The sequence below is a fragment of the Scyliorhinus torazame genome, chromosome 2 (assembly GCF_047496885.1).
Source record: "Scyliorhinus torazame isolate Kashiwa2021f chromosome 2, sScyTor2.1, whole genome shotgun sequence".
In the NCBI taxonomy this organism is placed as follows: Eukaryota; Metazoa; Chordata; class Chondrichthyes; order Carcharhiniformes; family Scyliorhinidae; genus Scyliorhinus; species Scyliorhinus torazame.
This window is the reverse complement of record NC_092708.1, coordinates 159762573-160320532: the sequence shown is the minus strand read 5'-3', so window position 1 is coordinate 160320532 and position 557960 is coordinate 159762573. Positions and strand designations below refer to the sequence as shown.

The window sequence follows — 557960 nt, the reverse complement described above, 5'->3', positions numbered from 1 at the left end:
CATTTTCCAGTTTTGTATTTGCAAATTTTTAAAAATCAATTTCAATGAATATTGGTTGTGTTGAGTCTGTGGCCAAAATCCTCTATGGCTGAGATTTTCTTCACTGCTAAAAGTGAATGGAGTTTTGGCTGAAATGCCAAATTTTCTATTCTTGATTGCAACGGACCCCAACACAGACGAAACTGGAGAATACTGCCCTACAGATACAAAATTGGTGCAGGAAGTATTTTAACAAAATAGTCAACAAAAATATAATTCATGTTAAACGGGGACAGGATTATTTTGTTGATCTCCGCATGGAAGAAGTTTCTATTTTGCGTTGCTGGAATTGTGGCCTTTTGATTAAATATTTCTCCTTTGTGTTACTGTGGGTTAAAACTCAATAAACATTATTTTTAACTTGTCATTTATGCTTTATTATAGATTTACTGTAAAATTCAACCTATTTAAAAATAAGCCTTAATTAGCAATATAGGTGTCGTTAGCTGTATGTATGGAAACAAATACAAAAATAAAAACTGTCATTTCATGCTTTCTCTTTTCAGAATAACTAATCCAGTTCACACTGATGATTTTGAAGAAAATTAAGCTTCTTTATCTCCACATATATCCTGTGATGGGAAATTTTAAAACATGGAATGCATCCCAAGAGGAGAAACATTCTTTCCACATCAACTACTGCCGCAATTCAGCGGCTTCAAGTTAAAGTCTGCTGAACGGTGTTTAGCGGGGTGTTTCTCAGTGCCTGTTGCACCGATAAAGACCCCACTATTCAACAGCACTTTGCCAGGTTTTTTTGGGGCCTCGGTGAGGAACTCCCCAGAGAGGCTATTCTTTCTTGCCAGTGCAGGCAGACTACTCGCTGATCGGGCACCATTTTTAAAGGCCACCCTGACCTTTTGCTGTCTCTTCGTGCCCCACCATGGCCTCAGGATCCCCCCCCCCGACCCAACTTACCTTTTTCATGGTCCTCGTGCGCCTCCTCACTCCACCTATTACGGGGTGCGCCCCGACCCCTGGCACAGGAAACCTAGCACTTGGGCACCGTGACACTGGCACCCTGGCAATGCTACCCTGGCAGTACCAAGGTGGAAGTGTCAGGGTGTCACCCTGCCCTGTGCCCAACCACCCGGGGGCCTCAATTCCTCAGTAAAATTCCCTGAGGTGCCATCATAACTGGTTCATGACTTTGTACCAAACGGCACCTGGTTGAGGTCTTGCTGGCGAGGCCAGTCAATCCTGACTGAATTGGGTGAGTGCATATTTAAATGAGCACCTAATTGGTCATTTAAATATGCACGCCTGGGTATCACGACACACAGCAAAATGCTGTAGAATCTCGTGAGGCGTTTTGAGTGCCACGATTCTCAATGAAGGCCTCTCGCGAGATTCAACTACCTTGTCCTGACATCAAGCTAGGCTGAATTGCACCCTAAATGTCTGAGGGCTACTTGTCATCCTTGAGTGCTATATGAGAAAAATTTGTATGGTCATGTGAGCGGAGCATGGAACTAAGGAATGGATAATCAGATCTTGGGAAAGGGAGCCAAGCATCTAAGCAAGTTGAGCTGAATGGTGTGTGACAATTGTCTGGAAGGGAAGATTCAGCTAAGATGAAAAATACTAGCTGAGCAAATTGGGACCCAACTTCATGGAAAGGAAAAAGGCACCCAAAATAACAGGGTTGCCCAATGAAAACTTGTTCTAGTTTGTCATGTAAGACTGACCAAATCAATAATATTAGGGTCTTGATACAATATTAATTGGATTTGTTTTAATGCACTGATCAGTCTCATGTGATGTGTACAGGCTCGCCAGATCAATTATACTTAAACGGTGAAGTGGCGATATTGAAACCGGGCATGCATATGTAATTCAGTCCTCATTTCAAAACCATACATTATGTCCCTATTTTTATGTATGGTAAAATTCTGTATAGTTAATTGAAAACCACCTATCTATTATTGTCGGTCTTGGCTCAGCGAGTAACATTGTGTTCTCTGCAGCAGGAGATTGTGGGTTGAAGTCCCACTTCCAGATCCGTTAGCATGTGAACCAGGCTACACCCCAGTCAGTGCAGAGAGTTTGTTACACAGTCAGAAATGTTGGCCGGGATTCTCCCACAATTGGTGGGACGGCCCGCTGCTAAGAGCTGCGCAAACCACTCTCACGTTGGGCCGCCTGGAAGTTGCGGAATCTTCCGCACTTCCGGGGGCTAGGCCGGCGCTGATGGGGTTGGCGCAGCGCCAACTGGTGCCGAAGGGCCGGTGCGAGTTGGCATATGCGCAGAACCGCCGGCGTGTTTCCTGCGCATGCGCAGGGGGTTTCTTCTCCACTCCGGCCATGGCGGAGCCCAACAGAGGCCGGTGTGGAGGGAGAGAGTGCCCCCACAGCACAGGCCCGTGGTGGGCCCCGATCGTGGGGAGGCCACCGTGCCCCCCACCGAGGACTCCGCTAGCCTCCCTCCAAGCCAGGTCCCGCTGGGATGGACCATGTCTATTTCACGCCAGCGGGATTGGCCTTAAAACGGGCAGCTGCTCGGCCCATCGGGGCCCGGAGAATTGCCGGGGGGGCACTGCCAACGGCCCCCAACTGGCGCGGCATGATCCCCGCCACTGCCTGAAAACCAGCGATGGAGAATACGGCGGCAGGGCGGGATTCATGCCGCCCCCGCCAATTCTCCGCCCTGGCGGTGTGTCGGAGAATCCCACCCGCTATCTTTCAGATGAGATGTTAAGCCAATACCTCTTCTGCTCTTGAGTGGACATAAAATATTCCAATGGAACTATTTGGAAGAGCAGGGAAGTTCTTCCTAATACACTGTAATATCTCCAATCCAGAAATCTATTGTTCAGAAACAAAGGATGTTTTATTTAGCAGACCCAAATGACTTTAGTTCACGCACTGCAACAAATCAAGAAGATAATTGGTATTTGAATAAGTAAAACCATTTTTATTACTGCTTTATAATGTTTTATCACTTTTTATGTTTCAGTTAAATATTTATGGTGTTTTCCCCTCATGTGGTTAGGCATAGGAACATCATTCTATAATCCAGAACATTCTCAAATCCAGAAATGACTTGATCTCAAACATTCCAGACTGGAAAAGCTACAGGGTATTTATCCTAAAACCAACACCAGTACAGTAGATCATCTGATCATTATTGATGTTTGTGGGATTTTGTTGTGCACAAATTGGCTGTTTCATTTACTACTTTACCAGATATTTACACTTCAAAAAGTTCTTAATTGGCTGTTAATTGCTTTGGGACACCCAGGGGCTGTTCGTAATCTTGGTCTCATGTTTGCTCCTGAAATGATCTGACCATATCCATGCCATCACCAATACCTCATATTTCCATCTTCGTAATATTGGCCAACTCAACCCCTGCCTCAGTTCATCTGCTGAAATAAATTCTCATTCATGTCTTCATTGGATTTGACTATTCCAATGCATTTCTAGGAGGCCTCCCACATCAAAAGTTGTGATCCAAAACTCTGTTGCCCAAGTCTTTATGCACCAAATCTCTTTCATGCATCATTCTTGTGCTTGCTGATCTACATTGGCTCCCAGTTAAATAACACCTTGATTTTAGATTCCTGCAATGTCTTTTCAAATCCCTTGATTCTCCCAATATCCCTCATCTCTTCCAGTCCCACAACCCTCCAAGATAACTTCAGTTTTCTAATTCTACTCTCAGAAAAACTTTGGGAATAGGAGCAGGAGTGGACCATAAGCCTGTTCTGCCATTCAGTAAGCTCATGGCTGATCTCTGGCTTCAACTCCTGTTTCCCACCTGCTTCCCTGAGGGACCAAACATTTGTATCTCTCAACCTTAAATATATTCAATGATGAAACATCCACAACCACTGGGGTAGGAAATTCTAAAGATTCACAACCCTTTCCAAGTGCATACATTTCTCAATTTCTCTTCATCCCGGTCTGAAATGATCATCTCCTTATGCTAAGCATGTGCCCTGATATTCCAGATCATGGGTGCCCAGACTTCACGATCCACCAGCGTGGTCTTCCCACACTTCCCCACAGGGACATTCAGACATGCTGCAAATTATAGCCTTATACTGCCTGTCTATGGCTGCAATGTAAAGTGCACCAAGAACAACCTTGCATGCTATTATGCAAAGATTTCTGCCCCTAAAGGACATTAGCAAAGCCTGCTCTGCCATTTAATGAGATCATGGCTAACCTTCCAACACCATTTTTCTCTCTCTCAACCATACCCCCACCTGGGAGCTCAACAGACAAAGGTCAATTTTATCTCCCTTACAACCACCGTGGTTGGAACTCGCAGCATTGTTTGGTGTTCATTTTTGCCTGATGACACTGGTACAAAGCACCTTGAGGTCATTTGCTATGTTAAATATGCGATTGAAGTGGAAGTTGTTAAGTGATTTCTTTGTTCATCTTCATATATTGGATCAGGTTCTGAAATAGTATTCTGTTTTTCACATTTCATAATGCTCTCATATTTGAAAGCGCACACTGCACACGTGTTGGTTCTATGCATGCGCTGGTTCCATCTGGAAACTAGTTCCTGGTTGACAAGGATTTACGTTTTAGACATCTGCTCTCGACGCTTTAGCCACTGGAAATAGTTGCTCAGTGTCTACATTGTCAATCTCCCTCACAATCTTCTATTTTTAGTGAGATTGCCATTTGATCTTCTAAATTCCAGATAATGTAGTGAGCCCCTCATTTAGGACATCCATTTTATCCCCAGGACCAATGTAATGAACCTTCACTGGGCTGCCATTAATGCAAATATATCCTTCCTTAAATATGGAGACCAAATCTCTATGTTGTAATCCAGGTATGGTCTCCAAAGCCCTGCATAATAGTAGCAGGACTACTTTATTCTTGTACTCCAATCACAGAATAATACAGTGCAGACATGGTCCTTTGGCACATTGGGTCTACACTGGCACATTGGGTCTACACTGACACATGAAAAACCCCTGACCTGTCTACCTAATCCCGATTACCAGCACTCGCCCATAGCCTTGAATGTTATCACGTGTCAAGTGCTCATCCAAGTACTTTTTAAAGGATGTGTGGAAACCCACCTTGACCACCCTCACAGGCAGTAAATTCCAGAACGTCACCACACTCTGGGTAAAAAGGTTTTTCCTCATCCCCTATTCTTCACCTTGAACTTGTGTCCCCTCATGGGCGGCACAGTAGCACAGTGGTTAGCATTGTTGCTTCACAACGGCAGGGTCCCAGGTTCGATTCCCGCTTGGGTCAGTGTCTGTGCGGAGTCTGCACGTTATCCCCGTTTGCGCGGGTTTCTTCTGGGTGCTCCAGACTAGGGGATTTTCACAGAAACTTCATTGCAATGTTAATGTAAGCCTACTTGTGACAATAATAAAGATGAAATGAAATTATTAACTTATTCTTCAACTAATGAGAACAGCTGTTCCCTATCCACTCTGTCCATGCCCCTCGTAATCTTGTACACCTCGATCAGGTTGTCCCTCAGTCTTCTCTGCTCCAGCGAAAATAACCCAAGCCATTCCAGCCTCTCTTCATAACTCAAATGTTCCATCCCAGGTCGGCACGTGGCTCAGTGGTTAGCATTGCTGCCTACGGCGCTGAGGGCCTGGGTTGGAATCCCGGCCCCCGAGTCACTGTTCTTGTGGAGTTTGCACATTCGCCTCGTGTCTGCGTGGCTTTCACCCCCACAAGCCAAAGATGTGCAGGTTAGGTGGATTGGCCACACTAGATTGCCCCTTAATTGGGAATAAAATAATTGGGTACTGTTGCCAATTTAATGGAATACTATAATAATGTTGCTCTTTAGAGTCGCCAATATGATACTGAGGCTCTTTTCATGATATAACGTTATGTCCCAACAGCGTCGCCAATAATGTGGGTGTTTCTATTTCTCTTACTGAACCACAAGGCTTTCCCGTATATCGGTCAAATGACCACACAACCAGTTCGTCAGTTCAAGTTCAAAGATGGTTTATTTACACAAGGGTTACTTCGAAATGCAAGCGCAATATACTACAAGTTAAACTACTCCTATCAACTACAATAACCTATACTTAACTTCAGGCGACCAGCACCGTGCAAGTGGATAAGGCCTTTATCTTGATCACGTGGCTGGTTTGAAGAAGTGGCTCTGTATCTGCTGGGCTCATCTGTCAGGTAGCGATTGTTTGTCTTGAACTTGGCTGTCTGGTCGTTATGCTGCAGTTGGGCTGGCACAGGCCGGGTCCAAAAGAGACCGAATGCATGGCTGTGTCCCCTCTTATCCCTCTTGAGATTTCGCGCTCTTTGGGGCGATCCTTAATCTTGGACCCAATAATTCGACAGGCTTCGATCACTGCCTTCGATTTTGGCCAATAAAGGGGCGGGTGTCTTGGTGGCTGGGCGGATCCTTAGCAGTCATTGACCTTGGCAGTTGGGCTCTCTGAGTGAAGGGTGTGGCGCCGATCAGTCTGTGGCTGTATCGGTTTCTTGAGTGCAGTCCTATTGTTCTGGGGAAATGGGCCATTAGAATGCAAACAAGCGGGGGTTTCGATCAGGTCTAGCTATCTGGGTTGCAAATACACAGAAGCTCTGTATCTGTCTGAGTCCTGGGTTGGCCACAATTCCCATGGTCCTTTGCAGGTGGCCATCTTAGATGGCTACATCCCATCCTCTTGATCCTGAATGCGAAGCGTGGTGGATCACACTGTTGATCCCTTATCATCCTTGGTGTGCCGGTCACTCTTGGTAAGGACAGGTTCTACACTACTCTGTCCTATATTTTGGGGCATTTACCTAATTCTATTAACACATCACAAATTACTAATTTCTAACGGGTCACTACAAAACGTTTCGCTATTAAACATTTAACTTATCCGCACAATTGAATCTCTAACTAACACTATCTAAACTACTCTGATGCTGCTGGTAAATATCAAAAAGAACATATGTACAGTACAAAAAATTTAAAACAGCGGCATTACATTTCTACTTAATCTAGCAAAGTTTACAGAGGTACATGGTTATAATTCTTAGCAGCAGTTAAAATGTTTGTTGAATTCCAAAGAAGGGGGCTCGGAGTGTATATATCGGGGAGCGGGAGGCTCATTTGCGGAGTCGAAGTGTCTGAATGACACTGCAGATTATTGCAATTACCAGAAGGGCCTCTACTCTGTATGAAAGGGGGTTCCATTTGGCGATGTTTTCGCACCAACTGGGGTTGTCAGTATCTATCTCTATGTGTGGTATAGTGTCTGGGCTAGGGATGTCATGTTGTGTGGTAGTGTTCGGGCCTGGTGTGGTGTACATTAAAATAGTTTGTTGTGCGTGCAGTTGCAGAAGTCCAACGATGATCAAAACGTATGTCAGCGGTCCTTGCTTCATCTTGTCTTCTTCCGTGTTCCCTGTGATCCTGGGGGTGCAAGCATAATATCTGTTATTATCTTCAGTTAATATCTTGTTTTATTTGTCTTTCTCTCCTTACTCCAATTACCCATTATGATCGTCACCATGTGTGACTCCCTCTTTTTTTTTAAATAACATTTTGATAGACAAGAAATGCAAATTTTTAAGTACAGAAATGAAATGAATGAAAATCGCTTATTGTCACAAGTAGGCTTCAATGAAGTTACTGTGATTCTCGCAACTTGTGGTCGACGCGGGGAGTGGGCGGACAGTTTCTCCTTCCAGTCTTTACTGCAACCATTGGTGGTTGAGGCTCATCTCAACCAGCCAAATTTTAGGGCGGCCAGTTTTATAAAGTTTCTTCGTCCCAGGGTCCAGAGGTAGTTCGTGTGTAGCAGCATGTGTGGCAACCAAGTGTGTCATATGAGTAAATAGCAGGTGGGGAACGACCAGAGGGTCGCGGAAAGTAAAGGGGTGAGAGTACAGATTGTGGCAAAGGGCATTCTTTAAACCACAATGAAAGAGCAGAGAAGGGGAAACTAAGACCTGCCAAAAACAGTGTAGAGTGTAAAGAACCATTCCAGAGTACTCGAAGTGACGGGAACATGAGGTGCGTGTGGGCTGCGGCAGGGCAAGAATGGGTGGAATCCCCGGGTAGGGCGGTGATCAGTGCCGTTGCTCCACTACCCGAGCTGAACTGACCGGATTCATTTGGGGTCCTCGGGTAGGGCGGGGATTAGTGCCGTGACTCCCTAGCTGGGTGACTGAAACGAGCGGAAAGAATTTGCAGTCATGTGAGATCCAACAATTGTTCCTTTAACGGCCATTGGTCAGTAAATGGTGTCTGGGTTTTTGTGAGAAGAGTAACTATGACTATCAAGAAATTGGGTGTCAGGCCGACATCAATTAAAACCATGTAACAAGAAGAAATGAAGAAGGAAAAAGGCGGGCAGGCTCCATCAGAAATTAGGACACCTTAATACATAGGCGGTGTCTCTTTCTCATCATCTGGATATCTCTGGGTTCTGTACCAAAAAGCATTACCGAAACGAGATCTGATTGGTTGATAGCAAATCTGCCCCAAATTTTTTAAAAAACACAGCTAAACTCGTAAACTTAAGTTAAACTAATTAATTAATTAGTGATGGCTGGTCAGGTGATGTGCTTGAGCTGCTTGATGTGGGAGTTGGCAGATCCCATTGCGAGCTGCAGCGACCACATCCGCATTAAGTGTTGGCTGCTCGAAGAGCTCTGGCTCAGAGTTGATGAGCTGGGGTCTGAGCTTCAAACACTGAGGCACATCCGGGAGGGGGAGACTTACCTGGACACTGTGTTTCAGGAGGCAGTCACACCTGTCAAAGTAGTTTAAATCCTGCCAGTGGCCAGGGACAGCAGGGTGTGACTGCAAGTCAGGCAGGTAAAGTGAACCAGCAGTCAGGAACTCAGGAGCCTCAGCCCTTGACCCTGTCCAACAGGTATGAGGCACTTGCTCCCTGTGTGGATGGCAAACAGGGCCGCAGGAAGGATGAGTCAGCTGACCAAGGCACCATGGTTCAGCAGGCCATTCAAGGGGAGGGAGTAAATAGGCAAGTTGTAGTTGTAGGGGATTCTATTATCAGGGGATAGATAGTATCCTTTGTGAGCAGGATAAAGAGTCCCGCATGGTATGTTGCCTGCCCGGTGCTAGGGTGCGGGACATCTCTGACTGGCTTGAAAGGATACTGGAGAGGGAGGGGGAGGATCCAGTTGTGGTCCATGTCGGTACCAACAACATAGGCAAGTCTAGAAAAGAGGACCTATTTAGAGATTATAAAGAGCTAGGATTCAAATTAAAAAACGGGTCCTCAAGGGTCATAATCTCCGGATTACTGCCCGAGCCACGTGCAAATTGGCATAGGGAGGCAAGAATAAGGGAAGTTAACACATGGCTGAAAGAGTGGCGTGGGAAAGAGGGGTTCCTTTTCATGGGACACTGGCATCAGTTTTGGGACAGGGGGGACATATACCGTTGGGATGGTCTCCACGTGAACCGAGCTAGGACCAGTGTTCTGGCGAAAAGAGTAAATAGGGTGGTCAATAGGACTTTAAACTAGAGATTGGGGGGGAGAGGGAAAGTCAGGGAACCAAGAGGTGAAGTAATCAGTGGGAAGCGTAGCTGCTTAGGAATACAAAAAAGCACAAAAAGACAGAACTCAGGAAAGGTTACGATAGTCCCCATCCCACAAAATATGACACAGTGTATGGAAAGGCTCAGTAAACCAAGGTCCACCACACTAAGAAAACAAAAAGGGACGGTCAATAGAGAATTAAAGATGCTATATTTAAATGCGCACAGTGTACGGAACAAGGTGGATGAGCTTGTGGCCCAGATTGTGACTGGCAGGTATGATGTGGTAGGCATCACAGAGACGTGGTTGCAGGGGGTTCAGGACTGGCATTTAAACATCCAGGGATTCACAACCTATCGAAAAGACAGAGAGGTGGGCAGAGGGGGCGGGGTTGCCTTGTTAATTAGGAATTAAATTAAATCAATAGCACTAAACGACATAGGGTCAGATGATGTGGAGTCTTTGTGCGTAGAGTTGAGGAACCACAAAGGCAAGAAAACCATAATGGGAGTTATGTACAGGCCTCCTAACAGTGGTCAGGACCAGGGGCACAAAATGCACCACAAAATAGAAAGTGCATGTCAGAAAGGCAAGGTCACAGTGATCATGGGGGACTTCAATATGCAGGTGGACTGGGTAAATAATGCTGCCAGTGGACCCAAGGAAAGGGAATTCATTGAATGTTTACAGGAGGGCTTTTTGGAACAGCTTGTGATGGAGCCCACGAGGGGACAGGCCATTCTGGACTTAGTGTTATGTAATGAGCCAGACTTGATTAAAGATCTTAAAGTAAGGGAACACTTAGGAGGCAGTGATCATAATATGGTCGAATTCAATCTCCAATTTGAAAGAAAGAAGGTAGAATCATATGTAAAGGTGTTACAGTTAAATAAAGGTAACTACAGGGGCATGAGGGAGGAACTGACGAAAATCGACTGGGAGCAGAGCCTAGTGGGAAAGACAGTCGAACAGCAATGGCAGGAGTTTCTGGGAGTAATTGAGGACACAGTACAGAGGTTCATCCCAAAGAAAAGAAAGGTTATCAGAGGGGGGATTAGGCAGCCATGGCTGACAAAGGAAGTTAGGGAATGCATCAAAGCAAAAGAGAAAGCCTATAATGTGGCAAAGAGTAGTGGGAAGTCAGAAGGTTGGGAAGGCTACAAAAACAAACAGAGGATAACAAAGAGAGAAATAAGGAAAGAGAGGATCAAATATGAAGGTAGGCTAGCCAGTAACATTAGGAATGATAGTAAAAGTTTCTTTAAATACATTAAAAACAAACGGGAGGCAAAAGTTGACATTGGGCCGCTCCAAAATGACGCTGGTAATTTTGTGATGGGAGACAAGGAAATAGCTGAGGAACTAAATAAGTACTTTGCGTCAGTCTTCACAGTAGAAGACATGAGTAATATCCCACCAATTCCGGAGAGTCAGGGGGCAGAGTTGAATATGGTAGCCATCACAAAGGAGAAAGTGCTAGAGATACTAAGAGGTCTAAAAATTGATAAATCTCCGGGCCCAGATGGACTACATCCTAGAGTTCTAAAGGAGATAGCTGAAGAAATAGTGGAGGCGTTAGTTATGATCTTTCAAAAGTCACTGGAGTCCGGGAAAGTCCCAGAGGATTGGAAAATCGCTGTTGTAACCCCCCTGTTCAAGAAGGGAACAAGGAAAAAGATGGAAAATTATAGGCCAATTAGCCTAACCTCGGTTGTTGGCAAGATTCTAGAATCCATTGTTAAGGATGAGATTTCTAAATTCTTGGAAGTGCAGGGTCAGATTAGGACAAGTCAGCATGGATTTAGTAAGGGGAGGTCCTGCCTGACAAACCTGTTAGAGTTCTTTGAAGAGATAACAAATAGGTTAGACCAAGGAGAGCCAATGGATGTTATCTATCTTGACTTCCAAAAGGCCTTTGATAAGGTGCCTCACGGGAGACTGCTGAGTAAAATAAGGGCCCATGGTATTCGAGGCAAGGTACTAACATGGATTGACGATTGGCTGTCAGGCAGAAGGCAGAGAGTTGGGATAAAAGGTTCTTTTTCGGAATGGCAACCGGTGACGAGTGGTGTCCCGCAGGGTTCAGTGTTGGGGCCACAGCTGTTCTCTTTATATATTAACGATCTAGATGACGGGACTGGGGGCATTCTGGCTAAGTTTGCCGATGATACAAAGATAGGTGAAGGGGCAGGTAGTATGGAGGAGGTGGGGAGGCTGCAGAAAGATTTAGACAGTTTAGGAGAGTGGTCCAAGAAATGGCTGATGAAATTCAACGTGGGCAAGTGCGAGGTCTTGCACTTTGGGAAAAAGAATAGAGGCATGGACTATTTTCTAAACGGTGACAAAATTCATAATGCTGAAGTGCAAAGGGACTTGGGAGTCCTAGTCCAGGATTCTCTAAAGGTAAACTTGCAGGTTGAGTCCGTAATTAAGAAAGCAAATGCAATGTTGTCATTCATCTCAAGAGGCTTGGAATATAAAAGCAGGGATGTACTTCTGAAGCTTTCTAAAGCATTAGTTAGGCCCCATTTAGAATACTGTGAGCAATTTTGGGCCCCACACCTCAGGAAGGACATACTGGCACTGGAGCGGGTCCAGCGGAGATTCACACGGATGATCCCAGGAATGGTAGGCCTAACATACGATGAACGTCTGAGGATCCTGGGATTATATTCATTGGAGTTTAGGAGGTTGAGGGGAGATCTAATAGAAACTTACAAGATAATGAATGGCTTAGATAGGGTGGATGTAGGGAAGTTGTTTCCATTAGCAGGGGAGACTAGGACCCGGGGGCACAGCCTTAGAATAAAAGGGAGTCACTTTAGAACAGAGATGAGGAGAAATTTCTTCAGCCAGAGAGTGGTGGGTCTGTGGAATTCATTGCCACAGAGGGCGGTGGAGGCCAGGACGTTGAGTGTCTTTAAGACAGAAGTTGATAAATTCTTGATTTCTCGTGGAATTAAGGGCTATGGAGAGAGAGCGGGTAAATGGAGTTGAAATCAGCCATGATTGAATGGTGGAGTGGGCTCGATGGGCCGAATGGCCTTACTTCCGCTCCTATGTCTTATGGTCTTATAGTCAGACAGCTGCAGCAAGCTGTGCTGCTTTAATATTCTCTGACTTGTTGGACTGCTTTGTCGTGGGTGAGGGCGGTGACTGTGGGGCTTGCCAAATAGAGACCTAATAAATATTCAATTCCCTTCATGGGTCGTCTGGTCATGAGAGTGTGGGGGGTGAAACCTGTGGAACTGGAAACGGTGTTCCGAATAAACATGAGGGTGAATGGGAGAACTGTGTCCCATGTGGTATTATTCTGTTGCACCATCTTTCTAATGGTCGCTTTTAAAGTGCGACTCATTCTCTCAACAATGCCGCTGGATTGGGGGTTATATGCTATGTGGAATTTCTGCCTGATTCCAAAAATTGCTAAAAGATTTTGCATGACTCTGCCGGTGAAGTGGGACCCTTGGTCTGACTCAATGCTGCGGGGGAGACCCCAGCGTGTAAATATCTGTTGGGTCAAAATCTTAGCTGTGGCCTTTGCTGTGTTTGTGAGGGAAATGCTTCTACCCATTTAGTAAAGGTGTCTATAACAACTAGCACATACTTGAAACCATTTCTGTAAGGGGGGAGGGGGCCAATGTAGTCGATGTAGGTGAGTAAATTTGCAGATGACACTAAAGTCGGTGGAGTTGTGGACAGTGCGGACGGATGTTACAAGTTACAGAGGGACATAGATAAGCTGCAGCGCTGGGCTGAGAGGTAGCAAATGGAGTATAATGCAGAAAAGTGTGAGGTGATTCATTTTGGAAGGAATAACAGGAAGACTGAGTACTGGGCTAATGGTAAGATTCTTGGCAGTGTGGATGAGCAGAGAGATCTCGGTGTCCATGTACATAGATCCCTGAAAGTTGCCACCCAGGTTGAGAGGGTTGTTAAGAAGGCGTACAGTGTGTTAGCTTTTATTGGTAGAGGGATTAAGTTTCAGAGCCATGAGGTCATGTTGCAGCTGTACAAAACTCTGGTGCGGCCGCATTTGGAGTATTGCGTGCAATTCTGGTCGCCACATTATAGGAAGGATGTGGAAGCATTGGAAAGGGTGCAGAGGAGATTTACCAGAATGTTGCCTGGTATGGAGGGAAGATCTCATGAGGAAAGGCTGAGGGACTTGAGGCTGTTTTCGTTAGAGAGAAGAAGGTTAAGAGGTGACTTAATTGAGGCATACAAGATGATCAGAGGATTAGATAGGGTGGACAGTGAGAGCCTTCTTCCTTGGATGGTGATGTCTAGCACGAAGGGACATAGCTTTAAATTGAGGGGAGATAGATATAGGACAGATGTCAGAGATAGGTTCTTTACTCAGAGAGTAGTAAGGGTGTGGAATGCCCTGCCTGCAACAGTAGTGGACTCGTCAACACTAAGGGCTTTCAAATGGTCATTGGATAGACATATGGACGATAAGGGAATAGTGTAGATGGGCTTTAGAGTGGTTTCACAGGTCGGCGCAACATCGAGGGCTGAACGGCCTGTACTGAGCTGTAATGTTCTTTGTTCTATGTTCTAGTTGCAAGTTTGTCCAAGGGCCATTAGCAGGTCGGGTGTGGCGTAATTGTCCTTTCTTTGTGTATCGTTCCGGATTGTTCTGAGCACAGATAAGACAATTCTTTGCATAATGTGTTACATTGGTTTTTAAATCGGGCCACCAACCATGTCTGTGTCCGTAATGGAACTGGTAAATGAGCTGATTTCTGTCCTGGGTGGGGACCACATAAATTCAATTTTTCAAAACTATGCCGTCCTGTACCGTCAGTGCGTCCTTCCATTTATCGTAGGGGGTTGGGAAGTTACCGTCTAAAATCTGTTTGAGAGTGTCATCTGCCTTTTGGGCCTGAGATAGATCCTCAATATTGGTCTGGGAAACCTGGACTGCAAGTATCGGTTCGCTTTTGGGGGGCTGCCAAAAGTGACCATGGCATGATCCTGCCTTGGCTAAGACGTCTGCCTTTTCATTACCGGGTGGGGACGAACGATGATGGCTCCTCACTTTAATTATACCGTATGTGTGGTCTGAGGCTGTCCTAAGAATATGCTTTAACAATGGGGCAGAGGGTAAGGGTTTTCCATCGGATGAAACGAATCCTCTAGATTCCACAGGGGCAGGAATTCTGTCAAGCTATTGCATACATATAGACTGTCTGAATGTATGTCTGCGGGGGTTGGGAGTTCTGCTGCTTGTGAACCTAGGTGGCCGGGCAATTTCTTCTCTCTGCGCGTCCCTGCACGTCTTCTACATAAATTCCTCAACCAGTTATTCTCTTTCCATTTTCTATCCTGGAGGAACCGTCTACATAAATCTTTAAGGCATTGCCTGTGATCTGGGAATCCTGTGTTTTACTGCCTGCATGTGGGTGTAGTGACCTTGGAATAAAGGGTCCTGTGTGGTGCTGGGTTGCTTTGATCTGGCACTCATGTGGGGTCCCTGCATACTGAAGATTATCGGCTCGAAATGTGTGGGTCTTGGTGCGTTTCACTGTAATGTCCCTGCCTTGTAACAGTAGTGTCCAGTGAGCTGATCTGATTCGGCTGACTGAACCGTCCTTTAATCTACCATCTAACAAGAGTTGCATTGGGGTGTGCTCAGTCAAGATCGTTACTGGGTTAAGGCCTGTGATTACGTGAAATACTACACTGCCCAAAAAACTGCGAGCAAGTGCCTTTCGCAGGCTGAGATTCCTTGCTCTACGGGGTCCAAAACTCGTGAGGCATAGGCTACGGGTCCTAAGCGATCATGTCTTTCCTGCAGGAGTACTGCTGATTGGGTTCGGTCGGTGGTTGCTACTTCTATGGCATAGGGCGAGTGTGGGTCTGGAACTTGCAAAGTGGGGGCTGTGCCTAGGACGCGTTTTAAATCACCGATGGCGCCTGTGTGCTGCGGAAGCCATTCCCATGGAGCGTTCTTTTTAAGGAGCTCTGAGAGTGGGGCTGCTTTTGTGGCAAAACCATCTATATGACTGCGGCAATATCCTACTAAACCTAGGAATGACCGGAGTGCTGTGACATTGTGGGGCAGGGGCAATTTAACGATTGATTCGATTTGTTTGTGTTCAATTTCTCTCTTCCCGTGGGTGATAATGGTGCCTAAGTAAAGGACCTTTTCTTTTAAGGTCTGGGCTTTTTTGGGGTTGACCTTGCATCCAATGGATTGCAAAAGACCTAGTAATTCCGAAAGGAGCTTTAAATGCTCTTCTTTAGTGTCCGTTTGTAGGAGTAAGTCATCCACATACTGTATCAGGCATTCAGGTCGGGAAAATTTGGAAAGTCCGTTGGCCAATTGTCGGTGGAAAATGGAGGGGGAGTTGTGGAATCCTTGCTGGAGGTATGTCCGTGTGTACTGCTGCTCTTGAAATGTAAACGCGAACTTATACTGACAGACCTTGTCTAACGGGATGGACCAAAAGCCATTGTTGATGTCCAGCACTGTGAGGTACTTTGCCTGTACTCCCTGCTTGAGCACATGGTCTTGGGACTCGTGGCAACGGTGGGGGCTGCTAAAGGGGTTACCTTGTTAAGTTCTCGGTAGTCGATCGTTAATCGCCATGAACCATCGGGTTTTCTTACGGCCAAATAGGGGCATTATTTGTTGATGCTATGGGCCGAATTACTCCTTGGTCTAATAAACTATGAATAACTTTAGAAATTTCATCCTCGGCTTGCTGTGGGAAACCGTATTGTTTCTGTGGCTTTGGATTGGTACCTGAAATTGTGACCATACCTGGGATCTTCCCACAATCATGTTTGTGTTGTGCGAACGAAGCTTTGTGTTTCACGAGGACCTCTCTAATTGTTTGGTCTGTATCAATTATTTGCGGAACAAACCAATAGTCTCCTACTGAGCAAATCCTATGTTCCTAATCACCTACTGTGAGCGTAGCGGGGGCCCGAGCTGCTTTGGCCATTCTCCATACACATTTGTTGATTGGGTCAAACGATAGGTTATGGGAGCTCATAAAATCGATTCCTAGAATGTGCCTAGCTTGGGGCAAGTTGACTAAAACAACGGGGTGTCTGATGCTTCTGTTCTATATCTGAATATCTACGGGGGCTGTGATGTATCCCTGTTGTATGTGTCCGGTAAATCCACTAAGTGTGATGGTGTCTGTGGTGGGCCATTTGTCACGTTGAAACATGGTGGAGGAGTTTAAAGTGGTGCGGGACCCTCCTGTGTCCCAAAGAAATTCGACTGGTTGTCCCCGGACTGTGCCTGTAACTACTGGTCTGCCTGATTTGTCCCAGCGTGTGTCACAGACCCAGGTTGGGGGACTCCAAACACCGTCAATCTGCGGAATTGACCACCGATTTGTCTGAACGGGCACTAACACTGTGTATGGGCCTAACATTGTTCCTGGGTGGGGGGTTTGGTTGTTGGTGTCGGTGCTGGTTCGGGGATTTTGTCGGCATTCGCGGGCGTAATATCCCATGTGTCCACAATTGTAGTAACCTCGTGGCGCCTGTGCTCTGGGGTGCTGTCCCTCGTGTCTACCCTCGTTTATCCATGCTGGGTCCTGGTTAGTTCTAACTGGGTGCATGTTTGCTTCTTTTTAAAAAAAATATTTTATTGAAAATATTTGGTCAACCATCACAGTACATTGTGTATCCTCTACACAATAATATAACAGTATAAATAACAATGACCTGTTTTATAAACAAAGAGTAAATAATATATAACAAAAACGAAAACTAAAACTAAATGGCAACTGCCTTGTCTCAGATAAACACTCTCCAAAAATATGATTTAACAGTCCAATATACAATTATTTATAGCAACGACCTCTACATATTATACATATATATTAACAACCCTGAGAGTCCTTCTGGTTCCCCCCCCCTCCCCCCCTGGGCTGCTGCTGCTACCTTCTTCTTTTCCATTCCCTCTATCTTTCTGTGAGGTATTCGACGAACGGTTGCCACCGCCTGGTGAACCCTTGAGCCGATCCCCTTAGGACGAACTTAATCCGTTCCAGCTTTATAAACCCTGCCATGCCATTTATCCAGGTCTCCATACCCGGGGGCTTGGCTTCCTTCCACATCAACAGTATCCTGCGCCGGGCTACTAGGGACGCAAAGGCCAAAACATCGGCCTCTCTCGCCTCCTGTACTCCCGGCTCTTGTGCTACCCCAAATATAGCCAACCCCCAGCTTGGTTCGACCTGGACCCCCACTACTTTCGAAAGCACCTTTGTCACCCCCACCCAGAACCCCTGTAGTGCCGGACATGACCAGAACACGTGGGTGTGATTCGCTGGGCTTCTCGAGCATCTCGCACACCTATCCTCTACCCCCAAAAATTTACTGAGCCGTGCTCCAGTCATATGCGCCCTGTGTAACACCTTAAATTGAATCAGGCTTAGCCTGGCACACGAGGACCATGAGTTTACCCTACTTAGGGCATCCGCCCACAGCCCCTCCTCAATCTCCTCCCCCAGCTCTTCTTCCCATTTCCCTTTCAGCTCATCTACCATAATCTCCCCCTCGTCCCTCATTTCCCTATATATATCTGACACCTTACCGTCCCCCACCCATGTCTTTGAGATCACTCTGTCCTGCACCTCATTCGTCGGGAGCTGCGGGAATTCCCTCACCTGTTGCCTCGCAAAAGCCCTCGGTTGCATATACCGGAATGCATTCCTTTGGGGCAACCCATATTTCTCGGTCAGCGCTCCCAGACTTGCGAACTTCCCATCCACAAACAGATCTTTCAGTTGCGTTACTCCTGCTCTTTGCCATATTCCAAATCCCCCATCCATTCTTCCCGGGGCAAACCTATGGTTATTTCTTATCGGGGACCCCACCAAGGCTCCCGTCTTTCCCCTATGCCGTCTCCACTGTCCCCAAATTTTCAAAGTCGCCACCACCACCGGGCTTGTGGTGTATTTCTTCGGTGATAACGGCAATGGGGCCGTCACCATAGCTTGTAGGCTAGTCACCCTACAGGACGCTCTCTCCAATCTCTTCCACGCCGCTCCCTCCTCTTCTCCCATCCACTTACTCACCATTGAGATATTGGCGGCCCAGTAGTACTCACTTAGGCTCGGTAGTGCCAGCCCCCCCCCTATCCCTACTACGCTGTAAGAATCCCTTCCTCACTCTCGGGGTCTTCCCGGCCCACACAAAACTCATGATACTCTTTTCGATCCTTTTGAAAAAAGCCTTCGTGATCACCACCGGGAGGCACTGAAACACAAAGAGAAATCTTGGGAGGACTACCATTTTAACCGCCTGCACCCTCCCTGCCAGTGACAGGGATACCATGTCCCATCTCTTGAAGTCCTCCTCCATTTGTTACACCAATCGCGTTAAATTTAACCTATGCAATGTACCCCAATTCTTGGCTATCTGGATCCCCAAGTAACGAAAGTCCCTTGTTACCTTCCTCAGCGGAAAGTCCTCTATTTCTCTGCTCTGTTCCCCTGGATGCACCACAAACAACTCACTTTTCCCCATGTTCAGTTTATATCCTGAGAATTCTCCAAACTCCCGAAGTGTCTGCATTATCTCTGGCATCCCCTCCGCCGGGTCCGCTACATATAACAACAAATCATCCGCATACAGAGATACCCGGTGTTCTTCTCCTCCTCTAAGTACTCCCCTCCACTTCTTGGAACCCCTCAATGCTATTGCCAGGGGCTCAATCGCCAGTGCAAACAATAATGGGGACAGAGGGCATCCCTGCCTTGTCCCTCTATGGAGCCGAAAGTATGCAGATCCCCGTCCATTCGTGACCACACTCGCCACTGGGGCCCTATACAACAGCTGCACCCATCCAACATATTCATCTCCAAAACCAAATCTCCTCAGCACCTCCCACAAATAATCCCACTCCACTCTATCAAATGCTTTCTCGGCATCCATCGCCACCACTATCTCCGCTTCCCCCTCTGGTGGGGGCATCATCATTACCCCTAGCAGCCTCCATATATTCGTATTCAGCTGTCTCCCCTTCACAAACCCAGTTTGGTCCTCATGGACCACCCTCGGGACACAATCCTCTATCCTCATTGCCATTACCTTGGCCAGAATCTTAGCGTCTACATTTAGGAGGGAAATAGGTCTATAGGACCCGCATTGCAGCGGGTCCTTTTCCTTCTTTAGGAGAAGCGATATCGTTGCCTCAGACATAGTCGGGGGCAGCTGTCCCCTTTCCTTTGCCTCATTAAAGGTCCTCATCAGTAGCGGGGCGAGCAAGTCCACATATTTCCTGTAAAATTCAACTGGGAATCCATCCGGTCCCGGAGCCTTCCCCGCCTGCATGCTCCTAATTCCTTTCACTACTTCCTCTATTTCAATCTGTGCTCCCAGTCCCACCCTTTCCTGCTCCTCCACCTTGGGAAATTCCAGCCGGTCCAGAAAGCCCATCATTCTCTCCCTCCCATCCGGGGGTTCAGCTTCGTATAATTTTTTATAAAATGCCTTGAATACTCCATTCACTCTCTCCGATCCCCGCTCCATCTCTCCTTCCTCATCCCTCACTCCCCCTATTTCCCTCGCTGCTCCCCTTTTCCTCAATTGGTGGGCCAGCAACCTGCTCGCCTTCTCCCCATATTCGTACTGTACACCCTGTGCCTTCCTCCACTGTGCCTCTGCAGTACCCGTTGTCAGCAGGTCAAATTCTATGTGTAGCCTTTGCCTTTCCCTGTACAGTCCCTCCTCCGGTGCCTCCGCATATTGCCTGTCCACCCTCAGAAGTTCTTGCAGCAACCGCTCCCGTTCCCTACTCTCCTGCTTTCCTTTATGTGCCCTTATTGATATCAGCTCCCCTCTAACCACTGCCTTCAGCGCCTCCCAGACCACTCCCACCTGGACCTCCCCATTATCATTGAGTTCCAAGTACTTTTCAATGCACCCCCTCACCCTTAGACACACCCCCTCATCTGCCATTAGTCCCATGTCCATTCTCCAGGGTGGGCGCCCTTCTGTTTCCTCCCCTATCTCCAAGTCCACCCAATGTGGAGCGTGATCCGAAATGGCTATAGCCGTATACTCCGTTCCCCTCACCTTCGGGATCAACGCCCTTCCCAAAACAAAAAAGTCTATTCGCGAATAGACTTTGTGGACATAGGAGAAAAACGAAAACTCCTTACTCCTAGGTCTGCTAAATCTCCACGGGTCTACTCCTCCCATCTGCTCCATAAAATCTTTAAGCACCTTGGCTGCTGCCGGCCTCCTTCCAGTCCTGGACCTCGACCTGTCCAGCCCTGGTTCCAACACCGTATTGAAATCTCCCCCCATTACCAACTTTCCCACCTCTAGGTCCGGGATGCGTCCTAGCATACGCCTCATAAAATTGGCATCATCCCAGTTCGGGGCATATACGTTTACCAAAACCACCGTTTCCCCCTGTAATTTGCCACTCACCATCACGTATCTGCCCCCGCTCTCCGCCACTATAGTCTTTGCCTCAAACATTACCCGCTTCCCCACTAATATAGCCACCCCTCTGTTTTTCACATCTAGCCCCGAATGAAACACCTGCCCCACCCATCCTTTGCGTAGTCTCACCTGGTCTATCAGTTTCAAGTGCGTTTCCTGTAACATAACCACGTCTGCCTTAAGTTTCTTAAGGTGTGCGAGTACCCGTGCCCTCTTTATCTGCCCGTTCAGCCCTCTCACATTCCACGTGATCAGCCGGGTTGGGGGGCTTTTTACCCCCCCCTTGTCGATTAGCCATCCCCTTTTTCCAGCTCCTCACCCGGTTCCCACGCAGCTGTGTCCCCCCCCAGGCGGTGCCCCCCCGCCCATCCCACCCCATACCAGCTCCCCCCTCTCCCCAGCAGCAGCAGCCCAATAGTTCCCCCCTCCCACCCACCCCCCCGCTAGATCCCCCACTAGCGTAGTTACACCCCCCATGTTGCTCCCAGAAGTCAGCAAACTCTGGCCGACCTCGGCTTCCCCCCATGACCTCGGCTCGCACCGTGCGACGCCCCCTCCTTCCTGCTTCCCTATTCCCGCCATGATTATCATAGCGCGGGAACCGAGCCCGCGCTTCCCCCTTGGCCCCGCCCCCAATGGTCAACGCCCCATCTCCTCCACCTCCTTTCCTCCCCCCACCACCTCCTGTGGAAGAGAGAAAGGTTACCACATCGCAGGATTAATAACATAAAACTCCGCTTTCCCCCCTTTTTACCCCCCTCTTCACCCCCCATACTCGCCCCACCACTTTGTTTCAAACGTTCTTTTTTTTAATAACCCGCTCATTCCAATTTTTCTTCCACGATAAAAGTCCACGCCTCATCCGCCGTCTCAAAGTAGTGGTGCCTCCCTTGATATGTGACCCACAGTCTTGCCGGTTGCAGCATTCCGAATTTTATCTTCTTTGTGTGAAGCACCGCCTTGACCCGATTAAAGCTCGCCCTCCTTCTCGCCACCTCCGCACTCCAGTCTTGGTATACGCGGATCACCGCGTTCTCCCACTTACTGCTCCGAGTTTTCTTTGCCCATCTAAGGACCATCTCTTTGTCCTTAAAACGGAGGAATCTCACCACTATGGCTCTAGGAATTTCTCCTGCTCTCGGTCCTCGCGCCATCACTCGGTATGCTCCCTCCACCTCCAGCGGACCCACCGGGGCCTCCGCTCCCATTAACGAGTGCAGCATCGTGCTCACATATGCCCCGACGTCCGCTCCCTCCGCACCTTCAGGAAGACCAAGAATCCTTAGGTTGTTCCTCCTCGCGTTGTTCTCCAGCGCCTCCAGCCTTTCCACACATCGTTTATGGTGTGCCTCGTGCATCTCCGTCTTCACCACCAGGCCCTGTATGTCGTCCTCATTCTCGGCAGCCTTTGCCTTCACGACCCGAAGCTCTCGCTCTTGGGTCTTTTGTTCCTCCTTTAGCCCTTCGATCGCCTGTTGTATCGGGGCCAACAGCTCCTTCTTCATTTCCTTTTTGATCTCTTCCACACAGCATTTCAAGAACTCTTGTTGTTCAGGGCCCCATATTAAACTGCCACCTTCCGACGCCATCTTGGTTTTTGCTTGCCTTCCTTGCCGCTGCTCTAAAGGATCCACCGCAATCCGGCCACCTTCCTCTCCTTTTTTCATCCGTATCCAGGGGGGATTCCCTTCTGGTTCACCGCACAGTACTTTTAGCCGTTAAAATTGCCGTTGGGGCTCTTATTAAGAGCCCAAAAGTCCGTTCCACCGGGAGCTGCCGAAACGTGCGACTCAGCTGGTCATCGCCGCACCCAGAAGTCCTGCATATTTGCTTCTATCTGTTCCTGATCTGCCTGTCTGATTGTTCCCATGCTCTGGAGAGTCTCTTTAAAACCCAAACGTCATTATGTGTGTGGTCTGCGGGGTCGTAATTCAAACAAGCCTTTTGGCCTGCTTCTGTGGCATGCGAGACTAAAGTGCGGGAACATTTAGTGGTGTCGTCCTCATTTAAGTGTGTGTGGTTCAAATTCCCAAATACTGCCTTAAAATGGATCCAAAGGCGACCTGCAAATGCGGTCGTATGCTCTCCCTTCTTTTGCCGACAGTGATTTAAACCTTCTACCGGATCTCCCTTGTTGTACCCGATCGCGTCAAAAATGGCCGTTTTCATTTCCTGTCGGGTTCCTCCTGTTACATACTGGGGTTCTGGCAAAGCTGATCTCACGGACTGGCTAAGGCTCATAACAATCAACTTGACTTCCTCTCTCTCGTCTAGCCGTACATAACTTTTTGTTGGCACAGTTCCTCAAAAAAGCTGTGGTGGGCTGGAATGGAACAATTTTGGTGCAAGCATCTCAACTGGGTTCTGGATAGTGGGGTGGTGTAAATGAAATCAGGCTCATCCTGATCCGATGACTTGCGCTGTGTGGTAACCAGATTCATGGGGGTGTGTGCTGCCTGTGCTGTTGGTGGTGCGGGTGCTTTCCTTTTTGGGGCATGGGCGGCTCGATTCCTGTATCCTCAACATAGCTTTGGGCGCTTTCATTTAATTCTTGCCAATCGGGGGCACCTTCCTCATCTAAATTTTGTCCAAAGGTATACCTAAATCCATTCTGCACTGAAAGCAGTGACTGTAATTTGTCTATCTGTTGGCTGCATTTCACGTGGTCGACTGTGCTCTGTCTCTGTTCTGTTGTGGAGCTGTGGAGCGCTCGCAAAGCTGCTTTTAAATCCGCGCATTGACTCGTTAACTGTGCTACCTGCTGTTCTGTCTCTTCTCTTACCAGGACTGCGCGCTGTATATCTTGGTAGGCTTTATCGTACTGGGTCTGAGAGCTGCTAAGGTGAACGAAACAGGATTGGTGTGCTCGTTTCACATCAGCCATCTCCTTATCTTTAGCTGCTAACTGTTCCCGGAGTTGCTCGATTATCTTTTCGCTTTCACTATTGTTTCCCTCATTCTTCTCAATTAACTGCCTGCGGAGCGTCTTCACAACCTCCTCTGTGCCTCACAACTGTGCCAAACAGGACACTACTGCCATCGGCTTTCGGACTTTCGCTGCATTTTTCTTATGGACCTCAGTTAGGTTGTCCCACCACGTTTGTCCTATGCCTCCTGGACCTGACTCGTCATTGGCACAAAAATTGGACCAAAGGGGCCATCCTTTCCCCTTCAAATACTTCCTCAACTCTTCCTCCCATATGGGGCATTGCTCTGCTCTGTTGGTCACTGCGACGTCAGGTTCCTGTGGGTTCATTAAACGTTCCATCGCTTTAGTGGCCATTGCTTCTAATATCTCATTTTTAATTTGGGATAGGGGGATAAGGTGGTGTTTTGAACTGCGGTAATGGCCTAAGCTATTTTCCGGTTCACAATTCCCTCGATAGTTTTGATACAATCTAATGAGTTTACCTTATGTCCCTGTTAGTACGTATGCAGGTTAATGCACACTTCCGAAATTCGGTGATTTGGTCGATATGGGCTTGCACTTGTGGTTCTTTCTTCCCTCGCAATTGGATTTCAAAGTTTTGTGGGTTCTCTCGGAGTGACAAAATCACTTCTAACCGAGTCCCACCAGAGGTCGCTAATAATGTTGCCAATTTAATGGAATACTATAATAATGTTGCTCTAAATCGCTGGCTTTGAAAGCAGACCAAGGCAGGCCAGCAGCACAGTTGAATTCCTGTAACAGCCTCCCCGAACAGGCGCCGGAATGTGGCGACTAGGGGCTTTTCACAGTAACTTCATTTGAAGCCTACTTGTGACAATAAGCGATTTTCATTCATTTCATTCAAATATGATACTGAGGCTCTTTTCATGACATGAAGTTATGTCCCAACAGCGTCACCAATAATGTGGGTGTTTCAATTTCTCTTACTGAACCACAAGGCTTTCCCGTATATCGGTCAAATGACTACACAACCGTTAGTCAGTTCGAGTTCAAAGATGGTTTATTTACACACAAGGGTTACTTCGACCTGCAAGCGCAATATACTACAAGTTAAACTACGCCTATCAACTACAATAACCTATACTTAACTTCAGGCGACCGGCATTGTGCAAGTGGATAAGGCCTTTATCTTGATCACATGGCTGTTTTTTTAGAAGTGGCTCTGTCTCTGCTGGGCTCATCCGTCAGTTAACGATGGTTGGTCTTGAACTTGGCTGTCTGGTCGTTATGCTGCAGCTGGGCTGGCACAGGCCGGATTCAAAGGAGGCTGGCACAGGCCGGGTCCAAAAGAGACTGAACACATGGCTGTGTCCCCTTTTATCCCTCTGGGATTTTGCGCTCTTTGGGGCGGTCCTTAATCTTGGACCCAATAATTCGACAGGCTTCGATCACTGCCTTTGATTTTGGCCAATAAAGGGGCGGATGCCTTGGTGGCTGGGTGGGTCCTTAGTGGTCATTGACCTTGGCAGTTGGGCTCTCTGAGTAAAGGGAGTGGCACTGATCAGTCTGTGCAGTCCTATTGTTCTGGGGAAATGGGCCATTAGAATGCAAACGAGCGGGGGTTTCGATCAGGTCTAGCTACCTGCGTTTCAAATACACAGAAACTCTGTATCTGTCTGAGTCGTGGGTTGGCCACAATTCCCATGGTCCTTTGCAGGTGGCCATCCCAGGCAACATCCTGGTGAATTGCCTCTGTACCCCCTCCAGTGCAATCACATCCTTCCTATAATGTGACGACCAGAATTACACACAGTATCAAAGTTCTAAATATCTTCAACATGACCTCCCTGCTTTTGTAATCTATGCCTTGATTGATAAAAGCAAGTGTCCTACATGCCTCTTTCGCCACCCTATTAATCTGCCCCGTTGCCTTCAGAGATCGATGGACACACACTCCAAGGTCCCTTTGTTCCTCTCAACTTCCCAGTATCAGGCCATTCATTGAATACTTCCTTGTCAAATTACTTCTCCCAAGTGTACCAGCTCACACCTTTCAGGGTTAATTTCCATCTGCCGGGTAGCACGGTGACGCAGTAGGTAGCACTGCTGCCTCACAGCACAGAGGACCCGGGTTCGATGCCGGCCCTGGGTCACCCGTGTGGAGTTTGCACATTCTCCCCATGGGTTTCGCCCCCACAACCCAAAAAGATGTGCAGGTTAGGTGAATTAGCCATGCTAAATTGCCCCTTAATTGGAAAAAATGAATTGGGTACTCTAAATTTTATTCCATTTGCCACATTTCTGCCCATTTGACCATCATCCTGTGACCCAAGATACTCAATCTCACTATTTTTTATTGGGTTTTTGAACAAAGTATATTTACTGTTATGTACACAGAATAAGTTTTATATATATATATATTATATATATATATATAGTAGAGAAGGGCACATACAAACATACCAAAAATAAAAAATAATAAAAAAGAAATTTAAAAATAAAATAACTGGTAAGGTATTATGCACCAGCTCAACAGCAGCAACTCTGTACAATTGGCAATATTATTTATAACACATAAGTAGGCATCAGTTTGTGGGGGGGTGGGGGGGGGAACTGGGGAGGTAGATATACATTTGGGTGCCGGAGAAACAATTACAGAGGGCAATACGCGAATGGGTCTGGTGTTGGTGTTGTCACTTGCTTGTCCTGAACGGATTTCTCTGCTGTTGTTGTCTCGCGTTCACCTCCGCTTCAGCCGTTTGTCCCGTCTTTCACCTGGATTTTCCTGTTGCTCTCTGTTCAACCTCACTGTTAACCACCCGGCCAATCTTTGTGTCATCCGCAAACCTCCTGATCCTACCCCCCACATAGTCATATATGTCATTTATATAAATGACAAACAATTGGGGACCCAGCACTGATCCCTGTGGTATGCCACTGATCACTGGCTTCCAGACACTAAAGCAGCCGTCTATCATTACCCTCTGTCTCCTACAGCTAAGGCAATTTTGAATCCACCTTATCAAGTTACCCTGTACCCCATGTGCATTTGCCTTCTTTATAAGTCTCCTATGTCAAAAGCTTTGCTGAAATCCATGTAAACTACATCAACTACACTACCCTCATCTACACACTGGTCACATGTTCAAAAAATCCAATCAAATTTGTTGGGCATGATCTCCCTCTGACAAAGCCATGCTGACTATTCCTGATCAAACCTTGCCCCTCCAAATGGAGCTTGATTCTCTCCTTCAGAATGTTCTCCAACAGTTTCCGTACCACTGACATGAGACTCACTGGTCTGTAATTCCCTGGCTTATCTCTACAATCTTTCTGAAATAGTGGGACCACATTAGCTGTTCTCCAGTCCTCTGGGACCTTCCCTGTGGCCAGAGAAGAATTAAAAATTTGGGTCAAAATCCCTGCAATCACCTCCCACAGCATCCTGGCACACAATTCATCCAGGCCTGGAGATTTGTCCACTTTTAAGACTGCTGACACCCCCAACACCTTGTCATTCCCTGTGACAATTTGCTCAAGAACTTCACCCTCTCTCTTCCTAAGTTCCATATCTACCTTCTCATTCTCTTGGGTGAAGACAGATGTGAAGTATTTGTTCAACACCCTACCAATGTCCTCTGGCTCCATTCACAGATTTCCCCTTTGGTCCCTATTGGGCCCTACTCTTTCCCTGGTTATCACCTTCCCATTGATATACATACAGAATATCTTGGGATTTTCCCAATTTTACCAGCCAGAGCTTTCTCATATCCCCTCTTTGCTCTCCTAATTGCCTTCTTAAGCTCCATCCTGCACTTTCTAAACTCCACTAATGCCTCCGTTGATTTGCTCTTCTTGAACTTGCTAAAAGCTTCTCTTTTCCTTCTCATAGTATCCTGAATGTCTCTGGTCATCCATGGTTCTCTGGGTTTGTTACTCCTTCCTATTACCTTAGCGGTAACATGTTGGGCCTGTACCCTCCCCATTTCCGTTTTGAACGCCACCCCCCCCCCCCCACCACTGCTCTTCTGTAGATTTCCCCACAAGTTACTCTTTCCGGTCTACCTTGGCCAGACCCTGCCTTGGTTTACTAAATATACGCTCTCCCCCAATCCAGAACCTTTTTTTGCAACTTGTCTATTTCTTTGTCCATAACAAACTTGAATTGTACCATGTTTTGGCTGCTATCACCAAAATGGTCCCCCACCAACACATTAACCATCTGTCCAGCTTCATTCTCCAAAATTAGACCCAGCACTGCACCATCCCACTGCAAAAATGACCACTAAGGCATTTGCCTTCCTAATTGCTTGCTGTACCTGCATGCTAACTTTGTGTTCCTTATATAAGTACGGTCAAGTTCCATTGAATATTACATTTATAAGTTTCATACCTTTTCAAACATATTTTGCTTATCTATTCTCAGGGGCAGTTGGTGGCATAGTAGTAATGTCACTGGACCAGTAATCCATAAGCCTAAGCTAATGCTTTGGGGGGCATGGGTTCCTCAACAGCTGGTGGAATTTAAACTCAATGAACAAATCTAGAGCGCTGTAGGAGCGTTTTCAAGGACTGAGTATTGAGTTGGCTTTTAGGTGCGGTTCCTCCCTCTTAGTTACAGCTCAGCTGAACATACAGACCTGCAGACACATCAACTCTGATTAAGATGGCTTTATTTTTCCAAGCTTGGTCCACGTACGAGGGAGCGTGATATGGATAAATGCCAAAACCACTCTGTTTTACACTGGTGCAGATGCCCCAATTATACAATTTTCCAAAAATCAATAGCCCATCCCTGTTGGACTTGATACAATCCTTGGCGCTGTCAATTTTATATTGCCCAATGAACGTTACTTTAAGCAACATGATGACTGTGATCAACTCATGATTTAACCCCATCCTGCCACCTGTTGTTTACCAGGACTCTTTATCCGTTATGAATTTGTATTGCTGCCATTCCCATGTTACTTATTGTAGCCAGTTCCTGCCCATCTCATTGTTCGTCTAGGGCCAGGATACTGAAGTTGGTTCCTCTTTACACCATGGATTGTCTGAGATAGAATGTTGGAGGCACTGATAAGAACTGTTTACTGAGCTGACCGTGTTATTGCTGACCACACTACTTGTCTGATCCTGTTTGTCTCAAAAACATGGACAAGTTAGCTAGCTTAAATCCCATCAAGCATTGTGGCCACTGCTTTTAGCAAGAGTCTAAATGCTTGTTACTGCTATGTCCGAAAAATACATGTTTAATGGTTAATAATGATTACTCGGTATACTTTCTATGATTAGTTTCAATCCTCAATGAATTAACTTATGTAGAACTATTCTAGTGTTATCCTAGCTGTCAGGTTTTAAGGGATCTCATCACAGGACAACCCCTTCAAGCGTGATCAAATGGCCTCATCGCTCCTGACTTGTTGACGTGATGAGTCTGTTAAACCTCTCGTGAGATTTGCGATACTCGGAACACCTTGTGAGATGTCGCGATCTGGATCTCACTCTCACTGAGTGGAATCCAGATTTACATATTTAAGTGACTAGTTAGGCTCACTTAAATATGTTGGCACCATATTTTCCCAAGGCCCGGGATCGTAGCCTGTGCCTGGGAGACCTCACCATGGCGGAATTTATCACTGGTCCAAACAAACGTGCACCAGGCATATGGGGGTCTTCCAGGCCATAAAAGGCACCTGGGTGGTCAGGCTCTGGGCTGGGTGGTACCCTGGCACTCCCGCTGGCACTTGGGTACCAAGTGGCAATGCCTGGGTTCCACTGCCAGGCTGGTAGGGGCACTGCCAGGTTGGCACTGCCGAGGTGCCAGGGATCAGGCCCGGGTGAAGAGGAGCTCGAGGACCTCTAAATAAGTATGTTGGGGTGTTGGGGGGGGAGGGGTCTGGAGGCTGCGGTGGGTGTGGGTCGAGAGATCTGGGGGCATTTAAAAATGACGCCCCAATCTCTTCAGGGAATGAAGATAAGTGCAGTCTCGGTGGGCATTCCTCGCCAAGGCTAAAACAAGGGTCCCATTTGATAATGGGATTGTTCTCGGTGCTTGCCTGTTAAACGCGGACAAAACAAGACTGTTTTTTCCCATTAAATCGCGCCCGCACCCCTAGTCTCAGTAATAGTCACCATAATTGTCATTGCAATGAAACCATCTGGTTCACAAATGCCTTTTAGGGAAGGAAATCTGAATTCTTACCTGGTCTGACCTACCTGGGATTTCAAACCCGAAGCTTTGTGGTTGACTCTCAGAGCAAGCCTCTCAGTTGTAGCAATCCACTACAAAGTCAAAATGCATCAACCTAGGTACTGGAGACAACAACACACCCAGCCCTTTTGACCGTGCAGAGTCCTCTTTACTAATACCTGGGGACTTGTGTAAAAATTGGAAGATATGTCCCATAGCCAAGTCAAGCAACAGCCTAAAATAATTCATGAATCATACCTCACACACAATATCCCAAACATCACCATCCCTGAGTATGCCCTATCCTACTCATAGGACAACCCCACCAGAGGTGGTGGCACAGTGAGGAGGGAGTTGTCTTGGGAGTCCTCAAATCAACATCGACTCCAGACTCTGAAATGTCATGAGCAAGGAAACAGCCAGCTGATTACTACCTACTGCTCACCTCTCAGCAAATGAACCCGGAGTCCTTCACGTTGAATACTGGTTGGAAGAAGCACTGAGCGTGGCACGGCACAGAATATATTCTGGGTGGGGGATCTCAGAAGCAGACACAGGAGAAATCATAGGGAATGAGGAAATGTCACAGAAATTGAACAAAATAGTTTGTGTCTGTCATAAGAGTTACATCGAAGTAATAATGGTAACATAGCAGCTAAATATCAGCAGAGAAAAAGTACTTGAGAAACTGAAGCAGCTAAAATCTGATGAAACCCAAAATGTGATGGCCTCAGCTATTTACAATCTATATTAATGATTTAGATGAAGAGACAGAATAATATATCTAGCTTGGTGGAAATGCAAGCTGTGAAATTGGCACAAAAATGCTGCAAAGAGATATAGATAGGTTAAGTGAGTGAATGGGCAACAAAGTGACAAATGGTACATAATATGGGGAAGTTGAGGCTTCACTTTGGTAGGTTTCTTTTATTTAATCTTTCAAAGGGACGTGGCATTGTTGGCAGGGCCAACATTTGTTGCCCATCCCAAAATTGCCCATGAGAAAGTAGCAATGAGCTGCCTTCATGAACTGCTGCAATCCATCTGGTGCAGGTATACCTACAGTGATGTTAGGAAAGGAGTTACAAGATTTTGATCCAACAGAAGTGAAGGAATATAGTTGTCAGGATGGTGTGTGGCTTTAAGAGGAATTTGTTCCCATACATCTGCTGCCATTCTCCTTCTTGCGGTAGAGATTATGGGTTTGGAAGGTGCAGTTGGAGGAGCCTTGGTGAATTGCTGCTGTGCATCACATACATAGTACACTACTGCACTGAGCAATGTTGATAGCGAGAGTAAATGTTTACAATGATGGAGTACTGATCAAGTGGACTGCTTTATTCTAGATGGTGCTTCTTGAATGTTGGAGTCGCACTTGTGCAAGCAAGTGGAGAGTTTTCCACCATACTCCTTGTAGATAGTGGACAGATTTTGGGGAGTCAGGAGGTGAGTACTCCCCTCAGAATGAATAATCTCTGACTTGCTCTTTAGCCACAGTATTTATATGGGAGGTCCAGTATAATTTCTGATCAATGGGAACCCTTAGAGTGTTGATAATAATTAATTCAGCAATGGTAATGCCATTGAACGTCAAGACAATGTGGTTAGTCTCTCTTGTTGGAGATGGTCATTGTCTGGCAGTTGTGTGGCACAAATGTTACTTCCATGATTCAGCCTGAATGCTGTCCAGGTCTTGCTACATTTGAACATGGACTGCTTCCATATCTGAGGAATTGCGAATGGAACTGAACATTGTGCAATCGTCAGTGAACATCCCCACTTCTGACCTTATGGTGGAGGGAAGGTCATTGATGAAGCAGCTGAAGATAGCTGGGCCTAGGATATGACTCTGAGGAACTCCTGCGAAGATGTGCTGGGACTGAGATGATTGGCCTCCAACAAACACAACCATCTTCCTTCGTGAAAGCAGCAGAAGTAAAGTTTTATTAAGGGTCCTAGTATTTGGTTTTTTAATTTAACAACCAAAAGAGGGAGAAATATGTCAATTGGCAGGGTTGTGTGCTACTCCTGCACGATGTGGGGCATCACAGACAGTGTCCCTGAGGACTACATCTGTGGAAAATGTATTCAGTTACAAAAGCTTACCGAATGCATGGATCAGTTAGAGCAGCAGTTGGAACCACTGAGGAGCACAAAATTAGCTGGAATTGTTATAGATAATAGCTTCAAAGATGTGGTCACACCCAAAGAACAGGAAGGTAGATGGGTGACCGCCAGACGGGGTAGGCAGACAGTGCAGGGTTTGCCGTTTTGGATACTGATGAGGGGAAAGGTCCATCAGTTGACAGCAGCAGCAGTGGCCAGAGCGAAGGCACCACAACTAGCCCTGCTGCACAGACTGGGGGTACAAAGAGTAGCAAAGTAATAGTGATAGGGGATTCAATAGTCAGGGGCACAGATAGGCGCTTCTGTGGCCGCAAAAAGGACTCCAGGATGGTAGTTTGCCTCCCAGGTGCCAAGGTCCTGGATGTCTCTGAGCGGGTACAAAGTATCCTAAAACGGGAGGGAAATCAGACAGAGGTCATTGTCCACATTGGTTCGAATGACATAGGTAGAAAGAATAGCAAGGTGCTGCAACGGCAATTTAGGGAGTTAGGTTGAAGATTAAAAAGCAGGACCTCTTGGGTAGTAATCTCAGGATTACTCCCCGTGCCACATGCTAGCGAGGCTAACCACAGGGATATAGTGCAGTTGAATACGTGGCTAAAGAACTGGTGCAGGAGGGAGGGCTTCAGTTTTTTGGATCACTGTGATGTCTTCCAGGGAAGGTGAGGCCTGTACAAGAAGGACGGGTTACACCTGAACTGGAGGGGCACCAATATCCTGGCTGGGAGGTTTGCTAGTATGGTTCGGGTGGGTTTAAGCTAATTTGGGAGGGAGGTGGAAATCAGAACAGTAAACCAGCAAATGTAGAGACTGGGGATGAGCCGGGTACCAGGGTCAGGCTGGCGAAGAGAAAGGGCAGGCTGAGGGATGTCGAACTCAGTGGGCCTGGAGGTTTGGAGTGTATCTGCTTCAATGCATGGAGTATAACAGGTAAATGAACTTAAAGCTTTGATTCACGTGCAGAACTTGGATGTGGTTGCTGTAACGGAGACTTGGTTAAAAAAGGGACAGGACTAGCAGCTAAATATTACACGATATAGGTGTTTTAGGCGAGACAGAGAGGAAGATAAAAGAGATGGGGGAGTTGCAATACTGGTTAGAGAACATATTACAGCTGGACAGAGGGAGGACACCATGGAATAATCAAGTAACGAGGCACTGTGGGTAGAACTCAGAAACAGGAAGGGGGCAGTCACTATGATGGGGTGTACTACAGGCCTCCCAACAGCCCGCGGGAAGTTGAAGAACAGATATGTAAGTAGATTCTAAATAGATATAGAAATAATAGGATTGTTGTAGTTGAGACTTTAATTTTCCTCATATTGACTGGCAATCCCTTAGGGTTAGGTGTCTGGATGGTGAGGAATTTGTTAAGTGTGTCCTAGAAGGTTTTTTGGAATAACATGTGGATAGTCCGACTAGAGAGGGGCTATATTGGATCTAGTATTAGGGAACGAGCCCGACCAGGCCATCAAAGTTGCAGTGGGAGAACTTGTGGCGAAGAGTGACCCCAATTCCATAAGCTTTTGGATACTCATGGAAAAGGACGAGTGTTGTCCGAGGGTTAAGGTGCTAAATTGGGGGATGGCTAACTACAGCCAGATTAGGTAGGATTTGGAGGCTGTTGTTTGGGAGAGGCTGTTTGAGGGTAAATACACATTTGGCATGTGGGAGTCTTATAAGGAGAAGTTGATGGGAGTGAAGGACAGGCATGTGCCGGTAAAAAGCAAGGACAGGAAAGGCAGGATTCGGGAACCATGGGTAACCACGGAAATTGCGAATCGTGTCAAAAAGAAAAAAGATGCATACGTGAGGTACAGGCAACTAAAAATAGGCGAAGCACTTGAGGAATACAAGGAAAGTAGAAAAGAGGCAAAAAGGGGTCATGAAATGTCCTTGGCAGACCAGATTAAGGAGAATCCCAAAGCATTTTATACGTATATTACGAACAAGAAGGTAGCTAGAGAAAGAGTTGATCCACTCAAGTCAAAGAAGGGAAATTATGTGTAGAACCAAAGGAAGTAGGTGAGATCCTTAATGAGTATTTTACATTGGTATTCACAAAGGAGAGGGGCATGTTGATTGGTGGTGTCTCAGAGGGATGTGTAAACACTTTAGAACAGGTCGTTATTATGAGGGAGGAAGTATTAGGTGTGTTAAAAAGCATTAAGGTAGACAGATCCCCAGGGCCAGATGGCATCCATCCCAGATTTCTGAAGGAGACAAGAGATGAAATTGCTGGGCCTCTAACAGAAATCTTTGTTTCCTCATTGGCCACAGGTGAGGTCCCAGAGGATTGAAGGATAGCCAATGTTGTACCGTTATTTAAGAAGGGTTGCAAGGATAATTCGGGTAATTATAGGCCAGTGAGCTTGACGTCAGTGATAGTGAAATTGTTGGAAACAATTCTCAGAAATAGGATCTATGCACATTTGGAGGTGAATGGTCTTATTAGCGACAGGCAGCATGGTTTTGTATGAGGGAGGTCATGTCTCACTGATTTAATTGAATTTTTTGAAGAGGTGACAAAAATGATTGACGAAGGAAAGGCTGTGGATGTTGTCGACATGGACTTTAGTAAAGCATTTGACAAGGTCTCTCATGGCAGGCTGGTGCAAAAGATGAAATCACATTGGGTGAGGGGTGAACTAGCTGGATGGATTCAGAATTGGCTTGGCCATAGAAGACAGAGGGTAGCAGTGGAAGGGTGTTTTTCCGAATGGAGGTCTGTAACTGGTGGTGTTCCACAGGGATCAGTACTCGGACCTCTGCTCTTTGTAATATATATAAATGACTTGGAAGAAAACGTAGTGAGTCTGGTTAGAAAGTTTGTAGATGATACTAAGATTGCAGGAGTTGCGGATAGTGACGAAGATTGTCAGAAAATACAGTAGGATATAGAAAGGCTGCAAAATTGGGCAGAGAAATGGCAGAGAAATTTAACCTGGACAAATGGGAGGTAATGCATTTTGGTAGATAGAATTCGGGTGGGAGCTATAAAATAAATGGCAGAACCATCAGAAGCATAGAGATACAGATGGCATCCATCCCAGATTACTGAGGGAGACAAGCAATGAAATCACTGGGCCTCTAACAGAAATTTTTGTTTCCTCGTTGGCCACAGGTGAGATCCCAGAGGATTGGAGGATAGTCCCCGTATTGTACCGTTATTTAAGAAGGGTTGCAAGTATAATCCGGGTAATTATAGGCCAGTGAGCTTGACATCAGTGATAGTGCAGGTCCACAAATCCTTAAAAGTGGCAGCACAGGTGGAAATGGTGGTAAAGAAAGCATATGGTATGCTTGCCTTCATAGGTTGGGGTATCGAGTATAAAAGCTCAAAAATAAGTGCGTGGTGGGGGCGGGGTCGGTTTGGGAGTGGATGGGGGCAGTTTCATGTAGGGGCACCAGCTTGGGGGCATTGATAACGGCACCTCTGCCGTTCCCGCTGGCGAGGTACCCCGGGGTCAGTGGAGGAGGTACTTTGGTGCAGTGGGAGCATCGGTCTGGTCCCCAATATGTGACAATCACCGGTTTGCTCCGGGGAGCTTGGATGGGGGGTTCCGAGTATGGCGAAGGGAGGGAATTGAGAGGATGGGGGACCTGTTCTTAGAGGGGGGCTTCCCTAGCTTGAGGGCGCTGGAGGAGAAGTTTGGGCTGGCAAGGGGGAACGAATTTCGATATTTACAGGTGCGGGACTTTCTGAGCAGGCAGGTATCATCCTTCCCACTCCTGCCACTAAGGGAGATCCAGGATAGGGTAGTGTCTAGGGGATGGGTGGGAGAGGGGAGCGTCTCGGACATCTATAAAGAACTTATGGGGGTGGAGGAGACGCAGACCGAGGAGCTGAAGCGTAAGTGGGAGGAGGAGCTTGGTGGTGAGATGGAGGATGGCTTATGGGCGGGCGCATTGAGCAGAGTCAACGTGACCGCAACATGCGCCAGGCTCAGCCTGATCCAATTCAAGGTGGTCCACCCGGCCCACATGACAGTGGCCCGGATGAGCAGATTCTTTGGGGTGGAAGACAGGTGTGTAAAATGTGCGTGAGGACCAGCGAACCATGTCCACATGTTCTGGGCGTGTCCAAAACTTCGGGGATATTGACAGGGGTTTGCGGACGTCATGTCCAGAGTATTGAAAACAAGGGTGGCAATGAGTCCAGAGGTGGCGATTTTCGGGGTGTCGGAAGACCCGGGAATCCAGGAGGAGAAAGAGGCAGATGGTCTGGCCTTTGCTTCCCTGGTAGCCCGGAGACGGATACCGCTAGCTTGGAGGGACTCAAAGCCCCCGAAGTCGGAGACCTGGTTAACTGACCTTGGGGGAGGGGGTTGTTTAGGGTAGTGTAGAATAGGGGGTCAAATTGGCGGGTCTTGGAGGGATGGGAGTCGGTGAGTGCACTATGTTTGTTGTTTTTTGTACATTGTTTTTTATACTGTTGCTGTTTGTAAAGCCAAAAATACCTCATTAAAATTGTTTATTAAAAAAAAATAAAAGCTCAAAAATTATGTTACAATTATATAGAACGTTGGTGAGCCATATTTGGAATACTGTGTCCAATTCTGGTCACCACACTACCAGAAGGACGTGGAGGCTTTAGAGAGAGTACAGAAAAGGTTTAACAGGATGTTGCTTGGTATGGAGGGTATTAGCTGTGAGGAGAGATTGAATAAACTGGGATTGTTCTCCCTAGAGAGACGGAGGCTGAGGGGCGACCTGATAGAAGTTTATAAAATTATTAGGGGTATACAGGTTCAGTGAAATGAAATGAAAATCGCTAGCCCAGGAGATGTGCGGGGAAGTTTTTTTACACAGAGGGTGGTGGTGGCCTGGAATGCACTGCCAAGTGAGTTGCTTGAGGCAGATACATTAGCAACCATTAAGACTTATCTGGATAGGCACGTGAACAGATGGGGTATAGAAGGATACAGGCAGTTGGTCTAGATGGGACTCGTGATCGGCACAGTCTTGGAGGGCTGAAGGGCCTGTTCCTGTGCTGTATTGTTCTTTGTGCTTTGTAGGACTCCACAAACAGTGGATAATTTTCTCTCCAATTCCGATTGACTTCAATTTTGCCAGGGCTCCTTGATGCCACGTTCAGTCAAATTCAGCTTGAGGTCAAGGGCAGTCACTCTCACATCTGCTCTTGAGCTCAGTTCTTTTGTTGATGTTTGCACCAAGGTTTGGGCTCAAGAGGATAGTGACCCTGGCAGACAACAAACTGATCAGCAGTAAATAGGTTATTGATAGCACTGTCTGATACCTTCTATCACTTTTCTGATGATCAGGAAGATGTTGATGGATGTTAATTGGCCAGGTTGGAATGTTTTTTGTGGACAGGAGGGAGGGAAGAGGAAGTGATGGGGCCTGTGCCGGAGACTCCTGCAGTGGAGCTGCTGGAACACCTCAGCGCTTCTGACTCCTCCCCACCTGATACTAGTGCATCTGGTGGGCAGCGGGCAGAACAGGGTGGCACCTCATCATCTTTGACACCAAAAGTCAACTGGGCCCAACCAGGCCCAGGCCCTCCAGAGGGCGGATCCTATTGGATGGTTCACTGAAGAGGCTGTCAAAGTCAGAAGGCTGTCATTGACAGAATTTTTAATCGCCAGAACTTTCAGACAAGCACCGAGAAATAGCTTGGCTGGTGGTGAGAAGTGCCTTCTCTCCCTGCACCCTTAGAGTCTCACCCCCTCCTCGCACCTTGAGGTGGCTGTGATGGGGAAAAAAACATTGTCCACTTCCTTCTGGAATGAGCCTTTGCAGAGCAGGTCTGGGAAAAGATGTAGTGGTTTTGGCCAAGCTGTTCCAGTGCAACTTGAATACTGGCATCTACCTGACAATGTGGACATTTTCCCACAAGATCTTAAAGATATTATGTGCACACTACTGTCTGATGGACTTGTTGTCAAATGTGCTTTTCGGTATAAACCTCTCCACAAGGGTTAGGTAGTGAAGCATGGTCCATCTGAATGGAGAATTCCACAGGAACGCGGCATTACTGGGGACATTACTGTGTCCACACGCAGCTTGATGTAGCTGCACACAATGCTGGCCATCAGGGTGAGGGTGATGTTGGGTATGTTTTCCCCCCTTTTGTCTCAAGGTTTGTACATTGTGTCTCTATGGACACAATCCATTTTTGACCTCTGGACAAAGCGAAAGATGGCTTGGGTGATCACCATGGTGTAGGAGTGGGGTATAGGCCATAATTCCAGCATGTTCAGTGACACCATGGAAGGGGAGCGTCACTCTCACATGTCCAGTTCGTTTGCAAAAACATTTACTTCTACTGATGTCCGATGAGAGTTCCTGAACATGATTTGTATTGCTGATAGAGACTGAACATTAAAAAAATTATTTTAAGTAGATTTAAATGGAACAACAGACGACGGAATATTTCAGTAGAACAATTTCTAAAATAATTCTCAGTGCACTTAATAAATGACAATACTTTAAAACCATACAATTATATTTTAAACTGGGTACCCTAATATTACTTTGACATATTTACATAGCTGAACCCATGTAATTATAGTATAAAGGTGGATTTTCTCAGTCATTTCCTGATCCAAAGCTTCAACTGCGAGGAGCATATATTGCAAATTTCGGGCAGAGTGGTCAAGCGTCCTACTGGATTTTATGCCATAAGCACAAATTCTTACAATTTACCTTGATATCTCTCAATTACTTTTGACAGGCTTTCTCAAAAACAATTTAGAAATCAACCCATCATGTTGCATCAGCTTGGACCAAAAAACATCATAATTGTAGATTCATGACTGCAAAAAGGAAAATATTACACACTGGTGTAGCTTTTCAATTGGGTTCATTTTGAGGCAGAGGCAGCATGCTCCCAAACCAAGAGGCCTGAATGGTATCAGAAATTGGCACTCGGGCCTCCTCTAATATTTGCCTCCTCTACATTTTTGAGGGGAAGGGAGGGTGGGGGTGATGGTCAGGATTGTTGAGTTGGGGAAGCACACACGCTCTTCCTGGCTCCACAGATGGATGGTTGAAGATTCTTGTGCTGAACAGGCTATTGCCTACTCGCCTCACTGGTAACAAATTTTACAGACAGGCCTTTCAACAGGTATTCAATTAATTAACAAAAATTTGGAGGCCAACACCCATTTTATGAAAGCGCTATGGACGCCTCACAAATTTAGCAGTGGGCCCAATACTTGCACAGATAGTGCACAGGCCAAAGAAACATAGATAAAGAAACATAGAAAAAATGAGCAGGAGATAGCAAATTCCATAGACCGACCACTCTCTGGGTGAACAAATTATTTCCTCATCTCTGACCTAAATAGTCTACCCCGTATCCTCAGACTGTGACCCTTAGTTCTGACACCCCTACCATCGGGAACATACTTTTTGCATCTAGCCTGTCTAATCCTGTTAGAATTTTCTAGGTTTCTATGAGATCCCCCCTCATTCTTTTGAATTCCTGCGAATACAATCCTAACCAACTCAATCTCTCCTCATATGTCAGTCCTGCCATCCCAGGAATCTGCGAACCTTCCCTTCACTCCCTCTATAGCAAGAACATCCCTCCTCAGAAAAGGAGACCAAAACGGCACACAATATTCCAGGTGTGGCCTCACCAAGGCCCTGTATAATTGTAGCAAGACAACCCTGCTCTTGTACTCAAATCATCTTGCTATTGTGGCCAACATACCATTTGCCTTCTTTACCATTTGCTGCACCTTCATGCTTACCTTTAACGACTGGTGTACGAGGATACCCAGGTCTCGTTGCTCATTCCCATCTCCTAAATTATGGCCATTCAGATAATAATCTATCTTTCCGTTTTTGCGACCAAAGTGGATAACCTCACATTATCCAAATTATACTGCATCTGCCATTCATTTGCCCATCACTCAGCTTGTCCACATCTCACTGAATGGCCCCTGCATCCTCCTCACATCTCACTCTCCCAACCAGCTTTGTATCATCTGCAGATTTGAAGATATTATATTTCGTACATTCTATTACTAAATTAGCATATTCTGCCCCCAACCTGCAAATTGAGCGCAACACATACTGATATCTGCCACAATAGCTTTTCTGAATAAAACTATTGATTTACAGTTTATACAGGATTTGCAGAAATTTAACTTTGTATTTGACTGTGAGATAGGAAATCAGTTTCAAAATCTTCCCCCCAAAAATCAGCAAAATCCCTTAAAACATCAAAATTGTTCAAAACCATCTAAGAGGAAAACCTATGCACTGCTGAAAATGTAGAGTATTTACATCCACAGGAGAGAATTAGCCCAGTTTTAGGATAACGGAGACAAATCAGCATTAGAAACAAGATCAAGACTTGATTAATACTTGAAGAAAATTTGTGTTGTAGTAAACGTAGTCAACACGTGGAGCAATCTTCTTTTAAAAAAATCATTTTAGAACAGATTGCACTGAACTAAATGCATAAGGAATTGAAGAGCATGAAAATTTAATCTGTACTTAAAATACAAGAATTTGGAATTACAGTCAAAACACTACTTGCTTGTAAGGCTACCAAAGAAGTAGAAAAATTAAATCAGCACAAGAGTGACAGAAAATCTATCAAAGAGCCTGAGACCACTGACTTAATTAACCATAACCAAACACATGTTATACCATTGGAATAAAGAGGAGGGGCTGTTCGCAGTGGAGCAAAATATGCAAAGATTCTGTGGTTTAAAATATATACATGCTTGACAGAGTAGACCGAAGTTGGAATTTCAGAAGTGAGAAAAGGGCTAATTCATTTTGCCTACTTCATCCTCCAGAACCTTTGAGAAGAGAAGCAATGAATGGAAAAGTAGATGAGACATGGATTATGCAGTGGAATGAAGAAATGTGACCCATATTGACAGTAATAAATGTTTCACAGAAGAGAAAGGATTTATTCGAAAGAGTTCAGTAGTGCTTTAGCTAAACTTGAACAAGGACGTTATTGAAGAAAAATGTTTAGGAGATGCCACAGTGTTCAATTTTCTGCACAAGAGAGTATAGCTATTTGAACTAATCACTGTGCTGTCAACCACTTGGATATAATTCTGATTCACTGAAGACTTTTTGCAAAATGAAATATGCTAAGAAAATTGCAAGTTCCCTTCATATTAGTAAGGACCAGGTTGACAATGAAATCCTAAGCACTCTTATACCGTAGACATCCATCACATTTTCTGAAGAACTTCATTCAGCAATGGATAGAGACTGAAATTCCAAAAGTCATGTTGTCATTTGAAGTAAAGGTTTTGTACATATAAGCTGAAATCAAGTTTAAAACTGATAAAGCAGTGATGGGCAACCTCGGCTCGTGACTGGGCTGTGTTCTGTTCTTTGTGTTGTTCGTTTCGAATGGCTGGCGTAGTGTTCCACAAAGACCACAGTATAGCTTTTACTTAAACAAAATCTATGATTTTATTTGCACTGCTAAAGCTGGTTTCGACACTTGTCCCTTACGAATACAGAATAGATCAATAGCATCTAACTACACTCAGCTACTATTAATCTAACTCAATACTTTTAACTATGCCCTCACCTTCTCGCATTAGCAACTCTTGTTGCGTTCTCTCTCTGTTCCCTGGTTCCCTCCCCCCAGGTTTAGCGTCACTGCCTTCTATCTTATCCTATGCAGCTCCCTCTAGTGACTAATCCTGGTCCTACATTAACCCTTTTAATAATAATAATAATTATTATTATAATTATAATCGCTTTTTCTCACAAGTAGGCTTCAATGAAGTTACTGTGGATATGATATTTTCTTTTAACTATCACCCGGTGGAAAAGCTATCTAAACAACCAGGAGCTATCGTCATCGTATTATCATACCAAACGGTCTTGTTCAAATGACAGTTACATCACTTAGATGATAATGGGTTAAATGACAATCACAAGTTCAATCTCTCTGGAGGTTGCCGTCTCCTGGTAGACCGTCTCAGTGGAGAATGCAAGGCATTAGATTGCTGTATAACATCTGCTAGCTGTGTTAAGACCATAAGACCATAAGACATAGGAGCAGAATTAGGCCACTCGGCCCATCGAGTCTGCTCCGCCATTCAATCATGGCTGCTATTTTCTCATCCCCATTCTCCTGCCTTCTCCCCATAACCTCTGATCCCTTATTAATCAAGAACCTATCTATCTCTGTCTTAAAGACACTCAGTGATTTGGCCTCCACAACCTTCTCGCAAAGGGTTCCACAGATTCACCACCCTCTGGCTGAAGAAATTCCTCCTCATCTCTGTTTTAAAGGATCGTCCCTTTAGTCTGAGATGGTGTCCTCTGGTTCTAGTTTTCTTACAAGTGGAAACATCCTCTCCATGTCCACTCTATCCAGGCCTCGCAGTATCTTGTAAGTTTCAATAAGATACCCCCCCATTTTTCTAAACTCCAACGAGTACAGACCCAGAGTCCTCAATCGTTCCTCATACGACAAGTTCTTCATTCCAGGGATCATTCTTGTGAACTTCCTCTGGACCCTTTCAAAGGCCAGCACATCCTTCCTCAGATATGAGGCCCAAAACTGCTCACAATACTCCAAATGGGTGTTGGTGCTAAGCTTGGACCTGGTAAGACAAAGTCCTTGAACATGTTGTCACGTGGAACAACTTTTCCAAGTGAAGCTTGAGCCTTATGCTGGACATGTAGTAATGCTCTTCTGTTCTGCCTGAACAGTAATCCTAGTTCAGTTTGGACTAGGTAGGATCTTGGTGCAACTTGTTTTATAACTTTGGCAAGATTCGGCCAACCACCTTCTGGATGTTGAATCCTTACAAAGTCTCCTTCGTGAAGATCGACTAAAGGCTTGTTATGCCTATTGTAGACATCTTGTTGCTTCTTCTTTGTCTGAATGATCCTGTCAGTCATCCACTTGTTGCCAGTTGCTGGAGTCATGTGGTAGAGTAGTTCGTAGTCTTCTCCCCATCAACATTTGTGCAGGTGAGAGACCCGTCGATAATGGTGTTGTGCGGTATGCTAACAACACTAAAGACACGTCTTGACCGTCTTCTTTGCGAAACAATCTCTTAATTATACCTACACCTTTCTCTGCTTTCCGTTGGACTGTGGAGAATGCGGGCTAGATGTCACATGGTGAAAGTCGTATTGCTCCGCAAACTGTGCCCACTTCCAACACGAGAAACATGGACTATTGTCAGAGACAACAGTAAGTGGGATAACATGACAAGCAAAAAACGATTTAGCTGCCATTATCACCGACCTAGACATTGCATTGTTAAACGGCATGCCCTCTGGAAAGTTGGAGTGATAGTCAATGACAATCAAGTAGTCATTACCCTGGAAATGAAATAGTTCCATGCCTACTTTGTGCCATGGACTGGTCACAATTTCAGATTGTCCCATGGTTTCCTTGGTCTGTGCTGGTTGATGCTTCTGGCAAATTGGACAGGTTTGCACATACTGATCGATTTCATTGTTTATTCCCGGCCAATACACCAATTGCCTGGCTCGCCTCTGGTATTTCTCGATACCGTGATGGCCCTCGTGAATCTGCTGCAGGATCAGGCCCATGAATAAGATTGAATCCATTTAATACACGTCAGATATGTATAACAAGTTATAGAAAATGCTTCATCATTCATATGTTAATAGAAATAGCATCACTTCAGGTGGTAAAAACAAAATAAATATTTAGATTTGATTGGACTGTGAACGCATGGCTCTCACAGTCCACACTGCACAAAATCAGCATGCACTTCACGTGCCTTTGCTTATGTGCGTTCCTCTTCAGTTAAACTGGTCAGAAATAAGCTATGCGGATGGAAACCAATGGAATGTGGCAACTCTGCACATGTGCACAGTCAGCAAAATGCACTCAGAAATCAGATGGGCCGCATGTAGCCCCCTGCCCTCAGGATAAAGATTATAACCTGGTTAGCCAAATCACACCAACTCAATGGAGGTTAGCTCAATTGTAAATTCACCAGGGAGATTGAATCACTAATCTACTTGCAAAAATATATCAAGGCCAAGCTAATGCAGATAATGATGATCTCTAGTTAAAAGACTGCTTTGGTTATGCATCTTTTATAAAAGTGAAGCTTTCATTGAATTATAACAGTGAATGAATTAAAACCTGGCTGAATAGTATTTTCAGCATGCCACATTTGTAGGGCAGAAGTACCAATGAATACACAAATACGAACAAGGGGTAGGTACAAATGCTTTACAATGAGACAATCACCTCTCCACAAGATAATTTGAAGCCGTTCTTATTTGTGGATTATTACCAAGTAGGCTTCAATCTATTTTAAGTACATGAAGATATGGATTCAACCTACAAAATACCAAGAATAAGAAAAAACAAAAGGGACTTTCGTACATTCTAACATCATGCATTGAATAAATCTTACATTGCCAATAAGCTGTTATCCCATAACTTGGGAGCAATTATTGGAGGCAATGGGTGTGATTCTCTGGAAAGATTTCTAAGTGTTGTAGCGAGCGGGAATTGCCGTGAGCATCTTGGCGCTCGACCCAGTGAGGCCAGCAATGCTATTCAACGTTAATTGGTCCACTTAATGAGGCCTCACGGGATTTTTGCCCCAAATGCCAGCTCGCCAGCTGATTCGCTTGCACTGCGCTTGCCAGCACCCCCGCAACAAGGTCGAGCAGCACTTAAGCTGCACTTGCTCAGCAAACCCCAGCCAGCTTCAACAATGGCGCTGAGGAGACCAGCAACAAGATTCAGGGATACTGAATTGGGGAGGCTCCTAGATGCGGTGGAGGCCAAGATTAAAGTCCTGTTCCCCCGAGGGTCCCAGAGAGTGAGCCACAAGGCAGTCAGCGCTGCCTGAGATGAGGCGGCGGCAGCTGTCAGCTCGGGCAGTGTGACCAGGAGGACTGGCCTCCAGTGCAGGAAGAAGGTCAATGACCTACATCGGGCAGCACGACTGAGTAGACACCAATGCCCCCCCACCCCCTCCTAAGACCTCTCCCCCCTATCCCTCCCATGGGGCCGTCCACTCTCCCTCCTCCTTCAACTCCCCCAACCCTTCCTCCACTCCCTCTCTCCATTCGAGACTCGCATATACAGACATAGGAACAACTTCTTCCCCACAGCCACAAGACTCCTCAACGACTCCCCCTCAGACTGATCTGTTCCTGTAAGAACACAACGCTCTATGCTGCTCTTGCTCATTTATTTGCTTTGTTTGCTTTGTTTTGGCCCCTTGTTCTGCACTGTAACCAATCACTGTTTTGTCGATATACCATTTGTCAATGTTCTCTGTTGATTATTCTTGTAAGAAGTCTTACAACACCAGGTTAAAGTCCAACAGGTTTGTTTCAAACACTAGTTTTTGGAGCACTGCTCCTTCCTCAGGTGAATCCTCAGGACATTCACCTGAGGAAGGAGCAGTGCTCCGAAAGCTAGTGTTTGAAACAAACCTGTTGGACTTTAACCTGGAGTTGTAAGACTTCTTACTGTGCTCACCCCAGTCCAATGCCGGCATCTCCACATCATGATTATTCTTGTGACTACTATGCACGTACTGTGTACGTTCCTCGGCCACAGGAAAATACTTTTCACTGTACTTCGGGACATGTAACAATAAATCAAATCAATCAATCAATCATTCAACCCCCCAACCCATCCTTCACACAGCCCCTCCCCCACCACTCTGAACTGCATGTGGCTAACGACGTCTTCTCTGTGTCTCCTCAGGAAAACCTCTCCCACAATCAGCAGGAGGGGGCTCGGACTAGCAGTGGGGAGCTGGGCATCAGAATCCTCACCCCTTCGAGGAGCGGGCCCTGGATATGATCAGTGTGGCTGTGGACAGGGCAGTCACTAACGCGGAAGCCGGCGGTCGCTGCAGAGGTGAGGAACCACTGGGCTCCACCCGGAGGATCTGTCAAATGTGAGTTGTTATTGCCTTACTGACTGGCCCATTCCTCCCACTGACCACATGTCCATTCTCCCGCAGGTCCCCCAGCCGGCGAAGCCGGCCCATTCTGGGCGGCCCCCTCTCCTGACTCTGAGCAGAACACCCCGCGGGAAAGCTCCGAGGATGCAACTGTTATAGTCGCCGCACAGCTGTCATCCCCACCCTGCACCAGTGCAGATACACACACCTCGGTGGGAAATGTTAGTGGACAGGCGTCTGGGGCACAATCTGGTGAGCACCACACCGCTGATGATGTACATCAGGTGGAGGCAGTGTCCCCCAGTTGGAGGCCTGCTGGATCCCAGGACCCAGCTAGGTCCCAGCCTGATGCTGAGCCGCTTGAACAGGTTTACCTGGAGCTGATGGAGATGATAGGGAGCAGCCGGGACGTTCAGAGGGAGATGCACAGCCACTTGGAGAAGTCTCAGAGGCTACGGGCGCAGGCAATGAGTGGCACTGAGGCCAACACTGCTAGGGTGGCGACCGCAGTGGAGAGCACAACGTCGGCACCAAAAGTGAATGTGTCCGAGGCGTTGCGCAGTCGGTGACGGCCATGACTGAGGGTTTCGGCAACATGTCTGCCTCGCAGGGAGATGTCATCCAATACCAGGCCAACCTTGATAAGGTTCTGTGCACATGTTCCGCTCTCAGATGGGCATGGCCCAGGCAATGCAGAGCATGTCCCAGTCACTGAGGAGCATCACCGAGTGCGTCGACACCTGGTGCGGACCATGGCGAACCACCAGGCCTGGTAGATCCAGATGATACAAGGGCAGGCGGGGCTCGAACCAGCTGCCTCTCCATCCCAAGGTGAGCCCCAGGGCCCTATGGGCACCGACCGGGAGTGCCAACCCAGACCCATCACATGGAGTGGCGATGGTGGGCACCCGCTCCCTCGAGTTGCACCCCACTGATTTTTTATTATTTTTAAAATATGTTTTTATTAAGAATTTTTCAATAACAATATTTTCTACCTTACAAACAACCCCCCCCCCCCCACGTAACAAAGAAAAAAAAAAGGGAAACAGAACCCCCCCCCCTCCCCAACGTAACAAAGAAAAAAAAAAGGGAAACAGAACTCGCGTGGCAAGACATGAACATGGCAAGTCAATAAGATACAAAACTTTGTACAGTGGATTCTTCCCGTACATGTCAGTTTCCGGATACTACCATGTGTTTTCTTGCTCAAATGCCCCCCAGAGAAACCCCCCTCCCCCCCCTCCCCTCCCCCACCCCCTCAACCGATGCCCCCCCCCCCACCCCCCCCCCCCCCCCCCCCCCCCGGGTTGCTGTTGTTGCTGTCCGACCTTCCTCTAACGCTCCGCGACCCACTGATTTTTTAAAAAGTTTTTAAATTTGGAAAACCCACTTCTTTTTTTTTCCAATTCAGGGGCAATTTTAGTGTGGCCAATCCACCTAACCTGCACATCTTTGGGTTGTGGGGGTGAAACCCACGCAGACATGGGGAGAATGTGCAAACTCCACACGGACAGTGACCCAGGGCCGGGATTCGAACCCGGGTCCTCAGTGCTGCCGTCCCAGTGCTATCCACTGCGCCAAATGCCGCCCTGTTTCTCCCCTCTGATGAGGCCACATCTCGCAGCCAGCACATAGGACAGGGCGGCACGGCTGTGCATATGCCACTGACAAGTAAGCCATGGAGGACAAGTGAGGACGCCAGCCAGGGGTATCAAGCGCGAAGGGACGAAGTAAGCAGTTGGCTGCTTCCACCTCTGATGTGCATTGTGGGGACACACCTAGACGTGGTGGTATAGCTGGGAGGGCCAGACACGTTGAGCATCACTGAGGGCACCGGGGTGGGGGTTGGGGTGGTGGCACCACAAGGAGTGGCGTATTGTACTGTGGTATTTGAGGTATTACGGTACCTAATAGGCTGGAGCACCATTGGTGGAAACTGTATGCTTTCTATTGGTTAGGATGTATGGTAGCTCCGCCATGCTGGGCGGGGTATAAGAGCCCGTGCCGTCCCAGCAGCCTTCAAAATGTACCTGAGCTGCTGGGGGAATCACCTAGCTTATTAAAGCCTTCAATTGGACCACAACCTCGCTTTAGTGGTCATTGATCGTGCATCAATTTAATAAGCTAGTTTTAAAAAAAAGAAAGGATGGAGCTCCGAATCAAGCTGGAGTGTCTGCAACTCAGCCCCACGCGGCGAACTCAGCGGCAATCTTCAAGCACTGGCTGGCGTGTTTTAAAGGGTATCTCGGCACGGCCAAAAACACACCCACGGGAGAGCAGAAACTGCAAGTCCTGCACTCAAGGGTGAGCCCGGAGATTTACCCCTCATCGAGGAAGCGGAAGACTTTGATGCAGCAATAGAGCTGCTAAAAGGACACTATATTCGCCCGGTAAACCAGATCTACGCCCGGCACCTGCTTGCAACAAGGCGACAAACCCCTGGGGAATCGTTGGGAGAATTCTACCGTGCACTCCTGGTGTTGGGGAGAAACTGCAGCTGCCCGCAAGTTTCGGCAAGCGAACACACTGAACTCTTAGTCCGGGACGCTTTCGTGGCAGGTATGCTATCCTCACAAATCCGCCAGCGACTGTTAGAAAAAGACACTCTGGGTCTCAGGGAGGCACGGGCCCTTGCCGGCTTCTTGGACGTGGCCTCCAGGAACGCCCGCGCTTACGTTCCCGACCGCGCGGCAGCCCCCTGGACAGCGTGGAACCCATCTGCGCCCGACCCAGAGACTTCCCCCATCCCCCCACAGGCCTGTGCTGCAAGGCGGCCTGGCAACCCCGGGGGGCCCCGCTGCTACTTTTGCGGGCAGGCCAAGCACCCTGCCAGCGCTGCCCGGCCCGCGCATCCACCTGCAAGAGATGCGGCAAAAAGGGCCATTTCGTGGGGGTATGTCAGGCCCGTGCGGTTGCCGCGGTCTCCGGCGGCGAATGCGGACTGCAACCACAAACTTCTCCATGGTCCCCGTGCGGCCAGCGGCCGCCGCCACCTTCCAATTCCAGGGCCACGTGCGGACCGTGGGCGCCGCCATCTTGTTCTGCGGACGCCATGTTGGAGGGATGGGTGGCACCATTTTGTGCACCCCCAGCCATGTGCGATCAATGGGAGCCGCCATCTTGGATGAACCCCCAGGACCCCAGCTCGGCTGACCACGCACTGCCCGAAGAGAACTCTCAACTGCTGCGATTAGCCTTGGTGACTCTGGATCAGTCCTGGCCTCGAACACTCTCAACTGCTACAACGACCGTATTCATCAACGGGCACGAGACGTCCTGCCTAATCGACTCTGGGAGTACGGAGAGCTTCATACACCCCGACACGGTAAGGCGCTGTTCTCTCTTCATCCACCCCGTTAACCAAAAATCTCCCTGGCCTCCGGGTCACACTCAGTGGAGATAAAGGGGTTTTGTGTAGCAAACCTCACAGTCCAGGGAAGGGAGTTCAAAAATTTCCGCCTCTATGTCTTTCCCCACCTCTGCGCGGCTACACTGCTGGGTTTAGACTTCCAGTCTAACCTTCAAATTCGGCGGCCCTATACCCCCCCTTACTATCTGCAGCCTCGCGAACCTTAAGGTTGACCCGCCTTCCCTGTTTGCGAACCTCATCCCGGATTGCAAACCCGTCGCCACCAGGAGCAGACGGTACAGTGCCCAGGACCGGATCTTCATTAAGTCAGAGGTCCAAAGGCTACTGAGGGAAGGAGTCATTGAAGCCAGTAACAGTCCCTGGAGAGCTCAAGTAGTGGTGGTAAAGACCGGGGAGAAGCATAGGATGGTCATCGACTACAGTCAGACCATCAACAGGTTTACGCAGCTGGACGCGTATCCTCTCCCCCGCATATCCGACCTGGTAAACAGGATCGCGCATTATAAGGTCTTCTCCACGGTGGATCTCAAGTCCGCCTACCACCAGCTCCCCATCCGCACTAGTGACCGCCAATGCACTGCCATTGAGGCAGATGGGCGGCTCTATCACTTCTTAAGGGTTCCCTTCGGTGTCACCAACGGAGTCTCGGTCTTCCAGCGTGAATGGTTGACCGGTACGGTTTACGGCCAACATTCCCGTATCTCGATAATGTCACCATCTGCGGCCACGACCAGCAGGACCACGACACCAACCTCCAAAAATTCCTCCAGACCGCAAAAATCCTTAACCTTGCATACAACAAGGATAAATGCGTGTTTAGCACCGACCGCCTAGCTATCCTCGGCTACGCAGTGCGAAATGGAGTTATAGGCCCCGACCCTGAACGCATGCGCCCCCTTACGGAATTCCCCCTCCCTCACTGCTCTAAGGCCCTGAAGCGCTTCCTAGGGTTTTTCAGTTACTACGCCCAGTGGGTCCCCAACTATGCGGACAAGGCACGTCCCCTGATCCAATCTACAGCTTTTCCCCTGTCGACAGAGGCCCGCCAGGCCTTCAGCCGAATCAAAGCAGACATTGCAAAGGCCACGATGCATGCCATCGACGAGTCCCTCCCCTTCCAGGTCGAGAGCGATGCGTCGGACGTAGCTCTGGCGGCCACCCTCAACCAAGCGGGCAGACCCGTGGCCTTCTTCTCATGTACCCTCCATGCTTCCGAAATCCGCCACTCCTCAGTCGAAAAGGAGGCCCAAGTTATAGTAGAAGCTGTGCGACATTGGAGGCATTACCTGGCCGGCAGGAGATTCACTCTCCTCACTGACCAACGGTTGGTTGCTTTCATGTTTGATAATGCACAGCGGGGCAAGATAAAAAACGACAAGATCTTGCGGTGGAGGATCGAACTCTCCACCTACAACTATGAGATCTTATATCATCCCGGGAAGCTAAACGAGCCTCCTGACGCCCTGTCCCGCGGCACATGTGCCACAGCACAAGTGGACCGCCTCCGAGCCCTCCACGATGACCTCTGCCACCCGGGGGTCACTCGCTTTTTCCATTTTGTCAAGACCCGCATCGAGGAGGTCAGGACAGCCACCAGGGACTGCCAAATCTGCGCGGAGTGCAAACCGCACTTCTACCGGCCAGAGAAAGTGCACCTGATAAAGGCTTCCCGTCCCTTTGAACGCCTCAGCATGGACTTCAAAGGCCCCCTCCCCTCCACCGACTGCAACACGTACTTCCTGAACGTAATAGATGAGTACTCCCGGTTCCCATTCGCCATCCCCTGCCCGGACATGACCACAACCACCATCATCAAGGCCCTCCATAGCATCTTTGCACTGTTCGGGTTCCCCGCTTACATACATAGTGATACGGGGTCCTCCTTTATGAGTGACGAACTGCGTCAATTCCTGCTCAGCAAGGGCATCGCCTCGAGCAGGACGACCAGTTACAACCCCCAGGGTAACGGACAGGTAGAGAGGGAGAACAGAACGGTCTGGAAGACCATCCTACTGACCCTACGATCCAGGAACCTTCCAGTCTCCCGCTGGCAAGAAGTCCTCCCGGATGCCCTCCACTCCATCCGGTCACTGCTTTGTACCACAACCAACCAAACACCTCACGAACGTCTCCTTGTCTTCCCCAGGAAGTCCTCCTCTGGGACCTTGCTCCCGACCTAGCTGGCAGCACCCGGACCCATCCTGCTCCGAAAACACATGCGGGCGCACAAGTTGGACCCATTGGTCGAGAGGGTCCACCTGCTCCATGCTAACCCCCAGTACGCCTACGTGGCGTACACCGACGGCCGACAAGATACGGTCTCCCTACGAGACCTGATGTCCGCCGGAGCCCCACGCACCGCCCCCGGCAGACGCTCCCTCCCCAAGTCAACCATTTTCCCCACCAGCGCCGTCTAGGGGTGCTGAAGCTGCCATGGAGATCGAAGCCACACTCCCGGAGCCACAGACGCCCGAGCCTCCACCGGAGTCACCGCCGAGGCTCCGACGATCACAGAGGACGACCAGGGCACCAGATCGACTGATTGCTTCATTTTAAACTGTAAACTGTAAATTTAAATCACCAATTGTAAATAGCTATCAGAATTGTAAATAGTTACAAATCGCTGTACGGAGGTATTACGGTACCTCCATAACTAATTCTACCACGTTGCCATTTTGTAGTATCAGGCCACCACCCCCGCCGGACTTTTTTTTAACAGGGGGTGAATGTGGTATTAGAGGTATTACGGTACCTGATAGGCTGGAGCACCATTGGTGGAAACTGTATGCTTTCTATTGGTTAGGATATATGGTAGCTCCGCCCTGCTGGGCGGGGTATAAGAGCCCGTGCCGTCCCAGCAGCCTTCATTCTGTACCTGAGCTGCTGGGGGAAACAAATAGCTTATTAAAGCCTTCAGTTGGACTACAACCTCGCTTTAGTGGTCATTGATCGTGCATCATGTACAGCACATTAAAATCCTTTTTGCTGTACCCGGCCTGCCTCTGGGTGACTTTTCAGTATCGAGAATATGAGGAGGCGATGGAGTTTTTGAGGGACAATGGACTGGCAGGAGAAGGAGGACATTCAACTTTTGAGGAGGTGTTTTTTCTTGATTGTTTTTGGAGAGGCTTTTTCTCCTTTGAAATGTTTTGTTGAGTTTGGTAGCGGGGTGCTTGGGTAGCATCAAGGGTGAGTGCACCTTTTTCTGTTTTTTCTGTTTCTTTGTTTCTTGAGGGTGTGAGGGCGGGAGGGGCTGGGCAGGGTAATCGGTGGGGGTAGGGGATTTGCGATGCAAGCTGGGCGGGCTAGTTAATAGGAGCACAGTGGCGGGTGGTCAGGTGGTTGTTGCAGGGATGGGGGATGGGGCTGTTTGGGGAAAGTGGGTACTGACAAGGGTGTGATTGTTGTGGTGCAGCTGGAAAGGGTGTGATGACGGTGGACATCCGATGATGGGCCTGGAAGGTTGCGTCACACGGGCCGGGAGCTGGCCCAAAAAAGGATATGGCTGATTGGCAGGTGAAGGAGGCGGGGAGTCCCTCGACCAGGCTTATCACGTGGAACGTGATGGGGTTGAATGGCACGGTCAAACGGTCACGTGTGTTCACGCACCTAAGGAGTCTGAAGGCAGAAGTGGCTTTTCTACAGAGACGCATTTACAGATTGGGGATCAGATAGGGTTGAGGAAAGGATGGGTAGGGCAGGTGTTCCATTCGGGATTGGACATGAAGACAAGGGGGTTGCGGTGTTGGTGAATAAGCAGGTGACGTTCGTGGTGGGGAACATTGTGGCAGATTTGCGGGGGAGGTTCATGATGGTGAGTAGGAAGCTGGAGGGGAAATTGGTGGTCTTGGTAAATGTTTATGCCACAAATTGGGATGATGTGGAGTTTGTGATGCGGACGCTGAGAAAGATTCTTGACCTGGACTCGCACCGATTAATCATGGGGGGGGGGGGGCAAATTTGGACCGTTCAAGCCCGAAGTTGGTGAAGGGGTCGGCGGTGGCGAAGGAGCAGAAGGGGCTTATGGAACATATGGGGCGGGTGGACCCATGGCGGTTTGGAAAGCCAAGTGTGAAGGAAGTTTTGTATTTTTCCCATGTGCACAGGGTGTACTCCCTGATTGACCATGTGGATAAGACGTTGTTTGCAGGGGTGGTCGACTAAGAGTATTCGCCGATTGTGGTCCCTGACCACGCGCCGCACTGAGTCAATTAGTGAGTGGATCGGGGTGGGGGAGGCGGGGGGGGGGGTGCGGTGTTGAGGGAGGTGATGAAGAGATATGGGGACAATGCAGGCAGGGAAGGCCCTAGGCCTCGATGGGTTCCTGGTGGAGTTTTGTAAAAGGTTTGGGGGGGACCTGGGGCCGTTGCTGGTAGGGGCATATAATGTGGCTAGAGGCTAGGGAGAGGCGGGAGCACCCCCTACACTATGGCATGCATCCATCTCCCTGATACTGAAAAAGTTAAGGATCCGGGGCAGTGTGGATTGTACCGTCTGATATCGGTGCTGAAGGTGGATGCTAAGTCGTTGGCGAAGGTGCTGGTTTTGTGAATTGAGAACTGTGTCCCACGGGTGATAGGTGAGGATCAAACGGGGTTTGTGAAAGGGAGACAGTTGTTGGCAAATGTGAGGTTGCTTTATGTGATTATGATGCCCCCGGAGGGGCAGGAAGTGGAAGTGGCAGTGGTGATGGATGCGGAGAAGGCTTTCGGCCGGGTGCAGTGGGAATATCTGTGGGAGATGCTGGGCCGGTTTGGGTTTGGGCAGGGGTTTGTGGACTGGGTCCGGTTATTGTACAGGGTACCAGTCTCAACTGTGCAGCCGAACCGGGTGAGCTCAGGATATTTCGGGTGCCCGCTCTCCCCGTTGCTTTTTGCCTCGGCTATGGAGCCATTGGCAATGGCGCTTAGAGCGTCATGAGATTGGAAAGGGATTGTGTGGGGGGGTGGGAGTTGAGCACAGGGTTTCGCTGTATGCGGACGACCTGCTGTTATATTTTTCGGACTCCTTGGGAGCATTATGGAGATTTTGGAGGACTTTGGTCGGTTCTCCAGGTACGTTAAATATGGGCAAGAACGAGGTGTTCCCGACTGAGACCAGAGACCAGGAGAGGAGATTAGGGGAGCTGCCATTTAAGGTGGTGGGGGCGAGTTTCAGATCCCTGGGCATCCGGGAGATGCGGGGTTGGTCGCAGTTACATAAGTTAAATTTGACTCGGCTGGTGGAGCAAATGAAGGGGGACTTCACGGTGGGATGAGCTGCCACTGTCGTTGGCGGGATGGGTGCAGACAGTGAAGATGACAGTGCTGCCAAGGTTCCTGATTATATTTCAGAACCTCCTGATCTTTGTCCCGAAGTAATTCTTTAAGAAGGTTAACGCATTGATCTCGGGGTTTGTGTGGGCGGAAAAGACCCCGCGGCCGAGATTTTTTTTGGAGCAGGGGAATCTATTGGCCAGGAAATGGGCAGTGCGGGAGGAGTTGGTATGGGGGCAGATGGAGGTGGTTTCTTGTAGGGGAATGAGATTTGTTGACAGCACCTCTGCCATTCTCGCCAGCCAAGTACTCTTGTGAGCCCATTGGTGGTGTTGGCCTTGGGGGTAAGGGGGCAGTGGAGGCAGTATTTGAGATGGTTGGGTGCCTCAGTGTGGGCACCAATCTGTGATAATCAGAGGTTTGCACCAGAGGGGCTGGATGCAACGTTACAGGGTGGGGGGGGGGGGGATTGAGCAATTCGGGTACCTGTTTGTAGGGGGCAGTTTTGAAAAATTAGAGGAACTGGAGGAAGAGTATGAGCTGTTCAGGGGAAATGGTTTTAGGTACTTGCAGGTCAGGAAATTCGTGAGGAGGGAGATGCCCTCCTTTCCAGGGTTGCAACCTTTGGAGCTGCAAGATAAGGTGTTGTCGAGGGAGGGGGTAGGGGAGGGAAGGTGTCTGAGGTCTACAAGGAGCTGATGGACTGGGAGGGAGCCCCGATGGGAGACATTAAGTGGAAGTGTGAGGGGGAGCTGGATGGGGGGGGGGGGGGACATGGGAGGAGGCCCTGCAGAGGGCGAATGCGTCCTCGGCGTGTGCAAGGCTCAGTCGTATTCAGTTTAAAATAGTCCACAGGGCGCATATGACATTGGCAAGGATGAGTGGGTCCTTTAAGGGAGTAGAGGACAGATGTGGGCAGTGCGCGGGGAGGCCCGCAAATTATGTCCACGTGTTTTGGCATGTCCAAAACTGAAGAGGTGCGGGCAGGGGTTTGTGAACATATTGGGGGTGAAGGTGAACCTGAGTCCAGAGATAGCGATATTTGGGGCGGCGGAAGAAGCAGGAGTCCAGGGGGCGAAAAAGGCCGCGTCTTGACCTATGCCTCCCTGATAGCCCGGAGATGGATTTTGCTCGGGTGGAGGGACTCAGAGCCGCCGAAAGTGAGGGTGTGGGTGAGTGACCTGGCGGAATTCCTGAGGTTGGAGAAGGTCAAGTTCATCTTGAGGGGGTCCATCGATGGGTTCGCTTGGAGGTGGAAGCCGTTCATTGACTTCTTTCAGAAGGATTGAGGGGTCAGAAAGGGGGAGGGGGGAATAAGGGGGTTAAAATGGGGAAGGCAGGACGAGAGATGGGGTCGGGTAGGGAGAGAGTGGGTGTTGGTTATTTATTATGTTGCACAATTTCACTTCTGCTCTTGTTTGCTGTTTATACAAATGCCTGAATAAAATATTTTTTTTTTTAAAAATTCTTCCTATCCTGTTACATCACCATGTACAGCATATCCCACCATTTAATTAAAACATGGCTGATCTCTAACTCAACTCAACTTCAGTTGACCGTGCATTCAATACCTTTTGAGGAGCAAGTTCCAGAGACCAAGATTGGATTTAAGCACCTTGACTGGTCTGCCCTCTTTTATATGTGCACTACGATTGGCAAAATTCTGTCAAATGTCATGACTTGACAAGGCATTCTTTTGTTGTTAATATACAGCAACTTCACCTGCCTCCCCAGGAGCTACAGGATAAGATGGTGTCGAGAACAGGAGCGGGAGAGAGGAAGGTCTCAGAGATTATTGTGGCCCGGATGAGCAGATTCTTTGAGGAGGTGGAGGATAGGTGTGGGCGCTGTGCGGGGGGGGGGGGGGTCCTGCTAACCATGTCCATATGTTTGGGGCGTGTCCGAGGCTGAGGGGTTTCTGGAAGGGATTTGCTGACGTCATGTCAGAGGTCTTACAAATGAGGGTGATGCCGAGTCCAGAGGTGGCAAACTTTGGAGTGTCGGAAGACCCAGGAGCCCAGTGTGTGAGAGAGGCCGACGTCCTAGCCTTTGACTCCCTGGTGGCCCAGAGACGGATCTTATGAGGGTGGAGGGACTTGGAGCCCCCGAAGTCGGGGGTGTTTGTTAGCAACATGGCGGGGTTTCTCAGGCTCGAGAAAATTAAATTTGCCTTGAGGGGGTCATTGCAGGGGTTTGCTCGGAGGAGGCAACCGTTCATCGACTTCTTCAAGAAGAATTAAGCTGTCATCAGGGTGGGGCAGAGGGGGAAAAGGGGTGGCATGAGAGAGACGTGTAAGGGCAGAACCAACGGAGGGGTGGTTGGGGAAGGTGGCACTGTTTGTGTCAGCCATGTTGACTGGGGTTTTGTGCTCGGGGGGTTTGTTGGGGATATTGTTGTGTTTTTCTGTTTGTTGAAAATTTGATGTGTAAAATTGTTAAAATTATAAATGCCTCAATAAAATATTTTCTAAAAAAAAAATACAGCAACTTTAGATTATCCAATAAGTTCTGAGGTTGAACACATTTGAATTAAAAGAAATTACTTCTGATAAACCATCAAAATAGTGAAGGAATGTTCTTGTAACCTTGGGAGATGTTCCTGGAATACTATATGTTAAGTTAAACCCCATTACTCAACCGCAAGTGGAGTGGCACATGGTGAAAAGCCAGAATGGAGACAGGATAGGCCAATAATTTTGTCCTGGCTTCATATGCACTTTATTTAATTTGACATAGAACATAGAACGATACAGCGCAGTACAGGCCCTTCGGCCCACGATGTTGCACCGAAACAAAAGTCATCTAACGTGCACAATGCCATTATCATCCATATGCTTATCCAATAAACTTTTAAATGCCCTCAATGCAAACTAAAGAGATAATACATGAGCTATAATGTGAATTAATTATTTACTGGATAACCTAAAGTTATTAAAAGAATAGAACTTCTATAAAGGTTGGTTGAGCCTCATACTCTTCCTCAAAATTCCCTGAGTGTGACAGTAGGGGGTTTGGGGACATACAATGAAATCGATATTTTAAAAAGGATTATAATTAATAATGTATTAGAAGGGATTATAACTAACATCCCTGAAATTAAATGCTTATGTGGTCAGTAAACTTTACGACAATTAACCTTGTATGCCTTCAAGGCCTACATCAATAGGATGAGTTATCTAAATGAACCTTGCATTCCTCGAGGGCTTAATCAGTGGAAGGACAAGTATTGAGTCAGAACAATAGAAGGACAGACATGGAGTTAGAAAGATTATGTCAACCTCTGGGCGATAGGGAAAAGACAGATAGTGATAGCTGGATAGATTCTGCATCCATCTGGTTAAAGATGGATAAAGATATCTGGTTAATGTAAACCTACACATGAACATGTTTGGAATTCAAATAATGTGCTGTATACGCGAGTTAAAATGTATAAGCGTAGTGGAAATCTGTGGCTTGCAGAGTACTATTTTGGATGTTTCTCTGGGATAGGACTCTCCCTGCTAGCCCGAAGAATAAATCGATCAAAGCCTGTACCTAAGTCTCCTGTGTTTAATTTGTGGAATTCCACCACACCTGAACCAATCCATCTGCTATGAATGGAAATATGTTGGGCAAAGAATTCAATGTCAAGGTGCCCATTTCCTTGATGAGCAATGATAATTTTAGGGGGCAGGAGGAACTGAATTTTAGGTTGTGATTTCTCGCACCAATCTTATCTGAAAGTACATTGACTGCTCCATTAGAAACCAGCATCTTCCAAATGTTCAAAGCACCTGCCACAAGCAGGTGTTAGGCACCTTGAATATGCACTCAAAGCCACCTTTGGATTTAGGACCCTGATGAAAAATCACCATCAGTTTTTCTGTCAATTATGCCCTGATGATCCACATCCCGGCTTGGGTCACTGTCTGTGTGGAGTTTGCACGTTCTCCCCATGTCTGCTTGGGTTTCCTCCGCGTGCTCCGGTTTCCTCCAACAAGTCCCGAAGGACGTGCTTGTTAAGTGAATTGGACATTCTGAATTCTCCCTCTGTGTACCCAAACAGGCGCCGGAGTTTGGCGACTCGGGGATTTCCACAGTAACTTCATTGCAGAGTTAATGTAAGCCTACTTATAATAATAATCTTTATTGTCACAAGTAGACTTACATTAACACTGCAATGAAGTTACTGTGAAAAGGCCCTAGTCACCACATTCCGGCGCCAGTTCGGGTACACAGAGGGAGAATTCAAAATGTCCAAATTACCTAACAGCACGTCTTTGTGGAGGAAACTGGAGCACCCGGAGGAAACCCACGCAGACACGGGGAGAACGTGTAGACTCCACACAGACAGTGACCCAAGCCGGGAATTGAACCTAGGACCCTGGAGCTGTAAAGCAACAATACTAACCACTGTGCTACCATGCTGCCCTTGTGCTACCGTATAAAGACTATTATTATGTGTGGTAATCCACTGTAATAGATGTAAGGTAGGACCTGCACTACAGGTTCGCCGGTAGCTCCTGCCGGCTGGCACCGCCCAGGGAGAACTGTATAAATATGCATGACCTCCAGTGCCCTGCCATTTCGCCAGCTGCAGCAGGAGGCCACGCATCTGACTGTAATAAAGCCACAGTTGTACCCAATCGTGCATCAATTTATTACAGTCAGATTTTCCACAGAATGGATATCAGAATTAAGCCTGATCGCCTGCAGCTGGATCCTCACTCGCCCGACGCCAGGAAAGACTTTACTCACTGGCTAGCATGTTTTGAGGCCTATATCAACGCGGCAGACCCCGCGCCAACGGAGGCTCAGAAGATCAACGTCCTGTACTCCAGACTGAGCTCCAGCGTGTTCCCGGTGATCCAAGACGCCACGACTTACACGATAGCAATGGAACTCCTCAAAGAACACTACGCGCAGAAGGCGAACATGCTCTTCGCCAGGCATGTACCTGCCACCCACTCGCAACTACCTGGTGAGTCCATCGAAGACTTCTGGCGGGCCCTAATTCCACTTGTCTGGGACTGTGACTGTCAGGCCGTTACGGCCGCTGAACATGCGAATCTCCTCATGCGCGATGCCTTCGTGACGGGGATTGCGTCGGACCACATCCGAGAACGATTGCTGGAAGGGGCCACGCTCGAACTGGCGGAGACGAAAACCTTGGCGCACTCCATGACGGTCGCATCCCGTAACGTACAATCGTACCTCTCCCGCCGCGTTGCCCACCCTTCTACCCCTTCCTACCCCTCCTGGACCCCACCGACGACCTCCTTAGCCGGGGCCCTGCCTTCGCAATAAGCCTGCGCTGCACGCCGATCTGTGCACCCCGGGGGTCCTCGCTGCTACTTCTGCGGTCAGCAGAAGCATCCCCGCCAACACTGCCCGGCCTGCACTGCAGTTTGTAAAGCCAGCAGTAAAAAGGGCTACTTTGCGGCTCTGTGCAGTCGCTGCGATCGCGCCCGCTATCGCCCCCTCCCCCACGCCAAACGCACAATGGGAGCCGCCGTCTTCTCCTCCCGGGTCCATGTGCGACCAATGGGCGCCGCCATCTTGTCCCGACTCCGCAATGTGCACACCATGGGCGCCGCCATCTTGTCCCGACCCCGCAATGTGCGCACCATGGGCGCCGCCATCTTGTCCCGACCCCGCAATGTGCGCACCATGGGCGCCGCCATCTTGTACCCCACAGGGTCCCCGGACATCCCGACATCGGAACCGCACACGCTCGCCACCCAAAGCATCCGATGGCTACCTACAGCTCGCTTCGATGACGCTGGACCAATCTTGCCCGCACAACCTGGCCACCGCGTCGACGACGGTTAAAATCAACGGCCACACAAACTCGTGCCTGCTGGACTCCGGGAGCACCGAAACCTTCGTTCACCCAAATACGGTAAGGCGCTGCTCCCTCACGGTCCACCCTGCCAATCAAAGGATCTCCCTCGCCTCCGGATCCCACTCCGTCCTGATCCGAGGCTTTTGTACAGTCACCCTCACGGTCCAGGGCGTAGAATTTAGTAACTTCCGTCTCTATGCCCTTCCTAATCTCTGCGCTGCACTCCTGTTGGGCCTGGACGTCCAGTGCAACCTCCAGAGCCTTACCCTCAAATTCGGCAGGCCTTACCCCCCCCTTACCATTTGCGGCTTCGCGACCCTCAAGGTCGATCCCCCCTCCCTTTTTGCCAATCTAACTGCGGATTGCAAGCCCGTTGCCACTAGGAGCAGATGGTACAGCACCCAGGACAAGACCTTCATCAGGTCCGAAGTCCAGCGGCTGCTTAACGAGGGTATTATCGAGGCCAGCAACAGCCCCTGGAGAGCCCAAGTGGTAGTGGTTAAAACTGGGGAGAAACACAGGATGGTCGTGGACTACAGCCAGACCATCAATTGGTACACGCAGCTCGACGCGTACCCCCTCCCATGCATATCTGATATGGTCAATCAGATTGCGCAGTACCGGGTCTTCTCAACAATTGACCTGAAATCCGCCTACCACCAGCTCCCCATCCGGAAGTCGGACCGGCCATACACTGCCTTCGAGGCGGACGGTCGCCTCTACCACTTCCTTAGGGTCCCTTTCGGTGTCACAAATGGGGTCTCGGTCTTCGAAAGAGAGATTGACCAATGGTCGACCAGTACGGTTTGCGGGCCACCTTTCCGTACTTAGATAATGTCACCATCTGCGGCCATGACCAGCAGGACCACGGTGCCAACCTCGATAAATTCCTGCGCACTGCCACTCTTCTCAACCTGACCTACAACAAAGAGAAGTGTGTGTTCAGTACGACCCGGTTAGCCATTCTCGGCTATATAGTCCAAAACGGACTTCTCGGGCTCGACCCCGACCGCATAGGCCCCCTCATGGAACTTCCCCTCCCCCACTGCCCGAAGGCCCTCAAACGCTGCCTGGGGTTCTTTTCCTACTACGCCCAGTGGGTCCCAAACTATGCGGACAAGGCCCGCCCACTCATCCAGTCCACCCAATTTCCCCTCACGGCCGAGGCACAACACGCCTTTGCCCGCATCAGAGCAGACATCGCCAAGGCCGGGATGCACGCAGTGGACGAGTCACTGCCTTTTCAAGTAGAAAACGACGCTTCAGGCATCGCCCTTGCCGCCACTCTAAACCAGGCAGGCAGACCCGTGGCATTCTTTTCCCGCACCCTTCATGCCTCTGAAATTCGACACTCATCTGTCGAAAAGGAGGCCCAAGCTATCGTTGAAGCTGTGCGCCATTGGAGGCATTACCTGGCCGATAAGAGAGTCACTCTCCTCACTGACCAATGGTCGGTAGCCTTCATGTTCAATAACACACAGCGGGGCAAGATCAAAAATGATAAAATCTTGCGGTGGAGAATCGAGCTCTCCACATATAATTACGAGATCTTGTATCGCCCCGGTAAACTCAACGAGCCCCCAAACGCCCTCTCCCGAGGTACATGTGCCAGCGCACAAGTGGACCAACTCCGGGCCCTACACGACAGCCTTTGTCACCCAGGGGTCACTCGATTGTACCATGTGGTCAAAGCTCGCAATCTGCCCTACTCCTCGAGGAAGTAAGGACAGTCACCAGGGACTGCCAGGTCTGTGCGGAGTGCAAGCCGCATTTCTACCGGCCGGACTATGCGCGCCTGGTGAAGGCTTCCCACCCCTTTGAACGCCTCAGCGTGGATTTCAAAGGGCCCCTCCCCTCCACCGACCGTAACACGTACATTCTCAGTGTGGGTGACGAGTACTCCAGATTCCCATTCGCCATCCCATGCCCCGATGTGATGTCTGCCACCTTCATCAAGGCCTTCAACACCATCTTCGCTCTGTTTGGTTTCCCCGCCTACATCCACAGTGCCAGGGGATCCCCATTCATGAGCAATGAGCTGCGTCAGTTCCTGCTCAGCAGGGGTATGGCCTCCAGCAGGACGACCAGCTACAACCCCAGGGAAACGGGAAAGTAGAATGGGAGAATGGGACAGTTTGGAGGACCGTCCAGCTAGCCCTTCGGTCCAGTAACCTCCCAGCCTCTCGCTGGCAGGAGCTCTTCCCTGATGCTCTACACTCCATCCGGTCACTATTGTGCACCGCCACTAATAACACACCCCATGAACGTGTTTTTACCTTCCCCAGGAAGTCCACATCCGGGGTGTCGCTCCCGACTTGGCTCGCTGCTCCAGGAGTTGTCCTTCTCCGTAGGCACGTCCGACTCCACAAGGCGGACCCCTGGGTGGACAGGGTTCACCTGCTCCACGCCAATCCTCAATATGCCTACGTTGAGTTCCCCGACGGCCGCCAAGATACTGTCTCACTCAGGGACCTGGCACCGTCAGGTTCCACCCCAACACCCTCACCCCCACCAATGCCCCCCCGCCCACCTCCCCACTCCCCACCTCCCACCGCGCCTCCAATATTGACCCCACCAGACCACCCCCCCGCCTCCCCTTTTCCGCACAAGAGGCCGAAGAGGACTTCTGCACGCTCCCGGAGTTCTCCAATGACTGGCCAGCATCAGCGCCGCCATCGGTGCCACCTCCACCACTGCCAGCACCGACTTCGCCACCACCGTTACGCCGTTCCCAACGAAGCACCAAAGCGCCGGACCGGCTGAACCTTTGACGGACTCCGGACCGTCAACATGGACTTTTGTTTCCCTACCACTGTACATAATTGCACTAATTGTATATAGTTTCACGTCACCCAGGGGGTGAATGTGGTGAACCACTGTAATAGGAGATGTAAGGTAGGACCTGCACTACAGGTTCGCCGGTAGCCCCTGCTGGCTGGCTCCGCCCACGGAGAACTGTATAAATATGCATGACCTCCAGTGCCCTGTCATTTCGCCAGTTGCAGCAGGAGGCCGCACATCTGACTGTAATAAAGCCACAGTTGTACCCAACTTTAGTCTTTGTGCAATTGATCGTGTCATTATGACATCTTTTCTGTCCTGACAAAGATGTTTAAAGGGACAGCTAGAAACTGCTGATATATAGGTTAAGTAAACTATTTTTATATTGTGGTTCTGTTTATGTGGAGCCAGGAAAAACAGAAGTGCCCCTCTTGGCTCCATAGAAAATGTGGGGGCTGTTCAGCTGGGATTCACTTCTGTTTTCCCTCCTGATATCTAGTTACAAGCTCCTGAGACCCTGACCAGCAAACTACATCATCCATAACCATGTTGCTCCTGGAATTGGAAGGTTTACCTCTCTTATGTTTTATTGTTCCTCATCCTTGAGCTCAACCTGCAGTTTTCTTTCCAGTACTGCGCTTTGATTCTTCATGTGCACTTGTGCCTCCTTGAATTTTGTCTCAGCTAGTTGGTGGTCGCTTCTCTCCCGATCCTGGATTGACTTCACGTGCGAGTGAACTTGAATCTCCAGCTTTGTTGCTGCAGGTCTGAAGTTTGTGCTTAACCTGCTGCTGCTCTTTCTCCTTCTTCGTCTATTCTGTTTGAAGTATGTTGGTGCACATCTGCAGGTTTGACTGTTCTGACCGAAGAGAGTATTATCACTGATGTTCTTTAGGGAAGGAAATCTGCCGTTCTAAGATGGTCTGGCTGACATGTGACTCCAGATCCACAACAATGTGTTTGACTCTCAATTGCCCTCTGAAATGGCCCGGCAGCCACTCAGTCAAAGGGCAATTGGGGTGGGTAATAAATGCTGGCCCAGCCAGTGACACCCACATCGCATGAATTAATTTTATAAAGGGCACACAAAGTGCCTTTTACTAACTGAAATTCAATACAATTTGTATTTAATGTGCACTTGCGTCATTTGCGTGTCGCATTTGACGCGGTGCTGGTTGTGGGCCGCTGTACGTGGCGGAGCCGCCGATTCTCCGGTCCGGATGGGCGGAGTGGCCGCGCCGATACGACAGAGTCCCGCCAGCGCCGTTCACCCCTGGTCGCTTCCGGCGGGGACTTTGCGCGAATGGTCGGGGGGCAGCCTGTGGAGTGGGGAAAAGCACTCCTTCACCGGGGTGGGGGGGGGGCCTCCGATGGGGTCTGGCCCGCGATCGGGGCCCACCGATCGGCAGGCCAGCCTCCCCCCCGGGCCTACTTTGTTGCGCGGCCAGCCCCTGAACCCTCACGCCATGTTGCGTAAGGGCCGGCGCGTTGAAGAACTCCCCCACGCATGCGTGGGTTGGAGCGGCCCAACTGCGCATGCGCGGTGCCCATTTGGTGCCGGGAAGGGAGGCTGGAGCGGCGTGAACCGCTCCAGCGCCGTGCCGCCCCCTATGGGGGACAGAATCGGTCGTCCCCGCACCTGTTTCACGCCGTCGTGAATTGCTACGGCGTTCACGACGGCGCGAACACTTAGTCTCCAATATTGGAGAATCCCCCCCCCAATCTTTTGGACAATTTACAATGGTCTTACAGCACAACTTCATCAGAGACTCTTCTGTGGTCAGAACAAGTAGAATATGATAATATTTGCACCCTTTTAATACAACACTCAAGAAGCTCAACACTAGCCAGGACAAACCAGTCCGCTTGATTGCTCCCCTTCCACAAACATTCACTCCCTCCACCACTGATACACAGTGGCAGCTGTGTGTACCATCTACAACATGCACTGCAGTAACTCACCAAGGCTCCTTAGACACCTTCCAAACCCATCTAAAAGGACAAGAGCAGCAGAAACCTGGGAACCCCACCACCTGGAGGTTCCCCTCCAAGTCACTCACCACCGTGACTTGGAAATATATCACCATTCCTTCACTGCTGCTAGGGCAACACTCTCGAACTCGCTCCTTAACAGCACAGCAGGTGTACTTACACCTCAAGGACGGCAATGGTTCAAGAAGGCAACTCACCACCACCTTCTGAGGGGCAACTAGGGATGGGCAATAATTGCTGGCCTAACCAGTGATGCCCACATCCTGTAAATGAATAAATAAATAAGTAAACAAACAAACAAACAAACAAACAAATAAATAAAAGCAAAGGGTGAATCATCTTTTTAATGCATAACTAGTTGTGTCATAGAAACATAAAAATAGGTGCAGGAGGCCATTCGGCCCTTTGAGTCTATTCCACCATTCAATATGATCATGACTGATATCTCAACGCCATACTCCTGTTCCCTCCCCATACCCCTTGATGCCTTTAGAGTCTAGAAATCTATCTATTTCCTTCTTAAATATATTAAGTGACTTGGCCTCCAGAGCGTTCAGTGCTAGAGAATTCCATAGGTTCACCACTCTCTGAGTGAAGACATTTTGCCTTATCTCAGTCCTAAATCGCCTAATTTGTATTCTGAGACTGTGACTCCTTGTTCTAGAGCCCCCCCAGCCAGAGGAAACAACATCCCTGCATCTAGTCTGTCCAGCCCTGTCAGAATTTACACATGTCAATGAAATCCTTCTCATTCTTCTGAACTCCAGCAAATATATGCCCAGTTGATCCAATTTATCGTCAAATGACAAGGCTGCCACCCCAGGATTCAGTCTGGTGAACCTTTGCTGCACTCCTCTACGGTAAGTATACCCTTTCTTAGACAAGGAGACCAAAACTGCAAACAATACTTCAGGTGTGGTCTCACCAAGGCCCTGTATAGCTGCAGTAAGACATCCTTACTCCTATACTCAAGTCCTCTTACAATGAAGGCCAGCATACCATTTGCCTTCTTAATTTGTTTGCTGAACCTCCATGCTTGCTTTTAGTAATTGGTGTACAAGGACATCCAGGTCCCTTTGTACATGAATATTTCCCAATCGAGCACCATTCAAATCAGTGTTTTGCAAACTTCTTTCCTGGGACCCACTGTTGCCAACAGCCAACCTTCGGGACCCACACCGGCTGACCTTCAGGTCCCATGCCGGGCAACCTTCGCAACCCACACAACTTTCACTTACCAATAATTTGACAGGTGAGGCTACTTGGTCCTCACAAATGTTTTGTTATGTTTCCTTTGTAACATAAGCGGCTTCCTTGTGTTGCATTTGTCAAGGAAGGTCGAGACGTGTAAATAACTTCAACTCATTTATTTACATTATGTACACTTTTATAACTTGAGTTCGACACTACTGCTAATCCTATTGTAGCTACCTAACTGACTAACCAGCTGCTGTCTTCCACGTGGTGGGTGTAATCTTGAATCAGCCCTGTGCCTCTCCTCAGTCTCCACTGGCCAAAAGGGCTGATCATGTGTGTGGTGTCCTTTATGTATGGGTTGGTGTAATGCCCCCCTGTGGTCGTGTCTCCTCCTTGTGTATCGTGAATGTCCATTGGTCGCCTCCCATCTAACTTATCTATTGATTGAATGTGTGTGTGTGATGTTTCTGGTGCTCCCTCTAGTGTCTGTCTAGCTTACATGTATTTACAGTGATGCACATCACCACATCCTCCCCTTTTTATATGTTCATATTTTCTGTACACTTTAAGAAAAACTGAACAAAGAACAGGTAGAGAAGGTAAGGTATATACAAGTCATGGGAATGGTGATTAAACAATAAGTCCAAATCATTCATGTGAGTCCATAAACCATCAATCATCATGGTCAAATGTCTCTCTTGGTTATGAATGCCATCAACAGGAACCAAGAAGTGGTCGAATCACTGCGCTGTCCGCTTTGGAGTCTTTTTCTTTTCTTTTTTTTAATGTTTGTGGTGGTGCTGTCAGATGGCATCTTGTAGCTGATAGGTCGTTGACATTGAAGAGGTACCATCAACAGTATAATTCGAGGTCATGGATGTGCCAGATGTTGAAGTCGGATGAGACTGTGCATACTGGTTCTGGCCACATGCTGTGCTGGAAGGGTGATTCTGCTGAGAAGCGTTGAAGCTTGTCGCTTTGGAGACAGAATTGCTGCTCGCATCAATGTCTGGTGATGGTGTGAAACTAGAACCTTGGATCTGAGAGGAATATGCTATCTGGCCAGGCTGTGGTGCAGCAAATCATGGGCAGTAACTAAGGCATCCAGCCTGTTGTGCAGATTGCCCTGGCGGTAGTCCTCCTTCGGTCTTGATTCCATTAGTGGGCAATCCGTAGTGCTGGCCTGTTTGAGAATATGCTGCATAAACTGCTGGCTGCTGCATGCCTGAATACTGGGTTTGTCCAGCATGAGCTGTCATTGGCCGCACTGTTGGTGTGGAACAAATGTGTGGACATAGCTGTGGTGAAAATTGGTGTATTCCTCTTGGACTGTAGCTGCTGCTTATTATTGCTGACCCAGTGTGATTGTTAAGTGATCCACCTCCTGTCATTGTGGCATCTGCTGTCACCCTGAGCGTGCCATCACTGAGATTGCGACACTGCCTGTCTGGAGTAAAGTCTGGCTTACGTGAATCAGAGTCGGTGTTTGGTTGCTCCCCATCTGGAGTCTGGTCTGTTTTTTGTTGATGCTTCCCGTCCGGAGTCTTAGCAGGTTCACTGGAGTCAGCTGAGATTTCTTGAAGCTGCACGTCTGGAGTTGGAACATGCAGGAATGCATTGACTAGTGGAGAGGTTCGAGCAATTGAGGGTGGAAGTAGTGTGGTGTCACCGGAGTCACCAGTGGTCTCACTGTGATCGTCGAGTGCCTCTGTACGCACTAGCTGAGGTCTGTCACTTTGCACCTTTTGCATGGGAAGTGGGATGCTGTTGTCACTCGTTGCTCATACCGTGGGTAGATCCTCAGTAGCTGCTTGCTGCTCACTAGGGTTGGGTAAATTGTCAGAGTTTTCATCTGGTGGTGCAAACAATGTGGGTGGACTGTCATTGTCTTGCCGTTGTCCTTCATTTGGGCTTTTCTTCTTTGGAATTTTAAATCTTCCCCCAGACATTACAGAACCTTCTTCATTTCCCTCAATTTCTCCCATATGTAGGGCATTAAATGTTAGATCCAATGTTTCTTTCGTCATTGTACTAGTTTCCAAAGAACAGTCCGTTTCAATTTTCTTCTCAGTTACTTCATATGCATCCTTTTCTAATGTACATGCCTTCATAGTCTCTGGCTCTGATTTTGCTGGGACTGGCACAGTCACAGACTCTCTTTTACTGTTCTCAATTGCCCACATTCTACTCCCCAGACATAAATGCTTAATCTCTGGAGTTAATGTGGTACAATGGATAATCGGGTCGACCTTATCTGCATCTTCACCATCACTGGAAAGCACAATTGGTTCACTTGAAACTGCTGCGGGTTTTAAGTGCTTTATCTGGCTACTCGATGTCGCTGTCCTCAGGATTCTTGCTCCAATGTTCTGCTCATTGATCAGTGGAGTGTGCAGAGGTTCAATGCGATTAATATTCCCATCAGGGGTTGAAGAGTCATTACTGACTAACTGCTGGTCTCTGTAGTTGGGACTTTGCGGTTTTGTGTTGAAGGGAGACAGTTGTCCCTGCTGTAGATATGATTCAGGTTGTGTTATTTCCATTAAATGAGGATCAATGTCTTGTCCATTTTTTCGATCCGTACTAAAGCAATGGCAATTTTCAGTCTGCTCCTTGCAAGTTAGACATACAAGCAATTTCTTGAGCAAGTCCTCAGCATCCTTCTGTGACTGTGCAGCATTATTAATATCTCTTCGGCTAGAATGATCTTGAAGGTCAGCGCATAATCCTTTTTTCTTCGGGCTTGGAAGAGGCGATTCCTTTGGCTTGTCTTCATTTGGGCTTGAACAGTCATCAGCGCTGTGCCCTTCATTGTAGCATGATAGACCGTCATGGTCGTCCTGCTGTGCAGTGGAGCGTGGTAGGCTGTTATAGCCTTCTTGCTGTTTACGTGAGCATGGCAGACTTGCATCATCTGCCGATAGTTGGTCAGAGGAGGTTGCTAGACCCTCATGGTCTTGTTCCTGCAAGGACTGCGCATCGGAGTCATGCGTTTCTGCCATTGTGGAGTCTGTCCATGAGCTTGCTGTGGAGTCTTGTGACACTGGAGTCACGTCTTGTTCCTGCAAGGACTGCGGTGTGGAGTCTTGCATGTCTTCTTTCATAGAGTCGGGAACCCTGAGCGGGGCGTGGACCACGCTCTGTGTGGCAGCAGGCCACTCTCTGTGGGCTTGTACCGCTTTCTGGCTCTTAATTTCAGGCTGCAGCATCATCCTGCACTGATGAGTTGGGACGTCATATCTGCTGGGCTGAAGATCCTCAAATCTGAAAAATGAATCCGCATCTGCGTCAGATTCAATGCGGGGGTCGCCAATGTGCAACACGAAAGGTTCGTCCGGGTCGTAGTCGTCTAGGACCATGGAGCTGTCATTGGGCTCGCGAGGTCCAGAAAAAATGTAAAGATCGGTATCGAAGTATTCGAGGTCCGAATCATCGGTTTGTGCATAGGTAACTGCTTGTTGCAGGGTTCTTCGGAGGTTAAATTCATTTCCTGGTTCAATTTGAGGCATTGTGCTGTCATTCCAGGTGAAGGAAAGTTGTTTTACAGCTTTAAAAGATTTTTTCTTTGATTTGGGACGTTTCCCCTTTAAATTGGATTTGGGACGTTTCCCCTTTAAATTGGTGCGGTCTGGGGCCTCTGACGTCATGACGCGCGTGACGTAGCACGTAGGAAGCGATTGCACGTGTGCAGATCGCTGTTCCTTTACCGATGGCCGTTTACTTGATTGCGCATGCACGGTGTCTCGCGCATGCGCAAACGAACCTTCCGGTTCTGCGCACTTCTCGCGCAACTGCGCTAGTGTAGTCCCTTTAGCAAGATGGTCACCGACCTCGACCCAAATCGCTCTCTGGTCCGGGATTTCGGCCTCGAGGTGAGTACTGGCGCTTCTCCTACCTTTCCTTGCCGATTGGAGTGTGTTTTCCTCACAGTATTTGCCAAATTTGTCCAGGACTGCCTGGAAGTCGTACCTGTTTTGCCCCTTGGAGAACTTGAATTTTTAAAAGATTTCCTCTGCTTTTGCACCGGCGATGGTGAGGAGAAACTCTATTTTTTCATCATCGGCCAGGTCTTTATGTTCGGCTGCCACCAGGTAGAGTTCAAACGTTTGCCGGAATCGCTGCCAGTTTTCGCGGAGATCGCCGTGGCACCGGAGCGGCTGCGGAATCGGGAGCCCATACATCTTGCCTGGGTATTACTGGTTGTCTCTGTACGCTGAGGTATGGTTATCTGGATTTAAGCAGTTCACTACTGGTACCATGTTTTGTTATGTTTCCTTTGTAACATAAGCGGCTTCCTTGTGTTGCATTTGTCAAGGAAGGTTGAGACGTGTAAATAACTTCAACTCATTTATTTACATTATGTACACTTTTATAACTTGAGTTCGACACTACTGCTAATCCTATTGTAGCTACCTAACTGACTAACCAGCTGCTGTCTTCCACGTGGTGGGTGTAATCTTGAATCAGCCCTGTGCCTCTCCTCAGTCTCCACTGGCCAAAAGGGCTGATCATGTGTGTGGTGTCCTTTATGTATGGGTTGGTGTAATGCCCCCCTGTGGTCGTGTCTCCTCCTTGTGTATCGTGAATGTCCATTGGTCGCCTCCCATCTAACTTATCTATTGATTGAATGTGTGTGTGTGATGTTTCTGGTGCTCCCTCTAGTGGCTGTCTAGCTTACATGTATTTACAGTGATGCACATCGCCACAACAAACTCACTCCAATTAGATTCACAAGAGGAGAGGGCATTGGTATAAGAGTCGACAAATGGTTTCATTTTCTGAGCCCCTTTTGCTTTTTTGCCCTTCTTGAGTCTACATATACTTTACATTTTATTCGGGACTTCTGTGTGCGGGCACCTTTGCCCACCGGTGTATAGGACCAATTTCCTTTTTTCCTCCCTGTGGTGTGGGTATTCCCTCCACCTCCCCCCTCCTCAACCCCCATGTCTTGATTCACTGTCCCCCCCACTATTCCCTTTTCCTGGTTGTTCCTCCCTTCCCCCTCTCCCCCTCTCCCCCCTGCTCCCTCCTCCCTCTCATGCTCCCCCCTCTCCCCTACTTGCTGGTCATGATTTTCGCAGAGGGTGGTAAATTGTTTCCATGTATGGTGGAATCATGCATGAGATCCCATCATTACAAATTTTACTTTTTCTAATTTTAGGAACTCTGTCATGTCGGAGAGCCAGTCTGAAGCTCTGGGTGGTGCTGCCGACCTCCATCCAAGCAGAGGTCTCCGCATTGCAATCAGGGGTGAAGGCCAGGGCGTGGCCCCTCTTCCCATAAAGAACTCTGGTTGCTCCAAAACCCCGAAGACCACCACTGCGGAGCATAATTCCATCTTTACCCCAAACTCTGTGGACATGGCCTCAAAGAAGGTGGTCTAGAACTCGATGAGTTTGGGACCACACAAGAACAGATGGGTGTGGTTGTCCAGACCCCCCCTGACACTGACACTGCTCGAACTTATCCTCCACCTCCAGGTAAGAACCCACTCATGCGTGTCCTGGTTAGGTGTGCCCTGTGCACTACCTTTAGCTGCATTAGGCTCTGCCCTATGCTTAAGGAGGTGGAGTTGACCCTGTGCAGAGCTTCGATCTAGAGTCCTCTGCCGATCTCCTCCTATTTTTTTTGTGTCTCATCCACTGGGGCCCTTACCTCTTCTAATAGTTATCCGTATATATTCAGAGCTTGTGGTGTTCATTTGTTTTGTTATTTGTTAGTTGTTATTTACAGCACAGAAGGAGACTATGGGTTGACCCACTGTGTCTGCAGTGGCTTCCAAAAGAGCTTGTCTAGCTGGTCCCATTCCCCAGCCCTATCTCCATAGCCCTCTAAATTAATCACTTTCAAATATGTATCCAGCTCTCTTTTGAAACCTCCTATGAATTCACTTCCACCACTCTCCCAGGCAGCGCATTCCAAACCCCAACAACTTTGTGAGTAAAGACGTTTCTCCTAATTTCACTCCTAGCTCTCTTGCTGACCATCTTGAAATTGGTCAAGGACATTGGTCAGCAGTCAAGGGCATTCAGTCTCTTATCTTCGGGTAAGCGCTCTCAAAGGCGGCCTTCAGGACGCACAATAACGCAGAATCGTCAAGCAGAAACTTATAGCCAAGTTCCGCACATATGAGTACGGCCTCAACGGGACCTTGGATTCATGTCGCATTAACCCCCCACCATTTGGCCTGCGAAATCCTACCAACTGTCCTGGCTTGAGACAATTCACACCTATTTAACCTGTGATTATCCCTCTCTCCAGTTGCTCCGTTTGGACCTGTAAAGACTTAATTACCTGCAAAGGCTGGCATGCAAAGTATAGTCTTGCATCTTTGACTTTGTCTGTACATATGTTTCTGGAACCTACCTCTTCATTCACCTGAGGAAAGAGCGGTGCTCCGAAAGCTACTGATTCGTAACAAACCTGTTGGACTTTAACCTGGTGTTGTAAGACTTCTTACTGTGCTCACCCCAGTCCAATGCCGGCATCTCCACATCATCTTGAAATTGTGACTCCTAGTCACTGACATACCAACTAGTGGAAACAGAATATCCTTCTTTACCCTGTCAAAATTATTCATAATTTTGAACACTTCAGTAATCTTAATCTTCTCTGCTCCAAGGAGAACAAGCCCAATTTCTCCATACTTTCCTTGAATCTAAAATTCCTCATTCCTGGGATCATTCTAGTAAATCTCCTCTGCACTCTCTCCAGGGCTTTAACATACTTCCTTAAATAAGGTGCCCAGAACTGAACACAGTACGCCAAAGCCAAATGTGACCTGACCAATGTTTGTAGAGGTGGAGCATCACTTCCTTGCTTTTATACTCTATGTCTCTATTTATAAACCCAGCTATCCTATAAACCTTCTTAAGAACTGTTTCAACTTGCCTGGCCACCTTCAGAGAATTATGCACTTGAACCCCGAGGTCTCTCTGCTCCTATACTCCCCTCAAAGTTATACCATTGAGCCTATATTGTCTCCCCATGTTTCTTCTAAATGCGTTACCTCACATTTCACTGCATTGAGGTTCATCTGCCAGTTGCCTGCCCATTTCGCCAACTTGTAAATGTCCCTCTGAAGTCACTCAGGGTCATCCTCAGAATTCACTATTCTCCCTGGCTTAGTATCAAATGCAAATTTCGAGATTTTGCCCTCAACACCCACTTCTAAATCATTTACATAAATCAGAAAAAGCAAGGCTCCCAACACTGAGCCCTGGGGAACACCACTTTCAACTCATCTCCAGTCTGAGAAATGCCCATCTATACCTGCCCTCTGTTTCCTATCTCTTAGCCAACTTCTTAATCCATGCTGCCAAGGACCCATCAATCCCAAACATTTTTAATTTACGAACTAACCTGCCATGTGGCACCGTATCAAATGCTTTCTGAAAACCCAAATATACAACATCCACGGCACTACCTTCATCCACTGCCTGTGTCACCTTGTCAACGAACTGAATTAATTTTGTCAGAAATGACCTGCTCATGACAAAGCCACCCGCGCAATCGCCATGGGAGCGCTGTACATAATTTCACTCATGAAGTGACCCCTGGTCCAAACCGGGGCGCGCGGTCAGTGCTGCCACAAATTTCATCTATTTTTTATTTTTAACATTTTTCCAAAGAAGGAGCAACTTTAGCGTGGCTAAAGCACATCTTTGGGCTGTGGGGATGAGACCCACGCAGACACGGGGAGAATGTGCAAACCCCACATGGACTGTGACCCGGGGCCGGGATTGAACTCGGGTCTTTGGTGCCGTGAGGCAGCAGTGCTAACCACTGTGCCACCTGCCACGAATTTCTTGTAGAAGTCCACCCGGAATCTGTCCGGTCCAGTTGCCTACCCTGACTGTATGGAATTAATGTATTCCACGATCTCTTTCAATCTTAGTGGTACTTCCAGTCCCTGGGCTGGATTCTCCGATTTTGAGACTAAGTGCTGACACCGGCGTGGGAACAGTGGTGTTTTACGACAGCAAAAACGACGCAACAGTTGCACCGATTCAGTTACTCTGAATGGTCTAGCACCATCGCCGTGTGGAACACAACCGGTTCCAAGCGAAACAGCGCCGGATTCGCTGGGTCAGTGATTGGCGCACATGAGGCCCACATGCCGCAGCCTCACTTAAACGATCCTCCCCCACATACACACCATCACAGCCAACAAGATGGCTGCAAGGAGAGGAGCGCTACGGTACAGGGATGCTGAGCTGGACACCCTCCTGGATGCCGTGGAGGGGAGAAGGATGACCCTGCACCCCAGCCCGGGAGGAAGGCCATCAGGCGCCGCTGTTCGCCGTGCCTGGGCGCAGGTGGCAGAGGCAGTCAGCGCTGTGGGCAACGTCGCTCAGATTGGCCAGCAGTGCCGGTAGAAACTACATGACCCCCTCAGGGCGGCCAGGGTGAATCGGCTGCTCCGTGCCCCTTGTACTAACCCCGCCCCCCCACACACCCATACCCCTACTACCCTCCTCCCCCCAGGGGATGGCCGAACACCACCCTGCCCCACATGCCAACACCCATACCAGCCGCCATGGCCGGGTGCCCTGGCCGCTGATGTCAACATCTACCCAACACCTGGGCTGCATGTGTCGGACCGTCTAACAGTGTTGTTGTTGTGTTTGCCCCGCCCCTCCTCCAGGAGGAGGCCGCGCACAACCGCCAGGAGCGGGAGATGACCACCAGACCTGCAGCCCCTCACTGTGCCCGAGCAGAGGGCACTGGACGTGGTCGGTGGCCCGGAGGAAAGGGAAGTCACCGAGGTGAAGGTCGCCGCCGGGCGAGCAAGTGAGACCCTGCGCATCCCCATGACACATGTGTGGACAACCCCACACCCTCCTCGGACCACAGCCCCTCACCGCAACCCCCCCCCCCCACACCACCTGCAGCCCACACCCCCCTCGACCCCTTCTAAATCACAGTGTGTGTCTGTTTATTACACGCACACACAGTGAACACACACATACAAGTTGCACTCCAAAGTAAGACACAAGAATGACCGTACTTCATGTCCAGGTGACTGGCAAGTACAGACCGCAAAAGGCCTCATCTGGAATCCATCGTCTGGCAGTGCTGGATGTCTGTTGCTGGTCGTCGGTGTCCCCGGCTCTGGTCCCTCTGTGGATGGCGTGGATGGCTCCCCCCCCCTTGGCTGGTGCAGGTATCACCGTTGTTGTTGTCGGTGGTCGAGTGAGCGGGTGGTTGTCTGCGCAGCTTTTGCAGGTTTTGCGCGCTTTTGGGCGGTCCCAGTTAGATGTCCAATAGATTGATCAGGCCTCAATCATCCTGAGCGATCTCAACCAATTGATTGCGGTTCGGGTCCCAGTCGGCCATGGCCATTAATGTCCGAGGCAAGTAGGCCTTCCCAGATAAGGAAACCGACTCCACCAAGTCTGCCACATATTGTTACTTTCTACCTGGGGCCCATTGTCCCGGGATGGCCTTTCAACGGCCTTTTCCTTGTGTTAGTTTCTGCAAGGTCCCGGCTGCAGCCCTTGTATACTTGCAAGCTGCAGGTTGAGACCTCCTTGTTTTGCTGGCAGGATACATATCCATCGATAGTTTGTGACATTCTTTCGCGAAATGCTCTATCAGTTAGGAGGGATGTGAACAGCCTCCAAGGGGGGTGCTGGGCCCAGTCCATGTCCAACCTCACATGTAGTGTGGAGCGTGGTCTAAGATTACTATCGTCGACTATTCCGCTCCTACTACCCCTGGAAACACTGATTTCCCCACTATGAAGACGTTTATACATGAATAGGCTTTGTGTACGTGGGAAAAGGAGAACTCCTTCTCCTTTGGGTGGTTGAATATACATGGGTCTACCCCTCCCATCTGCTCCAGATAGGTGTTTAGTTCTCGTGCCATTCCTGATATGGCTCCCGTTCTAGGATTGGATCTATCCGTTTTTGAGTCTTGCACATGTTTGAAGCCACCCCCGTGATGAGTTGGTGGGAGTCTTGGTCGGGGATTTCTGCCATTGTTTTCCTTACGAATTCGGCATCGTCCCAGTGTGGGCATATATATTTACAAGTACCACCGGGGCCTCTTCCCGGATCCCACTAACCATTACATATCATCCTCCTGGGTCCGTCACCATGTTCATTGCTGTAATTATAACTTTTTTGTTAGACAGTATGGCCACCTCCCTCGCCCTTGTGTAAAATCACGCCTAATAAGTCTGTCCCACCCAGCTTTTCCTTACCCTCAGTTGGTCATTCTCTCTTCAATGTGTTTCTTTTAGGAAGACCACGTCAACCCTCATGCTTTTAAGATGGGCGACGACTCTGGATCTTTTCACCTGCCCTTTGAGTCCCATCATGTTCCAGGTGACTATTCTGATGGAGGGTTTCTGTCCAGCTCCTCCTGTGTGGTCAGCCATACTTACCTCATGGACGCCCCTGCACGCCGGCGTTTCCCTTTGTTCGTGGGCCACCATGGCAGCCATCACCTTCCCCTTTCCAGATATCTCCACGTGTGGCCTGTTGTAACCAACATTCTCCCCTTCCCCCTCCCCCTCCTATCCCCATTACCCCCGGGCCCTTCTATCCGTGCCGTCTCCTCCTCCCTTTCCCTGCTCCCTCCTTGCCTTCCCCTCCTTACCTACCCCCCCGTTTACTTGTCTCTTCCTCCTTGCCCCCTGGAATGTTGCTTTATCCTCCCCCCCCCCCGTCCCGTCCCGCCCGACAGGCACTCCTCCTTCTCGGGAGGTGCGCCGTGGCATCTACCCTCTTACTCCCAGACACAAACTTGCTCACTATTGTAGCAGTTCCTCCCCAGAACCGGGTTCTATTGTAACCACTCTGTCTGATTTCAGCCCCCACCCCCCCCCCCCCCCCACCCCGCCCCCACATCCCCAAGAACAGTTTCCCCTTTCCCCTGGATCGTTCAAGTCCACATTGAGTTCATTGTTTCTCACTGTTTCCCGAGCTTGTTTTTACAGCCAACCCCGTTTGCCTCCTCCAGAGAGTCAAAATAGTGTTCCTTGCCCTGGTATGTGACCCATAGTCTGGCCGGTTACAGCATACCAAAACACACCTTACTCTTGAACAGTGTGGTTTTGGCACTGTTAAATTCTGTCTGGCGCTTGGCCAGGTCCGCTCCAATATCCTGGTACAAGCGGATGGTGTGACCTTTCCACATGCACGACCGTGTGTTTTCGCCCACCTCAGGATCCATTCTTGACCTTGAAATCTATGGAGCCTCACTATCATTGCCCGTGGTGGTTCCCCCGGCTTGGGCCCAGTCCACCTCTAGTGGTTTGACGAAGCCCTCCTCCCTGACCAGCTTTCAATGCTACGAACTCTGTTGGGTTCCTCCCCTCCATGCCCTCCAGCAGCCCAACAATCCACAGGTTCTGCTGGCGGGACTTGTTTTTGTGGTCATCAACCTTTCCCTTCATTGCCTTCTAGAGCATGATAACCTTACCACCTTGGCTTTGAGCAAGTCAATTCGCTCTCCCTGGTCCGTGGCAGCCTTTTCTAGGTCCTGCATTGATGTCACTTGGGCCCGCAGACTCTGCTCTGTCCATTGCCTCCTTTATGGGGGCCAATGCGGCTTCTATTGCTGACTCCACTGCCACCATGAGGTCCTCTTTCATCGCTTCTCTATGCCTCTGGAGTTCTACTATGATGAACTCTATCAGCTGCTCCATCATCACCTAGGTCAGCATTAGCGATCCCATAGGGTCATCCATGCTTGGTTCTCGGCCTATTTGTGGGTCTCCCTGTTCAAGGGTCGAGGTTTTCTTCGCCCCGCTGTTGCTATTTTTCTGACCTAATTGCTGGCTCGTCGGCACCTGGTTGATTAAGCGGTGGTTTGGGGAGGGAGGTGGGGTTTAAGCTGGGGAACATTTTTGCACTTTTGGCAGCCGTATGGCAGGGTTTGAAGGTCTAATCAGAAGTTCCTAGGATAGATCCACCTTTCGTGCGACCGCTCAGATCATGGCCGCCACCGGAAGTCGCTTTTCAGTTTTTTGGTTGACCTCTCATCTAGGATCGTGCAAAACTTGTCTAATGCTGCAGGGAGAATTAATCTCTCTACTACAGTAACAAAATAATTCACATTCACAGTCCTCTTGCATGCCTTGCTGGAAAATGAAAGACACTCGCCTCTGGGATTTGGGGCCAAAAGCACATACATACAGAGCATTTGGTGCCAAGTGTACATGCAGGGTCTGCTGACCCGCTCACTGTTGCCTCTTATGGTCGGAAGACTACACAGCTAATTATCCAGTTATTCTCATTTTTAATGCCGTCAGCTGCTGGTGGGCACAGCGAGAAGAAATTCTTCTTTCGGGAACACTGCGACCATTAGCTCCATACCTTACAACACATGACCTGATTTAAAAATGCCCTGCCATTCTGTTTTCCCTACCGAGGTGCATCTGTCATGTATTTTTCAACTTGTTTAAATCGCCTTGAAGCCTCTGAACATCTTTCCCATCACTCACAGCCCCACCTTAAATTTCATGTCATTACAAACTTGGAAATAATATTTGGTTCCCTCGTCCAAATCATTGGGAGGAATTTGCTGGCCTCCCCACTGTGTTTTTCTCATTGTGGTTAGGTGGGGTGCCACTCGCTGGTGGTGGGATCCTCTGGTCCAGCCACTATCAATGAAATTTCCCATTTACCCCACCCCATGCCACTGGGGAACCAATGGGCATAGGTGCACTGTCTCAGATATATATATATCTTTATATATGTATATAGACACCAGCTGGGGCCCAAGCACTGATCCTTGCGGTACCCCACTAGTCACCATCTGCCACTCTGAAAAATACCCATTTATTACAACTCTCTGTTTCCTGTCTGTGAATCAATTTGCAGTCTATGCCTGCATATTCTCCTCAACCCCATATGTTTTAATTTTGCACATAAATCTCTTATGTGAGACTTTATCAAAAGCTTTCTGAAAATCCAAATACACCACATCCACTGGTCCTCCCTTATCTATTCTGCAAATTACATCCTCAAAGAAATTCAGCCAGTTTATAGGTTTGTAACAGTATGAGATTTCAGTTTTACAAGCTTTTCAGAATTTATTTCACATATACTTTGCAATATATTTTCATGATACTGAGTTAGTTATATCTACTTATTTCATGTAATTACATATTTCAACATTTTTTTCCAGATTGTCCTAATTTTGTAGTCGCAGGTTGGTACTATAACAAGCTAAAGGAGTATATTCATCGCTTATTTATTTTACTCTCCTTTGGAGCCCTTAGTGCAGACTCAAGTTTTGTGTTCAGCAAAAAGCTTGACTTCCTGTGGTTGCAGTAACTGGTGTCATGGGACTTTTATTTTTCAATTAGTTAACTATAGAAACAGAATCAATATTTTGTGAGGTTTCGGCATCAACATTTCTGACTAAAATCATTGCCAAAGCTTACAACATCTGAAACAAGCACTGGTGGAACTTCCAACAGATCCAGGTGTTTAATTTATGTTCACCACCTAGTGACTTCAATTTATAATCTGAATCTGCCATTTGCCCTCTAGAAACCTGCACTTCCTCCATCTTGTGAATGCAGACAGGAAAGGAAATGAGCTCCAGATTTAATAGCAATTCTTAGATTTCAAACAAACATATTGCTAGGAAACCACAGAATGAATAACATTTTGTAGAACATTCTAGTGAAAATTACATAATTCTAGCATATTAAAAATTACAATCAGATCAGCACTAACTTTAATATATGATAATTTTAGTAAAAAAAGGCTGATAGGAACATTAAGGGTAAATTTAAATGTCAAAGTAACAAATTGTGGATTCTTTTTGCATAACTGCATACTTTTGAAGACAATTACAAATGCACAAGTCGCTGCAATATAACTATTGAAAAAAAGAGTAAATGTAGTAACAATTCATGAAGAAGTCTTCAAACAACAGGCAGTAGTCTTTCTTCCAATGTTTAGAAAAGTCAAAATAGCGTTATTAAACAGTACATAGCAGGAAGAAGATGGGTACCTAAAGATTCTTTGTGTCTCCTGATGTTGCCTCCTTAGGCCTGAGTCAACTATTACACAGAACATAGAACATAGAGAAGGAGGCCATTCGGCTCATCGAGTCTGCACCGACCCACTTAAGCCCTCACTTCCACCCTATCCCCCGTAACCCAATAACGCCTCCTATTCTGGTCAGTTGCCACAAGGGTGCAGAAAGCAAACAGAAATAACTTTCTTTTCATCTTACTATCCAAATCAATATTCTTAAATTGTTTAAATATGGAAATCCAGAGGGACAGAAATTCTCTAATATTTTTCTACCATATCAGAATAATCACCATCTCATGCAATTTTCGGTGCCATACTGTGTAGTGTATCGCTCAAACTGCCAAAAAAACCACTTTTCTCTTTTATTTCTACAGCACTTCGTTTACTTGATGAATACTCATAGAATTTACAGTGCAGAAGGAGGCCATTCAGCCCATCGAGTCTGCACCAGCTCTTGGCAAGAGCACGCTACCCAAGGTCCACACCTCCACCCTATTCCCATAACCCAGTAACCACACCCAACACTAAGGGCAATTTTGGGCACTATGGGCAATTTATCATGGCCAATCCACCTAACCCGCACATCTTTAGACTGTGGGAGGAAACCGGAGCACCCGGAGGAAACCCACGCACACACGGGGAGGATGTGCAGACTCCGCACAGACAGTGACCCAAGCCGGGAATCGAACTTGGGACCATGGAGCTGTGAAGCAATTGTGCTATCCACAATGCAACCATGCTGTTTACTTAAATGGCAGCACAATGTGAATGATAGCAAAAATTTACTGAATCAGAGTTGTGATGGAGAAAACTGATCAGTTGCAGTAAAACAAAATACAAATTGCAGGCTGATTGAGAACCAAAGAAACTTAATTCACAGTAGCTGGAGCAGAGATTAAAGTCGAGTTTTGTGATTTAAACATATTTTGTAATTTGTACTGGTGGACCAAAATCAGAACTGCAGACTTTTTAAACAATCCCCAATGTTCTTCTGCCTCCAGCATTAAGGGCTGGCCCTTTCCATAACCCCATTATTTCTATCTTTTGATCAGCTCAGCTGTGGTTAGCAGATTCAGAGAACAAACAAACAGCTGTACAAACATTCAGCCTTGTGATTATTAGTCTGCGGGGCTACACTTGAATATAATCATTTTAATTGGTGGACGCATATACTTTTTTGAAGGAAGATTTCAATAAACTTCTACAACAGCTGAAGGAGCAATGAATCTCCCAGTGTGGTATAAAGCTCCAAACTGCAAGATCCTCTGAGATATGCAGGTTGGACTCTAGGGCGTCATCAGGTTCCAACCTGCAATTTCAACCTGACAACTGAGCAGGGAAACAGTGATACAGTAACTTTCCCGCCATGCCAAACTTGCTGTGAGCTGGATTGATTGCCAGAAGGAGTTCTGGAAAGTAATTAAAACAAAAATGTAAGTCCCTGTTGATCTAGAACTCATAATTCTTTGGGCCCCCAAAACATCAAGGGTCGCCTTGCTGTGGTTTTCACCCCACCGTAGAGATTATGGTAATTTCTGGAAACCCCTGCCTCACCACTTACCAGTCTGGTAGGGACTGTTCCTACCAATTCTTGGCAGCTCTCTCCTGCCATCGGAGTACCGTGTTCCCACCTATGGACGAGTCAATGATTTCTGCCAGATTCGTGAATAATTAATGTGATCTGAGAGTCAAAGGTCTGAATTTTCATTATTGGCTTGGGAACCATGAGTTGTTCTCTGAGGAACTCATAAATCTGGCAATCAACACACAACCATTCAAATTCCACAAGAAAAAAACTCACTCTCAATTGCTCCTACATCTGTCAAAACATTTAATCCCATTAATTGACCACGAAAGTGTGAATCAAAGATAACAGTCCCTTTCGCAGTAGTGCAAACAACCCCTGATGAGCTGAATCCATCAGTGGGTTTGGAGCTCAGCCAAACATTCATATTGAGATTCCAATGCACAGCTATATACACCAGTGCTTCCAAAACATTTTCACACTGTGAACCCCATTTTGAGGGGAGGCATATACAAAGAACAAAGAGAATTACAGCACAGGAACAGGCCCTTCGGTCCTCCAGGCCTGCACCGACCATGCTGCCTGTCTGAACTAAAGCCCCCTCCCCTTCCGCGGACCATATCCTTCTATTCCCACCCTATTCATGTATTTGTCAAGACGCCCCTTAAAAGTCACTATGCAGGGAGGGCTCTGAGAGAGAGGGGTGTGAAGAGCTGTGAGACCAGTGGGGGAGGGGGTGCCGAGAGCTTTGAGAGCAGGGGACTCTTTAAACTGCAATAAAAAGCACTTATATTTTCACTGGGTTTTTGGAACAGGAATCAGGCTTCAAGGATCAGTCAGTTAGGCCACACCCACTATTAAAAAGCACAAGGATTTAAAGGGCCTCCCAGCTGTTAACGTTTGGGTGGAGCTCCATGGAGGTTATTGATGCCTTGGTGCTTACAACTCCAAACTTATGTCTTGTAACCCCACTGGTGGTTGTGACCCACAGTTTGGGAAGCCTTTGTATTAATGAACCCTCTAGAGATCAATGCTATGGTGCCTTTTAAGTTGCCGAGCAGATGGCCATCTGTTCATTTTTTTTATCAAAATTCCAACAGATATACTTTCAATCATCAAAAGAGGTCAGGAATCTATTCGGCAGTTTCAAGGCCCATCTCTATTTTTGGTCATCCAACACGGGATTTTGATGAGGTGACAACATCTGGACCAAAATTTGTCAATGTGAATTTGCCACTTACCCAGGCACCCCAATCGCTGCAGTTTGTCCCAACTTAATATCATGGCCATTGTTTCCTCATTCCAATCCACTTAGGTAAGTGTTTGTTATACTTTTTAGCATAGCTAATCCCAGCATACCACTTACTTATAATTTGAAGTTGATATGTCCAATCATGACCTAGGATAAATAATTTTCCTTTATGGAAATCTGGAAAATGAATTTAGAAAGTGAATTTATGATTGAGTGTGGGAAATAGTAAAAATCTGTTCATAAAATGAATGTCAGACTGTTCTCTTGCACTTTCTCTAAAGTGAGCTTTTTTTAAACTTCTTGCCACGTTTGCTTAATACAACTGAATATCTGTTATTGATTAATAATCATGTAATAATTGAAATGTTCAAAAATGTATAAATTTCTCAGTATGAATTTTTATGTTTGCAATTCCACCAGCATGTTTATTGTTCAATATTCAGAATCAGCAGGCCATACCACACATTCTGTGCTTGGAACGGTATGTATAATAAATTGCAAAGTTAGAAACTGTAGGACTCACCTGATGGCTCCAGTGAGCAGCTGAGCCATTAAAAAACTGGGAAGTTTGAGTCCTGGTCTCTTGTTAACTAATTTCAGATTGAGTGGCAGGACAGGTGCCACAAATTGCTTCAATATCCCGTGGCTTAGGGAGGCAAAATTAGTTTGTTCATATTCCTCATTCCTATCCACTGTATCTATGTGGATGATAGAGGAGATTAGGATTGTGATATCAACAATTATTGATGAGGTTCAGACATAAACTGTGAAGTGACCACCATTGAACACTAATTCTTCCCAGCATCAAATAAGACAATGTCATCAGAAGAGGACAGAAAAGGAAAAAGTTGAGAAAAGAAAAATGTTGATAATTGTATATCTAATAATAACAACTTCTATTCGAAAGCTGTATTGTCCAATGGTGCTTTGCTTGATCAACTTTGACACTGAGGCACATGAGAAGTTATTCAGACAGGTGAGCAAAAGCCTGTTTAAAGAGATAGGTTTTAAGGAACATCTTAAAGGAGAAGTTTAAGGAGGAAATTCAAGAACTTGGATCAAGGCAGTTGATAACACAGCTCCCAATGGTGGAGTATTGAAAACAAAGGAGACGCAAGAGGGCACAATTGGAAGAGTACAGGTGTATTGTAGGATTGTAAGGTTGACCTTGATTACAGAGTTGGTGGGTTTTGAGGCCATTGTGGGATTTAAAATCTAGGATTAAAATTTTAATATCAAGATGTTGTTGGAACCACAATCTTGTATCTACAGTTGTTTAATTCTGGTCTCTTGTCTCTCCTCAATTTTAATTGCCCCACCATTGGTGGCCATTCCTTCAGTTGCCCAGGTCCCAAGCTGCAGAGTATCTGCCCTGCACCTCTCAACCTTGCTACCGCACTTTCCTCCTTGATGCGCAATCAATTGCACAAAGATGCAGATTGGGTACAACTGTGGCATTATTGCAGTCAGATGCATGGCCTGCTGCTGTAGCTGGCGAAATGGCAGGGCAATGGAGGTCATGTATATTTATACAGATCTTAGTGGGCGGAGCCAGCCGGCAGGGGCTACCGGCAAAACTGTAGTGCAGGTCCTACCTTACATCCCCTAATACAGTGGTTCACCACATTCACCCCCTGTTAAAAATGAGTCCGGCGGGGGTGATGTGAAACTATATACAAATACTGCAATTATGTACAGTGTTAAGAGGGAAGAAAAAAAGAAAAGTCGATATTGACGGTCCGGAGTCCGTCAAAGGTTCAGCCGATCCGGTTCTTTGGTGCTTCGTTGGGAGCAGCGTAATGGTGGCGGCGAAGTCGGTGCTGCCGGTGGTGGAGGTGGAACCGATGGCAGTGGCGGCGGTTCTGATGCTGGCCAGTCATCGGGGAACTCTGGGAGTGTGCCGAAATACTCTTCGTCTTCTTGTGTGGAAAGGAGGGGGGGTGGTCTGTTGGGGTCAGCGTTGGCGGCGTGGTGGGAGGGGGGAGGGCGCATGGGTGGGGGACTGTGTTGGGGTGAAACCTGACGGTGCCAGGTCCCTGAGTGAGACAGTATCTTGGCGGCCGTCGGGGAACTCAACGTAGGCATATTGAGGGTTGGCGTGGAGCTGGTGAACCCTGTCCACCAAGGGGTCCGCCTTGGGGAATCGGACGTGCCTATGGAGAAGGACCAGTCCTGGAGCTGCGAGCCAAGTCGGGAGCGACACCCCGGATGTGGACTTCCTGGGGAAGGTAAAAACACGTTCATGGGGTGTGGTATTAGTGGTGGTGCACAATAGTGACTGGATGGAGTGTAAAGCGTCAGGGAGGACCTCCTGCCAGCAAGAGGCTGGGAGGTTCCTGGACCATAGGGCCAGCTGGACGGCCCTCCAAACCGTCCCATTCTCCCGTACTACTTGCCCGTTTTCCCCGGGGTTGTAGCTGGTCGGCCTGCTGGAGGCTATACCCCTGCTGAGCAGGAACTGACGCAGTTCATCGATCATGAATGAGGATCCCCTATCACTGTGGATGGAGGCGGGGAAACCGAACAGAGCGAAGATGGTGCTGAGGGTCTTGATGACGGTGGCAGACGTCAAATCGGGGCATGGGATGGCGAAGGGGAATCTGGAGTGCTCATCGACCACACTGAGAATGTACGTGTTATGGTCGGTGGAGGGGAGGGGCCCTTTGAAACCCACGCTGAGGCGTTCAAAGGGGCGGGAAGCCTTCACCAGGCGCACACGGTCCGGCCAGTAAAAGTGCGGCTTGCACTCCGCACAGACCTGGCAGTCCCTGGTGACTGTCCTTACTTCCTCGACGGAGTAGGGCAGATTGCGAGCTTTGACCAGATGGTACAATCGAGTGACCTCAGGTGACAAAGGTCGTCGTGTAGGGCCCGGAGTTGGTCCACTTGAGCGCTGGCTCATGTACCTCGGGAGAGGGCGCCTGGGGGCTCGTTGAGTTTACCGGGGCGATACAAAATCTCGTAGTTATAGGTGGAGAGCTCGATTCTCCACCGCAAGATTTTATCATTTTTGATCTTGCCCCGCTGTGTGTTATTGAACATGAAGGCTACCGACCATTGGTCAGTGAGGAGAGTGAATCTCCTACTGGCCAGGTAATGCCTCCAATGCCGCACAGCTTCAACTATAGCTTGGGCCTCCTTTTTGATGGATGAGTGTCGAATTTCAGAGGCACGAAGGGTGCGGGAAAAAAATGCCACTGGTCTGCCTGCCTGGTTTAGAGTGGCGGCAAGGGCGACGTCTGAAGCGTCGTTTTCTACTTGAAAAGACAGTGACTCGTCCACTGCGCGCATCCCGGCCTTGGCGATGTCTGCTCTGATGTGGGCGAAAGCGTATTGTGCCTCGGCCCCGAGAGGGAATTGGGTGGACTTAATGAGTGGGCGGGCCTTGTCCGCATAGTTTGGGACCCACTGGGCGTAGTAGGAAAAGAACCCCAGGCAGCGTTTGAGGGCCTTGTGGCAGTGGGGGAAGGAGAGCTCCATGAGGGGGCGCATGCGGTCGGGGTCGGGCCCGAGAAGTCCGTTTTGGACTTCATAGCCGAGAATGGCTAACCGGGTCGTGCTGAACACACACTTCTCCTTGTTATAGGTCAGGTTGAGAAGAGTGGCAGTGCGGAGGAATTTATCGAGGTTGGCATCGTGGTCCTGCTGGTCGTGGCCGCAGATGGTGACATTATTGATGGAAAGGTGGCCCGCAAACCGTACTGGTCGACCATTCGGTCCATTTCCCTTTGGAAGACCGAGACCCCGTTTGTGATGCCGAAAGGGACCCTAGGGAAGTGATAGAGGCGACCGTCCACCTCAAAGGCAGTGTATGGACGGTCCGACTTCCGGATGGGGAACTGGTGGTAGGCGGATTTCAGGTCAATTGTTGAGGAGACCCGGTACTGCGCAATCTGATTGACCATATCAGATATGCGTGGGAGGGGGTACGCGTTGAGCTGCGTGTACCGATTGATGGTCTGGCTGTAGTCCACGACCATCCTGTGTTTCTCCCCAGTTTTAACCACTACCACTTGGGCTCTCCAGGGGCTGTTGCTGGCCTCGATAATACCCTCCTTAAGCAGCCGCTGGACTTCGGACCTGATAAAGGTCTTGTCCTGGGTGCTGTACCGTCTGCTTCTGGTGGCAATGGGCTTGCAATCCGCAGTTAGATTGGCAAAAAGGGAGGGGGGATCGATCTTGAGGGTCGCGAGGCTGCAAACGGTAAGGGGGGGTTGGGGCCCGCCGAATTTGAAGGTGAGTCTCTGGAGATTGCACTATAAGTCCAGGCCCAACAGGAGTGCAGCGCAGAGATTAGGAAGGACATAGAGGCGGAAGTTACTAAATTCTACGCCCGGGACAGTGAGGGTGACTGTACAAAAACCTTGGATTGGGACGGAGTGGGATCCGGAGGCTAGGGAGATCTTTGATTGGCAGGATGGACCGCGAGGGAGCAGCGCCTTACCGTATCTGGGTGTACGAAGCTTTCGGTGCTCCCGGAGTCCAGCAGGCATGAGGTCGCATGGCTGTTGATTTTCACCGTCGTCGACGTGGTGGCCAGGTTGTGCGGGCGAGATTGGTCCAGCGTCATCAAAGCGAGCTGCGGGTAGTCGTCGGATACATCGGATGGCGAGCGTGAGCGGTTCTGATCTTGGGATGTCCGAAGACCCTGTAGGGAACAAGATGGCGGCGCCCATGGTGCACACATTGCGGGGTCGGGACAAGATGGCGGGCCCATGGGGCGCATGTGGCTGAAGGGGGACAAGATGGCAGCGCCCATTGGTCGCACATGGCCCCGGGAGGAGACGATGGCGGCTCCCATTGTGCGTTTGGCATGGGGGAGGGAGCAATAGCGGGCGCGATCGCAGCGACTGCACGGGCCTGGCACACAGCAGCGAAGTGGCCCTTCTTACTGCAGGATTTACAAACGGCAGTGCGGGCCGGCAGTGATGGCGGAAGTAGCAGCGGGGACCCCGGGGGTGCGCGGATTGGCATGCAGCGCAGGCGTATTGGGAAGGCAGGGCCCCCCAGCTGAGGAGGTCGTCGGCGAGGTCTAGGAAGGATAGGAAGGGGTAGAAGGGTGGGCAGCGCGGCGGGAGGGGTAGGACTGTACATTACAGGATGCGACCGTCATGGAGAGCGCCAAGGTTTTTGTCTCCGCCAGTTCGAGCGTGGCCCCTTCCAGTAATCGTTCCCGGATGCGGTCCGACGCAATCCCCGTCACGAAAGCATTGCACATGAGGAGGTTTGCGTGTTCAGCGGCCGTAACGGCCTGACAGTCACAGTCCCGGACGAGTGGAATTAGGGCGTGCTGGAAGTCTTTGATGGACTCACCAGGTAGTTGCGAACGGGTGGCGAGTACATGCCTGGCGAAAAGCGTGTTCGTCTTTTGAGCATAGTGTTCTTTAAGGAGTGCCATTGCTTTCGCGTAATTCGAGGCGTCTTGGATCAACGGGAACATGTTGGAGCTCAGTCTGAAATACAGAACGTTTATCTTCTGAGCCTCCGTTGGCGCGGGGTCCGCAGCGTTGATGTAGGCCTCAAAACAGGCTAGCCAGTGAATAAAGTCTTTTCTGGCGTCGGGCGATTGCGGATCCAGCTGCAGGCGATCTGGTTTGATTCTGATATCCATTCTGTGGAAAAACCTGACCGCAATCAATTGCACAAAGACGCAGATTGGGTACAACTGTGGCTTTATTGCAGTCAGATGCGTGGCTTCCTGCTGCAGCTGGCGAAATGGCAGGGCAATGGAGGTCATGCATATTTATGCAGATCTTAGTGGGCGGAGCCAGCCAGCAGGGGCTACGGGCGAACCTGTAGTGCAGGTCCTACCTTACATCCCCTAATACAGTGGTTCACCACACTCCTCTAAGACAAACACTCCTAAAATGCTACCTCTTTGACCAGGTTTTTGGTCAGCTGGTCTACCATCTCCTTACATGGCTCAGTGTTACACTTTAGAACATAGAACATAGAACAATACAGCGCAGTACAGGCCCTTCGGCCCACGATGTTGCACCGAAACAAAAGCCATCTAACCTACACTATGCCATTATCATCCATATGTTTATCCAATAAACTTTTAAATGCCCTCAATGTTGGCGAGTTCACTACTGTAGCAGGTAGGGCATTCCACGGCCTCACTACTCTTTGCGTAAAGAACCTACCCCTGACCTCTGTCCTATATCTATTACCCCTCAGTTTAAGGCTATGTCCCCTCGTGCTAGCCATTTCCATCCGCGGGAGAAGGCTCTCACTGTCCACCCTATCTAACCCTCTGATCATTTTGTATGCCTCTATTAAGTCTCCTCTTAACCTTCTTCTCTCTAACGAAAACAACCTCAAGTCCATCAGCCTTTCCTCATAAGATTTTCCCTCCATACCAGGCAACATCCTGGTAAATCTCCTCTGCACCCGTTCCAAAGCCTCCACGTCCTTCCTATAATGCGGTGACCAGAACTGTACGCAATACTCCAAATGCGGCCGTACCAGAGTTCTGTACAGCTGCAACATGACCTCCTGACTCCGGAACTCAATCCCTCTACCAATAAAGGCCAACACTCCATAGGCCTTCTTCACCACCCTATCAACCTGGGTGGCAACTTTCAGGGATCTATGTATATGGACACCTAGATCCCTCTGCTCATCCACACTTTCAAGAACTTTTCCATTAGCCAAATATTCCACATTCCTGTTTTTCCTTCCAAAGTGAATCACCTCACACTTCTCTACATTAAACTCCATTTGCCACCTCTCAGCCCAGCACTGCAGCTTATCTATATCCCTCTGTAACCTGCTACTTCCTTCCACACTATCGACAACACCACCGACTTTAGTATCGTCTGCAAATTTACTCACCCACCCTTCTGCGCCTTCCTCTAGGTCATTGATAAAAATGACAAACAGCAACGGCCCCAGAACAGATCCTTGTGGTACTCCACTTGTGACAGAACTCCATTCTGAACATTTCCCATCAACCACCACCCTCTGTCTTCTTTCAGCTAGCCAATTTCTGATCCACATCTCTAAATCACCCTCAATCCGCAGCCTCCGTATTTTCTGCAATAGCCTACCGTGGCTATTTTCTGCAATAGCCTACTTTATTTTAGAATGTTCCTGCGAAGAGCCTTGGGGTACTTTATTCTGTTAAGGGTACTATACAACTAAAAGATGTTGTTGGAACAGGAGCCATTGTAAGTGAGTGAGTACAGGATTAATGGGTGAACAGGACTTGGTACAAGTTAGTTGGTAGCACAGTTCTGGATGAGCTCAAGTTTACAGAGGTGCAAGGTAGGAGGTTGACCTGGACATCAAAGTTTGGAGGCAACAAAGACATGGATGAAGGTTTCAGTAGCAGATGCGTTGAGGCAGGAGCAAAGATGGGTGATGTTACAGGATGGAAGCAAGCAATCTTGGTGATATAGAGGATATGGGAACTGAAAAGCTCAGACAGGACAGTCTGGATGTTGCTTTTTCTTGTAGATGCAAAACAATATTAACATGTTGGACTGCCTGGCGGCAAACACAGCTCCGTTTGTACCGACAGCCATGCCAGCTGCACCGTGCCAGCTTTGGCAATCCTCATGGAAGCAGCGGTCACCGGTACGCTGCACACCTCCCGGGCCAGCCATACCAACCCTGGACCTCCGCCCACAACCCAAGCGGCCACGAGACTCTCTGACTGAGGACGTGGACATTCCTCCAGACTTGGGGGGTGGGGTGGGATGTTACAATTCCCTATGGGGACAGACTAGTACTGCATCCAATTCTCCTCCTACACCTACAGAGTATGAGCTATCCCGGTGACTAGAGGGCGGAGGTTCCTCCCAATTGGAGGAACTCCCCACAGGATATAAACCCCAACCTGGAAGCAGTTCGACAAGGTGACCCTGCAGGGAGTGGAGAGGAGTAATTGTTGTATCTAGTGTGAGAATAAAGAGAGCTGTATTCTGTCTGCCTGGCCTCTTGTGGAGTCTTAGCCTGTGTTGTAGACAATTCTGTCCTTACAAAAGAGTATATATTCTAATTTCTGAAAAAGAATACCACAGCAGATCTGTAATTAAAAAGAAAAATCTACTATGTAATGCTTACTTCAATAAATTTGAAAAAGACATTTATTTTTTGTTCTCCACGAAAGGTGGCCAGGGGCTTCAATGCCTCGGCCCAGGTAATTGGCTGCTGAGGGTACATAAGTTGTTCAGCAAAAAGACCAGGAGGTAGTCTCTCAGCACTTGGTGCATTTTAGTATGTCCATGGCCTGATCCGTCCAGTCAGTCCATCTAATTATTAAAGTTTGCATGTCAGACTTTTTAAACAAACCTCAATGCAAAAGAAGTCTTGTCATCCGACCTTCATTAGTTGTCTCAGGCAGCTTCGGTGAAAGTGAATTGTACATCTGCACATACACCAGGGACTACAGCACAGATGTAACAGCCACAGCGTCACTAGAGGGCAGCATCAGAGGCGGGTATAAAGGGTCCGACCCAAGGGAGGAACCACCTCTTTTAGAAGCACAGGGCTAGGGAGCAGCAGCAGACAGAGACAACTCAGCACAGGCAGCTTACCTTAGCTTCCCCTGTTTTGCCTCTTGACTGTATTACATCTGGTTGAGCTCTGGAGACAGAACGAACCCACTGAATAAAGTATTTGTGTTAACTGGAAGTCTACAATCTTTATTCAGACTTAGAGAATAACATATGATCCATTTTCTTAAAAGTAACCTGCCTATGTTTAACAAAAACATGTTACACATTTCAGTTCAGAGGTTAAGTTACAAGTTGCAAAACCACACAAAGCAAAAAACCAAGGAAAATTAAAATTACAAAAGAGATAAACCAAGTAGTGAAAAAGGACACTATATATTTTACAGGTATTTGTCTCCCTTCCCCCTGTGGCCGTGGTCCCCATTTGGCTGAACTGCCTCAGCTGTACTCCCCAGTGTTGGCCCGAGCGTGTATTGTCCCGCTTGCCCTCAGGCCATTCTCCTGCAACTGTCCCTTGTACCTCAAGGTTTGTTTTGTGAGTATTCGCCCCCTTCCTCCCCTCTCCCTTCCCCTCGCCTTTCGCTTCCCCCCCTCCTTTTCCTTTGTGTTCCGTGGCTCACTGGTGCCACCCCCCACCTCGCTTTACTAGTTGCCGGCTACGAACAAGTCTTGGAACAAGTTGGTGAACGGCTTTCACATCCTGTGGAAGGCCCCTTCCAACTCTGGGATGGCAAATTATATCTTCTCCAGTTGGAGGAATTCCGAAGGTCGGACAGCCAGTCTGTGGCTCTGGTTGGTGCTGCCGATTGCCAGCCGAGCAGAATTCTTCAGTGTGCGATTAGGGAGGCAAAGGGAATTGGCCCCTCTCACCATAAAGAGTTCTGGCAGCTCTGAGACCCTGAAGACCACCAGTTTTGGGCATGGCCTCAAAGAAGGTCGTCCAGGACCCTACAAGTCTGGGGCAGGCCCAGAACATGTGGGTGTGGTTGTCCGAGCCACCCTGGCACCGTTTGCACTTGTCCTCCAACTCCAGGATGAACTTGCTCCTTCGGGTTCTGGTTAGGTGTGCTTTATGCACCACCTTCAGCTGCATTAGGCTCAGCGCTGCGCATGTGCTTTGATCCAGAGTCCTCCCCCTACTTCTATGCCTTGTTCTCCCTCCCACTTTTCCCTTGTCTCACCCAGGGGGAGCGTACCTCCTCCAATAGTCGCCCGTATAGGTCCCCACAGTTCCCCTTTCCTAGGTCACCCGCTTCCAACAGTTCCTCAACTAGCGAATGTCCTGCTATCTGGGGCTACGTCATTGCTTTCCTGTGGAGGAAATTTTTGATCTGCATATGTCTCATTTTGTTTCCTTTTGGTAGTTGGAATCTCTCTGTAAGTTCTCCCAGGGTCGCCAATCTGTCGTCTGTGTATATGTCGCTAACCGCCAGTGTGCTCTTGTCCTATCTCCACTTTTTGAAGGTGGCGTCATTGTTTCGGGCTTGAACCTGTGGTTGTTACAGATGAGAGCCATAGTGGACATTTTGGTCAGGCCAAAGTGTTGTCTCATCTGATAACACGTTTGGAGCATGGCTACCACCACTGGACTTCTGGAGTATTTGGTCGGATGGGTGGGGAGTGCTGTTGTGACTGGAGCTCGGAGGGATGTCCCTGTGCAGGAACTCTCCTCCATCCTCACCCATTCCGCTTCCAGTTCATTCACCCGTCCCCTGTCCCCTCACTCTTTCTCCTGTGGCCGCCCAGTGATAATGCTGCAGGTTTGGGAGGGCCAGGCCTCCCATACCACTTCTCCTTTGAAGGACTCTTTTTTGGATCCTCGGGTTCTTTCTTCCCCACACAAACGCTATGATTAGTTTGTCTACCATTTGAAAAGGCCTTGGGGTTGTAGATCAGGAGGGATCTGAACAGGAAGAGGAACCTGGGCAGCACGTTCACTTTGATCGGCTGCATTCACCCCGCTAGCGAGAGTGGGAGTGGGCCTGAGCTCTGCAGGTCCCTTTTGACTTCCTCCACTAGACTCGTCAGGTTCCATATATGGGTCATTATCCAGTCCTGGGCTATTTCGATTCCCAGGGAGCGGAATTTGGTTTGGGCTTGTTTGAACGGTAGTCCCTCCAACTCTGTCCCTCTCACTGGGAAGATTTCACTCTCTGCCAGTAGCTCCACGTTTGGGGCCGCGGAGTACCGCCGGTCCACCTCCAGTATGGAGTCGACCAGTTGTTGCCTAGCTGCCTTCTCTTTCTTATCTCTGCATGCTTTTTACGCAATAATTTCTCCCCTGATCATTGCCTACAGCGCCTCCCAGAAGATGGAGGATGAGACCTCCTCATTCTGTTTGTTGGTAACGTACCCACCTGTGGCCTGTGATAGCCTTTCGCAGAATGCCTTATTGGCCCGTCTCCAATCTCACATATCTAATGTGGAGCATGGTCAGAGATTACGATTGAGAAGTACGCCGCTCCTACTAACCCTAGAAGCACCACTTTTCCCACTACAAAGAAGTCGATCCTGGTGTCGACCCTGTGTATCTGGGAGAAGAAGGAAAACTCCTTCTCTCAGGGGTGGGTGTGTGAACCTCCATGGGTCCACCGCCCCATCTGTTCCATGTACACACCCAGTTCCTTCGCCATGTTTGATTTTTTTCCCAATTTGGAGTTTGATCTGTCTGTCCGTGGGTCCTGTACACAGTTAAAGTTCCCTCCCATGGTGAGTTTGTGTGTGTCTGTGTTGGGGATTTATCCCATGGTCTTTTTCATGAATTCTGTGTTGTCCCAGTTGGGAGCGTACATGTTAACAAGGACCACTGGTGCCCCATCCATGACCCCGCTGACCATGACGTTCTATTCCGCTTGGTCCGTAACCGTCCTCGTCGCTGCGAATTCTGTCCTCTTATTGAGCAGTATGGCCACTCCCCTGGCCCTCATCCCATAGTATGACTGGTACATTTGTCCCACCCAACTCTTTATTCCCCACAGTTGATCCTTCTCCCTCAGGTGGGTCTCTTGGAGGAAGACTATGTCGGCTTTCATATTCGTCAGGTGGGGGAAGACTGGATCTTTTCATTGGCCATTAAGTCCCCTGTCGTTCCAGATGACTATTCTGTTGAGGGTTTGTGTCCCCCCCCCCCTCCCCCCTCCTGTGGGATCAACCATACGTACCGTATCTATGTGCCCCTGCACTCCAGGGTTTCTCTTTGTTAGAGGGCCATTCAAAATGGCTGTGGTCACTGTACTCACCATAATTGCAGGCCCTTGCGCTCCAGGGTTTTCCTATATCCTGGGACCACCCAAGATGGCCACCATCTATGTGTACGTCATGTGCGTATTAGCTATGAGGAGAGGTTAGATAAACTCGGTCTGTTCTCACTGGAATGACGGAGGTTGAGAGGCGACCTGATAGAGGTCTACAAGATTATGGGTGGCATGGACAGAGTGGATAGTCAGATGCTCTTTCCTAGGGTAGGAGAGTCAAGTACTAGGGGACATAGGTTTAAAGTGCGTGGGGAAAGTTTAGAACAGTTGTGCGAGGCACGTTTTTTACACAGAGGGTGGTAAATATATGGAACGCGCTGCCTGGGGAGGTGGTGGGAACAGGTACGATAGCGGCATTTAAGGGACATCTAGACAAATATATGAATAGGGTGGGAATGGAAGGATACGGACTCTGTAAGAGCAGACGGTTTTAGTTTAGGCAGGTACCATGGTCGGCGCAGACTTGGAGGGCCGAAGGACCTGTTCCTGTGCTGTATTGTTCTTTGTTCTCTTTGCTCTTTATGTGGGTGCGCCCTGCACTCCAGGCTTTCCCTTTGTTTGGGGACCCTCCAAAGTGACTGTTTGCAGTGCCTTTGTGTTCCTTGCTGCCATGTGGACTCGCCAACACGAAGGGCATTCAATGGTCATTGGATAGACATATAGACGATAAGGGAATAGTGGTAGATGGGCTTTAGAGTGGTTTTACAGGTCGGTGCAACATCGAGGGCCGAAGGGCCTGTACTGCACTGTAATGTTCTATGTTCTATGTGAGATCTGTCGTAGCCAGCCTAGCGCCCTTCCCCCATTTGTCCCTCTACTGTCCCCCTGGGTCTGTTTCCTTTCCCCCTTTCCACCCCTCATTACTGTGAGTGCCCCCCCAACTTTCCCCCCCTCTGTTTCCTCCCCCATTCTCCACCAACCCCCACCCCACCCCCCCTGTCAGCAGGCACCCTCTCGCCATCGGGAGCTGTGCCCTGGCCCCCCTCGCTTGTATTTCCTAGCGCTAGCTTACCCACTGGTGTGGTGGCCCCCACCCTGGGGTTGGACTATGCCAACCCTACCTGCTGCATATCTATTCCCCCTTCCTCCTCTTCCCCCCACTCCTGCACTCTGCTGCTCTCGCCCCCTTCTTTCTGAGATTTCACTCCAGAACATAAAATGAGGCGGCGCAGTCCCACGCAAATAGTTTCTCAGTTCAATGGTGGTTGTGTTGTTGTCTTCCCAGCCCATATTTGTGGACGAAGCTGTCCGTGTCTGCCAGTGCGGTGAAATAATATTCCCTGCCCTGGAAAGTCACTCAGAGTTTGGCTGGGTACAGCATTCCAACAGCACACTGTTTTTATAAAGCGCCCTGGCTTTGTTAAATTCTGCCCAGCACTTGGTCAAGTCTGCCCAATGTCCTGGTACACACGGATTGAGTGACCCTCTCAATTGCAGGATCCTGTATTTCTCGCCCTATTTAAGATCCTTTCCCGGTCTCACTATCAGTGCAGCTTCATGATGATGGCCTGCAGCTGTTCCCGGCCTTGGGCTTTGGCTAGTGTGACCTGTGGGCTCTATCTACCTCTGGAGGCTTGGAGAAGCTTTCCCTTCCCACTAGTTTGCCTAGCATTTGGGCGATATATTCCGTGGCGTTCCTGCCCTTGGTTACCTCCGGTAGGTCCACAATGTGGATTTTCTGGTGGCGTGACCAATTTTCTTGGTCCTCAATGTTGTGTTCTGTGTTCTTGTCCAGCAATATATCTACAGAACTGCTTGTGACCTACGGCGGTGAGGACCCGGGTTCGAATCCCGGTCCTGGGTCACTGTCTGTGTGGAGTTTGCACATTCTCCTCGTGCCTGCGTGGGCTTCACCCCCACAACCCAAAGATGTGCAGGTTAAGTGGATTGGACACGCTAAATTGCCCCTTAATTGGAAAAAAAAGATAATTGGGTACTAAATTAAAAAAAACATTTTTTTTAAAGAACTGCTGGTGACTTAGCCAGAACTAGGATTTATTAATGTACACCTGGTAAGGTAACAATTAGATACAGACCAAGTTATCACAGAGTTACATTAGACTCTCCAGGAACTACCCTTATACACAACTGTCCTCATGTACGCCCTACAACCCTCTGCTGGTAGCTGGATGTCACCTCGCGTATATCTGACGCCCCCTGCTGGTAGGATGTCACACTGCTGAGTACATGGCCACCTGCTGGTGGATGTCACACTGCTGAGTACATGGCCACCTGCTGGTGGGATGTCACACGGCTGAGTACATGGCCACCTACTGGTGGGATGTCACACTGCTGAGTACATGGCCACCTGCTGGTGGGATGTCACACTGATGAGTTCATGGCCACCTGCAGGTGGGATGTCACACTGCTGAGTACATGGCCCCCTGCTGGTGGGATGTCACACTGCTGAGTACATGTAATATTATCTCCAGGCATATAACCACATCCTCCTTCCTTAAGAGATATTGATGTTTGTGAACAAACATGATCACTATCTTTACTTTATATATTTGTAATATGCATAAACAATATAAACAGATTCCACAAACATGATATGTCTGGTCAGTATCTGTCCCTTTCGCACAGCTTATTGTGCCTCGGGATTGCCCCTGTGATCACTTGGGCTATTACCAGCCTTTTCGAAGACTGGTTTGTGTGTCGGTCTCTTGCTTCGTATCCTTTGAAGACTGTGCCTTTTGCATGGATGCCTCCTTAATGGGCACACGAGTGTCGCCAGCTTTTTTCCGTTTCCTCCCACGACGCTGTTTGCTGCTTCATTGTGTGTTCTCTGTCTCTTCTGTCTCTGCTTGTCACTCATAACATAAACATCTTCTCTTTTGTTTTTGTCAGTGGATTGAGCTAGCTCTCCCACTGTTCTCCTCTTCCTCCTTTTTGTTTTAACGATTATTTTGCAAATTCTTTTCTTTTTATGTTTGGGTTTGGCAACCCCTGTTTCAGTGCTGGTTTGCACCCTGTGCATAGAGGTATGTGGATCCTCGTTGGGACCTGTGGTGCCAGCGTGTCTCCATAGGATTGTGTGGCAACGCCCAATTCTGCACCCTCACCTGGAGGTTGGAGCGCCTCACTCTCTGGTGCCTGGGTGGAAGTCACATCTATGACAGCAGGTGCCCTTCTTGGCTTGCTGGAACGTGCAATGGCTTCTCATCACTAGAAATGATGATGCAAACACTCTGTGGCCCTGACGATCCAGGCATTGGGTCATCCTGTGCTTGCTCGAGTATTTATGTGTGATCCGTCGAGCTGCATAGCAAAATAGTCATCAACTCCTCCAACTTATCTTCCTGTGGAGTAGCCTCGAGAAGCGGGCAGTCAATCCACTTCAGAGGACTGAAACGATTCACCAAGTGCCTCTGGAGCAAGCTTCTCTAAGATTGGTACAATGTTGTCTGTTACTATCTTGTTCAAGAACTGTTCACCCGAGGTATCAGTCACTGCGATCTCACTTTTTATTTTGAACTGCGGCATCTTAGAGCTCTCGCCCTTCTCAGTGTCCAGCCGGGTCTGGGTGACCCTTGTGCCCATCTTGTCTTTCCCGCCAAACTGCCGGTGCAGCGCTTCTTGGGCCTCTTCATCAAGCCCGTCATTGCTCCTGTGAAATAGATTTACGAACATTTCATATCCGCCTTCATCTGGCTCACTTTCCACGTCTTTGCATTCCGCATCATCTTCGAAGTCATCATATATATCTTCGTAGTATTCATCATCTGATTCAGCATCGTCTACAATGATTTCTCCTGCAAAATACAATATCACACACGGAATTATGTGTTTGCACAGAAGGCAGCCAATTTCAAAGTCCGTATCGAGTTTTGCTGCCGAACTTTTACTTAACATTCCACGCTGTGGAACTTCAGGAGGACTGAAGAAATTAAAGAATGAGACATTTGGTACAGTTTTTGTAACTGTTCTGTGAGTACTTTGACCTTCGTGGTTTGGCTTGTTGTAATTGTTTTCAACGTGACATTTTTTCCTTTCTTCCAGTCAATCTTGCAGCTTGTGCACCCCATTATTTCTAGTTCATCAAAGAATGAAGATTCAAGCTTGTCAGGCCGCGATTCCATCTAGTATACTTTCATGATCACCTCATTTGTAAAGTACTCATTAGGCTCGAACTTAAACTCCAGAGTAAAGCTCCTCGGCTTTTCATGCTCTTAACATTGAACATTCATATCTTGTAGATGCTTTAATATGGGCTCATCATGCTCCTGAATCAAGCCACTAAGAACATACACTTCTTGAAGACTATTAACCAAAAATGTGGAATGCTCTTTGGCTCTTCCTTTTCTTCATCTGATTCGTCGTCTACTGTCTGAATTTTTGCTGAATCCTCATTGAATAACTGCACTGGGACTTATATCTTGCTGCGATCTGTTGAGCTCGGCTGGCCACCCATTTTCTGGAATGTGCAGCCGCTCAACTACGTTCAGGGACTCACATGCATCCGCTCTGATGATGGACTTGATTTTCATGTCCACGATATAAAACGGTAACATGTATGCTGTGTCTATGCAAAGCTCAAGTTCACATTCACCAAACGTCTCCATCTTTTTTGTACCGTAGTGTACCGGCAGTCACAGTCGATCAACGACTTTCGGCTGAACGTCTAGCCTGTGCAAAGCGGACTGACTGAGGAGGTTGGCTCTCGTTCGAATGTCGAGGTCACATCATATCAATGAGTCGTTTGAGAACACACCTGGTTTTGATAGCTTCAGGTTTGTCCTAGGTAAGGTGTTACTTTTTGAGATTATATCTTCATCTTTATGGGTCAGACTCTTCTGGTCTTTGGTTGTGAGGAGATTGATGAAGAACTGTTCATCCAGAGACATCTCATGCACCACGTCAACTGATCTGACCTGGAACAAGCTTTTCCAAAGGCCAGACATTGCTGTGGGCCTTGTCGATTGCCACATTTCTGGCACAGGATGGCAGCTCCTGTCAGCCGCTTAAAGTGGCCACCCGCACTGAGATCACATTTCTTTATGAAGTGCTTCACAGCACTAATGGCACTGGCTTCTTCCTCTATGTTGCCACCAAAATGCTTCGAGCAGAGTGTGCTGAATTGCTGTGCAGCTGACTCACTCGCATGGCAAATCTTTATTGCTTGTTCCAATACCAAATCTTCTTCCTGCAGCAACCTCTCACGTAGCTTATCATTTGATATACCAAACACAATTTGGTCGTGGATCGTAGACGACTTCAGGCTACTGAAATTACAGGACTGGATCTTCAGCCTCAAGTCAATAACAAAACTGTCTAAAGATTCGCCAGGTTTCTGGGGACGTGTACAGAACATGTATCTCTCAAATATCTCATTCTATTTGGGGGAGCAATGTCGATCAAAGTACCCAATGACTTCATCATATGTCTTGCTATCCTCTTCATTGTCAAAAGCGAATGTATTATATATTTCAATTGCTTGTGGACCTGCCAATGCAATTCGCCTTTCATCAGGCTGTGCCTGCAGGCCAAGGCTGAAACATAGAGCTTAAACTGCTGCTTGAAGACCCACCAGTTTTTGTCTATGTTACCCGATACTTGAAGCTGGTGGGGTGCCTTCAAACCTTCCATCTTGAACTTCAGTGTCTTCTATTGCACTGAGTCGCCAATGGGCCGCAGTTCACCAGATCAGTTCTACAGCCGAATTCAACTTTGTCTTTTCCGACGTTACCCTCAAACCTTCAGCACTCTGGTACCATGTGGTGTTCCGTGATCTTGTCTAGCAATGAGTCTGCAGAACTGCTGGCGACTTATCCAGAACTAGGATTTATTTTAAAAAAAAATATATTTTATTGAAATTTTTTTCCCTGAGCAACATTTGTCCCGCTTACAAAACAAGCGAAACGATAACAGTAACAAAACAGAAATTTTTAAACTTTTTAACAATAATAATAATAGTAGTAATAATATACAAGTAACAAAACCTCGTACTCTATAGACCTATACTCAACTGCCTCCCCCCCTCCCTCCCCCCTGGGTTGCTGCTGCTGGTCATCCGTCTTCCCTCTAACGTTCCCCTAGGTAGTCGAGAAATGGCTGCCACCGCCTGGTGAACCCTTGAGCCGATCCTCTCAGGGCAAACTTTATCTGCTCCAGTTTAATAAATCCCGCCATATCGTTTACCCAGGCCTCCAGTCCGGGGGGTTTCGCCTCCTTCCACATGAGTAGGATCCTGCGCTGGGCTACGAGGGACGCAAAGGCCACGACATCGGCCTCTTTCGCCTCCTGCACTCCCGGCTCTTCCGCAACTCCAAATAGAGCTAACCCCCAACCTGGTCTGACCCGGGCCTTCACCACCTGCGAAATGACTCCCGTCACTGCCTTCCAATACCCTTCCAGTGCCGGGCACGCCCACAACATATGTGCATGGTTTGCCGGGCTCCCGCCACACCTCCCACATTTGTCCTCCACTCCAAAGAACCTGCTCAATCTTGCCCCCGTTATGTGTGCTCTATGTAGCACCTTAAATTGAATCAGGCTAAGCCTGGCACATGAGGAATTTACCCTGCTTAGGGCATCAGCCCACATACCCTCCTCTATCTCCTCCCCTAATTCTTCTTCCCACTTTCTTTTTAGTTCGCCCACCGACTCCTCCCCCTCTTCCCTCATCTCTCTATAAATCTCTGACACCTTGCCCTCTCCGACCCACACCCCTGAAAGCACCCTGTCCTGTATCCCCTGTGTCGGGAGCCGCGGAAATTCCCTCACCTGTTGTCTAGTAAACTCCCTCACCTGCATATATCTCAAGAAATTCCCCCGGGGTAACTTATACTTTTCCTCCAGTGCTCCCAAGCTCGCAAAAGTCCCATCTATGAATAAATCTCCCACCTTCCTAATTCCCAACTGGTACCAGCTCTGAAATCCTCCATCCATTCTTCCTGGGGCGAACCTATGGTTGTTCCTGATAGGGGACCCCACCAGGGCTCCCCGCACCCCTCTCTGTCACCTCCACTGTCCCCATATGTTCAGTGTTGCCGCCACCACCGGGTTCGTGGTGTACCTTTTCGGTGAGAACGGTAGCGGCGCCGTCACCAGCGCCTCTAGACTCGTCCCTTTACAGGACCTTCTCTCCAGCCTTTTCCACGCCGCTCCCTCACCCTCCATCATCCATCTACGTATCATTGCCACATTGGCGGCCCAATAATAATCTCCCAAATTCGGTAGTGCCTGTCCTCCTCTGTCCCTACTGCGCTGAAGGAACCCCTTCCTTACTCTCGGAACTTTCCCTGCCCACACAAATCTCGTAATGCTCCTATCTATTTTATTAAAAAAGGTCCTGGTGATTAAAATAGGGAGACATTGAAATACAAATAAGAACCTCGGGAGGACCATCATCTTAATTGCCTGCACCCTGCCCGCCAGCGATAAAGGCTGCATGTCCCACCTCTTAAAGTCCTCCTCCATTTGTTCGAGCCGTGTCAGATTAAGTCTGTGCAAGGTTCCCCAGCTCCTAGCGATCTGAATCCCCAAGTATCGGAAGTTTCTTTCCACTTTCCTTAGCGGTAAGCCTTCTATCTCTCTACTCTGGTCCCCTGGATGTATCACATATAATTCACTTTTCCCCATGTTTAACCTATACCCCGAAAATTCCCCAAACCTCCTCAAGGTTCGCATAACCTCTATCATCCCCCCGGCTGGGTCCGACACGTATAGCAATAGGTCATCCGCGTATAACGAGACTCGGTGTTCTTCTCCCCCTCTAGTCACCCCTCTCCATTTCCTGAGTCTCTCAGCGCCATGGCCAGAGGTTCAATTGCCAGCGCAAATAACAATGGAGACAGCGGGCATCCCTGTCTTGTTCCCCTATATAATCGGAAATACTCCGATCTATGTCGACCTGTAACTACGCTTGCCGTTGGTGCCCCATAAAGTAGTCTAACCCAGCGAATAAATCCGTTCCCAAACCCAAACCTCCTTAACACTTCCCATAAATACTCCCACTCCACCCTATCAAATGCCTTCTCTGCGTCCATTGCCGCCACTATCTCTGCCTCCCCCTCCACTGAGGGCATCATTATCACCCCTAATAGCCGTCGCACGTTAACATTCAATTGTCTCCCTTTTACGAACCCTGTCTGGTCTTCGTGCACCACCCCTGGGACACAGTCCTCTATCCTCGATGCCAGCACCTTTGCTAGCAGTTTGGTGTCCACGTTTAATAGTGAAATAGGTCTATAGGACCCACACTGCTTCGGATCTTTGTCCCTCTTCAAATTAGCGATATCGTCGCCTCCGACATTGTCGGGGGTAGTGTCCCCCCTTCCCTGGCCTCATTGAACGTCCTCGCCAACAACGGGGCCAACAAGTCCACATATTTTCTGTAGAATTCCACCGGGAACCCGTCTGGCCCCGGGGCCTTCCCTGCTTGCATGCTTCCCAGTCCCTTAATAACCTCGTCCACCTCAATCGGCGCCCCCAGGCCTGCCACCGCCTGCTCCTCCACTTTCGGGAACCTCAACTGGTCCAGGAACTGCCACATCCCCTCCTCTCCCTCTGGGGGCTGAGACCTATACAGTTCTTCATAAAAGGTCTTAAACACCTCATTTATCTTTCCTGCCCTTCACACGGTGTCTCCCCTTTCATCCCTAATTCCTCCTATCTCCCTCGCTGCTGCCCTCTTTCGCAGTTGGTGCGCCAACAGGCGACTAGCCTTTTCCCCATATTCATACCTCCTCCCCTGTGCCTTCCTCCACAGTACCTCCGCCTTTCTGGTGGTCAGAAGGTCAAACTCGGTCTGGAGTCGTCTCCTCTCCCTGTACAGCTCCTCCTCCGGGGTCTCTGCAAATTCCCTGTCCACCCTTAAAATCTCCCCCAGTAATCTATCCCTTTCCTTGGCCTCTGTTTTCCTTTTGTGGGCCCCAATAGAGATCAGCTCTCCTCTGACCACCGCTTTTAGTGCTTCCCAGACCACTCCCACAGGGACCTCGCCGTCGTCATTGACCTCCAGGTATCTCTCGATACACCCCCTCACTCTTGCACACACTCCCTCATCCGCCATCAGTCCCACATCTAATCGCCAGAGTGTTCTCTGCTCCCTGTCCTCTCCTACTTCCAGGTCCACCCAATGTGGGGCATGATCCGAAACCGCTATGGCTGAGTATTCAGCTTCTTCCACCCTAGAGATCAACGACCTTCCTAGAACAAAAAAATCTATCCGGGAGTACACTTTATGGACGTGGGAGAAGAAGGAATACTCCCTAGCCCTGGGTCTAAGAAATCGCCATGGATCCACTCCCCCCATTTGGTCCATAAACCCCTTAAGTACCTTGGCCGCTGCCGGCCTTCTTCCAGTCCTTGAGCTGGATCTATCTAGCCCCGGGTCCAGCACCGTATTGAAGTCCCCTCCTAAAATCAAATTTCCTGCCTCCAGGTCCGGAATACGCCCCAGCATCCGTCTCATGAACCCCGCATCGTCCCAATTTGGGGCATACACATTAACCAACACGACCTCCATTCCCTCCAGCCTACCACTCACCATTACATATCTACCTCCACTATCTGCTACGATGTTCTTTGCTTCAAATGCTACCCGTTTCCCCACCAAAATGGCCACCCCTCTGTTCTTTGCGTCCAGTCCTGAGTGGAACTCCTGTCCCACCCATCCTTTCCTTAGCCTAACTTGGTCTGCCACCTTTAGGTGCGTCTCTTGGAGCATAACCACGTCTGCCCTTAGTCCTTTCAAATGCGCGAGCGCTCGGGCCCTTTTTATCGGCCCATTCAGGCCTCTCACGTTCCACGTGATCAGCCTCACTGGGGGGCTACCTGCCCCCCTCCCGTGTCGACTAGCCATTACCTTCTCTAGGCCAGTCCCATATCCCGCCTCCGCGCTCCCGCTCGCTCCCCCAGCGTCGCATTCCGCCCCCGACCACCTTCTCTTTAGCCATTTCCTTTTGGATTTCCGCAGCAGCAACCCAGTTGTCCCCCTCCCCCCCCGGCTAGATCCCTATCTAGCTTGATTGCTCCCCCCATATCACTTCCGTAAGTCAGCTGACTTCAACTGACCCCGGCTACTCCTGCTCGCTCCTCGGCCCCCCCCGGTGTGAGGGAACTCCCATCCGCCTTGCGCCTGTTTTCCCGCCTTATTCTTTCTGGCGCGGGAACATCCCTTTACCTGTCCCACCTCTTATGGCGCAGCTCCCTTTCCCCTCTCCCTCTCCTTCCCCATTCTCTGACTATGTCCCGCCTCTTCCCCCCTCACTGGCGCCCACATTTCCCCAGTGTCCCCCCCCTTCCCTGTTTACTTCTCGCTTAACTTTCACCATCCCATTAACAAAAACAATTATAACAACAATAACAGTTCCCTGCAGCATCAGTCCCTCAGTTCCGGTCCAGTTTCTCTTCATTGATGAAGGACCATGCTTCCTCCGCCGTCTCGAAATAATATTGTCTCTCCTGATGCGTGACCCATAGTCTTGCCGGCTGCAGCATCCCAAACTTCAGAACTAGGATTTATTAATATACACATGGTAAGGTAACGATCAGACACAGACCAAGTTATCATAGAGTTACATTAAACTTTCCTGGGACTGACCTTATGCAAGACTGTCCTCATGTACGCCTTACAACCCTCTGCTGGTAGCCGGATGTCACCTGACTTATGTCTGACGCCACCTGCTGGTGGGAGGCCACACTGCTGAATACATGGCCACCTGCTGATGGGATGTCACACTGCTGAATACATGTAATATTATCCACATGCAAATGCCCACACTCAACTTTCCCCTTTAATGTCCATTGCGCCGCTACCAACCTTGCCATTTCTGTTTCTAGCATGGTGATCCAGTTCTCTGGTCAGTCAAGGCCTTCTCCAGCTCCCCGACCATCATTTCTTGAGTCACCAGCCATTTTTTTTGCCTTTTCCATTGCTGCCTGCAGGGTGACCAGCGGCTCTGCCACTTTAACCTTTGCCATCATTTCTATCTTGATGGCCTCCTTGAGCTCCTGGAGTTCCTGTTTAAGGAACTCCCTCAACTTGTTCTGGCAGTCCTTCTCATTCAGGTGTGGCTAGGGCTTTGTCGCCCCACATGCCTGCCATCACCTCAGTCCTTCTTTCCAGGCTTTTGCTGGCTTTGTCGTTTTTTAGGCCCCTGAAGTTGCTGCCACTTGGCGTGTCCTGTCCTGATGGTGCTGGAGGAGGGTATGGGGTTTTCTCCCGGTTTTAGTGGGCTATTTTGGCTTTAAAGTGCCCAATTCAAGTTTCCACGGTGAGAGCCACCTTTTGTGCATCTGCTCAGCATTTCCCCGTCACTGGAAGATGCCTGCCTACGTTGTCATAGGCGTAAAACAGAGTTGTTAGAACAACTCTGTATACTTTGAACTTGGACTGCAGGCTGATTCCTATCTTGTCCCATGTCCCACAGAGTTGCTCACTGAGTTTGCTAAAATCTAAGCTTCTGGTACGAATGTGTGATGAACAAATCTTGAGCATCTTTCATGGCATATTGACAATTGGGAACAAGGTCATGGTATACTCCAAAAAGAGACAAAAAGGCCGTTTAAAAGGAAAATGCCCAATAGATATCCTTAAGTGTGAATAATTTACTCAAGACTAGAAAGTATGGTGAAAAAATATCCACAGTAATACCTGCTACTAAGAGGTCCATCGCATTTCTGATGGTGAATGTAAACATTAATTGAGGATGTTTCATTTGGAAAATCAAGATACTCAACCTGGTGTATCCAGGATCCACTGTTCAATCTGTAAACACTGATTGTCAGTAAAAGTAGGTCTCATCGGTCATCGAAGAACTCATTGCAGAAGATGATATTTTGGCAGTTTTCTTCAATGGCAAAGGACAAACCTCGATGTGTATAGCTATAGCCTGGTGTAAAACTATACCTAAAATGTTTTGAGATGGCTCCTTGGGCCACCCAGAAATTTAAAAAATATATTTTATTTAACAATTCTTTTCTCCTCCCTGTACTTTACTGAAAGATGTTTGTGGTTTATAATGCAGTATTCTTTACATCAGGGAGACCAAACATAACTTCGGTGACCAATTTGCTGAATACCTCCGCTCCACCCGCAAAAGCAGTCTTGAGCTTCCTGCTGCTTGCCACTTTAATTTTGCATTCCACTTTGACTCTGACCTACCTGTTTTTGACTTGAACCTCAGCACCTTATCTTTCTACTCAGCACTTTGCAGCATTTGGCCTGGATAGTGACTTCAACAACTGTAGACTTTAACTTGATGAGAGAGGGTGGAGATTATTTCTTGAGATGGGGGATCCCAATTTGATAGCCTGCTAGCAGGTGTCTTCTAGTCTTGTCCTGCCATTTTCTTCCATCGGACTCCTGGCTCACGAGAGCCGGCTCTTTAGCAGGTTTTCACACCCTGTCTCCAGCTTGGTTAACTTGCTTTAACTATTCACACAGTCACTGGGCCTCATAAAAGTATTTTATTTCTCTAATTCCTCCCACAATGCCTCCTGTTGCCATATGCTGCTAGCAATGTCTTGTTCTCTATCCAATCACTTTAAAAATGCTTTGTTTTTTTCTGTTCTTGGGTTCTCATCATGCCTTTGCGTCCTCCAGACTCCACTATTCCAGTGTTCATCTGGTTGGCCTCCCACCCTCTCGAGCTGATCCGAAACTCAGCTGCCCCAATCCTAACTTACACCAAGACCTGTTCAGCCATCAACTCGGACTTGTCTGACTGACATAAACGCCGAGTCTCTTCCATGTGCTCACACTTGGCCTCGTACCTCCCTGTCGTTAACTCCTCCACCCCTCAGATCATCACGATCTCTGCGCGGCTTCAATGATGGCCTCCTGCGCATCACTGCGCCTGCCCTTACAGCCCGTATTCTCTGCAACCCTCTCCTTTTAAATCGCTTCTTAATACCCCTTAATTTGAACAAACATGAAGACACTTGCCATTACATCTCTTTATTTGGTGCAGTGTCAAATTTCATCTGGTAATGTTCTCGTGAAGCACTAAAATATAATTGCAACTTGTTATTCTTTCTGTTTCTTTCTTCCCCATTTCACTTGTTTTGCTCCTTCTCATAAACTGATTGTAACATCTTCCAATTTTGATGAAAGATCGCGCTTGAAACACTTTCTTTAACATTTCTGCTTTTGATCATGGCTGTGTGGTATTTTAGTTTAAGTAGGGAGTGTGTGTGAACAATGGCTCTTTCAGAGGCTCTGAAGTTTTTGGGGGTGGAGACGGTCACACGCAGTACCTTACGGACAGAGACTAAAAGCAGACTGTTAGATTTGGCAAAAGCATTGCAGTTAACATTACCTGACAAAATGCGAAAAGATGAGGTAATTATGGCAGTGGCTAAGCATTTAAAGTTGCCTGAGACACAGTTTGACTCATTGGAAATGGCAATAATTCAGTTACAAATTAAACAAATGGAACATGAGAAAGAATTAAAGCAGGCTGAATATGAAAGAGAGAGAGAGGAAAAAGAAAGAGAAAGAGAGAGAGAGGAAAAAGAGAGAAGAAAGGAAAACAGAAAGAATAGCCCTAGCAGAACAAAAAGAGAAAGGGAGATACAGATCAGGGAAAAAGATAAAGAGAGAGAGTTTGAACTTCAGAAAATGGCCATGAAACATGACAGTCAGTTAAAATTGGCAGACGTAAAGGGAAACGTACAGTTGGAGGATAGTGATGAGGATAGTGAGAAAGAGCGTCAAAGTCGAAGGCTTGGTGGGGATCTATTTAAATATGTCCAAGCATTGCCAAGGTTTGACGAGAAGGAGGTGGAAGCCTTTTTCATTTCATTTGAGAAGGTGGCTAAACAAATGAAATGGCCACAGGACATGTGGGTATTACTGATTCAAACAAAGTTGATAGGTAGGGCTAGTGAAGTGTTTGCATCACTACCGGAGGAGGTATCTGAGATGTATGTGGAGGTGAAAAAATCCATCTTAGGTGCATATGAACTAGTTCCTGAAGCCTACAGACAAATGTTTAGAAATTTAAGGAAAGAATTTGGTCAAACATACATGGAGTTTGAAAGGATCAAACAGAGTAATTTTGATAGGTGGATAAGGGCTTTGAAAATAGACCAAACGTATGAAGCTCTCAGAGAAATTATACTTTTGGAGGAGTTTAAAAATTCAATTCCTGATGTAGTGAGAAGTCATGTGGAAGAGCAGAGGGTTAAAACTGTGAGATTAGCAGCAGAAATGGCAGATGATTATGAATTATTTCATAAATCAAAGCTTGGTTTCCGACATCAGTTTCAGCCTGTGAGGGATAGAAACTGGGGACATGAGAAATACTCAAGTGGTAAAGGTAAAGGTGATCTGATGGGAGATAATAAGGAGAGTGTACCTCAGATTAAAAAAGAAATTCAGGAGGGTGGAAAAGAAATGAAAAGTTTCAAATGTTTTCACTGTAATAAACTAGGCCATGTAAAGTCACAGTGTTGATGGTTGAAGAAAAGCACTGGGAAGGCTGATGTGGTAAAACAGGATAAGACAGTGGGGTTTGTTAAAGTGGTAAAGGAAAGCCCAAGTGAAGCGAAGGAGGTGCAAAAGATTGTACAGCCTGATCAAGAGGTGATTGATAAGAAGGTGCCAGATCTCTTTAAAGAATTTACTTGTGTGGGTAAAGTTTACTCATGTGAGGGCAGCACGGTGGCACAGTGGGTTAGCCCTGCAGCCTCACGGCGCCGAGGTCCCAGGTTCGATCCTGGCTCAGGGTCACTGTCCATGTGGAGTTTGCACATTCTCCCCGTGTTTGCGTGGGTTTCGCCCCCACAACCCAAAGATGTGCAGGCTTGGTGGATTGGCCACACTAAATTGCCCCTTAATTGGATAAATGAATTGGGTACTCTAAATTTATTTTTAAAAAAAGTTTACTCATGTGTATCAGGAGGAGCAGGTAAACAAGTCACAATTTTAAGAGATACGGGAGCTAGTCAATCTTTAAGAGAACATTACAACGCATTACAGGCCCTTCGGCCCTTGATGTTGCGCCGACCTGTGAAACCACTCTAAAGCCCATCTACACTATTCCCTTATCGTCCATATGTCTATCCAATGACCATTTGAATACCCTTAGTGTTGGCGTGTCCACTACTGTTGCAGGCAGGGCATACCACGCCCTTACTACTCTCTGAGTAAAGAACCTACCTCTGACATCTGTCCTATATCTATCTCCCCTCAATTTAAAGCTATGTCCCCTCGTGCTAGACATCACCATCCGAGGAAAAAGGCTCTCACTGTCCACCCTATCCAATCCTCTGGTCATCTTGCATGCCTCAATTAAGTCACCTCTTAACCTTCTTCTCTCTCACGAAAACAGCCTCAAGTCCCTCAGCCTTTCCTCATAAGATCTTCCCTCCAGGCAACATTCTGGTAAATCTCCTCTGCACCCTTTCCAATGCTTCCACATCCTTCCTATAATGCGGCGACCAGAATTGCACGCAATACTCCAAATGCGGCCGCACCAGAGTTTTGTACAGCTGCAACATGACCTCATGGCTCCGAAACTCAATCCCTCTACCAATAAAAGCTAACACACCTTCTTAACAACCCTCTCAACCTGGGTGGCAACTTTCAGGGATCTATGTATATGGACACTGAGATCTCACTGCTCATCCACACTGCCAAGAATCTTACCATTAGCCCAGTACTCTGTCTTCCTGTTATTGCTTCCAAAATGAATCACCTCACACTTTTCTGCATTAAACTCCACTTGCCACCTCTCAGCCCAGCGCTGCAGCTTATCTATGTCCCTCTGTAACTTGCAACATCCTTCCGCACTGTCCACAACTCCACCGACTTTAGTGTCATCTGCAGATTTACTCAGCTATCCTTCTACGCCCTCCTCCAGGTCATTTATAAAAATTACAAACAGCAGTGGCCCCAAAACAGATCCTTGTGGTACACCACTAGTAACTGGACTCGAGTCTGAATATTTCCCATCAACCACCACCCTTTGTCTTCTTCCAGCTAGCCAATTTCTGATCCAAACTGCTAAATCACCCTGAATCCCATGCCTTCATATTTTCTGCAGTAGCATACCGTGGGGAACCTTATCAAACGCTTTACTGAAATCCATATACACCACATCAACTGCTTTACCCTCATCCACCTCTTTGGTCACCTTCTCAAAGAACTCAATAAGGTTTGTGAGGCACAACCTACCCTTCACAAATCCGTGTTGACTATCTCTAATCAAATTATTCCTTTCCAGATGATTATACATCCTATCTCTTATAAACCTTTCCAAGATTTTGCCCACAACAGAAGTAAGGCTCACTGGTCTATAATTATCGGGGTTGTCTCTACTCCCCTTCTTGAACAAGGGGACAACATTTGCTATCCTCCTGTCTTCTGGCACTATTCCTGTAGACAAAGATGACTTAAAGATCAAAGCTAAAGGCTCAGCAATCTTGTCCCTAGCTTCCCAGAGAATCCTAGGATAAATCCCATCCGGCCCAGGGGACTTATCTATTTTTATACTTTCCAGAATTGCTAACACCTCCTCCTTATGAACCTCAAGCCCTTCTAGTCTAGTAGCCTGAATCTCAGTATTCTCCTTGACAATACTGTCTTTTTCCTGTGTGAATACTGACAAAAAATATTCATTTAGCACCTCTCCTATCTCCTCGGACTCCAAGCACAACTTCCCACTGCTGTCCTTGACTGGCCCTACTCTTACCCTAGTCATTTGTTTATTCCTGACATATCTATAGAAAGCTTTAGGGTTGACTTCCGGGTGCGGCGATGACCAGCTAAGTCGCACGTTTCAGCACCTCCCGTTTTAACGGACTTTTGGGCTCTTATCGGGAGCCCCAACAGCAATTTTCGAAGGCTAAACCCACTGTGAGGCGACATAGAAGGGAGTCCCCCCGGATGTGAATGGACAGAAGAGATAATAGTGGCCAGATTACGGAGGATCCTCTGTAGGAGCGGCAAAGAAGGGAAGTGAAAATCAAGATGGCGGCGGAGGGAGGCCAGTTGGTATGGGGCCTGGAACAGCAGGAGTTCCTCCGGCGATGTGTGGAGGAGCTCAAGAAGGAGGTGCTGGCGCCGATGCTGCAGGCGATTGAGTGGTTAAAGGAGGCGCAGAAGACCCAAGAGATGGAACTCCGTGGAGTGAAGGCAAAAGCTGCTGAAAATGAGGATGAGATACAGGGCTTGGTGGTGAAGACGGAGACGCACGAGGCACTGCATAAGAGGTGTATGGAAAGACTGGAAGCCCTGGAAAATAGCTCGAGGAGGAAGAACGTAAGAATCTTGGGTCTTCCCGAAGGGGCAGAGGGAGCGGACGTTGGGGCGTATGTGAGCACGATGCTCCATACCTTAATGGGAGTTGAGGCCCCGACGGGCCCCCTGGAAGTGGAGGGAGCGTATCGAGTCCTCGTGAGAAGACCAAAGGCAGGAGAAATACCTTGAGCAATAGTGGTGAGGTTCCACCGCTACAAGGACAGGGAGATGGTCCTGAGATGGGCGATAAAGACACGGAGCAGCAGGTGGGAGAACGCGGTGATCCGCGTCTATCAGGATTGGAGTGCGGAGGTGGCGCGAAGGAGGGCGAGTTTCAATCGGGCCAAGGTGGTGCTCCACAAGAGGAAAGTGAAGGTCGGAATGTTGCAGCCGGCAAGACTGTGGGTTACACACCAGGGTAAACACCACTACTTCGAGACGGTGGAAGAGGCGTGGACATTTATCGAAGAGGAGAAGTTGGACTAGATTGGAGAAAGAGTGTTTGAAATGAAGTAGTGAGGTGGTGGCAAGGGACTGTGAATCAGATGGGGGGGGGGAAGGAAAAAAAAAAAATTCTTTCCCCTCGAAGGGGGGGGGAACACGAAGAAATGTGGGCGCCGGTGGGGAAGGGGAGGGGGAAGGAGAGAGGGAGCTGCGCCATCAGGGGTGGGGCCGAGAGGGAAGCGCGGGCTTTGTCCCCGCGCTACGGAAATTGTGGCAGGAAAAGGGGGCGCAGGAAGGAGGGGGCCTCACATGATGGGAGGCTGAGGATAAACGGGGGAAGCCGAGGTCAGCCAGAGTTTGCTGACTTCCGGAAGCAATATGGGGGGAGCAACTAAGCTAGAGAGGGATCTAGCGGGGGGGAGGTGGGGGGGGGGGGGGTTAACTGGGTTGCTGCTGCTAAGGGGAAGGGGGAGCTGTTACGGGATGGGATGGTCGGGACGGGAGGGCGCCGTCGGGGGGAAAAGCGGGTGTGTGGGAACCGGGTGAGGAGCTGGTCTAAAAAAGGGGATGGCTAGTTGACGAGGGGGGGGGGCGTAAAGAGCCCCCCAACCCGGTTGATCACGTGGAACGTGAGAGGGTTGAACGGGCCGATTAAGAGGGCAAGGGTACTTGCGCACCTAAAGAAGCTAAAGGCAGACGTGGTCATGCTTCAGGAGACGCACCTGAAACTGGCGGATCAGGTCAAATTAAGGAAAGGATGGGTGGGACAGGTATTCCACTTGGGCTTGGATGCGAAAAATAGAGGGGTGGCTATACTGGTGGGGAAACGGGTATTGTTTGAGGCGAAGAACATAGTGGCGGACAGTGGGGGTAGATACGTGATGTTGAGTGGCAGGCTGCAAGGTGAGGCGGTGGTGCTGGTGAATGTATATGCCCCGAACTGGGACGTCGCAAACTTTATGAAGCGTATGTTGGGGCGCATCCCGGACCTGGAGATGGGAAAGTTGGTAATGGGGGGGGACTTCAACACGGTGCTGGACCCAGGGCTGGACCGGTCCAGATCTAGGACCGGGAGGAGGCCGGCAGCGGCCAAGGTGCTTAAGGGCTTTATGGAGCAGATGGGAGGAGTGGATCCCTGGAGATTTACTAGGCCAAGGAGTAAAGAGTTTTCCTTCTTCTCCCATGTTCACAAAGTGTACTCCCGGATAGACTTCTTTGACCTGGGAAGGGCGCTGATCCCGAAGGTGGCAGGAACGGAGTATTCGGCTATAGCCATTTCAGATCATGCCCCACATTGGGTAGATCTGGAAGTAGGAGAGGAAAAGGAACAGCGCCCACTCTGGAGATTAGATATGGGACTGTTGGCGGACGAGGGGGTATGTGTAAGGGTGAGGGAATGTATTGAAAGGTACCTAGAGATTAATGATGACGGAGAGGTCCAGGTGGGAGTGGTCTGGGAGGCGCTGAAGGCGGTGGTTAGAGGGGAGCTGATCTCCATAAGGGCCCATAAGGGGAAACAAGAGGGTAAAGAAAGGGAGAGATTGTTGAGGGAGATTTTGAGGGTGGATAGGCAATATGCGGAGGCTCCAGATGAAGGGCTATACAGGGAAAGACGGAGATTGCACACGGACTTTGACTTGTTGACCACGGGTAAGGCGGAGGCACAATGGAGGAAGGAACAGGGAGTGCAGTATGAATATGGAGAGAAGGCGAGCCGGCTGCTGGCCCAACAACTTAGGAAGAGGGGGGCGGCGAGAGAGATCGGAGGGGTTAGAGACGAGGAGGGAAAGATGGAACGGGGAGCGGGGAAGGTGAACGGGGTGTTTAAGGTATTTTACGAGAGGCTATATAAGGGAATGATGCGTTTCCTAGACCAGCTGGAGTTCCCGAAGGTTGCGGAACAGGAGATGACAGGACTGGGAGCGCAGATTGAGGTGGAGGAGGTGGTAAAAGGAATTGGGAACATGCAGGCAGGGAAGGCCCCGGGACCGGATGGGTTCCCGGTGGAGTTCTATAGGAAATACGTGGACCTGCTGGCCCCACTTCTGACGAGAACCTTTAATGAGGCTAGGGAAAGGGGGACACTACCCCCGACGATGTCAGAGGCGACGATATCGCTGATCCTGAAAAGAGACAAGGACCCGCTGCAGTGCGGGTTATACAGGCCTATTTCCCTCTTGAATGTAGATGCCAAGCTTTTGGCCAAGGTGATGGCGACGAGGATAGAGGACTGTGTCCCTGGGGTGGTGCATGATGATCAAATGGGGTTTGTTAAAGGGAGGCAATTGAATGCTAATATACGGAGGCTGCTGGGGGTGATGGTGATGCCCCCACCGGAGGGGGAGGCGGAGATAGTGGTGGCGATGGATGCAGAGAAAGCATTTGATAGAGTGGAGTGGGACTACCTGTGGGAAGTACTGAGGAGATTTGGATTTGGAGAGGGGTTCATTAGATGGGTTCAGCTCCTGTCCAGGGCCCCGGTGGCAAGTGTAATTACAAATAGGCAACGGTCTGACCACTTCCGACTATATAGGGGTACAAGACAGGGATGTCCCCTGTCCCCGTTACTGTTTGCGTTGGCAATTGAGCCACTGGCCATAGCGCTGAGGGGCTCCAGGAAGTGGAGGGGGTACTTAGAGGAGGAGAAGAGCATCGGGTGTCATTATACGCGGATGATTTGTTGTTGTATGTCGCGGACCCAGTGGAGGGGATGCCTGAGATAATGCAGACACTCAGGGAGTTTGGAGAATTTTCAGGATATAAATTGAATATGGGGAAGAGTGAACTGTTTGTGATGCACCCCGGGGAACAGGGCAGGGGAATAGACGATTTACCGTTGAGGAGGGTAACAAGGGATTTCCGGTATTTGGGGATCCAGGTGGCCAGGAACTGGGGAACCTTGCATAAGCTTAACTTGGCACGACTGGTAGAGCAGATGGAAGAGGACTTTAGGAGGTGGGACATGGTGCCCCTGTCATTGGCGGGCAGGGTGCAGGCGGTTAAAATGGTGGTTCTTCCAAGGTTTCTTTTTGTGTTCCAGTGCCTCCCCGTACTGATTACAAAGGCCTTTTTTAAAAAGGTGGACAAGAGTATTATGAGCTTTGTGTGGGCTGGAAAGACCCCAAGAGTAAAGAGGGGGTTCCTGCAGTGCAGTAGGGACAGAGGGGGACTGGCACTGCCGAGTCTAAGTGATTATTATTGGGCCGCCAACGTGTCAATGATATGTAAGTGGATGAGGGAAGGGGAAGGAGCGGCGTGGAAAAGACTGGAGATGGCGTCCTGTAGGGGAACTAGCCTAAAAGCACTGGCGACGGCGCCATTGCCGTTCTCCCCGAAAACATACACCACAAACCCAGTGGTGGTGGCAACTCTGAAAATTTGGGGGCAGTGGAGACGACATAAGGGAGTGACGAGTGCCTCAGTGTGGTCCCCGATAAGGAATAATCATAGGTTCGTCCCGGGAAGGATAGATGGGGGATTTAAATCTTGGCAGCGAGCAGGAATTGCGAAATTGAAGGATTTGTTCTTAGACGGGACGTTCGCGAGTCTGGGAGCACTGACAGAAAAATATGGGCTGCCACCTGGGAATGCATTTCGCTATATGCAAGTGAGGGCATTTGTGAGGCAACAGGTGAGGAAATTTCCGCAGCTCCCGGCGCAAGAGATCCAGGACAGAGTGATTTTGGGGGCATGGGTGGGTGATGGCAGGGTGTCAGATATATGTAGGGAAATGAGAGACGAGGGGGAGACGATGGTGGAGGAGCTGAAGGGAAAATGGGAGGAGGAGCTGGGGGAAGAGATAGAGGAGGGGCTGTGGGCAGATGCCCTAAGTAGGATAAACTCTTCGTCCTCGTGTGCCAGGCTCAGCCTGATACAATTCAAGGTTCTACACAGGGCGCATATGACTGGAGCAAGGCTGAGTAGATTTTTTGGAGTGGAGGATAGGTGCGGGAGATGTGCGGGAAGCCCGGCGAATCACACCCACATGTTTTGGTCATATCCGGTATTGCATGGGTTCTGGGTGGGTGTGGCAAAAGAGATTTCAAAGGTGGTGGGGGTCTGGGTCGAACCAGGCTGGGAGTTGGCTATATTTGGGGTTGCAGATGAGCCGGGAGTGCAGGAGGCGAGAGAGGCCGATGTTTTGGCCTTTGCGTCCCTAGTAGCCCGGCGAAGGATTCTACTTATGTGGAAAGAAGCTAAACCCCCGAGCGTGGAGGCCTGGATAAACGACATGGCAGGGTTTATAAAATTGGAGCGGATAAAGTACGCACTAAGAGGTTCGGCTCAAGGGTTCACCAGGCGGTGGCAACCGTTCCTCGACTATCTCGCAGAGCGATAAGGGAAAATAGGAAAGGTAGCAGCAGCAGCCCAGGGGGGAGGGGGGGGGGGCTCATTTGGGTCCTCAGGGGTTTTATGTGTGTGTTTATATATTAGTTATTTATATTAGATGTTACAAAGTTACTATTTTAGTTATTATTTCTGTTGTTTCTTATTTTGTTGTTGGCAGTTGCCGTTAGTTAGCATATTATTTATTTAAAAAACGATCAATGTATATATTATTACAAAGTTGTAAAATGGGAAATTTTTGTTTTAGTTTGATCGAAAAACTTTAATAAAATATATTTTAAAAAAAGAAAAAAAAAAGAAAGCTTTAGGGTTATCCTTGATCCTACCTGCCAAAGACTTCTCATGTCCCCTCCTGGCTCCTCTTAGCTCTCTCTTTAGGTCCTTCCTAGCTAACTTGTAACTCTTGAGCTCCCTAACTGAACCTTCATGTCTCATCTTTACATACGCCTCCTTCTTCCTCTTGACAAGTGTTTCAACTGCTTTAGTAAACCACGGTTCCTTTGCTCGACCACTTCCTCCCTGCCTGACAGGTACATACTTATCAAGGACACATGGTAAGAGATGAGGAGTTATGTAGTTTGGGAAGAATGTTGCCAGAAAAGGTGGTAATATGTGGAATTCAGGGTGAGAGGAGTAGTGTTCAATTATACAAGGTAAGGTTGGAAAGTCCAGTGAAGAGTGGTGAAGTGGTAGTAGGAGTAATAGAGAAACTATCTTGTCCAGGAATACAGTTTATCTTGGGTAATGATATAGCTGGATCGCAGGTGGGAGTGATGCCTACTGTGGTTGATAAGCCAGTCGAAAATCAGACAACTGAAATGTTGAAGGACGAATATCCTGGGATTTTTCCGGATTGTGTAGTAACAAGGTCGCAAAGTCACCGGTTAAGACAAGAGGAGAAATCAAAGAGTGAAGATGAAGTCGAAGTGCAATTATCAGAAACGATTTTTGATCAGATGGTTGAAAAAGAAGAACAGGTGGAGGATGAGATGGATATTTTTAGTTCAGGAAAATTGGCGGAGTTACAACAAAAAGATGTAGAAATAAAATGGATGTATCAGAAAGCATACACGGAAGAGAAATCTAAGTGTATACCAGAGTGTTATTACTGTAAAAGTAATGTCTTGATGAGAAAATGGAGAGCTTTACATATGAAGGCGGATGAAAAGTGGGCAGAAGTTCATCAAGTAGTATTGCCGGTAGGGTATAGAAAGGAGGTGTGCGAGTTGCACATGAGGTACCAGTGGGAGGTCATTTGGGAATAAGGAAAACTCAAGCTAAAATCCAAAAACATGTTTATTGGACTGGACTACATAAAGATGTAGTTAAATTTTGTCAATCATGTCACACATGTCAAGTGATAGGGAGACCTCAAGCAGTGATAAAACCAGCGCCCTTAATTCCCATTCCAGCATTTGCGGAACCTTTTACAAGGGTCCTAACTGATTGCGAAGGACCGCTTCCTAAAATGAAAAGGGGGAATCAATATCTTTTGATTATAATGGATGTGTCTACTAGGTTTCCAGAGGCCATTCCAGTACGTAATATTACAGCTAAAAAGATTGTGGAGGAGTTACTTAAATTCTTTACTAGATATGGACTACTCACAGAAATACAATCGGATCAAGGATCAAATTTTACCTCAAGGTTATTCAAAGAAGTTATGGATAGCTTAGGAATAAAACAATTTAAATCAACTGCGTACCATCCTGAATTGCAGGGACCATTAGAAAGGTGGCATCAGACATTGAAGACAATATTGAGGGCTTATTGTCATGATTATCCAGAAGATTGGGATCAAGGAATTCCATTCATACTGTTTGCAATTAGGCATACACCTAATGGGTCAACCAAATTTAGTCCTTTTGAACTAATTTTTGGTCAGGAGATAAGAGGACCACTTAAATTGATTAAGGAAAAACTGGTGAGTGAGAAATCAGAACTTACATTATTGGATTACATGTCAAATTTTGGGGAACAATTAAATAGAGCAGGTGAATTGGCAGGACAACATTTAAAAGTTGCACAAAATGTGATGAAACTGGTAGCGGACAAGAAATCCAAAGTTCATAGTTTTGCCAGTGGGGATAAGGTTTTAGTGTTGTTACCAGTGGTAGGTGAGCCTTTAAAAGCTAGGTTTTGTGGACCTTATTAGATTGAAAGGAAATTAAGTGAGGTGAATTATGTGGTAAAAACACCAGAAAGAAGGAAAACTCAGCCACATTTCAATGTTAACTAACAAATTTGTTTCAGGATTACCCAATTGTGCGGTATACATCGACAATCTGGTAATTTTCAGCCAGACATGGACAGAACATTTGAAACATCTGATGGAGTTATTCGATTGACTTCAGGAGGCGGGTTTGGTGATAAACCTAGCCAAAAGTGCATTTGGAAAAGCCCAAGTCACTTTCCTTGAGGAGTTTCCGATACCCTCAAGACGAAGGGAAATAATGAGATTTCTTGGCATGAGTGGATTCGATTGAAATTTGTGCAAAAGTTTTGTAGCGTGATTACTCCACTGATGGACTTGCTGAAGAAACGTTGAAAATTTCAGTGGACAGCGGACTTTCAACAGGCATTTGACAGCCCGAAAGCTGTGATAACCAATGCTCCTGTGTTGGAGAATTACAGGGGACTCTGTGATCAGCTTGAACTAAAGTATCTGACTTTAAAGAGAAATGTCAAAGCGTAGAGAAATGGACGGATCGTGCAGAGACCTTGTTGTTCAAAGAGACTGTCAATCAGGAAGGATTTCAGTTGGAGGAAGAAGAATGAATAAAAAATGGACTATATTATTATACCTGTTTGTGTGTGTTATTTTTTAAAACGAAAAAGTATATTTACTGTGTGCATTTGTTAAAGGATAGTGAAAAGGTGAAAAATGAAATCATCTTGAAGTTGATGTTGTATTTTTTTTTTCTTGGGGGTAGGTGTCATGTGAGAGTACCTTTAAGAAATGGGTGTTTATAAATGGGTGTGTATATAAATATCTGTAGTGAGTGTACATTTAAGAAATGGTTTATTACTGCAGTGATGTCAGAGAGTGGGTGGAGCTGGGCTGTCTGTCAGCTTTTTACTTTCGTTTTAGGCTGTTTGCTGCAGGGTGTGTTTTAGTTTTGCTTTCAGAGCTGGATAGCTGCAGTCACAGCCAGAAGGTGTATTAGAGTCTCTCTGTAATCTAAAGACTGTAAATCGATCCTGGTGATTTAAAACTAATAACAGTAGTGACTTTAACCTGATGTGCTTCTGGTAAAAGGTGTTTTAAGTCTTGTTGCTGACTTTGGCTGTGTTTCTTAATTTGGCTCTGTTTAATTATGTTTGCTCAAGAGTCGCCAGGTATCTTTCGACACCGCCACAAGGTACAGAACCGAATACTGATCGATGACTTGATACACCAGTTAGTAAGTTCAAAAGCAATGCTCATTTATTTACACACAGTCACATCTACTCATGCATAAACTCTACAAACTAACTATCACTATTACTAAGGCCTGTACTTAGCTTCGGGTGCCCACTCAGTTAGAGGAACAATGGCCGTTGCTCGGTTCTGAGGCTGCTGGGTTGAGCTGTTTACAGGGTAGCAACTAGGAGCGTCTATCTCGTAGTGTGCGTTGACTTGGAACTTACTTGGTCTGCTGTAGCTGCTAGGCTGGTCTCTCTCTTCGCTGAGAGCCAAAGCCAAAGGAGAAATATTCTCCCTTGCGGAATACCTTTTGTACTAAAAAGGGCTTTGCGTGCTTTTGGGCGGGTCTTGAACTTGACCTCAATTAATTGGGTCTTTCCCAATCATCCGTATCGATCTTCCTCCAATAGAGGGGTGGATTCCCTGGTTGCTATGCGTGTCCTAGTGACCGTTGGTCTGCTTTGTTTTAGTCTCTTCTGGCGCCGGGGTGTCTGCCTTAACATTATGTATCTAAATGTTTCCCTTTTGTCCCCAGAGATGGTATGTAGGTTGCTTGGCAGTTTCTGTCCTGTCTGAGAGCTTAAGGTTCTAATCAACAGACAGATCTTGCACCTGCTCGTTTCTTAGTATTGTCCAATTTTCCCTGCATTCTTTGCAAGTGTCCATTTTGTAATCGGGACGTGGCCATCCCAGATGGCTACAGTCTTATGGATGTTAAAAGGAAAGCTTACAGGATTACATAGTGTTGTATTCTTTGGGGGTTGTATTTGAATTAATGGTTGCTAAGATGTTCACTGTATGTTTTAAAAAGGTTAACTTGAGTTTGTAGAATAAACATTGTTTTGCTTTAAAAAATACTTTTCCATTTCTGTTGTACCACACCTGCAGAGTGGGCCGTATGCTCCCCATACCACAATCTATTAAAAGTTGTGGGTCAGATGAACTCCATGATACACTTTGGGGTTTTCTAAACCCTGGCCCATAACACTGTGAAGATGTCAACAAACTGTACCAACTCTCTTCCTCTCTTTCCCACGTAGACATTGTATTAATGTGGATAGTTACTAACTTTGATGGAAATTCAAGTCAACTGCGACTGAGATGGCAAAACGCTATTCAAAAATACATGATGCATGCACTGCTCACGTCAATTAGCAGGCTCTCGTGATCTGGGTCACACAATATATGACATACCTGAAGTGTACACCAGTTTATACCAGCTGGATATAATTTCGAAGAGTATTTTTTGAATTATATGAAAGATTGTCATAATACAGAAAAATGAAACTGATATGAACACCAGAGGGAGCAAATGTGCACACTGGTTAATATTACAAGTATATCATTATGAGCTGCACAAAGACTGCATTGTACTACTGCTTTTGCATGAAAAATATTCTGCTTCTGACACTGAACCAGTATTTTTTCTTGTTCATATTTCTACTGATATTTTATAATGTATCCCGAGGGATTGCACCTTGCTGTGATGGAAAAGTTAGGTTGCTCTGGTGCTCCTGAACAATGCTGATATGCATGCAACACCTGATAGAGAGCCATCGGATCTTCTGGTGGGGAATTGTGAGTCAGGCTCCTAACATGGAAACAACATAGCAGTAGGCTGGGTCAGTTGGACTTGCAAATATAAACACCAACTGTGGAGAATTATGATCTGCTGAGACTCTAAATAGTGAATTAACTGATGTTTCTCGGTCAAAAGCAAAATAGTCCAAATGCTGGATATCTAAAATGAAATTTTAAAAATGGTGGAAACACTCAGCAGATCAGTCATCGGCCTGGAGCATCAATTCTGTTTCTCTCTCCACAAATATTGCCGGATCTGTTTAATATTTCGAGCATCGCCTATTTTTATTTATGATGATTGATAAATGCCATTGTTACTCTGCTTTGCTTTGTTGTCAGATTGGATCTTGCATTTACAAGAAGTTGAGTGACGTGGAGATGCCGGCGTTGGACTGGGGTGAGCACAGTAAGAAGTCTTACAACACCAGGTTAGAGTCCAACAGGTTTGTTTCGATATCACTAGCTTTCGGAGCGCTGCTCCTTCCTCAGGTGAATGAAGAGGTATGTTCCAGAAACATAAGTTGAGTAATAGTGTATTGCGAATCATCTTGTATCATCTGTGTAACCATTTGTCACATGGTTAGTTCCTGTTGCGATTCTTCCACAACAAAATTGGTATTGCACTATCAATGATGTCTTACAAGAGTTATCTCACAAGTGTGTCAGGTCCATAAGAGCGAAACACTTAGATATGGAGGATTACTGATTTTCGCTTGAATTAATGAAATAATATTTATAGTTATAATATCAGTGTTCAATTTATTTTATAGGGTGTTGTGTCATACAATGCTGGATATAAATTATAAATAATTCAAATTATCTTACCTTAACTATGATTAGATAATTTTTTTAGGGGCAGCAAAGATACAAAACAGACACTAAATTGCACTTTAATTACTGGTCAGAAACATATTTCTATTGCTTGGCTGTTGCCTCGTCAGAAGTTACCTACCCAATTAGGAGAAAGCTCTGCGTAAGCCTATGTATATTTATGGGCATAGCCAGCTCCTCAAAGTTACAAATTTAAATCTTTAGAAGACATTCAAACTAAGAAACGTATAAAGTAAGCATCATACTTTATATATTAATGGGGAGGTGTGCCATAGTGGAATTGTCACTGGACTAGGAACCAGAAACCAAGGGTAATTCTCTGGGGACCCGGTTCGAATCCCGCCGCTGCAGATGGTGAAATTTGAATTCAACAAAAATCTGGAATTAAAAATCAAATGATAGGGCGGCACGGTGACGCAGTGGTCAACACTGCTGCCTATGGCGCTGAGGACCCGGGTTCGATCCCAGCCCCAGGTTACTATCTTTATGGAGTTTGCACATTCTCCCCGTGTCTGCGTGGGTATCATCCCCACAACCCAAAGATATGCGTGTTATGTGAATTGGCCATGCTAAATTGCCCCTTAATTGGGAAAAAAAAATAATTGGGTACTCTAAAGTTATAAAAAAAGAAACAAAAAGTCTAATGATGACCATGAAACCATTGTTGATTGTCGTAAAAAACCCACCTGGTTCACTAGTGTCCTTGAGGGAAGGAAATCTGCCATCCTTACCCGGTCTGGCCTACATGTGACTCCAAACCCACAGCAATGTGGTTGACTCTTAACTGCTCCCTCAAGGGCAATTAGGAAAGGGCAATAAATGCTGGCCAACCAGCGATACCCACATCCCATGAACGAATAAAAAAATCAAAGACTAGCATGTTTTATGATGACAGGACATCCCAAAGTGCCTTAAAGTCAATTAAGTACTTTTGAAATGTAGTCATAGCTATCACATATGTAATAACGATTATATTTTCCTCATCAAATTTATAATATCTTGAGTTAGGTTGGGGTGCTGGATTTACAACCAATTTAGTATCAGTACAAACCTGCAATTGCTCTGCATCCATGTTAAATTTACTTTAATGACGTTGCGCTTAAACATATTTTAATGTTGCCAAAAAAATGGTCTTATCTTTCTTGCACTGATGCCAAATATCTAGCCAACTCACCAACAAGACCACTAAGTCACTCAGAACAGTGAGATCTTGAATTCAAGATGGTTTAAACCAAAGATTTTCATGTTTATATTGTCAATTGCAAGGGATATTATTCATTATATTAGAACTGGTCTATTGTTGTTTTATTCTAATCTGAAGATTGCCTGATAAAAGCAAAACTATAAACCAATCACACTTTTTTAGTGTACAGCATTAAACAGGGCAGCACAGTAGCACAGTGGGTTAGCACTGTTGCTTCACAGCTCCGGGGTCCCAAGTTCGATTCCCAGCTTGGGTCACTGTCTATGTGGAGTCTGCACGTTCTCCCCGTGTCTGCTTGTGTTTCCTCCGGGTACTCCGGTTTCCTCCCACAAGTCCCAAAAGGTAGGCTGTAAGTAATTTGGACATTCTGAATTCTCCCTCTGTATACCCGAACAGGCGCCGGCACCGGAATGTGGCGACTAGGGGCTTTTCACAGTAACTTCATTGCAGTGTTACTGTAAACCTATTTGTGACAATAAAGATTATTTTTTTAAAATCCCAATTTCTCCTCGTCCCTCGACATTTTAAAGAAATCACTGTTGTCCAATCAGCGCTGCTGTCTGTATCCAGTTATTCAACTGTGATATCAAGCATTAAATAGATCGCTGTTCTGCCCTTTTCCCTGTGGGAGTAGTCAGCTGGGATTTTTGGATCACTTACAATAGGGCACTTCACTCATTTTTTTTGTTTGTTAGCTCATCGTTATGTGGGATGAGGGACTTCAATGCATTGGACAAACTAGGGCAATTGGGATTTCAAAATATTCGTTCTTGGGATGGGGGCATCGCTGGCTGGCCCACCATTTGTTGCCCATCCCTAGTTGCTCTTGAACTGAGTGGCTTACCAGGCCATTTCTGTGGAGGGCAGTTAAGAGGCAACTGCATTGCTGTGTGGGCCTAGGGTCACATGTAGGCCAGACGAGGTAAGGATGGCAGATTTCCTTCCCTGAAATACATTAATGCACCAGATGGGGTTTTATGACAATTGGCAATAGTTTCATGGTCATCATTAGGCTTTTAATTCCAGATTTAAAAAAAATATATGTTTATTCAAAATTTTCAACAATTTTCAACCAAACACTCCAGAAAGAAAGAAAGAAAAACAAAATTGCACATAGGAAATCGAACCAAGATACATTAACCCCATTTAACAAATATGTACAAAAGTGGGGAAAACGCCCCCTTTTAACAAAAACATAAACCAAACCCCCCCTCCCCCCCCGGGTTGCTGCTGTTACGACCTCCACCTAGCGTTACGCGTGAAAGTCTAGGAACGGTTGCCACCGCCTGGAGAACTCCTGCACCGACCCTCGCAAGGCAAGCTTTATCCTCTCCAACTTAATGAACCCTGCCATGCCATTGATCCAAGCTTCCACGCTCGGGCGCTTCGCATCTCTCCACATTAGTAGGATCCTCCGCCAGGCTACCAGGGACGCAAAGGCCAGAGCTCCGGCCTCTTTCGGCTCCTGCACTCCCGGCTCGTCCGATACCCCAAATAGTGCTATCCCCCAGCTCGGCTTGACCCGGGTGTTCACAACTTTGGACATAGCCCTCGCAAAGCCCCTCCAGAACCCCTCCAGCACCGGGCACGTCCAGAACATATGGGCGTGATTTGCTGGGCTCCCCGAACATCTCACACATCTGTCCTCCACCCCAAAAAACCTACTCATCCTCGCCCCTGTCATATGCGCCCTATGTACTACTTTGAACTGTATTAGACTGAGCCTGGCGCAAGAGGAGGAGGAATTGACCCTGCCCAGGGCACCAGCCCACAGACCTTCATCCAGCTCCTCCCCGAGCTCCTCCTCCCACTTGTCCTTCAATTCCTCCATCAAGGCCTCCTCCGCTTCCTGCAGCTCCTGATAAATCGCCGAGACATTGCCTTCTCCAACCCATACACCCGAGATCACCCTGTCCTGAATCCTTCATGCTGGAAGTAGCGGAAATTCCCTCACCTGCCGTCTCACAAACGCCCTCACTTGCATATATCTAAAAGCGTTTCCGGGAGGCAACCCAAATTTCTCCTCCAGCGCCCCCAGGCTGGCAAAAGTCCCATCTATGAACAGGTCCCTCATCCTTTTAATTCCTGCCCGATGCCAACTTAGGAACCCCCATCCATCCTGCCCGGCACAAACCTATGATTATCCCATATTGGGGACCAAATTGAGGCCCCCACCTCACCCCTATGTCGCCTCCACTGCCCCCAGATCTTCAATGTCGCCACCACCACCGGGCTCGTGGTGTACCTCGTCGGCTGTAGCGGCAACGGTGCCGTCACCAGCGCCCCCAAGCTAGTAGCCACACAAGACGCCGCCTCTAGCCTCTTCCACGCTGCCCCCTCTCCCTCCATTACCCATTTACGGATCATCGCCACATTGGCTGCCCAATAATAGCCACACAGAGTCTTCATCCATCTGGTCCACCAACCGTGTCAAATTAAGCTTATGCAGGGCCCCCCAGCTCCCTGGATACCCAGTTATCGAAAGCTCCTCTCCGCCCTCTTCAATGGCAGCTCCTCTAGCCCCCTTTCCTGGCCACCCGCATGCACTACAAAGAGCTCACTCTTCCCCACGTTGAGCTTGTAGCCCGAGAAGTCCCCAAACTCTCTAAGGAACCGCATGACCTCTGCCATTCCCTCCACTGGATCCGCAATATATAACAACAGGTCATCCGCATACAACGACACCCGGTGTTCCTCCCGTCCACGGACCAACCCCCTCCAGTTCCTAGACTCCCTTAATGCCATGGCCAGCGGCTCAATTGCCAGCGCGAACAGCAAAGGGACAGGGGACACCCCTGTCTTGTCCCCCGGTACAGTCTGAAATATTCCGATCTCCGCCGGTTCGTAGACACGCTCGCCACCGGGGCCCTGTATAACAACCTGACCCACCCTATGAACCCTACCCTGAACCCAAACCTGCTAAGCACTTCCCATAGGTACTCCCACTCCACCCGATCAAAGGCCTTCTCCGCGTCCATAGCCGCCATCACCTCCGCTTCCCCCCCCCCCCCCCCCCCCCCACCGAGGGCATCATAATCACATTCAGGAGCCTCCGCACATTCGCATTTAACTGCCTGCCCTTCACGAACCCCGTCTGGTCCTCATGTATCACTCCCGGGACACAATCCTCAATCCTCATAGCGAGGACCTTCGCCAGCAACTTGGCATCTACGTTAAGAAGCGAGATCGGCCTATACGAACCGCACTGCAGTGGGTCCTTGTCCCGCTTGAGAATCAGCGAGATCAGCGCCCGAGACACTGTCGGACGCAAAGTCCCTTCCTCCCTCGCCTCATTGAAGATTCTTACCAGCAACGGGCCCAACAGATCCACATACTTCCTATAAAATTCAACCGGGAACCCATCCGCTCCCGGGGCCTTGCCCGCCTACATGCTCCCCAATCCCTTAACCAGCTCCTCCAGCCCCATTGGGGCCCCCAGGCCAGCCACCTGCTCTTCCTCCACCTTCGGGAACCTCAGTTGATCTAAGAACTGCCGCATCCCCTCTCCCCCCTCCGGGGGCTCTGACTTGTACAGGTCCCCATAGAAATCCCTAAAAACCTCATTTATTTTAACCGCCCTCCTCACCGTATTCCCCCCATCCCTGATTCCTCCAATCTCCCTCGCCGCCTCCCTCTTACGTAGCTGATGCGCCAGCATCCGACTCGCCTTCTCCCCATACTCATACACTGCCCCCTGCATTTTCCTCCACAGTGTCTCTGCCTTCCCCGTGGTCAATAAATCAAATTCCGTTTGGAGGTTCCGTCGCTCTCTCAGCAACCCCTCTTCGGGGGCCTCTGCATAGCTCCTGTCCACCCTTACTGTCTCCCCCACCAACCTCTCCCTCTCCATCCTCTCTCTCTTCTCCCTGTGAGCCCTAATTGAAATTAGCTCTCCCCTAACCACCGCCTTCAGAGCCTCCCAAACCACATCCAACTGCACCTCCCCATTATCATTGGCCTCTATGTATCTCTGAATACACCCCTGGACCCGCCCACAAACCTCCTCATCCGCCAACAGTCCCACATCCGGGCGCCACAGCGGGCGCTGGTCCCTCTCCTCCCCCAACTCCAACTCCACCCAGTGCGGGGCGTGGTCCGAAATCGCTATAGCCGAATATTCCATTCCCTCCACTCTTGGGATCAGTGCCCTACTCATCACAAAGAAGTCTATCCGTGAATAGGCCTTATGTACATGGGAGAAAAAAGAGAACTCTGGCCACTGGCCTGGCAAACCTCCACGGATCCACTCCCCCCACCTGATCCATAAACCCCCTCAGCACCTTGGCCGCAGCTGGTCTCTTACCCGTCCTTGACCTGGATCGGTCCAATGCTGGGTCCAGTAGCGTATTAATGTCCCCCCCCCCCCCCCATTATCAAGCTTCCCACTTCCAGATCCGTGATCCAACTCAACATGCGCTTCCTAAACCCTGCATCGTCCCAATTCGGGGCATACACACTCACCAGCACCACCCGGGTCCCCTGCAGCCTACCACTCACCATCACGTATCGGCCCCCATTATCCGCCACAATATTCAGCGCCTCGAACGACAACCGCTTCCCCACCAGTATTGCAACCCCTCTGTTCTTCGCATCCAGTCCTGAATGAAAGACCTGCCCTACCCATCCTTTTCTCAGCCTGATCTGATCTGCCACCTTCAAGTGTGTCTCCTGAAGCCTAACAACGTCTGCCTTCAGTCCCTTTAAGTGCGTGAACACCCGGGCCCTCTTGACCGGCCCATTCAGGCCCCTCATATTCCATGTTACCAGTCGGATGAGGGGGCAACTCGCCCCCCCCTCCCCCACCGACTAGCCATCCCCTTTCTTAGGCCAGCCACGTGCCCGCACCTCCCGCACACTCCAGTCCCCCAGGCGGCGAACCCCTGCCCCGACTCTCCCTTTTACCTCCAGCTCCCCTTCGGTCAGTACAGCAGCAATCCAGTTCCCCCCCCTTCCCCCGGCTAGACCACCGTCAAGCCCCCTTGCTCCCCCAGTCCTCTCCGGTAAGTCAGCTGACTCCTGCTGACCCCGGCCGCTCCCGCCTTTGCCAACGACCCCTCCGTGTGGAATCCCCATCCCATCCTTCACGCCGATGTGAGCACCCCTCCAGCACCACCCCTACCCTCAGGCCCTGCCCCCCCTTCCTCAGCACGGGAAAAAGCCTGCGTTTTCCACCTGGGCCGGCTCCGCCCCTTTTAGCGCAGCTCCTTTCCCCTACAACCTCACCCCAGTTCCTCACGACCCAGGGCCTCCTGCCCCCCCTCCCCCTCCCCCCTTCGCACACGGGGACCGGCCCCAGCAAAACAGTACCGATGCCCACAAACCCATATATCACATCCACTCACCCCTTCCCACTCCCCAGCTTTCCCACACAAAAACGAAAAAACAAACCCAACCCCACATCAAACCCTTAGTTCAAGTCCAACTTCTCGTTTTGTATAAAGGTCCACGCCTCATCCGGCGTATGAAAATAATGGTGACGGTCTTGAAAAGTGACCCACAATCGCGCTGGCTGCAACAGCCCGAATTTCACCCCCTTTCGGTGGAGCACCGCCTTGGCCCGTTTGAATCCAGCCCTCTTCTTAGCCAGCTCTGCACTCCAGTCTTGATAAATACGGATCTCCGTATTCTCCCACCTGCTGCTCTGTTCCTTCTTCGCCCATCTCAGGATGCACTCCCTGTCCATGAAGCGGGGAAACCTCACCACCACAGCCCTTGGCGGCTCATTGGCTTTAGGCCTCCTTGCCAGGACTCTGTGAGCCCCATCCAGCTCCAAGGGCCGCAGGAAGGCTCCCGCACCCATTAACGTGTTCAGCATTGTGGCTACGTATGCCCCAACGTCGGACCCCTCCACCCCTTCAGGAGACCCAGAATCCGGAGATTCTTCCTCCTCGACCTATTCTCCAGGTCCTCGAACTTTTCCTGCCACTTCTTGTGCAGCGCTTCGTGCGCCTCCACTTTCACCGCAAGGCCCAGAATCTCGTCCTCGTTTTCAGAGGCTTTCTGCTGCACCTCTCAAATCGCCGACCCTTGGACCTTCTGGGTCTCCACCAGCTTTTCTATCGACGCCTTCATTGGGGCCAGCATTTCTGCTTTCAGCTCCACAAAGCAGCTTTTCAGGAACTCCTGCTGCTCCCGCGACCATTGCGCCCACGCTGCCTGGTCTCCACCCGCCGCCATCTTACTTTTCCGCACCCGCTCTCCTCTCTGCTCCAAAACCACTTTTTAAAATCGCTCCATTCCTGGTCCACTCCATACAATGCTGGGGGAACCTTACTGCTGCCTTCCCACACCGGGAATCATCGTCCAAGTGCCGCTGGGGCTCCTCAAAATCGCCCAAAAGTCCATTCTTGGCAGGAGCTGCCGAACATCTCAATTCCAGATTTTTAAATTGAATTTGACTTTCACCATCTGCCATGGTGGGGTTTGAATCCAGTTCTTTAGGAGTAGAGAAGGACATTTGAGAATTAGTAGATGTATTCAAAACTATTTTAATCGAGAAAATAAGAAGAATATGTTTCTACTGGCTGGAGGGCCAGTAATCAGAGGACTCAGATTTAAGATATTTGGCTAAAGAGCCAGGGACTCATTTATAAAATCCCATTGAGTTGTTATAATCTGCAATGCCCTACCTGAGAGGCTGGTGGAAGCAGATTCGGTAGTAACTTTTAGAAGAGAATTGGATACATGCTTGAATCGAAAACTTCTATGAGGAAAGAGCAGGGATTAATTTCAAATAGCCCGCAAAGACACGATGAGCGGAACGGCCTCCATCTGTGGTGCATGATTATGTATTCTGCATCCAAACGTATTTATTTCGGTGTGTTTACGATAATTTGTTGTGGCTTTCCTGACGCTTCGGCGATCGGCCAGAACGATGTCCCTTTAAGATTTGTTTTACCGCAACCCTCTTCTGGTGCTTTGTTTGCAACTCCAGCATTTAAAAAAAAAGATGCAGCTTGGGAATGTTGCATGCAGATTTGGGGAGGGATTGCAATGTGTGCACACGCGTGACCCCCCCCCCCCCCGGGCAAAAAAAAAAAACCCCAGTTGAATGCAAGCGACTGTCTGAAGGAAGGGATGGCCCTCCCGAGCGGCTGCTGACTGAGTGAAGGGATGAAGCGGCAGACAGAAGGTTGCAGTGCTCGCGTTCGGATGACATCAGTTGATGGAATCCTATCGGGCTCGCGCGACTTCCGCTCCGAGCGAGGCAGGCGGCGGCGCGCGCCAGCGAGCGAGCGGGGTGGCCGTTACTTTGCAGTCAGTTTAAAAAAAACAATTGTTTTTCACCATCAGCCGGCGAGGGGAAGTTAAAAAAAAAAATTAAACATAATCCACAATCGCCGTCGGTGCTACTGCGAACAAGCGTACCAGGGTGTGTGTCTATGTGAGCGGCAGGAAGAATGGGTGTCCTCAAACTGACGGAGCAGGTAAGAAAGCGGAGGACCGGGGCCAGCGGAAGATGGAGGAGGAATGGTGGAGAGGGTGAATATTGGGGAGGGAGAAGAACCTGCCCACTGGCACAACCGCCCGACTGAAAGGAGAACTGGGCCGGGACATGGGACACAAACACCCCTGATGCCCCGGACTGTGCGTCCGACCCTTCATTTACCCTGCCCTGGAGCCGGGACCTCCACTGCGGTTCGGGTGGGCGCCCCCCGGGGACGGGTTCGAGGCAGCTCCAAGCCGCGCTGTTCAAGAAGGGGCTGCGTTAGCGGTCGCACTTGTATCAAAAATCGGCCCCAAAGCTGGGCTGGCCGGTGGAAGGAGACGAGCTGGTGATGGGTTTGATGCGTTTAAAAATATTTATATTCTAATGCGGAGCAGTGCTGTGTCACGGCTTTTCTTTTGGCGAGGAAGGGAGCCCTGCCTGGGCTGTGCTGCTGTTATGAAAACTGCCGCTCAGACCCTGCTGGGAATATAAAAATACATTTCACACATTTCTCCTCGTTTTATGTTTAACCTCTGGCTTGAATTATTTAATGTCAAAAGATTTCCCTGTTTGTAGCAATTCGGTTGGATTGGTTTTGACACAAAGATGAAAGCTTCATGAACAATCAGCTGTCGGATCTGATAAGGGGGGGGCGGAGGTGAAGGGTGCAGGGAAACAATTGATTTAATATTTTTTCGACCTCGTTCCCTATCTTGATAATTAATGTTTTCGCTGTGATTGCTCATTGATATGTCAATGTAGTGTGTTTGCTTAGGAGTATGTGAGAAAAGGACAATTATAAAATGTTGAATATTTACCCTCGACTAAAATGTCAGTTACATTTTAGATGAAGCCAGTTCAGTAAGTTACTTCTTCATTTTGACTTCCTCTTTTCGAATATTGCGATGACATGAGATGCGTGGTTTTTAACATTTCAACCAGGCAAACGGAAGGAACTGCAGTGGTGGATTATAGCACTGAGACATATAATTTAGGAAGTTGTGTATTTCAGTTGATTATTTAAAAAACATTTTTGTTTACATTACGTTCCAATTTAAGCTTTGTAACTATGTTAGATCGTTCGACAAGAGTTGGAACGAATTGTCTTTCATGTGCTTCTAATTTGACATGCTCGTTAAAACGTTTTAGACTATTTCTTGGTTTTGCTTGCAGATTATTGTAGGAGATCTATGTTAATAAGAGCAATCCTTTTTGCGTTGTGCAGAGTAAATCACCGAAAGCAAATATTGCACAATAACACACTTTTTTTGTGATCAGAAATTCATACGAATTAAAACAATGATGGGCAACCTAGGCTAGTGAGTGGCCACGTAAGTGTCCCTCATTCGTCTCAAGTGGGTGAAATCAAGCTCGTTCGCTAAGCATGACTCTATGAATAAGATTTAAAACATTTATTACATGCTGAATATTTCCTAAGTTATAGAAAATGCTTTTATCATTTATATATAAATAGAACTATCAACTTCAAATGGTTTTTTAAAATTACCCTTTGGAGAGTGGCTCTCAGTGGACGTTGGGTGCAATCAGCATTCACCTCACTGCACTTGTCCTTGCTTTACGTGCTTATAACTTCAGTCATACAGGTAGGAAAAAAATCTACGTCAATGTAAATCAGCGGAATGTGGCATGCCTGGGCATGGGGAACAGTTAACAACATGCCTCCTGGGCTGCACTCAGAACATGTGGCCCCCAGACCGCAGGTTGCCCACCACTGAATTAGAAGCAGGAGTATGCCACTGCGGCCCCTTGAGCCGGCTTCACCATTCAATAAGATCATGACTGATCTAATTTTGACCTCAACTTCACATCCCTGCCTGCCCCCCTTGTTGTGAAGAATCCATCTACTTCTGCCTTTAAAGATATTCAAAGACCTGCCACAAGCACCTTTTGAGGAAGAGAATTCTAGTCCCACAACCCTCTGGAGATTTGTTTTCCCTATTTTATGTCTTAAATGGTTGCCTCTTATTTTTATGGAGCCATGCTTCGTGAACAAGCCTGATTTCAACCTTGCGGCCCACTGAGATGAATGAGGGCCACTTACATAGCCCCTGGTTCTAGATTTCCCCCAAAGAGGAAACACCCTTTCCACATCCACCCTATCAAGTCCCCTCAGGATCCTGTATGTTTCAATCAAATCATCTCTTACTCTTCTAAACTTCAGCGGACACAAGCCTAGCCTATCTGGTCTTTCCCCATAAGACAACCTGCCCATTGACAAGAACATGAAAACTAAGAACCGTGATGCCTGGACGATGTTAGGAAATTGGATCGAACAGCCTGAGGGTAAAGCTGCTTGCACTGAGTCAGAGATATATTCTTACACCTGGCCTGAGTTATATTGTCCCATTCAGACGTAAACTCGTTAATGGGAATAAACAAGATACCCCTGTTCAGCTGGGGTGATTCACTCAAGGTACATTGTCTTCTGGGACACTTGTCTGACCAGCCAACGGAGTCTGATGGCCTCTTTTGTCCGTAAATTGGAGGTTAGTTGTATGGCCCTGTTCTTTTGTGTAAATGGGAGTGGGCAATCAAAAGTCCAGCTAGCGTTGATGAGCTAACGTCTGGACAAAATCGCCTTTGATGGGCTGAGCAGAGCTCAGAGAGATAAGAGGCAGAGAGACGGGTCGGAAGAGCTTCACAAACAGCAGGAGAATGTTCTGCAATGCAAGTATCATTTTTGCCTGGCCGTGTAAGTGGAGTTGAGAGCTGCCTGTTCATGTTACCTGCTGTTTAATGGGGAATCGTGTGTTAGGATTAAGAGACATATGTAAGCTGTTCTTGTTAGGTTTGAAGTTTAAATATTGTTTTTCGTTTGTTATAATAAAGTTTTGCTTATAAAAATAACCAAGCCCTATTTCTCATTCAATCACTCCTGGAACGAATCGGTCTTTCTGCACAGTCATTTTTTTTTAAAAAAGGTTCCGGTTCTGGTCCAGTATCTTAGCCAATGTTGGGATCTGCTCTGGCGTCCGTAACAGAACTAGAAGCAGGAGTCGGCAATTCAGTCCCTTGAGCCCCCTCCACAATTCAATGTGATCATCTCTGATCACATCTTGGCCTCAGCTCCACTTTTCTGCCCATTCTCCATAACCCTTCAACTCATTATTGATTAGAAATCGATCTATCTCCGGCCCTGGGTCACTGTCAGTGTGGAATTTTCAGATTTTCCCCGTGTCTGGGTGGGTCTCACCCCCACAAACGAAAGATGTGCAGGGTAGGTGGATTGGCCAAGATAAATTGCCCCTTAATTAGGAAAAAAAAATTACTCAATGTCCCAGCATCCACCTCACTCTGGGGTAGTGAATTCCACAGATTCATGACCCTTTTGAAAGTTGTAATTTCTCCTCCTCTCTGTTTTAAATCTGCTACCCCTTATCCTAAAAATATGTTCTCTCATTTTAGATAGCCCCACAAGAGGAAGCATTGCTCTACGTCTACTTTGTCAATACTTTTTATCATCTTATATATTCAATTAGATCTCCCCAGAGTACAGGTCTAAACTGCTCAATTTCTCTTCATAAGAAAAAGCCCCTCATCTCTGGAATCAACCTAGTGGACCTCCTCTGAACAGCCTCTAATGTAACTACATTCCTCCTCCTCAAATAAGGGGACCAAACAGTACACACTACTCCAGGTGTGGTCTCTTCAATGCCTTGAAAAGTTGCAGCAACACGTTTCTACTTTTATACTCTATTCTTTTAGCTACAACTGCAAAAATTCCATTTAATAATCGCTTATTGTCACAAGTAGGCTTCAATGAAGTTACTGTGAAAAGTCCCTAGTCACCACATTCCGGCGCCTGTTCGGGGAGGCTGGTACAGGAATTGAACCCGCGCTGCTGGCATTGTTCTACATTACAAGCCAGCTGTTTAGCCCACTGTGCTAAACCAGCCCCTTATTAAGCCTTCCTGATTACCTACTGTACCTGCATACTAGTTTTCTGCGATTCATGCACGAGGACACCCAGATTCCTTTCTTTATTTTTAAATTTAGAGTACCCAATTAATTTTTTCCAATTAAGGGGCAATTTAGCATGGCCAATCCACCTAGCCTGCACATCTTTGGGTTGTGGGGGCGAAACCACACAAACACAGGGAGAATGTCCCAGATTCCTTTCTGCGTTGAAGCACTCAAGTTTTTCTCCATTTAGATAATAAGTTGTCTTTCCCTTTTTCTGACCAAAATAGATAACATCTCACTTATCCAGTCAAACTCCATCTGCCAAATTTTGGCCCCCTCACCCAACCTATCTATATCTATTTGTAAATTAACTTAATTGTAGTGTTAATGTAAGCGTATTTGTGAACTAATAAAGATTATTATTATTTCCTCACTGTAACTTACTATTCCACCTATTTTACTTCATCTGCAAATTTGGTAATAGTGCCTTCTAACTCGTCCGTCATCAATATATATATATATATATTGTAAATAGTTGGGCCCGAGGACCAAACCCTGTGGCACCCCACGAGTCACATCTTGCTAACCAGAAAAAGACCCATTTATCCTGACTCTCTGCCTTCTGTCAGTTAGACAATCTTCTATCCATGCTAACAAATTACCCCTAACTCTATGTGATCTTACCTTGTGTGCGGCACCTTATCAAATGTCTCCTGGAAGTCCAGATATACTACATTTACAGGATCCTATTATCCACTTGGCTTGTTACATCTTCAAAGGAATCCAGCAAATTAGTCAAACATGATTTACCCTTCATAAAACCACAGTGACTCTGATGGATAGCATTTTCACTTTCCAAATGTCCTGTTATTACTTGGATTTGAACAATTTCCCAACAATAGATGTTAAACTAACTGGTCTATAGTTTCCAACTCTCTGCCTTCTTCCCTTTTTGAATAAGGATGTTACATTAGCATTTTTCCTATCCACTAACTTATTATCCCACCTATTTTACTGTCATCTGCAAATTTGGCTATAGTACCTTCTAACTCTGTGTCCAAGTGGCACCCCACTTGTCACTCTCGGGATTTTTGGAATGTTATAACCAATGGATCCACTATCTCTGCTGCCACTTCCTTGAAGACCCCAAGATTCAGGCCATCAGACCCTGGGGACATGTCTGCATTCAACCCCAATAGTTCATTCAGTACTTTACCCCTATTGATGATGAATGTTCTATGCTCCTTCCTTTCTATTACCCCTACATTACCTGTTACTATTGGGATGGTACTGGTCTCCCACCCTGAAAATTGAGGCAAAATATTGATTTAGCGTTTGCCATTTGTGTTCCCCATTATTAACTCCACGGTCTCATCCTCCAAGAGACTAACATTCCATTCAGCTATTCTCTTCCCTTTTATATACGTATGGAAGCTTTTGCTCTCCTTTTTTATATTTTATAGTCATTGATAATTTTTTCCCCTCTTACATATCTTTCTTCCTCTCTGGAATATATTTCAGGTGGGAAGAATTGATAATCTCCTCAAATAACTACCATTGATCAACAACTATCATAGAATCCCTACAGTGCAGAAGGAGGCCATTCAGCCTGTACCAACCCCAGCTAACCTTTGGACACTAAGGTACAATTTTGCATGGCCAATTCACCTAATTTGCACATCTTTGGACAGTGGGAGGAAACTGGAGCACCTGGAGGAAACCCACGTAAACACTGGGAGAAGATACAAACGCTACACAGACAATCACCCAAGGCCTCCCAACCTTCCTACCCCCCGCTTCTTGGGTCTGTCCTCCCCTGTGGGCCCTCCCTCTTGCCCCTCCTGTCCTTTCCCGTCTTCCCCCCCCACCCCCTATATTCTAGTGCTAGCCCCCCACTTCCCTGCCGGGAGCTGTGCCTTGCCCACCCCCCCCCCCCCCCCCCCCCCCCCCCAACCCATACTTTCCTGCATTGGCTTTCTTCCTAGTGTGGTGCCCCCCCCCCCCCCCCCCCCCCCGGCCCAAGGTGTTCTCTCCTCCCCTGCCCCCCCCCCCCCCCCCCATCACCTGTCTGCTCTTGCTACATCCTTTCTGGCACTGAAAACTAGGTTGAAAGCGAGGCAGTTCTGTCCCGCGCAAATGTCTTATTCTTTAAAGCAAGTTGGTCTTCGCTGTTGCTGCCTTTCCAGCCCCTTTCCACGCACAAACTTGTCTGCCTCGCCCAGTGCGGTGAAGTAGAATTCTTTCCCCTGGAAGGTTACCTACAGTTTGGCCGGGTACAGCATACCAAATCATACCCCAGTTTTGTACAGGACCATCCTAGCTGTATTAAATCCAGCATGCTGCTTGACCAGGTCTGCCCCAATGTCCTGGTAGACTCTGATTGAATGGCATTCCCACTGGTAGGACCGAGTGTGCTTGCCCAGTTCTGGGTCTTCTTCCGATCCTGGTATTGGTGCAGCTTCACTATTACAGCCCTTGACTGCTCCACCGCTTTAGGGTTTGACCGGGGTGACCTTTGGGCTCCGTCTATCTCCACGGGTTTGGGAAAACTCTCCCTTACAACCATGTTCCCCAGCATTTGGGCCACATATTCCATGGGGTTCCTGGCTACGATATGGTGGTTGTGGTGGGGCAACCGATTCTCCTGGTCCTTGACCTTCCCCTTCAATGACTCTTGTGTCATCACCACTTCTGTTTCCAGGGAGGTGATTCTGTCACTCTGATCGGTCACCGCTTACTCTAGGCCCCTGATTGTTGCCTCCTGTGCTTCCAGCCATTGTTCTGTTGTCTCCAACGCCACCTTGAAGGGGGCCAGGGCGTTCGTGACTGCTGCCTTCACTGTTACCGTCATTTTCAGCTTTGTGGCATATCTGTCTTTCGGGATCTCCTGAGTCAGGAGGTCCAACCACTAGCTTATAGGTGGGTAGTCTGGCGTGGGTCCTGCCAACCCAGCCCGCTCGGGTGCAGCTGGCTCCGACTCACCCCTCGTGGTCGTCGTCTTCCTGTTCCTCCTCCTCCAGGCTTTTGCTGGCTCTGCCATTCTTTCGGGACCTGGAGTTATTGCCAGACATTTCTCAGTAGTTGCGGCTGTCTTGTGGGAGGGTGGGGCTGGCTGGGGGCGGGGAGGGGTGAGGGTGGTTCAACAGGTTTGGCGGGCTAATTTTGTAGTAAAGTGCCTATTTTCTGAGTTCCCAGAGGATTACATAGATTACATAGAACATACAGTGCAGAAGGAGGCCATTCGGCCCATCGAGTCTGCACCGACCCACATAAGCCCTCACTTCCACCCCATCCCCGTATAACCCAATAACCCCTCCTAACCTTTTTTGGTCACTAAGGGCAATTTATCATGGCCAATCCACCTTACCTGCACGTCTTTGGACTGTGGGAGGAAACCGGAGCACCCGGAGGAAACCCACGCAGACACGGGGAGAACGTGCAGACTCCTCACAGACAGTGACCCAAGCCGGGAATCGAACCTGGGACCCTGGCGCTGTGAAGCCACAGTGCTTATCACTTGTGCTACCGTGCCGCCCAATGGAGAGCCACCTTCCCTGCGCTCAGCACATCCCCCTCACCGGAAGTTTCCACTCAGCACATTCCCCTCACCGGAAGTCATGACTACTATTAGCGGCTTGTACACCACTCCCACAAGTGACTAATTGCCTTTATATTTCCTCAACTCTAGCTAAATTATTTCTATATCCTGGTTTCCTGAACTTGGGTCATTCCTCTCTTCTGTGCTAAAGTCGCCTTTAATCAACAGAACCACTTGACACCTTTTCCGAACTTCCTATCCTCAAAGGTCACACACCCTTCAATATTTAGGACGCAATCTACTGATGTGTCGCAGGGTCTGCAGTTCAGCCTGCAGCTCAATCACAGCCAAAGCTCCTTGAGCCCCAGACACTTGCTGCATACATGTTTGCCTTGGATCACACCGGTATCCAGGAGCTCCCACATGCTGCCATCCTTAATGTGTTTTAATTACTTCATCATATTATTGGGAAGCTCGGTAGCATTGTTGCTTCACAGCACCAGGGACCCGGATTCAATTCCCGGCTTGGGCCACTGTGCGGAGTCTGCACGTTCTCCCAGCGTCTGCGTGGTTTTCCTCCGGGTGCTCCGGTTTCCTCCCACAAGTCCCGAAAGATGTGTTTGTTAGGTGAATTGGCCATTCTGAATTCTCCCTCCGTATACCCGACTAGGGGATTTTCACAGTAACTTCATTGCTGTGTTAATGTAAGCCTATTTGTGACACTAATAAAGATTATTATTATTATTCACTTATTTCTCCCCGTGTCTGCGTGTGTTTCACCCCCACAACCCAAAGATGTGCAGGATAGGTGGATTGGCCATGCTAAGTTGCCCCTTAATTGGAAAAAATAATTGGGTACTCTAAATTTAAAAAAAAATAATAATAATTCACTTATTTATGTGGCCCCTTTATATGTCCTATTAGCCTTACCATCGGTTCCTGCACTATTTTAAACCTTAGGACTGGAACAGACCGTGATCGCTTACCAGATACTCCGCAAACGGCGAGCTTCTTTCACTGTAGTAAAGTAAGAACCAATCTCTTACAAGGTGAGGAAGATAGAAAAAGCAAATGAAAATGAATACCTCCTTTCTAATTATTCCTTTATTGAACTCCTGATTCCTCAAACTCTGAGCATGCACTCAGTCCTTCAGTGGCACTTTTTTGTTTTTGCGAAGTTGAGGTAAATTATTTAAAAAGGCATAATCACCAAAACGGTTGTTTAATGTGTCAAATTCCAGATATAGTTATTGAGTCTGGCATGCTTTGTAATGCAAAATTTGATAGCTCTTTGTATTATGTTGCTATCCTGCAGAAAGTATAGATTTCCTCCTATTGAAATGAATGAAAATGAAATGAAAATCGCTTATTGTCACAAGTAGGCTTCAAATGAAGTTACTGTGAAAAGCCCCTAGTCGCCACATTCCGGCGCCTGTTTGGGGAGGCTGGCACGGGAATTGAACCGTGCTGCTGGCCTGCCTGGGTCTGCGTTCAAAGCCAGCGATGTAGCCCTGTGCTAAACAGCCCCTATTGATTGAGACAATCAGATCAACAATAAAAGTACAAATTGGATGACTAACTCAGCGGGTCAGGCAATACCTGAGGAGAAAAACACATGGATTAATGTTTTGGATATGGGTCTTTGGCAAAGCGCTTTGTGAAAGATCCACCTCTGAAATGTTTACTCATCTGTTTTCTCTACAAATTCTGTCTGACCTCGGTGCTTCCAGTATTCTCTGGTTTTTGTTTCAGTTTTTCAGTGTTTGATATAAACAAAGCAGGTAACTGCAAGCAAATTCTAAAACCAGTAAAGAAGGAAAATGCATTTGTAAAAGGACTTTCACGATCTCAGAATGTGCCAAAGTGTGTCACAACCAATTAAGTGCTTTTGAAGAACAGTCATTGTTGTATGGCAAGGAACTACTGCAGCCAGGTTATGTACAGCCAGATACCTCAAACAAAATTGAGGGAAGTGAACAGATCACTTGTTTTAGGGACATCAAGCTTTTATTAGGTTTACCTCCAATGAGTTTTAACTGTTGCCAACTGCTGCTTGTCTGTGCATATCACTCAAATGCATTCGAATGGTTGTGAGGCAACATTTCAGTTTGAGCGTTGGTACATACGTTGTCCACCATTTAAAGTCAGTTTTTGAGAACAAAGGAATGGAGTTCTGAAAACTGGTAGCTTTTAATGTTCTATAATTTTACGTACATTTCTTTTAAAAAATATTTTTATTCTCTTTTCACATTTTCTCCCAAATTTACACCCACCAACAATAAACAATAATCAGTAACAAATCTGTCAATCCCCATATCAATAACAACGATCCCATCCTCCCACCAAACCCCAAACATTAGCCCGCATGTTCACATAAACAGATGACAAAAAGGAATCAGGGATCACCCATAGTCACCATTAACACACAGTCCCACTCCCAACCCCCCCACCCCCCCAAACTAATGTTCGATGTTATCCAGTTCTTGAAAGTGCATAATGAATAATACCCATGAATTGTAGAACCCCTCCATCCTTCCCCTCAGTTCAAACTTAACCTTCTCAAGAGTCAAGGATTCCAACAGGTCCCCCTGCCATGCCAGGGCACAGGTTGGAGAGGATGCTCTCCAACCCATCAGGATCCGCCTTCGGGCAATCAACGAGGCGAAGGCTACAACATCTGCCTCCGCACCGGTTTCTAACCCCGGCTGGTCCGACACCCCGAATATGGCCTCCTGAGGTCCCGGGTCCAGTTACACGTGCACCACTTTAGAGATTACCCTAAAAACCTTCTGCCAGTAATCCTCCAGCTTTGGACAGGACCAAAACCTATGATCATGACGAGCACCCCCCCCCCCCCCCCCCCCCCGTAACATTCACACACATCTTCTACTCCTTCAAAGAATCAGCTCATCCTCACCCTCGTGAGTTGTGCTCTGTATACCACCTTCAGCTGTGTCAACCCCAACCTCGCGCACAAGGTGGAGGCGTTCACTCTCTGGAGCACCTCACACCAGAACCTTTCCATATCCTCTCCCAACTCTTCCTCCCACTTTGCTTTTGATCCCTTCCAGTGGTGCTTTCTCCTCTTCCAAAATAGCTCCGTAAAACCGCCTGATGCACGATCAGTGACCATTAAAGCGAGGTTGAAGTTCAACTGAAGGCTTTAATAAGCTAGATGTTTCCCGCAGCAGCTCAGGTACAGAATGAAGGCTGCGGGGGCGGCACGGGCTCTTATACCCCGCCTTGCAGGGCGGAGCTACCATACAGTTTGACTAATAGGAAACATACAATATTTACCAATGGTGTTCCAGCATTACCAGGTACCGTAATACCTCTACACAGACTACCACACCGCCGACACTACCCCCTTCTCCAGTCCCCCTGTCGTCAGCACCTCCAGCAATGTGGAGGCCGGCTCCACTGGGAAGCTCTGTATCACCTTTCTGGCAAAATCTCAAACCTGCATGTATCTAGCTCCTAAAAATCCTGCAAACCGACCCCTAAGAAACAAATCTTTTAGTGTCTTAATCCCCTTCTTCTCCCATTTCTGAAAATTTCCATCCCACTTCCCTGGCTCAAATCTGTGGTTCCCCCGAATCGGCATTTCCCTTGACCCTGCCCCCAACCCAAAGTGTTGGCGAAACTGCCTCCAAATTCTCAATTAAGATATTATTACCGGACTCCCTGAGTATTTCCCTGGGGCTATCGGGATCGCCGCTGTTGCTAGTGCCTTTAATCCCGACCCCCTGCACAAACTTTCCTCCATTCTGACCACTGGGAATCAAGCCCTCTAACCCAGCTCAGCACCTTCTCCACATTCGCCGCCCAGTAATAATACATCTGGTTCGGAAGACCCAAACCCCCTGCCTGCCTTCCCCTCTGTAGCAGCACCGAAATTGCGTTCGGCGATCGGCCGGAGAATCTCCATTTGCGCCAAAATTGGGGGTGGCGCTGCTTTTGCCATACTCCGCCCCCTTAAACGGCATACTTTCAGAGTGCGCTGCAGGCCGTCGGGAGCGATGGCCCGAGTTCCCCGACAGCGTGGAACACTTGTCCTATTTTTTTTCAGGAACCTGACGTGGCATCTGCGGACTGAGTCGGGTGGGAGCTGTCCCCCGCCGCGGGCAGGGGGGCTTTGGCGGGGGCTAGGGGCATTGGTGGGGGGTGGTCCGGGGGTGGCGAGCCTGGTCAAAGCCAGGCAGTTTTTCTCAGGCTGGGTCCGCGCGCGGCCGGTGCCATGTTGCACTGCGTGGCCGCTGCAGGCCGCCACTGTGCACATGCCGGACCCGGCAATTCTCCGGCTGTATCCGCAGCTAAAGCCAGGGGCTCTACGCTGCATGCCTGCTAGCCCCCCACCAGAGGGTCGGTGCAGCTTTTGCGCCGTTGTTCGGGCAGAAAACGCCACTGTTCTCACACCAGCGTCAGCACTTAGTTTTCAAATCGGAAAATCCAGCCCCACATTTCTATGGTTCCGACTCTATTGGTTTTGTGTTTTTTGAATTTGAAACCTTCCCTGTCCAAAGTGCTTGGTTGCCTCGCAACACCTTTTTTGTTAGTTTGGGCATCGTTCTGAAATAACATACGGCATTGGGTGCAAACCCAAAACTTTGGAGACTGAAAGAAACAGGAGTAGAATTTCCACTTGGCTCAATTGGCAATTTGGATCAAAATTGCGCTTTAATTGTGCAAATTTTCTGAAGAGAATTCTTTTTGCTCAAGTTACTGCTGAAACTTATTTGCATGTAATCAAAAGTGAAATCTTTTATGAACTAAGCAGCATTTTAGAATGCAGTTGCTTCTTTTTAGAGTATTTAAAAAGAAAAAATTATTTAATATGTTAGAGCAGACTCCAAATTACAGAAACCCAAAAGGGCCTGCCAAAAGTGGCAGGTGGTCCACTTGCTTCAAAAACCCTGTAGTTTAAAATGGGCAAAAGTATTGAGTTATGAGTGGGCAAGCAACCTCTTTGTTTTAACTGTCTACCTATTTTGTTTCTTCAATGTGGGTGGAATTAAATTCGACCAGAGAGTGTCTTTCATCTATTTTATTTGGGACGGACAACTTGCAAGAAGAAATGAGTTATAAAGTACAAAAGCAAACAAGAGGTTGAATTCATACCTGTGTATCATCATTAATAATTGGAATATTTACTTACAGTTGTGACCATCTGCAAGACACAAACATGCATATTCGTAAACCAATTAAAGAGCACTAACTCACTTTCAAAAAAGACTAACTAATGCTCCAAGACATTGGATTCCTTTTTTAATATAAATTTAGAGCACCCAATTATTTTTTTTCCAATTAAGGGGCAATTTAACATGCTCTGTAGTGGGGTGCGGGTCTCACTCGTGCCTGACACTGTGACGCCCCTCACCCTCTCTGGGGGACTCCTGGAATCTGGCACATCATAATTGAAGGTTCTTTTATTTTTCTGCCTCCGTAGATCATTCAGGCAGTGGCCTATTTGCTCCCCCTTCGCCAACACTTCGACTCCCGCTCTCCCCACCCTTCCTTTCCCTTCCGATTGTACAGAGGCGAGGGTATCTGGTCTCTCCAGCACAAAGTTTAGTGCTTGTACCATTTGTTTTTTGTAGAAATGTGTTGTGAACTGTCTTGATAATCAGAGTATCCACCACCCCCCTCCCCGTACATTGGTACTCAGGGGAGGGTACCCTATTTCTCCAACACAAAATTAGTGTTTGTACCGTTTGGCCTTGTATATATTTTTTACTGTTTTAATAAAAAGATATGGCTAATCCACCTACCTTGCACATCTTTTGGCTTGTGGAGGTGAGCCCCACGCAGACACGGGCTATCACACAAATGAGTAATGTGGTAAGATAATTTCAGTGGGACTGTAGCCATCTAAGATGGCCACCTGCAAAGGATCATCAAAATTGTGGCCAACCTACGACTCAGACAGATACAAACCCTATGTGTATCTGAAACACAGGTAACCAGACCTGATCGAACCCCCCCCCCCCCCCCCCCCCGCCCCTTGTTTGCATTTTAATGGCCCGTTTTCCCAGGACAATAGAACTCCAATCAAGTAACCGGTACAGCCACAGACTGATCTGCGCCACTCCCTTTACTCAGAAAGCCCAACTGCCAAGGTCAGTGACCGCTATGGACCCACCCAGCTACCAAGGCACCTGTCCCTTATTGGCCGAAATCGAAGACTGTGATCAGAGCTCTGTCGAACTATTGGGTCCAAGGTTAAGGGCCGCTCCAAAGAGCGCAAAATCCCAGAGGGATAAAAGAGAGCACAGCCATGTGTTCTATCTCTTTTGGATCCGGCCTGTGCCAAACCAATTGCAGCAGGAACAGCCAGCCAAGTTCAAGACCAATGATCGCTACCTGATGAATGAGCCCAGCAGAGACACAGCCGCTTTCTTCGAACCAGCCAAGTGAAATCCAGATAAAGGCCTTATCCATTTGCACAGTGCCGGTCACCCTGAAGTTAAGTATAGGTTATTGTAGCTGATAGGTGTAGTTTAATACGTAGTAGATACTGTGTTTGCATATTGAGATAACTCTTGTGTATGTAAATAAACCATCTTTTGAACTAACTAACTGGTTGTGTGGTCATTTGATCGATATAAGGGAAGGCTTGTGGTTCACCAACATTATCATTAATATTTGCAACAGTATTGGCGACGCTGTTGGGATTGAAAACGGGCAACAGTATTGGCGACTTCTGACAGGACTCGATTAGAAGTGACTTTGTCACTCCGAGAGAACCCACAAACTTTGAATCCAATTGTGAGAAAGAGACAGAACCACAAGTGCAAGTCCCATATCGACTAAATAACCACATTTTGGAAGTGTGTACTAACCCGCATGCGTATCTAACGTGAAGAGTAAGGTAAACTCGTTAGAATTGTATACAACTATCGAGGGATTGTGAGCCGGAAAATAGCTTGGGCCATACCCGCTGTTCAAATCACCGCCTTATTCCCCTGTCCCAAATTAAAAGTAGAGAACGAGATAAAAGAAGTAATGGCCTCTATAGCAATGGAAAGATTGATGAATCCACAGGAACCCGAGGTCGCAGCAACCAACAGAGCAGAGCAATGCCCCATATGGGAGGAAGAGTTGAGAAAATACTTAAAGGATGGCCCCATTGGTCGAATTTTTGTGCTAATGATGAGTCAGGTCCAGGAAAGATAGGACAAACTTGGTGGGAGAACCTAAGCGAGGTCCACAAGAAAAATGTAGGGAAAGTCAGAAAGCCGATGGCAATAGTGTCCTGTTTGGCACAGTTGCGAGGCACAGAGGAGGTAGGCAGTTAATTGAGAAGGAAGAAAAGAACGAGGGAAACGAAAGCGAGAAGATAATTGAGCAACTCTGGGAACAGTTAACAGCTAAGGATAAAGAAATAGCCGATGTAAAATGTACACATCAATCTTATCTAGTTCACCTTAATAGCTTCCACACACTGTACGATAAAGCCTACCAAGATACACAGCGCGCAGTCTTGGAAAGAAAGGAAACTGAAAGGTCGCCCAGCTAACTAGCAAACGCGCAGACTTAAAAGCGCTCCACTGAGGAACAGAGGCAGAGTACCGTTGACCATGCTAAATGCCGACAGAAGATAGAAAAGTTACAGTCACTACTCTCAGTACAGATTGGCATCAGGTACACTTTCGGGCAGGATTTAGATGAGGAAGATGCTCCCGATTGGCACGAATTAAACAAAAGCGCCCAAAGATACGTAGAGGACACGGGAAATCAAAATTGAGCGCCCCATGCCCCAAAAAGAAAAACACCCGCACCACCGACAGCACAGGCAGCACACCCCCTCACTCACAATTCGACCCTCATGAATCCGGTTACCACACAACGCCATTCATCAGTTCAGGATGAGCCTGATATCGTTTACACCACATTTAACATCGTTTAACCCAATTAAGAGAAGCTTGCACGAACATTAGTCCATTCCAGCCCACCGCAGACCCGCACAGCTTCTTTGAGGAGGTGCGCCAACAAAAAGTTATGTACGGCCTAGACGAGAGGGAGGAAGTAAAGCTAATAGTTATGAGCCTTAGCCAGTCCATAAGATCAGCTTTGCCCGATCTTCAAAATGGAACAGGAGGAACCATACAGGAAATGAAAACAGCCGAATTAGATGCCATCGGGTATAACCAAGGAGTTCCATCGAGGGTTTAAATCACTGCAGGCAAAAGAAGGGAGAGCATCCGATCGCATTTGCTGGTCGTCTTTGGCTTCATTTCATGGCAGTTTATGGACAATTGAACCGCGCACACCTAAATGAGGAGGACACCACAAAATGGTCCCGCACTTTAGTCTCGCATGCCACAGACGCAGGTCAAAAGGCTTGTGTAAACTACGGCCCCGCAGACCACGTACACCGTGACGTTTGGGTATTTAAACGACTTTCCAGAGCATGGGAACAAACCCTATACCGACAGATTGATCAGGACGAGAAAGAAGCAAACATGCACCCAGTTAGGACTAGCCAAGACCTAGCATGGATAAACAAGGGTAGACACGAGGGACAGCACCCCAGAGCACAGGCACCACGAGGTTGTTACAATTGTGGCACATGGGACATTAACGTCCGTGATTGCAGACAAAACCCCTCGAACCAGCACTGATACCAACAACCAAACCCCCCCACCTAGGAACAATGTTAGGCCCATGCATAATGTTAGCGCCCGTTCAGACGATTTATGGTTTAATTCCACAGATTGACAGTGTTCGGACTCCCCAGCCTGGGTCTGTGACACGTGCTGGGACAAATCAGGCAGACCAGTAGTTACAGGCACAGTCCGGGGACATGCGGTCAATTTTCTTTGGGACACAGGAGGATCCCGCACCACTTTAAACTCCTCCACCATGTTTCAACGGAACAAATGGCCCACCACAGACACCATCACCCTGAGTGGATTCACCGGCCACATACAGCAAGGATATATCATTCAGATAGGGAACATTAGCACCAGACACCCAGTCGTTTTAGTTGACTTACCCCAAACAGCAGAGCACATTTGAGGCATTGATTTTATGAGCTCCCATAACCTTTCGTTTGACCCAGTAAACAAATGTGTATGGCGAATGGCCAAAGCAGCTAGGGCTGCCGCCACGCTCACAGTAGGGGATTATAAAAACAGGATTTGCTCAGTCGGGAACTATTGGTTTAATCCGCAAACAATTAGTGCAGACCAGACGATTAGAGAGGTCCTCCTAAAACACAAAGCTTCGTTCGCACAACACAAACACGATTGTGAGAAGATCCCAGGTACAATAAAGATTTCAGGTCCCGATTCAAAGCCGCGAAAGCAATACGGTTTCCCACAGCAAGCCGAGGGTGAGATTTCGAAGGTTATTAACAGTTTGTTAGACCAAGGAGTTATTCGACCCGTAGCGTCCACAAATAATGCCCCAATTTAGACCGTAAAAAAGCCCGACGGTTCATGGCGACTAACGATCGACTACCGAGAACTTAATAAGGTAACCCCTTTAGCAGCCCCCACTGTTGCCACGAGTCCTGAGACCATGCTCAAACAGGGAGTACAGGCAAAGTACTTCACAGTGCTGGACATCAGCAATGGCTTTTGGTCCATCCCGTTAGACCAGGCCTGCCAGTATAAGTTCGCGTTTACGTTTCAAGGGCAGCAGTACACGTAGTCGTGCCTCCCACAAGGATTCCATAACTTCCCCCTCTATTTTCCACCGACAATTGGCCAACGAACTTTCTAAATTATCCCGACCCGAATGCCTCATACAATATGTAGACAATCTGCTCTTGCAGACAGACACAAAAGAGGAACACGTGGAGTTCTTATCAGAATTACTAGGCTTACTGCAATCCATCGGATGTAAGGTCAACCCCAAAAAGGCCCAGATTTTAAAGGAAAAGGTTCTTTATTTAGGCACCATCACCACCCACGGGAAGAGAAATTGAGCAAAAATGGATCGAGACCATCGTTAAATTGCCCCGCCCCAAAATGTCACTGCACTCCCGTCATTCCTAGGTTTGGTAGGATATTGCAGAAATCATATAGATGGTTTTGCCACTAAAGCAGCCCCACTCGCGCAGCTCCTTAAAAAGAACGCCCCATGGGAATGGCTTCTGCAGCACACTGATGCCATTGATGATTTAAAACGTGCCCTAGGCACAGCCCCGCTTTACAAGTTCCAAACCCAGACTTGCCCTATGCCATTGGGTTCGATCGGTGGTTGCTATTTCTATCAGCAGTACTCCTGCAAGAACAACACGATCACCTAGGACCCGTAGCCTATGCTTCAAGAGTATTAGACCCCGTAGAGCAAGGATTCTTAACTTGCGAACGGCACTTGCAGACTTTTGGGCAGTGCAGTACTTTGTGTACATCACAGGCTTTAACCCAGTAACGATCTTGACCGAGCACACCCCCACGCAACTATTACTAAACAGTAGATTAAAGGACGGTTCAGTCAGCCAAATCAGAGCAGCTCGCTGGATACTACTGTTACAAGGCAGGGACATTACGGAAAACGCACCAAAACCCACACATTTCTGGTCGATAATCTCCAATATGCAGGGACCCCACATGAGTGCCAGATCATAGCAGCCCAACACCACACAGGACCCTTTATCTCAAAGTCACTAGACCCACGAGCAGGCAGTAAGACACAGAATTCCCAAACCACAGGGGATACTTAAAAAATTTATGTGGACAGTTCTTCCACAATTGAAAATGGAGTTAGAATTACTGGTTGTGGAATTTATGTAGAAGACGCGCAGGGACGCCCACTAGAAGAGATCTCTTTAAAATTGCCCGGCCACCTAGGTTCACAAGCAGTAGAACTCGCAGCCATAGCCTATGTAATTCAGCACCCAGACTCTTTTCCAACCCCCGCAGACATACACTCGGACAGCCTGTATGTGTGCAATAGTTTAACAGAATTCCTGCCCCTGTGGGAATCTCGAGGTTTTGTTTCAGCCGATGGAACACCCCTACCCTCTGCCCCATTGTTAAAGCACATTCTCAAGATAGCCTCCGATCGCACATACGGTATTATTAAAGTAAGAAGCCATCATTGCTCCTCCCCACCCGGTAATGTAAAGGCAGACGCCTTAGCTAAAGCAGGATCACGCCATGGTCACTTCTGGCAGCCACCCAAAAGCGAACCGATATACTCATTCCAGGTTTCCCAGACCAATAATGAGGATCTATCCCAAGCCCAAAAAGAAGACGACACCTTCATACAGGTTTCAGAAGGGAACTTCCCAGCCCCCTATGATAAATGGAAGGACGCACTGACTGTACAGGATGGCATAGTTTTAAAAAAACAATTTATGTGGTCCCCACCCAGGACAGAAATCAGCTCATTTACCAATTTCATCACGGACATCAGGGGATAGACAATACCATTGGCCATTTAAGACCTTTGTGTTGGTGGCCCGATTTAAAAAGCGATGTAACCCATAATGTCGAGAATTGCCTTATCTTTGCGCAGAACAATCCCGAACATTGCTCAAAGAAAGAACAATTACGTCACACCCGACCTGTTAATGGCCCTTGGACAAATTTGCAACTCGACTACATTGGCCCCCTTCCCCCTTGCAGAAATGGTTTCAAGTATGTGCTGGTTGTAATCGATACCTTTACTAAATGGGTAGAGGCATTTCCCTCACGGACAAACACATCAAAGGCCACTGCTAAGATTTTGACCCAACAGATATTTACGCGCTGGGGTCTCCCCCGCCGCATTGAGTCAGACCAAGGTTCCCACTTCACCGGCAGAGTCATGCAAAATGTTTTAACAATTTTTTGGATCAGGCAGAAATTCCATGTAGCATATCACCCCCAATCCAGTGGCATTTTCGTGAGAATGAATCAAACACTAAAAGTGACCACGAGGAAGATGGTGCAACAGAACAATACCACGTAGGACACAGTCCTCCCATTTGCTCTCCTGCTAACTCGGAACATCGTTTCCAGTTCAACAGGTTTCACCCCCCACTCTCATGACCGGACGGCCCATGAAGAGTATTGAATATTTATTAGGCCTCAATTTGGCAAGCCCTACAGTAACCACCCTCACCCACAAAAAAGCAGTCCAACAGGTTACAGATAACATTAAATCGGCGCAACTTGCTGCAGCTGTTCGATCAGGCGCTAGAAGGAAGCAGAGTAAAGCCTGCTTTGACAAAACCGTCCACCCCGTAGAGTACACAGTCGGTCAGCAAGTAATGGTTTCACTTTACAACCCCAGTTTTTTCCTCTCCCCCAAATTTGCAGGACCCTACTCCATTTCCGACAAAGTGAGCCCCTCCATGTGCAAGATAACTTACCGCAACGGTCAAACTGATTGGTTCCACATCAACCATTCAAAGTCTACGGATCCCAATGTAGCCACTCCCACCACATCTCTGGCAATAGGAGACGATTCCGCCCCGCCCATCAACCACCTAGTCCAACCCCTACGTCAACCCTCCCCCAGCCATGCTGGTATTTATCCCTTGTCCACGGCCACAGACCCAAACATGTCTCTGTCCACAGGTACAGACTTTCACCTTGAACTTGACTCCGACGACAGCGAGAGCCTCCCAGATTTGATTACTATCCCTGAACACTGGCGCGATCTCTCTGCCCCCAGTCACCCCAGCCCCCGGAACCACGACTGAGATATCTTTGACCCCCAATATGCCCTCCCCCAGCCACCGCCACAGCCACCACCCAACCACAGTAACTTGCCCTCCATAGCCACCGCCTCTGCGCCTCAAACCAAACAAGCCCCTCTGTGGCACCGCAACAACTCTTGCAGACTAATAAGGCACGACGATTCGGATTATCCGACGGCCCAAGCGGCCATGGCACAGAAACAGCAGACATGAGTCTGGCAACCGGGAGATGGTGATGATTCAGATACTGACTCTCGTTTCAGTAATGCTTTTACAACACTGTTTGGTACAGAACCCTGAGGTGTCCAGATGATGAGAAAGAGACACCGCCTAAGTATTAAGGTGTCCAAGTTCTGAAGGAGCCTGCCCGCCTTTTTCCTTATTTTTCCTACTACATGGTTTTAATTCATTAAAAAAATAATATATTTTTATTCAATTTTTCCAACAATTTTTAATAACAAACAACCCCCCCCCCCATAACAAAAGGAAGAAAGAAGACAAACCCCACGTTCAAAAGTAACCCCTCCCCCGCCCAAATACCCCCCCGAAAGAGGCCCCCCCCCCCCCCGGGTTGCTGCTGACCTCCTCCTAACGCTCCGCGAGATAGTCTAGGAATGGTTGCCACCGCCTGAAGAACCCCTGCACAGACCCTCGTAAGGCAAACTTTATCCTCTCCAATTTAATGAACTCTGCCATGTCATTTATCCAAACTGCCACGCTGGGGGGCTTTGTATCCTTCCATAATAACAAGATCCTCCGCCGGGCTACCAGGGATGCAAAGGCCAGGATACCGGCCTCTTTCGCCTCCTGCACTCCCGGCTCGGCCATTACCCCAAATAATGCCAACCCCCAGCTCGGCTTGACCCGGACTTTCAACACCCTGGACATAGTCCTCAAAAGGCCCCTCCAAAACCCCTCCAGTGCCGGGCACGACCAGAACATGTGGACGTGATTTGCCAGACTCCCTGAGCACCTCCCACACCTGTCCTCCACCCCAAAGAACCTACTCATCCTCGCCCCTGTCATATGCGCTCTGTGAACAACCTTGAATTGTATTAGGCTGAGCCTGGCGCAAGAGGAGGAAGAATTAACCCTACTCAGGGCATCAGCCCACAGACCCTCATCAATCTCCTCCCCAAGCTCCTCCTCCCACTTGCCCTTTAGCTCCTCTACCGCGGCCTTTCTCTTCTTTCAGCTCCTGGTAGATCGCCGAGACCCTGCGCTCTCCAACCCATACACCCAAAATCACCCTGTCCTGAATCCTCTGTGCCGGGAGCAACGAGAATTCCCTCACCTGCCGCCTCACAAACGCCCTCACTTGCATGTACATGAACGCGTTTACCGGGGGTAACCCAAACTTCTCCTCCAGCGCCCCTAGGCTCGCAAACGTCCCGTCTATAAACAGGTCCCCCATTCTTCTGAACCCTGCCCTATGCCAGCTCCAAAACCCCCCATCCATCTTTCTCGGGACAAACCGATGGTTCTCCCTAATCGGGGACCAGACCGAGGCTCCCATCTCGCCCCTGTGCCGTCTCCACTGCCCCCAGATCTTCAACGTTGCTGCCACCACCGGGCTCATGGTGTACCTTGTCGGCGAGAGCGGCAGTGGTGCCGTCACCAGCGCCCTCAGGCTTGTGCCCCTGCAGGGCGCCATCTCCAACCTCTTCCACCCCGCCCCCTCTCCCTCTATTACCCACTTACGGATCATTGCCACGTTGGCTGCCCAGTAGTAACCACACAGATTCAGCAGCGCCAGCCCTCCCTGTCCCTGCTACGCTCCAGAAACACCCTCTTTACCCTCGGGGTCTTATTTGCCCACACAAAACCCATGATGCTCCTACTTACCCGTTTAAAAAAGGCCTTGGTAATTATAATGGGAAGGCACTGGAACACAAAAAGAAACCTTGGGAGGACCATCATTTTTACCGACTGTACCCTGCCCGCTAACAAGAGTGGCAGCACATCCCATCTTTTGAAATCCTCCTCCATCTGCTCCACCAACCGCGTCAAATTGAGCTTGTGCAGTGCCCCCCAGCTCCCCGTCACCTGAATCCCTAAGTACTGAAAGTTCCTTTCCGCCCTCTTCAATGGTAGGTCATCTATCCCCCTTCCCTGGTCCCCTGGGTGCACCACAAAGAGTTAACCTTTCCCTATGTTAAGCTTATAGCCCGAAAAGTCCCCAAACTCCCTTAGGATCCACGTGACCTCCACCATCCCCTCCACTGGATCTGCCACGTACAGCAACAGGTCGTCCGCATACAACGACACCCGGTGTTCCTCACCCTCTCGAACCAACCCCCTCCATTTCCTGGACTCCCTTCGTGCCATGGCCAAAGGCTCGATTGCCAACACGAACAACAAGGGGGACAGGGGGCACCCCTGCCTCGTCCCTCGGTATAGCCGAAAGTACTCCGACCTCCGCCGATTCGTAGCCACACTCGCCACCGGGGCTCTATATAGGAGCCTGACCCACCTGATAAACCCCTCCCCGAACCCAAACCTCCGCAACACTTCCCACAGAAAATCCCACTCCACCCGGTCGAAGGCCTTCTCCGCGTCCAGAGCTGCCACTACCTCCGCCTCTCCCTCCACCGATGGCATCATAATCATGTTGAGGAGCCTCCGCACATTGGTGTTTAGCTGCCTGCCCTTTACAAATACCGTCTGGTCCTCATGGATCACCCCAGAGACACAGTCCTCCATTCTCGTGGCCAGCACTTTTGCCAGCAACTTAGCATCCACATTGAGGAGCGCGATCGGCCTATTCGACTCACATTGCAGTGGGTCCTTCTCCCTCTTCAGAATCAGCGAGATCAGCGCCTCAGACATTGTCGGGGGCAGGGTCCCCCCTCCCTTGCCTCATTGAAAGTCCTTACTAACAACGGGCCTAGCAGGTCCACATACTTCCTTTCAAACTCAACCGGGAACCCATCAGGCCCCGAGGCCTTCCCCGTCTGCATGTTCCCCAATCCTTTAATCAGCTCCTCCAACCCAATTGGCGCCCCTAAACCAGCCACCTCCTGCTCCTCCACCTTCGGGAACCTCAGTTGATCCAAAAATCGTCGCATCCCCTCTTCCCCCCACTGGGGGCTCAGATCTATACATAGAAGTCCTTAAATACCTCATTCACTCTCGCCGCACTCTGCACCGTATTTCCCCTGCTATTCTTAACTCCACCTATCTCCCTCGCTGCCACCCTCTTACGAAGCTGGTGTGCCAGCATTCGGCTTGCCTTCTCCCCATACTCGTACGTCGCCCCCTGTGCTTTCCTCCACTGGTCAACAGATCAAACTCCGCCTGGAGGCTCCGCCGCTCCCTAAGTAGCCCCTCCTCGGGGGCCTCTGCATATCTCCTGTCCACTCTTAAGATCTCCCCCACCAGCCTCTCCCTCTCCCTGCCCTCTCTCTTCTCCCTGTGGGCCCTAATGGAGATTAACTCTCCCCTGACCACCGCCTTCAACGCCTCCCAGACTACCCCCACTTGCACCTCTCCATTGTCATTGGCCTCCAAGTAACTCTCATGCACCCCCGCACCCTTCTGCACACCTCATCCGCCAGTAATCCCACATCAAGACGCCACAACGGGCGCTGGTCCCTCTCCTCTCCTAACTCTAGCTCCACCCAGTGCGGGGCGTGGTCTGAGATGGCTATGGCCGAATACTCCGTTCCTTCCACTTTCGGGATTAGCGCCCTACTCAAAACCAAAAAATCTATGCGGGAGTAAGCTCTATGTACGTGGGAAAAGAATGAGAATTCCCTGGCCAGGGGTCTAGCAAACCTCCATGGACCCACTCCCCCATCTGATCGATAAACCCTCGAAGCACCTTGGCCGCAGCCGGCCTCTTCCCTGTCCTAGATCTGGAGCGATCTAATGATGGATCCAGCACCGTGTTGAAATCCCCCCCCCCCCCCCCCCCCCCCCCCATTATCAAGCTTCCTGCCTCCAGGTCCGGAATCTGACCCAGCATGCGCTTCATAAATCCGGCATCATCCCAGTTCGGGGCATATACGTTTACCAGTACCACCCACACCCCCTGCAACCTACCGCTCACCATCACGTATCGACCTCCATTATCCACTACAATATTCTTGGCCTCAAACGACACCCGCTTCCCTACCAGTATTGCAACCCCTCTGTTCTTCACGTCCAGCCCCGAGTGGAATACCTACCTGTCCTACCCATCCCTTTCTCAACCTAACCTGGTCTGCCACCTTCAAATGTGTCTCCTGAAGCATGACCACGTCTGCCTTCAGTCCTTTTAAGTGTGCGAACACCCGGGCCCTCTTGGTCGGCCCATTCAGGCCCCTCACATTCCAAGTTATCAGCTGGATTGGGGAGCTTCTCACCCCCCCCCCCCGCCGACTAGCCATCTTTTTTAGGCCAGTCACGTGCCCGCGCCTCCCGCACCCTCCAGTCCCCCAGACGGCGGACCCCCGCCCCGACCACCTCTCCTATTTCCAGTTCCCCATTGGCCAATGCAGCAACAACCCTATACAACCCCCCCCCCCCCCCCCCCCCCCGTATCAGTATCTAGCTCTTTTGCTCCCCCCATAACACTCCCGTAAGTCAGCTGACTCCTGCTGACCCCGGCCCCTCCCGCCTTCCCATCGACCCCCCAGTGTGGGGATCCCTCCTCCCCCTCAGTCAGTGTGCGCTCCTCCACCCCCCACCGCCTTCCTTCCCTAGCGCGGGAAAAAGCCCACGCTTTTCTGAGCCGGCCCCGCCCCCTCTGGCGCAGCTCTTTTTGCGGCCTTATCTCAATTCCCCTTTCCCCGGGCCTCCCCTCCCTCCACCACCGGCGCCAACACTCTCCCACAGCCTCTCCATCAAATCCCTCCACCCATCCCTATCCAGCACCCAACCAACTATATACACAGCAGACATCCCCCCCATAACCCCAGTCTCTCAATTTGAGTCCAACTTTTCTGCCTGTATGAAGCTCCAAGCCTCCTCGGGCATTTGAAAATAGTGGTGCTGGTCTTGGAATGTGACCCACAATCGCGCTGGCTGCAGCATACCGAACTTCACCCCCTTCCGATGTAGCACCGCCTTAGCCCGGTTAAAGCCAGCTCTCTTCTTGGCCACCTCCGCATTCCAGTCCTGGTAAATTCGGATCTCCGTGTTCTCCCACCTGCTGCTCCGCTCTTTCTTGGCCCATCGCAAAACACACACTCTGTCCATGAGGCGGTGAAACCTCACCACTACAGCCCTTGGCGGCTCGTTGGCCTTGGGTCTCCTCGCCAGGACCCGGTGAGGCCCATCGAGCTCCAGGGGGCTCGGGAAGGCTCCCGCACCCATCAGCGAATTGAGCATCGTGCTCACATATGTCCCAGTATCGAACCCCTCAATTCCTTCAGGGAGACCCAGAATCCGAAGATTCTTCCTCCTCGACCTATTCTCCAGGTCCTCAAATCTTTCCGCCCACCTCTTGTGCAGCGCCTCGTGTGCCTCCACCTTCACCGCCAGGCCCAAAATCTCATCCTCGTTCTCCGAGGCTTTTTGCCGCACTTCCCGTATCTCCGCCCCCTGGGCCTTCTGAGTCTCCACTTGTTTCTCAATCGCAGCCTTCATTGGCGCTAGCATTTCGGTTTTCAGCTCCTCAAAGCAGCGTCTGAGAAACCCCTGCTGCTCCTGCGACCACAGTGCCCATGCTGCTTGGTCTCCACCCGCCGCCATCTTGCTTTTTCTCCCTCTCACTTTCCGCTGCTCCAAGATCACTTTTTTCACCGCTCCACTCCTGGTCCAGTCCATATACTGTCGGGGGGACCTTGCTGTCACCTTCCCACACTGGAAGCCGTTGAACAATTGCCGTTGGGGCCCCTCTAGTGAGCCCAAAAGTCCGTTCTCGGCGGGAGCTGCCGAATGTGCAACCTACCTAGGCATAACCGCAACCGGAGGTTCATGGGTTTAATTCATGTTGCCCGACACACAATTACTCTTCTGATTCGAGGGTACGATGCCCTATGACAGTTCAAGGCACAGGTTTGTTGAGAAACAGATCACTGTTCTCCCAGTCTTTATGACAAGTTTCCACACGACTACAAACTCTTACCGCTCATCCAGGTCACCCAGGTAGGGAGCAACGGCACTGATCCCCGCCCTACCTGAGGACCCCAAGTGCATCCGGTCAATTAAGCTCGGGCAGTGGAGTAATGACACTAACCCCCGTCCTACCCGGGGATTCCACCCATTCTTATCCTGCAGCGGCCCATACACACCTCATGTTCCCGTCACTTCATACGCTCTGGAATGGTTCTCTACACTCTGCACGGTCTTTGGCAGGCCTTCGTTTCACCTTCTCTGCTCTTCCTTTGGTTGTGGTTTAAAGAATGCATTTTGCCACTTCTACACGCTCACCCCTTCTTTCCTTTACCTTCCATGACCCCCTGGTCGCTCCCCACCTGCTATTTACACATATGACACAATTGGTTGACATGCTGCTACACGCGAAGTACCTCTGAACCCTGTGACGAAACTCTATAAAACTGGCCGCCCTGAAATTCGGCTGGTTAAGATAAGCCTCAACCACCACTGGTTGCAAGTAAAGAAAAGACTGGTTGGAGAAATTGTCCGCCCACTCCCCACATCGACCACAAGCTGTGAGAGTCTCTGTACTTAAAAATTTGCATTTCTTATCTCTCCAAAATGGTATTTAAAAAAAAGAAAATGAGGGAGTCGCACATGGTGACAATCATAACGGGTAATTGGAGTAAGGAGAGAAAGACTAATTAAACAAGATATTAACCAAAGATAATAACAGATACTCTGCTTGCACCCACAGGATTACCCGGAAAACAGAAAACACAGGATGAAGCAAAGACTGCTGACATGTGTTTGGATCATCGCTGGACTTCTGCAACTGCGCGTAAAACAGAGTCTTGTTCCAAACCCCACACCAGCCCCGAACACTACCACACAACAGGCCAGCACCAGCCTGGACACTACACCACACATAAAGACAGACATCAAAACCCCCACTTGGTGCGAAAACATTGCCAAATGGAACCCCCTTTCATACATAGTAGAGGCCCTTCTAGTAATTGCAATAATCTGCAGTGTCATTAAGACACTTCAACTCCATAAATGGCGAGCAAAAGCCTCCCGCTCCCCGATATATACAGTCCCAGCCCCCTTTGGAATTCAACAAAATTAAATTCATGTCCCAATCGCTGCTAAGAATAAACCATGTACCTCTTTACTTTATTAGGATTAAGTAGAAATGTGAGGCTGCTGTTTTAAATTTTGTACTGTACATAAGTTCTTTGCTATTCACCAGCAGCATGAGAGTAGCTTAGATAGTGTTAGCTAGAGATCAACTGTGCGGATAAATTAAATGTTTTATAGTGACCTGAATTATAGTAACTTAGAGATGAATTAATTTATGGATATATTAATGAAATATTAGGTAAATGTCCCAAACCATAAGATAGAGTAGAGTAGAACCTTGCCTTGACCAAGGGTGACCGGTCCACCAAGGATGAACAGGGATCGATAGTATGATCCACCACGCTTCGCATTCAGGATCAAGAGGACGGGATGTAGCCATCTAAGATGGCCACCTGCAACGGACCATGGGAATTATGGCCAACCCAGGACTCAGACAGATACAAACCCTATGTGTATCTGAAACACAGGTAACCAGACCTGATCGAAACCCCCGCTCGTTTGCATTTGAATGGCCTATTTTCCCAGGATAATAGAACTCGAATCAAGCAACCGGTACAGCCACAGACTGATCGGCGCCACTCCCTTTACTCAGAAAGCCCAACTGCCATGGTCAATGACCGCTAAGGACCCCCCCAGCTACCAATGCACCCACCCCTTTATTGGCCGAAATCGAAGACTGTGATCAGAGCTCTGTCGAACTATTGGGTCCAAGGTTAAGGACCGCCCCAAAGAGCGCAAAATCCCAGAGGGATAAAAGAGAGCACAGCCATGTGTTCTGTCTCTTTTGGATCAGGCCTGTGCCAAACCAATTGCAGCAGGAACAGCCAGCCAAGTTCAAGACCAACGATTGCCTTGCAATTCAGAAAAGGTTCATGTGAAACATTCCTAGGACGAAGGGTTTATCTTATGAAGGAAAGTTGAATAGATTGTGCCTGCATCATTGGAGTTTAAAATAATGAGGGGTGATCTTATTGAAACACACAATCTTGTGGAGACTTAATAGGGTGGATGCCAGGAGGTTGTATCCTCTTGTGGGGAGACTAAAACTCGGGCGCACAGTTAAAAAATAAGAGGTCTCCCATTTAAGATGGAGATTATTAGATCATAGAATTTACAGTGCAGAAGGAGGCCAATCGGCCCATCAAGTCTGCAACGGCCCTTGGAAAGAGCACCCTAACTAAGCTCACACCTCCACCCTATCCCCGTAACCCAGGAACCCCACCTAACCTTTTTGGACTTTAAGAGCAATTTAGCATGGCCAATCCACCTAACTCGCACATCTTTGGACTATGGGAGAAAACTGGAGCACCCGGAGGAAACCCATGCAGACACAGGGAGAACGTACAGACTCCGCACAGACAGTGACCCAAGCCAGGAATCGAACCTGGGACCCTGGAGCTGTGAAGCGACAGTGCTAACCACTGTGCTACCGTGCCACCTATTAGCATGGGCATTCTCTTTCTCAGAAGGCAGTGGATGCTGGGCCATTAAATTTATTCAAGCTTTGGCTAGATAGAATTTTGATTGACAAGAGAGTCGTGTGTGTGCGTGCGTGTGTGCGTGCGTGCGTCCGTCCGTCCGTCCGTCCGTCCGTCCGTCCGTCCCTGGACGGACCCCGCTCCCATCAGCGAATTCAGCATGGTGACCACGTAGGCCCCCACGTCCGATCCCTCCGGGAGGCCCAGGATCCGCAGATTGTTCCGCCTCGCCTGGTTCTCCATCTCCTCGAACCTCTCCTGCCATTTTTTATGGAGCGCCTCATGTGCCTCCACCTTCATCGCTAGGCCTAGGATCTCATCTTCGTTCTCAGAGACCTTTTGTCGGACCTCCCGGATTGCTGCCCCTTGGGCCATCTGGGTCTCCAGCAGCTTATCGATTGAATCCTTCATCGGCTCCAGCAGATCCGCTCTCAGCTCCCTGAAGCAGCGCTGAAGAAACTCCTGCGCCCACTGCATCCACGCTGCCTGGTCTCCACCGCCGCCATCTTGGTCTTCCTCCCTCGCACTTTCTTTTCCTTCACTGCCACTTTTTTGGTAGCCCCACTCCTGGTCCAAGCCATACACTATTGGGGGCATGTTGCTATCTCCTTCCCACACCGGGAAATGTCGAGCAAGCGCCGTTACGGGCTCTAAAAAGAGCCCAAAAGTCCGTTTCTAGCGGGAGCTGCCGAACGTGCGACTTAGCTCTGCATAGCCGCAACCGGAAGTCCTCGCTTGGGCATATTTTAGGGATGCCTCATCTGTCCATATTAAGGCTACTGCTGCTGGAGTCATTGGGGGTTTTGTTCCGGTTGTCATGGGACGTCCCATTAATATCTCATATGGGGTTAAGACCTAGTTGCGATTTTTCTGATTTCTCGGGGCATACATTACTATGGGTATGGCATCTGGCCATAGCAGCCCATTTTGTTCACACACTTTTGTTACTGCTGTTTTAATTATTCCATTCGCCCTTTCCACCATTCCTGAGGATTGTGGCTGATATGGTATGTGCAATTTCCAATCAAATCCCATGGTTTCTGTTAGTGCTTTTGTCAATTTGCTAGTGAAATTAGTTCCTCTGTCACTGTTAATACCCATTGGTATTCCAAACCTAGGTATTATTTCTTTTAACAGAATATTTACCACTGTTCTAGCATCATCTCTTTTGGTTCGAAATGCCTCTACCCAGTGTGAAAACATGTCCACTATCACCAGCATATATTTGAATTCTTTAGCCATTGGCATGTGTACAAAATCTATCTGCAAATTTTCAAAAGGCATTTCAGGCTGTGGGAGATGATCAAAGACAGCGGGTGTTTTACCCCGATTATTCTTTTGACAAATCATATATGTGCGGGCTACTTTTTCAATTGTTACCGTAATACCTGGTGCATACCATTGTTGACATTAGGCGTGTGCCATCCCTCCTTTGCCCACGTGAGCCTGCCCATCGGCAAGGCGACAGTGGCAAGAACTGACTTCTGGGGCATACTACTCAGTTATGTGGGTGGTTCCAGATTTGATGTTAGTTTTGATAGCAAACCGCTTTTAGCCAAGAGTAATGCTCCTGGGCCTGTTTTAACTGTGGTTCTATTATGGCGGACGGAAGTTCAACTGCAGCAGCTTGCAGTTGTGGCTGTTGTCTACGAGCCACTTCTTTTGCAATTTTATCAGCAAATCTATTACCGCAGGAGACTTCATTGTCTGCAGAAGTATGTGCTTCGCACTTTAAAACGGCTTATTGCTGGACAGCTGAACAGCATCTAGTAAATTTATAACCAATTTAGCATGTTTAATAGTTTGGCTGGAGGGAGTTATGAATCCCCTGTTTTTCCATAATTGGCCAAAATCATGTACTACCCCGAAAGCATATCGAGAAACAGTATAAATATTGACCGTTTTGCTTTTAGCTAGAATATATGCTCTAGTAAAGGCAAACAACCCGGCCGCTTGAGCAGACGTTTCCAAAGGCAGATCAAAAGCTTCCAGTACTTCGAATGGAGTTACTATTGCATAGTCAGCCAGGAGGGACAGAACATTTAGTCGATGTGATGACCCATCGGTGAAAAAGATCATGTCCGGATTTTCTAATGGATAAATCAGGTCGAGAGGTTGTGGTGGCTTCAACCAATTGTAAGCAATCAGGATCAAACATCTGAGGCCTCTGGCAAGAGCGTAGCTGGGTTGACAACTGGTGCTCACTAGTAGGTATAGTTGGTTTTAATTTTTCCATTGAGACTCTATGCCCTCTCTCTGCCAGATGTGGAAATAACAGAAGTGTATCCTGTTGAAGTCGTCCAATTTAGATAACAAAGGCATGAATGACCGATTTAGCAGCAGATGAGTTGAGGCAGGGTAAAGTTGGGTGATATTACAGAGGTGGTGTGGGCCCGAGTTCGAAAACTCATCTCCGGGTCCAAGGTTGCAAACCGCCTCGTTTAGTCTCAAACACAGAGTCAGCAACTGGAAAATGAGTTTGGAGGGGTGACCAAAGTCGATGAATGCACCCTTCCCAATATTTAATTGGTGGAAATATCTGCTCATTCACTACTGGATGTTAGGTACGCAGTGTGAAAATGTAATTGCACATGGCCCATTATATTGCTTGATAGACATTTCCTCTGAATCTCCAACTATATTCTAAAAATTGAGGTTCAAAGATCTGCTAGAAATTAATGTGATTTGGGCATAATAAATTTCCTGTTCCAATGCTTGCTGGACTTGGTATGTTTCTTAATCTAAGTCCCATGGCATGTTTTAGAATTCTGTGGCGTGAATACTGATTCATCTTGGATTTTTCTCTGTTATCTTTTTAAGGATATTTTGTAGGCATAAACCCAAACAGATCTGATTATTTAATTCATTCCTTTTCCCATTTTCTCCAGTTTAATAGCTTCAAGCCTTTATCATAGGGCATCAAATACTGGCTCAGGAATGTTTGAAGGTCCTCATATTTTAGTTGCTTTGCCAAAGTGCCAATGCCCCACTTACGTAGTGAACTTTTTCATGAACTCTACAGTACATTGGCATAATTGTTCAATGACCCACTGGTCTCTGGGAGTCCTCTGTTCAGGATAAATGCGGAGTAGAAAGCTTCAGTGGTTAAAGTTTCCCCATTCCCTCCCCTCGCCATTTCTTTTTATAAATATATTTTATTAAAGTTTTTCGATCAAACAAAAATCTCCCATTTTACAGATTTGTAATAATATATACATTGATCGTTTTTTAAAATAAATAATAAGCTAACTAACGGCAACTGCCAACAACAAAATAAGAAACAACAGAAATAGTAACTAAAATAGTAACTTCGTAACATCTAATATAAATAACTAATATATAAACACACACACAAAACCCCTGAGGACCCAAATTAGCACCCCCCCCCCCCCCGGGTTGCTGCTGCTACCTTTCCTATTTTCCCTTATCGCTCTGCGAGATGGTCGAGGAACGGTTGCCACCGCCTGGTGAACCCTTGAGCCGAACCTCTTAGTGCGTACTTTATCCGTTCCAATTTTATGAACCCTGCCATGTCATTGATCCAGGCCTCCACACCCGGTGGCTTAGCTTCTTTCCACATAAGTAGAATCCTTCGCCGGGCTATTAGGGACGCAAAGGCCAAAACATCGGCCTCTCTCGCCTCCTGCACTCCTGGCTCATCTGCAACCCCAAATATAGCCAACCCCCAGCCTGGTTCAACCCGAACCCCCACCACCTTTGAAATCACTTTTGCCACACCCACCCAGAACCCATGCAATACCGGACAGAACCAAAACATGTGGGTGTGGTTCGCCGGGCTTCCCGCGCATCTCCCGCACCTATCCTCCGCTCCAAAAAATCTACTCCGCCTTGCTCCAGTCATATGTGCCCTGTGTAGAACCTTGAATTGTATCAGGCTAAGTCTGGCACACGAGGACGAAGAGTTTACCCTACTTGGGGCATCTGCCCACAGCCCCCCCTCAATCTCTTCCCCCAGCTCCTCCTCCCATTTTCCCTTCAGCTCCTCTACCATCGTCTCCCCCTCGTCTCTCATTTCCCTGTATATATCTGACACCCTGCCATCACCCATCCATGCCCCCGAAATCACTCTGTCCTGGATCTCTTGCGCCGGGAGCTGCGGAAATTCCCTCACCTGTTGCCTCACAAATGCCCTCACTTGCATATAGCGAAATGCATTCCCAGGTGGCAACCCATACTTTTCTGTCAGTGCTCCCAGACTCGCGAACGTCCCGTCTAAGAAGAAGTCCTTCAATTTCGCAATTCCTGCTCGCTGCCAAGATTTAAATCCCCCATCTATCCTTCCCGGGACGAACCTAAGGTTGTTCCTTATCGGGGACCACACTGAGGCACCCGTCACTCCCTTATGTCGTCTCCACTGCCCCCAAATTTTCAGAGTTGCCACCACCACTGGGTTTGTGGTGTATTTTTTCGGGGAGAACGGTAACGGCGCCGTCGCTGTCGCCAGTGCTTTTAGATTAGTTCCCCTACAGGGCGCCATCTCCTCTCGCCATTTCTAATTGCATCTCTGACAAATAGTTCTTCAGAAATCTGGAAACAAAAATTATATTTTCGTATTCTACTTTGTGAATTTTGTAGCTTAAGTTGCAGCCTGAAAGCAAGTACTTGGCAATTACATACGACACTTCCTGCAATGTAGAGATAAAATTACGCACAAGACTTAGCTAACAGTAAACGTGATTTGCTGCAGGATTCTGTTTCCCTTATGAACATCTCTAGAAGAGGAGGAAATGGTTACGGAATTGAATGAAGCTTTGCAAGCAAGAAAGATGCAGAAACTTCCTGTTGTTGAGCCTTGTGGTTCATTGCTGACTTTGAACGAAACTGATGCTGAATGCAGCCTCTAAGAACCAGAAGAAAGCACTATTCTTCTAAAATGATAGAATCTATACTATTATGCTTTAATTCAATACTTGTTTGTCTATAAATCGTCTTTCATTTTGTGAAATTTGTATACATGATTTTCAACCTGTTGTTACACGCCAGCTGTTTTTAAACTTTTTTCTTTTGCAGAGCCGACTGGCCCATTTTTGAGTTTTGGCCACTCAGGAAAAGTAATGTGATCATTGCAGAAAATGTTTATTGGTAGTTAGTGACATTCAGAACATCCTAGTAAGTCATGGAATGGGTGAGGCTAGAAGAGCCTTCCTGAAAGGGAACGACCCTCCAAGCCCTTGCCATGGCAGCCCCGCCCAACAAAATACTCGTCCAGCTCAGTGGTGGTAGCCACATTGAAAGCATGGAAACAGATGAGACAACACTTAGGCTTAACCGAGATGTCCACCAAGGCCCCCATCTGCGGGAACCACAACTTCCCGCCAGCCATGCTAGACACCACCTTTAAGAAGTGGAGACAGGATGGGGGGACGCTCGTGGTTAGGGACTTTGACATGGGGGACAGAATCACAATTCTAGATGAACTAACGGAAGGACTGGAACTACCGAATGGACAGGGGCTCCGGCACTTACAAATCGAAAACCTTTTCTGCAAGGTAGCCTTGGGTCCCGAGATACACATTGCTGGATGTGGACGGTAGGGAGAAGGGGAACTGTGGGGACATGTAACTTTAGAAAGGGCAAGAACACCATTAGGGCAAGACAGAAATGGGAGGACGAGCTTGGGGCGGAAGTAAGGTGGGGACTCTGGAACGAAGCACGGAGCATGGCCAACTCCACCTCCTCCTGCACAAGACTAAGCCTCATGCAGTTTAAAGTGGTGCTTAGAGAGCACCGAACCAGAGCCTGAATAAACCTCTTCCCAGAGGTGGAGGATATACGTTCCAGGGAGGACTGACCAACCACACCCACATGTTCTGGGCCTGCCCCAGTCTTTTCCGGTTCTGGAGAGCCTTTTTTGAGGCGATATCCAAAGTTGTGTGAGTGAGGGTGGAGCTGTGCCCAAGAGTGGCAATCATCGGGGTGTTGGACCAGGCAGAACTACAAATGGGGAAGAGGGCCGATGCCTTTGTTTCCTTAATCACACACCAGAGAATCCTGCTTGGCTGGCGGTCAGCACCATCCACAGCTGCAGACTGGCTGGCAGACATGTCCGAATTTCTCCACCTGGAGAAGATCAAATACACCATCTCAGGGTCAGGCGAGGACTTCCACAAAGCGTGGAGACTATTCATCCGCCTGTCCCAAGACATGTTCAAAACCAATAGTATTAGGAAGAAAGGGAGGGGCGAATCAATGAGGGCAGACAAGATCGCACAGAACAGTGGTGGTGCAAGGAAGGACCCAGGGAAATATCAGGAAGAGACATGGGAAAAGAGCTTGGGGGGGGGGGGGGGGGGAGAGAAGGCGGCAGGGACCCCCCCTCCCCCAGCGAAGCCATAGGGGTAACAGCTAAAATCACAAAATGAAGGAAAGATATAACAATACCACACCCAAGGCGGAAGAAGGGGCCAGGATGGAGCCTGACGATCTACAGGGGGATGGGGGTGGGTGGTTGTGGAGGGAGAAAGGGGAGCAAGGAAATGCGGAGGGTTGATGAAAGGGGTACATCTTATTCTGTAAATATTAGGTGTTTTATATGTCTAATTATGAAATTTTAAAAATTGGAAAATGCCAATACAAATATTTTAAAAAAAAAAAGAAGAATATCTTGGTGTAAGTCAAGCCAAAAAATATAGAACTTTTCTTTGGGGAACTGCTTTGATATGATGCTCAGAGGATTTGCAGATCATGTGAGCTTGCAAGTGGTAGATGCTTTCTTCCCAGTCTTTTCCAACCAAATTTTAATTTGTCTCCATGCTTTAATACAGTGTTTTTCAAACATTTTTTCCCAGGACCCACTTTTGCCAACCGGCCGGCATGTATCCTGAAGGCCTTTGCGACCCACGCCGGCTGACCTTTGCGACCTATGCTGGCCGACCGTCGTGACCCACCATTATTGCTTACCTTTAATGTAACATATGAGTCTGCTTGATCCTCACAATCTCACTTGCTTTGTCATTCAGTCTAACATTCTTGTTAAGGACTTCAGCTGACCATTTAAGTTCTCGATGCATCCTTTGGAAAAAAAATCAAGAGGTTTGTCCTCTAACTCGTCTTCACATGCCTTTGAAGTTTTGAGAGTTTTAACCTTTTACATGCCAGTACAACACACATGGGCTTTGCACCCTGATTTTGCCTTGGCACAATTAAAGCTATACTTCGAGAAATCATCTTTATATTGCTTTGTTCCTGATTTCAGTTTCTTAATGGGTTGAGAGGCCCTGGAACTTGGTACAGAACTAACACTAGTACTGCTTTGTCCTACTGTGGACTTCCCGGATCAGCTCTCTCCAGCATATTCAGTTGTGAGATTCTGGCCTGTTGTGTCTCTGGCTCTCTCTTCCCTATTACAAAATAATCTATTTTCAGTTCTTTGCAGTCCTGTTGCTCGCTTGCTGGCAGCTACAAAATGGAGGATTTTCTCCTCTGATGTCGCGCCCAAAGCATGGGTGTTCAGGACGCGTGACGTAGTGTACGTGCTGGGCACGTGACCTCTCTGCTGTCACTTCTGGTGGAAAGACCCCATTGTTTGTATTTAAAGGCCAGTTGCGGGCAGCATTCTTTTCTTTTTACTTTGAAACTCTATTTCCAATATCTGAATTTCCAATAACTTATTTTTCCAAGTTTATGACATTTTACTACTGAAAATTAAAGCAATTTCAGTTGAACATGCGTATCCTTACATTTACACACAAACTTTGTTTTAAATATATTTCCATTTTAAAACCAATTTAAACAAGGATAGAAAAAAGTGCAGTCTTGTTTTTATTTCACAAACTATGGGCGCGATCCAATGGCCACGCTGCGCCTGAAAAACAGCTCATCTAGTCGCAGCGTGGCCGATAAAAGCCGGGAGACCCCGCTCCCAGGATCTACCTGGTTCGCAACGCCTCACGAGATGTAACATGATCCCGCAAGACGTGATGTAAATCCCGCATATTGTGGGTGGGATCACATTTTGGCAAATTTGCATATTAAAGCGAGACAGTTTGTCTCACTTTAATGTGCAGATTCCCAAGGCACCTGAAGCTTTGGCATTTATCCCCTTCACCTCGGGGACCTCCAGCGAACGCCGTTTGGTACTAGTCTCCCCAAATGGGGACCAGATGGAATGGCACTCAGTCTCCCAGGGGATCAGAGCCCCCTTGCTGCATGCACTTTGGGCAGGGTGGTGCCCTGGAACTGCTGGTGCTAGCCTGGCACTGCCAAGGTGCCCAGGTGACACTGCTAGCTGGCATGGGCACCGCTGGGGTGGCAGGTTGCCAAGGTGCCAAGCTCCTATTTTCTGCACGTGCGCAATAGGGCCAGAGATGCCCTGCGTGGGTGTTGTTGGGAGGCGGGGGTGTCAAGTGGAGCTCCTCTGTGTACAAAACAGGGCTATGTGTGGTCTCGGCTGTGCATTTCCCGCTGAGGCCCCTTATAATGGCTAAACGCGCTTGCCCTGGGATTTTGTTCCAATTAGTTGAATTGTGTCTGATGATTTTAAATGGGATGAAGTAATTTATCAAACACACACACGTCACAATATTAATAATAATCTTTATTGTCACAAGTAGGCTTACATTAACACTGCAGTGAAGTTACTGTGAAAAGTGACCCTGAATTTGAAAAACCCAGCTTTAATATATACCCTCATGGTATCTTTCTTTCAGCGCACTTGAAAATCCAACTGCCTGTTTTAAGTCTTGGTTGTCCCAGAAAGTTCTTCAGTTCAACTTCAAACTTAAGACCACCCTGCTTGGTTCCTGCTGAAAGCATTGTACCTCAAATGTACTATTTCCTTCCTGTTTGTTTGAATGAATCATGATCACGACCACCAATGGCTTGTATTTATATAGTACCGTAAACATAAATTGAGAGGTGGAAATACAACGAGACCTTGGTGTCCTCGTGCATCAGTCGCTGAAAGTTCCCGGGTGTTCCCGTACCAGCCTCCCCGAACAGGCGCCGGAACGTGGCTACTAGGGGCTTTTCACAGTAACTTCATTTGAAGCCTACTTGTGACAAGCGATTTTCATTCATTTCATTTCATTTCATTTCAAAAGCCCCTAGTCGCCACATTCCAGCGCCTGATCGGGTACACTGAGAATTCAAAATGTCCAAATTGCCTAATAGCACGTCTTTCGGGACTTGTTGGAGGAAACTGGCGAACCTGGAGGAAACCCACGCAGACACGGAGAACATGCAGACTACGCACAGACTGTGACCCAAGCCGGTACTCAAACCTGGGACCTTGGCACTGTGGAGCAACAGTGCTAACCACTGTGCTACTGCGATTCCACTGCATTGCACTATCCAAATATCCAAGTCATGTCCTTCTCCAGTCTCACGAAAAGCACTTACTTCCTTTCCAGAGAGTGTTGACACAAAGTGATGACTGAACAGGTTTCTTCCGGTGTTGACATGTGTCAGCCATATTGATTGGCCTCATTTGATCGGTATTCCTCGCTGACAAATCTGGCCTGGCTTCTCTCTCTGTCCAGTAGCTGTTACTGTCGTCAGATGCATCCACTCCAGTCACAGACTGACCACTTCCAAACCTGTACTTCACGTTGTGTCAGCCACTGAGCAGCTTGACCACAGAGTCGCAGGTCACATACTGCCGATCCGTGGCGGGGGACAAGCTGACAAGCGTATAGAGGGTGAGCACCAGAGCGGAGCTCCAAGTTTGGGCCACCACCATTAGCATCGTGCGCCCATCTGGCTGCCCGTCAGCTCTCTCTTCTCTCTCCCCCCCCCCCCCCCCCCCCCCCCCCCCCAATCCCCCCCTCAACACACGCACGCAGCCCAACCTCTCACCCCGCCCCCTCAAACGCCGCTGCCTATCGGACTGTCTGTGGCCGGCATTCTTAAAAGCTGGTTGCAGCCATTGGGCACTTTTTCCTGTGATCAGTAACGGCACAACAATCGCTCCACGACCCTCCCGACACGTGCAGGTTGTGACCCTGAATTTGAAAAACCCAGCTTTAATATATACCCTCATGGTATCTTTCTTCCAGCGCACTTGACAATCCAACTGCCTGTTTTAAGTCTTGGTTGTCCCAGAAAGTTCTTCAGTTCAGCTTCAAACTTAAGACCACCCTGCTTGGTTCCTGCTGAAAGCATTGTACCTCAAATGCACTATTTCCCCCTGTTTGTTTGAATGAATCATGATCACGACCACCAATGGCTTGTATTTATATAGTACCGTAAACATAAATTGAGAGGTGGAAATACAACGAGACCTTGGTGTTCTCGTGCATCAGTCGCTGAAAGTATGGGCACGGGTACAACAGGCAGTAAAGAGGGCAAATGATATGTTGGCCTTCATAGCGAGAGGAATTTGAATATAGAAATAGGGATTTAAAAAAAAAAAAAAATGTTTTTATTAAGAATTTTTCAAAAATATTTTCCACTTTGCAAACAAACCCCCCCCCCTTAACAAAGAAAAGAAAGAGAACTCGCGTGGCAAGACATGAACATGGCAAGTCAATACGACACAGAACTTTGTACATTGGATTCTTCCCGTACATGTCAGTTTCCGGATCATTCATGTGTTTTCTTGCTCAAATGCCCCCCAAATGCCCCCCTCCCCCCCCCCCCCCCTCCCCCTCTCCCCCTGGGCTGCTGCTGCTGTCCGACCTTCATCTAACGCTCCGCGAGATGGTCTAGGAACGGTTGCCACCGCCTGTAGAACCCCTGCGCAGACCCTCTCAAGGCAAACTTTATCCTCTCCAACTTGATAAACCCTGCCATATCATTTATCCAGGCCTCCACGCTGAGGGGCTTCGCCTCCTTCCACATTAGCAAGATCATTCGCCGGGCTACTAGGGTCGCAAAGGCCAGAATGCTGGCCTCTTTCGCCTCCTGCACTCCCGGCTCGTCCACTACTCCAAATAGTGCTAGCCCCCAGCTTGGCTTGACCCGGACTTTCACCACCTTAGATACTGTTCCCGCATCTCCCGTCCAGAACCCCTCCAGTGCCGGGCATGAGCAAAACATATGGACATGGTTCGTCGGACATCCTGAGCACCTCCCACATCTGTTCTCCACCCCAAAGAACCTACTCAGCCTTGCACCCGTCATATGTGCTCTATGAACCACCTTAAATTGTATCTAGCTAAGCCTGGCACGCGAGGAAGAGGAATTAATCCTACTTAGGGCATCAGCCCATAGCCCCTCCTCAATCTCCTCCCCCAACTCCTCCTCCCATTTACCCTTCAGCTCCTCTACCAAAGCCTCCCCCTCTTTCATCTCCTGGTATATCGCCGACACCTTGCCCTCTCCGACCCATACACCCGAAATCACCCGAAATCACCCTATCTTGAATCCCCTGTGCCGGGAGTCGTGGAAATTCCCTCCCCTGCCGCCTCACAAACGCCCTCACTTGCATATACCTGAAAGTGTTTCCCGGGGGTAGCCCAAACTTCTCCAGCGCCCCTAAGCTCGCAAACGTCCCGTCAATGAACAGGTCCCCCATTCTTCTAATCCCTGCCCGATGCCAGCTGTGAAACCCCCCGTCCATCCTTCCTGGGACAAACCGATGGTTTTCTCTGATCGGGGACCACACCGAGGCTCCCGTCGCACCCCTGTATCGTCTCTACTGCCCCCAGATCTTTAGCGTTGCCGCCACCACCGGGCTTGTGATGTACTTTGTTGGCGAGATCGGCAGCGGTGCCGTCACCAGCGCCCCCAGGCTCGTTCCTTTGCAGGACGCCATCTCCAACCTCTTCCACGCCGCTCCCTCTCCCTCCATCACCCACTTACAGAGCACTCCTCTCTCTCACTTGCGCTCGCCAGCACCCCTCTCGTGCACTCGCGCTCGCCAGCACCCCTCTCGTGCGCTCGCCAGCACCCCCTCGTGCGCTCGCCAGCTCCCCCCTCGTGCGCTCGCCAGCACCCCCTCGTGCGCTCGCCAGCACCCCCCTCGTGCGCTAGCACTCGGCCCTGCTCTCTGGTACCCTGTTTACTTGACCCCGGGTCCGTACTCCTCCCGCTTGTGTTCGAACTCCTCCATTCACGGATTATTTCTCTCCCACATTTTATGCTGATAGGCTCATCAGGGGAGAAAGAGCCAGTGATTGGCTCATCAGGGGAGATACAGCCAGTGATTGGAGGAGCTTCCCCTTGACAATCTCCCATTGCAACTTGGCCGTTTGACAGGCAATTGAAAAACCGTATTCAGTGGCCGTATGGGGGGCTTTGTGGGTGGTAATTTGGACAAGCCTGTTCTAGATGCTAGTAGTCATGGATTTTGGAGCTGCTGTCTCGGGAGTCTTGATGAGTTCCTGCAATGCATTATGTAGATGGTACACATTGCTGCCACTGTGTGTCTGTGGTGGAGGGTGTGAATGTTTGTGGACAGGATACCAAAATAGGACTGACTTGCTCTTGTACCTACAGTATTTCTATGGCTGATCCAATTCAGTTTGTGGTCATGGGTGATCCCCAGGATGTTGATAATGGAGAATTCAGCAATGGAAATGCCATTTGTTACGGACACCTGGTCAGCCCTCAACCAACAATGGCTAAGGTACTGAACTAGATGCCTAACAAAGTTTTAAAGTGGTGCGGAAAGATCGATTTGTTCCAGGAGTGATAATGTAAGAAATAGGGCTTGGTTATTTTATAAACCAAACTTTATTAAAAGAAAACAATATTTAACCTATTACTTCAGCTACACGAACATATTACATGCCATTTCTTAACCTTAACACACGAGTTTCCATTAAACCATACATGAAAATGCAGCTTTGTTCCACTTCCACAAACAGACAAAGTCAATACTTGACTTTACAAAACACCATTCTTTTGTTCGGGACATTTGTTCAGAATCTTTTTTCCAAGTCTGCCCCAGTGGCAACTTTCATGATCTCCCTGGTAGATTCCACAGCCTTCTCTTCAAAACAGCATTTCTTCCCTATCTCTCTAAGCTCCACCCAGCCCCCAGAACAAAGTTTCTCACCTTATGTGGCCAGACTTGAATCCATTATTGTTATCTGGACCGCCTGGGTTCCCACTCCCATTTCCACAAAAAAATAAGAGCTATGCCATTCATATGCAACTAACCTTCCATTGACGGACACGTAGGTCATCAGACTCTGATGGGCTAATGGCTTATCAAACAAGGTTGTCCCGAAGGATAATGGATCTTGAGTGGATCATCCTGGTGGAACTGGAACATCCTGTGTATTCCTACCAACGAGGTTAAGTCTGAATGGGACAAGGTAACTCGGGCAGTGGGTGTATCACTCTGAGTCTGCTGCTACAGTCTTTTTCTTCAGTCTGTTTAACCCCTAAATTGCCGTCTACATCTTGGACCCCATTTCTGCACCCAAGTTCCTAATATCTCCCGATCATGATACATTGAATGTCAAGGGGCAATGCTTAGATGCTCTCTTTGAGATGGTAATTGCCTGGCATTTGTTTGCTTGAAATGTTTGCCATTTGTCAGCTGAAGCCTGGATAATGTCTAGGTCCTGCTGCATTTGGACATGGACTGATTCAGTATCTGCGGAGTTGTGAATGGTGTTGAATATTGTGCAATCATCAGCAAACATCCCCACTTCTGATCTTATGATGGAAGGAAGGTCATTGATGAAGTAGCTGCAGATGGTTCGGCCTAGGATATTACCTTGAGGAATCCCTGCATAATTGTCCTGGAATTGAGATGATTAACCTCCAACAACCACAACTGGCTTCCTTTGTGTTGGGTGTAACTATAACCAGTGGAGAACTTTCCCCCTAATTTCCATTGATTCCAGTTTTGATAATGACTCCTTGATGCCTCACTCAGTCAAATGCTGCCTTGTTGTCAAGAGAAGTTACTCTATATCTATTGATTTATCGTAAATTTAGGACACTCTATTGCTCCTATTGTTCACCTAATGTGAAATAAAGCATCTTAACATTTGGCATCAACCCTGATCTCACCAACAAATAGCTTAATCTCCTTGCAGAGAGATTGAAAAAATATTTATGTTAACGGAATGAATATCTGGTTTGGGTCACAAAGTCGTATGATTATTTGGGTCACAAAGTCGTATGATTAAAACCTTCCAAACCCGTGACCTCTACCTGCTCAGATACAGCGGAATACTACCATATGCAAATTCCCCTCCAAGGGACAGCACGGTAGATTAGTGGTTAGCACTATGGCTTCACAACGCCAGGGTCCCCGGTTCAATTCACGACTTGGGTCACTGTTTGAGCAGAGTCGACACATTCTCCCTGTGTCTGCTTCGGTTTCCTCTGGGTGCTCCGGTTTCCTCCCACAAGTCCCGAAAGAGGTGTTATTAGGTAATTTGGACATGCTGAATTCTCCCTCTGGTACCTGAACAGGCGCCTGGATGTGGCGACTAGGGGCTTTTCGCAGTAACTTCATTGCAGTGTTAATGTAAGCCTACTTGTGACAATAAAGATTATTAAGATTATTAATTAAGCCAAACGCCATCCTCACCGTGGAACTCTATTGCCGTTCCTTCACTGTCACTGGGTCAGAATTCTGCAACAGCACTGCCAGAACAGCACTGTAGCTATATCTCATGGACTGTAGTGGTTCAAGGAGGCAGCTCAGCACCATCTAAAGGGCAATTTGAGATCGGCAATGAATGCTGGTCTAGCCTGAGATGCCCACAGCCTGTAAAAGAATAAATAAAATTGTGGCTGTTGCACTGGATATTGAGGGTGGCACTTTTGATTTGGTTCCTTACTGATTCTAATTGTTGTAAGTAAGGTCTAAGGATCTGTCCAATCCATTTCATCCAGTGATGATGGATTGTTGCAATTTCAGTTAAAATTGAATGTTTTCGACTTCTGGTGGTGGCCATGGACGGGTCGGTCGCACATTTGATAGCTCCCGCCTGTAACAGACTTTTGGACCTTTTCCCCCTGTTTTTTTCGGATTTTATGGGATAAAGCAGTGAAGAGTGAGACAGTAAGGAGAAATCCCCCTCCGGTGTATGGAGAATTGGACCAGAGGTGGACGTGTGAGACGACAAAGTCCTATAAGGGAGAAGCAAGCAGAGCTGGTAACACGGGACAGCATGGCGGAGGACAAGGGCCGCGGGGAGATGGCACAGTGGTCGACGAAGCAGCTGGTGAAGTTTTTCGAGGATTGCTTCGCCAAGCTGAAGAAGGACACGCTGGACCCGATTAAGGCTTAGATTGATCAAGTGGTTCAGAATCAGGAAACCCACAGGAGAGCAATCCAGGAGGTTGAACAAATGTGCGAGCACGAGGAGTAGATAACCGTGCTGGAAAGCAAGGTGAGGATGATGAACGACCGCCAGAAAAGAATGCCGGAGAAGCTGGAGGACATGGAGAATAGGTCCAGGAGGCAGGATCTCAGAATTGTTGGCCCCCCTGAAGGCAGTGAGGGATTGGATGCGAGGGCCTATGTGCCGACATGTTGGAGACGTTGATGGGGGCTGGGGCGTTCCCTCGGCCCCTGGAATTGGACAGAGCGCACAAAGCCTTTGCGAGGAAGCCCAGAGCGAACAAACCGCCGAGGGCCATGGTGGTACGTTTTCACCGTTTCATGGACAAGGAACACGTTTTGCAGTGGGCCAAGAACGAACTGAGCAGCAAGTGGGAGAACTGTGAGTTGCGCATTTATCAGCACCTGTGAGCGGATTTGGCCAAGAGGCGAGCTGGGTTCAATCGGGCAAAAACAACCCTCTTTAAGAAGGGGGTGAAGTTCGGGATGCTGTACCCAGCCCGCCTGTGGGTCACGCATGAGGAACGGGACTTCTACTTTGAAACGCCAGACGAAGTATGGACCTTTATTAAAGAAATTAAGCTGGAGGCGAATTAAAAGACACTTAAGCCATGGAGAAGTACTGTTGAAGCAATTTGCGGTGCTGGATTGTAAAAATTTAAGTAGCTCCATGTAAAATAATGGGCTGTGTGGATGTTTAAAGGTTGATCTGTCTTGCAAGGATCTTGTTAGTGGGGGGATGGGCTTTGAATTTAGTTCTGCTTTATGGGTGACTATTTTTCCAAAGTGATTGTTTCTTCACTTTTTATTTCTGTTGTTTGTTTACTGGGGAATGTGATGCTTTTAAAATGTTTATTCATGTGGGGCGGAGAGAGGAGAGTACAATAGGGAGACAGACTGCTTGGTGCCAGGGGTGGGAGCTATCGAGTCAGCATGGGTCAGCTGACTCTCGGAAGCGCAGTGGGGGGTGGACAGGTGTTAAGCTGGAGCTTGACTTGGGGGATTGGGTTTTTAGTGTTGTTGCTGGGGGAGGGAGGGGGGGAGCTGCTTTGCTGACAGGGTAGGAATTGTTACTAGGGTACAAATGGGAGGTCAGGAACGGCGACAGCCAGAGTGGGGACTCGAGGAAGCGGAGGGCGCGAGCTCGAGGCTGGCCTAAAAAGGATGATGGCTAGTCGGGTGGGGGGGTGGAAGCCCCCCCGTCCAGGCTGATCACATGGAACGTGAGAGGACTGAATGGGCCAGTCAAGAGGGCTCGGGTGTTCGCGCATTTGAGGGAACTGAAGGCGGACATGGCAATGCTACAAGAGACACACCTAAAGGTTACAAACCAGACAAGATTGTGGAAGGGGTGGGTTAGCCAAGTGTTCCACTCGGGACTGGACTCAAAGACCAGGGGGGTTGCGATCTTGACCAGCAAACGAGTGGCATTTGAGGCAGAGAGAATCGTGTCAGACAAGGGGGGTAGGTCCATAATGGTGAGTGGGAATCTGGAGGGGGTGCGAGGGGTACTTGTGAACATATGTGCTCCGAATTGAGACGATGTGGAATTTATGAGGCGGGTGTGAGGTGTAAGATCCCAGACTTAGAGTCACATAACCTGATCATGGGAGGGGATTTCAACACTGTTATTGATCCGGAATTGGACTGGTCAAAATCCAGGACAGGGAGGAGGACGGCTGTGGCAAAGGAATTGAAGGGTTTTATGGAACAGATGGGGGGAGTAGGCCCATGGAGGTTTGCACGGCCGAGGACGAAGGAGTTTTCCTTTTTTTCACATGTCCACAAGGTGTACTCTCACATTGACTTTTTTGTTCTGAGCAGAGCGCTAATACCGAAGGTGGTGGATACTGAGTATTCGGCAATTGCAGTGTCGGATCATGCCCCGCACTGGGTGGATCTATGGGTTAGTGTGGAGAGAGGGCAACGCCCGCTGTGGAGACTGGATGTGGGCTTGCTAGCGGACGAGGTGATCTGTGGGCAGTTTAACAAGTCCGTCCTGAACTACCTGGAAATAAATGATACGGAGGAGGTCTCTGCAGCGACGGTCTGAGAAGCTTTGAAGGCAGTAGTCAGAGGGGAATTAATCTCGATATGGGACCACAGAGAAAAGGTGGAACGGGCGGAGAGGGATAGATTAGTGGAGGAGATACTCCAGGTGGACAGGAGATACTCGGAGGACCCGGACGCGGGGCTACTGAGCGAGCGGCGAAGGTTACAGGTGGGGTTTGGGCTGTTGACCACAGGGAAAGCAGTGGAACAGTTGAGGAAGGCAAGGGGGACGTTCTATGAGTACGGGGAAAAGGCAAGCAGAATGTTGGCGCACTAGCTCAGGAAAAGCGAGGTGGCCAGGGAGATAGGTAAAGTAAAGAGTAGAGACGGTAATATTGTCCTGGACCCAGCGGGGGTGAACGAGATGTTTAAGGACTGTTATAGTAAATTATATGTCGGAACCCCCGGCTGGGGTGGAGGAAATGAGGCAATTTCTGGATCAGTTGAGGTTCTTGAGAGTGGAGCAGGGGCTGGGAGCCCCAATTGAGATTGAGGAAATAATCAAGGGGCTGGAGGGCATGCAGTCAGGCAAGGCCCTGGGGCCTGACGACTCCCGGTGGAATTCTATAAGAAGTTTTCAGAGATATTGAGCCCACTGCTGGTGAGGACATTTAACGAAGCAAGAGAGAAGGGAGTCCTCCCCCCAACAATGTCGCAGGCCTCGATTTCATTGATCTTGAAACGGGAGAAGGATCCTTAGCAATGCGGGTCATACAGACCGATTTCTCTATTAAATGTGGATGTCAAACTGCTGGCTAAGATACTGGCCACAAGGATAGAGGATTGTGTCCCGGGGGTAATAGGGGAAGACCAGACTCAAGGCCAATGTTCGAAGGCTTCTAAATGTTATTATGATGCCCTCAGAAGGAGAGGAGGCGGAGCTGGTGGTAGCGATGGATGTGGAGAAGGCTTTTGATCGGGTGGAGTAGAATTACCTGTGGGAGTCGCTGGGAAGGTTTGGGTTTGGTGAGGGCTTTATTGGCTGGGTGCGGTTGCCCTATCAGGCACCAATAGCGAGTGTGCGTACGAACCAGCTGAGGTCGGGGTATTTTGAACTTCACCGAGGGACGAGGCAAGGGTGTCCCATTTCCCCGTTACTGTTTGCTCTGGCCATAGAGCCATTGGCCATGGCGTTAAGAGTCTCTAGGAACTGGAAAGGGCTGGTTTGGGGGGGGGGGGGGGGGGAGGAGGAGGAGGGGGGGTGGTGGAGCACCGGGTCTCGCTCTACGCAGATGACCTGCTCTTGTGCATTTCAGACCCGTTGGAGGGGATGGGGAAAGTAATGCGAATCTTGTGGGATTTTGGTAAATTTTCGGGGTATAAATTGAACATGGGGAAAAGAGAGATATTTGCGATCCAGGTAAGAGGGCAGGAGAAGAGACTGGGAGAGCTGCCGCTTAGAATGGTAGGGAAGAGCTTTCTATATCTGGGAATCAGAGTGGCCCTGAAATGGGAGGTACTACACAAGTTAAACCTATCCCGGTTGGTAGAACAAATGGAAGGGGACTTTAAGAGATGGGACATGCTCCCGCTATCACTGGCGGGGAGGGTACAGACCGTGAAAATGACGGTCCTCCCAGGTTTCTGCTTGTCTTTCAGTGCCTCCCCATCTTCATCCCTAAGGCATTTTCCAAGCGGGTGAATAAGATTATTTTGGGCTTTGTGTGGGCGAGTAAAACCCCGCGAGTGAAGAAAGTGTTGCTGGAGCGCAGTCTGGGGGAGGGTGGGTTGGCGCTGCCGAACTTCTGCAATTACTACTGGGCGGCTAATATAGCCATGATCAGGAAGTGAGTAGTGGGGGAGGGGTCAGCATGGGAGCAGATGGAGGCGGCGTCATGTAAAGACACCAGTCTGGGAGCATTGATAACGGCACCTCTGCCGTTCTCACCGGCCCGATACTCCACAAGTCCGGTGGTAGTGGAAGCTTTGAGGATCTGGGGGCAGTGGAGGAGATATAAGAGAGTGGAGGGAGCATCGATTTGGACCCCGATTTATAACAACCACAGGTTTGTACCGGGTAGGCTCGTTGGCGGGTTCCGGAGTTGGCAAAGGGCAGGAATTAGAAGGATGGGGGATCTATTTATAGATGGGAGCTTTCCCAGCTTGAAAGCTTTGGAGGATAAATTTAAATTGCCAGCAGGGAATGGTTTTAGGTATTTGCAGGTGCGCGACTTCCTGAGAAAACAGGTGCTAGCCTTTCCGCTGCTGCTGCCACGGGGGATACAGGATAGAGTAGTCTCCAGTACCTGGGTGGGAGAGGGGAAGGTTTTCGATATTTACCAGGAGCTTTCAGAGGCGGAGGAAACTCTGGTGGAGGAGCTTAAGGGCAAGTGGGAGGACGAACTAGGAGGAGAGATAGTGGCGGGTCTATGGGCGGATGCCTTAAGCAGGGTTTGTGCGCCAGGCTCAGCCGGGCACACATGACAGTGGCTAGGATGTTGTTGTATGGTTGAGATGTGTGAAGATTGGGCTGGGGGGGGAAATGTTTATTTTACCATGTTGATGTCATTGCTTTTGTTATAATGGTTTTCAAATACCTTAATAAAATATTATTTAAAAAAATAAAAGAATTGGATGTTTTAGTTCGTGATGGGAGTTAGCATTTGAGATTCCAAGCATAATTGAATATAAGCTGCAAAGATGTTCTGTGAAATCGCAAGTCTCTGCGTGAGAATACTTTTGGAAACCTATTCCTTAGCACTTGAAATTTATTTGAAACCACTGTTTCAAAATAAATGAGTGTACATTTAGAACCATTAAGTTTGGGATTAAACTATTGGTATTCTGTCTTGAAATATTGTGACTCAAATTTAAATAATAGGAGACCTTGCATGGCATTGCATGTTGGTTATTTGGGACCTGGAGCATAATCCTTGATACATCTTCTTCTGGAAAGGCAAACCAGAAGAAGAACGCTGCCTCTATGGGATCGTCTTCAGCATAAAAAACAAATTGGTTGGATATCACAATGACAATCACCCCCCCCCCCCCAAACCCCCGGCGGCGGGGTGAGTGAATGATTCCTGACTCTATGGCTCAGCCTGAAACAGAACACCACAGCTGTCGGTGCCTACGCCCCAACCCTAGATGCTACAGATGAGGCAAAAGAGGCATTCTGCTCCAGCCTCGACTAATCGCTGCCCAGCATCCCAAAGGGAGATGAGCTAATTCTCCTCGGTGACTTCAATGTTAGAGTCGGAAAAGATGCAACCCTTTGGAGGGGCGTGCTAGACAGGGAAGGCGTGGGGAAAACTAACGGCAACGGAGTCCTCCTGACAAAATGTTTAGAACATGACCTGGTCATCACAAAAACCCTGTTCTGCCAGAGGGACAAGCAGAAGACGTCATAGCAACACTCCTGCTCCAAGCACTGGCTCTTAATAGACTAGATCATTGTCCGAACAAGGGACCGCAAAAACGTATGCATCACCCACGCCATGACTGGAGTCGAGGACTACTGGATTGACCACCAACTAATTCACTCTACCATCTCCATCACCCTGGCTCCAAACTAGCACAGGCAGAAAAGCTCTGCCGCAATCAATGTTGCTGGACTCAAAGGCCCTGAGAAAAAAGAGCTACTTAGTCATGCCTCATGGCTAACATGGCGACAACCATTGAGCCAGAGCCGTAGAATGCCCACAGAGCCAGGTCCGCTTTAAAAGTCATCATAGGGGCGGCACGGTGGCGCACTGCTTAGCACTGCTGCCCGATGGCTCCGAGGACCCGGGTTTGATCCCGGCTCCGTCATTCCATGCGGTGTTTGCACATTCTTCCTCTGTCTGCGTGGATCTCACCCCCATAACCCAAAGATGTGCAGGATAGGTGGATTGGCCAAGCGAAATTGCCCCTTAATTTAAAAAAACAATAGCAATCATAATCAGCACCTGTGAGGAGATGCCCGGGCTCTCGACCAGGAAACATGAAGACGGTTTGATGAGAATGAACGGGCAATCCAGGATCTCCTTGACCACAAATGCACGGTATTCCTGAACTGGCAGCTCCACCAGAACTCGAGTGAGAGGAAACAAGCCTACGGGCAATTGAAGGCCGAGATGCAACAAAGAACACGTGACCTAAAGAACAGATGGTGGGTGGAAAGAGTGCAGGAGAAGCATTCATCAAAGACAGAGAGGCAGTCAATGCCCACTGGAAAGAGCATTTCGAAGATAACCTCAACTAAGACACAGCCTTTGACACAAGTGTCCCCGACACTATGCCGCAACACGCTATCCGCCACCATCTCAACGCAACCCCAGATCATCATGAGGTCAAAAAGGCCAACCGACAGCTAAAGAACAACAAGGCCTCTGGCGCAGATGGAATTCTCGCAGAAGTTGTGGCGGAGAGGCACTCTTGACAAGAATCAACATCCTTTTCTGGAAGAAAAATAGCATGCTGGACAATTTCAGAGATGCTTTAATTATGACCATTTTCGAGAAAGGAGACAGGTCCAACTGAGGAAATTACAGAGGGAGTTCCCTACTCTCCACCAAGGGAAAGGTCATCAAGAGAATACTCCTCAATCGCCCCCTCCGAGTGGCTGAAGAACTCCTCCCCGAGTCTCAGTGCGGCTTCCGCCCATCAAGAGGCTCAATGGACATGATCTTCAGCGTGTAAAAAATCCAGGAAAACTGCAGGGAGCAGCATTAACCTCTGTAATTGGCCTTTATCAGTCTCGTAAAGGCCTTTGACTCTGTCAACCGTGAGGGATTGTAGAACATCCTCCTCCAATTCGGCTGCCCGCAGAAATTAGTCACCATTCTCCGCCTGCTCCACGTTGACCTGTAAGCCGTGATCCTCCGCAATGGAACCATCACAGACCCAATACGTGCACAAACTAGGGTCAAACAAGGTTTGTGTCATTGCACCAACGCTCTCCTCCATCTTCCTCGCAGCAACACTCCGTCCTGCCACCTTGAAGTTCTCCCCTGAAGTGGAGCTAACATACTGGACAAGCAGGAAACTGTTCAAGCTGCGCTTCTAGGCCAGAGCCAAGACCACCCTAACCTCTGTCATTGAGCTGCAGTACGCAGAGGACACCTGTGTGTGCGCACATTCCGAGGCCGAGCCACGAACCATCATCAACGCATCCACCGAGGCATATGAGAGAATGGGCCTCGGACAAAATCTCCAGAAAGCAGGTTCTCTACCAGCCCACTCCTGCAACACAAAACTGTCCCCCGACCATCAAGATCCACGGTGAGCCCGTGGGCAATGTGGATCATTTCCCATATCAGGAGCCTCCTATCGGCGCAAGCAGACATTGACGATGAAATCCAGCATCGACTCCAATTCGCCAGTGCAGCCTTCGGATGCCTCAAAGTGTTTGAAGACTGAGACCTCAAAATTCAGCACCAAGCTCATGGTCTACAGAGCAGCCATGGTCCCCGTTCTCCTGCTGTATGCATCAGAAACATGGATAATGTACAGCAGATACCTCAAATCCCTGGTGAGATGTCACCAATGGTTCCTCCACAATTTTGCAAATCCACCGGCAGGATAGGTGTACCAACGCAAGTGTCCTCGCCCAGACTAATATACTCAGTATTGAGGCACTGGTCATGTTCGACCAGCTGCAATGGACAGACCACTTTGCTCGCATACCTGATACAAGATTCCCGAAACAAGTGCTCCACTCCCAGCTCTGCAATGGCAAGTGATCACTAGGAGGGCAGAGGAATCACTACAAGAACACTCTGAAAGCCTTTCCAGAGGTGCTCAAGAAAGAAACTGTGAATTTGCAGCAATCTGAATAAGACTGTGTCTTCCCAGTTGCTGCAACAGATTTGGCGATGAAAACAGTATATGACTGGTATGAGGTAAAAATATTACATGCCTCATGATGCGTAATATGAACATGATTGGATCCCTCCCACACCGTTCACAAGTGTCCTCCACCCCTCAAATAACCGGCTCATCCTCGACTTCATCAGGTGCGCTCTGTGTACCACCTTTAGCAGTGTCAACCCCAGCTTTGCACACAAGATTGAGGCATTCACCCTCTGCAACACTTCACAACACAACCCCAACTCCAGCATCATTCCAAGCTTCTCCTCCCACTTAGCCTTAACCCCCACCAACTAAGCAATATCTTCCTCCAAAATCCTCCCATAGATAGGCGAGATGACCCCCCCAGCTCCATCACTGACAACATCCCCTCCAACAACGAGCAGAGCGATGCCACCGGAAAAGTTCGGAAAACCTTCTTTGCAAAATTCTGTATCTGCATATACCTGAAGGCCTCCCCCCTGTGGAATCCCAAACTTCTCCGTTAACTGCTCCGAACTGCCCTTCTAGAATTTCCATCAACCCACATCCTCCCATCCCCGAAACGTAGCATCCAACCTCGCTGGCTCAAACCCATGATTCTCTCGGATCGGCATCAGCTTTGACCTCGCCCCTAGCCTAAGGTGCTGCCGAAATTGCCTCAATATCTTCAATGTGGCCACCGCCACCGGACTCCCGGAAAACTTCCCTTGGGCAAACTGGAACGGTGCTGTTATCAGTGCCCGCAAACAGACCCCGTACAAGAGCCTGCCTCCATCCTCACCCACATAGCCTCTGGCTCCCTACTCCAACCCCTCACCTTCTCAGCATTCGCCGCCCAACAATAATACAAAAGAGTTTGGAAAGGCCAGACTCCCTGACTGCCGATCTCTCTGAAGCACTATCTTCCGAATCCTTGCTACCGTACCTACCCAGACAAACGACAAAATCAACCATTCTACCCCCATAAAGAACGCTTTTGGCAAAATGATCGGTAGGCACTGTTAAGAGATTCATCTTTACCGCCTGCACCTGGCCTGCCAATGATGGGGGAAGGCTGTCCCATCTCTATAAATCCGCTTTGACGCCCCCGCCCCTGGCGAAGGCACCAAAAATCACTCGCTCTTTTCCAGATTCAGCTTTTAACCTGAAATAGCCCCAAATCTCCCGAGCAGCCCCATTATATCCCCCACCGTAGAACCCGGGTTGGATATGTACAATAATAAAACATCGGCATACAAAGCCACCCTATGCTTCACACCCCCGTCTCTATCTCCCGCCACTTATCTGAGCACCTCAGCGCAATGGACAAGGGTTCTATCATCAGTGCAAACAAGAGGGGGGACATGGGGCACCCCTGCCTCGTTCCCCATGGTATCCAAATTTAGCAGAGATATTGGCCTATATACGATCCAAACTCTACAGAGTCCTTATCCTTTTTTAGCAACAACGAAATGGATGCCTGTATTATGGGACAGAGTTTAGAGAACCCCAAAGTATATCATGGAGTTCACCTGACCCACAACTTTGAATAGATTTTGGTTATGGGGAGCACAAGGGCCCACTTTACAGGTGTGATGCAACAGAGATTAAAAAATAAATAAATTCTTTATTCTCCTTTTTTGCATTTTCTCCCAAATTTACACCCACCAACAATAAACAATAATCAGTAATAAACAATAATCAGTAACAAATATGTCAATTCCCATTTTGATGACAACAATCCCATCCCCCAACCAAACCCAAAACATTTGCCCATATGTTCACATAAACAGCTGACAAGGAATCAGGACTCACCCATGGCCACCATTAACACCCACCGCCCTCCCCCTCACCCCCCCCTCCCAAACTAATGTTCGATGTTATCCAGTTCTTGAAAGTGCATAATGAATAATGCCCATGAATTGTAGAACCTCTCCATCCTTCCCCTCAGTTCAAACTTAACCTTCTCAAGAGTCAAGAATTCCAACAGATGATCCCGCCACGCCAGGGCACAGGGTGGAGAGGCTGCCCTCCAACCCATCAGGATCCGCCTTTGAGCGATCAACGAACCTGCCTCCGCACCCTTTTCCAATCCTGGCTGGCCCGACACTCTGAATATGGCCTCCCGGGGGCTCTAGTCCAGTTTCACGTACACCACTTTAAAAATTATCCTAAAAACCTCCTTCCAGTAACCCTCTAGCTTTGGACAGGACCAAAACATATGAACATGGTTAGCGGGGCCCCCCCCCCGCAACGTTCACACACATCTTTTACTCCTTCAAAGAATCGGCTCATTCTTGCCCTCGTGAGGTGTGCTCTGTATACCACCTTCAGCTGTATCAGCCCCAACCTCGCGCACGAGGTGGAGGCATTCACTCTCCGGAGCACCTCACACCAGAACCCCTCCTCCATATCCTCTCCCAACTCTTCCTCCCACTTTGCTTTGATCCCTTCCAGCTGTGCCTTCTCCTCCTCCAAAATAGCTCTGTAGACCACTGACACTACCCCCTTCTCCAGTCCCCCTGTCGGCAGCACCTCTTCCAGCAATGTGGAGGCCGGCTCTCCCGGGACGTTCTGTATCTCCATTCTGGGAAAACTCAAACCTGCATGTATCTAAACATTTCCCCCTGCTCCAGCCCATACTTCGCTTCCAGCTCCTTCAATCCTGCAAACCGACCCCATAGAAACAAATCCTTCAGTGTCTTAATCCCCTTCTCCTCCCATTTCCGAAAATTTCCATCCCACCTCCCTGGCTCAAATCTGTGGTTCCCCCGAATCGGCATTTCCCTTGACCCTGCCCCCAACCTGAAGTGTTGGCAAAACTGCCTCCAAATTCTCAATGAAGCTATTATTACCGGACTCCCTGAGTACTTCCCCGGGGCTATCGGGAGCGGCGCTGTTGCCAGTGCTTTCAATCCCGACCCCCTGCACAAACCCTCCTCCATTCTGACCCCCTGGGAATCAACCCCTCTTACCCAGCTCCGCACCTTCTCCACATTCACCGCCCAGTAGTAATACATCAGGTTTGGAAGACCCAAACCCCCTGCCTGCCTTCCCCTCTGTAGTAGAAGCTTTCTAACTCTGGACACCTTCCCTCCCCATATGAACGAGGTAATCCTTCCCTCAATCTCTCTGAAAAAAGCCTTTGGCAGGAAAATCGGCAGGCATTGAAAAATAAACCAAAATCGTGGCAACACGTTCTTTTTAATCGCCTGTACCCGACCCGCCAGTGACAGAGGGACACCATCCCTCTCCCCACCAAACTAGAAATGTTGTACCTGCGGAGTCCCCCCTCACTCCCGGCCAACCTGCACCCCCAGATGCAACAGAGATTTAAAGTATTTTTAAAACAAAACAATGTTGATTCCATGAATCCAGTTAATGTTTTATAAACAAACCGTAAACAGTTTATCAACTACCACCCTGATAACCCCCAAAAATGATACAGTACTCTATAGGTAACCCGTAGTATCTTCCCTAACAACATCCATAAGTTGAACCCTTTTTAAATAAAGAGCGCAGGTTTAAATTCTCTACAGAAACAGGTATTACTTTGAAATCATCAAGTGATCTTTAGATTGCAGAGAGAAGATCAATACACATTTGCTTGGTTTGAATGCAGCTCTAAGGCGAAATTAAACACAGAGCCGAAACCAGCTTTCAGCACAATACAAAAGTAAAAAGCAGAGCCGAGCCCAGCTCCACCCACACACTGACATCACTGCAGCTATTTGATAAACACCCATTTCTTAAAGGTACATCCACCTGACACCTGTCACATCGTCTCCAGGAATGCACCTTAGCCACTGCATACTCTAGGGCATTCCAACTCCCCCAGGAAATCCTTCCTGTCTGACTTATCTCCCGGGGACTCCGAACTGTACAACTTTTTATAAAGCTCCTCAAATACCTTGTTCACCTGCACCACCAACGGCTCCCCGACCCCATCCCGGACCCGAACGATCTCTTGCGTGGCCGTCTGCAGGCGGATCTGGCCCACCAACAAGCGACTGGCCTTCTCCCCATACTCATAGATTACCCCTTTCGCCTGCCTCAACTGCCGTACCGCTTTCCCTGTCAACAAAAGGTCAACCGCGCCTGCAATCCCTTTCTACTCACCAGAAGTTCTGGAGTGGGATCCTCCGTGTTTTTCCCATCCATTTCCAAGATTCCCTCTACCTGCTGCTCTTTTCTTGCTTTCCTATCCACCTGAGCCTTAAACAAGATGATTTTGCCCCTTACGACCACCTTCAGCGTCTTCCAAACTACCGGTTAGACCTCGCCTTCTTTATTGCACCCCACAAAGTCATCAAACACCGTCCCATCTTTACACAAAAATTCAGATCTGCCAGCAGCCCCACATCCAACCTCCACACCTCTGTATAAACCCCTTCTCCAGAACCACATCCACTAAGTGCGGAGCATGATCCGAAATAACAATCGCCGAATATTCCACTTTACTCACCCCCGACAACAATAACCTCCCCATAATAAAGAAGTCAAATCCTTGAGTACACATTATTCACTGGCGAAAGAAAAGAATAATCACTACCCATCCATTGCAGAAACCGCCACAGATCTTCTTACTCTGGATGCGAAAACCACCATGAATTCATGCACCCCTCAACACCACCAACCTCCCCTTCAAAGCTCCCGTAACTATAATGTACCTGCCCTCCTGGTCTGCCAGCACCTTCTCCATCTGAAACCTCATTCTCTTACCCACCAGTATCACTACCCAATCAACTTAAAAGCTCCCCCACACCCAGTTCTTCCAAACAGCCCAAAATAATGGACCCTAAACAAAGGGAAACAAACTCCAACGTCCCAGAACCATGCCCTCCTAACCACAATATCAGAAAAAACATAGTCCAAACTCCATTCAGTCCCAGTCCTTCAGTCTTCATGAATGTCTCTGCCTCCTCCACCTTCTCGACGCTGCTTTCAGCCAGTTGAAGGCCACCTGCCATCTTGCCAGCTCTTCCGTGAGGTCTTGATATACACTTATACCACTGCCTTCCCACCTCGCCTCTTGATTCTGTTTCGCCCATCTCAGCAGCTTCTTCTTCATCTGGTTGCTATGGAAACAGATTATCATAGCTCTTAGGGTTCATTTGCTGTTGGCTTCAGCCTGAGAGACCGGTAAGTCCTATCCAGTTCAAAGGAGGAGGCATCCTCCTCCTCCTCCAACAATTTAGCAAATATCTCTGAAAAGTTATTCGTCGGCCTCCGCCCTCAGGCAGTCCCACAATCCGCTGATTCTGCCACCGTGCCCTGTTCTCCACTTTGGCTTTCAGCCCTTTGTTGTTCTTTTCCACCCTCAGCAGTTCCTTGCCCATCGATGAGAGCCCCCCCCCCCCCCCCCCCCCCCCCGCGAGCTTGCTCCCACCATCTTTCCACCAACAGAACTCCGCACCGAACTCGAGCTTTGACATGGACTATCGCTCGCTCCTTTTTGTCCTGTATTTTCCCGTTGGGCTTTTGACATCCTTGTGCTGTAGTTTTCTTTGTTCTGTGCTGTCCTTTTCTTTGAGTATGGGTAGATTTGTTTTTTTTTTGGTTAGGGCATCATGATCTACACAGACTTGGGGGCCGAAGAGCCTGTTCCTGTACTGTACTTTGCTTTAGTTACCACAACTTTTCTGGAGATTAATCATATGAAATTTCCCCCCAAATCTGGGTGACAAGGGCCATAAATCAAAAGCTCTAGCAGGAACCACCCAACATGTGACCTCCACTTACATGTTGCCACCGGAAGTCCTCGATTTTAACTCTTCATAATAAGAATGTTTCTTGAGGGTTCTGTCAGTTCTCTTGGGACGTCAAAGGGCTTCCTTGGCCAGAAAAGTTTGGGAAACCTTGTCTTAAATATCTCCCTTTGGCCCTGGTGCCAACATTGGACACTTGACAAAAAATACTCGTTCTGAACATCATGTACCATCTAATTTTTATTGGCTGCTTTTCATACTTCCTGGTTATTGTAACTTTTCTGCCTGATTGAGATATGATGCAATTGTCACATTGCATTCCAGGTATTGAGGGTTAAGGATATATTCTTGCGTCTCACTTGCGTGCATGCTCTCACCCACCCGAAAGTAAAAGTTAAAAAAAATGTGTTGTCTCATTTTTAAGCACCTTTTCTTTAAACTAGGATCAGGAAGTGCAAGCAGGTAATAAAAATATCTTGTCAGGCGGCTGATGCATTGGCACTCGTGCACCCCGGGAAGTTGGGTATACTGCATAATCTGATACTGCACAACAAAAGTTCAGCTCACCATCAGGAAAACATTTGTTTGTGTATCACTGTTAGCACCTTCCAATAAGACATTCTGCTGAACCTGGCACCCACCCTACCCTCTGCGTAAAAAAAACTTGCCTCGTACATCTCCTCTAAACTTTGCCCCTCGCACCTTAAACCTATGCTCCCTAGTAATTGATCCCTCTACCCTGGGAAAATGTCTCTGAATATCCACCCTGTCTATGCCCCTCATAGTTTTGTAGACCTCTATCAGGTCGCCCCTCAACCTCCGTCATTCCAGTGAGAACAAACTGAGTTTATTCAACCTCTGTGCATGTTGCTTTTTCTTTCTAATATACATCCTGGTTCCCATACAGTTTAACTCCTCAATAGGCACTGGCAAACTACCCTCCTAACTCTGTTGAGGTGCAACTGACCTGTCCTGTATCAAATCCACCTTCTCCAGAACCCATCTCAATCAACCAAGAAAGGTATCTCCCTCCTACTCTATTTCTCCAGCCAAGCATTTAGGCCTCCTTTTTCTATACTCACTAGCCCATTGGTACCAGGAGCAATCTGGTGATTAGTATCTTTGAGATCCTGCTTGCTAGTTGCCTCCCTAAAATTTACCTGCAGGACCTCATCACTCTTTCTACCTACATCATAAGTACTGTAAGAAGTCTTACAACACCAGGTTGAAGTCCAACAGGTTTGTTTGGAATCACTAGCTTTTGGAGCGCAGCTCCTTCATCAGCTAAGTCACCTGATGAAGGAGCAGTGTGCAGAAAGCTAGTGATTCCAAACAAACCTGTTGGACTTTAACCTGGTGTTGTAAGACCTATTACTGTGCCCACCCCATCCAACGACGGCATCTCCACATCATGTCATAAGTTCTGATATGGACCACAACTTCTGGCTGTTCATCCTCCCCTTCGGAATTCTCTGCAGTCAGTAAGTAACATCCACATTAGGAACAGGAGTAGGCCATTCGGCCCCTCAATCCTGCTCCGCCAGTCATTACGATCATGGCTCATCTGATTGTGGCCTTAATTCCACATTTTGCCTACCCCTATAATCTTTGATTCCCTTGTTAGTCAAGATTCAAGAATATCTACCTCTGCCTCAAAAATATTAACCGTGCTGAGGTGCTGCGGAGCATATCCCAGTCTCGGATGGGCATTGCTGAGGAGCTCCTGAGCATGTCCCAGTTCCCCAAGGACCATGTCCCAGATGCAGGTGGACATTGGCGAGGCAGTGCGGAGCATGGCCTGGTCACAGAGGGATGTTGCTGAGGGCATTGACACCATGGTGCGGACGTTGGGGAGCCACCAGAGATGGCAGAGCAGGGAGGGGGGTGGTTAATGAGTGGCTGGGTGGGGGAAATGTTAGGGGTGGGGAAAGGGAGGGGGTAGTTTGAGGTAGACCGGTTGGTGTGGGTGTGGAGCACGGATGTGGCAAGACGGTGGGTGAGAATGGGAGAGACAAAGAGATGACGGACGAAGCCGCATCTTATGTGAAGTGGGCAAGGGTAAGGGTTGCCCTGGTTCTACGGGCATGCCGGACCCTTGCCTGTCCTGTGTACTCCCGTTGCCCCCCCCCCGTCCCAAGGTGAACCCCCCTTACCAAAGCCTTGTAGGCACCGACCGGGAGGAGGGAGCACTTGAGGCCGACCCAAAGCCCCCCTACAAGGTGACGACGGCAATCACCAGCACCTCTGAGTCTCCCCTGCCCACCAGACGTAGTGGTAGAGCACAGAGGGCAAAGCAGATAGCGAGGATCACTGAGAGGGCACCGGATGGTATGTTGCCTCCCTGGTGCCAGGGTCCAGGATGTCTCCGAACGGGTAGAGGGAATCCTCAAGGGGGAGGGCAAACAGGCAGAGGTCATTGTACATATTGGTACTAACGACATAGGCAGGAAGGGGCATGAGGTCCTGCAGCAGGAGTTCAGGGAGCTAGGCAGAAAGTTAAAATCTCGGGATTACTCCCTGTGCCACGTGCCAGTGAGGCTAGAAATAGGAAGATAGAGCAGATAAACACGTGGCTAAACAGCTGGTGTAGGAGGGAGGGTTTCCATTATCTGGACCACTGGGAGCTCTTCCGGGGCAGGTGTGACCTGTATAAGAAGGACGGGTTGCATCTAAACCGGAGAGGCATAAATATCCTGGCCGCGAGGTTTGCTAGTGTCACACGGGAGGGTTTAAACTAGTATGGCAGGGGGTGGGCACGGGAGCAATAGGTCAGAAGGTGAGAGCATTGAGGGAGAACTAGGGAATAGGGACAGTGTGGCTCTGAGTCAGAGCAGACGGGGAGAAGTTGCTGAACACAGCGGGTCTGGTGGCCTGAAGTGCATATGTTTTAATGCAAGGAGCATTACGGGTAAGGCAGATGAACTTAGAGCTTGGATTACTACTTGGAACTATGATGTTGTTGCCATTACAGAGACCTGGTTGAGGGAAGGGCAGGATTGGCAGCTAAACGTTCCAGGATTTAGATGTTTCAGGCGGGATAGAGGGGGATGTAAAAGGGGAGGTGGAGTTGCGCTACTTGTTCGGGAGAATATCACAGCTATACTGCGAGAGGACACCTCAGAGGGCAGTGAGGCTATATGGGTAGAGATCAGGAATAAGAAGGGTGCAGTCACAATGTTGGGGGTATACTACAGGCCTCCCAACAGCCAGCGGGAGATAGAGGAGCAGATAGGTAGACAGATTTTGGAAAAGAGTAAAAACAACAGGGTTGTGGTGATGGGAGACTTCAACTTCCCCAATATTGACTGCGACTCACTTAGTGCCAGGGGCTTAGACGGGGCGGAGTTTGTAAGCAGCATCCAGGAGGGCTTCTTAAAACAATATGTAAACAGTCCAACTAGGGAAGGGGCGGTACTGGACCTGGTATTGGGGAATGAGCCCGGCCAGGTGGTAGATGTTTCAGTAGGGGAGCATTTCGGTAACAGTGACCACAATTCAGTAAGCTTTAAAGTACTGGTGGACAAGGATAAGAGTGGTCTGAGGATGAATGTGCTAAATTGGGGGAAGGCTAATTATAACAATATTAGGCGGGAACTGAAGAACATAGATTGGGGGCGGATGTTTGAGGGCAAATCAACATCTGACATGTGGGAGGCTTTCAAGTGTCAGTTGAAAGGAATACAGGACCGGCATGTTCCTGTGAGGAAGAAAGATAAATACGGCAATTTTCGGGAACCTTGGATGACGAGTGATATTGTAGGCCTCGTCAAAAAGAAAAAGGAGGCATTTGTCAGGGCTAAAAGGCTGGGAACAGACGAAGCCTGTGTGGCATATAAGGAAAGTAGGAAGGAACTTAAGCAAGGAGTCAGGAGGGCTAGAAGGGGTCACGAAAAGTCATTAGCAAATAGGGTTAAGGAAAATCCCAAGGCTTTTTACACGTACATAAAAAGCAAGAGGGTAGCCAGGGAAAGGGTTGGCCCACTGAAGGATAGGCAAGGGAATCTATGTGTGGAGCCAGAGGAAATGGGCGAGGTACTAAATGAATACTTTGCATCAGTATTCACCAAAGAGAAGGAATTGGTAGATGTTGAGTCTGGAGAAGGGAGTGTAGATAGCCTGGGTCACATTGTGATCCAAAAAGACGAGGTGTTGGGTGTCTTAAAAAATATTAAGGTAGATAAGTCCCCAGGGCCTGATGGGATCTACCCCAGAATACTGAAGGAGGCTGGAGAGGAAATTGCTGAGGCCTTGACAGAAATCTTTGGATCCTCGCTGTCTTCAGGGGATGTCCCGGAGGACTGGAGAATAGCCAATGTTGTTCCTCTGTTTAAGAAGGGTAGCAAGGATAATCCCGGGAACTACAGGCCGGTGAGCCTTACGTCAGTGGTAGGGAAATTACTGGAGAGAATTCTTAGAGACAGGATCTACTCCCATTTGGAAGCAAATGGACGTATTAGTGAGAGGCAGCACGGTTTTGTGAAGGGGAGGTCGTGTCTCACTAACTTGATAGAGTTTTTCGAGGAGGTCACTAAGATGATTGATGCAGGTAGGGCAGTAGATGTTGTCTATATGGACTTCAGTAAGGCCTTTGACAAGGTCCCTCATGGTAGACTAGTACAAAAGGTGAAGTCACACGGGATCAGGGGTGAACTGGCAAGGTGGATACAGAACTGGCTAGGCCATAGAAGGCAGAGGGTAGCAATGGAGGGATGCTTTTCTAATTGGAGGGCTGTGACCAGTGGTGTTCCACAGGGATCAGTGCTGGGACCTTTGCTCTTTGTAGTATATATAAATGATTTGGAGGAAAATGTAACTGGTCTGATTAGTAAGTTTGCAGACGACACAAAGGTTGGTGGAATTGCGGATAGCGATGAGGACTGTCTGAGGATACAGCAGGATTTAGATTGTCTGGAGACTTGGGCGGAGAGATGGCAGATGGAGTTTAATCCGGACAAATGTGAGGTAATGCATTTTGGAAGGTCTAATGCAGGTAGGGAATATACAGTGAATGGTAGAACCCTCAAGAGTATTGAAAGTCAAAGAGATCTAGGAGTACAGGTCCACAGGTCATTGAAAGGGGCAACACAGGTGGAGAAGGTAGTCAAGAAGGCATACGGCATGCTGGCCTTCATTGGCCGGGGCATTGAGTATAAGAATTGGCAAGTCATGTTGCAGCTGTATAGAACCTTAGTTAGGCCACACTTGGAGTATAGTGTTCAATTCTGGTCGCCACACTACCAGAAGGATGTGGAGGCTTTAGAGAGGGTGCAGAAGAGATTTACCAGAATGTTGCCTGGTATGGAGGGCATAAGCTATGAGGAGCGGTTGAATAAACTCGGTTTGTTCTCACTGGAACGAAGGAGGTTGAGGGGCGACCTGATAGAGGTATACAAAATTATGAGGGGCATAGACAGAGTGGATAGTCAGAGGCTTTTCCCCAGGGTAGAGGGGTCAATTACTAGGGGGCATAGGTTTAAGGTGAGAGGGGCAAGGTTTAGAGTAGATGTACGAGGCAAGTTTTTTACGCAGAGGGTAGTGGGTGCCTGGAACTCGCTACCGGAGGAGGTAGTGGAAGCAGGGACGATAGGGACATTTAAGGGGCATCTTGACAAATATATGAATAGGATGGGGATAGAAGGATACGGACCCAGGAAGTGTAGAAGATTGTAGTTTAGTAGGGCAGTATGGTCGGCACAGGCTTGGAGGGCCGAAGGGCCTGTTCCTGTGCTGTACATTTCTTTGTTCTTTGTTGTTCTTTGGGGGGGGGGGGAGGGGCGACACGCAGCACCATTGGTAGCTAGGAACAGCTGAGGTCACTACTGTATTTGTACACCATTAAACACGCTGTACACCCGAGATATGTGGAGCCTCTGTTCTGTTATTTTGCACGGTTGCTGGTCAGCAACCCCCTCCCCTGGTTGCCCTCTGACTCAGCTCCCGGGCTCCCAGCTACCAGACCTGACCCCTCCCCATCCCACAAATTCCACACGCAGGTGATGGGTGTCAGTGTGCATTCAGCAGACAGGCAGGAGCAGACTGTGGCATTGATTGAGGAGCACCAGAACTCAGCTCGCAATGGGTTATCATCACCTTCCTTATATATTGACCCGCTGACGGTGCCGATAGGGGCCCATCACCCTGGATTGATGTAACACAGATCCTGGCAGGGCGGAACTGGGTGATTGCAATATTGTAGGGAGTGGGGGGTGGTTAATGGGTGGCTGGGTAGGGGAGTTGTCAGGGGTGGGGGAAGGGAGGGGTTAGCTTGAGATAGACTGGTTCGTGTGGATGTGGGGCATGGGTGTGGCGGGACGGTGGGTGAGAAGGGGAGAGGCAAAGAGATGACTGACAAAGCCACATCCTATGTGAGTGGGCAAGGATGAGAGTCGCCCTGGTTCTACGGGCATTCCGGCCCCTTGCCTCTACTGCCTGTCCTGTTTCCTCCAGCTGGTCCTGCGGATCCTCCCTGGGCTCATTCTCCCTCCAGCCCTTCCTGGTCCAGCTCGCCGTCGTCTTCTGAGATGGCCGCATGTTCCTCCACCTCAAGCAGGTTGCCCCACTGCTGTGCCAGGTTGTGGAGGGCACAGCAGACCACCACAAGCGGGTTACCCTCTAGGGGTTGTACTGCAGTGCACCACCAGAATGTTCGAGGCATTGGAACTACGTTTTCAGCATCTGATGAACCGCTCAATGACAGCCCAAATGGCCGCATAGGCCTCATTATATCAGGTCTCCGCATCGGTCACCGGCCTTCGCAGTGACGTCATTAGCCAGGACCTCGGCATGATACCCCTTCTCCCCCAAGAGCTATCCGGACCCATGGGGTGTCCCTCGAAGATGCTGGGGATCTCCGACTGCCCCAGGATGTAGCTGTTGTGCACTCTCCCTAGGAAGCATGCACACACACACTTACATGATCTTGAGGTGGTGGTCGCACACAAGTTGGACCTTCAGGGAGTGGAACCTCTTCCTGGTACTGAAGGGTGCTCCCGGACCACCAAGGTGACGTGCATGCCACCTATTACCGCCTGGACCTGGGGCATCCCGGCGATGGCGAAGAATCCTGCTGCCTGAGCATCTTAACGGGCTTCATTCAGAACAAAAGTTTAAATAGTCAGCTGCCCGGGCAAACAGGTAATCGGTGACTTCACAAATGCATTTGTGGGCTGTTGGTTGGGAAATGCCACACAAGTCCCGGTATGAGCCCTGGAATGATCCTAAGGTGTAAAATGTCAGGGCTGCGGTGACCTTGACTGGAAGTGGGTAGCTTCCTCCTCCATGTGGTGCTAAGTCCGCAAGGAGTTGGCACAGGTGCTGCCGCATTGTCTCCTTGTTGAGGAGGAGCCTCCTGTGGCACATGCTATCTGTCATCTGTTCGAAGGACCATCGTGGGCCGTCGCCGGCCTACCCTCTGGGTTTTTTCCTGGCCTGATAGCTGTCGGGTCTGCAGGGTGTGGGATGCGGGCCTACACATGGGCTGCAGCCTTGAGCTTCTGTCAGCGCTGCTGCCGCTGCCTTCTCCGGCGTCTCGCCGCCTGGCCTGCCAACGCCACCACAAGGGCAGCTTTAACAGGATCCAGGATATCATTCGGATTGTGATATCTGTAAGGCAGTGGAGAGTGTGTGACACTGACTATCAGCTATTGCTTACACCCCAGTACCCTTCGATCCCTTGGGTGTCCCTCGCCCTCTCATCCCTTTCCATCCGACACCCAGGGCACCGAACCCCAGACCCTGTACCTCAGACACACACTGGGAACGTTACATTGACCGGGTGCTGGCTCTCGGTCCACACATGCACCCTCTGGTCGCGAGGATATCTCCCATGCTGAGGCCCAGCTCTTGGGTGTTCGAATATTGGAAGTTGCCACTGTGGTGTTGATGCCTCCGAGTTCTGGCAGAATGTCCTGGCCTCAAAGTCTGATTGGGATGCTAGGCAGTAAAACCGACTGCGTCACTGCATGTGTGCCCACGGAAATCGACTTGGGTCACTGTCCATGTGGAGTTTGCACATTCTTCCCATGTCTGCCTGGGTCTCACCCCCACAATCCTGGGCAGCACGGTGACAGTGGTTAGCACTGCTGCTTCACAGCTCCAGGGTCCCGGGTTCAATTCCAGCATCGGGTGACTGTCTGTGTGTTGTTTGCTCTTTCTTCCTGTGTCTGCGTGGGTTTCTTTCAGGTGCTCTGGTTTCCTCCCACAGACCAAAGATGTGCAGTGTCATGTGAGAGTACCTTTAAGAAATGGGTGTTTATAAATGGGGGTGTATATAAATATCTGTAGTGAGCGTACCTTTAAGAAATGGGTGTTTATTACTGCGGTGATGTCAGAGAGTGGGTGGAGCTGGGCTGTCTGTCAGCTTTTTACTTTTGCTTTAGGCTTTTTGCTGCAGGGTGGGTTTGGTTTCATTTTAGTTTTGGAGAAGCTGCAATCACAGCAGGATGTGTGTGAATCTCTGCAAGCTTATGAGTGTCCATTTGCTGATTTCAACGTGGTAACTGTTGTCAGTAATGAAGTTAAGCCTGATGTCTTTCTGTAAAAAGGTGTTTTAAAGTCTCATGGATGTTAAAAGGAAAGCTTAAAGGATTACATAGTGTTGTAGTCTTTGGGGGTTGTATTTGAATTAATGGTTGCTAAGATGTTCACTCTATGTTTTAAAAAGGTTAACTTGAGTTCATAGAATAAACATTGTTTTGCTTTAAAAGATACTTTTCCATTTCTGCTGTACCAAACCTGTACAGTGGGCCGTGTGCTCCCCATACCACAATCTATTAAAAGTTGTGGGTCAGGTGAACTCCATGATACATTCTGGGGTTCTCTAAACCCTGGCCCATAACAGCAAGTTAGGTGGATTGGCCATGATAAATTGCCCCTTAGTGTCCACAAAGTTAGGTGGTGTTACGGGGATAGAGTGGAAGTGTGGACTTAAGTAGTGTGCTCTTTCCAAGGGCAGTGCAGACTCGATGGGCCAAATGGCCTCCTTCTGCACTGTAGGGATTCTATGATTCTATGAAATTTTAAAAAATGAAAAGAAAATTGCAGGGGAATAGCATTAATTCAAAGGTCAAAGAACCTGCAGTCATAATGGGATGAATGGTTCCTGCTATGTATTATTCTATGGTATTGCTTTGTCAATGGAAATAGAAAGAACAATCTAATCTGTGCTGCCCGTTGAATAGGACTTTGTGGTTTTATACCAACTTTGACAATTAGCAGGGATTCTGTTCTGGAATTGGACACTACTATTTTGAGTCATTAGTAATAATTCAGTTGCATTGTTCAGGCTGCAAAAGTTTTCATTCTTTCAACTACTCAAAAAGTGGCAGGCAATTGAGATATCTAGTCTCAAGCAGCCTCAGCTGTTGATGTAAAACCAGAAAATGCTGGAAATTCTCTGCAGGACTGGAATAATCTGTAAGAGAAAGATAACATTTCAGGTCTTTCATTGGAACTTTCCCAGCTCTTAATGTAGATGCTGGGGCTGGTTTAGCTCATTGGGCTAAACAGCTGGCTTGTAATGCAGAACAAGACCAGGAGCGCTGGTTCAATTCCCGTACCGGCCTCGCCGAACAGGCGGTGGAATGTGGCGACTAGGGGCTTTTCACAGTAACTTAATTGAAGCCTACTTGTGACAATAAGCGATTATTATTATTTGATTATTTGATGAAACAAAACTGTAAATATAGTAAAAACCCAACTATTTATGACTATCTTTTGTTTTCTAAAATTTAGAGTACCCAATTATTTTTTTCAATTAAGGGGCAATTTAGCGTGGCCAATCCACCTATCATGCACATCTTTGGGTTGTGGGGGTGAAACCCACACAGACATGGGGAGAACGTGCAAACTCCACATGGACAGTGACCCAGGGTCGGGATTCGAACCTGGGTCCTCAGCGCCGTAGGCAGCAATGCTAACCACTGTGCCACCATGCTGCCCCAATTTATGACTATTAAAACAAGATAAACAGAGAAGAAATTATTCATTGTGACTCCCTTCTGCTAGATTGCCTAAATTTCATTCTATTTTGAACTATAATTCAAAGTATAATTCAATTTTCCAAATATGTGCAGTTTCTGTTTGAGCTAATTCTTGCTTATATTGAATTAATGTGGAGCATGTGCGTTTGAGTTCTGAGATTGGCAATACATAAGAATTTCAATCTTTTATTGTTGTGAAAGCTCAAAATCCAGTGTTACTTTTTATTTCTATTGTGAATTATTCTTTGTATTTCAGATAAACCTGTGAAAATAATTATTTGCTATATAGTAGCTTGGAAGGGGTCACTGCTGACTTTATATTAAACAATAAAGGCAGATGCCGAAAGAAATGGAGTATTTCCGCCTGCATCAGTTATGTATACAGGAAAATGTACACAAACTATGTTCTTAGATTATATATAGTATAAATAATAATTGTGTGCAGAGTGTTCGTTAGGTGAACGGTTGCAGTTCATTCAGTCCGTTGAACATCAGATTTCCAAATAAATCTTATGCATTACCATGGTTGGTCACAGAATTGTTAGTTCAGTTTAGTTTTCACATTTTTTTTTTTACAGATCCCATCTGCTTCGATTCTCTGAAATTCTGACTGACATCTTCTTTGTCCCATCAGTGGTCCACCACATTAGAATTGCCAGCACAGCGTTAACTGGATAAACCTCTGCCCAGCAAAGACATCCTTCCTCAGATAAGGACACTAAAACTGCACACAATACTCCAGATGTGGCCTCACCAATGCCCTATACAATTGCAGTAAAACATCCCTATTCCTATACTTTAATCCTCTTGCTATGAAGGCCAACATACCATTTACCACCTTTACTGCCTGCTGTACCTACGTGCTTACTTCAGCAACTGATGCATGAGGACACCAAGGTCTCGCTGAGTATCCACCTCTCAATTTACACCCATTGAAATAATGTCTTATTTTTGCTACCGAAGCGGATAAACTCACATTTATCCACATTGTACTGAATCTCCTATGCATATGCATAGTTCCTCATCCTGTTCAAATCCCGCTGAAGCATCTCTGCATCCTCTTCACAGCTCCACCTCCCACCCAACTGTGTATCATCTGCAAATTTGGAAATCGTCCAAATCAATAATATACAATGAGAACAGCTGGGGTCCTTGGACAGATCCTTTCGGTACACCACAATTCACTGCCTGCCATCGGGTAAAGACCCATTTATTACAACTTTTTGCTTCTTGTCTGCAAACCAGCTTTCTATTAATCTCCAGACATTACTCACAATCCCATGCACTGTAATTTTACATGGTAATCTGCTAAGTGAGACCTTCTTGAAAGCCTATGAAAGTCTAAATAAACCACATCCACCGGTTCTCCCTGGTTAATTCAATTAGTTAAATCTTCAAAAGAATTCGAGTAGATTTGTCAAGCATGATTTCCCTTTTGTAAATCCATGCTGACTCTGTCTGATTATACCACTGCTTTCCAAATACTGTGCTATGAAATCCTTAATAATGGATCCTCAAACTTCCCTCCTACCGACGTTAGGTCACTGGTCTATAGTTCCCTGTTTCCTCTCTACCTCCCTTTTTACCTCTATTCCTCCCTTTTCTTTTTACCTCCAGATTTTTTAACAGGATTTCCCTATTTTTATACTCTATTCCCTTTGAAATAAAGGTCAACATTCCATTGCATTCCCAATTCCCTGCTGAATTTGCCTGCTAGCTGTTTGTGATTAATGCACGAGGACCCCAAGCCCCTGTGCTGCAGTTTTCTGTAGACTTTTCCAATTTAACTCATATTCAGCTCCTTTATTCTTCCTACCAAAATGCATAACTTCACATTTTCCTACATTATATTCCATCTGCCAAGTTTTGATCACTCACCTGTCGATATCCGTCTGTAATATCCTGGGATGCAATCCATCAGGTCCAGGGGACTTGTATGCATGCCCCTAGTACTTTTTCCCTTGTGATTGTTATTGTATTCATTTCCTCCCCGTCTGCCCCTTGATTATTTAATATTTTTCACCTTTAAGACTGACGCAAAGTATTTGTTTAACTCCTATGCCATTTCCTGGTTCCCCATTATTATTTCCCCAACCTCATTCTCTAAGGGGCCTATGTTCACTTTGGCCTCTCTTCCTTTTTATTTATTTAAAGAAACTTTCAGTCTGTTTTTATATTATTTGATCGTTTACCCTCACAGTTTATCTTCTCCCTCTTTATTATTTTCTTGGTCATCTTTTGTTGGTTTTTAAAACGTTCCCAATCCTGTGGCTTACCACTAAACTTTGCTGCATTATATGTATTTTTTTTCAATTTAATGCGATCCTTCACTTCCTTGGTTAGGCATGGTTGATTTGTCCCCTTCCTAGAATCCTTCTTCCTCACTTGGATCTATTTTTGCTGTGAGTCATGAACTATTTTCAGAAACGTCTGTCATTGCGGATCAACCTCCTGAACTCCTTTCCCAGTCCACTCCAGCCAACTCTACCCTCATTCCTTTATAATTACCCTTATTTAAGTCCAGCACAGTTGTTTCTGACCCAAGTTTTTCACTCTCAAATTGAATGCTAAATTCGACTATGGTATACAGAGGAGCAGAATTAGGCCACTCGGCCCATCGAGTCTGCTCCGCCATTCAATCATGGCTGATATTTTTCTCATCCCCATTCTCCTGCCTTCTCCCCATAACCTCTGATCCCCTTATTAATCAAGAACCTGTCTACCTCTGTCTTAAAGACACTCAGTGATTTAACCTCCACAGCCTTCTGTGGCAAAGAGTTCCACAGATTCATCACCCTCTGGCTGAAGAAATTCCTCCACATCTCTGTTTTAAAGGATCGTCCCTTTAGTCTGAGATTGTGTCCTCTGATTCTAGATTTTCCTACAAAGGACCCCTTTATCCCCATTCTCTGCCTCCTACCAGTCAGCCAAACCTCTATCCATGCCACTATCTTACCCTTAACACCATGGGCTCTTAACATATTTAACAGTCTCCTATGCGGTCGCTGCTTTCTAGGGGATCGTTTACTCTGAGATTGTTTATTAAACCTGCCTCCTTACACATTACCAAATCCAAAATAGCTTGATCCCTGGTTGGATCCACAACATATTGCATGGCACAATGGTTAGCACTGCTGCCTCACAGCCAGGGACCCAGATTCGATTCCGACCTCTGGTGACAGTCTGTGTGGAGTTTGCAAGTTCTCCCCGTGTCTGTGTGGGTATCCTCCAGGTGCTCCAGTTTCCTCCCACAGTCTAAAGATGGGCATGTTAGGTGGATTGCCTCTGCTAAATTTCCCCCTAAGTGAGGTTACGGCGATAGGGCGGAGGGTTGGGTCTGGATGGGGTGCACTTCAAAGGGTCAGTGCAGACTCAGTGGGTCTAATGGCCTCCTGCACTGATTTGGAGTGAATCATTGTAGTGATTCTATGATGTTCTAGGAAACTGTCCTGAATACACATTATGAATTATTTCGCATGGCTACGTCTGCCAATTTAATTTTCCCAATCTACATGAAGATTGAAGTCACCCATGATTAAAGTATTGCATTTGTTAACTATAATTTATTGTCTCCTGATTTATTCTCCGTACTACAGTATAGCTACTGTTTGGGGGCTTATAGACTACTCTATGGATTAGAATAGACAAATTTGGAACTCTGCCTCAGATGGAAATGGAAGCAGGGTCACTGAATATTGTTAAGACAGAAGTAGATAGATTCTTGTTAGGCAAGGAATCAAAGATTATTGGTGGTAGATGGGAATTTGGAACTCAACATAAACAGATCAGCCATGATACTGAATGGTGGAGTAGGCCTGAGGGGCCCAATGGCTTACTCCAGTTCCTATTTAATATATTTGTATAAAATGAGATCATCAAATCAGCAACCTAGAACATAGAACATTACAGCGCAGTACAGGCCCTTCGGCCCTCGATGTTGCGCCGACCTGTGAAACCACTCTAAAGCCCATCTACACTATTCCCTTATCGTCCATATGTCTATCCAATGACCATTTGAATACCCTTAGTGTTGGCGAGTCCACCACTGTTGCAGGCAGGGCATTCCACAGCCTTACTACTCTCTGAGTAAGTAACCTACCTCTGACATCTGTCTTATATCTATCTCCCCTCAATTTAAAGCTATGTCCCCTCGTGCTAGACATCACCATCTGAGGAAAAAGGCTCTCACTGTCCACCCTATCCAATCCTCTGATCATCTTATATGCCTCAATTAAGTCACCTCTTAACCTTCTTCTTTCAAACGAAAACAGCCTCAAGTCCCTCAGCCTTTCCTCATAAGATCTTCCCTCCATACCAGGCAACATTCTGGTAAATCTCCTCTGCACCCTTTCCAATGCTTCCACATCCTTCCTATAATGCGACGACCAGAATTGCACGCAGTACTCCAAATGCGGCCGCACCAGAGTTTTGTACAGCTGCAACATGACCTCATGGCTCCGAAACTCAATCCCTCTACCAATAAAAGCTAACACACCGTACGCCTTCTTAACAACCCTCTCAACCTGAGTGGCAACTTTCAGGGATCTATGTACATGGACACAGAGATCTCTCTGCTCAACCACACTGCCAAGCATCTTACCATTAGCCCAGTACTCTGTCTTCCTGTTATTCCTTCCAAAATGAATCGCCTCACACTTTTCTGCATTAAACTCCATTTGCCACCTCTCAGCCCAGCGCTGCAGCTTATTTATGTCCCTCTGTAACTTGTAACATCCTTCCGCACTGTCCACAACACCACCAACTTTAGTGTCATCTGCAAATTTACTCACCCATCCTTCTACGCCCTCCTCCAGGTCATTTATAAAAATGACAAAGAGCAGTGGCCTCAAAACAGATCCTTGTGGTACACCACTAGTAACTGGACTCCAGTCTGAACACTTCCCATGAACCACCACCCTTTGTCGTCTTCCAGCTAGCCAATTTCTGATCCAAACTGCTAAATCTCCCTGAATCCCATGCTTCTGTATCTTCTGCAGTAGCCTACCGTGGGGAACCTTATCAAACGCTTTACTGAAATCCATATACACCACATCAACTGCTTTACCCTCAGCCACCTGTTTGGTCACCTTCTCAAAGAACTAAATAAGGTTTGTGAGGCACGACCTACCCTTCACAAAACCGTGTTGACTATGTCTAATCAAATTATTCCTTTCCAGATGATTATACACCCTCTCTCTTATTTTTTTTTAAGTAACACTCTCCAAAAATATAATTTAACAGTCCAATATATAATTATCTGTAGCAACGACCTATACATACTATACAGTATATATTAACAACCCTGAGAGTCCTTCTGGTTCCTCCTCCCCCCCCCCCCCCCCCCCCCCCCCCCCGATCCTGGGCTGCTGCTGCTGCCTTATTTTTCCCATTCCGTCTATCTTTCTGCGAGGTATTCGACGAACGGTTGCCACCGCCTGGTGAACCCTTGAGCCGACCCCCTTAGGACGAACTTAATCCGCTCTGGCTTTATAAACCCCGCCATGTCATTTATCCAGGTCTCCACCCCCGGGGGCTTGGCTTCTTTCCACATTAGCAATATCCTGCGCCGGGCTACTAGGGACGCAAAGGCCAAAACATCGGCCTCTCTCGCCTCCTGCACGTCCGGCTCTTGTGCAACCCCAAATATAGCCAACCCCCAGCTTGGTTCGACCCGGACTCCTACTACTTTTGAAAGCACCTTTGTCACCCCCATCCAAAACCCCTGTAGTGCCGGGCATGACCAAAACATATGGGTATGATTCGCTGGGCTTCTCGAGCACCTCGCACACCTATCCTCCACCCCAAAAAATTTACTGAGCCGTGCTCCAGTCATATGTGCCCTGTGTAATACCTTAAACTGAATCAGGCTTAGCCTGGCACACGAGGACGACGAGTTTACCCTGCTTAGGGCATCTGCCCACAGCCCCTCCTCAATCTCCTCCCCCAGCTCCTCTTCCCATTTCCCTTTTAGTTCATCTACCATAGTCTCCCCTTCGTCCCTCATTTCCCTATATATATCTGACACCTTACCATCCCCCACCCATGTCTTTGAGATCACTCTGTCCTGCACCTCTTGTGTCGGGAGCTACGGGAATTCCCTCACCTGTTGCCTCGCAAAAGCCCTCAGTTGCATATACCTGAATGCATTCCCTTGGGGCAACCCATATTTCTCGGTCAGCGCTCCCAGACTCGCGAACTTCCCATCCACAAACAGATCTTTTAGTTGCGTTATTCCTGCTCTTTGCCACATTCCATATCCCCCATCCATTCCCCCCGGGGCAAACCTATGATTGTTTCTTATCGGGGACCCCCACAAGGCTCCAGTCTTTCCCCTATGCCGTCTCCACTGTCCCCAAATCTTCAGTGTAGCCACCACCACCGGGCTTGTGGTGTAGTTCCTCGGTGAGAATGGCAATGGGGCTGTCACCATAGCCTGTAGGCTAGTCCCCCTACAGGACGCCCTCTCTAATCTCTTCCACGCCGCTCCCTCCTCCTCTCCCATCCACTTACTCACCATTGAAATATTAGCGGCCCAATAATACTCACTTAGGCTCGGTAGTGCCAGCCCCCCCCTATCCCTGCTACGCTGTAAGAATCCCTTCCTCACTCTCGGGGTCTTCCCGGCCCACACAAAACCCATGATGCTCTTTTCAATCCTTTTAAAAAAAGCCTTTGTGATCACCACCGGGAGGCACTGAAACACAAAGAGGAATCTCGGGAGGACCACCATCTTAACCGCCTGCATCCTCCCTGCCAGTGACAGGGATACCATATCCCATCTCTTGAAATCCTCCTCCATCTGTTCCACCAACCGCGTTAAATTTAACCTATGCAATGTGCCCCAATTCTTAGCTATCTGGATCACCAGGTAACGCAAGTCCCTTGTTACCTTCCTCAACGGTAGGTCCTCTATTTCTCTACTCTGCTCCCCTGGATGCACCGCAAACAACTCACTTTTCCCCATGTTCAATTTATACCCTGAAAAATCCCCAAACTCCCCAAGTATCCGCATTATTTCTGGCATCCCCTCCGCCGGGTCTGCCACATATAGTAGCAAATCGTCCGCATACAAAGATACCCGGTGTTCTTCTCCTCCCCTAAGTACTCCCCTCCACTTCTTGGAACCCCTCAACGCTATCGCCAGGGGCTCAATCGCCAGTGCAAACAATAATGGGGACAGAGGGCATCCCTGCCTTGTCCCTCTATGGAGCCGAAAATATGCAGATCCCCATCCATTCGTGACCACGCTCGCCACTGGGGCCCTATACAACAGCTGCACCCATCTAACATACCCCTCTCCAAAACCAAATCTCCTCAACACCTCCCACAAATAATCCCAGTCCACTCTATCAAATGCTTTCTCGACATCCATCGCCACTACTATCTCCGTTTCTCCCTCTGGTGGGGCCATCATCATTACCCCTAACAACCTCCGTATATTCGTGTTCAGCTGTCTCCCCTTCACAAACCCAGTTTGGTCCTCGTGGACCACCCCCGGGACACATTCCTCTATTCTCATTGCCATTACCTTGGCCAGGACCTTGGCATCTACATTTAGGAGGGAAATAGGTCTATAGGACCCGCATTGTAGCGGGTCCTTTTCCTTTAAGAGAAGCGATATCGTTGCTTCAGACATAGTCGGGGGCAGTTGTCCCCTTTCCTTTGCCTCATTAAAGGTCCTCGTCAGTACCGGGGCGAGCAAGTCCACATATTTTCTATAGAATTCGACTGGGAATCCATCCGGTCCCGGGGCCTTTCCCGCCTGCATGCTCCTAATTCCTTTCACCACTTCTTCTACCTCGATCTGTGCTCCCAGTCCCACCCTTTCCTGCTCTTCCACCTTGGGAAATTCCAGCCGATCCAAGAAGCCCATCATTCTCTCCCTCCCATCCGGGGGTTGAGCTTCATATAATTTTTTATAAAATGTCTTGAACACTCCATTCACTCTCTCCGCTCCCCGCTCCATCTCTCCTTCCTCATCCCTCACTCCCCCTATTTCCCTCGCTGCTCCCCTTTTCCTCAATTGGTGTGCCAGCAACCTGCTCGCCTTCTCCCCATATTCGTACTGTACACCCTGTGCCTTCCTCCATTGTGCCTCTGCAGTGCCTGTAGTCAGCAAGTCAAATTCTACATGTAGCCTTTGCCTTTCCCTGTACAGTCCCTCCTCCGGTGCTTCCGCATATTGTCTGTCCACCCTCAAAAGTTCTTGCAGCAACCGCTCCCGTTCCTTACTCTCCTGCTTCCCTTTATGTGCCCTTATTGATATCAGCTCCCCTCTAACCACCGCCTTCAGCGCCTCCCAGACCACTCCCACCTGGACCTCCCCATTATCATTGAGTTCCAAGTACTTTTCAATGCACCCCCTCACCCTTAGACACACCCCCTCATCTGCCATTAGTCCCATGTCCATTCTCCAGGGTGGGCGCCCTCCTGTTTCCTCCCCTATCTCCAAGTCCACCCAGTGTGGAGCGTGATCCGAAATGGCTATAGCCGTATACTCCGTTCCCCTCACCTTCGGGATCAATGCCCTACCCAGCACAAAAAAGTCTATTCGCGAGGAGACTTTATGGACATAGGAGAAAAACGAGAACTCCTTACTCCTAGGTCTGCTAAATCTCCACGGGTCTACACCTCCCATCTGCTCCATAAAATCTTTAAGTACCTTGGCTGCTGCCGGCCTCCTTCCAGTCCTGGACTTCGACCTATCCAGCCCTGGTTCCAACACCGTATTAAAATCTCCCCCCATTATCAGCTTTCCCATCTCTAGGTCCGGAATGCGTCCTAGCATCCGCCTCATAAAATTGGCATCATCCCAGTTCGGGGCATATACGTTTACCAAAACCACCGTCTCCCCCTGTAGTTTGCCACCCACCATCACGTATCTGCCCCCGTTATCCGCCACTATAGTCTTTGCCTCGAACATTACCCGCTTCCCCACTAATATAGCCACCCCCCTGTTTTTCGCATCTAGCCCCGAATGGATCACCTGCCCCACCCATCCTTTGCGTAGCCTAACCTGGTCTATCAGTTTCAGGTGCGTTTCCTGTAACATAACCACATCTGCCTTAAGTTTCTTAAGGTGTGCGAGTACCCGTGCCCTCTTTATCGGCCCGTTCAGCCCTCTCACGTTCCACGTGATCAGCCGAGTTGGGGGGCTTCCTACCCCCCCCCCCCCCCCCCCCCCCCCCTGTCGATTAGCCATCACCTTTTTCCAGCTCCTCACCCGGTTCCCACGCAGCTGTATCTCCCCCAGGCGGTGCCCCCCTGCCCATCCTCTCCCATACCAGCTCCCCCCTCTCCCCAGCAGCAGCAACCCAGTAATTCCCCCCTCCCACCCCCCCCGCTAGATCCCCCGCTAGCGTAATTACTCCCCCCCATGTTGCTCCCAGAAGTCAGCAAACTCTGGCTGACCTCGGCTTCCCCCCGTGACCTCGGCTCGCACCGTGCGACACCCCCTCCTTCCTGCTTCTCTATTCCCGCCATGATTATCATAGCGCGGGAACCAAGCCCGCGCTTCTCCCTTGGCCCCGCCCCCAATGGCCAACGCCCCATCTCCTCCACCTCCCCTCCTCCCCCCATCACCACCTGTGGGAGAGAGAAAAGTTACCACATCGCAGGATTAGTACATAAAACCCCTCTTTGCCCCCCACATTCGCCCCACCACTTTGTTCGAGCGTTCTTTTTAATAACCCGCTCATTCCAGTTTTTCTTCCACAATAAAAGTCCACGCTTCATCCGCCGTCTCAAAGTAGTGGTGCCTCCCTCGATATGTGACCCACAGTCTTGCCGGTTGCAGCATTCCAAATTTTATCTTCTTTTTATGAAGCACCGCCTTGGCCCGATTCAAGCTCGCCCTCCTTCTCGCCACCTCCGCACTCCAGTCTTGATAAACGCGGATCACCGCGTTCTCCCATTTACTGCTCCGAGTTTTCTTCGCCCATCTAAGGACCATTTCTCTATCCTTAAAACGGAGGAATCTCACCACTATGGCTCTGGGAATTTCTCCTGCTCTCGGTCCTCGCGCCATCACTCGGTATGCTCCCTCCACCTCCAACGGACCCGCCGGGGCCTCCGCTCCCATTAACGAGTGCAGCATCGTGCTCACATATGCCCCGACGTCCGCTCCCTCCACACCTTCAGGAAGACCAAGAATCCTCAGGTTGTTCCTCCTTGCGTTGTTTTCCAGTGCCTCCAACCTTTCCACACATCGTTTCTGATGTGCCTCCTGCGTCTCCGTCTTCACCACCAGGCCCTGTATGTCGTCCTCATTCTCGGCTGCCTTTGCCTTCACGACCCGAAGCTCCCGCTCCTGGGTCTTTTGTTCCTCCTTTAGCCCTTCGATCGCCTGTAGTATCGGGGCCAACAGCTCTTTCTTCATTTCCTTTTTGATCTCTTCCACACAGCATTTCAAGAACTCTTGTTGTTCAGGGCCCCATGTTAAACTGCCACCTTCCGACGCCATCTTGGTTTTTGCTTGCCTTCCTTGCCGCTGTTCTAAAGGATCCACTGCAATCTGGCCACTTTCTCCTCCTTTTTCCATCCGTATCCAGGGGAGATTCCCTTCTGGTTTACCGCACAGTGTTTTTAGCCGTGAAAATTGCCGTTGGGGCTCCTATCAAGAGCCCAAAAGTCCGTTTCACAGGGAGCTGCCGAAACGTGCGACTCAGCTGGTCATCGCCGCACCCGGAAGTCCACCCCCTCTCTTATAAACCTTTCCAAGATTTTGCCCACAACAGAAGTAAGGCTCACTGGTCTATCGTTACCGGGGTTGTCTCTACTCCCCTTCGTGAACAAGGGGACACCATTTGCTATCCTCCAGTCTTCTGGCACTATTCCTGTTGACAAAGATGATTTAAAGATCAAAGCCAAAGGCTCAGCAATCTCCTCCCTAGCTTCCCAGAGAATCCTAGGATAAATCCCATCCGGCCCAGGGGACTTATCTATTTTCACCCTTTCCAGAATTGTTAACACCTCCTCCTTATGAACCTCAAGCCCTTCTAGTCTAGTAGCCTGAATCTCAGTATTCTCCTCGACAACATTGTCTTTTTCCTGTGTGAATACTGACGAAAAATATTCATTTAGCACCTCTCCTATCTCCTCGGACTCCAAGCAAAACTTCCCACTACTGTCCTTGACTGGCCCTACTCTTACCCTAGTCATTCTTTTATTCCTGACATATCTATAGAAAGCTTTAGGGTTATCCTTCATCCTACCTGCCAAAGACTTCTCATGTCCCCTCCTGGCTCTTCTTAGCTCTCTCTTTAGGTCCTTCTTAGCTAACTTGTAACTCTCGAGCGCCCTAACTGAACCTTCATGTCTCATCTTTACATAAGCCTCCTTCTTCCTCTTAACACGTGTTTCGACTGCCTTAGTAAACCATGGTTCCCTTGCTCGACCTCCCTGCCTGACAGGTACATACTTATCAAGGACACGCAGTAGCTGTTCCTTGAACAAGCTCCACATTTCCATTGTGCCCATCCCCTGCAGTTTTCCTCTCCATCTGATGCATCCTAAGTCTTGCCTCATCGCATCATAATTGCCTTTCCCCCAGATATAACTCTTGCCCTGCGGTATTTACCTATCCCTTTCCATCACTAAAGTAAACGTAATCGAATTGTGGTCACTATCACCAAAGTGCTCACCTACCTCCAAATCTAACACCTGTCCTGGTTCATTATCCAGTACTAAATCCAATACCGCCTTGCCTCTCGTTGGCCTATCTACATACTGTGTCAGGAAACTCTCCTGCACACATTGGACAAAAACGGACCCATCGAAAGTACTCGAACTATAGTGTTTCCAGTCAATATTTGGAAAGTTAAAGTCCCCCATAACAACTACCCTGTTGCTTTCGCTCCTATCCAGAATCATCTTTGCAATCTTTTCCTCTACATCTCTGGAACTTTTCTGAGGCCTATAGAAAACCCCTAACAGGGTGACCTCTCCTTTCCTGTTTCTAACCTCAGTCCATACCACCTCAATCGACGAGTCCTCATCAAACGTCCTTTCTGCCACCGTAATACTGTCCTTGAGTAATGCCACCCCTCCCCCTCTTTTACCACCTTCCCTGAGCTTACTGAAATATCTAAACCCCGGCACCTGCAACAACCATTCCTGTCCCTGCTCTATCCATATCTCCGAAATGGCCACAACATCGAAATCCCAGGTACCAACCCATGCTGCAAGTTCACCCACCTTATTCCGGATGCTCCTGGCATTGAAGAAGACGCACTTTAAACCACCTTCCTGCCTGCCGGTACACTCCTGCAACTTTAAAACCTTACTCACGACCTCACTACTCTCAACCTCCTGTATACTGGAGCTACAATTCAGGTTCCCAATCCCCTGCTGAACTAGTTTAAACCCTCCCGAAGAGCATTAGCAAATTTCCCCCCCAGGATATTGGTACCCCTCTGGTCCAGGTGTAGAGGTCCTACCGACCCCAGAATGAGCCCCAATTATCCAGAAATCTGAAACCCTCCCTCCTGCACCATCCCTGTAGCCACGCGTTCAACTCCTCTCTTTCCCTATTCCTCGTCTCGCTATCACGTGGCCCGGGTAACAACCCAGAGATAATAACTCTGTTTGTCCTAGATCTAAGTTTCCACCCTAGCTCCCTGAATTCCTGCCTTACATCCCTATCCCTTTTGCTACCTATGTCGTTGGTACCTATGTGGACCACGACTTGGGGCTGCTCCCCCTCCCCCTTAAGGATCCCGAAAACACGATCCAAGACATCACGTATCCTGGCACCTGGGAGACAACACACCAACCACGAGTCTCTCTCGTTCCCACAGAATCTCCTATCTATCCCCCTAACTATGGAGTCTCCAATGACTAATGCTCTACTCCTCTCCCCCTTCCCTTCTGAGCAACAGGGACAGACTCTGTGTCCGAGACCTGCACCCCATGGCTTACCCTTGGTAAGTTTTCCCCCCCCCCCCCCCCCCAAACAGTATCCAAAGCGGTATACTTGTTACTAAGGGGAACGACCACAGGGGATCCCTGTACTGACTGCTTCCTCCCAGCCCCTCTCACCGTCACCCATCTATCTTTATTCTTTGGAGTAACTACATCCCTGAAGTTTCTATCTATGACCACCTCTGCCTCCCGAATGATCTGAAGTTCATCCAACTCCAGCTCCAGTTCCCTAACGCGGTTTCTGAGTAGCTGGAGATGGGTGCACTTCCCACAGATGAAATCAGCAGGGACACTGTCGGCGTCCCTCACCTCAAACATTCTGCAGGAGGAACATTGCACTACCTTCCCTGCCATGCTGGTTTATATACTTATCTAGTGGGAAAAGGTGCAGTTTTACTTTTGTCAATGTGGGCAGTTGTATTGTAACATTAACTTATAAATAAGTAAAAGTTTACTGAAATTTTCCCTGCCCTAAACAACATCTTGTTCTTGAATTTAATCTAGTTTTGGTGACCGGTGAGGCATGGGATTAGTAGTACAGACATTGCATTGTTCCTGCAAAGGCAATGTACAGATGAACAGCAGTACACTTTGTAATCAAAGTGACATATGACCCCTGTGAGATGCATTTTGAATTAAAGATGCTGGGTTCACGAGGACTACTGCTGACTGAAATGCATGTAGTAGTTTCATGTTTTTAATTTGGAGCCTGGAGCGTTTCTAAACTCTGGAGCTTCAGAGATTCTCCGTTTCTGGAGAATTACAAGTAGGATTGTCAACTTGACAAGATTACCCTGGAGTCTCCAGGAATTAATGATTAATCTCCCGGAAACTGCTGCAAGCATTTTGGGTGAAAATTCATAAAAGCATTAGAAAAAAAAATCTCTTTAATATTATTAGTTATAAAAATATTGTAGCTGGCACAAGAAACTATTTGACAGTATGCAGTTGAAGAAGAAAGTTCATGTAATACAACCCTACAAGAATACGATATGCAACTTAAAGAGTGACTGCACATTAAATCATCAGCCTCCCCATATTGGGCTGGATCATTCAGAGGGGCGTGGTGGTGTAGTGGTAATGTGTCTAGACCAGTAATTCAGAGGCTAATGCTATTGCGGGTTCAATGTGGGTTCAAATCCCACAGCAGCTGGTGGAATTTAAATTCAATTAATAAATCTGGAATTGAGAGACTTCCTGTGGCAACCATGATGTGAGTGATCACACAGAAGGCAGCTCCTGCTTGAAGGCACAGAAAATAACTCTTTTTACCCAAAGTTGGGTGCAACTTCGACTGAAGTATAACTGAAGGTCGGGGAAGAAGTTCCCCTCCAGAGTGCTATGTCTGCTGGTTACCAAACCCGGCAGGTGAAAGACCTGGCCAAGGAGTTGGAAGGGACCTGTGGCGCAGCAGCCAGTGGAAGGGTAGCTGAAGGAGAAGGGCTCGTGCAAGTTGGGAAGCTCCAGACGGAACAATTGAAGGCCTTCATCAAGGAAGAGTTCAGCCAGCAGACGAAGGACATACAGGAGGACCGCTCGAAAACCATCGAAGGAGCTGTGGCACCCCTGAAGGGTTTGATGGAGAGAGTGGGGAAATGGGTCGCAGATCCGAGAGATCGAGAGGGTGATGTCGATCACAGCGATTGGGTGGTGGTATTGGAGGTAGAGGTGGGGCTCCCAGGAGACCTTTGTAGGACGTTCAGAGCAAAGGTGGAGGAGCAGGAAAATAGATCGAGAGGGCAGAATCTGCAGATAGTGGGCCTGCCTGAGTGGAAGGTGCGAGCCCCATGAGGTACGTTTTAAGGATGCTGGGGGGGCTGGTGGCGGAGGGGGTGTTGGATAAGGCCTCTGAAGTGGACAAAGCACACAGGTCTCCAAGGCAGAAGCCTAGAGCAGAGGAGCTGCCGCAGGCATTGATTGTGAGGCTCCACAAGCTCATGGAGAAGGAGAAGATTCTGCAGTGGGCCAGGGAGAAGCACAACTGTCAATGGGAGGGGAACAAGGTCTGAATATAACAGCACATTGAAGCTGAGCTGGCAAAACGGCGTGCAGGTTCAACAAAGCCAAGGCGGTGCGATATCGACGGCAGAACAGGTTTGGGATGTTCCACCCTGCGAAGCTTTAGGTGATGTATGAAGGCCGGGAATAATAATTTGAAACCTCAGAAGAGGCCAATGACTTCATCAAGGAGCATAAACTGGAGGAGAATTGAACTGAACAATTCTGGGAGACTGGGATGCTACCACTTTGAAGGAATTGAGAATACGGGTAGAGTAGGGGTTGGAGGGAGTGGAGGGTTTTCTTTTCCTCCGATGTGGAGGTTTTTTTAAAAACAGTTGAATTGACAAAGGTGAAAACTGTACAGGGGGACTGCTGTTCCTGTCCCCCATCCTGCTGCCTGGGGCTGTGTTTTTTTCTTCTGTCTATTTGCTCTTGGGTAAGGTGACCTGTGGTTCGAGATGAGTCTTTGTTTGGATGGGGGAGGGGGAGGTCAGCGGCAGCCTTCTTCACAGAGCAGAGGTGAGTGCGAGGGGAGAGGGGGGTGGGGGGGTTGAGACGAGGCAAGGTTGGAGAAGAAACATGGTCAGGGAAAGGAGCCATCCTGGGTGGGCTAGGTATAGGGTGAAGTTAACAGGGGTAGAATCAAAGTAGGAGGATGGCAAGGGATAGAGGGGAATGGAGGCGTAAGCCCCCGGTAAGGCTGATAGCATAGAATGTGCAAGTTCTCAATGGCCAGGTCAAAAGATCTCGAGTCTTTGCGCACCTTAGGAGCTTGAAAGCAGAGATGGTCTTTCTGAAGGAGACGCACTTCTGTGTGAAGGACCAGGTTCGGCTAAGGAAGGGATGGATGGGTCAGATTTTCCACTTGGGGTTTGATTCAAAGTCAAGGGGGCTGGCAATTTTGATGAGTAAGAAAATGGGGTTTGTGAGGATGAAGGAAGTGCAGGCCCCGGATGGGAACTATGTGAATGTGAGTGGGGTATTAGAAGGGATGCCGGTGGTGTGTATGCATCGAATTGGGATGATGTAGGTTTTGTGAGAGGGTTGCTGGCAGCAATCCCAGACTTGGCCACGCACCAGTTGATTATGAGAGGAGATTTTAATTGTGTCCTAGAGCTGAGGGTAGATAGATCGAGCCTCAGGTCAATGGGTACGATACAAATGGCAAAGGAGCTGGATGGGTTTATGGAGAAGATGGGTATGGTGGACCCATGGCGCTTCAAGAACCCAGGGGGAAGGGAATATTCCTTTTCTCATGTATACAGGGTATATTCCAGAATTGTACTTTTTGTGGTTAGCCGTGAGATTTTGGTCGGGGTGGAGGGGTCAGAGTACACGGAGATAGTAATCTCAGACCATTCGACCCATTGGCTGGAGATTTGGCTTAGATCGGGACAGGAGCAGAGGCCGGGTTGGAGGCTCAATTCGGGGTTGTTGGCAGACTGAGGGTTTTGTGACAAAGTGCGGGCTGTGATTAAAGATTATGTAGAAATGAACCAAAATGGGGAGGTGTCCCGGCCACCTTTGAGGTAGCGCTAAAAGCGGTGGTCCAAGGGGAGATTATTTTGTTCAAGACACATGCGGATAGGAAAAGGAGGGAGGAATATGAACGGCTAATGAATGGGATAGTGGCGTTAGATAGGGAGTATTCAAGGGCGCCCACCACTGAGGGTTTGGCGAGGATGAAAAAGTAATAGGGGCAATTTGATATCGGGTAGGGCTGCAGGACAATTTTTCTAGTTTTTCCTACAAGTGGAAACATCCTCTCCACGTCCACTCTATCCAGGCCACGCAGTATCTTGTAAGTTTCAATAAGATCCTCCCTCATCCTTCTAAACTCCAACAAGTACAGACCCAGAGTCCTCAACCGTTCCTCATACAACAAGCTCTTCATTCCAGGGATCATTCTTGTGAACCTCCTCTGGACCCTTTACAAAGCCAGCACATCCTTCCTTAGATACAGGGCCCAAAACTGCTCACAATACTCCAAATGGGGTCTGACCAGAGACTTTTATAGCCTCAGAAGTATATTCCTGGTCTTGTATTCTACCCCATGCGAAGATAAATGAGGCGTTTAGGGATTATTATAAGGAGCTATACATGGCGGACCCAGGGGGTGAAGAGGGTGACATGGGATGGATCTTAGATGAACTGGAGTTTCCACTGTTGGAGGAAAAGAGGCAGGCGCTAGAGGTGCCCCTGGGGCTGAGGGAGGTATTGGATAGTATAAAGGGTATTAAGTTGGGCAGCCATTGGCGATGGCGCTGAGAGCATCAAGGGATGGAAGGGGTTAGTCCGGTGGCGGGTTGGAGCCCAGGATCTTGTTGATTTCGGATGACCTACTCCTGTATATTTCTAACCCGTTAGGGGGGAATGGAGTGATTATGCGGATCTTAGGGGAATTTGGCCGGTTCTCAGGGTACAAATTGAATATGGGAAAAAGTTAGGTTTTTGTGATCCAGGCGAGGGGGCAGGAGAGGAGACTGGGCGTGTTGCCGTTTAAAGTGGTGCAGGGAGTTTTCGTACTTGGGAATTCAGGTGGCATAATGTTGGGAGCAGTTGCATAAATTAAATCTGGCCTGGTTAGTTGAGCAAATGAAGGCGGACTTTCGGAGGTGGGACATGCTCCCGTTGTCACTGGCGGGGAGACCGTAAAGATGACGGATCTCCCGAGATTTTTGTTTGTTTTCCAGTGTCTCCCTATTTTTATACTAAAGGCCTTTTTTAAGCGGGTTAATGCAGTGATCTCTGAGTTTGTGTGGGAGGGTAAAACCCTTCGAGTAAGGAAAGTACTGTTAGAGCGGAGCCGAGGGGGAAGTTTGGCCCCACCAAACTTTAGGAATTACTACTGGGCTGCAAATATGACCATGATCAGGGAGTGGGTAGTGGGGGAGGAGTCGGTGTGGAGGCGGCGTCTTGTAGGGGCACAAGTTTAGGAGCACTGGTATCGGCACCTCTGACGTTCTCGCCGGCTCGGTACTCTACACGCCCGGTGGTGGTGGCGGCTCTGAGAGTTTGGGGACAGTGGCGGAAGCATATGGGAGCGGAGGGTGCGTCGGTGGGGGCTCCAATTTGTGGTAATCACCAGTTCGTCCTGGGGAGGTTGGATGGGGGTTTTGGAGATGACAGAGAGCAGGTATTGAGAGGCTGGGGGATCTGTTTATCGATGGTAGCTTTCCTTGTTTGGAGGATTTGGAGGAGGTGTTTGAATTGCCGGGTGGGAATGGATTTCGCTATCTGCAGGTGAGAGACTTTGTACGAAGGCAGGTTTCGACCTTTCAGCTTCTACCGCCACAGGGGATACAGGATAAGGTAGTTTCAAAAACGGGAATGGGGGAAGGGAAGATCTCGGAAATTTATAAAGAGCTTATGGAGTGGGAGGGAACCCAGATAGGGGAGGTAAAGCGCAAGTGGGAAGATGAGCTGGGTAAGGAGCTAGAAGCAGGTCTGTGGGAGGATAGTCTGAGCAGAATCAACACATCCTCATCGTGTGCCAGGCTCCATCTGATACAATTCAAGGTGGTTCACTGGGCACACATGATGGTGGCCCGGGTGAGCAGGTTTTTTGGGGTAGAGGACAGGTGTGCGAGGTGTGCAGGAGGCCTGCAAATCATGTCCACATGTTTTGGGCATGTCTGAAGCTTAGGGGATTCTGACAGAACATGCGGAAATGAGGCTCTGTCAGCGAGACTGTCTTTCCCAATTTTAAATGCGACACCCAGATCCTGACCATTCTTGGAGTAAGAGACTTCCACTTCATTAGCATCAAAGTTCAGAAAGCAACCAATCACAGCATTCTCCCCGAACTTTTTGCAACCGGCTTTTAACAATGCCGGCTGCGAGCGGCCTTCAAAAAGGCTGTGACCATATTTTTAAAAATGCGGCTGCACTGCGCATGCGTGCCCGCTCATCGGTGCGCATGCGCAAAACTCTGCACATGCGCACCGATGAGCGGGCACACATGAGCAGTGCGGCCGCATTTTTTTTATATGGTCGCAGCCTTGTTGAAGGCTGCTCGCAGCCGGCATTGTTAAAAGCCGGCTGTTGCGCCTGAATTTGCGCAATCGGGAACGCTGCGACAGACGGGTCCACGACCCTCCCGACACCTGCACGCGACCCACCCACCGGCTGTGCCCCCTACTTTGAAAATGCCTGGGTTAGCGATGTGGTTGGGTTTCTCAGACTTGAGAAAATCAAGTTTGCCCTGAGAGGATCAACATTAGGGTTCTTCTGAAGATGGCAACCGTTTATCGACTTCTTTGGGGAAAACTAAACTGTTAGCAGATCTACCTCCTGTGTTTCGACCTCTCCTTTTGATGTTCCTTCCCTGGATCGTGTGCATTCAAGCTTCACCTTCCACACACACACTCGGGTATTTAGCCACTCCAACAGAATGCCACTGCCTCAGAGGGCCCTATAGTAAGGAGTCACAGCCCTTTGGTGGTCTTATCTGATTTTCTGGCACTTTTGCAAGCCCACGTTGTTTTATGTCTGTTTCCTGCAGCTCCATCTCTTTCATTTGTAATTTGGAGTCTCTAATTTGGAGTGGTTAGCACTGTTGCTTCACCGCACCAGGGTCCCAGTGACCGGTTTGGGTCACTGTCTGTGCGGAGTCTGCACGTTCTCCCTGTGACTGCGTGGGTTTCCTCCGGTTTCCTCCCACAAGCGCTGAAAGATGTGCTGTTCGTGTCGCCGAACCGGTGCTGGAATGTGGCGATTAGGGGCTTTTCACAGTAACTTCATTGCAGTGTTAATGTAAGCCTACTTGTGACAATAAAGATTATTATTATAGAGATGATTATCAGGCCAAGGCATCCGCCTTCTTCCCCTCGTGCAGCTCTGGCAAGTCTGAAACTCCAAAGATGGCCACCATCGGGCATGGCTCCACCCTAACCCCCAGAATCCTTGATATTGTTTCAAAAAAGGAGACCCAAAAATCAAGATCAAAACATGCGTATGGTTCGCCAGCCCCCTAGAATATTTCTCGCACTATCCTCCACCCCTGGAAAGAACCCACTTTTTGTCATGAAAGCGATGGTAGATGGGTTTTACTCATGGTGGCAGCCGTTCATTGCCTTTTTTAAGGAGCTGGTTATCATCAGCTGTTGGGGAGGGGAAGGGGGAGATTGGTCAGTTTGGTAAGGCTTTATTTGTGAGGGGCTATGCGGGGGCGGGGTTGGGAGGGGATAATCTTTGTACGAGGCTAGATTAGGATGGATGGGATTATGTTGGGGATTTTATTTGTAATCATACAAAATATTAAAGCCATTCAAACAAATTTTACATGTTATAAATTAAAAATTTTGAACAAAAATATTTAAAAAAATAACTTCCAATAAGTGGAGGTGGATAAAGCAGGGAGGGAGGGAGTATAGGGTGTGATTGTATGCAGATGATCTGCTTCTTTATATCATGGACCCAGTCTCCATCATGAATGAGATAATGAAGCTACTCAGGAGCTTCAGCTCCTTTTCAGGATTTCAGTTGAATTTGAATAAGAGCAAATACCTTCTGGTGAATTCTCCAGGGAGGGGAGCTAGTCATGGAATGTTGCCTTTTCCCCAGGCCAGATTTAGCTTTTGTTATCTGGGAATACGGGTAGGCCATGATTAGGCCTCGCTAAATTCAATTATGGTAGTTTGATTAATGGGATTATAACTGAATTGCAGAAGTGGGATGACCTCTCGCTGTCCTTGGCGGGCAGGGTTCAGATGGTTAAAATGAATGTCCTTCTGAGGTTTTTATTTATTTTTCAGTGTCTCCCCATTTTTCTCCCCAAATTGTTCTTTGCTAGAGTCATCAAGAACAGGGTGTGGGCTGGGGCGGGCACAATTTTGTCTTTTAAAAAGCATTTGCACAGTTATATGGGTATAGAGGGATATGGGCCAAATGTGGGCAATTGGGACTAACTTAGTGGTAAAAACTGGGTGGCATGGACAAGATGGACTAAACGGCCTGTTTCCATGCTGTAAATCTCTTATGGCTCTATGATAGCTTCCTTCATTTGGGCAGGCACGACCCCGAGGTCTTGTAGTGCATTTCTTTAGAGAGAAAGAGACAGACGGGTGGCTTAGCCTTACCTAATTTGTTATTTTAATATTGGGCAGCTAATATTGAAATAGTACTGGAGTGGTTCAAGGATCAGAATTCCATATGGGGCAGATGGAGGTGAGCACTTGTACTGGTTCTAGCTTGGGGTCTTGGTAACTGTCTCACTTCTCCTGCAAAATCTACCCCCAGTCTGGTCATGGTGTCCACGCAGAGGATTTGGAGGCGGTTTAGGCAACATATTAAGCTCGGCTCCATGTCGTTATTAGCCCCTGTTTGTAGGAATCATTTATTTGTGCCAGCGGGTTTAGTATCAAAGTTCAGGTCATGGGGGAAGGAGGGGCTGGAGAGGTTTGGGGACCTGTTTGTGGAGGGTAGGTTTGTCAGATTTGAGGAGCTGTTGGATAAATTTCAACTCCCGAGGTCTAATTTATTCAGGTAGTTCCAGGTGTGTGATTTCTTGGGCAAGGAGATTTCTTCTTTTCCTGTGGCACCTTCACCCTCCCTCCCTCCTGTGAAGAAGATGTGGGAGGGTGAGCTGAGTCTGGTTTTTGATGGGGGATGTGGTGTGAGGCCCTTCACAGACCTCTTCCTGCTAGGCTCAGCTTGATTCGGTTCAAGGTTGTGCACAGGGCACATCTAACCAAGAAGAGAATGAATTTTTTTTTCCCTGGGTTGGAGGATAGGTTTGAACATTGTTCTCAGGAGATGGCGAATTCTAAACATGTAAGTTTCTGGGTCTTTCGCACCATGTCAGGGATCCTGGTTGCCATTTTTGGGGTTTATGACTCACCGGTGCTGCAGATGGGGGTGAAGACTGATGTTTTTGCCTTTGCCTTGTAGATAGCCTGGAGGCAAGTTCTGCTGGGATGTGATCTACTTCATCCAGTGCCTCGGCCTGGTTGGGTGATCTAATGGAGTTCCTATACCTAAAGAAGGTCAAGTACATTTTTAGAGGGTCGGTGATGGGTGGTACTCGAGATGGCAGCCATTAATTTTTTTTTTTTTTTTTACAGAGTTAATCACCATCAGCTGTTGGGGGGGGGGGGGGATTAGTATTTTTAGTTATATGTTGAAAGGTTGGGTTTAATGGGATTGATGATTCTTGATTCTGTTATTCATGTATTCTACCTTTGTCGTTTCATGAAAAATGTTTGTAATAAAAATATTTTAAAAAAAGAATGTGTCTGCAACATCAATTTTAGCGGGATAATTCATCATGACACCAGGTGGTTCCTGACTAGTAATTCCCTTTGCCATTTGTGTGCCAATCTATTCCCGTGTTCCAAGCGACTTTTGATCTCACCTGACCTGTTTGACGTGAACTGTCCATGGCCTGAACCGTCTGACCCAAAATCCGGCAAGATGTGAAATTTGGCATAGCTTTGGTTCTGAGGTTGCTAATTTTGAGACACTGTACCTGTATTTGAGTGGTCTGAAGCAAAATAATTCCAGTACTACAAATCTGAAAGGAAAACAAAGATGTCCTGGAAACTTTCAGCAGGTTGGGCAGCAGTTGTGGAGATTGGATTTGCTATTTCAGATCAATATTGACCCTGTTTCTCCACGGATGCTGGCTTGCCTGAGCAATTTTAGCATTTTCTTTTCTTTTATATTATAATTGATTGGTCTGCTTTGATTATTTATCTTTACTATTTTGGTTTCATGCCAGATGAATTTTGGAGTATTTATTCGCATTTATTCGTTTTTTTGAACTTTGAGGCACCTTTTAATGTACCATAATTGGAAAAAAAGGAGGCATTATCAAGCAGCTGTCGTGGAGTTTGGGACATGTGATTTCAGTTTAATGCAGTAATGTTCTGTGGTGTAATTTTCTGAGCTCTTGATTACAAATATTTGATTTATTTGAACTTATGTACATGTTTTATAAATGATGTAAAATTACCAAATAGAAGAAAACATTTATTTTCTCTCTTTCCTAGCCTCGGTTGGTACAGGCAATATTTAATGGGGATCCTGATGAAGTGCGGATGTTGATTTATAAAACTGAAGATGTCAATGCTTTGGTAGGTCACTGTTACATTTTTGGCAAACCTATTTCCAGAAGACACATTTATTTACTGAATGGTTCATAGAATTGGATTCATAAATTGGGGTCATTCTAATGAGTGCTGATGAACTTTAACTACCTGGACATCAGAGACAAATGTTGTACAATTTTATGCCTGAGCTCATGTTGGCAAGGTCAGGGGTTTCTCAATGGTTATATTTGGCTGACATTTATCATGCATTTCAAGAATAGTTTACCAAATACTTGAATAAATAACATTGAAAATACATTTATCTCTATATGTTGTAGGAGATTTGCTGTTTGAAATCTAATTTACAATGACGTACAGATTGTCCTGTAACAAGTATGTCAAATGAATGAACCTATTTATCACTATCACTATATAGGTTAACATTATACACAGGCCACAATGCACACAATTTATTTGCATGTAATGTATCTTACCTGAGGCAGTAAACTCAATTTCCCTGACTGGGAATTTGTTGAAAAGATTAAATATGCTAGATTAATTTGAAAATTCATGTTCAGTGGTTTAATTTTAATATGCACTCTTTTTCTCCTCCTTTAGCTTTTCTAGCCAGTTTTAGAAGTATTGATTTCTTGCTTGTGTATTGTTTCATGGCAAAAATTACACTTTGCTGCCTTGACGAACTGATATTAATGTTTAAACCTGAGCAGTGTGTTGGCAGGCCATTTCAGTATTGGAGGCATCACAGCAAAGTTGAACCCTGCCTCAAACAGCATTCACAAACACTCCCCACCTCCCCCCATACTGTCACATGAGAGTTTCCACACAACCATTTCCAAAAACATGCTTTAAAATCTTCTCAGAATACTGATGCTTTATCTTAGAGGTTTGCATTGCGAAATCCAGACCAAGTTCTCCAAATGACACTTTTAACAGCAAATCCAGTCCATGATTTTACACCAGCCGCTTTAGGATTCCTTTCTTTTGACTGCTGTGCAAATTGCTCACAATCGCTTTAACTCTCGATTCCAGCACTGTATTAAAATTACAACAGATATTTTATCTGCCTCTGAAGTCTACTGTCCCACTTTAAATCTAGTTACAGCAATCGTCTCTAACTCAGAACACATTGTTTCCTCTTCACTTAATTCTTCTGAACAATACCTTGGTCTCTGTTCCCGAGGCGGTGGAGAATCCAGCATTGGGGGAAAAACCAGGATCGGCTCTGGTCCCCTGCTGGCGGCGGCCTTGAGGATCACGCCCCGCGTTAGAGGGAAGATGCAACTGGGTCAAAAGGGCCATTTACATCTTATTAACAGGCTGGGCACTGTATTTTCCAGACCTCTGGGCTGGGATTCCCGTGGGTGTGGATTGGTACAGGTATTTGCCAGCGTGGCCCTGACGTGGTGGACCTCGCGTTGGACCAAGGGTATAAGAATTTAAGCTAGGCGCCCCTAAGGTCCATCAGGCCCTCCTTACCCCTACAATTCAAATCCTGGCCACTCCAACCGCCGCCCCCCCCCATACCAGCCCCAATCCCCCTCACCAGAGGCCCCCATCAGAGCCCCACATCAGAGACACTCATTGCAGTTTATAAACATCTAGCTATGATTGACAGCTCATGACCACATCAAAAACAGTTAAGTGCTTTCTGCTGAGAAAAAGAAGTGAAAGCACTTGACTCCCAAGTTGTTTATACACATTGCAGTTAGATTCACAGCAGGCTACTTGAGATCCATTCAAGAGTGAAGGGAAATAAAAATAAATAATCAAGACATCTGGATGCTGTCAATTACAGGCTATTAAAAGCTATTTCACTTTGAAGTGAATAGACAGACGCCATGTAGCCCAATGGATCTGAGGGGGCTTAGAGCATTATGATGTAGTTTTGGCTTTCTATTAAGTTACATCTGCTGCTTTCTAGACATCTATCTGAGGCAGCAGATGTAAGGAACAGGTGCGTGAAAAAGCAGTAATTCTTTTCACTGTTTCTGCCTGGACTGCTTTACCTTCCAGGCAGGGTGATTGGTAGTGTGAGGGGGTTCTCTGTTATGGCAAGGGCTCCCTCTTATGTGGGGGGTTGTTGTGGGAAAATCAACCACTTCGGGAGTCAGACTTGCTATGTTCAATCAGTGCAGTTTATTGTTACACAAAGCTTTGGGAGAAAGCGTACGTACCCCGCGGTACAGTAGCCAACCTTTCTCGTGGTTTGAATGGCAGTCATTCATTTTATACTTTGGGTTCACAATGAGCCCAGATACAAAACAATTATCACCTTGTTATCTTTAAACAGCCACTTCGGGTTCACAATGACATTTTATAGATTGTACATCGCTATTTGTAAGTGTTTTGCCATTTACACATGGTTATAGTTAAAGAGGTTTTACAGGTTACAGGTAGCAGCAGGAAAGCAGTATCGATTGTCCCTTTGTTTTAGGAAATGACCCAAGACATTCGTATTAGCATATCATTGTGTAGACCTTGGCTGAAGTCAGCTTTATTCAAGTGTCTGGCTCCCTTTGTCCGGGATCTGTTCCTATCTGTCCCACTGGCACCCCGCTGGGCTCCAGGCATCAGTTATGTCTGCTTTATTCTCTGTGTCTCCATCTTGTGTGTCAGGCAGCCATCTTCTGTGCCATGTGCCCTTCTGAACCATTTCCCACACTTCAGTGGGAGTTGGGTCACCCTCGTATGTGGGTTCTGTGGGGGAAGGGGACCCAGCAATTCCGTGTTGTGGGCGGTGTCAGGATTTGCGTTGCGGTGTTGGTGGGGGCGGGGTGGAGGGGGGGTGGGGGGGGGGGGGCGGAGTGCAGCCGCTGGACCTTGATATGGGGCTGCCCGCTCAAAATGATGACCCGATAGCGTGATTCGGGACAGAATCCCTTGCGACCTCTGCCATGCATAAGTTTGCATCGCAAGGAATACTGAATCGCTTCTGGGTGCAGCTCCAAGCACCAGCTCGAAACAGAAGCGATTCAGCTCCAGAGGGAGAACATAGTTTCCCGAACGGAGTATCTAGCCCCGATCTTAATCGTTCTTTCTGTCCCAATTCTCTGGATTTGTAATCATCTGGGATGGCCACTTACAAAGGATCCCAGGAAATATGGTCACCTGCAAAGGACCATGGGCAATATGGTCAACCCAGGACTCAGACGCTCAGAGCTTATGTACATTGGCAACTCAGATAACTAGATGCTATCGAAACTCCCAGCTACTTTGCATTCTAATGGCCCATTTCCCCAGAACAAAAGACCTGTACTTGGGTAACAGATACAGAAACAGACTCATCGGCGCCACTCGCTTTGCTCAGGGAGCCCAAAAAGCCAAGGGCAATGACCGCTCAGGACACGCCCCGCCATCAAGGCACCCGCCCCTTTATTGGCCAAAATCGAAGGCAGTAATCAAAGCTTGCCGAATGATTGGGTCCAAAGCTGAGGACCGCCCAAAAGAGCGCGAAACCCCAGAAGGATAAAGAGAGAGACTGCCATGTGTTCATTTTCTCTTGGCCCCGGCGCTCGGTCTCTCTTGGCCCCGACCTACGCCTAAAACCAAGTGTAGCATCACGACCAGAAGACAAGTTCAAGACCAACGATCGCTACCAGACGGTTGAGCCCAGCAGAAACAAAGTCACTTCTCCAGACCCAGCCACGCAAGATCCGAACAAAGGCCTTGTTCCTCTACATAAAGCCGGGTGCCTGAAGTTAAGTACAGGTTGTTGTAGTGTTAGGTGTAATTTAGCTTGTAGTGTTTTATGTTGCATGTCGAAGGAATTCTTGTGTGTAAATAAACTATCATTGAACTTGAACTAACTAACTGATTGTTTGTTCTTTGATCGATATCTGGTAAAACCTTGTGGTGGTATCATTTGATACCTGGCGACTCTGAAAAGCAATATCATCATTAATAACTGTCATATCAGTATCCAATCAAAAGAGCAACATTATTGGCGTCTCCGGTACGAATTGGCAACATTATTGGCGACATCTGACGGGACTCGACCTAGAAATGATTTTGTCACTCTGAGAGAACCCACAAAACTTTGAATTAGAAACCTAATTGAGAAAAGTGAAAGAAACCACAAGTGTAAGGCCGTATCGATCAAATCTCCAAGATTCGGAAGTGTGTATTAACTTGCATGCGTACTTACAAGGATATAAGGTAAACTCGTTAGATTTTGTTCCGTAAAACTATCGGGAGTATTGTGAACCGGAAAATAGCCTAGGCCATACCCGCTGTTCGAATCGCCGCCTTATTCCCCTTGTCCCAAATTAACGGTAGGAAAAGAGATAATAGAAGCAATGGCAGCAAAGGCAATGGAACGCCGAATGAACCCGCAGGAACCCGAGGTCGCAGCGACCAGTAGAGCAGAGCAGTGCCCCATATGGGAAGAGGAATTGAGAAAGTATTTGAAGGGGAAAGGATGGCCCCTTTGGTCCGAGTTGTGTTCAAATGAAGAGTCAGGTCCAGGAAACATAGGACAAACCTGATGGGACAACCTAATCGAGGTACATAAAAAGAATGCAGTGAAAGTTCGTAAGCCGATGGTAATCGTGTCCTGTTTGGTACAATTGCAAGGCACAGAGGGGGTCGTGAGGATGCTCCACAGACAGCTAGTTGAGAAAGAGGAGAAGAATAAGGGAAACTTTAGTGAATGTGAGAAAATTAATGAGCAACTCCGGGAACAGTTGGCAGCTAAAGATAAAGAGGTGGCCGATGTCAAACGGGCACACCAATCTTGTATAGTTCACTGTAGCAGCTTTCAGACCCAGTACGATAAGGCCTACCAAGATACACAGCGTGCAATTTTGGGACGAGAAGAGACGGAACAGCAGGTAGAACAGCTAAAGAAACAATGCGCAGATTTGAAGGCAGCTTTACGAGCGCTCCATAGTTCCACAACGGAAAAAAGACAGAGTACAGTAGATCACGCCAAATGTAGGCAACAATTAGCAAAGTTACAGTCACTGCTTTCAGTGCAAAACGGCTTCAGAGATACCTTTGGACCGAATTTAGATCAGGAGAATGGCCCCAGTTGGCAAGAACTAAATGAAACCGCCCATAGATATGTGGAGGATACTGAAAATCAGAATAGAGCCCCCCAGGCCCCGAAAAGGAAAGCATCCGCATCATCGACTGCACAGGCAGCACACACCCCCATGAATCCAGTCACCACACAGCGCATGTCACAGGATCGCGAGGAGCCCGATTTTGTTTACACCACCCCACTAACCATCACCCAATTGAGAGATGCCTGCGCCAAAATTGAACTATTTGAACCCACAGCAGACACGCATAATTTCTTTGAGAGAGTACAACAGCAAACAGTTTTGTACGGTCTGGACGAACCGGAGGAAGTTAAGCTTATAGTCATGAGCCTTGACCCGTCTGTTAGCTCAGCTTTACCAGAATCCCAGAATGTAGGAGGAGGAAGCCTCCAGGGGATGAAGGCAGCTATTTTAGACGCGCTTGGATACAACAGAGGAGATCCCGTAGAAGGTTTGAACCGATGTAGACAAAAGAAGGGAGAGCATCCGACTGCATACGCAGGTCGTCTTTGGATCCATTTTAAAGAGGTATTTGGGGAATTGAACCCCACAAACTTAGATAATGACAACACAACTAAATGGACTCGTACTTTAGTCTCCCACGCCACAGAAGAAGGTCAAAAAGCCTGTGTAAATTATGACCCCGCAGACGCCACACATAATGAAGTTCGGGTTTTAAAGCGACTCTCCAGGGTTTGGGAACAATCCCGACACAGGAAGGCAGATCAGGAACAGATAGAAGCAAATATGCACCCAGTTAGAACTAACCAGGGACCCACATGGATAAACAAGGATAGGGGATAAGTCCAATATCCCAGGGAACCATACCCAAGGGACCAATACACCAGAGAGCCTGCTCCACCTTACGTGCCCCGGGGGTCATGTTACAACTGTGGGCAGTCAGGACACTTCGCCCGAGATTGCAGGAGACCCCCACCACCAGCTAGACTAGCCCCCAGATATGAAAGAGAACACCACCCACAGCAGCTACAAGGTCCCAGCTGCCCCATGCAAACTGTGAGCGCTTACCCGCCACTTCTCATGGCAGGTACACCCCAGCAATGCCATTTCATTTTTGTTTCTCTCCTTCCTGTCTTCTTCGATCACACTACATCAACTCCAGATTCTAGTTACACCCCTGGCCAAATGTGATTGCGGCTAACAAATGTATAAAACTGGCCGCCCTGTAATTCGGCTGGTTAAGATAAGCCTCAACCTCTCAAGGTTGTGATTTAAGAAATACTGGACGGAGAGATTGTCCGCCCACTCACCGCATCAACCACAAGCTGCGGGATTCCTTGCACTAAACAGAATTTTTTTTTCGGGTGTCTTGTCTCTAAAATGGTTATTTTTTTTAAAAATGAGAGAGTCACACGTGGTGCTGATTCTAATGGGTAATTGAAGTTGAAGAGAGAAAGACAAACAAAACGAGATGTTAACCAACAATAATAACCGATATGCTTGCACCCTCAGGAATATACGAAGAACAAAAAGACAAGATGAAGACAGGACTGATGACCTCCATTGTGATCATCGCTGGACTCATACAACTGCGCGCGTTGACAGCCTTTGCACCTCACACCACACCGGCCCCGGACATGACCATACAATATGAGACCCCTAGCCCGGACACCACACCTCACATGGTGCGAAAACATTGTAAAATGGTATTCCCTTTCCTATACAGTAGAAGCCCTTTTGGTAATCGCAAAACTCTGCAGTGTCGTTCAGACACTTCGACCCCTCAAATGGCGAAGGAGAGCCTCCCGCTCCCCGATATACACACTCCGAGCCCCTTTCCTTGGAATCCACAAACCTTTTAAACCTTTTACACTGACAAAATAAAAAGATTGTACTTCTTCTATGACTGTAATAGATTAAGTAGACATGTGATGCTGCTGTTTATTTCTTCAAAAATTTAGTATTGTACATAAGTTCCTTTTTGATATTTGCCAGCAGCATGAGAGTAGCTCAGGTAATGATAGTTAGAGATTCCCTTGTGCAAATAAGTTAAATGTGTAATGATTAAATGTTTTATAGTGGCCCTTTAGAGTTTATGAATTTATGATGTGTTGATAAAATTAGGTAAATGCTCCAAAAACATAGTACAGAGTAGTGTAGAACTTGTCCTTGACCAAGGGTAACTGGCACACCAAGGACGGATGAGGATCAACAGTGTGATCCACCACGCATCGTGTTCAGGATCAAAAGGACGGGATGTAGCCATTTGGAATGGCCACTTACAAAGGAACCCAGGAAATAGCGGCACCCGCAAAGGACCATGGGAAATATGGTCAATCCCGGACTCAGACACTCAGAGCTTATGTACATTGGCAACTCAGATAACTAGACACCAACGAAACCCCCAGCTACTTTGCATTCTAATGGCCCATTTCCCCAGATCAAAAGACCTGTACTCGGGTAACAGAAACAGACTCACCGGCGCCACTCCCTTTCTCATGGAGTCCAAAAAGCCAAGGTCAATGACCGTTCAGGACACGCCCCGCCATCAAGGCACCCGCCTCTTTATTGGCCAAAATCGAAGGCAGTAATCGAAGCTTGCCGAATTATTGGGTCCAAAGCTGAGGACCGTCCAAAAGAGCGCGAAACCCCAGAGGGTATCAGAGAGACACTGCCATGTGTTAATTTTCTCTTGGCCCCGGCGCTCGGTCTCTCTTGGCCCCGACCTACGCCTAAAACCAAGTGTAGCATCACGTCCAGAAGACAAGTTCAAGACCAACGATCGCTACCAGGCGGATGAGCCCAGCAGAAACAAAGTCACTTCTCCAGACCCAGCCATGCAAGATCCGATCAAAGGCCTTATTCCTCTACATAAAGCCGGGTGCCTGAAGTTAAGTACAGGTTGTTGTAATGTTAGGTGTAATTTAGCTTGTAGTGTTTTATGTTGCATGTCGAAGGAATTCTTGTGTGTAAATAAACTATCATTGAACTTGAACTAACTAACTGGTTGTTTGGTCTTTGATCGATATCCGGTAAAACCTTGTGGTGGTATCATTTGATACCTGACGACTCTAAAACGCAATATCGTCATTAATAACTGTCATATCCAGTTAAAAGAGCAACATTATTGGTGTATCCGGTGCGAATTGGCAACAGATTGTATCTTGTTTCTTCAGAAGCTTGCGTCTTTGCAACTCCCTTGTCCTGTCCCACTTCTCCTGGCAGAGTTTAGAGCTATTCATTCCCCAGCGTCCTGTCTCCATCTGCTCTGACTTCCCTCTGGGAAGTGACCTCCTGTTGCTAAGCTGTGACTAACTTTTATTTACTCTTCACACCTTAACCCTCTCTAAACGCAACAGAAACACAGTAGAACTTAACCAGCCCCACACCAGAAATACCTTTGAATCTACCTCTTCCAAGCACAGACACATTAAATTAAACCCACTTAAAATCAAATCTTATTTCTAATGTTTACCAATGCAAACATAAATAACCTGGTTTAGCACAGTGGGCTAAACAGCTGGCTTGCAATGCAGAACAAGGCCTGCAGCGCGGGTTCAATTCCCGTACCGGCCTCCCCGAACAGACGGCGGAATGTGGCGACTTGGGGCTTTTCACAGTAACTTCATTGAAGCCTACTTGTGACGATAAGCGATTATTAATTTTTTTTTTAAAAAAGTCCCTTACGCATAAAACTAGCTTTGTTTTCCCAACAATGCACTGATCCATGTCCCACCCTATCCCTGCAACCCCATGACCTAACCTTCACTTCTCTGGGCACTAAGGGGCAATTTAGCATGGCCAATCCACCTACCCCTGTACATCTTCAGATTATGGGAGGAAACCGGAGCACCTGGAGGAAACCCACACAGACACAAGGAGAACGTACAAACTCCACACAGTTAGCCAAGGGCCGGTATTGAACCCGGGTCCCTGGCGCTGTGAGGCAGCAGTACTGACCACTGTGCTACCGTGCTGCCTCCAAGGACATTTCCTCACAGTTCGAGAAGAACTTGGAGTGACTGGGGTGTTTCCAGTTGTTGTGGTCCATGTAGGAACCAATGACATAGGTACAATGAGGAAGTTCTGTTGAGGGAGTTTGGGGCGCCACGGTCCATATTAATAAGCAGAAACCCAATGATTTATTTTTCTTTATTCATTCATGGGATGTGGCACGGTCAACATTTGTTGCCTATCCCTAATTGTCATTAAACTGAGCATTGCTTGGCCAGTTCGGATTCAATCACATTGCTGTGGGCCTGGAATCACAAGTAGATCAGACCAAGTAAGGGCAGCAGATTTCCTTCCCGAAATGAGGTTAGTGAACCAGATGAGCTTTTACAAAAATCACTGACAAAGCTATTTTAGATCTTATTTTGTGCAAGGAGGGCAGGGTTAATTAGTAATTTCATAGCAAGTGATCCGATGGGAATGAGTGCTTGTAACATGAGAGCATTTTACGTTGAATTTTAAAATGACATACATAACCAGAGTATTGAACTAGAATAAAGCAAGTTGCATAGTTCGCAATTAATCTACATTCCATTGAGAAATAAATGTTTCACGTGAAAAGAGATCCATCGATAGTTTTAAAGATAATTGGAATATTAGTAAAAGTAGTAAGCCCGAAGATTTGGAGTGTTTTAGGAACCAACACATTTTTAGAGGTAGAAAATAGAATATGAATGGAAATTAGACAGCAATATAAAAACAGATTCTCAGAGCTTTGACAAGCATGTAAAAAGAAAACCAGTCGCAAACATCAATGTGAATCCTTTACAGGCTGAGACAGGAGAAATTGTATGTTAAGAAGAAATGGCAGAGATGTTAAACAAATATATTGTCTGTCTTCACAATACCAGACACGAAAACACAGACCAGAAATATTGGGGAAGCGAGTACTCAATGAATGTGAACAACTGTTGGTTAGCACTACTGCCTCACAGCGCCAGGGATCTGGGTTCGATTCCGACTTTGGGTAACAGTCTGTGTGGAGTTTGCACGTTCTCCCGGTGTCTGCAGGAGTTTCCTCCGGGTGCTCTGGTTTCCTCCCACAGTCCAAAGATGTGCAGATTAGGTGAATTGACCATGCTAAATTGACCCTTTGTGCCCAAAGATGTGCAGGTTAGGTGAACTGGCCATTATCAATACACAGGGTTTCGGAGAAAGGGTGGGGGAGTGGGCCCAGGATCGGTGCAGACCCGATGGGCCGAATAACCTCCTCCTGCACTGTAGGAATTTTATGGATTTTGTGGATTAGTATTAATAAAGAGTAGTTTTGGAGAAATTAATTGGACTGGAAGCCAGAAAGCCCTTGGACCTGATGGCCGATATTCTGGAGTTCTAAAAGAGGTAGCTAGAAAGATAGTGGATGCACTGGTCTTTGACAATTTCCTAGATTCTAAGAAGGTCCCAGTGGATTGGAAGGTAGCAAATATAACAATACTCTTCCTCTTTAATAATCTTTTTTATTGTCACAAGTAGGCTTACATTAACACTGCAATGAAGTTACTGTGAAAAGCCTCAAGTCTCCACACTTCAGCGCCTGTTCGGGTACACAGAGGGAGAATTCAGAATATCCAATCCACCTAACAGCAAGTCTTTCGGGACTTGTGGGAGGAAACTGGAGCACCCGGAGGAAACCCACGCAGACACAGGGAGAACGTGCAGACTCCATACAGACAGTGACCCAAGCCGGGAATCGAACCTGGGACCCTGGAGCTGTGCTGCCGTGATTCATAGAATCCCTGCAATGTTGAAGCAGGCAATTTGCCCCATCAGGTCTGTACCGACTCTCAAAGTGCACCCTACCTAGGCCGATTCCCAGGCAGCGGGAGGTGTAGATGGAGTCAATGGATGGGAGGCAGAACACGCACGAACAGACTCAAAAACAGCTTCTTCCCCACTGTCACCAGACTCCTAAATGACCCTCTTATGGACTGACTTCATTAACACTACACCCTGTATGCTTCATCCGATGCCAGTGCTTATGTAGTTACATTGTACATGTTGTGTTGCCCTATTATGTATTTTCTTTTATTCCCTTTTCTTCTCATGTACTTAATGATCTGTTGAGCTGCTCGCAGAAAAATACTTTTCACTGTACCTCGGTACACGTGACAATAAACAAATCCAATCCAATCCAATCCAATAGGATGCTTTCTATGGTGCATCTGTAAAAGTTGGTCAGGGTTAATGTGGACATGCCGAATTTCCTTAGTTTCCTGAGGAAGTATAGGCGCTGTTGTGCTTTCTTGGTGGTAGCGTCGACGTGGGTGGACCAGGACAGATTTTTGGAGATGTGCACCCCTAGGAATTTGAAACTGCTAACCATCTCCACCTCGGCCCCGTTGATGCTGACAGGGGTGTGTACAGTACTTTGCTTCCTGAAGTCAATGACCAGCTCTTTAGTTTTGCTGGCATTGAGGGCGAGATTGTTGTCGCTACACCACACCACTAGGTTCTCTATATCTCTCGCCTGTATTCTGACTCGTCGTTATTTGAGATCCGGCCCACTATGGTCGTATCGTCAGCAAACTTGTAGATGGAGTTGGGACCAAGTTTTGCCACGCAGTCGTGTGTGTACAGGGAGTAGAGTAGGGGGCTAAGTACGCAGCCTTGCTGGGCCCCGGTATTGAGGACTATTGTGGAGGAGGTGTTGTTGTTCATTCTTACTGATTGTGGTCTGTTGGTCAGAAAATAGAGGATCCAGTTGCAGAGTGGGGAGCCAAGTCCTAGGTTTTGGAGCTTTGATATGAGCTTGGCTGGGATTATGGTGTTGAAGGGGGAGCTGTAGTCAATGAATAGGAGTCTGATGTAGGAGTCCTTGTTTTCGAGATGCTCTAGGGATGAGTGTAGGGCCAGAGAAATGGCGTCTGATGTGGACCGGTTGCAGCGGTATGCGAATTGCAGTGGATCAAGGCGTTCTGGGAGTATGGAGGTGATGCGCTTCATGATCAACCTCTCGAAGCACTTCATTACGACTGAAATCAGGGCCACTGGACGGTAATCATTGAGGCACGTTGCCTGGTTCTTCTTTGGTACCGGTATGATGGTGGTCTTCTTGAAGCAGATGGGGACCTCGGAGTGGAGTAGGGACAGGTTAAAGATGTCCGCGAATACCTCTGCCAGCTGGTCCGCGCAGGCTGTGAGTGCACGACCAGGGAACCCGTCCGGGCCCGTCGCCTTCCGAGGGTTCACATTCAGTAAGGCCAATCTGACTTTGGAAACTGTGATGGTGGGTATGGGTGAATTATGGGCTGCTGGGGCACTCACCAGCGGATTGTTGGTTACCTGCTCGGACCGAGCATAGAATGCATTGAGTTCATTGGGGTGGGGTGCGTTGCTGCCAGAGATACTGTTCATCTTCGCTTTGTAGCCCGTTATGTTGTTTAGTCCTTGCCACAACCGCCGAGAGTCTGTCTGTGACTCCAGCCTGGTTTGATATTCTCTCTTGGCATCTCGGATAGCTTTGCAGAGGTCGTATCTGGATTTCTTGTATAGGTCAGGATCGTCAGTCTTGAACGCCTCAGATCTGTCCTTCAGTAGGGAGTCAATCACGTGACTGAGCCATGGTTTCCGGTTGGCGAATGTACGTACTGCTTTCTTTGGCACATAGTCGTCCACACATTTTCTGATGAAGCCTGTGACAGTGGTGGCACATTCATTTAAGTTGGTCGCTGAGTTCTTAAATATGGACCAGTCCACTGTCTCTAAGCAGTCACGTAAGAGCTCTTCTGTTTCCTCGGACCTGCACTGCACGACCTTCTTAGCTGGATTCTCCCGCTTGAGTTTCTGCTTGTATGCCGGGAGAAGGAGCACCGTCTTATGGTCTGATTTCCCAAAGTGCGGTCGGGGGGTGGAACGGTAGGCGCCCTTGATTTTTGAGTAGCAGTGGTCAAGCGTGTTGTCGCCCCTGGTTGGACAGGAGATGTGCTGGTGGAATTTTGGCAGTACACTCTTGAGGTTGACCTTGTTGAAGTCTCCGGCCACGATGAACAAGGCCTCCGGGTGTTCTGTTTCATAGTTGTTTATAACTGTGTATAGTTCATCCAGCGCCTTCCTCACTTCTGCCTGGGGTGGGATGTAGACTGCTGTGATAATGGCTGAAGTGAACTCATGTGGAAGATAATATGGGCGGCAGATATTCCAGGTCTGGGGAGCAGTTGGTCGCCAGGGTCGCCACATCCAAGCACCAGGAGGAGTTGATGAGGAGGCACACCCCTCCACCCTTCGCTTTGCCCAATGATGCCGTGCGGTCCGCCCGGTGAATTGAGAAGCCTTCAGGTTGTATCGCACAGTCCGGTGAGGTGGGGGTGAGCCATGTCTCTGTGAAACAGAGCACACAGCAGTCTCTTACTTCCCTCTGAGAGGTAAGTCTGGCGTTAAGTTCATCAAGCTTGTTTTCGATCGCTTGGACGTTTGCCAGGGGTATGCTGGGGAGAGGGGTCTTGAAACCGCGTTGCTTCAGTCTAACCTGCAGACCGCCGCGTTTCCCTCACTTCCTAGGTCAGCGGCTGCTGCTGGATGATCCTGGGATCCGATGGCAGATGTTCGCTCTTGTGGAAGGTAGGTGGTTGCGTCTGGAGGGCTCCAGGGCGCTGGCGGGGACGAGGGCGCTGTTTACGTATCTGGGGTCGCGTCTGGCAGGGTCCCGGGCATTGGTTGAGGTAGAGGGGTTGCTAGGGGGGCATGCTTGCGATCCGGATGGGTCCCGCCGTTCTGCGGGCGCGGGAATACCTTGCAGCGCGTTTGTGTCCTCGCGCGGGGTCTCCGCCGTTTCGCGGGTCCTGGGTCTTGGGCAGAGGCTTCCTGAGGCAGGTTGGGCTGGGTCCAGTGATCTGTTCCCTCCATGGGCGCTCCTGGGGTCGGATCTTGAAGTAGGCCCGGTCGGGCCTCCACATGGATTTTTCTTTCTTCCATCACCAGGTAGGTCGGGTTGTTGGGCGGGCCTCTCCAGGTCGGGTCGCTGGGCCGGTCTCTGGGGGTCGCGTTGGGCCGGGTCTTGCCGTCGGGGGTCGGGTCGGGTGCTCCGGGGACTGAGCAAGGCGATCTGGGGGCTGGCGTCGGTAGTTAGGCCGGGTTGGGAGCTCCGAGGTCCAGGCCAGCTCCAAATCGAGGTCGGGGCTTCACTTCCGGTTTGGGCCCGATCTTCTTCCAGGTCGTGGAGGTCAGGTCGGATCGGGTCAAAAGGTCTCCACAGGCCTCGGAGGATGTTCAAGCCTGCAAGAGAAGATAAGTGGACGGCATGATAGCACAGGAGTTAGCACTGTTGCTTCACAGCACCAGAGTCCCAGGTTCGATTCCCAGCTTGGGTCACTGTCATTGCAGAGTCTGCACGTTCTCCCTTTGTTTGCATGGGTCCACTGGGTGCTCCGGTTTCCACCACAAGTCCCGAAAGACGTGCTGTTATTAATTTGGACATACATAATTATAATCTTTTATTCGTGTCACAAGTAGGCTTACATTAACACTTCAATGAAGTTACTGTGAAAATCCCCTAGTCGCCACACTCCAACGCCTGTTCGGGTACACTAAGGGAGAATTCAGAATGTCCAATTCACCTAACAAGCATGTCTTTCGGGACATGTGGGAGGAAACCGGAGCACCTGGACGAAACCCAAGCAGACACGGAGAGTGTGCAGACTCCACACAAATAGTGACCCAAGCAGGAATCGAACCAGGGACCCTGGCACTGTGAAGAAACAGCACTGACCACTGTGCTACCGTGCTGCCCTTAATTCTGAATTCTCCCTCCGTGTACCCGAACAGGCGCCGGAATGTGGCGATGTTGCTCTGTTTATTTGGTTATAAATATGGCGGTCAATATGGTCGCCTTCCTTACTCCTAATTATGTTTACTTTAGAGTCGCCAGGTATCTCTCAATACTGCTACAAGGTTCAAACTCGAATACTGATCAAAGAGCCAATACACCAGTTAGTTAGTTCAAAGTCAATACTATTTATTTACACACACAGTAAGATCTACTCATGCACAACAGTACTACAAACTAAACTATCTCTACCGCTAACGCCTATACTTAACTTCAGGTGCCCACTTAGTCAGAGGAACAATGGCCGTTGTTCGGATCTGAGGCTGTTGGGTTCGAAGATATACAGGAGAACAGCTAAGATTGTCTGTCTGGTAGCGAGCGTTGACCTTGAACTTACTTGCTTCTGGTGATTCTGATGGATGGGTCTCTCCGCTTTGAGAGCCAAGTCCAAGAGAGCGAATCTCTCATGGGGGTTCCTTCTTATACTTGGAGGGGCTTCGCGCGCCTTTAGGTGGGCCTTAAATTTGTTCCCAATTAATTGGGCCGCTTCTCGATCATTGTTATCGATCTTGACCAATAAAGGGGTGGGTGCCCTGATGGCTGGGCGTGTCTTAGGTGACCGTTGGCCTTGCTTTGTTTGTGTCTTTCTGGCACCGGGATGTCTGCAATAGTATTGGTTACCTGAGTGTCATTCCTTTGTTTCCCGGAGATGGGCCATCAGTATGCTAATCGACCCATAGTTTCAATTCCGTCTGGGAGCTGTTTCCCAAATATCCATTCCGGCTCTGTTCCTGCTTGTCTTCTAGCATTGTCCACAGTTCCCTATATTTTTTGCGAGCGTCCATTTTGTATTCTGGAAGTGGCCATCCCAGATGGCTGCAGCGACCAGGGGCATTTCACAGTAACTTCATTGCAGTGTCAATGTAAGTCTGCTTGTGACATTAAAGATTATTATTATCATTAAGTCGACTCCGGTAACACGATTGTCCTGATGAGTGCATGATGAAAATCTTTGACAAAATGTATACTTTTAAGCAATCTGAAAGTATTAAATGTTGGTCTTCACAGGAATTTGCGTACCTTGCACAAGAAACACAAAGCTTATGTTCAGACACAGCAAACAATTAGGAAGGCGATTGTTTTATCGGCCTTTAATGCAAGGGAGTTGGGAAATTAGGAAGTTTTGCTACAATTGTACAATGCTTTGGTGAGACTGCACCTGAAATACTCTGAAAAATGTTGGTCTCTGTACCGAAGTGGGGATACACTTGCCTTAGACATAATTTAATAAAAGTTAATAGAATGATTCATAAGATGAGGGTTTTCCTATGAGGTGATGCACCTGTATTGAATAGAATGGGCTGAGAGAATAGAATCATAGAAGGATTACAGCACAGAAGAACGTTATTTGGTCCATTACATTTATGCTGACTCTGAAGGAACCATTCTCCTCGTACCAGTCCCCTACCTTCTCCCTGTAGCCCTGTACATTCTTCCTTTTTAGATAATCTAATTCCCTCTTGAACCTGCCTCCATCACACTCTCGGGCTGTGAATTCTAGATCCTAAACACTCGCTGTGTCAAATAAGTTTTACCTCTTGTCGCCAATGTTTCTTTTGCCAATTGGCAAATCTGTGATCACTGTTTCTTGATCCTTCCATTAATGGGAACAGTTTCTCCCCATCTATTCTATCAGAATTCTCATGATTTTGAATACCTCAATCACATCTAACCTAAAATTCATACTCTGGAATTTAGAAGAATGATAGGCAATCTCGTGAAGACATGAGGTTCTGAGTGGGTTTGACAGATTAGATGCTGGAGGCTATTTCTCCGGGTTGGGGAGTCTTAAATCATGGAGCATAATTCTGGATAGGGGCTGCATTTCAGCTAAGGAAAGATTTCTTCATTCAGAGGAGTGTAAAATTTTGGAATTCTGTATCCCAGAGGGCTGCGAAGGCTCAGTTGTTGAGTATATTTAAAACTGAGATGAATAGAATTTTGCACTTGAGGGGAATAGAAGAATATGGGGATTGAGAGGAAAATGGAGTTGGGGGTCAAGGATCAACCATGATCTTAAATGGCAGATCAAACTTGAACAGTATGACCTACTCCTGCTTCTAGTTCTTATGTTCTTACTTGAAGCAAGACATCATCCAGGTGTGATGTATCGTTCCATGAATAAATGTAAAATGCTTTCTTCTTCTGTGGTTTAACTTGAGATGTTGGGGACATTTCCTTTTGATCCATTGAATCAAAATCTGTGATAATTAAAACTGTAGTGAAGGCTTAATAATTCTTGGTAATTTTAGTGTTTTAGGATTGGGCAAAGAGAAAATGCTGGAGAACCAGGACTATTTTGTGTTGAAAGTTTGTTCTTAAAAGAGTATCTTAGATAGTTACATTAAATAGATAAAATAATTCTATTCCAGTGCTTCAAGGGGAAAAAAAGAACTTTAATTTCTGCAGCACTTTTCACATTCTCCGAATGATTCACAGCTAATTATACTATAATCATATGGCCAATTGTGGAAGTTATTTCCATACAGTAAAGGCACACACTCAGCAAAATAAATAAGTGATAGGTTAATTGATTTTTGATAGCTTGGGGGAGCTTTTGGCAGGACCCAAAAATAAATTCCTGAACTTTGCTAGATAGTACTTTGAGGATGACAGCAGTAGAATAAGGAGACTTATAAACCGAGACTAGTAAATAGGTCAATTTAGGAGTGCATTAGGAGAAACATCATTGAAATTGCCATCTTGAAAGATAGAACAGTGGAAACAAAAAGATTAGATTAAGCAAGAACCTGTTCAATGTGGTTAAGTGGCTGTAATCAAGCCTATTTTCCCGAGTTAATGAGTAAAGATAGTCTGAGTGATCTACCTTATTTATTGCTAAAACTTATGGATTTTCCCACCCTACCCCAATCAAATTCTCAACTCTCCATGCTATGCATCACATCCTTAATTGGAAATTAGGGTTGGGATGTGGGTCATACAGTCTGCTAAATGATTTTTCTCCCCCACACTCCTTTTGCTTCCCTCTCTTAATTGGAAATAGAAAGACTTGCCCAACCTGCACCAATTTCCAGGATGGCAGGATGGATGTATGAGGAGAGCTTGAGTCAGTTAGGATATTCGCTGGAGTTCAGAAAAATGGAGGGATTGCATAGAAACCTATAATGGAACTAGACAGGGTAGATGCGAGAAAGATGTTCCCGATGGTGGGGATGTCCATGACCAGCGGTCACAGTCTGAGGATACGGGGTAGGCCATTTAGGACACAGATGAGGAGAAATCTCTTCACTCAGAGAGTGGTGAGCCTGTGGAATTTGTTACCACAGAACGTAGGTTTTTTTTTTGCACTGAGTGCTGCATTTGAGTGCTATAGTGAGAGTTTGATGACTGAGGGAGTATAAGGCTTCATTTTTTATCTAAAGTCTAGTCTTTCTTTTATTTAGTTAATTAACTTAAAAGTTGCTGTTTGGTTTAGAAGAAGGCAAATTTTCAATCAGCTTTAAACAAAGCTTCTACTTGTAGGCACTTGCAGCTGGAGCTTGTTAATTAGTTAATTGGATTAGGCCAGTTTTCAGAGGCTAGATTCACAGTATAAAAGTGATCCCCTACAGTGCAGATTTTGTTTGTACAGAGTGCTGAATTTGGTGCATTTGAGTGCTATAGTGAGAGTTTGGTGACTGAGGGAGTTAGGTGAGGAGGGAGTAAGGTGCTCCTTTCATTTTATTTCCTACATTTCCGCAAAGAGTGAGAAGAGAGCCAGGAGTTTACAGAGAGTGCAGCTGACTGGGAGCAGAGTCGGAGGGCGGAGATCCAGTTGGTCCACAGGGCAGCTATATTCTATAAGGTAAGAGGGGATGGAGGCTAGGCCAGTTGCATGCTCCTCCTGTAGGATGTGGGTGGTGAGGGATACCACCGGTGTCCCCGCTGACTAAACCTGCGGGAAGTGCACCCAACTCCAGCTCCTCAAAGACCGTGTTAGGGAACTGGAGCTGAAGCTGGATGAACTTTGGATCATCCGGGAGGCAGAGGGGGTGATAGAGAAGAGTTACAGGGAGGTAACCACACCCAAGGTACAGGACAAGAATAGCTGGGTTACAGTCAGGGGAAAAAAAACAAACAGGCAGTCAGTGCAGGGATCCCTCGTGGCCGTTCCCTTTCAAAACAAGTATACCGTTTTGGATGCTGTTGGGGGGGATGACCTACCGGGGGAAGGCCCTAGCGGCCAGGTGTCTGGCTCTGGGGCTCAGAAGGGAAGGGGGGAGAATAGAAAAGCAATAGTTGTAGGAGATTCAATGGTTAGGGGAATAGATAGGAGATTCTGTGGTCGCGAGCGAGATTCCCGGAAGGTATGTTGCCTCCCGGGTGCCAGGGCCAGGGATGTCTCGGATCGTGTCTTCAGGATCCTTAAGGGGGAGGGGGAGCAGCCAGAAGTTGTGGTGCACATTGGTACCAACGACGTAGGTAGGAAAAGGGGTGTGGAGGTAATAAAGGAGTTTAGTGAGTTAGGCTGGAAGTTAAAAGCCAGGACAGACAGAGTTGTCATCTCTGGTTTGTTGCCGGTGCCACGTGATAGCGAGGCTAGGAATAGGGAGAGAGAGTGCAGCTGAACACGTGGCTGCAGGAATGGTGTAGGAGGGAGGGCTTCAGGTATTTGGATAATTGGAGAGCATTCTGGGGAAGGTGGGACTGTACAAGCAGGACGGGTTGCATCTGAACCAGAGGGGTTGAATATCCTGGGAGGGAGGTTTTCTAGTACTCTTCGGGAGGGTTTAAACTAATTTGGCAGGGGAATGGGAACCGGATTTGTAGTCCAGTAACTAAGGTAGCCGATATTCAGGACGCCAAAGCGTGTGATGAGGCAGTGGGGAAGGGAACACTGACAAAGGAGAGTACTTGCAGGCACAGAGATGGGTTGAAGTGTGTATACTTCAACGCAAGAAGCATCAGGAATAAGGTGGGTGAACTTAAGGCATGGATCGGTACTTGGGACTACGATGTGGTGGCCATCACGGAAACTTGGCTAGAAGAGGGGCAGAAATGGTTGTTGGCGGTACCTGGTTATAGATGTTTCAATAAGATTAGGGAGGGTGGTAAAGAGGTGGGGGGTGGCATTGTTAATTAGAGATAGTATAACAGCTGCAGAAAGGCAGTTCGAGGAGTATCAGCCTACTGAGGTAGTATGGGTTGAAGTCAGAAATAGGAAAGGAGCAGTCACCTTGTTAAGAGTTTTCTATAGGCCCCCCAATAGTAGCAGAGATGTGGAGGAACAGATTGGGAACCAGATTTTGGAAAGGTGCAGAAGTCACAGGGTAGTTGTCATGGGTGACTTTAACTTCCCAAACATTGAGTGGAAACTCTTGAGATCAAATAGTTTGGATGGGGTGGTGTTTGTGCAGTGTGTCCAGGAAGCTTTTCTAACACAGTATGTAGATTGTCCGACCAGAGGGGGGGCAATATTGGATTTAGTACTTGGTAATGAACCAGGGCAAGTGATAGATTTGTTAGTGGGGGAGCATTTTGGAGATAGTGACCACAATTCTGTGACTTTCACTTTAGTAATGGAGAGGGATAGGTGCGTGCAACAGGGCAAGGTTTCCAATTGGGGGAAGGGTAAATACGATGTTGTCAGACAAGAATTGAAGTGCATAAGTTGGGAACATAGGCTGTCAGGGAAGGACACAAGTGAAATGTGGAACTTGTTCAAGGAACAGGTACTACGTGTCCTTGATATGTATGTCCCTGTCAAGCAGGGACGAGATGGTCGAGTGAGGGAACCATGGTTGACAAGAGAGGTTGAATGCCTTGTTAAGAGGAAAAAGGAGACTTATGAAAGGCTGAGGAAACAAGGTTCAGACAGGGTGTTGGAGGGATACAAGATAGCCAGGAGGGAACTGAAGAAAGGGATTAGGAGAGCTAAGAGAGGGCATGAACAATCTTTGGTGGGTAGGATCAAGGAAAACACCAAGGCCTTTTACATATATGTGAGAAATATGTGAATGACTAGAGCGAGGGTAGGTCCGATCAAGGACAGTAGCGGGAGATTGTGTATTGAGTCTGAAGAGACAGGAGAGGTCTTGAACGAGTACTTTTCTTCAGTATTTACCAATGAGAGGGGCCATATTATTGGAGAGGACAGTGTGAAACAGACTGGTGAGCTCGAGGAAATACTTGTTAGGAAGGAAGATGTGTTGGGCATTTTGAAAAACTTGAGGATAGACAAGTCCCCCGGGCCTGACAGGATATATCCAAGGATTCTATGGGAAGCAAGAGATGAAATTGCAGAGCCGTTGGCAATGATCTTTTCGTCTTCACTGTCAACAGGGGTGGTACCAGGGGATTGGAGAGTGGCGAATGTCGTGCCCCTGTTTAAAAAAGGGAATAGGGATAACCCTGGGAATTACAGGCCAGTTAGTCTTACTTCGGTGGTAGGCAAAGTCATGGAAAGGGTACTGAAGGATAGGATTTCTGAGCATCTGGAAAGACACTGCTTGATTAGGGATAGTCAGCACGGATTTGTGAGGGGTATGTCTTGCCTTACAAGTCTTATTGAATTCTTTGAGGAGGTGACCAAGCATGTGGATGAAGGTAAAGCAGTGGATGTAGTGTACATGGATTTTAGTAAGGCATTTGATAAGGTTCGCCATGGTAGGCTTCTGCAGAAAGTAAGGAGGCATGGGATAGCGGGAAATTTGGCCAGCTGGATAACGAACTGGCTAACCGATAGAAGTCAGAGAGTGGTGGTGGATGGCAAATATTCAGCCTGGACCCCAGTTACCAGTGGCGTACCGCAGGGATCAGTTCTGGGTCCTCTGCTGTTTGTGATTTTCATTAATGACTTGGATGAGGGAGTTGAAGGGTGGGTCAGTAAATTTGCAGACAATACGAAGATTGGTGGAGTTGTGGATAGTGAGGAGGGCTGTTGTCGGCTGCAAAGAGACATAGATAGGATGCAGAGCTGGGCTGAGAAGTAGCAGATGGAGTTTATCCCTGAAAAGTGTGAGGTTGTCCATTTTGGAAGGACAAATATGAATGCGGAATACAGGGTTAACGGTAGGGTTCTTGGCAATGTGGAGGAGCAGAGAGATCTTGGGGTCTATGTTCATACATCTTTGAAAGTTGCCACTCAAGTGGATAGAGCTGTGAAGAAGGTCTATGGTGTGCTAGCATTCATTAACAGAGAGATTGAATCTAAGAGCCGTGAGGTGATGATGCAGCTGTACAAAACTTTGGTTCGGCCAAATTTGGAGTACTGTGTACAGTTCTGGTCTCCACATTTTAGGAAGGATGTGGAAGCTTTGGAAAAGGTGCAAAGGAGATTTACCAGGATGTTGCCTGGAATGGAGAGTAGGTCTTACGAGGAAAGGTTGAGGGTGCGAGGCGTTTTCTCATTAGAACGGAGAAGGATGAGGGGTGACTTGATGGAGGTTTATAAGATGATCAGGGGAATAGATAGAGTAGACAGTCAGAGACTTTTTCCCCGGGTGGAACAAACCATTACAAGGGGACATAAATTTAAGGTGAATGGTGGAAGATATAGGGGGGATGTCAGAGGTAGGTTCTTAACCCAGAGAGTAGTGGGGGCATGGAATGCACTGCCTGTAGAAGTAGTTGAGTCGGAAACATTATGGACCTTCAAGCAGCTGTTGGATAGGTACATGGATTACGGTAAAATGAAATAGTGTAGATTTATTTGTTCTTAAGGGCAGCACGGTAGCATTGTGGATAGCACAATTGCTTCACAGCTCCAGGGTCCCAGGTTCGATTCCGGCTTGGGTCACTGTCTGTGCGGAGTCTGCACATCCTCCCCGTGTCTGCGTGGGTTTCCTCCGGGTGCTCTGGTTTCCTCCCACAATCCAAAGATGTGCAAGTTAGGTGGATTGGCCATGATAAATTGCCCTTTGTGTCCAAAATTGCCCTTAGTGTTGGGTGGAGGTGTTGACTTTGGGTAGGGTGCTCTTTCCAAGAGCCGGTGGAGACTCAATGGGCCGAATGGCCTCCTTCTGCATTGTAAATTCAATGATAATCTATGATTAATCTAGGACAAAGGTTCGGCACAACATCGTGGGCCGAAGGGCCTGTTCTGTGCTGTATTTTTCTATGTTCTATGTAGTGAGGCTAAAATATTGTATGTTTTCATGAAACAGATATAGCACTTGGGGCGCAGGGAATCAAATGATATGGGGAGAAGGCTGGATTAGACTATTGAGTTGAATGATCAGCCATGATCATAATGAATGGCGGAGCAGGCTCGAATTGCCAAATGGCCTACTCTTGCATCTATTTTCTATGTTCCATGGTAGCTTTCTGTAATGTTCCTTAATCAGAATAACAAATCAGAATTTCAGCCTAACTCTATTTTTGCATGTATGATTTTGGTTTTTTTGTACTGTTTACATTAACTTTAGTTTCACTTGGCAGGAACGTGACATGTATCAATAATTGTTCAAAGCAGATCTGATTCCAAAATAAATTTGTTTGAGGTAAAACTTTCAGATTTGGGAATATAATTTTTTTTGTTGGAATTTTAAGTGTTAAATTTCAGATCAATGGATCTGATTGAGAATTTAAACATACCTAGGGCAATTACAGTTCAAATGATTAGTTTGTAAAGTCAGGGTTGGGAATGAGAAAACCTAAACAATGGATGAGCCATCTGTTAAGTTTGTGATTGAGCCAGAAGGTCTACACTTAATTATTTAAATAATTTATGTAGTTCCCAGGTGAAAATAAACTAAAAGCAGCATGTAAAAAGGGGGAATTCCTTGATGGGACCTGCAAGCCTCAATAAAAAGTAGTTAACTCCATTAGAGAAAAAAGAACAAACAAATCACAGAATCAAAGGGGTTGTTTAGAATGTAATAGATAATTGGTTTACATTTTTGTTTGGAATATCCTTAGCAAGCCATGGAGATGGGCTATGGGCTTAGGGAAGTCCTTGTTTTTCTCCTGGTGTGTTTGCTCACAGAAGTAGATACCCAGCTGTTCAATTTGGGAACAAACAGATCATTGCAGCTCATTTGAGTCAAGGGCACAAAAGAGATGTGTTCAGCAAATCTGCACTTTAAGCTGAGAAAATGCTCATTTTATTGTTCATCACATGGAATGCCGGTGTGGGGGAAGCTTGTGCTCACATTAGGAAACAGTTCATGAGAGAAAAAGTGACCAGAAGATTTTCCTGGCTTGGAACTAGAGGAAGAAATCCATAGTAACCTCATTGTGGCAATGAGAAGGGCAGCACGGTAGTATTGTGGATAGCACAAATGCTTCACAGCTCTAGGGTCCCAGGTTCGATTCCGGCTTGGGTCACTGTCTGTGCGGAGTCTGCACATCCTCCCCGTGTGTGCGTGGGTTTCCTCCGGGTGCTCCGGTTTCCTCCCACAGTCCAAAGATGTGCAGGTTAGGTGGATTGGCCATGATAAATTGCCCTTAGTGTCCAAAATTGCCCTTAGTGTTGGGTGGGGTTACTGGGTTATGGGGATAGGGTGGAGGTGTTGACCTTGGGTAGGGGGATCTTTCCAAGAGCCGGTGCAGACTCGATGGGCCGAATGGCCTCCTTCTGCACTGTAAATTCTATGATAATAAGCTGTTAACTTGGAGAAGGTTGTGAGGCTCAAGCTTGAACCAAGGTGTTCACAGCTGTCGGGTCATGTAGCCAAAAGATAATGGAGTACCATGAAATCTTCTACCCGGAAAAGTAGTTGGAATACTGAAGAGAAAACCAAGTGAATTCCAGAGGGTTGTGGCAAATCTTTGGATTGGTTCCAGAGGAATAAGAATGAACCTTCAAGATCTCAATATATAAGGAAACTCTTGTGGGGAAATGGAAGTAGAACCGGGTTTACAACTTGAATAATTAGAAAACATATTATTAAGGTGTTGCCTGCCTTTATATATAATATACTCAAAGATTGTTTTGTCTGAAAATCATGAAATTATTTAGCGTGGTTCTTTTGGCTAATTACTGAGTGTTTGAATTTCTCTCTTCATGCTAAACGGTCACAGCAGGGATTTTAACTAAGATCACCTAATGCAGAACAGCATTGGTCTATATAGTATTGTTCCAGATTGGTCAGTATGTGTTTACCAGGAGTCTGAATGTTTAGTGAAATAATTAACCATAAAACAAATTTATGTTTGTAACAAGTCTGTGCACCAACAAAGTATATCAAAGCTTGGTAGAAATCAAGATTATATCCCCAATTCCTTTGGCGTTCCCATCTTGATCAGCTATTCTGAAGGGAAAGGGAAACAATAACAGTGAGTGGTTGATTAACAATTCTATGCTGCACAGGAAAACATTGAGTAAATTTCCTGGCCTTTTCCCAACAATTTAGTTGTGGCCTTGGTGGCTTCCCTTAATGTGGTGAACAGGAAAATAAATTTGGATTGGATTTGTTTATTGTCACGTGTACCGAGGTACAGTGAAAAGGATTTTTCTGCGAGCAGCTCAACAGATTATTAAGTACATGGAAAGAAAAGGGAATAAAAGAAAATATATAATAGGGCAACACAAGGTGTACAATGTAACTACATAAGCACCGGCATCGGATGAAGTATAAGGGGTGTAGTGTTAATGAGGTCAGTCCATAAGAGGGTCATTTAGGAGTCTGGTAACAGCGGGGAAGAAGCTGTTTTTGAGTCTGTTCGTGCGTGTTCTCAGACTTCTGTATCTCCTGCCCGTTGGAAGAAGTTGGAAGTGAGTAAGCCGGGTGGGAGGGGCCTTTGATTATGCTGTCCGCTTTCCCCAGGCAGCAGGAGGTGTAGATGGAGTCAATGGATGGGAGGCAGGTTTGTGTGATGGACTGTGCTGTGTTCACGAATCTGAAGTTTCTTGCGGTCCTCGGCCGAGCAGTTGCCAGACCAGGTTGTGATGCAGCCAGATAGGATGCTTTCTATGGTGCATCTGTAAAAGTTGGTAAGAGTTCATGTGGACATGCCGAATTTCCTTAGTTTCCTGAGGAAGTCTTGGCACTGTTGTGCTTTCTTGGTGGTAGCGTCAACATGGGTGTACCAGGACAAATATTTGGAGATGTGCACCCCTAGGAATTTGAAACTGCTAATCATCTGCGGATTACCATTCCCGAACAGGCGCCAGACTAGGGGCTTTTCATAGTAACTTCATTTGAAGCCTACTTGTGACAAACGATTTTCATTTCATTTCATCTCCACCTCTGCCCCGTTGATGCTGACAGGGGTGTGTACAGTACTTTGCTTCCTGAAGTCAATGACCAGCTTTTTAGTTTTGTTGGCATTGAGGGAGAGATTGTTGTCGCTGCACCACTCCACTAGGTTCTCTATCTCTCTCCTGTATTCTGACTCATTATTCGAGGTCCGGCCCACTATGGTTGTATCGTCAGAAAACTTGTAGATGGAGTTGGAACCAAATTTTGCCACGCAGTCGTGTGTGTACAGGGAGTATAGTAGGGGGCTAAGTACGCAGCCTTGCGGGGTCCCGGTATTGAAGATTACTGTGGAGGAGGTGTTGTTCATTCTTACTGATTGTGGTCTGTGGGTCAGAAAGTCGAGGATCCAGTTGCAGAGTGGGGAGCCAAGCTCTAGGTTTTGGAGCTTTGATATGAGCTTGACTGGGATTATGGTTTTGAAGGCGAAGCTGTAGTCAATAAATAGGAGTCTGATGTAGGAGTCCTTGTTGGCGAGATGCTCTAGGGATGAGTGTAGGTCCAGATAAATGGCGTCTGCTGTGGACCGGTTGCAGTGGTATGCAAATTGCAGTGGATCAAGGCATTCTGGGAGTATGGAGGTGATGCGCTTCATGACCAACCTCTCGAAGCACCTCATTACCACTTAAGTCAGGGCCACCGGACGGTAGTCATTGAGGCACGTTGCCTGGTTCTTCTTTGATACCGGTATGATGGTGTCTTCTTGAAGCATGTGGGGACCTCGGAGTGGAGTAGGGACAGAGTAAAGATGTCTGCGAACACCTCTGCCAGCTGGTCCACGCAGGCTGTGAGTGCACGACCTGGGATCCCGTCCGGGCCCGTCTCCTTCCGAGGGTTCACTTTCAGGAAGGCCGATCTGACTTCAGAAGCTGTGATGGTGGGTATGGGTGAGTTATGGGCTGCTGGGGCACTCGACAGCGGATTGTTGGTTTCCTGCTCAAACCGAGCATAGAATGCATTGAGTTCATTGGGGTGGGGTGCGCTGCTGCTGGAGATACTGCTCGGCTTCACTTTGTAGCTCGTTATGTTGTTTGGTCCTTGCCACAACCGCCGAGAGTCTGTCTATGACTCTAGCTTGGTTTGATATTCTCTCTTGGCATCTCGGATAGCTTTGCGGAGGTCGTACCTGGATTTCTTGTATAGGTCGGTGTCGTCTGACTTGAACACCTCAGACCTGTCCTTCAGTAGGGAGTCAATCTCTCGATTGAGCCGTGGTTTCCGGTTGGGGGACGAACGTAGTGATTTCTTTGGCACGCAGTCGTCCACACATTTTCTGATGAAGCCTGTGACAGTGGTGGCATATTCATTTAAGTTGGTCGCTGAGTTCTTAAATATGGACCAGTCCACTGTCTCTAAGCAGTCACGTAAGAGCTCTTCTGTTTCCTCGGACCTGCACTGCACAACCTTCTTAGCTGGATTCTCCCGCTTGAGTTTCTGCTTGTATGCCGGGAGAAGGAGCACTGTCTTATGGTCTGATTTCCCAAAGTGCGGTTGGGGGATGGAACGGTAGGTGCCCTTGATTTTTGAGTAGCAGTGGTCAAGAGTGTTGTCGCCCCTGGTGGGACAGGAGATGTGCTGGTGGAATTTTGGCAGTACACTCTTGAGGTTGGCCATGTTGAAGTCTCTGGTCATGATGAACAAGGCCTCCGGGTGTTCTGTTTCATAGTTGTTTATAACTGTGTACAGTTCGTCCAGCGCCTTCCTCACTTCTGCCTGGGATGGGATATAGACCGCTGTGATAATGGCTGAAGTGAACTCACGTGGAAGATAGTATGGGTGGCACTTCACAGTCAGGTATTCCAGGTCTGGGGAGCAGTAGATCACCAGGGTCGCCACATCCAAGCACCAGGAGGAGTTGATGAGGAGGCAAACCCCTCCACCCTTTGCCTTGCCTGATGACACGGTGCGGTCCGCCCGGTGAATTGAGAAGTCTTCAGGGTGTACGGCACCGTCCAGTGAGGCGGGGGTGAGCCATGTCTCTGTGAAACAGAGCACACAGCAGTCTCTTACTTTCCTGTGAGAGGTAAGTCTAGCGTTAAATTCATCCAGCTTGTTTTCGATCGAAATTTGAGAGAGAATAGTGTTGCAATTCCCTGAGGGAGATGTAAACCAAAATAAGCAAATTTACTGAATGACTCCCAAATGAAGAGATTACCAAGATTCCATTTATTTTAAATTATTTTCATGGCAATTAGGGATGAGCAGCAATTGCTGGCCCAGTTCATTCGTTGATGGCTGGGCCAGCAGTTGCTGCTCATCCCTAATTGCCTTGAGAAGGTGGTGGTGAATTCCCTTCTTGAATTATTGCAATTCATGTGATGCATGTACATCCACAATGCTGCTAAGAAGGATGTTCCAGAATTTTGATCCAGCAACAGTGATGGAATGGTGATATGGTTCCAAGTCAGGATGGCATGTGGCTTGGGGGGGAAACTTGCAGGGTGGTGTATTTTTTGTAGCTTTTACTTAAACACAAATTGGAATCAACGCAAATTACAGGTGAATTAATGGGAAAACGATCCATCAAATAAAAAGGTAAAATTCACTTTTAAGTAGTTGATGTAACAAAGATATATCTTATGCAACCACAGGCATTTGCTTTACTTCCCGCATAAATGTTGCATAATGTAACTACACTGTTCCACAATATGATACTTTTTATTCACACGGTAAGTCAGGATTCCGATCTGACAACAACTTTCATCTTTGAGTTTCACGGGTATGATTATCATCAGCAAGGCACACTTCTGTCACTTGGGTCATGACAGTTTTAAGTTTATAGTTTTCCAGAGTTCCTTTTGAACTGACCAACCAATAGCACCCCACATCACGGTTTTGCTACTTCTGGAAAAATACCCAGCTCTTTAGTGTCTCAGAACTTTCCATGTCTTAGACCTTTTTAGCCAGCTTGCACAGTGCCTCCAAGAGGTCCTGTCTTCTTTTCTGCCAAACTGAAATACTGACCTTCCTGAGAATTATTTGCTTCTCTTCCTCTTTATTCCCTGTCTGCATGCTCTTTTTGTCTTTGTCTGCATTCTCTTTGTGTCTGCATCTCTGCATTGATCACCTTTAGGGGCTGGTTTAGCACAAGGCTAAATCGTTGGCTTTTAAAGCAGACCAAGGCAGGCCAGCAGCATGGTTCAATTCCCGTACCAGCCTCCCCGAACAGGCACCGGAATGTGGCGACTGGGGGCTTTTCACAGTAACTTCATTTAAAGTCTACTTGTGACAGTAAGCGATTTTCATTTCATTTACCTCCCTATTTGGAGCTCCTTCGTGTCTGCCAGCATTGACTTTTTAAAACTTACTTCCTGTTGGCACTTCTTCCAGGTCAAGGGTTGTCAGGTTATCGAAGAAAACTATAATTGATCCCTTTACCATTGATGCAAACTTTCCAAACATTCTAAAAACAATTACTGATAAGGTGGCACAGTGGTTAGCACTGCTGCCTCATGGCACCGAGGACCCAGGTTCGATCCCGGCTCCGGGTCACTGTCTGTGTGGAGTTTGCACATTCTCCCCCTGTCTGCATGAGTCTCACCCCCACAACCCAAAGATGTGCAGAGGAGGTGGAATGGCCATGCAAAATTGCCCCTTAATTGGAAAAAAAATTGGGTACTCTAAATTTATATAAAAAAACAATTACAGATTCCACAACCTTTTTGAAGAAATTACAAACATTCCTTCCTGTATTGCTCCCGGGGCACAGATTGTACAATAACAATATGAGAGAGATGAGTAAATGCCTGGTCAGCTATACTTTGAGCACCATTCCCAGTTCAAAATCCATATCTGCCACATTTCCTTTTCCTGCTAAATCCTCTTTCAGAACCGAGGATTAGAAATGCAAGTATCTGTACACTATTTATCTACCCTGATTGTGGAGATGCATGGAAAGCTGTTCCCCACACATGAGCAAATTGTGTAAAAGAAGTAAGTGATTTAGTGCACCTGCACCTTGGTGCACTCATGCCACAAACTGATAGCTCGCTTGCATTTTAGCCTTGGATAGGCCACGGTCAGATTCTAGTCTATGATTGGCAAGGTCAGTTTATAAATCTATATTAGCCCTCCCTACCCCAAGTTATTTACAAATGGTATTTAGAAGAAAGAATTGTCCATGTACATGGTTTTAATATGCTCAATTGCTATTTTTTCAAAAGGATGCTGAGAAGCGGACACCACTGCACGCGGCCGCCTTTCTCGGTGATGCTGAAATCATTGAGCTACTTATCTTGTCAGGTAAGTTCACAAGATAGCTTTGCTATATTTGTACTACCTAATTCTGAAGAGAAAAATAGGGGGATTGGCATTTTAGTATACATAATTGTGTGGAATCAAACCTTGTGCTCATCAAGAATTCAGAAATAGTTGTTTGTATCCTCTATCACACATTTTACTTTTAATTTTTCCTCTTCCTTTTCCTGCCTCGCCATAAAGACTTTATGATCCTGTTGAAAGCAAGCCATTAGCATTATCTCCCATAATTATTGGATTCGTGTTGTGTAATATAGGGAAAAACCTCTGCATTTCTTAAGAATCTCATATTTGCAAAATTTCTACAATTCCTAAGGTATTTGGATCCATGGAAAACCTTTTGTGATATAAGGTTGGATTTTCACAGAGTTGGAGAGACTCTGTGGACTTTAAAAAATGGCGATCAGGAACCAATTTCAGGATCCTGGCCCCATTTCCATCAACCCCAATTTTTGCAGCACTGGGTAAGAGTGTGATTCAGTGCGGGTGTTGAGTCTGAGCCCTGCGATCCTGACCTGACTGGCTCCATTGGAGGGATAGGCAATTCCTAATCCTTGCAGGTCTTATGGTGTCAGGCTCGCTTTTCAAGAATCATGGTTCACGGCTCCTCAGATGTTTTAACCATAGTCTGAATGAGGGAACCTTTTTAAAGTCCAGCTCGAAAAATCTTACCATATTCCCTGTGCTAACCTTATTCATACCCTCCATGCCAACTTATCCCCTTTTACCCACCCCCAATGGACAATCATACTGTTCATTCCAATTTATGCCCTTCTACTCGCCCAATGGCAACATGTGTCCTCTATGCCAGCCTATGTCACTTCAATATACATTTATCCAATAAACACTCTGTACAGAGCCAATGAACACTATAGTAATAATGTCATGTGTGACAAAGATTTTTAAAAAGTCACTCATTCATAACTTTCTAACAAAAAACTCTTTATACTACAACCCTATAATAGTGTCAATCGGCAGTTCCTTAAAATGTTAATAGCAAAACTGCAACCATTTTAAAAATTATTAAAAATAATATATTTTTATTAGAATTTTCCAATTTTAACAATTAGACATATAAAATACATATTTACAGAATGAGACGGTTCTTATATACAATTTACACGTTCCCCTTTCATCGGCCATCCCCCCTCTTCTATTGTTAAACGGGCTCCATCTTGGCTCCTTCTTCCGCCATGGATGTTGCATTCTTTCTTTAATTTTGTAATTGTTGCTGTTGCTGGAGGGGGCTCTCTGCACCTCTTTCCCCCCCCCCTCGCTCTTTTCCCATGTCCCTTCCTGATACTTCCCTGGGTTCTTTCCTTGCTGCCCTCCCCTTTGTTCCTATCTATTCTGTGCAATCCTGTCTGCCCTCATTGGTGCCCCCTCCCACTTTCCTTTCTAGTCACTATTGGCTTTGAACAGGTATTGGAACAGGCTGATGAATAGCCCACTTGCTTTGTGGAAGCCCTCGTCTGACCTCGGATGGGGTATTTGATCATCTCTAGGTGGAGAAATTCCGACAGGTCTGCCAGCCTGTCTGCAGCTGTGGGTGACGCTGCTGATCGCCAGCCGAGCAGGATTCTCCGGCGTGCCGTCAAGGAAGCAAAAGCGTGGGCATTGGCCCTCTTTCCCCATATGTAGTTCTGGCTGATTGGACACCCCGAAGGCTGCCACTCTGGGCACGGCTCCAACTTCACCCCCACAACCTTGGACATCGCCTCAAAGAAAGCTGTCCAGAACTCGATAAATCTGGGGCAGGCCCAGAACATTTGGGCGTGGTTGGCTGGGTCTCCCTGGCATCATTCACATTTATCCTCCACCTCCGGGAAGAACCTTTTCATTCGAGTTCTGGTTAGGTGCACTCTGTGCACCACTGTAAACTACATGTGGCCTTGTGCAGGAGGAGGTGCAGTTGGCCCTACTTAGTGCTTTGCTCCAGAGTCCCCAACCTACTTACGTCTCACAGATGTCCTCCCATTTCATGTCTTGCTCCGTCTAATGGTGTTCTCGCCCTTTCTAAAAGTCATCCGTAAATGTCCCCACAGTTCCCCTTCTCCACATTGTCCACGTCCAGCAATTCCTCCAGCAATGAGTCTCTCAGGGCCCTAGATACCTCGCCGTCTCCTTGCGGAGAAAGCTTTTGATTTGTAAATGTCGGAGCTCCTGTCTGTTAGGTAGCTCCAGTCTTTCCGTTAGCTCTCACACACACACACACACACACACACACACACACAAACACACAAATGCCATGATCATTTTATCTATTCCTTGGAAAAAGGTCTTGAGGATGAAGATTGATTTGGATCAATCTGCCAAGTAAGAGGAAACTTGGCAGTATGTTCTCTTGATCATCTGCACCCTCCCCACCAGGGAGAGCAGAAGTGCATCCCATCTCTGTATGTCCTTTTTGACTTCCTCCGCCAGACTTGTCAGATTCCACTTGTGGATCTGTGTCCAGTTGTGGACTATCTGAATCCCCAGGTAGTGGAATTTGCTTTGGGCCAGTTTGAATGGTAGATACTCATTGGGGTTCACCAGGAATATCCCGCTCTTGCTCAGGTTGAGTTTGTAGCCTGAGAAGACCCCAAAACTGTTCCAGGAGCTTCATCATTACCTTCAAGCTGTTCTGTGGATCCAAGATGTAGAGAAGCAGGCAATCCACATAGAATGAGACTCTGTGCTTTCTGACTCCTCTTCAGATGCCCTTCCAGCCTCTCGTGTCTCGCAGAGTGATTACCATGGGTTCGATTGCCAGGGCGAACAGGAGCGGGGACACCTGGCATCCCTGCCTGGCGCCTCTGTGGAACTGGAAGTATTCGGAGCTGGTGGCGTTGGTCCGAACGCTCGCCTTGGGAGCATTGTACAGGAGTTTGACCCACGAGGTGAACCCCGTCCCTAGCCCAAACCGCTCCAATGAGGTACTTCTATTCAACTCTGTCAAAGGCCTTTTCTGCATCCAGGGAGATGATCACCACTGTCTCCTCTCACCGGATGGGGTCAGTATCACATTCAGCAACCGTCTGATGTTCACAGTTAGCTGTCTACCCTTGACGAAGCCCATCTGGTCCTATGCGATCACCTCTTTTATGCAGTTCTCCAGTCTCTTGGCCAGGATTTCCGCGAGTATTTTCGCATCTACGTTGAGCAGCGAAATGAGTCTGTATGATCCGCATCCCTTTGGGTCTTTGTCTTTTTTGGGTATCAGCGATATGCTGGCCTGTGTTAGAGTCGGAGGCTGGTTGCCCCTTGCGAGCGAGTCTGCGATCATTTCCCGTAGGTGCGGGGGCAGGGCTGGTGCAAATTGTTCATAGAAGTCATCCGGGAACCCATCGGGGCCCAGTGCCTTCCCTGCCTGCATGGAGCTGATGCTCTCCATTATCTCTCCCAGCCCTATTGGTGCTTCCAGCTCCCTCCATCTGTCGTCCCCCACGACTGGCATGTCCAGTCCATCGAGGAACCCTTTCATTCCGGAGGCCTGTCGGGGACTGGGAGGTGTACAGTCTCCAGTAGAATGTCTCAAACGCTTGGTTGACCTTTTTGGTTCGGCTACCAGTCCGCCTCTGCTATCTTTCACCTGTGCTATTTCCCTCGTGGCTGCCTGCATACTTAGCTGGTGAGCCAACAGGTAGCCAGCCGTCTCTCCGTGCTCATTAAAGGTCCCACGTGACTGGTGGAGTTGGTACGCTGGCTTCCTGGTGGATAGCAGGTTAAAGTCCATTTGTAGCTTTTTCTACTCCTCCAGAAGCTCTAGGGCTTCAGAGTATTTTCTGTCGACCTCCAGGATGGAGTCGATCAGTTGCTGCCTGGCCGCTCTTTCTTTTCTGTCTCCACATGCCTTTTAGGCTATAATCCGTCCCCTAATCACCACCTTCCGTGCCTCCCAGAAATGGAAGGTGAGACTTCCCTGTTCTTGTTGGTAGTGATGTACTCACCTATGGCCTGTGATGTTTTCTGGCAGAAGATCTTGTCAGCCAAGAGGCCCATGTCCAACCTCCACCTGGGCCATTGGGCAGCGTCAGTTTCCAACCTCACATCCATGTAATGTGGAGCATGGTCGGAGATGACTATCACGGAATATTCCGCTCTGACTATTTCTGGAAGCACCGATTTCCCCACTGCAAAGATGTCAATACGGGTGTATACCTTGCGCACCGGTGAGAAGAATGAGACTTCCTTCTGACCAGGCTGTAGGAACTGCCCTGGGTCCACTGCCCCCATCTGCTCCATGAACGTTCCTAATTCCCTAGCCATGCTTGTCTTTTTCTCCACCTTGGGGCTCGATCGGTCTGTCCATGTGTCCTGCACACAGTTAAAGTCCAACACTCCCTCCCCCCCATGATCAGTCAGTGTGTCGATGTTGGGAATTTCCGCCATGGTCTTCTTAATAAAGTCTGTGTCGTCCTAGTTGGGATCATACAGGTTTACTAGAACCACGGTGCCCTGTCCAAGACACCGCTGACCATGATGTTTCGTCTCCCTGGGTGTGTAACCGTCTTTGTCGCCATAAATATTGTTCGCTTGCTCCCACCCTTGCCCTCGTCCAGCAACATGAATGTTACGTTTACAGCTTCATCTTGTTCCCTCAACCTGCACCTTACCTGCTGAGGCCAATCTGAACACCATCCCTTTCTTTATTCCCCCCCCCCCCCCCACCCACCCACTTTCCCTGCCCTTCCCTATCTCCCTCTCCCCTTGCACTTCCCATCCCTGCCTCTATGGTCCTCTGCCCCTGTCCTCCACCAGACACTCCCTCCCTGCCGGGAGGTGCTCCGCGGTCCCCCTTGTTCTCCTACTTCCTGTGCTAGCTTTCCCCGCTGGTATGGTGGCCCTCCTCCCAGGCTGATCTTATCCCTTTCCTGTGACCATTAGATTTCTGTTCCCTCTTCACCCTCTCCTGCACTCCGCTGTCCTCGCCCTTTCCTGTGTTTTAACATTTCTGTTCAGAGCGAGGCAGATCTGTCCTGCAGAAACATGGTAATAGTCCATCATAGTTCTTTTTCTTTCTCCCTTTTTCTTTCTCTGCTTCACCCTCAGCACTGCCTTGCCTGCTCCTTGCCCAGGCCGTTCGCTGCACGATCTAGTCTGTCTCTGCCGGGGTGTTCAAATAATGCTCCTTATTTTGGAACGTGACTCAGAGCCTGGCTGGGAACCTCATTCCAAACTTCACTCTGCTCTTGTACAGTGCCAATTTCATCTACTTTAATTCAGCCCTGTTCTTTGCCAGGTCTGCCCCAATGTCCTGGTCGACCCAGATTCTATGTCCTTCCTAGTTGCTTGCCTTCGCCTGCCTTGCCCACCACTTTCCTATCTTCTCAAGGTCCTGATACTGATGTAATTTGGCAATTATTGCCGTTGGCTGCTCCTCCGCTTTGGGCTTCCGTCGGAGAAATCTGTGTGCCCTGTTAATCTCCGGAGGTTTGAGTAAGCTGTCCCTCCTGACCAGGTTGCCCGGCATCTGGGCCACATGGTTCGTTGGGTCCCTGCCCTTGATCCCCTCTGGCAGGGCCCACGATCCATATATTTTGGAGCCGGGACTGGTTCTCCTGGACCTTGACTTTCCCCTTTAGGTGCCCCTGGGTCGTCGCCAACCTTTTAATTTTGGTTTCCAACAATCCTGTCGCTCTGGTCCGTCAAAGCCTTCTCAAGCTCCTGGATCGTCTTCCCTTGAGCTTCCAACTTCTTCCCCAATCCATCGATCGCCGTCTGCATGATGACCAACGCCTCCGTCACTGCCAGCTTGACCACCACCTGGGTCTCCACCTTTATCGCCTCCCTCATTGCCAACAGTTCCTTGGTCAGGAACGTCTTCCATCCATCTCCATGCCCGGCGGGGGTGGGGGAGTTATTTGGGTCGTCGGTCTCCCTCTCTCTGAGATGGCCGGGGACCCCTCGCTTCGTGGGTTCACTGATTTGTTCATCTGCTGCTTTCGGCCATTCTCTTCACTCCTGCCGTCTCTACCACTTCTTGAGCTCCCGCTCGCTGGCATGTTGTTGTTGTTCTTCTCTCCCCTTCTTATTTGTGGATGAAATAAGTCTGAATTTTCAGGCTAAATTTGACTAAAAGCCTGTTTGGTTGTATTCTGGAGGAGAGCCACCTGATGTGCGACTGCTAAGCACATCACCGCCACCGGAAGTCCTTAAAAATTATTTTGTGACTTCCGGTTGCGGCTATGCCTGGGTAGGTCGCACGTTCGGCAGCTCGCGCCAAGAACGGACTTTTGGGCCCTTTTGAGGAGCCCCAGTGGCACTTGGACGACGATTCCTGGTGTGGGTAGGCAGCAGTAAGGTTCTCCCAGCATTGTAGGGCGTGGACCAGGAGTGGAGCGATTTAAAAAAAATAAATTTAAAAAGTGGTTTTGGAGCGGAGAGGAGAGCATGTGCGGAATAGTAAGATGGCGGCGGGTGGAGACCAGGCAGCGTGGGCGCAATGGTCGCGGGAGCAGCAGGAGTTCCTGAAAAGCTGCTTTGTGGAGCTGAAAGCAGAAATGCTGACCCCAATGAAGGCGTCGATAGAAAAGCTGGTGGAGATCCAGAAGGTCCAAGGGTCGGCGATTCGAGAGGTGCAGCAGAAAGCCTCTGAAAACGAGGACGAGATTCTGGCCTGGCGGTGAAAGTGGAGGCGCACGAGTCGCTGCACAAGAAGTGGCAGGAAATGTTCGAGGCCCTGGAGAATAGGTCGAGGAGAAAGAATCTCCAGATTCTGGGTCTCCCTGAATGGATGGAGGGGTCCGACGTGGGGGCATATGTAGCCACAATGCTGAACACGTTAATGGGTGCGGGAGCCTTCCCAGGCCCTTGGAGCTGGATGGGGCTCACAGAGTCCTGGCAAGGAGGCCGAAAGCCAATGAGCCGCCAAGGGCTATAGTGGTGAGGTTTCCCCGCTTCATGGACAGTGAGTGCGTCCTGAGATGGGCGAAGAAGGAACGGAGCAGCAGGTGGGAGAAAACGGAGATCCGTATTTATCAAGACTGGAGTGCAGAGCTGGCTAAGAAGAGGGCTGGATTCAACCGGGCCAAGGCGGTGCTCCACCGAAAGGGGGTGAAGTTCGGGCTGTTGCAGCCAGCGTGATTGTGGGTCACTTTTCAAGATCGCCACCATTATTTTGATACGCCGGATGAGGCGTGGATCTTTATACAAAACGAGACGTTGGACTCTAAGGGTTTGATGTGGGGTTGGGTTTGTTTTTTCGTTGTGTGGGAAAGCTGGGGAGTGGGAAGGGGTGAGTGGATGTGATTTGTGGGTCGGTGGGCATCGATACTGTTTTACAGGGGCCAGTCCCCATGTGAGAAAGGGGGGGCAGGAGGCCCTGTGTCGAGGGGAACTGGGGTGAGGTTGTAGGGGAAAGGAGCGGCGCCATAGGGGGTGGGGCCGGCCCAGGTGGAAAACACGGACTTTCTCCTGCGCTGAGGAAGGGGGGGGGGGGGAGGGGGGGGCTGCAGGACCTGCGGGGAGGGGCGGTGCTGGAGGGGTGCTTACATCGGCCTGAAAGGGGGGGGGGGTGGGATGGGGATTCCACACGGGGGGCCGTTGGCAAAGGCGGGAGCGGTTGGGGTCAGCAGGAGTAAGCTGACTTACGGGAGTGCAATGGGGGGAGCAGGGGGGCTAGACGGTGGTCTAACTGGGAGGGGGGAAACTGGGTTGCTGCTGTACTGACCGAAGGAGAGCTGGAGGTAAAAGGGAGAGTCGGGCGAGGGTTTGCCGCCTGGGGGACTAGAGTGTGCGGGAGGCGTGGGCACGTGGCGGCTGATAACATGGAATGTGAGGGGCCTAAATGAGCCGGTCAAGAGGGCCCGGGTGTTCACGCACTTAAAGGGACTGAAGGCAGACGTTGTTATGCTTCAGGAGACGCACTTGAAGTTGGCAGATCAGATCAGGCTGAGAAAAGGATGGGTAGGGCAGGTCTTTCATTCAGGGCTGGATGCGAAGAACAGAGGGGTTGCAATACTGGTGGGGAAGCGGGTGTCGTTCGAGGCGCTGAATATTGTGGCGGATAATGGGGGTCGATACGTGATGGTGAGTGGTAGTTGCAGGGGACCCGGGTGGTACTGGTGAATGTGTATGCCCCGAATTGGGACGATGCAGGGTTTAGGAAGCGCATGTTGAGTCGGATCACGGATCTGGAAGCGGGGAGCTTGATAATGGAGGGGGACTTTAATACGGTACTGGACCCAGCATTGGACCGATCCAGGTCAAGGATGGGTAAGAGGCCAGCTGCGGCCAAGGTGCTAAGGGGGTTTATGGACCAGGTGGGGGGAGTGGATCCGTGGAGGTTTGCCAGGCCGGTGGCCAGAGTTCTCTTTTTTCTCCCATGTACATAAGGCCTATTCACGGATAGACTTCTTTGTGATGTGTAGGGCACTGATCCCAAGAGTGGAGGGAACGGAATATTCGGCTATAGCGATTTCGGACCACGCCCCGCACTGGGTGGAGTTGGAGTTGGGGGAGGAGAGGGACCAGCGCCCGCTGTGGTGCCTGGATGTGGGACTGTTGGCGGATGAGGAGGTTTGTGGGCGGGTCCGGGGGTGCATCCAGAGATACATAGAGGCCAATGATAATGGGGAGGTGCAGGTCGGTGTGGTTTGGGAGGCTCTGAAGGCGGTGGTTAGGGGAGAGCTAATTTCAAATCGGGGCTCACAGGGAGAGGAGAGGGAGAGGTTGGTGGGGGAGATAGTACGGGTGGACAGGAGGTATACAGAGGCCCCCGAAGAGGGGCTGCTGAGGGAGCGACGGAATCTCCAAACGGAATTTGATTTATTGACCACGGGGAAGGCAGAGGCTCAGTGGAGGAAAATGCAGGGGGCAGTGTATGAGTATGGGGAGAAGGCGAGTCGGATGCTGGCGCGTCAGCTACGTAAGAGGGAGGCGGCGAGGGAGATTGGAGGAATCAGGGATGGATGGGGGGGTGGGGGGTGGGGGGGGGAATACGGTGCGTAGTGCGGTTAAAATAAATGAGGTATTTAGAGATTTCTATGAGGACCTGTACAAGTCAGAGCCCCCAGAGAGGGGATGCGGCGGTTCTTAGATCAACTGAGGTTCCCGAGGGTGGAGGAAGAGCAGGTGGCTGGCCTGGGGACCCCGATGGGGCTGGAGGAGCTGGTTCAGGGATTGGGGAGCATGCAGGCGGGCAAGGCCCTGGGACCGGATGGGTTCCCGGTTGAATTTTATAGGAAGTATGTGAATCTGTTGGGCCCATTGCTGGTGAGAATCTTCAATGAGGCGAGGGAGGAAGGGACTCTGCCCCCGATATTGTCTCGGGCACTGATCTCGCTGATTCTCAAGCCGGATAAGGACCCACTGCAGTGCGGTTCATATAGGCCGATCGCGCTCCTTCACGTAGATGCCAAGTTGCTGGTGAAGGTCCTCGCTACGAGGATTGAGGATTGTGTCCCGGGATTGATACATGAGGACCAGACGGGGTTCGTGAAGGGCAGGCAGTTAAATGCGAATGTGCGGAGGCTTCTGAACATGATTATGATGCCCTCGCTGGGAGGAGAAGCGGAGGTGGTGGCGGCTATGGACGCGGAGAAGGCCTTTGATCGGGTGGAGTGGGAGTACCTATGGGAAGTGCTTAGCAGGTTTGGGTTCGGGGAAGGGTTCATAGGATGGGTCAGGTTGTTATACAGGGCGAGCGTGTCTACGAACCGGCGGAGATTGGAATATTTTAGATTGTACTGGGGACGAGACAGGGGTGTCACCTTTGCTGTTCGCGCTGACAATTGAGCCGCTGGCCATGGCATAAAGGGAGTCTAGGAACTGGAGGGGGTTGGTCCGTGGAGGGGAGGAACACCGGGTGCCGTTGTATGCTGATGACCTGTTATATATTGCAGATTCAGTGGAGGGGATGGCGGAGGTCATGAGGTTCCTTTTGAGTTTGGGGACTTCTCGGGCTACAAGCTCAACGTGGGGAAGAGTGAGCTCTTTGTAGTGCATGCGGGTGGCCAGGAAAGGGGGCTAGAGGAGCTGCCGTTGAAGAGTGTGGAGAGGAGCTTTCGATAACTGGATATCAAGGTAGCTAGGAGCTGGGGGGCCCTGCATAAGCTTAATTTGACAAGGTTGGTGGACCAGATAGAGGAAGACTTTAGGAGATGGGATGTGTTGCCACTTTCCCTGGCGGGTAGGGTGCAGTCGGTCAAGATGACGGTCCTCCCGAGGTTCTTGTTCGTGTTCCAGTGCCTGCCCATCCTAATCCCCAAAGCTTTTTTCAAGCGGGTAAGCAGGAGTATTATGGGGTTTTTATGGGCGAGCAAGAACCCGAGGGTGAAGAGGGTGCTTCTGGAGCGCAGTTGGGACAGGGGCGGGCTGGCGCTGCTGAATCTGTGTGGCTATTATTGGGCAGCTAATGTGGCGATGATCCATAAATGGGTAATGGAGGGAGAGGGGGCGGCGTGGAAGAGGCTAGAGGCGGCGTCTTGTGTGGGTACTAGCTTGGGGGCGCTGGTGACAGCACCGTTGCCGCTACCGCCGACGAGGTACACCACGAGCCCGGTGTTGGCGGTGACATTGAAGATCTGGGGGCAGTGGAGGCGACATAGGGGTGAGGTGGGGGCCTCAATTTGGTCCCCGATACCGGATAATCATAGGTTTGTGCCGGGCAGGATGGATGGGGGATTCCTACGTTGGCATCGGGCAGGAATTAAAAGGATGGGGGACCTGTTTATAGATGGGACTTTTGCTAGCCTGGGGGCGCTGGAGGAGAAATTTGGGTTGCCTCCGGGAAACGCTTTTAGATATATGCAAGTGAGGGCGTTTGTGAGACGGCAGGTGAGGGAATTTCCGCTACTTCCAGCACGAAGGATTCAGGACAGGGTGATCTCGGGTGTATGGGCTGGAGAAGGCAAGGTCTCGGCGATTTATCAGGAGCTGCAGGAAACGGAGGAGGCCTCGGTGGAGGAGTTAAAGGGCAAGTGGGAGGAGGAGCTCGGGGAGGAGCTGGATGAGGGTCTGTGGGCTGATGCCCTGGGCAGGGTCAATTCCTCCTCCTCATGCGCCAGGCTCAGTCTAATACAGTTCAAAGTAGTACATAGGGCACATATGACAGGGGTGAGGATGAGTAGGTTTTTTGGGGTGGAGGACAGATGTGTGAGATGTTCGGGGATCTCAGCGAATCACGCCCATGTGTTCTGGACGTGCCCAACGCTGGAGGCGTCCTGGAGGGGCTTTGCGAGGGCTATGTCCAAAGTTGTGAACACCCGGGTCAAGCCGAGCTGGGGGATAGCACTATTTGGGGTATCGGACGAGTCGGGAGTGCAGGAGCCGAAAGAGGCCGAAGTTCTGGCCTTTGCATCCCTGGTAGCCCGGCGGAGGATCCTACTGGTTTATGTTTATGTTAAAAGGGGGCGTTTCCCCACTTTTGTATTTATTGGTTAAATGGGGTTAATGTATCCTTGTTTGGTTTCCTACGTATAATTTTATTTTTCTTTCTTTCTTTCTGGAGTGTTTGGTTGAAAATTGTTGAAAATTTTGAATAAACATATTTTTTAAAAATGTTTTAAAAATTATTTTGCAGGGTGTGGGCTTTGCTGGCTGGGCCAGTATTTATTGCACATTTCCAATTGACTTTGGTGCTGAGCCGGCACTTTGAACCACTGTAGTTCATGTGGTGTATGCACACCCACATTGCTGGTAAGGGAGGGAGTTCCAGAAATTTGACCCAGTGAATACTGATGGAAAGGTGATATAGTTCTAGTCAGGATGGTATGTCACTTGGAGGGAAACTTCAGGTGATGGTGTCCCCATGCTTCTGCTGTTCTTGTCCTTCTAGGTGGTAGAGGTCACAAGTTTGCAAGATGCTATTGAAAAGGCCTTGGTGAGTTGCTGCAGTTAATTTTGTATATGGTACACACTTCCAGCCCGGTGTATCAGTGGTGGATGGAGTTCTCGCCAGCTCGGTACTCCACAAGTCCGGTAGTAGTGGCAGCCCTGAGGGTGTGGGGACAGTGGCGACAGCACATGGTTTGGAGGGGGCTTCGGTGTAGGCACCTATGTGCGTTAACCATCGGTTCACTCCGGGGGTGCTGGAGAGGGGCTTTCGGACGTGGCCGGGGTTGAGAGATTTGGGGATCTCTTTCTTGATGAGGGTTTTCTGCGTTTGGAGGAGCTGGAGGAGGAGTTTGAGCTGCCAGGTGGGAATGGCTTCCGGTACCTGCAAGTGAGGGATTTTGTACAGAGGCAGGACTCGAGCTTCCCAGACTTCCCGCAAAGGGGATTACAGGACAAAGTGATGTCGAGACCAGGAGTTGGGGAAAGGAAGGTCTCGGAGATCTATAAGGAGCTACTGAAGTGTGAGGGAGCCCCAATAGGGGAGGTGAAGAGAAAGTGGGAAGAAGAGTTGGGAGGGGGAAAGCTGGGGGAGGCTGGGTTTTGGGAGGAGGCCCTGCGGAGAGTTAACACGTCCTCGTCGTGTACCAGGCTCAGCCTGATCCAATTCAAGATGGGTCCACAGGGCTCATTGGGAGGCTTGGAAGTGACGAATAAGGGTGGGAAAAGCAATGGCGGGAGGGCGGAAAGACTGGCGATGTGTTTTTATAAGCCATGTTGGTTGAGGTTTGTGTTTGGGGGGGATTATGATGGTTATTTCGTTGTAGGTTCTGTTGGATGTTATTGTTGAAAGGTGTTAACATTATAAATGCTTCAATAAAATATTTTCTTAAAAAAAAAAGATGCACTATCTACTTGGCATTTCTGGCTGCAGATGATTGCAAATGCTTCAGCTTTATCTTTTGCACGGATATGCTAGATTCCCTTATCATTGAGGATGGGGATATTTGTGGACCCTCCTCCTCCTCCAGTGAATTATTTAATTGTTCACCACCATTCACAACTGGATGTGACAAGACTACAGAGCTTTGATTTGATACATTGTTTAAAATTCTGTGATCTGATCCTTTTGGTTGTGGGATCACTTAGCTCTGTCTATTACATGTTACTTACATTGTTTGGCATGCAAGTAGCCTTGTGTTGTAACTTCACCAGGTTGGCACTTCATTTTTAGAAATGCTTGGTGTTGTTCCTGGCATGCCCCACTGTACTCTTCATCGAACCAGTATTGATTCCCCATCTTGATGGAAGTGCTGGAATGGGGGATATGCTGGGCTGTTAGGTCGCAGGTTATGGTTGAATGCAATCCTACTGATGGTGATGGCCCAGTTTTGAGTTGATAGATCTATTTAAAATCTATCCCATTTAGCATTTCGAATGAGCTCAATATTATGGGGGCGTAGAGGAGCCTGGCTACAGTGGAACACTTAGAAGATCTAGTGTGATCACTTCAGATGCAAGATCCTCAATGGTGATGAGCTAGTTTAGAGATAGCAGTTTATGGTTCATGTTTGTTCCAATTTTCACAAACTTTTTGTTGATGTCACTTGCTCTAATTTAATAACTTTAAAAGGATTGTATCATTCTCATTTTTAAGAAGAATAAATGGTGGCATCCTTAATCCACGATATAGAGGACATAAGCAGTATGTGTCAATATTTTCAATTCTCAAGGTAAAGTTATTGTGTTTGCCATTTTTATTTTACAGGAGCCCGTGTTAATGCTAAAGATAGCATGTGGTTGACTCCACTCCATCGTGCCATTGCTTCACGGAGTGATGTAAGTTTTTCAATCTGACAATTTGGGTATGATCTTTGTTGAACATTTTGGAAAGAAATTTGACGGATTTCTTGATTAGCAAAATTAATATTTTTGCAATGTAAAACTTTGGTTGCTATGATTGGTACACATATAAATTGACTTTGCCACTTTGACTAAAATTTCTTAATTTTATGTCACTGCTTTTGGTCCATTTTTGGTAGGTTAAACATTTTTTTTGTTTTTGAAATAGTTTTATTTTTTATTAGGGTTTAACGTTTCATTGCAGACTTTACATAACAAGACAAGACCAACAAGAGTATTTACAAAAAATTACAGCCACAGTGGTTCAGGCAATAATTTACAAGCCAACTGTCCCTTGCGGTTTTCTTCTCCTTTGCCTGTCCCGTGTTTTCCTTGGGTGCTTTTGTCCCGCACCCCCCCCAGTGTTCTTCCCTCCCTTTCCTTTCTTTTCTTTATTTTGTGACTTTATTGGTTGCTGATTACGTACAGGTCTCAGAACAAGTTGGTGGAGGTTCAGGAGGGCCAGGCATTTCTTTCCCTTTGTGTAGGACCTTCTTCCTAATCCTCGGGCTCTTCCCTCCCCAAACAAACACCATAATTAGTTTGTCCACTGTGGTGAAAAAGATCTTGGGGATGCAGATTTAGAGGGACCTGAACAGGAAGAGGAACCTGGGCAGTACGTTCATCTTGATTATCTGCACTCTCCCTGCGCGGGAGAGTGGGAGTGAATCCCACCTCTGCAATGCTTTTTAACTTCCTCCACCAGACTTGTCAGGTTCCATTTGTGCACCTGTGTCCAGTCTTGGGCTATTTGGATCCCCAGGTATCGAAATCTGGTCTGGACCAGTTTGAACGGCAGCCTCCGAGCTCTGTTCCTCCTCCCTGCAAATTAACCTGAGAAGGCTCCGAACTCCGTTAGGAGTTTCATTATCTCTTCCATGCTGGCCAGGCGGGTTTGCGATGTAGAGGCGTAGGTCATCCCCATTCTCCTGCCTTCTCCCATAACCCCTGATCCACTTATTAATCAAGAACCTATCTATCTCTGTGTTAAAGACACTCAGTGACTTGGCCTCCATAGCCTTCTTTTTAAAAAAAAAATACTTTTATTGGCATTTTTCATAACAATGTATAGTGCACCTGTTATTTGCATGTAGTCGCTTCTTATTTACAGAAATGTTTTACATGTGTTCCCTCCCTTCTCCCCATTGGAAGTCTGTTTTTTTCCCATAGTACTGACTTCTGCCCTGGGTGTCACACACTGTGCTCTGCTCCTTTCTGTTGAGGTTTTAGTTACTGTCCTTGCGGGGTTTGGGGTGGGGGGTGGGGGGGGGGGGCTGTTGATGGAAGGAAGATGGGGAAACCACAAGAGGAGGAAGGAGGGGAGTAACTCCACCCCCCTTTCCCTGAAAATAGAAGCAAAACACAGCTGAAGCGGGGAGGAGGGAAGAACTATAGACCAATCCAGAGGGCAGCGAAATGTATATAGGGTCAGCTAAACGAAGGACAAAATCAACCTCTCTGTACAATAAAGTAAATTAGTGCAGGTAAGAAAAATGTGATGTATATAAGCAATTGTTTATAAATATGAGAAATGCCAATAAAAAGATTTAAAAAAATAAATAGTGAGTACTGTAAGGCAATTCAATTGAGTAAATGTAAAATTTGAGCACAATTCTTCATATATCTGGTCACGTGCATTTTGTAACAGAGTTTCTGGATAAGGAGGGGTAACTTTGAATCGGATTTTGACTGTCTTTTTTTCCCTAGATATCAAGTTAAATGTGCACCTCCAGCTATCCTGGCGGAAATCAGCTACCACTACACAGACAGAATGATAGCTGAATCTTATTCAATTTGTTACAAATATTAGAGATGAGGGATGCCCTTAATTTAACATGCTTGGCTATGCATTGAAACTTCCAATTTCCCCTGACACAAAGTACCTTCACCATATCTTATCGGAACAGTAATCCAGAGGACTGGATGACAGATCAGCAAACATGAGTTCAAATTCCATCGGCATTTGGGGAGTTTAAATTTCATTAACTAAATAAGAAATAAAAAGTTGGTATCAGTAATGGTGACTGTGAAGCTATCAAATTGTTGTAAAGATCCACGTATTGTTCAATAATGTCCTTTAGGGAAGGAAATCTGCTGTCTTTATCTGGTTCGGCCTTTGTGTGACTTCTGACCCACAACAATATGGTTGGCTCTTGCCTTCCTCTGAAATGATCCAGCAAGCCACTCAGTTATATTAAACTGCTGCAAAAGTGTATTGAGAACAAACAAGGAGGTATCACCTTTTGTCACCCCAGGCAAATTGGCCCTTAGAAGTCCTCCTGACTGACATCTGGGAACCTGTGCCAAAATTGGAAGATTTGTCCCACGTAGTCACCTGATTATTCCTTTCAACCAGCGTCTTGGACTCCTCCATCATCATCCCTGGGTATGTCCTTTCCTACCAGTAGGACAACTCACCAAGGTGGCAACACATTGATTAACAGTCAAAAGAGTAACCCTGGAAGCTCTCAACATTGACACTATACCCCATGAAAACTCATTGCATCAGATCAAGAATGAGCAAGGCAATCTCTTGCTGATTGCCCAGTACTCAGTTGATGAAACTATCCTCCTCCATGTTGAGCATTATTTGGAAGGAACACTGAGGGTCGCGAGGATATCACGCATCAGCAAAATGGTGGCAGGTGTTATCCACGTGCTATCAAGCAGCATCTGCTTGCCAATAATTCCGGCGGGATCGCTCAGCTCCTAACCTAATTACAACCTTGGTCCGATCATGGACCAAAGAGAGCTCGAGGTGAAGTGAAAGTGCCTGCCCTTGATATCAAGGCAATGTTTGACCGAGTGTGGCATCAAGGAGATCTATTAAAATTGAAGCCAATGGGAATCAGGGGGAAAACTCTCCCCTGGCTGGAGTCATGCTACCAAAAATTAAGTTGGTTGTGGCTGCAGGAAGCCAATTATGTCCGCCCCAGGACATTGCAGCTAGAGTTCCCCATGGCATTTTTCAGTTCCATTTGCAGCTGCTCAGATAATGAAGCACGCTTTGACCCCATTTAGCAAGATGGGGGTCAACATTCTGGCTTGGGCTGGTAAGTGACAAGTGAAATTCACAAGTGCCAAACAATGACCATTTCCAACAAGAGATAGTATTACTATATCCTCATGATTATTAATGATATTACCATTGCTAAATCACCACCATTAATATCCTGAGGGTCACCATTGACCAGAACCTTAACAGGACAAGCCCCATAAAGCATGTTACCATCCAGAATGAAGCAACCCACTTGATGGGCATCTCATTCACCTCCTCAAATGTTCACTCCCTTCACTGGCACACTATGGCTGCAGTGAGTACCATTTCATTTGGTGCCTTGTAAGAGTCATGATTTTCAAATACATTCTCGCAACTCAGTCCTTTGACATAGCAGATCAGTCTCTTGGCCCTTCTCTGCATTGCTTCTGAATTTGTACGTTTTCCTATCCTTTGGTGACTACAACGTTGAAAGCTGCGTTTAGATGCAGATTAGAGTACAAAATGTTCCACAGTGTAGTGGCAAGATATGTATTCTACTAAATTGGCATTTTATGCATTCAGTGTACATTTCTGAACAAATGCTAGTGAGATGTAGTTGTACTTGTCAGCCCTCATATTTTGTTCCTCAAAGCAAACATGGCTTAAGCGTAATATAAAGAAAAAGAAAATACAACCAAAATTCCTTTTTGCCTAACTTTGTGGGCAACACAGTGGCACAATGGTTAGCATTGATGCCTCACAGCACCAGGGACCTGGGTTGGATTCTGACCTTGGATGACAGTCTGTGTGGAGTTTGCACATTTTCCCCGTGTCAGCATGGGTTTCCTCCGGGTGCCCTGGTTTCCTCCCACAGTCCAAAGATGTGCAGGTTAGGTACATTGGCCATGCTAAATTGCCCCTTGGTGTCCAAAGGTTAAGCGGAATTACAGCGTTGCGGGGGAGTGGGCCCAGGTGGGTGTTCTTTTGGAGGGTCGGTGCAGACTCCATGGGCTGAATGGCCTCCCTCTCAGCAGAGTTTCTATGGTTCTATGATTAGGGTGAAATATCCTCAGCACAGCAGTGGCTTTATCAAATATCCTTGGTATAAGCATTACGAACTGCTGAAATTTGAAATTGAGTTTACATTTTATTTAAATCATTTTCTGGCTTGTGTGTGCATCACCAATGGCAACTTTAGGAACTGATTTAAATTGACTTTTTAAAACTGTTTGTGTTTTTAATCATATACTGGCTTCCTATTGGTTGTGCCTGGTGAGGGATAATCGATACAATGCATTTCAGAGTAACATAGGAACAGGAGAAAGTGATTTAGTCCCTTCAATGTTTTCTGCCATACAAATTATTAGGATTAATCTGTGACCTAACTCCACATATTGGGCGCGATTCTCCACTCCCACGCCGGTTGGGAGAATTGCCTGGGCCGCCAAAATTTCCGGGGACGGTGGTCCGACACCCTCCCGCGATTCTCCCAAGCGGCGGGAACGGCCCGGTCGAATTTTGCAGGCCGGAGCATCGCCGGAGACACCCAAAATGGCGATTCACCGGCACCCCCGCTATTCTGAGGCCCGGATGGGCGGAGCGGCCAGGCCAAAACGGCGGGTTCCCCCCGGCGCCGTCCACACCTGGTCGCTGCAGTCGTGGGCGGTGTGTGAACGCTGGGGGGGGGGAGGGGGGAGGGGGGGGGTCCTGCACCGGGCTTCACTTGGAATGTGGGGTGGCCGGCGATCGGTGCCCACCGATCGTCGGGCCGTCCTCTCTGAAGGAGGACCTTCTTCCTTCCGCGGCCCCGCAAGATCCGTCCCCCATCTTCTTGCGGGGCGGATTTAGACAGGACAACCACGCATGCGCGGGTTGGCGCCGGCCAACCCGCGCATGCATGGATGACGTCCGTTATGCGGCGCCAGCCGCGTCATCTATGCGGCGCCGCTTTTACGCGGGCGACAAGGCCTGGCGCGTGTAGATGACGCGGCCCCGATACTGGCCCATTGTCAGGGCCTGAATCGGTCGGGACCGGGGCCATTCTGCGCCGTCGTGAACCTTGATGGCGTTCACAACGGTGCGGCCACTTCGGCGTGGGAGTGGAGAATCCCGCCCATGATCTTTGCCCCATATGCCTTAATACCATTGGTTAACAAAAATCTATCAATCTCCGATTTAAGATTGACAGTTGACCTCACATTGCATTTTGCGGAAGAGAGTTCTAAACTTCTACCATCTTTGTGTGCAGAAGTGTTTCCTAATTTCATTCTTGAAAGGTTTGGTTCTAACTTTAAGACTCCACCCTCTCGTCTTAAACACCCCAGCCAGAGGGATTTCTCTCTCTCTACTCTATCTGTTCCCCATAAACTTTCATCAAAACATCCTGTAACCTTTTAAATTGCAGGCAATGTATCCTTAGTTTGTGTAATTTCCCCTTCTAATTTAGTCTCTAGTGTCATGTAAGGGTACCTTTAAGACATGGATGTTTAAGCAATGTACCTTTAAGAAAACAGTGATGTCATAGGGTGGGTGGAGCTCTGCTCAGTTCAGCCATTTTGCAGTTTGGTTTTGCAGTTTAAAAAATGCCTGGCTGGTTTTGCTGAGAGCAGTTTAAAAGTAGAAAGCCAGTTTGAGACAGCAGCTTGAGAAGTTCTGGTTTGCTGTGATCTGCTTAGAACGGAGAAAGCCAGGTTTGAGAAAGAAGCATGGGTGTGTCTGTGGGTTTCCAGAGAGCTGCATGAAGAAAGCAAGGTGCTGGAGCTGAAGTCACCCAAGCTAATATATCTCTGCCATTCTACAGAAAATATATATATCCTTTAATCTGATGTGATACTGTTTAAAGGTGTTAAGTCTCTTGGAAGTTTGAAGGAACATTTTAAGGAAGTATTTACTGTTGCAATATTTTCTATGTTATCTTTGAAGTAAGGGGTGTTAAGAGATCCAATGTTTATTTAAGATGTTAAGTTGAGTTCATGGAATAAACAGTGTTTTGTGTTTGAAAACCCACGTGTCCATAATTGAAATACCACACCTAGGGAACAAGCCGTGTGCTAGGAAAAGCAACAAATACATTAAAGGGTGAGGTTGGTTGAGCTCCATGATACATTTTGGGGTTCTGAAAACGCCTCGCCCATAACACTAGTCTCTAGTTCAATTATCATTCTGGTAAATCTACGTTATATTCTCTCCATGCTCAATATATTCTCCGCAAGGGATGATGCCCAGAACTGGTCACCGTACTTCAGGTGTGGTCTAACTAGTACTTTCTATAGCTGTATCCCAATGGTAGAGTTCCTTCATTTCCCAAAACTGGTGTCAGTGCCCGATGAAATAGAAATCTCTCTTTCCCACAGGGAGTGGCGAGTGTAATTTGCATTGTGTATTGAACTTTTTTGTTGCATATCCAACATCAAATTCCTCCTGGCCATTTGCCTGGATCTTACAGTCATCCTCATGGAGCCAGCATATGTACAGTAAACTGGATAGTAAACTATTCCCATACTTTTTAGTTTTGAATACGTGCATAGAGGTTTAAAAAGGAAATAAATGAGCACAGCTACTGATTTCTTACAATTGAACAGAAAAATAAAAGTAAAATTGAACAGAAAATTCTAGAAATACTTGGCATGTCTGGCAGCATCTGTGGAAAGAGAAACATAAATAATGCTTCAGGTCAGTGGCCCTTCATCAGAATTGGGAGTGCTTGGCAGGAATGGATCAGTCTTTAAGGTTTACATCAAGGCAGGGAAAGTAAAAGGGATGGCGAGACCGGACAAATGGGAAGGTCTGATAGATAGAAGGTAGGAAAGATTAAATGGCAAAAGGGATGATGGTGCAAGGCAAAAGGTTATGGTGATGGGATAAGTAAAGAAACAAAAGGTGGGTCTCGAGGAGATGAAAACGGGAAAAGCAGAATCAGCACAAAAAGCTGCCACCCCAAAAAATAGCGCAAGTTATGAAATTGTTTCACTAGACGGCTGTAGAGTGCCACCTTGATTTTAAAATACTAATTTTTTAAAATCCCACCGCTTCATGGTCCTAATTCTCCCAATCTCTCTCATTTCCTCCAGATCCACATCTCTCCCAGGTATCCACACTCCTCCATTTCTGGCCTCTTGAGCATTCCTCATTTAAATCACATCAACATTGGGGTTAAAAGTTCAGTTGCTTAGGCCCAAAGGCCTGGAATACCCTCCCTACATCTCCATCTTCCCTCTTTGAAGATACTCCTCAAATCTACCTACCTCTTCGACCAAGCTTTTAGTTATCTGCCTTAAGGTATTATATGTTTTGCAATGCTTCTGTGAAGTGCCTAGAGATGTTTTATTATATTAAAGGTGTCACTTGAAGATAGAAGTTATTGTGAATCAAAGGATTGTTAACATCTCTAAACACTCCCAGTTCTGATGAAGAGTCAAGGACATCACTGAAATATGAACTCTGTTTCTCTCTCCACAGATACTGCCAGCTGACACCAGTATTTTCTCTTTTATTTCAGATTTCCAGCATCACCAGTTCTTGCTCTTGCAATAAATGTAAAGTTGGACTTGTTTAAATAATACAGTATCTTGTGTTTTAACTATTGTGTTTTAAGAAATGCTGATTCTTTCAGGAAGCAGTTCACATTTTGATCAAGCACTCTGCAGATGTCAATGCTCGTGATAAGAATTGGCAGACACCATTGCATGTAGCTGCTGCAAACAAGGCAATGAAGTGTGCAGAAGCAATCATTCCTTTGCTTAGCAGCGTCAATGTTTCTGATAGAGGAGGCAGGACAGCCTTGCACCATGCTGCACTCAACGGACATATAGAGGTACGTCAAATATTCCTGTAATTGCATGGTTTGTAACAAAGTAGAAATGGGGATTTGCTCTTGCAAGTATATGGTCATGCTATAATCAACAGTAAAGATGTTCAATCCTGTTCTATTTGAAGTGATGCCTGCATTTCAACTCTTGAAGATTTATGTAATGAAGTAAGAATGTAGGGTGGACAGGTTGATGATGTTCCAAGGTAAAGTTAAAATCTGGTGAATTGGAAGAGCTGCGATGATAACGGGATTAAAAGAAGGGAATATGAAAGAAATTTAAAAGGGTTAAGCTTAGAGCAGAAGTCTTACAATTAAAAAAAAAAATGTAACATTTTCTCCAATTAAGGGGTAATTTAACGTGGGCAATCCACGTATCCTCCACATCTTTGGGTTGTGGGGGCGACACCCACGCAAACACGGGGAGAATGTGCAAACTCCACACGGACAGTGACCCAGAGTGGGGATCGAACCTGGGACCTCGGCGTCGTGAGGCTGCAGGGCTAACCCACTGCGCCACCGTGCTGCCGAGGTCTTACAAATATGAAAAAGAGAATTGGAAAGGCAATTGCAGCAAGACTATAATGGATAATTTGAAATGGCAGACTTGTTCCTGGTAAATTTGTAATGAATAACCATTATTCATAGTGGAGGTAGGGAAAGCAAACATCAGTGATACAAATAAATCTAAAACCAAGGTAAAGGGAGCATCATTAGTTGATTCAATGTAAGTAGAAAGATGGTAACAGAGAAAATAGCGGTACTTTAAGGTAGACAAATCTCAAGAATGGTTTCCACCGTTGCATGTTATAAGAAATAGATGAAGAAACTGGAGTCACATTATTCTTCAAGGGAGCATTTAAATTAGTGATGAGCAATAGGCAGATTTAGTTCACAGTCTTGACGGTGCATAAACAAGATGCTCTGCTGGAACTCACAAAGGCTCACAAATATTAACAACCATAATATGATTGAGTTTAGTGTAGTGTTTGAAAGGTAGAAATGCGTAGGCAGCACGGTGGCTCAGTGGTTAGCACTGCTGCCTCACGACGCCGAGGTCCCAGGTTCGATCCCGGCTCTGGGTCACTGTCCGTGTGGAGTTTGCACATTCTCCCCGTGTTTGTGTGGGTTTCGCCCCCACAACCCAAAGATATGCAGGGTAGGTGGATTGGCCAAGCTAAATTGTCCCTTAATTGGAAAAAATTAATTTGGTACTCTAAATTTTAAAAAAGATAGGTAGAAATGCAAAACTAATATTCTAGATTTGGGTAAGACTGTCTTCAGTGGGATGAGACAAAAAACTCTTAAGTGAATAGGGTCAAGTTAGCATACCTCTTGTCTGTTTCTATATTTGTGTACAGACTTTCAATGTCCATTGTACAAAGCATTAAGTACGGATCATCATGTGAGGAGGTGCATTAACTTGGGGAAAAAAAATCACTGAAGTATGAAGTATATGTGTATTAAACCATTTATTATGTGATTAGTTAGCATGGTGCTGCAGAATTAATTTCTTGCATTTTGGACCTTTGGAAGTCGGTACCCTGATATGTTTGTCAGCACTCGCTTTAAACAGAAGTATTAGGGAAAAGAAACTTGAAATTGGCAAAACAAAATCGAAGAATGTTGGAAAGTGCCACTTGCTTGCAAGTAATCTTTAAAGAGACTGCAGATGTGAGACTTATTCCCAATAAATTACCTAATGGAGGTAGTTAGAATTTTCATTGTGAGCATGGAGTATGAGAGATTTATTTGTAATAAATTGATAAAAACATTTTATTTATAGATTCCAAGTTGGAGACCATGCTATACTGGTAATGTCACTGGATATTTATTAAATTAATTTTTTTGCGGGATGTGGGCTTTGCTGGCTAGGCCACAATTTACCTTCCTTAATTGCCCTTGAGACGTTGCGGTGCCTTTTTGAACCGCTATGGTGCAGTTACACCCATTGTGCTATTAGGGAGGGAGTTCTAGAATTTTGACACGGCGACAGTGAAGGAACAGCGATATATTTCCAGGTTAGGATGGTGAGTGACTTGGAGGGGAACTTCCAGGTGGTGGGGTTGTCATGTATCTGCTGCTCTGGTCCTTCTAAATGTTGGTGGTTGTGGAGTTGGAAGGTGCTGCCTAAGAAGCTTTGTGAGTTCCTGCAGTGCATCTTGTGGATGGTACACACTGTGCACGGTGGTGAAGGGAGTGAATGCTTGTGGAAGGCATGCCAATCAAGCTGCCTGCTTTGTCCTAGATCATGTCGAGCTTCTTAAGTGTTTTTGGAGCTACACTTATCCAGGCTTTGGGGAGTTAGGAAGTGAGTTCCTCGCCTCAATATTCCTAGCATCTGACCTGCTCTTGTAGCCACCGTATTTATATGGCCAGTCCTGTTCAGTTTGTGGTCAATGGAAACCCCCAGGATGTTAATAGTGGGGGATTCAGTGATGGTAATGCCATTGAATGTCAAGGGGCAATGGTTTGGAGAACTTATTGGAGATTCACATTGCCTGGCACTTGTGTGGCACGAATGTTACTTTCCACTTGTCAGCACAAGCCTAGATATTGTCCAGGACTTGCTGCATTTGCACGTGGACTGCTTCAGTGTCTAAGGAGTCCTGAACGGTGCTGAACGTTGTGCAATCACCAGCGAACATCCCCACATCTAACCCTATCTGTCTATCACTTGTTGGTTATGTTGTTAGGCATGCAAGTAGTCCTGTGTTGTAGCTTCACCAGGTTCATACCTCATTCTTCGGTATGCATGATTCTGCTCCTGGCATGGCCTCCTGCTCTCTTCATTGAACCATGGTTGATCTCCTGACGTAGTGGTAACGGTAGAATGGGGGATATGCATGAGGTTACAGATTGTGGCTGTTGCCTACTGATAGCCCAAAGCACCTCATGGATGCCCAGTCTTGAGTTGCTGGATCTGTTCTGAATCTCTCCCAATTAGCATGATAGTAGTGCCACACATGATGGACGGTATCTTCTTTTTTTTAATAAATATTTTATTGAAAATTTTTGGTCAACCAACACAGTACATTGTGCATCCTTTACACAATATTATAACAACACAAATAACAATGACCTATTTTATAAACAAAAAACGAATAAATAATAAATAACAAAAATGAAAACTAACCCTAATTGGCAACTGCCTTATCACAAGTAACACTCTCCAAAAATATAATTTAACAGTCCAATATATAATTATCTGTCGCAACGACCTATACATATTATGCAGTATATATTAACAACCCTGAGAGTCCTTCTGGTTCCTCCTTCCCCCCCCCCCCCCCCCCCGATCCTGGGCTGCTGCTGCTGCCTTCTTTTTTCCATTCCATCTATCTTTCTGCGAGGTATTCGATGAATGGTTGCCACCGCCTGGTGAACCCTTGAGCCGACCCCCTTAGAACAAACTTAATCCGCTCTAGCTTTATAAACCCTGCCATGTCATTTATCCAGGTCTCCACCCCCGGGGGCTTGGCTTCTTTCCACATTAACAATATCCTGCGCCGGGCTACTAGGGACGCAAAGGCCAAAACATCGGCCTCTCTCGCCTCCTGCACTCCCGGCTCTTGTGCAACCCCAAATATAGCCAACCCCCAGCTTGGTTCGACCCGGACTCCTACTACTTTTGAAAGCACCTTTGTCACCCCCATCCAAAACCCCTGTAGTGCCGGGCATGACCAAAACATATGGGTATGATTCGCTGGGCTTCTCGAGCACCTCGCACACCTATCCTCCACCCCAAAAAATTTACTGAGCCGTGCTCCAGTCATATGCGCCCTGTGTAATACCTTAAACTGAATCAGGCTTAGCCTGGCACACGAGGACGACGAGTTTACCCTGCTTAGGGCATCTGCCCACAGCCCCTCCTCGATCTCCTCCCCCAGCTCTTCTTCCCATTTCCCTTTTAGTTCATCTACCATAGTCTCCCCTTCGTCACTCTTTTCCCAAATATATCTGACACCTTACCATCCCCCACCCATGTCTTTGAGATCACTCTGTCCTGCACCTCTTGTGTCGGGAGCTGCGGGAATTCCCTCACCTGTTGCCTCGCAAAAGCCCTCAGTTGCATATACCTGAATGCATTCCCTTGGGGCAACCCATATTTCTCGGTCAGCGCTCCCAGACTCGCGAACTTCCCATCCACAAACAGATCTTTCAGTTGCGTTATTCCTGTTCTTTGCCACATTCCATATCCCCCATCCATTCCCCCCGGGGCAAACCTATGGTTGTTTCTTATCGGGGACCCCCCCAAGGCTCCAGTCTTTCCCCTATGCCGTCTCCACTGTCCCCAAATCTTCAGTGTAGCCACCACCACCGGGCTTGTGGTGTAGTTCCTCGGTGAGAACGGCAATGGGGCTGTCACCATAGCCTGTAGGCTAGTCCCCCTACAGGACGCCCTCTCTAATCTCTTCCACGCCGCTCCCTCATCCTCTCCCATCCACTTACTCACCATTGAAATAGTAGCGGCCCAATAATACTCACTTCGGCTCGGTAGTGCCAGCCCCCCCCCATCCCTGCTACGCTGTAAGAATCCCTTCCTCACTCTCGGGGTCTTCCCGGCCCCCACAAAACCCATGATGCTCTTTTCAATCCTTTTAAAAAAAGCCTTCGTGATCACCACCGGGAGGCACTGAAACACAAAGAGGAATCTCGGGAGGACCGCCATCTTAACCGCCTGCACCCTCCCTGCCAGTGACAGGGATACCATATCCCATCTCTTAAAATCCTCCCATTTGTTCCACCAACCGCGTTAAATTTAACCTATGCAATGTGCCCCAATTCTTGGCTATCTGGATCCCCAGGTAACGAAAGTCCCCTGTTACCTTCCTCAACGGTAGGTCCTCTATTTCTCTACTCTGCTCCCCTGGATGCACCACAAACAACTCACTTTTCCCCATGTTCAATTTATACCCTGAAAAATCCCCAAACTCCCCAAGTATCCGCATTATTTCTGGCATCCCCTCCGCTGGGTCTGCCGCGTATAGTAGCAAATCGTCCGCATACAAAGATACCCGGTGTTCTTCTCCTCCTCTAAGTACTCCCCTCCACTTCTTGGAACCCCTCAACGCTATCGCCAGGGGCTCAATCGCCAGTGCAAACAATAATGGGGACAGAGGGCATCCCTGCCTTGTCCCTCTATGGAGCCGAAAATATGCAGATCCCCGTCCATTCGTGACCACGCTCGCCATCGGGGCCCTATACAACAGCTGCACCCATCCAACATACCCCTCTCCATAACCAAATCTCCTCAACACCTCCCACAAATAATCCCACTCCACTCTATCAAATGCTTTCTCGGCATCCATCGCCACTACTATCTCCGTTTCCCCCTCTGGTGGGGCCATCATCATTACCCCTAACAGCCTCCGTATATTCGTGTTCAGCTGTCTCCCCTTTACAAACCCTGTTTGGTCCTCGTGGACCACCCCCGGGACACATTCCTCTATTCTCATTGCCATTACCCCGATAAGACCCGCATTGTAGCGGGTCCTTTTCCTTCTTTAAGAGAAGCGATATCGTTGCTTCAGACATAGTCGGGGGCAGTTGTCCCCTTTCCTTTGCCTCATTAAAGATCCTCGTCAATACCGGAGCGAGCAAGTCCACATATTTTCTATAGAATTCGACTGGGAATCCATCCGGTCCCGGGGCCTTTCCCGCCTGCATGCTCCTAATTCCTTTCACCACTTCTTCTACCTCGATCTGTGCTCCCAGTCCCACCCTTTCCTGCTCTTCCACCTTGGGGAAATTCCAGCCGATCCAAGAAGCCCATCATTCTCTCCCTCCCATCCGGGGGTTGAGCTTCATATACTTTTTTATAAAATGTCTTGAACACTCCATTCACTCTCTCCGCTCCCCGCTCCATCTCTCCTTCCTCATCCCTCACTCCCCCTATTTCTCTCGCTGCTCCCCTTTTCCTCAATTGGTGTGCCAGCAACCTGCTCGCCTTCTCCCCATATTCGTACTGTACACCCTGTGCCTTCCTCCATTGTGCCTCTGCAGTGCCCGTAGTCAGCAAGTCAAATTCTACATGTAGCCTTTGCCTTTCCCTGTACAGTCCCTCCTCCGGTGCTTCCGCATATTGTCTCCACCCTCAAAAGTTCTTGCAGCAACCGCTCCCGTTCCTTACTCTCCTGCTTCCCTTTATGTGCCCTTATTGATATCAGCTCCCCTCTAACCACCGCCTTCAACGCCTCCCAGACCACTCCCACCTGTACCTCCCCATTATCATTGAGTTCCAAGTACTTTTCAATGCACCCCCTCACCCTTAGACACACCCCCTCATCTGCCATTAGTCCCATGTCCATTCTCCAGGGTGGGCGCCCTCCTGTTTCCTCCCCTATCTCCAAGTCTACCCAGTGTGGAGCGTGATCCGAAATGGCTATAGCCGTATACTCCGTTCCCCTCACCTTCGGGATCAACGCCCTTCCCAGCACAAAAAAGTCTATTCGCGAGTAGACTTTATGGACATAGGAGAAAAATGAGAACTCCTTACTCCTAGGTCTGCTAAATCTCCACGGGTCTACACCTCCCATCTGCTCCATAAAATCTTTAAGTAACTTGGCTGCTGCCGGCCTCCTTCCAGTCCTGGACTTCGACCTATCCAGCCCTGGTTCCAACACCGTATTAAAATCTCCCCCCATTATCAGCTTTCCCATCTCTAGGTCCGGAATGCGTCCTAGCATCCGCCTCATAGAATTGGCATCATCCCAGTTCGGGGCATATACGTTTACCAAAACCACCGTCTCCCCCTGTAGTTTGCCACTCACCATCACGTATCTGCCCCCGTTATCCGCCACTATAGTCTTTGCCTCGAACATTACCCGCTTCCCCACTAATATAGCCACCCCCCTGTTTTTCGCATCTAGCCCCGAATGGAACACCTGCCCCACCCATCCTTTGCATAGCCTAACCTGGTCTATCAGTTTCAGGTGCGTTTCCTGTAACATAACCACATCTGCCTTAAGTTTCTTAAGGTGTGCGAGTACCCGTGCCCTCTTTATCGGCCCGTTCAGCCCTCTCACGTTCCACGTGATCAGCCGGGTTGGGGGGCTTCCTACCCCCCCCCCCCCTTGTCGATTAGCCATCACCTTTTTCCAGCTCCTCACCCGGTTCCCACGCAGCTGTATCTCCCCCAGGCGGTGCCCCCCCGCCCATCCCCTCCCATACCAGCTCCCCCCTCTCCCCAGCAGCAGCAACCCAGTAATTCCCCCCTCCCACCCCCCCCGCTAGATCCCCCGCTAGCGTAATTATTCTCCCCCCCCCCCCCCCATGTTGCTCCCAGAAGTCAGCAAACTCTGGCCGACCTCGGCTTCCCCCCGTGACCTCGGCTCGCACCGTGCGACGCCCCCTCCTTCCTGCTTCTCTATTCCCGCCATGATTATCATAGCGCGGGAACCAAGCCCGCGCTTCTCCCTTGGCCCCGCCCCCAATGGCCAACGCCCCATCTCCTCCACATCCCCTCCTCCCCCCATCACCACTTGTGGAAGAGAGAAAAGTTACCACATCGCAGGATTAGTACATAAAACTCCTCTTTCCCCCCTTTTTAACCCCCCTCTTTGCCCCCCACCATTCGCCCCACCACTTTGTTCAAACGTTCTTTTTAATAACCCGCTCATTCCAGTTTTTCTTCCACAATAAAAGTCCACGCTTCATCCGCCGTCTCAAAGTAGTGGTGCCTCCCTCGATATGTGACCCACAGTCTTGCCGGTTGCAGTATTCCAAATTTTATCTTCTTTTTATGAAGCACCGCCTTGGCCCGATTAAAGCTCGCCCTCCTTCTCGCCACCTCCGCACTCCAGTCTTGATAAACGCGGATTACCGCGTTCTCCCATTTACTGCTCCGAGTTTTCTTTGCCCATCTAAGGACCATTTCTCTATCCTTAAAACGGAGGAATCTCACCACTATGGCTCTGGGAATTTCTCCTGCTCTTGGCCCTCGCGCCATCACTCGGTATGCTCCCTCCACCTCCAACGGACCCGCCGGGGCCTCCGCTCCCATTAACGAGTGCAGCATCGTGCTCACATATGCCCCGACGTCCGCTCCCTCCACACCTTCAGGAAGACCAAGAATCCTCAGGTTGTTCCTCCTTGCGTTGTTCTCCAGTGCCTCCAACCTTTCCACACATCGTTTCTGATGTGCCTCATGCGTCTCCGTCTTCACCACCAGGCCCTGTATGTCGTCCTCATTCTCGGCTGCCTTTGCCTTCACGACCCGAAGCTCCCGCTCCTGGGTCTTTTGTTCCTCCTTTAGCCCTTCGATCGCCTGTAGTATCGGGGCCAACAGCTCTTTCTTCATTTCCTTTTTGAGCTCTTCCACACAGCATTTCAAGAACTCTTGTTGTTCAGGGCCCCATGTTAAACTGCCACCTTCCGACGCCATCTTGGTTTTTGCTTGCCTTCCTTGCCGCTGTTCTAAAGGATCCACTGCAATCCGGCCACTTTCTCCTTTTTTCATCCGTATCCAGGGGGGATTCCCTTCTGGTTTACCGCACAGTGTTTTTAGCCGTCAAAATTGCCGTTGGGGCTCCTATGAAGAGCCCAAAAGTCCGTTTCACCGGGAGCTGCCGAAACGTGCGACTCAGCTGGTCATCGCCGCACCCGCAGGTCCATGGACGGTATCTTCAATCTGAAGACGGGACTTTGTCTCCACAAGGACTTTGCGGTGGTCACTCCTACCGATACTGTCATGGACAGATGCATCTGCGGCATGCAGGTTGGTGAGGATGAGGTCTAGTATGTTTTTCCCTCTTGTTGGTCCCTCACCACCTGTCACAGACGCAGTCGAGCAGTTATGTCCTTTTGGGCTCGGTCAGTAGTGGTACTACCGAGCCGCTCTTGGTGATAGATATTGAAGTCCTCTACCCAGAGTGAATTCTGTACCCTTGCCACCCTCAGTGTTTCCTCCAAGTGGTGTTCAACATGGACGAGTACAGATTCATCAGCTGAGGGAGCATTGTACGTGGTAATAAGCAAGAGGTTTCCATTCCCATATTTGACTTCATGGGGTTTGGAGTCGATGTTGAGGAGACTCGGTGCAACTCCCTCCTGACTGTATACTACTGTGCAGCCACCTCTGCTGGGCCATTTCCAGGGATGCTAATAGTGATGTCTGGGAAGTTATCTGTAAGGTGTGATTCTGTCAGTATGACTATGTCAGGCTTTTTCTTGACTAGTCTGTGAGACAGCTCTCCCAATTTTGGCACACGCCCCCAGATGTTAGCAAGGAGGACTTTGCAGATCGAAGGGGCTGTGTTTGCCATTGTGGTATCCAGTGCCAGGTCGATGCCGGGTGGTTTCTTTACCTTCTATCGACTTTTTAGCACTTTTATACAACTGAGTGGCTTGCTCGGTCATTTCAGAGAGCGTTTAAGAGTGATAAAGGACATTATTTAACCAGCTGGATTTTCTACGATAGTTGACAATGGTTTTATGGTCATCATCCATAAAACATTTATTCAATTCAATTTCCACCATCTGCCGTGGGGGAATTTGAATCCAGGTTCCCAGAGTATTACTCTGGGTCACCAATTCAATGAGAATACCACAATGCCGCCGCTTCCCTTAGTCATCTAGAGGCCCAAGCTAATGCTGTGGGGGCAAGGGTTCAATTACCACCATGGTAGTTGGTGGAATTTAAATACAATTAATAAAATCTGAAGCAGTGGTGACTATGAACCATCATCTATTATCGTAAAAACCCATCTGATTTACTAATGTCCTTCATGGAAGGAAATCTGCTGTCTGGTTGATACGTTACTCCAGATCCACAGTCATGTGGTTGACTTTTAACTGCCCTCTGAAATGGCCTAACAAGCCACTCAGTTCAAGGGTATCAAGGGATGTGCAATAAATGCTGGCCTTGACAATGATGCCCACATCCCATGATAAAATTAAAAATGTTGAAAAAATGATATACATATAGTCTTGTTATTTGTGCTACCCTGTGGCTTTTTAATTTACTGCCTTTTCTGTATATTTTCACACTTCCAGGGAATTATTTTCAGCATCATTCAGCTTGCATATTGGAAATTTGTATCCATTATACCAACCATGACTTTAAGACAACTTTTATTGTCATTAGATTAAGTTTGTACTGAAATTCAAATCCACATTATATCCGTGATTTTTTAAATCTTTCACCAGAGTATTTTTCTTTCTCTTCTCCCTTTCTTTCTTCTGAAAGATGGTTAATCTCCTATTAGCAAAAGGGGCTAATATCAATGCTTTTGATAAGAAGGACAGAAGGGCCTTGCACTGGGCAGCTTACATAGGTAAGTATATTATATTCAAAATATCTCTGAATGATTATATTAAGTACACAATATTTACATATAATCAATAATGCATCAAGTACCTTTTGTGAGTGAAGGATGAAATCTTTTGATCAGACTTGGCACCTCCCCATTAATTTTGTCCTTTTGCTTGGACATGATTTCTTTTTTAAAAAAAATATTTTATTGAAAATTTTTGGTCAACCATCACAGTACATTGTGTATCCTTTACACAATAATATAACAGTATAAATAACAATGACCTGTTTTATAAACAAAGAATAAATAATATATAACAAAAACTAAAACTAAAACTAAATGGCAACTGCTTTGTCTCAGATAAACACTCTCCAAAAATATGATTTAACAGTCCAATATACAATTATTTATAGCAACGACCTATACATATTATACATATATATTAACAACCCTGAGAGTCCTTCTGGTTCCTCCCCCCCCCCCCCCCCCCCCCCCGCCCCCTGGGCTGCTGCTGCTGCCTTCTTCTTTTCCATTCCCTCTATCTTTCTGTGAGGTATTTGACGAACGTATCTTTCTGTGAGGTATTCGACGAACGTATCTTTCTGTGAGGTATTCGACGAACGTTCTGTGAGGTATTCGACGAACGTTTTGGACATGATTTCTTTTGTGAATTCTGTTTCTTGGTTGATTGCAACCTGGTTTAGCTCAGTGGGCTAGACAGCTGGTTTGTAATGCAGAACAAGGCCAGCGCGGGTTCAATTCCCGTACCAGCTTACCCGAACAGGTGCCGGAATGTGGCGACTAGGGGCTTTTCACAGTAACTTCATACTTGTGACAATAAAAGATTATTATTATTAAATGCAGGAAGGCTGTGGCAAATTTCCTGAATTTTCTTTCATTATCAGGGGGGCATACCATATTTAAAAGATGAACTTGAATAACCTCCACGTTTATATAATTATTTTAATCAATTTAATGTCATGTGAAGAAATTTGGGAAGTGACATTAAGTATCATTGTGAAATAGTTCTTTGCACAATGCATTATGGGCAATCTAAAAGATATGGGCCAGGAGTGGCAATCACAGCCGGATTGCCACACTGCTCCATTTTGCCTATCCAGTTTGGGAGCTGCATGTATCTTGCACACTTTCCCAACCAGAGTTTGATAAGGAAAGACAGATGGTCATTCAGGGCGGGGGTGCATTGGTCAGTAGTGTAGTTAGTCAGGGGTTGTGGGGAGGATTGATCACTCAGTATCGATCACCTTCCCCCACCATTCATTCACACCCCCCAGGCCCATCATAATCTGCCCAACCAGGTTCCAATGACCGTGGCCCCTCCCCCTACCACACACTTGTTCACTAGCCAACCTTCATTTGCTAGTGCAGTGACCCCTGCCAGAAGCCATTCCTACTCCCAAACACCCCCCTCAACAACCCAGCCCCCATGCCCAAGGCCCTCCAACCCCTCCCAGCCCTACAGTCAGAGTGGGGTGAATACATCCACAGAACAAAAGAAAACACAACAAAAAAGAAAAAACACATAAAAAACCCAGAAAAGATCAAAGAGAGAAGATTCCAGTCCACATTGTCCAAGTCCAAATCCCAAAACTTATCTCAGTCCCAGTCCTTCGGCTTTCACGAACGCCTCTGCCTCCTCCGCCGTCTCAAAATGTATGTCCTTCGAATTGTGAGTCACGTTCAGCTTTGTCGGGTAGATCACTCCAAACCTCACACCGCTGCTGTACAGTGCCGCCTACTAAAGTCCGCCTGCCTTCTCGCCAGCTCCGCCGTAAGAATTTGGTGTATATGTATACCAATGCATTCCCACTTCATCTCTCGCTTCTGTTTTGCCCATCTCAAAACCTTCTTCTTTACATGGTAGCTGTGGAAGCAGACTAGGACCGCCGTTGATGGCTCATTAGTTTTAGCCTTCGGCCTGAGCGATTGGTGAGCCCTGTCCAACTCCTAGAGGGAGGGCTCTTCCCCCTCCCCCCATCAACTTGGCGAACATGTCCGCAAAGTAATCAGTTGGCTTCCGACCCTCCATCCCCAAGGGCAAGACAACGACGTCAAATTCTGTCCCCTCGACCTGTTTTCCAGGTCTTCCACTTTAGCTTTTAGCCCTTTATTGACCTCCGCCACCCTCCACAGGTCCCCACCCACTGAGGTGGGTGCTATGCTGCGTCAACGCATCCTCCACCCCCTTCATCTTCTCTCCTTGTTCCTGCACCTCCATCGTCGTTTTCGCAAATGCAACCTTTATCGGGGCAAGTATCTCCTCCACCCACTCTTTGAGCGAGGTCAATATCTCCCTCCAATGCAAATCTAAATGCTTGGCGAACAGCCTTTCAAACTCCCTTGGCACCACTTCGGTCAAAGTTTCATCCATAATGGGTGCGGCCCAACCCGATTAACCTGCCCTCTTTCCTCCTTTTGGAGTCACAACAGCACTCGCAGGCTGACTTTCGCTTGCTCCTTTCCTTCCTTGACCTTTCTTCTGGAACTTCAACATTCCACCGATTCCTTAGAACTTCCCACACCAGCTTATCCAAAAAAATACCCCTGTGACTGGGCATAAGTATCCAAAAATCAAAGACTTGAGCAGGAGCCACCCAACGTGCGAGCTCCACCTACATGTCACCACCGGAAGCTCATGGGTAACTATTCGAAGAGAGCCTGATGCAGTCAAAGTCTCCGATTTAAATCAGAGTATTAGATGGTTCTTGGTGTCGGGTAATTGACTTCCCGTGCAATTCTCATGCAGTCCTTGAGTAGTGACTTGCAGGAGAGCTTCCCTATCTTGTAGGGTACGAACCCCCCCATTTCACTCACCTGGGAACCAAAGTCCTGAGCCCATTTCACGCATTCTACTATTTTCTAATTATTTTTTCCAATTAAGGGGCAATTTTACTGTGGCCAATCCACCTACCCTGCACATCTTTGGGTTGTGGGGATGAGACCCACTCCGACACGGGGAAAATGTGCAAACTCCACATGGAGATTGACCCGGGGCTGGGAGCAAACCCAGTTCCTCAGTGCCGTGAGGCAGCAGTGCTAACCACTGCGCCACAGTGTGGCTCCTCTGATTCAGAATTTTGACCAGTAATGTGGAGTGAGTTCTGACACCTCCTGACTTCCAAAGCCCCTCTACCTGTTTAAAGCATGCAAGACACAAGCCAGGAATGCGATGAAGAACTCTCCATTTGCCTGGTTGCATGCAGCTACAACACACAATAAACTTGATGCCAGTTGGGATTATGCCATCTACTTAATCAAACCTGATCCACTAGCCTAACATCCACAGTCCGAACTGGCTGTCCATCTTCTTTGATACCATGACTGCAATGTACAGCATCATAAGGATATACAGCAACAAGGACAAGGAACACCATCAACTCCAATTCACAAGCCATCTTGATATTCATGCGCATTGTCATTCATCGCTGGATCAAAATCCTGGAATTCCCTACCTAATAAAATTTAGGAATGGATGACAACAATTTACGAAGATCCATCACTATTTTTCAGGCCAACCAGGAATGGCCAATAAGTTTCGGTCTTAGCAATGGTGCCTACACCCTGAAAATGAATACAATAAAATAAAACAATAATTCAAATTTACTGTGCAGAGAGCCTTCACCTGTCTATCTGTCCAATGAATCTTTATATAATTCTATTCAACATGAAAATTTTTAATTAAAATAAATACTTGGGTTTAGAAAGTAATTAAGACTTGAACATTGGGCCATAACCTCTGACAAGCATCGGAAAGTGTTAGCCCACAAGAAGTGCAAGACTCTAAATCACACTTACCTACTCCTGAAACTTCCAATCACTGGAGCTTCTTAGGGCCGGCGTCTTAAGATTCTCTGCTGGCCCAGCACAGTCGAGCACTGTTGGATTCAAGGCGGCCCCTTTTTATGGCACTAGCTGTCATAAAGCAGGTACGTTTAAAGGGCCCAGTGTAAGTGACGGCCCAGGGAGAAGGTAGTGTCTAAGGTACGTGGATGGGATTTAGGTCATCAAGGGGAATGGGGAGTTTGGATATGGTGGTCAGAGGCCAGGGGCTGGGAGAGGAGTCGGGACGGGGTGGGGTGTTAGATGTAGGGTGGGGGGGGGGGGGCAAGGTGCTGGTTGGGAGTGGGGGGGTTGGAGATCAAGGTTTCTGCTGGTGCGGGGGGGGGGGGGGGGGGGGGGGTGATCCAGCCCAGTGGATGTGGGAGTGGAATGGGAGCTAAGCTCGCATGTGGGGTGGGTTATAGCCTCGTGCAGATGGGGTCTTGCAGCGAATCCCAATGGGGCGGGGGCTGGGGGGGAGGGGGGACCCATGTGGTTATTAGTCTGAGTATTTAAAATCATTGCACAGAAGTTACAAGAGCTTTATTTTATCTAACGTCTCCTATGCATCTTTGGAGTCCCCCTCAATTCCGGCACTTGGGAGCCCGGAGGTTATGGCTCAATAAGTATTGAGTGTTTGGTGTATTGCCAATTCTCCATGAGAAAGCAACATGAAAAGATGACGTACATCAATCTATGCATAATATCACATTTTTACTGCAGGTCATGTTGAAGTAGTTTCTTTGTTGTTGAATCATGGAGCCGAAGTTACTTGCAAGGATAAGAGAGGTTATACTTCACTGCATGCAGCTGCATCTAATGGGCAGATTAATGTGGTGAAACTACTGATTAATCTTGCTGTTGAGGTAAGTGTTGTTTTCTTGCAAAATGTTTGAGGTATGTATATTTATTTCCTCCTGAAGAAGTGCAATGAAAAACTATACAATTAAATAAGCAAGGAGTTAGCTGGTGGATAGAAACAAAATGGAAGGTACATTTTGAGCTCTGGTGTGTCTTACTCCCAAAGCGTATTAGATTGGCTCAGTGGTAATATTTTGTCAGAAGGTTATTGAGCATATGATCTAGTCTGAAACTTTAGTGCAATATCAAAGAATTGCTGCATTGGGTGGAATTCTCCCATTTTGAGATGATAATCAGGCGAGATCTTCCGGCGTTCACATTGGCGGGATGTTCCAGCCCTGCTGATGGCACCCCCCCGTTGTGGGTTACCTTGTGGCGTGGGCTGGATTCAATGGGAAATCCCATTAACAGTGGTGGGACCAGAGGATCCCAATGCCGGACAATAGTGGGCCACCTCCTGCCGGCAAGAAACATACTGCACGCAGGGAGGCCAGAGAATCTCGCCCTAAGTGCGGTGGCAAACAGATCTGGCAGTGTGTGTCCTGAATAGCAGGATATCACGCCAGATTCTGCACTTAGAGTGCATTAATTGTGCACAAACAAGTTGCCTTCTACTCACCGGGCGAGCCATCAGCTTTTTTGTCCGCCAGCCCTCTGCTAACAGGTTTGAAGGTCCTGGTGCCATATTTAAATACCAGTCCAGCACACTCCTATCACTCTGTCCAGCCTACCTATTTTCACCAGACCATGCAGGATGTCAGCAACTCAGAGGAAAATGACTTGCAGCCTCAAGAGGAACTCTGTTCCTTGATTCAACCACCCTTCCCCAAGTCCATCACCTTCGAGGTGCCCATGTCCCACTTGGACTTCTACCCACCACATCATTAGTCTTCGTGCATCCCCTTCCAGCAAACAATGTGGTATCCCTTTGACCTCCTTGTTTGTGAGTTTTTCATGCAGATTTTTGAGGGTCCAGTTTCACTCCCCTCAGTCATCCTTCTTCCTTCCTTCGTTCATTTTGTTCATCCACCTCCTTGCATGCCATTGTGAATACTCATCCTTCGCCCATCCTCCTAGATCAGCCCTCCTTGTACAGCCCTTGCTCTGGCCTCCTTCCACATTCCCCTATTTGTCTTTGTTAGGCCACGCCCACCTCATTCCCCAGCCTCACCTCATACTCCACCCCTATTCGAACTTTGGACCTTTGTTGCAGTGGCTGCATGAGCCCCAAAGCTGTCCAGATTAACACTGTTGTGTGGCACCAAGGATAAGGAGACCCCTGTACTCCTCAACTCCAGGTGCAGTACTGACCAACCCCATGACACAGGATAGTCCATGGGTCCAGCAGCACAGTGCAATCCATGATGACCAGCTCGGCATGAAGATGGAGGTAGGAACCGGTCTCCCCTGGCATAATGGTGGACAATGCATCATTGCCGCTGTAATTTCTTGCTGGTGTGATGAGAGATTTGAAAGGCTTGTCATGATGTCGGCAGGCAGCTGTTTTAATGAGCATTTATGAAATGCAAATTGTGTTTGTGCTACCTGCCAGTGGGAAGAACGACTTGCCATTAACCCACCATTGAGAGAATTGTACAGTGATTTCATGCCGGTGGGTTTCCAACGTTTTGGCTCTTGCCAGATTCACTGTACCCACCCGCCACCAAAACCGCCACGGGCAGTTTGGGAGAATTCCATACAATATTGGAAGTGCTGTCTTTTGCATGAGGTTTAAAACTGAGGGCTCCATCTGTCTGTTCAAATGGATGGAAACAAAAATATCCTTTTAAAAAAGATATTTTATTGAAGATTTTTCATTGAAAACAAACAAGATCTCAAATTCAAAACATCCCAGAAAATGGCTCATACATGGTACATTTGTCGGGCTAAAAACACAAAAAAAAACTACGTTCAACCAAGTTTGGAAGGTCTCAAATATTTATGGGCGGATTATTTCAATGGAATCTGCGCCACTGGATCAGGTGAGGGTGAAATGGGAGGAGGAGTTGGGGCCCATTCTAGATCAAGATGTGTGGAATGAGGCCCTTCGTAGGGTGAATTCCACCTCCTCCTGCGCAGGGCTCAGCCTGATCCAGCTTAAGGTATCAGGTGTGCCCCTGATAATTGAAATTTTGCTGAAAATTCCTCCACAGCTGGAAAATGGTCCTTTCATAAAGAGGTCCCTAAAGCAGTTTAGTCCCACAACTTTACACTACTCCCCATAGCTGATAGTAATTAATTCTGAGGTAAATGGCCACCACCTCAGGTAGAACCCCTCCACTGACATCCTAACGGTGTACTTGACCTTTTCCAGGTATAAGAACTCCATAAGGTCAACCAACCAGGCTGAGGCACTCGGCGGAGGGGAAGCTTTCCATCCCAGCAGAACTCGCCTCTGGGCTATCAGTGAGGCAAAGGCAAGAGCATCTGCCCTCATCTTGGCCTGCAGTCCCAGTAAGTCTGATACCCGAAAATGGCCACCACGTACAAGGCCCCCGATCAATGTTAATAACCGTTGACATGGTACGAAAGAAGGAGACCCAAAAGCTTACCATCTTTGGACATGATCAGAACATGTGAGTATGATTAGCGGGCCCACAAGAGCGCCGCTCGCATCTGTCCTCCACTTCAGCAAAAATCCCACTCATCCTAGTTTTAGTCAAGTGAGCCCTGTGTACCACCTTAAGCTGGATCAGGCTGAGCCCTGCGCAGGAGGAGGTGGAATTCACCCTACAAAGGGCCTCATTCCACACACCTTGATCTAGAATGGGCCCCGACTCCTCCTCCCATTTCACCCTCACCTGATCCAGTGGCGCAGATTCCATTGAAATAATCCGCCCATAAATATTTGAGATGCACTCACCTTCCAAACTCACCAACAGTAAGATTCCCCCAGCAGGGAGGGTTACCGTGCTATGGGAAACGTAGGGCAAGATCCATGATCTATGGTGTGAAATTGAAAGTATCAGGTGTGCCCCTGATAATTGAAATTTTGCCGAAAATTCCTCCACAGCTGGAAATGGTCCCTCCATAAAGAGGTCCCTAAAGCAGTTTAGCCCCTTCCCTTCCTATAGCTTGAAAGTCGCATCCAAACCCGATGGTGCAAACAAATGGTGACCGCATAAAGGAGCCTACAATGACATGACAGTCAGCTTGTAATGTTGCCTGAACTGCCTCCATATCTTCAAAGTAGCAATCACCACCGGGTTGGAGGTATACTTCGTTGGGGAGAACAGGAGTGGTGTCATCACCACAGCCCATACGCTCAACACTTTACACAAACTTGCCTCCATCCTCCCACATATGGTATCCGCATCCCAACACCAACCCAGCACCTTCTCCACCCAATACTACAGGAGAAAATTGGGTAACACCAAACCCCCAGACTGCCAGTCCCTCTGAAGGCGTACCCTACACATTCTACGTGCCTTACCTGCCCAAAACAAGAATTCATTAGCTTGTTCACCCTCACAAAGAATGATTTAGCAAGTAAAACAAGGAAGCATTGATACAGAAATAAGAATCTTGGCAGAATATTCACCTTGATCACCTGGACTCCACCTGCCAGGCCCCATCTCTGAAAATCGGGCCTCACCCACTAGGCTTGCATAATTAAGCTTATGAAGCTTGGGCAAATCATGGGCCACTTGGATATCCAGATACCGGACGCTATCTCTGGCAAGGCAGAAAAGCAATACCCCCAGATTGGCACCCCTCCCCGGGGAATTAATCGGAAAATATTCACTCTTTTTCAGGTTTAACTTGTAGCCTGAAAAAGAGCCAAAGTTCCCTCACTAGCTTCATAATCTTGTCCGTTGAGACTGGGTCTGTGACATATAAGAGCAGATCATCAGCAATTAGAGACACCCTGTGCTCTCCCCCTCCATCTCCCCCGAAGACCTCAGTGGTTCTATCGTTAGGGCGAACAGGAGTGGCGACAATTAGCACTCCTGTCTTGTGCCCCTGCTCAATGGAAATATCCGAGCTTGAAGCATGAGTGCGTACGCTTTTATATAAGGGGGCCTTATATAAAAGCCGTACCTCTGAGATAAGCTTCTCTCTGAGTTCAAATCTTCCAAGCACCTCAAAAGGGTACTCCCACTCCACCCTGTCAAATGCCTTCTCCGCATCCATAGGTACAATTATGTCTGGCTCACAGGACAGAGAAGGGGAAAGGACAACGTTCAGAACCCTCGTATATTAGCCGACAGTTGCCTCTTCTTCACAAAGCCTGTCTGGGCCTCTGCAAATATACCCAGGACACATGACTGTAATTTCAGAGCGAGCACATGGCTCCCATATTCAGCAACGAGATGGGCCTGTGTGAACCACATTCCGTGGGCTCATTATCTTTTTTCAAAGTGAGGGAGATGGAGGCCTGCCAAAGTGTGTCAGGCAGGGAACCCCGAGATAAAGCCTTGTTAAACATATCTACCATCCATGGCACCAGATGGTCCGCAAACTACTTATAAAACTCAATGGAATACCCATAAGGACCCGGAGCTTTACCCGTTTGCATCAGCCCAATTACCTTCAGTACCTCCTCCGAGCCTAACGAGGCATCTGACTCCTCCCTACTTTCCCCCTCTACCATTTGGAAGGGCAACCCATCCAAGAACTTCACCATGTCCAACGTCCTCTCCGGGGGCTCTGACCTATAAAGACCCCTAGAGAAAGCAGGAGGAGCTGGTGGAGCAGGGCCTTGAGTTTGATTTTTTGAAAAAGAGGGATAGAGGCCAGCAGACTCCTAATAAATGACGGATCATTTCAGTTGTGGGTGTATACATTTAGCATGACCACCAAAATACCTGCCAGGGACCCACGAACCACCACATACCTACTATTAGGATCCGCCACTATCCTGGTGGTCAACAGCGGCACCCGCTTATTAACCAAAATTGCTGTACCTCAGGCTCTTCCATCAAAGCCCGAGTGATTCGCATGCCCCACCCACTGCCTCTGGAGTCTTCTCCCCTGCAAATGGGTCTTCTGCAAAAATACTACATCAGCGTTTAAGTCCTTTAGACAAGAAGAAAGTTCTCAACATCTTCACTGGGCCACCCAATCCCCTTATGTTCCAGGTGACCAACAGAATTGGGAGCCTCCCACTATCCCAGCCTCCAGAATCAGCCATTTACATTGTCTGAGACAACTAAATAAATCTTCAAGAGGAACCGGTCAAAGGCCCTCCCAAGATGGCCACCAAACACCTTTAGAAAGACACAAAGAAAATCCTAGATCAACCATTGGCCAACTAAACCCCCCCCCCCCCCCCCCAAACCCAGACACTGAGCACGCCAAACTGGTTTAACGGCTGCAGCTCCTCCCCATACTTCACTCCCGTTCGCCAGGATTATACATTGCCAGCAAGGCAGCCCCCCACCAAGACAAAGAAAAAGACGACAACCTTGCCCCGTCCCAGGACCAAGGATAAATTATTCCTCATGGTCCAGTCCCAAGAAACACATACCATACATCATAGAAAATTCCCATCATCCCCACAAACATAAAAAACAAAGTTTATCAATAACTATATGCAGGATATCCCCACCATCACCACACACCCCTGCACCAGCCTGCAACATCCACAAAGAAACCCCCCATACATCACTTTCCGTTCAGTTAGACCCAAGTCCAGGACCTTCTTATCCCGAAAACTGTGAAACCGAACAATAATCGCACAAGACAACTCATTCCGTTTCTTCTGAAGCATCCGGTGGGCCCTGTCCAACACTGGGGAAGGTGGGGGGCCACGCCTGACATCTTCAGAACATCTGTACCACATGTTCGATGGGATTCGGTCTGTCCACCCCTTCCGGCAACCCCACGACTCTGAGGTTCTGCTGCTTGACCGATTTCCGAGGTCATCAACGTTTGCCTTCAACCTCTTATTCTCATTGGCCATCACCGCAACCTCGGCTTCTAACGACGCAAGCTGCTCATCAGCGCCTCTTCCACACCCTCCAGCACCTCGCCATGTTTCTTCACCACCTCAACGGTTTTATCAAACTCCATTCGGGCACGGCCCAGTGCTTCCTCAATTGGCTTGCATAATCTCTCCGAGACCAACTTCCACTGCCTTTCAAAATGCAAAGTAAACTCCTTAGCCAGATTGTCCGAAACATGTCCACTATAATCGGGGATGTCGATACCTGCAACTGGCCTTCGGTGCTGTCAATACCTGCAAATGGTCATCGACATTTTTTCTACAGAGGAGTTACGTGAGGCATCCCAAGTCCAACGGAGAATTTCTGCTTCAAAGTTTCTTGGTTCTTTTCCCCTTCCTTTTTGGCATGAGCTTGGTACGGGACCCTGTGGCACCGTGTATCCTGAATGTTTTCCTGCAAAAATCTCTCAAATAAACAGGCAAAAAGGCCTAAAAAAATGTGGATCCTGGTCGGAACTACCAAATGTGCGACCTCACTCTCGCATGCTGCCACCGGAAGTCGTAAACAAAATATATAATACTATTGGAAGAAGAATAAGAGGGTTTGCCTGATGTCCTGGTTAACGTTTATCCCTCAACTAGCACTGACAGAAATAACTAATTGGTACAGTATTTGATTGCTGTGCACTAACTGATTGCCATACTCCATGATGACACTTCAAAAATAAATAATTGGCTTTGAAGCACGTTGGTATATCCCGAGGATGTGGAAAGATTGTTCTTTTTTTTATATAAAGACAAATTTAAAAAAGAATGCTTTTGAAAACAACTGATGGCTTCATTAAAGCACCATTAAGAAGTATAGTTTTTCAGAGAGGGGAGTGGGAACAACGAACTGCCATTCAGAAGAGGGGTTTATCATATAAATAGCAGGGCTGGAATTCGCTGTTTAGGGGACTAAGGACGCGATTCAACTAATTGGGAACAAAGTCCCATGGCGAGTGTGTTTAGCCGCGTGTTTACCGGCGACTTGCGTTGTATAAGGAGCCTCCATGGGGAACGTGTGTCCGAGACCACACAGAGCCCCATTTTGTACACCGAGGAGCTCCATTCATCGGAATTCCCCAGTGTAGCGAGAGATCGGGACGGTTTTGCATGGACCCGCCGGTGCAGGGTGCAAACTTCGATTTCACTGCCAGCGAAGGATCAGAGCATGGCATCAGAATTGGCGCCAGGTGCAAAGAATTTTATCCATTTTGCGCAATTCTCCACCCAATCCTGTTCCTTGCTTTCGGCGTCGCAAAGTGGCGAATCCAGCCCCAGATGTTACCTATGTTGAAAAAATGATCAGTGATGGATATAGAAGTTGCAGTTACAATGGAATCATAGAATTTACAGTGCAGAAGGAGGCCATTCGACCCATCGAGTCTGCACTGGCTCTTGGAAAGAGCACCCCACTTAAGCACACGCCTCCACCCCATCCCCGTAATACAGTAACCCCACCTCACATTTTTGGACACTAAAGGGCAATATATCATGGCCAGCCCACCTAACCTGCACATCTTTGAACTGTGGGAGGAAAACGGAGCACCCGGCACAAACCCACGCAGACATGGGGAGAACGTCCAGACTCAACACAGACAGTGACCCAAGCCAGGAACTGAACCTGGGACCCTGAAGCTGTGAAGCAACTGTGCTAACCAATGTGCTACTGTGCTGCCCTTAATGGGTGGGATTCTCTGGCCTCCAAGCCATGTGTTTCCTGATGGCACGTAGTTAATTGGCTTAATTGGTTTCTTAGGTCTTGCCGCTGTTAATTCCCATTGAAGCCACCATGCGGCACTGGGAAACCCGTGGCAGGGGGTGCGCTGCTGGTGGGACCAGAGAATCCCGCCGGCGTGAACGGCCAGAGAAGTTTGGTTATTGTCTTTATTAATCTGACATTGACACAGGTATTCATGTGACCTTGCAGCCACATGTTTGTTCCCTTACTTCAGTTAATGTACTTCATTTGTTTGTATTATGAATTGCTGTTGATGTTAGCCAAAATAAATTAATTTGAGATAAAAACAGAAACTACTGGATAAACTCAGTACTTCTGGCAGCATCTGTGGAAAGAAACAAAGTTCAGGGGCGAGATTCTCTACTCCTGCGCCGGTTGGGAGAATCGCCTGGGCCGCCAAAATTTCCCGATCGTCGGGCCGTCCTCTCTGGAGAACCTCCTTCCTTCCGCGGCCCCGCAAGATCCGTCTGCCATCTTCTTGCGGGACGGACTCAGAGGACAGCAACCACGCATGCGCGGGTGACGCCAGTTATGCAGCGCCGGCCGCGTCATCTATGTGGCGCCGCCTTTACGTGGTGACAAGGCCCCGTCTGTGACAAAAAATTACTCAACACGCGTGTAGATGACGCGGCCCCGATCCTAGCCCATTGTCGGGGCCTGAATCGGTCGGGATCGGGGCCGTTTCGCGCCATTGTGAACCTCGACGGCGTTCACGACGGCATGGGCACTTCGGCGCGGGAGTGGAGAATCCCGCCCAAGGTTTTGGACCTAAATCCTCCTTTAATTTGAGCTTGTGAGCCATCAGCAAGAACAAGAGTTTAGCTGCTGATGGGAAGTGTGTTGGGTGACCATCTGTTTATCAAAATATCTCACTGGCTTCATGTTCTGGTCTGTGAAACTGACCGTATTAAAAATCTTTGGGCCATTTTGGTTCAGCTTTGTCAATCTCCATGAAATTCCGTGATAATTTAGCTGTTTGAACTGTTGAGTTGCAGTAATTGGCTGGAACTATGCCATTAGTTTCATCCTGCGGAAATAACATTGGGGCACTCATCTTTTTTTGTCAGTGTCTGTGACAAAAAATTACTCAACACATGTTAATAAAAAGAGGAAAATAAACCCCTTTTAAGGAACCTGGGACTGGATTCTCTGTTTCAGAGACTTAAGTGCTGATGCTGGGATTGAATTGGTGGTGTTCTATGACCACGGAAGCAGCGCACACCACCCTGGCGACAAGGCGGGCCCTTCTGGTGTCGCTCTCCCCTGGCCACAACCTCAGGACACATCCAATGATGAGGCAGCAGTGGACAACGATGTGAGCCCCCAAACACCAGCCCATAACACCCTGGAGTACCAGTCTGGAGACACCGACTTGCCATCACAGCTGTCTCCAACACCCTGCACCATCTCAGAGACACTCACCTCATTTGGGCACTTTAGTGAAGAGACACCTGGGGCACTATCTGGTGTGAACCACACATGTGCAGTGGTACATCAGGTGGAGGTAGGAACCTTTGAGACGGCGGACAGTCAGAGGGTGGCCTGACCCCAGGGACTAGCAGCCGTCCAGACGGGTCTCGGGCTTCTGGGAATTGCGGTCCCATTGATGCTGGAGATGCAGACACCGAGCCGGGACTACATGAGTAGTGAGCAACCATCCAGTGCATACAGGTTCAGTTGGATGAGTCCAACCGCCTGCAGAGGCAGGAGGCAATGCTGACCATGTGTACCACCTAGACCAACACCGCATGGGCGGTGTCCGCGGTGGAGGCTTTGGGGTTGAAGTTATCAGCCATGGGTCAAGATGTCCAAGGCCTGAAGAACTCTGCGGGTGGTGGCTGAGGCACAGGACAGGGCTGCCCTGACAACGGCAACTATGTATCTGGGCCACCTGACTTTCGGTGGTAGCCATGGAGTGATTGGTGGACTCAGGGCAGCTCCTGCTCGAAGGCGTAGAACTGAGATCTTTTTACCCGAATCCGGGAGAAATTTTGACGGGAAAGTGCAGTTGAAGGTGTGGAGGAGAAGTTCCCCCTGGGAATGGCATATCTGCTGGTTACCAGACCCGGCAGAAGAAGGTGAAAGACCTGGCCAAGGAACTGGAAGAGACCTGTGGCACAGCTGCTATTGGAAAGATGGCAGAGGGGGAAGGGTCGGAGCAGTTTGGAAAACCCCAGATGGAGCAGTTGATGGCTTTTAGTAGAGAGGAGTTTCGCCAACAAAGAAAGGCGTTGCAGAAGGACTTATCGAAAGCCATCAAAGGGACAGTTGCACCCCTGAAAGGCTCAATGGAAAGGGTCAAGAAGTGTTTGGAGGCACGGGTCGCAGATCCGAGAGGTGGAGAGGGTGATGTCAGACCACAGTGATCGGGTGGTGGCCTTGGAGGTGGAGGTGGGGCTCCTGGGGGACCTTTGCAAGTCATTAAGAGTGGAAGAGCAGGAGAACATGTCTAGAAGGCAGAAGCTGCATATCGTCGATTTGCCTGAAGGAGTGGAAGGCACGAGTGCCACGAGATATGTCTCGGGGATGCTGGCTGGCTGGTGGCCCAAGGGGTGCTGGACAAGGCCCCAGTGATGGATAGAGCGCACAGATCACGGAGGCAGAATCCAAGAGCGGGGGAGCAGCTGCGGACCGTGATCATTAGGTTCCACAAGTTTGCGGAGAAGGAAAAGATCCTGCGGTGGGCCAGGGAGAAGCGGAACTGTGAATTGGAGGGGAACAAGGTCCGAATGTACCAGGACATTGGAGCGGAACTGGCAAAAAAACATGCTGGGTTCAACAGAGCCAAAACAGTGCTCTATCGTCGACAGATTAGGTTTGAAGTGCTGTACCCAGCGAAACTGGGGCCGGGAATATTAGTATGAAACCTCAGAGAAGGCCAGCGACTTATTAAAGAGCATAAGCTGGGGGAGAACTGAACTTTGATGGGGGATGGAGGAGTTGGCACAATGGTGTTCGGAGGATACGGGTGGAGGGTTTTCATTGGGATGACTATTTGTTAAGGGGGTGATAAGTTTGTAAGGGGGCAACTGCCCTCCCCCCCCCCCCCTTGCCGCCTGTGGTGGGGTTTACTTTTTGGAGGAGGCGACTTGTGGTTTTGGATGTGTCTTCATTTAGGTACGGGATGGTGAGGTCCACGGGGAGCCATTTACACAGATCAAGGAGGTGAAGGGAGGGTGGATAGATAGACCCTTTGGGCAGGAACTGCCATGTTGGCAGGTAATGCTGGTGAATGGACGTGAGATGGGGGAGACAACTGCGAGGGATGACCGTGAGGAGAGGAGGAGTGGTGGGGGTGCGATGTGGCAGGCTTGGAGATGTAACGTGGTCATGGGCAGAGAAGGAGGCCATCTTGGGTGGGGCCGGTACAGGGCAAAATTAAAGGGTCAGAGTCGGTAGATGGCGGAAAGTAGAGGGTAATGGAGGCGCAAGCTTCCGGTAAGACTTATAACCTGGAACCTGCAGGGACTCAATGGACCGGTGAAGGAGTCTCGAGTTTTTGCGTACCTAAGGAGGGCTTGAGGGTGGGGTGGGTGCACCCATAGACAGAGTGGATAGTCAGAGGCTTTTTCCCAGGGTAGAGGGGTCAATTACTAGGGGGCATAGGTTTATGGTGCGAGGGGCAAGGTTTAGAGGAGATGTACGAGGCATATTTTTTTTACACAGAGGGTAGTGGGTGCCTGGAACTCGCTGCCAGCGGAGGTGGTGGAAGCAGGGATGATAGTGACATTTAAGGGGCATCTTGACAAATACATGAATAGGATGGGAATAGAGGGATACGGACCCAGGAAGTGTAGAAGATTGTAGTTTAGACAGGCAGCATGGTCGGCACAGGCTTGGAGGGCCGAAGGGCCTGTTCTTGTGCTGTCCTTTTCTTTGTTCTTTGTCTTGTGATCGCATTGCCCAATTCCGGCATCGGCCAATGTAGAATCCCGCCCCTGGTCTTTTTTAAACAAGTTCAGTGTTTCAAGTTGCACAAATGAAGTTAAAAATAAAGAATCCATCTATGTCTGAATGAAAAGATATAATATATATAAAAATATATTATAAATAATAATATATCTAGAAAGTACTATATTAAAATTAATTTTAGATGCAAATGTGTAATTTGCCTTTTTGCTCCTTTAATATGCCCTAATTTCAAAAGTAATTGACAAACCTGGTTCATTAGTGGTGCTATCAATGCCACATGGTGGCTTGTTAATGTTGGTACAGAATTAGTGTTCAGTGACACCATTCTGTCATTCATTCACACGGCCGTTGATATTAATTTAAACCGACTAATGTTTTGTATTACATACTTGAGTTACTTCCCCATATGGGACATTCTCATGGGCCTCACAGTGGCACAATGGTTAGCACTACTGCCTCACTGTGCTTGGGTTTAATTCTGGCCTGAGTGACTGCCTGTGTGGAGTTTGCAGATTCTCCCCGTGTTTGCATGGGTTTGCTGCGGGTACCCTGGTTTCCTCCCAGTCTAAAGATGTGCATGTTAGATGGATCGGTAATTCTAAATTGCCCCTTAGTGCCCAAAGGTGTGCAGGTTAGGTGGTGTTACGAGGATAGGGAGGGGAGTGGGTCTAGGTGGGGTGCTCTTTGGAGGGTCGGTGCAGACTCAACGGGCCAAACGGCCTCCTTCTGTACTGTAGAGATTCTATGGGCTTCTATAAACTTAAATGTTGATTTTAGATTTTAAAATGTCACAGAAAACCTCTGCTCTAGCATTTATGATGGTCCTAATAGTTTTATTGAAAATACTATTGCCAAATACCTCTGCTGTTTACTGCACAAAATTTACAATCCATGGCAGATTGATGAACCAAATGTATATGGAAATACAGCACTCCACATTGCGTGCTACAATGGACAAGATGCTGTGGTGAACGAACTTGTTGACTATGGTGCTAATGTGAATCAACCCAACAACAAGGGATTTACTCCTTTGCACTTTGCTGCTGCTTCAACCCATGGTGCTTTGTGTCTTGAACTTTTAGTAAATAATGGAGCAGATGTCAACTTCCAGGTAAATGTAAATCTTCATACCTCGCTCTTTTAAAGGGAAGATTCTTTTAATATGGCAGTTATTTATGGAGGACAAGTAGAATTGTTCCAAAACTCTTAAGTTGAGATTTTGTACCTTTTCGAAGTATGAACCTGTAATAATTGAGGATCCCCTAAATGTCTCATCGAGTCGCTGAAGACTGATCATTACACAGCACCACATTCCAATGGGACATTGATGCTCTGCTGTACTTGTAAAAATAATTCATGACGAACATTGAGTGCATTTGAGTTTTGTTTGATTTCTTTTTTTTAAAAAACATTTTATTATGGCATTTGTGATTTTTTTTTTAACAACAATTTTGAATGCAAACATTACACAGTAAATAATACCCCCAACCAACAACATAGCCAACATGGCGTACATACACAGTTCCCCCATCTGCTCTCGCCGATCATGGCTCAACTATGCCCCCCCCCCTCCCCCAATCATATTTGCTAACAGCCTAATTTTCCTCGGAAGAAGTCGATAAACAGCTGCCACCTCGGGGCCAACCCTAACATCGATCCTCTCAGGGCGAACTTGATTTTCTCGAGCCTGAGAAACCTGGCCATGCCACTAACCCATACCCCAGATTTCGGGGGCTCCGTGTCCCTTCACGGCAATAAGATCCGTCTCCAGGCTACCAGGGAGGCAAAGGCCAAAATGTCAGCCTCTCTCGCCCCCTGGACTCGCGGGTCTTCCGACACACCAAAAATCGCCACCCTCATCTTTCGTACTGTGGACATGACATCGGCAAATCCTTGCCAGAACCCCCTAAGCTTCGGACGTGCCCAAAACATGTGGACATGATTTGCGATCCCTCCCGCACACTGCCCATACCTGTCCTCCACCCCTTCAAAAACCTGCTCATCTGGGCCACAGCCATGTGTGCCCAGTGGACCACCTTATATTGTATCAGGCTGAGCCTGGCACACGATGAGGACGTGTTGATTCTACTCGGAGCATCCTCCCACAGACCTGCCTCTAGTTCCTTGCCCAACTCATCTTCCCATTTACGCTTTACCTCCCCTATCTGGGTTCCCTCCCACTCCATGAGCTCTTTATAAATTTCCGAGGTTTTCCCCTACCCCACTCCCACTTTCAAAACTACCTTGTCCTGTATTCCCTGAGGCGGTAGAAGCGGAAAGGTCAAGCGTCTCCATGTAAAGCCCCTCATCTGCAGATAACGGAACCCATTCCCTCCTGGCAGTTCAAACTCCTCCTCTAAGTCCTCCAAGCCTGGAAAGCTGCCATCAACGAACAGGTGCTCCCACCGGCTCAATCCCAGCTTGCTGCCATCTCCGAAACCCCCCATCCAGCCTCCCCGACACAAATCAGTGGTTATCACAAGTTGGAGTCCATACTGATGCTCCCTCCACTCCCATATGCTTTCGCCACTGCCCCCATACCCTCAAAGCCGCCACCACTTAGAGCCGTGTGGAGTACCGAGCCGGCAAGAACGGCAGAGGTGGCGTTACCAGTGCCCCAAGCTTGTGCCGTTACATGATGCTACCTCCATCCGCTCCCACACTGACCCCTCCCCCACTACCCACTTCCTAATCATAGCTATATTTGGCTCCGCTCCAACAGCACCTTCTTTACTCACGGGGTTTTACCCGCCCATACGAACCCAGAGATCACCACATCGACCCTCTTAAAATACGGCTTTTGGAATAAAAATAGGGAGACACTGAAATATGAACAAAAATTTCGGGAGAACGTCATCTTTAAAGTCTGTACCGACCCCGCCAGTAACAATGGAAGCATGTTTCACCTTTGAACGTCCTCCTTCATCTGCTCAACTAACTGGGCCAAATTTAATTTATGTAGCTGCTCCCATCCCCATGCCACCTGGATTCCCAACTATCAAAAACTCTCTCCCACCACTTTGAATGGCATTCCCCCCAATCTCCTCTCCTGCCCCCTCACCTGAATCACAAAGACCTCACTCTTACCCATATTCAATTTATACCCCTAAAACATAGTTTGATTTCTTTTCTCAAATGAACCAAGAATCCATACCTTCCTTGATAGCTCAGCTGGTAAAGGGTTTGCCTGTGTTGAGTTACTTCAGTTGATATGTCCAACAGCAGCATTTATGCTTAGTCTTCCTTTGGAATATTTCCTTGTTAAATTGAAATCTGATTATTTTTGAAACCTTTATATCTTTGTTCTCTGAATAAGTGTTATTTGGATTTAATAGCTGCTTGTACAAAACTGCTGGTTATGAAGTAGTTTACCATCATGAAATTTTTGCAGATTCCTTTGTTTTTGGTTTAATAATGCAAATTTCTTAAATGTGTTTTCTTAGTCATATTAGGTTAATATACTACACAAGAACAAAATCTAATTGTTTTAAGTAAATATTTTAAGTACCTCGGCAATTGCTATCAAATTTCTATCACATTAAAATTAAAGAACATTGCCCTATCCACAAGAAAAATTACAGATCAGTAACTGTCAGACTTTATGAATACTAATTTAAAAGACAGTTTATTCACTTGTAACTGAAATTCCTTGGGCGGGATTCTCCGTTTTGCTTACGCCCAGGGGTTTCCCAACAACGTGGGGCTGCCCCACAATGGGAAACCCCATTTGTTGGCCGGCGTAACAGAGAACCCACCAGCGGGTCGGGGCAGAAATGTGGCGTGGCAGGGCAGAGAATCCAGCCCCTCGTCTCAAAATGCAATTATACAGGGTTCATCACTAGATTGGAGTTTTTGATAAGCCATGTTTTCTTTGTACAAAGAAGAATCTGGTATGTGCATGACATCTGGTGTGTTTGTAGACTGAATTAGCAGCTTCCTGTCGCCACTTTATTTCTCATGTTAAACAACCAATTTCCGACATTCAGAATTTTATTAAATTATGTTTCACAACTAAGGCACAACCATTTTGTGTGTGTATGTAATGTTGATCTGTGATGACTAGAAAATTTTTGTTAACTTTCAGAGCAAAGATGGCAAGAATCCATTGCACATGACTGCTGTCCATGGTCGATTCACACGATCACAAACACTTATTCAAAATGGTAAACTTAAATATTTTTTGTATTGGATTTTGTTGCCGACGTTTCACAGTTTCAATAATCAAATTTGGATTTTAGCCATGATGGCCCTTCCAAAAAAATTCATACATGGAATAATCTGAGGACTGTGCTCATGCTTTTGACTGTTTAAGTTGGGAAAGTAAACTTATGATCTTAATTTACTAAATACATAGCAGTTGGAACCAGGAAACCTGTTCACAATTGCTGTTATTGACTTTCCATCTTAACAGTGCCATATAAGATTTTTCCTGAAGTAGGACATGAATCTGGTGCTTCTGGTCCAGAGGTAGGAACATTACCAATGTGTCACAAGTCCTCCTACTCTATTCCCAAAAGTAATAAAGTATGTGACTAAAACTGTCCACATCTTCAGGGTGCATGCAATAATATTTTTTGGGAGAGAAAATCTACATAAGAAAATTACATTTCTGTTGCATTTGTGTCTTTGGTTTGGCATCCCCACAGGAAAGATAATAGCTAAAATTCTTATGATTCGTCTCTGAAATATTATTTATAGGATGGGTTAGAAGAGCAAAAAAGGCAAAAGTACTGTCATTAGCTTCCTTATTATTATAGTTGTTTCCCCATTTAAAACGTTTTCTAATAGAACATTTTCATTTTGCACGTTTAGTAAATTGGTTCCCCAATGGTGCTGCTGTCATTAATTGAGTGCAGTTACTGATCTCAAGTTTTTTGTTAAAAACACAACTGCTTCCCTTCTGCTCAACCCATTTGGTTCTTGCTGCCTCCCCCGTCTCCCTACAATCTCTAGGCTCTGGTTGGTTACCCCCCCACAAAATTGCTTTCGCTACTTCCTCCAGTATCACGACAATAGTCAGGTTTTTAGTTGGTTACTTTTTTTAGGGAGAACTGAGACTATCTTGTCTCATTTATTCTTACAAAATATCTGGAGGAAGTACTTGTGAGGTCACAAGTTTACGAAACTCAACAAGAGTCATGCTTACCTCTAGTTGGTCCTGATCCCCAAGTCCAGATGCTTTGTAACCGTGAATACCCAGAGGGGGCTATATGAATGTACCCGCCTGCCTTTTGGGATTTCCTCCGCATGTGCAATAGTCTAACGCGTAATGGAGAGCATCCTGAAAGGTCTACCTTTTGTGGCGGTCTATCTCGACGACATCCTGATTATGGGCTTGTCCATCTAGGAGCACCTACAAAACCTGGCCGAGGTGCTGAGGAAGCCGGTGTCTGCCTCCGTCAGGAGAAATGTGTCTTCAGTGGCGCTAAAGTAATCTATCTCGGCTACTGCATAAACAACCATGGCTTGCACCTGGTGGAAGAAAAAGTCCAGGCAATTTGGTACGCTCCCGTACCAGGTTGCCTAATGGAACTCCCAGATTGTTCCTGGATCTGGTGAATTACTATAACAAGTTCCTCCCAAACGTGGCCATCACCTTAGCCCCCTCCACCATTTGTTAAAGAAGGGTCAACATCTGCCCCTGCTGACCAGGCCACCTACATCCGTGGGTGGACCCAGACTGACCCCCAGCTATCCCGCATGCGCCACATGGTGCCGTTTGGGGCTCAGCACAGGGCTTTACGCTGGACCTGATGGCCCACGCCACAGCAATGCAGGAGCTTAGCACAGAGGATGGCGTGCTTCTTTGGGGGACCCGTGTGGTTGCCCCCGAATGTGAACGCAGCCCACTCTTGATGAACCTCCATGCGTGTCCAAGGTGAAAATGTGAGCTCACAGTTACATTTGGTGGCCCGGCATTGATGAGGACATTGAGCTGCTGGCCCAGCACGCTGCGTTCAGTATCGGGCACACCAGAAGTTGCCTCCTGCAACCACCCTTGGGAATGGCAAGGTCGTCCGTGGTCTCGCCTTCATATCGACTTTGCATGCCCCTTTCAAGGCACAATGTTCCTCGTCCTTGTCGATGCCCACTCCCTAGTCGATGGAGGTACTCGAGATATAGGCGACGACGGCCCGGGCCATCATCGAATAGCTCCGGCACATTTTCAGCACGCATGGCATACCTGAGGTGCTGGTATCAGACAATGACACGGCATTTACGAGTGCTTAATTTGCAGCATTCGTGTCCGACAGTGGGATCCGTCACGTGAGAACTGCCTCATACCATCCGGTTTCGAACGGTTTGGCCAAGCGGGCGGTACAAACTTTTAAGCTCGGAATGAAGAAGTGAACGGTTCTTATTCTGCTACCAGACAACCCCCCCGTGACATGATGGGAATCGCGCCGACCGAGATGTTGATGGGTCGCCGCCTCCGCACTCGTTTGAAACTCATTTTTCCAGATATTGTCGGGAAAGTTCGCCGTGATCAGGACCAAACTGAGGCAGACACTGCATGGACGCTCCAGGAGACGAATTACATGTACGGAATTTCGGCGACGGGGTCACTTGGATACAGGGCATCGTGTTGGTCTAAACGGGTCTTGTTTTCACCAAATACGACACGGCCGTGAGTCTAATCACCACATGGACCATCTCCGAATCCGCGCGTCGGATACCCCAGCTGTACCGGCCATTGATTCGGGCATCCCAGCTCCGCCGTCTCACAGTCGCCCCTGTTACCGCCGCCGCCCCTGGCCCTGCAAGTTGTCGAAGTTCCAGAGGTAATTTTTGAGGACGCCAGGTTGCCGGACGATGCCTAGCTCCGACTCGGAAGCTGATGACATGCAAATGACAGTTTCTCTATTCAAATTTTCAGTTTACAAATCATTTTTGTATGTAACTGAGGAACAAGAAACTATTGAATGCGCATTTGCTAGCTGACCAATAGTCCTTTTTGTGCTGCCTTTTGTTGGAGTAGGGAATGTTACATCATGTTCTATTGTCCAACTTTCTATTAAATATAGTTTCTGATATACACAGTGTCATTTGTAGGTAGATTCCTGAATAGGTACATGATCTGATGTTTGATAAACTATTGATTAGAAATGTTGAACTACAAACAATTGTGTCAAAATTTTAGTGGAAATTCAGAATCGGGGGAAGTTTGCGAATAGTTGGTTGTATGGTGGAACTTTTCAGGTATTTTGGAAAATGGGGACATCAAGAAAACTTATAGGTGCCAGGCAATTTGATTATTTTCCCCCTCTTCCTTTACCATTGTTTACCAAATCGGTTTTATGTACTGGATTCACTTCACTGCTGAAGTAGATCACAAATTAAGTGCAGTGAAATGATATGCATGTTCCAGTTAGTGGTGTGTTAACGATTAGAAATAATTAATCTTGTGTTAAAATTAGGAATATGACTGAAGCAAGGATTAAGTTATTCCACGCCTCCATGGAAGATGATAAATAGAGGCAAATGTTTACTTATGAAAGTTGGGAGGTTGAATGTTGGAAGACCACAGTAATTTGGAGCCCTGGGCAACTTGAGAATGACCAAGAGAAATAAAACACAGGAAGAGTGCACAAAACATGACCAGACAGATGGTCTGAGAAAACAGGGCAGAAAAAAAAGGAAGTCTAGATTGAGCTGCATTTATATCAAAGCACGAGGCCTAATGGGCAAGGCAAATTAACTCGGCATGGATGGGTACATGGGACTGGAATATTGTAGCTATTACTGAAACATGACTAAGGGAGGGGCAGGACTGGCACCTCGATGTTCCAGGTTACACATGCTATAGGAAAGATAGAATAGGAGGTAAGAGAGGAGGGGGAGTTGCTTTTTTGATGAGAGAGAATATCAAGGCAGTACTGAGAGGGGATATATCGGAGTTTGTATGGATAGAACTGAAAAATAAGAAGGGAGAGATCACTTTGACAGGCCCCCAAATAGTCAGCGGAAAATTGAGGAGCAAATATGTAAGGAGATTACAGATAGCTGCAAGAAAAATAGGGTGCTAATAGTTGGGGGACTTTAACTTTCCCAACATTGACTGGGACAGCCATAGCATTAGGGGCTTGGATGGAGGGAAATTTGTGGAGTGTATTCAGGAGGAATTTCTCATTCAGTATATGGATGGCCCGACTAGAGAAGGGGCAAAACTTGACCTCCTCTTGGGAAATAAGGAAGGGCAGGTGACAGAAGTGTTAGTGAGGGATCACTTTGGGACCAGTGACCATAATTCCATTAGTTTTAAGATAGCTATGGAGAATGATAGGTCTGGCCCAAAATTTTAAATTGCGGCAAAGTCAATTTTGATGGTATTAGACAGGAACTTTCAAAAGTTGATTGGGGGAGTCTGTTGGCAGGCAAAGGGACGGCTGGTAAGTGGAAGGCTTTCAAAAGTATGTTAACCAGCGTTCAATGTAAGAACTTTTAGGGTGAAGGACAAGGCTGGTAGAAGTTGGGAACCCTGGATGACTCGGTTATTGAGGCCCAGGTCAAAAAGAAGATGGAGGCATATGACATGCATTGGCAGCTGGGATCAATGAGATCCCTTGGAAGCGTATGGAGGTTGTCGTAGTAGAGTTAAGAGGGCAACAGGGACATAAGATTGCTTTGGCAGATAAGGCAAAGGAGAATCCAAAGTGCTTCATAATACATAAAGGGCAAAAGAGTAACAAGGGAGAGAGTAGGGCCTCTCGAGGATCTACCAGGTCATCTATGTGCAGATCCACAAGAGATGGGTGAGATCCTAAATGAATATTTCTCATTGGTATTTACTGTTGAGAAAGGAATGGATGTTAATGAACTTGGGAAATAAATAGTGATGCCTTGAGGAGTGTACATATTACAGAGAAGGAGGTGCTGGAAGTCTTAAAGTGCATCAAGGTAGTTAAATCTCAGGGACCTGATGAAATGTATCCCAGGACGGTGGGAGGCTAGGGAGGAAATTGCGGGCCCCCTCCCCTAGCAGAGATATATGCATCATCGACAGCCACAGGTGAGGTGCCTGAAGATTGGAGGGTAGCAAATGTTGTGCCTTTGTTTAAGGACACCAGGGAAAAGCCTGGCAACTACAGACCGGTGAGCCTAACGTCTGTGGTGGGTAGGTTGTTGAAATTTATTCTGAGAGACAGGATCTACAGGCAATTAGAGAGGTAAGGACTGATTAAAGACGTCAGAATGACTTTGTGAGTGGAAAATCATGTCTCATGAATTTGATTTGAGTTTTTTTGGAGGGGTAACCAAGCAGGCAGATGAGAGCAGTGCAGTCGGCGTTGTCTACATGGACTTTAGCAAGGCCTTTGACAAGGTACCGCATGGTAGGTTGTTGCATAAGTTTAAATCTCATGGGATCCAGGGTGAGGTAGCCAATTGGATACAAAATTGGCTCGACGACAGAAGACAAAGGGTGGTTGTAGAGAGTTGTTTTTCAAACGAGGCCTGTGACCAGCGGTGTGCCTCGGGGATCAGTGCTGGGTCCACTGTTATTTGTTATTTATATTAATGATTTGGATGAGAATGTAGGAGGCATGGTTAGTAAGTTTGCAGATGACATCAAGATTGGTGGCATAGTGGTCAGTGAAGAAGGTTATCTAGGATTGCAACAGGGTCTTGATCAATTGGGCCTGTGGGCCGATGAATGGCAGATGGAGTTTAATTTAGATAAATGTGAGGTGATGCATTTGAGTAGATTGAATCGGGGCAGAACTGACTCAGTTAATGGTAGGGTGTTGGGGAGAGAGAACCAAAAGATCTTGGTTCATAGCTCCTTGAAAGTGGAGTCACATGTGAACAGGGTGGTGAAGAAGACATTCAGCATGCTTGGTTTCATTGGTCAGAACGCTGAGTACAGGAGTTGGGTCATCTTGCTGAAGTTGTACAACACATTAGTACGGTCACACTTGGAATACTGTGTACAATTCTGGTCACTCTATTCTAGAAAGGATATTAAACTGGAAAGAGTGCAGAAAAGATTTACTAGGATGCTACCGGGACTTGATTGAGTTATAAGGAGAGGTTCGATAGACTGGAATTTTTTTCCTTGGAGCATAGGAGGTTTAAGAGTGATCTTATAGAAGTCTATAAAATAATGAATGGCATAGACTAAGGTAGATAGTCAACATCTCTTCGCAAAGGTAGGGGAATCAAACTAGAGGGCATAGGTTTAAAGTGAGAAGGTAAAGATACAAAAGGGGCCAGAGGGGCAATTTCTTTTCACAGAGGGTGATGAGCGTCTGGAACAAGCTGTCAGAGGCAGTAGTAGAAGCGAGTACAATTTTGTCTTTTAAAAAGCATTTTTTTTTTCTAAATATATTTTATTGAAATCTTTCAAACAGAAATTTTCCGTTTTTACAACTTAATGAAGGAATATACATTAAAAGTTATTTAAATAATATATTAAACTAACAACAAATGAAAAAAGAGATAAACAAAAAAACAAATATCAACAACTAGCAAAAAACAAAAACACGGGATAATACCCCCCCCAGGTTGCTGCTGCTGGCCTTTCTGTTTTTCCATCATCGTTCCGCGAGATAGTCAAGGAACGGTTGCCACCGCCTGGTGAACCCCTGAGCCGATCCTCTTAACGCATATTTTATTCGTTCCAGTCTTATGAACCCTGCCATGTCGTTTATCCAGGCCTCCTCGCCCGGGGGCTTCGCTTCCTTCCACATAAGTAGAATCCTTCGCCGGGCTACTAGGGACGCAAAGGCCAAGACGTCAGCCTCTTTCGCCTCCTGCGCTCCCGGTTCTTCTGCAACCCCAAATATAGCTAACCCCCAGCCTGGTTTGACCCGGACCCCCACCACCTTTGAAATCACTCTTGCCACACCCTCCCAGAACTCATGCAGTGTCGGACACGACCAGAACATGTGAGTGTGGTTTGCCGGGCTTCCTGAGCACCTTCCACATCTATCCTCCACCCCGAAAAATCTGCTCAGTCTTGCTCCCGTCATATGCGCTCTGTGTAGAACCTTAAATTGAGTCAGGCTAAGCCTGGCACACGAGGACGAAGAATTTACCCTATTTAGGGCATCTGCCCACAGCCCCTCCTCGATCTCTTCCTCCAGCTCCTCTTCCCATTTTCCCTTCAGCTCCTCTACCATCGCCTCCCCCTTGTCTCTCATCTCCCTGTATATTTCGGACACTTTACCTTCTCCAACCCATGCCCCCGAAATCACTCTATCCTGGATCCCTTGCGTCGGGAGCTGCGGAAATTCCCTCACCTGTTGCCTCGTAAATGCCCTCACTTGCATGTATCGGAAAGCATTCCCTGGTGGCAACTTATATTTTTCTTCCAATGCTCCCAGACCTGCAAACGTCCCGTCTACAAACAGGTCCTTCAGCTTCCTAATTCCTGCTCGCTGCCAACATTGAAATCCCCCATCTATCCTCCCCGGGACAAACCTGTGGTTATTCCTTATCGGGGACCACACCGAGGTACCCGTCACTCCCTTGTGTCGTCTCCACTGCCCCCAGATCTTCAAGGTCGCCACCACCACTGGGTTTGTGGTGTACCTTTTCGGGGAGAACGGTAGCGGCGCCGTCACCAGCGCTTTTAGACTCGTTCCCTTACAGGACGCCATCTCCAGCTTTTTCCATGCCGCATCTTCTTCTTCCCTCATCCACTTACAGACCATCGACACATTGCCAGCCCAATAGTAGTCACTCAGGCTCGGCAGTGCCAATCCCCCTCTGTTCCTACTGCGCTGCAGGAACCCCCTCTTTACCCTCGGGGTCTTTCCCGCCCACACAAAGCCCATAATACTCCTGTCTATTTTTTTGAAAAAGGCCTTTGTAATCAGGATGGGGAGGCACTGAAACACGAAAAGAAACCTCGGGAGGACCACCATTTTAACCGCCTGTACTCTGCCCGCCAATGATAGGGGCACCATATCCCACCTCTTAAAGTCCTCCTCCATCTGCTCTACCAGTCATGTCAGGTTAAGTTTATGTAGGGTTCCCCAGTTCCTGGCCACCTGAATCCCCAGGTATTGAAAGTTCCTTGCCACTCTCCTCAGCGGCAGAGCATCTATCCCCCTGCCCTGTTCCCCGGGGTGCATCACAAAAAGCTCACTCTTTCCCATATTTAATTTGTATCCCGAGAACTCTCCAAACTTCCTGAGTATCTGCATTACCTCTGGCATCCCCTCTACCGGGTCTGCCACATATAGCAGTAATTCTTCTGCATATAGTGACACTCGATGTTCCTCTCCCCCTCTAAGCACCCCCCTCCACTTCTTAGAGTCCCTCAGCGCTATGGCCAATGGTTCAATTGCCAACGCGAACAGTAACGGGGACAGGGGGCACCCTTGTCTTGTACCCCTATGTAATCAAAAGTATCCCGATCTTTGCCTGTTTGTAACGACGCTTGCCACCGGGGCCGCGTACAAGAGTCTAACCCATCTAATGAACCCCTCCCCGAACCCAAATCTCTTCACCTCCCACAGATAGTCCCACTCCACCCTATCGAATGCCTTCTCTGCATCCATCGCCACCACTATCTCTGCCTCCCACTCCGGTGGGGGCATCATCAACACCCCCAGCAGCCTTCGTACATTGGCATTCAATTGTCACCTTTACAAACCCTGTCTGGTCATCATGTACCACCCCTGGGGGACAATCCTCTATCCTTGTCGCCATCACTTTGGCCAGCAGTTTGGCGTCTACGTTTAGGAGGGAGATGGGCCTGTATGACCCGCACTGCAGCGGGTCTTTGTCTCGTTTCAGAATTAGCGATATCGTCGCCTCCGACATTGTCGAGGGTAATATCCCCCTTTCCTTAGCCTCATTAAAGGTTCTAGCCAAGAGCGGGGCCAGCAGGTCCACATACTTCCTATAAAATTCCACCGGGAACCCGTCTGGTCCCGGGGCCTTCCCTGCTTGCATGTTCCCTATTCCTTTGATCACCTCATCCACTTTCCTTTGTCACCTCACAGTGGATTTGGCCGAAAAAAGTTCCCGTTGGGGCTCCCGATAAGAGCCCAAACGTCCGTTGAAACGGGAGGTGCCGAAACGTGCGGCTTAGTGATGCATCGTCGCAACCGGAAGTCTTAAAAAGCATTTTAGACAGTTATATGGGAAAGATAAGTATAGATGGATATGGGCTAAACACGTGCAGTTGGGATTAGCTTATTGGTAAAACAGGGCGGCATGGACAGGTTGGGCCAAAGGGCCTGTTTTCATGCTGTAAACCTCTATGACCATGGTAGAAACGTGGAAGCAAATCACCTGTTCTATTTCATTTAGGATTGAGCAAGGTTATAAGAAATATTAAAAAATTCAAGGGTGGGATGGAAATAAGAATTGCAAGCAGGGAGAAGAGGATATGTTATAGAATCACTACAGTGCAGAAGGAGGCCATTCAGCCAATTGAGTCTACACTGCCCCTACCCCATCCCCATAACCCCATTTAACCTTTTTGGACTGTGCTTGGCCAATCCACCTAATCTGCACATCTTTGGACTGTGGGCGGAAACCAGAGCACCTGGAGGAAACCCACCAGACACGGAGAAAGTGCAAACTCCACACAGTCACCCGAGGCCAGAATTGAATCTGGGTCCCTGGTACTATGAGGCAGCAGTGCTAACCACTATGCCACCGTGTAGCCCTTGGGTAGATAAAGTTACAGTTATAAAGTGCATTTAAAAATAAGGTTAGAGGTAACAAGACAATGAGGTTCAGAACAAAATTCTTGACTGCAGGATATATTGGCTCTAGAGGCTTCACTACAGCTAGTGTGAAGAAAGAGGGGATGGCATAGTAGGCCAGAATTAGAATATTGGAGGTGCTTGTTCTGGCATCAAAATGAGAGAAGCTCATGAAGTTAAAAGGAAGGAGTCCATGGCTGAATTTGAAAATGAGAACAAGTATTTCTAAGTTGACATGGTTGAGGAAAGGAAACTCAAGATGGAGCTTGAGGGGATAATGAACATAGAACATTACAGTGCAGTACAGGCCCTTCGCCCCTCGATGTTGCGCCGACCTGTGAAACCACTCTAAAGCCCATCTACACTATTCCCTTATCGTCCATCTGTCTATCCAATGACCATTTGAATGTCCTTAGTGTTGGCAAGTCCACTACTGTTGCAGGCAGGGCATTCCACGCCCTTACTACTCTCTGAGTAAAGAATTTACCTCTGACATCTGTCCTATCTCTATCTCCCCTCAATTTAAAGCTATGTCACCTCGTGCTGGACATCACCATCTGAGGAAAAAGGCTCTCACTGTCCACCCTATCCAATCCTCTGATCATCTTGTGTGCCTCAATTAAGTCACCTCTTAACCTTCTTCTCTCGAACGAAAACAGCCTCAAGTCCCTCAGCCTTTCCTCATAAGATCTTCCCTCCATACCAGGCAACATTCTGGTAAATCTCCTCTGCACCCTTTCCAATGCTTCCACATCCTTGCTTTAATGCGGTGAACAGAAGTGCACGCAATACTCCAAAAGCGGCCGCACCAGAGTTTTGTACAGCTGCAACATGACCTCATGGCTCCAAAACTCAATCCCTCTACCAATAAAAGCTAACACACCATATGCCTTCTTAACAACCCTCTCAACCTGGGTGGCAACTTTCAGGGATCTATGTACATGGACACCGAGATCTCTCTGCTCATCCACACTGCCAAGAATCTTACCATTAGCCCAGTACTCTGTCTTCCTGTTATTCCTTCCAAAATGAATCACCTCACACTTTTCTGCATTAAACTCCATTTTCCACCTCTCAGCCCAGCGCTGCAGCTTATCTATGTCCCTCTGTAACTTGTAACATCCTTCCGCACTGTCCACAACTCCACCGACTTTAGTGTCATCTGCAAATTTACTCACCCATCCTTCTATGCCCTCCATGTCATTTATAAAAATGACAAACAGCAGTGGCCCCAAAACAGATCCTTGTGGTACACCACTAGTAACTGGACTTCAGTCTGAACATTTCCCATCAACCACCACCCTTTGTCTTCTTCCAGCTAGCCAATTTCTGATCCAAACTGCTAAATCACCCTGAATCCCATGCCTCTGTATTTTCTGCAGTAGCCTACCGTGGGGAACCTTATCAAACGCTTTACTGAAATCCATACACACCACATCAACTGTTTTACCCCCATCCACCTGTTTGGTCACCTTCTCAAAGAACTCAATAAGGTTTGTGAGGTATGACCTACCCTTCACAAAACCATGTTGACTATCTCCAATCAAATTATTCCTTTCCAGATGATTATACACCCTATCTCTTATAAACCTTTCCAAGACTTTGCCCACAACAGAAGTAAGGCTCACTGGTCTATAGTTACCGGGGTTGTCTCTACTCCCCTTCTTGAACAAGGGGACAACATTTGCTATCCTCCAGTCTTCTGGCACTATTCCTGTAGACAAAGGTGACTTGAAGATCAAAGCCAAAGGCTCAGCAATCTCCTCCCTAGCTTCCCAGAGAATCCTAGGATAAATCCCATCCGGCTCAGGGGACATATCTATTTTCACACTTTCCAGAATTGCGAACACCTCCTCCTTATGAACCTCAAGCCCTTCTAGTCTAGTAGCCTGAATCTCAGTATTCTCCTTGACAACATTGTCTTTTTCCTGTGTGAATACTGACGAAAAATATTCATTTAGCACCTCTCCTATCTCCTCGGACTCCAAGCACAACTTCCCACTACTGTCCTTGACTGCTCCTACTCTTACCCTAGTCATTCTTTTATTCCTGACATATCTATAGAAAGCTTTAGGGTTATCCTTCATCCTACCTGCCAAAGACTTCTCATGTCCCCTCCTGACTCTTCTTAGCTCTCTCTGTAGGTCCTTCCTAGCTAACCTGTAACTCTCGAGCGCCCTAACTGAACCTTCATGTCTCATCTTTACATAAGCCTCCTTCTTCCTCTTGACAAGTGTTTCGACTGTTTTAGTAAACTACGGTTCCCTCGCTCAACCACTTCCTCCCTGCCTGACAGGTACATACTTATCAAGGACATGCAGTAGCTGTTCCTTGAACAAGCTCCACATTTCCATTGTGCCCATCCCTGCAGTTTTCCTCTACATCCGATGCATCCTCAGTCTTGCATCATAATTGCCTTTTCCCCAGATATAACTCTTGCCCTGTGGTATATACCTATCCCTTTCCATCACTAAAGTATACATAATCGAATTGTGGTCACTATCACCAAACTGCTCACCTACCTCCAAATCTAACACCTGTCCTGGTTCATTACCCAGTACCAAATCCAATATGGCCTCGCCTCTCGTTGGCCTATCTACATACTGTGTCAGGAAACCCTCCTGCACACATTGGACAAAAACGGACCCATCTAAAGTACTCCAACTATAGCATTTCCAGTCAATATTTGGAAAGTTAAAGTCCCCCATAACAACTACCCTGTTGCTTTCGCTCCTATCCAGAATCATCTTTGCAATCCTTTCCTCTACATCTCTGGAACTTTTCGGAGGCCTATAGAAAACCCCTAACAGGGTGACCTCTCCTTTCCTGTTTATAACCTCAGCCCATATTACCTCAGTAGACGAGTCCTCATCAAACGTCCTTTCTGCCACCTTAATACTGTCCTTGACTAACAATGCCACCCCTCCCCCTCTTTTACCACCTTCCCTGAGTTTACTGAAATATCTGTCATAATATACACCAGTATATCATGGTGCAGATACACACACACTGGATACACAGCAGGACCAATCAACACACACAACACCGCAGCCAATCACCAGTTAGAGCACATGCACTATAAAGACACGGGGCATCAGAGTTCCCGCTCATTCGAGATGCAGCCTCCTAGTAGGACAGAGCTTGCAACACAGATCTTCACCATGTGCTGAGTGCATAGACTGGTTAGGACAAGGCATAGGTCTTTAGTTTAATCTAATATCGTGTTAACCCACAGTGAAAGTATGTTCAACAGTTTCAGACTAAATAAAATAGTGTTGCACTATTTTAAGTGTTGGTGGCCTGTATGTGTTCCACGGATCCCGAGCACCCAACACATCAATATCTAAACCCCGGCACCTGCAAGAACCATTCCTGTCCCTGCTCTATCCATGTCTCCGAAATGGCCACAACATCGAAGTCCCAGGTACCAACCCATGCCGCAAGTTCACCCACCTTATTCCGGATGCTCCTGGCATTGAAGAAAACACACTTTAAACCACCTCCCTGCCTGCCGGTACACTCCTGCAACTTTGAAACCTTACTCATGACCTCACTACTCTCAACCTCCTGTATACTGGAGCTACAATTCAGGTTCCCAATCCCCTGCTGAACTAGTTTAAACCCTCCCGAAGAGCATTAGCAAATTTCCCCCCCAGGATATTGGTACCCCTCTGGTCCAGGTGTAGAGGTCCTACCGACCCCAGAATGAGCCCCAATTATCCAGAAATCTGAAACCCTCCCTCCTGCACCATTCCTGTAGCCACGTCTTCAACTCCTCTCTCTCCCTATTCCTCGTCTCGCTAGCGCGTGGCACGAGTAACAACCCAGAGATAATAACTCTGTTTGTCCTAGATCAAAATTTCCACCCTAGCTCCCTGAATTCCTGCCTTACATCCCGTTCCTTTTTCCTACCTATGTCATTGGTATCTATGTGGACCACAACTTGGGGCTGCTCCCCCTCCCCCTTAAGGATCCTGAAAACACGATCCGAGACATCACTGACCCTGGCACCTGGGAGGCAACACACCAACCGCGAGTCTCTCTCGTTCCCACAGAAACTCCTATCTATCCCCCTATGGAGTCTCGAATGACTAATGCTCTACTCCTCTCCCCCTTCCCTTCTGAGCAACAGGGACAGACTCTGTGCCAGAGACCTGTACCCCATGGTTTACCCCTGGTAAGTCCCCCCACCCCCCCAACAGTATCCAAAGCGGTATACTTGTTACTAAGGGGAACAACCACAGGGGATCCCTGTACTGACTGCTTCCTCCCGACCCCTCTCACCGTCACCCATCTATCTTTATTCTTTGGATTAACTACATCCCTGAAGCTTCTATCTATAACCACCTCCGTCTCCCGAATGATCCAAAGTTCATCCAGCTCCAGCTCCAGTTCCCTAACGCGGTTTCTGAGGAGCTGGAGATGGGTGCACTTCCCACAGATGAAATTAGCAGGGACACTGACGGCGTCCCTCACCTCAAACATTCTGCAGGAGGAACATTGCACTACCTTCCCTGCCATCCCATTCTCAAATGAGAATTACATTTGCAATATTGAATTGAGAGATGGCCAAGTTGTGGATGAGATGTTGGAGGAAATGTAGGCAGGTGATATTTGGTATGTGGAGGACATTTACACCAATATAATCTGCATAATGGTACAGCACCAACGTTTTTGCATGTAGGTTATCTGTATAATCTGAAATTTAAGCTTTTTTAAAGGAAGTGTAATTTATTTTCTTGAAGGTGGTGAGATAGACTGTGTTGATAAAGATGGCAATACCCCATTGCATGTGGCTGCCAGATATGGACATGAACTTCTGATTAATACCTTGATAACCAGTGGTGCTGAAACATCAAAGTAAGTTTCCAAATAAGCATGACAGACTGAATATCTGATTGAATGACACTTTAAACTGCTTTTGACATTTCATTACTAACAACTAGTGTTCATTTTCCATTTGATAGTGTAGCATGTAGGTTTGCTGCAGTATAAAACTGCAGAAAAGTGTGCCAAGTCAGTTTCCTTCCCCATAGCAACTTCAATAAGTCACATCTGTTGGAATTATAGGACTTAAAAAGTCAATTTTGTTTCATTTGCCCAATTTGGTTTCTCCAGAGAAAGCAAGTTTACCTTGCTGGTCCAAAATCAATTAATTGTTTGCTTAAGGAGGTTCATGTTAGCTTCTCCATGAAATGGTTCAGTTTATTTTTTTGCCACCAGCCAAACCTCGCCCATTGTTTGCTATTCCCACTTCCAAGATCTTTATTTTTTTAAACTAAGTGCAAAGGATTTTTGTTGAAGCATATGTGGCAAATTGCAAGTTTTCTCTTCATGTACTTGCTGTAGTTTTAGAATGCTTTATTGCCCATTCTGTGAATTTATATGGCTATCTTGCTAACGTTTGTACATTCATCAGAAATGTTTAGAAATAGAAAAAATCTGATCTGAAAACCTGTTACTTTATATGACATACCTGTGATGCTTCATTCTTAGGTGTGGCATCCATGGTATGTTTCCCTTGCATTTGGCAGCATTAAATGCTCATGCGGACTGCTGCAGGAAGTTATTGTCATCAGGCAAGTATATTAAAAACAACATTGGACCACTTTAATTCCATCAACAGCCATAATTTTCTTCACTTGGCTTATAGCTGAATGACTTCCTGCACTCTGCTATACTATAATAGTTTTCTCATAACGATTGTAATTTTGCAAAACACATGGCCTTCCTGAGTGCCGTATGTCAATAGTTTCAGTATCCTGTATTGTTTCAGAAATCAATGACTGATGTGTTTATCTTGGCACAAGTTGAGACAATGCTGAATACGGATTGTTCGCTATTGCCAGTTTCCACACGATATTTAAAAAGCAGCTTCTGTGTCAATGAATAATCATGTTAATTTTACCATCTCAAGCACACTAATAAATTATTTTGCCAATCCTGCATATATTTCAGAAATAAGGTTTGCTGCTTTTCCACCCAAGTATAGTCAATGGGCAGGAAATCCAGCCGAAATTTAGTGCGATAAAATATTTGACCCCTTCTTTTCTCTGAGGCAGAAAAAACTGATGATGTACTCTTGCTTTAAAAAGTGTTTGTGTTCTCAGTAGATGTACCATGAAGTAGGTATTGAGTAAAAGCTAATGGGATTTAATTGTCTCCTAATACTTTAAATTTAGCTGTTGTTTCCTGTAGCAACGGCTTACTTTTAGAAGGTTTATGGACCTTTTAAAGGAAACCAATTGCTTGGGCAGTGTGTGAATCTTTTCTGTGCTAATTGATTTCTGTCTTTGCAACATTTCTTGCGGTCTACTAGGACAAAAATATAGCATAGTGTCATCATTTAGTAATGAACAGGTGCTGTCTGCCGGCTTTGAGATAGACACCCCTGATAATTTTGGAAGGACTTGTCTTCATGCTGCTGCTGCAGGAGGGTAAGTTCATTTATGAACAAACATGCATTTCTCAAATACAATTTATTTTGCTTTTCTCTGATGAGTTCTTTTATTCATTATTCATTTAACTCCTGGATTTAATACAATGTCATTTTTCATAAAACTCCTCAGATCTCAGACTTGAAAATTCACCGTTAAAGTGGATGATTTTAATATTTATAAGTGTTCTAGTAAAACCTCTCGCAGCTCCATGTAATATTTTGTTCTTATAATTTATTGGCTAGTTTAATTTAGTTTCGGTTTTGACTTCATTGAAAAGACATTTTTGAAATTGGATTTGTCATACACTATTTCACTCTAACATACCATATGTTTTGTCACACAGAAATGTTGATTGTATAAAACTACTACTGAGTAGTGGAGCGGATTTCAATAACAAGGACAAATGTGGGAGGTGTGTGGCTTGCTCTCAACTTCTGTAACAAACCCAGCCAAAATGGTTGATGTTAGATTGTGGTTCTGCTGAACACAATAGCCAGCAGCATAATTATTACTTGTGTTTGCTTTCTCAACAGTTTGGTAGTTTTGCATAGAGATAATTTGAAGAATTGAATTTAAAATCAAGAATGTAACACACAAAAAGTTTTCAGTGGTTTGTTAATACAAGTTAAATGATAGTTAAGTTTGGATATTGTAATCAAAGTGTTTGATTTTCTTTCCAAAGTTCCTCAAACAACTATTTGGCACACTTTAAAAAATAAAAAAAATCTTTCTTCTGGTTTGGATATTACTGAAAATAATTTTAAAATCCATTTCTATGTAATATTATTTTGCAGGACTCCATTGCACTATGCAGCTGCGAATTGTAATTACCAGTCTATCGTGACATTGGTGTCAACGGGGGCCAATATTAATGAAACAGATGAACGAGGCTGCACTGCCTTGCACTATGCTGCAGCATCTGACATGGACAGAAAGTAAGGGCAGCAGTTTATACATGTCCAGAGTTATGAGCTGCAGAACTATCCTGCAGCTAATAACTCATGTACTAAAACACATGACCAATAAAGTCTTCAATGCTTATTTAATATACACTTGCAATGAATTTACATGACAAGTAAGCCTATTTTATTTTTTTCATAGCTCATGGGGCCCAGAAAAGCCGTTGTGATGCATTTTCAATATGAAATCAGCTTTGACTACTTCAAAACTATAAAATTACTTGAAATTCAATTTGATAAAATTGGATTTTGGATATTTTGTGATGATTATAGAATTCATTTGTAAAAACAAAGTATTATGGGAGAAGTGGAAGGACTACAATTTTAAAAACATCTTAGAAATGCTCCCAAATGTTTTTCTCATGATGGAAAGAATGGATTAACAATGGTTTTGTTTTGAAATCATAGCTAATTAAATTAAACACCCTAAATCTCCTGAATGTTTTGATTCTTTCACCAAGGAAAAAAAATATCTTGGGGAATTCAGATGCAAATATCGAAGAGCTTGATAACACAAATGAGACGAAAGAGAAAGAGGCCTCGTTGTAAGTTGATATTTTCCAGACATAATGGTTGAACTAAAACTTCTGTGGTGGTGGTTCTTGCTACTTCTTTGGGCTTCAACCTGCAATTTGTGTGAACTTTGAGTGTAACTTTCTATAAATTGGGACTAAAATCATTTGCTTGAAGTTTCAAAAGTGAAGGTTTTTTTAATATCTAGGATGTCCTCTGTTATGATGACACATTCTGTCAGTTGCTCACATTTGTCTAAAATGGTTGCACTGCTGAATTGAATAGTTTACAGGAAATTTACAGTCTTCAATTGCCTCCTTTTACAGATTTATCTTTTAACATTTTCTATGGGTTTACCTTACACATATGCATGCACACACCCAGACCTGCCAACCAATCATACAAATAAAATCTAATTTCCTGTTTTTTGTAATTTAATTCAATGAAAATAATGGGGGTCTTCCTGCATCCAGTTACTAGTAAGTAAAGAGGACAAGGAAATCTAAAAATTAGGCTTTATCATTAAGACATTGTTTATGAATAGCTGCTTTAAAAAAAAATTATTAGTTATTGCGATTTTCAATTTTTTACAAAAAAAATCACATCAAACAAACAAAAGCAAAAAGTGCAGAAAGATAACTTTTGGTTTCAATGAACAACAGGTACAGCACAAAACAGGCAGTACGGTAGCATAGTGGTCAGCACAGTTGCTTCACAGCCCCAGGCTCCCAGGCTCGTTTCCCGGTTGGGTCACTGTCTGTGAGGAGTCTGTACGTTCTCCCCGTGTCTGCGTGGGTTTCCTCCCACAGCCCAAAGATGTGCGGGTTAGGTGGATTGGCCATGCTAAATTGCCCTTGGTGTCCAAAAAATGTTAAGTGGGTGTTACTGGGTTACAGGGATAGGGAAGATACGTGGGCACCAGTAGGGTCCTCTTTGTAAGGGCCGGTGCAGACTCGATGGGCCGAATGACACTGTAAATTCTATGAAACAATGGTCATTACATAATTGAGAACATATAAGACCGGATAAATCAGGACAAAATTGCCAACAAGTCCCTTCCACGGATTAATGACCTGTTTGCCCCCAAACAGGATACAGGCAACATTATAGACCTACATCTCACAAAACCAAATGAGCGAAGAAAAAAATAATACCTTGAGAACCACATTGCTAAGGGGAAATCAAGTAACTCTAATATGCAATTTAAACTCTACTCGAGATCCAGAACAGACAGCCTTCCTAGATCTTCGAGGGGCAGCACGGTAGCACAAGTGGATAGCACTGTGGCTTCACAGCGCCAGTATCCCATTTTCGATTCCCTGCTGGGTCACTATCTGTGCGGAGTCTGCACGTTCTCCCTGTATCTGCGTGGCTTTCCTCCGGGTGCTCCGGTTTCCTCCCACAGTCCAAAGACATGCAGGTTAGGCGGATTGGCCATGCTAAACTGCCCTTAGTGTCCAAAAAAGTTAGGAGGGGCTATTGGATTACGGGGATAGGGTGGAAGTGAGGGTTTAAGTGGGTCAGTGCAGACACGATGGGCCGAATGGCCTCCTTCTGTATGTTCTATGAGGTGGCAAAATGACAATGACAAAGAGAAGACCGGGCACAACCCAACCTTAATACTCAGCCTAGGATCTCCCATAGAAGAAGGAAAAAGAGAACAAAAATAAGAACCAAAAGCAAGAATCTCCACAATCCCATCTCCCAATCCCAGATCAAAGAACAAAACAGATCAACAAACCATCAACACCAGTATCCCCCTCAGGCGATCACAGGATATTTTGGGGCCAAGAACCCCAAAAGAATGTAAACTAGTCCCAAACGTAAAACAGCGGGGAGGAACCCACTCCAGAATGGGAGGGCCATCAGAGGGACATCCAAACTGGGGAGTGACCTGCACTTTCCCTCAACACATGCACATACACCACCCAAAAGCCAACCTATGTCCATATCTGAGTGTCCCTGACACCAAGGCTCATCATCCAACACCACCATGACCAGCCCTCACAGAAGGCCTGGCCTGAAGAAGAAAAGGCGCAGGTAAAAGTTAAATAAAAAATCTAACTATGGGAGGCCTTCTTCGGATATAGCAAGAGCAGAACTAACTTTACCATCCACACCCCTCACCCCATTACTCTCTGCCCCCCCCCCCCCCCCCCCCCCACACACACACACACACCAAGGATGTATTAGGATAAAGGAATTGTGCACAAATCCTGGAAACAACATTTAGCTTTAACATGATAAAACCTTATTAAATCAGGATAACCCATGGTGCAGGACATCACACCCGAAACATTTACTTCCCTGCAAGCAGATAAATTGACAACATTAACAGACATCAACATGATTATCGTGGAGTAAAGTCCAGGATAACAACTGAGGAATGAGGCAGTCATCAGGATAAAGACTACTCCACTGGCGCACAACGAAAACAGATAAAGCAGGATCTGAAACCTCATTACTTCCAATATGTCAACTTGACCGAGCCCAGAAGGCCAACTGCCCAGGCTCCACTGGGGGGGCCGGCCCTGGACAGCTCGGGACCCAACACCCCTGACTGATAACAGGAAGAAGACCACACAAACCCAAAGGTTGAAAGGCCAGCCCGGCCCTGGAGACGGGATTAAATGTGTTCCATTGAATTTGATCTGCCTAACCTCCAAATTGTGATTCCCAAAACATGGCAGCCACTTCTCAGACTCTGCTAGGAACTTCTCTGCAGAATTAACGGAGACACCAGGCATGACTTGGCTCCTCATCTGTTCCCCTTCATCCTCACCCAAACCCCTTAGGATGAATGACGGGTCTTGCAACAGCAACTCAACCGTGAGAGGTGAGCTTCCACCAAAGACCATGCTCCTTCTGCTACAAGAACCTCTTTGTATGCTGCCATCGCCTCCATAAAGACGCCTTGCAACTTCTAAAATTGGCCTTCAACGTCCTGCATGCAAAGCAAGACTATCAGATGGATCACCTACATTGCTAGCAACCATCGTCTGTTGGTGTGCACTGTATCGTCAGGGCGAGAAACCTCCCAAAGGCAGCTGCTCCACCAAGGACCGGGCCCTACCCAACTCATTCCAGCTGCCACGAATCAACGAGGAATAAAGCATATTGTCGTGACTTAAAAGTGTTGAAACCTTGACCAATAACTATCGGCACATAGTGAAAACCATGTAAACTGAAAAAAGACATAAAAGACATGTGCACAAAGATAAAAACAAAGATTGAAAGATGAGCAGAACCGGAGCTTGTGAAAACATAGCCACTCCCAAACTCACGTCATGTGATCTGGGCTCTACTCCTGTTTTAAAAACCAAATTTAAAATTTCCAATTTAATTTATTTCACTGACTTTTATTTCAGAGCTGTTCATGATCTTTGTCTTGCCATAAGGTGTATGAGATCGGAAGTATAATTTATTTTACATAATCTTGGGGTTATTTTAAGTCTTTAGCAAAGTTTTCTTCAGTGTTTTATTGGTGTATTTTGATAGCAACAACTATTTGCAACGTACAGTTTAAAATGCTGGAACTGGGTCTATGTTCTGAGCAACCTTTTTGTACACTTTTGTATGCATTATAGTAAACATGGTGATATTTTCCTGCTGATTGTTGCCATTTGAGCATTTTGAATCCCGTGCCTTTGGAGATGGGGAGCAAACTAAGGATAGATTGACGAAAGAGCAGGACTTAATGTTGAACAGTATTTGTGTCGCGTAGTTTTCGACATCGAGTTTGTAAGAGGATGGAGACGAGAGACCATTGAAGAGATCATTTGAGTACTTGGGTGTCGAGTTGACAAAGGCATATCATGCCATTTTCAACAAAATAAGGGTCTAATCAGGGCAATACGATGGAAAGTAGGTGGGAGTGTGTAAATAACCTCAATATGGAATTCTTATTCATAAATAGAACAGTTTAATCTGAAACTTTCCAGCAGAAATATAGATGGAGTAAGACAGCATATTCCAAATTCTTGGGACATCCCAAAGTGTTTTGCAGCCAGAGAATTACTTTGGTAGCACGGTAATTGTTGTTTGCTTGGTGATGAACCATCAATTCACACGAGTCGAGTTGTAGAAAAGAACAGTAGTTTTAATAAGCGAAGAAGTATGCCAGCCTGCTGCTGCTCCCGCACTGAGAGCTGGCCACAGGTCTGCCAATTATATACCTCCCCCGAGGGGCAGAGCCACAGGCGGAGCCAACAGAAGCATCAACACAACAACAGTAATTAACAGTGAATAAGAACAACAGTGAACATATATACAGTGGTGGATAACAGTAGGACGAATAACGGTAAATATATATATCATAGCAATACGTGGTTCACCACTTCCACCCCCAGTTTAAAAAAAAGAAAGTCCAGCGGGGGTGAAGTGGACTCACAGGTTGAGTCTGACGGGAGCCTTGATCTTCCGATGTGATCGCCTCAGCCCTGGCTGCGGTGTGGGAACGGGTGTGGGGACCTTCGACTCTGGGAGCATGTCGTCTGCAGCTTCATCACGATGTGTTGATGGAGAGGGAGACGGTGTAGGGGCAGGGGCTGTGGCGACGGCCCCAGGGAGGGCTGCCGGTGCCAAGTCCCGCCACATTTGAGTGATGGTGGTAGACGGTATAGGAGTGGGCGCGTTGGTGATGGTTGCTGGGGAACCTGCGGGTGTCAAATCCCGGAGGGAGACTGTGTCCTGCCGTCCGTCGTGGTGTGCCATGTATGCATACTGAGGGTTTGCATGGAGGAGCTGAACCCTCTCGACCAGGGGGCCGGACTTATGGCTCCTCACATGCATCCTGAGGAGGACAGGCCCTGGTGTTGTCAGCCAGGACGGAAGCGAGACCCCAGAGATGGACTTCCTGGGGAAGACGAACAAATGTTCGTGAGGGGTCTCGTTAGTGGCGGTGCAGAGAAGCGACTGGATGGAGTGGAGCGCATTGGGAGGGACCTCCTGACAGCGAGAGACTGGGAGACTTCTAGACCTTAGGGTAAGAAGGACGGCCTTCCAGACCGTCGCATTCAATCTCCACCTGCCTGTTTCCCCCGGGGGTTGTAGCTGGTAGTCCTGCTTGAGGCGATGCCCTTACTAAGCAGGGACTGATGCAGCTCATCGCTCATAAAAGAGGAGCCCCGATCACTGTTGATGTAGGTGGGGAAACTGAACAAGGTGAAGATGCTGTGTAGGGCCTTGATAACAGTGGCCGAGGTCATGTCGGGGCTAGGGTTGGCAAAGGGAATATGGGAGTACTCGTCAACGATGTTAAGGAAGTACACGTTACGGTCAGTGGAGGGGCTCTTTGAAATCAACACTGAGGCGTTCAGAGGGCGGGAGGCCTTCACCAGGTGAGCCCTGTCTGGCCGATAGAAGTGCGGCTTGCACTCCGCGCAGGCTTGGCAGTCCCTGGTCATGGTCCTTACCTCCTCGGTGGAGTAGGACAGGTTGCGGGCCTTGATGAAATAGAGAAGCCGGGTGACCCCCGGATGACAGAGGTCATTGTGGATGGCCCGAAATCGATCTTCTTGCGCGCTGGCGCATGTATTGCGGAACAGGGCATCTGGGGGCTCATTGAGCTTCCCAGGACGATACAAGATATCGTAGTTATAGGTGGAGAGGTCGATCCTCCACCTCAAGATCTTGTCGTTCTTGATCTTGCCCCGTTGTGTGTTATTGAACATGAAGGCAATCGACCATTGGTCAGTGAGGAGAGTGAATCTCCTGCCGGCCAGGTAATGCCTCCAATGTCGCACAGCTTCCACAATGGCTTGAGCTTCCTTCTCGACAGAGGAGTGTTGAATCCCGGAGGCATGGAGGGTGCGGGAAAAGAAAGCCACGGGCCTTCCTGCCTGGTTGAGGGTAGTGGCCAGGGCAAAGTCCGACGCATCACTCTCCACCTGGAACAGAATGGATTTGTCCACAGTGTGCATTGTGGCCGTGGCAATGTCTATCTTGATGCGGTCGAAGGCCAGGCGGGCCTCAGCCGTCAGGGGAAAAATGGTGGATTTGATAAGTGCATAATTGGGGACCCACTGGGCATAGTAGGAAAAGAACCCCAGGCATCTCTTCAGGGCCTTGGGGCAGTGGGGGAGGGGAAGTTGCAGGAGGCGGCGCATGCGATCGGGGTCGGGCCCTAGGACTCTGTTTTCCACGACATAGCCAAGGATGGCTAGTCGGGTTGTGCGGAGAACGCATTTCTCCTTGTTATAGGTCAAATTAAGGAGTTGGGCAGTGTGGAGGAATTTCGTACGGTTAACGTCATGGTCCTGCTGATCATGGCCGCAGATGGTGACATTATCCAAATACGAGAACGTGGCCCGCAGCCCGTCCTGGTCAACCATTCAGTCCATCGTTCATTGGAAGACCGAGACCCCATTGGTGATGCCGAAGGGAACCGTGAGGAAGTGGTAGAGGCGGCCGTCTGCCTCGACCGCCAGTGGCGGTCCTCCGGGCGGATAGGGAGCTGGTGGTACGCGGACTTCAAGTCTACCGTGGAGAAGACTCGGTAGTGCGCAATCTGGTTGACCATGTCAGATATGCGGGGAAGAGGGTACACCTCGAGTTGCGTGTACCGGTTGATTGTCTGACTGTAGTCGACGACCATCCGGTTCTTCTCCCCGGTCCTGACGACCACCACTTGGGCTCTCCAGGGGCTGATACTGGCCTCAATGATCCCTTCCCGCAAGAGTCGCTGGACCTCCGACCTGATAAAGGATTTGTCCTGAGCACTGTAGCGTCTGCTCCTGGTGGCGACGGGCTTACAGTCGGGGGTGAGGTTCGCAAAGAGCGAGGGAGAGGCGACCTTGAGGGTCGCAAGGCTACAGACGGTGAGAGGGGGCAGGGGTTCAACGAACTTCAAGGTCAGGCTTAGGAGGTTACACTGGAAATCCAGTCCTAATAAGAGGGGAACGCAGAGATGGGGCAGGACATAAAGTTTAAAGTTGGCGTACTCGACGCCCTGTATCGCAAGGTTTGCGACACAGTACCCCCGGATCTGCACGGAATGTGATCCGGAAGCAAGGGAGATTGTTTGGGACACGGGGAAAATTTGGAGCGAGCAGCGCCTTACCGTATCTGGATGGACAAAGCTATCCGTGCTCCCGGAGTCGAAGAGGCAGGACGTCTCATGTCCATTGACCCGGACGGCCATCATAGAGTTCTTGAGGTGATGGGGCCGGGACTGGTCGAGTGTAACAGAGCCGAGCTGCGGATGACTGGTCCGGTCGGCGGTAGCGGGGTGGTCCAAAAATGGCGGCCTCCATGAGTTGCACGTGATGGGCGTCGTTCAAGATGACGGCCCCCACGGGTCGCACGTGGCGGGCGGCGTTAAAGATGGCGGACAAAATGGCGGCCCTCACGGACTGCACGAGGTGGGTGACGCGTCAGAAGGGGGCGGTACCGGCAGGCAGGATGCCACACTGCGGATCTGTGAGCTTCAGGCCGGGCCTGGCAGGCCTTCGACTTGGGAACTTTAGGTCAGGCCAGGCAGACTTTGGCAAAATGCACCTTCTTACCGCACGTTGCAGGTTGCGTTCCGAGCTGGACAACGCTGCGTGGGGTGCTGGCCCTGGCCGCAGAAGTAGCAGAACGGCCCCCCGGAGTTGGCGGGCAGCCGCGCGGCGCAGGCATCGGACACGCATGGGTCGGGTGATGGCCGCGCCTCTGACGTCCACGAGGATGCCGCGTGGTCAGACGTGAAGGCATCCAAACTTTGGAATGCTACCTCTAATGAGGTAGATAGCTGTACCGTGTCCTTGAGGTCGAGGGCACCCCTTTCGAGCAGTCGTTGCCGCATATAACTGGACCGGACTCCGGCCACATAGGAGTCCCGGATCATGAGTTCCGTGCCTGGCAGTTACAATTCCTGGTGTGTACCCTCAGGTCACGCAGGAATTCTGCCAGCGATTCACCAGGGCGCTGACGCCGCGTGGTAAGAAGATGTCGAGCGAACACCTCATTTACCGGCCTCACGAACTGTCCTTTCAACAGTGCAACTGCCTCTTCGTACGAGGCCGCGTCTCTGATTAATAGGAAAAATTTGTGGCTCACCCGAGTGTTGAGGAGATGCAGCTTGTGCGCCCCGGAGACTTCGTTGGTCGAGGAGTCGAGGTAGGCCTCGAAACAACTTAGTCAATGCTCAAAGATTGCAGTGGCTTCAGCTGCTTGCGGGTCGAGTTCAAGTCAGGCTTAAGAGCGGCGTCCATTGTGATATCTTAGCTTATTAAATTGACACGAGTCGAGTTGTAGAACAGTGGTTTTAATAAGCTAAGAAGTATGCCTGCCTGCTGCTGCTCCCGCACTGAGAGCTGGCCATAGGTCTGCCAGTTATATACCTCCTCAGAGGGGTGGAGCCACAGGCGGAGCCAACAGAAGCACCAACACAACAACAGTAAGTAACAGTGAATAAGAACAACAGTGGTGGAAAACAGTAGGACGAATAATGGTGAATATATATATATATATATATATATAGTAGCAATACGTGGTTCACCACACTTGGTAAACATGACAACTAGTTTGTTCAGTGAGATAAGTGACCAGTTAGCCTGCTTTACTGATGTTAGTTGAGAGGTGAATGTTGGCCAGGGCATTGAGCGAAGTAACCCACTGTTTGAATTGTGTAATGGGAATTTTTGTACCTAGCTGAGGGGGTTTTAAATGAAGCCTTGATTTAATGCCTCACGAAAGGCAATGTAATAATTCCACATGATTGCACTGAAATGTCACGCTTAATTTGGGGTTGAAGTACTGCAAGAGGGCTGAGACCCATGACCTTGAGGCAAGAACCCTGGGCTGGATTCTCCGCTGTCAGGCTTCTCTGTTTTGCCGGCAACGCACCCACACACGGGGATTTCCTGATGGCGTCGGGCTGCCCATAATGGGAAATCCCATTGGCCGGCTGGCGGGACAGAGAATCCCGCTATCGGGGGTGCGCGCACCAGAAAACCGCCCCCTTTGAACCAAGGCTGGCACCTTGGGAAATATTGATGCTTTTGGATGAATATTGACTGGTACATTGGACTTAGAAACTGTCCTCTCTATTATGGGAAGTAGATTAAATTGTGGCTTCATCTGTTTTGATGGTCTCTTCTTGTGTACTTATTAAATTGTGAATATTTGATTCCAAAATTCATGTGTTTTAGAGGTATAACTTTTAGTTTTAGGAATATTATTTTTAGGTTGGAGTGTTAAATGCAAATAAATGGAACACCTGATTAAGAACCTAGTAAATGCAAGCCTGGGTTAATTGCAGTTAAAAGGTAACCCATGTTTATCTTACAAGGTCACAGTTGGAACTAAATAAACTGAATAAATTGTCAGTCCTGTACCTTAAGCAGAGAAAATACTAACTTTATTGTTGACCACATGGAATGCAGATGGGGGCTTGAGCTCAGTTTGGAATTCATGAGGGGGGAAAGAAGCTGGAAGATTTGCATAGCTTGAAACTAGAAGAAGAAATCCACAACGATCTTCATAGTGAAAGGCAGTTAGCCTTGTGGCAGAAATCGGTGAGCTTGAACAGTTAACTTGGGAAGACCTGTAGGGAAGTTGTGGGAGCAGACTGGGAAAAAACGTTTATGTATGTCCAAAGCCCGACAGCTCTATGTATGTCCAAAGCCAGACAAGGAGCTGAAGAGTCTACAGCCATGAGGTTTTAAAGAAGTGTTGGATGGTAGCTTAGCCAAAGGTTAGTGAAAGGACCCCCATTCATCTTGGAGTATGACTGGAAAACTGAGGAAAATTCAAAGTGCATTCCAGGGGACTGTGGCATACATTTGAATCAGTCCCAGAAGCAAATGAACCTTCAAGATTCTTGTAATGTATAACGGGGGGGGGGGGGGGGGGGAGTAAAAGATAGAACTAAGTTGTACAGTAAAAAAAAAAATTTTAAATCCTGTAATCTTGTGGCATAGTTCTTCCAATTAATTTCTGGGTGTTCGTAGTTTTCTTTAAATGATAAACGGTTCCTATCAGGATCATTTTAAATTAAATTTAAAGTGCTTCAATCTTTTTTTCCCAATTAAAGGACAATTTAGCGTGGCCAATCCACCTACCCTGCACATCTTTGGGTTGTGGGGGTGACACACGCAGACACTGGGAAAATGTGCAAACTCCATGTGGACAGTGACCCAGGGCCGGGATCGAACCCAGGTCCTCAGGCGCATGAGGCAGCAGAGCTAACCACTGCGCTACCATGCTGCCTCCTATCAGGATCATAATAGTATTAAAAAAAAAAGAATAATTTTCAAACTAAATTCTTCTTGGGTTTGTGAAAACTATATTTAAATACTTCGAAAATACCATTTTAAACTAGAGGAGGCCATGAGGTTGGCTGTTTTTGGAAATGGATAAACCACATCAGTGTTGTAAAAAGGTGCTTTTTTGATATTGGAACTTAGGATGTGTGGGGAAATCGTGTTCAAAGAACTTTATTCGTCATTTTGTATTTGGATGGAAATGCATGTTAATAGCATGGTTCACAAAATGTACAAGTGTTGAACCTCCCAGCACTGACATCCCTTACCATTACTATAGTACAAAGGGACCTTACCATTACTATGGTACAAAGGGATCATTACCCTCTTTGGGCGGCACGGTGGCACAGTGGTTAGCACTGCTGCCTCAGCTCCAGGGACCCGGGATCAATTTCGGCCTCATGTGACTGTGTGAAGTTTGCACTTTCTCCCCTGTGTGGGTTTCCTTGGGCGTTCCGGTTTCCTCCCGCAGTCGAAAGATGTGCAGGTTAGGTCGATTGGCCATGATAAATTGCCCTTTTATGTCCAAAGGATTACTGGGTTACGGGATCGGGTGGCGGCATGGACCTAAGTAGGGTGGGTCTTTCCAAGGGCCAGTGCAGACTCGATGGGCTGAATGGTGTTATGGGCCAGGGTTTAGAGAACCCCAAAATGTATCATGGAGTTCACCTGACCCATAACTTTTAATAGATTGTGGTTATGGGGAGCACATGGGCTTACCTTACAGGTGTGATGCACCAGAAATCTACAGTACTTTTAAATTAAAACAATGTTTATTTCTGAAACCAGTTAACACTTTATGAACCCACAGTAAACATCTTAACAACTATCAACACCAATCCTCCCCTCAGATACAATATTCTATAAGTAAACCTTAATCTTTCCTTATTAACATCCATAAGACAAAAGACCCTTTTTAACCCAGAGATCAGGTTTAAATTCACTACTGAGAGCAGTCAGCACTTTGAAATCACCCAATTGATCTGGAGACTGTCTTTAGTTTGCAGAGAGATCCTTATACAGCTCCTTGTTTTGCCTGCAGCTATCCAGCTCTCAAAATGAAACTAAAACACACCCTGTAGCAAACAGCCTATAAAGAAAGTAAAGCAGACAGACAGAGACCAGCTCCACCCACACTCTGACATCACTGATAAACATCCATTTCTTAAAGGTACATCCAGTACAGATATTTTTATAAGCACCCCTTTCTTAAACACCCATTTCTTAAAGGTGCTCTCACATGACAATGGCCTCCTGCACTGCAGTGATTCTAGGAATGTGTGGATCGCAAACCTGTAGAGCATGCCACAATCTAAATAAGTATTAAATGGGGTGCATCTGAATTGACCAAATCCCATCCTATTTTGACCGTTTTCAAGCAAGTCATTCTAATTGATTCTTGAGTGATTTTTTTTCCCTTCCACTGTCCTCTCAGTGAAGGTAACAACCAAATCAAACTCGAGGCACACTTCAAATTAATAGGCTACATGCAACATGAGGCTTTGAATAACTGTTGGCAGCTTGCTGTGAGGGCAAATATTACCAAGGTACTGTTTATGATCTAATATTTAGTTTTCATGGCTCTTTTTAGCTTTGTACAGTTTATTGAGGTCTGTTGGTACAAACAGTTGCCATTGGATTCATGTTAACGGGTCGGCACGGTAGCGCAGTGGTAACCACTGCTGTCTCACAGCGCCAGAGGCCCTGGTTCAATTCCCACCTTGGGTGATTATTTGTGTGGAGTTTGGAACTTTCTCCCTGTGACTGCCTGGGTTTTCTCCTGGTGCTCCGGTTTCCTCCCACAGTCCAAAGATATGCAGGTTAGGTGGATTGGCCATGCTACATTGCCCCTTTGGGTGAGGTTACAGCGTTGGGTATTAGTCCTAGGTAGGGTGGTCTTCCAAAGGGTCTTGCAGACTTGATGGATCGAATGGCCTTTTTCTGTACTGTAGGAGTCCTATGATTAACTGTTAATGTTTATGCAGTTCGTAAAGTCTACTTCATCTTATAACTTTTAGCTTGTCATTTATCGCATGTACAGTTAATTTTCATATGAATGACATTCATTTTGTTGTAATTGTTTTGAGGAAATTTTAAAAGAAATTCATTTATGGGATGTGGGCGTCGCTGGTTAGGCCAGCATTTATTGCCCATCCCTAGTTACCCTTTAGAAGGTGATGGGGAGCTGCATTTTTCAATTGCTGCAGTCCCTGAGGTGTAGTTACACCCATAGTGCTTTTGTGGAGGAAGTTCCAGGATTTTGACCCAGTGACAGTGAAGGAACAGCGATATATATCTGAGTCGGGGTGCTAAGTGATTTTGATAGGGAACCTACAAGTGGTGGTGTTCGCTGATATCTGCTGCTCTTGTCCTTCTATACGGTAGTGGTCGTGGGTTTGGAAGGTGCAGCCTAAGGAACCTTGACGAGTTACTGCAGTGCATCTTGTAGATAGTGTACACTTGGCTGCCACTGTTTGTCGGTGGTGGAGGGTTTGAATGTTTGTGGAAGGGGTAGCAATCAAGCGGGCTGCTTTATCTTGGATGGTGTTGAGCTTCTTGAGAGTTGTTGGAGCTGCATTCATCCAGGCAGGTGGTGTGTTATACCCATTACACTCCTGACATGAATTTCCCAGTAACTTCATTGCAGTGTTAATGTAAGCCTACTTGTGACAATAATTATAATTTATGTGCCTTGTAGATGGTGGACAGGCTTTTGGGGGGGGGAGGTCCGGGAGATGAGTTACTCAAGGGTGTTTAACATTTTCTTATAAATTCTGAAATTCAAGTTGTTTATAGTGTGCAAAATGTTCAATTATTAAAATCCTCAGCGACCAAGTACCAGCAGGTGGTTCTCCACTTATTGGATTCTTAACTGTTGATGTAGTTGGAACACGTAATATGCCTGTGTGAGTTCATAGAGGTAAGATGCTTTCCATGGTGGAAGGAAGGGAAGACCATCAAGGTCACGTCAAATCGACAGATACTACTTCCACACATTCTGGTGGCTGGTGTTAGCTTATTGCTGTCCTTGTTTGGAAATTACAGTTCATTTATAAGTTGGGGGGGGGGGGGGGAGAGAAATGGATAAGAAATTCATTAATTTATAATTGTGGCCAAATTTGTAATCTATGGTTAAGAAAAAGCTGAGTTCCTTACTGTCCTGTAGCATTTTGCTTACGTCCCTTTAATAATCAGCATTCAGTTCATAAAATAGATATTTCATTAACATAGGGCGCAATCTACCTGCCATGTTGCGCTCCCGCAATTTTTCTGATGACTCGCACCCATAGTAAAAAAATAGAATGAGCGGAGAGTGGTGCGGCAGGTAGGAAAATGGGGCGGAAACCGCCGGCTTCAAGAGCGGCTTTCTCTGCGATATTGTGAGCCTCTTGATGAAAATAAAGTAAGGGGTGGGTACTATGACATCACACTGTGGGGTGATTGCGTCCACCCTGCCAGAAATTTAGGTTTTTATAAGACCAGGATGCCAGGGCATGGTGCCCTCACCCCTGGGGTTGTACTCACCTGTGTGCCTCTGGTGGATTCTGCTCACTAGGTGTATGTCATGGGGGACATGTTGTGATTCACGTTGATGTGCCCTCAGAACAATGTGAATGGACAATTTAACGTGGAAGGGCTATTAGGCATAAAGACCTGATAATAGCATTTAAATGTATTCAAATGGGCATCTCAGTGTTCAATGTTGGGATACCAATACGTCATTGGTGTGGACAATCGATCGGAGAAATCACACAGGCGTAAAGGTTGTTTTGGGACTTGTTTGGGATTTTCCACCTTCGCTTCAGTTCCATCCCCCTTGAAAACAGGAATGGAAAATCCCCCCCATCGTTCACCATTTAACTTTGAATTAAAATGTTCCACAGGTTAATATTTCCTGAACACCGCAACACCATTACTGTTAATTAGATTGCATGGCCTTTGAAATGAAAATGAGAAAATATATATTTTGTGGAGTTGATGTATTATTTGTCTTGGCATATTTGGTGATGTCAGTACAGTTGTGACTCCCTAGGGTTTGGCTGAGTCCAGGATATCCAGAGTCCAGCCAGAGATGAACTAACTGCAGCAGCATTGCCCGGTGTGACATGTTGGGAAGCTCTCTGAACACCTTGAACAACAGACAGGTGGATTGGCTCACCAGGTTTTTGCAATGTGACCAAGTCCTAAAAATGTATTTAATTTGGTGGCAGCTGAATTTGTTATGCTAGAGAAATTGGATATGTGTACCAGTTGGAAGGTTTAATTAATACAATGCAGGAGTGATGCTGGGAGGTGGTGGTTAGAAGAGAGAACGTGGAGAAGGAAGAATACAACACTGCTTAATTTGTTATTTTTTGTCAAATGTGTTCCAGCTGCTTGCAATATTTGCTTCATAATGATGCCAATCCAACAATACGAGACAAGCAGGGTTACAATGCAGTTCACTATGCTGCTGCATATGGGCATAAACAATGTCTGGAACTGGTAAGCAATTTTATTTATATTCAATGTAGTTTCTTCATTAATAGAAAAAAGCTATCAAATGTCGATTGAAACCTACAAATTTCATTTAGCTAGAGTTGCTTGATTAAGTAGAGGTGAACACAATGGGTGCGATTTAGCGGCCCTGTTAGCCGCTGGTGTAAATCCCGTAATGGTCGCTAAATCTCGCGAGTGGCAAAAACAGTTTGATATCTTCCCGCCACCGCCCATCTCCCCCTCCCCACTAGTAATGGAGTCAGTTTCACATCCAGAAAGGGCAGGAACCTTATTTCCATAAATTTTAATAAATTGATATATACTTACTGGCCTTGACGTCATAACATCCACCGGCATCTTATCCTCACATCCACACGGCATGAAATCATGCCAGCATGAATTACTAAGTGTTTTCAAAAATGAAAACCAGTTCATGATGACCATGTCGGGAGCATACAGTAAAGTATAGCTCCCGAATGCTGAGGGACATGACCGGGGAGGCCACTCTGGGGAGCCCCATTGGGGGTGGAGATGGTGTGCCTGTGATGTGGGGGTTGGGGAAGATGCCCCGATCATGGATGGGAGTGCCCAAATGTTGTGTGGGGGGAGGGTCCCGTTATCCATTGGGGGGTGGGGTCCTGATGTGGGTTGGGGGGGGGTTAAATTTAACTTTTGAGAACTCTGTGCTCTTAAAAATGGCCCCCGATCTCAGATGCTTAGGCCCCACCCCTCTAGCTGGCTGTATGATCCTCACCAGCACTTTTAAATTGCACAGAGTGTTGTTTAATCAGGCAAGAAAAGACGTCTGTGAAGCCGGCGAGTTTCACATAGTTTTTCTCGCCTGATCCAGCGCTCTGTGAAATATTGGGAAAATTCCACCCAATATATCCAATAGTCCCAAAAGCCGAGTCGTCCAAAAGATGTCCATACAAATTGTCCCTTAGTGTGCAAAGGTTAGGTGGGGTTATGGAATTGCAGGTGGTGGGCCGAGGTCGAGAGCTCTTTCAGAGGGTCGGTGCATTCAACTTACACCAATAAGGTGGATCAGTAAAATTAACCACTTTTCTGGATTCTGTTGCTATCTTCTGCCTTGCTTTCTTTTGTTAAAGAATGATATAGACTGACAAAATTGGATAAATAAGGATGGACAGATTTTGTAAGGGTAGGTTGAAAGGTGTTATATATAAATATTAGCTCTTTCAGGTGAAGGTTTTGATATCCAAACCATTTCATATTGATTTTCATGCTACAGAACTAAAGCTCAATGGGGTACAGTGAGAGGCTGATGGGGAATGTTCAACTGTTTCTAAAAATTTCAGAGAGATTAACATTCAAGATTTTCTTCTTATGAATGCAGTTTTCTGATTTAGAGCCCACTGCAGTTGAATTTAGCAGTAAAGGAATGAAGTCAGTACAATTTAGATATATGAAGTCATTCTGTGATTGAGAAACCCAAATGTGGAAATATGTATGGAATGCATTTAAGTGTCATTCTTTTGTTGGAATTCCTGAACTGCAGACAGCTGAAAAACAGATGTTAATAGCAGGGATATATTGGAAATTAATATGTGGTTATAAAAAGCTCAATGTCAGGATGTACAGCATTACTTGCCATGATGAATGCATGAAGATCAATACGAAAAGCTGTGCATTGCATTGTCCTGTTCCAAATAAATCAATGAACATTTGCACTATTAAATTTTTATCACATTATATCAACTTCGGTGTAAAGATGTCTGCCATGCACCTTTTGGGTTTTTGTAGTTGTAGATGTCTTTCCCGACGTCTGTCCCTCTGGCTGAACTTAGGAACATAAGAAATAGAGTCACATGTAGACCATAGGCGCCTGAGACTGATGGCTCATTTTCTGTCTCAATTCCACTTATCCACTTGCTCCTGATACCATTTGATTCCCTGAGAGGTCCAAAATCTGACCACTTCAGCTTTGAATATATTCAATAATGGAGCATCCACAGGAGTGGAGAATTCCAAAGTACCACAACCCTCTGACTGAAGAGTTTCTCCTCATGTTAGGAGAAGGGTCCCACACCTCAGGAAGGACATACTGGCACTGGAGCAGGTCCAGCGGAGATTCACACGGATGATCCCAGGAATGGTAGGCCTAACATACGATGAACGTCTGAGGATCCTGGGATTATATTCATTGGAGTTTAGGAGGTTGAGGGGAGATCTAATAGAAACGTACACGATAATGAATGGCTTAGATAGGGTGGACGTAGGGAAGTTGTTTCCATTACCAGGGGAGACTAGGACCCGGGGGCACAGCCTTAGAATAAAAGGGAGTCACTTTAGAACAGAGATGAGGAGAAATTTCTTCAGCCAGAGAGTGGTGGGTCTGTGGAATTCATTGCCACAGAGGGCGGCGGAGGCCGGGACGTTGAGTGTCTTTAAGACAGAAGTTGATAAATTCTTGATTTCTCGAGGAATTAAGGGCTATGGAGAGAGAGCGGGTAAATGGAGTTGAAATCAGCCATGATTGAATGGTGGAGTGGACTCGATGGGCCGAATGGCCTTACTTCCGCTCCTATGTCTTATGGTTTTATGGTCTTAAGGGTGATGGCAGGTATAACAACATGGAGACAGGATTTGGCCATTTATCCCCTTGAGCCTTTTTACCATTGTGAGTTAATGGATGATCTGCGATCTAATTCCACATACTCACTTTGGCCCCATATCCCTTAATACCTTTGGTTAACAAAAATCTAGCGGCACAGTGGTTAGCACTGCTGTCTCACAGCTCCAGGAACGCAGGTTCAGTTCCGGCCTCTGGTGACTGTGGCGTATGCACTTTCTCCCCGTGTTTGTATGGATTTCCTGTGGATGCTCTTGTTTTCCTCCCACAAAAGATGTGCAGGTTAGGTGGATTGACCATGCTAAATTGCCCCTTAGTGTTCAAAGGGTTAGGTGTTGTTACCAGGTTACGGGGATAGGTTGGAGGTGTGGGCGTAAGTAAGGTGCTCTTCAAGGGCAGCACAGTGGGTTAGCCCTGCTGCTTAACGGCGCCGAGGTCCCAGGTTCGATCCCGGCTCTGGGTCACTGTCCATGTGAAGTTTGCACATTCTCCCCGTGTTTGCGTGGGTTTCGCCCCCACAACCCAAAATATGTGCAGGCTAGGTGGATTGACCACGCTAAATTGCCCCTTAATTGTTAAAAAAAAAATTGGGTACTCTAAATTTAGAAAAAAAAAGTAAGGTGCTCTTTCCAAATGCCGGTGCAGACGTGATGGGCAAAATGGCCTCCTGCACTGGATTAACAATTGATCTACCATGAATTGCCTTTGTGGATGAGAGTTCCAAACTTAACCAGCTGAGGAGGCAGGCGATGGCGAGGGAGATTGCGGGTAACGGAGCTCCGGGAGGTAAACTGGGTGTTTGAGGCAATGCGGATAGGGAACTGTGTGCCGACGGTGATAGGGGAGGCCCAGTCTGGGTTCGTGAAGGGGCGGCAACTATCGGCCAATGTTCAGAGGCTATTGAATGTGATAATGATACCCTCGATAGGCTGGGAGGTGGATGTGCTCGTGTCTATGGGTGCGGAGAAGGCATTTGACCGAGTGGACTGGCTGTACTTATTCGAGGTGCTGGGGTGGTTCAGGTTTGGGCAGGGGTGAAATTGTTGTGTAGGATCCTAAGGTGAGGATTTTGTGTTGTACCGGGGAACGAGGCACGGGTGCCTGCTCCCCTCTTTGCCCTAGCAATGGCAATTAGGGCTTCTAGGAGGTGGCGGGGCATTTTGGGGGGGGGGGGGGGGGGCACTCGGTCTCTTTATACGCTGATGACCTCTTTTTCTATATTGTGAACCCGGTTGAAAGTTTCAAAAGGGTTATGAGGATTTGGGCAAAGTTCAGTCTTTTCTCGGGGTATAAGCTCCACATGGGAAAAAGCGATCAGCGCCCAGGGTGGGTAGTTTAAGGAGGTTACCATTTTGGTTGATATGGGTAGGCTTTCGGTATCTTGGGATACATGTGGCACAGAGCTGGGCCCAGCTGTACAAGTTGAATCTGGCAAAGCTGCTGGAGGGAATGAAGGAGGACTTTAGGAGGTGGGATGCGTTGCCTTTGTCATTGGCTGGAAGATGACAGTGTTGCCGAAGTTTTTGTTTGTGTTTCAGAATCTCCCGATTTTCATGCCCAAGCCTTTTTTCAATCAGGTGAATAAGATGATACTTGTGATCGCGTGGATGGTTAAGGTTCCCCGGACCTGTTAAAATTATACATGGTTCAATAAAATATATATATTTTTTTAAAAGTTCCCCGGACCAGGAGAGTGTTTTTGAAAAGGGATAGGTGGGTGGAGTGGCTGGCACTGCCGAATCTGCAGAATTCTTATTGGGCGGCAAACACAGTTATGGTTCAGAAGTGGGCGGTAGAGGAGAGAACATATATGGAAAGAATGGAGGAGGCTTTGTGTAAAGGGACAGGTCTGAGGGTGCTATATTTGGTACCTCTTCTGTTCTCGCTGGCCAGGTACTCCACTAGCCTGGCGGTGGTATCAGCGTTGAGGGTGTGGAATCAATGTCGGCAGCATGGTAGGATGGAAGGCATGTCCCTGTGGGCGCTGATTTGTGTAACCACAGGTGTGTCCTGGCAGGGTTAGATGAGTATCTCTGTGGCCTGTTCATAGAGGGCAAGTTCACTGAATTGGAGGAGCTTGAGAAGGTGTACTTGTTGCTGAAAAGGAATGGGTTCAGGTCCCTGCAGGTGAGGGAATTCTTGAGGAAGGAGTTGGGTTCGTTCCCACAGCTGCTACCTCAGCGCTACATGACAAGCTTCTGTCCAAGGATGAGATAAGCGAGGGCAAGGTTTCAGATATATATGGGGAGCTGATGAAGAGGGAGGATGCCCAGATGGAGGAGTTCCAATGCAAGTTGGAGGAGGCAATAGGAGGGGCGATGCAAGTTGCGGTTTGCAGTGAGGCTCTGTGGAGGACAAACTCGTCCTCGTCGTGTACAAGACTGAGTCTCATGCAGTTTAAGGTGGTGCTAGAGCTCATATGACGAGGCCTAGGATGAGCCCAGTTTTTCGAGGGGTAGAAGATAGGTTTGAACCGTGTGCAGGAGGTCCGGCAAACCATGTCCATATGTTTTGGGCATTCCAAATTGGAAGGGTCTGGAGACAGTTTGGGAGCGTAATGTCAAACATTTTGTGGATGGAAGTGGTGTCGAGTGGCGGTATTTGGGTGTCGGAAGATCCGCGAGTGCAGGTGAGGGGAAAGGCTGATGTGGTAGCCTTTGCCTCCCTGGTAGCATGTAGGCAGATCTTGCTGTGCAGGTGGGACTCAGAATTGCCGAAAATGGGGGCATGGGTGAGCGACTTGGCAGAGTTCTTCCTCCACCTAGAACTAACTGGGGACTGAGGTAGGGTGGGGACTCTGGAGCGAAGTACTGAGCAGAGCGAACACCACCTCCTCCTGGGCAAGGCTAAGCCTAATGCAGCTCAAAGTGGTGCACAGACGCACCTGACCAGAACCCGAATGAGCAGGTTCTTCCCGGAGGTGGAGGACAAATGTGAGCGGTGCCAGAGGGGCCCGGCCAACCACACCCACATGTTTTGGGCTTGCCCCAAACTTGCTGTTTTGAGCTGTACTGTTCTATGTTTTGTGTTGGGTTCTGGACAGCCTTCTCCGAGGCAATGTCCAAGGTTGTGGGGGTGAGGGTGAAGCCACCCCCAATAATGACAATCTTCAGGGTATCGGAGCAGCTAGAGTTGCACATGGGGAAGGGGGCCAACGCCCATGCTTTCGCTTCCCTAATCGCACGCTGGCGATCGGCAGCACCACCCAAAGTTGCAGACTGTCTCGCTGACCTCTCGGAATTTCTCCACCTGGAGAAGATTAAGTACGCCATCCGAGGGTCAGAGGAAGGCTTCCTGAATACTTGGGGGCAGTTTGTCAGCCTGTTCCAAAACCTGTTCGAGGCCAGCAACGAGGAGTAAGCCAAGAACAAAAAAAAACAAGGTAAAGAGGAACCAAAGGACTGCGCAACCCGGGGGCGGGTATGGGGAGGGTGGGGGAGAGGGGGATAAGGGGTGGGAGGGGAGGTATGGGGGAGGGGGTTAAGGGGAGGGAAGGTATGGGCAGGGGTGGGGGAAGGGGGGGTAAGAGGGGTATGGGGTGGAAGGGGGGAAGAGGTGGAAGGAAGGTGGTGAAATCACAAGAGAAGAGGAAGGGTGCTGAAGCCAAAGGGGGGGGGGGGGATGAAGGGGGGGAATTATAGACCAATCCAGAGGGTAACAAAATGTACATAGTTGATGAAACGAAGGACAAAATAAACCTCTGCACAATAAAGTAAATTAGCGTGGCAAGAAAAATGTCATGTATATACACACAACAACTTTTTATAAATAAGAGAAAAGCCGGGTTTGGGGAGGGGTTTGTCAGGTGGGTTAGGCTGTTGTATGAGGTCCCTATGGCGAGTGTGGCCACGAACAGGAGGAGGTCCGAGTACCTTCGGTTGCACCGAGGGACGAGGCAGGGGTGTCCCCTGTCCCCCCTGCTCTTCGCGCTGGTGATTGAACCCCTGGCAATGGCACTGAGGGAGTCGAGGAACTGGAGGGGGTTGGTGCGGGGTGGGGAGGAGCATAGGGTGTCGCTCTATGCGGACGACTTGCTGTTATATGTGGCGGACCCTGTGGGGGGAATGCCGGAGGTAATGAGGATCCTCAGGGAATTCGGGGATTTCTCTGGGTATAAGCTCAACATGGGGAAGAGCGAGCTGTTCGTGGTTCACCCAGGGGACCAGTAGAGGGGGATTGGCGAGCTCCCACTAAAAAGGGCGGAGAGGAGCTTCAGGTATTTGGGGGTCCAGGTGGCCAGGAGCTGGGCCACCTGGACCACGGGGCCCTGTATAGGCTTAATTTCACAAGGCTGGTGGAGCAAATGCAGGAGAAGTTCAAGAGGTGGGACACGTTGCCGCTGTCCTTGGCAGGTAGGGTGCAGTCAGTCAAAATGACGGGCCTCCCAAGGTTTTTGTTCCAGTGCCTTCCCGTGTTTATCCCGAAGGCCTTTTTAGGCGGGTTAACAGGAGCATAATGGGGTTTGTGTGGGCGCGAGGGACTCCGAGGGTGAGAAGGGTGTTCCTGGAGTGGGGTAGCGATGGGGTGGGGGCTGGCGCTGCCCAAACTCTGTGGGTACTACTGGGCCACCAATGCGACGATGGTGCGCAAGTGGGTGATGGAGGGGGCTGCATGGAAGAGGCTGGAGACGGCGTCCCATGTGGGTACGAGTCTGGGGGCGCTGGCAACGGCGCTGCTGCCGCTCCCTCCAAGGAGGTATACCACGAGCCCGGTAGTGGCGGCTGCCCTCAAAATCTGGGGGCAGTGGAGGCGGCGCAGGGGGGGAAGTTGGGGCCTCGGTGTGGACCACAATAAGGGGGAACCACCGGTTCGTCCCAGGGAGGACAGATGGAGGGTTTTCGGGGTGGTACAGGGCAGGGGTACGAAGGTTGGGAGACCTCTTTGTGGACGGGAAGTTTGCGAGCCTGGGTGAGTTGGAGGAGAAGTATGGGCTCCCCCCGGGAACACCTTCAGGTACTTACAGGTAAGGGCATTTGCCAGGCGGCAGGTGGTGGAATTCCCGCGGCAGCTGCCACGCTCAGTACAGGACAGGGTGCTCGTGGGGGGGCGCGGTGTGGTGGGCGGGAGTGGGGAAGATCTCGGAAACTTACCAGGTGATGCAGGAGGAAGAGGAGGCCTCGGTGGTGGAGGTGAAAGGTAAGTGGGAGGAGTTGGGAGAGGAGATCGAGGAAGGGACGTGGGCAGATGCCCTAGGGAGGGTGAACTCTTCATCTTCGTGCGCGAGGCTCAGCCTCATACAGTTTAAGGTGCTGCACATGGCACACATGACCGGAACAAGGATGAGCCGTTTTTTTGGGGGTGAGGACAGGTGTGTTAGGTGCTCAGGGAGCCCAGCAAACCACACCCATATGTTCTGGGCATGCCCAGCGCTGGAGGAATTTTGGAAGGGCGTAGCGAGGACGGTGTCGAGGGTGGTAGGATCCAGGGTCAAACCGGGCTGGGGGCTCACAATATTTGGGGTGACAGAGGAGCCGGGAGTGCAGGAGGTGAAAGAGGCCAGTATTCTGGCCTTTGCGTCCCTGGTAGCCCGGTGGAGGATTTTTCTTCAGTGGAAGGACGCGAGGCCCCCAAGCTTGGAATCCTGGATCAACGATATGGCGGGGTTTATTAAGTTGGAGAGAGTGAAATTCACCTTGAGAGGGTCGGAACAAGGGTTCTTCAGGCGGTGGCAACCGTTCTTAGATTTCCTGGCAGAACGGTAGACGTTGGTTAATGGCAGCAGCAACTCGGTGGGGGGGGGGTTTACTTTATTTATGTTTATTTACACTGGGGGATCTGAGGGGGTGTATATATTTGCTATGTTTGCTATGTGTTAATTCGGGGTGTTAATTTATTAATTATGTGTAGGGGGAAGGGGGCACGGGGTTTTATTTTGTTTTGTATTTAATTCCTCCTCTCCTGCCCCCTGCCTGGATCACAGAAACCTCATTCTTACCCATATTCAATTTATACCCCAAGAGCCGGCCAAATTGGGCACCAGAGTGGGCAGCACGGTAGCATTGTGGATAGCACAATTGCTTCACAGCTCCAGGCTCCCAGGTTTGATTCTGGCTTGGGTCACTGTCTGTGCGGAGTCTGCACATCCTCCCCGTGTGTGCATGGGTTTCCTCCGGGTGCTCTGGTTTCCTCCCACAGTCCAAAGATGTGCAGGTTAGGTGGATTGGCCATGATAAATTGCCCTTAGTGTCCAAAATTGCCCTTAGCGTTGGGTGGGGTTACTGGGTTATGGGGGTAGGGTTGAGGTGTTGACCTTGGGTAGGGTGTGCTTTACAAGAGCCGGTGCAGACTCGATGGGCCGAATGGCCTCCTTCTGCACTGTAAATTCTAAGATCCGCATAACCTCTCCCACCCCCCCTAACGGGTTAGAAATATACAGGTCGTCCGCAGGCAACGAGACCCTGTGTTCCCCCCCCTCCCCCTCCCCGGACTAGCCCTTCCAGTCCTTTGATGGTCTCAGCGCCGTCGCCAATGGCTCTATAGCCAAGGCAAACAACAGTGGGGAGAGTGGACATCCCTGCCTCGTTCCCGGCTCAGTCTGAAATACTCCGGGCTCACTCGGTTCGTCCGCACACTCGTCACCGGCGCCTGGTACAGCAACCGGACCCAGTCTACAAAACCCTGCCCAAACCCAAACTGCTCCAGGATGTCTGACAAATACTTCCACTATGCTCCCTGCGCGATCTGTTTTCCAGGTCCTCCACTTTCTCTTGTAGCCTCTTCTGGTAGTCTTTCATCAGCCCCGTCTCCACTGCCATCGTGGCTAGCTGGTCCTCGTGCTCAGCCACCGCATCTTCCACCTTCTGGATCGCCTGGTTCTGGGTTTCCAGTCTCTCTCCACACGATCAATCCCCGTCTTAATAGGATCCAGGTATTCCATTCTTTTCTGAGCGAATTTCTCCTGAAGAAAGACCACCAGCTGCTCCATTGACCACTCGGCCGGCAGTTTTGGTTCCTGACCCTCCGCCATATTCTCCTGTGCTGCAGACTCCACTCCCATCTTCGACCAACGTTCTCTCCTTTTCAGACCACTTCTGGTCCTCAAATCCATACTCTGGTGGGGAACCCTTCTCCTCTACTTCACCAGTCTCCTGTTTTGACAATCAAATCCACCGTTAATCAGGGAACAAGGTCCAAAAGGCCCACCACGAGCGGGAGCTACCAAATATGCGACCACTCACTCCATGGCTGTCACCGGAAGCCCCCAATAGTACATAAATTAAGTCGAGGTGCAGATTAGCCATGATGTAATTAAATGGCAACATGGACCAAAATTACCAAATGGTGGACCAAAATTACCAAATGGCCTATCTCTGTGTTCCGGTGTTCCTATGGTGCCTGGTTTATCTTGAAAATCTCAACTGAAAATGGAAATTCATTATTCTATATATAAATTTTCAAGTTTGTTTTATTGGTCACATTTGAAAATTGGCACTGATTTTTAAGAACTAAGTTGTGAACATGTTTAAAATGTCAAATGAACAATCATGATGCTTGCTAATTCGTCCTGCTCTAACTTAATGGTGGTTGCTTTGTGCACACAGTTTTCATTAATTCACTTGAATAAATAAAGCTGTGACAAACAATAGCAGTAAGAATTGTTATATTTAAATATTACATTGCAAAATAATTTGAAGATTGACAACGAAGCACACCACTAAGAAAAATCATGTTTGCATGGTTCATGTGGATTTATTGGATAAATTACACTGGAGGCTCTTATTGTTCAGTATTAGAGAAAATTAAGATGTAAATGTAATATCAAGGTCACCACTCAATCTTGAAGAACATAGTTTGCACTTAATGTAAGTGATTGTTCAGCCTTGGTTATATTTTCCAGCAGAAATTGGTATTAATAATTGTGTTGTAGGAGCAATCATCAAAATAAATATAATTTACTTTTAATGTTAAAAAATAGGGCCACCCTGAAATTTTCTTTTCAATAAAAATGCCTATTTGAATGGAGATTTTCTTGATTAACTGTGCTAATTAAAGTCACTAACTAGCAGAGAATATTTTTTATTTTTTGAACTGAAGTTCATTTTCATATTGCATTGTCATTTTAATTTTTTTATGTATGTTGTCATTATTTTAACTTCTACTTTTTTAATTAGATTGCCAGCAAAAACTCCTTGGAGTTTGTAAGTAATTGTAAAGTGACTGCATGATGCTTTTACTCTGAATTTATTGGAATGAATTTGATCATTCATGGAACATCTTTCTGTGCAGTTTTCATGCAGTTCACAATGCATGCTGTAATTTTCTGCTGCACTAAGCTACAAGGCTTCCAAATTTCACAAATATTTTCTAAATCTGAATCCTTAAGTTTAGTTTTTCTTTGGGAAAATGATGTAGATACAATATTTATCTCAAAATGCCAAGAATTAATAGGATTTCAGTTCTCCCTGAGAGTTTCTGTTGTGTATAATTCTGACACCAAAGCAATAATATTGTGTACAGAATTATTGTAATTAAATACAAATGAGATATTATACAAAGGTAGATTCAACAGTGCTTCACTTCCTGCAAGGAGCCACAATGAAAAAGAGCACAAGTTGGAGATGAGCTGTAACACCGGAACTGCAACTCGTATACTATTGTATGGCTCTCTCAACATGAGAGATTGTACTATTTTGTGACCAGCTGAGCAAAATAGCTCCAGAAGAGTTTCAATGTTCTTCTTTAAATCATGCGATTGGGCCTTTTGACATATTAAGCTAAATATATTTTATACAAATATTGGTCCAATTTATTTTTGGTAAAATTAACATTAAAAAATGCACCTAGGTATTCAGATGTTATAAATGTTCAAAATTTAAAAAGCTTATTTTAAAAATGATATGGCTTTCATGTTCTGGCCACGAGTTCCTTAAGCCTGAGTGTACAGCTGCGTTTTAATGTTTATTTCTGAAAATAAGTTATCCTATTCCTGGTATTCTTACTTTCTCCATCCTTGCATGCAGAATAGGTGTTGATATTATCACAGGTTATTTTTCTTTAAATGTTGCATTTTTCATTTCTTGTCTGAAAAAGTTAATGCCCTTTCATTGAGATTTCTTTTTTTGCTGAAGTGCAGTTAATTCTCATTTGTTTCCATAACATATTCAAATATCCAGTTTCTGTTTGAACAGTAGAAACACCTTTAGTGTTTGGTTTGGACATGTGTCTAAATTTGCCCAACCTGCAGTTTCAGCATTTCAAGATTTTTCACTTGTCTGCATTGACAACTTTCTGCTAGTTTTGGGGTGTCTAATTAAAACTGAGCTTTCAGATTTCCATTCTTTTGCATGAAGATGCATTTATAGGTTTAAACTAATATTGATACATTTTCTTTAGGTGTAACTGTCAAATATTATTAATGCGAAGAAATAAACCATTTGGATGGGGAATTTACAAGCTTTTGAACAACTGTAACTTTTAATAGTAATTTTAGTTGAGTTCAGTTCAACAAGCTATTATTTTGCAGAAATGTCAACTGTTTTTGTGCAACAGCTTTATTGTGTTTGTCTGTAAAAAATTCAGAAGTATTTGGATGTTGTATCTGGTGTTTTTTAAACAACGTAATGTTTATTTTATAGCTTATGGAGACTACTGGACACAGTTTTCATGACTCTGATTCAACAGCTCCAAAGAGCCCTTTGCATTTGGCTGTGAGTTAATTATTTTGCTTCTGCTGAACATTGTAAAAAGGACCATTCAGTATAATTGCTCCACTTCAAAATTCTTCACAAATTTTTTATTCTCTTCTTTGATTTACCTTCTTTCTAAGGCCTACAATGGTCATCACCAAGCACTTGAAGTACTTATTCATTCCATTATTGACCTTGATGTAAAAGACATGAATGGACGTACAGCCTTAGATTTATCCTCCTTTAAAGGTCACGCTGAATGTGTTGAAGCCCTCATTAACCAAGGTGCTTCCATCCTAGTAAAAGATAGTGTGGCTAAGAGAACCCCACTTCATGCAGCAGGTATTTCTACATATCTTTTATTTTTTGTTAGTTTATGGTAGAATTATATATGTATGAAAGCGAGTTTTTGATGTAGTCTAGAGAGACATACTATGTGGAAATTCATGTTTCTTTAGCTGTGGGATTATCTATCTTTGCTCAAGAAAGGATTTGCAGAACAGTTGTGTAATTTGGAAGTTTAGACAAATACTCTGGAATTCTGCTTTGTTATCTTTGAGGAACAGTGAGAAACCTTCTAAAACTTTGCTCAGGGAATGTAAATACATTTTATGAGGTCCATGGTTGGGTTAATAATACATAATCTAGTATTTTCTTGTTCCATGCTACATCTTCTATGTTTGAGCAGTCTGTAACCTAAATTATGCCCAATTTGTAAACACAGACATTATCCTTATGAGTAAAGGTGTCAAATTGATGGCAGTTTTATGCAGTTGACTCATGTTTAATGAGACTTGGCTGAAACTCACTTTGGACCTTTGTTATTTAATGTGAAATTTGCATTTAATTTGTTCATATGGTTGGATGGCAGCACAGTTCCCAGATTTGAGAGGATAGCTTATCCACCCACTGTGACCCAATCTGATTTTTTTTAACATTGGTGCAATATTTGTTTATATTCCTCTGGGTTATAATATCAGTTTTGTTGAAGGGTATGCGGGTGAACTTCTCGAAGGTCTTTGCCAATGGCATTCTGTGATTGGTTCTGAGACAAGAGTAACCAAGTGACTTGGCCAATTTCTCTTTCCGCTCCTTCCACCTTTTACTCTAAATCCAGTGGTATAATTGAGATCAGTGTTTCTCCATTGGAGAAACTTTGATGCAACTGTACTTCCTATTACCCCTTTGTGATCGGATGTGGAGTTCTATGTGCCTATTCTTTTCAAATTTCAAACTATAAGAGCTTCAGTGAAACGATTTCCAAGTGCAGGGGGAGGGGTTGATATTTGTGGGCATTTTTAATTATGTGCCTTTGAGGTTCTTTAAATTTCTTAGCTATTCTGGATTAATTCTGGCATTTTACTATGTGCAAAGGTTATGCCAGGGATCTGGTCTTGAAACCAATCATCAAACTTTGTGGATTTGAGAGGGGTAAGCTGGAAATACACACTTAGTTCTTTATCAGATTTTCATACTTGAAAAAACCTCTCGTCTAGGCACTGTTCAAGCACTTAAATAATGGCAATTGCATTGAGTTGCACCTTTTCTATTTGAAATTTCCACACAGAAACATTCAACATTAAGTAAGTTAATTTGTATATAATTGGCTTTTTTAAAGAACATTTGATTCAATGCACCTATTCAGCCACAGATGTGATTTTGAATAACCATGATTGAACTGTCCACTTGCAAAATGTATTACATATCAAATATTTAGCACGTACAGTAAACCTTTGACGATTGGTTTACATTTATTTTTCATCTCTTCATAATCAATATTCAGAGGTTAGAATTTATAATAAATTGGTAGTTTCAGATTACCAAAGCATCAATCCAGTTGCATACATCTAAACTGTATTCTCATTAATAGATAGCATGTGTATATCATGACTGAAACATCCAATGTTTCTCCTGATCCTAATTTTATTTCTAATAAGTGCTGAAATATGCTCCATCTTTACCACGAGGGTTGATACAGGTATTCAAAGTTCAGCAGAGATATAATGGTGAATAGAGTGGCATGACTGTGTCTATCAAATTCTATGTCTAAATTATTAAACTGTTTACTAAATGTAGGGAGGAGAGAATCGACTGCTGTCTGTGGAGGGAGTATTTGTAAAACACAACTTAGTATGAGAATGTACAGAACCATAATATTCCCCTTTTGCTTGTTATTTTTTCAAACTCATGATGCAACATTGTCCTTTGTGTATACTTTGTGTGAACAGTTTAGCACAGTAAAGAGTAGTAAATGTGAATCTTTTTTCTGTTGCGTAGTGTCCAATGGCCATACAACATGCCTGAGCATGCTTATAGAGGGTGCAGGTGGCTTGGATGCAGTTGATGTGACGGATGGCAAAGGCCAGTAAGTGGACAGAATGATTTTATTTCAAACTACTTTTTTCCATGTAATGTTTTGGAGCCTTTTCTTCTGGAAGTGGTTTTTAATAATGTTCAGCACAGCTGAGATTTTACTTCTCTGTCTCCAAAAAGAACCATAACATTTTAAAGCACAAAAGAAAGACATTTAGCCCATCGATTCTTCTGTGCCAACTCTTTTGACGAGCAGTCCAATTCCCATACCAGCCTCCCCCGAACAGGCGCCGGAATGTGGTGACTAGGGATTTTTCACAGTAACTTCATTTGAAGCCCACTTGTGACAATAAGCGATTTTCATTTTCATTTTCATTTCAATTAGTCCCACTTTCCCAGTCTTTCCACATATATCCACAATTTTCTTATTCCTTGAAGCAGATATCTAATTCACTTCAAGGCTACTATAGAATCCACCACACTATCAGGAAGCATTCCAAATCTTGCCCACTCATTCTTCTGCCATTAATCTGAAATCTGTGACCTCTGATTATCAATCCTTCCTCCATTGGAAGCAGAAACTATCTCAACCCTTCATTATCTTTAACAATCTACTCTCACTTTCTCTGCTCAAAGGGCAACAGCTCCAGTGTCTCCTATCCCTTCTATGATATCCACATATCTGTAATCCCTTAAATTTGGTACTACTCCAGTAAATCTCTTCAAAACCTTAACATCTTTCCAAACATATGGTGTCCAGAATTAGACATAATACTCCAGCAGGAACTAGTGTTCAGCATAACCCCCTGGCTTTTATGTACCCTGCCATTATTTATAAAGTCCCGGATCCAATATGCTTTATTCATTACTTTGCTAACCTGTCCTGCCACCTTCAGAAATTTGTGCACAAATACCCCAGGTCTCTTTCCTCGAGCATGTATTGTCTCTTCTCGTACTTACAACCAAAATTTATCACTTTTCTGTGTTGAATTTAATGTGCCGTGTGCCCAATCATTCTACCAGGTGATGTCCTCTTGAAATTTGTTACCGTTTTCTTCACAGTTTACAATATTGACAAATTTTGTGTTCTCTACAAATTCTCAATTGGCGCCCTATGCCCCATGGACTAAGTCATAAATGTTTTTAAAATGACTTCCGGTGGCGGCCATGGTGTGAGTGGTTGCACACAGGGCAGCTTCTGCTTGAAGGCGTAGAAAGGAGCTCATTTTACCAGAAATTGGGTGCAACTTAGTATGAGGTACATTTTGAGGATGATGGCGGGGCTGGTGGTGTAGGGGGTGTTGGATAAGACCCCTGAAGTGGACAGCGCACACAGGTCTCGGAGGCAGAAGAGAGCCGCTGTGGGAGGTGATCATGAGATTCCACAAGTTCGTAGAGAAAGAGATGATTCTGCAGTGGGCCAGGGAGATGCGCAACTGTGAATGGGAGGGGATCAATGGTCTGAATATACCAGGACATTGGAGCTGAGCTAGCAAAACGTGTGCGGGGTTGAACAAAGACAAGGCGGTGCTATATCAAAAGCAGATCAGGTTTGGTGTGTTCTACTCAGCGAAGTTTTGAGTGAGTATGAAGGCCGGGAATACTATTTTCAGACCCCAGAAGCGGCCAATGACTATTATGGAGCATAAACTGGGGGAAAACTGAACAGAGCAACTCTGTGAGACTGAAGTTCTGTTGCTTTGAAGTAATTGGGAATATTGGTGGAGTGGAGGGAGTGGGGGTTTTCTTTTCCTCCAATGTGGAGGTTATTTTTCTTTTTTTTAAACTGATGGATTGGCAAAGGGTAACAGGGGTAAAATGTTTGCAAGTGGGTGGCTGCCCCCATTCCCACTCCTGCTGCCTGGGGCTGACGCGACGAGGTGAGATTGGAGAAGAAACATGGTCGGGGCGGAGAAAGGGGCAATCTTGGCTGGGTCAGGTATCGGGTGAAATTAACGGGGGTAGAGCCAAAAGGGGAGGATGGCGGACTGTGGAGGGGAATGGAGGCGAAAGCACCCGGTAACGTGCAAGGGCTCAATGGACCGGTCAAAAGATTTTGGGTCTTTGTGCCCCATAGGAGCTTGAAAGCGGAGGTGGTCTTTCTGAAGGAGGCGCACCTCCGCGTGAAGGACCTAGTTAGGCTAAGGAAGGGGTGGGTGGGTCAGGTTTTCCACTCTGGGTTTGATTCAAAGTTGCGGGAAGTGACAATTTTGATGAGTAAGAAAACGGGGTTTGTGAGCACAAAGGAAGTGAAGGACCCGGTGGGAGCTATGTGATTGTGAGTGGAGTATTAGAAGGGATGCTGGAGGTGTTGGTGAATGTGTATGCACAAATTGGGAGAATGTAGGTTTTATGAGTGGGTTGCTGGCAGCAATCCCGGACTTGGCCACGCACCAGTTGATGGTGGGAGGCGATTTTAATTGTGTCTTAGAGCCAAGGGTAGATAGGTCAAGCCCCAGGTCAATGGGTACGATACGAATGGCAAAGGAGATTGGTGAGTTTAGGGGGAAGATGGGTATGGTGGACCCGTGGCGCTTCAAGAACTGAGGTGGAAGGGAGTATTCCTTTTTTTGCATGTGTATAAGGTATATTCAGGAATTGACTGTTTTGTGGTGAACCGGGAGGTTTTGGTCACGGTGGAGGGGGCAGGGTACGCGGGGATAGTATTCGCGGACCATGCTCCCCATTGGCTGGAGATTCGGCTTAGATCGGGTTGGGAGCAGAAGCCGGGGTGGAGACTCAATTCGAGATGTTGGCAGATAAAGAGTTTTGTGACAAAGTGCAGGCTGTGATTAAACATTATGTAGAATTGAACCAAAACAGGGAGATGTCGGCAGGCACTTTTTGGGAAGCGCTAAAAGCGTTGGTCCCAGGGGAAATTATACGGATAGGAAAAGGAGGGAGGAATATGTACGGCTATTGAACAAGATAGTGGAGGTAGATAGGGAGTACTCGAAGGTGCCTTCCACTGAGGGATTGGCGAGGAGGAAAAAATGGAATTTAACAAAACTGGTGGAGGCGGCTAGGGAGGATCTCAAGAGGGACACGCTGCACTTGACTTTGGCAGGGAGGTCCAACTGGTGAAGATGAACATTCTACAGAGGTTCCTGTTCATATTGCAGACACTCCCGATATTTATACCGTAGGCCTTCTTTCGGAAACTGGACACAATTATTTCGGACTTTGTATGGGCAGGGTAAGTGCCCAGGGTTAAGAGGATCCTGTTACAGAGGCAGCAGTGAGGGTTGGCGTTGCCGAACCTGCTACATTACTATTGGGCGGCGAACGTGGAGAAGGTGAGGTGATGGTGGGAAGGAGAGGGGGTAGAATGGATTAGGAGGAGGAATTCTGTCAGGGATCCAGCTTAAGGGCTATGATGACGGCAGCTTTGTCAATGGCAGCGAGCAGATACTGAGGGAAGCGGTGATGCAGCCCACGTAAAGACCTGGAACCAGCTGAGGAGGCACTTTCAGACAGAGGGGCTGTCGGTGTTAACACATTGTGTGAAAACCACAGTTTTGTGCCGTGGGGTATAGACGGGATGTATAGGAAGTGGAGAGAAGTGGGGCTGGTTACGGTGAGGGATTTGTATCTGGAAGAAGGGTTTGCCAGTATAGGTGAATTGAAGGAGCTGGTAGAGTTCCCAAGAGGAAATGAATTTAGGTACCTGAGGTAAGGGACTTTGCGCGGAAGGTTTGGGAAGAGTTCCCCAGGTTGTCGAGGTATACCCTGCTGGAGCGACAGTTTCTTCCGGATGTGGAAGGGGAGGGTAGGATCGGAGACATATACAAGTGGCTGGGAGAACAGGAGGGGAGCGGGTAGTGAAGGTTAAGGAGAAGTGGGAAGGGGAGCTGGGAGGAGAGATAAACTGGGGAGTATGGAGTGAGGCGCTACAAAGAGTAAATGCCACCTCCTTGTGTGCAAGGACAAGCCTGATACAGTTTAAGGTCATACACAGGATACGTATGATGCGGGCAAGAATGAGTGGGTTCTTTCAAGGGGTGGCAGATGAATGTGAGAAGTGTGGGCGGGGACCAGCGAATCACGCACATATGTTCTGTGGCTGCGAAAAGTTGGAAAGAATCTGAGCAGGAGTGTTAGCAGCGCTAGTAAGGATAGTGGGGGAGGAGGTCGAGCCAAACCCTTTGGGAGCGATATTTGGGATATCGATGAAACCGGAGCTGATGGAGGGGAGGAAGGCCGATGTTGTGGCCTTCACCTCTCTGATTGTCCTTCGACAAATTTTATTGGAGTGGCGGTCAGCAACACCACCAGGGGTAGCGGCCTGGCTGGGTGACTTACGTGACTTTCTTTGGCTGGAAAAGTTCAAATACGAGTTAAGGGGCTCAGCGGAGGGTTTCGAGGCAAAGCGGGGGATGTTTGAGGAGTTGTTCGTCGGGGGGGGGGGTTTCAGGGGAGAGCGAACAAGGGGAAACATTTGTACAAACTGTATGGTTGTGTGTTGGAAAGTTTGTTTCCCGAGTTGTTCTATGTGCTATAACTTTTCACATACGTTTGGAATAAAATAAACATTTTTAAAAAGTATATCAAAATAGCAGTAACCTTATTACCTAACCTTAGGTAACTTCACTCCACCCCCCTACATTTGAAAACAGAAGTTCACCGCAACTTCCAGTTTTCTCCTCAGCCACTTTTGTTTCAGTGCTGCCACTGCCCCTTTATCCCCCAACTTCAATTTGTCTAACAAATCTGTAATGTAATACTTGCTATCAAACGCCTTTTTGAAGTAGTTATCAACAGCATCGATTGCCTTCATCCTCGCGACACTGTGGCGCAGTGGTTATCACCCTCTTTGTTAATTTGATCAAAAAACTCAAATTAAATGTGCCAAACTTGATTTGTCCATAACAAATCTGTGCTGGATCTCCTTAATTCGTTCATTCTAGTCCACTTGATTCTTCTTTTTCTCTCAGATTCTTTTTCTAAAAGCTTCCCACCACAGACGTTAAACTGATCTATAATTGCTGGATTTATCCTTCTCCCCTTCTTTGGAATAAGAGTATATTTGCAAATCTCCAATCTTTTGGCATCATCCCTGTCTCTAAAGTGGATTGTAAGATCATGACCAGCACCCCAACAATTTCTACGCTTACTTCCGTCAGCAACAAACCATTCATCTCATCCAAACCAGATGACCTATTCACTTGAAGTACTATCAGTCCCTAACTTTTTAATCTCCTCTAATCAACCTCCTCGTCATACGCCACAATTTAATTGCTCATTCTTTCCTTCTGTGTTTTAGCTCTTTTAATATACTCCTAACTTGGATGGCAGGTTAACTATTCTTTTTTTAAAACAATCTTCACCAGGACACCAATGATGCTTGCAGTTGCTAATGGACACATCGATGCTGTCATTCTGTTACTTGAAAAAGGTGCAAATATAGATGCAGCAGATAAACAAGGCTGCACAGCCTTGCATCGTGGGGTGAGGCATGCATTTGAAAATTAAATGCAGATGTAACTGTTTAAGAAGAACGCATATGCATTTACAGTTGATTCAAATTCAAACCAATTCAGAATCTGAAGAGCTAAATGAAATTTTAAGACAAATCAAAACTCTTGAATTGTCTCCTTAATTTATACAATTTATTTTTAGTGATAAGATTATTTTCATTGGTTTGAATATTTATTTTAATTGACAATATTTTCAAAATATTTGGACAAAAATAGAATTATTTGATCCTCAAATGAGTTCAGTATGATTATTTGCATCAAATGTAAAATAATTAATTTCTACTGTTCTACTGGGGTAACTCATAGGCATTCCACTTCAGAACAAATTCCATAGTGGAATTGACTATTGCAACAGTCTTCAAAATGGGTGGAGGTGGGAACATAGGTAGGAGGTGGTGGGGGGGGGGGGGGGGGCAGGAAAATGGCAGAAATTGCCATTGGGCTGATATCCTGAAAAGTGTCTTAATATGGGTAGAGATAAGCACAGTGGGACAGGAAGTTACGGAGTGTTGAATAACATAGTATAATGAGATTGGTGAACGAGTGGCACAAATAGAGATAAATTGTTTAGATCTAATTGTCATTGCAAAGACGGGGCTGGATTCTCCGTTCCTGAGCCTAAGTGCTGATGTCAACGGAGGATCCGTGCAGTTCCACGACGGAACAATCGGCACCACACCCCCACCGATTCCGCTACCAGTGATGGACTAGCACCGGCGCCACATGAAACACCTGTGGAACACGCAAAAAACGGTGGAAGAATTGCCGGGTCCGTGTTCGACACGTGCAGGGCTGACGAGCTGCAGCCACGCATATACTTACACCCCCCCCCCCCCCCACACATGCACTGATCGCACCCGAGAAGATGGCGCTGGTTGTCCTGGACCACGTATCCATCCACACCGACCCCACAACCCACCTCCCGGCCACCCCTCAATATGACTGTCGGCGACATATGGTGGTGCTGGACACTATCCATACGCCCTCTCTCCCCGCAGCCGCCACGCCAGGCTCACGACTGTTGAGATCACACGTTGCTCGCGCCGTTGAGAACTCGGCCCATCGAATGCGGAGCATTGCGAGTGGGCCTGATAACAAGATGTGTTCGCGGTCGCAACTACGCATGGCGCGCAAAGCAATGACGTCGATTTGGAGGGGGTGGAGCTTCGCAACCCAGTGTCAAACCTGCGCCTGCTTCGATTTTTGCGTCGGGAGCTATTCTACACCCGATCGCTGTTCTTGATTGTGCCGTCGGGCATCGGAGAATCCTACTCGTGGTTGCAGGGTGACTAAGGTCTGGAAATAATATTTCAGAATGCACAACTGACAGAATTTACCAGCTATTCACGCTGGCGGGATATTCCGCTCCCGCCGATGGCACATAGGTTTCTTGGCGACAAGGGGTGCAGTCAACGGGAAATCCCATTAACAATGGCGAGACCAGAAAATCCCCTGACGGGCCCCCTCCGCTGCTGAGAAACACCTGGCTGGTTGGTCGGTAAATCCCGCCCAACATCTTGAAAAGATGGCAGAATTGTAAAGGAGGCGGACAGCCCTGAGAGTAAAGAATTATGCAAAGACTTCAGTGAGAAAAGATCGTGGCTCAGAAGATCCTGAAGTAGAATCAGCATGGATGGAGATCAGGGATAGCAAGGATCAGAAAAAGCTTTGGGAGTAGTTTAAAGGCCCCCTAACAGTTGTTATACTGGTGCACGAAGCATTAAACATGAAATTATTGGAGTTTGTAACAAAGGTGTAATGTAACAGTTGTGGGGTGGACGTTAATCTTCATATCAACTGGACAAGTCAAATTGGCAAAAGCAATCTGGAAGAGGAGTTTGGAGATTGCTTTTGTGGACTGCAGTAATATGTTTTAGAATAACTCCGGATAAAGCAATTTTAGATCAGTATTGTGCAATGAGTCACGGTTAATCAGTAATCCCATCATAGAAGATCTGGAAAATAGTGATAATACAATCGAATTCCATATTAAGTTTGAAAATGACATTCCAATCATATACAAACATCTAAAACTTTAAAAAGCTTATTAAATAGAAATGAGCAGAGAGCTGGCTAAGGTCGATTGGGAAAATAGACTAAAATCTCTGGCAGTAAATAAACAGTAGGAAACATTGAAAGAAACAATTCAAAATGTTCTACAAAAATGCATTCCATTAAAAAGATTCAGCAAGAAAGACCCATTCTTGGCTGACTAAGAACTGGTAGTAAGTTCTTCGTCGGTCTGAAGATTGGGAGTGTTTAGAAACCAACAAAGGGCCACAAAGTGTTGATTGAAAAAGGGAAAAAAATAGAATGTGAGAGTAAACTAGTCAGAAATATAAAAAAATTGTACGAGCTTTTGCAAATACACAAGGAAGAGAGTAGCGAATGTAAATATTGGTCCCTTAGAGACAGAGACAATAGAAATTATGGGGAGTGAAGAAGGGCAGGGATGTTGAACAAATATTTTGCATTTGTCTTCACAGAAGACACAATTATATACCAGGAATAGAGGGTAACCAAGGGTTAAGACTGAAGAAATTAAGGTTATTAATATCAGCGGAGAAAATGTACTGGAGAAACTTAAGGGATGAAAATTCAACAAATTCCCAGGATCTGATGGCTGACATCCTCGGAATCTAAAAACGGCAGCTGCAGTGATAGTGATGCACTGTTCATGACTTTGCAAAATTCCCCAGATTATAAATAGATAGCAGCAGACTGAAAATTAGCAAATATAATATCATAATTCAAGAAAGGAGGGAGAGAGAAAACAGGGGATTTGCACACCAGTTAGCCTGTCAATCGTTGCTGAGAAGGGCTGGTATTTATTATTAGGAAAGTCTTAACAATGCTCTTAGAAATCCTAGTTTAATCAGGCAACGTCATGGTGGTTTTACAGAAGGGAAATTAATTGACAAATGCATTAATGTTTTTTGAGGATGTAACTAGCTGGGTAGGTAAAGGGGAGCCAGTATATACATGCATTTTCAAAAGACATTCAGTAAGCTTAACAAATTTGATTGAATTTTTTGAGCACATGACTAAGTGATCACCGTAGTGTAGTTGATGTAGTTTACATGGATTTAGCAAAACATTTGACAAGGTCCCACATGGGAAAATTATAAAGAAGGCAAATGTACATGGGTTACAGGGGAACTTGATAAGGTGGATTCAAAGCTGGCTGAGTGTGATGACAGACGGCTGCTTTAGTGACCCAGTAGCGTACCACAGGGATCTGTGCCAGGTACCCTATTATTCTTCATTTATATAAATTACATAGATGACTGTGGGGAGTAAGATCAGTAAGTTTGCGGATGATGCAAAGATAGGCCGGGTGGTTAACAGTGAGGCTGAGTCTTGGGTTACAGGAAGATGTAGACGGGATGGTCAAATGGGCAGAAAAGTGGCAGATGGAATTTAATTCTGAAAAGTGTGAAGTGTTACACTTTGGAAGGAGCAATTTGACAAGGAAATATTCAATGAATAGCAGCACACTGGGAATTCCTGAGGAAGAAAGAGACCTTGGTGTGTTTGTAAATAGATCTCTGAAGGCAGAAGGGCTGGTTAATAGGGTGGTGAAAAAGGCATATCGTACACTTGCCATTATCAATCGTGGCATAAATTACAAAAGCAAGGAAGCCATGTTAGAGTTATATAGACCATTGGTGAGGCCACAGCTCGGGTACTGTGTGCAATTCTGGTCGCCGCATTACAGGAAGGATGTGATTGCACTGGTGCAGAGGCATTTCAGCAGGATGTTGCCTGGAATGGAACATTTACGTTATGAAGAGAGGTTGGATAGGCTTGGGTTGTTTTCGCTGGAGAAGACTGAAGGGCGACCTGATTGAGGTGTACAAGATTATGAGGGACTTGGATAGGGTGGATACGGAACAGCTGTTCCCCTTCGTTGAAGGGTCAGTTACGAGGGGAGGGGTGGGAGGTTCAGGGGGGATTTGAGGAAAAGCTCTTTTACCCAGAAGATGGTGACAGTCTGGAACGCACTGCCTGGGAGGGTGGTAGAGGCAGGTTTGTCATAGAATTTAGAGTGCAGAAGGAGGCCATTTGGCCCATCGAGTCTGCACCGGCTCTTGGAAAGATCACCCCACCCAAAGTCAACACCACCACCACCCTATCCCCATAACCCAGTAACCCCACCCAACACTAAGGGCAATTTTGGACACTAAGGGCAATTTATCATGGCCAATCCAACTAACCTGCACATCTTTGGATTGTGGGAGGAAACCGGAGCACCCGGAGGAAACCCACGCACACACGGGGAGGATGTGCAGACTCCGAACAGACAGTTACCCAAGCCGGAATCGAACTTGGGACCCTGGAGCTGTGAAGCAATTGTGCTATCCACAAGGCTACCGTGCTGCCCTAACACAAGGCTACCGTGCTGCCTCACATCCTTTAAAAAGTACCTGGATGAGCATTTGGCACGTCTTAACATTCGAGGCTATGGGCCAAGTGCTGGCAAATGGGATTAGGATTGGCAGATCTGGTGCCTTTCATGCGGCGGTGCAGACTCGATGGGCCGAAGGACCTTTTCTGTACTGTATTTTTCTGCCATTCTGTGAAGGTGGGATAGATGGGGACAGCATGATGGCTCAGTGGTTAGCACCTCTGCCTCACAGCACCGAGGACCCGGGTTCAATCCCGGCCCCGGGTCACTCACCGTCCGTGTGGAGTTTGCACATTCTGCCCATGTCATCCCCACAACCCGAAGATGTGCAGGATAGGTGGATTAGCTGCACTAAACTGCCCCTTAATTAGAAAAAAAATGAATTGTGTACTTTAAATAATTTTTTCATTTTAAAGTGAGGTATCACATAAAAGGCTAATATGCAATTTGTGAAGGCTCCATCAGCAGTACTTTCCAAACCGGCAACCTCTATCACCTAGAAGAACAAGGATAGAAGAAACATGGAAACACCACAACCTCCATTTTCCCCTCCTGAGCTGGAATTACATTCCTGTTCCTTTAATGTTGCTCGGTCAAATTCTTGGGATTCCCTCTCAAATAACAGTGGGTTTACCTAGACCACATTGACTACAGTGATTCAAGAAAGAAGCTCACCACCACCTTCTCGAGGGCAATTGGGGATGGGCAATAAGTACATCACTCAGTCATGAATGAACAAAAAGTGCAGATTGCAGGGAGTGGCTTGACACCTTTATCCTTTGGCAGTCTGGACACTCCAGTTCTTCAGAACACCAGACAGCCTCAGTGGATGGTACTTGGGTGACATTGGCTTGCTCAAAATGTGTTTACAGTGCCTGACAAATGTAGGGCTGTCCATCAATATTAGCCCACAAAGTCTCCCCAATACCCATGTCCTGCACATCCACACTTCAAAGTGGAGTGGAACGAGCTGCAGAAGAAGATGGAGAGCACCCGGCATTCATGGAGGAGCATGATGATGAAGAGAAGGAGGGGCCATGACCATTCAGAGGTGCTGCTGAAGCCTGCTGTCATTGACCTGCATGCCAGAGAATCCCACAATCCCTCATCCTGACACGTATTCAGTGCATGCCAGCATTCTACTCATACCACCTGGAGCCCTGTGGCAGACAGTATAGCTGTACCCATCATCCCCTTCCAACACAAATCCAATTGTTGCAAAGAGCCATCCATCCATAACATTCCCAGCCTTGCATTGCCATCCAACAGTCTCATCCCACTCCCCTCCTTTAACATATCTATAATCAATGTGGAATGGAACAGCCAACACATTGACACTCGAAAGGAGATGACACACACTTCTTTGAAATAAACATTTTCCATGTAACACTAACATTAGATTATGCACTCAAGTGATTTCCTCTATGCAACTAAGACTGTTTCCACATCCATTGTTGTTGCTACATATGTGGTTGCATCAGACAGGAGGCAGATGTAAACACATTAGATGCCTTTGGAAAATGTTCTTTGGGTTGTGTAACTGCAGGGACCTTGCCTAACATTGCGCTGCTTGCATCTGTGCAAGGGCAGCTGCAGTCATGGGGACAGGAGGCAGGATTTGTGCTCTGTCAGAGGGGCCGATGATGAGTTGTAACCTGGGGAATGGCTTGAGAAACGTTTCCAAAGGCATCAACCCTGTCTCCCTCTTGCCTCTTAAGACCCACCTGCACTTCCCTTCTAAGCAAGAAGGAGAGAGTGTTTGGCTGCATTTGAATGTAGTGTTCAGCCATCAAGACAACTGTTTGATCAATGCTTCTCAAAGTCATTATTTTTTTATTGTTATATGCCTCCATCCACTTGCTAAACTGCCAAGTATGACATTTCTTCAGTGCAAGTGGTCATGTGCTCAAATACCTGAGACGTCATGGCACTCGTAGCTCAGATGAACTCCTCAATCTTCAGTGCGAGGGTGCGCAAAGCCTCTGGAAATTCTGACAGATGTCCCCACACTTTTGCTGCTCCAAAGGTTCCCGTCCAGTGCAGAACTGCTGCATCTCAGCACCTTTGAGCACAGCTTGAGGTGACTTTGGACTTCATATGGGTACCCTCCAAAGCTATCTTGGCTGCAAGCATGTGCTGCTGCTGATCACATTTGAAGTGTTCCTCTTTACTACATTTTCTATCAGTGATGCTGGATCCACCAGGGTGAATGTATTTGCACTGGTGGAGAATGCATGTGAGCCATGTGACAATGCCTTCTCTTGTGTGCTACTCCTCTGACTTGCACTGTTTTTTGCCACATCTCTTGGTGCGCCTACAGGAAGTGAAAGGCGCCTGTACTGTAGGGAGGAGTTAATCCACAGCATTTTGCAGACCACCATATTAAATTTGCTGGTGATAACAGTTCTCCATAAGTGACACGTCCGGGCCAAGTGACAGTGTGATTATAAAGTGCTTTCACCCAGCCACCTAATCTCTCCAATAGCCTACACTTTTGCTGTCCTGCTCCATTGCCCTCAGGATGGCCAAGGATGTGACTTCACCCATGCTTCTCTGCTTCTCCTGGGAGCCGTAGACTCTTTTCCTGCATTGAGAAAAGGTAGTAAGTTCAGACTAATAGGAGTACAGTCTTTGTTCAGGAAGTAGAATCCCTACAGTGCAGAAGGAGGCCATTTGGCCCATCGAGTCTGTACCGGCCCTTGGAAAGAGCACCCTACTGAAGCCCACGCCTCCACCCTATCCCCGTAACCCTGCCTAACCTTTTGGACACTTGAGGGGAAATTTAGCATGGCCAATCCACCTAACCTGCACATCTTTGGACTGTGGGAGGAATTCAGAGCACCCGGAGGAAACCCACGCAGACATGGGGAGAAAGTGTAAACTCCACACAGTCACCCAAGGCCGGAATTGAACCCGGATCCATGGCACTGTGAGGCAGCAGTGCTAGTCACTGTGCCACTGTGCGACATTTTAGCTGGGCCATTGTGGGATATGAATTTGTGAGAACAATGCACTGATGTTAAATGTCAGTACTCTCAGTGGAGATTGGAGTCAAGGAAGGCATTCTTCTGTATGGACTCAAATTGTGTACCTCAGCGAATAGCTGTGCTGGACATTGCTGAGGAATTGAGATAAGTGATGACTGCTAGCTGAGCATTGCATGACATTTGCCTTGTCAGACCTCAAGAGGGCATTGACACATTTCCTGCACTGAATTCATGAACTTCCGTACCATACCAACTACCCATGTCCTCTACAATCTCCAGCCAAGCCTGTTTGGTAACTATAGTTGGCCTATTCTTGCTATCCTGTGAAAAGAGCACCTGCCTTGCTACCTTGACTGCTTCCACCATTACCTCTAGGACATATTTGTGAAGTAGGAATGGGGAAAGGTAAGTCCTTCCTTATTTTTCATCTATTCCTTTCTTTCATGCCTCTCACTGAGCAAATCGCACCACGCACTGCTGCACTGAGAGTGCTACTGATCCTTTATCTGTACTTCTGATGCTTCATTCTATCCGCTCTCTCTTGGGCAGTAATCCCCAGGGCAGTCTCTTAACCGGTTTGCTGCATCCAGAAGGCCTGGTGCTATTGCACCAAGGACTAACTCCATTAGATTTAGCCATCTGATTCTGCCTTTAGTCAGCTCCATTTGCCTTGTGACTGGATGGATTGTCTATCAAGTAGCTTGATATCACTCCTACTTCAGATGTTTGCACTGATTTTAAAGATCTGATGTTTGTTGTTTGTATAAATGCTGCATGTACCGGCTTTGTGAATTGGTAGCTTGGCTTTAGATTATGTTGGAGTACATTATTAAAATGTTGCTTCTTCTTTGTAGGTTGTTACTGGTCATGAAGAATGTGTGGAAACATTATTGGAACATGATGCGTCTATTCTATGTCGTGATTCCAAAGGAAGGACCCCCATGCATTTTGCAGCAGCTTGTGGTCATGCAACTTTATTGTGCCATTTATTGCAATCAGCACTTTCTATAAATTCCCTCACAAATCTAACAGATAATCGTGGCTATACACCTTTGCACTGGGCTTGTTATAATGGTAAATAATTTACTGTAATCGAAAATTTACTTTAAAAAATATCAGCAGACTTTCAGAAACACAAAGAAATCTTACTACTGAATACCTATATATTAACAGAAAACAATTAACAAACCACTTCATAAAATATTGAATAATCTGAGAGGTAGTTACAAATTTGTTAGCTAATCTCAGGGTTCAGATCCTCTGAAACTCGAGATTGATTACATTAAGACCTTTGACTCTAATATTTGTTGTTTTAAATGTATTGAAGTACTACAGATAATACAGTGGTATTAAAGTGTGGTTAAAACGCAGGGGCTGTTTAGCACAGGGCTAAATCGCTGGCTTTGAAAGCAGACCAAGGCAGGCCAGCAGCACGGTTCAATTCCCGTATCAGCCTCCCCGAACAGGCGCCGGAATGTGGTGACTAGGGGCTTTTCACAGTAACTTCATTTGAAGCCTACTTGTGACAATAAACGATTTTCATTTCATTTCAAAACTGATTTTAACATTTTTAGGCAAAATTGTCAAGTTCCTGGGATGTTGTTGAAAAAGGATTGCACTGCAATGAGTTTATTTGAAAATAACTTGCATTCATTCACAAAGTTCCTCATGGCATAGGTGTTAACAGATTAGTACGGACAGAAGATTGGCGTTCTGGCAGAAAACAGTGTGCACAAATGGTCTGATTGGCAGGATGTGACGAGTGGAGTACTGCAGGGACCTCAACTGGGGCTGGGGCCTCAATTTTTTACTTTTAAAATCAATGACTTGGATGAGGGGAGCAAAGGCATGGTAGCAGGTGACACAAATAGGTTGGAAAGTCTGTTGTGATGAAGGCAAGATGTTTGCAGACGGAAGTACATAGATTGAGGGAGTGGGCAAAAATCTGGCAGATGGAGCATAATATGGGAAGATGTGAAGTTATTCATTTTGGCAGAAAAAGTGAAAAAACAGTATTATTTTAACAAAAAATGAATGCAGAGGGATCTAGGTATTTCTAGTGCATGAGTCACAAATTGTTGGTATGCAGGTACAACACGTAATCAAGAAGGCTAATGAAATTGAACATAAAAGTAAGGATGTTATGCTTCAGTTATACAGGGTATCACTGAGACGACAGCTTGAATACTGTGTGCAATATTGGTCTTGTATAAGGAAGGATGTAAATGCGTTGGAGGCAGTTTGGAGGAGCTTTACTAGATCGATACCTGGAATGCTTGGGTTGTTTTATGAGAATAGGTTGGACAGGCTTGGCTTGTTTCCAGTGGAGTTTAGAAGAGTATGGGGTGACTTGATTAAAATATATAAAATCCTGAATGGTCTTGACAAGGTGGAAAAGATGTTGGGCGGGATCCACTTCTGGGATCTACCCGGTTCGCCATGCCTCACGAGATCTAATGCAATCTCGCGAGTCATCGCGATGTGAATACCGCCCACAGACAAATCTGAATATAGAGTGAGACAGCTAGTTTCACTCTAATATGCATTCTCAAGATCTAACCAAGGCGTGGGACCTAACTCCCTTACCTTGGAGACCACGGGTGAGCAACTGTTCAGTGCTGGTCTCCACAAACAGGGACCACACGGTACGGCACTCATGGGGCGGTCTCCCAGAGGATTAGAGGCCCCCAGTTGCATGCCCTCTGGGCACAGTGGTCTCCTGGCACTGCTGGTGCCACCTGGGCATCCTGTAACTGCTAGCCTGGCACCCTGGGATCGGACCAGGGTGTGCCCTGCATGGGCGCGGGGGGTGCTGGTGACTTACTTATGGTGAGTTGGGGCTTGGGGGGTGTTCAAGGATCACACCGGGGCCTTGAGATCGGGGTTCCATTTAAAAATGGCGTTCCGATCTCCCACTGCACTGAGGTTTTCTGGCGAGCGGAGCTCCTCAGTGCGGACAACAGGGCGAGGTGCAGCCTCGGCTGAGTGTTCCCCGCTGATGCCCCCAATCTACTTGAATGGGCGCTATATAGCGGGATGTTTCTTGGTGCTCCGAGAGCCGGGAAACACCCGGCTAATCTTGCTTGCTACAGGACTCTATCCCCATTCGGCTATATCGCGCCCGTTACCTCTTATGGGTTAGTTCAGAACTAGAGGACTTAGAGGTTGCCCTTTTTGGACAACAATGAGCAGAATTTCTTTCCTGAAGATTGTGGAGCCTTGGAACTCTGCCTCAGAAGGCAGTGAAAGTGGTGTGAATATTTCTAAGGCAGAGGTAGATAGGGAATCCAAGGTTATCACAGGTGGATGGAAATGTGGAATTCGAAACACACACAAATCAGGCATGATCTTATTGAATGGAGGAGCAGGCTTGAGGGGCTGAATGGCCTACTTCTCCTGTTTCGTATGTTCATCAATAATGCATTCTAATGTTGTAGTCTTTTTGTCATACAGATTTTAATATTCAGAAATGTTTGTTTTCTTAGGTCATGAAAGTTGTTTGGAGGTCCTACTGGAGCAAAAAGAATTTACGGAATTTGGGAGTGCTCCTTTTACTCCTTTGCACTGTGCTATGTAAGTCAATTATGAGGTAATCTTTCGAAGTAAGGTAAATATTAATATTAGTGTGTTCATGGGGAAATGAAATAACATTGTTTAGATTTGGAATATGCAAAACAAATATTCTGACAAGCATACTCTGGCATTCTCACATGTCTGATTAATCAACACCCATCCTTAAATCTTACACCAAACCCATAATCAAATTACGGTATATTGTATTTTGCATATTCCTTCACAGTATATGCAGCATTAATGAAGTGAATGAAATGGAAAATGTAAGAGGTGAGAGTAAGTTGAAGGATCATAGATCATATTCCACCACCCGGCAGTTCTTTTAACAGTACCAGGCAGCTCAATTATATTCTAACAAAATAAATACAAAATACCGCAGATCCTGGAATCTGAAACAAAAACAGAAAACGCTGGAAATATTCAGCAGTTCAGGTGTTCTGGATGAGTCTCTTGTTTGTCTTTTAGTTTGTATATTGCCCAGCCAGTCTTGATTTTTTTTAATAGATAGTACACAAATATATTAAAATTACATTAATGCAATCACACATGTGCATTGTGGAATTACATTTTTCTGTCAATTTCATATTTTAATTCATTTCACCTAACTGAAACAAACTTAATTGATTTTAAGGAATTAAAAAGGGGTACAGAATTCATGAGTTTACAAACTAACCTGGGATATGAGCTTATTTCAGTCAAATTTTAAATTCTGAAACCTGGAAACGAATTCTCAAAGTGTTGAATGTCCTGTAAAATAAATTATTTACGGAAAATCTGCAGATTAGGATTACAAGAAAATCTTGTAATGTCATGTTCCAAACTTAAAGTGAACATAGGGGATTGGAAAAAGCACATTTGTAAAGTATTTAGTCAAATGTATATGTTGCTTCTGTAGTCATCATTTATGAATATTAATGTCTAAGTGATATCTTTTGCATTTACAGATTTTCTCTGGGGTGGAGCTCTCTAGTGGCTGATTACTTAGATTGTTCTGTCTTTCATTATGGCTCGATTCACTTTTGAAGTGATTGTGCACTTCACAACATTTATTGTGGATATTGATTATTCAGAATGTACCTTTTAATTTTGACTTGTATTTCTTTTCAGTTAGCAATCATCTTCAGAAAGGAATAGTCTAAAATCGGCATGCCATTTTAAAACCATTTTTAGTATGTAGTAAAAACCAGTAATTTGATTCAATCTTTCCTCTCCACCCATAAATGGAGCATTTTAATATCAATTTTAATATTGAACTTTATGATCTTAACATTCTCATTTTTCTATACATTTTCTGGTTACTTTCCTCTTTTTTTGAATAAACTTTTTCATTTTTTAAAACTTTACTTTATGTTTGTGCAGTTCAAAGGGATCTATTGCAAAATATTGAAGTTTCTTATTGTTGTCCTACAATCATAGAAAATAGGAGCAGTAGGAGGCCATTCGGTGCTTGAGCCTGCTCCGCCATTCATTATGATCATGGCTGATCAGCCAACTCAATAGCCTAATCCCACTTTCCCTCCCATATCCTTTAATCCCCTTCGCCCTAAGTCCTATATCTGACTGCTTCTTGAAAACATACTATGTTTTGGCCTCTACTTCCTTGGAACGAATTCCACAGGCTCACCACTCTCTTGGTGAAGAAATTTTTCCTCATCTCTGTCCATATCCTAAACTGTGACCCTGGTTTTGGACACACCCACCATCGGGGACTCCTTCCTGCATCTACCCTGTCTCGTCCTGTGATAATTTTATAGGTTTCTGTGAGATCCCCCCTCATTCTTCTGAATGCCAGCAAATACAATCCTAACCGATTCAATCTCTCCTACGTCAGTCCCACCATCCCAAGAATCAGTCTGGTAAACCTTCGATGCACTCCCTCTAGAGGAGAAACATCCTTCCTCGGAGAAGGAGACCAAGTCTGCACATAATATTCCAGGTGTGGCCGCAGCAAGGTCCTGTATAATTGCAGCAAGACAATCCTGCTCTTGTATTCGAATCCTCTCTCAATGAAGGCCAGCATACCATTTGCCTTCTTTACCGCCTGCATGCTTACCTTCAGTGATACTGTACGAGGACACCCAGGCCTCGTTGCACATTCCCCTCTCCTACTTTATCGCCATTCAAATAGTAGTCTGATTTCTCATTTTTGTTCCTACTGATTCAAATTATACTGCATCTATCATTCATTTGCCCATTCATGCAACTTGTCCAAATCACATTGAAGGATCTCTGCATCTTCCTCACAGCTCACCCTCCCACCCAACTTGGTGTCATCTGCAGATTTGGAGATATTACACATTTTGTTCCCTCATCTAAATGATTAATGTATATTGTTATTAGCTGTGGTCCTAGCACTGATCCGTGCAGTACCCCACTAGTCACTGCCTGCCAATTTGAAAAAGACCAGTTAATTCCTACTCTTTGTTTCCTGTCTGCTAACCAGTTTTATACCCGAAATTCCATGTGCTTTAATTTTACACGATAATCTCTCATGCGGGATTTTGTCAAAAGCCTTCTGAAAGTCCAAATACATGACATCCACTAGCTCCCCCTCATCAATTCTACCAGTTGACAATTCCAGTAATTTGCCCAGCATGATTTCCCCTTATAAATCCATGCTGACTCTGTCCGATCCTGCCACTATTTTCTAAGTGCTCTGCTATGAAATCTTTCTAATGGATTGTAGAATTTTTCCCACTACTGACGTCAGGCTTACTGGTCTATAATTCCTGTTTTCTATCTACCTCCCTTTTTAAATAGTGGAGTTACATTAGCTACCCTCCAATTTGCAGGAACTGTTCCGGAGTCTATAAAATCCTGGAAGATGACCACCACTGCATCCACTATTTCTCAAGCCTCTTCCTTAAGTACTCTGGGATGTAGATTATCGGGCCCTGGGGATTTATCAGCCTTCTATCCCATCAATTTCTCCAACACCATTTCTCAACTAATATTGATCTCCTTCAGTTCCTGCCTCTCACTAAACCCAGCATTTCCCAACATTTCTGGTATCTAATTTGTGTCCTCATTTGTGAAGACGGAACCAAAGTATGTATTAAGTTGCTCAGCCATTTCTTTGTCCCCTATTATACATTCCCCTGTTTCTGACTGCAAGGGACCTATATTTGTCTTTATCAATCTTTTTCTCTCCATTTACCTCTAAAAACTTTTGCAGTCAGTTTTTTATGTTCCCTGCAAGCTTACTACTCCTTCTTGATCAATCTCTTGGTCTTTCTTTGCTGAATTCTAAACAGCTCCCAATCCTCAGACCTGTTTTTCTTGGCCAATTTGTATGCTTCTTCCTTGGATCGAATACTATCTCTAATTTCCCTTGTAGGCATGGATTGACCACGTTTCCCATTTTACTTTTGTGCCAGACAGGAATAAACAATTGTTGCAGTTTCCCTCATGCACTCCTTGTATGTTTGCCATTGCCTATCCACTGTCATCCCTTTAAGTAATGTTCCCCAATCGATCAAAGCCAACTCACGCCTCATATCATTGTCATTTCCTTTATTAAGATTCAGGACCCTCGTCTCAGAATCAACTACTTCATTCTCCATCTTGATGAAAAATTCTATCATATTATGGCCATTCGTCCCAAGGGGTCTCACATAACGAGATTGCCAATGATTCCATTCTCATTACACAGTATCCAGTCTAGGATGGCCTGTTCTCGAGTTGGTTCCTCAATGTATTGGTCCAGAAAACCATCCCGTATACACTTCAGGAATTCCTCCTCCATGGTATTGTGGCTAATTTGATTTGCCCAATCTATATCTATATTAAAATCACCCATAATTACAGTTGTTCTTGAAATGAAAATCGCTTATTGTCACAAGTAGGCTTCAATGAAGTTACTGTGAAAAGCCCCTAGTCGCCACATTCCGGCACCTGTTCGGGGAGGCTGGTACGGGAATTTTATTGCATGCATCTCCAATTTCCTGTATAATGCCATTCCCAACATCACCACTGCAGTTATATGATGATACATGACACCCACTAATGTTTTTTGCCCCATGGTGTTTGTTAGCTCTACCCAAACATATTCCACATTGTCAGAGCTAATATCCTTCCACACTACTGTGTTAATTTCCTCTTTAACCAGTAATGCAGCCCCACTGCTTTTTCCTTTTTTGAAGAAAATATAACCAACATACCCCGCCTGTAACAAACCCCAGCCAACATGGCTTACACAAACAGAACCACCATCCCCAGCCCCCTTTCCACTGGTTTTCCTGCCCTTACTTGACCCCCCCCCATGCCTCCTTTCACCCGCCATGGCACTAACCCATACACCTGACTTTGGGGGTTCCGAGTCCCTCCAACCTAATAAGTTCCGTCTCCGGGCCACCAGTGAGCCAAAAGCCAGGACATCAGCCTCTCTCATCCCTGGGCTTCCGACACGCCAACGATCGGCATCTCTGGACTCGGCACCACTCTCACCTTTAAAATTTCTGACATGGCATCAGCAAACCTCTGCCAGAAACCTCCCAGCCTCGGACACACCCACAACATATGGACATGGTTCGCAGGACCCCCCGCACAGCGCCCACACCTATCCTCCACCCCCTCAAAGAATCTGCTCAACCGGGCTACCGTCATGTGCGCCCTGTGGAACATCTTAAATTGTATCAGGCTGAGCCTGGCACAGGACGAGGACGCATAACTCGCCTCAGTGCCTCCTCCTATAATTCGGCCTCCAACTCCCCACCCAGCACTACTTCCCACTTTCTCTTCACCTCCCCTATCGGGGCTCGCTCCCACTCCATCAGTTCCCTGTAGATCTCTGAAACCTTCCTCTCTCCTACTCCTGTTCTCGACACCACCTTATCCTGTAGCCTCTGGGGCGGCAGATGAAGGAAGGTCGAAACCTGCCTCCGTACAAAATCCCTCACTTGCAGATACTGCAATTGCCACCTGGCAACTCAAACTCCTCCTCCAACTCCTCCAAGCTCGGGAAACCCTCATCAATAAAAAGATCTCCAAATCTCTCAATCCTCACCCGCTGCCACCTCCGAAACCCCCCATCCAGCCCCCCCAGAGCGAACCGGCGATTACCACATATCGGTGCCCACACCGACGCCCTCTCCAACCCCATTTGCTGCCGTCACTGTCCCTACGTCCTCAGGGCTGCCACTACTACTGGGCTTGTGGAGTACCTGGATGGCGAGGACGGCAGAGGTGCCGTTAACAGTGGCCCTAAACCCGTGTCTTTACAAGAGGCCGCCCCCACACGCTCCCATACCGACCTCTCCCCCACTACCCACTTCCTGACCATTGCGATATTCGCCGCTCAATAATAATTTATAAAATTCAGATAAGCCGCCGTTTCCCCCCTCCCCATTTCCCCCCTCCCCCACGCCTCAGCAACACTGTCCTCACCCGTGGGATTTTATGTTTTACCCGCCAAACACCTCCCGAGATCACCACATTTCCTTTTTTAAAGAATGCCTTGGGGATAAAAATTGGAAGGCTCTGAAAGACAAACAGAAACCTCAGGAGGACCGTCATTTTCACTGTCTGTACTGACCAAATTCCTCTAATATCCTCATAATCCTTCTAACACCCTTTCTCACCCGGCCTTCCTCACCCGCTTGCACACCTCTTCCTCCGCCAACAGTCCCACATCCAGCCTCCATTGCGGGCGCTGGGCCCCCCTTTGCTCACTCGTAGGTCCACCCAGTGTGGGGCATGGGCCGTCACCACTATTGCAGAATACTCAACATCAACCACCCCTGTCAACGATGTTTCATCAAACACAAAAAGTCTATGTCTATTCGGGAGTACACCTTCTGCACATGCAAGTAGAATGAAAATTATTTCGCCCTCGGTCTCTCAATTCTCCACAGATCCCCTCCCCCAATGTGCTCAATGAACCCCTAGAGCTCCTTCGCTGTTGCTGACATCCTCGCCGAACTCAAGCTCGACCGGTCCAGTCTCGGATCCAGGACCGTATTGAATTCCCCCCCAACATAATTAACCAATGAGAGTCCAGGTCAGGGATTCTTCCCAGCACTCGCCTCATAAATTTGACATCGTTCCAGTTCGGGCATAAATATTCACTAACACCACCGGCATCCCCTCCAGTTTCCTGCTCACCATAACATAACACCCCCCAGAGTCCGCCACTATACTTCCCACTTCAAACGCCACCCACTTATTGATCAAAATCGCCACCCCCTTCGTTTTAGAGACCAATCCCGAATGAAACACTGAGCGAACCCATCCCTTCCTCAGTCTAGTCTGGTCCCCCACCTTCAGGTGGGTCTCTTGTAGCCTTTAATCTTTTTGAATGTGCGAACATTTGGGCCCTCTTGACTGGCCATTACAACCCTAGCACAATCCCCCCCCCCCCAATGCCGATCAACCATAGTCCCTCTTGGGCCAGCCTTCAGCCCGCGTCCCAAACCTCCTTAGGCCCACCCTCGGGTGCCCACCGTCATCGATCCTCATTCTATTACATTCTAAAAGCCCATCCCTTGTCAGCAGTATGTCACCTCACCTCGCCAAGTCCCCTAAATAACAACCCCTATCGCCATCTCCCCACTAACCTGCTCAGCCCCACCCCGCATCCGTGAGCTAGCCTGGCAGCCCCCGCCCCTGGCACCTAGCATCCTACCTCCCCACTGTTTTCCCCCCTGCCAGCTCAATTATACTGCTAGTGCAAACAAAAACAACCCCTCCTTAAGCCCAATCGAAGAGATCAACCCCCCATCTTCCAACAAAAAACAAAAACAAACCTGAAGCCGAACAATGGCCCCAAACACCAATTAAACACAGCAGCAAAGCATCTCCACCAAAGTTCAATGTCCACCTTCTCCTGCCAGTCCGTTGTCTCTGATAAAGTGCATCGCCTCCTCTGACGTCCCAGCCTTCATAAGTCAGCCACAGACGTGCTGGGTACAGCACCCCGAACTTCACCCCCTTCTTGAAGAGGGCCGCCTTGGCCTTATTGAAGCTCGCTCTCCTCTTGGGCCAGCTCTGCACCCAGGTCCTGATATATTCGAAGTTCACTGCTCTCCCAGATGCAGCGCCAAGTCTGCCTGGCCCACTTGATCTGCTCCTTGTCCAGGAAATGGTGCAAATGCACCACCATCACCCTCGCCGTCTCGTTCCCCTGGGGCTTCCACATTCGTGCCCTATGCGCTCAATTCACCTCCAGGGGCCGTGCGAATGCACCCTCTCCTAGCAGCTTCCCAAAATCCTCCCTACATATGCGCTGGCGTCAGCTCCCTCATTCCCTCCGGCAGGCCCACAATCCTTTCTTTTAAAATAAATTTAGAGTACCCAATTCATTTTTTCCAATTAAGGGGCAATTAAGCGTGGCCAATTCACCTACCCTGCACATCTTTGGGCTGTGGGCGAAACCCACGCATACACTGGGAGAATGTGCCAACTCTACACGGACAGTGACCCAGGGCCAGGATCAAACCTGGGACCTTGGCGACGTGAGGCAGCAGTGCTAACTACTGCGCCATCGTGATGCCCTCCACAATTCAAATATTCTGCCTGCGTGACCGGTTCTCCAGGTCTTCGACTTTCTCCTGGAGCCGCCTCTGCTGATCCTGCATCAACCCCATCTTCGCTGCGATCGAGGCGAGCTGTTCCTCATGTTCCCCCGCCACCTCCTCCAGCTTCTGAATCGTCTGGCCCTGGGCCTCCAGCCTCGTCTCCACACGATCGATCACCGCCTTAATCAAATCCACCACCTGGGCCAGGTCCTCCGGATTCTCCTTGCGTTGCTGGGTGAACTTCCGTTCAGGAAGTCCACCAGGAAGCCCACCAGTTGTTCTGTTGACCACTGAGCCGGCAGGGCCGCTCCCTGACCCTCCGCCATCTCCATGTGCGTCGCAGACACCGCACCAACCTTTGCACTCTGCTCCCCTCTTTTTTGACAGCTTCTGGCCCTCATCTCCATGTACCAGTGAGTCACTCTCTTCACTCTCCTGCACCTTTTTACCTCCTCACATCCACCCGTTAACCGGGGAAAAGGTCTGAAAAAGCACAAGCGGGAGCCACCAAATGTGCGACCACTCACACCATGGCCGCCACCGGAAGTCGCTTTTTCCTTTTTTTATGTCCTTCCTAAAGACTGAATACCCCTGGACATTCACGTCCCATCCCCTGGTCACCTTGCAGCCATGTCTCTGTAATCTTGATTATATCATCCATTTACGCCTATTTGCTTGATTAGTTCATCCGCTTTACTGCGAGTGCTCCACGCATTAAGGCACAAACGCTTGTTTTTTTTAACATTACTTGTCTCGCTCCCAATATTTTTCACTGTGGCCCTGTTTGAATCTGGCCCTTGGTTTCTCTGCCTCTCACTTTTCTTGTTCCCTTTTCTGTCTTTTGTCCTTCGCATGAACTGTTTGGATTGGGTCACATAGTGGTGTTATCACTTTTGAAGTCTTGTTTTGAATGAGAGTTAGCCTGGTAGTTCAGAAGTCCATTCTGTCTGTTGGCCATAAGGATTGGTAGTGAAATGAACTTAAATAAAATACCACAACACAAAACTGCCCTAAATTCAACAGTCAAGTTCACTGAAACAGTTGTAGGAAATAGACACATTAGCTTGATGCACTTTTGAGCTTTTATCTGACACACTCATATTGATGCCAGAATTAAGGAAGACTTGCGCTATAATCTGACCTGTGAATATCTGTTGTTGACATTAGGTTTTAAACTGGAGAAACTATTTCCTAGTAATCATATCCTACACTTTGAGCTAAAATAAATATTTCCTATGAAAATTCTTCCATGCATAGGGGACATAAGAGGAGATTTGGAGTATTTCAAATGAATGTAATTAGTAATAAACATAAATATTTAGAGATTATAACATAGATATGAGACAATCTGCTCAATTAGTCAATAAGTAAATAAGTAGTTTCTCCCTCAAACAATGGACATGAAAATTAATCAATCATTTCTGTGTGAAGAAAATTCTCCTCTATATCCTAAAAGTCTTGAACTTAGTTTTGTATCTCTGGTCTCATTATTGAACTTTCTCTGGTCTCATTATTGAACTTCCAACTGCTAATTACGTTCTACTTTTGTTTATCTTGTCTTAACTTCTATAATTTATGGAACTAAAAAAAATCACTGCAAGTGAACATCCCTGGCTAGGACAGCATTTGTTGTCTAATTTCTAATTGCCTTTGAGAAGGTGGTGGTTAGCTGCAACCGCTGCAGTCCACACCGTCCTTTCAGGTGGTAGAGGTCATGGGTTTGGAAGACTCTATTAAAGGAGCTTTGGAAAGTGTCTGCAGTGCATTTTGTAGATGGTTCTCACTGGTGCCAATGTGTTTAAGGTTGCAGATGGGGTACCAATTAAGCCGTCTATGTTATTTTGGTTTGTGTTTTGTTTCTTGAGTGTTGGAGCTGCACTCATTCATACAAGTGGAAAGCATTCCATCACACTCCTGACATGTGTTTTGTAGATGATGGACAGGCTTTGGGTAGTCAGGAGATGAGTTACTGTCCACAGATTTTCCAGCCTCTGACCTTTTATTGTTGCTAACTTTTGGTTGGTTCAATTGGCTCTGTTTTATAACCTTTGCTTTCGAGTCGCCAGGTATCTTTATGATACCGCCACGAGGTTCAAGTTCAAGTGATGATCAATAACTCAATACACCAATTAGTAAGATTCAAATCAAAACACATTTATTATACACAGTAAATTGCTACTCATGCATAAATTTTACTTCTCAGCTACTTCTACAACTAACAGGCCTATACTTAGCTTCGGACTGGCCTACCAGGTCAGGGGAACAAATGGCCTTTCGTTCGGGTTCTGAGTCTGCGGGATTCAAAAGCTGGTATGGACTGGTAGCTAGGAGCGCCTATCTCGTAGCGAGCGTTGACTTAAGACTTACGGTCTTTTGGCGGCAGCTGAACAGGTCACGGTCAAGGGTTGGTTCGCGTTGCTGAGTGACCCTGTCAAGAAGAACAATTTGAACTTGGGGGCTTAACTTTATAGTCCCCAGGGGCTTCCCGCCTTTCGGGCAGACCCTGTACCTGGTTCCAAGTGATTGGACTTCGTTCCAATCGCTTGGTTCGATTTCTCCAATACTGGAGCGGTTCCCTGATCGATGGGCGGTCTTGAGATGTCCGTTAACCTCTTTTGTGTTGGCTCCTGCTGGCGCCGAGGAGTCTGGCTTGGCCTTGTTTATCCCAAATGTTTCGATTGTTCCTGGGGATCGCTCATTAGTATGTAGATGGCTGCTACATTATTATGTAGATGGCTGCTTGTATCGATGCTGACTGGGCTTTTGCAGAGTTTAATACACAGTAAACGTGCACCTGCTAGTTTCTGCCTGTGTTGGCTGAATTTCCCTTCAGCCTTTGCTGTTCTCCATTTTACGTTGGGAGTTGGCCAACCCAGGTGGCTACACTCCCCTCCTTGTGATCCTAACTTGAAGCGTGAAGGATCACATAACTGCGTTGTTCTTCATTCCCTGACCCGACGAGCACTCTTCTATGGCCTCTACACTGACCAGAACTATGTAAGAACATTTTTAACTGACAATTCTGAGGGGCGCTATGTCAAACAGGGACATGCATTACAAAATAAGAAAATCGGAAGCTCTAACTATCCTTAATAAACTACACTCACTCAAACATTCCATCACACTAACTTCCTAAACAATACACACAAAATCATAGCAGCATTATACACATTTTTCTGGCTTGGCAGTCAAGCTCAGGATTGTACAATCGCTCATGAAACATTTCTTTAGTCACAAAAAAACCGCAAACGAATGTTCTTTATTATAGATTGTGGGGGTCGGGGGTCTGGTCATATCCGAAAATAGGGGATCTTATCCTATATACCGGGGTGCGAGCGCGGTAGGCTCTCCTTCTCCATTTTCTCAGATGAATAGTCTGCACGATGCAGCAGAGTATCGCCAATACTAGTAGGGATTCGATCAAGTAGGACAGGGAGTACCAGGTTATAAACCTGTCACACCAAGATGGTGTGGTGCCGCTTGTGACTGGGCTCTGGGTACTATGGGGAAGTGAATCATTAACGGCTGGGGGGGTTTGAGGTCAGGGGGTTCGCGTTCGCGCGCAACCAAATGTCCATTATGGTGATGAGCCACGCGGGGGATGTCCTCATGATTCTTCTTCTTTCACTTCTCTTCTCTTCTCTTCTCCTCTCTGGTCCTGGAGCTGCTGGAGTTCTGTGGGATCAAGCATAGTGTCTGTTACTATCTTGGTTTAATATCTCGTATGATAGCCTGTCTGTCCTTTAGTGCCAATTACTCCCTTTATAATTGGTCACTATGTGCGACTCCCTCATTTTTTTTCAAAAACCGAATTTCAGGACAAGACACACTTACAAATGCTGAAACAGTGTGAGCCGTCTCGCAGACTGTGCGATTTACCATCCAAATGTTTGAGGATGTAAATAGTAGAGGGTTGGCAACCTAAGGGTTACCTGCAAATTGAATAAAACTTGCCGAAATGAGGTGCGAATGGGCCGCAACGGTTAAGATTTGGATGGAATCCCCGGGTAGTACGGCGACCAATGCCGTGTGTGCCCTACCCGAGTGTAGCTGACCAGAGGGGGGTTCCCAGGCAGGGCGGGTCCCAATGCCGTTTCTCCACTGCCTGAGCAACCGACAAGAACGGCAAGAAATGTAGTCATCGTGGGGGGTTGCCGTATTGGTTCTTCCTTCGAACCAGAAGGGCAGTTACGAACGGGGTCTGTGTTTCAGTCGACAGACAAATTCCTCTGAACTGGCGTCTGGGACATTAACAAGTCTCTGCGGACAAACTAGTTCCTCTGAACTAGCGTCTGGCCAAACTAGCTTCTCTGACTGCCAGTGGGCGTCAGAAGGGTGGTGGCGTGGGGCTGTGGAAAAAATTTCCGGTGTAACATACAACATTTAACAATACTAGTACAAACAACATCAAACATGCTGCAGGTTCCATCAGAAAGGACACCGTTTTCTCCCAAGCGGTTCCTTTTAAAACATCATCTGGACACCTCAGTTATCAGTTGCGAACAGGGTCCCAAAGGGGTTCTCGTTTTGGGAGTCAGACTCAAAGTTGTCATCTTCTCCCAGATGCCAAACTCTCGGGTGTATCAGGGCTGACAGGGCTGCATGGTGTGATTTGGGATCGCTCTCATCATTCCAGACGAGTCTGTATGAATTATCTCGGTGCCAAAAGGTGGTGTCTAGTTCTGTGGGGACGGAATCGGGGTCGTCATTGTAGTTCGGTGGTAGGGTTTGTTTAGGAAAGTGATGATGAAGGGATCACTTGAATCGTGGTCATATTCGCTGGGTGTGGGTCCTGTTGCATGGGGATAGTAGGGAGGCGTGCTGCGGCTATTGTCTGAGTCGCTGTCGCTGCTGTCTGTGGGTGTTCCGGGGCGGAGTCTATAGTTCGGGGGTGGAGTCGGGGTTGAATCTGTGGCTGGGCTGGACGTGTTGGGGGAGGGTAGGGTTACGTTGGCTGTGGGCGGGCCGTGGTCTGCTGCATCGAGCATGACGTGGTGTGTGTGGTTAGACTGTGTTCCATATGCGTTAAGCTAGTTGATCTGGAACCACGCAGTCTTTCCATTGGGGTACTTTATTTTGTAGACGGAAGGGCTTACTTTGTCCGCAATGGAGTACGGCCCGAATACTTTGGTGACAGGAATGTGCTGGGGTTGTATACGGAGAGCATGACTTGCTGTTCTACACTGAACTCAGTCGCATGCACTGTCTTATCGAAACAGGCCTTGCTCTGTTTCTTTCTTGTGCCCGATTTCACTGCGGCTGCTAGCTGAGCCATTTTTACATTCTGTACCAATTATTCCACAGCTTTCTCGTGTGTGAGGGCCGTCACTTCAGGGCTGGTCAAGTCTAATCCTAATAAAAATTCTGTGCCTTTCATGGGGCGTCCGGTCATGAGGGTGTGTGGGGTGTAACCTGTGGATGTTGAAACTGTATTTCTCAAAAACATGAGCGCAAAAGGGAGGACTGAATCCCAAGTGGTGTTGTTTTGCTGGACCATTTTTCTGAGGGTGGATTTTAGGGTCCGATTCATGCGCTCCACGATACCACTTGACTGGGGGTGGTATGCAATGTGGAATTTTTGGGTAATGCCAAATATCGTGAGGACGTTCTTCATGACACGTCCCCTAAAATGGGAACCTTGGTCGGGTTCAATGCTGCGGGGGAGTCCCCATCTTGTAAAGATGTGGTGGGTTAGGATCTTGGCTGTGGTCTTTGCCGTGTTTGTTCTGGATGGGAATGCTTCCACCCATTTGGTAAATGTGTCTATCACCACGAGTACATATTTATAACCATTCCTGCAAGGGGGCAATGGTCCAATATAATCAATCTGGAGGTGAGTCCAGGGGCCATTAACGAGTCGGGTGTGACTGAGCTGAGCTTTTTTTGTGTATCTGTCCGGGTTGTTATGGGCACAGATAAGGCAATTCTCAACGTAGTGAGTTACATCGTCTTTTAAACTCAGCCACCAACAGAGCTGCCTGAGGTGGGCTGTAGTGGGATCAATTCCCTGATGTCCATGACTGTCATGGAACAAACAAATGAGTTGATTCCTGTCCTGTTCAGGAACCACATAAAGGGTGTCTTTTAACACCACACTGTCATGTGTGGTCAGTGCATTCTTAAACCTATCAAAAGGTGCTGGGAATCTTCCTTTCAAAATCTCCCTGAGATTGCTATCCTGCTTCTGGGCCTGCACTAAATCCTCGATATTAGTCTGCGAGACCTGAACTGCATTCACTGGTGCGCTTTCGGGGGGTGTCCAAAAATATCCATGCCTGGACCCTGCTTTTGCCAGTGCGTCGGTCTTTACATTTCCAGGGGGGGAGGAACGATGGTGACTCCGAACTTTGACTATTCCAAAAGTCCTGTTCTGTGCCGCTCTAAAATGTGACGGAGCAATGGGGCTGAAGGAAGGGGTTTTCCGTATGTGGAAACAAATCCTCTTGCTTTCCACAGGGGTAGGAATTCCGTGAGGCTGTTGCAGACATAGAGGCTGTCCGAGTGTATGTCTGCTGGGCTGGGGAAGGAATCTGGGTGTTCCACTATGTATGCGATGGCCGCAAGTTCTGCTGCCTGCGCGCCTAAGTGTCCTGGAAGTTTTATTGCTATTTCTTCTAGGGCGCGTCCCTGCGCATTCTCGGCGTAAATGCCGCATCCTGTTATGCGCTTCCCTTCTAATATTGTGGAAGATCCATCCACATATATCTTTTAAAAAAAATATATTTTATTGAAAATTTTTCGATCACAATTTTTTCCCCTTACACATCAAACACAAGAAAAAGAAAATTTAACAGTGAACAAATGGCTACCCAACATGGTAAACTAATCATTTAACATAAAATAAAACTTTCCACCCCCCCCCCCCCCCCTCCCCCCTCCCCCCTCCCCCCTGGGTTGCTGCTGCTGGTCATCTGTCTTCCCTCTAACGTTCCCCTAGGTAGTCGAGGAATGGCTGCCACCGCCTGGTGAACCCTTGAGCCGATCCTCTCAGCGCAAACTTCATCTGCTCCAGTTTTATGAACCCCGCCATATCGTTTATCCAGGCCTCCAGTCCGGGGGGTTTTGCTTCCTTCCACATGAGTAATATCCTACGCCGGGCTACTAGGGACGCAAAGGCCACAACATCGGCCTCTTTCGCCTCCTGCACTCCCGGCTCATCCGCAACTCCAAATAAAGCTAGCCCCCAGCCTGGTTTGACCCGGACCTTCACCACCTTCGAAATCACTCCCGTCACTCCCTTCCAATACCCCTCCAGTGCCGGGCACGACCAAAACATATGTGCGTGGTTTGCCGGGTTTCCGCCGCACCTCCCACACTTGTCCTCCACTCCGAAGAACCTACTCAATCTTTCTCCCGTTATGTGTGCTCTATGTAGCACCTTGAATTGAATCAGGCTAAGCCTAGCGCACAAGGAAGAGGAATTTACCCTGCTTAGGGCATCAGCCCACATACCCTCCTCTATCTCCTCCCTGAGCTCTTCTTCCCACTTTCCTTTTAGTTCGCCCACCAGCTCCATCCACATATATCTTAATGGGTTCGCACGTGTCTGTGTGCTTGGGGCTCTGGGTTGAACTACCTATCTTTCTGGAGGGTGTTTTAGCAATAAAGGGGCCTGTGCTGTGGTGTGGTGAGATGATTTCACATTCATGGGGGGTTCCGGGGTACTGTAGGTTATCGGCTGAAAAGGTGTGGGTCTTGGTCCTTTTAACAGTGATGTCCCGTCCCTGCAAAAGAAGGGTCCATCTGGCTGCTCTTATCTGGCTAACTGTACCGTCCTTGAGTCGTCCGTCCAGTAAAAGTTGGGTGGGGCTGTGTTCTGTGAGGATTGTGATGGGGTTTATTCCAGTAATGTAAGAAAAATACTGTACTGCCCAAAAAACTGCGAGCAGGTGCCTTTCACAGGCTGAAAATCCCTGCTCCACAGCACCTAAAACTCTGGAGGCGTAAGCCACGGGCCTTAACTGTTTGTGCCGTTCCTGAAGGAGCATGGCCGAAAGGGTGCGGTTGGTGCTTGCTACCTCTATCGCATAGAGGGAAAGCGGGTCTGGAACTTGTAGTGCGGGGGCTGTTATGAGTGCTCTTTTCAATGAGTCCACAGCATCCGTATGCTGCGGAAGCCATTCCCAAGGGCTCCTTTCTTTAGGAGGTCTGAAAGGGGTGCTGCCTTGCTGGCGAAACCGTCAATGTGGTTTTGGCAGTCGCCAACCAATCCTAAAAACGACCGGAGGGCTGAAACGTTCTGGGGAAGGGTCAATTTAGCAATCGAGTCAATCCTTTTCTGCTCAATCTCGGATTTACCATGTGTGATAATTGTACCCAAATATATCGCCTTGTTTTCCAAAATCTGGGCCTTTTTGGGGTTGACTTTACATCCAATTTTCTGTAGGAGTTCCAGAAGTTCGGACAGAAGCTCGATGTGCTCTGCCTTGGTGTCTGTCTGCAGTAGTAGGTCGTCTACGTACTGGACCAGACATTCGGGGCAAGAAAATTTGGCTAAACCATTTGCCAGTTGTCGGTGGAAAATGGAGGGGGAGATGTGGAATCCTTGTGGAAGGCATGTCCACGTGTACTGTTGGTTTTTAAACGTGAAGGCAAATTTGTACTGGCACGCCTTTGCCAATGGAATGGACCAGAATCCATTACTGATATCCAAAACCGTAAAGTATCGGGAATTGAGTCCCTGCTTGAGTATGGTCTTAGGACTTGTGGCTACTGTGGGGGCTGCTGCAGGGGTGATTTTGTTGCGTTCCCGGTAATCGATGGTCTGTCGCCATGATCCATCGGGCTTTCTCACTGGCCAAATCGGGGCATTATTAGTGGAGGCTACTGATCTAAGTACGCCCTGCACTAATAAGCTGTCGATTACGTTTGCGAGTTCTCCCTCTGCCTCTTGGGGAAATCCATACTGCTTTTGGGGTCTAGGGTCAGGTCCTGTGATTTGTACTGAACCAGTCATCCGGCCACAGCCGTGTTTGTGGGTCGCGAGTGCTGTCCTGTTCTTTTGTAACACTGCCCCAAACTGCTTGTCCGTGCTAATCGTAGTCGGGTTAAACCAAAATTCGCCTACTGCGCTAATTTCGTTGGCGTAGTCACCTATTGTGAGCGTTGTGGGGGCTCTTGCGGATTTTGCCATTTTCCAGACACATTGGTTGACTGGATCAAAGGACAGGTTGTGGGAATTCATAAAGTCCATGCCTAAAATGTGCTCTGCTGTGTGGGGCAGGTCGACTAAGACTACGGGGTGCTTGGTGGTGATGTTGCCGATTTGAATGGGTACAGGGGCTGTGATGTGTCCCTGCTGTGAGTGGCCTGTAATGCTGCTGAGGGTGATGGTGGCTGTAGTGGGCCACGTGTCCTTTCGAAACATGGTGGAGGAATTTATTGTGGTGCGGGGCCCTCCTGTGTCCCAGAGAAACTCGATGGGCTGTCCCTGTATTTTTGCTGCAACTACCGGTCGTCCGGACCTATCCCAAAGGGTGTCGCAGACCCAACTGGGGGAGCCCGAACACCATCAGTCCATTCCGTTCAGGTCCGTCTGATCTGAACGGGTGCTCACACTATGTATGGGCTCTGTCACATTCTTATTCAGGGTGCCTGCCTGCTGGGCTCTCTGTGGCTTTCGTGGGGCATTGCATTCTCTTGCAAAGTGTCCTAAATGGCCACAGTTGTAACACTCCTGTGACTTTTGTGGGGGGGCTGTTCTTGCCTTCATTTACCCATGCGGGGTTCTGGTGTGCCTTAACTGCGTGTATGTCTGCTTCTGCCTGCTGTTCTTCGTGATTTGTAACTGCAGGTTTGTTTTGAACAGATTGCTCCTAGGCGTGGGACAATCTTTTTACGACCCATTGCTCATTATGAGCCTCCTCTGAGGGGTCATAATTGGCGCAAGCTTTTTGTCCTGTTTCTGTGGCACGGGAGATAAAGGTGCGGGTCCATTTGGCCATGTTGTCTGGGGACAAATGGGCGCGGTCTAAGTCTCCGAAAACTGCTGCAAAATGGATCCACAGTCGTCCGGCAAACACTGTGGGGTGCTCGGTTTTCTTTTGCCTGAACTTGTTGAGGCCATCTACGGGGTCACCCCTGTTATACCCGATCGCGTCTAGGATCGCGGTATGCATTTCTGCAAGGGTGCCTCCTCCTACATTCTGTGGGTCGGGAACGGCTGCTACGACCGAAGGGTCTAAACTCAAAACTGTGAGCTTTATGTGCTCACGCTCGTCCAGGCCATGCATGGTCGCCTGCTGCTTTACTCTGGCAAAGAAGCGGTGGGGGTCTGAGGTGGGGAGGAACGGTTTGATTTTATCACACGCGTCCCGTAATTGGGTCACTGTTAACGGGGTGGTGTACAGAAACTCCGTGTCGTCCGATGTGGCTGTGCGGTGGGTGGTTACTGGGTTCATTGGAGCCTGAACTATCTGCTCTGTGGGGGGTTGGGGCGCTTTTCTCTTTTGGGGCTTTCCCTGCGCACATGTTCCCTAAACATATCTCCGCGCTGTCTCATTTAACTCTTCTCAATCAGGGCCGTCTTCCTCATCTAACTTTGACTCAAAGGTTTCCTGGAATCCTTTTTGAACTGAAAGCAGAGATTGCAGCTCTGCAATCTGCTTCCGGCACTTTGCGTGGTCTAGTGAGCTTTGTCTTTGCTCCGTGGTGGCAGCATGGAGTGCTCTTAACACTGCCTTCAGGTCACTACACTGCCTCTGCAGTGCCTCTACCTGCTTCTCGGTTTCCTCTCGTACCAGGACTGCACGTTACGTGTCCTGATAGGCCTTTTCCCTGGCTAACACGTGGCTAAACAGCTGGTGTAGGAGGGAGGGTTTCCATTATCTGGACCACTGGGAGCTCTTCCGGGGCAGGTGTGACCTGTATAAGAAGGACGGGTTGCATCTAAACCGGAGAGGCATAAATATCCTGGCCGCGAAGTTTGCTAGTGTCACACGGGAGGGTTTAAACTAGCATGGAAGGGGGGTGGGCACAGGAGCAATAGGTCAGAAGGTGAGAGCATTGAGGGAGAACTAGGGAATAGGGACAGTGTGGCTCTGAGGCAGAGCAGACAGGGAGAAGTTGCTGAACACAGCGGGTCTGGTGGCCTGAAGTGCGTATGTTTTAATGCAAGAAGTATTACGGGTAAGGCAGATGAACTTAGAGCTTGGATTAGTACTTGGAACTATGATGTTGTTGCCATTACAGAGACCTGGTTGAGGGAAGGGCAGGATTGGCAGCTAAACGTTCCAGGATTTAGATGTTTCAGGCGGGATAGAGGGGGATGTAAAAGTGGAGGCAGAGTTGCGCTACTGGTTCGGGAGAATATCACAGCTGTACTACGGGAGGACACCTCAGAGGGCAGTGAGGCTATATGGGTAGAGATCAGGAATAAGAAGGGTGCAGTCACAATGTTGGGGGTTTACTACAGGCCTCCCAACAGCCAGCGGGAGATAGAGGAGCAGATAGGTAGACAGATTTTGGAAAAGAGTAAAAACAACAGGGTTGTGGTGATGGGAGACTTCAACTTCCCCAATATTGACTGGGACTCACTTAGTGCCAGGGGCTTAGACGGGGCGGAGTTTGTAAGGAGCATCCAGGAGGGCTTCTTAAAACAATATGTAGACAGTCCAACTAGGGAAGGGGCGGTACTGGTCCTGGTATTGGGGAATGAGCCCGGCCAGGTGGTCGATGTTTCAGTAGGGGAGCATTTCGGTAACAGTGACCACAATTCAGTAAGTTTTAAAGTACTGGTGGACAAGGATAAGAGTGGTCCTAGGATGAATGTGCTAAATTGGGGGAAGGCTAATTATAACAATATTAGGCGGGAACTGAAGAACATAGATTGGGGGTGGATGTTTGAGGGCAAATCAACATCTGACATGTGGGAGGCTTTCAAGTGGCAGTTGAAAGGAATTCAGGACCGGCATGTTCCTGTGAGGAAGAAGGATAAATACGGCAATTTTCGGAGGCATTTGTCAGGGCTAAAAGGCTGGGAACAGACGAAGCCTGCGAGGAATATAAGGAAAGTAGGAAGGAACTTAAGCAAGGAGTCAGGAGGGCTAGAAGGGGTCACGAAAAGTCATTGGCAAATAGGGTTAAGGAAAATCCCAAAGCTTTTTACACGTACATAAAAAGCAAAAGGGTAGCCAGGGAAAGGGTTGGCCCACTGAAGGATAGGCAAGGGAATCTATGTGTGGAGCCAGAGGAAATGGGCGAGGTACTAAATGAATACTTTGCATCAGTATTCACCAAAGATAAGAAATTGGTAGATGTTGAGTCTGGAGAAGGGTGTGTAGATAGCCTGGGTCACATTGAGATCCAAAAAGAAGAGGTATTGGGTGTCTTAAAAAATATTAAGGTAGACAAGTCCCCAGGGCCTGATGGGATCTACCCCAGAATACTGAAGGAGGCTGGAGAGGAAATTGCTGAGGCCTTGACAGAGAACTTTGGATCCTCGCTGTCTTCAGGGGATGTCCTGGAGGACTGGAGAATAGCCAATGTTGTTCCTCTATTTAAGAAGGGTAGCAAGGATAATCCCGGGAACTACAGGCCGGTGAGCCTTACTTCAGTGGTAGGGAAATTACTGGAGAGAATTCTTCGAGACAGGATCTACTCCCATTTGGAAGCAAATGGACGTATTAGTGAGAGGCAGCACGGTTTTGTGAAGGGGAGGTCGTGTCTCACTAACTTGATAGAGTTTTTCGAGGAGGTCACTAAGATGATTGATGCAGGTAGGGCAGTGGATGTTGTCTATATGGACTTCAGTAAGGCCTTTGACAAGGTCCCTCATGGTAGACTAGTACAAAAGGTGAAGTCACACGGGATCAGGGGTGAGCTGGCAAGGTGGATACAGAACTGGCTCGGCCATAGAAGGCAGAGAGTAGCAATGGAAGGATGCTTTTATAATTGGAGGGCTGTGACCAGTGGTGTTCCACAGGGATCAGTGCTGGGACCTTTGCTCTTTGTAGTATATATAAATGATTTGGAGGAAAATGTAACTGGTCTGATTAGTAAGTTTGCAGACGACACAAAGGTTGGTGGAATTGCGGATAGCGATGAGGACTGTCGGAGGATACAGCAGGATTTAGATTGTTTGGAGACTTGGGCGGAGAGATGGCAGATGGAGTTTAATCCGGACAAATGTGAGGTAATGCATTTTGGAAGGTCTAATGCAGGTAGGGAATATACGGTGAATGGTAGAACCCTCAAGCGTATTGAAAGTCAAAGAGATCTAGGAGTACAGGTCCACAGGTCATTGAAAGGGGCAACACAAGTGGAGAAGGTAGTCAAGAAGGCATACGGCATGCTTGCCTTCATTGGCCGGGGCATTGAGTATAAGAATTGGCAAGTCATGTTGCAGCTGTATAGAACCTTAGTTAGGCCACACTTGGAGTATAGTGTTCAATTCTGGTCGTCACACTACCAGAAGGATGTGGAGGCTTTAGAGAGGGTGCAGAAGAGATTTACCAGAATGTTGCCTGGTATGGAGGGCATTAGCTATGAGGAGCGGTTGAATAAACTCGGTTTGTTCTCACTGGAACGAAGGAGGTTGAGGGGAGACCTGATAGAGGTATACAAAATTATGAGGGGCATAGACCGAGTGGATAGTCAGAGGCTTTTCCCCAGGGTAGAGGGGTCAATTACTAGGGGGCATAGGTTTAAGGTGAGAGGGGCAAGGTTTAGAGTAGATGTACGAGGCAAGTTTTTTACGCAGAGGGTAGTGGGTGCCTGGAACTCGCTACCGGAGGAGGTGGTGGAAGCAGGGACGATAGTGACATTTAAGGGGCATCTTGACAAATACATGAATAGGATGGGAATAGAGGGATACGGACCCAGGAAGTGTAGAAGATTGTAGTTTAGTTGGGCAGCATGGTCGGCGCGGGCTTGGAGGGCAGAAGGGCCTGTTCCTGTGCTGTACATTTCTTTGTTCTTTGTTCTTTTCGTACTGGGATTGGAAGCTGCTTAAGTGCGCCAGACAAGACTGGTGTGCAATCTTGGCATCATCCACCTCTCCGTCTTTTGCTGCTAACTTCCGTCTTAACTCTACGTTCTCTTTCTCTACCTCACTAACATCGACCTTACTCATTCGATGTATGCCTTCTCTCTCTTTCCGGAGCGTCCTAACGACCTCCTCTGTGCCTCGCAATTGTGTCAAACAGGACACGATTGCCATCGGCTTGCGAGCTTTTCCTCAGCTCTTCTTGTGAATCTCGCTCAGGTTCTCCCACCAAGTATGTCCTATCCTCCACTGTTTCCTCATTCTCACAGAATTCACTCCAAAGGGGCCATCCTTTCCCTTTGAGGTACTTCCTGATTTCTTCTTCCCAAACGGGACAATGTCCTACTCTACTGCTGCTGGTCGCTGCGACCACAAATTCTTCTGGGTTCATGAGGCGTTGCATTGCCTGCATTGCCATCATTCCTACCTGAATGCTTCATTTAAAATTTGGAACAAGGGGTATTAAGGCGGTGCTGTAATTACGGGTACGGCTTTCGCTATTTTCTGGAATACAAACTCCCGACAGTTTTGTCGCAACAGAAATCTATCAGTATTACCTTATCGCCCTGTTAGTTACGCATGCATTTACACACTTCCGAATTATGAGGATTGATCAGAACTGCTTGAACACTTGTGGTTTTCTGTTCCCAATTGGATCCCTAATTCAAATTTTTGGGTTCTCCCGGAATGGTTAAGCCACTTCTAGATCGGGTCCCGTCAGATGTCGCCAGTAATATGTTGCTCACTTTTGATTGGTTCAATTGGCTCTGTTTTATAACCTTTGCTCTCGAGTCGCCAGGTATCTTTATGATACCGCCATGAGGTTCAAGTTCAAGTAACGATCAATAACTCAATACACCAATTAGTAAGATTCAAATCAAAGCACATTTATTATACACAGTAAATCGCTACTCATGCATAAATTCTACCTATAAGCTACTTATACAACTAACAGGCCTATATTTAGCTTCGGACTGGCCCACCAGGTCAGGGGAACAAAATGCCTTTCGTTCGGGTTCTGAGTCTGCGGGATTCAAAAGCTGGTATGGACTGGTAGCTAGGAGCGCCTATCTCGTAGTGAGCGTTGACTTAAGACTTACGGTCTTTTGGCGGCAGCTGAACAGGTCACGGTCAAGGGTTGGTTCGCGTTGCTGAGTGACCCTGTCAAGAAGAACGATTTGAACTTGGGGGCTTAACTTTATAGTCCCCAGGAGCTTCCCGCCTTTTGGGGCAGATCCTGTACCTGGTTCCAAGTGATTGGACTTCGTTCCAATCGCTTGGTTCGATTTCTCCAATGCTGGAGCGGTTCCCTGATCGATGGGCGGTCTTGAGGTGTCCGTTAACCTCTTTTGTGTTGGCTCCTGCTGGCGCCGAGGAGTCTGGCTTGGCCTTGTTTATCCCAAATGTTTCGATTGTTCCCGGGGATCGCTCATTAGTATGTAGATGGCTGCTTCATTATTATGCAGATGGCTGCTTGTTTCGATGCTGTCTGGGCTTTTACAGAGTTTAATACACAGTAAACATGCACCTGCTAGTTTCTGACTGTGTTGGCTGAATTTCCCTTCAGCCTTTGCTGTTCTCCATTTTACGTTGGGAGTTGGCCAACCCAGGTGGCTACATTATAGCCACAGTATTTCTATTGTAGCTCCTGTTCAATTTCTTGTCAATGGCAATTCCCAGGGTGTTGATTGTGGGAGATTCAGTGATCGTAATGCCATTGAATGGTCGGGGAGATGGTTAGATGCTCTATTGTCGGAGATAGTCATTGTCTGGCACTTACTTATTGAAAATGTTAGGTGCCACTTACCAACTCAAGCCTGAATGTTGTCGAGATCTTACTGCACATTGACAGCTTCAGTATCTGAGGAGTTGCGAATGGTACTGAACATTGTGCAATTATCAGCGAACATCCTCACTTATGACTTTATGGATTTCAGGAAGGTCATTGATGAAGCAGCTGGAAGTGGTTGGGCCTAGGACTCTTCCTGAGGAACTCCTGCAATGATGGATTGACCTCCAACCACCATAACCATCTTCCTTTGTCATAGGTATGACTCCAACCAATGGAGAGTTTTCCCCTTGATTCCTACTGACTTCAGTTTTGCTTGGACTCTTGAATATGCAGCCAGTCAACTGCTGCCTTGATGTCAAGGGAAGTCACTCTCACCTTGTTCTCTTGAGTTTAGTTATTCTGACCATGTTTGGTCTAAGACTGTAATGAGGTCAGTATCTGAATGTCCCTGGCAGAACTCAAACAGAGAATCAGTGAGCAGATTATTCCTCTGTAGGTACTGCTTGACGTATCTGTCAATGGCACCTACCGTCACTTTTTTGATGCTTGAGAGTAGGCTGATGGCATTGTCATTGGCTACGCTGCATTTGTACGTTTTGTGGACAGAACACACCAGGGCAATTTTACACATTGCAGCTTTGACAACGAGTCATCGGACTCGAAACGTTAGCTCTTTTCTCTCCCTGCAAATGCTGCCAGACCTGCTGAGATTTTCCAGCATTTTCTCTTTCATTTAAGAAGTGGAAACCAGCATCCGCAGTAATTTGCTTTTAGTTTTACGCATTGGCAGGTAGATGCCAATGTTGTAGCTGTACTGGAACAGCTTGGCTAGGGGCACATACAAGTCATCAGTCCTACTGCCTGAATGTTACCAGGGCCCATAGCCATTGCAGTATCCATTTTAAGGGCCTTCCTGTTAAGTCCCTTAGTTCCTATTCCTTTTATTTTCTCTTAATCATTTTTGGTCCATGGATTGTTAATGGAGACATATCTTTTAAGTCGAGCAGATGAAATAAGGGACTCAAAGTGTCAAAAGAGTACATCAAAATCCTCAACATTGACTCCAGAACCATGACATCTCATAGCATCAGATCAGATATGAGCAAGGAAACGGCATGCTGATTTCCACTTCCCGGCCTACATTACCTGATGAATTGGTACTTCTCCCTGTTGAAGACCGCTCGGCAGAAACATGAAAAGCACAGACTGTATGTTGTTTGGGGGACTTCAACATCCTTCACCAAGGTGGCTCAGCAGCATCACTGATCACACCTTGATAGACATAGCTAGACTGGATCTGCAGCAGAAACTGTGATAAAGCTTTGTATTTTAGGCAATAGAACCCAGACTTTATGGCACCCAAGAGATTGGAGGGATTTGTTTTGATTGATGGGCTGGTTGCCAGTGACAGTATTCTGCCCGGCAACTGACAGCGATTGGTTTCTGTCAGGTGAGGGTTTTCGGTGAGAACTCAGGAGCAGCCACTGGACTCTCAAGGTGGAAGCAGCTCTCTCTCTCTCTCTGCACTACTGTCTACTGTCTGAAAGCAGAAGCTTCTACAACCTGAAAGAGATCTGTCTCTGTCTCTCTCAAATGCCTGCTATTTCTGGGGGTCTACAGTGAAAACCATTACAAGCTGAAAGAAAAGATAAAATCCATTTGAAAGCCAAGACGAAAGAAAGAAATCCACTGGAAAACGTCCATCTGAAGCAAATCATTATTTTACACACCTCTTTCCCCTCTGTGTTTGTTTGTCTGTGTGTTTAGGCAGAGGTTGGGCGAGTTAAAACGTGGGGTTAGAGATTAGATAGTAGTTAACCAGTTGTATTTTCTGCCAATTTCATTGTTACTGTCATGTGAGAGTACCTTTGAGAAATGGGTGTTTATAAATGGGTATGTACATAAATATCTGTAGTGAGAGTACCTTTGAGAAATGGGTGTTTATTACTGCAGTGATGTCAAAGAGTGGGTGGAGCTGGGCTGTCTGTCAGCTTTTTACTTTCATTTTAGGCTATTTGCTACAGGGTGTGTTTTAGTTTTGTTTTCAGAGCTGGATAGCTGCAGTCACAGCCAGAAGGTGTATGAGTCTCTCCCTCTCTCTCTCTGTAATCTAAAGAATGTAAATCGATCCTTTGGTGATTTAAAACTAATAACTGCTCTCAGTAGTAACTTTAACCTGATGTGCTTCTGGTAAAGGTTTTGTTTTTAAGTCTTATGGATGTTAAAAGGAAAGCATAAAGATTACTTAGTGTTGTAGTCTTTGGGGGTTGAATTTGAATTAATGGTTGCTAAGATGTTCACTGTATGTTTTAAAAAGGTTAACTTGAGTTCATAGAATAAACGTTGTTTTGCTTTAAAAAATACTTTTCCATTTTTGCTGTACCACACCTGTAGAGTGGGCCGTGTGCTCCCCATACCACAATCTATTAAAAGTTGTGGGTCAGGTGAACTCCATGATACACTTTGGGGTTCTCTAAACCCTGGCCCATAACATTACTGTTAATAATAAAGAGTTAATTGTGTTTAAATTTGCTAACCTGGTGACTGTAGCAATTGGGCAGACAAAAGCCTTGGGTAAATAAAATAGAAAAGTTGATTTGTGTTAATTTAACTCCAGGTCAAGTGTGGCTGGAATTGATCATGCACTGGCCCAGGGTAACACTAGTGTTATCAACCTTTTTTTGATATGAGATGGAGTGAATCAAATTGGCTGAAGACTGACATTGGTGAAGATGTTGGGAGCCTCTGAAGGAGGCCAAAATGGATCATCCACTTGTCCCTTTTGGTTAAAGTTGGTTTCAAGTGTTTCAGCCTTGAATTTTGCACTGATGTGATGGGTTCCGCCATTATTGAGAATGGGAATATTTGTGGAGTCTTCTCCTCTGGTTAGTTGCTTAATTGTCCACCACCATTCACAACTGGATGTGGCAGGACTGCAGAGCTTAGATATGATACATCGGTTGTGGGATCACTTAGCTCTGAGTATCATGTGCTGCTTCTGTTGTTTGGCATGCAAATAATCCTGTGTTTTAGCTTCCCAGGTTGACATCTTATTTTAGGTGTGCCTGGTACTACTCTTGGCATGCTATCTTCCACTCCTCATGAATGAGGGTTGATCCCCTGACTTGAGGATAATGGATCGTGGAAAATATGTCAAGCCATGAGACTGTGCTTGAATACAACTCTGCTGTTACTGATGTCCCACAGCGCCTCATGAATATCCAATTCTGAGTTGCTAGATCTGTTTGAAATCTATCCTATTTAGCACGATGCTAATTCCTCGAAACAAAATGCAGGATATTCTCAAAATAAAAGTGGGATTTTTTTTCTCCACAAGGACTATTCAGTGGTCACTCCTATAGATACTGTCATGGATAGGTATGTCTGAAACAGATCCTTTGGTGAGGATGGGGCCAAGTAGGTTTTTCTCTTTTTGTTCTCTCACCACCTGTTGCAGATCCAGTCTAGCTATGTCTATCAGGGTGCGATCAGTTCAGTGATGCTACTGAGCCACCTTGGTGAAGGACGTTGAAGTCCCCCACCCAACGTACAGTCTGTGCTTTTCATGTTTCTGCCTAGTGGTCTTCAACAGGGAGAAGTACCAATTCATCAGGTAATATAGGCCAGTAAGTGGAAATCAGCATGAGGTCTCCTTGCCCATATCTGATCTGATGCTATGAGATGTCATGGTTCTGGAGTCAATGTTGAGGATTCCAAGAGCTATTTCCTCCTCGCTGTACATCACTTTGTCAACACCTTTGTCGAGTCAGACCCAGGGATGGTGATGGTGGTGCCAGAGACTTTGTTCAGGTATGATTTGGTGAGTATGACTATATCATGCTGTTGCTTGACTAGTCTGTGGGACACTTGAACAGTAGTAAGTAAAACTGATGGTTGTTGGTGTCCGGTACCTAGGAAAATGCAAGGTGACCTGATGGTTTGATGTCTTGATACAACTTAGTGGCTTGCTAGGCCATTTCAGAAGGCATTTAACACTTTAAAACACACTTTTGGGGGGGGTAGCATGATGGGAGCGGCTGCATTTTTGCAAGCTTTGGTTCTGTTCATCCTTTAACCTATTTTTATATACATGTGCACATTTCTTTTATGTCTTTTTTGATTTGCATAGTTTTTACTTTGTTCCGAGATTTGTTGGTCAGTGTTTTGTCACAATTGAGTTGGGACAAAATGCTTAAATCCTCATTGATCCATGGGGCCCTGGAAGAAGTTGGAGTGGAGCTTTATCTTCAGTGGCGCAGCTAATTTTGGAGGACTCCCGCCCCGAAGATGCCGTGCATACCGACGGGGGATGATGGCTGCTAAAGATGTTATTAATCCTTCTGAATGTCTCGGTTCTGTGGTACAGTTTTCAAAGCCCAATTTCAAGAGCTGAGAAGCGTTTTTATGAGCTGTTGGAGGCACTTGACGAGGCTCTTGCTGCAGAATGAGCACTATCGACGGAGCACATTTAATTCTGGTGAAATGCTCCACCTTGCAAAGCCTTAAACGCAAACTCTACTCGGGCGGAGAATCTGGCGTCTGGCCAAAATCGAGGTTCGATTTGGGTGCCGTACTCCGGTCCCTAGCTGGTGGCGATAATGAGATTTGTGCCCCACGGCGGCATGCATTTGTATGCATTTGTATGCATTTAAATGTGATTAGTGGGTTGGACACCGTATGCTCTGCCCTTCTGCGATGTTCCGCTCCCCTCAGGCGGACATTTCACAGGTGTGAATTACTACAGGTATTTACAAACGTGGCTTGGGTGCCATGGCTGCGGAGGGGGAGCATGAGGCTTAGAAAACACTGCAAAACTATTGAAAACTGTCGGACTTGCTGGGGGATGGCTGCCAGGGCCAGTAGCGGGTAGTGACGGTGCCAGGTCCGTGGACTTCGGGTGTCCACCTCTGGATTGGGGAGGCCTGGCTCAGACTGCTAATGCTGGAGTCTGTCTTTTAAACACACCTCAGTGGTGCTTCTTACAGGCTCCTGGCTGCTGACACTGCTGAGTGCTGCCCATGTCCTTTTGAATGCTCTGCTCATCTGGGAGCCTACCCAGGCTGTCCTTCTGGACACGCTCAAACAAAGCTGTATCAACAAGGACTAAGCTCAGTAAGGAACCCACCAGCTGTTGGCACTGCTCAGAAACGCTGCCCCATTGCAGAGGATCAGCAGAGCTCGCCCCAACCAGAGGATGCCAATTTAACATGGCCAATCCTCCTAACCTGTGGGAAGAAACCCACGCAGACACAGGGAGAATGTGCAAACGCCACACAGACAGTCACCCAAGGCTGGAATTGAACCCGGGTCCCTGGCGTGGTGAGGCAGCAGTGCTAACCACTGTGCCACCATGCCACCCTAGGTCAGACCATGTAGAAACAGCTGATTTCCATCCCTCCCTAAAGGGTATTAATGAACCAGATGGGTTGATATGACCATGATGATCATTACTGAGACTATCTTTTTTCAAACTTTTCAGCTTTATTATTTGAATTTGAATTCAATACCCCCAACCATGGGAGGATTTGAACCCATGTTCCCAGAGACTGGGCCTCTGGATTACTAGTCCAGTGACACTAGCACTATGCCATCGCCTCTTCCTTAAGTTGATTATGTTAATCTTACGAAACTGTAAGGTTGAAGGTTTTTTTTTTACGCACAAGGTGTCAAATAATATTCAACTAATCCAATCAGTCAGTAAAATCATATTGAGAATAGTAGCATAAGCTACTAATTAAAGTTGTTGATGGGCATCTGAATTTGTGGTTTTTCATTAAAATATGAATTTAGAAAGTTGGTGTGTGGGTGTGTTAGATTTTGCATTCTCCAAAGAAGCTATTGGTTAAAAGTACACTGCAACACTGACTCCAATATTTGTGAGGAGAGTGCAGAGGCCAAAAAGGACCAACAATTCAGTTGCGATCGGGGCTGCAGAGGTCTTGGCGAATTTATTGTTAGGCCCACATTACAATTTTTATCTTCTGTTTCTCACCCACCAGTGCCAAATTGGGAACATCCCCATCAATCAGGAGGGAGAAAGGCTGCAGATAAGTGCTTAGGGAGTGCGTGGGTACCCGAGGGAAGTTAGGTGGGGTGGGAGAAGGTCAGCCACAATTGTAGGTGCTTGAGATCGCACGAGAGGAGGGTCTGTGATCACAGCAGATGGAAAGAAAGTGGCTATGATCAGGAGCGAGGATGCCAAAGGGGGAGGATTGGGGGGATCATTCTTGCTCCTCCCAGCCCAAGTGAAGTGCTGTAAAAGACGCAACATTTAGAGCTGGCAGCTTCCTCCTATCTTTCCCTGTCAGGTTTTCCAAGCACTGGGAAAAATACAGAAATTACTGACTTTAATTCAGGCTCCCAATTGCACCATGCGAGTATAAATAAATTACGGAGACCGTCTAGCCTCTGCATGTAGAATACTTGTGCCACAAAACTCAACTGCATAAAAATGACAACTAACATGTATACGCTAGGTTAGAGATGCAATTCTTATTTAATTTTTTTTTTAAATCCTCTCTTACTCATCGTGCTGGGAGGGGGATTTAATATTGAGACCCCCATATGCTTTACTGTCTCCTTTACTTTTCCGTTTTGTAAAGTACAACATTTCCAAGTCCTCTTCGATGGCTATCTGAGCTCTGATCCATACTGTTATGGCCCTAAAATACAATTAATTAAAAATTAAGCCATTCTGAACAAAATTTCAGAATTGGCCGGGAAGCTTTATCCATTTCATCGCTTGCAGCTTCCAAAATTTTTATTTTGCAAAGTGCCAATTTGACCCACACCCACATCTTCTCTTCAATTCATGCTTTGTCATCTCCCACTTTACCTCTAACCTGGCTCATAATGAAGGCTGCGCTTAGTCTTGACTGCCTGGGTGCAGCACTATAGTAGAATGATTGGCAACTGATATTTGCTGGGTTATTCGGTCACATAATTACAGATACTTCTTGTCCTGATTGCAAACATTTGCATTTTTCTTTCAATCTTATTTTGGGAAGAAAGAGCTTGAACTTAGTTTTCATTTGAAGTGCCATCGAACATTGGTTCTGCTTCAATCAGTTTCAGATGACTTGAGTTTTTTGAAAACATGTTTGAATCCCATATCAGAACGAACTTTTTACCCGGTGATGTTTGGAAAACTTGCTAAGTGTTGTGGAAATTTAAATGTTAAAGGATGTTCAAAATACAGTTAGATGCTGTGATAGAACACTGCAGATGAGCTTTGATAGGCTGTTATGGGCCAGGGTTTAGAGAACCCCAAAATGTATCATGGAGTTCACCTGACCCACAACTTTTAATAGATTGTGGTATGGGGAGCACACGGTCCCATCTACAGGTGTGGTACAGCAGAAATGGAAAAGTATTTTTTAAAAGCAAAACAATGTTTATTCTATGAACTCAAGTTAACCTTTTTAAAACATACAGTGCACATCTTAGCAATCATTAATTCAAGTACAACCCTCAAAGAACGCAACACTAAGTAATCCTTTAAGCTTTCCTTTTAATATCCATAAGACTTAAAACACCTTTTAGCAGAAGCACATCAGGTTAAAGTCACTACTGTTATTAGTTTTAAATCACCAGGATCGATTTACAGTCTTTAGATTACAGAGAGAGACTCTAATACACCTGGCTGTGACTGCAGCTATCCAGCTCTGAAAACAAAACTAAAACACACCCTCCAGCAAACAGCCTAAAACTAAAGTAAAACGCTGACAGACAGCCCAGCTCCACCCACTCTGACATCACTGCAGTAATAAACACCCATTTCTTAAAGGTATTCTCACTACAGATACTTATATACACACCCATTTATAAACACCCATTTCTTAAAGGTACTCTCGCATGACAAATGGTCTTTAATCATGCATGAATTCTGTACATAGATTTTCAGTAAGATAAAGTTTACATAGTGATGTATGAGGTCACTGGTGGATAAGATATATTACATTCCAGATCCTAATTGTTCCTATGTGCTTTTGCTCTATCAGCATAACCAAAAATTCTTCCTTTGCTTACAGAATAAATGACCATGAAAATTGTGCAGAAATATTAATAGAAGCTTTAGGTGTTCCAATTATTGATTCCCGAGATGCCCAAGAAAGGTATGAGAAACTTTTTTTTGCACAATGTTATATGTTTTTAAAATTAAGTATTCAAAATCATTTGAATTTCTGCATGAGATGTTAAAATCAAACTGAAATTTATTATGATGCTCAAAAAATGTTACTTAAGATATTGGCCATGCTAAATGCCCCTTGGAAATTTTTTTTTTAAAGAAAATCGACAAAGTGAAGTTCCCTCCTTCTCTTGAAAGTCCATATTCTTATAATCCCAACTATTGAGATCACAAAATTGGAATCTCAATCCCCCTTATTTATTCTGGAAATTTTGTGATCTCAATGGTTGGGATTATAAGAATATGGACTTTCGAGAGAAGGAGGGAACTTCACTTCATGGATTTTCTTTTAAATTTTTTTTCCCAAGGGGCATTTAGCGTGGCCAATCCACCTACCCTGCACATCTTTGGGTTGTGGAGGTGAGAACCACGCAGACACTGGGGGAATGTGCAAATTCCATACGGATAGTGACCTGAGGCCGGGATCGATCCTGGGTCCTCGGCAACATGAGGCAGCAGTGCTAGCCACTGTACCACCCTGTGGCTTTTCCCTATCTTTTGCAACTTTTGCCTCTTTAACACTATGATTACTTGAAAATGTCGTTTGTATGATTCTTGTTTCTTGAAACTAAGAATAGTTTGCTGTTCAATCTTATTATTTTGTTTTAGGATTTGAATGTTTTTGAATATTGCTTTTAAAATTCTACTTTGTTTTGTAACTGTGTCCAAACATGGGTCCAAAGCTCTGAATATGGCTTAAAAGTTTTTGAGTTGGAGGAACTGGGAGCATTCATCTTGTACCTCTGGACCTTGTTGCAGATGCAGTCCACTCTGATGGGACAAACATCTTCCCTGCCTGCTAGCTGTAAGAGTCCTTTCTAAAATTAGTTTGAGTTTCAATCAAGTTCGTCGTGGGCATTGGCCCACAGTATAAAACTAGAACAAATTGGTCATTTCAGTCAGAGAGGCCATAGGATGGCTGGCGGTGGAAATAAACAAAATGCTACAGGAAGGGTTACTTTTAATATAAGTTTTCAACTGAGGCATCTTCTAGGGATAGAGAAAAAGGAGCTTTATATTACATCTGGCTAAGCCTAAATGCACTGTTGCTGTGACATTGCAAAGAATGGTTTCGTTTGTTAGAGCTTTTGTAATTAAATTATCAAAGACCACATGTGTTGAAAATAACATGGTCTGGGATTGATTTTTTAGAACCCCACTTCATGCAGCTGCTTTTACAGACCATGTGGAATGCTTGCAATTGCTGTTAAGTCATGGTGCACAAGTGAATCCTGTTGATAAGTCTGGGAAAACTCCATTAATGATGGCAGCCGAAAATGGACAGTGTGGAGCTGTAGGTATGTAACAGAGACTTTTGTCTGCTTTCCAAAATGGTTTTAATAGGGAAGCAGACAATAAAATTGTTTTTACTTCTGTAAAAGCATTTCTGCACAAAGATTTACTTGAATATGGAAGACTTAGCTTAGAAGGTGTCATAACTGAAGGGGAAATAAACAACAAAAGTAAGAGAACAACACCACCCTCAGGCAGAGCAAAAAAGGTGACAAATGTGAGACGGTCAATGCAGGACTGAGGGTATTGTACCTTAATGCGCGAGGTATATGGAACAAGGTAAATGAGCTTGTTGCGCACATTGAAATTGGCCAGTACGATGTTGTGAGCATCACAGAGATGTGGCTGCAAGGGGATCAGGGCTGGGATCTAAATATACAAGGATATGTGTCCTATCGAAAGGACAGGCAGATGGGCAAAGGGGGCGGGGTTGCATTGTGAGTAAGGAATGAAGTTAAATAGATAGCAAGGAGCGATATAGGATCAGAAGGCAAAGAATCTCTGTGGGTAGAGTTGAGGAATCACAAAGGCAAAAAGACCTTGATGGAATTATGTACAGGCCCCCTAGCAGTAGTCAAGATGTGGGACAGAAAATAAATCAGGAGATAGAGAAAGCTTGTAAAAAAGGCAATATCACAATAATCATGGGGGACTTCAATATACAGATGGACTGGGAAAATCAGGTTGGTAGTGGATCCCAAGAAAAGGAATTTGTGGAATGTTTAAGAGATGGGTATTTTGGAGCAGCTTGTGGTAGAGCCCACTAGGGAACAGGCAATTCTGGATTTGGTGATATGTAATGAGGCAGACTTGATTAGGGATCTTAAGGTGAAAGAACCCTTATGGAGCAGTGACCACAATATGATAGAATTTACCCTGCAGTTTGAGAGGGAGAAGCTGGAATCGAATGTAACGTTTTACAATTAAATAAGAGTAACTGCAAAGACATGAGGGAGGAGCTTACTTGGCAAGAGTTGATTCCCTAGCAAGGAAGACAGTGGGACAGCAATGGCAGGAGATTTTTGGGGGTTATTTGGGAGGCACAGTAGAAATTCATCCCAAGGAGGAGGAAACATACTAAGGGGAGGACAAGGCATCCATGGTTGATCAGGGAAGTCAAGGACAGCATAAAAGCAAAAGAACAAGCAGACAAAGTGGCGAGGATTAGTGAGAAGCCAGAGGATTGGGAAGTCTTTAAAAGCAAGCAGAGGACAACTAAAAAAGCAATAAGGGAAGAGAGATGAAATATGAGTGCAGGCTAGCTAGTAATATAAAAGAAGATAGGAAGAGTTTCTTTCAATATATAAAAGGTTAGAGAGAGGCAAAAATAGACATTGGACCACTGGAAAAGGTGGCTGAAGAAGTAATAATAGGAAACAGAGAAATGGCAGACGAACTGAATAGTTACTTTGCATCAGTCTTCATGGTGGAAGACACCAGTGGGATACCAGAGCTCCAGGAGAATCGGGGGCAGACGTGAGCGCAGTGGCCATCACTAAGGATAAGATTCTGGGGAAACTGAAAGGTCTGAAGGTGGATAAGTCACCTGGACCGGATGGACTACACCCCAGGGTTCTAAAAGAGATGGCTGGGGAGATTGTGGAGGCATTGGTGGTGATCTTTCAGGAATCTCTGGAGGCAGGAAGGGTCCCAGAGGATTGGAAAGTGGCTCATGTAACACCACTGTTTAAGAAGGGAGGGAGGCAGAAGATGGGAAATTGTAGGCCGGTTAGCCTGACTTCGGCCATTGGTAAGATTTTAGAGACCGTTATTAAAGGTGAGATTGCAGAGTATTTGGAATTGCATGATAAAATAGGACTGAGTCAGCAATGCTTTGTCAAAGGGAGGTCATGACTGACAAATCTGTTAGAGTTCTTTGAAGAGGTAATAAGGAAATTAGAGAAAGAAGAACCAGTGGATGGATTTATTTAGATTTCCAGAAAGCCTTTGACAAGGTGCGACAGAGGAGATTGTTAAATAAGTTAAGAGCCCATGGTGTTAAGGGTAAGATCCAGGCATGGATAGAGGATTGGCTGACTGGCAGAAGGCAGAGAGTAGGGATAAAGGGGTCTTTTTCAGGATGGCAGCTGATGATTAGTGGTGTGCCTCTAGGGTCTGTGCTGGGACCACAACTTTTCACAATATACATTAATGATCTGGAAGAAGGAACTGAAGGCACTGTTGCTACGTTTGCAGATGATACAAAGATCTGTAGAGGGACAGGTAGTATTGAGACAGCAAGGGGGCTGCAGAAGGATTTGGACAGGCTAGGAGAGTGGGCAATGAAGTGGCAGATGAAATACAATGTGGAAAAGTGTGAGGTTATGCACTTTGCCTGTCCAAATCCTTCTGCAGCCCCCTTGCTTCCTCAATACTACCTGTCCCTCTACAGATCTTTGTATCATCTGCAAACGTAGCAACAGTTGAGGGGTCTGGGGCTGTAATCGCTGGTGTTTAGTAGGATGAGGGGTGATCTTATTGAAACTTACAGGATACTGCGAGGCCTGGATAGAGTGGACGTGGAGAGGATGTTTCCACTTGTTGGAGAAACTAGAATCAGAGGACACAATCTCAGACTAAAGGGATGATCCTTTAAAACGGCAATGAGGAGGAATTTCTTCAGCCAGTGGGTGGTGAATCTGTGGAACTCTTTGCCGCTCAAGGCTGTGGAGGCTAAATCACTGAGTGTCTTTTCGACAGAGATAGATAGGTTCTTGATTAATAAGGGGATCAGGGGTTATGGGGAGAAGGCAAGAGAATGGGGATGAGAAAAATATCAGCCATGATTGAATGGCGGAGAAGATTCGATGTGCCAAGTGACCTAATTCTGCTTCTATGTCTTATGGTCTTATGGACTGCAGGTATGTTGTATTGTTGGAAGTAATTTACATTTTTTCATTAAGGCAAGACAAATGGATAGGTGCACACGACATTGGAGAATGTGTTTACACTGTCATTTCTTGTTCAATGTTAAACTTTCCCCCTCCCTCCATAGAGAAGACAAAATATATGTATAATATTTATTAAATCATCTCTTGACATTTCACATCAAACATGTTATCCCCCAGTATGTTGGTATATTTTCATTTTCAAAATACCTTTTGTCATTATCCTGTTATTGGTCAGTTACTGCTTCAATAATTAATTCCAATTGCATTGAAATGGTTAGATGTGGATTTGTGACCTTGATCTTAATTCATCTAGGCTGTAAGATGTTTCCCAAAATAAGAAATAGTAAATTGGTTAGAGAGTGATGTTGAATAAAGATAGAAAGCTGAGTAGCTTGCAGGGCAGAAAAAAATGTTACAAAAAGATAATTTCCCATAATAAAAGCAGAAAATTCTCTAAACACTCAGCAGTTTGTGCAGCATCTATGGAGACAGAAACCTAGTTAACAGGCTGAATTGTACCTGCCCTGGTGGCCTGGTGTCAGTACATGGGGGAGGTTGAAGAAGCAAAAAATGTCAATTTGTCAGGAAGCTGGTAGGAGGAACCTGCCAACTTCCGCAATGACTCACACATAGAATAGAATAGAAACATTGAAAAGTTACACATAGAATAGAATCATAGAAAGGTTACAGCACAGCAGGAGGCCATTTGGCCCATCTTGTCCATGGCAGCCCAAAGACACCTAGGTGCCATTTCTAATCCCACCTTCCTGCACCCGGTCCATAGCCCTGTCCCTGTATCTTATAGCACTTATGGTGCAGATCCTGGTACTTTTAAAAAATAATTTAGGGTCTCTGCCTCCACCACCAACTCGGGCAGCGAATTCCAGACACCCACTAACCTCTGTGTAAAAAAGTTCTTCCTCATGTCCCCTCTAAACCTTCTGCCACTCTTGAATCTATGTCCTCTGGGACTAGAATTCTCCACCAAGGGAAACAATTTTATCCTGTCTACTCTATTTCATCCCCTCATAATTTTGTACGCCTCAATTAAGTCATCCCTCAGCCTACTTTGTTCCAAGGAAAATAACCCCAACTTATCCAATCTCTCCTCGTAGCTACATTTTTCTAGCTCTGGTGACATTCTTGTAAACCTCCTCTGCTCTCGGTCCAGAGTAATTACGTCCTTCCTGCAATGTGGCGACCAGAACTGCACACAATATATGGTAGCATGCAGGAAACTCCGTGGGACAAGCGGGTGTGCAGTTTAACATATGCTCCCAATAAAGGTGTAATGCAGAGGTAAAGCTTTCTGGACATGATTATGCACTAGTACCTCAGGAGGTTTAGACTCGCACGGTACATCATTGTTGATATTTGCAGCTTTATGGAATAAGATCTGCTGATAGACCAGCTGGGCACAAATGGTTAACGGACGGCCAAAGTCTCTGCAGGCCTTGAATCTCTTTGCCTCTGACTCCTTCCAGGAATATGCTGGTAAAATCTGCAGAATAATCTGCTGTGTATAAGTGCATATCTCGGATGAATAATGATATGTTCCCTGAAGCCGCCACTTATTTTGCATTTTGCAACTGACAAGGTCAGTTAGAAAGAATGGACACTCATTTCCAATATCAGATATGAATCACATGGGCCTTCTATCCAGGCAGAGATGCAGATTAGCTATCCTCGAGAGCCCAACTCTCTTTCATCTTGGAACTAAATAGATTTTTCAAAATAAATTTAGAGTACCCAATTCATTTTTTCTATTTAAGGGGCCATTTAGCGTGGCCAATCCACCTACCCTGCACATCTTGGGTTGTGGGTGCGAAACTCACGCAAACACGGGGAGGATGTGCAAAAGAACTAAATAGATAGTTTAAAGCAGCTAAAGTCTTGGCGGATCCAAACAGGAGGCATGTGATTATCAGTGGGTTTTTGGAGGGAGCTTCAGTGGTCCTAGTTAATGTGTGTGCTCCAAATTGGGATGGCACTGCTTTTATTAGCAAACTACTGGCTTCTGTTCCTGACTTGGGCTCACACCAGCTAATTTTGGGGAGTGGACTTAAATTGTAGTTCAGTTACACCGATCTAGACCTAAATCTCTGGTTCCATCAAGGATGGTGAAAGCATTATTGGCTCTTATGGAGCAGATGGGCAGGGTGGGGGGAGAAGATCCGTGGCAGTTTTTTGCATCCGAGTGATAAGGACTTTTCTTTTTTCTCCCATGTCCATCAGGTTTATTCTCGGATTTACCCTTTTGTGGTGCATCGGGGTCTCCTTCCTGGGGTGAAGAGGATTGGATACTCGGCAATTATCTCAGATCATACCCCACATTTTGTGAATTGGGTGTTCGAGCTGGGTCTCTCTCAACTCCCACCGTGGAGATTGGACACAGCATTGTTGGCAGACAAAGGATTTTGAAAGAGCATATCCTCTGCCATTAGGGATTACATTACTTTTAATAAGAGTGAGTCTATCTCACCTTCTACGTTGTGGGAGGCCCTTAAAGCGGTCATGGGGGCGGGGGGAGATAATTTCCTACAAATCACACAGAGAAAGGATTGGGAGAGTGGAGTGGCAGAGGTTGGTGGATTCCATCCTTGTGGTGGACTGGCAGTACTCACTGCCCCCTACGCCTGAGTTGTTGGTGAATAGGAAAAAGTTGCAGGTGCAATTTGAGCTACTCAACGGGTACGGCGGTGAGCCAGCTGCGATGCTTGAGAGGGACGTTCTATGAACACAGGGAGAAAGCCAGTCACCTTTCCGCGCACCAGCTGAGGCGGCAGGCTGCCTCTCGGGAGATTGTGCAGGAAAAGGGTTCGGAAGGCAGTTTGCTTTCCACCCCATCGAAGGTTAATGCTGAGTTTGAGGCCTTTTATCGAAGGCTTTGTAGATTGAAGCCCCCAGACGAGAGTTCACCCATGATATAGGTTTTGATAGGGTTGACAGTCCCGATGATGGAGAGGAAGAGAAGGGAGGTGTTGGAATCCCCGTTGGAACCAGAGGTGATTATGAAATGTATTGGTTTAATGCAGTCGGGTAAAGCTCTGGATGAATTCTCCATTGAGTTCTGTATGAAATTTGCAGGGCAGTTGATCCCACCGATATTGGACATATTTAATGATTCCTTATCCCGGGGCTTTTGCTGGTTACATTGGTGCAGGACTCTATTTTCCTGATTTTGAAGAAGGATAAGGACCCTACAGAGTGTGGGTCGTACCGGCCTATCTCGTTGTTGAATGCTGATGCTAAGTTGCTGGCTAAAGTGCTGGCAATGCGGTTGGAGCCCTGCCTTCCAGGGGTGACCTTGGAAGAACAGACAGATTTTGACAAGGTCGGCAGCTTTCGGCCATATATGTTGATTATTAAATCCTTCACCCCTCTCTGGCACCTGAACCTGAGGTGATTGTCTCAATAGATGCTAAAAAAGTGTTTGATAGGGTCAAGTAGGGGTATCTTTGAGATTTTTGGGAGGTTTAGTTTCCGGCCAAAGTTTGTGGCTGTGATTTAACGGAAGGGTTTCTAAGTATCATTTCAGGCGGGTTTGGCTGGCAGTTTCTCTAGGGATCTATTGGTGCTTTTTCCACTGCTGACTAACCACACCTCGTCATTTTTTTGTACCTTGGTGAGTTTCTCTCCGGGCTATCCCACACTTGGAATATTTTTCATCACTGGAGAGGTAACTCACTGGCCATACTGGCTCCTCCGAGATCGCGACATTGTTTTGAAAGGGTGGCCCGATCTCGAAGTGAGCTTGAGGGTCACCCACACCTACCACCATGGGCAGTGTCATCCCCCACACACATATGGACATTAATTACCCCCACCCCCTCAAGTGAGGACACTCTGCTATGGGGTCACTGAGGACCCCCACTTTTCAGGCCTTCCCACGCCCCTTTACGGGACCACTTTCAGGACCCCCTGACCCCGCCACCCAATCTTCCGGAGGCCCCATCATACCTGTCCTTCACTACCCCGACCCTTCATACTCCCCTCATCCTTCCACAGGCATGGCTTCCCTTAGGCCCCAACATTTGGCATTGCCACCCAGGCACTGACATCCTGGCAGTGCTCCTAGAATCCTGGAATTCCCTCCCAGGCACACTGGCACAACAAGGTGGCAATGCCAAGCTGCCAGCTTGGCAGTGCTCGGGTGCCAGGGGGAGAGCCAGGATGCCACCCTTTTATCTCCCTGACCACCCAGTGGCCTTCAATGTCCTGGGAGACCCACCAGGTGCTGTTCAGCTTGGTGCACGTTTGTGTGGATCAGTGCTAAATAATAATAATCACTTATTGTCACAAGTAGGCTTCAATGAAGTTACTGTGAAAAGCCCCTAGTCGCCACATTTCGGCGCCTATTCGGGGAGGCTGGTACGGGAATTGAACCGTGCTGCTGGCCTGCCTTGGTCTGCTTTAAAAGCCAGCGATTTAGCCCTGTGCTAAACCAGCATCGGTTTGTACCGGGTAGGCTAGATAGTGGGTTCCAGAGTTGGCAAAGGGCAGGAATTAGGAGGATGGGGGATATAATTATAGATGGGAGCTTTCCCAGCTTGAAAGCCTTGGAGGATAAATTTGTTTAGGTATTTGCAGGTGCGAGACTTCCTGAGAAAACAGGTGCCGGCCTTTCCGCTGCTGCCGCCACGGGGGACACAGGATAGAGTAGTCTCCAGTACCTGGATGGGAGAGGGGAAGGTTTCAGATATTTACCAGGAGCTTTCGGAGGCAGAGGAAATTCCGGTGGGGGAGCTTAAGGGCAAGTGGGAGGTCGAGCTAGGAGGAGAGATAGAGGTGGGTCAATGGGCGGATGCCCTAAGCAGGGTTAATATCTCCTCATCATGTGCCAGTCTCAGTCTGATACAATTTAAGGTAGTCCACTGGGCACACATGACAGCGGCTCGGATGAGCAGGTTTTTCGGGGTAGAAGATAGGTGTGCGAGGTGCGCGGGAAGCCCAGCAAATCATGTCCACATGTTTTGGGCATGCCCGAAGCTTCGAGGGTTTTGGCAGGGTTTTGCTAAGGCAATGTCCACGGTGTTAAAAACATAGGTGGTGCCGAGTCCGGAGGTAGCAATCTTTGGAGTGTCGGAAGAGCCGGGAGTTCAGGGGGCGAAAGAGGCTGATGTCTTGACCTTTGCCTCCCTGGTAGCCCGGAGACAGATCTTGTTAATGTGGAGGGACTCGAAGCCCCCGAGTAGAGAGACCTGGGTTAGTGACATGGCTGGGTTTCTCAGTCTCAAGAAAATAAAGTTCGCCTTAAGAGGGTCAATGGTTGGGTTCACCCGGAGGTGGCAGCCGTTCGTCGACTTTCTCGGGGAAAATTAAGATGTCAGCAGATGTAGTATTCCAAGGAGGGGGGGGGGGGGCGAAGAGTGGGCCGGATTGTTGTTTTATGGTTGGGGTGTGTGAAGATTGAGATGGGGTGGAAATGTTTATTAGAACATGTTGATGTCATTGTCTATGTTATTTTTTAAAAAAAATTTCAAATACCTTAATAAAAATATTTTTTTTAAAAAGTGGGTTGGTGTAGACTCGATGGGCCGAATGGCCTCCTTCTGCACAGTATGTTCTATGAAGGAAGCTATCACCATGTTGACTCTAGCAAAGACTATTTGGGGAGAAAAGAGGGAGACACTGAAGAAGAAATAAAAACCTCGGGATTACATTCCTTTTAAATGTCTGAATGAACCTACCCGACAAGAACAGGGGGAGGTTATCCTACTTCTGCAAGTCAGATTTAACCCCATTCGCCAGAGTAGCATAATTTGTTTTATGAAGTGAGGTCCAATCGGGCGCCACCCAGATAACAAAAGTTAGTTATGGCAAGGCGAAAAGGCAACTTCCCCAAATTGGTTCCCCTCCCTGGGGGATTCATTGGAAAGTGCTCGCTTTTATTCCCCCCCTCGCTCCCTGCTGCCTTAGCTGTCCTGGAAGAAGTCAATAAACGGTTTCCATCTCCAGGCAAACCATTCCAACGACCCCCTCAAGGTGAACTTAATTTTCTCCAGTCTAAGGAAGTCCGCGGGGTCGCTCACCCACACTCCTGGTTTTGGTGGCTCCGAGTCCCTCCACGCCAACAGGATCTGTCTCCAGGCTACCAGAGGGGCAAAGGCCAGAACGTCGGCCTCTCTCGCGCCCTGGACTCCCGGGTCTTCCGACACTCCAAACACTGCCAATTCTGGACTCGGGGGCCACCTTCAATTTCAGCACCTCCGACATCAGCACGGTAGCATTGAGGATAGCACAACTGCTTCACAGCTCCAGGGTTCCAGGTTTGATTCCGGCTTGGGTCACTGTCTGTGCGGAGTCTGCACATCCTCCCCATGCGTGCGTGGGTTTCCTCCGTGTGCTCTGGTTTCCTCCCACAGTCCAAAGTTTGCAGGTAAGGTGGATTGGCCATGATAAATTCCCCTTAGTGTCCAAAATTGTCCTGAGTGTTGGGTGGGGTTACTGGGCTATGGGGATAGGGTGGTGTGGACCTTGGGTAGGGTGCTCTGTCCAAGAGCCGGTGCAGACTCTTGCCGAATGGCCTCCTTCTGCACTGTAAATTCTATGATAATCACGTCAGCGAATCCCGGCAAACTACCTCCAGTTTCAGACAGACTCAAAACATGTGTTCATGGTTCGCGGTGTAGCCACCTGGGTTGCCCAACTCCCGCCGTAAAATGGAGAACAGCAAAGGCTGCAGGGAAATTCAGTCAACACAGGCAGAAACTAGCAGGTGCACGTTACTGTGTATTAAACTCTGCAAAAGCCCAGACAGCATTGATTTAAAAAAAATATATATATTTTATTGATTATTAAAGATATTCCGTTTTTACAACTTAATAAAGGAATATACATTAAACGTTATTTAAATAATATATTAAACTAACAACAGATGGAAAACGAAATAAACAAAAAGCAAATATCAACAACTAACTAAGAAAAAACAAGAACACGGAATAATCCTCCCCCCTGGGCCGCTGCTGCTGTCTTTTCTGTTTTTCCATTATTGTTCCGCGAGATAGTCAAGGAACGGTTGCCACCGCCTGGTGAACCCCTGAGCCGATCCTCTTAATGCATATTTTATTCGTTCCAGTCTTATGAACCCTGCCATGTCGTTTATCCAGGCCTCTACGCCCGGGGGCTTCGCTTCTTTCCACATAAGTAGAATCCTTCGCCGGGCTACTAGGGACGCAAAGGCCAAGACGTCGGCCTCTTTCGCCTCCTGCACTCCCGGTTCTTCTGCAACCCCAAACATAGCCAACCCCCAGCTTGATTTGACCTGGACCCCCACCACCTTTGAGATCACTCTTGCCACACCCTCCCAGAACTCATGCAGTGCTGGACACGACCAGAACATGAGTGTGGTTCGCCAAGCTTCCCGAGCACCTCCCACACCTGTCCTCCGCCCCAAAAAACCTGCCCAGTCTTGCTCCCATCATATGCGCTCTGTGTAGAACCTTAAATTGAATCAGGCTAAGCCTGGCACACGAGGAAGAGGAATTTACCCTACTTAGGGCATCTGCCCACAGCCCCTCCTCAATCTCTTACCCCAGCTCCACTTCCCATTTTCCCTTCAGCTCCTCTACCATCGCCTCCCCCTCGTCTCTCATCTCCCTGTATATTTCAGACACTTTACCTTCTCCAACCCATGCCCCCGAAATCACTCTATCCTGGACTCCTTGCGTCGGGAGCCGCGGAAATTCCCTCACCTGTTGCCTCGTAAATGCCTTCACTTGCATGTATCGGAAAGCATTCCCTGGTGGCAACTTATATTTTTCTTCCAATGCTCTCAAACTCGCAAACGTCCCGTCCACAAACAGGTCCTTCAGCTTCCTAATTCCTGCTCGCTGCCAACATTGAAATCCCCCATCTATCCTCCCCGGGACGAACCTGTGGTTATTCCTTATCGGGGACCACACCGAGGCACCCGTCACTCCCCTATGTCGTCTCCACTGCCCCCAGATCTTCAAGGTCGCCACCACCACTGGGTTTGTGGTGTACCTTTTCGGGGAGAACGGTAGCGGCGCCGTCGCCAGCGCTTTTAGGCTCGTTCCCTTACAGGACGCCATCTCCAACCTTTTCCACGCCGCACCTTCTTGCCTCATCCACTTACAGACCATCGACACATTGGCGGCCCAATAGTAGTCACTCAGACTCGGCAGTGCCAATCCCCCTCTGTCCCTACTGCGCTGCAGGAACCCCCTCTTTACCCTGGGGGTCTTTCCCGCCCACACAAAGCTCATAATGCTCCTGTCTATTTTTTTGAAGAAGGCCTTTGTAATCAGGATGATAGGAGGCACTGAAACACGAAAAGAAACCTCGGGAGGACCACCATTTTAACCGCCTGTACTCTGCCCGCCAATGACAGGGGCACCATATCCCACCTCTTAAAGTCCTCCTCCGTCTGCTCTACCAATCGCGTCAGGTTAAGTTTATGTATGGTTACCCAGTTCCTGGCCAACTGAATCCCCAGGTATCGAAAATTCCTTGCTGCTACTCCTCAGCGGCAGAGCATCTATCCCCCTGCCCTGTTCCCCAGGGTGCATCACAAAAAGTTCGCTCTTTCCCATATTTAATTTATATCCCGAGAACTCTCCAAACTCCCTGAGTATCTGCATTACCTCTGGCATCCCCTCTACCGGGTCCGCCACATATAGCAGCAAATCGTCTGCATATAGTGACACTCGATGTTCCTCTCTCCCTCTAAGCACCCCCCTCCACTTCTTAGAGTCCCTCAGCGCTATGGCCAATGGTTCAATTGCCAACGCGAACAGTAATGGGGACAGGGGGCACCCTTGTCTTGTACCCCTATGTAATCGAAAGTATCCCGATCTTTGCCTGTTTGTAACGATGCTTGCCACCGGGGCCGCGTACAAGAGTCTAACCCATCTAATGAACCCCTCCCCAAACCCAAATCTCTTCAGCACCTCCCACAAATACCCCCACTCCACCCTATTGAATGCCTTCTCTGCATCCATCGCCACCACTATCTCTGCCTCTCCCTCAGGTGGGGGCATCATCATCACCCCCAGCAACCTTTGTACATTGGCATTCAATTGTCTCCCCTTAACAAACCCTGTCTGGTCGTCATGTACCACCCCTGGGACACAATCCTCTATCCTTGTCGCCATCACTTTGGCCAGCAGTTTGGCGTCTACGTTTAGGAGGGAGATGGGCCTGTATGACCCGCACTGCAGCGGGTCTTTGTCTCGTTTCAGAATTAGCGATATCGTCGCCTCCGACATTGTCGGGGGTAATGTCCCCCTTTCCTTAGCCTCATTAAAGGTTCTCTCCAAAAGCGTGGCCAACAGGTCCGTATACTTCCTATAAAATTCCACCGGGAACCCATCTGGTCCCGGGGCCTTCCCTGCTTGCATGTTCCCAATTCCTTTGATCACCTCATCCACCTCAATCTGCACCCCCAGACCTGCCACCTCCTGCCCCTCCACCCTCGGGAACTCTAGCTGGTCCAAAAAGTGTATCATTCCCTCTTTCCCCTCCGGGGGTTGGGACTTGTACAGCCTCTCATAGAATGTCTTGAACACCTCGTTCACTTTCCCTGCTCTCTGCTCCATCTTTCCCGTTTCGTCCCCAACTCCTCCAATCTCTCTCGCCGCCCCCCTCTTCCGAAGTTGTTGGGCCAGCAGCCGGCTCGCCTTTCCCCATATTAATATTGTATCCCCTGTGCCTTCCTCCACTGTGTCTCTGCCTTTCCCGTGGTCAGCAGGTCAAACTCCGTCTGTAATCTTCGTCTTTCCCTGTATAGCCCTTCGTCTAGGGCCTCCGCATACTTCCTATCCACCCTCAAAGTTTCCCCTACCAATCTCTCTCTTTCTTTACCCTCTTGTTTCCCCTTGTGGGCTCTGATGGAAATCAGCTCTCCTCTAACCACTGCCTTCAGCGCTTCCCATACTACTCCCACCTGGACCTCCCCATCGTCATTGACCTCCAGGTATCTTTCGATACATCCCCTCACCCTTCCGCATACCCCCTCGTCCGCCAGTAGTCCCATGTCTAATCGCCAGAGTGGGCGCTGGTCCCTTTCCTCTCCTAGTTCCAGCTCCACCCAATGCGGGGCGTGATCTGAAACGGCTATGGCCGAGTACTCCGTTCCTGCCACTTTTGTGATCAATGCCCTTCCCAAAACAAAAAAGTCTATCCGGGAATATACCTTGTGGACATGGGAGAAAAAGGAAAACTCTTTACCCATCGGTCTGGCAAATCACCACGGATCTACTCCCCCCATTTGCTCCATGAATCCCTTAAGCACCTTGGCCGCTGCTGGCCTTCTCCCGGTCCTGGATCTGGACCGGTCCTGGGTCAAGCACTGTGTTGAAGTCCCCCCCCCGCCCCATTAACAAGTTTCCCACCTCCAGGTCCGGGATACGTCCCAGCATTCGCTTCATGAATCCCGCGTCATCCCAGTTCGGGACATATACGTTCACCAGCACAACCGCCTCACCCTGCAATCTGCCACTCAACATCACATACCTGCCCCCACTATCCACCACTATGGTCTTAGCCTCGAATGATACACGTTTCCCCACCAGTATTGCCACCCCTCTGTTTTTCGCGTCCAACCCTGAGTGGAACACCTGTCCCACCCATCCTTTCCTTAGTCTAACCTGATCCGCCAACTTCAGGTGCGTCTCCTGGAGCATAACTACGTCCGCCTTCAGTCTTTAAGTGCGCAAACACCCTTGCCCTCTTAATCGGCCCATTTAAACCTCTCACATTCCTCGTGATGAGCCGGGTTGGGGGGCCATTTACCAACCCCCCTTGTCGACTAGCCATCCCCTTTTTCAAACCATCTCCTCACCCAGGTTTCACGCGCCCTCCCGTCCCGACCCCCTCGTCTCGTATCAGCTCCCCCTTACTCTCAGCAGCAGCAACCCAGTTAATCCCCCCCCCCCCCCCCCAAGATCCCCCTCTAGCTTGATTACTCCCCCCATATTGCATCCGGAAGTCAGCTAACTCTGGCTGACCTCGCCTTCCCCCGTTCATCCTTTGACCTCCCTGCGTGTGAGGCTCCCTTCCTTCCTGCGCCCTTTTTCCCGCCATAGTTTCCATAGCGCGGGAAAATACCCGCGCCTTCCTCTCGGCCCCGCCCCTAATGGCGCAGTTCCCTCATTCCCCTTCCCTGTCCCCTTTTCCACCGGCGCCCACATTTCTTCATTTCCCCCACATCGGGGGGAGAAACATTCCCTGTCCAACATTATTATACATTAGCCCTCCCGTCTCCCCACTTTACATTTCTGTGCCACCACCTCGCTACCCCTCTCCGGGCATCAATTTCTCAAGTCTAGTCCAGTTTCTCTTCCTGAATGAATGTCCATGCCTCCTCCGCCGTCTCGAAGTACTGGTGTTTGCCCTGATGTGTGACCCACAATCTCGCTGGCTGCAGCATCCCAAATTTGACTTTCTTCCTATGGAGCACCGCCTTGGCCCGGTTGAAACTCGCCCTCCTTCTCGCCACCTCCGCACTCCAGTCTTGATACACGCGTGTCACCGCGTTCTCCCACTTGCTACTCCGTGTCTTCGTAGCCCAGCTCAGGACCATCTCCCTGTCCCTGTAGCGATGGAACTTCACCACTATTGCTCTTGGTGTTTCCCCTGCCTTTGGTCTTCTCACGAGGCCCCGGTACGCTCCCTCCACTTCCAGGGGGCCCGTTGGGGCCTCAGCTCCCATTAGAGTATGGAGCATCGTACTCACATACGCCCCAGCATCAGCTCCCTCTGTTCCTTCGGGGAGACCTAAAATCCGTAGGTTCTTCCTCCTCGAGCTGTTCTCCAGGGTTTCCAGCCTTTCTATGCACCTCTTGTGTAGTGCCTTGTGCGTCTCCGTTTTTACCACCAGGCCCTGTATCTCGTCTTCATTCTCGGCTGCCTTTGCCTTCACTCCACAGAGCTCCATCGCCTGGACCTTTTGTGTTTCCTTTAGTCCCTTGATTGCCAGTAACATCGGTGCCAGCACCTCTTTCTTGAGCTCCTCCACACATCGTCGGAGGAACTCCTGCTGTTCCGGGCCCCATACCATCTGGGCTCCCTCAGCCGCCATCTTGCTTCTCCCTTCTCTTCTCTGCCGCTGCTCCAAAGGATCCTCCGCAATCTGGCACTACTGTCGCTCCTTTCCATCCACACCCGGGGGGGACTCCTTCCTTTGTCACCTCACACTGGGTTTGGCCGCAAAAAATTTCGTTGGGGCTCCCGGTAAGAGCCCAAAAGTCCGTTGAAACGGGAGGTGCCGAAATGTGCGGCTTAGCTGGTCATCGCCGCAACCGGAAGTTTCCCAGACAGCATCGATACAAGCAGCCATCTGCATAATAATGTAGCAGCCATCTACATACTAATGCGCGATCCCCGGGAACAATCGAAACATTTGAGATAAACAAAGACTCCTCGGCACCAGCAGGAGCCAACACAAAAGAGGTTAATGGACACCTCAAGATCAGGAAACCGCTCCAGTATTGGAGAAATCGAACCAAGCGATTGGGGAAAAAAAGTCCAATCACTTGGAACTAGGTACAGGGTCCGCCCCGAATGGCGGGAAGCCCCTGGGGACTATAAAGTTAAGCCCCCAAGTTCAAATCATCCTTCTTGACCGGGTCACTCAGCAACGCGAACCAACCCTTGACAGTGACCGGTTCAGCTGCCGCCAAGATCCAGTAAGTCTTAAGCTAACGCTCGCTACAAGATAGGCGCTCCTAGCTTCCAGTCCGTACCAACTTTGAATCCCACAGACTCAGAACCCGAACGAAAGGCCATTTGTTCCCCTGACCTGGTGGGCCAGTCCGAAGCTAAGTATAGGCCTATTAGTTGTAGAAGTAGCTTAGAAGTAGATTTTATGCATGAGTAGTGATTACTGTGTATAATAAATGTGCTTTGATTTGAATCTTACTAATTGGTGTATTGAGTTATTGATCATTACTTGAACTTGAACCTCGTGGCGGTATCATAAAGATACCTGGCGACTCGAGAGCAAAGGTTATAAAACAGAGCCAATTGAACCAACTAAAAATTAGCAACAGCAGCACCCCCCGCACACCGCCCACACCTATCCTCCACCCCCTCAAAGGACCTACTCATCCTAGCCACCGTCATGTGCGCCTTGTGGACTATTTTAAATTGAATGAGACTCAACCTGGCACACAAAGAGTACGCATTTGCCCACCCCAGAACCTCCTCCCATAACCCAGCCTCCAGCTCACCCCCCAGCTCCTCCTCCCACTTCCGCTTAACTACTCCTATCGGGACGCCTGCCCAATCCATTAATTCTTTATAGATCTCTGACACCCTGCCCTCACCAACCTCTTTTCAACAGCACTTTATCCTGCAAACCCGGGGGCGACAGATCAGGAAAGGACAGCACCTGTTTTCTCTCATAATTTTGTACTGTGAGTACCGGAACCTGTTTCCGCTGGACAACTCATACTCCTCTACCAGTCTCTCCAAGCTTGGGAAGCTACCCACGAATAGATCCCCAAACTGCTCAATCCACATCTGCCGCCAACCCTGGAACCCAGCGTCAGCTCCCCTGGAACAAACCTGTAATTCCCACAGATTGGAGCCCAAACAGAGGCCCCCTCAAGCCTCACATGCTGCCGCCATTGTCCCTACACCCTCAGGACCGCCACCTGGCCGGCGAGAACGGCAGAGGCGCCATCAAGTTTCCCTAAGCTAGTGCCCTTACACAAGGCTGCCTCCACCCGCTCCCGTGCCGACCCCTCCCCCACAACCCACTTCCTTACCATGGCTATATTTGCCACCCAATAATAATTCATTAAATTTCACAAGGCCAGCCCCCCACCCTCACCCCTGCTTCAACAGCACCTTCTTTACTCACTTTCCTCGCCCACGCAAATCCCAATATCAATGTGTTAACCTTTCTAAAGAAGGCCTTTGACAAAAATATTGGGAGGTTCTGGAATACGAACAAAAACCTCAGGAGCACAGTCATCTTCATGTACTGCACCCGCCCCACCAATGACAGTGGAAGCACGTCCAACCTCTTAAAATCCCCCTTCCACCAGCCGAGTCAGATTCAATTTGTGTAGTTGCTCCCATCCCCATGCCCGGTACCAGAAACCCTCCCTCACCATCTTAAATGGCAGCTCACCCAACCTCCTCTCCTGTCCCCTCGCCTATATCGGGAAGACCTCACTCTTCCCCATGTTTAACTTATACCCAGAAAACCGGCCGAATTCTACCAAAACGTCCATAATATCCCCTATGCTTTCCAGTGGGTCCGATTATATACAGCAACAGCTTATCTGCATATAGTGAAACCCTGTGTCCAGCCGCCCCACCACTATCCCTTTCCAACCTTTTGACTCTAAGCCCGCCCATGCCACGCGACCCTACAGGCCCAACCCCAGATGTCCACCGTCACCACTCCCTCCCATATAACACCACGGCAACAACACCTTTGTCAGCAGATCCCCTCCCCCCACTTCGCCTGAACAAAACAACCCCATCCCTCTCTGCTTCACTATCCACCTGCTCATCCCCCACTGCGCTCCCGTTAACTAGCCTGCCCAGCTAGCCTGGCAGCCCCTGCCCAAGGCACCTAAACCTCCTATCTACTACTAATTCCCCTCCTCCCCCTCCACTCGAACACCTTGCAACCAACAGTGCACCAAGAAAAAACAAAAGAGAAAGAAAACACAAAAGCGCAAAAGATGCACTCACCCCCCATCACATCGAAACATCTCAGAGGAGAAAATTTCCCCAACCACCAACCGGAGAAATGTTAACGGGATTGCCAAAAAATGGGGGGGGGGGGGAGAAACCAACATTCATCTCCACACCCCTCCTCCACAGTTCAATGTCCTCCTTCACCTGCCAGTCCATTGTCTCTCAAAATTTCCATCGCCTCCTCTGGTGTTCCAAAGTAGCGCTCTCGGTTGTTAAAAGGCAAGCCGGGTACAAAATCCAGAACTTCACCCCCTTTTTAAAAGAGGGCAGCCTTCACCTGGTTAAACACAGCCCTCGTCTTCGCCAGATCCAGGCCCAGGTCCTGATACACTTGCAGCTCACTCCCTTCCCAAGTGCATCTCCTCGTCTGCCTCGCCCATGTCAGAATCTTTTCCTTGTCCAGGAATCGGTGAAGATGCACCACTATCGCCCTCGGCGACTGCGGTTTCCTCATCAGCGCCCTGTGTGCTCGGTCGACCTCCAGGGTCCGGTCAAAGGCCCCCTCTCCCATCAGCTGATGTGTTGGGTGCTCTGGATCCGTGGAACACATACAGGCCACCAACACTTAAAATAGTACAACACTATTTTATTAAGTTAGAAACTGTTGAACATACTTTCACTGTGGATTAACTCGATGTTAGATTAAACTAAAAACCTATGCCTGTCCTAACCAGTCTATGCACTCAGCTCATGGTGACTATCTGTGCTGTAAGCTCTGTCCTTCTGAGAGGCCGCATCCCGATGAATGGGAACTCTGATGCCCTCTGTCTATATAGTGAGTGTGCTCTAACTGGAGATTGGCTGCGGTGTGTGTGTTGATTGGTCTTGCTGTGTGTCCATCAGTGTGTGTGTCTGCACCATGATATACTGGTGTATATTATGACATCAGCTTTATCAGCATTCTGGCCACACGTGGCAGAATTCGCTCCCTCCGTGCCTTCAGGCATCCCTACAACTCTCTCAGGGAGCGGTTCTCAAGGTCCTCCACCTCCTCCTGCAGCTGCAATTCTCCCAACTCAGCCGGCAAATAAACCAACGGCTCCTCATGCTCCCCCTCTGCCTCCTCCACATTCCGGATAGTTTGGCCCTGGGACTCCAGCCTCTACTCCACTCGATCGATTCCTGACTTCAGCAAATTCAGAGCCTTGGCTAGGTCCTCATAGGCCTCTCTCCTCTGCTGGCTGAACTTCTCGTTTAAGAAGTCAACCAGTTGGTCCATCTACCAATGGGTAGGCAGCGCAGGCCGTTTACCCTCCACCAGCTTAAACTGTGGTGCGCGAAGGTTCCCCTGCTCCAACTGCTCCCTTTTTCTCGACCCACTTCTGGTCCGTGGATCCATCCACCAGTCCCACCAGTGGAATCAGACTTCCCTCTAGCCAGCCCTGCACCTTCTTCGGCCACACATCCACCCTCCGAACGGGGAAAAGGTCTGAGAAAAAAAACCAGCCTGGAGCGGGAGCTGCCAAAAGTGCAACCATTCACAACATGGCAGCCACCGTAAGTCGCTCTTATCCAAATTTAAGGAGACTCCAGACGGGCGCCATTTAGCACAGTGGGCTAAACAGCTGGCTTGTAATGCAGAACAATGCCAGAAACGCGTGTTCAATTCCCATACCAATTACCGGCCTCCCCGAACAGACGGCGGAATGTGGCGACTAGGGGCTTTTCACAGTAACTTCATTGAAGCCTACTTGTGACAATAAGCGATTATTATTATTATGTACTGATCCACACAAACGTGCACCAAGCTGAACAGCACCTGGTGGGTCTCCCAGGACATTGAAGGCCACTGGGTGGTCAGGGAGATGAAAGGGTGACATCCTGGCTCTCCCCCTGGCACCCGAGCACTGCCAAGCTGGCACCTTGGCACTGCCACCCTGTTACTGCCAGTGTGCCTGGGAGGGAATTCCAGGATTCTAGGAGCACTGCCAGGATGTCAGTGCCTGGGTGGCAATGCCAAATGTCGGGGCCTAAGGGAAGCCATGCCTGTGGAAGGATGAGGGGAGTATGAAGGGTCAGGGTAGTGAAGGACAGGTATGATGGGGCCTCCGGAAGATTGGGTGGCAATAAGCGATTTTCATTTCATTTCATTTCATTGGGGTCCAAACCGATGCTCCCTGCACTCTCTTATATCTCCTCCATTGCCCCCAGATTCTCAGAGCCACCACCACCACCGGACTTGTGGAGTATCGGGCCGGCGAGAACGGAATAGGTGCCGGTATCAGTGCTCCCAAACTGGTGTCTTCGCATGACGCCGCCTCCATCTGCTCCCATGCCGACCCCTCCCCCACTACCCACTTCCTAATCATGGCTATATTAGCCGCCCAGTAGTAATTGCAGAAGTTCGGCAGCGCCAACCCGCCCTCCCTCCGACTGCGCTCCAGCAACACTTTCTTCACTCGCGGGGTTTTACCTGCCCACACAAAAACCCGAAATAATCTTATTCACCCGCTTGAAAAAGGCCTTTGGGATGAAGATGCGGAGGCACTGAAAGTCAGACAGAAATCTGTGGAGGAATGTCATTTTCACGATCTGTACCCTCCCCGCCAGTAATAGCGGGAGCATGACTCATCTCTTAAAGTCCCCTTCCATTTGTTCTACCAACCAGGATAGGTTTAACTTGTGCAGTGCCTCCCATTCCCGGCCACCTGGATTCCCAGATATCGAAAGCTCTTCCCTACCATTCTAAGCGGCAGCTCTCCCAGTCTCTTCTCCTGTCCTCTTGCCTGGATCGCGATCATCTCACTTTTCCCCATGTTCAATTTATACCCCCAGAAATTGCCAAATTCCCCCAGGATTCGCATTACTTCCACTATCCCCTCCAACGGGTCTGAACTATACAGGAGCAGGTAAAGCGAGACCCGGTGATCCACCCACCCCCCCCGAACCAGCCCTTTCCAGTTCCTAGAGGCTCTTAACGCCATGGCCAATGGCTCTATGGCCAGAGCAACAGTAACGCGGAGAGGGGGCACCCTTGCCTGTCCCTCGGCGTAGTTTAAAGTACCCCGACCTCAGCCGGTTCGTACGCACAATCGCTACTGGTGCCTGATAGAGCAACTGCACCCAGTCAATAAAGCCCTCACCAAATCCAAACTTTCCCAGCACCTCCCACAGGTAATTCCACTCTACCCGATCAAAAGCCTTCTCCGCATCCATCGCTACCATCACATCCACCTCCTCTCCTTCTGAGGGCATCATAATAACATTTAAAAACTTTTGAACATTGTCCTCGAGTTGCCTGCCCTCTACAAATCCCATCTGGTCTTCCCCTATCACCCCCGGGACACAGTCCTCTATCCTTGTGGCCAGTACATCCACCTCCTCTCCTTCTGAGGGCATCGTAATAACATTTAAAAGCCTTCGAACATTGGCCTCGAGTTGCCTGCCCTTTACAAATCCCATCTGGTCTTCCACTATCACCCCCGGGACACAGTCCTCTATCCTTGTGGCCAGTATCTTAGCCAGCAGTTTGGCGTCCACATTCAGTAGAGAAATTGGCCTATATGACCCGCATTGCTCCGGACCCTTCTCCTGTTTCAGGATCAATGAAATTGAGGCCTGCGACATTGCTGGGGGGAGGACTCCCTTCTCTCTTGCTTCATTAAATGTCCTCACAAGCAGTGGGCTCAATATTTCTGAAAACTTTTTATAGAATTCCACCGGGTAGCCGTAATGCCCCAGGGTCTTGCACAACTACATGCCCTCCTGCCCCTCGATTATTTCCTCAATCTCAATTGGGGCTCACTGCCCTTCCACCAGATCACCATCTACCCTCGGGAACCTCAACTGATCCAAAAACTGCCTCATCCCCGCCACCCCAGCATGGGGTTCCGACTCATATAATTTACTATAGAAGTCCTTAAACACCTCATTCACCCCCGCTGGGTCCAGGACAGTATTCCCGCCTCTACTCTTTACTTTACCCATCTCCCTGGCCGCCTCCCTTTTCCTGAGCTGGTGCGCCAACATTCTGCGTGACTTTTCCCCGTACTCCTAAATCGCCCCCCCTTGCCTTCCTCAACTGTTCCACCGCTTTCCCTGTGGTCAACAGCCCAAACACCGCCTGTAACCACCGCCGCTCCATCAGTAGCTCGGCGTCCGCGGCCTCCGAGTATCTCCTGTCCACCTGGAGTATCTCCTCCACTAATCTATCCCTCTCAGCCCGTTCCGCCTTTTCTCTGTGGGCCCGTATCGAGATTAATTCCCCTCTGATCACTGCCTTCAGAGCTTCCCAAACCGTCGCTGCGGAGACCTCCACTGTATCATTTGTTTCCAGGTAGTTCTGGATGGACTTGTTAACCCGCCCACCGATCGCTTCGTCCGCTAGCAACCCCACATCCAGTCTCCACAGTGGGCATTGCCCTCTCTCCAGACTAACCCATAGATCCACCCAATGCGGGGCATGATCCGACATTGCGATTGCCGAGTACTCGGTATCCACCACCTCCGGTATTAGCGCCCTGCTCAGAACAAAAAAGTTGATGCGAGAGTATACCTTGTGGACGTGTGAGAAAAAGGAAAACTCCTTCGCCCTTGGCCGTGCAAACCTCCATGGGTCTACTCCCCCCATCTGTTCCATAAACCCCTTCAATTCCTTTACCGCAGCCGACCTCCTCCCTGTCCTGGATTTTGACCAGACCAATTCCGGATCAATGACTGTGTTAAAGTCTCCTCCCATGATCAGGTTATGTGACTCTTAAGTCTGGGATCTTACCTAAAACCCACCTCATAAATTCCCCATCGTCCCAATTCAGAGCATATATGTTCACGAGTACCACCCGCACCCCCTCCAGCTTCCCACTCACCATTATGTACCTACCCCCCTTGTCTGACACGATTCTCCCTGCCTCGAATGCCACTTGTTTGTTGATCAAGATCGCTACCCTCCTGGTCTTTGAGTCCAGCCCTGAGTTGAATACTTGGCTGACCCACTTCTTTCTCAATCTCATCTGGTGTGTAACCTTTAAGTGTGTCTCTTGTAGCATTGCCCCGTCCGCCTTCAGCCCCCTCAAATGTGCAAAAAGGCGAGCCCTCTTGACAAGCCCATTCAGCCCTCTGACGTTGCATGTAATCAGCCTGGTCGGGGGGCTTCCAGCCTCCCCCCCCCCCCCCCCTCCTCCCTCCGAGGGGGGAGCTCGCGCCCTCCGCCTCCTCGAGCTCCCCCCTCGGGCAGTCGCCGTTCCCGACCTCCCATTTGTCCCCTAGTAACAGTTCCTCCCCTGTCAGCAAAGCAACCCCCCCCCCCCCCCCCCACAGCAACAACATTAGAAACCCAACCCCCTAAGTCAAGCTCCAGCTTAACACCTGCTCAGCCTCCATTGCGCTTCCGAGAGTCAACTGACCCATGCTGACTTGATAGCGCCTGCCCCTGGCACCAAGCAGTCTGTCTCCCCATTGTTCTCTCCCCCCACATGGACAAACATTTTAAAAGCATCACATTCCCCAGTAAACAAACATCAGAAAAAACTGAAGAAATAGCTGAAGAAATAGATTAGAAAAATAATTACCCAAAAAACAGAACCAACCCCAAAGCCCATCCTCCCCTCTAACCAACTCCCTGCAAGACAAAGTTACCTTCAGCCATCCAAACAACCCCTTATTACACATATTTATACAACCCAGCACATCAAATTGCCGCCACAGTACTTCTCCAAGGCTTCAGTGTCTTTTAATTCGCCCCCAGCCTCTTTTCTCGAATAAAAGTCCATACTTTGTCTGGTGTTTCAAAGTAGAAGTCCCATTCCTCATGTGTGACCCACAGACGGGCTGGGTACAGCATCCCAAACTTCACCCCCTTCTTAAAGAGGGTCGTTTTTGCCCGATTAAACCCCGCTCGCCTCTTGGCCAGATCCGCGCCCAGGTCCTGATAAATGCGCAGCTCACAGTTCTCCCATTTGCTGCTCTGTTCCTTGGTCCACCGCAGAACGTGTTCCTTGTCCAGGAAACGGTGAAAGTGTACCACCATGGCCCTCGGCGGCTCATTCGCGAGGGGCTTCTTCGCGAGGGCTCAGTGCGCTCTATCCACTTCCAGGGGCCAAGGGAACGCCTCAGCCCCCATCAACTTCTCCAGCATGTCCGTCACATAAGCCCTCGCATCCGATCCCTCACTGCCTTCAGGGAGGCCGACAATTCTAAGATTCTGCCTCCTAGACCAGTTGTCCAGGTCCTCTAGCTTCTCCTGCATTCTTTTCTGGTGGTCATTCATCATCTCCACCTTGGTCTCCAGTACGGTTATGTACTCCTCGTGCTCGGACACCTTTTTCTCCACCTCCCGGATCGCTCTCCCCTGGGTCTCTTGATTCTGCACAACTTGATCAATCGAAGCCTTTATCGGGTCCAGCGTGTCCTTCTTCAGCTTGGCGAAGCAATCTTCAAAAAATGTCACCAGCTGCTCCATGGACCACTGTGCCATCTCCCCGCGGCGCTGCTTCTCCGCCATGCTTTCTCACGTTACCAGCTCTGCTTGCCTTACAGGACTTTGTCTTCTCACACGGCCACTTCTCGTCCAATTCTCCATACACCGGAAGGGGATTTCTCCTGACTGTCTCACTCTTCACCGATTTATCCTATAAAATACGGGGAAAAAGGTCCAAAAGTCCGTCACAGGCGGGAGCTATCAAATGTGCGACCTACTCCTCCATGGCTGCCACCGGAAGTCTACACCGACTCACTTAAGCCCTCACTGCCACCCTATCCACGTAACCCAATAACCCCTCCTAACCTTTTTTAGTCACTAAGGGCAATTTATCATGACCAATCCGCCTAACCTGCACGTCTTTGGACTGTGGAAGGAAACCGGAGCACTCGGAGGAAACCCACGCAGACTGGGGGAGAACATGCAGACTCCGCACAGACAGTGACCCAGCCGGGAATCGAGCCTGGGACCCTGGCGCTGTGAAGCCACAGTACTAATCGCTTGTGGTACCGTGCTGCCCATTTGGGCAGGCAAGACCCCAAGGATTCGTAGGGTGTTTCTTCCGATTGAGAGAGACAGTCGGGTGGCTTAGCTTTATCTAATTTGTTATTTTATTACTGGGCAGCAAATATTGAACAAATACTGGGGTTGTTCAACGATACAAATTCCTTATGGGGGCGAGCTCTTGTAGTGGTTCTAGATTGGGGGCCTTGCTAATGTTGCTAACTTTCTCCTTGGTTCAATTGCTCTGTTTTATTACCTTTGCTCTCGAGTCACCAGGCATCTTTATGATACTGCCACGAGGTTCAAGTCCGAGTAATGATCAATAACCCAATACACCGATCAGTGAGATTCAAATCGAAGCACATTTATTATACACAGTAATCGCTACTCATGCACAAATTCTACGTCTAAGCTACTTCTACAACTAACAGGCCTATACTTAACTTTGGACTGGCCCACCATGTCAGGGGAACAAATGGCCTTTCGTTCGAGTTCTGAGTCTGCGGGATTCAAAGTTGGTACGGATTGGTAGCTAGGAGCGCCTAACTCGTAGCGAGCGTTGAATTAAGACTTACTTCTGTCGGTGGTCACTGCACCGGTCACGGTCAATGTTGGTTCGTGTTGCTGGGTGACCCGGGCAGGATGAAGAGGTGAAGAGAGAACGATTTGAACTTGGGGCTTAACACTTATAGTCCCCAGCGGCTTCCCGCCTTTCAGGGTGGTCCCTGTACCTGGTCCCAAGTGATTGGACTTTGTCCCAATCGCTTGGTTTGATTTCTCCAATTCTGGAGCGGTTCCCTGATCGATGGGCGGTCTTGAGGTGCTCATTCACCTCCTTTGTGTTGGCTCCTGCTGGCGCCGGGAACTCTGGCTTTGCTTTGTGTGTCCCAAATGTTACTTATTGTTCCCGGGGATTGCTCATCAGTATGCAGATGGCTGCTACATTGTTATGCTGATGGTCGCTGGTATCGATGTTGTCTGGCCTTTTGCCGAGTTAAATAGACAGCAAACCTGCACCTGCTGGTTTCTGTCTATGTTGGCTGACTTTCCCATCAGCCTTTGCCGTTCGCCATTTTAAATCGGGAGTTGGCCAATTTAGGTGGCTACACTAACGACCTCTCTTTCATTTTCTCCTACAAAATCTGCTTCGGGTCCGGTAGTGATCCGTTGAGGATTTGTAGGCAGTTTCGACAACATTTTAAGCTCTGCTCCATGTCACCGTTAGCTCCTATTTGTAGGAATCATCTCTTTGCGCCAGTGGGTTTAGACTCAAAGTTCAGGTCTTGGGGAAGGAGGGGCTAGAGAGGTTTGGGGACCTGTTTGTGGAGGGTAGTAGTTGGTTTTGAGGAGCTGTTGGACAAATTGTAACTCCCGAGGACTGATTTATTTGGGTATTTCCAGGTTCATGATTTCTTGAGTAAGGAAATCTCTTAGTTTACCTTGGCACCTTCGCCCTTCCTCTTGAATAGGATCTTATCTCTGACCGAATTGGGGGAGGGGAAGATTTCAGACATTTATGGCCAGATCCTGTCGGCAGAGCATTCTGCGTTGGATGAGGTGAAGAGGAGGTGTGAGGGTGAGCTCGGTCCAGTTTTTGATCGGGGAGTGTGGAGTGAGGCTCTTCACAGAGTCAACTCAACGTCTTCCTGTGCTCGGCTCAGCTTGATTCAGTTCAAGATGATGCATAGGACACATCTGACCAAGGCGCTGTAATGTTCTATGTTCTATAGTGTAGATGGGCTTTAGATTGGTTTCACAGGTCGGCGCAACATAGAGGCCTGTACTGCGCTGTTATGTTCTATGGAGGATAGGTGTGAATGTTGTTCTCAGGGAACCGGCAAATCATATCCTATGTTCTGGCCATGGCCTAAACATGTAAGCTTCTGGGTCTCCTTCTTTAGCACCATATCAGAGATTCTTGATATCGAGCTAGAGTCTTGTCCGCTGGTGGCCATTTTGGGGGTTTCTGACTCGCCGGTGCTGCAGACGGGGATGAAGACTGATGTTTTCGCAATTGCATTGTTGATAGCCCGGAGGCAAGTTGTGCTGGTATGGGGATCTCCGACTCCATCCATTGCCTCAACCTGGTTGGGGTCCTAATGGAGTTGTCTTTATCCAGAGAAGGTCAAGTGCACCATTAGAGTGTCGGTTCTACTCAAGAGGCCAGCCATTCAATTCCTTTTTTAGAGAGTTGGATACCGTCAACTGTTATGGGAGATTTTTAAATTTATATGTTGAAGGGTTGGGTTTAGTGCGGTTGTTAATTATTGTGTGCACTATTCATGCATTGTACCTTTATGTTTATGGTGTGTTATGTAGAACATAGAACATAGAACATTACAGCGCAATACAAGCCCTTCGGCCCTCGATGTTGCGCCGACCTGTGAAACCACTCTGAAGCCCATCTACACTATTCCCTTAACGTCCATATGTCTATCCAATGACCATTTGAATGCCCTTAGTGTTGGCGAGTCCACTACTGTTGCAGGCAGGGCATTCCACAAGCTTACTACTTTCTGAGTAAAGAACCTACCTCTGACATCTGTCTTATATCTATCTCCCCTCAATTTAAAGCTATGTCCCCTCGTGCTAGACATCACCATCCGAGGAAAAAGGCTCTCACTGTCCACCCTATCCAATCCTCTGATCATCTTGTATGCCTCAATTAAGTCACCTCTTAACCTTCTTCTCTCTAACGAAAACAGCCTCAAGTCCCTCAGCCTTCCCTCATAAGATCTTCCCTCCATACCAGGCAACATTCTGGTAAATCTCCTCTGCACCCTTTCCAATGTTTCCACATCCTTCCTATAATGCGGCGACCAGAATTGCACGCAATACTCCAAATGCGGCCGCACCAGAGTTTTGTACAGCTGCAACATGACCTCATGGCTCCGAAACTCAATCCCTCTACCAATAAAAGCTACCACACCGTACGCCTTCTTAACAACCCTCTCAACCTGGGTGGCAACTTTCAGGGATCTAATGTACATGGACACAGAGATCTCTCTGCTCATCCACACTGCCAAGAATCTTACCATTAGCCCAGTGCTCTGTCTTTCTGTTATTCCTTCCAAAATGAATCACCTCACACTTTTCTGCATTAAACTCCATTTGCCATCTCTCAGCCCAGCGCTGCAGCTTATCTATGTCCCTCTGTAACTTGTAACATCCTTCCGCACTGTCCACAGCTCCACCGACTTTAGTGTCATCTGCAAATTTACTCACCCATCCTTCTACGCCCTCCTCCAGGTCATTTATAAAAATGACAAACAGCAGTGACCCCAAAACAGATCCTTGTGGTACACCACTAGTAACTGGACTCCAGTCTGAACATTTCCCATCAACCACCACCCTTTGTCTTCTTCCAGCTAGCCAATTTCTGATCCAAACTGCTAAATCACCCTGAATCCCATGCCTCCGTATTTTCTGTAGTAGCCTACCGTGGGGAACCTTATCAAACGCTTTACTGAAATCCATATACACCACATCAACTGCTTTACCCTCATCTACCTGTTTGGTCACCTTCTCAAAGAACTCAATAAGGTTTGTCAGGCACGACCTACCCTTCACAAAACCGTGTTGACTATCTCTAATCAAATTATTCCTTTCCTGATGATTATACATCCTATCTCTTATAAACCTTTCCAGGATTTGCCCACAACAAAAGTAAGGCTCACTGGTCTATAGTTACCTGGGTTGTCTCTACTCCCCTTCTTGAACAAGGGGACAACATTTGCTATCCTCCAGTCTTCTGGCACTATTCCTGTAGACAAAGATGACTTAAATATCAAAGCCAAAGGCTCAGCAATCTTCTCCCTCGCTTCCCAGAGAATCCTAGGATAAATCCCATCCGGCCCAGGGGACTTATCTATTTTCACACTTTCTAGAATTACTAACATCTCCTCCTTATGAACCTCAAGCCCTTCTAGTGTAGTAGCATGAATCTCAGTATTCTCCTTGACAACATTGTGTTTTTCCTGTGTGAATACTGATGAAAAATATTCATTTAGCGCACCTCCTATCTCCTCGGACTCCAAGCAAAACTTCCCACTACTGTCCTTGACTGGCCCTACTCTTACCCTAGTCATTCTTTTATTCCTGACATATCTATAGAAAGCTTTCGGGTTATCCTTGATCCTACCTGCCAAAGACTTCTCATGTCCCCTCCTGGCTCTTCTTAGCTCTCTCTTTAGGTCCTTCCTAGCTAACTTGTAACTCTTGAGCGCCCTAACTGAACCTTCATGTTTCATATTAACATAAGCCTCCATCTTCCTCTTGACAAGTGTTTCGACCGCTTTAGTAAACCACGGTTCCCTTGCTCGACCACTTCCTCCCTGCCTGACAGGTACATACTTATCAAGGACACGTAGTAGCTGTTCCTTGAACAAGCTCCACGTTTCCATTGTGCCCATCCCCTGCAGTTTTCCTCTCCATCCGATGCATCCTAAGCCTTGCCTCATCGCATCATAATTGCCTTTCCCCCAGATATAACTCTTGCCCTGAAGTATATACCTATCCCTTTCCATCACTAAAGTAAACGTAATCGAATTGTGGTCACTATCACCAAACTGCTCACCTACCTCCAAATCTAACACCTGTCCTGGTTCATTACCCAGTACCAAATCCAATATGGCCTCGCCTCTCGTTGGCCTATCTACATACTGTGTCAGGAAACCCTCCTGCACACATTGGATAAAAATGGACCCATCTAAAGTACTCGAACTATAGCGTTTCCAGTCAATATTTGGAAAGTTGTTTTCCGGGTGCGGCGATGACCAGCTGAGTCGCACGTTTCGGCAGCTCCCTGTGAAACGGACTTTTGGGCTCTTGATAGGAGCCCCAACGGCAATTTTAACGGCTGAAAACACCGTGCGGTAAACCAGAAGGGTGTTCCCCCTGGACACGGATGGAAAAAGGAGAGGAAAGTGGCCGGATTGCAGCGGATCCTTTGGAACAACGGCAAGGAAGGCAAGCAGAAACCAAGATGGCGTCGGAAGGTGGCAGTTTCATATGGGGCCCTGAACAACAAGAGTTTTTGAAACGCTGCGTGGAGGAGATAAAAAAGGAAATGAAGAAAGAGTTGTTGGCCCCGATATTACAGGCGATTGAAGGGCTGAAAGAGGAACAAAAGACCCAGGAGCAGGAGCTTCGGGTCGTGAAGGCGAAAGCAGCAGAGAATGAAAACGACATACAGGGCCTGGTGGTGAAGTCGGAGATACAGGAGGCACACCAGAAACGATCTGTGGAGAGGTTGGAGGCACTGGAAAATAACGCAAGGAGGAACAACTTGAGGATTCTTGGCCTTCCTGAAGGTGTGGAGGGGGCGGACGTCGGGGCATATGTGAGCACGATGCTGCACTCGTTAATGGGAGTGGAGGCCCCGACGGGTCCGTTGGAGGTGGAGGGAGCATACCGAGTTATGGTGCGAGGATCGAGAGCAGGAGAAGCTCCCAGAGCCATAGTGGTGAGATTTCTCCGTTTTAAGGATAGAGAAATGGTCCTTAGATGGGCGAAGAAAACTCGGTGTAGTAAATGGGAGAACGCGGTGATCCGCGTCTATCAAGATTGGAGTGCGGAGGTGGCGAGAAGGAGGGCGAGCTTTAATCGGGCCAAAGCGGTACTTCACAAAAAAAAGATAAAGTTTGGAATGCTGCAACCGGCAAGACTGTGGGTCACATATCAAGGGAGGCACCTCTACTTTGAGACGGCGGATGAAGCGTGGACTTTTATTGTAGAAGAAAAATTGGAATGATTGGACTACGAAAATGAACGTTTGGACAAAGTGGTGGGACGAGTGGGGGGGGGGGCGAAGAGGGATTGTATGATTAATCCTGCGGTATGGTAACTTTTCTTTCTCCCACAGGTGGTGATGGGGGGAGGTGGGGAGGGAGAGGAGATGGGGCGTTGGCCATGGGAGGCGGGGCCGAGGGAGAGGCGCGGGCTTGGTTCCCGCGCTATGATAATTATGGCGGGAATAGAGAAGCAGGAAGGAGGGGGCGCCGCACGGGGCGAGCCGTGATCACGGGGGGAAGCCGAGGTCAGCCAGAGTTTGCTGACTTCTGGGAGCAACATGGGGGGAGTAATTACGCTAGCGGGGGGTCTAGCGGGGGGGGGGAGGGGGGAATTACTGGGTTGCTGCTGCTGGGGAAAGGGGGGAGTGGGTACGGGAAAGGATGGGCGGGGGGGCACCGTCTGGGAGAAATACAGCTGCGTGGGAACTGGGCGAGAAGCTGAAAAAAGATGATGGCTAACCGGCAAGGGGGGGGGTGGGAAGCCCCCCAACTCGGCTGATCACGTGGAACGTGAGGGGGCTTAACGGGCCGATAAAGAGGGCACGAGTACTCGCACACCTTAAGAAACTTAAAGCAGATGTGGTCATGTTACAGGAAACGCACCTGAAACTGATAGATCAGGTTAGGTTGCGCAAAGGATGGGTAGGGCAGGTGTTCCATTCGGGGCTGGATGCGAAAAACGGGGGTGGCTATATTAGTGGGGAAGCGGGTAATGTTCGAGGCAAAGACTATAGTGGCGGATAACGGGGGCAGATATGTGATGGTGAGTGGCAAATTACAGGGAGAGATGGTGGTGTTGGTAAACGTGTATGCCCCGAATTGGGACGATGCCAATTTTATGAGGCGAATGCTAGGACGCATCCCAGACCTAGAGACCGGAAAGCTGATAATGGGGGGAGACTTTAACACGGTGTTGGAACCAAGGCTGGATAGGTCGAAGTCCAGGACTGGTAGGAGGCCGGCAGCAGCCAAGGTGCTTAAGGATTTTATGGAGCAGATGGGAGGGGTGGACCCGTGGAGATTCAGTAGACCTAGGAGTAAGGAGTTTTCGTTTTTCTCCTATGTCCATAAAGTCTATTCACGCATAGACTTTTTTGTGTTGGGTAGGGCATTGATCCCGAGGGTGAGGGGAACGGAATATACGGCTATAGCCATTTCGGATCATGCCCCACACTGGGTAGACTTGGAGATAGGGGAGGAAACAAGAGGGCGTCCACCCTGGAGAATGGACATGGGACTAATGGCGGATGAGGGGGTGTGCTTAAGGGTGAGGGGATGCATTGAAAAGTACTTGGAACTCAATGACAATGGGGAGGTTCAGGTGGGAGTGGTCTGGGAGGCGTTGAAGGCGGTGGTTAGGGGGGAGCTGATATCAATAAGGACACATAAAGGGAAGCAGGAGAGTAAGGAACGGGAGCGGTTGTTGCAAGAACCTTTGAGGGTGGACAGACAGTATGCGGAAGCACCGGAGGAGGGACTGTATAGGGAAAGGCAAAGGCTGCATGTGGAATTTGACTTGCTGACCACAGGCACTGCAGAGGCACAATGGAGGAAGGCGCAGGGTGTACAGTATGAATATGGAGAGAAGGCGAGCAGATTGCTGGCACACCAATTGAGGAAAAGGGGAGCAGCGAGGGAAATAGGGGGGGTGAGAGACGAAGATGGAGAGACGGAGCGGAGAGAGTGAATGAAGTGTTTAAGACATTTTATAAAAAATTGTATGAAGCTCAACCCCCAGATGGGAGGGAGAGAATGATGGAGTTTTTGGATCGGCTGGAAATTCCCAAGGTGGAAGAGCAGGAAAGGATGGGATTGGGAGCACAGATCACGGTAGAAGAAGTGGTGAAAGGAATTAGGAACATGCAGACGGGAAAGGCCCCGGGACCGGACGGATTCCCAGTTGAATTTTACAGAAAATATTTGGACTTGCTCGCCCCGCTACTGACGAGGACCTTCAACGAGGCAAAGGAAAGGGGACAACTGCCCCCGACTATGTCAGAAGCAACGATATCGCTTCTTTTAAAGAAGGAAAAGGATCCGCTACAATGCGGGTCCTACAGACCAATCTCCCTCCTCAATGTAGATGCCAAGGTCTTGGCCAAGGTAATGGCAATGAGAATAGAGGAATGTGTCCCGGGGGTGGTTCATGAGGACCAAACTGGGTTTGTGAAGGGGAGACAGCTGAACACGAACATACGGAGGTTGTTAGGGGTAATGATGATGGCCCCACCAGAGGGTGAAACGGAGATAGTAGTGGCGATGGATGCCGAGAAAGCATTTGATAGAGTGGAGTGGGATTATCTGTGGGAGGTGTTGAGGAGATTTGGGTTCGGAGAGGGGTATGTTAGATGGGTGCAGCTGTTGTATAGGGCCCCAGTGGCGAGTGTGGTCACGAATGGACGGGGATCGGCATATTTTCGGCTCCATAGAGGGACAAGGCAGGGATGTCCTCTGTCCCCATTACTGTTTGCACTGGCGATTGAGCCCCTGGCGATAGCGCTGAGAGGTTCCAAGGGATGGAGGGGAATACTTAGGGGAGGAGAAGAACACCGGGTATCTTTATATGCGGATGATCTGCTACTATATGTGGCGGATCCAGCGGAGGGGATGCCAGAAATAATGCGGATACTTGGGGAGTTTGGGGATTTTTCAGGGTATAAATTGAACATGGGAAAGAGTGAGCTGTTTGTGGTGCATCCAGGGGAGCAGAGTAGAGAAATAGAAGACCTACCGTTGAGGAAGGTAACAAGAGACTTTCGTTACCTGGGGATCCAGATAGCTAAGAATTGGGGCACATTGCACAGGCTAAATTTGACGCGGTTGGTGGAACAGATGGAGGAAGATTTCAAGAGATGGGATATGGTAGCATTGTCAATAGCAGGGAGGGTGCAGGCGGTTAAGATGGTGGTCCTCCCGAGATTCCTTTTTGTGTTTCAGTGTCTCCCGGTGGTGATCACGAAGGCCTTTTTCAAAAGGATAGAAAAGAGTATCATGGGTTTTGTTTGGGCCGGGAAGACTCCGAGAGTGAGGAAGGGATTCTTACAGCGTAGTAGGGATAGGGGGGGGGGGGGCTGGCACTACCGAGCCTAAGTGAGTATTATTGGGCCGATAATATTTCAATGGTGAGTAAGTGGATGGGAGAGGAGGAAGGAGCGGCGTGGAAGAGATTAGAGAGGGCGTCCTGTAGGGGGACCAGCCTGCAGGCTATGGTGACAGCCCCATTGCCGTTCTCACCAAAGAACTATACCACGAGTCCGGTGGTGGTAGCTACACTGAAGATTTGGGGACAGTGGAGACGACATAGGGGAAAGACCGGAGCACTGGGGGGGTCCCCGATAAGAAACAACCATAGGTTTGCCCCGGGGGGAATGGATGGGGATATGGAATGTGGCAAAGAGCAGGTATAACGCAATTGAAAGATCTATTTGTGGATGGGAAGTTTGCGAGTCTGGGAGCGCTAACCGAGAAATATGGGTTGCCCCAAGGGAATGCATTCAGGTACATGCAATTGAGGGCTTTTGCGAGGCAACAGGTGAGGGAATTCCCGCAGCTCCCGACACAAGAGGTGCAGGACAGAGTCATCTCAAAGAAATGGGTGGGGGACGGTAAGGTGTCGGATATATATAGGGAAATGAGAGACGAAGGGGAGACTATGATGGACGAACTAAAAGGGAAATGGGAAGAAGAGCTAGGGGAGGAGATTGAGGAGGGGATGTGGGCAGATGCCCTAAACAGGGTAAACTCGTCGTCCTCGTGCGCCAGGCTAAGCCTGATTCAGTTTAAGGTATTACACAGGGCACATATGACTGGAACACGGCTCAGTAAATTTTTTGGGGTGGAGGATAGGTGTGCGAGGTGCTCGAGAAGCCCAGCGAATCATACCCATATGTTTTGGTCATGCCCGGCACTACAGGGGTTTTGGATGGGGGTGACAAAGGTGCTTTCGAAAGTAGTAGGAGTCCGGGTCGAACCAAGCTGGGGGTTGGCTATATTTGGGGTTGCACAAGAGCCGGGAGTGCAGGAGGCGAAAGAGGCCGATGTTTTGGCCTTTGCGTCCCTAGCAGCCCGGCGCAGAATATTGCTAATGTGGAAAGAAGCCAAGCCCCCGGGGGTGGAGACCTGGATAAATGATATGGCGGGGTTCATAAAGTTAGAGCGGATTAAGTTCGTCCTAAGGGGGTCGGCTCAAGGGTTTACTAGGCGGTGGCAACCGTTCGTCGAATATCTTGCGGAAAGATAGATAGGGGAGAACAAAGAAGGCAGCAGCAGCGGCCCAGGACTTGGGGGGGGGGGGGGGGGGGCGATGGGGGGGGGGGGGGGGGGGGGTGTGGCCTGAGACAAGGCAGTTGCCAATTAGGGCTAGTTTTTATTTTTATTTTTTGTTATTTAATATTTATTTATTTGTTGTTGTTTTTGTTTAAATTTAAAAAGGTCATTATTATCTGTATTGTTACAATGTTGTGTAAAGGATGCACAATGTACTGTGTTGGTTGACCAAAAATTTTCAATAAAATATTATTAAAAAAAAAAAAAATATTTGGAAAGTTAAAGTCCCCCATAACAACTACCCTGTTGCTTTCGCTCCTATTCAGAATCATCTTTGCAATCCTTTCCTCTACATCTCTGGAACTTTTCGGAGGCCTATAGAAAACCCCTAACAGGGTGACCTCCCCTTTCCTGTTTCTAACCTCAGCCCATACTACCTCAGTAGGCGGGTCCTCATCAAACGTCCTTTCTGCCACCGTAATACTGTCCTTGACTAACAATGCCACTCCCTCCCCCTCTTTTACCACCTTCCCAGAGTTTACTGAAATATCTAAACCCCGGTACCTGCAACAACCATTTCTGTCCCTGCTCTATCCATGTCTCCGAAATGGCCACAACATCGAAGTCCAGGTACCAACCCATGCCGCAGGTTCACCCACCTTATTCCAGATGCTCCTGGCATTGAAGAAGACACACTTCAAACCACCTTCCTGCCTGCCGGTGCACTCCTGCAACTTTGAAACCTTACTCATGACCACACTACTCTCAACCTCCTGTATACTTGAGCTACAATTCAGGTTCCCAAGCCCCTGCTGAACTAGTTTAAACCCTACCGAAGAGCATTAGCAAATTTCCCCCCCAGGATATTGGTACCCCTCTAGTCCAGGTGTAGACCATCCCGTTTGTAGAGGTCCCACCGACCCCAGAATGAGCTCCAATTATCCAGAAATCTGAAACCTTCCCTCCTGCACCATCCCAGTAGCCACGTGTTCAACAACTCTCTCTCCCTATTCCTCATCTCGCTATCATGTGGCACGGGTAACAACCCAGAGATAATAACTCTGCTTGTCCTAGATGTAAATTTCCACCCTAGCTCCCTGAATTCCTGCCTTACATCCCCATCCCTTTTTCTACCTATGTCATGGTACCTATGTGGACCACGACTTGGGGCTGCTTCCCCTCCCCCTTAAGGATCCCGAAAACATGATCCGAGATATCACGCACCCTGGCACCTGGGAGGCAACACACCAACCGCGAGTCTCTCTCGTTCCCACAGAATCTCCCATCTATCCCCCTAATTATGGAGTCTCTGATGACTAATGCACTACTCCTCTTCCCCCCCCCCCCCCCTTCCCGTCTGAGCATCAGGGACAGACTCTGTGCCAGAGACCTGTGACCCATGGCTTACCCCTGGTAAGGACCCCCCCCCCCCCCCCCCAACAGTATCCAAAGCGGTATACTTGTTACTAAGGGGAACGACCACAGGGATCCCTGTACTGATTGCTTCCTCCCAGCCCCTCCCACCGTCATCCATCTATCTTTATTCTTCGGAGTAGCTAAATCCCTGAAGCTTCTATCTATGACCACCTCTGCCTCCCGAATGATCCAAAGTTCCTCCAGCTCCAGTTCCCTAACGCGGTTTCTGAGGAGCTGGAGATGGGGGCACTTCCTTCCAGATGAAATCAGCAGGGACACTGACCGCGTCCCTCACCTCAAACATTCTGCAGGAGGAACATTGCACTACTTTCCCTGCCATCCCCTCTAGATTAAAAAAAAGAAAAAGAAAGAAAGAGCTTACCTGTTATTCACTCCCCTTCTCAGCAAGCACTCACTCAGCAACCTCTGCGCCCCGCACAATAACACCTGAGGGAAAAGAAAAGAAAAACTACTTATCAGTCACCAGCCTTACCTGCAGACTGCGACTTCACGGTTCAACTTCTACCTGCCCTCGAGCCTTCCTCTTGATCTTTACAGCAGTTGGGTTTTTTTTGGTTAGAGGAGGGGGTACGGAGGGAAACACTGAAGAAGTGTTTCGGGTTTAAGTGTCACTTGACAACAGCTCCTCCACAAACCACCTTCAAGTTAGGGTGAGCACAACAGACGTATGCAAATTGCCCCGCAACAGCCAATCAGAAGCTCCTCTCTACTGCCCTCTGCTGGATGCTTGTCTTCACTTGAACAGCTAGGGTCTCTTGCAAAGGTACACCTTCAAGTTAGGGTGAAAACAACAGATGTATGCAAATTGCCTCCACAACAGCCAATCAGCAGCTCCACTCTACTGCCCATTGCTGGATGCTTGTCTTCACTTGAACAGCTAGGGTCTCTTGCTCAGGTACACCTTCAAGTTAGGGTGAGCACAACAGACATATGCAAATTGCCCCTGAAACATCCAATCAGCAGCTCCGCTCCACTGCCCTCTGCTGGATGTACTCTGGGATAACACAGGCTGCAACTGGATGCAGCTTTAACCAAAAGATACTCCAGACCTTGAAGTTAGTTCCATCTGATTTATTGAACCAGTAGCACAGTTAGCACATGAGTTCAACTCTCTGCAAACCTAAGTGTGGTTACTCTGTCTGACTGAACCAGACTAGCTCTTAGCCACGTGATGGAGGTGTGATACTGTACATACACCCTGACTCACTCTGTAGATGTTCATCAGTGGAAAGAGGCGGAGTGTGAGTGCCTCGTGCCTTTTATAGTGAGATACCACCCTTGAGTGTCCTGCCTGCTCATTGGTCATGTCCTATTCTCTGTGTTCATTAGCTGCCTGTCTGTATATTGATATATTTTTTTCTTCGTTGTTTCTTTATTTATTTAATTTTCTTTGGTAAATTGTAATTGTTGAAGTTAACCGAAGGTTTAAGACATGGCAGGAGATCTCAGACCCGTGTCATGCTCCTCGTGTGCGATGTGGGAGCTCAGGGACACGTCCACTGTCCCTGGCTCCATCACGTGCAAGAAGTGTGTCCAGTTGCAGCTCCTGTTAGACCGCTTTACGGCTCTGGAGCTGCGGATGGACTCCCTTTGGAGCAACCGCGATGCTGAGGACATCGTGGATAGCACGTTTAGCGAGTTGGTCACACCACAGGTGAAAGGTACTGAGGGAGTTAGAAAATGGGTGACCAAAAGACAGAGCAAGTGTAGGAAGGCAGTGCAGGTGTCCTCTGCAGTCATCTCCCTGCAAAACAGATATACCGCTTTGGATACTGTTGAGGGAGATGGCTCACCAGGGGAAGGCAGCAGCAGCCAGGTTCATGGCACCATGGCTGGCTCTGCTGCGCAGCTGGGCAGGAAGAAGAATGGCAGGGCTATAGTGATAGGGGACTCAATTGTAAGGAGAATAGACAGGCGCTTCTGCGGACGCAATCGAGACTCCAGGATGGTATGTTGCCTTCCTGATGCAAGGGTCAAGGATGTCTCGGAGCGGTTGCAGGATCTGGTCCTGTGTAATGAGACAGGATTGATTCAGGATCTCATAGTTAGGGATCCTCTCGGAAGGAGCGATCACAATATGGTGGTATTTAAAATACAGATGGAGGGTGAGAAGGTAAAATCAAGCACTAGTGTTTTGTGCTTAAACAAAGGAGATTACAATGGGATGAGAGAAGAACTAGCTAAGGTAGACTGGGAGCAAAGACTTTATGGTGAAACAGTTGAGGACCAGTGGAGAACCTTCCAACTGATTTTTCACAGTGCTCAGCAAAGGTTTATACCAACAAAAAGGAAGGACGGTAAAAAGAGGGAACATCGACCGTGGATATCTAAGGAAATAAGGGAGAGTATCAAATTGAAGGAAAAAACATACAAAGTAGCAAAGATCAGTGGGAGACTAGAGGACTGGGAAATCTTTAGGGGGCAACAGAAAGCTACTAAAAAAGCTATAAATATGAGTATGATAGATTATGAGAGTAAACTTGCTCAGAATATAAAAACAGATAGTAAAAGTTTCTGCAAATATATAAAACAAAAAAGAGTGGCTAAGGTAAATATTGGTCCTTTAGAGGATGAGAAGGGAGATTTAATAATGGGAGATGAGGAAATGGCTGAGGAACTGAACAGGTTTTTTGGGTCGGTCTTCACAATGGAAGACACAAATAACATGCCAATGACTGATGGAAATGAGGCTATGACAGGTGAGGACCTTGAGAGGATTGTTATCACCGAGGAAGTAGTGATGGACAAGCTAATGGGGCTAAAGGTAGACATGTCTCCTGGACCTGATGGAATGCATCCCAGAGTGCTAAAAGAGATGGCTAGGGAAATTGCAAATGCACTAGTGATAATTTACCAAAATTCACCAGACTCTGGGGTGGTCCCGGCGGATTGGAAATTAGCAAACGTGACACCACTCTTTAAAAAAGGAGGTAGGCAGAAAGCGGGTAATTATAGGCCAGTGAGCTTAACTTCGGTAGTAGGGAAGATGCTGGAATCCAACATCAAGGAAGAAATAGCGAGGCATCTGGATGGAAATTGTCCCATTGGGCAGGCGCAGCATGGGTTCATAAAGGGCAGATCGTGCCTAACTAATTTAGTGGAATTTTTTGAGGACATTAACAGTGCGGTAGATAACGGGGAGCCAATGGATGTGGTATATCTGGATATCCAGAAAGTCTTTGCCACACAAGGTGCCACACAAAAGGTTACTGCATAAGATAAAGATGCATGGCATTAAGGGGAAAGTAGTAGCATGGATAGAGGATTGGTTAATTAATAGAGTGGGGATTAATGGGTGTTTCTCTGGTTGGCAATCAGTAGCTAGTGGTGTCCCTCAGGGATCAATGTTGGGCCCACAACTGTTCACAATTTACATAGATGATTTGGAGTTGGGGACCAAGGGCAATGTGTCCAAGTTTGCAGACGACACTAAGATAAGTGGTAAAGCAAAAAGTGCAGAGGATACTGGAAGTCTGCAGAGGGATTTGGATAGGCTAAGTGAATGGGCTAGGGTCTGGCAGATGGAATACAATGTTGACAAATGTGAGATTATACATTTTGGTAGGAATAACAGCAAAAGGGATTATTATTTAAATGATAAAATATTAAAACATGCTGCTGGGCAGAGAGACCTGGGTGTGCTAGTGCATGAGTCGCAAAAAGTTGGTTTACAGGTGCAACAGGTGATTAAGAAGGCAAATGGAATTTTGTCCTTCATTGCTAGAGGGATGGAGTTTAAGACTAGGGAGGTTATGTTGCAATTGTATAAGGTGTTAGTGAGGCCACACCTGGAGTATTGTGTTCAGTTTTGGTCTCCTTACTTGAGAAAGGATGTACTGGCACTGGAGGGTGTGCAGAGGAGATTCACTAGGTTAATCCCAGAGCTGAAGGGGTTGGATTACGAGGAGAGGTTGAGTAGACTGGGACTGTACTCGTTGGAATTTAGAAGGATGAGGGGAGATCTTATAGAAACATATAAGATTATGAAGGGAATAGATAGGATAGATGCGGGCAGGTTGTTTCCACTGGCGGGTGAAAGCAGAACTAGGGGGCATAGCCTCAAAATAAGGGGAAGAAGATTTAGGACTGAGTTTAGGAGGAACTTCTTCACCCAAAGGGTTGTGAATCTATGGAATTCCTTGCCAAGTGAAGCAGTAGAGGCTCCTTCATTAAATGTTTTTAAGATAAAGATAGATAGTTTTTTTGAAGAATAAAGGGATTAAGGGTTTTGGTGTTCAGGCCGGAAAGTGGAGCTGAGTCCACAAAAGATCAGCCATGATCTCATTGAATGGTGGAGCAGGCTCGAGGGGCCAGATGGCCGACTCCTGCTCCTAGTTCTTTTGTTCTTATATCATCTGCATGTCTGCATATCATGACATCTCCCCTTTTTTTTGTTTTGTTGGCTCATGGAACGTACTTACATGTGGTGGCATATATTAACATATTTACAAGCAGTGGCATATGTGAACGTATTTACATGTGAAGACAGCTGTCTAATGTGAGAAAACAGAACATAGGAAACAAAGCAAATGTTCATAGGTCCAGTCTCTGGGGCTTTCGTCTGATCCTTGTCAACCGCGGGAGAGGTGGTGGTGGGGACGACGGTGCCTTGACAGGCGGGATGGAAGCCTGACTGGTGGTGCAGACCTGCACAAGGCTGCATAGTGTCTTGGCTTCTCGCAGTTTATACATCGCCTGCCTCTTGCAGGGCAGTGTTCCTTCAAGTGGGCGTTGTCGCAGTTCGAGCACGTCATGACGTCGTCGTCCTGACGCTCCGCGCGTCGTCGCACATGCGCAGTGCAGGTGTCGGCCGCTTCGTTATCCCGTTCACATCGCGCATGCGTGGGGCCCCGGGAAAAGCATGCAAAATGGCCGCTTTCATCAATGCTGAGGCGCTGCATCCGGGAGATGGCCTGCACACTCTCTGCCTCGTGGGAGGCAAGTTTCTCATTTTCAGCCGATTTGTACTGGACATAGCGATTTGTGGCGCGCTCATGCACTGTGCATGTTTCATTCGCGACTGGCAGGGTCATATACTTGATTTTCAGTAGCTGCTCTCTCAGAGGATTAGTGTGAACTCCAAAAACGATTTGGTCTCTGATCATGGAGTGAGCAATATCACCAAAGTTGCTGGACAGCGCTAGCATGCGGAGGTTAGTTAAGAAGGAGTTGAAAGATTCATCTTTACCTTGTAGACGCTGTTTGAATATGTAGCGCTCGAAGATTTCATTGGTGCCCACTTCACAGTGACTGTCAAACTTGTCCAGGATGGTCTGAAACTTTGTCTTGTCCTGGCCTTCGGTGAAGTGAAAAGAGTTGAGTTCGATGGGATGATCATCCGCTGTTGAGAGGAGAAGCGCGATCTTCCTTGCATCAGATGCACCCACGAGGTCTGATGCTTCGATGAACAGCAGAAACCTTTGCTTGACTGTCCGCCAGTTGGCACTGAGATTGCCGGAGGTCCTGAGCTGGTGAGGAGCCTGAATCTTCTCCATAGTGCCGGGATACATTCGCTGGTCATCACGGAATGGACTAAGGTAAACCACCTAGATGAAGCAGTCTCCTGGTAGCATGATGTGTTATGTACTCTGGGATAACACAGGCTGCAACTGGATGCAGCTTTATCCAAAAGATACTCCAGACCTTGAAGTTAGTTCCATCTGATTTATTGAACCAGTAGCACCGTTAGCACAGTTCTCTCTGAGTTCGACTCTCTGCTCACCTAAGTGTGGTTACTCTGACTGAACCAGACTAGCTCTTAGCCACGTGCTGGAGGTGTGATACTGTAAATACACCCCGACTCACTCTGTAGATGTTCATCAGTGGAAAGAGGCGGAGTGTGAGTGCCTCGTGCCTTTTATAGTGAGATACCACCCCTGAGTGTCCTGCCTGCTCATTGGTCATATCCTGTTCTCTGTGTTCATTAGCTGCCTGTCTGTGCCTGTCATTATCTGCATAACATGACAGTTTAGTGTGGAATTAGTGAAAACATTCTTCAACAAGCATATTTTAAAAATAATAATAATTGTTACAAGAGCCAACCCGGTTGTCTGCCTCTCTCTAGTGTTTTCAACTCTTTTGCTGTGAGAGGCGAAAGAAGAGAGTTATGAGCGTGAGAAATGAATACTGATGAAATACTGAATAAATACTGAATACCTTTGGGGAGCTTTAAGTTACAGCAGAGTGATGTAAAATGGTGACTCATAAATGCCAGTGTCTTAAATTTGTAACCTCCTTGCATTTGGACTGTCTGCTCCAAAAGAAAACAATTACAATGAATATTAAAACATCAGCTGATTGTATTGTGAAAACATTTTCATTACTGCACTGAGATAGTGATAATGGAGGAGGGAACACAACATGAAAACTGTAGACAAATGGCTTGTTTGCAAAATTTGTTTTTTTAATAAATTCAAACTATTTAATTGCAACTGAATGTGCAATCAGAATTTAGTTGCCTGGACCAGGGATGTGGACCCACGTTACTTGGACAGGTCCCCAGGTGTGTACTGGCGGTCTGCCTGCAGGATCAGGGACCCTCCTGATTGGGCATTCTGTGCCCCACAGAACAGCAGGTGTCTGCAACAACGGTGCCCCTGAGGAAAGATCCACCTCTCAAATTCCGCACCAAATCAAAACATAAGATTCTGAGGAAGCTTTCCACAGGGTGCTGAGAGGATGTTTCCCTCATTGGTGTAGCGAGAGATCGGGGTTTCGATTTCAGAATAAACAGTCTCTCATTTAAGACGAGGAGAAGTTTCTGCTCTCCAAGTCATTCGTCTTTGGAATTCTCTTACACAGAGAGCAGTGTAGGCTGTGTCACTGAATATATTCAAGGTGAGTTAGACAGATTTTTGACCAAAAATGGTAAAGCGAGTGGAGGCAGTAAAGTGAAGGCCATAAACGGATCAGCCATGATCTTATTGAATGACGAAACAGTATGTGGCAGGCCAGGTTCAGCGCGCGGCCGGCGCCATGTTGCAAGGTGCACCGCTGAAGGCCGCCGCCATGCGCCCTCCAGCAGACCGAGGATCGGTGCAGCTTTTGCGCCATTATTTCGGGCGTAAAACGCCACTGTTCCCACGCCGGAGTCAGCACTTAGTCTTCAAATTGGAGAATCCAGCCCCATGAATGGTAAATAATCCACTTTAGAGCACCTCTGTGGATTTTATTTTTAAAAATAGCGCACTTAAAATATCCAGTGAGAAACCTGTACTGTTTAGTGAAAAGTGAACAAAAGAATTAGAGGAGCATCTGTCAAATAGAAAATAAGTTGCTAACATTGGTGTCAATTATTGTTCAGTGTAACAAATACTTGGTTGATACTGAAACCCAAAAAAGTCAAGGGCATACAGGTCTTGATCCATCTCTCAAATGGCCGGAATCCACTGACTTTGATGGCTTGAATTTTTAATTTGAAGATTATACTGCAATTGGAGCTTTATCAATTCTTAAAAAAAATATTTTTTTTTATTATATTTCCATTTCAGAGATCTTGGTAAACAGTGCAAAGGCTGACTTAACTTCAAAAGACACCAACAAGAACACAGCTCTTCACTTGGCATGTAGCAAAGTAAGAACAAGAAAAGGCCGTTTGGTATTTTGCACAATCTTTATTGTGGATTCTATCCAGCAAATTTAATCTTCAGAGATGGCAAACACTAATAAGACTTCCACGTTGATTATTTTCTTCTCAAGCTCCCAACACTAACATGTAAATCTAAAATTTCAGTCTAATACTTTGATCAGTGTTATTCAAAACTGCTCACTTCACATTCGAGAAATTATACTTCTGTGACCCCAATGTAATAACATCCATTGTATTCCAGATTATTTGGCTATCTTTATTTATCCTTATCATTGAATTTTTCAACCTGTTCTTAAGCAGATACTTTGGCAGTGCTTAAGAACAGTACATTCTCGTAATCTCGATCTATCAAAGCTACCCCAAGAGGAAATTTGTGTTCAGTTTAGTTGGCCTTTATTGCAAGGGAGATGGAGTATATAACGAGGGAAGTCTTGCTATAACTGTATAGGCATTGGTGAGACCACACCTACAATAAAGTGTACAGTTTTGGATTCCTTATTTAGCACTTGTTTTGGAGGTACTTTAGAGAAGGTTCACTGGGTTGATTCGTGGGATGAAAGGATTGTCTTTTGAGGAAAGGTTGAGCTGGTTGGGCCTATAGTGATTGGAGTTGAGAAGAATACAAAGTGATCTTATTTAACATGTAAAGTTCTCAGGGTAAAATAAGCAAAATACTACAGATGCTGGAATATGAAACAAAAACAGAATGCTGGGAAAATGCAGCAGGTCTGGCAGCATCTGTAGGGAGCGAAAATGAGTTAACGTTTCGAGTCCATCTGACTCTTCATCAAAACTAAAGAGTGGTAGAAATGTGTTGGATATTAAACTATAGCTTGGAGAGATTGCAACCTTAAGAACACAATTTATATAAAATGATTTGGATGAAGGGACTGAAGGTATGGTTGCTAAATTTTCTGATGACACAAAGGCGGGAAAGTAAGTTCTGAAGAGAACACAAAGTGGCTACAAAGGGATAAAGATAGTTTAAGTGAGTGGGCAAAGATCTTACAAATGAAGTATAATGTGGGAAAATATGAAATTGCTAATTTGGCAGGAAGAATAAAAAAGAACCATTATCTAAGTGGTGAGAAATTACAGAGCTCTGAGATGCATAGGGAGGGATCTGGGTGTTCTAGTGCACAAATCGCAAAAGCAGGTATGCAGGTAAAACAAGTAATTAGAAAATTAGAATGCTATCATTTATTGCAAGGGCAATTGGTTATAAAATTAGGGAAGTTATATTTCAGGTATACAGGGTATTGGTGAGACCACATCTGGAGCACTCTATACCGTATTGACCTCCTTATTTAAGGAAAGAAGCCGGCATTGGAAGCAGTTCACAGAAGGTTCATAAGATTAATGGAATGTCCTTTCAAATTTTAAAAGAAAAATACAGTTTGTGAAGATATGGTTTTCCCAACAACACCACCACCACCATCACCAAGTTCCCCTCCATGTCACACATCATCCTGACTTGGAAATATATTGCTGTCTCTCGGTCAAAAAGCTGGAATTCCCTCCCTAACAGCACTGTGGGTGCATCTAAATCACATTGGCTGCAACAATTCAAAAAGACTGTGCACCACCAACTCCTCACGGACAATTATGGACAGAAAATAAATATTGGCTTTGCTGGAATGCTCCTGCAACATGAAGAAAAAAAAGTTTGATCAAGTGCCATATAGTAGGCTTGTCATGAAGTTGAAAACCATGAAATAAAGGGGAGAGTGGCAGCTTAGATACAAAGCTGGCTGAGTGACAGGAAACAGTGGTGAGTAGTTGTTTAGACTGGAGGAATATATACAATGGGGTTCCCAGGAGCCGGTATTAGGACCAGTATATATTAGTAACCTTGACTTAGGTGTACAATTTCAAAATTTGGAGATGACTCAAAACTTGGATGTATTCAATGTGTGAGGAGGATAGTGATCGACTTCAATAAGACATATAGGCTGGTGTAATGGGGAGATGTGGCAGAGAACTGTGAAGTAATACATTTTGTTAAGACGAAGGAGGTAAGGCAATATAAAATAAAGGATACAATTCTAAATTGGGTGCAAGAACAGAGAGACTTGAAAGTATATATGCACAAATGTTGAAGGTGGCAGGAAGGTTGAGAAAGTGTTTAGTGGTTAAAAAGGCATATGGAATCCTGTGATTTATAAATAGCAGCATTGAGTACAGAAGTAAATCTTTGTAAAAGAAGTAAAACTGGTTTAGTCTCCACTTGGCACCATACTTCAGGAAGATAAAAGAACAAAGAAAATTTACAGCACAGGAACAGGCCCTTCGGCCCTCCCAGCCTGCCCAGATCCTTTATCTAAACCTGTTGCCTATTTTCCAAGGATCTACTTCCCTCTGTTCCCCGCCCGTTCATATATCTGTCTAGATGTATCTTGAATGATGCTATCGTACCCGCCTTGACCACCTCCGCTGGCAAAGCGTTCCAGGCATCCACCACCCTCTGCGTAAAAAACTTTCCATGCACATCTCCCTTAAACTTTCCCCCTCTCACCTTGAAATCGTGACCCCTTGTAATTGACATCCCCACTCTTGGAAAAAGCTTGTTGCTATCCACCCTGTCCATACCTCTCATAATTTTGTAGACCTCAATCAGGTCCCCCACAACCTCCTCCTTTCCAACGAAGACAATCCTAATCTACTCAACCTTTCTTCATAGCTAGCACCCTCCATACCAGGCAACATCCTGGTGAACCTCCTCTGCACCCTCTCTAAACATCCACATCCTTCTGGTAATGTGGTGACCAGAACTGCATGCAGTATTCCAAATGTGGCCTAACCAAAGTCCTGTACAACTGTAACATGACCTGCCGACACTTGTACTCAGTACCCTGTCCGATGAAGGCAAGCATGCTGTATGCCTTCTTGACCACTCTATCGACCTGCGTTGCCACCTTCACGGTACAATGGGCCTGAACTCCCAGATCTCTCTGTACATCAATTTCCCCCAGGACTCTTCCATTGACCGTATAGTCCGCTCTTGAATTAGATCTTCCAAAATACATCACCTCGCATTTGCCTGGATTGAACTCCATCTACCATTTCTCTGCCCAACTCTCCAATCTATCTATATTTTGCTGTATTCTCTGACAGTCCTCCTCGCTATCTGCAACTCCACCAATCTTAGTATCATCTGCAAACTTGCTAATCAGACCACCTATACCTTCATCCAGATCATTTATGTATATCACAAAGAACAGTGGTCTGAGCGCAGAACCCTGTGGAACACCACTAGTCACCTTTCTCCATTTTGAGACACTCCCGTCCACCACTACTCTCTGTCTCCTGTTGCCCAGCCAGTTCTTTATCCATCTTGCTAGTACACCCTGAACCCCATACAACTTCACTTTTTCCATCAACCTGCCATGGGAAACTTTATCAAACGCCTTACTGAAATCCATGTATATGACATCTACAGCCCTTTAGACATGACCTTCCCTGCACAAAACCATGCTGCCTATCACTGATAAGTCTATTTTCTTCCAAATGTGAATAGATCCTATCCCTCAGTATCTTCTCCAACAGTTTGCCTACCACTGACATCAAGCTCACAGGTCTATAATTCCCTGGATTATCCCTGCTACCCTTTTTAAACACAGGGACAACATTAGCAATTCTCCAGTACTCCGGGACCTCACCCGTGCTCAAGGATGCTGCAAAGATATCTGTTAAGGCCCCAGTTATTTCATCCCTCGCTTCCCTCAGTAACCTGGGATAGATCCCATCTGGACCTGGGGACTTGTCCACCTTAATGCTTTTTAGAATACCCAAAACTGCCCCCTTGCTTACATCGATTTGACCTAGAGTATTTAAACATCCATCCCTAGCCTCAACATCCGTCATGTCCCTCTCCTTGGTGAATACCGATGCAAAGTACTCATTAAGCATCTCACCCACTTCTTCTGACTCCACGCATAAATTCCCTCTTTTGTCTTTGAGTGGGCCAATCCTTTCTCCAGTTACTCTCTTGCTCCTTATATACGAATAAAAGGCTTTGGGATTTTCCTTAACCCTGTTAGCCAAAGATATTTAATGACCCCTTTTAGAACTCTTTATTGCGCGTTTGAGATTTGTCCTACGATCATAGAATTTACAGTGCAGAAGGAGGCCATTCGGCCCATCGAGTCTGCACCGGCTCTTGCAAAGAGCACCCTACCCAAGGTCAACACCTCCACCCTATCCCCATAACCCAGTAACCCCACCCAACACTAAGGGCAATTTTGGACACTAAGGGCAATTTATCACGGCCAATCCACCTAACCTGCACATCTTTGGACTGTGGGAGGAAACCGGAGCACCCGGAGGAAACCCACGCACTCACGAGGAGGATGTGCAGACTCCGCATAGACGGTGACCCAAGCCGGAATCGAACCTGGGACCCTGGAGCTGTGAAGCAATTGTGCTATGCACAATGCTGCCGTGCTGCCCCTCCCGATATTCCTCCAAAGCTTCATCAGTTTTAAGTCGCCTAGATTATACCAAACCCTTCAAAGTGGCTGTGGATGCAAGGGATGTGGACGTAGGTGCGGTGCTTCTACAAGGCGACGACGAAGGGCTAGAGCGGCCTGTTAGTTATTTTTCAAAGAAATTGAATTCTCACCAGAAAAAGTATTCGACGATTGAGAAGGAGACTTTGAGTTTGGTGCTGGCTTTGCAACAATTTTACATTAATGTGACCAGCAATCCATCTGACACCATTATATATACGGATCATAATCCTTTGACGTTTTTGGAGCGATTCCGGAATAACGATGGAAGGCTGTTTTGCTGGAGTTTGTTGTTACAGCCATTTCAGGCCGTCAAATGCCTGTTGACAGCCCGCTGTCCACTGGAATTTGTTACGCTTCTTGAGCAAGTCCGTCAGTGGAGCCACCACACTGCTAACATTTGGTACAAATTTCCGGTAAAATCCACTCATACCAAGAAATTGCATTATTTCACGTCGTGTCGAGGGTATCGGAAACTCCCCAATATCCTTCGTTTTCACATCCCGTGGGACCAGTCGACCCTGTCCGATTGTATAGCCAAGGAAAGTGACTTGGGCTTTTCGAAATTCACTTTTGGCTAGGTTTATCACCAAACCCGCCTCCTGAAGTCGATCGAATAACTCCCTCAGATGTTTTAAATGTTCTTTCCGTGTCTGGCTGAAAACTACCAGATCGTCGATGTATATCGCACAATTGGGTAATCCTGAAACAACTGTATTAGTTAACCGTTGAAATGTTGCTGGGGCGTTTTTCATGCCAAATGGCATAACTTTGAACTGGTATATACCATCTGGAGTCACAAAAGCTGAAATCTCTTTCGCCCTTTCAGATAAAGGTACTTGCCAGTAACCTTTCAGTAAATCCACTTTGGAAATAAAAGTGGCTTGTCCCACTTTCTCAATGCAATCTTCCAAACGTGGGACAGGATAAGAGTCCGTTCTTGTAACTGCATTCACCTTTCGATAGTCCACACACAACCATTGGGTACCGTCTGGTTAAGGTACCATCACTATGGGTGAGCTCCATTGGCTGCAACCCACTTCAATTGTGCCATTTTTAAGCATACTCTCAATCTCTCTGTTAACCTGCGCCAATTTTAAAGGATTAAGTCTATATGGATGTTGTTTGATAAGAACAGCATTTCCCACATCTACATCATGTATAGCCATTTTAGTACTTCCCAATTTATCTCTACAGACTTGCCCATGTGATATCAATAACTCTTTCAGGTCAGTTCATTTTTCCTCTGGAAGGTAACTTAACAATTTATCCCAATTTTTAAGAACATCCTCATTTTCCAAGTTAATTTGAGGTATGTCAAATTCAGAGTCATCTGGATTTGGTTCGTCACTTTGAGTTAGAATCATTAAAACCTCCTTTTTCTCTCCTTCCCTTTCAAAGTATCTTTTAAGCATATTCACATGAGTTCTATCTGGTATTTTTACCACATAATTCACTTCACTTAATTTCCTTTCAATCTGATACGGTCCACAAAACCTAGCTGTGGACAAAAGGCTCCCTTACCACTGGTAACAACACAAAAACTTTATCTTTTTTTTTTTAAATTTAGAGTACCCAATTCATTTTTTCCAATTTAAGGGGCAATTTAGCATGGCCAATCCACCTACCCTGCACATCTTTGGGTTGTGGGGGTGAAACCCACGCAAACACGGGGAGAATGTGCAAACTCCACACGGACAGTGACCCAGAGCCAGGATTGAACCTGGGACCTCAGCGCCGTGAGGCAGCAATGCTAACCACTGTGCCACCATGCTGCCCCTACAAAAACTTTATCCGCACTGGCAAAGCTACGAACTTTGGATTTCTTGTCCGCTACCCGTTTCATCACATTTTGTACAACTTTCAAATGTTGTCTAGCCAATTCACCTGCTTTATTTAATTGTTCCCTAAAATTTGACACGTAATCCAATAGTGTAATTTCCGATTGCTCACCCACCAATCTTTCCTTAATCAATTTAAGTGGTCCTCTTACCTCATGACCAAAAATTAGTTCAAAAGGACTACATTTGGTAGACTCATTAGGTGCATCCCGAATTGCAAACCATACAAATGGAATTCCTTTATCCCAAACCTCTGGATAATCTTGACAATACGCCCTCAACATTGTCTTTAATATCTGATGCCACCTTTCTAATGCTCCCTGCGATTCCGGATGGTGCGCAGTTGATTTATATTGTTTTATTCCTAAACTATCCATGACTTCTTTGAATAACTTTGAAGTAAAATTTGTTCCTTGATCCGATTGAATTTCTGTGGGTAGTCCATATCTAGTAAAGAATTTAAGTAACTCCTCCACAATCCTTTTAGCTGTTATATTACGTACTGGAATGGCCTCTGGAAACCTAGTAGACACATCCATTACAGTCAAAACATATTGATTCCCACTTTTTGTTTTAGGAAGCGGTCATACACAATCGATTAGGACCCTTGTAAAAGGTTCCTCACATGCTGGAATGGGTATTAAGGGCGCTGGTTTTATCACTGCTTGAGGTTTCCCTATTACTTGACATGTGTGACATGATTGACAAAATTTAACGACATCTTTATGTAGTCCAGGCCAATAAAAATGTTTCTGGATTTTAGCTTGAGTTTTCCTTATTCCCAAATGATCTCCCACTGGTACCTCGCGCAATTCGCAACACCGCATTTCTATACCCTACCGGCAATACTACTTGATGAACTTCTGCCCACTTTTCATCCGCCTGCATATGTACAGGTCTCCATTTTCTCATCAAGACATCATTTTTATGGTAATAACACTCTGGTATACTCTCAGATTCCTCTTCCGTATATGCTTTCTGATACATCCGTTTTATTTCTACATCTTTCTGTTGTAACTCCGCCAATTTTCCTGAACTAAAAATATCTGCCTCATCCTCCACCTGTTCTTGTTCTTTTTCAACCATCTGATCAAAAATCGTTTCTGATAATTGCACCTCAACTTCATCTTCACTCTTTGATTTCTCCTCTTGTCTTAACCTGTGACTTTGCGACCTTGTTTCTACACAATCCGGAAAAATCCCAGGATATTCGTCCTTCAACACTTCAGTTGTCTGATTTTCCACTGGCTTATCAACCACAGTAGGCATCACTCCCACCTGCGGTCCAGCTATATCATTACCCAAGATAAACTGTATTCCTGGACAAGATAGTTTATCTATTACTCCTACTACCACTTCACCACTCTTCACTGGACTTTCCAACCTTACCTTATATAATGGAACGCTACTCCTCTCACCCTGAATTCCACATATCACCACCTTTTCTGGCAACATTCTTCCCAAACTACATAATTCCTCATCTCTTACCATTAAAGATTGACTAGCCCCTGTATCTCTTAAAATTGTGACTTATTTACCTGCTCCTCCTGATACACATGAGTAAACTTTACCCACACAAGTAAATTCTTTAAATACATCTGCCACCTTCTTAACACCTACTTCTTGAACAGGCTGTACAATCGTTTGCACCTCCTTCGCTTCCCTTGGGCTTTCCTTTACCACTTTAACAAACCCCACTGTCTTATCCTGTTTTACCACATCAGCCTTCCCAGTGCTTTTCTTCAACCACCAACACTGTGACTTTACATGGCCTAGTTTATTACAGTGAAAACATTTGAAACTTTTCATTTCTTTTCCACCCTCCTGGATTTCTTTTTTAATCTGAGGTACACTCTCTTTATTGTCTCCCATCAGATCACCTTTACCTTTACCACTTGAGTATTTCTCATGTCTCCAGTTTCTATCCCTCACCGGCTGAAACTGATGTCGGAAACCAATCTTTGATGTGTGAACTAATTCATAATCATCTGCCATTTCCGCTGCTAATCTCACAGTTTTAACCCTCTGCTCTTCCACATGGGTTCTCACTACATCAGGAATTGAATTTTTAAACTCCTCCAAAAGTATAATTTCTCTGAGAGCTTCATACGTTTGGTCTATTTTCAAAGCCCTTATCCACCTGTCAAAATTACTCTGTTTGAGCCTTTAAAACTCCATGTATGTTTGACCAAATTCTTTCCTTAAATTTCTAAAGCTTTGTCTGTAAGCTTCAGGCACTAGCTCATATGCACTTAAAATGGATTTCTTCATCTCCTCATACGTTCCAGCTACCTGCTCCGGTAGTGATGCAAACACTTCACTAGCTCTACCTACCAGCTTTGTTTGAATCAATAGCACCCACATGTCCTGTGGCCATTCCATTTGTTTAGCTACCTTCTCAAATGAAATGGAAAAGGCCTCCACTTCCTTCTCGTCAAACCTGGGCAATGCATGGACATATTTAAATAGATTCCCACCAAGCCTTCGACTATGACGCTCTGTCTCATTATCCTCATCCATCTCCAACTGTACGTTTCCCTTTACGTCTGCCAATTTTAACTGTTTGTCATGTTTCATGGCCAATTTCTGAACTTCAAACTCTCTCTCTTTATCTTTTTCCCTGATCTGTATCTCCCTTTCTTTTTCTTTTTGTTCTGCTAGGGCTATTCTTTCTCTTCTCCTTTCTTCTCTCTTCTTTTCTTTTTCCTCTCTCTCTCTCTTTCTTTTTCCTTTCTCTCTTTCTCTTTCTTTTTCCTCTCTCTCTTTCTCCTCTCTCTTTCTCTTTCTTTTTCCTCTCTCACTCTCGTATGCCAGCTGCTTTAATTCTTTCTCATGTTCCATTTGTTTAATTTGCAGCTGAATTTTTGCCATTTCCAATGAGTCAAACTCTATTTCAGGCAATTTTAAATGCTTAACCACCGCCATAATTACCTCATCTTTTTGCATTTTGTCAGGTAATGTAAACTGCAATGTTCTTGCCAAATCTAACAGTCTGCTTTTCGTTTCTGTCCGTAAAGTACTACGTGTGACATTCTCCACCCCCAAAAACTTCTGAGCCTCTGAAAGAGCCATTGTTCACAACACTCTCCCCACTTAAACTAAAATAACACACTGGAAAAGCAACAATCCTTCACTGTCTTTAAGTTCACAAAAGCCAATCCAATAGAGATAGACTTTTATCCCCCTCGGGCCCCCAATTGTTATGGACGAGGCATTTTCAGAACCCCAAAATGTATCATGGAGTTCAACCAACCTCTCCCTTTAATGGATTTGTTGCTTTTCTCAACACATGGCTTTTTCCCTAGGTGTGGGATTACAATTATGGACACGTGGGTTTTTAAACACAAAACACTGTTTATTCCATGAACTCAACTTAACATCTTAAATAAACATTGGATCTCTTAACACCCCTTACTTCAAAGATAACTCAGAAAATATTGCAACAGTAAATATTTCCTTAAAATGTTCCTTCAAACTTCCAAGAGACTTAACACCTTTAAACAAAATCACATCAGGTTAAAGGCTTCACTATTACAAGTTTAAATCACCCAAATGATCCAGAGATACTCTTTCATGGGAGAGATCCAGCTCACTGCAAAACACAAACACACACCCAGCTATTTTCAAAACTTGTAGCTCTCTGGAAACACACAGACACACACAAACTACTTTCTAAACTGAAACTAAAAACCTGCAAAATTAAACTGCAAAATGTCTGACCTGACCTCAGCCACACCCACTCTCTGACATCACTGTTTTCTTAAAGGTACATTGCTTAAACATCCATATCTTAAAAGTACTCTCACATGACAGCGGGTTGAGGGATGTCAATTGTGAGGATGGATTGTAGAAGCCTGGCTCATTCTCCTTGGAGAAGAGAAAGTTGAGAAAATATTTGATTCAAAATCATAAGGGAATTATACAGAATAGATGGAGAGAACCTGTTCCCTTTCGCAGATGGGTTGAGAACCAGAGACACCAATTTAAAGTGATCAGCAAAAAGCACCAGTGACGTGAGGAAAATGTCTTTTACTAGCAAGTGGTTATGATCTGGAATATGCTACCTGATTGTTTGGTGAAGGCAGATTCAATCTGACAGGAGATATTTTTGTTTTTGTTTTGTGTATGAATGTAATTTAAATGCATTATTTCACACGTGCAGAGGATGTTACCCCAATCATGTTGTTGAGGAATTTTTCACTATCCTTTCATTCGAACTATTTAATGTTCAAGTAATGTCATTTTTAAAAGAAAATATTTTATTGAGGCATTTATAATTTTAACAATTTTAAACATCAGGTTTCAGCAAGAACAAAACAATATGCCCCCCCACCCCGTGACAAACCCCAGCCAACATGGCTTATACAAACAGTACCACCTTCCCCCAGCCCCCATTCCACTGGTTCTCCTGCCCTTACTCGCCCCCCCCCCCACACTTTTTTTTTTTAGAAAATATTTTATTGGAGCATTTGTAATTTTCAAAGTTTAACACATTAACATTTCTTAAACAACCGCGTGGGCCGACACACGCAAAAAATCTAAAAAACGATGTCCCCTACTGCCCATGCCCTATGCCCTAATTACCCGTATACTGGGTTCCCTGTCCTTGTCGAACACTGCCATGCCTCCTATTTTCTTCAACCTCCCCTCCCCTTACTGCTGACGTTCAATTTTCTTTGAAGAAGCTGATGAACGGTTGCCATCTCTGGGCGAACCCCTGAGTTGATCCTCTCAAGGCGAACTTGATTTTTTTCCAGGCTGAGAAACCCTGCCATATCGCTGACCCACACACCTGACTTCGGGGGCTCCGAGTCCCTCCATCCCAGCAAAATCCGTCTCCGGGCCACCAGGGAGAAGAAGGCCAGGACATAGGCCTCCCTCCCCCCTTGGCCCCTGGATCATCTGATACCCCAAATATTGCCAGTTCTGGACTCTGAGTTACCCTCCCTTCCAGGACTTCTGACATAACGTCCGCAAATCCCTGCCAGAATCCCCTCAACTTCGGACATGCCCAGAACATATGTACATCGTTAGCCGGGCTACCGCCACACCGCCCACATCTGTCCTCCACCTCGTCAAAGAACCTGCTCATCCAGGCTACCGTCATGTGGGCCCTGTGGACCACTTTGAACTGGATCAGGCTAAGTCTGGCACAGACGAGGATGAATTGACTCTCTTCAAGACTTTTTCCCACTTTTCCACTTCCAGCTCTCTTCCCAGCTCCTCTTCCCACTTCCGCTTCACCTCCCTGATCGGGGCCCCCTCCCACTCCATCAACTCCTTGTATATCTCCAAAATCCTCCCGTCTCCAACCCCAGTTTTTGACATCACCTTATCCTGTAGGCACGGAGAGCTAGGAACCTGCCTTCGTACAAAGTCCCGGACCTGAAGGTATCAAAACCAATTCCCGCCCAATAGCTCAAACTCCTCCTCTAGTACCTTCAAGGTCGGAAAGCCTTCCTGGATAAATAAATCCCCAAATCTCTCGATCCCTGCCTGCTGCCACCTCCTGAAGCCCCCATCCAGCCTCCCCGGGACAAACCAGTGATTGTTACAAATCGGAGACCACACTGACATCCCCTCCAATCCCATGTGCTGCCTCCATTGCCCTCACACATTTTGGGCTGCCACCACCACAGGGCTTGCAGAGTACCGAGCCGGCGAGAATGGCAGGGGTGCCTTTAGTAAAGACTCCAAACCCGTACCCTTACAGGATGCCGCTTCCACTTGCTCCCAGGCCGACCACTCCCCCACTACCCACTTCCTGACCATCTATATGTTGACCGCCCAGTAATAATTCATAAAGCTCGGGAGGGCCAGGCCCCCCTCTCTGCGGCCCCGGTCCAGGAGTGCCCTCTTTACTCTCGGAGTTTTCCCCGCCCACACAAAACCTGTAATCGCCATGTTTATTTTTCTAAAAAAAGCCTTTGGGACAAATATCGGAACGCATTGAAAAAAGCAACGCAGTCTTGGGAGGACTGTCATTTTCACCGTCTGGACCCTTCCCGCTAGCGTCGGCGGGAGCATGTCCCATCTGTGGAAATCCCTTTTCATTTGGTCGACCGCTTTGCCCAGATTTAACTTGTGGAGCTCGCCCCACTCTTTAGCCACTTGAATCCCTAAATATCTAAAACTCCCATCCACTACTTTAAAAGGTAACTCCCTCAGTCTCCTTTCATGCCTCCGTGCTTGGATCACAAACATCTCACTCTCTCCCATATTCATCTTGTAGCCTGAAAATCGGCCAAATTCTCCTAGTACCTCCATGATTTTGGTCATCCCTCCCACTGGGAGCAGCAAGTCATCCGCATAGGGAGAAACCCTGTGCTTCACCCCCCCCCCCCCCCCCCATCTCCTGCCATGCACTTGATGCTCTAAGGGCCATTGCTAAAGGCTATATGGCCAGTGCAAACAGTAATGGGGATAGCGGGCATCCGTGCCTTGTCCCTCTCCCGAGATTAGAATATTCTGACCGCGTTCGGTTGGTTCTCACATTTGCCACCGGGGCCTGATATAACAGCTGGATCCAATCCACAAATCCCTGCCAGAACTCAAACCTGCCTAAAATATCCCATAAGTATGTCCACTCCACCCGGTCGAAAGACTTCTCCACGTCCATGGCTACTACCACCTCAGCCTCACGGCCCTCAGCTGGCATTATTATAACATTAAGAAGCCGTCTAATATTGGACGTCAGGTGCCTGCCCTCACAAATCCCGTCTGATCCTCGCCTATTACCTCCGGTACACAGTGCCCTATTCTGGTGGCCAAGATCTTTGCCAGTAATTTAGCATCTACATTTAAAAGGGAAATTGGTCTGTAGGGTCCACAGCTCTCCGGGTCCTTCTCTCGCTTCAGGATGAGAGAGATTGATGCCTGTGATAGCGTTGGGGGAAGCACTCCCAACTCCTTGAAGCCTTAAGTAACAGCAGTCCCACAGCTTCCCCAGAGTGAACTGGTGTTTGTCACATATCGGTGCCCACACCGACGCCCCTTCAACCCCATATGCTGCCTCCACTGTCCCTACACCCTCCGGGCTACCACTACTACCAGGCTTGTGGAGTACCTGTCCAGCGAGAATGGCAGACGTGTCGTTAACAGTGTCCACAAACTCATGCCCCTATATGAGACCACCTCCACCCACTCCCAAAATGGCCCCTCCTCCACTACCCACTTCCTGACCATTGCAATATTCGCCGCTCAATAATAATTTCTAAAATTCGTAAGAGTTGCTCCCCCCCACCTCACACGCCGCCACGCCCCCGCTCCAGCAGTACCTTCTTCACCCATGGGATTTTACCTGCCCAAACAAATCCCAAGATCACCATATTTATTTTTTTAAAGAATGCCTTGGGGATAAAAATTGGAAGACTCCGAAAGACGAACAAACACCTTGGAAGATTGTCATTTTCACTGTCTGTACCCGCCCCGCCAATGACAATGGGAGCGCATCCCACCTCCGAAAGTTCCCCCTCTGTTCTATCAACCAACCCAGATTCAGTTTATGCAGCTGCTCCCACTCCCGCGCCACCTGAATACCCAAATACCAAAAGCTCCCCACCAGCACCTTGAACAGCATCTCACCCAATCTTATTTCCCCCCCCCCCGTACTATCCCCTGCCAGACCCTCGACGGCTCTAGGGCAAACAGCAGTGGGGAAAGTGGGCACCCCTGCCTCGTTCCTCGGTGTAACCTAAAATAATCTGACCTCACCTGGTTCGTCTGCACACTCGCCACCGGTGCCTGATACAACACTTGGACCCAGTCCACAAATCTCTGCCCAAATTCAAACCACCCCACGACCTCCCACAGGTATTCCCACTCCACTCAATCAAAGATTTCTCTGCCTTGCGTCCCTCTGCAGGCATCATGATCACATTAAGTAACCTCCTGATGTTGGCCGCCAGATGCCTCCCCTTAACGAACCCCGTCTGGTCCTCCCCCATTACCCTTGGCACACAGTCCTCGAACCTCGAGGCCAAGATCTTCGCCAGTAGTTTGGCATCTACATTTAGCAGGGAAACAGGTTTACATGATCCACATTGTTCCGGATCCTCAGCTCGCTTTAGAATGAGGGAGACTGACGCGTGTGACATCGGGGGGGGGGGGGGGGGGGGGGGGGGGGTACTCCCAGCTCCTTTGCCTCATTGAAGGCCTGACCAACAGCGGTCCCAATACTCCAGAGAACTTCTTGTAGAATTCCACCGGGTACCCGACCGGACCCGGGGCCTTACCCGATTGCATCGCCTCGAGCCCCTCCACTAGTTCTACCAGCCCAATTGGGGCCCCCAGGCCCTTCACCAACTCCTCAATCATCTTCGGGAAATCCATTTTTCCAGAAACCGCCTCATCCCCATCTCCCCGGCTGGGGGTTCCGACTCGTATAACTTACGATAGAAGTCCCTAAACACCGAGTTCACCCTCGCTGGGTCCAAGACCGTATTCCCACCTGTGTCCTTCACTTTCCCAATCTCCCTCGCCGCATCCTGCTTCCTCAACTGCTGCGCTAGCATACTGCTCGCATTCTCCCCAAACTCATATGCCGTTCCTCCCACCCTTCTCAACTGCCCCACCGCCTTACTCGTAGATAATAGCCCAAACTCCATCTGCAGCCTCTGCCATTCCTTTAGCAGCCCCGCCTCCAGGGGCTTCGCATATCTCTTGTCCACCTGCAGGAATTCCTCACTAGCCCCTCTATCTCTGCCCACTCTGCCTTCTCCCTGTGTGCCCGAATCAAAATAAACTCCCCCCTGACCACTGTCTTCAGTGCCACTCAAACTGTACCTGCTGTAACCTCTCCCATTAATCTCCACATATCCCAGGTTGACCTTCCTCACCCGCTCACACACCTCTTCTTCCTCCTTCACCAACAGTCCCACATCCAGCCTCCATTGCGGGCGCTGGGCCCCACTTTGCTCACTCGTAGGTCCATCCAGTGCGGGGCATGGTCCGACACCACTATTGCCGAATACGCGATATCAACCACCCCTGCCAACAACGTCTTGTCAAACACGAAAAAGTATATTTGGGAGTACACCTTGTGCACATGCGAGTAAAATAAAAATTATTTTGTCCTCGGTCTCCAAATTCTCCATGGATCCCGCTCCCCCCCCCCTTCCCTCTCCCATGTACCCCATGAACTCCCTTAGCTGTTGCTGACACCCTTCCCCGACCTCCATCGGTCCAATCTCGGATCCAGGACCGTATTGAGGTCCCCCTTCATAATTAACCGAAGAGCATCCAGGTCAGGGATCCTCCCCAGCACCCGCCTCTTAAATTCAACATCATCCCAATTTGGGGCACAGATGTTCACTAACACCATCGGCATCCTCTCCAGGTTTCTGCTCACCATAGTATCCCCAGAGACTGCCACAATACTTCCCACTTCAAACGCCACCCACTTATTGATCAAACTTGCCACTCCCTTCGTTTTAAAGTCCAATCCCGAATGAAATACTTGCCGAACCCATCCCTTCCTCAGTCTTGTCTGGTCCCCCACTAGGTGGGTCTCTTGTAGCATGACCACATTCGCCTTTAATCTTTTTAAATGTGAACACAGGGTCGCCTCCCACCTGCTCCCGCTGATCAACCACAGTCCCTCTTGAGCCAGTCTCCAGTCCGCGTCCCACACCTCCTCAGGCCTGCCCTTGGGCACCCACCGTCATCGACTCTCCTCCCATTACATTTTAACAGTCCTACTCCTGTCAGCAGAATTTCCCCTCCCCCAACAATAATCCCTACCCATATCCCCCACTTATCTTCTGCTCACCCCCCCCCCCCCCCCCCCCCCCCCCCACTGTGCTTCCGTGAACTAGCCCGCCCAGCTAGCCTGCAGCCCCCGCACATGGCACCTGGCATGCTACCCCCCACTGATTCCCCCCTCCCCGCTCAATCATCCTGCTAGTGCAAACAGAAACAACCCCTCCCCAAGCCCAATCGAAGAGATCAATCCCCCATCTTCCAACAACGAACAAAAGCAAACTTGATGCCGAACAATGGGCCCAAACACAAATTAAACGCAGTGCCAAAGCATCTCCACCAAAGTTCAAAGTCCACCTTCTCCTGCCAGTCCATTATCTCTGATAAATTCTTATCGCCTCCTTCGACCTCCCGGCCTTCGTAGGTCACCCATAGACGTGCTGGGTACAACATCCCAAACTTCACCCCCTTCTTGGCCTTATTAAAACTCACTCTCCACTTGGCCAGTTCTGCGCCCAGGTCCTGATATATTCGAAGTTCACTGCACTCCCAGGTGCAGTGCCTCGTCTCCTGGCCCACCTCATGACCCGCTCCGTGTCCAGGAAATGATGCAATCGCACCACTATCGCCCTCGGCGGCTCGTTCTCCTGGGGCTTCCTCATTAGCATGCTATGCACTCGATCCACCTCCAGAGGCCGTGCGAATGCTCCCTCTTCCAGCAGCTTCTCCAGCATCCTCCCCACATACGCGCCAGCGTCGACTCCTTCACTTCCCTCCGGCATGCCCACAAGCCTAATATTCTGCATTCGTGACCGGTTCTCCAGGTCCGCCACTTTCTCCTGGAGCCGCCTCTGCTGATCCCGCATCAGCCTCATCTCCACTGCCATCGAGGCAAACTGCTCCTCATGTTCCCCGCTACCTACTCCATCTTCTGGATCGCCTGACCCTGGGCTTCCAGCCTCGCCTCCACGCGGTCGATCAGCGCCTTAATCAAATCCACTTCCCGGGCCAGGTCCTCCAGATTCTCCTTGCGTTGCTGGGTGAACTTCTTGTTCAGGAAGCCCACCAGCTGCTCTGTTGACCACTGAGCCGGCAGGGCCGCTCCCTAACCCTCCGCCATCTCCATGTGTGTCGCAGGCACCGCACCAACCTTTGCACTCTGTTCCCCTCTTTTGCAACCACTTCTGGCCCTCAGCTCCATTCACTAGTGGGTCAATCTCTTCTACTAACTCTCCTGCACCTTTTTGCCTCCTCACATCCACCCGTTAACTGGGGAAAAGGTCCGAAAAAAACACCACGTTAGGAGCCACCAAATGTGCAACCACTCACACCATGACCGGAAGTCAGTAATGTCATTTTTGATACATTGTTATTTTATAGATTTGTTTTTCTCAACTTTTTGATTTGGATTGGATTAGATTTATATTGTCACGTGTACCGAGGTACACAGAACAGTACTCCATACATGAAAAGAAAATACATAGTGCAAACACTAACTACACAATGTAAATACATAGCCACAGGCATCGAATGAAGCATACAGGAGTGTAGCACTACTCCGTAGAGAAGATGTGTGAAGAGATCAGATCAGTCCAGAAGAGGGTCGTTTAGGAGTCTGGTTACAGCGGGGCAGAAGCTGCATGTTCTCAGACTTTTGTATCTCCTGCCCAATGGCAGAAGTCGGAAGAGTTAATAATCCGGGTGGGAGGGGTCTTTGATTATGCTGCCTGCATTTCCACAGCAGCGGAGGTACAGACAGGGTCAATGGATGGGAGGCAGGTTCAGGTGATGGACTGGGCGGTATTCACGACTCTGTAGTTTCTTACGGTCTTGGGACGAACAGTTGCCATACCAGAGTGGTATGCAGCCAGATAGGATACTTTTAATGGTGCATCTGTAAAAGTTGGTGGGAGTCAATGTGGACATGCAGAATTTCCTTAGTTTCCTGAGGAAGTATCTGCACTGTTGTGCTAAATGGTTCTAAAATGTAGGGCAGCACGGTGGCGCAGTGGTTAGCACTGCTACCTCATGCGCCCCGGTCCCTGGTTCGTTCCTGGCTCTGGGTCACTCCGTGTGGCGTTTGCATGGGTATCACCCCCAAAACCTAAAGATGCGCAGGGTAGGTGGATTGTCCACGCTAAATTGCCCCTTAATTGGAAAAATGTATTGGATACTCTAAAAAAAAAAAAAAAAAAAAAATGTTTTAATGTGAGAGAAGGTGCAATCTATCGGTCTTGTCGTGCTCAACTCCAAATGCGATGATGCCCCTCATGAGATTTACCGGCCTTGTCACGTCTTGCGAGATCTCGTGAGATCTTGCGAGGCGTCGCAATCTGGATCCCGCCCATTGAGGTCAGAATGCAGATTTGCATATTCAAGTGAGCAGTTGGTCTCACTTGAATATGTTTACGCCGGATCTACCCAGCACCAGAATCGAACGGTTTTGCCTCAGAGAACCTTAGCGGTGCCATTTAGCACTGGTTTCCACAAACGTGGACTATGCATACCGGCACTTGTGGGGGTCTTCCAGATGATCTGGGCCCCCCTGGGTGGTCAGGTTCTGAGCAGGGGGTTACCCTGGCACACTCAATGCCACCAGGGCATCATGGCACTGCTGGCCTGGCACCATTGAAGGGTGCCCAAGTGGTACTACCAGGCTGGCAGGGGCACTGCCAGGGTACCAGACTGACAATGGCAAGGTGCTCAAGTGGCATCTTGCCTGTGCTGGGGATCAGGCCCGGGGTTGCCCTTTTGGGGTGGGGTGTGGGAGGCTCGATGACCCCCTAAATGATGACTTGGTGTGCTGGAGGGGGGGCGGTGTCCGGAGGCCATGGTGGAGTGGTCCAGAGATCGGGATGCCATCTCTTCCTGCACTGGTGAGCGGAGCTCGTTAGTGCAGAAAATAAAACTAATTGAGGCCTCGGCGGGGCGTTCCTTGTCGAGGCCCAGAAATGAAACATTCTCGTTTAATAGCGGGGTCGTTCTCGGCACTGCAAGCACCAGGAGACACCCGGTTAAACGCGCCTGACACGGGACTCTCTTTCATTTCCATTATATCCCGCCCAGAATCTTGAAGTTGTTACTGAGCCGAGCAATCTGGGGAAAAAGATTTATATTTGAAGGAATACCTGTTTTAACCTCTACCAGTGTTACTTGTCTCAATTAGATGGAGTTGTCACTTTTTCAGTTTTCCATTCATATCAGTTTTTAAATTACATTATCATGAATGAATATATATTTTTAAAAGGGTGTTTCTGGTGCGATTCTCTTTCAAGATTTAAGCTATTAAGTCACAGTAGAGATGTTTCTGACAGCATGGATGGAATAGAAACATTCCTACATTATTGGAACTGACAGTATTTGGACGTCGACAACAACTGTTCTGAATGAATTAGCTAATTAATATAGTTTGAGTCTATTTTTAGAAAACTATTTAAATATGAATTTCTTATTTCAGTTGGACCTTCAGGTTTGATATATTGCAAAATTAGAAATTGGTCGCAGTTAAAATTTTGCTTATTCTTGTCTTGATAGCTTTGTGGGAATGAAATGTTGATCTAATCCTCCTATGTCAGTTCCAAATACTACGTACAAAAGCCAAATTACCATAGTATAAGTGTTATGGTTCAGATTTGAGCCTAAAATTACTTTATTATGATCCGGCATATGGTAAGTTCCGGCAGATGGTAAGTTCACAAACCAAATCGCAAAGGGAAACTTGGTTAACTATCCCAACTATTTTCTATTTGTATTTCACTGTGAGAACATATGTGTGCTGACGTTAGGAGCCACAAATTCCAGTAACACTTCTGGTGTTTTTAAATATTAAATTCAATTGGGCAGCACAGTAGCACAGTGGTTAACACAGTTGCTTCACCGCTCCAGGGTCCCAGGTAAGATTCCCGGCTTGGGTCACTGTCTGTGCGGAGTCTGCACGTTCTCCCCGTGTCTGCGTGGATTTCCTCCGGGTGCTCCGGTTTCCTCCCACAGTCCAAAGGTTAGGTGGATTGGCCATGATAAATTGCCCTAAGTGTCCAAAAAGGTGGGGTTACTGGGTTACGGGGATAGGGTGGAGGCGTGGGCTTAAGTAGGGTGCTCTTTCCAAGAGCCGGTGCAGACCGGATGGGCCGAATGGACTCCTTCGGCACTGTAAATTCTATGATTCTATGAAATGTTTATAAAGAAAAGAAAACTTATGCACACACTATTACATTTACACAGTTAAAATTTGTCTTACAGGACATTCACCCCCAAAAGATTCCTACTTGGTTCGACTCACAAATAAACATCCCTTTAGCAACAGTCCTTATAGATATTTAACCTATTAAAAAAATCCAGTAATATTGCCACAAAGTACACACCACTGTTGCTGGAGGGAAGAGGTGCCACGGAACTTCTTTCTCACTCTCGCTTGGCTGTGGAAATTCAAGACTTTAAGACAAAACCCTGCTCCCTGAAAGAACAGGCAGTCTCTTTTCTGAGTTGGCTGAAAACTGCTTCATTTTGATTCTTTTCACAGCTCTCTCCCAGCACAGAGCACAATCCAGGAGATATTACATGGTCAAACCCTGACACAGCTCCCAATCTTTAAATATGTTATTTTCTCTTTCATCTTTTCCCATTGTGCTTATCCGTCTTTAAGATTTACCTTTCCCAGAAAATAGAAATCTTTTACGTTCTTCTTATGACTATCGGGTAAAATAATATTTAATAACCGTGCCATATTTATTTCTGACCTTTTTAAAGTTGCAAATCGCTTTTTACTTCCCTTTGAACTTTTAAAAAATTCACTTTGCAGGATGAGAGTGTTGCTGGCTGGGCCAGCATTTATTGCCCATCTCTAACTGCGCTCCATTTCAGAGGGCATTTGAGTTGACAATTAAACACAACAAATCTTCTTTAATCCCCCATTACAAATTGCTACCCATGTCTTATTTACCTGTAGAACATCCAACTCAACCTTTTTCGTTTCAAATGCCTGCCTTTCACACATAGGCCCTTTGATGTTTTGAACCTTGCAGCCCAACTTTCTTTATTTTAATAAATTAGTCACTCACACAGACCGATCCCACAACAGATCCCACAGAATAACACAACAAATCCCCCAAATATTAAAGTACTAAGTTTTCTGCTCAATATGAACACTCAATGCATTTGTCGGCCATCACTTTGCCAGCTGTTTTAATATATTCAATCTATTTATTTTAAAATGGCTGACAAAGCAATGACATAGGAATATGTAGGGGGGGTCATGTACTAATGTTCGCTACGACTTCTTTAGCACCTCCTCTACCACCTAAAAGGACAGGGCAGAAATACATGAGAACACCACCATTTGCAAGTTCCCCTCCAAGGTATTTATCATCCTGCCTTGGAAATATACCATTGTTCCTTCATTGTCACTGGATCAAAATCTTGGAACTCCCTACTTAGTAACACCATGGGAATAATTACATCACAAGGTCTGTCGTAATTCACCACCACATTCTGAAGGGCAGTTAAAGATGGGAAATAAATATTGGCCTGGCCAACCACACGCACTTTCCATGATTGAATAAAATGGAAAAATCTGCACCAAGTAATTTCTAAGCTTTAGCTTTGTAAGAGAAGTGTACAATAGTTTTGAAGACGGTAATATACAATCCAAAAGATGAATGTGATTAAATAATTGAAAACCCAGGAAGAATATAACCAAATCTCCATCCCAGCATCTGAGTTCACATGATGATTAGCAACTGTCAGAAACAGTGAGACCAACCTTCCATGTTACTCCGAAATGAATTTTATCAGAGCTCAAACCTCATTAACCCAGTGAGGCCTAAAGTTCTGTCTGCGAAATAACAATACAAATTACACTACCAGGAGCAATAGATTGCTTTGCACTGTGTGAAGAATCATCTTTGGGTTGTGGGGGTGAGACCCACGCAGACACTGGGAGAATGTGCAAACTCCACACAGCCAGTGACCGGGGGCCCAGGATCGAACCCGGGTCCTCAGCCCCTTGAGGCAACAATACCAACCACTGCGCCACGGTGCTGTCCTAAATATGTTAAACTGGATAGAACACCACAAAAGAAAAGTGATTCATAGTATATTGCAAAAATACTCAACAATATCTCTTCATTTTCCTCTGATATCCTGTGGGATATCAGAGCTTCCCTTCCTTTTACTTGCATATTTCTTCTAAATATTAATTCACACTGTGGTATGAATTTAGGGACAATTGTATCCAACAATTTCTCACCAAAATCCCCATTATTCATGTGTGAATTGCTGGGAGCTAATTCTTTCCAATTACCAGGGGCACTGGCTAGCAATTAGAAGCAGACACCCATCTGACTTTTTGTTTTTATAAACCAGAAGTGCCGATGCAATGTCCCCAAATGCTATCCTGTCAAAAATCAGCTGACTGACCATATACAGCAATTGATTATGTAACTTTCTGGAGCTGTATGCTGCAGCTTTTGGAGCGGAAATTAGAAATGAGTTGTATGTAGAAAATAAAATATTAAATGCCATGTACATAGGTATTAGGGCTGCGATAAATCAGATTTTGTTTTGGGGAACTTTGTGGAGATTCAAAGCTTTTGATTCAGTTGAAATTGAGTAAGAATTGAACTGAAGGAAGTAGAAATTTATCTGGGATATACCTGGATAAACAGGAAACGAAGCCTTCATGCTGCTAGCCCAGCATATAATCAAGAAAACTTTCTTAAATGAATAAAGCTTCAAAGCATGATAATGGTACATATAAAGTATGCACAGAATTTAATATGAATTGTGCTCATTTCTGGCAGGGTCATGAAAAATGCGCCTTGTTCATCCTTGAGAAGATGGATGGTGCAAGCTTTATTAATGCAACAAACAATGCACTGCAAACGTAAGTAGTAATTGTTTCTCAGTAAATTTACTTCTTTGAAAAAATAATTTCAAAATAATTGTAGCTATTTTGGAGAGGGAAATTTTCAGAATACAAATGGTGGCGCACAGTGGTTAGCACTGTTGTCTTACAGCGCCAGGGACTCGGGTTCAATTCCCGACTGTCTGTGTGAAGTTTGCACATTGTCCCCCATTCTGTATGGTTTTCCTCTGGGTGCTCTGGTTTCCTCCCACCATCTAAAGATGTGCAGGTTAGGTGGGTTGGCCACGCTAAATTGCCCCTTAGTGTCCAGGGATGTGCAGGTTAGGTTATGGGGATAGGGTGGGGTGGGTGGGACAGTGAACCTGGATAGAGCGCTCTTTCAGAGGGTTGCTGCAGACTCGTTGGGATGAATGGCCTTCTGACGAATCGAGATTCTATGATTCTATTCCAACAAACTCAAAAGCGCATAGGAAATCTTTACATTAGGCAGCGGTAACATTTGTAAGCAGAATTAGATTGACTTCATGTCAAGGTTTGGACAGCACAATGTACCAGCTTGATGTTATATTTAATGCCAAAATAAGCTTCAGACTGTATAGCCATTCTATGACCAAGACTGTCCACGATCAACTCTGCCCTTGTGTCAGCTGCTGTTGAAACCCTTGTCCATGCCTTTGTCATCTCTAAATTTGACTATTCCAATCCTCTTCTGCCCTTTTTCTTTATTTTTAGAAAATATTTTAGAAAGGCATTTATAATTTTAACATTTTAAACAAAGAGATGCAACAAACAAAAAACCCACAATAACATAATCATTTCCCCCCAAGCCTATCCCTAACTATCATGGTCCACCTTCCCAATCCCCCCTCCCCTTGCTGACGGTCAATTTTCCTTGAAGAAGTCGATGAACGGCTGCCACCTCCGAGCGAACCCCTGTAATGAACCCCTTAAGGCGAACTTGATTTTCTCCAACCTAAGAAACCCTACCATGTCGCTGACCCAAACACTTGACTTTTAAGGCTCTGAGACCCTCCAACCCAATAGAATCCATCTCCGGGCCACCAGGGGGGCAATGGCCAAAACGGCAGCCTCTCTTTCCACCCTCCCCAGGCTCCCGGATCTTCTGACACTCCAAATATTGCCATCTCTGGACTCAGAGTCACCCTCCCTTCCAGGACCTCTGACATGACACCCGCGAGCCCCTGCCAAAAGCCCCTCAACCTCAGACATGCCCAGAACATATGCACATGGTTCGCAGGACCTCCACCACAGCGTCCACACCTGTCCTCCACCTCCTCAAAAAACTTGCTCATCCGGGCCACAGTCATATGAGCCCTCTGGACCACCATGAATTGGATCAGGCTAAGCCTGGCACACAGCGAAGATGCATTGACTCTCCTCAGGGCCTCCTCCCATAGCCGACTTCCATCTCGCCTCCCACTCTTCCTCCCACGTCCTCTTCACCTCCCCTACTGGAACTCCTTCCCACTCCATCAGTTCCTTATATATTTCCGAGACCTTTCTCTCCCCAACCCGTTTTTGACATCACCTTGTCCTGTAGCCCCCTTAGTGGGAGGCGCGGGAAGCCTGGGACCTGCCTCCAAATAAAGTCCCGCACTTGCAAGAACCGGAACCCATTCCCACCTGGCAACTCGAACTCCTCCTCGAGCTCCTCCAAACTCGGGAAACCCTCCTCAATAAAAAGATCTCCGAATCTCTCGATCCCTGCCTGCTGCCATCTCCTAAAGCCCCCGTCCATCCTCCCGGAGCGAACCGGTGGTTGTCACAGATCAGTGACCATACCGACGCCCCCTCCAGTCCCATGTGCTGCCTCCATTGTGCCCACACCCTTAGAGCGGCTACTACCACCGAGCTTGTGGAGTACCGAGCCAGCGAGAACGTTCTGCCCTTTTTCTAACTTGCACCAAATCCTGCATACCCAAGATTTCTGTGCACATGTCCTACATTAGTTCCTGGTCCAGCAACAGCTTGATTTAAAATAATTATTGTTTTCAAATCCCTCCAAGGCCTTTACTATAACCTCCTCCAGCCTTACAATCCTCTGAGATCTCTACGCTCCTCCAATTCAGGTCTCTTGCTCATCCCCACATTTAATTGCTCCACCATTTACGGCCTTCAGCTGGCTGGGCCCTAAACTCTCGAATTCCCTCCCTAAATTTCTTAGCCTGTCTGTCTACCTCTCTTTCTTCTTCTATGATACTTCTTAAAATCTAAACCTTTGGCCAAGCTTGGGTAGTTTCTCAACATTAAAGGTGCAATATAGATGTAAGTTGTTGTTGTCATTATCTGATAAATGACCTTCCTTCCAGAACATTACTGTCTTTTGTTTTTATTTGCAGTTTTCATCAGACCCATGATGAAAATGGGTATTGAGGGTGGGGTAGAAAATGTAAAAATTATGCCGTAGTGATATCTGAATGTTGCATATGAACATGCAAATTAGGAACAGGTGTAGGCTACTCAGCCCTTTGAACATCCTTCACCACTCAATAAGATTGTAGCCTCAATTCCACATTCCCACTTATCTCTGATATCCTTTCACCCCCTTGCTTCCTACCTTTGCTTTAAAAATGTTCAAATACTCTGCTTTCAGTATCTTTTGAGGAAAAGGGTTCCCTGGACTGACAACCCTCTGAGAGAAAGAAATTCTCCTTATTTCTGTCCTAAATGGCTGACCCCTTATTTTTAGATAGTGAGCCCCCAGTACAAAGTTCTCCCATAAAAGAAATCATCCTCTCCACATCAACCCTGTCAAGGCCCCTCAGGAACTTGTCTATTTTGATTAAGTCTCCTCTTAGTAGTCTAAATTCCAGCAGGTACAAGCGTAACCTGTCCAATCTTTCCTCATTTGACAACCTGCCCAGTCCAGGTGTTAGTTTAGTAAACCTTCTCTGAACTGCTTAAGGAGACCAATACTGCACACGGTACTCCAGATGTGGTCTCATCAATGACTTCTGTATCTGAAGCATAGCCTCTCTACTTTTGCATTCAATTCCCCTCACAACAAATAATAACATTCTAATAACCTTCCTGATTACTTGCTTGACCTGCATACAGGCCTTTTGCAATCCATGCATTAGGTTAACTTGATCCCTCAGCACCTCAGAGCTCTGCAATCTCTCACTGTTTGGATAATATGCTTTTTTATTTTTCCTGCCTAAATGGATAATTTCCCACTTTCCCACATTATCTTAAACTTGCCAGATCTTTTCCCTCTCATTTAACCTATCTATATCCCTTTGCAGCCTCCTTGTGTCCTCTTCACATCTTACTACCTTACGTATCTTTGTGTCTTCAAGTTATTTATATAAATTGATCTCTGTAGCACACCATTTGTTACATATTGCCAACCAGAAAAATACCCATTTACACCTCCCCTCTGTTTTATTTTCATGTATTTTATTGCAAACATGTATAAAAACAGGTTACAGCAAGTAAACACCCCAAGAAACATACTTCCCAGTAATCGACTTGTACAGTCTGTACAAGTTTTTCCCTTTTTTCACCCCCTCCCCCGCGAGGAACAGCTCCTCAAACACGGTCACAAACAACCCCCACCTTTTCTCAAACCCCTCTGCAGAGCCCCTTAACTCATACTTTATCTTCTCCGACCGCAGGAAGTCGTACAGGTCACCAAACCAAGCCGCTACCCCCGGTGGCGATGCCGACCGCCACTCCAACAAGATTCACCGCCGTGCAATCAGAGGGGCGGAAGTCACGACATCGGCCTTCCTTCTCTCCATGAGCTCAGGGTTCTCTGAAATCTTAAATATCGCCACCAAAGCATCCGGATCCTCCACCTCCCCCACTGTCCTGGATAGGACCGTGAACGTTCTTTTCCCCCCCCCCCCCATCCCCAAAGAATCTTTCCAATTTTTCACAACCCCAAAGCATGTGCATGTGATTCACTGGTCCCTGCCCACACCTCTCACAATCATCTGCTACCCCTTAGAAGAACCCACTCATTCTCGCCTGAGTCATATGCACCCTGTGCACCACCTTAAACAGTATCAGGCTCATCCTAGCACTGGAGGAGGTCCCATTTACCCTGCGCAGTGCCTCACTCCATACTCTCCAGTTGATCTCCCCTCCCAACTCCCCTTCCCATTTCTCCTTGATCTTTACCACCTGTACGCCTCCCTGCTCCAACCACTTGTATATATCCCCAATTCTTCCCTCCCCTTCCACATCCGGAAGCAGCAGTTGCTCCAGCGAGGTGTATCCCGGCAACCTAGGGAACCCCCTCCAGACTTTGAAGTCCCTAACCTGCAGATACCTGAGCTCACTACCCCTCGGCAGCTCTACCTTCTCTCTTCGTTCCTCCAGACTGGCGAACCCTTCCTCCAAAAACAGATCCCCACCTTGACCAACCCCACTCCTACACTTTCTGTATACACTATCATCCGTCTTGGCTCAAACCCATGATTCTCGCACAGCAGCGTTAACACCGACATCCCCTCCTCCCTAAAATGCCTCCTCAACTGATTCCAAATCTACACCATGAACTGCACCACCTGGCTCCCTGAATACCTACTCGTGCCACTGGCAACGCTGCCGTCACCATATCACTCAAACTGGACCCCTACAAGATTCCTCCTCCATCCTAACCCACTCTACCCCATCTCCTTCCCACCATCACCACACCTTATCCACATTCGCCACCCAGTAATAATGAAGCAGGTTCAGCAACGCCAAACCCCCCCTGCTGCCTTTGTAGCAGGGTTCTCCCGACCCTCGGCACCTTCCCCGCCCATACAAAGTCCAAAATAATCGTGTCGATTTTCCGAAAAAAAGCCTTTTGTATAAAGATTGGGAGAGCCTGAAAAATAAGTGCACTGTATTGACCTGAATGGTGTTGAGCTTGAGTTTTGTTGCTTGAGAATACCACGATCTGTATGTTTCCCTCCAAATCACACACCATCCTGACTTGGAAATTGCATTTCCTTCATCGTCTATTGCTAGATCAAAATCCTGCAACGACCTACCAAACAGCATTGCACTGGATCAAGAAGGCTCACCACCACTTTCTCGAGGGTAATCGGGGATTGTCAATAAATGCTAGCCTAACCAGCAATTCCTACAATCCATAATTGAATAAAAAATTGTTGGAGAGGAGAACTTCGGACTGTAGACTGTGTTGGATGTTCCATTGTTGTGTCCTGATTCAATGCTTGGGTCAGAGCGGAGTGATCCTTTCACATTGTTTTTTATTCTTTTTAACTAGTTCACTGAACCATTCTTTTCAATTCATTCTTGGGATGGGGATGTCGCTGGCTCCCTTGGTTAGCTATTATTGCCAATCTCTAATTGCCCTTGAGAAGGTGATGGTGAGTTGCCTTCTTGAATTGCTGCACTCCATGTGGTAAGATATACCCACAGTGCTGGTAAAGAAGAAAAACACTTATTCAGCCTGGAGCTGCATGCCAACTAGGCCGAGTGAGGGTACCAGGTTTCTTTCTCCAAAGGCCCTTATTGAATCAATTGAATTTTTACAATAATCCAATAGTTTAGTGGTCACCATTACAAATACCAGCCCTTTGTTTTACTCTGTTTTGTTTTAACTTAATTCAAATGGTGGAATTTGAACTCATGTTGTCTGGATTCTTAGATCAGGTGTCTGGTTTAACAGAACATAACCTCAATGTTACTGTTCTGGTAAGTCAATAACAATTTCAATTATTTAGAGCTAGATTTTTGGCCTCTACTGGGACCACGATCGCAAGCAGCCAGGGTCACAAAATAGTCCCACCAGCTGGCATGCCCGTTCCCTAGGTTCATCCTTCCTCCAGGCCATTTGTGCGGAGGTGGAATTGGGACAGAAAGGTTAATCCAATTATTTTGATCAACATAAATAACGAATTACAGAGAGGCTAATTCACCACACACAAGGTGGATAGCCGATTGAGCTCGTTAAGGACCTAATTAAGTCAATGATAGGAGGTTGGTCGGAATTAAGGCAGTTTCCCTTAAGGGATTGTCTCTTTAATTTGTCCTTCAGTTTATTTGATTTAGTTTAATTGGTTATTTATGTTGATAAAATTGGAATTTTTCAGTCACCCTTCTTATTCTGCACCAGTTAGGGGCCAGTTTAGGTGCTTGGAGATAGCACACCACAAATACCCAAGGGTCCAGCGCTCCAGGCGAGCCTAGAGACTCTCCCTGCCTGGAAGGCTGTGAGAACTACAAGAAGCTGCCCAGGAGAGGAATTCTCCCCTCACAGTGGTGGCCTGTTGCTGAGTTACTTTAAAGTTAAAGAAAAGTTTGGCGAGGGGATGCTCCCATATTGAAGCACCCAGTTTGTTACTTACATTCCATTACAGCTTGCTGTTCCCCTCAATCTGGAAGGGCTCTGGTCCTCCAGGTTTGAGACCATACCACTGCCTTAATTGATTGGAGAACTTGTCTCCATGCCAGTTAAGGGGGGAGGGGGTCGTGGTGGAGGATGGCGGAGAGATGCGTGGAATGGACCCATGAAAACCTAATGAATTACCATTTCCTCCACCATTAGGGATAGGTTCAGGACCCAGAACCAGTCCCTATTTCTGTTTCCCACCCCCAGGGAGACTGTCCAGCCTATAGCTTTAATATAGTAACTATCTTAACAAGCGACACAGGGGTCTTGATGCTGATTTGTCATAAAGAGTTTAGGAGCAAGAGGTTTTGATGAAGCTTTTGGAAGAGAGCAGAAGGTCATACATCTGAGCTACTGCCCGCTTACACAATTACTGTCTCACTTTGCCATATGCTTTGCTAATCCTGATTGTTTAGATGTATTTAGCTTACCCATCCTCTCACATGGCAGTGCTGATTTGTCACTTGTATAAGTAATATATTCACCCATCTGTATTTAAAAACTCATGACAGATCAGCACCACTCAAGTAAGAGATTAGGTAAACATAAAGTTGGTCAATCCTTATTGGTAACTCAAAAAATTGGCTCTTGATTCTATGGTAACATATTTTAAATGTACATTTTCAGACCTCTTCACATAGCTGCTCGGAATGGGCTCAAAAAGGTGGTGCATGATTTACTAAGCAAAGGAGCAAGTGTTCTTGCTGTGGATGAAAATGGTGAGTATGGGTTAACTTACTACTAATGTTGCTGCACTTGATTTATTCAATACCCTACCAGAAGTAACAATTTAATACTACAACACTTCTAAAAGTCTAACTGAAAGCACTCTTAACTTTGGCATGACTTAAAACAGTAGCAGCAGACATACTGAAAGCAAATTTGAGTTTGCTGTCTTACCTCCCTTTTTGTTTTTGCATAAGACTTATATACTAACCATTCCCTTGTCTGCTTTTGTGCCCAGGTCACACCCCAGCCCTGGCTTGTGCTCCTAACAAAGATGTGGCTGACTGTCTGGCACTCATTTTGGCAACCATGATGCCTTTCTGTCCTCCCAGCACAATGACGTCCTTCAGCATCAGTCTAATAAAAAATGACAGTCTGAACGCACCACTGTCCTATGATTCCCCTAATACGGGTAGCAACATTAATTCTTTCAACAAACAATTGTGTAACAGTGTAGGAAAAATGGATAGGGGTCAGGAAGATGACGATGAAAATGATTCAGACTCTGAGACATTCTGATTGATTTGGAAAGTTTGATATGTATAGGAAAAGTCTTGATTTGTTTCTCAGTTGAAGGATTACAAATTGATCAATCAATCACTGCATATTAAAAAAGCACTTACTTAAAGGCACTTTTCTTACAAGATTTAGGAGGAAAGGATAACCTTGGAGTTTTAATTTGTAAAGAGGATAATTGAGTAGGGCAAGTGATTTGCTATTGCTTAAATCTGCCAGAAATTGGTATTTTCACTGTCTCTGGGACATTTTATGCAAATTTGTGGTACTTGGGCATCAAATCTTGCTACTTGCAGTAACTGTGGAAATTTATGGGATTTGTTATGGGATACCGTGCTGTTCCATACCAAATTGCTTGCCCTACAAGATAGATGTTATGACTTGACAAATCAGCACAAACATGCATTTGCACTTCAATAAAGACTTGTGGTTGTAGAGTTGCTAGGGACTAACCGTATACCTGAGCCGTTAACTACTGATAAACCATGAATGACCTGTTCCAGATTGCAGTGTCAAGTATTCATAGATTCCAAGAAAACTTGATGGCACCATTTTATTTTAAATGTACCAGCGACTTTAGGCTAGTATTCTGTCAGCAGCGTGTGGTATTTCGTATCTTTTTATACAACCTCATTGGCAGCCTTTAAACAACGCATAGCAATTTTGTTGAAATCTACCCACCTGTAGGATGAAGAGAGAGTAACTGCCACAAAGAACTGTTCTGATAAAGTCTGCTTCATCTGCCAAAGCTTATGTGTTAAATGGACCCATTCTCTCACCTGTGACAGGGACAGAACAGGTGGAATGACAAGTTCTTTTTGTGTCTGGCCAACTCCGCCAAATGGACCAAATGTGCTACAGATTGGGACTGTTGCTGTTTTTGTTCTCTTAAAATTAAAGCCTTTTTAAAAATCATAATATATTTTCACAGCTACATTGAAGTAGCGTGTTTCAGTAAACAATGCAGTATTTGAAATACAAATAAAATGCATTTCACATATAAGTGAGATCTAATATTGTTAGATTAGAAATCAGCAAAATAAAGCTTCAGAATAATTTACAAAACCTCACATGGGAACGATTACATTGCTCAATGCAGTAGCTGAGCAATTACTGCAACCTCGCTACTTTGACTAAAAGCACTGAAAAACTTGCAAGAGACCTTAATTATCTTGTTACAGTAGTACTGTATATTGCTGTCCAAGCAGATAAATTTCAGAATAGAGACCTCTGATATGAAATTGCTTTAACGCAGTTAAGTACCATATCGTATTAAAGCACTGAAATTGAAGGACAAATGCCAAAAGCGATAGCCGTATATAGAGAAGATAAGTGTTTTGTTAACCAACTTTATTAAAGCTCAAGGCTGCAGTATAATTTCGGACCAATCTGTTTCTCCATTCTATTCACTGAAATGGAATCAGCTGGTGACTTCTCTATACTGTGGCTATTTTATAAATACATTATATTGTTTGTGTAATTAAAGCTGACTTATTTGATGAATCAGTGGAAAACAAAATTAATACATTTTTGTGCAAAATTTGAGCAGGTATTGAAGTACTTTTAAACTTTTTATAATTTTTAATATAAGCATAGAAAAAAGCCTGACAAAACAAATACTGGAAATTTGAAATCCATTGCATTGTGATTGGCAATCTTGTTAGCAAATAGTTTCACTTGGGTTGAGTTCAAATACTATTTTGGTTTTGTTGCATTATGAAATAGTTAGAGTGCCTTTCTGCCCATGACTACTTTCCAGATGGTTTCCAAATATCTTGTAGAATTTTGCTAATTCAGTAATATCCAAGCAATAATGTTAATTTAAATTTAAAATTTACAATGAATGTAAAATTTTCTTTTTAAAGGTCCAAAAACATCTGAATGAAGAGTGGTTTGTTCACCAAACCATCATGGATTGTTTTTGCAGTGTTGTAGGATATTTTAAAAGTGAAGTCTTGCTTAAAAGACTTGGCTGATCATAAATTGTTATTATTTGGAAAAGGGCATTTACAAATTAGACAATCTGACTGTGTATTTTAAAACCATAAAAACAATTATTTGTGGAAGCTGATGCAGTAGTCTATCCATTTACAACGCCTATATCTTCCATTTGGTAATCTCGTCTAATATGCTTTAGCATGTGCAATATGTCTTGTTACAGTATAGTGCAGTATCATGATACGGTGACAGTGTTATATTTTGTTTTATGCAGTGAATGTGTAACAATCTAGTGAAAATGAACATGTATGGTGGAAGCAATGGTCTGTGGAAATTTTATGTATTTGGTCATATTTCTACAGTTAAGGAGGGGTATGAAGCTTAAGACATTTTTTGATGTACTTCAAAACTGTTAAAGTATAAGAAATAAATCCAAATCTAAATCCAGCCTGGACCTCAAGCACACTTTGCTCTTAGACTTTTGTGAACTACTGAATGCTTCAGTGATTTGTAGAAGTACCTAACAGTAATTGTGAACTACTTTTTAAAATTAAAGCATTCAGATACTGTATATTTTTATGAAAATAAAGGGTACAGATGCTGATGCAACATGTTGACTTATGTCATCTTTCTTAAAATACTTTCTGAACTTAACTCCTGAATATCTGCAGCCAATAATTTTGATTAATTGATCTGTGGCTGGTTTCTCCGCTCCCCAAGTCATGTGTTTCTTGGCAGCGCGCTGTTCGTGGTGGCAGGATTCTATACTCGCGCCGCTTGTTAATAGGATTTCCCATTGAAGCCACCCCACGCCACCGGGAAACCCACAGCGGGGGTGCGCTGTTGGCGGCGAATTCAATTCCGTCCCTTTTCTCCTTTTTGCTGAGAAGCATACTGAAGCTGTTTTTAACCATTCATTTCTACTTGATGCTTAATCATAAAAAAAAATATTTGGGGTTAATTTTGAGGCACCTTACCAGCATTAATGAGTTGGTAACAGCCTTAAATGGGATTGGTAGCCTTGCCCCATGAAGTTAATGTCGACAATGTAGCCAACTACATTTTAAAAAGGGGCTTATCACTGGTTGCCCAGAATGTTTGCCCATTTCAGATGGTAGGCCCCTGTTAATGTAGAAACTGAGGTTCTCTGACACAAGACTATGACACTTGTGATCAGATCCATGGATGAAGAAAGAAAAAGAAGCTTTATTAAAGGAAGCCGTGAATTATTTTTGGCGGCCCCAGAAGAGAGAGTGTTCCTCCAAGGTCCCCAATAATAATCTGAGCTACTGTTGCCTGGGGACCCCACTCTCCATGATTGTGAACCCTCCCCCGCAACTTGTAACTTAAACCTTGCTGGTAATAATGCCTGTTTTGCAACCGGAAGCTTGACTGACAAATATAAATGAGGCCAGAATCTGAAGACCATGGGTCCACTTTGCTGCCAGAATGGGTGGCCAGCTAAAGCTGAAATCGATTACCCAAAAGTCAAAATCTACGTCTTTGTCTCTTGATTTTGAAGTCAAATAATTTTGAAATCCACCAAGGTCTGACTATTGATTTGTTTCTGTAACTTTGCATAAAAGATAAAGCTTTGTTGAATTAAATATTTTCATCTTGTAAGATATCATGAGATCCAGCAGTCATTTGTTACCTTGCTTAACTTTTCACTCTTAACTTGTTAGTCTAGGCAGTGAGTTTCGGCATGCTCTTAGGATGACAACATGAGTTGTTAATCAGGCAACAAAACTACTTTACACTCCAATTCAAACCCAAATGTTTTAAATAAAAACTTTGAGAACTATTGCTAGTGATAGTATTACATTAATTAGTGAGCAACTAATGCAATTTATGTTTCCATGAAAAATGTCCCAATAAAGTTGATCAAACTAGTAATTTGTGAGCTTTTTAAAAATAAATTTAGAATTCTCAATTCATTTTCTCCAATTAAGGGGTAATTTAGCATGGCCAACCCACCTACCCTGCACATCTTTGGGTTGTGGGGGTGAAACCCATACAAACACGGGGAAAATGTGCAAACTCCACACGGACAGTGGCCCTGAACCGGGATCGAACCTGGGACCTCGGTGCCCTGAGGCAGCAGTGCTAACCACTGCGCCACTGTGCTGCCCTCTGAAAGCTTCTAAGTAGAGAGATGTCCCACATGTCAATGAGGTGAACAAGATGCAATTTTGGCTGTACGCTCGGCAGTCATGAGACAGCCATGTTGGTGTCTTAGAATCATAGAATTCCTATAGTACAGAAGGAGGTCATTCTACCCATTGAGTCTGCAATGACCCTCCGAAAGAGGACCCCACCTAGGCCCAATCCCTCACCCTATCCCTGTAACCCCACCTCAGGGCAATTTTGCATGGCCAATCCACCTAACCTGCACATCTTTGGTCTATGAGAGGAAACAGAAGCACCCGGAAGAAACCCGAGCAGATGCTCGAGGAATGTGCAAACTCCAGACACCTGAGGTCGGAATCGAACCCAGGACTCTGGCTCAATGAGGCAGCAGTGCTAACCACTGTGCTGCCGTGCCGCAGAGTTACACTTCTGCTTTAGCTCAAGTTTGATGCAAGACTTGGTGAAGCAGGGGCTAGTAATCGCTACCTGGTGGATTCTTTAAGGGGCTGATTTGACAATTAAATTGCTACTAGTGTACATTAACATTCCTATGCAATACTGAAGGAGTACTCCGTTGTCAGAATGCCTTCTTTCAGATGAGATGTTAAACCAAGACCCCCATCTGCCAATTCAGATGAATGGAAAAGATGATAAAAAAACAGATTATTTGGTCATTATCACATTCCTGTTTGTAGGTGCATTGCAATCGTGACTACAATTCCATAAGTACTTCATTGGCTGCAAAGTGATTTGAGATGTCCAGTGGTCATGCAAAATTCTATATAAATGCAAGCTAAAGAGTGGCATGGTATTTTGGAGGATAATGCTTCATTTAATAACCTTTCCTTACAGCATCTATCTGAACAGGAGTAAGCATGTCATTGCTGACTAAAAGTGCTATTTAAAGATATATTGCCTTTTACAGTACACTTGCTATTGGAGGATTGAAGAGGACTTTTGAAATGTATCTGGAGACTTTCTGGAACTTTCTGTCAAAAATTCAACACTCTTATCAAACCTTATTTTGAATTCTCCGAGGACTTCATCTAAAAAGAATGAGTGTTGTGTTTTGCTACCTTATTGGGCATATTATAGGAAATGGGAGGAATGGAGTGCTTGGTCATCTGCATCTTGCTCGAGGTCCCCCTTGGTCTGCAGGAGGAATGGGAGGAGGGACATGGCCAAGGAAAGCAGTACCAGTTGCTAAAGGAGAGGGGGACAGGGAGGGCACCATAGACTGCTTCCCCTCTGCAGATACCGGAAATCTTTCTCTGTTTCTCCTCCAGTGCTGTGTCAGACATGAACACCCTTTCACTTAGTCCCTGAGCTTTCCAGAAACTACTGCTGTGCATCAGCTAGCCCATTCAACTTTGGAAGTGAGTTCATGCAGCCCATGTGTAGTCCTGTAAAAATAAAATTGCATTTATATCATTTGACTACTAAATTTGCAGGTGTATGCCTTTGCACTTCCAAGTAACTCCAAATTATGATGATTGGCAATTAAGACCAAAATTGTGTGTCAGAACAAGATTTTCAAACAGACTTGTCTCATTAGCACAACACCCATTTGGCACCTGTTTTCTCCCTTTCACCAAAATTATCCCCTGAAAATTAAGTTAAAAATGAACCAGGATAAGTATTTGAAGAGGGGGAATATAAAAGGGGAGGGGGGGGGGGCAGGGAAATGGGTTTTCAGGATTGAATGGTGTCTTGTGCTGTAGTTAATATAATTAAGGGAAATTTTCCCTGAGTCCGAGCCCAGAGAGTAGATTCAAAAGGAGCTGAAATAGAGATTATGACTGAGAAATGTCAAAACAAAACAAGCCGATTGCTCTTTGTGTGATTTTTTTTTTTTTAGTTTGGTTCAGGTTGGTCTGTGCCAACCATTTTTGATTCATGAAGTTTCAAGTATGGATTAGCTTCGCCCAAAATTCCCAGTCAGAGTTGTCACCTTCACATGGATTTGGAGTGTAAACTAGAATCCAAGGAATCATGTCCGATCTCCCTTTCCCTTTTAAAAGTGGCATAGACTGGTGAGCCTGATGCTGCCTTATACAGTGCAAGGAATTTCTGGCTGTTAAGATGATTATCAGTGAATTATAGTATTATTGCTAGTTGCAGATAGTGTTATAATTTTAGTAGGTCATAAAGTTCACTGTCTGAAACAAAGAACAAGAATGTTAATAACTACACTATCTATTAAAAAATCAGTTAAAGATGTAAAAGTACAATGAACACATTTTTAAAAAATATATATTTTTATTCTCCTTTTTCACATTTTCTCCCAAATTTGTGCCCATAAACAATAAGCAGTAACGAATATAATGTCAATCCCCATATCAACAACAACAATCCCATCCTCCCACCAACCTCCAAACGACTGCCTGCATGTTAACACAAACAAAAAGGAATCAGGAATCACCCATAGTCACCATTAACACATGCAGTCCTCCTCCCAACCCCCCCCCTAATGTTTGATATCCAATTCTTGAAAGTGCATAATGAATAACGCCCATGAATTGTAGAACCCCTCCATTCTTCCCCTCAGTTCAAACTTAACCTTCTCAAGAGTCAAGAATTCCAACAGGTCCACCCGTCATGCCAGGGCACAGGGTGGAGAGGCTGCTCTCCAGCCCAACAGGATCCGCCTTTGGGCGATCCGCACCCGTTTCCAACCCCGGCTGGTCCGACACCCCGAATATGGCCTGCCAAGGGCCCTGGTCCAGTTTAACGTGCACCACTTTAGAGATTACCTTAAAATCCTCCTTCCAGTAACCCTCCAGCTTTGGACAGGACTGAAACATATGAACGTGACAATGAACACACTTGGTTATGTTATAAACCAAACTTCTTATTTCAAATTTCCTTCTACACACATTAAATTCCCCCCCCCAAAAACTCAAGTCAGATACTTAGCATAAATTTAAAGATTAACCGTTTAGTCTGAGTGTTTCAAACATTTGAAAAGTGTTGAGATTTCTTGGGCCTTCCACTTCTGGTAAGGTTGGCCCTTCAAATCTCATTCAATCGTCCCAAAGATGTAGGGCTCGATTCTCCTATCCTGCGGTTTTGTACGCTCTGCAGGATCGGTCTGGTCTTACGACCAGAAAGTTGGCGCCGTCCCCGCACCGATCCTCCGTCCGGTGGGGGGCTAGTAGATTTATCTGTGGATACGGCCGCAGAACGGCCGGGTGCATGGCCGCGCATGCGCATAGAGGCAGCCACATGCGGACCCGGCCTGCCAAAAACTGCCGCAATGTAACCAGCCCAATGTAACCCCCAGACCACCCTCCACCAGTCCCCCCAGCCCCCAACGAAGGCCCCCAAAGAACAAAGAAAAGTACAGCATAAGAACAGGCCCTTCGGCCCTCCAAGCCTGTGCCGACCATGCTGCCCATCTAAACTAAAATCTTCTACACTTCCTGGGTCCGTATCCCTCTATTCCCATCCTATTCATGTACTTGTCAAGATGCCCCTTAAATGTCACTATCGTCCCTGCTTTCACCACCATCTCCTCCAGCAGCGAGTTCCAGGCACCCACTACCCTCTATGTGAAAAAACTTGCCTCGTACGTCTCTAAACCTTGCCCCTCGCAACTTAACCTATGCCCCCTAGTAATTGACCCCTCTACCCTGGGAAAAAGTCTCTGACTATCCACTCTGTCTATGCCCCTCATAATGTTGTAGATCTCTATCAGGTCACCCCTCAACCTCCGTCGTTCCAGTGAGAACAAACCAAATTTATTCAACCGCTCCTCATAGCGAATGCCCTCCGTACCAGGCAGCATCCTGTTAAATATCTTCTGCACCCTCTCGAAAGCCTCCACATCCTTCTGGTAGTGTGGCAACCAGAATTGAACACTATACTCCAAATGTGGCCTAACTAAGGTTCTATACAGCTGCAACATGTCTTGCCAATTCTTATACTCAGTGCCCCGGCCAATAAAGGCAAGCATGCCGTATGCCTTCTTGACTACCTCCACCTGTGTTGCCCCTTTCAGTGACCTGTGGACCTGTACACCTAGATCTCTCTGACTGTCAATACTCTTGAGGGTTCTACCATTCACTGTATATTCCCTACCTGCATTAGACCTTCCAAAATGCATTACCTAACATTTGTCCGGATTAAACTGCATCTGCCATCTCTCCACTCAAGTCTCCAAACGATCTAAATCGTGCTGTATCCTCTGACAGTCCTCATCGCTATCCGCAATTCCACCAACCTTTGTGTCGTCTGAAAACTTACTAATCAGACCAGTTACATTTTCATCCAAATCATTTATATAATATTACAAACAGCAAAAGTCCCAGCACTGATCCCTGCGGAACACCACTAGTCACAGTCCTCCAATCAGAAAAGCACCCTTCCATTGCTACTCTGCCTTCTATGACCTAGCCAGTTCTGCATCCATCTTGCCAGCTCGCCCCTGATCCCATGTGACTTCACCTTTTGTACCAGTCTGCCATGAGGGACCTTCTCAAAGGCCTTACTGAAGTCCATATAGACAACATACACTGCCCTACCTGCATCAATCATCTTTGTGACCTCTTCGAAAAACTCTTATCAAGTTAGTGAGACACAACCTCCCCTTCACATAACCATGCTGCCTCTCGCTAATATGTCCATTTGCTTCCAAATGGGAGTAGATCCTGTCTCGAAGAATTCTCTCCAGTAATTTCCCTACCACTGACGCAAGGCTCACCGTCCTGTAGTTCCCTGGATTATCCTTGCTACCCTTCTTAAACAAAGGAACAACATTGGCTATTATCCAGTCCTCCGGGACATCACCTGAAGACAGTGAGGATCCAAAGATTTCTGTCAAGGCCCCAGCAATTTCCTCTCTAGCCTCCTTCAGTATTCTGGGGTAGATCCCAACAGGCCCTGGGGACTTACCTACCTTAATATTTTTCAAGACGCCCAACACCTCGTCTTTTTGGATCTCAATGTGACCCAGGCTATCTACACACCCTTCTCCAGACTCAACATCCACCAATTCCTTTTCTTTGGTGAATACTGGTGCAAAGTATTCATTTAGTACCTCGCCCATTTCCTCTGGCTCCACACATAGATTCCCTCCCCTGTCCTTCAGTGGGCCAACCCTTTCCCTGACTACCCTCTTGCTTTTTATGTACGTGTAAAAAGCCTTGGGATTTTCCTTAACCCTATTTGCCAATGACTTTTAGTGACCCCTTTTAGACCTCCTGACTCCTTGCTTCCGTTCCTTCGTACTTTCCTAATATATCGCACAGGCTTCGTCTGTTCCCAGCCTTCTAGCCCTGACAAATGCCTCCTTTTTCTTTTTGATGAGGCCTACAATATCTCTTGTTATCCAAGGTTCCCGAAATTTGCAGTATTTATCCTTCTTCCGCACAGGAACATGCCGGTCCTGAATTCCTTTCAACTGACATTTGAAAGCCTCCCACATGTCAGATGTTGATTTACCCTCAAACATCCGCCCCCAATCTAGGTTCTTCAGTTCCCGCCTAATATTGTTATAATTAGCCTTCTCCCAGTTTAGCACATTCACCCTAGGACCACTCTTATCCTTGACCACCAGCACTTTAAAACTTACTGAATTGTGGTCACTGTTCCCGAAATGCTCCCCTACTGAAACTTCTACCACCTGGCCAGGCTCATTCCCCAATACCAGGTCCAGTACAACCCCTTCCCTGGTTGGACTATCTACATATTGTTGAAGAAGCCCTCCTGGATGCTCCTTACAAACTCTGCCCCGTCCAAGCCCCTAGCACTAAGTGAGTCCCAGTCAATATTGGGGAAGTCTCCCATCACAACAACCCTGTTGTTTTTACTCCTTTCCAAAATCTGTCTACCTGTAATCTGCTCCTCTATCTCCCGCTGGCTGTTGGGAGGCCTATAGTAAACCCCCAACATTGTGACTGCACCCTTCTTATTCCTGATCTCTACCCATATAGCCTCGCTGCCCTCGGAGGTGTCCTCCCGTAGTACAGCTGTGATATTCTCCCTAACCAGTAGCGCAACTCCACCCCCCTTTTACATCCCCTTCTATCCCGTCTGAAACATCTAAATCCTGTCCTTCCCTCAACCAGGTCTCTGTAATGGCAACAACATCATAGTTCTAAGTACTAATCCAAGCTCTAAGTTCATCTGCCTTACCCGTTATACTTCTTGCATTAAAACATATGCACTTCAGGCCACCAAACCCGTTGTTTACAGCAACATCTCCCTGTCTGCTCTTCCTCAGAGCCATACTGGCCCTATTCCCTAGTTTTCCCTCAATGCTTTCACCTTCTGACCTATTGCTTCAGTACCCACCCTCCTCCCATACTAGTTTGAACCCTCCCGTGTAACACTAGCAAACCTCGCGGCCAGGATATTTTTGCCCCTCCAGTTTAAATGCAACCCGTCCTTCTTATACTGGTCACACCTGCCCCAGAAGAGCTCCCAGTGGTCCAGATAACGGAAATCCTCTCTCCTACACCAGCTGTTTAGCCACGTGTTTAGCTGCTCTATCTTCCTATTTCTAGTCTCACTGGCATGTGGCACAGGGAGTAATCCCAAGATTACAACCCTAGAGGTCCGGTCTTTTAACTTTCTGCCTAGCTCCCTGAACTCCTGCTGCAGGACCTCATGCCCCTTCCTGCCTATGTCGTTAGTACCAACATGTACAACGACCTCTGCCTGTTTGCCGTCCCCCTTCAGGATGCCCGCTACCAGTTCTGAGACATCCTGGACCCTGGCACCAGGGAGGCAACATACCATCTTGGAGTCTCTTTCACGTCCACAGAAGTGCCTATCTGTGCCCCTGACTATACAGTCCCCTATGACTATTGCTCTTCTGCGCTTTGACCCTCCCTGCTGAACATCAGAGCCAGCCGTGGTGCCACTGCTCTGGCTGCTGCTGTTTTTCCCTGATAGGCTATTCCCCCCAACAGTATCCAAAGTGGTATACCTGTTCGAGAGGGGGACAACCACAGGGGATTCCTGCACTGACTGCCTGCCCCTTCTGGTGGTCATCTATCTCTCTGCCTGCACCTTGGGTGTGACCACATCTCTATAACTCCTACCTATGGTGCTTTCCACCACCTGTATTCTAGTAAGTGCATCTAATTGTTGCTCCAACCGAACCACGCGGCTTGTGAGGAGCTGCCATTAGTTACACTTGCTGCAGATGTAGTCGACCGGAACGCTGGAAGCGTCACAGCTTCCCCCTGACAGCGGAACGCCCCCCCCCCCCCCCCCCCGACTGTGGCGGCGCTGGACTCAGTCCGCAGCCACCATGCAAAGTTGCCGAACGGTGTGAGCACACGCGAGCGTGCCATCGGGGACTCGGCCCACCGGGGGCGTGCCTCAGGTGATGTCCACATTTGTGTGGACCAGCACTGATTGGCGCCTGGCTTCAGCCTCGCTGGGGAGGCCGGTAGATTCCGCGCAGATAGGTTGCAAGTAGGTTTACGACGTACCTTCGCGAGCGTCATTCAGTCCCGTCCATTTGGGCGGGGTTCCGACTCCGAGGTCTTGTGAGATTTCAGAGAATTCCGGGAGGCGTGGAACCTGTTGGGAGGCTCGCTGGAGGCCTTTCCCGGCATTCACCGGCCGTGTTGCGCTCAAGCGAGAGCACAACACGGCTGGAGAATCGCACCCAGAGGCTTTCAGTTAGAACATAGAACATTACAGCGCAGTACAGGCCCTTCGGCCCGCGATGTTGCGCCGACCTGTGAAACCACTCTAAAGCCCATCTACACTATTCCCTTATCGTCCATATGTCTATCCAATGACCATTTGAATGGTGTTGGCGAGTCCACGACTGTTGCAGGCAGGGCATTCCACGGCCTTACTATCTGAGTAAAGAACCTACCTCTGACATCTGTCTTATATCTATCTCCCCTCAATTTAGAGGTATGTCCCCTCGTGCTAGACATCACCATCCGAGGAAAAAGGCTCTCACCGTCCACTTTATCTAATCCTCTGAACATCTTGTATGCCTCAATTGAGTCACCTCTTAACCTTCTTCTCTCAAACAAAAACACCTCAAGTCCCTCAGCCTTTCCTCATAGGATCTTCCCTCCATACCAGGCAACATTCTGGTAAATCTCCTCTGCACCCTTTCCAATGCTTCCACATCCTTCCTATAATGAGGCGACCAGAATTGCACGCAATACTCCAAATGCTGCCGCACCAGAGTTTTGTACAGCTGCAACATGATCTCATGACGCCAAAACTCAATCCCTCTACCAATAAAAGCTAACGGGCAGCACGGTAGCATTGTGGATAGCACAATTGCTTCACAGCTTCAGGGTCCCAGGTTCGATTCCGGCTTGGGTCACTGTCTGTGTGGAGTCTGCACATCCTCCCCGTGTGTGCGTGGGTTTCCTCCGGGTGCTCCGGTTTCCTCCCACAGTCCAAAGATGTACAGGTTAGGTGGATTGGCCATGGAAAATTGCCCTTAGTGTCCAAAATTGCCCTTAGTGTTGGGTGGGGTTACTGGGGATAGGGTGGAGCTGTTGACCTTGTGTAGGGTGCTCTTTCCAAGAGCCGATGCAGATTCGATGGGCCGAATGGCCTCCTTCTGCACTGTAAATTCTATGTAAACACACCGTACGCCTTCTTAACAACCCTCTCAACCTGGGTGGCAACTTTCAGGGATGTATGTACATGAACACCGAGATCTCTGCTCATCCACACTACCAAGAATCTTACCATGAGCCCAGTACTCTGTCTTCCTGTTATTCCTTCCAAAATGAATCACCTCACACTTTTCTGCATTAAACTCCATTTGCCACCTCTCAGCCCAGCGCCACAGCTTATCTATGTCCCTCTGTAACTTGTAACATCCTTCCGCACTGTCCACAACTCCACCAACTTTGGTGTCATCTGCAAATTTACTCACCCATCCTTCCAAGCCGCCGTCCAGGTCATTTATAAAAATGACAAACGGCAGTGGCCCCAAAACAGATCCTTGTGGTACACCACTAGTAACTGGACTCCAGTCTGAACATTTCCCATCAACCACCACTCTTTGTCTTCTTCCAGCAAGCCAATTTCTGATCCAAACTGCTAAATCACCCTGAATCCCATGCCTCCATATTTTCTGCAGTAGCCTATCATGGGGAACCTTATCAAACGCTTTACTGAAATCCATATACACCACATCAACTGCTTTACCCTCATCCACCTGTTTGGTCACCTTCACAAAACCATGTTGACTATCTCTAATCAAATTATTCCTTTCCAGATGATTATACATCCTATCTCTTATAAACCCTTCCAAGATTTGCCCACAACAAAAGTAAGGCTCACTGGTCTATAGTTACCTGGATTGTCTCTACTCCCCTTCTTGAACAAGGGGACAACATTTGCTATCCTCCAGTCTTCTGGCACTATTCCTGTAGACAAAGATGACTTAAATATCAAAGCCAAAGGCTCAGCAATCTCCTCCCTAGCTTCCCAGAGAATCCTAGGATAAATCCCATCCGGCCCAGGGGACTTATCTATTTTCACACTTTCTAGAATTGCTAACATCTCCTCCTTATGAACCTCAAGCCCTTCTAGTGTCGTAGCCTGAATCTCAGTATTCTCCTTGACAACATTGTCTTTTTCCTGTGTGAATACTGACGAAAAATATTCATTTAGCACCTCTCCTATCTCCTCGGACTCCAAGCAAAACTTCCCACTACTGTCCTTGACTGGCCCTACTCTTACCCTAGTCATTCTTTTATTCCTGACATAGCTATAGAAAGCTTTAGGGTTATCCTTGATCCTACCTGCCAAAGACTTCTCATGTCCCCTCCTTGCTCTTCTTAGCTCTCTCTTTAGGTCCTGTAGCCACATGTTCAACTCTTCTTTCTCCTTATTCCTCGTCTCGCTATCACGTGGCACGGGTAACAACCCAGAGATAATAACTCTGTTTGTCCTAGATCTAAGTTTCCACCCTAGCTCCCTGAACTTCTGCCTTACAGCCCCATCCCTTTTCCTACCTATGTCGTTGGTACCTATGTGGACCACGACTTGGGGCTGATTCCCCTCCCCCTTAAGGATCCCGAAAACACAATCCGAGACATCACGCACCCTGGCACCTGGGAGGCAACACACCAACCGTGAGTCTCTCTCGTTCCCACAGAATCTCCTATCTATCCCACTAACTATGGAATCTCCAATGACTAATGCTCTACTCCTCTCCCCCCTTCCTTTCTGAGCAACAGGGACAGATTCTGTGCCAGAGACCTGTACCCCATGGCTTAACCCTGGTAAGTCGTCCCCCGCAACAGTATCCAAAGCGGTATACTTGTTACTAAGGGGAACGGCCACAGGGGATCCCTGTACTGACTGCTTCCTCCCAGCCCCTCTCACCGTCACCCACCTATCTTTATTCTTCGGTGTGCTTCTATCTATGACCAATTCTGCCTCCCGAATGATCTGAAGTTCATCCAACTCCAGCTCCAGTTCCTTAACGCGGTTTCTGAGGAGCTGGAGATGGGTGCACTTCCCACAGATGAGATCAGCAGGGACACTGCTCCCTCACCTCAAACATTCTGACCTCAAACATTCTGCAGGATAACATTTCTGACATATCTATAGAAAGATTTAGGGTTATCCTTGATCCTACCTGCCAAAGACTTCTCATGTCCCCTCCTGGCTCTTCTTAGCTCTCTCTTTAGGTCCTTCCTAGCTAACTTGTAACTCTCGAGCGCCCTAACTGAACCTTCATGTCTCATCTTTACATAAGCCTCCTTCTTCCTCTTGCCAAGTGTTTTGACTGCTTTAGTAAACCACGGATCCCTCGCTCGACCACTTCCTCCCTGCCTGACAGGTACATACTTATCAAGGACACGTAGTAGCTGTTCCTTGAACAAGCTCCACATTTCCATTGTGCCCATCCCCTGCAGTTTTCCCCTCCATCCGATGCATCCTATGTCTTGCCTCATCGCATCATAATTGCCTTTCCCCCTAATAGCCTATACCTATCCCTTTCCATCACTAAAGTAAACGTAATCGAATTGTGGTCACGATCACCAAAGTGCTCACCTACCTCCAAATCTAACACCTGTCCTGGTTCATTACCCAGTACCAAATCCAATATGGCCTCGCCATAACACCCTTTTAGCCAGCAGATAGAATTTCAACTGAATTCTGCTTGAAAGAAATGTTCCCTGCTGTCAGCGTATTCTCAACTAAAACCCTGCGTGAAAACTGAACCAGATGAAACTTGTTTAGCTCGCAGGCACCTTGGTTGCATCAGTTACTGGAAGCAAGAAATGTACTCTTACAAGAAATTATATTCCAGCGAAACCTAGTTCTTAACGGGGCCATCACCCCAACATTGAATATAAGCTTTCCCCCAAAAGCACACTGCCGCCACAGTAGGATATTGTAATTTGACGCTTAGCTACATAAAGACTATAAGTTATTTTATTACTGTTGGTTATGAGGCAAATGTGATTAATAGCAATATTGCTATTACTGGTGCAAATTCAGTAAATTACTTTTAGTTACTGGTGAAATCGAAGTATCCCCCATCTCTGATTTACTTTTTCACCTACTCACAGGTGACCTTCCCCTTCTCGGAACTAGCTTCCAGCACAATAGCAACTGACACAAAACCACAAACAAAGATACTCAACTGCAGGAAACCCAATCCTTGAAAGATAAATGCAGTAATAGTTGCAAATGTCACATGGTCATATATCATGTGGGCAGAAAATTGTGGTCAAATTTCCAGCAATACCTCCAACCAGAGTTGCAATCTTAGCTATGAAAGATGTGAAAATCGGAGCAAAATTAACATTTCTGGCTACAGTAGAAGAATATGTGACTGGTTCAAACTGGATACTGTAAATTAGAAGCATAGACATGAAGAAAGTGCACAGTATCTTTGAGGCTGAAGAAACTGGAGCATTAGCCTCTGTTCATGAAAGTATAGTTGAAGAAAAATGAGAAGCAATATCAATGTGGGCCTGACTTTAAGAGGCTTATCAGTAGTATTAAGTGAGCATCAAGATGACTTTGCCCATTATTTGATTCTGAATGGTTGCACCACATGATACTGAGTTTGATGAAGGGAAGCAATGTAGATAAATTCTGAAGGACCTTGAATTGTTAGCAAACAATTAAAAAAATGTGAGAACATTTTAGAAAGGTTGGCACTGTCACTATTTTCATACATGGATGCTATGAATATGTCAAATTGTGATACCACAAAATGTACATTTCTCAAATTAAAAGTATAGTAAGTATGTCTAGACGTTTATATGAGCATTCACACTCAATCCCTAATTTGAAGTTACATGAACAGAGGAAAATGAGCACTGACAGACAAGTAATGGAAATAAAAAAGTAGAAGCATAAGTAGACCATATGGCCTTTCAAGTCTACACTGCCGTTCAATATGATTATAGCTGATTTCTGGCATCAACTCTGCTTTCGAGCCCACTTCCCACATCCCTCAATTGCTTGCGAGACAACAAATCTGGCTGTCTCAGCTTTGAATATATTCGACAATGGAGCAATCACAACCCTCTGGATTAGAGAACATCAAAGATTCGCAACACTTGAGTGAAGAAATATGTCCTCTTCACAGTCAAACATAATTGGCCTCAAACTGAGACTTCCCTCATGTTCTATATACACAAGAAAGGGGAAATGACCACTCCATCTCTCTCCGGTCAAGCCCCTTCAGAATCTTATATGTTTTAATTAGATCACCTTTTACTCTTCTAATCTTCAGAAAATATAGACCCAATTTACTCAACCCCTCATCAAAGTATAATCCTCGTCCCAGGAACAAATCTAGTGAATCTTGGCTCCACTTCCTCTAATACAAATATATCCTTCCTTAAATATGGCAGCACGGTAGCATAGTGGTTAACACAATTGCTTCACAGCTCCAGGGTCCCAGGTTCGATTCCCGGCTTGGGTCGCTGTCTGTGCGGAGTCTGCACGTTCTCCCCATGTGTGCGTGGGTTTCCTCCGCGTGCTCCGGTTTCCTCCCACAGTCCAAAGATGTGCAGGTTAGGTGGATTGGCCATGCTGAATTGCCCTCAGTGTCCAAAATTGCCCTTAGTGTTGGGTGGGGTTGCTGGGTTATGGGGATAGGGTGGGGGTGTGGGCTTGGGTAGGGTGCTCTTTCCAAGAGCCGGTGCAGACTCGATGGGCCGAATGGCCTCCTTGTGCACTGTAAATTCTATAATTCTATAAAATAATAATAATTGTTGATAGCTGCACATACCTAGGCTCCACAATCACCAGCAATCTGTCACTTAATGCTGAAATCATTCAGACTTTGGAAAAGCTGTAGCTGTTATATCCAAGCTGAGTAAGAGCAACAGAGACCTTGCTGAGAACATGAAATGGTGTGCCTAACAAGCCTGTTCCCTCAGCGAGTAGCAAGACCTAGACAACATATGTTAGAAGAAAATGCTGAACACTTGCACTCTGTCTCCAAAGGATGCTTGGAATATCTCAGCGAGGCAAGGTCACCAATTCAGATCCTGGAGCATGCTAATTCAATCAGCATTCATTCATTGCTAAGCCAATGATGTCTGTGCTGGCATGGCCACGTTCATTACATAGATGATTCCCGAAAACCCAAAGATTTTCTATCCAGTGCCCAGGCCACTAGGTCACAACCCTTTGGGTTTCCATATCTTTGCTACAGGATACCTGCAAATGAGGTCTGAAGATGGCAGACATGAACACTGACAACTGGGAGACAGTCACCAATGGCTGTGACCTCTGGAGGTTTAATATATGGAAGAGACGAGCAGAAACATACAGTACTCCAAATGTGATCTCACCAAAGACCTGTATAATCGTAGCAAGGTGCCTTTATTCTTGTACTCCAATTCCCTTGCAATAAAGGCCAATGTGTCATTTGACTTCCTAGTTGCTTGCTATACCTTCATTCTAACTCTTTGCACAAGTACACCCAAGACCCTTTGTACATCAACATCTACAAATTTCACACATTTTTTAAAAATTCTGCTTTTCCAATTTTACTACCAAAGTGAATTCACATTTTCTTACATTATATACCCTTTGCTATATCAAGCTTGTCCCGCATCCAACCCAAACCACCTGTAACTCTAATCTTTCTCCAGTCTTGTGTCTATTGCCCATTATTCCTCTCTGAGCTGAACTTGTCTTTGAGGTACCACCCCCCACACACACACACAATATTTCCTCCCTCAATCCTCTTCCAAACTGCTGATGACCCAACTTCCAATTCTTGCACCCCCTTAGCTGATATTGTTAACAGTTCCTTCTCCTCAGGTACTCCCTCCATTGCCTTCAAATCTGCCATCTTTCTCCCTCAAAAAAACCCACTCTTGACCCCCTAGGCCTTTGCAAACTACCACCCCATCTCCAAACCTCCTTTACTGTCCAAAATCCATGAATGTTTTCCTTGCTTCCTAAATCCATGCGCTTCTTTCTTGCAACTTCCACATTTGAATCCATACATTCAGATTTCCACCCCTTCTCTGTACTGAAACAACTCTTGTGAAAGTCAAAAATGAATTCTTATGTGACTTTGGTAAAATATTCCTCATTTTCCTTCATGACTTCTCAGCAGCTTTTGACAATGTTGACCACACCATCCTCTTCCACTGCTCCTCCTCCATTGTTCAACTTTAATCTGATTCCATTCTTTTCTGCTGACTTGCAGCTCCCACAACATTATCACTAGTGTCTCCAAGGATCTGCCATTAGTCCCTTCCTGTTCCTCAGCTGTAATTGTCTCTTGGCAACATCATCAGAATAGATAATATCAGGTTTCACATGTATGCTGACAACAGCCACCTTTACCTCATCCGTCCCCTCTGAAACCTTCCACGGGCTCTGATTTGTCACATAGTTTCTTTGACATCCAATTCTGGATGAGCAGAAATTTCCTCAAACTATATTAATATTTGGAAGATTATTGTCTGCCTCAAACTCTGTTCCCTAGCTACTGATTTCATCCCTCTCCCTTGCAACACTCTCAGTTGGAGCAGATTATTTGCAACCTTGATGTGTTATTTGACCCAAAGATGAATTCTAACCACACATACACACCATCACCAAGAGTATCTAGTTCCACCGCTGTACCATTGCTCAACTCTGCTGCTGAAACCCTGACCCATGCCTTTGTTGCCTCTAGTGTTAATTATTAAAATATACGGAGACAGGGTGGGGTTAGAGAGAGAGAAGCGGGTTAGAGAGAGGGGCGGGATTAGAGAGAGGGGCAGGTTAGAAAAAGAGAGCGTCCGGGTGCGGCGATGACCAGCTGAGTCGCACGTTTCGGCAGCTCCCTGTGAAACGGACTTTTGGGCTCTTGATAGGAGCCCCAACGGCAATTTTAACGGCTGAAAACACCGTGCGGTAAACCAGAAGGGTGTTCCCCCTGGACACGGATGGAAAAAGGAGAGGAAAGTGGCCGGATTGCAGCGGATCCTTTGGAACAACGGCAAGGAAGGCAAGCAGAAACCAAGATGGCGTCGGAAGGTGGCAGTTTCATATGGGGCCCTGAACAACAAGAGTTTTTGAAACGCTGCGTGGAGGAGATAAAAAAGGAAATGAAGAAAGAGTTGTTGGCCCCGATATTACAGGCGATTGAAGGGCTGAAAGAGGAACAAAAGACCCAGGAGCAGGAGCTTCGGGTCGTGAAGGCGAAAGCAGCAGAGAATGAAAACGACATACAGGGCCTGGTGGTGAAGTCGGAGATACAGGAGGCACACCAGAAACGATCTGTGGAGAGGTTGGAGGCACTGGAAAATAACGCAAGGAGGAACAACTTGAGGATTCTTGGCCTTCCTGAAGGTGTGGAGGGGGCGGACGTCGGGGCATATGTGAGCACGATGCTGCACTCGTTAATGGGAGTGGAGGCCCCGACGGGTCCGTTGGAGGTGGAGGGAGCATACCGAGTTATGGTGCGAGGACCGAGAGCAGGAGAAGCTCCCAGAGCCATAGTGGTGAGATTTCTCCGTTTTAAGGATAGAGAAATGGTCCTTAGATGGGCGAAGAAAACTCGGTGTAGTAAATGGGAGAACGCGGTGATCCGCGTCTATCAAGATTGGAGTGCGGAGGTGGCGAGAAGGAGGGCGAGCTTTAATCGGGCCAAAGCGGTACTTCACAAAAAAAAGATAAAGTTTGGAATGCTGCAACCGGCAAGACTGTGGGTCACATATCAAGGGAGGCACCACTACTTTGAGACGGCGGATGAAGCGTGGACTTTTATTGTAGAAGAAAAATTGGAATGATTGGACTACGAAAATGAACGTTTGGACAAAGTGGTGGGACGAGTGGGGGGGGGGCGAAGAGGGATTGTATGATTAATCCTGCGGTATGGTAACTTTTCTTTCTCCCACAGGTGGTGATGGGGGGAGGTGGGGAGGGAGAGGAGATGGGGCGTTGGCCATGGGAGGCGGGGCCGAGGGAGAGGCGCGGGCTTGGTTCCCGCGCTATGATAATTATGGCGGGAATAGAGAAGCAGGAAGGAGGGGGCGCCGCACGGGGCGAGCCGTGATCACGGGGGAAGCCGAGGTCAGCCAGAGTTTGCTGACTTCTGGGAGCAACATGGGGGGAGTAATTACGCTAGCGGGGGGTCTAGCGGGGGGGGGGGGGAGGGGGGAATTACTGGGTTGCTGCTGCTGGGGAAAGGGGGGAGTGGATGCGGGAAAGGATGGGCGGGGGGGCACCGTCTGGGAGAAATACAGCCGCGTGGGAACTGGGCGAGAAGCTGGAAGAAGATGATGGCTAACCGGCAAGGGGGGGGGGGGGTGGGAAGCCCCCCAACTCGGCTGATCACGTGGAACGTGAGGGGGCTTAACGGGCCGATAAAGAGGGCACGAGTACTCGCACACCTTAAGAAACTTAAAGCAGATGTGGTCATGTTACAGGAAACGCACCTGAAACTGATAGATCAGGTTAGGTTGTGCAAAGGATGGGTAGGGCAGGTGTTCCATTCGGGGCTGGATGCGAAAAACAGGGGGGTGGCTATATTAGTGGGGAAGCGGGTAATGTTCGAGGCAAAGACTATAGTGGCGGATAACGGGGGCAGATACGTGATGGTGAGTGGCAAATTACAGGGAGAGATGGTGGTGTTGGTAAACGTGTATGCCCCGAATTGGGACGATGCCAATTTTATGAGGCGAATGCTAGGACGCATCCCAGACCTAGAGACCGGAAAGCTGATAATGGGGGGAGACTTTAACACGGTGTTGGAACCAAGGCTGGATAGGTCGAAGTCCAGGACTGGTAGGAGGCCGGCAGCAGCCAAGGTGCTGAAGGATTTTATGGAGCAGATGGGAGGGGTGGACCCGTGGAGATTTAGTAGACCTAGGAGTAAGGAGTTCTCGTTTTTCTCCTATGTCCATAAAGTCTATTCACGCATAGACTTTTTTGTGTTGGGTAGGGCATTGATCCCGAGGGTGAGGGGAACGGAATATACGGCTATAGCCATTTCGGATCATGCCCCACACTGGGTAGACTTGGAGATAGGGGAGGAAACAAGAGGACGTCCACCCTGGAGAATGGATATGGGACTAATGGCGGATGAGGGGGTGTGCTTAAGGGTGAGGGGATGCATTGAAAAGTACTTGGAACTCAATGACAATGGGGAGGTTCAGGTGGGAGTGGTCTGGGAGGCGTTGAAGGCGGTGGTTAGGGGGGAGCTGATATCAATAAGGACACATAAAGGGAAGCAGGAGAGTAAGGAACGGGAGCGGTTGTTGCAAGAACGTTTGAGGGTGGACAGACAGTATGCGGAAGCACCGGTGGAGGGACTGTATAGGGAAAGGCAAAGGCTGCATGTGGAATTTGACTTGCTGACCACAGGCACTGCAGAGGCACAATGGAGGAAGGCGCAGGGTGTACAGTATGAATATGGAGAGAAGGCGAGCAGATTGCTGGCACACCAATTGAGGAAAAGGGGAGCAGCGAGGGAAATAGGGGGGGTGAGAGACGAAGATGGAGAGACGGAGCGGAGAGAGTGAATGAAGTGTTTAAGACATTTTATAAAAAATTGTATGAAGCTCAACCCCCGGATGGGAGGGAGAGAATGATGGAGTTTTTGGATCGGCTGGAAATTCCCAAGGTGGAAGAGCAGGAAAGGATGGGATTGGGAGCACAGATCACGGTAGAAGAAGTGGTGAAAGGAATTAGGAACATGCAGACGGGAAAGGCCCCGGGACCGGACGGATTCCCAGTTGAATTTTACAGAAAATATTTGGACTTGCTCGCCCCGCTACTGACGAGGACCTTCAACGAGGCAAAGGAAAGGGGACAACTGCCCCCGACTATGTCAGAAGCAACGATATCGCTTCTTTTAAAGAAGGAAAAGGATCCGCTACAATGCGGGTCCTACAGACCAATCTCCCTCCTCAATGTAGATGCCAAGGTCTTGGCCAAGGTAATGGCAATGAGAATAGAGGAATGTGTCTCGGGGGTGGTTCATGAGGACCAAACTGGGTTTGTGAAGGGGAGACAGCTGAACACGAACATACGGAGGTTGTTAGGGGTAATGATGATGGCCCCACCAGAGGGTGAAACGGAGATAGTAGTGGCGATGGATGCCGAGAAAGCATTTGATAGAGTGGAGTGGGATTATCTGTGGGAGGTGTTGAGGAGATTTGGGTTCGGAGAGGGGTATGTTAGATGGGTGCAGCTGTTGTATAGGGCCCCAGTGGCGAGTGTGGTCACGAATGGACGGGGATCGGCATATTTTCGGCTCCATAGAGGGACAAGGCAGGGATGTCCTCTGTCCCCATTACTGTTTGCACTGGCGATTGAGCCCCTGGCGATAGCGCTGAGAGGTTCCAAGGGATGGAGGGGAATACTTAGGGGAGGAGAAGAACACCGGGTATCTTTATATGCGGATGATCTGCTACTATATGTGGCGGATCCAGCGGAGGGGATGCCAGAAATAATGCGGATACTTGGGGAGTTTGGGGATTTTTCAGGGTATAAATTGAACATGGGAAAGAGTGAGCTGTTTGTGGTGCATCCAGGGGAGCAGAGTAGAGAAATAGAAGACCTACCGTTGAGGAAGGTAACAAGAGACTTTCGTTACCTGGGGATCCAGATAGCTAAGAATTGGGGCACATTGCACAGGCTAAATTTGACGCGGTTGGTGGAACAGATGGAGGAAGATTTCAAGAGATGGGATATGGTAGCATTGTCAATGGCAGGGAGGGTGCAGGCGGTTAAGATGGTGGTCCTCCCGAGATTCCTTTTTGTGTTTCAGTGTCTCCCGGTGGTGATCACGAAGGCTTTTTTCAAAAGGATAGAAAAGAGTATCATGGGTTTTGTTTGGGCCGGGAAGACTCCGAGAGTGAGGAAGGGATTCTTACAGCGTAGTAGGGATAGGGGGGGGCTGGCACTACCGAGCCTAAGTGAGTATTATTGGGCCGCTAATATTTCAATGGTGAGTAAGTGGATGGGAGAGGAGGAAGGAGCGGCGTGGAAGAGATTAGAGAGGGCGTCCTGTAGGGGGACCAGCCTGCAGGCTAAGGTGACAGCCCCATTGCCGTTCTCACCAAGGAACTATACCACGAGTCCGGTGGTGGTAGGGACTCCACCAAGAAGGCAGATTTGGGGACAGTGGAGACGACATAGGGGAAAGACCGGAGCACTGGGGGGGTCCCCGATAAGAAACAACCATAGGTTTGCCCCGGGGGGAATGGATGGGGGATATGGAATGTGGCAAAGAGCAGGTATAACGCAATTGAAAGATCTATTTGTGGATGGGAAGTTTGCGAGTCTGGGAGCGCTGACCGAGAAATATGGGTTGCCCCAAGGGAATGCATTCAGGTACATGCAATTGAGGGCTTTTGCGAGGCAGCAGGTGAGGGAATTCCCGCAGCTCCCGACACAAGAGGTGCAGGACAGAGTCATCTCAAAGAAATGGGTGGGGGACGGTAAGGTGTCGGATATATATAGGGAAATGAGAGACGAAGGGGAGACTATGATGGACGAACTAAAAGGGAAATGGGAAGAAGAGCTAGGGGAGGAGATTGAGGAGGGGATGTGGGCAGATGCCCTAAACAGGGTAAACTCGTCGTCCTCGTGCGCCAGGCTAAGCCTGATTCAGTTTAAGGTATTACACAGGGCACATATGACTGGAACACGGCTCAGTAAATTTTTTGGGGTGGAGGATAGGTGTGCGAGGTGCTCGAGAAGCCCAGCGAATCATACCCATATGTTTTGGTCATGCCCGGCACTACAGGGGTTTTGGATGGGGGTGACAAAGGTGCTTTCGAAAGTAGTAGGAGTCCGGGTCGAACCAAGCTGGGGGTTGGCTATATTTGGGGTTGCACAAGAGCCGGGAGTGCAGGAGGCGAAAGAGGCCGATGTGTTGGCCTTTGCGTCCCTAGTAGCCCGGCGCAGAATATTGCTAATGTGGAAAGAAGCCAAGCCCCCGGGGGTGGAGACCTGGATAAATGATATGGCGGGGTTCATAAAGTTAGAGCGGATTAAGTTCGTCCTAAGGGGGTCGGCTCAAGGGTTTACTAGGCGGTGGCAACCGTTCGTCGAATATCTTGCGGAAAGATAGATAGGGGAGAACAAAGAAGGCAGCAGCAGCGGCCCAGGACTTGCGGGGGGGGGAGGGATGGGGGGGATGGGGGGGGTGGGGTGGCCTGAGACAAGGCAGTTGCCAATTAGGGCTAGTTTTTATTTTTTGTTATTTAATATTTATTTATTTGTTGTTGTTTTTGTTTAAATTTAAAAAAGGTCATTATTATCTGTATTGTTACAATGTTGTGTAAAGGATGCACAATGTACTGTGTTGGTTGACCAAAAATTTTCAATAAAATATTATTTAAAAAAAAAAAATTATTAAAATATACTCCCACCTCCCATCTTTAACCCTACAGAAACTAATCCCATTCAAACCTAGCTACCGGTCTCTAACTCACACCAAATCCCAGGCACCCATCATCCGTGTGTTTGCTGATTTATATTGATAATGCATCGATATATAGTGCTCATTCTTGTTTTGAAATCCCACCATTGCAAAACCCCTCCCCATTTGTAACCTGCTCCAGCCCTATAATGTTATCTATTCAAAGCACACCCTCTAATCAGTCCTATTCAAAAAAAAAAGGGCAGCACGGTAGCATTGTGGATAGCACAAATGCTTCACAGCTCCAGGGTCCCAAGTTCGATTCTGGCTTGGGTCACTGTCTGTGCGGAGTCTGCACATCCTCCCCGTGTGTGCGTGGGTTTCCTCCGGGTGCTCCGGTTTCCTCCCACAGTCCAAAGATGTTTGGGTTAGGTGGATTGGCCATGCTAAATTGCCCATAGTGTCCAAAATTGCCCTTTGTGTTGGGTGGGGTTACTGGGTTATGGGGATAGGGTGGAGGTGTGGACCTTGGGTAGGGTGCTCTTTCCAAGAGCCGGTGCAGACTCGATGGGCTGAATGGCCTCCTTCTGCACTGTAAATTCTATGAACCCACCGAGGTCTGCACTGTTTTAATTCCATCCTCTCTTACATCTGTGATTTTAATTGTTCTACTATTGGCAGCTTTGTGTTTAACTGCCGAAGCCCCAAGCTCTGAAATTCCCTCCCTAAACCTTTCCGTCTCTCGGTACCTCCCTTTCCTTTAGATGCTCCTTAAAACCTACTCTTTGACCATGCTTTTGGTCATCATTCATAAATTCACCTTATATGTCTCAGTCAAATTTTCTTTGATAACACCCCTGTAAAGTGCCTTGGAATGTTTTACTATGTTAAAGCTGCTGTATAAATGCATGTTGTTGTTATCTCTGTAACCTCCTGGGACTTCATCCAGCAGAGGGCAGTAGAGCGGAGCTGCTGATTGGCTGTTGCAAGGGAAATTTGCATACCTCCGTTGTGGTCACCCTAACTTGAAGGTGTACCTGAGCTAGAGACCCTAGCTGTTCAAGTGAAGACAAGCATCCAGCAGAGGGCAGTAGAGTGGAGCTGCTGATTGACTGTTGCAAGGGAAATTTGCATACCTCCATTGTGGTCACCCTAACTTGAAGGTGGTTTGTGGAGGAGCTGTTGTCAAGTGACACTTAAACCCGAAACACTTCTTCAGTGTTTCCCTTCCTACCCCCTCCTCTAACCAAAAAAAACCGACCGCTGTAAAGATCAAGAGGAAGGCTCGAGGTCAGGTAGAAGTAGAAAGATGTTGAACCGTGACGCCACAGAAAAGGTAAGGGATTGGCTGGTGACTGGTAAGTAGTTTTTCTTTCATTTTCCCTCAGGCGTTATCTTGCAGGGCGCAGAGGCTGCTGAGTGAGTGCTTGCTGAGAAGGGGAGTGAATAACAGGTAAGCTCTTTTGTTCTTTTTCGTTTTTTATCTAGAGGGGATGGCAGGGAAGGTAGTGCAATGTTCCTCCTGCAGAATGTTTGAGGTGAGGGACGCTGACAGTGTCCCTGATGATTTCATCTGTGGGAAGTGCACCCATCTCCAGCTCCTCAGAAACCGCGTTAGGGAACTGGAGCTGGATAAACTTCGGATCATTCGGGAGGCAGAGGTGGTCATAGATAGAAGCTCCAGGGATGTTGTTACTCCGAAGAATAAAGATAGATGGGTGACGGTGGGAGGGGCTGGGAGGAAGCAATCAGTACAGGGATCCCCTGTGGTCGTTCCCCTTAGTAACAAGTATACCGCTTTGGATACTGTTGGAGGGGGGGGACTTACCAGGGGCAAGCCATGGGGTGCAGGTCTCTGGCACAGAGTCTGTCCCTGTTGCTCAGAAGGGAAGGGGGGAGAGGAGTAGAGCATTAGTCATTGGAGACTCCATAGTTAGGGGGATAGATAGGAGATTCTGTGGGAACGAAAGAGACTCGCGGTTGGTGTGTTGCCTCCCAGGTGCCAGGGTGCGTGATGTCTCGGATCGTGTTTTCGGGATCCTTAAGGGGGAGTGGGAGTAGCCCCAAGCCGTGGTCCACATAGGTACCAACGACATAGGTTGGAAAAGGGATAGGGATGTAAGGCAGGAATTCAGGGAGCTAGGGTGGAAATTTAGATCTAGGACAAACAGAGTTATTATCTCTGGGTTGTTACCCGTGCCACGTGATAGCGAGACGAGGAATAGGGAAAGAGAGGAGTTGAATGCGTGACTACAGGGATGTTGCAGGAGGGAGGGTTTCAGATTTCTGGATAATTGGGGCTCATGCTGGGGTCGGTGGGACTTCTACAAACGGGATGGTCTACACCTGGACCAGAGGGGTACCAATATCATGGGGGGGAAATTTGCTAATGCTCTTCGGGAGGGTTTAAACTAGTTCAGCAGGGGCTTGGGAACCTGAATTGTAGCTCCAGTATACAGGAGGTTGAGAGTAGTGAGGTCATGAGTAAGGTTTTAAAGTTGCAGGAGTGTACCGACAGGCAGGAAGGTGGTTTAAAGTGTGTCTTCTTCAATGCCACACAATGCTGTATGGGTTGGTACCTGGGACTTTGATGTTGTGGCCATTTCGGAGACATGGATAGAGCAGGGACAGGAATGGTTGTTGCAGGTGCCGGGGTTTAGATATTTCAGTAAGCTCAGGGAAGTTGGTAAAAGAGGGGGAGGGGTGGCATTGTTAGTCAAGGACAGTATTACGATGGCAGAAAGGACGTTTGATGAGGACTCGCCGATTGAGGTAGTATGGGCTGAGGTTAGAAACAGGAAAGGAGAGGTCACCCTGTTAGCGGTTTTCTATAGGCCTCCGAAAAGTTCCAGAGATGTAGAGGAAAGGATTGCAAAGATGATTCTGGATAGGAGCGAAAGCAACAGGGTAGTTGATATGGGGGACTTTAACTTTCCAAATATTGACTGGAAACACTATAGTTCGAGTACTTTAGATGGGTCCGTTTTTGTCCAATGTGTGCAGGAGGGTTTCCTGACGCAGTATGTAGATAGGCCAACGAGAGGCGAGACCGTATTGGATTTAGTACTGGGTAATGAACCAGGACTGGTGTTAGATTTGGAGGTAGGTGAGCACTTTGGTGATAGTGACCACAATTTGATTATGTTTACTTTAGTGATGGAAAGGGATAAGTATATACCGCAGGGCAAGAGTTATATCTGGGGGAAAGGCAATTATGATGCGATGAGGCAAGACTAAGGATGCATCAGATGGAGAGGAAAACTGCAGGGGATGGGCACAATGGAAATGTGGAGCTTGTTCAAGGAACAGCTACTGCGTGTCCTTGATAAGTATGTACCTGTCAGGCAGGGAGGAAGTGGTCGAGCAAGGGAACCGTGGTTTACTAAGGCAGTCGAAACACTTGTCAAAACACTTGTCAAGAGGAAGAAGGAGGCTTATGTAAAGATGAGACATGAAGGTTCAGTAAGGGCGCTCGAGAGTTACAAGTTAGCTAGGAAGGACCTAAAGAGAGAGCTAAGAAGAGCCATCACTAAAGTAAACGTAAATTTGATCTTTAAGTCATCTTTGTCAACAGGAATAGTGCCAGAAGACTGGAGGATAGCAAATGTTGTCCCCTTGTTCAAGAAGGGGAGTAGAGACAACCCCGGTAACTATAGACCAGTGAGCCTTACTTCTGTTGTGGGCAAAATCTTGGAAAGGTTTATAAGAGATAGGGTGTATAATCATCTGGAAAGAAATAATTTGATTAGACATAGTCAACACGGTTTCGTGAAGGGTAGATCGTGCCTCACAAACCTTATTGAGTTCTTTGAGAAGGTGACCAAACAGGTGGATGAGGGTAAAGAAGTTGATGTGGTGTATATGGATTTCAGTAAAGCGTTTGATAAGGTTCCCCACGGTAGGCTACTGCAGAAAATACGGAAGCATGGGATTCAGGGAGATTTAGCAGTTTGGATCAGAAATTGGCTAGCTGGAAGAAGACAACGGGGGTGGTTGATGGGAAGTGTTCAGACTGGAGTCCAGTTACTAGTGGTGTACCACAAGGATCTGTTTTGGGGCCTCTGCTGTTTGTCATTTTTATAAATGACCTGGAGGAGGACGTAGAAGGATGGGTGAGTAAATTTGCAGATGACACTAAAGTAGGTGGAGTTGTGGACAGTGCGGAAGGATGTTACAAGTTACAGAGCAACATAGATAAGCTGTAGTGCTGGGCTGAGAGGTGGCAAATGGAGTTTAATGCAGAAAAGTGTGAGGTGAGTCATTTTGGAAGGAATAACAGGAAGACAGAGTACTGGGCTAATGGTAAGATTCTTGGCAGTGTGGATGAGCAGAGAGATCTCGGTGTCCATGTCCATAGATCCCTGAAAGTTGCCACTCAGGTTGAGAGGGTTGTTATGAAGGCGTACGGTGTGTTAGCTTTTATTGGTAGAGGGATTGAGTTTCGGAGCCATGAGGTCATGTTGCAGCTGTACAAAACTCTGGTGCGGCCGCATTTGGAGTATTGCATGCAATTCTGGTCGCCGCATTATAGGAAGGATGTGGAAGCATTGGAAAGGGTGCAGAGGAGATTTACCAGAATGTTGCCTGGTATAGAGGGAAGATCTTATGAGGAAAGGCTGAGGGACTTGAGGCTGTTTTCATTCGAGAGAAGAAGGTTAAGAGGTGACTTAATTGAGGCATACAAGATGATCAGAGGATTGGATAGGGTGGACAGTGAGAGCCTTTTTCCTCGGATGGCGATGTCTAGCACGAGGGGACATAGCTTTAAATTGAGGGGTGATAGATATAAGACAGATGTCAGAGGTAGGTTCTTTACTCAGAGAGTAATAAGGGTGTGGAATACCCTGCCTGCAACAGTAGTGGACTCGCCAACACTAAGGGTATTCAAATGGTCATTGGATAGACATATGGACGATAAGGGAATAGTGTAGATGGGCTTTAGAGTGGTTTCACAGGTCGGCGCAACATCGAGGGGCAAAGGGCCTGTACTGCACTGTAATGTTCTATGTTCAGGTGGCGGCCATGGTTTAAGTGGTCACACACAGGGCAGCTCCTGTTTGAAGGCATAGAACAAAGCTCTTTTTACCCGAAATCGGGTGCAACTTCGATGGAAAAATGTAACTGAAGGTCGGAGGAGAAGTCCCCCCCCACTCCCTGGGAGTGGACTGTCTGCTGGTTCCCAAACCCGGCAGAAGAAGGTGAAAGACCTGGCCAAGGAGTTGGAAGAGACTTGTGGTGCAGCAGCCAGTGGAAGGATGACTGAGGGGGAAAGGCCAGTGCAAGTAGCGAGGCCCCAGATGGAACAGTTGAGGGCCTTCATCAAGGAAGCGTTCCGCCAACAGAGGAAGGAGATGCAGGAGGATTGCTTGAAGGCCATCGAAGTGGCTGTGGCACCCCTGAAGGGATCGATGGAGAGGGTGGAGAAATGCTTGGAGGCACAGGGGTCACAGATCAGAGAGATTGAGAGGGTGATGTCGGTCCACAGCGATCAGATGGCGGCATTGGAGATGGCAGTGGGGCTCTTAGGTGACCTTTGCAAAACGTTGAGAGCAAAGATGGAGAAGCAGGAAAATAGGTTGAGATGGCAGAATCTGCAGATAGTTGGCCTGCCACGAGGTATGTCTCGAGGATGCTGGAGGGCTGGTGGTGGAGTGGGTGCTGGGCAAGGCCCCTGAGGTGGACAGAGTGCACAAATCTCTGAGGCAGAAGCCTAGAGCAGGGGAACCACCGCGGGCGGTGATCATGAGGCTCCACGGGTTCATGGAGAAGGAGAATGTTCTGCAGTGGGAGAAGCACAACTGTGAATGGGAGGGGAACATGGTCCGAATGGGCAGCACGGTAGCATTGTGGATAGCACAATTGCTTCACAGCTCCAGGGTCCCAGGTTCGATTCCGGGCTTGGGTCACTGTCTGTGCGGAGTCTGCACATCCTCCCCGTGTGTGTGTGGGTTTCCTCCGGGTGCTCTGGTTTCCTCCCACAGTCCAAAGATGTGCAGGTTAGGTGGATTGGCCATGATAAATTGGCCTTAGTGTCCAAAACTTCCCTTAGTGTTGGGTGGGGTTACTGGGTTATGGGGATAGGGTGGAGGTGTTGACCTTGGGTAGGGTGCTCTTTCCAAGAGCCGGTGCAGACTCGATGGGGCGAATGGCCTCCTTCTGCACTGTAAATTCTATGATAATCAAATTCTATGAATATACCAGCACATTGGAGCTGAGCTGGCAAAACGACATGCGGGTGCAACAAAGCCAAGACAGTGCTATATCGGCTGCAGATCAGGTTTGGAGTGCTCTACCCGAGGAAACTACGGGTGACGTATGAAGGCCGGGAACACTATTTTGAGAACCCAGAAGCGAAGTAATTCAGAGCACGGGTAGAGTGGAGGTTGGAGGTTTTTTCTTTTCCTCCGATGTGGAGGGTTCTTTCTGTTTACTGTTGAGTCGACAAAGGGTAGCAGGGATGAAAAGTTGGTAAGGGGATGGCTGTCCCCACCCCACGCCTGCTTCCTGGGGCTGTGTTTTTTATTTTTGTTTGTTTTTGGGGGAGGTGACCTGTGGTTTGAGATGAGTCTTTGGGTGGGGAAGAGGAAAGTCAGTGGGGAGCCTTCTTCACAGAACAGAGGGGTGAGGACAGGGGAGGGGTCGGGGTCAGCAGAAGAAGCCTTTGGGCAGGGGTTACCACACTGGCAGGGAATGCTGGTGAACGGAAGGGAGGTGGGGGAGAAGGCCGAGAGTGGTGGCCATGGGGGGAGGGAGGAAGGGAGGGTGATGTGTCGAGGTGAGGTTGAAGAAGAGACATGGTCAGGGTGGAGAAAGGAGCAATATTGGATGGGCCATGTACAGGGTGAAATTAACAGGGGTAGAGCTGGTAGGGGAGTTTGGCGAATGATAGAGGGGAATGGAGGCATAAGCCCCAGTACGGCTGATAACATGGAATGTGCAAGGGTTCAAATGGACCGTGTGGTAGTCGGTATTAGAGGTATTACGGTACCCTGTAATGCTATAAGACCATTGGTGTAGGAGGTACTGTTTTCATTGGTTCAGCCTGCCTGCTGGTTTCGCCCAGTAAGGCGGAGAATAAGAGCCCGTGTCTCCCCACCAGCTGCCTTCTGTACCTGCGCTGCTGGGGGAAACATCTAGTGTAATAAAGCCTTCAATTGTCTCCAATCTCGCTTCTGGAGTTATTGATCGAGCATCAATTTATTACACTAGATTTTAAAGAATGGAGCTCCGAATCAAGCCGGAGTGTCTGCAACTCAGCCCACTCGCGGCAAACTCAACGGCAACCTTCAAGCGCTGGCTGGCGTGTTTCAATGGATATCTCAGGACGGCCACAATTACACCCATGGAGGACCAAAAAATGCAAGTTCTACACTCGGGGTGAGCCCAGAGATCTACACTCATCGAGGACGCGGACGACTTCGAGGCCGCAATGAATCTGCTGAAAGGACACTATATTCGCCCTGTAAACCAGGTGTACGCCCGACATCTACTAGCGACGAGGTGACAAATCCCTGGGGAATCGCTGGAGGAGTTCTACCATGCGCTCCTGGTGTTGGGGAGGAACTGTAACTGCCCGTATGTTTCGGCCAGCGACCACACAGAACCTTTGATCCGGGACGCATTTGTTGCAGGTATGCTGCCCTCCCAAATTCGCCAGCGATTGCTGGAGAAAGAGACACTAGGCCTCAAGGAGGCACAGGCCCTTGCTAGCTCCCTGGATATGGCCTCCCAAAATGCCCACGCTTACATCCCCGACCGCGCGGCAGCCCCTTGGGTTGCGTGGAACCCCCCCCGCGACCAACTCCGATGCATCCCCCATCCCCCCCACAAGCTTGTGCTGCGAGACTGCCAGGCAACCCGGGGGGCCCAGCTGCTATTTTTGTGGGCAGGCCAAGCACCCCAGACAGCACTGTCTGGCCCGCTCATCCCTCTGCAAAGGATGCGGCAAAAAGGGTCACTTCGTGGCGGTATGCCAGGCCCGGGCGGTCGCTGCGGTCTCCGGAGACGAATCGGGACCGCCACCACAACCCTCTCCATGGGCCACGTGCGGCCAGCGGGCGCCGCCATCTTCCTCCTTCAGGGCCACGTGTGGCCTCCGGGCGCCGCCATCTTGTCTGTCGGACACCACATGTGATGGATGGGCGCCGCCATCTTGTATCTCTGACACCACGTCTGATGGATGGGCGCCGCCATCTTGTGCACCCCCAGCCATGTACGACCAGTGGGTGCTATCATCTTGGCTGGGCTCTCAGGACCCCGACTCGAATGACCACAAACCGCCTGAGGAGATCATCCAACTTCTGCCATGACTAGCCTCGGTGACCCTGGACCAGTCTCAGCCCCGAACACTCTCGACTGCAACGTCGACCGTGCTCATCAATGGGCATGAAATATCCTGTCTGATCGACTCTGGGAGCACGGAAAGCTTCATACACCCCAACACGGTAAGGCGCTGTTCTCTCCCCGTTCACCCAGTTAACCAAAAAATCTCCCTGGTCTCCGGGTCTCATTTAGTGGAGATCAAGGGGTTCTACATAGCGAACCTCACGGTCCAGGGAAGGGAGTTTAAAAATTACCGGCTGTACGTCCTGCCCCACCTCTGCGCTGGCGCACTCCTAGGGTTAGATTTTCAATGCAACCTCCAAAGCTTAACCTTTAAATTCGGCGGCCCTATACCCCCTATCACTGCAGCCTCGCGACCCTCAAGGTCGATCCGCCTTCCCTGTTTGCGAACCTCACCCCGGATTGCAAACCCGTCGCCACGTTACAGTGCCCAGGACCGGACCTTTATTAGGTCGGAGGTCCAGCGATTACTAAGGGAAGGTGTCATTGAGGCTAGCAACAGTCCCTGGAGAGCTCGAGTAGTGGTTGTAAAGACCGGGGAGAAGCAAAGGGTGGTCATCGATTATAGCCAGACCATCAACAGGTATGCGCAGCTTGACGGGTACCCTCTCCCCCGCATATCCGATCTGGTCAACAGGATCGCACAATACAAGGCATTTTCCACGGTGGATCTAAAGTCCGCCTACCACCAGCTCCCCATCCGCCCTAGCAACCGCAAATACACTGTTTTCGAAGCAGATGGGCGGCTCTACCACTTCCTAAGGGTTCCCTTCGGTGTCACTAATGGAGTCTCGGTCTTCCAATGAGAGATGGACCGAATGGTTGACAGGTACGGTTTGCGGGCCACGTTTCGTACCTCGATAATGTCACCATCTGCGGCCACGACCAGCAGGACCACGACACCAACTTCCGAAAATTCCTCCATACCGCAAAAATCCTTAATCTCACATATAACGAGGATAAATGCGTGTTCAGCACCGACCGTCTAGCCATCCTCGTCTACGTAGTGCATGATGGAGTTATAGGCCCAGACCCTGAACGCATGTGCCCCCTCATGGAGTTCCCCCTCCCTCACTGCTCCAAGGCCCTGAAACGCTGCCTGGGATTTTTCTCTTATTATGCCCAGTGGGTCCCCAACTATGCGGACAAGGCCCACCCGCTAATCCAATCTACGGTTTTTCCCCTGTCGACAGAGGCCCGCCCAGGCCTTCAGCCGCATCAAAGCGGATATCGCAAAGGCCACGATGCACGCCATCGACGAGTCCCTCCCCTTCCAATTCGAGAGCGACGTGTCCGACGTAGCTCTGGCGGCCACCCTCAACCAAGTGGGCAGACCCATGGCCTTCTGCTCACGCACCCTCCACGCTTCAGAAATCCGCCATTCCTCAGTTGAAAAGGAGGCCCAGGCCATAGTAGAAGCTGTGCGGCATTGGAGGCATTACCTGGCCGGCAGGAAATTCACTCTCCTCACGGACCAACGGTCGGTGGCCTTCATGTTCGATAATGCACAGCGGGGCAAGATAAAGAACAACAAGAACTTACGGTGGAGGATTGAACTCTCCACCTACAACTATGAGATTGTATATCGTCCCGGGAAGCTAAACGAGCCTCCTGATGCCCTATCCCGAACGCACAAGTGGACCGCCTCCGAGTCCTCCACGAGGACCTCTGCCACTTGGGGGTCACTCGATTCTTCCATTTTATTAAAACCCGCAATGTGCCCTACTCCATCGAGGAGGTCAGGACAGCCACCAGGAACTGCCAAATCTGCGCGGAATGCAAGCCGCACTTCTACAGGCCAGAGAAAGCGCACCTGATAAAGACTTCCTGTCCCTTTGAACGTCTCAGTATGGACTTCAAAGAGCTCCTCCCCTCAACCGACCGCAACACGTGATTGACAAGTACTCCCGGTTCCCAGTCGCCATTCCCTGCCCCGACATGACCGCAGCCACCGTCATAAAAGCCCTCCACAGTATCTTTAAGCTGTTCGGTTTCCCCGCCTGCATACACAGCGATAGGGGGTCCTCCTTTATGAGCGACGAACTGCGTCAATTCCTGCTCAGCAAGGGCATTGCCTCGAGCAGGACTACCAGTTACAACCCCCGGGGAAACGGACAGGTAGAGAGGGAGAACGGAACGGTCTGGAAGACCGTCCTACTGGCCCTACGGTCCAGGAATCTCCCAGTCTTCCGCTGGCAGGAGGTCCTCCCGGATGCTCTCCACTCCATCCGGTCAATGCTGTGTACCACGACCAACCAAACACCTCACTTGTCTCCTTGTCTTCCCTAGGAAGTCCTCCTCTGGGACCTCACTCCCAACCTGGCTGGCAGCTCGTGGACCCATCCTGCTCCGCAAACACGTGCGGGCGCACAAGTCGGACCCATTGGTCGAGAGGGTCCATCTCCTCCACGCTAACCCTCAGTACGCCTACATGACGTACTCCGACGGCCGACAGGATACGGTCTCCCTACGGGACCTGGCGCCCGCTGGATCCCCACACACCCCCACCACCAATCCCACCCTCCCTCCCACCGGCGTACCCCACAGCCGCCCCCTTCCCAGGTGGATCGGTCCTCCCACCTGTCCCGTCTAGGGGAGATGAAGCTGCCCAAGAAGCCAAAGCTACGCTTGCGGAGCCACAGATGTCCGAGCCGACGCCTGCATCACCACCGAAGCTACGACGATCGCAGAGGACGACCAGGGCCCCCGATCGACTAATTGCTTCATTCTGAACTGTAAATAAATTTTGTAAATAGTTGCGATGTAACGAGGCAAAACTACTGTACTGATGTATTCCGGGTACCTCCATAACCTTAACCTCTACCACCCCCGCCGGACTCTTTTTTTAACAGGGGGTGAATGTGGCAGTCGGTATTAGAGGTATTACGGTACCCTGTAATGCAGTAAGACCATTGGTATAGGAGGTACTGTTTTCATTGGTTAAGCCTGCCTGCTGGTTCCGCCCAGTAAGGTGGAGTGTAAGAGCCCGTGTCTCCCCACCATCTGTCTTCTGTACCTGCGCTGCTGGGGGAAACATCTAGTGTAATAAAGCTTTCAATTGTCTCCAATCTCACTTCTGGAGTTATTGATCGAGCATCAGACCTGTGAAGAGATCTCGGGTCTTTGCGCATCTAAGGAGTTTAAAAGCAGAGGTCTCCTTTCTGCAGGTCCGAGTGAAGGACCAGGTTAGGCTAAGGAAGGGATGGGTGGGTCAGGTTTTCCACTTGGGGTTTGATTCAAAGTCACTGGGGATGGGCAATTCTGAAGAGAAAGAAAACGGGGTTTGTGAGCACGTAGGGAGTGAGGGACCCGGGTGGGAGATATGTGATGGTGAGTGGGATATTAGTAGGAACGGCGGTGGTATTGGTGAATTTGTATGCCCTGAATTGGGACAATGTAGATTTTATGAGGGAGTTGCCGGCAGCAATCCTGGACTTAGCCACGCATCAGTTGATTATGGGAAGAGATTTTAATTGTGTCCTAGAGCCGAGGGTAGATAGGTTGAGCCTGAGGTCAATGGGTACGATACAAATGGCAAAGGAGCCAGGTGGGTTTATGGAAAAGATGGGTATGGTGGATCTGTGGCGCTTCAAGAACCCGGGGGGGAGGGGGGTATTCCTTTTCCTCACATGTATAGGGTGTATTCAAGAATCAACTTTTTGTGGTGAGCCGGGAGGTTTTGGTTGAGGTGGAGGCGGCAGAATAGGCAGGGATAATAATCTCGGACCATGCGCCCCGCTGGCTGGAGATTCGGCTGAGGTCGGGACGGGAGCAGAGGCCGGGGTGGAGGCTTGATTCTGCGCTATTGGCAGATAGAGGGTTTTGGGACAAGCGAGGGCTGTGATTAAAGATTATGTAGAATTGAACCAAAATGTGACGTGTCGCCGGCCACATTGTGAGGAAGCGCTAAAAACGGTGGTCCGAGTGGAGATTATCTCGTTCAAGGCACATGCGGCTAGGAAAAGGAGGGAGGGATATGAACGGCTAATGAATGACATATTGGAGATAGATAGGGAGTACTCGAAGGTGCTCACCATGAAGAGATTGGCGAGGAGGAAAGAATTTCAGGGGCAATTTCAGGTTGGCGACGGGGAGGACGGTCGGACAGCTATGTAGGGCAACGGGTGTGCAGCACGAATACGGAGAGAATGCGAGTCAAATGTTAGCGCAGCAGCTATGGAGGCAAGCCGGGTCCAGGGAAATATTGAAGACTGGGGCAGGGGAAGTGATGTTGAAGTTGGGGAAAATAAACAAGGGGCGGGATTCTCCGAGCCGGCGAACGGCAGGAGAATAGCGTTCTCATGGCGTTTTACAATTCTCCGCTGCCCTGTAAATTGCTCCATCGCGGCGTGTGCCGCACGGCCCGGAGACTCGTGGGAGGTGACCCCCGATGAGCGATTCTCCAGGCCCCAACGATCCTGCACCCCCGAATGGGCCGAAGTCCCGACGGCGTGGTCAGAAGTCGCGACTGTGGTGATATGCATCACTGTAAATACACAAGCGGTTAATGTAAATACACTACAACTAAGTAAACACTAGAGGGAGCACCGGAGATGTCATGACATGCAGACATACAGCTAATGAACACATAGAATAGGACACGACCAATGAGCATTCAAGACACCCAGAGGTGACACTACCATAAGGGGGCATTACACAACCCATATATAAGGACAGGGCACACATGCTCTGTCTCTTTCAACAGACAGACATCTAGAGAGTAGGACAGGGGCAGATCAGAAGCATCACACCCGCCACGTGGCTTTCAGCAGACTGGTTAGTTAGACTGAGATACTATCGCAAGATTAGGAGGAGAGTCGAACTCATAGAGAACTGTGCTAATGGTTCAATAAATCACATTGAACTTACTTCAAAGTCTGCAGTATCTTTTGGTCAAAGCTGCATCGAATTACAGCTTGTGTTATCCCAGAGTACATAACACTATCATGGTACCAGTAGTGCCTGTTGAATCTATATAGTTCAACTCAGCAAGATCCGTGACTACCAGCAACAGCGCCCAGGCAAGATATTCGATATTCCGGTTCCTCAGCAGCTCAGGTACCACGGCAATCTCAGTGCCAACTGGCTTGCATTCAAGCAGAGATTTACATGGTAGCATCCGACCTAGATGGCGTGGTCTTCTACTCCCCACTGCGGGTGAAAGTGCAACAGAAACCTTCAACACCTTCAAGTACTCCAAAGGGCAGGACAACAGAGATTTCCAGACAGGCGACACTTAGAGAGTAGGACAGAGGCAGATCAGAAGCATCACACCCACCACGTGGCTTAGAGCAGACTGGTTAGTTAGACTTAGTTACTATAGCAAGATTAGCAGGAGAGTCAAACTCATAGAGAACTGTGCTAATGGTTCAATAAATCACATTGAACTTACTTCAAAGTCTGGAGTACCTTTTGGTCAAAGCTGCATCGAGTTGCAGCCTGTGTTATCCCAGAGTACGTAACACATCACCGACGGCGTGGTCAGAAGTCCCGACCGCGTGGTCAGATGTCTCGACGGTGTGGTCAGAAGTCACGACGTCGTGGTCAGATGTCTCGACGGTGTGGTCAGAAGTCACGTTGACGTGGCCAGAAGCCCCCTCGGTGAGGTCAGAAATCCCAACGGCGTGGTCAGAAGTCACGTCAACGTGGCCAGAGGCCCCGACGGTGTGGTCAGAAATCCCGACGGTGTGGTCAGAAATCCTGACCGCGTGGTCAGATGTCTCGACGGTGTGGTCAGAAATCCCGACGGCGTGGTTCCAACCACATAGGAAAATCGTCAGCCAGATGCGTTGGCTGGCGAGGCGTCTGGAGGAGGTAGGGGTCAGCGTGGTGGGACCTCGGGCTGGCGAAATGGGCACGGCTGTGGCTGCTGCGGGGGGCAGGGGGGGGAAGGGGGGATGAGGCCTTCCAGGGTCGGGTGTATCAGGAAAGGGGGGGCGGAGACAGTCACGGCTGCTGGGTAGCACCCGCCATGACAGGGCGGTGCCAACAGCACGGACGCCATTACGGCGGCCACACTGATGCACCCATCCCGGGCGCTGGCTGAGCCTACCGACCGTTTGGATGTGTCCCTTATCCCTCAATGGGCACCCCACCAAGTTGGCGGCACCCACCAGCGGATAGATCCAGGGCCACTCCCACAGCAGCCCCCAGTGAGGGCAGTGCCATTAAACGGTAGTACTGGCTAGAGGGATGGGCGATAGGAGTCGGGGCACCGAGGGGGCAGGGGTGCCAACTGGGGTGACCATGTAGCCCATATCAACTGGTTGTGGAGGAGGGTATGCGCCATGATGAAACTGTCTATCGCTACGCCCTGCAGATCTTCCAGCAATGTTGGCCGCTGTGGCGGGGGCCGCAGCCTGCATGCAGCCCTGTGGGAGCTGGAGCAGGGGCGTCACAGAGAGGAGGTGGAGGCTGCAGCAGAGGAGCGGGCCGCAGAGGGGCCGGTGGCAGCCGCTAAGGCTGGAGGGCCGCCCGCCCGACAGGCAGAGGAGGAGGAGGACCAAGATGAGGGGGAGCCAAAGGACGATGAGGAGGAGGAGGGGGAGGGGGAGGGGGGAGGAGGAGGTGGTGCCACGGAGGCGCCTGATGAGGCCTCATGTGTAATGGCGCGGCACGTCCTTCCAGGAACTCCCAGACCGGGCATGCAGGAGGAGACTCCGGATGAGCCGGGAGACTGTCGCCCAAATCTGCCACATGACGGCACACCTGACACTGCGTGGGACTGTGGGGAGGGGCCCTCTCCCAGTGGCCTTCAAGGTGACGGTCGCCCTCAACTTCTACGCCACGGGCTCGTCCCAGTCGCCGAGTGGGGACCTGTCCGGCATCGGTGCACAGGTGCATCTGTGCAGTAACTGATGCCCTGTCTGCCCTTGCGGACTGGTACATTCAGTTCCCTGCAGACCGTGCCCACCAGGATGCCCGGGCAGTGGGGTACGCTGCTGTCGCCAGGATACCCATGGTACAGGGGGTCATCGATGGGGTGCACGTCGCCATGCGGCCACCGGCGGATAACAGGCCGATGTTCATGAACAGGAAGGGGCCCTACTCCATGAACGTTCAGGTGGTCTGTAACCACCAGATGAAGATACTGCATGTCTGTGCCCAGTACCCGGGCAGTGTACATGACTCGTTTATCCTGGCACAATCATTCATACCTGACATGTTCAAGGGACCCCCACCACCGACCAACCTCAGGTCCCACACCACCGCATTACCCGCATGCACACCACCCCTCCATTACCTGCGGCACAACGGGCTGGGCTCACACGGTTGCTAGTGACAGCGGGTCTGGTTCATAGCATGGAGGATGATGACATCCCGCTCTGCAATGAGCTCTGAGCGCCACATAGTTTGACAATGGCTGACTCATGGCCACAGTAACACCCTCCACCTGCGTGGTCCCTCCATGCGAGCTGGCCAGTCCATCACATGGCCCTGTCGTTTCACTGGGGGAGGGGTGATGGGGACGTCCGGGAGGGCTGCGCATGTCACACCCACCGGGGCTCAACGTTCCATCACCCCTCCACCACAGTGACACTCATTTCCCACCCCACCCCCGCACGCATCAGACAGAGCACAGACGCAGCATTCATCGGTGTACAGTGTGTTTAATTACAAACGTTATACACATGTTCCCTAGCCCCTATATCTAAGCTGTGGCCTGCACCCGTGCCAACTTACTAGGTGTCTAACCTTCTGGCCTAATGGACCCTATCACTACGTCTTGGTTTTCCCCCAGACAGTACAGCAGAAGTAGAGGTGGACTACTGTGACTCCTGCCCTGCGACTAGGGACCCCTTTGGCGCTCATTTCCTGGGGCTTCCCACCGGATGCACCAGGGTCAGTAGGCGGGGAGTCCGAGGTGCCGCGGTGTTCCTGGACCTCCGCTTCAAGAGTCACCGGCACAGGCCCCAGCACCTCCTCCTCTTCGGGGTGCCCGACGCCCCCTGGGCTTCTCCATGGGACAGGGGTGCGAGCGGAACAATCCGCTGAGGCACCTCCGACACCTGGCGCTGCCAGTCCTGGAGGCCCACTCTGGTATCGACCAGGGTCTGTACATTAGCGGCCATAGAGCTCAGGGAATTGGTCATCCATGCCTGGGTCTGTGCGACGCCAGCCAGCACCTGGGCAATGGCACCAATGCTCTCTGTGATGGCCTGCTGAGACTGGGCCACAATTAGGAGCACTGCTGCAGTCTACAGCTGGCTCTGGCTCATGGCTACCTGTGAGTGGGCAGCCCTGTCCTGGGCCATGGACAGCGCCTGCACAGAAAGCCCCAGGCCTTGCATAACCTGACCCATGTCCGACACCGCCACCCCCAGTGCCTCTACTGCGGATGCCAACCATACGTTTTCGGCTTGGGTGGCAAACATAACCGGCACCTCTCCCTGCTCCTGCACATGGATATACTCCTCCAGCTGCGTCTGCAGGTGCTGGAACCGGCCATCATCCGCTTCTCTCGTCCTTGGGTCTCTTGACTGCATCGGGTCTATGGATGGGTGCGGAAATCCCAGGAACCCAGGACCCGTCTGGGCGGCAGCTGGTTGCTGAGGCCGGGTTGCCCTCCAACCATCCGGCCCCTCGGCTGCTTCTACCTCCACCTGCTGTACCGGAGCGACTGTGTGGTGCTCACGAGTGAGTGTCCCAGGAGCCACAACACTAACGAGACCAACCGAGGTGATAGTCTCGGCGATGGTGAAGGAGATAGCAGTGACGGTAAGTCTAAGTCTGTGTTGTCATCAGAGGCAAAATCCAGGGTCTCCTGTGTCGTCTCGTGTGGCGTTCCTGATGCCTGTGTCACCGTCCCCTGTGTGTCGGTCCTCTGTGTCCTGTGTCTCAGTGTCCTGTGTCACAGTGTCCTGTGTCACAGTGTCCTGGGTCACAGTGCCCTGGGTCATAGTGTCCTGGGTCACAGTGCCCTGGGTCACAGTGCCCTGGGTCACAGTGTCCTGGGTCACAGTGCCCTGGGTCACAGTGCCCTGGGTCACAGTGTCCTGGGTCACAGTGTCCTGGGTCTCTGTGTCCTTGGTCTCTGTGTCCTGGGTCTCTGTGTCCTGGGTCACAGTGTCCTGGGTCTCTGTGTCCTGGGTCTCTGTGTCCTGGGTCTCTGTGTCCTGGGTCACAGTGCCCTGGGTCACAGTGCCCTGGGTCACAGTGCCCTGGGTCTCTGTGTCCTGGGTCTCTGTGTCCTGGGTCTCAGTGCCCTGGGTCTCAGTGCCCTGGGTCTCTGTGTCCTGGGTCTCTGTGTCCTGGGTCACAGTGCCCTGGGTCACAGTGTCGGGCTCAGGGCTGCTGTGACGGCTGTCATCCCTATCGGTGCTTCCGTCCCTGGGGGCCACCAGCCCGGACACTGGCTGGGGGTGGGGGGCGCCGGATGGGCCGGGACCATCACCAGCTGGTCCTGTAAGACACAAGACAGCATGTATGGTTAGACAGGCGGACAGAGGTGAGGTGAGGGTGTGGGGTGAAGGGGTGGGGTGAGGCAGGCGGGGTCTCACTTGGTGGTGTACCTCCGATCTAGTCATCGGCAACCACCCGGTCCTCGGGTCCGCCAGCGAGCTCCAGTGCCCACTGCTTGTGCATGGTGAGGGGGTGCAGTACAGGTGCACCCCTCAGGTTTGCTCCCACTCCCTGCGGTGTGGCCGTTCTCCTGGGGGGGCACACAAATATCAATACTGTTAGGCGGTCCGACGCATGCAGCCGAGTTGTTGGGTCTATGATGGCATAGGTGCATAGGGCACCAGGCCAATGCGGCTGGCATGGGTGGGTGCAGCCATGTGGGTCAGGGCGGGGGTTGGACCGTCGACCTGGGAGCGGGGGGGCTGTGTCACATCTGTGGAGGGTAGAGGGGTTGGTGCCAGGGGCACACTGCTGGGTACTCACCCTGGCTGCCTTGAGCACGTAGTGCAACTTTTTACAGCACTGGTCGCCTGTCCTGGCTACTAGCCCGACGGCGCCAATGGCAGCACCCACCGCCCGGCACAAATGCCGAATGGTGTTGCCTGGGGTTCTGCGGCCGGGTCCAGGGTACAGTGCCCCCCTCCTCTGCTCCACGGTGCCCAGGAGCATGTCCAGAACGCCATCATGGAACCTGGGCGCTGCACAGCGAGTGGCCATCTTCCCTCCGACGGCTGTGTGTGAGGGGATGCATTTTTTTAAGGCGCCACGGTGTCGCGTCAATGGCGCAACCTGCGTATCGGACACCGATCGCTGGTCGCTCCGCCGCACTTCTCGTGGTGCCCGTGCTGGCCCCTTGTGGGCCGCTGAATCAGTGGACTATGAGGCCCGTTGACGCCGTCGTAAAACGCTCCGGTTTTTACGACGCCGTCAACACTTAGCCCCATTATTGGAGAATCCCGCCCAAGGTGCTTAGGGATTACTATAAGGAGCTGTACAGGGCGGACCCGGGGAGGTGGGGGGGGGGGGGGGGGTGAAGAGGGAGACATGGGATGGTTCTTAGATGAACTGGAGTTTCCACACTTGGAGGAAGAGAAGAGGCAGGCGCTAGAGGAGCCCTTGGGGCTGAGTGAGGTATTGGATAGTATAAGGGGATGAAGTCGGGGAAGGCCCTGGGGCCTGATGGTTACCCGGCGAAATTCTATAAGGAGTTCACGATGGACCTGGCACCACATCTCTTGGGAGCGTTTAATGAGGCGTTAGAGAAGGGGGAGCTGCCGGAGACGATGACGCAGGCAATGATCACGTTAATACCAAAAAAGGGAACAACCTTTTGGAATGTGGGCCGTATAGGTCCATATCGCTGTTAAATCCAGGCGTGAAAGGGCTGGCTAAGTTGTTGCTGGGAATGATGGAAGGCTGTGTCCTGGGGGGGCGGTGGTTGCAGAGGACCAAACAGGTTTCGTAAAGGGCAGGCAGCTTTCTAGATCATGACCCTATCGAGAGCCCAGGTGCCGGAAGTCTATGGACACGGAGAAGGCATCCGACCGGGTGGAGTAGCGGTATCTGTTTAAGGTCCTGGGAAGGTTTGGGTTTGGGCCGAAGTTTGTGGCATGGGTGCGCCTGTTATATGTGGCACCGAGGGCGAGTGTGCGGACCAATGCATGGGTTCACGGAACTTTGAACTGCGCAGGTAACACAGCAGGGGTGCCCTCTGTCGCCGCTGCTGTATGCGCTGGCTATAGAGCCTCTGGCAATGGCTTTTAGGAGGTCGGCAGAGTGGCGAGGGATTATGAGGGAACGAAGGGAGCATCGGGTGTCGCTTTACGTGGACGACCTACTATTGTATGTTTTGGACCTGTTGGAGAGCATGGAGAGGATCGTGGACCTGTTTGGGAAGTTTGGGGCATTCTCGGGATATAAGTTAAATGTAGGGAAAAGCGAAGTGTTCCCGGTGAATGAGTTGGGTCATGAGCCAACCTAGGGGGGTGCCATTTAAGGTGGCCAGAGACAGGTTTAGATACCTGGGGATTCATGTAGCGAGGGAATGGGCGATGCTTCACAAATGGAATTTAACAAAACTGGAGGAGGAGGTTAGGGAGGATCTCAAGAGGTGGGACTCGCTGCCCTTGACTTTGGCAGGGAGGGTTCAAGTGGTGAAGATGAACATTCTGCCGAGGTTCCTGTTCATATTCCAGACACTCCCAATCTTTATACCAAAGGCCTTCTTTTGAAAACTGGATACGATTAGTTCAGACTTTTTATGGGCAGGGAAGGTGCCAAGGGTTAAGAGGACCCTGTTACAGAGAGAGAGGCAGAAGGGAGAGTTGGCACTGCCGAACCTGCTACATTATTACTGGAGAGCAAACGTGGAGAAGGTGAGGTGGTGGTGGGAAGGAGAAGGGGTATAATGGGTTAGGATGGAGGAAGAATCCTGTAGGGGGTCCAGCTTGAGGGCTATGGTGATGGTGGCATTGCCAATGGCGGCAAGCAGATACTCGGTGAGCCCGGTGATGCAGTCCACGGTGAAAGTCTGGAACCAGCTGAGGAGGCACTTAAGGATAGAGGGGGTGGCGGTGTTAACCCCATTGTGCGAAAACCACAGTTTTGAGCCAGTGGGAATGGATGGCATGTATAGGAAGTGGAGAGAAGTGGGGCTGGTTAAGGATAATAAAGATTATTATTATGAGGTGAGGAATTTGTACCTGGAAGAAGGGTTTGCCAGTATAGAGGAACTGAAGGAGAGGGTAGAGCTCCCAAGAGGAAGTGAGTTTAGGTACCTGCAGGTAAGGGACTTTGTGCGGAAGTGGAAAGAAATGGGTCTGGTTAAGGACAATACTTCTCACGAGTATGAGGTGTGGGTGACGACCAGCGAATCATGTTCATATGTTCTGGGGCTGCGAAAAGATAAGAAGATATTGAGCAGGAATGTAAGCGCCGCTAACAAGGATAGTGGGGGTGGTGGTTGAGCCGGACCCATTGCTCGCAATATTTGGGATATTGGAAGAAGCCGGAGCTGATGGAGGGGAGGAAGGCCGATGTTGTGGCCTTCGCCTCTCTGATTGTCCGGCGAAGAATTCTGCTGGAGTGGCGGTCAGCAACGCCACCAGGGGTGACGGCTTGGCTGAGGGACTTATGACTATCTTTGATTGGAAAAGATTAAGTACTAATTAAGGGGTTCAGCGGAGGGCTTCAAGGCAAGGTGGGGGATGTCGTAGCCGTGTCTGAGGAGCTGTTCGTCGTGGGGCGGGGGGGGGGGGCAGGGGGGGTGGGGAATGAAAAAGGAGAAAATTCATACAAGCTGTATAGTTGTGTGTTGGGGAGTTTGTTCCCTGAATTGTTTAGATTTTGTAACCTTTTATGTACGTTTGGAATAAAATACTTTAAAAACAAAATCTCTGCAACCTTCTCAAATCTTATAGTAGCTTTTCAAGATCTTTGCACTCCTTCAATTCTTGTCATTGTGCATTCCATATTGCAATCGCCCCATTAAAGTCTTTCTTTCAGCTACCAAGGCTATAAACTCTGCAATTCGCTCCCCAAACCTCTTTCACTACTTTTCCTCCTTTAAAATGATCTATCAGCTGTCCTATTAACTCAAAATGTGGCTCTGTGTCAGATTTTGCTTGATAATCTGCTGTGAAGTGGTTGGATGTTTTACCATGTATTATACAAATTCCAGTTGTTGAGTTCCCCGAGGTTTAGTGTTGGGACCACTGCTGTTTTAGACAACAATGACAATAACAATACAAGGAGGTATTAGATGACCAAAAGCTTTATCAATGAGTAAATTGTAAGGATCACCCTATAGGAGGAAAGTGGTTTGGTGAGCTGGGGAGAGGGAATTCCAAAATTTACGGCTTAGGCAACTGAAGCCACCAATGGTGCAGCAATTAAAATTGGGGTTGTTGAAGAGGCCAGGTTCAAATGAGTGCACAACCCTCATGCCATGCCACCAACACAGCATGAATTTCACTATAAAGCAGGATGACAGACAACAAACGCCTTTGTGGTCATATATCATACATCCATGTCAGGATCAAAGGCAGGATAACATAAAATCAGGGGTATAATCACAAGGGAACAAAGTTCAGGATTAATGATGAGGGCTTCTCAGCTAAAGGATATTACAGATATATGGAAGGAAGAGGCTATGGAGGGATTTGATATTTTGATTGGCGTTTTTCCATTTTTACAAATAACGCAACAAACATTCAACTGGTACAATACAGCATATATGCATCTGCATTCATAATTACAGAAAGACAGGAGAACACCAACATAGGTGGTTCAACATAATCATTCAACTTTTCACCAAGGAGACCCCGCCAGCCAGGAGTAATGACTGACCAATCCAATAGGTATCTTTTATGTTCAAACAAACTTTAATTTAAACACAGAATTAACCAAATTAACATCAAAGAAATAGCTTTACAATTATCAGTTAAAAGTTCTTAAATAAAAGAAAAAACTTGAACTTACCATCTACACCTGCCATTATTCCAAATTAAGCAACGCAGTGCAGTTCAAATGCCATTCATAAATAAAGTTAACAAAACAAGTTACTTGGTGGTCTTCCATGTAGATACTTTTATTGAGCGATCCTTTCAAGAGCAGATCTAATACACTTCTACTCAACTGAACAGCATTTGACAAAAACTGATGTTCAACTTAAAATCCTATAGCAGACTGCAAAACTACAAAGAGTCTTGGCTCCTCCTATTAATTACATCATCTGTATCCCACTAAGTTCCATGACCTGCTCAGCTAGGACGAAACACCACTCCCTCATAAATTATCTACACTCCAGGGAATTGCCAGCAATCAAAACACGATTCCATTACCTTTTATCTGTAACCAAGTGGTTGGAATGAATGGTTGCTTCACCTTTTATGATTCTTCAATTACAGCTTTAGTAGACATACTGCCTGTATATATTTTAAACCAGGGGTTTTAATAATACTGTCACAAATATGAAATATAATATATAACAATTTCTACATTCATCACAGCCTCCCAGGGGATACTAATCCTTAAGAAAGAGGAAGTCCCTAAATAAGATCACTTGGAGGAGGGAAACCTATCGGTCCACCCAACCTAAACTCCAACTGAAGAAAGATTCTAACAATGCTGAACCAAAGCAAAGCACTCAGACTCACACTCAGGACCTGTGCCAATAGATACTACCTCCCCAGGGAAACCAAATCTCAAGGAGAGCAGTCCAGGAGTCCCCCAAAAAAGGGACACTTCAGGGGGGGGGGGGTGACCTACTCCACCACCCAATGTACCCTCCACCTGACCCAGGTAAACATAGTTACCACTGCCCTAACCTACTTAAACAAGTAACCAATGTCACTACCCACGCAGCCAAGTAAATATAGAAGACCAACACAAGAAAGGCTAGATATGTAAGGATTAACCAACCACACCCAGGCATGCACCAGTACATAGCCCCCCTGCTCCAACAACACCGGAGGTTCAAACCATAGGAACCCAGTGTGGTGGTATGTATTAGGGGTCATGTGGGACCTGTGAAGCCGAGATGCTATTGGCTGACAGATCCCGGGTCCTGGTTGGATCTGCCGACTTCTGGCTCCGCCCTGAAGGCGGAGTATAAGAACCCGAGCTTCTCCCCGCAGCTTCATTCTGTTGCTGAGCTGCTGGGGACAAGCATCGCTTAATAAAGCCTGGATCGACTTCATCACTTCTCGTCTCTCGTAAGTCATTGTGCGCTACACCCAGTCTTTTCCAGGATCCATGATCTGTCTGTACCTTCATACAAGACGAGCAAAGATCACAAAATAACAAAAAAAAAACACAACACCAATAGTTCTAATGGGGGTTTCCTCATCCACAATGAGGTTTTATGATAGCATCATGGAACTCCTATAATGCAGAAGGAGGCCATTCGGCCCACCGAGTCTGCACCGACCCTCTGAAAGAGCACTATCTCGGCCCGCCCCACTGCAATCCCATAACTCCATCTAATCTTTGCACGCTAAGGGACAATTTAGTATGGTCAATCAACCTAACCTGCACATCGTTGGACTGCGAGGAAACCGGAGCACCTGGAGGAAACTCATGCAGACACAAGAGAAAGTGCAAACTCCACAGACAGTCACCCAAGGCAGAAATTGAACCCGGATGCCTGGTGCTGTGAGGCAGCAGTGCTAGCCACTGTGCCACTGTGTTTCCCTGGCTTTATAAACCCATACCCACTACCTCTATACAAAACCATCTATTCAGCACCCTGCTGTGGTGCTACACATCTTCTCTGTAATCAAAGTGAACAGTACCTAAAAAATCTACTCCTTCAGCAAGGATTACAGCACATAAATATAAAGAAAAAACTAGGGGCGCGAATCTACGGCTGCGTTGGGCTCTCGTTTGAGCGCAACGCGGCCGGAGATTGCCGGAAGAGGCTTGCAGCGAGCCTCCCGACAGGTTCTGTGCCTCCCAGGATTCTCCGAAGTCCTGTAAGATGTCGGAGTCGGGACCCTGCCCCAAATGGGTGGGACCAAATGATGATCGCAGAAGCAGGCCGTAAATCTATTTTTAAAAAATTAATTTAGAGTACCGATTCATTATTTTTTCCAATTATGGGGCAGTATATTGTGGCCACCTAACCTGCACATCATTTTGGATTGTGGGGGTGAGACCCACGCAGACATGGGAAGAATGTGCAAACACCACACGGACAGTGACCCAGGGCCAAGATCGAACCCGGATCCTCGGCGCCGTGAGGTAGCAGTACTAACCACTGTGCCACCATGCTGCCCTAGCCGTAAACCTACTAACGACCTACCTGTGTGGGATCCAGCAGCCTCCCGTGATTCCTTATCCTCCCCAGCGAGGCTACAAACGTGGACCAGGGGGAACAGCACCCAGCTGGGGGTTTCCCGGGCCACCGGAAACTCCAGGGTGGTCAGGGTAAGTGCAGGGTGGCTCCCTGGCACTCCTCCTGGAACGTGGGCACCTTGGCACTACCCAGCTGGCATTTTGGCACTGCCACCTTGGCACTGCCAAGGTGCCCAGTTGGCACTGCCAAGCCAGAAGGAGCACGGCCAGGGTGGCAGTGCAAGGGTGCCTGAATGCCAAGGGGCACGGGCAAGGTGGGGCCATGCCTATGAAATGAGGGTGGAGGGGGGATTTGAAGGGTGGGGGAGTGCAGAGCAGGTAAGTAGAGACCTCTGGGAGGTTGGGGGCTGGGGGGGTGATGGGTGGGGGCCCTAGAAGAAAGGGAGTGCTGTAAAGGGGCTTGGGGGGCCTGAAGAGGGGGGCCCCCAGGGCCCTCATAGCAGATATCCTCATTTGGGGTGTGTGGGGTAGTGTCCATATGTGTGGGGAGTGACATTGCCCATGGGTGGGGGGTGTGGGGGACCCAAAAGCTCACTTAGAGATCAGGAGACCCTTTCAAAATGGCAGCCCAGTCTCTGAGTTCAGCTCTCCAGTGCTAAAAAAAATTCTAAGTGTGGGCTAAACTGGTGAGAAACTCCCCAGGGTCCAAAAAAGTGACGAAGTGTCATTGAAAGTGGCGAACTCGCCACTGGAGCCGGCGGGAAACTCCCTGAAAAACCGGCCACAAATTAACTTTGAAATCTTGGGGGGAAATCAGACCCGAGGTAAATACGGCACAATCCTTATGTCATACCACCAACATAGCATGATTTTCGCAATATAACAGGATGACAGGTGACAAATGCCTCTGAGTTCATATATCACACACCCTTGTCAGGATAAAAGGCAATAACGAAAATCAGGGGTTTAATCACAACAAAGTTCAGGATTATTGACGATTATTGACGAACTGCAGGATAATATTGAAAGAGAAAATGCTGGAAAATCTTAAGCAGGTCTGGCAGCATCTGTAGGGAGAGAAAAGAGCTAACGTTTCGAGTCCAATGACTCTTTGTCAAAGCTCATGCAGGATGATATCACCATCCACTGAACTTGGAAAGGCCAAACCATGACAGGATCTTTGAGCAACATCGAGGATCCATCCAGAGTTTCCCTGAAGCCCCTGCCATGTTGCGTCCCCAAGCCCGGTAATGAAAAACCTAGGCCTCACTGGAAGGCGAGGATCGGTTCCATTAGGCTGCCTCCAACCCTTCTCAACGAACAGTGAAGTCCAGTACTTACGTTCCCCAACCAGAAACCATGGCTTAATCGGGAGATTGACTCCCTACTGAAGGCCAGGTCTGAGGCGTTCAAGTCAGGCAACCCTGACCTATACAAGAAATGTAGGTACGACCTCCGCAAAATCTTGAGGGATGTCAAGACTGAATATCAGACCAAGCTAGAGTCACAGACTAGCGTTACAGACTCCCGTTGGTTATGGCAAGGCTTAAACAACAGAACAGGTTACAAAGCGAAGCTGGGCAGTATCTCCGGCAGCGCATCCCTCCCCGATACTCTCAATGCATTCTATGCTTGGTACGAGCAGGAAACCATCAAACCACTGTCGACTGCCCCAGCAGCCCCAGAAACACCCATCCATACCCAACCTCACAGCTTCCAAAATCAGATCGGCCTTCTTGAAAGTGAACTCTCGGAAGACGACGGGTCTAGACGTGTAGCCACCTAAATTGGCCAATTCCCGATTTAAAATGGTGAACGGCAAAGGCTGATGGGAAAATCAGCCAACAAGACAGAAACCAGCGGCTGCAGGTTTGCTGTGTATTTACCTCGGCAAAAAACCAGACAACATCGATACCAGCGGCCATCAGCATAACAAAGTAGCAGCTATCTGCATACTGATGGAGCAATCCCCAGGAACAATAAGTAACATTTTTGACACACAAAGCAAAGCCAGACTCCTCAGCGCCAGCAGGAGCCAACACAAAGGAGGTGAACGAGCACCTCAAGACCGCCCATCGATCAGGGAACCACTCCAGTATTGGAGAAAATCGAACCAAGCGATTGGGACAAAGTCCAATCACTTGGGACCAGGTACAGGGTCCGCCCCGAAAGGCGGGAAGCCCCTGGGGACTATAAGAGTTGAGCCCCAAGTTCAAATCGCTCTCTTCAGCTCTCTTCGCTCTTCAACAGCTCCCCTTCACTCTCTTCTTCCTGCCCGGGTCACCCAGCAACACAAACCAACATTGACCGTGACTGGTGCAGTGACTCCAGTGATCACCGAAGCCCGTAAGTCTTAATTCAACGCTCGCTACGAGATAGGCGCTCCTAGCTACCAATCCGTACCAACTTAGAATCCCGCAGACTCAGAACCCGAACGAAAGGCCATTTGTTCCCCTGACCTCGTGGGCCAGTCCAAAGTTAAGTATAGGCCTGTTAGTTGTAGAAGTAGCTTAGACGTAGAATCTGTGCATGAGCGAAAGCCGTACCCGTATTTACAGCACCGCCTTAATACCCCTGTCCCAAATTTGAAGAGCAGCATTCGGATTAATACCCCTGTCCCAAATTTGAAGAGCAGCATTCGGATAGGAAAGATGGCAATGCAGGCAATGCAGCGCCTAATGAACCCAGAGGAATTTGCGGTCGCAGCGACCAGTACCAGTAGAGTGGGAAAATGTCCCATTTGGGATGAAGAAATCAGGAAATATCTCAAAGGTAAAGGATGGCCCCTTTGGAATGAATTCTGTGACAACGAGGAACCAGGCCCCGGGAGTATAGGACATACTTGGTGGGAGAACCTAAGCGAGATCCACAAAAAGAGCTTAGGGAAAACTCGCAAGCCAATGGCAATCGTGTCCTGCTTGGCACAATTGCGAGGCACAGAGGGGGTCGTTAGGACGCTCTGGAAAGAAGTTGAGGGCATACATCAAATGAGTAAGGTCGATGTAAGCGAGGTAGAAAAGGAGAATTTGGAATTGAGAAGGAAGTTGGCAGCAAAAGATGGAGAGGTGGAGGATGCCAAAAGGGCACACCAGTCTTGTCTGGCGCACTTAAGCAGCTTCCAGTCTCAATATGAAAAGGCCTATCACGACACGCAACGGGCAATCCTGGTACGTGAAGAAACAGAAAAGCAGGTAGAAGCATTACAGAGACAGTGTAGCGATCTAAAGGCAGCATTAAGGGCACTCTATGCTGCCACCACAGAATAAAGACAAAGCATGCTAGATCACGGAAAGTGCCAGAAGCAGATTGCAGAGCTGCAATCGCTGCTTTCTGTTCAGAAAGGCTTCCAGAAAACCTTTGGAGCAAAATTAGATCAGGAAGACGGCCCTGATTGGGAAGAATTGCATGAAACAGCGCAGAGATATGTTTAGGGAACATGTGCGCAGGGAAAGCCACAAAATAGGAAAGCGCCCCAACCCTCCACAGAGCAGATAGTTCAAGCTCCAATGAACCCAGTCACCACCCACCGCACAGCGACATCGGACGATGCGGAATTTCTATACTCCACCCCCTTAAGAGTGGCCCAATTAGGGGACGCATGCGATAAGATCACACCGTTCCTCCCCACCTCAGACCCCCACCATTTCTTTGCCACAGTCAAGCATCAGGCGACCATGTACGGCCTGGATGAGCGAGAGCATGTAAAGCTCACAGTTTTAAGTTTAGACCCTTCAGTACCAGCAGCCCTTCCCGACCCACAGAATGTAGGAGGAGGCACCCTTGCAGAAATGCATACCGCGATCCTGAATGCGATCGGGTATAACCAGGGTGACCCCGTAGATGGCCTCAACAAATGTAGGCAAAAGAAATCCGAGCACCCCACAGCGTTTGCTGGACGCCTATGGATCCACTTTGCAGCAGTCTTTGGCGACTTAGACCATGCCCATTTGTCCCCAGACAACATGGCCAAATGGACCCGCACCCTTATCTCCCATGCCACAGAAACAGGACGGAAAGCTTGCGCGAGTTATGATCCCTCAGAGGAGGCCCATAACTATTTTGTGGCTTTCCCTGCGCACATGTTCCCTGAACACATCTCTGCGCTGTTTCATTCAATTCTTCCCAATCAGTGCCGTCTTCCTGATCTAATTTCGCTCCAAAGGTTTTCTGGAAGCCTTTCTGAACTGAAAGCAGCGATTGTCCCGCGCTTGGGAGCAATGTATACAAAGCAAACCCGCAGTCAAGAACCCCGAGGAAAAGCAGGCCGCCGCAGATATACAGGCAGTTACAACACACCAGAACCCCGCATGGGTGAATGAAGGAAAGAACAGCCCCCCACCCAAGTCACAGGAGTGTTACAACTGCGGACAGTTGGGGCACTTCGCAAGAGAGTGCAATGCCCCTAAAAAGCCACAGAGAGCCCAGCAGACGGGCACTCTGAGTAAGCGTTAGCGCCCATTCAGATCAGACGGACTTGACCGGGACGGACTGATGGTGTACGGGCTCCCCCAGTTGGGTCTGCGACACCCTTTGGGATAGGTCCGGACGACCGGTAGTTGCAGCGAAAATTCGGGGACAGCCCATCGAGTTTCTCTGGGACACAGGAGGGTCCCGCACCACAATAAATTCCTCCACCATGTTTCAAAAAGACACGTGGCCCACTACAGCCACCATCACCCTCAGCGGCTTTACAGGCCACTCACAGCAGGGACACATCACAGCCCCTGTGCCCATTCAAATCGGCAACATCACCACCAAGCACCCCGTGGTTTTAGTTGATCTGCCCCACACAGCAGAACACATTCTGGGAATCGATTTTATGAATTCGCCCAACTTATCAGTTGATCCAGTCAACCAGTGTGTCTGGAAAATGGCAAAATCTGCAAGAGCCCCCGCAACGCTCAACATAGGTGAATACGCGAACAAAATTAGCGCAGTAGGCGAATTTTGGTTCAACCCGACCACGCTTAGTACGGACAAGCAGGTTAGGGCAGTTCTGCAAAAGAACAGGGCAGCATTCGCGACCCACAAGCACGACTGTGGACGGATGACTGGCTCCGTACAAATAACAGGACCTGACCCTAAACCCCCAAAACAGTATGGATTTCCCCAAGAGGCAGAGGGGGAAATCTCCAAGGTAATAGAAAGCTTATTAGTGCAGGGCGTACTTAGATCAGTAGCCTCCACTAATAATGCCCCGATTTGGCCAGTGAGAAAGCCCGATGGATCATGGCGACTGACCATCGATTACCGGGAACTCAACAAAATCACCCCCGCAGCAGCCCCCACAGTAGCAACAAGTCCCGAGACCATGCTCAAGCAGGGACTCAATTCCCGATTCTTTACGGTTTTGGATGTCAGTAATGGATTCTGGTCCATTCCATTGGCAAAGGCGTGCCAGTACAAATTTGCCTTCACCTTTAAAGCACAGCAGTACACGTGGACATGCCTGCCACGAGGATTCCACAACTCCCCCTCCATTTTCCACCGACAGCTGGCAAATGGTTTAGCCAAATTCTCTCGCCCCGAATGTCTGGTTCAGTACGTAGATGACCTACTACTGCAGACAGACACCAAGGAAGAGCACATTGAGCTTCTGTCCGAACTCCTGGAACTCTTACACTCAATCGGTTCGAAAGTCAACCCCAAAAAGGCCCAGATTGTGGAAGAAAAGGTGATATATTTGGGAACAATTATCACACATGGTAAACGCGAGATCGAGCATAAAAGGATTTACTCGATTGCTAAATTGCCCCTTCCCCAGAACGTTTCAGCCCTCCGGTCATTTTTAGGACTGGTTGGCTACTGCCGAAACCATATTGACGGTTTCGCCAGCAAGGCAGCACCCCTCTCAGACCTCCTAAAGAAGGGAGCCCCCTGGGAATGGCTTCCGTAGCATACGGATGCTGTGGACTCTTTAAAACAGGCACTCATAGCAGCCCCCGCACTGCAAGTTCCAGACCCGCTTTCCCCTTACGCCATAGAGGGAGCGACCACAGACTGCACCCTTTCGGCCGTGCTCCTCCAGGAACGGCACGAACAGTTAAGGCCCGTAGCTTACGCCTCCAGACTTTTAGATGCTGTGGAGCAGGGATTTTCAGCCTGTGAGAGGCACCTGCTTGCAGTATTTTGGGCAGTGCAGTATTTTTCATATATTACCAGACTGAACCCCATTACAATTCTCACCGAACACATCCCCACCCAACCTTTACTGGATGGGCGACTCAAGGACGGTACAGTCAGCCAGATTAGAGCAGCTAGATGGACCCTTCACTTGCAGGGACGGGACATCACTGTTAAAAGGACAAAGACGCACACCTTTTTAGCCGACAACTTACAGTATCCTGGAACCCCCCATGAATGCGAAATTATCTCTCCACACCACGCCACAGGCCCCTTTATTGCTAAGACACCCCCCAGAAAGATAGGTAGTTCAACCCAGAGCCCCCAGCACACGGACACGTGTGAGCCCATAAAGATCTATGTGGATGGATCTTCCACGGTCTTGGATGGAAAGCGCATAACAGGTTGCGGTATCTATGTCGAGGACGTGCAGGGGCGCGCCCTCGAGGAAATATCGATAAAACTGCCAGGCCACTTAGGCGCGCAGGCAGCAGAGCTCGCGGCCGTCGCATATATAGTGGAACACCCAGATTCCTTCCCCAGCCCAACAGACATATACTCGGACAGCAACAGCTGTCTGCAACAGTTCACGGAATTTCTGCCCCTGTGGAAAGCAAGAGGATTTGTTTCCGCAGATGGGAAACCCCTCTCCTCAGCCCCATTGCTGTGTCATATTTCAGAGAGAGCACAGAACAGGACTTTTGGGATAGCCAAGGTTCATAGTCACCATCATTCCTCCCCCCCCCTGGAAATGTGAAAGCCGACGCACTGGCTAAAGCAGGTTCCAGGCATGGATATTTTTGGACACCCCCCAAAATCGCACCAGTGAGTGCAGTTCAGGTCTCGCAGACAAAGATCGAGGATCTAGTGGAGGCCCAGAAGCAGGACAGCAATCTCAGGGAGATTGTAAAAGGAAAATATCCAACATCCTATGAGAGGTTCAAAAATGCACTGACCACACATGATGGTGTGGTGTTAAAAGACACCCTTCATGTGGTTCCTGAACAGGACAGGAATCAACTGATTTGTTTGTTCCATGACGGTCATGGACATCAGGGAATCGATCCCATTACAGCCCAACTCAAGCAGCTTTGTTGGTGGCCGAATTTAAAGGACGATGTAAATCACTACATCGAGAATTGTCTTATCTGTGCCCAGAATAATCCAGACAGATATGCCAAAAAGGCTCAGTTTAGCCACACCCGACCAGTTAATGGCCCCTGGACTAACCTCCAGATTGATTTTATTGGACCATTGCCCCCTTGCAGGAATGGCTATAAATATGTACTTGTGGTAATTGACACATTTACGAAATAGGTGGAAGCATTTCCAGCCCGCACAAACACGGCAAAACCTAAAGCCAAGATTTTGACCCACGACATTTTTACAAGATGGGGACTCCCCCACAGCACTGAATCAGACCAAGGTTCCCATTTTATGGGACGTGTCATGCAGAACATCCTCACGATATTTGGCATCACCCACAAATTCCACACAGCATACCACCCACAGTCGAGTGGTATCGTGGAGCGCATGAATCGGACCCTAAAATCCACCCTCAGAAAAATGGTCCAGCAAAACAACACCACTTGGGACTCAGTCCTCCCTTTTGCGCTAATGTTTTTGCGTAATACAATTTCTACTTCCACAGGTTACACCCCACACACCCTCATGACCGGACGCTCCATGAAACGCACAGAATATTTATTAGGTTTAGACTTGACCAGCCCCGAAGTGACGGCCCTCACACACGAGAAAGCTGTAGAGCAATTAGTTGAAAATGTTAAAACGGCTCAGCTAGCAGCCGCAGTAAAATTGGGCACAAATAAGAAACAGAGCAAGGCTTGTTTCGACAAGACAGTGCATGCGACTCAGTACAGTATAGGACAGCAAGTCATGCTCTCCGTAAATAACCCCAGCACATTCCTGTCACCAAAATACTCGGGTCCGTACTCCATTGCGGACAAAGTAAGCCCTTCCGTTTATAAAATAAAGTATTCCAACGGTAAGACTGCGTGGTTCCATATCAACCAGCTGAAGGCATATGGAACACAGTCTAACCACGCACACCAGGTCATGCTCGACGCAGCACACCACGCCGCGCCCACAGCCAACGTAACCCGACCATCCCCCAACACGTCCAGCCCAGCCACAGACTCGACCTCGACTCCACCCCCGAAATATACACTCCGCCCCGGAACGCCCATCGACTGCAGCAGCAGAGACAGCGACTGTGACTCGGACGATAGCCACAGCACGCCTCCCTACTATCCCCATGCAACAGGACCCACACCCAGCGATTCCGACTCCGATCCAAGTGATCCCTTCATGATCACTTTCCAAACCAACCCCACCACTGACCACCAAACTACACTGACGACCCTGATTCTGTCCCCACACAACTAGACACCAACTATTGGCACCGAGATAACTCGTTCCGACTCGTCCGCAACCATGAGAGCGACCCCACCTCACACCATGCAGCCCTTTCAGCCCTGATACACTCAAGAGTTTGGCACCCGGGAGAAGATGACAACCTTGGGTCTGACTCCCAAACCGAGAACCCCTTTGCGACCTTGTTCGCAACCGAGAACTGAGGTGTCCAGATGATGTTTTAAAAGGAACCGCTTGGGAGAAGTGGTGTCCTTTCTGATGGAACCTGCCGCATGTTTTACGTTGTTTGTAGTGTTTTGTTAAATGTTGTATGTCAGACAGGAAAAAAAAATTTCCATGGCCCCACGCCCTTTCGGCCGAAACCTATGAGGACTTGCCCATAGAGACTCACTATTGCCAGACACTAGTTCAGCGGAACTAGCTTGTCTGCAGAGACTTTTCTTTTTTCATAGAATTTGTTTTTTTCATAGAATTTACAGTGCAGAAGGAGGCCATTCGGCCCATCGAGTCTGCGCCGGCTCTTGGAAAGAGCACCCTACCCAAGGTCAACACCTCCACCCTATCCCCATAACCCAGTAACCCCACCCAACACCAAGGGCAATTTTGGACACTAAGTGCAATTTATTATGGCCAATCCACCTAACCTGCACATCTTTGGACTGTGGGAGGAAACCGGAGCACCCGGAGTAAACCCACGCACACACGGGGAGGATGTGCAGACTCCGCACAGACAGTGACCCAAGCCGGAATCGAACCTGGGACCCTGGAGCTGTGAAGCAATTGTGCTATCCACAATGCTACCGTGCTGCCCCAACTTGTTCAGGTACCAGACGCCCGTTCGTAACTGCTCTTCTGGTTCAAGGAAAGAACCACTACGGCAGCCCCACCACGATGACTACATTTCTTGCCCATTCTTGTCGGTTGCTCAGGCAGTGGAGAAACAGCTTGGGACCCGCCCTGCCTGGGAACCCCCCCTCTGGTCAACTACGCTCGGGTAGGGGAGACACGGCATTGGTAGCCGTCCTACCTGGGGACTCCATCCAACTCTTACCCGTCGCGGCCCATACGCACCTCATTTTGGCAATTTTAGTTCAAAAAGTTTTGTTTTGTTTCAGGTAACCCTCAGGTTGCCAACCACATGCTATTTACATCCTGAAACATTTGGATGGTAAATTGCACAGTCTGCGAGACGGCTCGCACTGGTTCATTATTTGGAAGTGTGTCTAGTCCTAAAATTCGTTTTTTGAAAAAAAAAATGAGGGAGTCACATATAGTGACCAATTATAAAGGGAGTAATTGGCACTAAAGGACAGACAGACTATCATACGAGATGTTAAACCAAGATAGTTACAAACACTATGCTTGTTTCCACAGAACTCCAGAAGCTCCAGGACCGGAGAAGAGAAGAAAAGAAAAGAGAAGAGCTATGAGGACTTCCTTCACATGGTTCATCATTAATAATAATGGACATTTGGTTGCGAGTGAACGGGAACCCCATGACTTCAAGCCCCCCAGCCGTTAATGTTTCGCTTCCCCGCAGTACCCAGAGCCCAGTCACCAGCGACACCACACCATCTTGGTGTGCCAGGTTTATAACCTGGTACTCTCTGTCATATGTAATAGAAACCTTACTAGTATTAGCGATACTCTGCTGCATCGTGCAGACTATGCGTCTAAGGAAATGGAGAAGGAGAGCCTACCACACTCGAACCCCGGTATATAGGATCAGATCCCCTATTTTCGGATACGACCAGACCCTCGACCCCCGTGATCGATAATAAAGAGCATTCATTTGCGGTTTTATTGTAAATAAAGAAGTGTAAAGAACTGTTCATGAGCAAATCGTGCGATCCTGAGCTTGACTGCCAAGCCAGGAAAACTGTGTATAAACTGCTATGATTTTGTTTGTTGATTGAGGAAGGTAGAGTGATGAAATGTTTAAGTGATGTAGTGTATTAAGAATAGGTAGAGGTTCCCATTTTTATTGTTTTGTAATGCATGTCCCTGTTTGACATAGCGCCCTTAGAATTGTCAGTTAAAAGTTTTGCATAGTCTACATAGAGCACACATAACGGGAGCCGATTGAGCAGGTTCTTTGGAGTGGAGGACAAATGTGGGAGGTGTGGCGGGAGCCCGGCAAACCACGCACATATGTTTTGGGCATGCCCGGCACTGGAAGGGTATTGGAAGGGAATGACGGGAGTGATTTCGCGGGTGGTGAGGGCCCGGGTCAAACCAGGCTGGGGGTTAGCTCTATTTGGAGTTGCGGAAGAGTCGGGAGTGCAGGAGGCGAAAGAGGCCGACGTTGTGGCCTTTGCGTCCCTAGTAGCCTGGCGCAGGATCCTACTCATGTGGAAGGAGGCGAAACCCCCCGGACTGGAGGCCTGGGTAAATGATATGGCGGGGTTCATTAAACTGGAGCAGATAAAGTTTGCCCTGAGAGGATCGGCTCAAGGGTTCACCAGGCGGTGGCAGCCATTTCTCGACTACCTAGGGGAACGTTAGAGGGAAGACAGATGACCAGCAGCAGCAACCCAGGGGGAGGGGGGGGGGGGGGGAGGGGGGGTTTAGCTTAGGTCAAAGATAAAGGGGTTTTGTTACTTGTGTATTGTTTAAAATTTCTGTATTGTTATTGTTGCGTTTGCTTTGTAAGAGGGGAAAAATTGTTGTTTGGGAAAAAAATTTCAATAAAACATTTATAAAAAAAAAAAAAAAAAAGTTTTGCATAGTTATGGTCAGTGTCGAGGCCATGAGAAAAAAAGTGCCCCCCAGGTCAGGGAATGGAAAGCAACATAGTTGTGTGATCCTTCACGCTTCGCGTTAGGATCACAAGGAGGGTCTGTAGCCACCTAAATTGGCCAACTCCCGATTTAAAATGGCGAACGGCAAAGGCTGATGGGAAAATCAGCCAACAAGACAGTAACCAGCGGTGCAGGTTTGCTGTGTATTTACCTCTGCAAAAAAACAGACAACATCGATACCAGCGACCATCAGCATAACAAAGTAGCAGCCATCTGCATACTGATGAGCAATCCCCGGGAACAATAAGTAACATTTTTGACACACAAAGCAAAGCCAGACTCCTCGGCGCCAGCAGGAGCCAACACAAAGGAGGTGAACGAGCACCTCAAGACCGCCCATCGATCAGGGAACTGCTCCAGTATTGGAGAAAATCGAACAAAGCGATTGGGACAATGTCCAATCACTTGGGACCAGGTACAGGGTCCGCCCCGAAAGGCGGGAAGCCCCTGGGGACTATAAGAGTTGAGCCCCAAGTTCAAATCGCTCTCTTCAGCTCTCTTCGCTCTTCAGCAGCTCCCCTTCACTCTCTTCTTCCTGCCCAGGTCACCCAGCAACACAAACCAACATTGACCGTGATCGGTGCAGTGACTCCAGTGATCACCGAAGCCCGTAAGTCTTAATTCAATGCTCACTACGAGATAGGCGCTCCTAGCTACCAATCCGTACCAACTTCGAATCCCGCAGACTCGGAACACAAACGAAAGGCCATTTGTTCCCCTGACCTGGTGGGCCAGTTCGAAGCTAAGTATAGGCCTGTTAGTTGTAGAAGTAGCTTAGACGTAGAATCTGTGCATGAGTAGCGATTACTGTGTATAATAAATGTGCTTTGATTTAAATCTTACTAATCGGTGTATTGGGTTATTGATCATTACTCGCACTTGAACCTCGTGGCGGTATCATAAAGATACCTGGCGACTCGAGAGCAAAGGTAATAAGACAGAGCAATTGAACCAAGGAGAAAATCAGCAACAGACGGGGTCCCTGATCATGCACTCAGATCTTGCACGGACCAGCTGGCAGATGTGTTCGCAGATACCTTCAACCTCTCCCTACTCCATTCGAGCCCCCACCTGTTTCAAGAGGACTACCATCATATACCAGTGCCAAAGAAGAACCACGCAACGTGCCTCAATGACTATCGTCAGGTGGCCTTGACATCGATTGCAATGAAGTGCTTCGAGAGGTTGGTCATGAGACACATCAACTCCATACTTCCAGAATGCCTAGATCCACTGCAATTTGCATACCACCACAACCGGTCCACAGCAGACGCCATCTCCCTGGCCTTACACTCATCCCTGGAGCATCTCGACAACAAGGACTCCTACATCAGACTCCTATTTATTGACTACAGCTGCACCTTCAACACCATAATCCCAGCCAAGTTCATATCAAAGCTCCAAAACCTAGGACTATGCATCCTCAACTTTATGACCCATAGACCACAATCAGTAAGGATAAACAACAACACTTCATCCACGATAGTCCTCAATACCGGGGCCCCGCAAGGCTGGCTGCATATTTAGCCCCCTATTATACTCCCTATACACACAACAGCCTGGCAAAATTTGTCTCCAACTCCATCTACAAGCTTGCTGGTCGGATCTCAAACAACAGTGAGTCAGAATACAGGAGGGAGAGAGAGAACCTAGTGGAGCGGTGTAACAACAACAATCCATCCCTCAATGTCAACAAAACTAAAGAGCTGGTTATTGACTTCAGGAAGCAAAGTACTGTACACACCCCTGTCAGCATCAACAGGGCCGAGGTGGAGATGGTTGACAGCTTCAAATTCCTTAGTGTGCACATCACCAACAATCTGTCCTGGTCCACCCAATTCAACGCTGTGACCAAGAAAGCACAACAGTGCCGATACTTCCTCAGGAAGCTAAGGAAATTCGGCATGTCCACATTGATTCTTCCCAACTTTTACAAGGTGCACCATAGAAAGCATCCTATCTGGCTGCATCACAACCTGGTACGGCAACTGTTTGGCCCAAGACTGTGAGAAATGACAGAGAGTTGTGAACACCGCCCAGTCCATCACACAAACCTGCCTCCCATCCATTGACTCCATCTATACTTCCCGCTGCCTGGGGAAACGGGCAGCATAAACAAAGACCCCATCACCCGGCTTACTCACTCTTCCAACTTCTTCCATCGGGCAGGAGATACAAAAATCTGATAATATGCACCAACAGATTCTTTTAAAAAAATATATTTTTATTAGGGTATTTGCAATTAAAAAAATAAAATAAACAATGACATCAACATGGTATAATAAACATTTCCCCCCATCTCAATCTTCACATACCCCAACCAGACAACAAGAATCCGGCCCCATGCCTCCCCCCCCCCCCTTGGAATACTGCATCTGCTGACATTTTAATCTTCCCCGAGAAAGTCGACGAACGGCTGCCACCTCCGGGTGAACCCAACCATTGACCCTCTTAAGGCAAACTTTATTTTCTCGAGACTGAGAAACCGAGTCTTGGATCTGTTCCTATCTGTCCCACTGGCACCCTGCTGGGCTCCAGGCATCAGTTATGTCTGCTTTATTCTCTGTGTCTCCATCTTGTGTGTCAGGCAGCCATCTTCTGTGCCAAGTGCCCTTCTGAACCTTTTCCCACTTCAAGGCAAACTTTATTTTCTCGAGACTGAGAAACCCAGCCATGCCACTAAACCAGGTCTCTACACTCGGGGACTTAGAGTCCCTCCACATTAACAAGATCCGTCTCCGGGCTACCAGGGAGGCAAAGACCAACACGTCAGCCTCTTTTGCCCCCTGAACTCCCGGCTCTTAATCCCCCATCCTCCTAATTCCTGCCCTTTGCTGTTGTGGGAAAATCAACCACTTCATGAGTCAGACTTGCTGTGTCCAATTAGTGCAGTTTATTGTTACACGAAGCTTCGGGAGAAAGCGTACGTATGGTAGCCAGCCTTTCTCGTGGTTTGAATGGCAGTCATTTATTTTATACTTTGGGTTCACAATGGGCCCAGATACAAAACAATTATCACCTTGTTATCGTTAAACATTTTGTAGATTGTACATCGCTATTTGTAAGCGTTTTGCCATTTACACATGGTTATAGTTAAAGAGGTTTTACAGGTTACAGGTAGCAGCAGGAAAGCAGTATCGATTGTCCCTTTGTTTTAGGAAATGGCCCAAGACATTCGTATTAGCATATCATTGTGTACACCTTGGCTGATGTCAGCTTTATTCAAGCGGTGTCCCGCAGTTATGTATTTCTTAATCTTCCTGTCTGGCTCCCTTTGTCCTGGATCTGTTCCTATCTGTCCCACTGGCACCCCGCTGGGCTCCAGGCATCAGTTATGTCTGCTTTATTCTCTGTGTCTCCATCTTGTGTGTCAGGCAGCCACATTCTGTGCCAAGTGCCCTTCTGAACCATTTCCCACTTCAACCCTCCTTTTGGTCCGGGCTGTTGTCGCCCCAATAGCCCCGTAGACCAACACCACGGTACCTCTCATAGGTATAGTTCCACAACTTCCCGTCTTTCTCCGCATCTCCTGGAGTCTTCGGGGAATATCGTGGTTTCGTTAAGGGTGACACTGGCTCCTGACACGACCTTTGTTACGGTACTACAGCAGATTTTTAGACACCCAAAGCTAATGCAGCACACCAGCGTGACCGATATGAACATGACCAGTCCGTGTATTAAATAGGGTCCCCAGATATTTCCCACTAGCCACTCTAGCCAGCTATTTCCTTTTGTGGGTCCCTGTATGAAGTTATCCAGTTGTTCCCTGATATTGTGAATGGCCTCTGTAATATTATGGGATTCGTCTATGACATGGGTTATACATTTATCTCCTATGATTGTACTCACTCCCCCTTGTTGGGCTAACTGGTAGTCTACTGCATACCGTGTCTGTTGTGCATATAATCTGAGATCAGCCATTTCTTGGTTGACAGCCTCTAGCGCTTTTGAGGTACTGTTTCCCAAGATTGTTAATCCACAAACAATTACATTTCTGTTCTTAGCACTAATCACTCCTGCTGCTCCCCCAGAGATAGAGTCCCGAGGAACCCGTACCCCAGGGATGATGCTAATGTGCCCGGGGTTTCCCAATCAGCGCAGAATTACTCGCTGATAGCCCGGGTCACTATTCTTCTCCGAATATGTCCCTTCTGAGGGCATGGTAAGGTGAGTGATCCTATGGTTCCCACTGCAAAAAGGCCTGGGAGATCTAGTGTTTCTGTCGCGTACGTTCCATTGAGGAGGAGGACGTACCCCTCCTTTGCCCGGTAGCATGTAGTGTCCTGATTAAGAGTCTGCCTGTATTCCCAATTTCTTGGTTCCCCTGACTCCCCGTTTGATTCCACCACCTGGTAAGTATCAAACGGGTATGTTCATGTGGCTGAGCTTACGTGACTCCCATTGCACTGCCCACACACGAGCTGTCTTCCTGCGGCTATGTTCATGCATTTTAGTTCATTGCAGGTGCAAGTAAACTGTCCTTTATTAACCCGACAATGCTGGCGGATGCACTGCATCTGTATGCAGGAATTATTTGTGGGGACCCGGGCATAGGTACTGAGGTACCCTCAATAATGATGCTTAGAGATTAAACTGTAAAGAAGGCTTTATTAGGCTAATAACTATGCTACAGATTTGGACGAGAGCTGACTGCTATACAGACCATGAGGCAGGCCTTTATGTATGGCTCCCAGATGGGCGGAGCCAGAGGCGGAGTCCCCAGGGTTCCAAGCCTGGTCTTAAAGGGGACATCACCTTACATGATGATAAGGCAGTAACCGTTCATCACATTCACCCCCTGTTTAAAAAGGAGTCCGGCGGGGGTGAAGTGCCATCATAGGTCCATCCGTCTCGGCGGCCGGATCGTCCTCCTCAATTCGGGCGGTGGTGCGGCGGGCACGGACGTCCCGGTTGAGGGCACATCCGGGAGCACAGCGGTCGGAACTTCGGTCCGGGTCGGGGCAGAGGAACTAGGCAGGGCCGGGGGTAACGGAGCCGGCGCCGGCGGGGTGTGTAAAGGGCGCAAGGGGGGCACGGTAGGAGCTCACCAACGGGTGGTAGGGCCGGAAGGGGGTGTGTTGTAGGGGGGGACGGGTCCTGCAGGGGAGCGGCGCGGGAAGGGGCGTCTGTGGTGGAGGATCCAGCGGGCGCCAGATCCCGGAGGGAAACCGTATCTTGCCTGCCGTCGGAGTACTCCACGTAGGCGTAACTGGGGTTGGCGTGGAGCAGTCGGACCTTTTCAACTAGGGGGTCCGTTTTATGGCTCCTCGCGTGCCTCCGGAGAAGAACAGGTCCCGGAGCCGTCAGCCAAGGTGGAAGCGAGACCCCGGAGGTAGACCTCCTGGGGAAGAGAAACAATCGGTCATGAGGGGTCTCATTTGTGGCCGTGCAGAGGAGTGACCTAATGGAGTGTAGGGCATCGGGTAGGACCTCCTGCCAGCGGGTGGTTGGGAGATTTCTCGACCGCAGGGCCAGAAGGACAGCCTTCCACACGGTCGCGTTCTCCCTCTCCACCTGCCCGTTTCCCCGTGGGTTATAGCTGGTCGTTCTGCTCGAGGCGATGCCTTTGCTGAGCAGATACTGACGCAGTTCATCGCTCATGGACGATGTACCCCGGTCGCTGTGGATATAAGCAGGGAAACCGAACAGGGTGAAGTTGCTGTGCAGTGCCTTAATCACCATGGCTGAGGTCATGTCAGTGCAGGGAATGGCGAATGGGAAACGGGAGAACTCATCGATCACGGTGAGGAAATAGGCATAACGGTTGGTGGAGGGGAGGGGCCCCTTGAAGTCCACGCTCAGTCGCTCAAAGGGGCCCGAGGCCTTCACGAGCCGAACCTTGTCTGGCCGATAGAAGTGCGGTTTGCACTCCGCACAGACCTGGCAGGCCCTGACCATGGCCTTGACCTCCTTGGTTGAGTAAGGTAGGTTGCGGGACTTGATGAAATGGACGAGCCGGGTATTGTGGATGGCTTGCAGGCGGTCCTCCTGTGCGTTGGCGCATGTGCCGCGGGACAGGGCATCTGGGGGCTCGTTGAGCTCCCCTGGACGATACTTGATATCGTACGAGTAGGTGGAGAGTTCGATCCTCCACCTCAAAATTTTATCATTTTTTATTTTGCCCCGTTGCGTGTTATCGAACATATAGGCGACCGACCGTTGGTCGGTGACGAGGGTAAACCTCCTACCGGCGAGGTAGTGTCTCCAGCACCGCACAGCCTCCACAATGGCTTGTGCCTCCTTTTCGACTGCAGAGTGTCGAATCTCGGCGGCGGTGAGGGTTCGGGAGAAGAACGCTACTGGTCTGCCTCCTTGATTGATGGTAGCAGCCAGGGCGATGTCTGATGCATCGCTCTCTACCTGGAAAGGGATGGTTTCGTCCACCGCGTGCATGGCGGCCTTGATGATGTCGGCCTTGATGCGGTTGAAGGCCAATTGAGCCTCAGCCGAGAGGGGAAAAGTGGTGGTCTTTAGGAGTGGGCGGGCTTTGTCCACATACTTGGGGACCCACTGGGCGTAATAGGAGAAAAGCCCCAAGCACCGTTTGAGGGCCTTGAGGCTGCGAGGGAGAGGGAGTTCCTTAAGGGGGAGCATGCGGTCGGGGTCGGGACCTAGGACCCCGTCTTCCGCGACATAGCCGAGGATGGCCAGCCGGGTGGTGTGGAAAACGCATTTGCCCTCGTTATAGGTCAGGTTAAGGGCTCGGGCGGTCTGGAGGAACTTTTTGAGGTTAGCGTCATGGTCCTGCTGATCATGGCCGCAGATGGTGACATTGTCCAAGTACGGGTATGTAGCCCGCAAACCGTACTGGTCCACCATTTGGTCCATCGCCCTTTGAAAGACGGAGACCCCATTTGTGACACCAAAGGGGACCCTGAGGAAGTGGAAGAGCCGGCCGGCTGCTTCGAAGGCAGTATAGAGGCGGTCTTTTGGTCGGATGGGGAGCTGGTGGTAGGCAGATTTGAGGTTGACCATGGAAAAGACTCGGTATTGGGCGATCCGATTTACCATTTCCGCGATGCGAGGAAGGGGGTACGCATCAAGCTGCGTGAATCGGTTTATGGTCTGGATATAATCCACGACCATCCGTTTCTTCTCCCCGGACCGGTCTACCACCACTTGCGCTCTCCAAGGGCTGTTGCTTGCCTCGATGACCCCCTCTCCCAGTAAACGCTGGACCTCTGACTTGATAAAAGCCATATCTTGGGCACTGTAGCGCCGGCTCCTGGTGGCGACGGGCTTACAGTCGGGAGTGAGGTTAGTGAATAGCGAGGGGGGTGCGACTTTCAGTGTCGCAAGGCAGCACACCGTGAGGGGGGGCAAGGGTCCGCCGAACTTCAGTGTCAGGCTTCGGTGGCTGCACTGGAAATCCAGTCCGAGCAGCAGGGGGGCACAGAGGTGAGGAAGGATATAAAATTTGAAACGGGTGTATTTGGCACCCTGGATCGAGAGATCCGCCATACAGTACCCCGTGATTTGTACCGAGTGGGACCCAGATGCGAGGGCTATGGTTTGGGATGTGGGATGGGTGCGTAGGGAGCAGCGCCTTACCGTTTCAGGGTGGATAAAGCTCTCCGTGCTCCCGGAGTCGAAGAGGCATGCAGTGTCGTGCCCGTTGACCTGGACCTGCATCATGGAGTTCTGCAGGTGTTTTGGCCGAGTTTGATCGAGGGTGATCGCACCCAGTCGCGGGTAGTCGGAGTCGGAAAATGGCCGCTGCCGTTGGTCGCACGTGTCAGGTCGAGAAGATGGCCGCCGACCAGATGGCCGCTCCCATGATTCGCACGAGGCTGATGACGCGTCAGAAGAGGACGTGTCGGGTCGGTGCGCCACAGCATTGCGAGGCCTGCGGGCCTGAGAGCCTGATTTTCGGGCCGGCTGTTCTTTGTTTTTCTGGCCCCTGGGTCTGGCCAGGCAGACCCTCGCAAAGTGCCCTTTCTTCCCGCAGTCGCTGCAGATTGCGGAGCGGGCTGGGCAGCGTGGGCGTGGGTGCTGGCCCTGCCCGCAGAAGTAGCAAGGTGTGCCCCCATGGTGAGCGGGTCGCCGCGTGGCGCAGGCCTGTAATACGGGCAAGTCTGAGGAAGTCCGGGAGGGGCTGGCAGAGTCCGCGGGGTACGTACCCAAGTTATGTCGGGCCACCTCCAGCGAGGAGGCGAGCGTTAGCGTCTCCTGGAGGTCTTTTGCCCCGTTTTCGAGCAGTCGCTGCCGGATGTAGGTCGAGCGGATGCCGGACACGAAAGAATCTCTGATGTGCAGGTTCATATGGACTTCCCCTGTCACATCCTGATGGTCACAGTCCCTGGCCAGCGCGGTGAGTTTCTCAACAAACTCGTCGAGCGATTCCCCCGAGCGCTGCCGGCAGGCAGAGAGCAGATGCCGGGCGTGCACCTCATTGACGGGTTTGACAAACCGCTTGCGGAGCAACTCAATCGCTTCCTCAAAAGTCGTCGCCTTTTCGAGCGTGGCGGAGATTCTGTGACTCACCCGGGCGTGGAGTAGACGCAGCTTCGTGGAGTAGATGCGTGGCCCCAGGATGGGAGCCTCTGCGGAGTCCAGGTAGGCCTCGAAGCACCGCAGCCAGTATTAAAAAATTTCCTTTGCCTCCGGCGTTCGTGCTTCCAGATTGAGCTTCTCTGGTTTTAGGCCTGCGTCCACCCTGAATCTAGTTTAGCCTAATAAATTGGAACCCCAGGGTTCCAAGCCTGGTCTTAAAGGGGACATCACCTTACATGACGATAAGGCAGTAACCGTTCATCACAGGTACATCCCCATCCCTGCCCTGTGAAACAAAGCGGATAGCTTGCTGTATCTTGACCAGCTTTCCCTCCCTCCTTTTGGAGCTCCCCACCCCCAGAGTCGGTGGGATTTACAAGTCTCACATATCTCCCCTGTATCCCCTTTTTATACTTTCCGATGTCTCCCTTACAGGGTGCACCTGATGTATCAACTGTATATAAATTGCTCGGGATCCACCCAGGGGTGGCTACAAATAGGGCTTCTAACGACTGTGCTAATGGATAGCATACAGTTCGATTCCCGTGTAAGTTTATGTGGGCTTTGTAAAATAGATTATCCTCTAGCCCAGTCAAATTTACAGTTGCGACAACGCAAAGTATCATAATCACACCCGTGGTTACACACATTTTTATAACGAGCAAGTATCAATTCTAACACTATAGTTTATAATCTGTCTGTATGCTTGGTTGCAGAACTGTTGTACACTTTCCGAGTACAAAGAACAAAGAACAAAGAAATGTACAGCACAGGAACAGGCCCTTCGGCCCTCCAAGCCCGTGCCGACCATGCTGCCCGACTAAACTACAATCTTCTACCCTTCCTGGGTCCGTATCCTTCTATTCCCATCCTATTCATATATTTGTCAAGATGCCCCTTAAATGTCACTATCGTCCCTGCTTCCACTACCTCCTCCGGTAGCGAGTTCCAGGCACCCACTACCCTCTGCGTAAAAAACTTGCCTCGTACATCTACTCTAAACCTTGCCCCTCTCACCTTAAACCTATGCCCCCTAGTAATTGACCCCTCTACCCTGGGGAAAAGCCTCTGACTATCCACTCTGTCTATGCCCCTCATAATTTTGTATACCTCTATCAGGTCTCCCCTCAACCTCCTTCGTTCCAGTGAGAACAAACCGAGTTTATTCAACCGCTCCTCATAGCTAATGCCCTCCATACCAGGCAACATTCTGGTAAATCTCTTCTGCACCCTCTCTAAAGCCTCCACATCCTTCTGGTAGTGTGGCGACCAGAATTGAACACTATACTCCAAGTGTGGCCTAACTAAGGTTCTATACAGCTGCAACATGACTTGCCAATTCTTATACTCAATGCCCCGGCCAATGAAGGCAAGCATGCCGTATGCCTTCTTGACTACCTTCTCCACCTGTGTTGCCCCTTTCAATGACCTGTGGACCTGTACTCCTAGATCTCTTTGACTTTCAATACTCTTGAGGGTTCTACCATTCACTGTATATTCCCTACCTGCATTAGACCTTCCAAAATGCATTACCTCACATTTGCCCGGATTAAACTCCATCTGCCATCTCTCCGCCCAAGTCTCCAGACAATCTCCAGACACTGGTCCTTCGCTCGCGGTCTCCTCCTGTGTTTGGGGGGAAAGCAATTGGATTAGTTCATTCATGCTCAGGTTTATACAATTTTAGCTGGGTCGTGTTTCCATGTTCCCTTCCCTCTTATGTCAATACAGGCACAGGTGTCTCCACTAATTATGACTTCATATGGCCCATTCCATTTTGGGGCAAGTCCTGGCTTAACAGGTAGTGTTTTTATTAGGACCCGACTTCCCGCTGCTGGGACATCAGGGAATATTTCAAGCTCCCTTTGTGTGTCTTTTTGTTCCTGATTGTCTTTTACGAATTTGCGCATCCCTTTTAGCTGGGTGCTCAGTTCCGAAACATATCTCCTGATTCTGTCTTTTAGCGGACCTACATCGGTCCCACCTGTTATGATGCTTTCTGGTAATTGCATCGCCCGTCCTGTCATTAGCTCATAAGGGGTTAATCCGCTTGTCCGATTTGTAGTAGCTCTTAGCCTCATTAGTATAGCGGGCAATACCTCTGTCCACATTTTTCCCGATGTTTGCATGGCTTCAGCTAATGTATTCTTAAGTGTTCTATTCATACGTTCCACCATCCCAGAACTCTGTGGATGATAGGGGATATGGAATTTTTGTTTTATCCCCATCAGCTTACATACTGTTTTCATCACCTTCCTAGTGAAGTGTGTCCCATGGTCCGAATCAATTTGTAGGGGCATTCCCCATCTAGGGATTACTTCCTCTGCCAATATTCTGGCTACTGTGGTAGCAGTACAATTTCTGGTAGGGAATGCTTCTACCCACCGGGTGAATTGGTCTATGATAACCAGACAATAAGTTTTTCCATGGGATTGTGGTAGTGGCCCTGTGAAATCCATTTGCAGGTGTTCCCAGGGTCCCTTGGGTCTGGGCTGGTGTCCCATTTTAATTTTTATGGGTTTACCAGTGTTGTGTTGTGCACATATCACGCATCGGCGGCAGTGTCGGGCTACATCTCTTCCCATCCCTTTCCACCACCATTCTCTTCCTAAGCTGGTTATCATGGCCTCTCTACCCACATGCGAGAGCCCATGGTGTAATTCCAATAGGGTGTTCTGTATGCATTCCGGTGCTATCACCTTAACCTCTCGTCGCCAAACATTATCAGCCCCTTTGGCTGCACCCTGCGCTTCCCATCTCTCTCTCTCCTCACTTGGGGTGTTCTCCTGTAACTCCCTAATATCTATATCTTCTTCTACTGGTTCTGTAGCTGCTATTGGTAGCTCGCTAATAGTTTTTTGTTCTAGAGCCAGTTGTGCTGCTGCATCAGCTGCTTGGTTTCTTTTGAAATTCAACCAATCCAGGTTGTCTCTTCCTGGCTCCTTCTGGTGCGCTTTAATTTTGATTACTGCGGCTTCTCGGGGTTTCTCACTGGCTTTTAGTAGCGCCTTAATTCTTTGCTGATGTTTGATAGGGGTTCCGCCAGTGGTTATGAACTCTCTCCTTCTCCATGTTATCATGTAATCATGTATGATTCCAAATGCATATCGGCTATCCGTGTATATGTTCACAGTTTTTCCCTCAGATAACTCTAGTGCCTGTGTGAGCGCCACTAGTTGAGCTACTTGCGCAGATTGACCTCCGTCAATCCTTCCTGACCTTATGGTTTCCAAGGGCAGCACGTTAGCATTGTGGATAGCACAATTGCTTCACAGCTCCAGGGTCCCAGGTTCGATTCCGGCTTGGGTCACTATCTGTGCGGAGTCTGCACATTCTCCCCGTATGTGCGTGGGATTCCTCCGGTTGCTCCGGTTTCCTCCCACAGTCCAAAGATGTGCAGGTTAGGTGGATTGGCCTTGATAAATTGCCGTTAGTGTCCAAAATTGCCCTTAGTATTGGGTGGGGTTACTGGGTTATGGGGATAGCGTGGAGGTGTTGACCTTGGGTAGGGTGCTCTTTCCAAGAGCCGGTGCAGACTTGATGGGCCGAATGGCCTCCTTCTGCACTGTAAATTCTATGATCTATGATAAGTGATTTGTAAGTTTCCCTATTTTAGTTTTCCGACTGTCCTGTCTTGGCCAAATCAATTCTCCCTTTCCACAATCAATTAAAATTTTATGTTCCTTCATTAAATCATTTCCCATTATTGTACCCTCGTTATTTTGGCATACATAGAATCTCATGGGTATATACAAATTATTTATTTCTACTAACGTGGTTTCGCTCAGGTAAGCAAGTGTTTTGTTCCCTCCTATCCCGGTTAGGCGAATCATTTTGTTTGTATGGGGTAAGGGTAGGTTGGTAACAGATATGGACCCTCCTGTGTCCACTAGCATCTCACATTGTCTGCCCCCTACTAGTGCAGACACATAAATTCTTCCCTCCTTTTTACCCTTGTGAGTGGGTGCTGCAGACAGTCAGCCCTGCTGACCTCGGAGGTTCCACGATCCCTACGGTTCTGTGGTGGTCCTGGATCGGGTTGGGGGTCTCCCATGCTTCTCCCAACACACTGCCTCTGAGTGTCCATACTTATTACAGTGGCTGCAATGCTTCCCACTGCCTCCTGGTCTGTCTCCTTTCTGTGGGGCCCCGCAATCCCTCGCATAGTGCCATTGCCGGCCACAATTGTGGCAGGTCAGTTTCGGCTTGGCCCAGTTCCCGTTACTGGGGGTTGCTACTCTTTCTGGTCTTGCTCTGACCTGGGACGTCTCCTCTATCTGTACACCGCTAGCCCACTCTACCAACTCGTCATAATACTGGGACATAATCACTCCCATTTTTAGGATAGCCTGGTTGGCACTAGAGAGTCCATCTTTAAAAGCTTGGATGAACGCCCGATCCCCACGGCATGGGTTCCCTTGCCCTGAGCAATCGTGGAACAATCGTTCCCCGTATTCAGAAGCTCCTTCCCTTTCCTGCTGTCATGTGGTAGTGATCTTGCTCCAGTTAGTGGGAGTGTTCCCTAACACTCTCTGAATTTCCGTTTTAAATTGGGCGACGGGGTCCTGCTGTGCATCTATCTCTTCTGTTAAAGCGACGGCATGTGCCCACCATCCCCCGTTATAATCCTGGGCTGCAGGAGTGGCGGGTCCGCCAGCTACCTGCCTCCACTTATCTGCTGGACAGGCTGCCCTGACCAGCTGGTGTACGTCTCTTAGGTGTAACTGGTGTCCTACCCAGATTGTGTCTAATTCTTCCCAGAATTTGGTGTTTGCGCTTCTAGGTTGTAATTTGCCCAGGGAAGCCATTATCTGCTGTCTCTCACCTGGGGTAAAGGGTTTATAATTCGCTTTTGGCTGCGCATCTGTTCCCCCTCGGGTTACTGGTGCTAAGTTGTATTCTAACGCACCCCACCCTGCCGGAGGGGCGGTTGGCCCCTGTTGTGTGGGCTCATAAGGGGGTAGGGGATCAGTTTCCCCCCTCCTTTGTTGTTCTCTCAACACGTGGTTGTGTTTTTCCAGTTCCCTCTAGATTCTAATTCCCTGATCTTCTCTTTGTCTTCCTTCCACTTTTCAGTAGAGGTGCCTACTTGTTCAATTAGTCCTGCTAACTGATGTACTAACATTATCCCTATTTTTTTAGTCTTGTTTCTCTTCTCTTTGTCTATCCAACCCCTCTGTTGTTCTAAGGTCTGGGAAGTGTCCCAGCCGTCCTTCTTCGTCTTTTTTATCAACACTTGTCTGTCTGTCATATATGTCTCGATAAGAGAACCTGCAGATCCCCTTTTTATATCATTGCCTGCCATCTCGCAGACTTCAATACCTCCGGTTATTATGAGTAAAGTGTGCTCTCTACTGGAGGGACTTCACTATCACCCCAGCCACTATTACTACCCTAGCATCGTCTGTACGGCCGCAGCTGCCTCCTAGCGAAGTGTGCTCTCTACTGAAGGGACTTCACGACCCCCAGCCACTATTACTATTCCAGCGCTGCGCTATCGCTGCCGTCTCGCAGGGTTTGACTTATACTCACGGTGACCACTATTAACGCCTCGGCAACGTGCTTCTCCACCGGAGTTCGGCTCTTGGTCGGAGTTGATCAGCTCCTTTTCCACACCGCTAATAAGACATTGGACAGCCCAGTACCCAACTTATGCTCTACTTTCATACAAGTACTCTGCGTTTGTTCGCCACTACAGAGTTCGGAGGTAGCCGATTTCTGCCACTTGTGCTTCACAATCCTTAGTGCCTTTGGTGCCTCAATACCCACTTCAAATCCTGACCTTCGCGTGGGAGATTCCTCCTCTTGACAGCCAGTCTAAGGCTGGGCGTTTGGGGCAGCACTACCTTATCCGTTTGTTGATCAGCATAAGTCACAAATCCTTAATACTATCAGCAGTTAGTACCAAACCTGATCTATTATCATGTCACTATACAGTCAAGACTTATATCACTATGCTTATCACTATAGGTACCTTATTTTAAACTGCACCTTTTGACCTGTCTGACTCCTGCAAATTCGAAACGATCTTTACCCCGGCTTTCCGATCGAGGCCTTTGATCGGAACTCACCAGAGGTAAGACCCTGCCGGACTACGCCAATATGTTGTGGGAAAATCAACCACTTCATGAGTCAGACTTGCTGTGTCCAATTAGTGCAGTTTATTGTTACACGAAGCTTCGGGAGAAAGCGTACATACCCTGCGGTACGGTAGCCAGCCTTTCTCGTGGTTTGAATGGCAGCCATTAATTTTATACTTTGGGTTCACAATGGGCCCAGATACAAAACAATTATCACCTTGTTATCTTTAAACAGCCACTTCGGGTTCACAATGAGCCCAGATACAAAACAATTATCACCTTGTTATCTTTAAACATTTTATAGATTGTACATCGCTATTTGTAAGCATTTTGCCATTTACACATGGTTATAGTTAAAGAGGTTTTGCAGGTTACAGGTAGCAGCAGGAAAGCAGTATCCATTGTCCCTTTGTTTTAGGAAATGGCCCAAGACATTAGCATATCATTGTGTACTTGGCTGAAGTCAGCTTTATTCAAGTGGTGTCCCGCATTTATGTATTTCTTAATCTTCCTGTCTGGCTCCCTTTGTCTTGGATCTGTTCCTATCTGTCCCACTGGCACCCTGCTGGGCTCCAGGCATCAGTTATGTCTGCTTTATTCTCTGTGTCTCCATCTTGTGTGTCAGGCAGCCATCTTCTGTGCCAAGTGCCCTTCTGAACCTTTTCCCACTTCAAGGCAAACTTTATTTTCTCGAGACTAAGAAACCGAGCCATGCCACTAACCCAGGTCTCTACACTTGGGGGTTTTGAGTCCCTCCACATTAACAAGATCCGTCTCCGGGCTACCAGGGAGGCAAAGACCAACACGTCAGCCTCTTTTGCCCCCTGAACTCCCGGCTCTTAATCCCCCATCCTCCTAATTCCTGCCCTTTGCCATCTCCGGAACCCACCATCCAGCCTACCCGGTACAAACCGATGGTTATTATAAATCGGGGTCCAAACCGATGCTCCCTCCACTCTCTTCTATTTCCTCCACTGCCCCAACATTCTCAGAGCCGCCCCCACCACCGGACTTGTGGAGTATCAGGCTGGCGAGAACGGAAGAGGTGCCATTATCAGTGCTCCCAAACTTGTGTCTTTACAGGACGCCGCCTCCATTCATTCCCACACCGACCTCTGCCCCCGCTACCCACTTCCTAATCATGGCTATATTAGCCGCCCAGTAGTAATTACAAAAGTTCGGCAGCGCCAACCCACCCTCCCCCCGATTGCGCTCCAGCAACACTTTCTTCACTCTGCATCAACAGATTCAAAAACACCTTCCATCCGCTGTTACCAGATTCCTAAACTACTCCCTTATGGACTGGTGGATTGATGCAGGTAGGGCAGTGGATGTTGTCTATATGGACTTCAGTAAGGCCTTTGACAAGGTCCCTCATGATAGACTAGTACAAAAGGTGAAGTCACACGGGATCAGGGGTGAGCTGGCAAGGTGGATACAGAACTGGCTCGGTCATAGACGGCAGAGAGTAGCAATGGAAGGATGCTTTTCTAATTGGAGGGCTGTGACTAGTGGTGTTCCGCAGGGATCAGTGCTGGGACCTTTGCTATTTGTAGTATATATAAATGATTTGGAGGAAAATGTAACTGGTCTGATAAGTAAGTTTTTTTTAAAAAATATATTTTATTGAAATTTTTCATTCACAATTTTTTCCCCCTTACACATCAAACATAAAGAAAATTTAACAGTACATGGAACATGATATCTACAATCTAATAAAGAGTAACTAACTAACATGGTAAACTAACCAATTAACATAATATGAAACTTTCCCCTCCCCCCTCCCTCCCCCCCCCCCCCCCTCTCCCCCTGGGTTGCTGCTGCTGGTCATCTATCTTCCCTCTAACGATCCGCTAGGTAGTCGAGGAATGGTTGCCACCTTCTGGTGAACCCTTGAGCCGATCCTCTCAGTGCAAACTTAATCTGCTCCAGTTTTATGAACCCCGCCATATCGTTTATCCAGGCCTCCAGTCCGGGGGGTTTCGCTTCCTTCCACATGAGTAAAATCCTACGCCGGGCTACTAGGGACGCAAAGGCCACGACATCGGCCTCTTTCGCCTCCTGCACTCCCGGCTCATCCGCAACTCCAAATAAAGCTAACCCCCAGCCTGGCTTGACCCGGACCTTCACCACCTTCGAGATCACTCCCGTCACTCCCCTCCAATACCCCTCCAGTGCCGGGCACAACCAAAACATATGTGTGTGGTTTGCCGGGCTTCCGCCGCACCTCCCACACTTGTCCTCCACTCCGAAGAACCTGCTCAACCTTGCTCCTGTTATGTGTGCTCTATGTAGCACCTTAAATTGAATCAGGCTAAGCCTGGCACACGAGGAAGAGGAATTTACCCTGCTTAGGGCATCAGCCCACAGACCCTCCTCTATCTCCTCCCCGAGCTCTTCTTCCCACTTTCCTTTCAGTTCGCCCACCAGCTCCTCCCCCTCTTCTCTCATCTCTCGGTATATCTCTGACACCTTGCCCTCCCCGACCCACACCCCCGAAAGCATTCTATCCTGGATCCCCTGTGTCGGGAGCAATGGAAATTCCCTCACCTGTTGTCTTGTGAACGCCCTCACCTGCATATACCTAAAGAAATTTCCCCGGGGCAGCTTATACTTTTCCTCCAACGCTCCCAAGCTCGCAAACGTCCCGTCTATAAATAAATCTCCCACCCTCCTAATTCCCAGCTGGTGCCAGCTCTGGAATCCTCCATCCATCCTCCCTGGGGCAAACCTATGGTTGTTCCTAATTGGGGACCCCATCAGGGCTCCCAGCACACCTCTCTGTCGCCTCCATTGCCCCCAGATATTTAATGTTGCCGCCACCACTGGGTTCGTGGTAAATCTTTTTGGTGAGAACGGTAGTGGCGCCGTCACCAGCGCCTCTAGACTCGTCCCTTTACAGGACTTTCTCTCTAGTCTTTTCCACGCCGCTCCCTCTCCCTCTATCATCCATTTACGGATCATCGCCACATTGGCGGCCCAATAGTAGTCGCCCAAATTCGGCAGCGCCAGTCCCCCTCTGTCTCTGCTACGTTGTAAGAACCCCCTCCTTACCCTCGGAACTTTCCCTGCCCACACGAAGCTCGTGATGCTCCTGTCTATCTTTTTAAAGAAGGCCTTAGTGATCAGTATAGGGAGACATTGGAATACAAATAGGAACCTCGGGAGGACCATCATCTTAATTGCCTGCACTCTGCCCGCCAGTGACAGTGGCTGCATGTCCCACCTCTTGAAGTCCTCTTCCATTTGTTCCACCAGTCGTGTCAGATTAAGTCTGTGCAAGGTTCCCCAGCTCCTGGCTATCTGAATCCCCAGGTATCGAAAGTTTCTTTCCACTTTCCTTAAAGGCAGACCATCTATCCCTCTACTCTGGTCCCCAGGGTGTATCACGAAAAGTTCACTCTTCCCCATGTTAAGCCTATATCCCGAGAAATCTCCGAACTCCCTCAATATCTGCATGACCTCTGTCATCCCCCCCCACTGGGTCCGTCACATACAACAGTAGGTCATCCGCGTAGAGCGACACACGGTGTTCTTCTTCCCCTCTAATCACCCCTCTCCATTTTCTGGAGTCTCTCAGCGCCATGGCCAGAGGTTCAATTGCCAACGCGAACAGTAATGGAGATAGCGGGCATCCCTGTCTTGTTCCCCTGTATAGTCGGAAATACTCCGATCTTTGCCGACCCGTGACCACACTTGCCGTTGGGGCCCCATAGAGGAGTTTGACCCAGCTAACAAACCCGTCTCCGAACCCGAACCTCCTCAGCACCTCCCATAGATACTCCCACTCCACCCTGTCAAATGCCTTCTCCGCATCCATTGCCGCCACTATCTCTGCCTCCCCCTCTACTGGGGGCATCATTATCACCCCTAATAGCCGTCGCACGTTGACATTTAGTTGTCTCCCCTTTACGAATCCTGTCTGGTCTTCGTGCACCACCCCCGGGACACAGTCCTCTATCCTCGATGCCAGCACCTTTGCTAGTAATTTGGTTTCCACATTTAGTAGTGAAATAGGCCTATAGGACCCGCACTGCAGCGGATCTTTATCCCGCTTCAAAATTAGCGATATCGTCGCCTCCGACATTGTCGGGGGTAGAGTCCCCCCTTCCCTGGCCTCGTTAAAAGTCCTCACCAACAGCGGGGCGAGCAGGTCCACGTATTTTCTATAAAATTCCACCGGGAACCCATCTGGTCCCGGGGCCTTCCCTGCCTGCATGTTCCCCAGCCCCTTGATAACCTCGTCCACCCCAATTGGTGCCCCCGGGCCTTCCACCTCCTGCTCCTCCACCCTCGGGAACCTTAATTGGTCCAAAAACTGCCGCATCTCCTCTTTTCCCTCCGGGGGTTGGGACCTATAAAGTCTTTCATAAAAGGTCTTAAACACCCCGTTTATGTTCCCTGCTCTCCGCACCGTAGCTCCCTTTTTGTCTCTAATTCCCCCTATCTCCCTCGCCGCTGTCCTCTTTCGCAGCTGATGGGCCAACAGGCGACTAGCCTTTTCCCCATATTCATACCTCATCCCCTGTGCCTTCCTCCACAGCACCTCCGCCCTCCTGGTGGTCAGAAGGTCGAACTCCGTCTGGAGTCGTCGTCTCTCCCTGTACAGTCCCTCCTCCGGGGTCTCCACATATTCTTTATCCACCCTTAAGATCTCCCCAGTAATCTTTCCCTTTCCTTGGCCTCTGTTTTCCCTTTGTGGGCCCTGATGGAGATCAGCTCTCCTCTGACCACCGCCTTTAGTGCTTCCCATACCACTCCCACTCGGACCTCCCTGTCGTCATTGGCCTCCAGGTATCTCTCGATACATCCCCGCACTCTTCCACACACTCCCTCATCCGCCAACAATCCCACATCTAATCGCCAGAGTGCACGCTGCTCCCTCTCCTCTCCTAGTTCCAGGTCCACCCAATGTGGGGCATGATCCGAGATAGCTATGGCTGAATACTCAGTTTCCTCCACCCTCGAGATCAACGACCTTCCCAAAACAAAAAAATCTATCCGTGAGTACACCTTATGAACATGGGAGAAGAAGGAGAACTCCCTGGCCTTCGGTCTAACAAATCGCCATGGATCTACTCCCCCCATTTGGTCCATAAACCCCTTAAGCACCTTGGCCGCTACCGGCCTTGTTCCGGTCTTAGATCTGGATCTGTCTAACCCTGGGTCCAACACGGTGTTGAAGACTCCCCCCATTATCAAGTTTCCTACCTCCAGGTCCGGTATACGTCCCAGCATCCGCTTCATGAATCCCGCATCATCCCAATTCGGGGCATACACGTTAACCAACACGACCTCCATTCCCTCCAGCCTGCCACTCACCATCACATATCTGCCTCCACTATCTGCTACAATGCTCCTTGCTTCGAATGATACCCGTTTCCCCACCAGTATGGCCACCCCTCTATTCTTTGCATCCAACCCTGAATGGAACACCTGTCCCACCCATCCTTTCCTTAACCTAACTTGGTCCGCCACCTTCAGGTGCGTCTCCTGGAGCATAGCCACGTCTGCCCTCAATCCTTTCAAGTGCGCGAACACTTGGGCCCTTTTAATCGGTCCATTTAGGCCTCTCACGTTCCACGTGATGAGCCGCACTGGGGGGCTACCTGCCCCCTTCCCGTGTCGACTAGCCATCACCCTCTCTAGGCCAGTCCCATGTCCCGATTCCGCGCTCCCACTCGTTCCCCAGGTGGCGCATTCCAGCCCCGACCACCCTTTCTTTAGTCAGTTCCTCTTTGATTTCTGCAGCAGCAACCCAGTTACCCCCCCCCCCCCCCCCCCCCCCGCTAGATCCCCATCTAGAGTGATTGCTCCCCCCATATTACTTCCGCAAATCAGCAGACTTCAACTGACCCCGGCTTCTCCCGCTCACTCCTTGACCCCCCCCGTGTGGGGAACTCCCATCTACCTTGCGCCTATCTTCCCGCCATCATCTTTCTGGCGCGGGAACAAGGACAGTAGGCTCCATATTCTCTGTAGCTGTCCCGCCCCTTGTGGCGCAGCTCCCTCTCCCGCCCCACTCCCATTCCTCATCCTCCGCCTATGTCTCTTCTTTCCCCCCCGCACCGGCGCCCACATTTCTTAGTGTCCCCTCTTCCCAATTTACATCTCTATATACATCGACAGTGACATTTCCCTCTAATATCAGTCCCTCAGTTCCGATCCAATTTTTTGTCTTTAATAAAGGTCCATGCTTCTTCCGCCGTGTCGAAGTAGTGATGTCTCTCCTGGTACGTGACCCATAGTCGCGCCGGCTGCAGCATCCCGAACTTCACCTTCTTCTTGTGTAACACCTCCTTGGCTCGATTAAAACTCGCCCTCCTTCTCGCCACCTCCGCACTCCAATCCTGGTACACCCGTACCACCGCATTCTCCCATCTACTACTCCGTACCTTTTTGGCCCATCTCAGAACCACTTCTCTATCATTAAAGCGGTGAAATCGCACGATTGTCGCCCTAGGTGATTCTCCCGCCTTTGGTCTCCTCGCAGGGACCCGATGTGCCTCTCCACTTCTAAGGGGCCCGAAGGGGCCTCAGCTCCCATCAGCGAGCTTAGCATCGTGCTCACGTAAGCCCCGCAGTCCGCTCCTTCCACTCCCTCAGGGAGACCCAGGATCCGAAGGTTCTTCCTTCGTGCTCTGTTTTCTAGGGCCTCAATCCTTTCAATGCACTTTTTGTGGAGAGCCTCGTACGTCTGTGTTTTGACCGCCAGGCCCAGGATCTCGTCTTCATTATCCGTCACCTTCTGCTCCACCACGCGGAGCTCTGTCTCCTGGGTCCTTTGTGCCTCCTTAAGCCCCTCAATTGCCTGTAGCATCGGGGTCAGCACCTCCTTCTTAAGTAGCTCCACACACCGTCTTAAGAATTCGTCTTGATCAGGCCCCCATGTCGCCTGGGCTTTCTCCGCCGCCATCTTGCTTCTTTTTCCTCCTGTCCCTATCGTCGAGGATTCTTCTCGATGTAGCCGCTGCCGCCGATATTTTTCTCTTTCGTTGGGGGGGACTTCCTATTAACTCACCCCACACCGGGTTTCGTCGTGAAAAAATTCCCCGTTGGGGCTCTTAAAAGAGCCCGAAGGTCCGTTTGAGCTGGAGCCGCCGGAAACGTGCAGCTTAGCTGGGCATCGCCGCAACCGGAAGTCCCGTCTGATGAGTAAGTTTGCAGACGACACAAAGGTTGGTGGAATTGTGGATAGCGATGAGGACTGTCAGAGGATACAGCAGGATTTAGATTGTTTGGAGACTTGAGCGGAGAGATGGCAGATGGAGTTTAATCCAGACAATTGTGAGGTAATGCATTTTGGAAGGTCTAATGCAGGTAGGGATATACAGTGAATGGTAGAACCCTCAAGTGTATTGAAAGTCAGAGAGATCTAGGTGTACAGGTCCACAGGTCACTGAAAGGGGCAACACAGGTGGAGAAGGTAGTCAAGAAGGCATACGGCATGCTTGCCTTCATTGGCCGGGGCATTGAGTATAAGAATTGGCAAGTCATGTTGCAGCTGTATAGAACCTTAGTTAGGCCACACTTGGAGTATAGTGTTCAATTCTGGTCGCCCACACTACCAGAAGGATGTGGAGGCTTTAGAGAGGGTGCAAAAGAGATTTACCAGAATGTTGCCTGGTATGGAGGGCATTAGCTATGAGGAGCGGTTGAATAAACTTGGTTTGTTCTCACTGGAACGACGGAGGTTGAGGAGTGACCTGATAGAGGTCTACAAAATTATGAGGGGCATAGACAGAGTGGATAGTTAGAGGTTTTTCCCCAGGGTAGAGGGGTCAATTACTAGGGGGCATAGGTTTAAGGTGCGAGGGGAAGGTTTAGAGTAGATGTACGAGGCAACTTTTTTACACAGAGGGTAGTGGGTGCCTGGAACTCGCTACCGGAGGAGGTGGTGGAAGCAGGGACGATAGTGACATTTAAGGGGCATCTTGACAAATACATGAATAGAATGGGAATAGAGGTATACGGACCCAGGAAGTGTAGAAGATTGTAGTTTAGTCGGGCAGCATGGTCGGCACGGGCTCGGAGGGCCGAAGGGCCTGTTCCTGTGCTGTACATTACTTTGTTCTTTGTTCTTTGATCTGATCTCTTCACACATCTTATTTATCGAGTAGTACTACACCCGATGCCTGTGTCTATATATTTACATTGTGTATTTTATGTTTGCCCTATTATGTATTTTCTTTTCATGTATGGAAAGATCTGTCGGAGCTGCCCGCAGAACAATACTTTTCACTGTACCTCGGTACACGTGACAATAAAGAAATCCAATCGAAAGACCAGCCAACATAATCCCAGTGGTCAGAACCCTCAACCGATCCCAGGCATTGTAGACCGGATAGAATGTGCTCCATCAAACTCGAAATACCCAGCCTTCAAATCTAGATTGTGAAAGCATGGCAGGCAGTTCTCAAATTCAGCTGGGAATTTGTTCCTAGCTCCTCACGAGACACCAGGGTCCTTCTCCAACCCCATCTCCCTGAATCAA

General features: G+C 47.7%; 1 protein-coding gene across 13 annotated transcripts; it reads left to right on the top strand.

Annotated features, from left to right (window-relative positions):
• Positions 1–131033: 131033 nt before the first annotated feature.
• Positions 131034–492091, top strand: LOC140392940 (serine/threonine-protein phosphatase 6 regulatory ankyrin repeat subunit C-like). Of its 13 annotated transcripts, none has more exons than XM_072478798.1 (31): positions 131037–131381; positions 172527–172656; positions 221746–221829; positions 251945–252023; positions 265564–265634; positions 273290–273490; positions 283674–283761; positions 288304–288446; positions 300922–301134; positions 304108–304186; positions 318433–318547; positions 319184–319266; positions 320007–320124; positions 320471–320539; positions 320922–321062; positions 321548–321631; positions 336220–336331; positions 347030–347056; positions 348494–348565; positions 348685–348886; positions 349919–349975; positions 350822–350909; positions 356188–356305; positions 364584–364803; positions 367215–367302; positions 398623–398706; positions 399933–400078; positions 443548–443630; positions 466491–466573; positions 473556–473647; positions 491872–492091. In XM_072478798.1, exons 2-31 carry the CDS (start codon positions 172534–172536, stop codon positions 491913–491915), a joined length of 3207 nt encoding a protein of 1068 aa, XP_072334899.1. In that variant the 5' UTR covers positions 131037–131381; positions 172527–172533; the 3' UTR covers positions 491916–492091. The 13 variants fall into 13 exon arrangements, 12 of the variants coding, with proteins under 12 accessions (XP_072334865.1, XP_072334899.1, XP_072334883.1 ...); XM_072478816.1 differs by lacking the exon at positions 491872–492091 and adding an exon at positions 476036–477735 and having other exon boundaries at positions 131038–131381; XM_072478806.1 differs by lacking the exon at positions 491872–492091 and adding an exon at positions 474959–477735 and having other exon boundaries at positions 131038–131381.
• The last annotated feature ends 65869 nt before the right edge of the window (positions 492092–557960 follow it).

Bases quoted from the DNA above. Each gene is read 5' to 3' on its own strand.
- LOC140392940 (XM_072478729.1), top strand. From the start codon at position 172,534: ATGGCTGATCCAATTCAGTTTGTGGTCATGGGTGATCCCCAGGATGTT. The intron at 288,447-300,921 runs GTAAGTGTTGTT...AATCCATGGCAG, and splicing joins TGATTAATCTTGCTGTTGAG to ATTGATGAACCAAATGTATA. The intron at 320,125-320,470 runs GTAAGTTCATTT...TTTGTCACACAG, and splicing joins CATGCTGCTGCTGCAGGAGG to AAATGTTGATTGTATAAAAC.